Source organism: Micropterus salmoides, unplaced genomic scaffold (assembly GCF_014851395.1).
Source record: "Micropterus salmoides isolate LMB-PRFRI ecotype aquatic unplaced genomic scaffold, ASM1485139v1 Ms_hic_scaffold_23, whole genome shotgun sequence".
Lineage (NCBI taxonomy): Eukaryota > Metazoa > Chordata > Actinopteri > Centrarchiformes > Centrarchidae > Micropterus > Micropterus salmoides.
The window spans coordinates 19,444,942-19,955,987 of NW_024041484.1; the positions used below are offsets into that span (position 1 = coordinate 19,444,942).

General features: G+C 39.9%; 9 protein-coding genes across 18 annotated transcripts; 5 read left to right on the top strand and 4 right to left on the bottom strand.

Annotated features, from left to right (window-relative positions):
- Positions 1-40,211: 40,211 nt before the first annotated feature.
- On the top strand, positions 40,212-166,711 carry LOC119918540 (liprin-alpha-2-like). Its single transcript, XM_038739317.1, has 3 exons — positions 40,212-40,561; positions 49,690-49,945; positions 166,577-166,711. Exons 2-3 carry the CDS (start codon positions 49,697-49,699, stop codon positions 166,709-166,711), a joined length of 384 nt encoding a protein of 127 aa, XP_038595245.1. The 5' UTR covers positions 40,212-40,561; positions 49,690-49,696.
- Positions 166,580-218,912, top strand: ppfia2 (PTPRF interacting protein alpha 2). 7 transcript variants are annotated; one of them, XM_038738537.1, is made up of 30 exons: positions 166,580-166,678; positions 170,099-170,263; positions 171,087-171,161; positions 177,213-177,323; positions 182,001-182,222; positions 183,591-183,737; positions 186,549-186,683; positions 187,386-187,469; positions 190,340-190,471; positions 190,580-190,642; positions 191,029-191,120; positions 192,560-192,692; positions 193,731-193,948; positions 196,961-197,201; positions 199,809-199,838; positions 200,013-200,143; positions 201,997-202,178; positions 202,594-202,684; positions 206,199-206,280; positions 206,928-207,128; positions 209,899-209,961; positions 211,166-211,198; positions 211,380-211,555; positions 211,749-211,846; positions 211,951-212,126; positions 212,674-212,742; positions 213,529-213,685; positions 213,881-213,937; positions 215,586-215,677; positions 217,624-218,912. In XM_038738537.1, exons 2-29 carry the CDS (start codon positions 170,153-170,155, stop codon positions 215,642-215,644), a joined length of 3,369 nt encoding a protein of 1,122 aa, XP_038594465.1. In that variant the 5' UTR covers positions 166,580-166,678; positions 170,099-170,152; the 3' UTR covers positions 215,645-215,677; positions 217,624-218,912. The 7 variants fall into 7 exon arrangements, with proteins under 7 accessions (XP_038594465.1, XP_038594466.1, XP_038594467.1 ...); XM_038738538.1 differs by having other exon boundaries at positions 215,586-215,623; XM_038738539.1 differs by lacking the exon at positions 213,881-213,937.
- acss3 (acyl-CoA synthetase short chain family member 3) lies at positions 218,840-254,770 on the bottom strand. Its single transcript, XM_038738544.1, has 16 exons — positions 254,324-254,770; positions 252,121-252,265; positions 251,241-251,429; positions 249,941-250,075; positions 247,880-248,020; positions 247,089-247,169; positions 246,659-246,754; positions 245,071-245,222; positions 237,849-237,952; positions 223,357-223,452; positions 223,024-223,087; positions 221,713-221,794; positions 220,772-220,894; positions 220,581-220,680; positions 219,866-220,041; positions 218,840-219,329 (listed from the first exon to the last, which is right to left on the bottom strand). Exons 1-16 carry the CDS (start codon positions 254,647-254,649, stop codon positions 219,246-219,248), a joined length of 2,094 nt encoding a protein of 697 aa, XP_038594472.1. The 5' UTR covers positions 254,650-254,770; the 3' UTR covers positions 218,840-219,245.
- Positions 254,771-262,077: 7,307 nt separating this feature from the next.
- On the top strand, positions 262,078-300,633 carry lin7a (lin-7 homolog A (C. elegans)). 2 transcript variants are annotated; one of them, XM_038738864.1, is made up of 6 exons: positions 262,078-262,177; positions 276,709-276,827; positions 286,384-286,455; positions 291,786-291,995; positions 292,414-292,625; positions 298,544-300,633. In XM_038738864.1, exons 1-6 carry the CDS (start codon positions 262,141-262,143, stop codon positions 298,566-298,568), a joined length of 675 nt encoding a protein of 224 aa, XP_038594792.1. In that variant the 5' UTR covers positions 262,078-262,140; the 3' UTR covers positions 298,569-300,633. The 2 variants fall into 2 exon arrangements, with proteins under 2 accessions (XP_038594792.1, XP_038594793.1); XM_038738865.1 differs by having other exon boundaries at positions 262,079-262,177; positions 292,414-292,629.
- A 5,078-nt stretch (positions 300,634-305,711) lies between these two features.
- myf5 (myogenic factor 5) lies at positions 305,712-308,099 on the bottom strand. Its single transcript, XM_038738312.1, has 3 exons — positions 307,573-308,099; positions 306,588-306,660; positions 305,712-306,259 (listed from the first exon to the last, which is right to left on the bottom strand). The coding sequence occupies exons 1-3, from the start codon at positions 308,023-308,025 to the stop codon at positions 306,063-306,065; spliced, it is 723 nt and encodes a 240-aa protein (XP_038594240.1). The 5' UTR covers positions 308,026-308,099; the 3' UTR covers positions 305,712-306,062.
- A 3,261-nt stretch (positions 308,100-311,360) lies between these two features.
- Positions 311,361-313,847, bottom strand: myf6 (myogenic factor 6). The gene is made up of 3 exons (XM_038738311.1): positions 313,295-313,847; positions 312,746-312,839; positions 311,361-312,642 (listed from the first exon to the last, which is right to left on the bottom strand). Exons 1-3 carry the CDS (start codon positions 313,811-313,813, stop codon positions 312,533-312,535), a joined length of 723 nt encoding a protein of 240 aa, XP_038594239.1. The 5' UTR covers positions 313,814-313,847; the 3' UTR covers positions 311,361-312,532.
- Positions 313,848-346,999: 33,152 nt separating this feature from the next.
- rps16 (ribosomal protein S16) lies at positions 347,000-349,532 on the bottom strand. The gene is made up of 6 exons (XM_038739120.1): positions 349,454-349,532; positions 349,312-349,363; positions 348,653-348,754; positions 348,175-348,271; positions 348,026-348,073; positions 347,000-347,186 (listed from the first exon to the last, which is right to left on the bottom strand). The coding sequence occupies exons 2-6, from the start codon at positions 349,357-349,359 to the stop codon at positions 347,041-347,043; spliced, it is 441 nt and encodes a 146-aa protein (XP_038595048.1). The 5' UTR covers positions 349,360-349,363; positions 349,454-349,532; the 3' UTR covers positions 347,000-347,040.
- Positions 349,533-368,186: 18,654 nt separating this feature from the next.
- On the top strand, positions 368,187-424,164 carry ppp1r12a (protein phosphatase 1, regulatory subunit 12A). 3 transcript variants are annotated; one of them, XM_038738662.1, is made up of 27 exons: positions 368,187-368,513; positions 390,658-390,788; positions 394,318-394,436; positions 398,282-398,441; positions 399,085-399,229; positions 399,318-399,392; positions 399,573-399,664; positions 399,879-400,036; positions 400,296-400,417; positions 403,567-403,788; positions 404,087-404,178; positions 404,498-404,611; positions 405,420-405,572; positions 406,823-406,987; positions 408,747-408,890; positions 410,743-410,833; positions 411,283-411,465; positions 411,571-411,739; positions 412,690-412,811; positions 412,977-413,042; positions 414,697-414,713; positions 414,823-414,940; positions 415,537-415,641; positions 415,748-415,795; positions 415,971-416,004; positions 416,821-416,871; positions 422,266-424,164. In XM_038738662.1, the coding sequence occupies exons 1-26, from the start codon at positions 368,277-368,279 to the stop codon at positions 416,850-416,852; spliced, it is 3,114 nt and encodes a 1,037-aa protein (XP_038594590.1). In that variant the 5' UTR covers positions 368,187-368,276; the 3' UTR covers positions 416,853-416,871; positions 422,266-424,164. The 3 variants fall into 3 exon arrangements, with proteins under 3 accessions (XP_038594590.1, XP_038594589.1, XP_038594591.1); XM_038738661.1 differs by lacking the exon at positions 415,971-416,004; XM_038738663.1 differs by lacking the exons at positions 405,420-405,572; positions 415,971-416,004.
- Positions 424,165-435,863: 11,699 nt separating this feature from the next.
- On the top strand, positions 435,864-503,995 carry pawr (PRKC, apoptosis, WT1, regulator). The gene is made up of 7 exons (XM_038738424.1): positions 435,864-436,006; positions 436,299-436,968; positions 481,174-481,299; positions 489,272-489,306; positions 494,780-494,906; positions 499,191-499,295; positions 502,571-503,995. Exons 2-7 carry the CDS (start codon positions 436,420-436,422, stop codon positions 502,655-502,657), a joined length of 1,029 nt encoding a protein of 342 aa, XP_038594352.1. The 5' UTR covers positions 435,864-436,006; positions 436,299-436,419; the 3' UTR covers positions 502,658-503,995.
- The last annotated feature ends 7,051 nt before the right edge of the window (positions 503,996-511,046 follow it).

Here is a 511,046-nt window from a genome sequence, read left to right on the forward strand (position 1 = left end):
TGGGGATAAAGGGTCAGGGTGTTGTAGAGACAGCTGCACAGACTGCAGGAGGGCTACTTTGAATAACAACAGACATTTTCAAACTCTGTTTTACAGAATGTAAACTGTTTATTGATTACTGATTTTGGATTCCTTTATTTCGGTCATTCTTTGTGTCATCTTTCATGCACATGTGGCTTCAGCTGACCCGCAAATAGTTGTGCAATATTTCTGCAAAGATCAAACAGACCTCAGACCAGCTTAGTATGGGAGGCAACAGAAATATAATTGCAGGCCACTCTTCTAGCTTGTTTTTCCTTATTTTCACTTGAATGAACGCTGTATGGATGTCAGATTCACTTCATCAGTGGCAGCTCTGCTTGTTAAAATTCCTTCACACACAGTACATATCAAGAATTTCCTCTGGTTAAGATTTATGAAGTGTGAACAGCTGCTTCTGCAGTCAGATGTTTGGAGATGTTATTTAGATTCAAAGCTAAATGCTAGACTATGGGATTTTATTTCTGGTATTTTATGACTCTCATGTGTCTAGGATTCAGCATAACAGGATCATATGATGTTGTTATGTTGGAAGGTCACAAAAGTGAGAGATGCAGAAATGGGGGATGTCTGTAGGAACTTCCTGCTGATTAATCCAATAAATATCTGACATTCTGCTAAATAAATCCTGGCTTTAGAGCTTACATTTTTCTTGCAATACAATACAATACAATACAATACATATTCAAGCAGTTATGGCATACAGTTTGTTATGTAATGAAATATGATGATAAAGCACAGAGTTCGGACACAATAACATAACATAACATAATAAATATGTACCAAGACATTCAGCCCTTCATACAATCCAGGAGAGCCATGACTACAATTACTAGTTGCTGCTTCTTAATATCCTGCTACATTACACCCAAGAGAAGATGGATATAATAAATGATGTTGTTTTTATGTTTTTGCATATATTTTTGTTCTTCTATTCATGTTTTAGAAACCTGTTATTAATATTTCCTTCCTGTGCTACATCATGATATATCTTTAAATTCTTGACTGTGCTCATTAAATACTACTAGACAAGACAATTTGAATTCACACACACACACACATATATATATATGTATATATATGTATTTTGGAGATGCCTTACCTTTCAAGATTTACTATGTTGCACTTTGTACAACACTTTGACAACGGTAGATTGAGCTCTCAAATTTAAAACATTACAAGTCGTATTATAATATCAAAGGGAAACAACCCAAAAAGTTGCATTCTGAAATTAATTTAACGTAATTATCTGATTCTTGGTTTAGTTACCCCATTATCATGTTATGTGACTTTTAGACAGCTCAGTGTAGATTTCTTAACAAGTTTACTGATGGGTAGGCATTATGTATATATAGTAGTTCTACATGTTCATAATAGTAACAACAACAAAAAAGAAGTAGCTTATTTGATTTGTTAATTGACTGGAAAATAAATGGCCGCTAATTTGATAATTGATTAATTGTTCGATCCATTCATCAAGCAAAAGTATCATACATTTTCTGGTTCCAGCTCCTCCAATGTGAAGATTTGCTGCTTCCTACTGTATTGTATGCATGCACTTTGAGCAGATGTTGTGTCCATCCCCTGTAGAATCATCTTGATGTTTCTCTCCATTTTACCAGCAGAAGGAACTAAACTATTTGTCTTGCTGAAGGATTTAATTTACTCGACACTGGATGCACTTTGTTTTCTTTCCAGAAGATGGCGGCCTCACACTATATATCAATTATCTATCGCTAAGACTCAGAATTACTGATTACCCATCTCTGCCAGGGAAGGCCCTGGGACACCTAGCACATCACCCTGTGCCCTGGGCAGGTCTGAATTTAGCCCCTTTCTCAGCAGGTAACCCTGCTGCAAGCTCATACACCCAGCCCAGGGGATGTGAGACCAACTCCCCTGCTGTTTTCCACCTGACCTCCCAAGATCCCTGCCCAGTCAAGTGGAGGCCATACCAGCCTCAACCGCTCACTCCAGACTGTTTCTCCCATATGGTCATCTCACATGGAATAGAATACAAATGGAATATGCCCTGACATTTCCCATGAGCCATTCACAGGAAGGTCCCTGAGGTTTTTTTCGTTTTGTAAATCACTAAATGTTAAAATGGGGTTTGAGAAGTACACAAAGGCTTCACAAGAAATTGAGAAACAGTTGAATTTTAAATTACTATTATTTACCACAGTAGCTATCCCAAAATACTATGTACAGGAATGATCATGTTAATAACGGAATTCATTCTCACTGTGCTTTTGATACATATACATTTAAATAATAACAACAGCTGACATTCTGAACAGACTGGCGACCTGTCCAGGGTGTACCCCACCTTTCGCCCATAGCAGCTGGGATTGGCTCCAGCCCCCCGCGACCCTGTACGCAGGATAAGCGGTTGACAATGGTGGGATAGATGGATGGACATCTGAACAGATGGCTCTCTGATTGAAATGGGTTTGGATTTGACATTAAAACAGTTTATAACCTTTGTTGGGGATCTATAATAAAATAAACACACTGAGGGGTTAACATTATTATTCTTTCTCCCTGTAGGTTATCCCTCTCAAGGTAAATATGAGAGAAAAGTCATTCTCCATACCGCCCTCATGGAGACATTGCCCTTGGCAACCAGCTGAGGTCTTTGCATGCATGGAACAAGTCCTGGTGTCTTGAATTCCCCCAATTACAAACTCTATTATCACATATAATGTGTGTGTGTGTGCCCCTGTCCTGGGAATTAATTAACCCTCACACACAGACTCACACACACACACACACACACACATATGCAAACCTAACAGCACTTGAGAATTCAGTGATATGGAAACACCCAAAAACAAATGCTCATACACACACATACATATCAGGTGGTGCTTTCTTAGCAAGACAGAGTAAACACGCTCTGTCCTTTTGTAGAGACACACAAGGTAATTGAATGTTTGTGGGGTTAAGACAGTTCCTGCAAATTAAGTACAGAGGAAAAGTCCGATTTAGTCACTTGATTCCTCACCTTGACTGCCTGGATTTTAAATGCGCTCCTATTTCTTAAATATATTTGCTGGTGATGGAGGATGAAGGACTTCAAATTTTAGGAATTTTACCCCTTTTTGTAGACCATTGCTGCTGCCTTTGTTGAGTATTTTATTTTGTCTGACAATTTTGTGTTTTTTGGATGTTCCATGGCATGGTCTCACACACACATACACACCTCACCTTACAGAGTGTTTCAAATATGTTTCAAAATTGTGTTGGGTGTGGGGAATAGGATCATTTGATGACATACACATGATGGATGAGGTTGGGTGATAAAACAGAGATCAAACCAATCGACAGGTGAAAACACTGGAGCATGCTGTGTAATTAATTAGCTAACAGTGCTTTCAGAAATTACAGCTCTGCCCAAGCAACACAGACAAAAAGAAGTGACCAAAATGTAGTAGAAGCCATGATGTGCTGTTTTTCAACTTTGCATTTTGTGGTGTGCTTCACTGCAAATTTGACACCATTGGTTCTTTAGCCTGTAGGCAAACAAGAAAGGCTGTAATTCAAAAGCCTTCTTTGGGATTTAAAGGTCTTCTCAGTATCTGAACTGTAAATAAACACCAATGGCTCTGTAGCGTGGTGATATAGACCCGCACTGTCCAGAAGCCAAGAAGCTAAGAACCTGGATTTAAAAAATAGAAAAGAGAACAATACATCATCCCTGTCTGACTCAGCGGCTCCCAGAAGGAAATCTCTTTCTCTCCTGCTTTCTCTTCTCTCTGTTTCATGCTCTCGTTCTCGCTTCACTTACAGACACACATCCTGAGCGTTTTGAGTTCTGGACCCACATTAATACCTGTCTGCAGGGTGTGTGGTAAATAATCTTAGGACTGGGCTCTATACCAGTAATACGGCAAGTTTATGGGAGACTGACCTAAATACTAGGCGAAATGACCAACCCAGTTTCAGGTTATGAAGGATTTGGGTCTTTCTAATGGGTCAGTTGCTTATGCGTTTGGAATAATGACCCTGACAATGCTGATTATATTAAGCAATATAGAGCTAGCTTGTTTTTTGTCCACTAATAACCCAGTGAGGTTATTTTTATTCTTTGTTCTTTGTTATCTGCTCCTGTGTCTCCAGGAGAATGTCGCCACAGCTGGTAATGTTAAATTTGCAATATTTAGAGAATCATTTTAATGTCTTTACAATCTAATTGTTAATTCACGACAACCTGATAACTCAGATCTACAATGCTGCACTGTCAGTGATATAGGTTTGCACTAATGTCACGTAACAAGCTAGCAGGGTAATTTTGTTATCTTTAATATCAACTCAGTATAATGTTAACAAGGCATTAGGTATTACTGGAAGTTCTCCACTGAAGTGATTAATTAAAAGCTTTGCTGCTCTAGGTAATTCACTGATTGTTTGCAGTAGTTATCTAATTAGCTAATGATTACCCATAGCTTAGGCAGTAACCAGCTGTTTCTCGATAAAAAACTTGAGTAGCAGAGTTAGAGTGGCGTTATGTAGCCACTTTTAGATCTCTGCCCCAGTGAAACAGTCTCAGTCCAAATGCTAGAACTTGCAAACAAACTTGTCTAGCAGTCACATCTGAGTCAACCATCAACCTGTACTATTATGCTACAATTAATTCAATTAAACAAAGATAAAAATGATTGTTTATGGAGCCAGGGAACGATTGAAAGTCAGTGCTCTGCTTCAATCTGTAATGTCAAGAACCACAAATCAAGCCAGAAATCTTGGTGTAGTCATGGACTCAGACCTGAATTTAAGGAGCCACATTAAGACAATTACAAAGTCAGCCTACTATCACCTGAAGAATATATCAAGGATTAAAGGACTTATGTCTCAGCAAGACCTGAATAAACTTATCCATGCATTTATCTTCATTCGACTCAACTACTGTAACAGCGTCCTTCCAGGGCTCCCTAAGAAATCCATCAGACAGCTGCAGCTGATTCAGAACGCTGCTGCTCGAGTCCTCACTAAGACCAAAAAGGTGGATCACATCACTCCAGTTCTGAGATCTTTACATTGGCTTCCTGAATGTCAACGACAACAATACAATACCCAAAAGACAACAGTACAAGCAAGAAAACATTGAAAAGACCAAAATATGCGTTTAAGATAAATACAAAATAAGTAAAATAGAATAAAATAAAAGGGATAAAATAAAGTCAAATAAAATCGGGAAAGGCTCTTCTATAAAAGTATGTTTTAAGAAGGGACTTAAAAGAGTTCACTGACTCAGTCGACCTGATTTCCTCGGGCAGGCTGTTCCAGAGCCTCGGGGCCCTGACAGCAAACGCTCTGTCCCCTTCAGTTTTCAGTCGAGACAACAGACCTCTGCCCAAGGATCTCAAGGTACGTGCTGGTGTGTATGGGACTAAAAGGTCAGAAATATAACAAGGCGAGAAACCATGAAGAGCTTTAAAAGTGATCAATAAAATTTTAAAGTAAATTCTAAAACACACTGGGAGCCAGTGTAATGAAGTTAAAATAGGGGTGATGTGGTCATATTTCTTTGTTCTGGTTAAAAGCCTGGCAGCTGAGTTCTGGACAGTCTGGAGTAGATCAGCAGATTTTTGGGTTAAACAAGTGAAAAGGCTGTTGCAATAATCCAGGCGTGATGAGATGAAGGTGTGTAAAATGGTCCAGGCGTGATGAGAACAAGGCATGTAAAATGGTCTCGGTGTCCTTAAAAGTTAACATAGATCGAATTTTTGCTATATTTCTAAGTTGATAAAAACATGATTGAACAAGCTTTGTGGTGTGCTGCTCGAAATTTAAATTACTATCAATAATACCATTGCTTTTAATTAAATATTTACACTGTGAGAAATGAGTAGATAACTGAGTGAAAAGATAAAGAGAGTGAGATTGAACAGAGTGAAGGAAGTGGTCTTAAATCTCGCACCGGAGTGATTTGCATGAACCTCTGTCCACCTGTAAACACGCAAGTGGGTCCAGAGTATAACTGGATCAAAGTGGCCTGCGGACAGACATGTCCTGGTTTCTCTGTAGTGTCCGAGGGTTTTTGGAGTTTCAGTGGACCCAAAGATTGCTGGACCTGAATACAGACTAGCTAGAGAGAGTAGATTAAGTGTACTTAATCTACTGTGTAGTGTAACTCTTTTAACCCTGATTGTACACTGCACTGTAACTTTTATTATATTTTAATGTGTATTTTTTCAATTTCCCTATGTTGCTTTTAAACTTTTTTATATTTCCCTGTTGCTTTTATTTTTTTATGTAAAGCACTTTGAATTACCTTGTTGTTCAAATGTGCTATACAAATAAACTTGCCTTGCATTACAAGTTGCACGCATTTATTAAAAAGAATGCTTAAGTATTATGTCCTCAGTAGATCATTTGCTGACACTCTATTTTAGGTCTATAAAGGGACAATAAGAAAGATGTTTCCTGCCCAATAGTGCAAAATGAATTGACACTGATGAAATTGAGTTATTAACCGACACTAATGTGATTTCTCTTTCAAAATTCACAATCTGGCAACTGATAATAATTTCACGACATTCCCTTAAATTAAATAAAGTTGGGGGAAATAACAAACTCATTTTGCTTTGTGTCTTATTTCCACAAATTTCCTGATTCATTTTAATGACATTAGATTTAGAACCAGCAGAGATGAGATAAACCTCAATGCCTGGTATTCTCATTCTCATCTCTCTGTCTTGTTGTTGCTATGATATACCCTTCTTCCAATTAGAGGTGACTCAGACAGTACAGCTTGCATCATCAGGCAGGTAGATTGCCCCATGTGTTTCACAATGCAGTGAAAGCTCTGACAGAGTCATAGATAGTGTATATATGTGGTTAAAACCACCTTCAATCATGTGACTGCTTTTGCCAACATCTTAGTTTGATTAAGATTACACCTATGCCCTTATACAGGTTACAATAATAAAAATGGCAACTTTTGTCTTAATTATGTTGCAGCACTGCATCAGTAAATCACTAAATGGCAAATGGTTTGGACTTGTATAGTGCCTTTCTAGTCTCCCGACCACTCAAAGCACTTTACACTACATGTCATATTCACCCACTCACACACTGATGGTAGTGACTGCCATGCAAGGTGCAGAAAACAGAAATCAATTCAACCACCGACAGCACAGCCATTGGGAGCAATTTCGGGTTCAGCTTGCCCAAGGACACTTTGACATGCAGACTGGAAGAGCCAGGAATCAAGCAGCCCCAACCAACCAACCAACAATCACCATGAAAAATGTGATTCAAGTGCAAAGTCAGTGTTCATCATAATTAATAACACAATTAATAATTTATCACCTTCACTGTGGAATGACTGGCTGGCATTGGCTGCAATCACTTGTTGTGAATTCATGTTGCTGTCATGAATGGCACCATGAATAATGGATGTAACTGTCATGTTTAAGTATTTGTACTTTTAAAAACATATTTCAGCATCATCATCAGTCACTACAAGAGCCTCAGTATGGCACCATCACCAGGTCCTTTATATATTCCTGTAATCCTAAATGCATCTGTTATTCAATGCTATAGTCTCACAAAATAGATTGCTGTCATCTTAGAAATCAACTGTCTTGCCCTGCAGATGATTCATGTCACCAGAATATGTCTATGTATCCTGACAGCCTTGTTCAATTCAGAACTGTAGTCTACATACATATTTTTTAAATATTAAGGCTCTCTCTTTTCCCCTTCCTAAATTGAAATAAAAGAAATAGTTGTTATAATAATAATAATAATAATTTTGTAGCAATTTAACCCTTCCTAGTTAGCATAAGCACAATATATAAATAACATTGTTGTAAGCAGACCTAAACTACGTAGTGTTTATTTACTATCACAGCTATACAGCATGCAACATTGATGTAGTTTTGAACACATTTATCAACTGTTAAAAAACCTTCTACACGTGTATAAAATGTATAGTTTTTAACCATATCTCGCTGTCTTCATCAGTTGCTGTCACCAACATGTATTGGGAAGTCCTAAAAGCTGTTACAGATGTAATCATAACAACTACTGTACTTGCATGTTCCACCCACTGTACAGATCTGTTTCATCACCTGAGCTACAGCGCCTGTTATGGCACTGTGTACCACTAAAATGCCAGCAGGAAATGTACTGCGAGAACAGCATAATGCTTTATGGCACCACATCACACCAACAAAACTCTTCAGCAAGAAAGCTACAAGAAGAAGCAACAAGTACAGAATGTACAATGTAAGTTCTTTGGAAGAGGCTATAGCTCGGTATTCTCAGTGTGGATATCATGGCAGAGGCTACGAAGAGACAGAAGAAGACTAGGAAAAAGCAAGAAAGAGAAAAAGAGAGTGACTAAGCAAGCAACCAGACATGAGCTAAAGATGCAGGACAGACGCCAAGATGGCCTTCTTGCTGTTGGACTAGTAAGTAATAACCTATTAGCTGGCTTGTTATGTCTTGTGTGGCACTTGCTTGAGGTTTGCCCATGTTAGCAAAATTGTCAACTTCAGCAAAACCAGCCAGTGGTTTCACAGACAGAGGTGTAGCCACTAGCTATAAATTTCAAGTTGATGTTAGCACACTAACTAGATAACACAATTGGACATCTGTAACGTTACTGTAAGTGCTCTTGTTGCTGTCTAGCTTTGTGGGCTAGCTTGCCACCCAAGTTTCAAGCAACATTATGCTGCTGCTGGTGGAGAAAAGCACCGGTGTCGTGCCAGAGCCGTGTGAGTGGGCAACATAAATGGGCTCAGTTGGTGGAGGAAGCTACAAAGAGAAAAAGAGAGTGCCCAAGCAAGAGGCTCATTGGCAAAAGCTTTGTGTAATATAAGGCTAAGACACAGAGCTGGCATTTTTATGTTAACAAGTAATATTAGCTGGTTTGCTATGTCTTGTGTTGTGTTGATGTTTCACAGGGTTTGCAAAGTTGTCAACTTGCTAGTTTTTGATCATAAGTAATGTAATCATAACAAATGCACATGCACGGCTGTGAACGGCTGTGAATTACATTCACGGTAGGGGTTAAAACTAATTCTCATTCAACAGATATTGATTTAGTCTGAGTGAAACTATAGGGGTGGCAGACTTGTCTCTGCTACTCTCTCCCCATGCTGCCAATGTGCTAAGCTATAAGTAATGTTGTCTGGCTAGATTTCAAGGCGTACACTTGCATTGTAAAACACTGCAATAAAAATTGACATAAAGTGCTGTGATTAAAATCAGGCTGTCCAAACAAGCATCAAGCTTAGTTCAGCCTTCCAGCTTTTAGCACAGAAGCGGTTTCTATTCTCTTTCATATCATTTAATTTAGATAGTAATTTGCCTCAGAAGTGGGTTGATTCACTACAAGAACACATAGAGAGGCAGACAGTACACCATGACATTCTGTTTTTGTGATTCTGGCAAGCTTTTATTACTGTGCTGTCTTTACACTGCATCTCCCAGAGATCACTTGTCAATGAAGCAGCATGTCTGCATGAGTAAACCTGAGAGAGGGGGAGGTGATGAGGCAAGAGGGCAGATGAGCCAAAGGGGGCAAAGGAACAGATATGATGATTTTTTAAATTTAAATTTTTACTTCACTGGACTACTGACAGCCAACGTAGAGCTGCAGTCAGTCAGTCATGACTCACACACCAGAATTGGATGCAGAAAGACTGTATAATTGATAAAATAATAATAATTATTATTATTAATAATTTATTTTTATTTTTTATTATTCTTATTCTTATGTTAAATGCCATTTTGCTACAATTACACTTCACACACAAGCTGCGGCTGTGTTTGCGACCTGACCTTTCTTTTCTCCGTAAGAGGGAAGAATTTAGAAAGTAGCATGGCGCTGCGGGGAGCCCCCAGCTGCAGTAGTGCATGGATCATGCCTAATATTCATCCAGCCAGAGGAAACGATCACAAACCGTTCACAGCGTGTTGGTCGTACTAGCGACACAACCCGTGCTGGAGAGAGAGTGGGGCGGTGGAGCGACCGTCCTGCAGCGGACAGTCAGTGATCTTCCCTCTGGCTGGATGATGTCTGATGCTCCTGATTTTACACATGGATCCATGTTGATAGAGAAGTATAGAAATTAATAGCAATAAAGCATGCTGTCAATATTTTAGAGACCCCCAAAATATCACAAATCATGCTTTTAGGGAAGCTGATGTCTTATTAAGGGGAGCTAAGCTACCCCTGGCTCCCCCCTAGTTCGCGCCCTGACCATCAGCACTTTTATCCTGGACCAAGGGTTCAGAGACCAGCTTAACCTTGACCATTATCAGCCTTAACCAGTAAGATATTTTTTAGACTCTGCTTAATGTCTGCTCCTAACTAAACCACGCAATGATTAAGGAAAGAAAAGGAGGTCAGAAAATGGTCATATGAATCATTTTCGCAAACTTCATTTGTAGCGGATATGGAACGCACTTGCAAAGAATGACATTCTGCCCTTAGGGAACGCTTATATGTGTCATTTTGGAAAGCACAACCTGTTTTGTGATCTAGCTTGGAGGACAGCTTGGGGATTCCAGCCAGAGATGTTCCATTTCTCAAACCTCTATGTTTGTTCCTCCCAACAGTTGCATCAAACCTTATTGAAGCTAATGCCAAGACTTTCATAATCCCTTAACTGAAAGAGACATTTGAAATCAAGTTTAAGCACATCTGAAAAAGCAACAGAATCACATTACATAATATTATTTCTGGCTTACTACTGACGTTTTCTGCTGTACATTTAATTTACCATAATGATTTCAGGTTTGTCACCATTTTACAGCAACTACAGTATCCAGTATGTGAACAGTATGTTTTTGTCAGAAACAACCATGGCTACATGTTCAAGTATGATATACTGCATGTGATTCACAACATGTATAGAGCTGGAAAACATATTGGATCCCTCTTAGATTGTAAACATTCTGGGCACAAGTCTGACAAACAACTTATATGTCAAAACCTGTACGTCAAAACCAAGAACAGCGATCATAACGAAGTTGCTTACAATAAGTAAAAAATATTTTTAAAATTCTGTGCATGTATAACCAGCAGGTTAAATATACATGTCCACTACACGCAGTGCCCACAGTGCCCCACTGTTGAAGGCAACTAATTCAATTAATTGGCACCTCAAGGCAGGAAATGAATACCCGAGGGAAGCTCTGCTCTTCTTCTTACACTACTGCAGTGGTGTCCCTGCTCAGTCCCTGGTCCACAAAGAGAGTTGCAGTACAATGCTGCTGCTTTGTTTGTTCATTCACGTTCAGGCGAGTATTAAAAACTGTTTAGACAGTACCGACCTTCCTGTGTGCTGTGTAGCCTGAATATTAAATTTGCCCTAAGTAAAGGCTTGAAGGAATGTAATCACTTTGTACCATATGCCCTAGACATATGTCACAAGGCTTGGGGCTGATATTCCATGTAAACTAGCTTGGGGAGTGGTTTTGGTTAGTCAGGATACTCTTTTTAGTTATTAGTTATTAGTTGGCATAATGGCTTCATATTAGAATACAAACTTAACCTGTAGTTATTTCCCTTTCGGACTGAGAATGCCACCGCTGTTTTGTTTAGACCTTGTTAAGTGACTCTCAATTATTACTGCTTTGCTTTTATTAACTTGTTTGTAGCTATTATTATTAGTGCTTTTGTCCTTTTTGATTGGCTTGTATTTGAATTCTGTTTCATCTTTTATTGCATCTTAGCCTTAAGTGTGTGTTTTTCTAGACTGCTTAGTCCTGTTAATTGTGTATGTTTTAATATAAAGTATTTCTTTTTTGTTAATTACATCTTTACTTCTAGTAATTTAAAGTTGTTCTTACACAAGCGAATTGTATCTGCGTTGTAAAGCCCCCGACACACTTGCTTTTTAATAATGCGTAAGCGCAGACAGGCGTCTGTGACGCAAACAGCATTGTTCACATACTTGCCTGCGTACTGTGAAAGCTAAATACACTCTCAAGATTAACTTTTTGTCAGAGAAGGTTAATAAATGTAATTCTCAAAAGTTTGCTGTAGGAAGAACTAAGAGGCCACAATGGTGATGTGGCTGTGGTTTTGACTGACTTTAAAACACCATCAGTGGTTGTAAAATGTTTCCTTTTCTTCTGTCTCTTTAAAAGAGCTGATAGAGGCCAAAAATCAGCCCAGAAAATACAACATGCTGCCCAGTGAGGGAGTGAACCACTAATCTGTGATCTGCCCTCTAGAAGGGGTTTGAAGTGGTGTTGAGCAGATAGATGCATGAGAGTGCTGAGCAGATCTCACTGATGGATGACAATTGCAGGAGTCTCTCCCACAGCAGAGGCTTGGCCGACTGGGCTGCAGTCCAGCTCAGCGGGTGTGAACGGCCCCCACCGGAGCTGTCTGCTCCGTGACTTGCTTTATTTGCTCAGGTAAATCATATAAGAGAGAGTTTTGGCTCCTGTGAATGGATCTCTAAGGACAGTGTGGTTCTTTCACTAGACACAAATAACACTGTTAGTATAGTATAGTTTGCATCACTGTTCGTGGGGACAATATATGTATATATATATATATTTAAATAATGTTGCTGAGGGTCTGAAGGTAGGCAGCACACCAAACCACTGTGAGGCATATGAGGGGGGAGGACATAATCTTTAAAAAATTTAAAAAACATACTGGACTCATAGTTTGAGAACAAGAGCCATTAACTGTTTGTGTATCAAATACATTGACCAGACACTGACAGACAACAGTGGTTATATTCAGTTGTTTAAATCAAAATTATTAGGGACAATTCAGTAGGGTGAGATGTGGTGGCTGGAGTCCGATGGCCACAGTTCAGGCTGAGAACTGTAAGGCGTTGTGCCGGGGCCAAGGCGTCTGTAGAGAACTTCAGGATTTGAGCTCAGACTTCAGAGAAACGATGTGTTCCTTCAGCTTTGAGACAGAAAGTGTCAAGCTCCACACAAAGTTAGTGCATGAAAATTATAAAAAGTCCACAAGTGGGTCAATAAAAGTGCTAGGAGCTAGGAGGACTGTTTAGCCCATCCACTAGGCTAAAAACAGCCCAGATAAGCTAGTAGCAGTGGAAGCGTCAGGGTTAAGTTGGGGGCTATAGTTTTTGGTAACTTAAGTATAGCAGATGTTTTCGTGTCCGAACCCTAAAGCTCTATTACCCATTGGAACAATCAGCATTTCTCAGTATAGGGTCTCCAACGATGCAAATGTTCCAGCTTTAATGTTTTACAATACTCTACTAAACAGGGATGTTACAGTACAAGACTGTTATTTAACAAAAAAACTTTAATTTTGTTTTTTTTTTTCGATTTTTCTTTAATTTGTTTTGGCCCGGTATGGGCAACTACTCCCTCAAAGGCTTTATGAGAACAGCAAACGTAACATGTCAATAAAATCTTTTGAAAACACTTGATGAGGGTTTCTGCATCTTTCTCATTGAAATATCCTGCATTATGTAATTGGCTCTAACATTGGGGATCAATACCGAAGTTTGCTGTTATTTCTCTTTTGAACACATCATATCCAGTGTTGTGCCTGTAAAGAAAAGGCCACTGTATTTGCATTCCTCTCAGCTCACTTCACATATTTCTGGACAGCTTGTGGAGAAACCTCCTGAGAGGCCGGGATGGCAGGGATACAGCTGTGATGAGCGTCTGATGGGTGATTGACTGTGGCACTATTTTACCTAAAGGGTTGTGTACAGCTCATCTCAGTGTGCTCAATCAATGTAAATCTGTCTCGCCAGGGAATTTATGTCCACCATGATGAAGTGCTTTTCTTTACTGTGCTGCATTAATGTGACGGGACTGATGTAGTCAACAACACCATTTTCACTGTTTGCCAAGAATAATAAGCAAGACATACAGTAAGTCATATAATGCACTATTGTTTGTCCAGTCCTTCATTGTCTATCTGTAGAACTCTAAATTAGTCACGTCTTCGAACATTACAGTATTTTTGTTTTCCCCCCTCACTTTTATTAAACGAATGTCTAACCTTGTGTAAGTTCATCTAATCCACCACAGTGCTGTGCCAGTGTGCTCCTCTCCATAAAAAGCTGGCAGACTAAATGCTTTAGCGGAGAACCAGTTGCTAGGAGACACCTCCTCCCTGCCCTGCAGATGTCTGGGTTGCCCATTGTGAAAATGTGTGTGTGTGTGTATGTGTGTGCTTGTGTGTGCGTTTGAGGAAGCAAGTGAAAGAGAGAGACAGTTTGATTCTGAATTCAGAGTAAAATGGCCTTTGCTGATTTACAAGCTCATTGTATAAATATGAATATCTGATTGCTCAGTTGCAGTTTTATATACAAATACAAACTCAGGTGCAAAATTATCTGTCTTACAGGAGTTGGTATTGTTTGTGCAAGATCATTGAAAAACTCAAGACGTGTCTCAAAATGTGTGGCCTTCAACAAGTAGTAGATGTTTCTTTACTTTCTCTTATGTGTTTGGAAATTTAATCTATTAGCAGCTGCAATGGTGGCAAAGAAAGAAACCCTAACCCATAAAGGGTGAAGCCAAAACTCAATCAAAAATCAATTTTAAATCATGTATACACAAAAGATGGACAAACCCTGACTTTATTGCCTTGTGAAATATCTTTCAATCTTTCAGTGACCATGACCATGGTTGCTTAAATATGAAAATGTGTTACATTAAATGAAGTCTGACTGAGATTAAATTAACTTTATACAATAGTAACGAATTCTCCCATGTGCTTAGCTACATAGTTAAAATTGTGTTGTGTTGTGTCAATAAAACTCTAATGGAAGAGGGATGCCAGTCATTTTCTCTCTTTTATGACCTGTGCTACTCATCTTGCAACAAATCTCCCGAATCCAGCCTGGATGATAACACAATATACAGTAGATACAGGTAGACACTGCCACTCAAACATAAATGACAAAATACTGTAGAATGTTTGATAATAATGTTAAAAATCTAAACTCAAATATAATGGTCATGAAGTGGTTCTAGATGGTCTTATCTTGTGACATGTAAGTATAGGACTTTTAAGCATTTGCCTACAGTTGCATCAACAATATGACTTATGCTGTCTTATATATGAAACACACGTGCCTCAGAAACAGTATGTTTCTATACTAATATAGTAATGGCTCCTTGAATAATGATTAACTGATATTTCATAATGAAGTTGTTTTTCTTTTCTGATGAATAAAAGTATGTTTTTGGCAAGGCTGCATTGAGAAAGTGTACAGTACAGAGTACACTTATTTAGCTGTACACTGTGAGTCTGTGTTAGCATTAATCAGATCATCTGGTTTCAAAAACTCAGCAGTTTTGTTCACTATCATCTTCACATGCTTCTTTTTCTGCCTGTTGAACTTGTCCCTTGTGCAACTCTGTATTTTTGTGTCCATGTGTTCATACACAGCATCAATTTCCTCTGCCAGGCTGAAGTAGAGTTTGACTGCTGGATTGACTGCAGTAAAAGCTGTCCTGCTGTTTGCGTGGTCTGAAGTCAACTTAACCAAAGAGTGCATATGGATAGTGGGAGGAGATGCATGTGGGCTGCTGTTGTCGTCATATTTGTGACCTCCGGATTCAGTCCTATACCCTATAAGAAACTGATGTTTCTCATCAGCACTGGTTCTCTGGTTTTCAGGTAATTAAACTGATATAATATGTGGGGCCAGAAAATGTTTTGCTGTTTCTTTTAAATATTTAACCAAAATTATATTTCTGTGGGGGGCCCACAGTGCAGCCCACAGTGCAGATCAAATCCAACCATATATTAGAGTGAAACAAGACAAACAATTGATTCTTGAACATGGTCTGCTGTATAAGTAATATTTATTTCTACTACATTCCCACTGCAGCCCCTTATCTGGATTACACCGACGAGGGTTGAATTATCTATTATTTGGACGAGACACAGCAGAGATTGTTTATGAAATATGTTTGTGATGTAGGTCTCAGCTCATAAAAGCCAGAGAGCACCATTATCAAACACATGCTTCATAACAGAGATAAAATCACTGTCTCTATGGCAAGGCTCACCGCAACAAAACACTGATTACACTCAGTCGAAGTCGTCCACCTCACCACCGCTTAATCAAGGGGGAGAACAGCATTTAGCCTTTGGGTTGTGTTTGAACAAAGCTCCTTTGTCCCTGTTCAAAACTGAGAAGCCGGATATATTTATAAGCCATTATAAAACATATATAAAGACTGGAAAACATGAATATTTTTATACTGGCAATTAATCAAATACCTATGTGCATGTGAAGAGGGACAGTCATAGTAATAGATATTTATTACCCAGCTCTTCAGTTCCCAGTTTGTTTTAGCATCTTTCAGCTCATTGTTTTGGTTCACTCTCACCGCTGTCATTGTTATTTCCAGCCACTGCAGGCAATAGCGATGAAAAGTTCTACAAGCCCACTGTTCATATTACTGTTATTGTTATATATTGATGCTTTGGCAACATTGTTCTACAAACGTACATGCCAACAAAGCCCTTTGAAATGAGAGAGAGTGAGCTGCAAACAACGGTTTCTACGCTCCTCCCCCTGCTGATTTTGACAAAATTATTCATAAATTCAAAATTATTTAGCTCTCTTCTACTGCTACATTATGCAAGTGCTCTGACTAATAAATGAATTCTTTGATTTTAAAACTGTAGCCATATATTGTTGTTATTTAGCCTTTCTGATGCTATTGCATGGTGAAATTAATGAATTTTATTTTTAGAAAAAAATTGCACCCTCACAATTTTTAACAGCCCCCTCAGTCACTTTATCCTGGTTTGCTGTCAAATCATTGAAAGCCATTGTCAGGTGTATCTTAGCAATGCTGTCACTCACGCTGTCACAAGCACATTCTCTGTTTGGGTAGTGTAACATAACATGACAGACAGGCTGAGGGTTTCCTTCTATCTCTTACAAGTTGCCCTCTTTTAATAAGTTAACCCATAATATTTCTCTTACATAGACTTGCAATGAATTGAGTCTCAAAAACATGGAACAAAACAATTCTTAGTCTTACAGCATGGTTGGGAACTCTAGTTGTGTTTAAAGCTTATTTCTGCTGCTTCAAACTGGATGTGAGAACATTACATGTACTCAGTGCCTGGGCCAGAGCAGAGTTTGTGAACTCTGTCAAAATGCATCCCTGCAAACCACGTGATAACATTTTCTCCCCTTATTGGTCAGACATATCTAAAGAAATAAGACAGGAAGAAGGTATTGTGGAATAGGGGTGGGAATCACACACATAATACATGGCTCATGAAACCTATCACGATACGATCACGAAACAGCAATTCTGCGATAATAGAAAATTTGCTAGACAATCCTAAAATGATACATCACGATATCTGTCTTACCATGAATACAAAAAACCTTTCTTTATAAAAAGCACAAAAATGCAAATTACACTGAATTTACTGAATTTCTTTCTGAAAATACAAATTGCTGTGTACCATCTAAATCTAATATGTACATCAAATTATATTGATAACTGTTCAGTGACTCAGTGTTGTGCTACCCTTTCTCCACCTAGTGATAGCTGTATTTTTAGGCCACTGGGAACCATCACCTTACCGTGGTGGAGAGGTTTGCGTGCCGCTTGGTAGGGTCTCCCAAGGAAGAGGAGGAGAGACCCTGCCCAGAGGAAGCCCGGGGCCGCCGTCTGGAGCCAGGCCCAAAGGGAGGGCTCGCCGGCTAGTGCCTGGTCGGGCACAGCACGAAACAGCAACGTAGCACAACCCTCTCCATCCTTTGGACCCACCATCCATAGGAAGATTCACAGGGGTCGGGTGCACTGCCACATGGGTGGTGGTGAAGGTCAGGGGCCTTGACTCTGACTGTTGTTTGTGCATATGCACCAAACTGCAGTTCAGAGTATTCGGCCTTCTTGGAGACCCTGGATGGAGTTCTGTATGGGGCTCCAGTAGAGGACTCCATAGCTCTACTGGGAGACTTCAATGCGCATGTGGGTAATGATGGAGATACCTGGAGAGGCGTTTGTTGTTAGACTTCCGTGTTAGTCGTGGATTGTCTATAACAAACACCATGTTCAAACATAAGGATGCACATAGTGGAGAGAGCACTCTAGGCTGAAGATCATTGATCAATTTTGTAATCGTTTCATCTGATTTGAGGCCGCATGTTGCGGACACTCGGGTGAAGAGAAGGGCGGAGCTGTCAACTGATCACCATCTGGTGGTGAGTTGGGTCAGGGGGTGGGGGAAGACTCTGGACAGACCCAGAAAGCCCAAACGGGTAGTGCAGGTAAACTGGGAACGCCTGGAGGAGGCCCCTGTCCACGAGATCTTCAACTCGCACCTCCGGCGGAGCTTTTCTGGCATCCCTGTGGAGGTTGGGGACATTGAACCTGAGTGGGCTATGTGAGGGGGTCCCTTCTCAGGGCTATCTAATCCCTGTACATCCAAAGTGAGAGCTGTGTCCGAGTACTTGGCAGTAAATCGGACTCTTTCCAGGTGAGGGTTGGCTTGGGATCTCGTCACTATCATTGGTCCGTGACCTTCAGCTTTCACTGCATTGGTTCGCAGCAGAGTGTGGAGCGGTTGGGATGAGGATTAGCACCTATAAATCTGAGGCCATGGTTCTCAGCAGGAAACCGGTGGAGTGCCAACTCCAGGTAGGGAATGAGTCCTTGCTCCAAGTGAAGGACCTTGGGTTCTTGTTCACAAGTGAGGGGAGACTGGAGCAGGAGATTGGCCGGAGCATTGGAGCAGTGGGGGCGGTATTGCACGCGCTTTACCACACTGTTGTGACGAAAAGAGCATGGGCTGAAAGGCAAAGCTCTCGATCTACTGGTCAATTTTCATTCCTACCCTCACCTATGGTCATGAAGGCTGGGTCATGACCGAAAGAACGAGATTGTGGGTACAAGCCGAAATGGGTTTCCTCAGGCGGGTGGCTGGTGTCTCCCTTGGAGATAGGGTGAGAAGCTCAGCCATCCGCGAGGACCTCAGAGTAGAGCCGTTGCTCCTTCGCAAAGAAAGGAGCCAGTTGAGGTGGTTTGGGCATCTGGTAAGGATGCCTCCTGGACGCCTTCCTAGGGAGGCTTTCCAGGCACGTCCAGCTGGGAGGAGGCCTCGGGAAGACCCAGGTCTAGGTGGAGAGATAATATCTCTAAACTGTCCTGGGATCCCCCAGTCAGAGCTGGTTAATGTGGCTTGGAAAAGAGAAGTTTGGGGTCCCCCGCTGGAGCTGCTGCCCCTGCAACCCAACCCCGGATAAGCGGATGAAGATGGGTGGATGGATGGATGGATGGATGGAATTTTGAGTTTAAGTATTGACCCTTTGGGGTTGCTGTAGCTAGTCAAATGTGTGTTTAAGTTAAGATTATATTATCGCAATTGCAATGCTAATGCCTGCATGTTAAAGGAGATTCATATTATATGTTAGCTTTAGCTTGGTGGGGGTGAAGAAATGTCAGCTTAAGGCAGAGAGGGAGGGAAACATTGAGCCAATTACTACAGAGGATGATTACATGGCCAGATGGAGACAGCCAGGTTGGGAATTTGCCATGAACCCCCCACTCTTTGCGACAAGTGCCATGGGAGCTTTAATGACCACAGTGAGTCAGGACCTCGGTTTAACGTTTCATTCGACCAGTGTCCCCATCACTACACTGGGATCTTATCATTAAGACCAGAGGGAAGACTGCCCCCTACTGGCCCACAAACACCTCTTCCAGCAGCAACCTAATTTTCCCAGGAGATCTCCCATCCGGATACTGGCCAAGCCCAAACCTGCTTAGTCATTCAGCAGTAGCAGGGTTCACATTGGTATGGCTGCCGGCAGATTAACACAATGATTTATTACCAGATGTACATTGATCCATGTTGATAAAGACATGATAAATAAGCCTTTCAATGTTGCAAAATGTTCACTTATTTTTTATAGTAAATCCGGACAGAGATAGATTTTTAATTCAAGGTGAATGGGATTGAATAATGAAATATTTCTTGAGAGAAAACTGTGTATTCATTCCTCCTTTGACACACCAGAGATTAAACTTTCATTGCTCCATTTGTGTAAACTGGGTGGGATCCATTTAAGAGCTCATTGCTAATTCCAGTTTTGTCACGTCTCTCCAATTCTTTCTGCCTGCCCCCTCAGCCTACACAGATTAAAGTCCTACTTTCTTACCCTGACGCTGTGTGCTGACTCACACTTCCACAGAGCCTTTTTTTTTTTTTTAATAAATCACTACTTTCTCCAGATAGAAAATTGGACTTTAAACTGAACATTTGCCAGATGGGTTTAAAACAAGAATTGCTAGCATTCTTCATCATTAGCAAACATGTTATACTGTGACTAATGTGCCACTGATGTTTGGTTTTGGGCTGCAAAATTGGGGAGGGGGGGCTTGTTTTACTATATTCGGGGGGTCCCAAATATATATGACAAACAATAATACTATGAAAGTAACCAGGTGAAAAGGAAAAATAAGAAGTGATGGGGAGGGAAAAAATGATATTTTAGATTGTGACAGCCTCCTGCAGCCTGCAAGCATCCTAATACCACACACACACACAATCTACAGTGTCCTTGCTGTCCATCTCAGATTTGGTCTCACAAGTTGACAAGCTCTCACCAACCCCATAGACTCAAATCAATAACACAGCAGTTTGAATTCCATCTCTGTCTGCGCCGCCTTGGTTGATGGACACTCGCTGTGCATCTTCACTGTGTTGGACTGTCAGTCTGGGAAAATAAAGCGCACACAGGCCGGCAGACAAATGGCAAGACATATCCACAATCAATACTTATTATGAGGTAGAGGTAGTTAGAATGAAGTGATTTGATCACCCTATTGTTTTCAGAAGTACAGTACATAAGATGTTCCATTGTGAATAACCTGTGGACTGCTATCACCTTGTATTAAATTATGATTGGTCACTTTCTCTTTTTTTGTGTCTTACACCATCCTGAAGTCCCATCGGGATTTGGGACGCCACGAAAAATTCTTTTTATCAAAAATTCAGTAACGACACTACTGCCTTTGCCAGATGAATAGCTCTCATTATCTTCTGTTTTTTCTGTTTCCACAAAAGAATCAGACTTAAGCTTATTACTGTAGAAACACAGAAAATAAAAATGCGCTCTGTAGTTTCAACACTGGTTTATTGGTTTTTATTCATTTAGAGAAAACAGATCACTTCAAAGCATTAAAAAAACATCCCTCTCATCTCCAGTAATGCAACAGAGAAACTTAACTAGAATAGTGCTTCTTAGCAATTCTCGTTTTTCTCCTCACATTCACTTGTATCAAATCTGGAGCTGTAGTTGCCTTAACAGGATCTTATTAATGTAAACTATGGTGAAAAGTACAGCTGAAAACCCCACAACCTTAGAAAGGTGTGAGTGCAAACAATTCAGGTGAAACTTAAGGTTTTTTAGGTTATTCCTTTCTAACAAATATGGTCCTTTGGATGAACTAACTTCACAATTTTGTAAGATTACCAAGATAGTGCAATTTCATTGATTTCTGATTGCCCATCCATCCTTTTTCTTCTGCTTATCTGGAGCTGGGTCACGGTGGACGCAGGCTAAAAGCCAAGTAGTCCAGACGTCTCTCAGGGGTGTTCCCAAACCAGATGAGATATAATCTCTCCACCGTGTCCCGGGTCTTCTACTAGATGGATGTGCCCTAAAAACCTCCAAAGGAAGGTGCCCAAGAGGCAACCTAATCAGATGCCCAAACCACCTCAACTGGCTTCTTTCCACACTAAAAAGCAATTTAAAATTATTTCACTATTATACTTAACATTCATGTTCCTTCATAGCTTCAACGGTTTCTTTTCGCCGTAAGACTCGAAAAATAAAAGTTATCATGAAACTGGCCAAGCAGCCCTCACAGGTAAAAGGGATAAGGTATTCTGGATCTGATTGCTGACATATTAGAATAAGTCATCCACAGAAAAGAGAGAAGAATACATTTGGAGAGAAAGGGAGAGCTTGTCTTCTTGCCAGTCCTGACCAGAAAGTAGTCATGAATAAATCATGGGGCAGCTAAGCATGAAAGAAAAATTGAAATGAGGACTCAAATACCTGAAGGTTAACAGATCATCGCAAGATCTTCTAACTTCTCTTTTTCTACTTTACACACTGAGAAGACAAGCATACAGCATTGCTTTCCCAGTAGGCTGCTACAGTTTTGTTCTCTCTGATTCAATGAGGTCCCCTGGTCAGATGTGAGGGGTTGATGAGCAGCTTTACCTTTTTTAAAGGGTTGTTCTTAAGCTACAGCCTCTGAGGCAATCCCACCAGGCTTGCTGTACATTTGTGTTCAACAGGCTTCACTAGAGGCTTCAATGTGGGGCCGGAGTACGCTGGTGGGTTATTGACATTCAGCTTGGCCACTGTAGCTGACCTTTGCTTCTCCGTTGTTATTTTGCTGTTAATGAGGAGGAAGTTGATTTCTTCACATTCCCAGAGGTGTGTTTTAAATTGGTATCTGTATAACAATGTAAAGCATGGATCTCAGATATAGATAAATATATATATATATATGATCTGGTCACTGTGGGACTGTGTGGGAGGCACGGGTCAATAGCACAGGGTGTAAATCCCCTGCAATGAGCCTGATGCTGGTCGAATGACGCCATGGGTCGATGGAGTCTGACCTGCCATGATTAATTGGGAAATTTTCAGGGTTTTAAAATACATTCAGCGCTCTTCCTGGTTTGTTCGGGGATGCTCTCGAGGGATGGACCACTGACCGACCTTCCACCCCCGGAAGGTGTTGCGTTGCCTCAATTAGAAAATTGTAAATCCACCATTTGAAATCCTAGCATTATCGTGACAGGGAGTAGCACATCAAGCTGTATAGTAAGAAAAGAAGAAAAACCTCTTACATACTTGCATGTTTGTACATCCTGGCTCTTTAAAATAGTATTTAGCACTGTGTAGCATCTTAGCCTAGCTATCTTTGCTGTCTACCACCAATGTCTAACCTAGCAATTATGAGCAGTGTTGGGCAAGTTACTCAGGAATTGTAATTAGTTACTTTTTAGTTATTACTCCCTTTGAAAAGTAATAATATTACTTTTCTTATTACTGTTACGTTACTTGTTTGTTACTTACTATAGTATTACTACCCCCACCGCTCCACCTCCTAAAAAGTGACTGACAACCTGTTTAGCCAGCTCATTTTAGAAATGAATCCACTATACTGGAACAATTAGGAGTCTAAATAAAACAATCACTCCCAACTTCTTGACTAATGTTTTTCTGCACATGCATTTTATAAGAGCAGTATTTTTCCAAACATAAAACATTGCTTAACTCTCTGTCCCGAGAACATGCATTCCTCCTTTTCCAACTTGAATAACATAATGCAAACACAAAACAAATCATGTTTTGGTAACATAGTAACATTACTTGGATTAATAACTGTACTACTATTTCTGTTCTGGAAACAGTAATCGCTTACAGTATCACGTTACTGAGTAACACGTTACTGCCCAACAATGATTATGAGTGCTTGAAACTTGTTCTACATCCTTGCTCAACCAACAGCAGTCTATAGCTTTTTCACTTTATTTTGACAAATGTACTTATTGATTTGGACAAAAGCATCTACTAAATGTAAATGTAAATGTAACTGCAATGAAAGCTGAGCGTCTTCTGGCTCTGCATTGCAGCTCTACACTTACACACGACATCAGAGTGGTATCGATATTGTTATCTAGCTCCCGGCAAAAAAGCAAATAAGCATATTCCCCAAATGTTCCTAATTTTCCTTTAAGATGAAATATTGTCTTCTTGTGGATCTTCAAAGCAGCCATGTTCTGTTAGTGGAGCTACTTTATCCTGTACAGACAGTGGCAGACACCATCTTGGTTTCCAAGCCAATGGAAACCTTAAGGCTTGCTCTTTAAATGCCACTTCCAGCCCCTTACGCACCTTCCTTTATGCACCCACATCTCTATTTAAACAAACACGTGAGAGAAAGAAAAGGAGTATCTCCTGCTGTAGGGAGACTAAATCTAATGTAAGGAAATGAAATGCTGGTGTGTGTGTGAGGAGGGTGATAGGGAATGTGTCGATACAGGCGAGTAAGGAGATGCGCAAGCAGTCTCAAGAATGTGAGGGTGAGAGGTTACGTGTGTGTGTCATCATGACGTATAATGTTCACATAATATTGAATTAAACACATCTGTGCTCTAGAATCCACAAATCAGACCACTCGCAGCCAGGTTTAAATTTTGTATTTTGGCAGAGTGTCTTTTAAAGGTTTTAAAATCACACAGTTGGTTCTAGGTGACTGAGATAGGAATAGTGACTCAGGTCCATTTCTCTTATTGAATCAAACTAAGAAATTCTTCAGTGGAGCTGGGCCAGGCTGCTGGCAGAGGAAGGACACTAGGGTTTATACTGGGAAGTGACTGATAGCGTGGAGTCCGAGGGAGTAATCTATGCCCAGGGTATCTGTCAGATTGTTGGCACAGACAGCCACAAAACCTCTATAGATGGCTGGGGAGAGACAATCAGAGTTGTTGACCAGCTACACACATATCATGTCTCTTTTTTTTGTATAAAAGTCATTACAAGTGTTCTTCCACTTCTGTCTAATACTGAGACAGCTGTGTCGGGCAGTGACAGTGTTAATGCACAGGCTAACTAGTGAGTTAATTACTACTGTCAAATGTGCACTTATTTTCCTTTCGCTTAAATTTTACAGTGGGCACTATGAATTAACAACAAAAAGACAACTGCACTGACCACATGGTCAGTTTGGTAGCTGTTTTGGAGATGTTGATCATAACACATGACCTTTATCAGCAGATGGGAGTTTGCCCAGCTGTCATGGAATTGTAGATCAAATTTGAACTGAAACAGAATTAGGGCGACTGTGGCTCAGGGGATAGAGCGGTTGTCAAGGGTGTGGTTCGATCCCCGGCACCCCCAGTCGGCAGTGTCCTTGGGCAAGACACTTAACCCCAAATTGCTCCTGGTGGCTGTACCATTGGTGTATGAATGTTATTTCCATTGTGGGTAGTTATCATCACCTGCCATCAGTGTGTGAATGGGTGAATGTGACGAAACTAGAAAGGTCCTATACAAATACAGACCATTTACCAAATAATTAATTTTTATGCTGAATTTATCACTAGTACTTAGCATTTCTATCTCTCTTTCTGTGGTCCTTGGATCATTGTAAAAATCACTAAAGTTTTTGCAGTGATATATGGTGACTTGGTGACTCTCAAACCCGAGTGAAATTAAATAATTCACCGGGAAGTCTAGTGGGTGGTACAAACCAAACATCAATAAGCGCTGACTTGCCTGTTTGCTTCCTGCCACTGCTGATCACCCTCTGCAGTGATATCTCTTGATTACATGACGACAGCAGTTTTGTATGCGTGCATGTACGGAGTCACAGATTGTACAGGGCTTCACTCTCATTTCATGCCTGAAGGCTTTGGCTAATTAGTGTTTCTGTTTAGTTCTAAACATTTCCACTCTCCAGAAGACTTAATCAGCCAGCCTGGGTGTGTAATTTATACTTCCGCTGAGAGAACTAAATATGGAGTGTCCAGTGCTGCTGATGCAGGAGGATGGATGTACTTTTTAGGTCCATTGGAGGGGAATGGAAGTTCCTTGGTAGCAAATTCAAGGAAGGCTTCCCTGGCCTTCGATGAGTTATAATTATCAACACATTAATTAATTCAGTGATTCATTCACTGCTCCTTTGTCTTTCCTTGTGTTTCTTCATTTTTTCTTTTTCTCCGATGCTTTTGGCCAGCTTATTTGAAAATTCTCATGCATTGACCCACCATTTAAAACTATTTTCATCATTCTCAGGACAACACAGTTCCTTTCAGAGCAATAAGAAGTTTCTCACCAAAACATTGCACCAGTTTTCCCTCAAGCAGCACTCTCACTCGTAGGTAATCTCCTCGCTGCGGGTTTGTAGTATCCAGCCTATACTCCATCCATGTCTTTAACCCCAGTCAATTAGAACCTGAACTGTGGCCACATTTGTTCTTCTGTTAATAAAACCAGAGTTTCTCCACAGTATCCTCAGAGGAAGATGTCGAAGCTTCTCTCCTGCACCAGCCTAAATAACCAGTCTAGCCCTGGTGAGATTTGCTGGTTTTCCGGTCTCTCAGGACCCTATGTGTATCCTGCCCTTGCTGCAGCTTGAATTATTTATGTCCACTGCCTATCTGGCCTCTCAGCAGGCCCAAGACACTTTGCATTTGAAATAGAGAGCAGGCCACATTGAGGAGGAAATAAGGCATTGTTCAGAAGACAGTAGGGTGGGGCCACTCTGGCATTTTATATATACCATCTGTTTAAAAAAGTAATTCCCTGTCAGTTAGATAGGAATCACAGGCCGTTTAAGCAATCTGAGAAGACTTAGCGGTCATGTTGTTGTTAAAAGACAATCAGGGGGCCAATTTCTTGAAGTAGTGTCATAAAGACATTACATTGATTTTTAATTGCTTTAAGAATAAAAATTAAAAACACTTCCAGTCAGTGAAAATATATGATGTAACTGTAACTATTCATTCCCTCACTACATATTCCCATGATAAATAAGTGGTCCATCATTAGGAATCACTGCAGGTTAGAGTATAAGGCCCTTTGACATTGACACCATAAAGCCTTTATGGTCATGCCATTAATCAGCTGTCGCCTGGAGAGAGTGCTGAAAGACCTTGAGGGGAGGCCCTTATTTATCGAGAGACCTGACAGTCTTGTTTATCCCACATAATGTCAGACATGATGCGACAAACTGGGTGTCTGTGGCGCAGGTTTCTAAATGGGAAAGAGGGCTGGGCAGATGGATGGACAGACACACACAATAATTTACAAAAGCACTACGAGTGCCTTTTCATTCATTTTGAAGATATTGTTGACTCTGATAATGTAAATAATACAGAGATGAAAATGAGATATAGTAAAAGTCCCAGGTATTATTTGAACCTAGGACTAATGAATGTCCCAGGAACAGGGTATTAAACACATGTATTAATGTTTTTGTTGTACTGCAAATATTTATTATATATTATTGACATATTGCATCTTCTTACACTTTGGTCAAAGGAAATGTGTACAAATCCACAAGCTATGGAAGATTGGTGAAAGGAGGAGAAGAAAATTGAAAAACTCAATCATGTTTGCGTTTTCTGACAATAAGTCATTGGTGCTTTCAGTTAGAGTGTATCACATTAAATACCAAATTACACTACTCATTATCTGCTTTTACTTTGAAGGCCTGTAGTGCAAGTCTTAATGTTACTTTTTAACACTGGCAGTTGCATGGTGAGTAATTTGGTCAAATTGTGTGTGTGTGTGTGTGTGTGTGTGTGTGTGTGTGTAGACACTGATACCTACTGGTCCAGACATTTCTTCATTGCTTCCACCGCTGACATTATTTGAAAACTTATTTTTGGCAAACTGGAAATTGCCCAGACATCTGAGCTTTGCTCCATTTGCACCACGGACAGGCGAGGCAGCGAATCACTGAAGCCTGGCAGCACCGCATCGCTGTTCCAGTGGCTGCTACGGTGCTCTGCAGAGGGACATAGTGAGGCTACATTAAGAGCACATGAACATTGTATTTCATAAAGCATCCCCCAAATGTGTGACAGCAACAAAACAATAAAGCACAACACTGCATCCTTAGGGCAACATTACTTGCATGAAATATAAATAAAGTTTAAAGCTCAATTTGGGGGAAGGTTTTGTCTTTACAGTCAGCAGTCTGCCTAAAAGCATGTGCACACACATACACACACTACTGGAAACATCCAACTTGGCGAATATTTGTGAACTGACATACTGTAGAAATAAAGTAGAAGTATTTCTGTGTGGCTTCTATTCCCATTGGATTTCCAGTTTGTCCAAGCAGATTGAGCGGGATGCTCGCTGCTGGATCTGTATGTGTGACCTGATTGTGACTCATGCACGGCAATCAACACTCTGCACTGTGGTTGTCATGTTTGCGTGGATGCCATCTGTGTCTTTACACCTCTGAGTCCTCCATTTTCCAAAACCTGATATAGTGGAGAGAAAAAGAGACTTCACTTGCTGAAACCTTCTGTATCACCTATAGTGATTACGCATGCTGTTCCTTCCTTTGCTGTGTAAATATTAGTCACTGGGTGATGAAGTGGATGGTGATGGTGTGGGAAGTGGGGGCTGTCTAAGATGATTGCAGTCAAACAGGTGACTCTGGCTCATGGGAGAAGGCTTCACACCATGTGAGCCGTGTGTTTGTATAGTACATTGTGTAGCAGGACCCTGGTACTTGTAAGGCATAAGAGAGGAGATCGAATAGCCCTTTTCTGCAGAAGGATCCCACTACCTGTCACTTTTATTAGCAGCTGTCTGTCAGCTAGGTCCCATGCCCCGCTGGATGGTTGCCTGGCAACTGGGACCCTGCTCAGCCAATCAGGGCCAGATGCAACAGGAGTTCTCTCCTTGACACATAAAAGAGACTGAGTTCTTCTCCAATTCAATTGATTTTGTGTCATTCACTTCAAGGGCAGAGGAGACGCGGGGCCCTTGAGTGGAGCTAGTGAGTCAGCTGAACAAAGTGGCCTTTAGGGGAAATGTTATGGAGTTACGGCACTGTCAGACACATTCCTGTGGCCGTTAGGAACAAATCTTTGAGAAACAGCCCCTCTGCGTCCTAAAAGGCAGGGAGGATAAGTTGCAAATCCCACCCCTGCTCTTCTCACCATATGGATGTGAGACACGCATATTAGCAACCCTGCTCTCCGTCAGCAATGTGATGCACAGCAGCAGAGGCAAAGCGAAGCAGAGTGCAAAACTTCCCTGCAGTATTCATCTGTGACATATGGTAATAAATAAAAGCCTGGGGCCATTTTTCCAAGATAATGCACCTGTAGATAAGACATTAAAGACAACCATTAGAGAAACTGTCCCTGTGCTCGGTGAATCATTTCTAACCATGGCCACCAACTAATGGCCCAGGTGGAGGAGCACAGGTCATCATTGTTCTGAAGACCAATATCTTGGCACATTCCTCTAATTGTTACCTTGTTAAGTTTTTTTAGCCCCTATGTTCATTGATCCAGCATGTTCTCTTCTCTGCTGTATTGTTCCTCTCTCTGCCATGCACAATGAGTAGTGGATCTATGGATTCCAGGTGTATCTAGCCTTCAGTTTAAATCACAAACACAAGGCAATCCTTGGTTACAGGTATTTATTTATACATTCGTGTCGTCAAACATGCCATGACAACTATACAAAATAAAATACACAAACCATAAAATTAGTCTAATGCAATACAGAGAATTATCATAGAGAATAACCACTAAACAAATATCTCACAAACTTACAATCACTCTGCAGGTTAGAAGCTGTTAAACTTTTACTGAAACACAGATGATGCTATCATGTTGTTATCGTGTGAAACTTGGCTAATATATTTCGCTGTAGCCAGCCAATCCAATAATATGAACAGAAAGTAAAACCGTACAAATAACTTTGCATACCGCATTGGCCGTGTTAACACAAGGGGAGTAAAAGGAACTTTCGAGCTTTATGAGTCTTAATAAACTAAATAAATAAACACTTAATAAATCTTCATAACATTGCTATACAGCAACGGAACTCAAGACATCATCCTCTGTCAGATTGGGCAGGTGCCCTGCCTCTAATGGTAATGGAGTGCCACAAATAATGACCTGACCCCACTGTGAAATATGCTATGAAATACTTTACATGTCTTGTACCTGGAATCTGCTGGAGCCACACTCCAAGTTAGGGGGTCACAGCCCCCAGTTCTCCGATTACCACTGGCACCACTGTTGCTTTTACTCTCTACATCTTTTCTAGCTCCTCCCACAGGATCTTAGCTCGGTCATTCTCAACTACCTTGAAGGTGTCTTTCATTTTGGCTCCTTGGGACTTCCAGCCCATACTCCTGTCAGATGTTCCTGTACACCATGCCAGCTACCTGGTTATGGCGTTCCATGTACGCTGTTCCTACCTGCATCTTACACCCTGCTCTTATGTGTTGTACTGTCTCAGGGGCATCCTTGCACAGTCTGCACCTGGGGTCCTGCCTGGTGCGGTAAACTTCCTGATGTACTCCTGGTTTTTTGTTGTTTCATCCTGGACATCGGTTTTGACACTCACTGGCACTCGGCCTCCCTTGCTCCGCTTAGTGTACAGTCTCAGGGTGCTGGATTTGGGTGAAACCCTCCATGCATTGTGATAAGCTTTCTTGTCTTGATGTCAGTGGCTACTCCTTTGGCCAGTTCAATATACCAGCGGGGTATTGGAAGACCGGCCGGTCGTATATGTTGATGGCGCGGATCTTGTTCTTCCCATTCAGCTTAGTTTTCAGGACATTCCTTACTCTGTGTAGGTATTTGGCTGTGGCTGACTCCCTTGCTGCCTCCTCATGCTTTCAGATAGCCTGCGGGACCCCGAGGTATTTGTATCTGTCCTGAACATCTGCAATGTTGCCTTCTGGTTGTTGTTCAACCCCCACGGCTCCGATCTTTTTCCCTCTTTCTGATACCATCTGACCACACTTGTTCAGTCCGAATATATAAAATTAAAAGGTGTCTGTATATATTTATCTTTCAATAGGATTTATTTTGTTTATACAGATTCACCTGTGGTACTTTGTCTGACAAAATTGGGAACTACAGATTCTGCAGTAGAGTGCATATTTTTTCTCCTGTTTGCAGTTTTTTAAAATCCCATTTACAAGGTTATTTAAAGCCACATTGAAGCCCTTTTCTTTTCTGATATACAGCCGTTTCCCAGCATGGCTCACAGCATCTTCTCTGGGGGATTTGAGAAATGAACAGTTACTTCATCGCATCAACACGATGTATCAACGTCGAAAGCCCAGCGGTATTAAAAATATATAAGAGTTTGAACAGAAATGTGGTGGCATATAAGACTGTAATTGCTCCTGGTGAACACTACATCACACCAGGGGTTGCTGACGTCTCAAAGCTCCACTCTTCTCTGCTGCAGTTCCAGGCAGAGCTATCTCTCCTAGCAGCCTGAGCTCCCTCCATCTCCCTCTCTCTGCCACCCTGCCACAGAACGTCAATTGGATTTCAAATTGCGAAGTGGCACACAATTAATATTTAATGGCTACAGCTCTGACACAACCTCTGACACATGACTTCAAGGAGGTCTGAGATGAACATTTCTGATGCTATCACTTCTTTGACATCAGACTGGTTGGATTATCCCTTTGTCTCATAAATGAAAGAGACACAAAGTAGATGTCAGAAGGAAAAAATTACATGGTGGGACAAAGGGATGCTAAAGTGTCCACAGAGTAAAATTATGGACAATCTTGGCAGCTACATGTAGATGTAACCAAAGAAAATGTTTCTCTATCATCAATATTCAATAAGATACTAATTTTTTGTGTTGTTGTTGTTTTTTTCCACAGAACTGTAGCGGAAGAGGAACTTGACTCATCACTGCTTTTGGTACAGGAAGTCTGCCCTTTGGTGGCCCTAAGAGGCAGTGAAAGATTGACTTTTTCACCCTGCTCTATGAGTAAAGTGTGGTTCCCAAAACTTTACCAACTTTTAGTTTGGGGATAGACCACTGAAGGAAGCCAATTGTGATATAATCATCAGTCTGTATTTAGCTTCTGCTGAAGTTTGCCACCTTTGCATCATGTGGCTGCAGTACATTTCACACGTCTTTCACTAACTTTCACTCTTCTAAGTGACTGATGGGAATGAAATGCTGGACATAAGAAGTGAAAACACACCCAGCATCTTTTTTTCATGGCTAAAAAAACAAGAAGGGCAAGGGCAGATGACACATTCCTCTGTTACTGGCACTAGGAAAGGCAAGGTTAGTGAGTCAGTCAGTCGGTCCACCACTTTGGTCCAGACTGAAGCACAGTCATCAGTTCAAACACCTGAAACATGAGTGACATTCCCATCAGCTGCAGCTGAGTGTTAAGAGCTAATTAGGAAACGTTAGCTACATCTAAGGTGCTAAACTAAAACAGTAAATATGGTACATTGACTGACATTTAGCTCAAAAGCTGTGCTGTGTGTAGTTGTGCCCAAGTACATCACATTTATGAGGCAAGGTCACTGATCAACAGTAGTTTTCTGACAAACTCACAGCGTGTGACTGTGAGTTTGTATGTCATGCCTGCATTGTGTTTTGGAACAAAAACTCAACTCTTTCCTCTCTCAAGTGGCATTTGCATCTGAATAGGCTTTTTGATGAAGACAGAGATCTCTCCATGTTGAGGTCAAAAGGAGTGGAACATTGAGAGAACGGGAGAGGTATGACGAAATGTACAGAGTGACAGAGAGAAAGATAACCTTTGTTAGGGCCTGGTCAGTCTATGTAAAATGTGTGAGTTCTTTCAAATCGCTGCTGTTTCCTGACTGAGGTGTCGCTTTAGTTAACTCAGGCTGTCAGCTCTCTGTCTGCATTTGTTTCTTTCACTCCCTCTCAATTTCTTTCTCTGTGAAGTGGGCAAAGTGTGGGCCAGTCTGAACGGTGTAGCTTTAGTTTAATCCTTCTGTCTTGTTCTCGTACACCTTTCACATATTATCTCACTTACTCAAACACTTGAACATCCTTCACTCATCTTTGCACATGCACGCGCAAAAACAAATTCACACTCACACACAAGTGCACACACAGAATAGACAAGCAAAACCTGTACAGCACATGTACAGTATATTGCAAAATAGTGTAATTGCTTGCTAGATGAGATTTTTTTCAGGAAGTGTTCTTCCTGTGTGAAAATTGCTTTCACCTATTTTCTCGCCATTTATCCTTAGGTACTCTCCAACAATAAGCCTATCCAGTCTGTCTTTATTCTTTATTCAAACAGCTTAACATCCTAGTGAGAAGCATTATTCTATATTGTCCCCAGCATGAAGGGTGTTTGTCATTAACAATAAAAGGCCACTCATGAGGGTAGTAAATGTGAACATGGCCATGCTATGCTAATGAAATGAATCATATAACCTATCAAGAAATGAGAGCATGTGGAGGGTAGTGTAATAATTGTTATGGTATGAGTTGTTATACAGCACAGAGCACAGGTCAAGTCTTAAAGCTGCACACACACACACACACACACACACACACAAACACACAAACACACACTCAAGCACTTCAGGAGAGAGACTAAATCCTATCATATCATATTATTCTGTCAGTTTTAGAAATATTGCACAGACATAAAACGTTAAATACTCAAAACATTGCCCTCCTACAACATTGTCAGACTCATGATCAACATTTTTTTAAAAATCTGTCAAAATCAATGCAGCTGTGATATCTTCTTTTGATGTGTTCTACCTTTTCAAAACCTGCTGCCTACATTACCCACAATGCAACTCAACAGGGCACTTTGGTAGGAGATTCAGATGTGTTTTTGCTAGTAGCGGCTAATGTAGCCTTGAGCCCTAGCCTCAAACAAAGATGAGGAGCGGTCTACAGAGGTTTGGTAAGCTCACGTCTTTGTAATTCCACACACATTTGTTGTCTTCAGCCCAAACCGTAGCTCACATCACTTTATCAGATTTCCTGCAGCTCCCTCTGGAGCTTTGAGAAACAACTCATATTATGACGGGACTCTGGAATAAAGCCTGTACATAAATGTTTAGTCGTTTAATCCATAAGTCAATCCACAGGAAATGTATTCGCAAATATTTAAATAAATTTCAAATTTCATTTGATCATGTCAGTCGTTTATGATGCAAAACTGCTTTTCCTTGTTTTGTATCATTATAAATTGAATATCTGTGGGTTTTGGACTGTTGGTTGCACAACATTTAACAGTATGCTGATCACTTGTTTGGTTAGTTTAAGTATAAAATAAGTAGCACTTATCAACAGTTCAGGGGTGATACACAGTCAGCACTACAGTGTCCCACACCTTTAAAAAAGAAAGGTGTATTAACACTGTTTATCATGGGGACATGACTTTTGTGTTTCATGCTGTCATGCTGACAGAACAGATGTGTGTTATGGTGCAATAACATTACCTTCTCAGGGGGTGGGCCAGACAGATGAAAAGATTTACAGGAGTCCAGACACCTGTAATCCTTCTCAGTTCTGTCTCTCTAATGCATCTCATACCTTGGCCCAAGCTCATCTTTGTTATCAGCGTATCAACCAGCAAGAGGTTGGCAGCCCGCTTCATTTATGATTCCAGCCAGGCCTTAAAAACGGAGGTTCAAGAAAGTCATAAAGATAGCAGACCTCTGGCTGCTCTGTCTTTGTGCAGGCTGTGGTTGATATATGTTGGTGTGTGTGTGTGTGTGTGTGTGTGTGTGTGTGCGTGCGTTCGTGTGTGTTCGCGCGCGCGTGTGTGTGTGTGTGTGTGTGTGTTTTATCCTCTACTGGAAAGAGAGACTGGAGGCTGAGGTGATGGACTTAAAAACAGGGAAGCCTGCCAGAAGCATGTTAACAGATGTGGAAAATGTCAGTCTTGATAATGCACATTTTCTTTGATCTTCTGTGAGACAACCTGGAGAGGCAGGGCGTCCTGCCAGGCTACACTCCACCATCTCTCCCTTGAGTTCTTGAGAGCATTTTCTCAGCTGTCACATCATATGGATGGCTGTTTACATTAACATTTATTCATTATTATTAACCGGTGCACAAAGTCCCTCCATCATCCTGGGCAAACATTTGCATCAGCATTTCTGTAGCCTGGTGAGTGAGTGAGTGTGTGTGTGTGTCTTTTTAATTGGCCATGAGGAGCTCAACTGCTTAGCCTTTGAGATCATTGAAATTTTGATGTGAGATTTGCATGCACTAACCCTGCACACAAAAAGACTTTGCATGACGAAAGGGGGGAGGGTGTCTTCTTTAATGGCATTCACACATTTAGCATGTCAAGCTATGAGGAGGAGGATTAGCAGCGTCACAGGTCTCATTTCTTTTTATAGGTCTCTTTTTATAGCTTCCTCTTGATTCTTTTATCGCTTTCATCATTGCCTTTTAACTGGCACACATTTTAGCATCATTTTCACTGATAGCACAGTCAAAAGATCCATCACACAGATCCCAGGTTTAAGCTTCGCCTGTGCAACTGTCTCTGAGACACACCAGTCAATATATGTGACTTTTGCCTCAAGGCAGATATGAGAGGGTTTTCGTCACTTGGCTGCATTACAACCATTCATTCATATGCAGAGGCTTATACTGACTCCTCTAGGGAAATTAATATGGAACGACAGGAGTGATATGACACTGTAGTAGTGTAACAGGCACACGGTAGGTCAATATAGTGGGTGGGATGGTATAGGAGCAGTCAGCTGCATTATAAACAGGCATTTGTAATGAGGGTATTATACTTAAATACAATTAAGGTTCTTGCACTTTTACTTGAGTATTTGCATACTCATATTTTTTACTCATATATATGCATTTTTGCTACTTTAAACTTCTACTCCACTACAATTCAGAGGCAAATATTTGTCTCTTTTTTTCTCCACTGCATTTATTTGATAACCTATACCTACTTTGCAGATTCAGATGAATGATATCAAATAGAATAAACAAATAAATTATGATATATTATCATACCAGTTAAGATAAGTCTTGAGGGGAAATTCTGCAGGATAGTAAAGCATTAGAGCCGAGGTGTCATTTAGGCAAGGATTATTACACTGGGGACGCTGGGGACATGTCCACACCACTTTTTGAATTGGCTGATTTTGTCCCCATCACTTTTCGAAAGCAACAAGAAATGATTACAAATGAAACTGTCCCTGACCCCAGTTCCCCCCCCCCCTCATATATTTCAGCACTGAATATTTCTTCAAAATAGTGTTAAAATATCTTCTTGACTTGTGTTCATGATCCCAATATTGTGCATCATCTCGTGAGTTAAGTGTATCATCACACCCCTAATCTGTCCCCACCACTTTTCAACACAAAGTGACATTAGAGCCACATTTACCAGTTGCAACATTTAAGTAACGCACATATTGTTTGAATAACTATAATTCAATAATATAATAAACATTATACTGAAAAAGGCCATTCTGCATAATCAGTTGTTGTTGTTTTTTTGCGCTCTAAGTACATAGAATCAGAATCATAATCAGCTTTTTTGTCAAGTAGGTTTAAACACATACGGAATTTGCTTTGATGACTTGGTGCTTGACAATAAACATAAGTTATATAAATATTAAAATATGAAAAGACAAAATATAAAAAATATACAATGGAATAAAAGAGTAAGTAAAGTACATTCTGATGCTAATACATGCACGTTTGTACATTTCAAGTACATTTTTGAATGCTTATACCATTTCCACACTGTGGTATTGCTGCTTTTACTTAAGTAATAGATCTGAGTACTTCTTCTACCGCTGACTGGTATTCATCACCATTCACTGTTGAATCCTGAAAGTGGGACATTATGAGAAAGGCCCTGCTGCGTTTCGCATCAAGTTATGGGTGTGTCAGTGCCTAGTGCTTACCAAGTATCTTCATGCAGGCTTTATGGCCGGCAAGCAGAGTATTTTTTCACTTGAGAAGAGGGCCAGCGCTCAACTTCACCACTTAACGCTGCATTTGTCATGGTGATTTATCAGACAAGACGAAACGAACAGCAGGAAGCAAGCTGGAAATGCAACACAGAAAAGAGGTATCTGAAAGCATTTCCCAGGTGGGATTCAGTCCCTGCTAAAGAAGAATGAGAGGGGGGACACCAAACTAGTGCATAATGTATGTTAATTAAATGTCCTGGCCAATGACAGGCAGTAGAAAGATAAATCCACCAGAATGGAGGTTTTCCCAGAATCCAGGGAGAGTAGATTCCTGTGAATGGAGACATAAGTCCGTAGATCTTTGATGACATGATTTAAAAAATTGAATGTCCTGAAGTCACAACGCAAAAAAGTTGGTTGCAATACTTTGTAGCGAAAATTTCAACCCACCCTTCCCAATGGGCTGCAGTTCAGTGCAGCACATACACAAAGCATACAGGATTCAGCACCATGGACAGTGACATCAATCGCTGGTCAGTTTACAGGCAACAATTTGTCATGAGCCCACACAGCTGCTGAGGAGGACAGCAGGGACAGAGGGAAAGAGAGCTGTTAAACCAAATGGTTTTGATTAAAATATTGACACTAAGCTATTGATGACTTGGTTAGGAGAGGGATGTTTATTAGATTGTTTTATATTTTGCTTCCTCATTTGGCTGTTTTGCATGTTGAGTTCTAGTTCAGTCTTTAATGAGAATTATGGCTGCAGCCTGGCAAAAACAAAGATAACACACAATAGTAGTTAGAAATTAAAAAAACGATAAGTAAAGTAAGTAAAACACTTACTAAATAAGAACACTGTCTATCAATCAACCATAGTCAGTTAATCGATAGTTGGCTAATTAAATTACTGACTATTTTACAATGAGCTAATCTGTATTTGTTTTTGATATATCCAATATGACGACAATACTTGATGACACCATATCCAATGTCTTTAATCAATGTAGTCTGTGTTTACTTTGTCAATGTCAGCATGACCAGCAGACTTTGGTATTACTCTTTTGCACAAGTGGTTTCATTTATAAAGATCACTTGTTCAGACTGATGTCAGATTGTGGCCAGAAAATGGTCAGATCTGATAAGTGAATCGGAATTGAGCAGCTGAGTCTTGCAGTGTGAGTGTAACCTGAATCACTTTTGCGCAGCTGATTAAAGCTATTTTCTTTTAGCATATCAAATGTGATGACTTACTTGAGGTGGTACATCTGAAACAAGAACCCAGTTATTTTTTTTATTTTACATATTTAGCGCACATTAATGAACATTTCTGCTGGCATCAATGTAAATATGCCAGATTTAGCCAGAAGGCTACTTTTCATCTCTAGTCCCTGGTCAGTACATTTCAATACAAAAAAGGACAACATAATAAAAACAAAAAAGAAATAGTAGGCTACAGTAGTGTTGTTGTACTCGAGACTGGTCTTGGTCTTAAGACCACTTTTTGATGGTCTTGGTCTTGTCTCGGTCTCGACTGCATTTGTACTCGGTCTTGTCTCGGACATTGAGGACTCGGGATTTTATTTCAAGACCATAACTTTGGGAATATCAATAAATTGCTTTTGCATTGTCTGATTTGTTAACATCCTAACTTTGATTGGAAGTAAAGCAAATTGCTTCAAATGCAACCAATAAGCCTAATTAATGACTGTCACTCCTCCCTGCGATGCTTACGTTGATTTCAGCTCTTAGTGTTTGTATGTGGGTGTTTTAATGGGAATGTGGATCTTTCAGAGCAATTTCAGAAGTACCTATGATCTGTTCCACATTTTATTGCATGCCATGCAATGCAGGGAACTGGTCTTGGTCTTGACTCGGTCTCGCCCTCCCTCGGTCTTGGTCTCGACTGGTCTCAGCCCCTAAAAGTCTTGGTCTTGTCTCGGTCTCAATAAACTCCAGTCTTGGACTTGAATTGGTCTCGGTTTGGGCAGTCTTGACTACAATACTAGGCTACAGTACACTACAATACACAAGAAAACATTATGTTTCACCGAGCAGGTCAAGAACTGATTTTCAAAGTAAATCAATTATGAGTTGACAGTAATTTGTTGTAGAGTGTTTCCATCCTTCTGCCTTGTTATTACAGTGCTGTTTTATTCAAGCGTTAAAGTGCCATTACATGCAATCAAGTCTAAGTATTTAAGTGCTTTATTGGTGCATTAAAGTGCTGTACCTTGTGCGGGACCACACAGCAGGGTGACACTCCAACTGTATGATCCCACAACAAGGGGTCCCACTGACATGCAGAGTCATGGAGGGTCAATGTACTTGGAAGCCAGTTTGTTTAAACACAAACACATACCCACATGTATGAGTACACAAATGCACAAAGAAACATACTCACACATACACACCCATACACATACATTAAGGTACATTTACATTAAGTCACCTATTAATAATCTCCAACTTCCTGGAGACACACTGAGAACGCTGGCTGCTCTTAAACATTTATGCCGCTCTTTGAAAATAGAAAACCAAACAAACTTCCTGGGAGGAAATTGAAGGACAAGATTAAGTATGGACTCATCAACTAGTGACATTTCAGTATTTTATTGCCAACGCAGAACAGTCTCTTCAGCATTTCTTACACCAAAAATTAAGAAAATAAAACTGCATTTATTCGTTGATTAGGAGAAATATAGTGTCTTTTAGTGCCTCCTCTAACTGTTATTTAAATTGCCACGTGTTTGATGTCCACTGTAAGGTGACAGATCCATGTTGCTGGCACAGCTGTTATTATGAGCAGTATTTATTTATGAAAATGTGAGTTTAAATATATTTCCATTCATACTTGATGCTTTCTCCAGTGGGCCAGTGCATCTGAGCATGCTCCTAAAGGTACATGAATCTCCACTGGCCCTTTTTAGATTTTTACACACTCATTAAATGTAAAAATTGAAATGTTGTGCTAAATCAGTAGGGACCTTGGAAGACCAGAGTTTTTTTTCTAAAATATCATTGTAAGCTCTAGCATTAAGATCTCCCCCAAGAGGCCTGGCCTGAACCTTGAAAACTGACCCAGACTAAAAGTACACTAAAGTACTTAGATTATATTATACCAAGAACACCTGTAGTTCAGCAGGCTACTATCACAATCTCTTGAACAAAATTATATTTTTAAAATTCAGTGATCAGATCAGAGTCTGTTTGAGGATCTGGTTGTTAAAATGTTTAAGGGCCCCTGCACTGGATATTAGGCTACCGTTTAGGTGCAAAGGCAAATAGGCAGAGGGATTTATCTCATTTCCAAAATATCGGGAGAAATAAGAGACCAAATGCAACTGTCAGCGACTCAGAACAATCCTAATTACAATACTTGGCAGGGACCATCTGTGTGACAGGACCAGGTGAACATGGCTTCAAAAGGCGGCCGCTCTACTGACTGAAAAAAAATTCCAACTGATTGGAAAAGCGCGAACTTAGCCTATTGGTCTATGGACATGAAATAACTATACATTTTATACAACAAGACATTTTATTTAGTTGTTTTTATAGCTTTTTCATTTTTTACTGTAAAATTATTGTTTACATATTGTGACTCAAATGTGGATACATGCTGGAAAATAATCTCTGTTGTTATTATTATTATTATTATTATTATTATTATTATATTATTATTATTATTATTATTATACAGTAGCCTATCTACACGCGGGGGGTTAAGAATTGCACAGCTGCAACTTTAAGAATCCACACGCCTCCCCTCCGTCATCTCCAACAATGGTCTTTTCCAGCTCAGCTTATCACAGCAGAATTTGTAACATGCCATAATTTCTTTACCGGTGTGTGTAGCCCCGGAAATCAAATGTCATTACCCAACGCCGCTAATTTGGCGATTATTCCTGCTCTTTTGCTTTTTGACAATGCCAGCGGCGGGGACCAGCCGAACCTTTACGATCAGATCCTCGGCGTCGCTGCTTTTTTGCACTGAAGAAGCCTCCTAGGATTGTCCGCTTGATGGTCTAGCTTACAGAGACTGCAGTTGTCATTGATCCGCTGCCAGAGCCGCTACAGATAGTAAAGGAATAAATTGTGAGTATGCACACTGTTGCCGCCGGTATTGCAGTGACCTACATTGCCCTGTTCCTGCAGGCTCAAGGTGATTTTCTGCGGTGCCCTCTTCACATCCCTCAACTCTGGACTGATAGGGTGATATTGGAGGAGCTTGGGGGCACCTGGTGTGGATGGATACATGGTGTATATAACCTATACATTTCGTGTGTGTGGTTGACATTGTGAGGCTCTGCAGGAGAAAAAAATACGGCCGGCTGTCACAGTGGAGAGACAGAGGAGAGAGTTGAAGGGGGGCGGGATGCAGACTGAGAGGCTGGCATGATGTAATGCACTTGAGACAATAGCCAAGGATTCTCCCCAATTACCATTTCAGAGAATGAGGAGGAGATTTTACAGCGGTGTATAGACACGATCGGCACCGCAGTCAGGCCGCCTCGGCGTGTGTGTGCATATGTGTGCCGCCTCGCGTGTGTGTGCGCGCGTGCAGTTAACAGTAAAAACAGGAGCTGTCATAGGAGGAACAGCTGCCCCTCCTATAAACAATATTATTACCGGCTATTATAGAGATGCAAGGAGGGAGAGTGCATGAACAGCCTCTCTGTCTCTCTGCCATGAATCCATATTTACCACCCTTTCACTCACACATTCATACACACACTTTTCATGTTGTAGATGAATGAATGAAAAGACACACACATGCATGGGCTGGCTTAATTTGATGCTAGAAGGCCAATTGCTGCAGGCAAAGCTGTGATCTTCCTCTGATCTTGCAAATAAATATTAACGTTTGCAACCAGGACAATAAAGGAACGTGACAATATTTGCATTTGCAGGGATTACATGTGGCTGAAGTTGTGCCATGCACTATTTCCAAGTGGGACACAGTTGCATTATGCAGAAGCAGGAGGCTTAAGTCAATGGTTTTGCATTCTGTATTGGGACTTTCCAGTAATGCACCATGCCAATATACTCCACTGCCTAACATGTCTGGTGTGCAGACAAAGCTTTTCTTACCTTGAGGTGCCATGCAGAGAGGTGGCTACCTGTGACAGAAGCTGTTATGTCTATCAAATGATGGATTGACGGTCTTATATGGGCCATGATTGACTGCTTCCAAACCTTCCATAATGAGGAAGGTAAAATCCAGGTGAAATGTTGGCGATGGTGGAAGATGGCATTCAGTTTCAAATCAGTTACCACCTGAGCTTTATTGCCTTTTTTTTGTTCCCCTCGATCTGTATTCTGATTCAATCTTTATCGATTGATGGTTTGCATGACCTTGCTGCAGGGCATTGTGGGCGTTGTTAAAGGCTACACACTGTCCTTTCATGCTTTCATGTGCATGTAGACTTATTTTCAGTTCAACACACAGCCAAAGAACACTCACAGGGTTCACACACACACACACACACACTTGATGCACAGTCTCCTCTCCCTTTCCCACCTTCCTAATGGCAGCAGGCTGGGTGTAACTCTACACCCATCCCATTCTCTATATCCCATCTCTGTCTCATTCACTTTTTACTGCACAGCGTGTCAGTGTTCACTTGGGGTTGTTAGTTACAGCACTGCTACACAAGATACACAAGTATAATTTTTAGGCACTTTTTATGTTCTGCTGTGTGGATCCATTTGACATAACTAAAAGAATTCCTTTAAAATAAAATAAAATAGACTTTTCAATAAAATGAGTGAATTTTTAGTGTTGATTTGATAAATATACAAGCTTCCACACACTGACAAGAAATATGGTCAATTGGAATTAAATCTCTTTTCCTAAGAAAGAATAGTGTTTTTTCGGTTCCCTCTATAAGTATGATTATGGTTTGTTCCTCTCACTTTATTATTTTCATTTCCTTAATATAATTTTTCATGCTTCCTTACCAGGTCTTTTACATGTGTGCTTATTGTCACTTGCTAAATGAATTGCCCAATGAAGATTATTGCACCAAAATGCACCTATCGAACTGAGCTAATTGGATTATTTGTTTTTTCACTTAAGATTTCTGCCTGCTTCTGCTGAAATCAACACTGATGAGAGCAGAGAGAGTGAACTAAAATAGCAAACTTGAGGCCTGTGAAACTAAAACGGTTGGTTGAAAGATGTGAAGACGCTACATAGAGCTGAAGAGAACTTCAAAGTCTGAATAGATATTTCTTTGGTTGTTTATCAATACAAGTGGAACCTTTTAATAAAGGTTTTTGCTCCATCCACTCCTGCTTGAGTGCTATTGTATGTTCCTGTGGCAGTGATTAAATTGAATCGACTTGAATTGTTGTTTTCCTGGCAGGCTGTCTCTTGGTTGTCAGAAGTCTCTCTGGTGCAGGGAGCCATATGAATGGGATTTCTCAGCACTATGAGTGTACCATGCAATCTGGTCCGTTCCATTCACAAAAATGCTGTGTCACTCTTTCCCCACCTGTCCGCCTGATATGGATGCCAATGTGGGAAAGAGCGGCATGCAACAGTTTTACCGCTACCCTTTGTTTTCATCAATGAGACAAGTCTGTGGATGCACTTTGCGCTCAGCTTCATGCCAAAAAATCAAACACAGACATTATTTAAAAGCTGATTTTCCCTGTAGTCAGCTCCCCTGGCGACCAGAGAGCCACATGTGTAATCAGCCTAGTGCTTCTGGTATACTGATGTAGGTGAAGTGCATTATCATCAAAACAATTTGATCGAACACTCTTATTCATGTTGAGAGGAACTGAGCTTGAATGAACCTAATAGGGTGTTAGAAATGTTTGATGAATTTACCTCACGTTTCATAAAAGATTAGCTTCTAAATGGGCTTTTTGGGGCTTTCTTTGTTTTGTACCATCTCTTTGCTTAATGAGTTAAAAGAGTTATGAATTCCATGCTGGATGATAACAAAGCTTTAAACACACTATTAAATAATGCTGGTTTTATTTTAGTTTCTCCAAAGTCAGCTCAACAAGCATACAGTTGTACAGCTTATCTCCAAAGCCACAGAGTGTCGTGTTCAGTCCTCTGCTTGTTCTGCACACAGTCGCTCTCTACACGTCTTTTGATGTTTCCCAGGTGGTGAATAGTGCTGAATTTGCCTCACATAGCCATATATTGCTCAGGAACATACTGCTGTTTTGTGTGCTGCTCCTTATCTACTCCCACAATTATTCCCATTAATGAGATTAACTGAAGACATTCAGGAAATTAGCTGCAGCTTGCTGATTTGTTCTTGCGTTAATAGCGCGGTTCTACATAAGTGGCAAAATTTACATCTGTCCCATATAGATAGTTCATTGTCTGCTTCAGTTGTACTCAGGGGAACTCTCAAGTGCCAGGGATTTGTTGTTCATTTTGTCATATTTCCCCTGTTTTCTATTATTATTTTTTTTTTAAATATAGATAATCATCTTAAAGATATTATTTTTTGCACATGCTGCCTTGACTTGAAGAACAATAATCCGGCATTTACAAAAAAACTGTTTCTATAATTTTAAATTTGGCAGCACAGAAAATGAGATGTGCGCATTGCTGCATTCAACACTATCATCAGAGGAGAACGTTGTTATGTGACTATTCTGCAATACCACGGATTTAATAAAAATTTCCACTTTCTGCAATATCTGCATGGCAATTACAGTACGGTTAATGTCAGTAGGCTTCAAATGAAGTGCTTGTCAGTTGACTGTAGAGTGTCTGAAACCACAACCCCTTACACTTTTCTAACGTCGAAATTATGGCGAGCACACCCACTTCACGCAGCGATTGGCCATGTGAGAAAGAATTCAGGATTTGAACTTCTCTCTAAGGCCCCATCCACACTACTCCGTTTTAGTTTACAAATGGAGAATTAAAACGAATACGATCTCCGTCCACACCAGCATTTTAGCTGCGTTTTGGAGTTGATCTCCGTCCACATTAAAACGACTGAAAACGCACATCTATTGGCCGTTCAGGTACACTGGGCATGTGCGGGCCAGTATAAACATTAAGCAGATGGTCTATTTCGTTTGGCGAAAGAATAAAGAAAAACAGACGAAGAATCAGAGCAGTTTTTTTGCATACACCAATAATGAGCTAGGACTGTTACTGAATGTGACACGGTACTGTGGCGGCGGAAAACAGACTGGAAGTCATCGCAAAGTAAACGCCGACATGCACAGTACAAGTGTAGGTAGATAAGTGTTATTTGCACAGTACAGAATATTAATAAAAATACCATGTCAAAAACCCGGTCAGTACCATCGTGTTTCTGCTTTGCATGACTTATAAGACCCAATCAGAGAGCCGAGCGTGAGCGGCCACGTCATCGTTTCTAAAGTCCTCCGTTTTTGCCTGTCTTCACTAAAACGCCCTCTGGAGTTTTGAAATGCAAAACTGGGTCGGCAGCGTTTCCAAACTTCTCTGTTTTAGGTTTTCGATTTTGCCGTTGTTTAATTTGAAAACGCTGTAGTGTGGATGGGGCCTAAAAACTCTTAGTTAGTTAGAGTTATCCTCATTTGAACAAGTATAGATTATCGCCCATCTCTCTCAGATAGCAGTCTTGTACCCCAGTCTTGAAGTGTGGCCGTACGGAATGGGTATAAACACTTTTGCCCTCAGATCGCCCTGGTCGGATGATATGTTGGACAAACTTGTTCTTTTCAAGCATACTGTCACTTTTAAGGTTATGGAAAAGTTGTGGTTATGGCAGTTAAACTATGGACAAGGTATGGCAAATGCTTGTCTACAGCATATTTCTACTCAGCTTTATGAACACAACTACTGTGATTTTGTGTAGACATTGTGTAAGTGACAGACAACTAAAACGCTTGGTTAAGGTTAGGGAAAGATCATGGTGATGGTTAATAAAAAGGCAAGCATATATTAGAGGTCTGTGACAAGACATGAACTCTGGTCTCCTGGATGAAACTCAGATATCAGTCCACAACCCCAATCTGCACACCCTTACTTTCCACCTTTCTTCATATAGGTCACACTACATTGGCACTGAACACAGACATTAGATGTTAATTGTGAGGTGCCACATTGTTCAATAGAGATGTAATTCAGCAGTTGATCACTGTGGCTTTGGAATGGGTTTCACAGGCCCAGAGTCCTGGGTAATACCGAAAAAGAACCATAGGTGTTAGTTATGTTTAGCTGTGATTGAAGTTTTACATTTGATCTCAAGCATCGCTTCGGTCTTTCTGTTTATCGTGACTTTACTGAGCAAGTTCCTGCTGCCAGCTAGACTTCTGTCTGGAGCAAGGTTTCTGAGTGTGGATGAGGCTGCTAGGCAAAAAAGGGCTCTGGATTTGTTGCACTGATTGGGGGGGAAAAAACTCACTTCTACCTCCCTGAATAATTAATTGATTGGCATATGGCATGGAGAGAAAAGCCCAATGATCTCTGCCTGTCTGTCTGTCTGTCTGTCTGTGTACATGTCTTATTGGATCTGTGGCCCACAATGTATTCAATTGAGCGTGTTACTGTTCCTCCCTCCCGTGATTCCTGCATAATTTTAGACTCACATTTAACATCTTTAACCAACCGCACTAAATTCAGTCACTTAAGCTTCGTCTTGTTTATACAACATTCTTAGCTTGCTACAAATACCAGCATCTTTCAGACAGATACAATCTTACATATTCATTATTAGACATGCATTTATGCTAAGCCTAAGTCTTCTTGGAATTTTAGGGCAGCCTTCCTGGTGTACATTATCATAATATGCAATGATGGTGAACTGCAGAGGTCGTCCTGTTTCAAGCTCTATGAATATCTGTAGACCAAATAGCTATTGTAATGGGGGTCAGATTGGCTATTCAGTTGTGAAGAAGTAGCATTGTCACTGTTTGCAATCGCAATCTAGACAACATCTGCAACCCAGCTGCCAAATAGAGCTCCCAGACTACACATTCTTCACACTGCCCACTGTGGGTGATTAGTGTTTGCTATCCAAGAGGATCACACTAACTTACCTGTCATCAGTACTGCCTGCCAGCTTCACACTAAAAAGAAACTAATGACTTGCTGCACAAACATGAGCTCCACTGACAGTCCATGGCAAATAGTGAGCAACAGAGGAGCAGAATTTTACCACAAGCGAGGACATTTTAGGGAAAGCAGTGTGTGATTATTACTACATTTTGCTTCATGGCTTGGCAGACAATATATATTAATCTGAATGTCAAGTTTAACTAAAGACACTGGCCTGATGCCTTTTCAATGACACAATTACAGAAAACGTTAATTAAAATGTTTGTAATGTAAAATTTTTCATTGAGTGTTTGCTTTCAGTTTTCAGGAAGACTGCTTTACACGTCTAAGGGCGGAGACAAAATCAGTCAGTGCACTTTTCCTCCGTATCTATTGATTTTTCGTAGACAGTATAAATGATTTAAGGGGCAGTCACGGTGAGATCAAATCATAAGGTACAGGAAAGGACAAAAAGGGATTGTTTGTGCCATGAAGCAGAAAAACATCCTCAATACACTTTGCTTTCAGCACAGCTTAAAGGAGAAATAAAACACCATTAAACAACAAAAATGTGTCTGGTATTTTAGAGCCTGTTTGTGAGTGCAATGTGGAGACCACAGCGGAATGGGATCACTGAGAAGTTGTGAGCGATGTAAAAGATCACAAGCAAAGGTCAGATTTTGGAGCTAACCCTTCCAAATGTGGAAACAATGCCATTTTGCATTTCGCAGAAGATATTAATTTCTGCAGCAACAGCAAGTACGTTTCCAGTACAACTTACAGATAAATGTAGCAGGTTTAAAAACTGTAGGAAATTACTAACTAAAGAAAACTTATATAAGTTAGCTCGATGAAAAATGGGTACTAAAAAAAGGTAGATTACTGAAGAAAGACAGCATCACATATACATTTTTCACAGTAGATTACCTAAGGGTGGAAATTTATTTTAACCGATTGTCTAAAGCAACACAAATATTTACAATCAGCATCAATACTTCTTACCCAAAGTTTGTTTTGATATCCACTGCCAGAAGCTCTAGTGGTATTGATTTTTATGCAACTAGCACCTTCCTCCCTGCGCACAACTAGCAGGTATTGAGCCAGATTCAGAAATAAATCACTACCTTCTACTTAAAATGCACCAACGATGTCCCAGTCGGTCCTCCAGCTGGCTCTCCAAGTGAAGGCTGGCATGTGTAGAGTGTCCAGCCAAGCAGCACACAGGCTCGGTCTCTCAGGTCTAAACGGCAGCAAATGGTGGCTGAATGGTGAACTGGTGGGAATCTGGCTGGGTGCCTGGACTGGAGAAGATATGGGAGACCCCATCTTACTGCCAGAACATGCTGAGATACAGACCTACCATTATAACCCACCCAGAGGCTACCAAGTCTGGGCAATGGGATATTGAAATCTCACTTAGTAAACCTGGCCTGGATGAACTACCATTAAGATTATATTAAAATCATCATTGAACTGTAAGTATTAAGGGTATTGTTAGGCTTTGAATTATTATTTTATCATGATTTATTAATATGTATTTTTGATGTTATTTTATAGCATTAATCATGATGTCAGTCATTTGTTGATCTGGAGCGCCTACAATTAATGACTAAATGTTATTTTTGTGACATATGTGGTAAATCCAGATATTTTGAAATTAAACACTCAAACATTAGGGGAATAAATGTATGCATATTTGCTTGACTGGAACTTAGATGAGAATATTTATATAATTTTAATCTCTGCATACAGACATCGGTCCAAAATGCACTTAGCCTAGCTAAGTTTGTGCTGGAATCAAGGGGAAGTGGTTAGCCCAGTGTTGTGGCTTTTGTTAACTTCAAAGCTATTATATTCACACATTATGTTTTGTATTTTACATGTGTAGAAATAAGAAAATGAGACACTGTGGTTTAATGAGCAGTGTTACTGTAAAAGAAAACTATGAGAAATATAACAAGCTAATTCTTGCCTCTTATATGCAGTTAGCTCATTAGCCACAAAACAGCTGGGTCCAGTGAGTGTAAACACAGGCTGTCAGAAGTCGTCCTGAAGATGCTAGCTTCATACCATTTCAAAACTCTCAACTAAACCCTGATGATTCTTAGATGTTTTAGTAGCTGGCTTGGTTAAACAAAAGATATAAGATATAATACATAATTTATGTTTTACCTTGCCTCTTTAAAACTTTATAACCAACATTTTTTTTTACTTCAACTTAGCTTGCTCTATCACATGACTGATGTGTTATGATGCAAACCCGGTTTTAGCTCATGAACTACCATCCATCGGTTAGGATGACTCCTGAGGCTTTCTGAAGTCCTTCGGGGGAAGCTGGAATATGGCTTCACATATCCACTATAGCGTAGATACGCTGTATTATGCAACTTGATCTGGACTGGCCCATTAAACAGCACAAGCGTGAAATCTAGGGCAGAACGCTCAGCCTCCCAAGACGTCTCTGCAGCTTTGAAACGGGATGACGCTGTGCCGAGCTCCAACTGTGACAGGCCCAGTCACATACACACAGCCATACAAATAGTTCTAGTGGATACTCGCACATGTAGCAGACACTCACATGGACACATTTGTTTTGCTATGAAGATCTTCATCTTTAGCATCAACACTATCCTGAATCTAACTTCAAGCCTCAACCCTGAATCAAGATATTAATGTTGCTTTGGTATGCAACATGTGAAAAGGGGTCACAAACAGGCATTATAAAGAGTTACAAGCCAAAAAGGTTTGGAACGAGTATTTTAGATCAAACTCAAAAGTGATCACAGCTCAGTCAGTTATGAACTGTAATGTCGCCCTTCAGTATTGGCCTCACTTTAGTAAATGATCAATAGCGACATTTAAATAGTGCTTTTATACAAAGCGCTTTACAATTTGCCTCTCATTCACTCGTTAACACACACACACTCTCACACCGATGGCAGCAAGCTACCATACAAGGCGCTGGCCTGACCCTCGGACACGTGAACACATTAGCAATCTGGGGTTCAGTGTCTTGCCCGTGACACTTGAACATGTGGACAGGACTAGTTCAGTGGACGCTGAACCCATTCCAACTCCTGAGCTAGGAGATTTATCAGCGGCGCTAGTAACATACTCTACAATGTGAAATTCAGCAGTATCATTTCACAGGTTTCACTGTAACACTGTCTTCTTCTCATTTCGAAACTAATCTAATCTCCCTCCTTCCCGGCAGTGCCAAGATGATGTGCGAAGTGATGCCCACTATCAGCGAGGACACGGCTCTGAGCCAGCGTGGCTCTCAGAGCAGCGCCTCGGACCCAGACTCCCACTTTGAGCAACTGATGGTTAACATGCTGGACGAAAGGGACCGGCTGCTGGACACTCTGAGGGAGACCCAGGAGAGCCTCGGCCTGGCCCAGCAGCATCTTCAGGACGTCATCTACGACCGTGATTCTCTGCAGCGCCAGCTCAGCTCTGCCCTTCCACAGGTAAGCCACAGTAATGGCGTTTTTGACGTTGTGTTTGTGATGTTTTTTGACTTCACTGACGGTGTTAGTGTAATATAGACAGGACAGATGGGGAGACATGCAACAAATGCCCAAGGCTTGATCTGAAACAGGATGTTATGCAGTTATATGCTATGCACTGGGGATATTTTGTCGTATGCATGTCGTTTTGTTCTCATTTGAATTCCTATAAACCCTTTTACTGGATGAACTGCAATTTGCAATTAGAGTGATGTAAAATATATTCTTTCCAAACAGTATCCCCAATTGAAACTATGGGTACTTATATTTTAATTTACAGTACATCATTATGCTTAAATGAACATGTCACAAATATTGTGTTTCCAATAACATTACTTTGGAAAATTTTCCAATTCAGTGACTCTCGCTAACTCCAAATGAAGTCCTTATGTCAAAATTAATTCACGGCAGAGTGTTTAGTTGAAGAGAATATAGGGCGAACTTGTGGTATTTTTTGCATCTCTTTAAACATTTGGTAAGTGGGGTGTAATTACCAGTTGGCCATCCGTTGGATTGGTTTGCTTAATGATGGTTTTGTAAAGCACTTGTAAAGCATGCACCAAGTGACATATACTGTAAGTATGTGTGCATTAATCTATTGTTTTTGTTATGTACAGTACTTGTAGAGGTACAGCAGTGTTGTATTTAACTAATGTATTCAGTTGCTTGTTCACATTCACTGAGCAATCAATCAACCATGTTGGTTGAATGACATTGCCTTTGTTTGCAGTTAGATCAGTGAAACGTAGTGGAAAGACTGAACTTTTGTCGTGAAAAGGCTGAAATTTTGGTGTGGTTTGTTCATTTTCATAGCAACATGTGAAAAAAAGAAAAGTCTTGTGTAATAGTTCCTACAGTAAGTGGAGATTAGCATTTTCTGAAAGTGTGTCAGTAATTCTAGTCACACACTCTCCCCACTCTGTTGCCAGAAGACTCTGGAGGTTTGCTGGTGGAGAGAGGAGGACTTTGTTCGCAGGCGGTGCCCGCCGATAGCACAGTAATCCGCATGGTTTCGGAGACACAGGCGAGGCACACACTGTGTCTCTATTAGCTTTGGTGTTATCTCACATTATGGCTTAAAAGGGGTTTGAAGTGTTAAAATGATACTTACTTTTGAATTAATCCAGCCAGAAAATCATTTCGATATCGGCTTTTTTTTTCTTCTTGCCCCATGGCACTTAGAATGATTTTGAATTAGCTGACTTACACCTCTTCATTATGACGTGTGGAACAGATTGTTGGGAGTTTTGGAGATAAATATACCTTTACAAGAGTCTGCCTTTGCTTTGTTTTCATCTTGGATTCATCTCAGACTGTAGGTTTGAACTCGGGTTATGTGGTATCCAGCTCATGCTTTAGCCTTAGGGCTTTTATCCTCCTCAGAAGTTACACAGTGGAAATGATATACATTTGAGAGTACAAGACAAAAAGGGAAAACTTAAGCACTACAAAATGCTATTCATAGATTTAGAACAGAACAGAGATCAATAGAACAGAGCAAAACAACCCCTCTTACCTCTCTGGTCCCGTATTTGAATGCATGTCTTTCCTCATTCTTATAGGAATAGCAAATTTGAGGCCATCTTCCTTCCCTGTCCAAACATTCCCACCACTTCATTTCCAGAGAATGCACCTAGGGCTGCCAAAGTGAAATAACATTTCCATTATCAGACAATTTCACTGATGTCCATCGGCAGTAAAGGCTCTGTGGTGGCGTAGTTGTGATGTATTGGTTGTCATTGTGTAATGACAGAGCTGACATACTGTTCTGGTGCATTTCCTGGCACCCGGCTTAAATTAGATGTCACTCTGGCGATTGCGATCCTCCTAGCGACATTCTGGCACAAACAATTCCATTAATTACTCTGATGCTGTCTTATTGGTCTGTATGATATCAACATTACTCTAAGGGTTTATAAAGAGGTTTGTTAGACCATGGTAATTATACATAGACACCTTCTGCCTTTTTGGACAATACAAATGAGCTTATTTCACAGAAGCAGCCATCACCTTTGTGCTGGTGTGTCTTTGCTCTTGATTAGGCAGTAATAATTTTACTGCATCTGACACTTCTTTAATAACGAGACTTCTTTAACAGACGTAATTTTCAGCAATTTTGAGAGGCCGGCAGTGTGGAACAACGCTCACATAATCATATAGCGGGGTTCTTAAAGAGGACAATAGATAGCTTCCAGGTCTTTCTCCACTGTGTGTGTGTGATTGCAGAGGAGGTGGTGAATGAGAAGAGAAGCAGCAGAGTTTCCTTTTTAAAGACAGAAGTGGCCTCATTTAGGCGATAGGCAGGCTGTGAATGTGTCTTTACTGATATCACTCCTCTTCTTCTTGAAGCCCCGAGCGCTGGCAGGATTAGGCGTTGGCCCACCACAAACTTTCCTCCTTCTTGTTCTTCTTCCCGCTTTCCCTGCCTCCCTGTTTCTGCTGTCACTGCCTTTTCTGTTATGTTGCACTTTGCCTTGTGTCTCCTTCTTCTCCTCTGTTTTTCCCCCTCTCCCCATCAGAGGTCACGGCTCCGCTACTCGTCATGACACTTTCGACTGATCGGAGTGACATTCGCCGTCCCCTCTTGACGCTTCCAGGCAACACCGCATCCCCACTTACATGCATAACAACCCGACAGTGTCACTGTCCCTTCCCTGAAATGCCTCCCCTCCTTGCCCACTCTGCCTTGTATTCTCTTTTTACATTTCATCAGACCATTTTTTTACATAGCAGAAGAATGGCGGACACAATCATTAGCTGTATATGTGTCGTACACCCATTGCTGCATGACATCCCTTGTGTATATTGATGATAAAAAGCATGTGAATTGAACATTGTATTTAAATAATATATTGTAGAATTGAAAGGTCGCTCTGAAAAGTCTGTAGTTTGCTACTGCAGTCATGACGTGTCAAAACAGAGCAATGCATCCTTAGAAATAATTGAAATCACTCCATTTTCTCCACTGCTGATTTGTATGTTAAGTATGTTGTAAACACTCATCGTTCTTCCACAACATTGCCTACTCATAGTCTTGAAGCTCCACAGAATGTAATGTATTTAGCAATTTCTTTTCAGAGCCACTTTTTAAGCACATGTGTAGTGAGCATTTGACTAAAAAGATGAAATATTTCTTAAAGTATCGTTTTCCAGTAGCAACATGTATCTATTGTGATTAATTGTTTGTCATATTTTCAAGCAAAAATACAAAATGTAATTGGTTGTTAATCATTTGGACTGTGTCAGACAAAATAAGATATCACCTTGGCCTTTATTAAACTATGGTGGCCATTTTCTGACAGTTTGTAGACAAAACAATTATTCCATAATGAAAATAACTGTTCTCTCTACAACCATAATAGACAGGTAGACTTTAATGTCCTCAAAAAACAGAAATGTGTGTCCACAGTGTGTGCATTATCTCATAGACTGTGATTGTCTTACGCCAAACATTCAACAAAATTGTAAAATGAAGATGCTATACTCATCATCCACTCCCAGTTTGATACAATTTAGTGGGATGTACATTATATCATCAGTATATCAGTGTGAGTGTTTTGGTAACCCTATGACGGGTCCATCCATCCATCGTCAACCGCTTATCCTGCGTACAGGGTCGCGGGACATCGGGCGAAAGGCGGGGTACACCCTGGACAGGTCGCCAGTCCATCGCAGGGCCACAGATAGACACACAACCACTCACACTCACATCACTCACATTCAAGGACAACACCAATTAACCTAACCTGCACATCTTTGGATGGTGGGAGGAAGCCGGAGCACCCGGAGAGAACCCACGCAGACACGGGGAGAACATGCAAACTCCACGCAGAAAGGCCGAGGCAACCAGGGTTTGAACCCACTTGTCGCCTTCTTGCTGTGAAGCGACAGTGCTAGCCACTGCACCACAGTGCCGCCCTCCATATGACAGGTGGTAAACTCAATTCAGCAAATAATGCGATGGATTTATGCTACATCTCTGCTGCCAATGTAACGTGTTTCATTGCACAGCAATTTGTACTTGCCTCTAACTATAAGCCTCTGAGAAATGAGGGGCACCACTGTCATCTGAAAGCCTGGTGTTTTTCCATGTCTTGCATTATTCTGGCTTTTTTCCTCTGCTACAGTGAATCTGGAGTCTCTCTGCTCGCAGAAATACTTCCCACTAGTACTCGATGGACTCAGTTCAGAGAAAGAGATGGGCAAAGGCATGTAGAGCGTGCAGACAACCCAGAGCCTGCAGCGCTGCACACATGTGACCCTCCTCCCATCCCCCAACGCCCCCTGTATCGTGACACAGGCAGGCAAGCTGGCAGACAGGCAGCATTCTCTGGAGCACTCAGCTGTGTGCATTACTGTACTCGAAGGGCCCTGAGGGGCTACAGGAGCCTTCTCCCCATAATGTTTATTTCCTGTTGCCAAAACATGGTCTCATGAAAACTGCTGCTACAGATGATGTTCTCAGTAGCTTCCGCTCCTGCTGATCCTGGTTGCTGGCACCAAGCCGTAGTCTTCCACAAACAGATTTCAATTTTATTCATACAGATTTTTTTTTAAAACAGGAGATTCTCTGGAGACAGAAATCATTTAATTAGTTTGATTGAACTTCAGTATGTAAAGCAAAATTGTGCCTTTACCTGGCAAAGGTGAGCGAAAAGGCATGTGTGATCCTTGCTTGTCAGCAGGTGTACTTAAGATAGTATGGAACAGGAGAAGCCCAGCTGACCTTTAGGTGGAAAGCAAAGAAAATCACATGAAAAATTAAACAGGCTCTTTAATGTTGTAAATTTGTAGTGGGACACCCTTTTTGTTTTCCAAATGCACATGACACATGTGATTTCACTTGAAGATAGAAAATAACAGATACAAACACAACCACTTTTTACTGATTATACTCTCATTTGAAGAGGATGATTCACTTTAAAATTTAATTTATCTTACAAAAACTGAAATCAATCTTTCAAAAACTAAAAATTTTATTGTCAATGTTTTTGTTCAGATTCAGAAATCTAATAATAATAATAAAAAAAATAGTATTAACATTAAATCATAAATGAATGTGTTGGTCACTCGTAGATTTTTCACTCTTAGACTTTTAGATAGTCTGGACCAACAGCACGGCCTCAGCTCCCCAGACGTAGAACAGAGTGCTTTCTCTGCCCAGCCAGACGGTAATGAGATACCAGTCAATTGATCACTCACACACCGATGTTGTAATGAAAGCTAAGACTGCACTAGATTACTGTACAGAGCAGTCCATTGATCTGTGGTTTGCTCATTCATGATCACCATCACACTGGCTTCAGTGGAAACTACAAGTGTCTTTCCTGCAAAGTCTTTTAAACACAGGGGTGATTGAGCTTGGAAATATGCTTTGATTTCACACAGCAATTACAGTTTCATTTAAAGATTAGTAATCACAGTAGTAGATTTATCAAAGGGTAAGCACCATGTACATATCTGATGTCTGGTTAGTAGCACCTTGTTTCTAAGTCAGTGTTCTACGCCTCCACCCTACTGTTTATTAATCATACATGACACGGCCAGTCGTCAGTTTGCCCAAAGGTGTACAGCCATGTCCTCCTGTCATTCTTAAAGCTTCGGCCAATATCGCCAAATGAATTTTTGTAGTCATGGAATGTACCACTCTGTGGACCTCTATGGGGGTGAGAGAGGATGACATGGCAGTGGGAGTGAGGGAGGAGAGAAGAGAGATGGTGAAGCTCCCTGACAAGGGCAGAATGTGGAAACAAAGATGACTAAGCTTGTCTAGGAGAGGGGATGAGAGGTGAATCCTTCTCCTCTTTGCTTTCTGATGTTTATTGTTTTTTTTTTTCTTTGCTTTCTGATGTCCTCCCTCCACCCCCTCCTTGTCTCTCTGTTGCTTGTACAGGAGGCCCTCTGGGCTCCAGCAGTCAGCCAGTCAGCTGGTCTCCTCCGCCAGAGCAGCACATGATTTTCCATGATTACTGTTATTGTTTGTGCCCCAGTTCACGCCGCCTGCAGGCTAGATGTGCGGTTGATGTGTGGCAGAAAGAGAGGAGGAAACTGTGCAAAGACAAGCAAGAGTGGGCTGAGAGTTTAGCAGCCTTTCCTTAACATTTTGACTTATCAGCTTCAGAATACACAATAGTACGTCATTAATAGCCATCTGTAGACTTGTAAACTTGTGAGTTTTATAAAATAACATTGGAAAATGTGGTAGTTATACTCACATGTTGATGGGCATTCATATTTTCCAATTTTCTTGTCTCGCAAGTGTTGATTTGCAAACTAAAGTCTTTCTCGTCTTTTTCTGCTCAAATTACTCCAAAAGCCTTGTTTTTCCTCTGTTCCCTTAATTATTTTCTCCATTTAGTCTTCTCCACATTGACAGAAGCAGGGATGGGCCCTTAGCACACACATATACATCAAATGTCTGTAATGGCTCTGACAGAGATGCTTGATCAATACCCTTGAAAGTTCAAGGTCTGATTAGGGAGGCAGATCTAGCCCTCCTCCGGATGAATCATTGCTGCTAGTGCCGATGCCAAGCTCTGGATGCTGGTTGACCGTCTGACAGCGGGTTGGTGGGGGAAACAGAAGAAGGGGATGAGTTAGGGGTTCTGATCAGACACGCCAAGGTGACAAGACAGTGCAGAAGGATCTCCTGCAGATGTAATTATCTCTCTAATGAACAGCACAGTAGGGCACCAGAGTGCTGTAAAGTCAGGATGTTGCAGAAGCAGTAGATCTGCCAAACAAGGACAAAGCAGATGCTTACATACAAAGTCTTCTTTAGGGTTATTCAGTCTGTGTACTCAAAGATCACACTAAGAATTTACATAGTAAAAGTTACACTCAAGTCAGTCCAATGTAAAACCATATATAAGAGAGTAAATTCAATATTCTGAGTTGCTGTGTACCTTCAGGAGCAGAGAATGTTCCCACTTAGCCTGCATTGGCCCAGAATCACCACAGACAACCTGCTTTTAGCTAGTTCAGCTTTTGTTCACTGTAGTTCACGTAATTATTTTTTCTGGAAGAAACCAGTGTACTAACCACATTTGTCTCTTAAGCCATGATGAAGCTGATGCTGCAAATTGCAAAATCCTTCGACCATTATGGCGAGATTGAATTTGATATTGTTTAATAGATTTACATCACCTAAGAGTTCAGTTTTGGGTGGTTGATTGCTAATATGTAGAATGTACTGTGGCAATTCGCGACTAGTTCTTTTGTCAAAATATATCAAAGTTTAATCAATTTGCAGTTTTTAAGCTGCCCTCTACATACAGCATACTCGCTATCTGAGCACACTTTTTTATACTTAATGGTATGTCACGGAATTGTCAGTTTAATGGGATTCATAAAGTTGCCATCTCAAAAACTGGATAGCATTTTTTATCTAATATATATTAAATCAGAAAGGTTTAACTGTTTTGCTGACCTGCAATCGCTGTGATATACTGTACACCGGATATGGTAACAAAATCTAGTGGTGTCTGTCATTTGCATCACATACAAATGTTATATTAGGCAAATATCGATAACATAAAACTGCTGTAACGTTGGATAAAGCACTCAAAGCACCTGCTAAATTTAGTTTGGAGGACTATCACGAGTAAGTGCAAATTTTTTTGGAATTGATCCTTAAGAACCCTGAATCAGGTATCATGTCATGGATCGATAATGCTAGTGTTTCCAGGGTAAATGGCTTGTTCTTAGATAGGGCTGAATCATTATGTGTTTGATTTAAACTATAAGTACGCTTATTAGGGAAAAGGGCAGAAGCGCAGCACCAGTCATTCAGACTGTCTGAAGCACTGTGGCGAAGACTTTACAGACAGAAGTAATTACTCAAGCGTGACAGACCCAGATGTGGAATGAAATATTTGGTACTGCTAAGCTACTGCTTTTAGTTGGCAGTTGCAAGATGTTAATTTTTAATCTAATCACTTAAAAAAGAGCTCTCTCCACATTTGACACATTTTGTTCAAATAATAAATGAAGAGTGGAAGCACCTGAATAGTAGGTTGCTTTAAATGTGAAATCTTTTAATGTAATTGATCTATTCAGTCCAAGATTTATATTGAGTGGTAACTCTTTTATATTTGGGTAACTGTTAGACCCAGATAATATTTGTATAATGTTTGTCCGTAGTGTCCAATATGAAGCTGAGGAGTGGAAAGGGACGTTGGGAATGTGAGTGAAGATGCACACCCAAGCAGGATATTGGTTACAAATTTGTTTCTATTGACTTTCTTGCTAAAGCTTCACCACCTTATATACAGTGGTTGCTGCAGATGTCTTTGGAGTTTGTGGATTTAGCCCATGGGCTGTTGTAGTGCTGCCGTAATGTGCCATAGACAGTACATTATCAGGTCAGGTTGTTCATTTCTGATCTAGCAAAAGCACCAAACCATGTCCACATTCTCTATTTCACTCGTGATAAGGAGAAATATTGTTCTCAAAATGGCTTTACTACATTAAATAATTTGCATATCATTACAGAAAAGGACAAGATTAGCTTGTCTTCAAACTGCTACCTCATTCTATTCAAGTGCGTATTTGGGTGTTGTGTTAGAGTTTACATCACTGTGGGTAGTACTTGGGCATGACTCAGAAATAAGGATATTCTCGTGTTTTACTTCACACGCACGCAGAAACAGTCCCATTCACAGGAACACGCCTCCAAATACACACTCACACACACACTCGTGCTGCATGCTGGCTTTGCCCAAATGAATTAGAGAACTGGTCCCTTGAGAGCCACTTAAGTGAGCAGAGTGAAATGAGGTTATGACCAATACTTAGTGCTCCACACTGTGCTGAACTGGAAATGTAATCCTCCTTCCAAAAGCCACTGCATCTGTTTATTTTGCCTCGACCATTGATAAATATTACCTCCTGAGTTTACCAGTTGCTCTTTGCAACCACTGGGAGACTTGAATCAGCTGGTTTTCCCCATTAATTACTTGCTTAGACATAATTATTTAACCAGATCCCAAACATGTCACACACTGCAGCAAATGTAGGCTGACTGATGAGCAATTAGACTGACATTAATTTCTGACAGTGCTGACACAATATCCTCAAGACATGTTAAAAACGACAGGCAGTAATGGCAGCTGCACTTACCTTATCAGACCAGGTCTCTGGTATGGACTGGTGTTTTTGACCATGCAGCTGGTCCCCATTAATGGATACCTTTTAGCTTCTGAATGCTCCACTTGAAAGCCAGAAATAGAGCATTATGTCACACACTCTTGGCGCCAGCTGAGAATCTTGTTCAAGGACTCCTAAGAGAGCCGATCCCATGATGTCCTGCTTGCTTCGGTGCTTCACAGCTCCCACCTATAATGTGGTGTGATGAACTGTGCAGCAAGCATCTTCAGTGTTACACTACATCTGCAGATGTTATCATTACACTCACTACTACTAAATACCTCCTCTGTGATTAACATGCAAGCACAGTTCTTCAAAGCAGCACATTTACATCATAAACTTTTACATTTGTTTGTAATTAGGGCTATTAGTGCTAGTATTAGTGTTATTTCTTATTTTGAGAATGCATACAGTTTTCTGAGAATACTATGAATTTCATATCATCAATTATACATTTACTGAGGGCTAGCTTTATTGTAAATATAGAAATACAATATAGAAAAATTTTGTTTTCAGTTTGGGGTATTTGGGCTGATGCAGGAAAAACTATGCTATGGTGAGTGCTATTTGCTTGATATTTCCATTCCAAGCTAGAAAGGGACTCGTCACAAATATTGACTGACGTTTGCAGTAGCCAATAGCGCTGACTGTGCGTTACGCCCCCACCACGTCATGCAGACAACGTGCGGACTAGATCCAGCTCCCTCCGAGTGAACACGGCAGCCGGGACCAAACACATCCTCTGAGACCGACAGAGGTAAGTTTGAAGAGAGAGAATACAGTACCGAGGAGGTTTTCTTGCCAAATTTTGATCTTGGAACCCCTGGACCAGAGTCAGCTAATAGGACCGCTAGCAGCCTTTCTAAGGCAAGGATTATACTTTCCGCATCTGCGAGTACGCGAGGGTCCCCTGGGGTCCATGTGACGAAAAAATCATCATCAGATGGGATACGTGAAGGGTCTGTGCGGACGTCCGCGTGCCTCCCGTTTTTTGTGAGTGTGCGGACCTGGTGCGGCGACTAGTGCTACCAGGGCACCAAACTGATCAACTGTGCATGTGTAGAACGTGTCCGCCAAGTTGACTACAGAAAGTTGTATAAATAGAAGTAGTCCCCGTCCGCGGGGTCCGCAGCTGTCTGTGTCCGCGTCCGTTCCCAAGTATATTCAAGGCTTAATGTTAACCGAGCTAACTAGCTATAGATGCAGACAAATAGTTAGCAGCATTTAACGGTTTAGCAAAACCTAAAGCTATCTGTCCATTCTGAAGCTCTATAACGTTAAATCCCCTAGGTACTGTATTGCCTTTTGATCTTTGAGGCTGTGTTTGGTCCTGTTCAGGCTGTGTTTACTGGGAGGCTGCTGAACTCTATTTCACTGCCTGGCCGCCCGGCTCCGGTGCCCTTTCTGGAACAGCTACCCGCAGTGACTTCCTACTGGGTCCCCCGCCCGTGACCATAAACTTTACAAACCCCCTGGCCTGAAAACCTCCATGGCTTGAGTAATATTAGAAGTTAATACTAACACTCCCCCAGTGCTCAGAGCTACCAGTCCTGGCAGGGCTGGCTAATATGACAGCTAACTGAGCTAACTAACAGCAGCTAGTAGCAGTTTGCTGTTACTTTAGCAACAAGTAAAGCAATCTGTTTATTAGCAAACTGCGTAAATCACAGATAGTTGAGGCAGAGCAACCGGGGGACATCAGACGGAGAACCAGAAAATATTGTTCTCCATCAAATTTGATCTAGTTTCACCAAAATCAGTTAATAAAGTGTGTTTTTGTTTTTGTACAGTAATCAGTGAGGTCCGGTGGTCGGCCCACAGAAACACTACACTCCGGTGGCATCATAAAATTGAGAAAGGTTTTCATTGGACACTGAGTCATCTACATTTTAAAATTGTTTTTTCAGGAACCGTCAAACTCTAAAATACCACAAGAATACCTACAAAACAAAGTTTTTTTATCATTGTTAGGCCAGTGTATTGGTGACATATACAGTAGTGCAAGGCATATGCAATAAAAACAAATTAACATCGATTTTCATTTCATGGGGACTTTAAGTCATTTTTAAAGCAAAATATTTGCTTGTTCTAACTGAATCCGGACTGTTTTTGGAAGAATGTCACTTTTTTCACTAATGTCTGACATTTTAAAGATTCAACAGTTGATAGATTAATGGAGTCTGCAGATTCACGTTAATGAAAATAATTGAAAGTTGGCACTCTATTTGGTATACTGTTTTTAAAAGAAATTTGATTTCTATTTCTCTTGTAAAGTCACATGACTAAAAGATGAACTGTATATAAAGAAACCTTAAAGGTTAAGTGTGTAAGTTTTAATGACATCTAGTGGTTAGGGTTGTGAATTGCACCCCGCCTCCCGTATCCAAGCTACGGTGCCTGAGACAGGAACAAGATCTATCTTTATCTATGAGATAGAAGAGTTTGTCAGTCAAGAAATGAGGTTTCTTTAGATAGATATATTAAGAAATTATATTTACTTAATTATTCAGTAAAATCATTTTATTTTTTAAATATTATTGTTACTTGTTCATTAATAAACAACAGCCACATCAAGAAATTAAGTGCTACATGATATCTTATACTCCTGTAATACATTATTTTACTGTACTGTAATCATACTTTTTGTTACATCTTGGGAGGGCTCATCTCGACTAACATAAGTAAATGAAGAACATCTCAAAAATTGTCACATCTAGTGCATCAAGTATGACCACTGACACATAACAGGACAATGTAAGCCTCACTGTACCACAGTTCATTATAAACCACATAATACATGAACTTTGGAAAGGCATTGGCTGGTGAGGATCAAGGCTCCTCTCACTTTGCTTAATTAGATAAGCAATCTGCAAATCTTACCAAAATGTCTTTTTAAATTTTTTTAAAATACAACAGAAACACAAAGTAGTACTGACAGCCATAATTTCAGCATGTAGTAAAACGGTGCAACGTTTTTAATGGGCATGTGTGCACGGTTAGAATGTGAAAGTAAAAATTACACATTTGTGTGCACAGTGGTGAAGCAATATCCAATAATAATGCATATTTGGAAAGTATTAATTTTTGGTCACTTGATAGACACACAGTCTTGTTATATATATATATATATATATATATATATATCACACTTAGCAGTAAAAAAAGATAAATACATGTTTTCCACCAGGGCAGTAAAATGTGCTAGTTAAATGCTGATCAGAGCTTCCCTGCTGTTACTGTTTCATTGCCAATAATATTCATCAGCTGTTTAACTCACAAAGGTAAGGGCACATTTCTGTCCACGTAACAAAGCCATAACAGAGCACTGGAGAAGAACTACATGAAATTACAATCCAACTATATATTTTTTCTACCAACGTAGTAAAAGTTTAGCTGGCTGATCTGAGCTTTTTGTCTGTGCCTTTTATTGCAAATTAGTGATCAGCTGATTGTCTCACTAAAGTACCAAAACAGAGCGCTGGAGAGAGAGTGACTACATGAAATTAATCCAACTACATATTTTACACCACAAGCCACCAGTGCTGGAGAATAAACTAATCCAACTAACCTTACATGATTTTTCTACCATCGCTAAAGTCCGACAAAGTTAAGTTAATTACCTGTCCAGCAGAAAACAGACAACTTTAGCACCGCTTTGAAAACATCTGTCCCACATTATAGCCTTCCATCTGGGAAAATCCACATCTGTGATTTCTGCCAGCTGTCTGTATCTGTCCTGACTCCGTCTGGCTTCATGGTATACAGATCCACAGGCTGTCGGCTCTCGCTAAATAACACGTGTGTGCCTGTTCATTTGTCCAAATGTCACTTCTCTTCTTACTTCTAATAAACCCGATGGGCGTCTACACTGCTGGGATTATACAAGCAGAAGAAGAACGCCATGATGTCAGCTATTGTAGAAACATGACAGCAAAATACTGCAACCTCCATAGAAGGGGGTGCCTGCGGTTATGTAGATAAAATGGCTCATTCTATGGTAATAAAAACATAACAGTTCATTATGTAAGGTCTTTACACACCACTGTAAACATAGTTATGGATCTTATATTGTATTTCTGTCAATAGATCCTCAGAAATATTATGCACTGAGCCTTTAAACCTTACTAACCCGATGAAGGCAAGATGGCCAAAAACTTTGAGGGAATAAAGCATGGTGTACTGGAGAACTGAGCTGTACGGCTTGTTTAATTTTAATTTCTAACACTGCCAACATTACCTGGGAAGTTTAGTCATCATGTCTGTAGTGCCATTGAGTGAGTCTCAGCAGATGTCCCCTTCTGCTCCCGGCTACCTGCAAGAGCACATATGCATTTCCTCACATGAGCTTCAGCTTAATAGAGCTTTTTATAGCATAACAAACGACCTACATATCACTTTCCTTCTACAACAAAAGCGTCGCATGACAAGGACAGGAATAAAATCCTCAGTTTTGAAGGTGAACTATAATGACTTGCATACACTCTCCAAGGACTTGATCCTCTGTGTCTCTCCATAAGTGCACCTTCCAAAAGCTGTCAGCACCACACGGGAACTTCCTCCTCTCTGTGGCAGATATGGCAGCTTCCGATCGCTCCCTTGCAGACAGCACACAACCAGCTCGCTGATGTGACTCAGGTGCATCACAGCATCACACTTTATAATGTCACTCCTAATCATGTGTCGAGTGTTTGGTAATATAGTGTGATGGCCAAGTAATATCTAGGCAATGCTGCAGGGGGTTGCGCTTACATCTGACATTGTTATGCAGTCAATGAGCCAGAGATGCTTGATATAATTAAGCCATGGCTTGTGTATGTCACTTTCACATGATGTAATGTCTCTCAGGCTTGCAATGGCATTGCTTTGTGTATTTGTAATTTGTAGTTTGAAAGTGAATGTGGAATAACAGAATTGAACAAAACAACAAATGAATATTGCAGAGAAAAATCATTAAGTGATTCTATTTTAGCTGTTGATAACTGCACACATTTACACATCACCTCACGGTGTGAGATCAGAAAATCATCCTGCTATGTAAAACAGAACTGTGACTCTCTTTTAGATAACTGTTGATGGCATTCTGATGTCAGCCTCTCCAATATCAAACATCTAGGGCGTCCTTCTAGACAAACCTTTTTGAACCCATATTCAGCAAATCCTAGAAGCGGCAGAGATATTTTTTCTCAACTAACAGCAGTCTGAATACACAAAAACACAGTGGAGCTATGTGACATATTGCATTCTGAAGAGTTTTTCTTGACTAGAAGTGTCTGCCATCTGGCATTTTTCTATTGCGGTCACTGTTGCTGTCCATGCATATAATTTACAGCTGAACTCAGCAAGTTTTCAGGCTCGTCAAAGGATTTTTGGGACCTGTTGGATATCACAATAATAGACAAAAGTTCACAAAGAAAGGTTGACAAAAGACAAAAAAATAGTGTTTCATCAGTGAACACCTGGAGTCCCTTCAATACATACACACAGAGGCAAATATTCTGTGCAATTAGTGTTGAAGTGTTGTGCTCTGAATTGACACAGCCATTAAAGGGTTGCAGAGCTCAACTCACACATTTTCGCTGACAGTGGAGGCATGTACCGCTTCTGTCCGACCTCCACACTGTGAATATGAAAGTGCTGTGGAGTAATTATTCTTATACAACAAAATTCTTATGTCTTACATACAATAAGTTGATTTATTTTTATTTTTTATCGTTTAATTTAACTGTATTATAAGTTTCAATAGTGCTTTATCGCATATCTGTTTTATGCGTGTTTTATTGTCTTTGCACTTGTGAAAGCACTTTGTAACCTGGTTTTTGAAAAGTGCTCTATAAATACAGATTATTATTATTATTATTTTTGAGACTTTCCTTTTTTCTACTGTGGAGCTATTAAACCCATCAAAAATTACTTTCATTATAATTGTAAATTAGCAAACTTACAACACAGGATTTCTTGAATTATAATCAGAAGAAATACATAATTTAATAAAAATCTGAAACACATAATATTGTAAAATTGTAATCCTGGCCAGGAAATGTAAATGATTGTAGTGGCTCACCATCAGCTCTGGTTGGCATTAATGCCAGAGAAACATAAGAATTAAATGGAGAGATTCAGATAAGTGAAATTGTTTCATGGAGCAGATGCTAGTGGATTTTCCTTTTTGTTGTTGTTGTTGTTGTTGGAGCAGCTAATACCAGCACAGCCCAGAATAGACATCTATTCACCTGTCAAAACTAACTTTCACTTTAACGCAAGTCAATCACTAAATTTTAAATGTTCTAAATGTTGTAACAGGTTCTACTGGATCTATTTGACACTTGGCACAAGTGCTTAAAAAGGGAGATTATACATAAATAGCAGTGTTATGTGATGGTACACAAGTGAGCTTTGTACCTTCTTTCACCATATTCTTTGACTGTAGTTGTCTTCAGTTGGGTGTTGCTGATATCAGCAAACTTCACTGACACAGTTCCAAAGCAGTTTAACTGACATTATAAAGCATTGTAAAACTGACAGTAAAAACTATAAATGCCAACTCCTATTTTAAACTTTTATTGGAGGTATTTTAGCTTCTTTAGAGTTAAAGAAGACAATATCAATGCTGTCGATGTGTATTTGTTTCTATGTAAAGGTTACCTTTTTTTTTGTACCATTTATTGCTCATACCTTTAATTTCTTAAAACTGTTGAAAAAGTTTATTAAATATGGGCAGAAAATCAATTTTCTTCATTTCTGTTATTTTTATATTGCTAATTTCTATTTCTTCTTGAAAATAAGACGATTCATCTCAAAAGGTTTATCCTTGTATTCCTTCATGAATATATAACAGTGTAATAACTGTATAAAACATATATATATATATATAGCGTTGTAAGAATAGATTGATGGCTCATTCTGCATTGGGATTGGTATTAAGCTGTAAGATGCAGGTGGCAGTAGTTAATTAGCATCAAGTGTTAGCTAGCTGGCCTGGTTGTTAACATCATTTTGTGGCCCCATTTTGCACAGTGATAATCATAGCCTGGCTTCCTTTAAAGAGAAGGACAACCCACCCACCGCTCCCTCAGCTGCTTGTTTTGTTCCCAGTGCTGAGAGCAGTCATCTGATGCCCGCCTCCTGTTGCCAGCTGCTGCCCAGCCAGCTTTCATCACAGGTATCCAATAGTGCACATCATGTACTGTAGCATGGCCATGTCCGCTCCACTGTGGTGCTGCGCTGGAGCTGCCAAATTCTCATAAGCACCATTGAAGTAATCAACCAGATGAAACCCAGAGGTGTTTTCTCTGTTGCATTCATCAGTGGTTAGAAAACATGTCAGCATGTTGGCAGCGCGAAGCCTCAAATCAGCTGGGAATACATCTCGGGGTGAAGGCAACACCCCTCGACATTCCCCAAAAGCTGTAGAGGTACTCTTAAGCTTATGTATTGCCTTGAATTCAGATGTGCACATTAGAGTCCCAGGTGTCTTCTCCGCAGTCATCTTCCTAACTGTCTTAACTTTGTAGTTCTTCATAAGAAATATTTATTTGCCCATTGTCTTTAAAGGAGACCTATTATTTTTTTGCACATTTTATGACTTACTGTATCTGCAATGTTATAATGGATGGTCATGTTAAACATAGCCAAAGTTTTAAAAAATGAGGTTAAAGTATTTATAAGAAATCCATATATGGTCATGTGCTCCCACACTAATGGCACACAACGTTCAGTCTGCCTGTTCCGCCCAGCAACAACAACAGCCCGGTAACATGCTTCAGGTCTTGGCCAATCAGAAGACAGTGGGCTTTGAGAGGGGGGGGGGCTTAAAGAGACAAGAGCATCTACAGCTTGTTTCACACAGAGGCTGAAGTGAAGGCCTACATGAAGAATCAGTATAAGAAAAAAATATATTTTTTTGAACTTTGAATCATGAAAAACTGCCACACAGGAGTCACAGAACTACAATATAGGACTGGAAAAGCAGTATAATAGGTCTCCTTTAAACACCTGGTTAGGGACAACAAATGGAAATCTAATCTCATTTATCGTTTTTCTGTTGATTAATGTGGATTGTCCCTGACAAACAAACAAATCCAACAAAACAGTAAAACCCTGTTTAGTTAGCTGGGAAGGTGTGAATGTAATGCATGCTTTTGCTGAAAAACAAGCCCTGTCGCTTAGTTTCCCCAAATAAATAAAAATTTTAAACATCAAAGTAATGAAATGGGTGTGAGGAATGCTTAATTTGTTGCGTGAGTCACTGCTCTTACAGCGTCATGTGCACAGAGCATCTTGTAGTAGTGTTAGCAAGAGCTTGAACCCAAATTCAGGCACAGGAGGCAGGATAATCACTGAGGATAGTTTAGTTGGCCTAGACGGGTGTTCAATTCTGTTATAAAATCGCATAAATCTATGGTAAATTGACTGCATTTATATTTTCTCGTCTACTGACCACTCAAAGCACTTGACAACACATGTCAACATTCACCTATCACACACACATTCATACACTGATGGAAGTTGCTGCCATGCAAGGTGCCTGCTCATCAGGAGCAGTTTAGGGTTCATTGTCTTGCTCAAGGAAACTCAAGTAAACTTCTGATTACTAGAAGACCACTCTCACTCTTGAGCCTTGCTGCCACATGTGACAAAAACAAAAACAATCAAATATACAGTTTTCGGGAATATCTATTTGTCCATACTATTACATTCTGTGGTATGATTATTAACATATCATGTAAATCATCTTAAAACCCTTGTGCTTTACCTTAAGACCCTCTGGAGAAATTAAGACCCCAGGTTGTGACCACTGCAATCAGTATTTTGTGCTGTGTGGATTATACCTGTTTTACTGTAAGTTAAAATTGACAAAATGCATATAGACACACTCTATAGACTAAATTGCTTGTAGTCCCATGTACCAATAAGTCAGTTCCAACTATTTCTGCACTGTGTTCTCTGTCGCTTCACAGATAGAGGAAAGAGCAGATGTTCACCCAATTTTACACCTGTTAGTTCTCTGTGTATGAATTTCACATTTGTGCCTCTTAGAAAATTCAGGAAAATAGTTATCGCATGGTGTCCTCTAAAATGCCTTATTATTAATACAGTTCTCTGCAGATTTGTCCATATTATAGTAAGGTATGTAGTGTGTTGAGGTAATGTTGCAGTGCTGCAGAAACTGAAGCTATTCATACATCACACTGCTAACTGAATTACTCAGACTGTCTCTCTGAATAGCAAAATGTTTTCATTGTTTCCAACAAAGACGCATTTGACTGAAGCCATTAGGCTCTAGTCTGACTGGGAGACCATTGCTGCACTGCTGCGGCATGTGAGGATCACAGGTCTCATGCTTTATGGATGCCTTTGAATGACTGATGGCTTCAGGGGACAGTAAACTGATTTTACTGAATCTTTTCTTTTGAGTTTTCAACTCTGTGTATATTATTATTCCCTCCTCACAAAATGCACACAGAATATAGATTAGCAGTAGCTCATTTTAATCTGCTGCCTTTGGCTCTGGTTTGCTACCTAATGCAGCTAATTACCATCTTGATTGGCCAATCTGAAGCAATCTCTCTCCATCTCTGACAGCATTAGTCATGTAATATGCATACAAATGCATGGCTGATCACAGATACTCTGGAGTTTGAATTAGTAACCAAGTATTTCCCATGTAATGTTGTCCATATTATGAGCTCTGCTTATAGGAATGTGTATGGCTACCTGGTGTTTAGATTATAACCAGTACTGTTCTGCATGCTTGACATATTCTGTCTGCTCAGTATTTATCTTTACCAGCCTTTTTATTTTATTTAGCCTTTTCAGTTTATTGATTGACATTGGCTTAGAAAAGCTGTTTTTTTAGCAGTTCAATGATGCAACAATCAGAAAAACATTTCTTTCTAAGTGAATCGATCGATCGACCTCAGCTCTTTACATAGATAACATTTAGGATGACCTCTGACCTGCATATGGACAAAATAAAAGCAGCTGATTTGTCATGAAGATTTCCACCATGAAGCCTCAAGAGGCTGAGGTTATTTATTATTTCATATGAAAGAAAATGATTAAATAAGCTTTGCACAAGAACAATAATGCAATCTATTTCTTCTGGTCTATCCTTTAAAGGTTATCAGGGAGCTGGAGGGTTTTGATCCAGTGCAGCAAATGTGTGCCTGCATATGTGAAAGTCTGGGTGAATAAATGGTGGGTGAATGTGTTCTGTAAAAAATAATACAAAAGAATAAATTAATATTGATATTGTGATGCAATTGCCAGGAGTTTTAGATAATCTGAAAACTGAATGTTTAGCTTAAATTACAGCAAAGACTGCAATATTAAACTGCTGTGGGATTCAAATGCATCCATATCCTTAATTAAATAATCATGTGATGATGCCCAGGGTACACACACTCTCTCTCGGGTTGTGGTAAAAATCCACCATGGCTGGGCAACTGTATCAGCTCTGTTATCAGCTCTCCTGAAATAATATGTTTTCTTTTCGTCTTTGCGGTTCAAAGATCATTGTTTTTCCCTAGCCACAATACATCAACTGAAGCAGTCTAAGAATACAATTAGCCCCTAAGATGACTAATTGTGTTCTCATTTTGTCATTGAGCATGATGTGCAGTTGTTATGACATATATCTCTGCAGCTGTGATGCCTGTCTATATTTGGCCATCAATGTGACAGTGTTAATTGATGATTCCCTCTTGTTTGTGGAATCGTAATGCGATTCATGTTCACATAAAGGAAGGAGAGGAATAAGATAAAACAGCTCTAAGGAGGGACTGTAATACAGGAAAGAAGGCTAGGGAGAGGAAAGATGGAAAGATTTTTAAACGTGAAAGAAGAGGTAGGAGTACAGAGTAGAGAAATTATTGCAATGAACATAAAGCTCGATGAGAGAGTGATATGCTGCAAATGACACAGGGGTCAGACTTTCATCACCCAGTGTTCAGATATGCGATAATCCAGGCTGTAACTTACCTTAGAACCTCTTCCCAGTTCTCTTCTCTGTCTCCCATTCACACTGGACACCGCTCATTCAAAGGAAGTGGCCAGCATTCATGCACATACTCCCACATGCATACTCCTACAAATACAATCCTCACCCAAGGTTGTTGTAAAGTGAATGACTATTTGTTTCCAGTCCGCTTCAGTTGTAGACATTGTCTTGGCTTACAGCAGCGGGATACAAGAAGCATAAAGCTATTGAATTTTTGCACACTTTAATGCTACAGAATGAAATAAGTAACAGTTCTCCATAAAGGTTCTATCAAATAACAGTGGAAATAAAATATATTTTAGAGGTAAGATAAACCTCAAATGGAGCAAGTAATCCAGAGGGGGAAATTACTTTTGTAGGCCTGATTTAGTCATTGTGCAAGACACTCAGTTTCTGCAGTGTGTGTATGTTGTGACTGTGTTGGTCAATATACAGCTTGTAGACTTATTCATTGACTGATTTATGTGTTGTGCTCACTACCGAAGTCTTTCGTGATGTAGTCAAACTAAATGCAGTTTCACTGACAAAACAATATGTAATGGTAACCAGATATGCTGTGGAGTGAGTAAACCTCACTCCCTGACGCACTGGCGACCAAAGCTAGTGCCCATGGCTTTTAGCCTCCTAGCGTGTCCGCCCAGTTAGGACCGTCCAGTACAACTCGGGGATGGTTACATATAGATTGATTAAGGTCAGCAAATGGGCAGAAACATAACCACTTTCATACAGAAATACCACAATAAACGCAGGAACACCATCATGCAGGCTGTGGCTTTTCTCCTGACATGTTCAGGCTCTGTTACTTCAACGTTCCCGTCTCAGAGGCAGATCAACACCGGCTCCGTAACGTTACTTCATTCAGCTCAGCGAGCCGCTTATTGGCACAATACTCCCGAAGAAAGGCAGTGACAGCGGCTATAGACAGACAGGAAGAACAGACGGCGCTGGAAACTCAGGTAAACTCCCACTGCAACGTTACACTAATAGTTTTATCAACTGTAGTTTAAACTAATCCATGCTCGTTACATGATAACTTTACATTTTCTGCATTGAGCCGATGTGCTACATCGTTAGCTCACCTGCTGCATTTCAGTCACTATCTTTACTATCTGTGAATCTGTCACCGGAGGCTCAGCAATGTCAGCACAGCTACATGTATTGGATGATAATGAAACGGTTAGTGAGCTGGAATGGATATTGTGTCACACTTTGTTAGACCGCAGTAAGTAACTTTACTGTAACTTGTGTTAGTGGATGGCTCTTCCTCTGGGTTTTACATTATGTGGGTCACGGTAGTTACAGCGACTGAGAGGTGGAGAAGCTGTATACCTGAGTATTGGTAAAACCACAATAGATCTAAATTGAACGATACGAAGCAAACAGCGGCAGGTCCAAACTACTTTAGCGTTAGCTGGCTGCATCACTATAGGCTAACGTTAGTAAACAAATCACTCCACATTTGCTTTTTGCCGTTACATCCTTTCAGGCTAAATCAACAGTGGTACACAGGATAGTAACATGGGTCGCGTTAGTTGGTGAAGTAATATGGAAAGCGATATACCTTTGCACCGGATAACATTTGCACCTGCTCAGCTTTAGCCGGCGAGCTAACGTGACTTTCTCTGTGTTTCTCCAGCTTTACTAATGCTCACTTTGTTCTTACTCGACATCATCTGAACCTGTTTGGTCTGATGAAGCTTCAGCACATAAACCTTTATTGTTGTTTTGTATCCTTAAGTGGAGCCTGTATTTTGCTATGAGCCGGTTGTTTTATGGTGTTAGTGGACTGCATGTCGTTAGCTGCTGTGTTGTCGTTGTAGTCAGAGAGAGACTGGGGAGCGCACACAGGGCTGAATCCGAAGAAGACCTCACATTAAAAACAACATAGTGGCTGATACAAGCAACAGAGAAAACAGGTGTCTGCTTAATTTCTAGGTGAGTTTTGAGCCCACTGACAATAAGGCAATGAAAATTTGATTCATTTCATTGAAAAACTTACATATAGTCCCTTTAAAAGTAAAATCTTTTTCATACTACAGTATACAGAGTTATTACAGCTGCTATCACTGCTGTGGCATCTCACTTGTAGATATAGCTGCTTGTTTTTGTCCCCCTTCAGCCTACATTCATCTGTAGCAGTGGTTTCCAGCCTATGGGTCTGGAAAAGGCTAGTAAGTAAACATTGCGTTTAGACTTTTTAAGCACATAACACACTTGTTTGGTTGAACGTCAAAGGGGTTAAATCCTCCGGTCTATAGTTCCCTTCTTGTGCTCTCTGGTGACTTTATCTTCTACTGTATCACTATACATTTCAGTTGGATCTTAGCTTTGGAATCATCTAACTTTCGTAATCATGAAGGAGCACACAGTTTAAAAATTAAGTCATTGTAGCATCGGATTGAGCTTGAGAGAGACATTAATGGGTTCATCAACGTAAATGTAGCTGTAGGTAAAAGAAAAGTTGAGTTGAAGCCAGATCCTGTTTAGTTAATGGATTGGCAGTCCTTCATCGCGTAGATGTTCTCAATAATTCAGCTGCCATTTATTCTGGGCTAATGGATGTAAACGCCACCTTCCTGCGCTAATGGAGCCGCTGGACATGAAGAAGGCCTGAATCATCTTTTACCTACTAGGATCCACTTGATGATCACCGGACATCCTGCTTGTAGCATTACGCGATAGATGCTAGATCTTTAGAAAGAGTTCCACTCCTCGTTTCTTGTTTATGGCAAAGAGACCCAGAGGGGAGATGAAGCTGAAAATATCATCCGCTGTGGAAGCTTCTAGTGTGGTGGTGAGGAAAGCGGGCCAGAGTGAGGCAGCAGTATCCTCTCAGCGCCTGGTAAGGCAATGTGACGCACAGCTGCATGACTGACAGCTCCAGTTCTGCTTCGCAAAGTAGGTCGCAGCCAACTACACCCTCTGGTGAGACACTGGCAGAAAGACAGACACGGGGAAGGAGATAGCGATGGGAGGAGGTATACCAATGAAGGCAGACTGATTAGATTAGTAAACACCACCTATCCTATTGATTTGCGTTACCTGAAATTTACACTGATGCAGGTTTTGCTCTTATTTAACAGGTGTGAACTCTAATAGTACTCTATTCTGTGGTAACCTACAAATTATTAATTATTAATCTTAAAATTCACAGTACCAGTTGATATTTGTTGATCAACAATGACCAGTAACTTAATATATCTTAAACGTCAGTTGTTTAGCTGATATCTGCATCAGTCGCAAATTAGGTAATGAATAACCTAAACATGGCACACAAGGCACAGAAAAATACCCAGTCACCTCATAGAGTCCTGTTATTCTCCTAAATAATAGGCATTAGATGTGAAAGTGGCTGGGATCCTGCTCGCATGTGTTCACTTGTGATGAACTTATACATTTGAGGCAGGGCATTGACTCATTCCGTCCCCTCTTGACCTGTACATGCTGCACATACCATGTGATCATCATCTCTGTATTTCTCTATCATCATGGATCATGGGGAGCGTTAGACTTCTTCCAGCCAGAGGGAACGATGACTGACTGCCGCTGCGGGCCAGACGCTCCTCGATCTCCAGGCCCTGTACACTCCACCGCCCCTCTCCTTCTCTGGTAGGCTACGGGTTGTGTCTCTAAGCGCTATGAACTGTTCGTGATCGTTCCCTCTGGCTGGATGAATATTATGCATAATCCATGCACTACTGCAGCTGGGGGCTCCCCGTAGCGCCACGCAACTTTCTAAATTCTTCCCTCTCACGGAGATGAGAAAGATCAGGTCGCAAACACAGCCGCAGCCGTGTCAAGCTTAATTGTAGCAAAATAGCCTAATTATTATTATTAATAAGACATACATGCCTGATTCTTTCACTGTCAGCCTCAGGCCTACATGCTTGCAGCTATTAATGATTCAACAGTAAGAATCACAATACTGTACTGCCTTGTTCTTCTCTTGACAAATGTTGGGCTGATGTTCACAACTCTGTGGTCACTTTGTAGTATTAAAGAGCATAAAAGAGAGATCCTGTGTATGTCCTCATTATAATGAGAATTTTAGTTGATCTGAGCATATATGAGGTGTAACTATATATTATTATTGTGCATCACAGGTGATGTTACGCAGTAACCAAAAAGTAATGTAACTATAATTAATTACTTTCAGCAGTGAGTAATTTAGTAAAGTAAGGCATTACTTTAAAAAAGAGTAACTAGTAATGTGTAATCCATTACCTTTTTTGAGTAACTACCCCAACACTGGTTATGTGCATGGTATAAATTATTTTAGTAAAAATACCAAAACTAAAACTCTGACAGTAGCATTGTGTTTCTGCTTTGCATGACTGATAAGGCCCAATCAGAGAGAGGCCCAATCAGAGAGCCAAACGTGAGCTCCTGCGTCATCATTTCTAAAGTCCTCCGTTTTAAAACGAAAAAAGGGGTTTGCAGCGTTTTCAAACTTCTCAGTTTTCGGGCCTTCGTTTTTGCCGTTTTAGTGGGCATGGGAGGTGCAAACATAGTAAAAGTTTCCATTTTAAAACGAAAACCCAATAGTGTGGATTGGGCCTTAGTTGTGATGGGTTAGGGTAAGGGTCCAGGGGACGCATTGAGGATCCTCACAACTACAAATACATATGGTTTTGTACAAACATATAAAAATGATTGGTTCAATTAATTATCTCATAGTCAAGATCAAAATGAGTAACAATAATTAAAACACATTTTTGAGTCAGGGGGGATTTAACGCTGCATTAAAATGTTAAAATTCTGACACCTTTGTTATGATGGGAAATGCAGATGCTAAATAACGGTGTATTAAAAAGCTGATTTAGCGAGCGGCTAAATTAAGCAAACAATTTCTTGTTCATCTTAACCATGTAACACACAGTATTTGGAAATGCTTCAGAACAAGCACACAGCAGCTTTCACAACTATATACACACACATAACTCTGCCCATTGTGGCATGAAATGATCACACTGATAAGAGCTGTTGTTCTCTCATAACTCCTGTCATCTAACTTGTCTTGAGTGGACAGTCTAAAAATAGCTGTTTCCCACACACAAACTGCTTTGAACCGACTTCATCTCTCAGAGCTTGAAATCTTCAAATCCTTTATTTGTAAGCTAGCAGAGACATTTGGAGCCATCTGAGGTACTGTTTCACATGTTTTGTTGTTTGAAGATGGACCTTACAGACGATATTCTGTGGTTTCTGGTTTAACAGACCCTTGTTTTTGCATGCCTGAGAAACAAGCTAGTTCTGTAGACTTTCTCACTAGTTTAAAGAGAGCACTAAACAGGAGAGTGTGTCGTTGGAATTTGAGGCTCACCCCTTGCTTTATTTTTAGGCGTGATTTCAAAGTGATGTTGGATCGCAGTTGAAATATTATGGTCTAAATGCAAAGTCCTGGATGGGGATTCAGGGTTTGTTTCCTAAATCTGGTACCTCCATTTCTCTGATGTGTTCTGTTTACGTTTGTTTCAGCGCTCAGCTTGCTCTCACCTTGGAAGACACATGTGGGGTCCTTGAGAGCACCTAAAGGTTACCACAGACAAGGACAAAGACATGGAGGAAGCTTGTGTGGGGGCGGAGAGAGTCTGGGTTTCCATGGTGATGTTGAACGTAAGGGGGATGTATAAGAGAATAATAGAGGAGATGGGCTTGAGGACACTTAAGAGTGGAAGAAAGAAATGAAGAAACTAAGGACGCTTTACGTTATTACGGATGTCATTTGCTGCAACTCTACTGCATTTTGTACTATTCTGCCTGTTTTGACACCTTAATGTCAAAACAGGCAGTGTAAAATTGCTAAATAAATTGCATTGCCGTATTAAAAATTCCAAGTTTGACCAGACGACTTTATAGGCTTACACACATTAGTGGCAGAAGAACAAGAAAAACACCAGGCTTGCTGTAACATGTGTCCACCAAGTTCATGAATTAGCAACAAATAATAATCTCCAGTGCCCAGTTGTTAGGTTAGTAGGCTGCTCTGTTTGCTTTCCACATGCTGTACCATGTCGATACTGTGTTTTCATTTCTGTCGAGAATTAGCTGGGTCAATATCTGCTGGTAGATTTCATCCAGAGCCTTTCTCACTGACCTGATAATCATTCTGTTTTCTTGGTAGGCTTGGCTATCAAAACAACAAAAGGCTCACCAGAGAATATTAGTGTTGATATGTTGATATATTGATATTATTGATATATTATAGTGATAACTTCCGACACAAGCACCAGAAACTTTGACCAGGTTTAACCCACCAAGGTTACTTATGCTAATGACCAAATAAAATGTATTGATAGGCTCATCAATTTAGAAAATGACGTCCTGATAGAGTTATGTAAAGGTTTTGTTGTAATGTCAGGAAGTAACATGAATAGTGTGATTACTCCTAAGATGAGCAGAGGTGAGGGAGTGTCAGTATAATTCTAGATGGAATATTTTTACTTTCCAAAGTGCAGTGCTGCAGGAGCCACAGTACATTGTAAGTAATTGTTTCTGTACTACAACACAACCATCGATTTTATCCCGGGCTTAAATGTTAGGAGCTCTGTACTAATCATCATAATGAGAAATCATTGGCTGTTGTGTCGACGTATCGAGCCATCATGAGGAGGGGATCACTCCAGGCAAGTTTAGATTTGGTTAGAGATAACACCGAAAGGAAGCCGTTTACAGATGGCAGGATGTGTGATGAATGACATGACAAAAAAGGGAGAAAAGAAAATTACAGAATGTTGGACTGTCATGTTTGATGGAGGATGTGTGTTGTGGAGCTTTTGAATGAGCTTAGTCGAGTGTCTCAGTGAAGTCTGAAAAGCTGCACTAATCAATATTTTGTATATTAACAATGGATTAAAATGACTGTGTAATATAAAAGGAGTCACTCACAGTTATGAACCCATAGAGAATTATATACAACATCTTCTATTTTACATTAAATAAATACTAATGTTGTTTTCCATATTTGCTGTATGTCCAAATAAACAACTCTTTGCTAACATGTCTTGAGTGTACTGTCTAAAAATAGCTGTTTCCCGCACACGAACTGCTTTGAACCGACTTCATCTCTCAAATCTTCAAATCCTTTATTTGTAAGCTATCAGAGACATTTGGAGCCATCTGAGGTACTGTTTCACATGTTTGTTGTTTGAAGATGGACCTTACAGACGATATTCTGTGGTTTCTGGTTGCTAGATGCACCCCTCAAGACAAGAAACGAAAGCAGGTCACAGATAGCTGTGAAGAAGGTAGTATGACATATTAAAAACAAGTCATTTACATGGGGCAAGCTACACGCTCCGCTGCTGAAATGCTTCTGAGAGGCTTCCAGTGGAAGTTGACATCGTAAATAAACTGCTGTACACACGCAGCCTACATCCGTCCCTCAGAATTCCCATGATGCATGGATGAAGGGAGTTTTGTTAAAATTTGCTAATAAGTTTGCCATTTGTTTAAAATACGAATGTTACTTTATGATTTATGTTTATTAAAATGTGTCTCCATAGACTGTAGTGTATTTTGTTGGTAGTTGTCATTATTGTGGTGACTACTACCAATCCTGGTTTACCATTGAAACCAGGATTGAAAGGACTGTTTCATTTAAATGAATTTTCCCAGTTTAGCGGAACTGCATGCAGCGTTGTTGTTTGTCTGGGTCCACAACAATCAATTGAGCTAAAATTCATGGCCCACATAGGGGGCCTCCTACCAGCCGGGGCCCTGGGTCGGTATCCCTCATTCACTCATGCTACCTCTGCTTATGTGGACGACCCTAGCCAGTATTTGATTTATATAATGGGCCGATATTTCTAAATTAATTTAACAGTCTATGGTAGTCATGTGCTGTAATTCCAACTACTGTGCTTTATTTTTGTCCTCTTCATTAAGTTGTGACACCTCAGTGTACTCTCCAGCCGTGACCACTAGCTCCACAGTGGTAGCACTCTCGAGCTGTGATTTTTTTGTTGTTGTTGTCTTTATTTATTTATTTATTTACAGTTTCAGTTTTACATGGTCAGTGGAGAAAAGGAGAGAGACACTAGGGCACAGATGCAGATGGCCAGTGGGTAACTGATGAGAGCGAGGGGGAGAGACAGAGAGTTTGTCCTTGACCTTCACACACTGACTCCACAGTGGCTATGTGGTACACGCCATAAGGAGGCATTCTAACACTCCTCTCAACTCACACGCTGACAATATATTCTATTTACACAGCAAACATGCACCATAACCATTCACAGTATGCAGCATATAAAATCATATGTTAACTGCCATCAGCTAATGTAACTAGCATGTAAGAATCAACATCCAGTGTAGCTAATTTGGCTAAAGGATGCAATTTCTACAAACATTACACAATATTTTTCCTAATTTTTGGATTGGTATTTTGAAATAGGTATACTGTATACTGATATTTCTGATCATTTTTGTTATTTCATGAGGCTTTAATATTTTTTTTGCTAATGTGGGTGCTTTTCTCTGTAATAAAAACAATAACGCTTTCGGTAGTCCTATTTAATATTTGATCCATCATGACTAGATAAAGTAAAGGATATTGTTAAAAATGTTTTTAAAAAAACACCTTTGCTGGTCACACCTTTGCTGGTCATGATGAAACTAGTCTTTATTTAGTAAACTAAGTATCTAATTATCTTCTGGAACCACTCACTCATATTTTCATCAGATCCATGGAACTGGTAATGTTCCTGAAGATCTTACCCTATATCTAGTCTACCATGCTTTTCAAACATTTTGGAAATTTAGCAGTTAAAACAGAATATCATCAATACGGAAATGAGCATTGATATGTATTTTGAAAGGAGTATCCCACCTACATGGTGCTTCTAGAACCTGTTTACAACAGATATAGAGAAATGTAAGTTCTGGTTTTCGGCTGGTGTGTGTGTGTGTGTGTGTGTGTGTGTGTAAATAAGCAAATAAGTGCAAATAAGCAACAAAACCAAACCAAAAGTTTTGGAATTGTCCAAATTAAAACCAGCAAACAAGATGTCGTATTGTGTGTGATCAGAGTCAGAAAGTTACTGTGCACATTCTCTGCTTAAAGACTGGTCTCTGGGCTGTATGGAGATGAGTCATTTTAAAAGGCTAATGAGTTTGTCTAATCCACTGTGCCTTTTATATCTCGAATGCAATGCTGAGCCATAGGACCTAATGGGAAATGTGACTTTGTGAAGTGTTGTACTGCATGAGCTCACGGCACATTAACTCGATGCTGTGTGTGTGATGAAAAGAATGGTATCGGCGAGAGTGTGTGCGTGTGTGGTAATAAGGTGTGGAAGACGTATGTGCAATCAATGATGATGCTAATTTTGAGGCAAAGAATGAAAGACAGGAAACAAGAGAGCATACTCTTATATCTCTTGTTCTGTAAATGAAGGGATGTACTATGATTGTCAATACCCAGATTAGATTCTAACATTACAATCTGAAATCTAACGCCAAATAAAGCAGTTTTCTTCGTTCAGACACAAAAGGATCTTTAATCTCTGTAGTATTAAAAATGTGTATCAAAACTGAATCATTTGTTCCCTTGACCCTAAATGGACAGTCTGAGTCTCATAGTCTAATAGTCCAGCCCATTAGTAACAGATGCAGGCACTGTTTATTATTTATTAACTTAACCAAAAAAAAAAAAAAAAAAGTATCTGTGTGTCCAGATTGAAGGAATGTTGAGCAGTGAGCACAGATATTATTGTCACTTTTATCAGTCTCTGTCTTTATTTTAACATTTATTTTACACTCTCAGATCACATCACATGTAGGTTAATGTGCTGGACTGATGTAAGTCACCACAACAAATCTTTGTGCTGCTACAGGTGACTATTGACTATTGAAAAAAATAAAAAAAGTTTTTGTATGTTTGTCTGTTACTTGACTTATAAAAAGAACATGGACTGAATGAAATGTCCACAGATTTTGCTCGGCATTTGAAATTGGATATACCAACATTTTTCAGCTAAATGCCAGAAAAGACTAGCAGTTGGCCAAGCCCACTGGAAATTATTCTCACAGCAGTTCAGCTCTCCCTTCATCATACATATTATGAGTCTTTGAGTTATCATTGATCATAATCTTGTCATAGATACTATAAAATTACAGCAGGTATGGGGATTTTCCTTTGTAGTCATTCATGCATTCATTATTTACAGTATAGATAATTGTGATTTTTCACTCTTCAGCTTTGCCAGAGTTTGAAGTTATACTAGAAAAAAGTGAGCAGATCACTTCCTTTCAATTTGTCAGATTTAGAACAGATTGTAAAATTTTACTTTAAGGCTTGGGTAAAGCTCAGATTTGAGCAAAAGTCTTGCACAAAATATCAGTGACTGGATAAGGAGCTTGAATCCAAACATACTGTTATCAGTTTTCCTTTCAAAAACTCCTGAAAGAGATCAGTTTCTCAAACACAGCACACACCACTGACCTGTAAATTACATAAGGCAACATGAACCAGCTTCCCCCTGCTTTTATTCTTCCCTTACTCTGCTTTGTCTTTATCCTTTTCACCTTACCGCCAGCACTCTCTCTCTCTGTCTCTCTCTCTCTCTCTCACATGTACACACACACACACACACATCAGGCACTCTTTCCATCTCTTTCACTCGCATGCACATACAAACACGCACTAGTCCCTCACTCTCAGACCTTCACTGTCTCTTTCTCTCTTGCTTGCACTTGTCATGCACTTCTTAAAATCTTTCCTCTTCCTCTTTTTTTTGCCCTCGCTCATCCATTTTTGTCTTGTACATTCACGCACTTCCCTCTTGTACATGATGATACACACACTCAAATGTGTAGACATACAAACACACTATGCATCGCTTTTTTTCACTGGCATACATACATCTGTGCTTTTGCCATTATCACTCTTTTTTTTTACTTATGTCATTCAAATACCCACATCTGCACTCATGTCTGCGTGTACGCATCGTAGTCAATGGCAAAAAAAGCCATGTAGAATTGGGAAAGAGAAGAGGAGAGAAAACACACATGTTCACATTCACAGTTACACACACTGTACTCCCATTCCTTGTGGGTTGACCTCCCTCTGTTTGATTAAGGACTAGCTGTCGGAGGCATGTGCTGACTGACCTGGTCACAGCACACCCCACACACACACACACACACACACACACACCCCCCACACACACACACACACACAGATACAGTGGCTCATTTTGCAATTGGATGAGCGCATGTCCCTGGTCCTGGCACCATCTCCCTGGGGCCGCCTGCCAAGAAGTGATGTCATCATTTCTGTTTAGACACATCTCATCTCTCCCTTCAACAAGGGCAAAACATATTTTGTCTCTCTCTCTCTGTCTCACACATTCACACACTGTCGTAGCGGCCTGGCATCAGAGTCTATACATGTATGCTGACGTGTGAGAACACTGGCTGGAGTGTGCCCTCTTTGTTGTGCTTATGTGGTCACCGTAGTATTGTTGTTTTGCCTCACGTTTACAATCACACAAGCAATTCAAAGCCATGCATTGTCTGTCCAAGCTCAGTTTATAGCAGTCCTGTTACACCCTCAGGGTAACCACTCAAGCTGCTGCTAACACAAGTCTGATGGTCCACTGGGAGCACAGGGGTTCAAGGTCAGTGACCTTGCGGTTGAAGCGTTGCTGGTCTGACCCACTGGCACATTGTGGATGAGCAAAATCTTCAACAGCAAGGCAGCTAAACCCACTGCCCCAGTAGAAGTGCTCATCAGTCAGACAGAGAAGATGTTGTTCTAGAAGTTGTTCTAGTAGCCACAAGCTAGCTTTCATTGATTCAAGGTCACAGCGAGGTCACTGCTTCTCCTGCTGCACCCCTGAGTTAGCATTAGTTTTGATTACACAGTAACACCTGCATATATCTGCTTGTACTACTTCAATATCTGCTTATGTAGCAGTGAGTGATTCTGCCAAAATCAATCCTATTGTGATGTCTTTATCGTTCATAAATCTTTAATAATAGACCAAAAATAGGCTAAACATACATTTTATTTTTGCAGCCGATGGATTGTACAGTATGTCTTTTTTTATCCAGATGGGCAAAATCTTTGAAGATTCTGGAAGTAAAAAGCAGCAGTTTTTAAATGACCTGGCTTTTTATAAGATTGCCATAGATTAAAATATAAGAAAAACAGTAGTAGCTCTGTGACACGGATGTAATGATAACATGACATGCACAAACAGGGTCTATGCATGATCCTGATTGATGTTCAGTAGCAAATATGAAGCAAAGCGCAGTTAGGAAAGTTCGAGCTACAGTCTGTTGTTATGTCACGTCAAATTCCACTCACTGCAACATACGTTTTACTGTTGAACTGTAACTGCTGTAATCACCTGCTGCTACTCACTCTCGCAGTGTTTGTATATAGCATTTCACTCTAGCATCCACCTGTAGGCTCTGACCTTTGGGTGAGGTTTTGGGTGGTTGTTTGTGGTAAAGGGCCATTATGTTGGTTGAGATTAGGTTCAATTTAATTTTAGTCAGAGTATGACAACTCATAATTTTTTTACTAATTTAAACAACTGCCACATTATTGTAAATGATAATTTATGGAGTAATGTAAATAGATGAATCGCTTTCTGTAGCCTTACTTATATAAACTGAAGGGCAGACCACCTTACAGCATTTTTTTTTAGATAAAAACAGGATAAAAACTAACCTGTGTAATCACAGTAGTCATTCTGATCTCTTTTTCATATACTTAATGCATGGTAACCCCTACCCACTGTAGCTTGCTTACACCGTACTGCAACTTTAAACCTTTCATATGAACTGTGCATCTTAAGCACGTAAGAGCCAAGACTCGGGTATGTACCTCAACATTGAAATTTAAATGTCAAATGTTGCAGCATATGTGAGATGTATCCGTGGAAAGGCTGACATTTCTGAGGAGGAGAGAGAGGGTAATGAGAGGAAAACGAAGGGAAAGGGAAGAGGAGAAAGCTAACTTGCTGCAGTGAGGACGTGGACTACCATTAGTGTGTAAGCATGGAAGTGAATATGCGTTTGAAGGTTTTCTTGAGTTTTTTGTGGACGAGTGAGCAGCTACAGTATGTGTCTTTGCTTGTGAAAGACTGTGGACACCCAGCTATGTGTGTATTTGTGAGTAAGTGACTAAGAGGGCTAAGAGAGCTCGTCATGTGACAGACAAAGGCCATCAGTAATGGTAGTCACACATGTGATGTCATTTGTGCACTTGCATATTTATTGTATAATTAATCTATGATTGATTGAATTGTCTTTTGGAAAGTCTTAGTTCTGCAGATAAGGTGTGGATAAAGTAGTTTTACACATAGAGATTAAAAAGTAAAAACCTCTCTAACTTCATAAGTCAATCTCTTAGAGTCAAAGAGTCCTCTTTCCAGATCTGTTATTTCGTATTGGGAGAAATCCATTGTAAAAGTGGCAGAAATAAAATTTTTTCCACTATTGTGATTCCTCGTGCACCGCAGGACATGTTGTGTCCTTTTTTTCAACTTCACTTCACTTCTCTCTCTCTCTTTCTCTCTCTCTCGGTTACTGAAAGTCATTGTGGTAAATGTAATTCTGTAACTAAACTAAACTAAAGAAGACAAGGTAGGCTGAGGGAAAGTGATTACATCAAAAAAGGTGATTGAAAAACAAAATAACTGTCTAAATATCACACCCTTGTGATATCAACAATGGAGCCCTAAAAGTGACATACTCGGCTATCACCTTCTGTGCAAACATTAATGCCTTTAAAATCTTATAAACATAAACTTGCAATTTACTGTTCCAGAGTCAAAGGTTTACTTAATTTGCAAGTGCTGAATAATTTCTTTGGAGTTTTTTTATGAAATTGATCATACTTAAATATATAAAAACGATTAAATATTGATGTATTTGAGCTGCATGAATAGCCTCTAACCAAAAATATTATACCCATATTGATATAACCATAATATGTATTCAGCTGAAGAAAGGCATTAGGGCAGGAAGTGGATCTTAGGATGCAAGAGAGGATATGGAGCAATGACGTTTTAAAGTTTGTGACATCTAAAATAATAATAATTAAAACAAAACAGGGGCTTGTTTTGTGCTTGAAAACATATAAGCGGCTTCAGCCTAAAAAAAACTGCCATTTGTGTCTCAGAGGGCTTGACTTTATATTTTCTTGCCGTTTTAATTAATAAGCAGTTCCAGACACAATATATTGTACAGTGTCTCTAGAACTACATATGGTACATGTATTTGGTCACTGTATTCCTCTCCCAAATTCCCAAAAGATCCAAAGTAAGAGACGAGGAGGAGGAGGAAGAGGAGGGGAGGAGGGAGGGGTTGTTGCGTGACAAACAGCAGCTCAAAAACCACATTCCCATGTCTTTGCCCTCAGAGGTGAATTGGGCTTGTGCTCTTCTTCCGCTGGGTGATTCTGTCCTCTCCATCCTTTTCCATTTCTCCACTCTTGTCCCCTGTGGACGGGCCGCTCTTGTCCACTATCACATACAAGCACTTACAAGACACAAATTTACCGATGAAGACGGAGAGGGGGAGGAGGAGGAGGAAGTGGGGACTGCCTTACAAAAACAGAGTGCAAAGTTTACTGCGAAAGAAGACGCTGAGCAGAGACAAGAGCAGACTTTCAAAAGACAAGAGCAGACTTTCTCCCTCTCTCTGTCTAACATCACTGATCTAAGAAGCCTCAGCCGCAAGTTATTTTCAGAATACATAGCAACCTGTCATCAAATCCCTCACGTGCCTTCAGTGGCATTACAGCACTTTTCCACGGCAAAACAGATCTCCATGAGATTCATTTACGTGCCTGGTGTCAAAGAAAAGAGGGGAAAGATGAGAGAGTGGGAAGGGGAGGGAGAGAAAGAGGCATGGATGGATGGGAGAAATAAAGATATTGCTCAATCGGTGGCTGAAGGAGATGCACGGGAGCAGAGCACTGCTTTGAAGTGTTTGTTTGATGCTCACAAATGCTGGCAGCTCTACATGTGCATTTTGTGTAGGTGTCATTTCCTTTATTCGGGGGTGTGTGTGTGTGTGTGTGTGTGTGTGTGTGTGTGTGTGTGTGTGTGCGTGTGTTGTTAAAAACCTGTCGACACGTCAGAACAACAACAGCTGGTTTAGCACATAACCTGGGAAACACATTGTCATTCAAAAGAGATCAGCAGTGCATCGTCAATTTAGCCGTCTTAGTACAAGCAGCGCAATGGGTTTGTTTGTGCCACTACACTCTACACCACAATTTCATTGTGTTCATTTGGTTTCTGCCAATGTAAGAAAATGTTACAATTTGTTCAAATTTAATGTTTACCTGATTTAATGTGTTGTTTCTTTTCTCTCTTTATCTCTACTGCTTCTTTTCATTGGACCTCCCTCCCGCACCTCAGGTACATTTCTACTTTCATTCATTCCTGTAGAGCAGTGGTTCTCAACCTTTTTTGGTCGCCCCCCCATCCATTATCCAGGTCCCTTACCGCCCCCATCAAAAAAGATGTTTGCTATTTGCCCTGAATATTGTTGATTTTTTTAAATTGTTACTATTATTATTAAGTACATGGAAAAGGTAACAAAAAAGCCATGTGAAAAGTTATGATATCTAACTAATAAGTGAATATTCCTCCCAGAAACTGTGAGTGAAGCCAGGTACTGCACTTAATAAGTGCCTTTTCTGCACCAATTTATGGTGAAAATGTCTAAAAATTCAGGTGGCAGGTGACAATTCAAAATATATAATTATAATAGAACATAATCTAGTGAGGCTCTCAGGCATTCTCATTGCTTTTAAATAATTTTCTCCTGTAGATCAACTTATTTAATATCATCCCTGCTGAGTCAACACACATGATTAAGTCTTAGTACCTCTTTTGGGGGGAAGTAATCTTTTTAAATGTCTTTGTGGCCCCTCAGTAATAAATTAATCCGTTATTGACTGGACTTATTAGCTCATCTGTTAATCACTTATCATAACTCAGTGTTTCCCACAGAATGAGTGTAACTGTGGCGCAGATACAGCATGCTAGCCGCGAAAATCCAGCTGTTTTCTAACATTAACTTAGCTCTCCTTATTAGCTAGGCTCCTTACATGCTTGCTAATAACTTTTAATAGCTGGGTCTCCGACATTGACAGCGTTGTGTTGGAGAGATTTGTGCAGCTGTGTTAACGAGGGAGAGAGAACAAGAGATCGAGGGACGGATGAGAGAGACGAGCGAGAGGATGTGCTGCGTGAATACGCGCTGCCTGTAGCTTTTCTTTAAATAGGCCTAGTAAAAAAAATAGAAAATCAATATGTGGCGGTCAGCGTTGATATTGTGGCAGGCCGCCACAAATAAATTAACGTACGGGAAACACTTTAACTTATCTGCTCATGTTCAAAACTTTCTGCACATTCAGAATCTCTCCCACATATCTGAGTTGCAAAGAAAAATGGGAAGACGTAATGGGAGACTAACGTCATTAGCCTATTTAAAGAGAAATCATAATATTTAATTACATGCCCTATACTGCATTATGTTACTGATTCGCTAAACTGAATGAGACGAGTAGGTGCTCATGCCGGGGGAAAACTAAACTAACCGACAACACCTGTGATCAGACAGAAAGCTCACGAATAATTCCAGACACGTTAACTTCAGCCGCTTACAATCCCCAACAGAACAAGACAGGGCTTCAGTTTTTAATGTTACATTTTTATAGCCTACTGAAACTACAGTATATGTCCCCTTCGGCACAAACTGTCTGCAACTCACAGACAGTTGGTCCACGTCACTTGCTGGTGTCGCAGCGAAGCTCCTTTCAGGGTGAGTCCGACAGCCGAATATCCCTCTTATAAATGTGTAACCACTGCAATAACAAGACGTTCACGGTGTATTCCTCAGAGAAATAAACACTTTTCCACCAAGAAAGAGAGCGTCGATTTTCCAGAGTTTACACAGTAAACGCCATGTGGGTAAAATTTTAGAGATGATACTCTGACTTCCCGTTCGCGTGAAGGCAGCACGAAGCTGCACCACAAATAGCTGACGGAGAAAAAATATAAAGTCTCTGGCAAACTGGCAGGTTTTAATGTTGCAGACCACAGTTTTTTGCAAGTAGTTTAAAGTTTAAACTCCTATTGTTGTGAATCTTAAGTGTAAACTCGCCTTAGAATTTCCAACCAACAAACGCCCCCCAAAAGCAGCTCAGCGCCCCCCCTTAGAAAATATTGCTTCCAGCGCCCCCCGTCTTCCTCGGAACGCCCCCTGGGGGGCGTTAACTCCCCCGTTGAGAAACACTACTGTAGAGGGTAGAGATACTGCACAGAAAGTCAAACCTCTTATGCAGAGTTGTCTGTATTCTTTTGTTTGTTTTGTTTTGAGTGCTGAAAGCCACAGGACTGTACAGGTGTCAATACTTCAAGCTCTTATATATTTGAAAGAAATCCTCTTAAGCCACGGGCAGCTTTGTGCAAAGCTAGATTGCCAAGTGGGCAAACTGCTTCAGGGCCCCAGAACTCCAGGAACCCTAAAAGCATTAGGCTAACTGTTACTCAACTTGGTTGTGTTGATTTGCAGCACTAAAGCACAATATTTACTACCTGATCTTCAGGTTCTTTCTTGAACAAGGTTCATGTCTCAAAACCTAGTTTCAAAACCTTATGCATAAGGCTAGCAAAACAGTATCACCTTAATGTCCATTTATGAACTGTTCCAGAGCTTTCGATCATATCACACGATGAGCAGATAGAGTTTGTGAAATTGTCATTTTTTTCCAGGCTCCAGTAAAGCCTCGAATAGATGTTAAGATGAAATTGCTTTTTCAGTAACTGCTTTCACAGTCAAGAATGAACTTTCAAGTCGAACTTTTTTTTTCTTCAGTTTTGTGCTTTTATGTTGCACATTCCTAAATGTATGTGTTTAATGAAATTGCCACATTTCAGATCTGAGGTCAGGTACAAGCAAAGTATAGAAAAACTACACACAGAGGGAATGGGGGGGATTAAGGGTCCCAGCATCTAATTTTTACTTAGTGGCTCCTTAACAGGTCCATCCAACCATGGCTTTGTGGCTTTCCATTGAGTCCTGTTTTAGTCCTGCTGAATAGAAAGTGAATGGTTTATGGTCAAATGTAAAGGCCAAATGTAAAGACTGACATGATATTTAAACAGGTACGCACCCTTTTACAAACCATCACACAACAGTCTTCATCACTCAATGTACACAGTGAAAAAGCTGTTCAAGCCAAAGTCTCACCTATTCGAGGTTGCTCAGTCACTCTTTCCACTAACCCATAGAAGCCCCATGGAGACACTTTAATTTGGGAAACTGAGTGCAGCAGGCTCTTCATCTCATTATTGTCTTAGCTTGAAGTGGGGTGGGTACCAGGGCTACGTTTCCTCATCCCATATCAAGTGCAGCCTTTTAAAACCACAGAGCTGTGCGCATCAGGCTACTACGGCGGTGTATGGGCCTGCTTACACTGTGAAGGATGTTCAGCAGTAAATAAAACCTTTAAGGCAGCCAATATCCGAAAAAGATGAAGAGGAACTGGCGAGTGCAGCGAAGGAAACCTTACTGTGCTATTTCCAAGAGCTGTTTTCAGTGTCACGCCAAGTCACAAGTCTTACAGAACAAATCAGTGTCAGGTCTCAGGTTTGCATTAGCGACATCAATTCGCTGACTTAGATTGATGGCATGGTAGTTAAAGTTTTTTTTTTTTAAACATTCTTTGTTGTGTTTTATTGGAAATAACATGCTTGCCATGGTAAAAGTGGGATTACAACCTGTTTTGACTAAATCAAACTTTCTGAAATAACACATTGTGATTTACAGCTAAATTCAGTCTAGAGCACATGTGTGAATGTGTGAATCTAGATGGAAGACATTTATTGTTAGCCAGGGGAATACAAGACCAGCACCCACAGCTCCTTTCAGAACATTTTGCCCATACTGTACAGCAGGAGCTGTGAAATGTCACACAGCTAAAGGTTATTTCCTACTTCATTAGTGCCGAAGGGAAAAACAGCGACGGCTGTGTTCTGAGTGAGCAAGTTGCAGTGGTCAGTGGGCCAAGGACAGTGTTAGCCTGAGATAAAGTGAGAGAGATGCTAAGTGCTGGAGTGTTTAATTATTGCAGTAGGTGATGTAGTGAGACTGTTTGTTGAGGAGGAAGTGGAGTTGCACACAGGATAAACATTCACCCACATGGAATGCATGTATTGGTGGAAGAAGTATTTACATCCATAAAAGTACCAACAATGCAAAAATGCTCCATTACAAGTAAGTGAAGTCCTGCATTATAAATATTACTTAAGTTAAAATACAGACAAATTATCAATAAAATGTACCTAAAGGAAAAAGTGCTCATTCTGCAGTAAAATGGCTTTAAGGAGTTTTATACTTTAAAACTTCAGTTAATAGCCGAGTATATAAACGCTGGTCCTCATTAAACGCCTGGTCTGGTTTTTATATAAGTTCTTTGGATGTATAAAACCTCTTAAACCCTGCGGGGTCGCCTGCTTTAGCTGCTTCTATGCTGCTTAGATCGTTAATACAAATATTAATGTTTAATCATATGATCAATGTCAGTATGGACATGCTACACATCGTTAGATCGGTTAGATTCTCCATAATTCAGTTGTTCAGTTCATTTAATAAAAACAACAAGCCCCAAAGTATAATTCTTATAGATTTACCAGAGTAACCTGCATGGTACAAGTGATGAAAAGGGGAAAAAAAGTGCCGACTCATGTTACATTTGAAGTGCTCATTAAGTCCAAATGTGTCCGTTCCTTGATTATTTATATTCCACTACTCAGTAAGGGTCCACCAATTAAAAGAAGCTTTTCATAAAAATGAAATACTGTCATGTGAAGTCCATGCCCCAATCCCAATGTCCCTAAGCCCTAAGCCCTGAACCCTCACAGACTTTACTGACGTCACTTAGAAAGCGATTGAGTGCAAGAGGCTGCAAGCACTTTGCCACAATATCACATTGCCTGACGACGCTTGACACATTGCACACTTTTTATTTTATTTTTTCCCTGATTTTTAAGTCTTGCAGACTCTAAATGTCAATCTACATTTGTCAATAATCATTAATTCTTCTCTTATAAGTCATATTTCTCTTCCTTCCGGGTGTCCTCTGGTAAGCCCCGTGTTTCACGTCACAACGCTATGAACTGTGGGCAATTCCTTCAAGTCTGCAGAAATGCGGACAAAAAGGGCTCAAAAAGGGCTCAAAGTGTCAATGTGTATGCAGCATTTTAATGTTTTTAACGACGCTGGTCAAGGTGGACCTAGTTCCTATAGGAATTATAGAGCAGTGCTTCCCAACCTGGGCTCCCTCAGACGGGTCACAAGATAAATCTAATGGTTTGTAAGATGGTCAGTGAGGCAGAAAAGTCCTGTTTGAATTAACTGTATTTGTATAGCACTTTATCAAAGTACGTTAACCAAGGACATGAGAGCTATTATTAAAATGGTAAAACCAGATAAATTATATAAAATAAAATCATCCAGAAGATATAAAATCATACAAGTAAGTGAAAAGCCAGTTTAAAAAGCTGTTCTTAGCTGATATTTAATAGACTGAATCTATGTTTTTGGGGTGAAATTTGACATAGAAACCACCTAAAAAACATAAAAGGGATGTTGTCCACCTAATTTAACAATTTCCAATAATATAAACATATATAAATTTTAGAGTGTACTTTAATTAAATTTCTTGTACAGCATATTGTGATGAGACAGACTTGAAATACTGAAGTTTTAAAAATGTTTTCATATTTTGTTAAATGAAAAATAGTTATTTATTCAAACATTTTTGTATTATCAAAATAAAGTATTAAAAAAAAGAATAATTTCATCTCTGTACCAAAACTCAGGTATTGGCACCAGTGTTAACATATTTCAAGTACGATTCAGTCCTAGTCACACACACAACCAGTGCGTCACAAATCCCACTCACTCAGAGAATGACCAGTCCAGATTGAGTATCCATGATTGGACGTGCCGGCTGCAGCCAGCTGCAAGCAACCCTTTTGTGAGGGATAATAGTAGATGCCGTAATTTACTGCTCTGATTAGGAGCTGCTTCCTCGAAAGCAGCTCATATGGATTGTATGTTTTGAGAGCGGGAGGTTGCTTCATTCTGATGGCTAACACACAGTGATGTCTAGTGTCTATCGATTGTAGAAGCTTTACAGTAGATATGTGCAGACAGCACTATTTCCTGTCTGTCTAGGGACACCTTTCTTAAGTACACTGTGGTGCATCCACTTGTTCTCTCTGATGGGTTCTGTTATCAAAGCAATAAACAACAGAAATGTAGGTTAAAAAAACAGATAAGGACACATCATAAATTAAGTGTATTCATCTGGATTAAAATGGTTAATTCCTTGTTGATTCTCATATAGTAATGTGTTATTGTTTTTGCCCATGCCAAACAAAAAACACAGTATATACAATAAAAGCATTTAAAAATTTGTGTTTAGACTCAGGAAGGGAATGTGTGCTTCACTCCCCAGAGTGGAGCCCTAAACAATTTAACTGAAAGTCTCAAAGTTGCTGAATAAACACCTTAATGGTAGATGTTATCCTTTACAGTATAAATTATTATGTTTTTATTTTCATAACAGTTTTGGCAAGTTCATTTGAGAAATATGCTCCTCTTGTATCTGTCAGTTACCTGCTGCAGGCAAATTATTCTTTCTGTTGTTGTAAGATTCTGACATCTTGTGGCCAAGCCAGGTAACACGGTCAACAGGGACACGATTAAAGGAAAAATCCCCACTAACCTAACATCCAGTCAGGTTTGTAATATACTATAGTACAAGAGCTAATTTTTGGGGACCTGGATTGAGCTTGGATTTAAATTGTGGATTTGATAACGTTTCTATTCAAGATGAACAGCAGAGAGGTAGAAGATGAATGATGGAAAAATTGTATGGTATATTAGTTTTACTGTCTGTGAAGTTAGATGAATTTATATTTTCATATTGTATTACTATGTGTGTAAGGATATACATCTAAATGTTATATTGTGATATTGTTTTTCTGGAAAGTCAATTGAGGAGCTGTTCATAGATAAAAAAATAAAATAAAATCACAGCAGTTCGTTTCTGGTCAAATATCTGGAAAAAAATAAGGTGTTTCATCACATTGATGCAAAAACCTGGTAAATGCAATATAGTCTTAAAACAGTTATACTTTAAGGTTTTGGTGCTTGATGAGTATTGATGCTCATATCAGCCACTGTGGCCTGTGTTGCAAATCAATAGGATATTAAACAGTTTTTTTTTTTTTTAGGTACCTCTGTATGCACAGTATGAAAAATGTTGTCACACCACCAACACCAAATTTGAATAGATTTTTTATTATTTGACACACAAAAAAGTTTGCCCACAAAGAAGTTACAAATTCAGTTTCACGGGACCAGACAAACACCCTTCATTAATAAGTATTGATGTTTTGATTTTTGATGTAGATGGACTGTTGTCTTCCAGTGTAAATTCTGTGGATATGTTCATACTGTTTATTTGATAATAATAGTGATGATAATACAAGCAAGATTAGGCTGTGACTGGGGTTTACTTAGGACAGTAATCAGTAAAAGTTTTACAAACGCCTAAGACACGGTTAGATTTCTTCTACTGTAGCAAGTAATACCTGACTTTTCCCAGCAGATGGTGCTATTTAACAAGAAGTAAATTGAGTTTCTGTAACCCCTGAAAGTGTTCTCTCACGTAACAATTACTTACCTCTCATGTGTCACGCCACATATACTTCTACTCATATTTCCTCCAATATTCTCCAACATGTCTCAGTCAAGCATTAAACCAATCCATTGATCTTGGCAATCTTGATGCTCATTTCTGAGACTATTTCTCTTGATACTTCTACCGCAGAATATGAATTGGCTCTCTAGCAAAGGGCGAACCAAAGCTGTAAATCACAAGTCATTTGTGTCAGCGGACTCCTTCAGACTTCATAATGGTCTTTATCAGGCTAAAGGCAGCACTCAACATCCATAAAGATGGAAACAGATGGTTTTCTGCTCCTTGTGTCTTCTCTGGGGAACACTGGTTGCAGACGTTATAGATGCCATGAATGCAGCGTTGACATAGATAGAAGCCACTGTTTTGACCCTGGCAGCTCAGACTTAACACACAAATAAAATGCTAAATAGAAGATTCTTGACAGGTTGCACATGTATGTTTTCTGAAGCTTAATTTGTATGCGTTTGGTGTGTGTATGCGTGTCGACACAAGTGTGTCTGCACTGTCAGGAGGCCAATTAAGGCCTGTGATCAAGTGCAGGTCTTTGCTCGTTGCCGGTGACAGGCCAGAAGACATAGTGTCCACATCTCAGAGGATCAATCGTCTGTTTGGGGACAGTGTGTGTTCTCTCAGTAAAACAGTTGGGACAGCTTTCACTTCCATCCATCACATTTGCCATGATGTTTTGGCCTTTAGAGAAGCGTTCCATCTGTCCGCCCTGTTAATGAGGTTTTGAGGCATTTGGTTCAGCACAGACTTTCTTAAGATGAAGAAAGAGTTTTGTTTTGCTTCTGTGCCGCACAATGTTGTATAAATCCAGAATGCCCCGGTCTTCATTGAACATGATTAGGACTAATATTTTGGTGCTTGATGAGGATTGATGCTCATATGTTTTTTTTCTTCACCCTAAATATTACATGTGCTCAGTTTCAGCCTTTTTTTTTTTTATTATCATAGGAACTTTAACCTTATTACCTTTGCCTCTTTATTGTATTACTTAATGAGTTTCAGAGTCACAAAGCAAAACTGCTGTAGAAATGGTATTTTTTATGTCCCAAAAGCAAGGGTTGTTGTTATCTATGAGCAGCAGCAGTATTCTTCATGAGGCTGGGGGCGGTAATGAGAAAGTTATGAGATTGCCCCCCCCTCACACACACACTTCTGGAGAAGACTGATGATCCTGAACTTGCAAATAAAGTTAAAACAATCAGGGGAGAGAGTAGGAAGGAGGATGTTGCACAGACACACACATATACAGAATAAAAAGAGACTCGTATACTGGAAGATTGATTGTGTCAATATCCACTTAATTTCTATGGTGCAATATGTCTCCTCTTGGATTTCCTCCTTCACACTCTGCCTTCAGCTACAGAAAAGAAACTCCACTGGTGATTGAAACTTGTCTACTTTCTGGAATTGGAGTCTTAATCAATTGTAATACTAACATAACTAGTTAAGATTTACTGCAATAAAATGGTCCTTTAAAAATTTAATTAGTGTCAATTAGATTTGTCATACTGTAGAGGTGACAAATCATGACTCAGTCATCTCAGTTAACATTACCCGATTTGTGCCCTCAACATTTTGCATGCTGCTCTGTGACTTAGTCACATTACGTTCCCCATGCAAACTTAAAGAAAAAGTAATAGTTTTCTTAACGGTCATCCACAGTGGGTTGCATTTTCAAAGGTAGTTTTGTGATCTCACACACATTTACTGTCCACCTTTCTTTTGTTGTATGTATATGTATGTATAAGTTATTGTATAATATTTATGAATATTTGGAAATATTGGATATTGGCAAACAGTTCTGTGACACCACAAAAATACCTTTGAAGATACAATCTGCAGCTGGATAAGAGATTAAAATTACATTTTGCATAACTTACAGAGAACTGAGGCCACAAATGGGGCAGAGTCAACATTTGCTAATATAAAAAAAATTGATTTTCCAGTGTGAAAAAAACTGTAAAGTGACCCTTCTGGTAGATTTTCTTTTGGAACTTTTCTAGTGAAATTGCAGCATAAAGTATGCTGGCCATGATGCTTTAAGATAAAAAAAAAGGTGCTATTGTTTCTTGACAACACAACAGATTACAGTCTTCGGTTTGATAAAGACTGGTTTATATTCACAGCTTCAAGGCTCCTTTCCAAGGTAAAGAGGAACATTGGGGTCTAGATCTAGGCTGGATTTTCAGATTAACATTAATCATGAAAAGGCCGTGTCTGACAGCCCCTTACATCCACTGTTGTATTAACATTGTTTAGTGTTGAATACCTTGGACACAGATAAATGCGCAGACAGATGTTGTTCATGATTTTGCTCTGGACTCCTTAAGAGGCATCTGTCTCCCACTCAGCTACTGACAGTAGCGTGTATGTTTGTACATGAGTAAGTGCTCATTAAATTTTCAAAATGACTCCTGTTAACCTGTCAGCCGACCCACATCACTATGCACGATGTTCCCAGAGCTGCCACAGGAAGGGTATTTAGGATATTGATAACACTGTTGTAGGGTAGCTTTCTGTATCTTTCATCACTAAATTTTTATTTTAGTATTATGTAGTAGGATAGGTCCGCTGTCATAGTTTTTCTTTTTTAGGAAACATGAGTAATCACAGTGTAGCGTTATCCTGGCAAATCCCAATGGGTCTGACTGCAGAAAAATCCTCCAGCTCCCCATAGGCTGTGTAAGCTGCCATCTTGTCTCTGCTCTGAGCTTCACTCAGGTTGAATAACAGTCAATTTCCAGTTTACGAATCTGGATCATTGCACAACAAACTTAGAGTTAGTCTCTATATATAGGATTTGTTGTTTCCTCAGGAGTAGAGTGAGATGGAATTGTGACCTGTTTCTTAAAGATTGTGTCTGACAGGTGGAAACGATGGTTGCTTTCTCATCAAGGTTCAAACTTCATGTGGGTCATGATAAAAGAGGCACTTGAGAAATCTGGACTCCGTTCCACTGCCATGTACATTGAAGTCAATATAATTTGTACTGGCGGGATATACTGTAAGAGAGGTGTATCTTTGATAAGACTAAGAGTCTACAGCCATACTAGCAGCTCCATGAGGCTGTGACATGCAGCATGGTGACATGCTCATTAGCATGTTGATGCTCAGCAGGAGTAATGCAGACCCGGCGCCAGACACAAATTCAAAGACGGGCATTACATTTTTTCGGAGGGGGCATAGAGATCAACCCTTTTTATATACAGTCTATGGATCAACCTCATTGCAACCATAACTATTAATTAAATCTACAAAAAAATGAAGAATAATTAATATAGGCTAGGAGCTGACAGTTAAAATATCCGTTCTATTGCCTACTTAAGCAGTCTAAACACACGTTTTATTTATTGTTCGTTATTATGGCCTATAGATTTCGATTTATCTTTTATTATATTCTGTTTTTTAAATGGCAGGGACTTTAGAATAGTACACAATATAACCAAAAGGTAGTCAAATTCACCTCTGACAACTTTAAACAGAAAAATAAAATAAAACTAGGTTTAATCAAAGTGCTATTTGCCGTTGTAGGCCTAGACTAACTATGTTTTCACCATGCTCGGATAAAGGACTAAAGCCGGAATAAAATAAAATAGGTTTAGGCCTACTCACCATTAGTAGAGCGGTAGGCGAAGTTGTGCAACAGAGTGAAATCTCCTTAAAACGCTGTCCTTACACTCATCCCTGAACTTTTTGGTTAGGTCCTTTTCAAATGCCAACTTAATTAAATTGTCCTTGTGTCGATGAAGCATGCTACGGCGATGCTCGGTGAGGATGTTCTTTAATGTGGAAAAAAAGTTCTCACAGTGTGCTTTGCTTGCGCCAAATGTCAAAGCATGTTTAAGCGTCGTCATCACACTTGGCATTGCTCCGAGAGTTTTTTGAAAGTGTTGTAGAAGTTTTTTCATTGTCCATTTACCACTGTTGGCTGGAGATGAGTCCTTCATTTGCATGCTTAGGAACTGGTGAGCGACTGTGTATTCAGACTCCACAATTAGTGTATTAGTAAGGTCCAGCAAAGGTTTCACTTTTGACACATCTAAGAAAGCAGAATCCTTTGGGTCCAGAGACCTGAGCGCATCCATCAGCATACAGTAGCGCTCCCCTAAGTGCTCATTCATTTCCCCTCAAACTGCATCGATACAACTGAAATACATCCTGCGTAGCTCAGTTTCATCGCTGGGATCTTCGTGTACAATACACTCCTCGACTACATACATAGTGAAGGATGTGTTTAGTGTGCGTCGTCTCTTATTTGGCACAGGCTCTGCTGTTGCATCCTTGCAGCGCTTCAAGAGTGTCACAAATTCAGTCTCAGAGCGGAGATTTTCAATACACTTACATGCGGAATTGACAAGTTGCACACCTGTTAACAGATCCATATCTTCTCACTGTAGCATCATATTAGGGGGGTCGAGATATGATAAGATTTTGTGCACCATCTCGGCAATGAACCTAAAGCTGGGTTAAGACATGGCCCGTAGTAAACCAGCTGCTTCAACTCGCACATCTGCTCCATAGGCTGTGGTGCTGTTGATTTCTCAGAGCAGTGTGGCTAGGTCATCAAATGATCTCAGAATAACAGAGACCGTGCCCAAATGACCAGTCCAACGTTGCTCTAGGAGGCGTTTCAATGTCTCTCCTTTGTAGAGAATGAAAACGGTAGGTTTTCTGCAGAATTTGTAGAGCATGTTTGCACATAGTAAAAAAATCTACCAAAGCTTGCTCTGCTGCCAAAGCATGGGTGACTACCAAATGCAATTGGTGGTCGAAACAATGGACATGGTATGTCTCGGTGCAGCTTTTGTTGGAGACGTTTTTGCACCCCTCCTTGTTTACCCGACATCAGAGAGGCGCCATCATACACCTGACTAATGATTTTCCCAGAATTCAGTCCTGCTTTGTTAATTCTTCAATGATCGTGTCAGTCAGTGTTTCTGCGTCGCCCTGGTCAGCGGTGGCGATTGTTAGAAGACGTTCAGTTGGTCCCACAGTTCATTCACAAAACGCACAACTTTTGAAATATTCTCTCTTCCTGTCGGGTCTCGTGTTCCATCTACTTTTATTGTATAAAACGACTCGCCAACCTCTTTCACAATGTGCTCTGTGACCAAAGTACTCAAAATGTCTATCAAACAGTTTTGAATGTCATGCCTAGTATACCTAGCATTGTGTGGCATAGTCTGCGCTATCTTGGCCAACACGGCATCTTTCTGCAAAGTATACTCAAATAAGGACAAAAATAATCTGCATCCATCTTCAGTCATACTACCAAAGGCATCATGGAACTCGACCACATCAATTATTTATGACAAGTAGTATCTATTGTGTTCCAAATGTTCTGCATTGATTAAAGTTGTGATTTCTTTACCGGTCTGAATCCGCCACATAGCTTCACAACTCAGGTGTTCTTTTGACGCTGAATGATTATTAAGTCCTTTCCCAGTTTCCACTGCATGCTTCCAGTCACAAAATCCACTAATCGTAAATGTGGTGTCTGTGGGAGAGGTGGGAGCTCGAAACATTCTGCAAGGGTAGCAGAATGCAGCATCTGCATGAATAAAATATTCCAACCAGTCTCTGCTTCCATACCAGGAGCTGCTGAACGATCTTTTTTTGCCTGAGAAAAAACGTGCAGGAAAGTTTTCAGGATTACTTGGTTGGGTTTCTCAACACCAAGATCCCCTGGTGGTGTCGCCAGCAACGACCCTTGCTTGAAGAGGTTATGGCCTTGGCAAGTAACGTTAGACCTACTAGCATCGCTGCAATGGCGAACCTCGGCGCTGTCGGCAGTTGGATCAACCTCTTGCGAACTGCTACATCCTTGGCTATCGCTTGACGTTACCTCACAGCTCTCTCCTGCCAGCCTTGGTGGTCTTTGATTAAAGAAACGCCGTATATCCATATTCACCATCATCATGGCTCACTCAGCATAGTTGTTTATAAATCACTAACAGCTAACTCTACTGTAACCTTACTGTAACGTTAACTTAGCGCTACTATGCTTAGGACATAAGCCGGAAATGATTGGTGTGTGCCTTCGACAAACCAATCAAATCTTTATATTATTTTAAAACTCAGACAAAATAATTTTTTTCAACAGTTATGAATATACAAAATGATAATTTTGATAGCAGTAGCCTATTGATTAAAAAAAGTATATATATCATGCAACCACCTGTGGTCAGGTGGTTAGTGGGATGTGCAGTTGGTGGTGACAGAAACAGGCTCGTCCAGCGCGGGCGGGCCAGGCCCTCTAATGCCCGCCCATGGTGCCGGGACTGGTGTAATGTTTACCATGTTCACCATCTTAGGCATGTGTTAGCATACTAACATTTGCAAGTACAGCTGAGGCTGATGGGGATGTCATTAGTTTTTAAGGTATTTAGTCACAAACTTATGTACATGAATAAAAAGAAATGTTGACCCGATAATGACGTTCGATAAAAGGTGAGGTCCCCACAGGATGAAAGTTCAGGGGTCCCTAATGGCAATTCATCCTCTGGGCACCATGAATGTGTGTTCCCAATGTCACAGTAAGCCATCCATTAGTAGAAATATCTCACTAAACAATGAAAAAGTTTCTGCTGGTGGCGCTAGAGGAATTTCCATGATGCAAACGTATGAAAAAGTCTCCATGATTACAGGAGGCCCGAACTGGGTCCAGTGTAAAAGTAAAATAATCAGAATTTTTATGCAGTGTTCCTATCATGCATTCCTCTTTCTTGCCTTTATTCATACATGCATTTATTGGCAGCATTTATAACATCTCTCAACAAGAGTTGCCAAGACATTTTGCATGCAAACAAATAAAATGAGAATACAATCAAAATACCTGCGACCCTGTACGCAGGATAAGCGGTTGACGATGGATGGATGGATATAATCAAAATATAATTTGGTCCAAAAATCACAGAGCAATGCTTAGTGAAAACCCTCTAGCAAATGTCCCACTTAACTGTCAGAAACTTTGTCTGACGAAGTATATTCTGGGATGTATGCCTACCTCCCAAAGTGAAATGTTTTGATTGCATTTTGTGCATGAAACTAGTCGATCTCAATGCATCACATCAGGAGATTCAGGAGAATAGAAAGCTGCTATAATGTTCTATATTATACACAGGGCCAGATTTGTTACTGACTATCTAATCTTTTGGCCTTCAAAGCACAACATGCAACATGAATGATGCAATGTTATCACTTGTTGTGTATTTGAACCGGTGAAGCTGTTTGCAGTCAGAAAATTACATTCAGCAAAGATCAACATTTTGAGACTTTTTAAAATTTTAACATCAACCCACACATAAAAACACATTAACACAAAGTATGTAACTTCAAGATTGTATCTAGGTTACCCAAATGAACACATGTCAAGCAGTCCAATGTAGTTTTAAAATTTCTCCTCTAGTGTGTGGTTATTAAGCTATTACAGCATCCAGAAAAAGCTTCATGACATTCTAATAAGACTGCAGAACCAACTACCAAGAATGACATGTGGGTGGTTTGACATCGAAGCTCTGCATTTTGTGACTCAGCCATTATGTATAACTTTTGGTTTTGTTTTTTTTTATCATGCAGAAACATCAAAATAGCAGCTTCAAGTAGGAGTGTTTATTTCACTTCTTAAAGGGAGCATTTTGGCTTTCAGAAGTTTTGTCCACTTCTAGTTAACAACAGATGGATGTTTTTATTGTTATGTTTTCTCCAGTACAAATGTATAGACGTCAAAGCAGTTATAACAGCTTTGACACTTGCAGACAATGATGGCTCTGACCAAGATGCTAACTGTTAGCTGCATGACCGTCAGACTATTGTTAAAACATAACCATATAACTTCAATGTCTTTTATTTAGTCCTATATTTACAATGGGACATTATAAAGAACATTTACACTTAGTTATTGATCTATGAGCAGATTTATGTACAGGTACAGTGCAGTGGAGGAGAGAGAAGCTTCTCAGTCCAGAGTTTTGACTTCCTCTGCTTCGTTTGACAGGTATTTCCATATTGTAAATAGTAGATGTAAACTCTGGGCGTTGCCACTCAGCGCATGCACATATATAACTACACTGAAAATAATGATTGACAGTTCATATACCCGAATCAGCATGTTTCTTGAGAACTGCTGAGCACAACAGCACGCACAATCAGGACAGTCCAGAGCCACGTTTGTACTGCAGTGTTAGTTCGCTCGGGATAATTGAAAACCTGCTTCGCTGCTCTCTGCTCGCACTGGCTTTGATTACTTTTCCGATGGACTCTTCAAGTGCATCCTGGAATCGGCTCTGTCTGTGTTATTTTATGTATGAGTAAACAAATAACTGTCACCAGTGGTAGTGTTAAGACAGCTAAATATACAGTATAAGGTATGATGGGGCCAACTGGAAAGCAGACATCTTTTGATATTAAGCAAGGACTATTTCTCTCTGGTAACACATTATTTTGTTTCTGTGGGTTATGATTTGATTTGAAATCTTTTATATTAAGCTTGTTTTGTCGACTGGCTTTTTAATATCCATTGTCCAGTTGTGGAACAAAAAAACAAAAATGTCTTTGTGCAGCAAACCAAATTATTAACTATTAACTATTTCAAGTAATATAAGTGTTACTCCTGTTACTTGAATGTCCATGGTCAGGACAGTAGGTTGTTCTTTGGTATCCTCTCTCAGGATTCATAGAAGTGGGATCGAGAGGTCAGTCAACCACAAGGGTAAAACCCCAAACCCTTCTTGCACTCAAGAGCTGAGACCATTTCCTGTAGCTCCTTTATAGGGTTTTTTAGCCTCGTCAAAAGGCTGTCTTTATCTTAGCTACACTGTAGGATAAGAGCATTTTCAAATGACAACCTACTGACAACATCTCCTCTCTGAGACTGTGAGACTTCCAAGGGTAAAAATGTCAAAGGCTGTTTCAGCTTCCTGCACAGCTTTGGTGAAAACAACTTGACTGTTAAGAGACTTGGAATTTCCCAGAGGTTGGCAAGAAAGCGATACCATGACTTATAGACTGCCTCAGTAACTAAAATGTATTTTATTTTTTATTTTCTTACTTGTGGTGCTGGATGTCTTACACAACCTGCTTTGATAGCTTGCCGATCAAACTGGAAAATAATGGTTGCTTGGATTGCATCATCTGCCTCTTGCTTGGAATAAATCACAAAGCAGCAAAAAGGAGAGCATGAAAAGACTTTAAAATGACCACATAAGACAAAAGGCAACAGACTCAGAGGAGTAGAACAAAATGTGTCAGAAGTAGTGTTGGAGAGTGACTTAAAGTTGAAAGATAAAGGGATACGGAGGAGTGGCTATGGAACGTGTTTGCTTGCACTATTCATGACAGTTTTGTTACTCACCTCAAAGCATTGCGTCTATCTTTAAGGCTTTTTTAAACCTGCAATTGTTCAAATAAACATCCATTTTTGATGGCTTGCGGCCTTGTTTTTCTGGAGCCTTTATACTTTTTTTGGCGTGTTGCATGTGCGCTACACACAGACTGCAAGTTAGTTTGCAAAGCTCTGAGTCTACCAAAATAACCGTATTTAGAGGAAAGGGGTAAACATTCTATATACTCCAAATAGTCAAATACTTAAGATAAAATATTGAACTGTGAGTCCATAAGGTAACATATTGCAGGCAATGTTGTGTGACTTCATATACAAGCAAAATCTAAGGGCAGAAATTTTATTTTCACCCCTCTTCTTTTGGTATCCTTCAGCATAAAGCATCACTGGCTGTCTGCATTCGGAAACGGATCAGCATGCAGTATACACAGTTGAGTACCTTACATGATTTCTAGTGAATTTAAACTCTTACCTACCATATCACTGCTATTTGAAGCCGCTGATCTTTAGTCTTTAGTGCACCCTTTGTGTTTGTCTGTGTATAGATATTAAGTTCATTTGCTTAACTGTGCTTTCACAAACCTAAATATGCAGAAAACAGCAAAAGCTATCCTTCTCTCCATAACCATGCCAACATCCACCTCCTGTTCTGCACCTTAATTCTCCCACTTTATATACGGCACTGTGTACTCTGGAGCCTCAGGGCAGAGCATTTTTCCTTATGCACATACCTACATAAGCAGATATTCTGGACATTATTTTGAATTATTAGGGCTTTTATTTTTGGATTTGATGATTATAACAACATTTTTTATAGTCACACCACTGCTTTTAGTTAGAGATGGTATTTAATTTGTTTAATTTTTCTTTTTCAAAATCTCCTTTCATGTTACAGAAATTTATTATGTCTTTATAGCATCAGACAACAAGCAACATGTTCATAAAAATACAACTCCAAAATAAAATCTATGCAATTAATTAGACTAGACCTTTGTCCTAGCAGCTTTACCCTTAAAAGGTCTGCTGAAATCCTGCCCTCCTTTTTTCTCCTCTCCACCAGCATTTTGTTCCTTGAGTCACATATTATTGACTTGTTGATGTCCCACCCCTTCCCACGCACACACACGCACAGACACACGCACAGACACACACATTCACTCACACTGTACCCTTGACAATAGCTCTCTAATGTTTCAGCAGTGACAGGACCAGGCCAACGTCCATTAAGGCTGTCTGCCCACACATGACTGTTGACACGATCAATATGCCTCCGCTGCTGCTCCGCTTCAGACTTTCGTTTTCCAAGAAGGCTCCATGCAGGGAGGGACACACGACCTTTACTGACACCGACAGACCTAGTGGGAGTTTAACTTGGTGATCTTGCAAGATCCTATAGCCGGCAGATATTAAAACTAGTCAGGACACTTGCTGTTTGGGCAGCATCAGGTTCAGCCATTAAATTGTCAGAGCAAAAGCGATCTAAAAACACTCAACGGCAATAGCGATCCAAACTTCAATTGTTTGAGAGTACTTAAATAAATTAGTATTCTGGTTATAAGGATGAAGCTGTTACAAAATTTATTGGACTAATTTGCAAGAAAATAAAGGTACAAAGAGTTAGAAATGATATTCTATATGCTTATAACAGCTGGTGGAATTTGGTTCTGTGTATGGCAGCAGGGAAAGACCCACTTAGCCAGTAACAAGTCTGATAATGGAAGGTAGCAGTGTTGTGGCACCTGGAGGGGCCCTTCAGCTAGAGACTGAGCTATCATAAAGGGTATTGGTTAGAGAATAAGAAAGAAAACCACAAGCTTGCCTCACAAAACTTTCAGGGAAATCTGAACAGCTTGGCTGATTTTTCCTGAACAACATTCTGTTTCTTTACAGTATTTGAAGATACAGTGAAGCTTATTCTTGATACTCACATATCCTTGTCTCTCTCTGTAATCTGACTCCACACCCAGAGGATGAGTGCAGACTTGCCACTTGCTTCAGCTGACAATTGAGCTCTTTGGGGAGCTCTATAATACAGTAGGTACTACAGTACATGACAGCAGAGCTTCAGCTCTTTATAGGGCCTCTGGTCTCTAGTCAGCCTGTTAAGAGTGTGTGTTTGACACTGTGTGCCAGGCATGGTGACAACAGAGTATGCTAATTCTAGCATGCCACCATCTCCCCCCGTGCGTCCCCAACCTGCAGTCCCACAGAGATTTAAATTGTACTGCATATCAAATGTGCACCTCTAAGAGTATCCTAAGCAGATGATTTCCTTCTGGAGCTGTGCTATTTATTGCAGTACCAACTTGTGATAGCTTGAAATGACAGCACTGTGTCATTAAATCACTGTATTATCTACTAAATGTTACTGATCTCTTTTTAGTGCATGTCATGACCCATGTCATAAAAACATTGTCCATGAATATTGTAATATATTATTTTAGGTGATTAGCTTAGATTCAGTGCTAAAATGTATTAATCATTTGGCTGATAAACAGAAAATGATTAGCAAATGTTTTCATATTTTACCAGCTTTAAATTATTGTATCTTTGGATGGCCCAAATTTAGTATGTACTGTTTCGGGAAAAATCTCCCAGTAGCATCGGAACAGTCTACCTCGTGTACTGTGGCCCATAATGCAAAGCGATAGAACTGTAACAACAACCGATCTGTTGTGTAGAGGACAATAACAATTTTCAAATTCTGTTTCATCACTAAATCCACTTCTAACAAGTTCTGAGGCAAGAAATCAACTGTGTAGATTTTAAATATCGGCCGTTTTAGGTAAATTGTTAGCGAATCGAGAATGTGCTCGAACGTTTTCGGAGTTGAGAAGCTCCGCAAATGCGGCGGGGGAAGCTAATGAGCCAGCTAACGAGCTGGCCAGTCAGCTCCTGTCTGCTCACGGAGCCCCCTGGTCCTCACGCCAGCTCACGGAGCCCACACAGACCAACGCAGCAGACGAGTCCAGCAACAACGTGAGAGGAAAGACCCGCAGCTGTGAGACAGTTTAAATGTTAGTACCGCTGTTATTATGTCATTACAGTCTGAGTAATGTTGTAACGTTTTAACTTTAATCAAGGGACATCTGGCTCGTGATGGACAGGCTTGTGTAAGGTAGAAGCACTTTGATGAAAACAACAGTAGTGGTATGAAAGGGGACTTTTGTCGCTTTATTATTATCATTATTCTAAATAGACATTACATTGTTAGTGTAATGTTACAGTTGTGGTTATAGTACTTGATTTTTATTTGCTTTTATTTTATATAATTCTTATTTATGCACCATTATACCGAAGCAAACATCTGCTACAGCTCGGCTGCGGCCATACATAAGATTTTTTATAAAGACTACGTTTCAAGCGGTTGGCCTGCTTACATTTGTATTCCTCTTATTGTTCCGATTTTGAAAACTGGAAACTAGCAAAGCCTGGCCTAGCATGTTGCAAAATAAATCTATTAATCAGTTTCATACTACATACTATACATACAGTACATACTGAATACTGCGGCTGCCAGTAGTATGTAGTAGGCGGTTCCAAATACAGCCATCAACTTGGGCTCTGGGAACATTTTTAGCCATGCTAACATAGCCCTAGGGATGGCAATGTTGGTTGGCATCTCAACATCTACTAGACTGACACAACATTTTTTACAGACATTCATGTTCCCAGATGATGTATCCAAATGACTTTGGTAATCCCCTGACTTTTCATCTAGCGCCATACATTGGTTTATATAAAATACCACATTGGTACTTTGTGTTTATTGCTAATTAGCAAATATTTGTATAATAATGTATTCACCTAAGATGGTGAACATGGTTGTCTGCTCAACATCAGCATGTTAGCAATGTCAGTGGTCACTGGTGATTCGAGTGGTTGACCAACAGTAAATAAGTGCTTGAGTTCTTCTCAAAAGATAGGGTTTCTTTTTATTCTTTTCTTTTTCTCTACATCTTTCTAAATCAAATGTGTTTTGGAGTGTTTGACATACAAAAACAAACAATTTCCCAAAGTTACTGGGGCTGGCAACTTGTATATATTTTTTTTATTTACAAATTTTATAGACTAAATGATTCATTGATTAATAGAAATAATTGATTGTTAAACCTGTTTTTCCAGTTTCATTCCTTTTGACAGTTTTGATTTGTATTTTTTGCTCTGCATGTCGGCACATAATCTTTCTCGTTTCCTGAATAAATGCTTTCTGCCATCTCATTGTGGATGATTATTTCATGTAACCAATGCATTTGACTTTTCGGTTGTGTTCATCGCTAAAAAAAGACCTGATTCCAGTGATGTTATGTTTATGCAATATGATTTGCATTTTTTAAACAAGAAAAAGAATTTTATTCCATGCTACAAAGGTCTGCTGCTTTTATTAATGCTGGTCCTTCTCTCATTTTTTTCTGTTCTGATTTAGCTTCTTGACAGGCTCTTGCAAGATTAAGTTACAATAGCCAAATTTTCATTACGTATGCACAAAATGGTACTCTTTTCTGTTCCTTGTTTGCAGCTCATTTGCAGTTGAAGTGGTTGTTTGACCAAACAGGCTTGCGGCGAAATGCTCTGTCACATGCTTACAATGTGTGTTAGAGACACGCGCATATGCAGACTAAATGAAAATGTGTGATTTACATACATATCCTCTGGCTGCCACAGAGTGTGGCCTCATACTCCCAGTATTATTTCTATGGGTCATTGCTAAGTGTTTTATGTGCTTTTGGTTTAATGAAGAATTCCTATCTGTCCTTAACAAGACCTCTCAAAGCAGCATCACACTTTCCTTTACCTAAATCCATATTCGCTTTGCTCTGCAGAAAAACACAGATGCTTCTCAAATCCCCAATTTAAGTAACATCACTGAGACCATCTGATATATCTGTCAAGGGCTGTAGCTAGCCTCATAGATTAGGACCACATACTGATGAAGTACAGGCTTTCAAACCAAAAATCAATTTGTTTGAGCTCTTCGATTGATGAAAAGGGACTGTGTGTGTTTTTCTTCTTAAGGGATTTAGATGAAGAGAGGGATGCATTGAGGAGACGTGCAGACCTGCATGAAAGCACATGAACACAGATGCGCACATACATACACACACACTCACTCACTCAGGTGTTGGTTTAATAAACATTGCCTCGGTGTTCGCACAAACTGCCTCAGTGGGACCATGCAAATAAGCACTTTGATGAAATATTGATTAGAAATATATTTTTAAATACCCTACTTTAATCAAAATTCTATTAACTGATTAATTTGTACAATAATAACCCCTTTAAATTATTTTAGAATCATTCTTTTGTATTGGTCTCTTGACTGAAATATAATTATTAATCATCTGTGATGCTTTGGCTGCTTTGGAACTGCTGGAAGACAAGGAGTAGTGTTGATCAGAGCTGGAGAAAACACAGAGAGGATTGACAGGCTCCAGCCAATGAGCCCTTAGAAGCACTGAGCCATGCCCACTGCACATCTGTACAATGACGTCAGAGTCCAGTCCACTGCAGCACACAGGCAAGTCCCTTTGTGTGACTAATGTGCAGGAGGGCTTAGTAGGCAAATATCCTGAATGTCCACAGTCCTGCAGCAGGTTATCATCATTAAGTGAAAAGGACACAGAGCAGCAGAAAAGTAACATAGAGGGTGTCTCAGTGTTCAGAGTCGAAAGGCTAAAACATGGGTTCTTTATCGGTGGCTTTAATTCCTCTGTAAATTGTACTTTTCTAGAATTATCCCTGACTACCTGACTTGCTTAGGTTATGCAATCTGCCACAGCAAACATGGTGAGCCCGGTATTCTAAGAATCACATCCATATTGAATTTTGCGCCTCCCGACTTAAGTTCAGTGCCAACGCAGGAAATAGTGTGTAGCAGAGAAGAAAGTAAGGGAGTGGAGTTTGCGGTAGTGGACGAACATGTGTTTGTGTCACAGACCTACAAACGTTATTTGTAGGTCTGTGACAAAAAAACCCGCCTTTTTATCAACTGTAACCACAATATTTACCTGACCTCTACCAAGCGTTTTTGTGGTCTAAACTTATCCATGCGTGAGTATAGTTTATTTGCTGTAACCAGAATCTTTTCCTACCCTAGTCCATACCATAGTTGCCATGTGCAGATACTGTAGAAAGAAATATAAATAAATTTAATAGTAAAATAAGTATAGTTTAGCTGAGATATAGAGTTTCCACGGTTTGTACTAATTCGACTAAAGCAAGGGTAAAACCGCTGGTATGGTCCCATTGTATTTGAAACTAACTACTGACTTTTGCTAGATTTATAGCGGTTTGTTGCATAGTAGATTGTTGACAAAAGCTTATTGTCAAACCAAAGTGACAGCTAGTCTAACCAGTTGTTTGCGGTTACAATGAGACACAGAGCTTGGCATGTCAGCTGATGAGACTGAAGCTACCGTTACTTCCTTCAGGATGCCTCCTGAAATAAACCTGTAACTGCAGGGGAAAAAACACTTCTGAGGTCCTTTCCTTTAATTACAACTAATTATTATTCCTGGGGTCTTAGCAAGGATCTGACCTTATCATCACACATGGAAGGTTAAGCACACAGTGAATATCTGTTATTATAGTACAGAGTTGAGGATGAGCTTGAGGAGCAGTCCAAATTATTTCTGGGTCATATTCCCAGGTCAGGAGTGTAACCTCAGCTCTGCCTGGTTAATGGGATCTGCTGCTCCACGGCTTGGACCTGCTATGTCAAGAACAAATACTTTGAAGTCTCCCAGAATCAAATCCCTCCGAGAGTGAGAGGCCAACAGTGAGTTCAACCCACTTAATCAGGCTCACTGAGCTTAACAACACATAATCAGGCGAGAGCATGAAGTGCTTGGGTCATACCTATGGTGAATAAACTAGATTTGGTATCTGAAAAAAAAAATACTTTACTTTTTGATCCAATTATCAAAGTCCACCTCACTGAACTAACAAACAAACAAAAAAAATTCAGATTGCTGTGGATCGATTAAAGCATTCAGCAAATATGGATTATTCTCGTGAATATTTGGATGAAAAGTGGAGACAAGTCACTCCTGGTTTGAAGTCAAGTGCTTTTCTTCATATAAAATTGCCTATAAAAGCGGCGTCTCGTCAATGAGCTTATCTTAAAATTCATAGAAACCGGGAATGTAGCCAAATCCTAATATGTTATCTGTGAAAGAACCAATAATGCAGAGGAAACGGATATTTCTTCTACCCAAAGTTGCTCATTATCATTCGGGGGGAAAAGTCAGCTCAGGATAAACCTTGTGAGAATGGAACTAAAGAAAGGTGTTAAATCAGCAGCTTCAGTAGAGAACAAGCTGCTGGTCGGTTTGTCTGTCTGTCTGTCTGTCTTTCTGTCAGTTCATCTGTCTGTCTGAAGCTGGTGTGTCTGTGGGTGCAGGAGGGCAGAGCTCCAGAGAGCTTCACTGCCGAGTGTGAGGGGGATGCGTGCCGTCTCACTATTTTTAGCATAATTGCACCTTGGCATTGTTAAAAAAGGTTAAATCTACCTTAATTAATCACTGATTTAATGCACCACCCAGCGAGCACGCTAAATGTCACAAATCAAAGACACCCAAGTTGTTGCATGACCAACAAGTAGGTGCATGCTGGCTTTGGCTAAATGCTAAATTGCCCAGGGTGGAGCATTGCACCTCCAGCATTGATTTCTACATTTACTACATTGCTGTGGAACTTATGCATTCTGGGAGGTTTTGGGGGGCTTTCTGCTATTTGTTACCATTTCTGTCACTGTCACTGCAGAGCCTCTTTTAGCACAAAATGTTTCAAAACTTTGCGGATTGGTTATAACATGAACTGAGAATGGTCAAGCAAAGAAGTTTAACTAAGAGCAGACAAGACTCAAAGGATGAATTTCAGGTGAGTACAACCAACACTGTGTGTGTGTGTGTGTGTGTGTGAGCTACGCGGTGTGTAAAAACTGTGCCGGTATCTTTGCTTTGATATGTGTGTTTGTGGTTGCAGCCGCTGTGTAGTTTATGTTATTTATACATCTCTGTGGCAGTAATTTTCATTTCTGAAGCCATATAATGCTTGTTTTACTCACTGGTTGTCCACAGCCCTTTTATTTATTGTACGTTATTTGTGTTTAGAGTTTTGACTCGTTTTTTGGTTAATTGTTGTGAGTCTATACAGGGAAAAAGGCCTTGTATATTTATAATTGAAAATCAGATGTTTGCACAGGCTGCAGTTTATTGTTGGTTTGGACATCAGGGCTCTGTGGCATGATGTTGTTCCACTAGTTCCACTTGTTGGATTGATATTTAATGCATTTGTAGCCCACTGGAAATTCAAGTTAAGGATATTTTTGTATATATCAGAACTGTAAAAAGTTTCAATTTTCAGTGCCAAACAGAATCTTTTGATATTAGTAAAGGCTTTTTTCAGTTTCTGATTGTTCAGTGCCCTGTCCTGCTAGTTAAATGTTGGGTGGGCTTCAGACAGTTCAAAAAACTTAGTTTAGTAAAAAATTGAAATAAAAAAAGATGAAAGGTAAATTATTAAATCAATTTGATGCTTTCTGAGGCAAAACAATTACATTGCTTGTGAGTATAAGAAATAACAAAAATAATTTTGTTGGTTGAACAGATACAGATAATGACGTTTCTGTACTCCTCTAATAGAAACCTTAAAGGGTGTGAGCAAAATAAGAAAGCAATTGGTCTACTGCATGGGAACATGGCATGTCTGTGGAAATGCTTCTAAAGTAAGAGCCAGCAAAAAGGGTGGAAATGTTTCAGCGACAGCTCAGTAATGGATGGTGGCATGAGATTTGCTGATGGAAAGAAGACTTCACTTTGTTTCTCTATTTTAGGTGCATTTGTGAGAGATGATTATTTGAAAATATAAAAAGATTAAAAATAATTAAGTACATTTTAGTTAACTCAGAAGTTGCTCCTTGTAGAGGTCAAAGAGCTTGTGTTTTAACTGAATGAATTTGCTTCCAACAACAAGACAAATGCACACTAAAACTTTACTTCACACAAACAAGACAACATTGATTAAACAGTCAATCAGTCAAACTGCTTTATATCCATCATGTGAATGACACCACTGAACCACAACTGATTTTTAGTAAAATTACAAAAATCTGCCACAGTGAAGGAATCCAAGCATCTGTCTCCTCCTCCAATCAATACAGCTACACTGCAAAAAAAGAGCATGTTTGATAACATAGGCTACAAGTCATTTAAAAATGTAGTGTAGACATTTAAACTTATATTGTTGTTTCTCCACAGTAAAATAGTAGGTTATTGGCACGTTTCCAATTCAAATATTGTCTTTTCTAATTATTGTAGTGTACAGTATATAGATATTTGTCTTCATTTATTTTAGTTTTCATTTTAGATTTGTCTCATTTTTGGCACACTGATGCTTTAAAAAAAACGGGGGAAAACAAATATATATGTCTTTACAATATATATGTTTTCACCTTTTTCAACAAAACGCAAACGTGAGGTGACTTAAAAATCACTTTTTGTAACAAAATAATATTTTACAGTGTAAAAACACAGCGAACGCGTGTCTCTGCTGCCCAGGCACCCAGTATGTTGTTGGCTGAGCCGTGCGGTGATGCTCTGACTGATTATTGGTGAGTCTAGAGGAGGAGGGAGGTGATCATCTGCGCATAGACGTATCTATCAAAGCCGCTTGCAGAGCTGCTTGCAGCGGGCGACGGGAGACCATGGATCCGCTGTCTCTCCGCGGGTTTTATTCTCCAGGCAAATCGCTAGAAGGACACACAGAATAGTCATCTGCATGCGAGTAGGGACGTGCAAAGACGATCAGAGAGTTCCTTGCTTTCACTTTTGTTATAAAGTCGTTGCGCATCATACCGGAGCTGTCCACCATCTGATGCCGGGCGCGCAGCGTCGGGTCAGGAACTGATCCTAGTGCTCGTCTTGGATCATTTTAGAGGTCCTGTGAAGCACATCACGTTTGGCTGATTAAAAACCGGACTAGCTCTGGATTGTGTGCCCATCAAAGGGATTATGATTTTTTCAGACATGAGTACGGGGACCAACTCCCCCAAGGTGCACCCACCGAATGGGACGAGGTTCTACACATTCCAGGCAAGTTTACTGTGTGTCCGTCTTTTACCGCATGTGTATCTCTCAGATGGCAGCTGCTGCTTATTTTATTGTTGTTTATGTTTTCTTTTGCTGTTTAGGAAAATAAATATGCTTTGTGACTTTTCTTGTGGCATATTTTGGGATGTTGTCTGTAGAGCAGTGCGTGTTGGGTGTTTCCTACCTGCAGGTGTAGACTGACTCCCATATTAGTTCGATTTTTCCTCGACTTTGCGGTGCAGCCCACGCATGTTTTGCGTTTTATGTGGATGTAAAGAGATGAAGCCAGAAATAAGTGTAGTAAAGTGAAAGCAAAGTGGATGCTCAGGAGTTGTAGCCTATGTGCACCCCTTTTCTCATATAATCTACATTTTTTATATAATCCCACTTAAAAAGAATAATATAAATAGAATATCGCAAATTAATTTCAATGGTTTCACACTTGTTAAATAAAACATCTGAGAGTGAAGTCGTGAGAAACTAGAATTTTCGAAGTTCATATTCATAGAGCTACTGTATGATGTTCAATTATTCATGCTTAGCCCACCATATCTCACCCCCTGTATATCTATATTTGAATTGTGCTCTAGATTCTCATTTACCTCCTGTTTCTAAAGAGAAATAAGGGAATGTGCACAGTGCCCTACATTGATTACTGTAGGCTACCCATGCATATTTCAACTCTGCCCATAGCCCATGCATGGCAATGAAGCAGTGTCAGAGGATATTGATCGAGTGTGTTCCACATGACTCTTGTAACCAAGCCAACACTTTCTGTTTTTGCTGTGGGTGGAAAGAAGAAGGGAAGGAAATGTTTCAGTGTGTGAGATTTTATCCTTTTTCACTGCAGTCTACAAGAACCTGCTAGTTGCCTTTTGCAGTATGAAAGGTGAAAAAAGGTGACGATGGTTGAATTTCTGCATCCAGATGCAGTCAGCGTGATTTCAGAAGCTGCTGCTTTACTGGAGAGGAGTGGAAAGTGGGTTTGTGGGTTGCTTTTCAAGTGAGCTGAAGTGCTGATGGGAGCTTAGTTTATGATGAGCTGTTTATGTAGAAATACAACCTGGGCCAGCAACATAACTGAATGTCTCATCCCTACTTTTTTTTTTTCAGATTTGTTTTCCCAGTGCATGATGACCCCTTGTTATAATATTAAACAACAAAGAAAGGCCAGGGGCTGCAAAAGCCCAATAAGGCAAGGTATCATTATCTTTGCCTCTTAAATCATTTCATCCAACATCTAACTGCAGAGCCACTGTGACTTTCACATTTGAAGATTTTCCCTTTCGGTGTTTGTCTGGGGCGTCATAAACCTTGCTTTGCCTTTTCATGTCAAATCATTAGTGAAGACACACTCCCCAAGGGCTCCTACCTTTTGGAAGAAGCTCCTCTGATATCACAAAATCAAAGGCTTCCTAGCTCACAGATCATAGTCCCAGGAAATCCCCATAAATGAAGGAATAGTAGGATAAGCCAGTATTGCACTGCTTTAATACACATAAACCACAAATCATTTTCTTCTACCCTTGAGGTGAGATAAGATCTATCATGCTTGGTTGGATAGGTAAAAGCTTGCATCTCTGCATTGGGTCATGCCAAGTACATTCTCAGTCCAGCCGATTTGAACACAATTCCTGTCAGATTGTTTACCAACTGCTAATGATATTCATTCTATCAGTTTACCCTTCGTAGTTTGCAATTGAATTAAATTGCAAAGTAGCTGCCTGTTGAAGCCTCAGCAGCTTCATCAGGGTGGGGAAGTTCTTCAGTTCCTTTGCCAGACTCTGCAAACAAGAACCCAGAAATGTTAGAGTTTGCTTAGTTTTGGAGTTTGTTAGTCTGCCACACAGCTGTGTCTGCAGTCTCTGTATCTTGCTGCAATTTTCTTCTGATATCTCCTTAATGACATTTGGAGGCAACATAGGAGGCACATTAACATGAAGCATACTCACGAGGAGACTTGAATAGTATGTCCGTCTTTGCTAGCATGCAGTTTTGTGATTAACAAAGAAGCCTAGAAATTAATTGAGACAAAGAAAAACAAGACTAAAACCATGCTAGCAGGTCTCTGAGGCTAGCTTAGTCCCAGCGGTGCTTTGACCTAACATTATGCTAACATGTTTACTTTGCAATGCTATCATATTGATATTTATCAAGTAGCATAGTCACCATCGTATTTTAGCTTGTTCGCATTGTAACATTTAAGGATCAGCACTAAACACAAAGTGCAGCTGAAGCTGATGTGAATGCCATTAGTTTTGCAGGTATTTGGTCAATAAAAGTATTGGACAAACAATAAATTTGCCCTCACAATGGCACTACAGGAGTAAATGAATGTATGTACGCCCTGTCTGTAAACCCTAACCCAATTTCATGGTAATTTAATCCAGTAGTTTTTGAGACATTTCCCTCATAATCACAAATGTCAACCTCAGTAGCAGTAGAGGAAAAGTCAGGGGATCATCAAAGTCAGTAGGATTCATCCTCTTGGGACCATGGATATCTGTACAGAATGTCATAGAAACCCATCCAATAGTTGCTGAGATATTTCAGTTTAAACCAGAGTGGTGGACTGACATTGCCATAAAATAGTTTAAATATTGTGATATCAAATTCTAATTATTATACTACTATATATTTGTTGGTGTTGGAGTGACATTCAGACATTCATGGTAGAGGTTATGTTGTATTCCCCAGTTACCCATTATAAAAACAGGAATTGTCCATGTAATATCTTTATTATGCAACACTTCATAGAGTTGTTCTGATAAGAGTAAATTGAAAAAACAGTGCACAATGTGTCTGCTCCCTGGGCGATTTTCTGGTGAGATGAATGCAGTTCAGTGGCTTGTGCTTTTCTTTGATGAAATAAGCTCAGTGAGTATAAAAGTTGAGAGTAAATGTCCAAACACAAACACTAAGAATCTAGAGTTATGAGTCAGACTCTAGACACCTTCCGATAGTTGCTTGTTGAAATCACACAACAGCATCTTTCAATGATATTTCCTGTTTGTAGTGTCACTTTTAAGTGAGTGCATTTAAATTCAGTTCAACCCTTTTCTTTGTTAGATTATTAGTTGCTTTGTCCATGTCCTTGTATTTAAAATCCCATTGTTCCCATCCAATAATACCGTGTCAAACTGTTTGTCAGGGTTGAGCTACCTGAAAAATGAGATATAATTGTTGCCCAGTATTTGTCCTTGGTTGTCAAATTAACGCTGCACGTGATTAGTCTCTTCAGCTGCTGTGTCTTTGCCCCAAAGGCCTCCTCCTCTCTCTCGCTCCCTCTCTCAGTCTAAAATGCATTGTTTTCCGCATGAACCATGCAGCTTGTCACCTCTAGCGATAGACGGTACTATTACAGTGAGAGGCTCATACTGTACAGTTAATTGAAAGAAATTGGATACGGAGAATGAGGTAACGCTGACTAATGAATCTAATCAACACTGAAGCAAAGTCACACCAAAGTTGGCAGCCAACTTTCAGACAGATTGTCAGATACATTTTACTCATCCCTCTGGTCTTTTTGTACAAAAGTATCCCTCTGGCCCACTGTTATACTGGAGAGGAAGCGAATGAGCTGGTTCTCACTGCTCTCCTTCAAATCTTCTCTTTTGCAGTGAACTGGCATTTGGGAAGTTTATGGCACCATAGCCACAAAGGGAATTTGGCTAAAAAGCCACTGTTTGAGGTCGGGTTCGTGTATGAGCATCTGTCCTTAACACTCTGTTTGTAAGCATGGCCACAACCCAGGCCAACCCCACTTAATCAAACTGTTAAAGCCGTGCCTTGTTTGGCTCTCCCTTCTGACAGTCTGACTGAGGGTTTGCATTCAGTGCTTGACAGGAAAGAAGGATGACATGGTTGCACACGCTGATTAAAAAGTGCTACTTCTCATTTAGCCTGGTGCTTGCCTTCATACAGGGACATTCAGACTGAAGCTCAGATTGAACTTCTTTTGTACGCTACTTAAGCAGAGTGCAGGAATGGCAAAGTACATCTTATTCGTCTTTGGAGGCATAAATAAATACTGACTCCTGCACACACTTTCGCCCTCCACACCTGAACGCTTTCACAAGCCCAGTCAGGCTCTACAAGCAGGGAGACTCATCAGGTGACACCAGACAGCAGTTTGAATGACAAGTAAGCACCTACTTGTTATGCAACCAGAGGTGGCTCGTTATGGCAATGCCTTAACTTCCAGTTTATCCCCGGTAGACACAGTCTGTCCTAGTGTTTATGTCATGGACATAATACAATTTTCTTGCCTTTGTCAGTAAAGTCGTTTCTTTTTTGACCTTAGGCTGACGTAGAAAGCTAGTGTGAAAAGCTTGATGTTGATTGACAACAAATTGATAATCAATTATTTGTTTAAGCGATGTATCAAGCATAAAAAGCCATACGTTTGTTTGTTCCAGCTTCTCAAATGTGAGGTTTTCTATCATTGTATATCGAATGCATTGGATTGTTGGACTTGCAACTATTCTGAAAAATATTTGGAGACTATATAGTTAGAGTTGAAACAATTACTCGATTCATCGGTAAGTTGAAAATGACTCAGCAACTGTTTTAAAAATCAGTTAAGCAAAAATGCAAAAAATTCTCTGTGGTTCATCTTCTCAAATGTGAGTATTTTCTTAGTCTTCTATAACATTAAATTCTATCTTTGGGTTTCGGACTGCTGATTAAACAAAACATTTGAACATGTCAACTAGGACTTAGGGAAACTGATTTTATTTATTAACAGCCCTAGTGACATTTTAATGCATTTCCTATCATCTTTGCTCACTTTACTTACTGTATTAGTGACCTCTCACTATCTACTGCATGTCAATGCTTAATCTTGGAAATCCCCATTTGTGGAGCATGATGATAGGCCAAATGCAGGGTCCCGCCCCTTTGATGATCTGTGCACATGTGTCAAAGCAGACTGTGGTTACTCTACTCATCACATGACACCAAGACAGTGCTTCAGGTTGATCCAGAGGGAAACACGTGGAAGCTTTGCGGGAGCTTTTCCACTGTGCGTCTGCCTGATTAGCGGGACTATTTCTGTTCTGATTTGAATGCCATCAATGTGAACATGTGTACGGATGTATCCACGGCAACTTGTAATCATACGTGAAAACACACACGACAAAGAAACAAACAGAGAAGACAGACAAACTCACACCAAGGCATGTGATCTACACAGAGAAGCACTCTTGTCACTCAGACATAGAGCAGATATACTCATACACAGCTGTGAGAGCAAGCTTATCCCCCCAGCTCTCTTACCCAGGGCCCTGTCATACACACTCCCCCCTCCCCATCTCACGTGCCCCACCCTTCTTGTCTTATGTGTTCACGGACGGTTGGAACAACAAAAGGTGGCCCTATGCAAATGAGCACAAACACGGCAAATTGATACACAGCTGACGTATTGAAGTCGAATTGCTTGCTTTTATTTGTAACAATTTCTTACAAATGCCCTGACACCCTCACCAACATTATGCTCAAGCACAGAGTCCTCCCATTGGTATCTATTCCTGCTGCTGGTCTCATGAGTGGTGTGTATACATGTGTATTGGAGGCGTTTGCCCTATTTTCTTGGTCTTTTTTTTTTAATCAGCCCTCGTGCATTTAAAATCTGGCCTGGGCAGATGGGGAAGGGAGTTTGACCCACTTTGATGGATTCCACACCGATTAAAAGGATGAGTGAGCTTCCGAAAGCAAGAGGCTCCTGTGTATCCATGTGTTTGGGTGTGTACTTATGTGTGTTGTTGTGTGTGAACAAGGGTCTATTTGTGTACCAGTGTGATGTATGTGTTACTGTAAGATACTTACTTGATAGGTAGCTATGTATTTAATTTTTCCAGGAATCTGCAATGTCACAATCACAAGAATCAATACAAAATTAACCAAGGAGGGTTAATTAATTGATACATTTTACAAATAATCAAGCCTCAAACCTCACAAACAGACTTCCTTATAACTTAAGTGGAAATGTGTATGTTTCTTAAAGCTTGTCTCCTCAGGCAGCATTTGTCCACAGGTTAAATTTGTTAAATTTTTAAAGTAAACAAAACCATTTTCAACTCCAATACCTAAAACTAACCAGTTGCTCTATGGTGTTTGATGGCAGCACTACTTAACAGGGTAGGAAGTACTAAGGTTACCTTACAGACTGATTTTTCTGGGGAGAAATAAATTAGCATAGAATAGGGTATTCCTGAGATCCTGCGATTCCCAAACTCATTTTTACTCAGTTGACTTTCAATTTTCAAATGTTGCAGTTACACAAAATAGACAAAAATCCTGGAAGGACTTCAATTCCTACATTCACCATCCTGCTACCACACACTCTTGCAAGTTCGTCACATTTGCCTTCAAAAATAGTCCCCAATAATGACACAATTTACTCCTGTTTGAGTAATATTAAAATGCGAAAAATTCAGTACCCAGATTTTATGCGATATTGTTTAGTCTTTTTTTTTTTTAAAGTAGATATTTGTGACCCATTTTTAAAGATTTATGTCTTCAGTAGGAACAAAAGGCTTCTGGCTAAATGCCACAGAGTAGGAAAGTCCAAAAGACAAACTTGGTACAAGTATTAGGGATGCACCGAATGTTCGTCAACTGAAATTAATCAGCCGAAAATAGCAAAAAAAGCACTTTTGGCTTTTCGGCCTAATAGGTCAAAAGACCAAATAAATTTTACCAAACAATTACGGTTTAACATGTCGGCAGTGTGGAAGCATTTTAAAGTGTCTGGGAAAGACACAAAAATATCCGTTTGCAAAGACTATGCATCTGTGGCTGACTCGAAAAAATGGTCAGAACCACTTTGAGTGTTTCTGTCACTTGTTTGGGAGATTAAGCTAGCCACACCTAAATTTGGAGTGCACACATATTCAAGCCTTTATGGTAAATCCACTAAACGGACCTGTGCGAGCTGACAGGCAGGTTAGCGACTTGATCCTGTCATTTTCTGTCTTTACAAAGACAAGTGTTGCAATATGAGAGTCCTACCTGAAGAGAGGCTATGAAGTCTTCATGTTACGCGATACGAGAACCACATCCAACATTATTTATAAAACTGGGTTGGACTTGAATTTAGCGCAAGGATACACATGTGACAACGTCCGGTTATCAAAATAAGGTGTCTATACAGTGTGGAAATAAGATTAATTGGATTATGTTCACAGAAAGTAAAAAACATATTACATGTGTCTGTTAAAAGTTAATGGACACATGAAATTTACTTTACCGGACCCTCTCGGACCCACCCACCATAGTCTCTCCAAATCCTGTAGGAAACACTGAGTAAAAAGCACATTTTGACTATTTAATTCATACAATGGTTAAAAAAAGGCAAAATAAATGGGAAAAAAGGAGAAAAACCTTGCTCGGTATTCGGGAAAGTGTTTCATTATATTCTGTTTCGGATTTGGCCGAGAAATTTCAGTTTGGTGCATCCCTAATAAGTATTTTCATGCTTTGTTGACACCAATAAAAATGTTGAATATTTTTATACTTATCCTTTACTGTAAGACTCAAGTGTTTACTTCTCTTTATCACACGTCATCCTTTAATCTCCTGGTGTAATGTCAGCCATGGTTAGCACAAGCTGAACAGTGAAACATAACTGATGCAGTACAGAGCTGGTACTCTCATACACTTGCACACACATGCACCACCACCACAATTTTAAAGAAGAAGTTGAGTAGGGTGCACACACAGGCCAATCCACTCACTTCAGTAGACTCTAGTGCCAACAACCTCTCTTCATTGATGCAATTATGGTGTAACCCTTTGCCTGGCTTACTGCAGCAGTCTGATCTCGTTTATCCAACAATGTGGACTTCAAAGGTAGAACGTTTTTAGTGTGTGGCTTGACAGAATACAAAACTGTATATTTGTCATTTTTCTCTTCCAAGGTGAAATCAAAGCCAGATGAATCTGTCGACTTCTTGTATGTTCGGTCAAATGACTGACCATTTATCTGTCAGTGATCAATCCTGATCGTCTAGGGTGTTAAAGATGTTAACTGAGGTGGACTAAAGGAAATAAGGTTACATTCTATTAGGACAGATTGAGCCTCAAGAAAACATTCAACCTGTTTTAGAAAACGAGAGTGAATCAGAGGGACCTTCACAAACGATTCTCATTAGGAACATGTCAGTAGGTACTGGATATGTGACTGGGTTAAAATAATGTTATACTGGCTGGTTTGGATGGAAAATGTAATGAGAGGGGGAGATAGTAGAGTAGTGAATCATGGCTAGTAATAAAACCAGCCCTTCCTCAGCGGTGATCATCTCGCTAGAGACACATTGTGTCATTTCCCCCCAGATTCAGTCCTCAGATACCAAGTGACCCGATTTCTAGTTGGGAAGTGGTGTTATGTTTTGTTTCACCCTAACTAATCAGTAGCAAATGACTTTCCAGCTGATGCTATTTTAAAGTGAACTTTTTCATGAATAAATATGTCCATTTAAGAGTTGGCCTTAACTGTACGCTGTGTCAATCTCATCCATGCTTGCTGCCATTTTTCTGTTGCAATTGCTGGCTAGCCATGTAGGAAGATGATGTCCACACTCTTAATCCCACCCACCACGGTGATTGGTTGACAGTTTCTGTAACTGGCGGAGACAGCCATGAATTAGCAAAACACCAGACCTATTTGAATTGCTAAAATAATCTGAGATGTGGCCGGCAAATAAACACCTCCGCTGCCTCACTCGGTTAACAAACTTACAGATGACTTTGATCCGTGACTTTGCCATGCATGTGTACAACCCTTAACACAAAACATACTACTTTGACACACTGCTTATCAGATAGTTTTGTTTTATGATTATCCTTCCAGAACAGCTTGCTAGGTTCCTCCATTTTACATTAAAATCTAATTTACTGATAGGATAATAGGTAAAGATGATGATTTTTAGAATATCCTGTGCTGGAGTACAAGGAAAAACAATTCAAATGTTGTGCCTGTGAATTCTGAATTTGAACTAATCATTACAGAAAGTAATTTATTTTCTAATTTGAAATACAGTACCATCGGTAGTGTAAGTGTCCTGTTGGCTATGAAGTCCATTGATATTCAGACAGTGTAGGCACATGGCGGACATCACTGTGGCTGTGAGGTTAAAGATGAGTCTAAGCCTTTATCATTATCAGAGTAAAAGGATGGCATGATGGAGCTGCAGTGTCATTTTTATCCTCACACATCCTTTGTTGCTTTCACCTCAGCGACCATGGAACAGTCTTATTCCATTCAATGGCCATTCACTGTCCTTGGTGCTGAAACTGTAATACCCTGGAATTCCATATGATACTCCTCCATGGCCGTTGAATTTTATATCATGCATGCTCCATAATGGGAGTAGTACGGGATGTCTTGGGCCTTCCTATATTACACCATTCATTTTACATCTCTGTCTCTTTTTGTCTCATGACCCGCACTCTCTCTCTCTGATTGTAACTTGTATCTCCATTTGTTTCACAGACCCATCACTGTGCAGGTTTGATTAACGGGCAACACACAGTCCATCTGGAGGCAGACAACTTTGTGTTCTCAAATTGCATTCAGAATAATTCATTCATGCCGCGCCTCTCTACAGCCTGCTGTGTAAGACTTAGTCCTAGTGTTTCTCTCACCCACACTGTCCCTTTACAACATTGTTTCCCCTGCAGTCATTCACATGGCGATACAGTACGCAATGGCCTTTGTGAATAATGCAGTGGCAGTAAAATCTTTTGCTATGTTCAATTACACCAGCCATGGCTGTCTCCTCGTTTACTCCTGCCCCCTTCTAATTGTGTGTGTAAGTATGTATGTGTGTGTTTTTTTGTGAGTGTGTGTGTGCTGGTTATGGCAGGACCGGGCCTATAAAGACCCAATGACATTAATTGTATCCGCCTTAATTTCTCTCTTAAACTGGGATGGTTTCCAAATGTGGATTGCCCTGTTATAAAATGTACTTCTCACAAGCAAAAACAGTCTTTTCACAACATTGCTGCAGTTTGAAGGGGCTAGGGAGATCTCTCTCTCTCTCTCTCTCTCTCTGCAATGACCTTTACCATAGATTTAAACGTGTTGTTCGGCAGTCAATAGACAAATCAGAGACAGTGTGCTTAATTAGCAAGACATGACAAAGAAAGTAAAACCTCTCTCTTAGAAAGGAAGTCAATGCATTGCCTGACCATTCCCTGACCTCTGACCCCCAGCGTCCATAACAATGTCAACACAAGATAATGAGTTCTTCTTTTTGTCACCGTCAGTCCTACATACCCACATCTTTTGTAGCAGAAAGAGGACCACAAACTGCATTTCATTTTACAACCCTGTTTTAACATGACGATTAAATTTACCTTCTACCTTGTAAATGAAGGGCATACAGGGCAAGCCCCAAGCTTTGAATGCTTGTATTTTAAGTGAAAGATGACCATTGATTTGTGTGTATGTCACACAAAGTGGAATCAGATTGTAAAAGAAAATTCATCTGGTCCATAAAACATCAGGGTTGTAAAGTTAACAAGGTTGTGAAGTGACTGCGGCCATTTTTGTTCATCTGGATCTTTATATCTGAGGTTTCTCATTCCTTATCACTTGTTTGTTTTGTTTGCACAAGCTGCTAGCAAAAGACCATCAAACTAGATGTAAAAACTGGATATGAAACAGACAGAAGCACTTTTTGTAGCCCATTTGTCTCTATTCCCTGCGCTAACACCTTCCTCTCATCATACACTGAAATGTAACCCACCAAAATCAATACATCTGCTTGCGGGCACACATGGGATAAACTGCATCAGCTCATCCAGTGACAACACAGAGACTCCCCGCTGAGACAACACCACCTCAGCACGTAATGTTCTTCCATAACAGCGTGTTCACTGAGGGCTTCCAGCGAGCATCTGTGTTTAGAAAGCCAACAGAGAACTTAATTATCCGAGATCTTCACAGCTCTCCTATCCGGTGTCTAGCTATAGAAACATCCTCACCCGCTGTCGTGGGTTTCACTCTCTCTGGCACTGAGCTCCAGCCCAAACTATGGAGCCGAGAACATTTTCACTTTTATTTCAGAGAAGATGCCAAGAGCCCCATCGGTGAGCTGGGAGCGTTTAGCCAGATTTTTAATGAAAGTGTATAATGCCGGCACTAGGGAGGTCCTGAGACACTTTACCAGGGGCACAGCAATTAACATGGACAGATATTGAGAGACAAATTGAATTGGCTACCTTTCTTTTTTGTAAAGAAAAGGTGATACTGATCTCTTTTAACACTTCAATACGTTTTTTTTCTGCTGTCTTTAATTGTTTTGGGGGCACACTGCATGTTCTAACATCATGATCTCTGTTTCTCTGCCAAATTATTGTTTCAGTTTTCATATTATGATAACAAAAACATGTTGTTGTTGTCGTTGTCGTTCAGTTGCTCAGTCATTATAGCACGCCCTGCAGCTGTTGTACATATATTTGCAGTGAAGATGTGTGGAGTCAAACAGTGGCATAAACCACATTCAGTTTTCCAAATCTAGCAGCTGCTAGGGATGAAAAGATTAGTGTAACAATAAACCATGGTAAAATTTCCGATGGTTATAATTTTTGTACAAATTTTAATTATCATGATAACCGGGTTCCGTTACCGCGCTATTAGAAACTCACTGTCCAGCATCAATCAAAGTTAGCGACAGTCTCCCAGAAGCAGATGCGCAACATGCAACATGGCTTTGTTTGGGTCAATGACAAAACGGCGGAAGGCAGTGCTGCTGAGATTTTTCAGTCACTCTTTAGTCTGGTCGTATTTTAGTTTTTATGAAAGCGCTGAGGGAAACTTGATTGAAGAAAATGACCTTATAGTGAACGCAGGGTGAGTTAACTTTTAGCTTTGGTTTGTCTGTCTGACTTGCTAACAGCTTGTAAACTGAAGCTCTCAGTGTTGCTGCTCATGTAAAAACGGCACACGTTGTTCTGCTGCTGTGTCCGTTGTGTGTCTGCAGACTGTTCGTCCACTGCACATGATAACACGTTACGCAGTTTAGTCAACCAACCAGCATATCTTGTTCATTTTAAATCATTAAAATCATTAAATCCATTAATCCAGCTATCAAAGTAGTTGTAAAAATGTGAAAACAGGAAAAACGCTACAGACTCTTCATACCGTTTCATCTCTAGCAGCTGCTATCCCACTCCTGCTCCCTGCTTTAAATAATATGTTAATTTTGGTATCATGTGAATCTGTATTTATGATATTTATTCTTTAAATGTGTTTGTTACGGGTTTTAATTTGCGTCATTGTTGGCAGTGCCCTCCTTTGCTTCCGGTCACACCAGTTTAGAAAAATTACTGCTTAAACAGTCCAGTGACAGCTCAAAAGGTACACATACAGAATAGACAATCGACTGATATCGGTTTCACTTATTTCTATAATGAAAAGCGTCTGACCCACTACGGCCCGTCACAGAGGTTGACTGTGAGGCACAAATGCCTCTCTTTCTATCCTTTAAAAAGCCTCTTTGAGCGGTTGATTACACGCTGCAGGCTTCAGCTATTGAGTTCCTCTATCAGTAGTTTTGGCAGTTTAGCCTGAGAGTCACAGTTTAAATGACAGCAGTGAGCACCATTTCGGCAGACTCCAGGTTGCTGAAACACTTGCCGTCGCACTAAAGGTGAAGTGTGTGGTCAACAACCTCCTAGTTAAACCGCTATCAGACTTGAGCCAAAGCCTTTTAAAGCTCTTTATTCTGTTGAGTGCATGCAGGATAAAAAGTAAAGATGTTTTGAGAGGAAGCTGAGATTATGTGAACTATGAATTAACAATACTGTTAAATATGCAGGGAAGTTATGGTTGCAATAATCAATCTGACTCGATCTGTTTTTGGGAAGTAATTGACAAATTTTTCTGGAGGGTTCATATTGAAGTGCTGGGAGTCCCTGGACCCCAACTTCAAGAACCAGGAGATGCTGTCTGTCTCTGTAATAAGCCTGATGCTGACACAAAGCAGGACAATGACGGCGTTAACTCTGTGATCTGTGCTAATGTGAGCTGACATCTGGCCCGGCATGGCATGGCTCAGACCAGGCCCTGTGGCCCTGCAGGCCATTCCATCCCTCACTGGAGGAGAGAGCACCACCTGCTACATGGCGATCACTTTAACACGCGACAGAGGCACTGTCCGCCCTACAAAGACCTCAGCATCCACCCTTGGTTGCCGTGGAGACAGTGACTGCAGCTCATCTCGACTCAAGCTGGTGGATCGGCTTTGCCACACCCATGGGTGTCTGGAATGAAAGAGGGGAAGGTTTAGAGGGAAAGTGGGAGATTAGTGCAAGAGACGAGCAGCTCTCCACAGCCGTTAAGAAAGAAAAAAATCTTTCCTTGTTTTCTGTCCTGTGAATATCACAATATCATGAGCCACGACATGATGTCTGATTAACCTGTAAGGCTCTGTTGAACTCTCATGTGCAATGGGAACTGTACAAACTAGGGATATTGATTATGAAGATTTAACAACAAATCCATCTGAAAACTGACGGGAAATCTGTATAATTTCTTAAGTTTGATAATGATGATCTGGTAAAAATCCAAACATTTCAAACATTGCTTGGAGGAGTAGAGGGTCTGGATGTTCCTCAACATGTGGGTGTTTTTTGCCGTGATGCTGCGTGCAAATGTGCTAAAAACAAACTGACTGGCTTGTACAAGAGACTGCAGGATTGTGCGAATGATCAAGAGAGTATGAGGAGAGATAGGGAAATAGTGATGCAGTCCAGTTAGCTGTTACATGGATTAATAAAAGTTTCTTTTTGGATACCTTCAACAGGCAGGCTGACATAAAATGTTTGATGGTTTTTAGCATCCATCTGAAAATTTAGTTTTGAAAATTTAGTTTTACACAAACCAACACATCAAAAATCAACATGTCATGGGTTGCCCAACCATCTTGCCTCCAAATTTTGTGCAGCAGTTTTTTTGAGATGTCTTGAGACAATGACACATCTGTTAGGTTTGATTTTTTTCAGGTTTATTTTAGCCTTGTGGTTATCTTTGCAAATATTGTTTCACAAGAGCCCTGCAGGCTTTGGTTATGTCATGTAGTAGCTAGCAATGCGCATTAACAGATTTACCCTAGTGTAGAGTAAACACAGTAGATCCAGAGGCCGCAAAATATTACAACTGGGATTTGTCTGTAACACAGTTCATTATTTACAAAGCCAGGAGGCATTGTCAGGCTACAGCCTACCATGAATGCTAATGCTAAGGCTTGCCGCTGCAGTACTTTAATATTAAGTAGATTTCTACTTGGATAGTATTTGTAAGGACAACAAATGAAGGATTATATGTAATTTTTTATTATTTTTTATGTGTGTGTGTGTGTGTGTGTGTGTGTGTATATTTATATGTGTGTATATATATATATATATATATATATATATATATATATATATTTTTTTTTTTTTTTTTTTTTTTTTTAAATATATATTCATATGTATAAAGACAGAGAAAGAATATAAGGGACTGACATGACCACTGCCGTGTCATGCATAGTGATTCAAGACAGACGGCATCTCCTGCATTAAGAAGTTCTTGAAGTTGGGGTCCAGGGACTCCCAGCACTTCAATATGAACCCTCCAGAAAAATTAGTCAATTACTTCCCAAAAACAGATCGAGTCAGATTGATAATTGCAACCATAACTTCCCTGCATATTTAATAGTGGATCGCTAAATTTAAAAACAATAAATATTTAGCAGTTTCCTGAAATAATATTTTTTATATACCATATGTGTGTGTGTGTGTGTGTGTGTATATGTGTATAAAGACAGAGAGAGAATATAAGGGACTGACATGACCACTGCCGTGTCATGCATAGTGATTCAAAGCGTACATATTTCACTATTTGTTGGAAAGCCTTGAATAATTCAGCACAAACTATAAGGTCGGTGTGTTATTTTAAAACATGCTGTGAATTATTAATGCAGTTGGCACAGGTATGTTAGCATTCAGAATGGATCATGCATTCAACCTACATATTTTGAGGAAAACCTTGTAGTATGGTACTGAAGGTTATGTGACCGGTCAAATGTTTGATAGCAGCAAAAAAAATGTAGGCTACAGTATAATTTAGCTTCAACGTCTTTCTCTGGATGCACAAATGTTTGTTCTCATGTGATTATTTATTAGCTGTGTGTGTGTTTATATATGTATATATATGTATATATGTATATGTTTATATAGATAGATAGATTTGTAGATAGATAGATAGATAGATATAGATTTGGTGTCTGTCTGCGTCTGTTAGGGCCTGTCCATAGGATCATCTGTGACAACATCTGAGCCTCTTCTTACATGATGTTGGCCCGCAACAGGTCTTCTCTTGAGCGATCTCTCACCACCCTGAGAATGAGTGTCCTTAATGTAATTATGTTGTGTTTTTGTGCTAAACTGTAAAATGTTCAAAATTCATACAAATTGTTCATAAAGTGAAGAAACATAAAAGTTGTTTTCCTGCGCAAAATGTGTGTCACTTTACTTAAAGCAAACAATTACGTGTTATAAGGTCTTATAATTAGTTCATATGGTATTACGTCCACCTGTAATATATTATACAGGGATAGATATTTTAACACTTAAAGCAAAAAAAGACATGCTATATAACATTAAACATTACTATAAGCTATTATTCCATTTTATATCACTAATTGTAAATGGTGACTAAAGTGTATTTATAAGACGCAGAGTCGGTGGTTATAATGTGTTATGGAACATGGTCGGAGATTCTTGCCGCACATTGATATAAACTGGTATTACTATTAGTTATAAAACATTAAATCAAAAGGTCATAAGACGTTATGAACTTTGCTATAGCGCCTAATGCATGTTTGTAAGTGATTATAACAACTGTTATAATGTCTTATGGACACATTATATTGTGTTATAAATATATGCATAAGTCATTATAGCGATAACCTTCATAGAAAGTGTTACCAGATTTACATTTTACACCATGTCTCTGTAGATGTCTCTTCTTAAAAAACAGGAGAGGTGTTACTGCTGAGCAGCTTTAACAGGCAGAGTTGTGAAAGAGCAGCTGGCAACTAGCCGGTCAATTTATCCATGTTAATTAAATGGTTCTCTTACATAACAGTGTCTCGATGTTATCTGTGATTGCGTCAGACTGTGGACCACATTAGTCTTCTATGTTTGCTTTGATATTTGTAAAAACTTCAAATCGAATCAAAATTTGCATATTTTGCAGGACGAGATTAGGGTTCTTTTCCAGCTTATATTGATGTCTGTTCTGCTTGTAGCCAAACAAATTTGTAACATTGTAACAAGTAATTACAATTTTAACATGATTTATTTAAACAATTAATGCAGTAAAGAAGTGGCTCTTTTTTAAATCTGTAATTCAAGTCTAATTTCTTGATTTTCTAAACCAGAAAAACTGCTACAAACTACATCAGGCTGAGCATTCCCCAGGCGAGACAAGATAACACAGTCAAAGGTTATACCATAGAAGCCAATATAAAAAAGACTGAACTTGTGTGGTATATATTTAATTTAGAGAGCACATAGAAATGAATCAAGATAAACAGATGGCACAGATCAAAACTTGCCAGATCTGAGGAACTACAGTAAATTTGTACAGAAAAACATATGGACTCTGGCTTTCATTGATCTGCTGCACTGGACTTGGATGATCCTCAAGATATTTGCATGTGTAAAAGATGTTTCTCTACAGTCACATGGCCTGTTTAGCTTTTTAGGGCTCAACTAATGAGGAACCTGATCCAGACCCTTTGGCATGTTGTTATCTGTCAGCATCTAATGGATTATTCTTGGTCACGTTTACACAAGTGCACCCACTTGAAATCACTGAAACAAGGTATGTTACTTCAACCACCCATACCTCTCAACACATAAATCTTCCGTTAGCTTGTGGTTGAAGTGTGCACTGAATGTAGTAGCCAGGCTTTTAGTGTCACATGGGAACAGTGAGTAGAGTGTTCTGTATCTGACCTCCATGTGTTTGATGTGTGTTTTTAAGTGAGTGCCCAAATGTGTTTGTGTTTGCAAGGGGTCGAGTTTGCGATCATATTTCTCTTAAAATAACTGAAAAATTTCCTCACTTATTTTTTTTTTGGGGCAAAATATTGGTGCAGTGACGAACATTAGTTATAAACATTGGAAACAAGTGGGATTACTAGGGATGCACCGAAATGAAAATTCTTGGCCAAAGCCGAAACCAAATTTAATGAAAAAATTTTACAGAATACCGAACACTGAAAAAGTAAATTCACACTTTTCCCATTTATTTTGTCTTTTTTTACCATTGCATAAATTAAATAGTTAAAATGTGCTTTTTACTCAGTGTTTCCTACAGGATTTGGAGAGACTATGGTGGGTGGGTCCGACACCCAAGAGGGTCCATTTGTGTCCATTTACTTTTAATGTACACATGATGTAATATGTTTTATACTTTCTGTGAATATAATCCAATTAATCTTATTTTCATACTGTATAGATACCTTATTTTGAAAACTGGACATTGTCACGAGTATCCTCCATTATCCTCATGCTAAATTCATCAAGTCCGACTCGATTTGATAACACACACTGGTCTGTTTCAGTGGATTTACCATAAAGGCTTGAATACGTGTTAGCTCCAAAATTTAGGTGACAGAAACACTCAAAGCGGGTCAGACTTTTTGTTACCTTTTCTAAGAAGTCAGCCACAGATGGAGTGGATGTGCTGGGAGAAAATTCAGCAGAACAGTCTGTGCAAACAGCGATTTTTGCATCTTTCTCAGATACTTTAAAATTATTCCACACTCCCGACATGTCAGTGGAATTGTTCGGTAAAATTTGTTCGGTCTTTTTTTTTTGCTCTTTTCAGCCGATTAATTTTGGTGGCCAAACATTTGGTGCATCCCTGGGGAATTACCTTACATCATTTGATAGAAAGCAAGAAATACTGGAAAAAAGTCAATTGACTTTTCTGCATTGTCATTTTTTTTTTTTTTATTGTCTGACAACTTAAGCTACTATCACATGATCAGCATGAAAGTGCTTCACACCATGTAAAACAGTTAATTTTTTTGTGGAAGAAATGGTGATGCCTGATTTAGCAGCAATGCTACGCCTGCAGAAGGGAAACAACCGGGGTTTGAATTATTTTTACACTTTGACCAAGTTTGACACTGACCTTTCGAAGGGTTGTTAGCTGAGTTCCAGAATTCAGCACTTGATTCTTGTCATGTGGAATTTACACCAAAGTAAGTGCTCAGGGTTTTTGTTTCTGCTACCAGGTACCGTGCTATCTGCCAGAGGCCCATTGGTATCCTGCTAAGTTGTAAGATCTGCTCCATATACAGCCATGTATCTGTATATAGTGTGTGCAGGGCTGGGGGATGAGAGAAGAGAGAGCTCCTAGGTATGTTGCAGCTGACATGGTCTGATGTTAAAGGTGTGATTGACAGGCTACTCAACCACTGAGTGAGATAGGAATTGTTCCAAATGTGGACTGTTTACAAAGCTTTATCCATTACTATCCATCACCTCTTTGTATTTTTCCTAACCCACAGCATGTCTCTATTTCTCACCCACAAACTACAGTACACCAACCATACAGCCACTTCATTACCTAGTCCTGTAATACTTTGAGTTTCTTGCACTTTGTACAAATTAATTACAGTCTGTTTCCACAGTGTCTTTGTTCTCAAGGAAGTGAAGGACCTGTCAACATAATACTGCATAATGAACACATTTGAAAAATCAAAGAACAGAAAATTAATCGTTTCCTTTTACTTTTGGAGCAGATGTATCTGCTTCAATTTACCTCTCATCCCTTTTAATTAAGATTTTATCAACAGGTGTTGACTCATGTAATTATTACTGAAAGCAGGATATCAAATCCGCCTGTGGGGTAGTTTAGCTTCTTTCGATTGCTTTTCTTTAAGGCTTAGTGCAGGATAACATGTAAGAGACTGACAGTTTGCTGGAATACATGAGAGTTCCTTGCCACTGCTTTGAAATATTAGTTATGATAAAGAAAGCTCAAATTTGTTTAGTTAATTTTTCTGGAGGATTTCCCACTTAATATTTCCAATTAACTATGTTCTTTGTGGTTGAAAGATAATTGGCTGAGTTATAGGGTAATGTAGGTGGGAAAAATTGTAATTGTCATACCTCACTGGCTGATTTTTTAAAACTTTTTAAGAAAACAATTATTTCGAAACTCTGTGCTGCTGGCTCATTAAGAAAGACGTTTCTATCAGCACGTCTCACATTCTTCCGAACATTCTTAAGGACATCTCTGAATGTGTTGTGGTGGAGGGCTGTTCTGCTAACAAGTGGCTGTGACTCTTCTATCTTCTGTCTTTAAAAACTTGAATGGTCTCCAGGCATGCACTGAGCGCTTTTGTCTGTCAAGGGCATTTCAGTGATGCTTCAGTCTGCTATCATTGAACTCTTGTAACTTTCACCTTTGTGTATGTGTATTGTATTCCCTCCCTGATGAGATTTCACACTTTTGTGGTAGCAGCGATCACTTTATCCTTGTGTAATTTGGATTTCATGCTTGACATATGCCTTGTCACAGATACTGCACCCAGTTTTCCAGCACTATTCTTTTTAAAGCCTTGGTGGCACCGTTCAATGTGATGCTGTTATCATTTTGCTCTCCGTTAATCTTCATTAAAACGCTCAGTGGGAGCGAATATATGGCACCTTATCAGATTAGTTTAGGTGCAAGACTGAATAGTCCTGTACCCAAGGGAAGCAAAAGAATATTGCTTTTACACACGCTCTGGCTAAATCAAACTGCTTTGTTTTTAACCAATGTGTGGTTTTAGTCTTTGAATAAAGAATAGTTTTTACACAGTTTACCCTTGCTATTTATAGCACAAATGCTGCAGAAAAGTTATTTTTATTTCTATGGTTTTGACATTTCACAGAGTGAATGACTTCATCATACCTAAACACACATTTTCTTCTCATTGCACTTTGGATTTTGACTCCTGGTCTTTGGGACTGATCTCTAAGTTCTAAGGTTTGATTTGTGTCACTGTTAAATCAGTAAAGATTACTGTTGAAAGGCAGTTCAATGGTCCCAGCATTGAAGAGTGCGTGTGATATTACATTTCAGCACAATTTAGCCTTTTTAGTGACTTTTAAAGCACATTTTAAATATCAAGTATGAAGGGGCTCTAACTGTAAGTAATAGTTGTTTAAATATTCTTTACTTTTCCCTTTTTCTGCCAAGGATAACGTGTTAAAAAATGTATCAAATATTGTAAAAGTTAAACCCCTTTATGTGCAAAAACTGTAAAAAAAATAAATAAAAAATATGATGCCTTCCATGAGTTGATATTATTATCTCTCTGCAAGCTGTTTACATGTTTACTCAGAAATAACATGCTGAGGAATATGCATAGATACACAAAGCCTCAGCTAGCACTTCTCTCATTTTCCAGAGTGTATTTCTGCTGGTATGGCCCACCTGTAACTGTCACTATGGATGAATTTGGAGCGAATGGGAAAGCTGTAGTTAAATTTTAAAAAATTGGAGACATAGCTCTCACAAATTGACCTAATCTCAGTTCCAAAGTCATTTTTGTGTCATTTCTGCCTCTGTCACGTTCCGTCTGAACCTACAGTGACCAGCAGAAATGTCACAGACAAACAGATCCCATCTGTGGGAGATTTCAATGACCCTCAGCCTATCATCGCCACTCATTCTGGCCATTTCAGCTTCTTCATCGTATGTTAGATAGAGGTCGTACCCTTTCTTTCTTAGCAACTGGTCATTCTTCTTTATAGTTTTCCCTCTGCTGTTCCATTGTGATAAATCTCAGTACGAAGTGGAAAACGTTAAATGGCTCCATAAAAGGAAAACTTTGGGTAATTAGAGTTTTGCAGAATAATAAATTACTTTGCTTTCCATTCATAATGGTACTCTGAAGAGCAGACTAGACTGTCCACTAATCAAAGACAGCATGTTACCTTTTATTGAAAGCTACTTTCACAACCACAAATTCATATTTCCTGGAAGACAGTGTGTCATTGTTTCACAAAAGCACGATTGCTCCACTCACTTCAATTTCTCATGACAAAATAACATCTTAAAGAAGTACAGATAATGAGATTTTTTTTTCTCTGGCATCTTGCACAAATTGGTTAACTGTATTAGGTGAAACACTTGAAAAGCGTACAGATGCTCCATTAACCTTGCTTTGTGGATAGATCTGTATCTGCGTCCGGATAGGAGTAAAGTAAAGCACGAGTTCAAGGGGTGGCTTGTCTTCTATGGTTAGTGCGCAGTGTGTGATTGCAGTGGCTGGGAGGTTGGGAATATGGAGACCAATGATACTAAAGGCATATTGTGTGATTTTAGTGAGAGTGAGCATGATGAAGTAGCATGGTGAACAGAAGACAAGGATAGGTTCTATGATTCTCCTGTAGGTGGAGTGTGACTGAGAGTGCCCTGAGTTTCTGGAAGGCAGAGAGCCTCTATATTATTTTCTCAGCAGTGGAAGCCGTGGGTCCAGTGAGTGAAATGTCAAGTTATAGCATTCATTGGTCAAACAAACATTTCAAACAACATTTCAGTGTGACAAACATGCAAAAAAAATAAGAAATAAGGAAGGGGGCAAAGACTTTTTCACACCACTGTATATGTATCTCTATCTTTCAGAATGGACATTGACTTTTAACATGATCAATTATCAGTTTGTCTTGGCACATGAAATTGTATGTGATTATTGCGACGCAAATTACTGAAATAAGTTTTTTTTGTGTTTTTGCAATAAATTAGCCATAAAAATCCAATAATATGGAGAAGAAAAGTCAGCTGTAAAAGGAAGTGTGACTGTTTAATTGTGAGCCATCATCACAATATGTATGATGGCACCAAATACAGTAGAATTAGTTAAGAAATCTCCTAAGATTAGTTTCAGGTTAAATTAGTGATTGGGGGATTTGGTTAAAAATGGGCAAATGTTGGTCAGAGTGATAAATATCCTGGGTACAAGCAGTTCCTGAGAAGTTGTATGGTAACGTTTATTCGTGGAGACTGAGTCATGAATTTGATTTGACTTATCTTGAGGCCCGTAATGTGGTGCAGGATTGGATTATTTTATAATGAAAATTGTGAATGGTAAAACTGGCAGGCATTCATCTGTGTTCGGGAAATAATGATTTTTATTATTTATTTAAATCAGAACCAGAGATTATAAAGTGCTTAACAAGAACAAAAGGGAAAAAAACACTTACTCACAGTGAATGTTGAGTCCTTAAGGGGAATGAACCAGAGATGCTCACAAGTCTTTGAGCTAGAGTCCAAGTCAAGTCTCAAGTCTCTCGTGGTTATTACAAATGTTGTATCACCTGCTGCGTTCAATCCAGGTTGCTAATAAAACTGCATAGCTATAAGGAATTCTGTAACTCTAACCTGCTTTTCATTTACAGAGCACAACCATGTAATGTACAATGCAATTATTGACTGTTTATTAAATACTGTAAGTCAAAACACTCCCCAGACTCTTAAACCCAGTGTAACGTTAACTAAATAAAACTGTGACGTTGCATAATCAACAATAAACCTGTCTATTTTTAACTTAACAGAGAACAATGCAGCCTAATGTACAATGAGTCTACAATTAATGACAACTTATAAACTACTGTAAGTCAACAAACCCTGTTGAGTTTCAAACCCAGCCTAAAGTTAACTGTAAAGTCAAATGGTCAACAATGAAGCTGGAACCTGTTTTTAGCTTACAGAGCACAATGTGCAATGCAATCAATGACAGCTTAAATTACTGTAAGTCAACACACCCTGCAGACTCTCAAACCAGTGTAATGTTATAACTAAATAAAACTGTAAGGCTACATGATCAACAATAAACCTGGAACCTCTTTCCAGCCAACGGCAATAATTAATTAAGGTGATGGCATAGACTGTATGGCTGATGGCAGCCAGCAGGACGTAAATAATTACGTTTATCGACCACCACAAGTTTGGAAAGTAAACAAACACTCGTTCATCTTTTCTTAATGAACGATAGTTGGAGTAAACCTCTCGTCGGTCGTAGCTGAAACAAGAAGCAAGCTAACGTTAGATGGCCAATGCTGAGCTAAACATATTTATTCACCACAGGTTACTAACCTATTTGCATTCAGCAGTTCTTTGTTTGGGTCTTGTTGTATGAAGTTTTAAAGCCAAAGTTTATGATGAATGGCTCAGCAGCTGCCGCTGTTTGTTGTCCTCTCTCACGTGCGTCCGCGCGCAGCAGATGCTACGTGTTACATAGGCAGGTTATAGGTAACAGAGTGAGGGAATAACAGCACGCTCATCAGAAGTTTCCTAAAAAATAAACATTGTTCACGTGTCTCGCATCTCGAGTCCGAGTCGAGTCTGAAGTCTTTTGAGGACGAGTCTCAAGTCGATTCTGAAGTCACTGTGTGTGCGACTCATAGGTGCGACTTAAGTCGTACTTGAGTCCGAGTCTCTAACTCAAGTCCCCATCTCTGGTATGAACATCAGCAAAGAAGCAGAAACAGAAAACTGATTTTCCGTACTATATGAAATAACAATGTCCTCTAGATCTTTTTATCTCATCTATATTCCATCTTTCTATTTTATGTTTCTCTGACACACAGAGTCACGAGCAGTCTAACCAACCAGCTCCCAGGAGACTGGGGTGGTGGTCAGTGGGGGATGGAGTTTCTTTGGTTGGGGGTGTCTTGACCAGCCAGTACCAGACGTCAATTGGATTTATCCTGGATGGAAATTGCAGAGGCCTGCCTATAGTTCCATACAGTCCTATCTAATTACACTCAACTAGTTCCTCCCAGGGAGCCCCTGTTCCTGTATGCAATACCCTCTCTTTAATATGCTTCTCTACGCATGAAGTAAGGCTTGTATATGATGTCCTCCATGTGATATGAGACAGATATGGATATGTGATGCAATGTGAGTAGAGATGAAGGAGCTGGATTTGTGGCAGGTTATCGTATGGCGTTCGGCAGCAGAGCGCCGGTCTCTTTACTCATTTCCTCACAGATTCCCCAAACAGATCCACTTCCTGTCTGTTCTCCATGATGCTATCCAGCAGACAGGAAATAACATGTCACTCTTTTCTCCATCAGTCTTTCTCCTCTCTGCAATCTGTCTGTCCATTCATGTTTCCTTTTGAAATTTGTAAATCCTTCTTCCTGCTGTGCTTTATTTCCCTGCTCTTGTTGCAAACTACTAATTATAATGACCTGTCCATCAGCCATCGGTTCTCGCCAAGATCATCTCGCTTCCAACAGTCCACTTCTACCCAGCTTAGTTTTATCCTATCAATGCTCATTTGAACTCAATGAAAATGTGATGCTTCAAAGCCAAGAGCAATGGTTTTGCAGAAACCAACTGCTGCACTTGTGTTGTGCAGTCACTTTATTGTGACACCTGGTCTCTAGAGGAAATCACTAGCTCCATAAATGTTCCTCTCCTATCCTCTTTCAGCCCCTTTTAATGAACTCATTAAGCCCTCAATCAATCAGTACTTTCTCATGCATTTTACATTCGCCCAGAGTTTCACCAAAACTGGTGGTTTTCTTTCATATGTGCTGTAATTGTAATTATTGGAGTAAAGAAGAGATATGACTTGAAAGCCAAATTTCAGTTGCTGGCATCACCGTGCCCATCTCTAGCAGTATCAGTTTGCAGTATTAGCAGTTGGTCACACAGCGTTAAAGTTTCACCCTCTCACTTTGATGTGGGCTCGCTCGTGATAAGCCACAAGGTCTCAGAGGCACAGAAATTGAGTGAAACACCCGGTGAGACTTCATACTTTTTGTGTGTCTGTGTGTGTGCTTCCTTGAAGTCAATCTGATTGGCTCACCATAAACACTCGTGTTGCTCCCATTTAGCCACAAGACCATCGGTGAGGTCCAGCAGTGATGTTGGGTGATAAGGTGTGACAGGGAGTCAGTGTGGATTGGTTTGAGGTCAGAGCTCTGTGCAGGCCAGTTCTTTCACACCAAACCGGGAAAACCATTTCTCAATGAACCTGGATATGCTTTGGTATTGTCGGGTTGAAACGGGGGAAAAAAGGGGCTTCACTAAACTTGCTGCCACAAAGTTGGAAGCACTTGGTTGTCTATGCTGCAACTCAAACCATGAAAATCAGCCTCAGATCAAGAGTAAACTAATTATTCGGCAAGAGTGTCCATATACGGCAATATAGGGTCAAAATTTAATCTATGAGTTAAGAAACAACATAACAGCAATAACACTATAACTTACAGTTACTGAATCAATGGGGTTTGTTTAGATAAAGTGTTATCAAACCTCAACTAAAGTTTTATACTGTAATATTTGAAAATATGTGAATGAGAGTCATTTTTGTCAGTCATGCACTGACACATTACAGTAGAGAATGATTTAAGACCAGAAAATTATGCCAGGGTGTATAAAATCTATTCAGCTCTTGTTGATTAATGGTTGGAGTTCAGTGGACTAGAATGGAGTTTCATATTGCAGTCAATACGTAATAGGATTTAGCTTGCCATGTGCATTAATTAACACACCATCCAAAGTTTAGACAAGGCTACTGGGGTTAGTTTCCACAATGAGCTCATGCAGTGACTGGAAATTCATCACAGGGTTCAGAGGCAGAGAAATATGATATGATATTTTTTACCACCATAAAAGGAGATATGACAAAAAAAGTGGTTGCAGTAGTCAAGTCAAATTATCAGACTTTAAATACAACCAGCAAATGAAAAAAATGATGTACATTTTGTGACATTACAGCGCAATTTCATAAAGTTTTATTATTTGTTTTTATTGATTTATCTGATTGTTCGTGTCATATTTATGCCAAAGGACATTAAATTCCAGGAATGTAAGAAATGTTACTGAGCTACAATCAATAGTCATTTTCATGTTGTTAAGTATTAGATTAGATGTTAGTCATTAATCTGTGGTGCATTTACACAACTAACTCATACTGAACTGGGGAATTTCCTCAGTCACCATTGGACTCACGAGAGCATGTTGTTCTGGATTGATCCACATAATGAGAACCTGTATAATCAACATTATACAGATGCTCCGAAAGCCTCTCTGACTCATCACACACTTGTTTGGATCAAATGAAGTGTCATGGAAAAAAAAACAAAACAACGTAGTTAAAAAGGTTAAAAAGAATTTAAATGAATTTGAATTTCAATTAGTGAATGAGATTTCCATAATGCAGTATCTGTGAGCCATCGCTGGTTGTTGTGTTGCGCTGTGTGTAGCTTCCGCCTTTGTGAATAAAGATGAAAAGGGTTGTTTGCTTTCTGAGGCTCCTTCAGAATTATTTGCCGAAACTTCCCAAGAGTGTTCTATGAGAAAAGTTGCAAACTTTCTAACATCTGCGTTGTTTATCAGAAGTTTGATTATGTGTTGGCTTTGCAGAATTTGTCTGTCTCTTAACCTTGACTGCAACAGTGAGGTCCAGTGAAGCTTGAACCGATTTGTCTTTGGAAAAGAAGGAGCTATTGGAATATTGGATTTGCAGGCTCAGCTTGGTTCTGCATGAGTGAAATACTTGTGGCCACGTCCTGGAGGAAGTACTGCTGGTAATTTGCCTCAACTAAACTACTTTTCCAGCGCTGTCAAATGAATCGCAAACTCACATCTTTTAATCCTGAACTCATCCAAGGAAACGTCTGAAGGGAGTCTGCCGTTACTCTTTCCAGTCAGGACACTTATCACTGAATCTTCCCTCTAACGTAGAGAGGTGTGGCATAAGACCGTTTCTTGTTGCACAACACCATCTGTATGTAATCAGTGATAAATGAAGTAGCAAAACCACATATAAAAAGATCATCATATGTTTTGTATGTCAAATCTCAATTTCTAAAGTAACCAGTAACAATAGTTAACGTAAGATAAAGAAATAGTAGGGGAGTAAAAAACGATGTCTGAATTGTAGTGAAGTAGAAGTATAAAGTTGCATTAAATGGAAATGATCCATTAAAAGTACAGTAGATCAACGGCTTGGAATGAACTTTAGATGCAATACTTCTGTCACAAGAGAAGTGATATTACATACAATTCTATGTTTTATATGCTTCACTGTATTTTGTAGAACTGAAACGATCAAGTATTCGTTTAGGCATTTGACAGAAAATGATTCAGCATATATTTAGATAATTGATTAATTGTTGAAGCCTCACCCTCTGGTTCCAGCTACTCCAAAATGAGGATGTACTCCCTTTGTCTGTTTTGTAGTTGAAATTTAAGCAGGCAGTTTTTCACTTTTTGACACTTTTTAGACTACTCTATTAATTAGTGAATTGAGAAAACATTTGGCACATTTGTTTATTCATGATGAAAATAATTGTTAGATGTAGAGTATTTAGTTTGTTCTTTAAAATTTTCAACAATGTTATCTACTGCTATCTATTTTAACATCAACAAAATACTGTTAATTGATATTTTCAATAAATATAATGTTGAAAGAATACAAAAAGAATGAATAATACATAAGGTTATACCTAATCTCCTGTACTGGCGGACTGTGGGCACTAAGAACCTGTAAATATACATGTCATTGTGTACTTGGTAACTGCAAAATCTATATTAATCTATATTATGTAGACATTACTCTGTTCAGGTTTGAATAGGAGAATATGATGATAGTTCAATAATATCCATAATCTTTAGTTGTTCCATAATCTTATAATCTGTTGATTTTAGTTGTTTTCTACAGCCATGGCTTTTTACAAAAAAAAAAAACTAATGTCTAATACAGCAGCCCTGCAATCAACCCTACCCTTCTCTACTGTTTAGTTTGTTTCAGAGAGTTGTTGATTCAACTTTAGGTTCATTTCAGAGACTGAAATTTGAGGTTCGGTTCAAGTTTTTTGTGTTACAATGAAAAGTTTTTCTAAAATTTTGTCTACTACATTTATATTATTGAGCACACACTAAATATTGGGTGTGGAGCATGTGGGATATGTTTGTGCTGACATTGGATCTATAGTTGTACTGCACGGCAGCTGTGGCTCAGGAGGTAGAATAGGTTGCCCGTTAATCATAAGGTCGGCAGTTCTGGCTCCTCCAGACTGCACGTCAAAGTGTCCTTGGGCAAGAAACTGAACCCCGAATTGCCCCTGGTGGCTGTTCCACCAGTGTGTGATTGGTGAATGCGATGTAATTTTAAAGCGCTTTGAGTGGTTGCAAAGACTAGAAAGGCGTTATACAAATACGGAACATTTACATTTGATGTTTTGTCAGTATGTCGGTTTTGGATTGCCATATTGTAAAGATCTACAACAGACATGTTTTGTCTGAGAATGCATTTAATTATTAAGTGTGGGTTCTCTGCATTAATGCTTTCAAATCCCGGTATTTATATTATGTCCTTGTGTCTTTACTAAAGAAGATGAAAAAATGCAAATGGTCCCAGAACAGGTTGTACCTAGAAAATCCATACATTATAAAGGCAGGCTATAACAAATAGCAGAGCTGTTTAGCATAAGAGAAATGGTTTTATCTAAGCTCAAGCTGAAGCAGGACTGAACAAACATTGTTTTTTATTTTGGGAAAAACAGCACATTTCTTCTGTGTCTTTGTCCTGTCTGAGGGTCAACAGACTCTGGGTTCAACATTATTGGCCACGGTTATGCAATGCTGCCAACAGGGATGAATTAATTATCAGAATTAATAAAAGTATGTAGGCTGAAATGCTCCCAGAACTATACTGTTAGCAGAGTACAGTGCCTGCACCGCAGCAGCAGCAGTGGCAGCAGAAGCCAATAGGAACTTGTCAGCCCCTGTGGACCCAAACATCAAGTTGATGCATGACTTCTCCAGAGTGTATCTACAGTATTGAACTTCCTCTCCCCCCTTCCCTCTTTAGTGCAAGCCCTGAAGCTGATCATGACCTTTACTTTGCCAGTGAAGAAAGATAGAAACACGGGCAAGTTGGATTGTTACACACAAGATTTCTCTACTGCATGCTTTGGTGTCTGTGTAGCACATAGGGGTGAGCGGATGGCGTTATTGCTATTCATTACATGTCCAATTTCATTTCAGTGTGTTTAACAAAACATCAATTCAGTGGATCCATGATGGCAGTCATATTGTAATGCTTGGCAAGCACTAGTAGCACACATAAACATACATGCCAAATTCATTCAGTCATTTATACTCCTTCCCCACAGCGTGATCATCATTAGGTGTCTGCTTCAGTCTCAAGGAGGAAGTGTCCTTTTTCTAGCCAAAGGGTTTGATCCTGCTTTGAAAATAAGGCAACATGAGTGCATTCAAGGATCACTTCCAGTGTTGTTTTGCTCCTCTCCCTGCAGTCAAACTGGTGACTAAATGCATGAGTAATTAACCAACTCCAAAAAATGTACTTTAAGAATGAATGAATTACTCAGGAAATCAAAGCAGTAATCATCACATCAAAGAAAATAATACAGAACAAAATGTAGGTTAGACAGCACACAATCTGTTTTGAGCTCATTACAAAAAAGCAGATTTCATGGATTACTTGTGAGTCAATTGAAAATTTCAAAATGAAAACACCCTGTTTTACCCTAGAAGGTTTTTACTTTTTACAAAAATCTCTATCTAGGCATTTTGGTCTATATTTGAATTATATATATATATATTATTATATTTCCTAAAAAAAAGCAAACACATTTGCTAGTTCACTGAATATTTTGCACTATAAATTGACTTTCTAAGAATGTTCTAGGAATCAAACAAAAAATACAAGAAAGAAAAAGGCAGGTTGTCATACTAGCATCAAGAAAAATGAGGAAATTTGATTTGTATTCGTAGTTATTTATTCTTATTTTTTCTTCACATGTGAAAAAAATACCACTTAAAGGACTCAATTAATCACAAATGTACTTGATGCAAAGGCAATTTTGTTATCCCATTTGTGAGTATATGTGCTTAAATACCATAATGCACAATGTCTCTCTTGTGGTGCACTATATTTCTATTTCTAAAAATAGGAAATCCTAATACCAGCAGCCTACATCTGAGGAAATCTGGAGGATAAAGGATTCAGCAGGGTTGCCAGTTTTAGAACATGGTTATTCAGAGATAATACTGACATGAAATATTTAAATAGCTGAGGATCTATGCTCACCTTCTGTCTCACTTGACAGCTACAGGTCTTTCTTTGTATCAGCCTGGTTCTTTTCCCTGTTGGTAATGTAATAAATTGCTGCATTACTTGATATTTTGTGAAAACATTACAGTCTCCTGTCAAAACTGAAGATCCTTAACCCTTTCTTAACACAGCCTTTCAATGACATCTTGAGATCGAGAACATTTTTCTTGAGCTTTTTTCCCTAGAATATCTTGTTTTTCAGAGTGATGATTGCTGTTTTGATTTCATTTGTGATTGATTTGTTGTTCAAGTATGGGAATTGAATCGAGGAATACTCAGATGTTATTGATAGCTGCTTTTTGCTAATGGTAACTCCACATGTGGGTGGCAAAAAAACCCCCAACAGTTTCCAAGGAAACAAAAAATGTGATGCTCTGAGTAGAAATAATTGTTTTCCCTGATAATAGTAGGCATTGTTTAACCTAGTTGAAAATATACTTAGGCTTTATATCTTCCAATTTGGCCCCCAGTAATGACTAGAAAAATAAAATGTCTAAAATAATGATAGCTATATCTGACCATTAAGAATGAAATTTGCTTCATTATACTGTCCAGCTATAAGGCAGAGATCACATTTGGGTTATTAAACTGAAGCATTTGACAAAGTACTCAAGAGATCCCAGTAGAATTGGTTGGTAGAACAGACAGAAATCATCTGATGTTATCAGTACATACTGTACTGTAGATTGAAGATTTAGGTAGACATGCAAAATTGGGATGTAAGATGGACACTTTTTAGACATGCTAGCAGCATGGCATCATAGATGGCAGTGCTAGTCTGACTGTCGTTCTGCCTTTTTGGCCCAGATTGAAATATCTCAATAATTATTAGCTGGATTGCCATGCAATTCAACATTTGTGATCTCTAGAGGATCAATACCTCAAACGATTGACATTCCCATCAACAAATAATCAAGAGATGTGGACATGTGTAGAAAACAGAATTCTTTTCAATATTCTGTCTATATTCAGTGTTCATACTGACACTCTGCTCTCAATGAATCATTGATGGTGGCCCTCGTCAAATGCTATAGGTTCAAAATCATTTCAGAAAGCCTGCTTCTCTTTAACCACCTCAACACTGAGGTTTTACAGATTACATGATGCGAGAACTCGTAATATGTCCGGGCTGCTTAGCTGCAGAGATCCCAGTTTTAATTAAGGACTTTTATCTGGGGAAGCCAACATCAGTGTTAATGAAAGGGACAGGCAGTGGTAGAACTTGAGAGGGATATAAATAGCAGCTTTTGTAGGCTAGGATTCCCTGTCGGGTTGGAGCCAAACTCATAGCAGATCACGGCAACTGATTAGCATAGACATGCTCCCGTGGCTATGGATGCAGATGTGCCTCTGTGACGTTGTAGACAGGATATACTGAGGAAAAAGTTTTTTTTTCCTTAACACAGATACAAGGTTTTTATTTGCATTATATGTGTGTTTATGTGTACACACATCCAAAAGAAAAAATGAGGCTATAGGAGGAAGGAAGATATATATATCCACCCTAACACTCTGGGAAACTAACAGCTACTGGCTTATATATCTCGGCCTAATATTGTTGTTTGAGGTATTTGTTTTTACTCTTGTGGACAACTGGCCACTAACCCTAACATAAAAGATGACACGTTGTATTGAGATGTTTTCTGCACAGCTTCAGCAGAGTGCAATAGCACCAAATGTCAGGTAGCGTCAGGCTGATGGTTTCTGTCTAAATCCAATGGTTTGCAACAATACAGCATTACAATGTACATTGACTCAACCCCAAGAGAGCATTGTACTCAATTTAAACTGATTGTCATTGAAAAATACCCATGGCCGATGATCAGTTTAAAGTGATAGTCACCTCAATTTTATTTCCACAGTCATCCAAAAGTCATCCAAAGGTTATTTTCCCTTCTGCAAAAGAACACTAATCACTGCGGCTTACTTTGAACAAGGTCCTGTTGTGATGAAGGACTGTTCATAAAGTGGTGCAGGTAATAGAGAAAATGGATAGAAAGTGCAAATGAGCTACTGATTAAGCACCTGCATCTTTCTGCATTAGTTAGGAAAAAACAAAACCATGAATGGTTAAAGGTACCCTGTGGAGTTTCCTTGTAAACAAACACAGTTATCTTTAATTCAGTATTTCCCTATTGAATGTTTCTATGATGCCTAACAAACATGTTGAATGCATTAACATCCACATGAAACATTTTCAGAGACAATCTATTTTTTTTTAACCTGCATTGTTAACATCCTTGTAAAGTGCAGCGCCTGGACAGTCGCAGGTGTGCACATAACAGAGACCCGTGATCTCTGTTATTGGTCTGAGGCCAGTGTTGTCCGTGTATTCTACGCATTTCGGCGCAGCTAAATGAATGACCACGCTACTAAAATTTCACACGCTCATCAATTCAACTGCGACGCTATTGATTTTCAGTGGCACACTGTGCATCGCTGTTTTGCTCCCTGTGTGTCCTGTGTGTGCAAAGCAAGTGTGTGGGCTAGCGAAAGAGAGGGAGAGAGCGGCAGAACGGGGAGAGGGTGGCGGTGAAAGTTAGCGGAGGAAAATATTAAAGTTACTTAGTAAGTTGTCAGTCTGGCAAAACATGTGCAGTGTAGTCTGTTGTTTCCGCAACTGCAGGAAAAGTGAAGGAGGAGGTTAGTGCCAGCTAACATCTCCCCTGTAAAGCACGTTGTTTTCTTTTTTGGCTGCAATGTAACGTTAGCTAAATTAGTACTGAGTAATGTTAATTAGTTGCGTGTCATTACCAACTAACTTGTCGAGGAATGAGTACATCAGGTCCAAGGTAAATTGGGGTCCTGTACACATACTGTATATCCTGATAGTTAAATTATATTCCAGTTTTCATAGGAGTCAAACAAGTGGTTGTTAAAGGAAGGACGTTGGTGACCACGAAGGAGCGGAGGCTGGGAAAGTAAATCAAGGATGTAAACTAGTCCTTTTAAGCAATTGAGGAGATGTTTCTTTTGGATTTTAATGTGCAAATTAAATGCTTAGTAATTATGCAGAAATCACATTTAAAAAAAAAGATGCATCAAGATGGATCGCCACCCTCTCTCAAATCGAACTGTGATGTGCCAAGAGATTCTCATCCCTATTGCCCAGCCAGTATCCCCATTCAATTACTTTTGTGGAGCAGTTGCCACGTTGTCTCCAATTGTCCACTGCATCTGTTAGGGCCTGTCCATCGGCTCGCCATTTATCTGTGACAGCATCTGAGCCTCTTCTTACATGATGTTATATGGTTGGCAACAGGTCTTCTCTTGATCGATCTCTTCAATCCCCCACTGTGACCCATCCACCATTGTGTCCCTGAGCAAGACACATAACCCTTAGCTGCTCCAGGGGCGTGTGAATGTATAGTAATTGTACATGTACATGGATAAAAGCGTCAGCTGAATGAATAAATGTAATCTCTCACCGAGACACACAAAAAAGCCTCTTGAAGCCATACCCTTAACCCATTATGCCACACTGTGACTTGACTGTATGCAACAAGACCAGGTATTCTGGGTAACACATGAAATTATCACCTGTAGCACACCTGTAGTACAGATGAAGAAGATAAATGCTCTGAACGTCAGAGTGTAATTGTATTCAGTGGTGGATTAAGAGCACAGCAGTGTAAGGATAGCTGAGTGACTTATGAGACATATGTAATGGCCGCTTCCCAACTACGCATCTCACAAGCAAGGTTTTCTGTGTGCAGAAGTTACATTATCCTGTGTAAGCTGTATACCACTGCTGTTTCTTGACTGAGGATAAGTTGAAATCTTTCAGACTGACAGGATGTGTGATTTTTAGGTCAGCATGGGAATTTGCTTTGAATGAATAGGTGTGTACATCCACCCAGTTCTATAGATGTTTGAGTTGAAGGAAAATACAGTTGCTCAAGGTCAATCCATCCTGCTGCAAAGTCAGTCATCAGAATAATGGATTTTTATTTCCCCCATGGCTTGTCAACAACAGCTTTTTGTAGCTGCTGTGCTTCTAACATTGTGTTTGTGTGTAAATCTTTGTTTAAGTGCACTATGAATGGAGGTGCTTTGTGTTTTAAAAAGAACAAGGAGGACTATACATGAAATAAACCTGCACACTTTAAACTTGTAGGAACCCTGAAGCCTTCTTTCCCATTTGACAGCAGGTTTCTGGAACCATCTGCTTTAAATTACACTGATATTGCAGTTGCAAGTTAAGTGCACGGAACAACACAGCATGCTTCAGAGAAAAAAAAAACGGAATTACACAAAATGCTTTTACCCTGAGCCAATATTTGAATCCCAAGTGGATAGATTTGCAATATAAAGTACAATTTGCATTTCAGAATATCCTTTTCAACCACTGAGTGCCAGCTATCAGTAGAAATGCTTCGTCTTCACACTTTGAGCTTCTATTCTTAGCTGCAACCAGAAGCAGCTTGTGTACATAAAGTCAGTCTGTCTGTTGGTTGGATGGTTCGAAAGAAAAAAATTTGACAGAGCCACAAAACTCCTGCTTCTCTGAGTTTAGCTTGGTTTGTAGTGATAAAGGTGATGAAAATAAAAGAGATAAAACAATACACAAAGCGTATCACATTCTACCGGTGCTAGAATAAGGTCCACTCTTTATAGCGAAGATCTTTTTTTCTGTATCTAAGTATGATCTATAAAATCTTTCATCATTTTACAGGCAAGATTCATTAAAGCAATTAAACTGAAGACGTAAAGAAGTAAATTACCTAAACAAGCACATACATAAATCATTGATCTTAAGTGAAGGCTTTGATGGAATAATCCTGAATGTAATGCTGTTCACTGCAGTCAATCACTGCAGTAATTTATTCAAAGACTGTTTATGCTGCACATTGTTTAATAACGCTTTGCTCTGCTTTTTAATAAGCCATTGATTAGACATACACATGTTTCTCTGCTTGATTAAAAAATAGGTCATTGGACAAAACCTTTTTTGTTGGTCTTGGAACAATATCAATCTTTAATTAATTGTGAAATAATATCAAAACTCTGCTGTGTTGAATCCACATCAAATATTGTTTAATCTATGAAGCTAGAACAAAACATGCTGGTACTTCAGGAGCTCACAATGGGCCTCATAATATGTTGTGGAAATGGTTATTTAATTTCATGGTTATTTAATACCTTTGACCAATGAAATAGTAAATTAACAGTTTAAAATATTGTTGTCTATTACAGCCTTTTATAATGAATGGGGTTTTAATATGCTATGCATTGAGTTAAAAGGTGGTCTGAGGCAGTTCTAAACTGTTCGCAAACAACAAATTCAGGTAAGAGAATATTGATGAAACACGGATTTGTGCGTAAAACATTTATACGTGTGGTTTAAGCACAGATTTTCCTTTGTGAATGTGTGGCACATTTCAGAGCTCCTATTTCACCGACTGTGGCATACATCTGGCAAGCGAACAGCAGACAAGAGCCTTTGGTGCATATCTGTCAACCTAGTAATGCCTGCGATTTGAGACAGAGCTGGCAACCCAGCGTTGAGGTTTTAGGCAGAGTTGGCAGCCCCCTAACCCTGGAGATTTCTGACACGTATCTGACAACATCAGTAACCCTTGAGATTTTAGACACATATCTGGCAACGCTTCATCCCACCAGGGCTCACTCCACATGGTGCATCTTGATCTGGCAAGGCAACAGCCTCCAAGAACTGCAGGGAGCAGATTGGTGCAGAGGATGGAGCTGGCAATCCACCATGACTGGCCAGTTTCTGCCATCGCATGTTCAACCTTTTTGGAATTTATACAAGGCAGCTAGCACAACAAAGTTGTATTTAAATATGTACATAAATAAAACTGGAGAGAAGAAAAGAAAAAAATACATTGCCGCTAAATATGTTAGAGATTATGTAGATTTTTTTACTGGCCCTATACAGTTTGGGGCTATTTCCTTGAGCCACATGGAGGTGGGAGGAATTTAACTCAAGGTTTGTGTTAGGGGCTGTACTGATGAATCTGGGTAAGGTACACAACCAACAGGTCCTGCAAATTAAACAACAAAATATATTGTTTGTCTATACCCCATCTGCAGGATGACATCATTTGTCTGTGACTTCCAGAACTGTTACAAATCACTGTCTGTAAAATGATGTGACAACACAATGGTTGAGGTTTGGTTAGGTTTAGGCACAATAACAAATTTGTTTGATTTAGCAATAATCATGGTTTGGTTTAAAATAAAGACTTTGCTAAGGTTAGAGGAATAGCGGTCACCCATCACTTCATTACTCTAACATCATTAACAACATCCCCGGATGTTCTTCTTTGTTTCATCATAATCACTGCAGTCGCTAGAGGGCTTTGTCATTCGGACATAGAGGTATGTCGTTTAGGGGCAACAACATCTGTAATATTATTGTTTGTGTCTCTGATAAACACCCAATATGGGTCTAGTTTTACACAATTACAAAATGTATGTACTGTATATAGACATTTGTATGTGCACTTAACATCAAAGGAACAACTGTAAAAAAGTGCTGTAAGATATGATCATCTTTGAGACTAACAATCATAATAATTACTGTAATTACAGTATTTAACATAAAGAGTAGGATCCATCCATCCATCCATCGTCAACCGCTTATCCTGCGTACAGGGTCGCGGGGGCCTGGAGCCAATCCCAGCTGGGTGAAAGGCGGGGTACACCCTGGACAGGTCGCCAGTCCATCGCAGTAAAGAGTAGGATCCATTTCAGTAATTGAACAGGCAGATATCCTTGTAGATGCCTTTTGTTTAATGGGCTCCCCAAAATCATAATTAGAAATAAATCTCTTATAATCTTCTAATGAGTTATTTAAGATCTTAAGATGTTAAGAAGGTCAGATGTGTAAAGAGATTGAGACCAGGGCTCAAAATGGGGCAGTGGAACAATAGGGAAGAATTTGTGGAATAAATGCTGGTTGGCACACACTCAGCTTGCTGACTTGTGATTTTTTTTGTACCATGGTTTTGCAGTACAACGCACAAGTGTGCACCAGTTTTCAATTCATAGAATTAATGCAGGTGGGTTTGATACGAATGTCACTTAGTGTCATCTTAGCCCTCTGATAATTTCATAGAGAGCTTTCAGAGTCAGAAAAAAAATACATGTTGACCCCTTTTTATAGATCCACCCTCATGTATTATTGAGACAGGTTTCAAGTGTTTTCCTGTAATACTTTTCCTTGACAGCTCATCTTGCAGCAGATAAGTCCTGCTTTACCCTTGACGTGACCCCATCACCACATTAAGATGCCACTTGGGAGCCTTTGCACTTGTTTGTGTCCTGGGAGGATGCTGTAGTGTTTCTTGCTTTCTGTATTCTATATTCTTATATCACGCTGTATGCTGAAGTATGGTGGTGTATATGCCTCATGCATCACAGTTACGATCTCAGGCATAGAAATGTAGATATATCTTTCAGCCTTGCAGGGTATCTCACCTGTGTGTGATGTTTCAGATTGATCGGCCTGTAGATGCTTTGAATTTATATATATGTATAGCTCTAGTATGTAACGAAAGGGCTCAAACTTAACAGGTAAATTATGTCCTGTCATGCGTCACAGAAAGGTTGATTACACAAACTAGTATATTTTCTGCCTCAAAATATTCCGTGAGTGAATCTGTTGCCCTTGTTTGTTTTTGCCCTCTGAATGTGTGACTCAGGACTGCAGCCCTGCGATGCTCGGTGATGCGAACCGAAACTGAGAGCGATTGTGCTCTGTAGGCATTGGGGCAGGTGAGTAGAGAGAGAGGATGCTGTGAGGTAATCCTTCCTTCTGCACCAATACAGCCCTGTCCGAGCCCGGGCCAGAACTGCAGCAAACAAACAAAAGACTCCTGGGTGCTCTCTGTCACAGCAATGGCTAGAGCATGTTAGGATGAGTTATGTGGTTTGTTAGGGGGCTAAGAACACATGTGCAAACCACATCAAGATTGTTTTTGTTGTGTACTACATGTGTTTTACATGTTCTTGGAGCTTTAATCTTTGTTTCCAGTTGTAGTTGTATTGTAAAGTGACTGACATTTCATGCGACAAGGTGGTCCTTCGGTTAAAGTGAATTCTAGAGGGTCTCTGCATCCGCTCTTGTCATCGTCTCCTTAAGGCTGATACTGAACCCTTACTTGTGGAGTCTTTATTAGATGATCTGAATAACTAATATTCTTCAACTTCTAGCTCAACCGATTCCTACTTCCCTCCTTGAGATTCTGCCTAAAAGTACATGAAATGTGCTGCAGAAGTTTTCAGCTTTTAAATGCCAGAGTGATTTAACAGAGACAAATCACCCAAATTAACCTGCCATGTACAAGTGAGGGAGTTGTTGTGTCTTGCAGCATGTGAACTTTGTGTGGTAGCGTGATGGATGCTGCTTGTAATGGGACACTGGGGCCAAAACCCAGGCAAGCAGGCAAAGTAAAACATCTGGCCAATGAGGCCCCAAGGAGCTCAGGGACATTAGCCTCCCAAGGACAGTTCTCTCAGCCCGTGAACCCCAACACCTCTGTTCAGTGTGTATGCGCACTGCATGTGTGTGTTGCTTCCCTACCCCACTTCCCTTCTTATCATCATCTCTCTCGAACACTCACAGTCAGTCCAGGTCAGGCAAAGGGTAGCTTCCTTGTCAGTGACAACTTAACTTAAATTAACAACATGAAAAACTGTTGTCGTCTATTATCATTACTCAAAGGTTGATGTATGCAGTCAACACATACAAGGCTGCACTGCATGTTCATCACCTGCGAGTTGTTTGTGTTTCTGGAGTGTTGCCTGGCCCTGCAGGTCCGTCCACGTTTACTTATCTCAGCGCCTCTGCCTGCCTGCCAGCAGACAGAATTATCATCCCATCCAGCCTCGGTCTCTGTTAATGTTTGATTTCTGCCTGACTAGACGCTCTCTCCCTGCTGCTGCTGCTGCTGCTGCTACTCTGCGTTGGAAGAAACAGGGGACTGCTTTTGAGCTTGCTCTGTTTTGTAAACATGTGGCCACATTGTTCTAGAGCTCACGTGAACTTTAAATGGACAAAACCATTGTTCATTCATATACAAGAGAGAGAATTGTTTTGATCAGTGTGTGCGCTCTGAATGCTGTTTCCTAGAGTGCACGCTGACTCTCAGGTGGTCTCCTTCGTGCTACAGACCTTTTATAAAATGCCAGAGATTCACAGCGCCAGGCCTTCAACACTAATTCATTTTGAACAGCGCCAGAGGCCATTTGACTTTCAGTGTTTACCTGCAGAGCAGAGAGGAAGGGGGAGGTAATACTGGTGTTTGAGTGCTTATGTGTAACAGCATGCCTTGTCTTGCTTTCATCACTGCCAATCGGATATGTATATACTTGTCTGTCCAAGTAGGCATGTGTTTAAATATGCATTATATGTTTTTTTTATTATGAATTCTATATTTAGTGTTTTAAGGAGAAGCCGTATGACATGGAAACTGTGTTATTCCAAGTGGTTTGACCTTTAAAACCCCACACTGGCACTACAAGACAGCATGGATGATACAGGAGTATTGAGTTTGGTGGTGATATGAATGGCAATTTCTGAATCGTTTTTTGAACCTACCTCACTCACCGTGCCTCATTGAGAGCCCGCGGGGTGTCTCGGATACCATTTCACCTCACGTCCACCACTGTGATTGTAATTCAAGTCCATATAATTCACGTAGGAACCCTGTGCTCTGCCACAGAGCTAAGTGTCCACAAGACTGCACAGGAGAGAAGGCTGGAGGAGAGCGATAACGCAGCCTGCACAAAGACGGTTCAGATGACAGGAGAAGACAAGAGCAGGAAAAAGAGCGCAGAAGACGACTTTGTATTAGATGGTTTTAATGATGACCTTAAAGGCACCAGCCCCCTAAAGCAGTTGTCAGCGATAGGTGGCTCGCGGCTAAAGCTGGCTCGCCAGCAATAATATCCGGCCATATTACTTTGATAGCTGCAAAAAAAACAAAAACAAACACTAAACACTGGTGCTGAAACAGATCTCAGTCATGACAGCAAAAGTTACTCACATATTCACTTCCTCTTGATTGATTGATTTTGCCTACAAAAAGCGCAAGAACATCTTTGCAGCAGTACTTTGTCATGTTTAATTGAGAGCTTTTACTTTGAAAAGTTCTGGCGAAAATTCAAAAGAGTCTCTGGCTTGCTTGACACACCTCTGCAAAAGCCGTCAGAAACAAGTGGGGATTGAACACAACCTTTTGAACAAGAGTCCTGTGCACTACTGACTGAGCTAAACAGGTAAATAGTAATTGGTGGATTATAAATGATAAATTGACTATGTTCTGGCCCGCCATCTAAATGACTTGAAAAAAATTGGGCCTGGTGCCAGACTTATTTTCCGACCCTTGCCTTAAAGCGTTGGACTATTAGTTCTCCAATTTCCCAGACATACTGTACCATAAGAGCTATTTTTGTAAGGTCTCTAATGGTATAGCTTAATACAGTAGGTAGTGTATTACAACCTCGCACACAAGGTTTCTTTTGATTCACACAGGGGTTACATGTAATAAGAAGTACAAACTGCCAAATGTGTTGTTGTAATTTTGATCATGTTCATTTGTACTTTCGTTTCAAGTGTATTTATGATGAAGGGTAGAACTGCCTTCTCTGTTGAGCATTGGTTCCTGCAGTGGGTTCGTAAAAGTTGGGCCAAGGGTGCAAGATTTGTTCATTTCAAAAAATATAACAAATTTTAAAAATGCAGTTATTCCGCTCCTGATGCATATCATGGGCACAGCAGTCAGAAAATAGTGACAGTGCGAGCAAGTGATGTGCTCAAAGAAATAAAAACAGCCCTCAACACGGTCTGACAGAACCGAACCTGAGCCAACACAGGAACTAAAATCAAATTTTTACCGGGGCATTTGTTTGTGGAAAGTGATGTGAGTGAGGTGCTGTTAAATATTATTAAATGCCATCTTCTAAGGCTACGAGCACCAAAACCAAATTCCACCCACCTCCAAAAACTCATAGATGGATATCTTAAAAAGTCTGCACATAACACAACTATCTGCATTGCTAGACACCACTAGATCAGTTCAGTTCAAAATGCTAAGATAGTAATTGTTAAATCATGCTGTTTGATATTTACACGCCATTTATCTTTAATGCTGTGTCGAGTACTAAGTAGACACTACAACTACATCACACACAATGAACAGACACTGGAGATTAAATGATCACCTTGATGGTTTGAGGCGCGATTATACAATGTTCTCGCCTGTGTCGTCAAATAGTAGTAAATGTTAATCATTAATCTTGACTTCTATACATAAGAAACAAACACCCTTCATTTCTCATTTTAATCTTGCCCTCGTCTGGGGCAGCATAGCTTGATCCTGCTGTGCCTTATTTTTCACGGATTTTTTACTGAGATCATTGAGGTTTGGAGTGCTTTCCTTTCAAGCGACCAATATAAATGAAGGCAAGGTTCAGATCAGCGAGCCATGAATTCCGAGGATCAGAGATCGCTTTTCAGCCTCCATTTTAGACAAAACACTCGGGCCACAGAGCAGAGGTGGAGGAGGAAATGTCATGGGGTCAGGAATGTACAAATCACTTATTATGTGTCTGCTGCATTCGGCACCTAAACTAGTGACAGGGAGTCACCTCTATGCTGAGGTTTGGAGACCTAGTTCTCTTGTTATGCTGCTTCCTTATGCAAGTCGTTTTCTGTCATATTCCCAAACTTCACAAGTGCTTGTCAGTGCTTGTCAGTGCTCTGCGTGGTTCTTTGTTAAGATTGCTGCGACGAAGCTTTGGTTTTTTCCTAATCTTACCAATCTTTTTCATATCAGCGAGAAGTGAACATCAGACGGTGAGCTTCTTTGATGCACAGGGCGTGTTTTGTTTGTCATGGCTGTTGCTGGATGTTATCTGCGTGGACATGGATTGAATCATCAATGCTCCAAAGCCCACTCTCTCTCCGCTGTAATCTTTGCAAATCCCACCACACTTGTCTGATGAATTTTCCAAGTGTGGCATCTCGCCTGCACCAAACAGCTCCATTACTCAGTTGATTATCATCCTAACCAAAATTGCCATGCTTATCTGGCAACTGGACTGGACTACACTGAAGCTCCTGTTCTGTGACTTTCATCTCTACAGTGTCCATTCATCTCGCAATGTGTTTTGTTTTGAATGGAATTGTTTAATTTCTGGCGCCTGGTGCTGGCCTGTGCCTCAGTAGACCTGTTCACAGTCTAGCCTCTTGTTTCTCATTTGGCTTGCACGGAAAGCCTCTGAACTCTGTATTCATGTTGTCTCTTACAGCTTTGAGCTTCTCAAATGCGATGGCTCATTGCTTATCTCAGCATTCTATAATTTTAAATTGACATTGAAATTCATTATTTTAGATCTTCTCTCATAGTTTTCAAATTTAGGCTCTTTCTTCAGTAACAAAAGTAATTTTGGATCAGTTTTTGTGGTGCAGAAAAAAAAGTAAGGGCTCACTACATCCTACAGTACATTCTAACTGTATACAGTTTGTACTACTAATCTTTGTAGTATTCTGTTTCCGCAGTAGGTATACAAGAAATCGACATGATGATGTATGCCGTTGTCAGTTAAACTTCAACTTTAGAAAGCCACTGTCAATTCAACTTAATAAAGAGAAATTTTTTAAGGATTAAATACTCTTTTTGTTGGTTGTTGATCTTTCTGGATCAGTCTCACCACCATTTCCAACCTATTTAATTTTGTGCAGCTCTTCCATGTCCTGCACTGTGGGACAACAGGGTGCATCATTAGCACACTCAAATATCAAGCCTCTTTAGGTATGTATGCCTCTTTTTAGTATACTTAATTTTGACAGATGTACACACTACATACAAAAACTGCTTAGAATTAGTGTGTAATATAAAAAAGCTAAAGGCAAAATTATGCTTCCTGTGTATATCACCAAAATAATAATGGGAACTGTAGCGCTAAACAGCTATTCATATTCATCCAAAATGCTAATGAGAAAAGTAACTTGAGTGGCAAAATCCATGAAAATTAGTCCTTTTTGCACTGACATTCTGACATTCTGCTCTGTCCACACATATATCGATACAAGGAGAATGGCAATCACAGCACATCAACCAAAAGCCAGCCGGCTGCAGCTGTGTCCCTGAAAAAACAAAACATGAACTATTTGTCCGCTTTGGAGCGTTCTGCTCTCTATGGGTAAAAGATGATGGATGGTGTGACATTTACGGCCATGCTTGTTTGGGTGTTTCACAGAGATATGCAGCTTCGTTGGTGCTTGGATGCCCGACACTGGGATGGTTTAAATATTCGGAACAAATGAGAACAGTCTGACAGAACATAACAAGTGAAAAAACAAGCATTCTCATCGGATAATAAAACGCTTTCCCCCACCATGACCTTTTTTATATGGGCACGGTATCACCATGCATTGCAGGGGCATCAATTTATCACTGTACCATACACTGGAGCTGAATGTGTCAAGTCGAGAGTGCCTGTATTGGAGAAGGGATGTCTATGGGATAATTTCTTTCATAGCCTCACTCTCATTTCCCCCATGAAATCTAAATAGTCCATCTTGAGATGGGGCTCATTTGCCCACAATCAAAAATCCTCAGACATACGCACAAGTCCAGGCAGATCTCTTATATGCAAGAGGATCTCTTTTGCACTGGCAGTTGTTTGCTGTCCACAGCATATCAGACTGCAACATTTATTCCCTTTGGTTTGATGCCTTAAAGACTACGAGGTGGAGTTTGAATATCCAAAATTAAAGAATATATTATGTATGTTTCTTATTATGTTTCCAGTGTTTTTGCAACGATAAGGCACTAGCTCTATTTTTACTGTACAGATATGAGGTTTTTTTTGGGGGGGGGGGGGGGGGGGGCTTTTGCCCATAGTATTTTACAGTTTAATCTTGCCACAAAAGCAGCTTGGTCTCTGATTGGCTCTTTCTAATGGAGTTGCAAAGTGGGAGAAGTATCTTTTATTGTAAAAAGTAAGTTTTCTTGTAACAATATCATCAATTTTCTTTAAAATACATAAATACTATTATTTAAATAGTTAATACTCCTGGATAATAGAACAATACTATAGGCTTATATTGTGGTTCATAGTTGGAAGATAAATCATTTATTTCAGTTAGTTTGGTGTGACGGATGGTGGCTCTAAATACTAAAACACCCATGAGCCTCAGCAACTGTTGCTATGAAGAAGCTAGTCAGAGCTGGAACAAATTCAAAAGGCTTTGTTATTACAATTAGAAACAAAAGTAGTTGCTGAATTCATCTCACATTGACCCAAATTCTGAAAACTGACAAGTGTTGTTCAGCAGTCTTGTACCTTGTACTTTTTATAAAACAACCCCGTATTTTCTAATGCAGTCGCTTATATTTTGTTCTGATGATTCACATATTTTAATGTTCATTCAAGGCTTGAAACTTCCAGTTACTCAACACTGTCTGCAGAAAAAAACTACTTCTGCTTCCATGAATATTTTTCATTACTCTTCTACCACCTAGACAAATCCTCAAATATCCCTGTGAAAAGGCAAATTTCCACTTAATCACTTTTATTCTCCTGAATTCTGGAGGTTAGAGGTTGGAGGCTGTGGCTGATGTTGTGATGAGAGGCTACAGAGGTGTCCCAGGTCCTTGTACAGGAGTTCAAAGAGATCAAAATTAGCTATTACATGCTCAAAGGGCAGTAAATTGCCAGGCTGTGAATTACCTCACTCAGATTTATAACTTGGCCTCAAGGGGTCTTTACAGCATAGAGACGACCCCTCTTACCTCGTCAGCTAAAGGTTATTGTAAATCACACCCCTCCAACCCTCAACTCCATTATACTCTCTCTCACACACACATCTATTCACACAAACACCCTTACTGACCTTTCATTTCCCCATTTTTTGGTCTACTGTACATGTTGTCTGTTGTACTTTCCCTGCAGTAATCCTCTTCCATTTATCTATCCCATGTTTTTTATTCTGCTGTTGTTTTTCAGTGCATTGACTGGTCCCCTGCTGCCCTGACCGTCACATCACGGCATGTCATTCAAAGTCCATTCAGGACAATCATTCATTGTGCTTTTCAAGAACTGACCCTTGTGTATGCAGCTTGCCCTTATGTCCCTTTTTAGTTCATTCGTTAAACTGTTTGACTGTCCAATTCCAAAAATAATCACAGGCAATCAAGCTGAATATTCAACATTGCATTAGTCAACCGAAAGAATTCCCTTCATTCATGACTGGCTCGTTGTAAGTTAATGGTTGATTGTGAATGATTCATTTTGTCTGGTTCATTATGCATAAATGATTTAAGTGGCAAATGCATTTATATTGCACTTTTCTGGTCCATCAACCATTCAAAGCGTACCTTGCTCAAGGACACTTTGACACTCTCTGGAGGAGACAGGGATTGAACCAGTAACCTTCTGAATACTGGACAACCACTACCTCTTGAGCCATGCCGCCCTGATTTACCTCTGTGAAGTGCCATTAGAATGTATGTGGATTTTGTAGAGGACAGGTATATAATCAGGCAGGCATATTGTTTTATCAAGATGAGATGGAATAGAAAGAATAATACAATCTAGCTTGATGTTTTTACAAAAGCTGATGAAAATGAGCCTGCTGACAGAGCTGAAGCTCATTTGCTATGGCTGTTCCGCAAGGTCTCTCTGGCTCCTCAGTGTCCGAGCTCAAGTCTTTGTGACCGATTGTTCTTTGTCAGCAAGATGTAGACCAAGAATCCAGCTGGCACTGGTCCTGAGTGGACTGCTGCTGTTGTTGTGTGATTGATGTAATGGAGGTTCCTTTTCTCTGTAACCAACAGCTTCAGAAGAGTCAGCCTATAAAAACGCGTATTTTTCACTATCCTGATAAGGTGTAAATACTGAGGTTTTTCCATGCAGATTTTTAAAACATTAAGTTTTAGAAATGTTAAGTATTGACACGCACCTCAAATGCTCATATGAATATATATATTTTTCATATCGGGCTTTGCTCAGTTAACTTTGATTTCACGTTACTCAGAAATCTTCGATTGAATAATATCAAAGCACAAAACATGATTCACACACATTTTGTAAATGATGTATTGATGATGAAGTCTCAACATGTAACCTGCCTTGCCTTGTCTTGGAGGTGGAGATTGTGACGCCGATTACGGCATGTAACATGCTACATCAGCAGTGTCAAATTACTCTTGGTTTCTAAATGTGGCCCGTAGCAGCAGTCACTTTATGGGAGATTGGTCCTGAATTTCCGATACAGTTCGAACAAGCTGCAGTTGGCTACTAAAATGTTCCTCATGACTGTCAACATTAGACTGGGACATTTCAAAATCAATTAAGTGACCATATTAACAAACCTGCCACCATTCCAAAATCCAAACCCTACAGCTGGTGCATAGGAATTGAAAGAAGACATTATTCATCTTCCCTGTTTTATCCCAATCCTGATTTTGCAGGCTTAAAGCTGCAGGTTTTCGTTCATCAGATTTAAATGCTCAAATTTGTTCATAGTGATAGTGGTCCATTTTAGTACACCATCACTCTCTTGCGTGTGTAGACATTTGTTAACCATGGGAAGTGCAGCGTTTGTATTGATAGCAGCAGGCTCATCTCATCATTTATTTATAGCCACCCTCTGTTCCTTTCTCCCTTTGGTCTTACCCTGTAAATATAACACTGTTTATCAAATATTAAAGACCTACAGTATAGTGGAGCTTTCAGAAACTCAGATATAGTAATTGAGAAAGCACAAATATCACAGTAAGGCTTCTGTTAGTGCTTATTGCTTATTATCTGGTACTTTCCCGGTGTGTTTTTCGGTACACCAAACTAGAGTCACGGTGCATTCACAAAGAGCTCCTTTTGCTGTTTCTTCCATGAAATTTGTCTAATTCAGTCTTCAGAAGAGTGTCTTAAGGTTACACTCTACTCTCTTATTGACTCCTTTTTAATCTTATTTGCCTCATTTTAAGCTTTGGAGAATGTGCCCTTGGTCTTTTACAAATATTTCTGAAGCTTTTTCACCTGAGATGGAGGTAGCATTATCACATTGATGGCAGGTTTTTTTTTTTTTTTTTCTTCGAGCTGCTTTCTGTGTTTCACTTGGTGAATCAGCATGCTGTCAGTCACACCACCACTTCTCCGTGTCTCCTGAGAGTGATGCCCAATTGCCGAGGTTTGTTTTTAGCCTGGAAGCATGACTCTACTGCAGAAGCACACCTCCAATTTTTATTTATTTATTAAAATCTAGCTGCTGCCGTAATTCTGGCCGACAGTTGGCCCACTCAGGGAGGAAGCCTTGTCCGCCATTTCATTTAGAGTTCACCTACTAGGCAGACTCAATGCCCACACATACACACACTCATACTCACACATACCTGACATATTGCAGTGCTAGGCAGTTTGCCCAGGTAATGAGAAGTGGGGAAAAGAGGAAGGAGGGAGGCTAGTGGTCTAGCAGGTCATGGGTAAAATAGTGCTAGAGAGAGGCTTGGAGCAAAACCTCAGCTCATCCAAGTGGCATTCTATACTTCTCAGCTGTTTGAATGGACTATAAAATAAACCTGCAACACTTCATCAAAACTGGCCACTGATTAAATGACCCTGGATAACATTTGAAAAGAAATTGCTGACCAACCAACATGTACAGACATGAGTATTTTCACATATGCTAATTTTTCCCTAATTTGACAGTCGCCTCAGCGTACCTCCTAATTATCATCAACCACAGCTCTGCTTTTGTTAGAAATCTCTACTGGGCAACAGTTGGTAAAACTGAGTAGTGTAAGCACCGCTCTCATGACCACCCCTGAGGGAGTTCCCGATCGTGTCTGCTGTGTGTTTGTGTGTATGTGTGAGTGTGTATACTGTACATCACTCTCTACCTTTGCTCAACTTGTAAAACAATATCAGAGGTGAAAGTCCACTTAACTCATGCATTGAAGATGTTCTGTCACGCAAGCCCTGCATGTGCATCTGCACCTTTTATTTATATGCTAGGACTCTACTCCTCTCTGTGCTCACTGAGTCATGTTTCCACCACAGTGCATTCGGCCATTCACTGCTCTCTATCTTTCTGTCCTACCATCCCATTTTCAGGTTATTTATGAGAGCAGTGGCTGGGGGCAGTGTTTACTGGGTATAACATTTTACCAGGTTGTGTTTTCTTTGAGAGAAGGAGCAAAATAAACATTGTTGAATGGAAAGAAACATTTTCAGTGTTGTGAATAATGCAGCGTGGCCAGGATACACTATAATGTGTGTTACAGACGTTGCCATTAACTTGCACATACAACAAAATAGAAATGCAAACAAGCGTGATAGGTAGACTTGTTTTAAATAAAATTAAGGAAGGACCTTATTATTGAAGCAAATTTTTCTTGCTGTCTGTAGGTGGACACAAAGAAATGATCTCTGCTATAATGTAATGTAATAATATTACAGTACAACTATAATAGTGCATAAAGACTGTAAGATCTTGTGCCAGCATAAGATTGTTTCCAGTTTGTTTTCAATCAGATATGGAGGTTTAGCCAGGAGGTGATTAGCTTAGCTAGCATAACTCATCTAAAAAAAAGAAAATGAGAGAGTAAGAGTATTTCCCCATATTGTCAAACTAGTTGTATAAGGTAGAAATGCCTACTCAGCTTTTGCCTCTCTTTTTTCTATGATTATTTTCATGCAAACGGCTGTTGAAATTCATTAGCTGGTTACTTTCTAAAGCTTTACCTCATCTGGTTTGGTGCCTGTCTGAGCATGGCCTTTGATTATTTAAAAATCTGAACACTCCCTTCTAGCCTGTGTGTGTTTATTTGAGTGTTTAATACACTACCACATTTGGCTTAAGACATTGCTAGCTGACAGAACATGGAGAAGTTAATTAAAGTGGGTGTCAGAATGCCAGGTTTAGTACGAGGACCACAAGCTACAACACTTACTGTCACAAATACCAACATCCAGTTTCTTTGTAAAGCAGAGGTCTGTGCAGAATTGTGCAGAAGTCTGTTCTTCACTCCTAGCTTCTGTTACAACTTCTCTCTGTGTAATGGAAAGATTATTTAGAATTGTAGAGCAGGAATTTAGTGGATGTCCCGGAAGCCACCATAATGTGTGAAATGTTGTTTCACTGGAGCCCATAATCTGTCAAGGTCCTGCCAGTGTGGCCTTTAGGAAGAGGCAATTAAAAACATCTCCTTTGCCATGGGGTCATAGCCCTTTCTTTAACTCAGCTCTAATAGAAAGGGTTTCTCTGAGATGGCTGATTTAAAGAAGAGAGAGAATAGTATACTATAGACTGTTGCTGCAGAAGTTGAAACTTAGCAGCACAGTCAGAGTACAAGCAGGGGATTGTTGAGTCTCGCAAGCATTAAAGCAAATGATGCAATTTGCAGAAGGGCTTTTTCTTATGAGGAGGTGACTGTGATTAGCTACATTCCTCTGGGAGGGAGATTTATGAGCTTTAAGCTTCTTTTGTTTTTGCCTGACCTACTGCACAAACTGAGTTTGGAAAAATAATAGTGAGGCGGATTATTACCAAGATAATTTAATACAGAATGAATCACTGTGGAGAATTTGCATGCTTTTGGCAGCCAAATAACAGTAGGATTCTGGATATTTAGTAAATAATAACTCCAATGTAACAGTGAAAATATAATAATATCAATTAAGCAATGTGCACACATTCTCTTTATGTTAAAATCATTAATACGATCTAAAATATATATTGTACAACAGCAATTACAATCTGATTTTAAATTCTATATAAGACTTTTTTTCCTCTGTCCTGTCTCCTATTGCTATGGTAACTGGGTCCTAACAGTTGACCTGATCTGGCTCTGTAGATTATCTAGAAGTAAACTCGGCAGGCCCTTACATATAATAGACAAATTTGTCCTGACAGTTTAACGTTAGGCTTCTTCATATTTGTAGACCAGTTAGTTTTTACTGGTCTTAGAGATGTCAGGTTCAGAGGCTGGACTTTGACTTGGTTTTGCTTTTGTGGTCTTGATGTAGCAATGGTGACGACACATACATCATGTTATATTTGATTAGAAATCAGTGGAAATATTGTCATTTTGAGACTAATTGTGAATCACTACTTAACAAATGATTGGTTTTGCCCACATTCCAGCTTGATTGCGCCACTGATGTTGTTCAAGTTACCTTACAGAAATGAAAGAAACACACATAGAGAGCACACTTCACACAACTCATTTAGTGTCTGACAAATGTGGAAATGACATTGTGTCTTTTGATTAAAGATGACATTCAAATATCATTGTCAGTTAAGCAACAGATAAACATCAATCTCAGAAAAATGTGATCATCAACCCCACCAAAATTATAATAGTATCAAGTTTTATCATGCGCCTTAAAGATATGACTTACAGCAGGGCTGTTGTATGGGATTGAATGAGATTGTACATGTGAATCTAATTAACTGGCATGAGCACTACATCATGTTAATTCATTAGGAGATAATTAAGTGGTGATCACGAGAACACAGAAGTGATGATTTAGTTTAGTTAACAGGCCAGAAAAGAGTTAAATTTTAATTTGATTTATATAGCACCAAATCTTTACAGAAGTTATCTCGGGTCACTTTTTATAGAGAGCAGGTCTAGACCGTAGTCTTCCCAATATCATTTATTATACTATATATATTAGTTACGGTCCAGTAAAGATCTGAGATAAGTATGACCAGTATTTGCAACTCTGGGATTTCAAACTATTCATCCCATGTGGAAAGAGGGGACATGTTCCTTCATGTTCCTACCTATGCTGTGTACCTATGTACTATAGATCTAAAATCTAGTCTTTGATCAGATAAGTAAATCCACGTGACTTTTTCAAAATCTTCACTCATAATACAGAGTGAGAGTCAGTAGTAATTGGTGATTTTCATGGAGTATGATATCTTTGTGGAGAGGATTTGTCACTCTATAAGGTCTATAAAGATTTGTTGCGCTACTGTAGCCACGAGACACAATATTGCCACACTCCCTGGAGTTTGTCTGTAACACTGAGTTATTGTCCTTGTCTCCTGAAGGGCAGATGGTATTCTGGTTTTGAATTACAATGTGTTCTCAGATAGACAGATCACAAGTTGTAGTTATCTGACAGCTTTTGAGAATTGAGTGTTTAAGTCTCAGAGTACTTTTCGCAATATAAACTGAACCCATTGCTTTTGAGAACCAGGCTACTGTATGTATCAGTTCATGCAATTGACATTCATACTGTGCGCTCAAATAAATACACACTTTTTCTCTTTTTCATTTTTGAAATCAAACAGAGAGAATGCTGATTATTGTGTCACATCAATCGGTTCTAAATTGAAATATAACACAACCCCTCCCATCACTCAGGAATCGCACTGAGACAGTTGTGTCTCTGTTGGATTCCTTTGTAACTGCCTGACGTGACCTGCACCAAAGACATGTCTCTTCTATGCTTAATTTAGCCTGGGATGACAGGGACAAAGGTTTGAAGTCTTCCTGAGCGACAGACTGTGTCTCCTCCTCTAATGGTTGTTTGAGTGTTATTATCATATGTAATATAGCTCAGAGTGAGTTTGTGCATCAAAACTGTGTTCAGGAAAACAACTGTTCTGGAAGACTGTGTTTGTGGTTTGGGTCTGGGGAGGAGCAGCAGGGTGATCAGGCAGTAATTATGTGTATAAATGCAGTTCAAGCGTATTTAAATCTTTTGTCAGTATCCACTGCAGCAAAATGGACTGAGACACACACAGTGAGAGAGCTAAGCTGATGGCCTGGCAGAGGAAATGTCATGACAGGCTGGTATATTTCAGACCCATAAAGAGTTTTGACTCTTGGTAACAAAGAAAGAAGTCACACTAAGCTAAATAGAGACTAATCATAGTATTGATTTGAATTTTAGTGCAAAAACGACTCTGAAAACAGAAATATTTTAAACCTTTTAATTGAATCAAATGTTATTTTGTGGAAATAATTTGCTTCTTTCCTTTCCCCTTCCTCTACCTCTTCTTTTCTTCTTCTCTTCTTTGTCCTCCTGCTTATCTTCTTTCCATTCACTTGTTGTTATTCTTCTCTTCCTTTCCCCTCCACTTTTCCTTTTTCCTTTTTCTCTCCACCTTTTCTCCTTCTCATTTTCCTCCTTGTTCCTCCTCCTGCTTCTTCTTCTCTTCCTTTTTATCCTTCTTCTCATCCCCTGTCTTCTCCAACATATTCCCTCCTTTTCTGCTGCTTTTCCCACCTTCTCCTCCTCTCCCTCCTTGCTCTTTATTCTTCTTATTTGTCTTTTGAATCATCGTTATTGTTATGTATCATATTATAGTAGGGCTGTCCCCGACTAAGGATTTAAATAGTCGAATCAGAATCATCAAGTCCTGCCTATACTCGACTGATAGTCGAATCGTGTGTTTTTGTGTACGCCGATCGCAAGTCTCTCTCTCACTCTTGTCTCTCTCTCTCTCTCCTGCATGTATGTCGCGGTTCCTTGTGGGTCCATTTCAAGTAGCTGGCTGTTTAAAAACGATAAAATATTCTTTATGTGGTTCATCAAATGATAAATTATCCGAAGGTCCCGCGAGGTGCAGACAACTCAGCACAACACCAGTGAAGCTGGGGCTCCGTCTCTTCAGCAAGTGTTCCTCCATTGCAACTACACACATACACACTACGCCTATACATGCGCACTGACGACCCGGGGTTAGGGTTACAATTTTGGATTTATTCACCCACTTTAAAAACATTTATTGATTTTTTTTTTCTTTTTATGTTTATTTACAGCATTAAACATTGAAATGTATATTGTAATAGGATGTATATTAACTTATTGGGAGAAAACTGGTAGTTCTATGTAAAATCAGACGTTGAGCACCCCCATATCGCCAAAATGGCATGATCCATGTTTTAACACGAAGCTTCGACTGTAAGATTGACTGACGAATCAGGCTCCACCCATCGAAGCATCGAATCTTTGACTATTGGGGGTCACTATATTATAGTATCTCCTCATTTTCCTAATTATGTTGGTTTCCGTCCAATCTGTCCACTGAAGTTCAGCTCAACCTGTGAGATTATTTTCTGATGTCCTGCTCCATCACAAACAGCTATTTATATCATTTCAGCTATTATCCATAGTAACATGCTTTATTTGTAGTATTTCTCCACAGTCAATACAAACCACAGTCCTCCCTTGTGCTGTCAGTAAATACTACAGGTGTAAATTCACTACACCTGGCACCGTGCCTGCACCACTGTATAGAGCCAATTCTCTTTTGTCCACAGATTACCATTAGACCATTCAATCCTTTCCCCTTATTGTACAATGGATTGAACCCTTGTTCCCAGATCTAATGGCAGGGCTGAACCGTTCTTAATATAATACCTTTGTTAGATTAGACAAATTAAGTCAACAGTAGCATCAGTGTCTTAATGCGAAAGAATAAGACATTATTTTGTTTGCCAAAGGGGGTACATCTGTGTCTGTCACTAAGGGACTGTTGTATTTTTGGGTTCATCTTTTGACCCATATTTGTCTGAAATGCCTGTGGTTGTAACCTTGGTTTTGTTTTCCAGCATAGATTGCTTTTGATTTAATATGTGTTTTTACAAAAGTCTTTCATTGTTTAACAGTTTGTAGACACTAATAGAAGCGATGGCTTTGTGGTCAAGCTTCTCTGTGATCTAAATTCTATTATCAACCTATATGGCCATTGTAATCCTTAATCACATAAAAGTGTGCTTTCCTTAACAGTTCTTTTCTATTTTAGCAGTTTTGATATTTGCCTTATATTACATGCAGGATACAATGACAATAAAAATGACATTGCTGCTAATACTGCATATATACATTTATGTTCCTAATAATAAGTATACAAATATACTGGTTGATATTATCTTATTACCAATATATTGGTATCTGCATAATTAGTATCTGATAAATGGCAAGTAATTACATTTTCTTTTCATCTATATTTTAATGCTTACAGCCAGCTACTATCTAATTATTCCTGCTGCCTTGTGTTGCATTGCATCACTGTACCTTACAACATTTAAGGCTGTTGCAGAGTATTGTGTGATGCTGACCCATCCTCTACCTTTCTTATTTTGATTGCTCAGGAGTTTGCTGCGCTGACCAAGGAGCTGAACGCCTGCAGGGAGCAGCTGCTGGAGAAGGAGGAGGAGATCTCTGAGCTCAAAGCCGAGAGGAACAACACCAGGGTGAGGACTGACTGCATTGATGCACATCTATAATCATTTACTAAAGTGAACATTCTGCCACTAATTAATCTTGCCAAAGTTGTTAAATGTGCCACTGATTTAACGTGACAATCACGTTCATGTTCAGGTTCAGGTTCACAGTCTGAGGCATTCAGTAGCTTCTGGGCAAAGGCAGGAAGTTTATGATTATGCTTGTTGCTTCTATATCCAACCCTGTTTAATTTGCATTCAACAAGTTCTTCTTAAGTTTCACAACTTGCCCCAAATTCTCATGTCAGCTGCAAAAAACAACTGCACAATGCGATAGACAGTGTCCTGAGAAAGCTTAAGCTATCTAGTGGGTACGGTTTTAAGGCTGTGGAAGCACTGAAGCAAACATGTGCACTGTCTGTTTCCAATTCCCAGACATACCTCATTTGCTCACCACATTCTGCCTGAATATTTTTCCACTTACTTCACATGGATGGCTGCTCAACAGTAAAACTAAGTCCAAATGCCACTGATGCCCTGCAGTGTCCAGGTCAAAGAATTTGGGGGTGAAAAAACAACCAAAGACTTTAGCTTATCAGCCCGATTATGTGGAGCTGAAATCCTGCATCTTCAATAAGAAACATTTCCTTTTTTTAAAGCTGTAAGCACACTCTGCTGTTGACAGATAAGACTCTGTTTTCCATCCCACTGCTGATTAAGTGTGGATTTACAGTCCTGCACTATCTTTCAATGGATGGAGGCACAATATTTTAGCACAACAGCGACTGAGAAAAACAGATGGGGGGTACATGAGCTGCAAGAAACAGGCACAGACAAAAGTCATTTTCACTCTCTCACTTTATTATCACCTCAAATCTTCCACTGGGCAATTACCAAGCAAACTTTAATTAAGCTGGGTTTTGTCGCTGGTATGGTACAGTTTATAATTAAATCTCCAAAGGCAAGTGCAGGCAGTCAGTGGACTGGGGATCTGGCAACAAATGTGATGACAGTGGAAACTTTATTGGTTGTTTAAGATGCATTCAATTCATAGACTCGAGCCATGCAGAGACATGATCAGAGAGGAAAAAGGATGAAAATATTTACTGAACTGAAGGAGACTGATTGATTCAACTGTGGGCATTTTGTTGAGTGTGCAGGAGTACATACAGTATGTAGACATGATGGCTACTGATGAGAGTCTAAGAGACAGTTATGTCAGGCAGACAAGAGAAGAGACGGCACTCAGTCTCCTACCAACTACAACGTAGGTCTGCATGGGGTCGTATTTCAACCCTGCATGCACATATTCCTACAGGATTTCCAACTGGTAACACCCACTCCTGCAGAGATTCTGATCACTTCCACCTGCTAAAATGTTTTTTATTGAAAATGTACCTGCCTCAACCTGCAGGAAATACCAGACACATACATTTTGCTTGTGCAATGGGAACAAAGAGGGGATAAAATATTATGCATTGTGTTGTTAGTAATGTGCAATAGACTTCATGTTACTGATTAGAATTGGATAAGTGACAATTTTAGCGCATGCATGGTTAAAGGAATAGTTTGATATTTTGGAAAATTTGCTTATTCGCTTAATTGATAAGAGTAACATGAGATGATCAATACCAGTCTTGTGCCTGTGCGATAACTATACAGCTACAGCCACCAGCCGCTTAGTCTGTCCATTCAGAATGTAGCTGGAGCCAGCAACTGGTTAGCTTATCTTAGCACAAAGACTGGAAACAGGGGGACAGCTAGCGTGACAGCCTTACAGACAGAGACTTTAAATTAGTACCAATCTGAGCAAGAAAGTGAATACCCAAAGTGTATTTCCCAAAGTGCCAAAGTATTTATTTAAACCTTTCATATTTTCATATATGAATTTTTATCCCACAATAATGCTGCTGAATTGCAGCTACAAGACCTACAAGTGATGCTTGGTATGACGGCTTCTATCACTGACACAAACCACAAATATATAGAATATATTAGATCAACGGTGTTAGTTGTCATTCACTTTACTTCAGTAACCTATCTGTGTTACTATGTAACACGCGTCATGCTCGCCTACCTGCTAATCAGGCACGCCCTCAAAAACAACAGAAGTGTGATGCTTCACTCTGTAGATAAAACGGAGCGTACAACACAAGGTGAAAAGAGGTGCTGCAGCACTGTGCAGTATGACAAAAATATGCTGTTTTTTTTTTTATTAAACTATGTAAACATATTGTGGTACAACCCCTAAATATAAATATGAACCTGAAAATGAGCATAATATGACCTCTTTAATCACTTTATTCTACATGTTTGGTTTATATACTGTATTTATTTTCAATTTTCTTGAATATAGTATTACTGTGTAGTGTTTCAGAAAGAACATTTGTTTAGCTTTGTTAAAAAATGCAGCCTTTTTTAGTTCACCAGGGATACCAACTGGGAACTTGGATTCACAACCAGTGGTTAACTCCAGAATACATTTTAATCCAGCTGCAGCTTGTTCGGCAAACTTCCAGCGGTCAATGTTTAGACCAGTGGAGCGAAGGTATGAAGCCAGGTTTTCAAAGAAAGAATGGGGAGATCATTTTGAATTTTACCCTCTAACCAGATCATTATCTCTGGGATATAATATTATGTCCTTGGAGATGTGAATCACCACGAAACAGTGTATCCATAATCCAGCACAAATAATGATATATATATGTAAGATATGATCCCAGTCCGTCTCCCAATCACATCTTGGTCCTTTACTCCAAGTTGTTTTTACTGGGTACCTACCTTTTTTCCCTGAAGTCAACCCCCAACTCTGCATCTCATCTTGTCTGTCCTTGTGAAGCTTTCTGTTGGCAGTTGACTTGACATGCCACCTAGAAACCTTTATTAGCATAATCCCGTTTGTGCACTGCTGGAAGTATTGCAATTAGTAGATTTGAATGACTTTTTTGCATCTTTCATACCTTTAGTCTGTAAATTATTGGTACGATAACATTTTCTCAATGCACACCTGTTACAATAGTTTAGATTGTGACTCTTAATAGCACAAATAAATTGAATTAACAATTTGTATCAAATCATCTAGATGATGATAATTATAACAATGGTAATTGAATGTTGATGATAAAAAGGTTGGCTGCGTGCCATACTAGCAGAGCAAGCTAGCAAACAAAATGTCTGCCGTCTGACTTGGATTACATTTGTAATTATGCTGATTTGTCTTTAAGTTCTACGAGCGAACCTGATGAAGTACACATGGGTGCATTGTTTATTCTTCCAGTGGCTGCAAATTTTTTTTTGTTAAGTGGATCTCAAGTTGAGTTTTGGTGTGTAGCAAACCCTTTCTAATTTGAGATTCTATCACATGATGCATACATTTTACCAGCACTTGACTCAGGAGGATGATTTCTACTTTTCAGCTTTAACAGTGATTTCTCATGTGTGTCTCTTCAGCTACTCCTGGAGCATCTGGAGTGCCTGGTGTCCAGACACGAGCGGTCACTTCGTATGACAGTGGTCAAGCGGCAGGCTCAGTCTCCCTCGGGAGTCTCTAGTGAAGTTGAGGTCCTCAAAGCACTCAAGTCCTTGTTTGAACACCATAAAGCCCTCGATGAGAAGGTAAGTCTGCCTCCATTTTGATTTTAAGGTTTCTGCCTAAGCCGCGTATAGAGTAGCATCAGGAATCCACGTGTCTGCTGTATCTTGATGTTATGTCATTTAGTTGTTTTACATTTGCAATTTGCTGTGTATTCCTGTTGTCATTTGTTGGTTTTTGCCCCAGCCACAGCATTTCTCCTTCCTCCTCACAGCCTGCTGATTTGTGACCTTAGCCCCCTGTGTGAAATCTCATCTGCCCCATAATCCATTCATCCTGTCCTCTAAAAGCCATCATTTATAAATAATGTTCAATGGCGTGCTGTTCAAGGGAATAAAAGCTATCTTGGGCAGCTGGGGGGCCATCCTGACTTGGACCATGGCTAACTTCAAATCCAGCATCAACCTCCTCTGAGATTTGGCACCGTAGCCACGGTGGTACACAGTCACCACGCGGTGCGAGTAATTTTTCCATCACACGCGACAATCCTAGAAGAAGACTAGTACGTTCTGAGTTCACAGAGGAAGAGAGGAGAGCAGGAAGAGAATCTCCTCCCAGCAACTTGTGCTTTAAAAGCAATAAAAGCATCATAATGTTGCTTTGAAGACAGAGCAAAGTGTCTTTGTAAGGCTACGGGAGGAAAAGAGGACTTTCTGTTGCAGCAGCAGGGCTTCTTTTCTGCTGTGTTAACCCTTGATATGTTAGACTGGGATTAAAAAAATAGTGCATTTCTCTGCCAGACTCTTTGCTATCATTCCAGCTCAGTGCGCATGTAAATAAGATGGTCCATTAGAGAGGAGATCAGCAGGCAGATCATGATACATGATTGTTTGTTTTGATTTTTAGGTAAGAGAGAGACTACGGGTGTCACTGGAGAGGGTTTCTGCCTTGGAGGAGGAGCTCACAGCAGCCAATCAGGAGGTAAGAGCAGCTATGTTTAAGATATTTAATTTTGTTATATATTTGAATCTTCTTAGTGCACTATTTGTGGTATTGTATCCTCAATGGTGATGAATGGATGGATGGATAACAAAATGAAGTGAAGTCCTCTATGCCAAGTAGTTGCTCACAGGTTATTTTTATTGTAAAATATAGCATTTCAATTTCTCATTTTTTTCCAGATTGTTATGGGGAATTTGGATTATCACAGTAACACCAAATAACATACATGCATAGTGTATACTATATGTCTATATATATGGAAATATATGAAAAATGGAAACATGCTGCATGAATAGGAATGCAATATAACCCAGATGTACATGGTAAGCTGTTTTATTTTTAGAATCAATGCTACAAATGCACAGTTCATATTTACTGATAAACAAAAGAAAGACATGTTTAAAAAATATATATCTAAGAAGAATCAAAGTTAAAAGTATGGAAACAACAATATGAAAAGTCTGCATACTAGATACTGTAGACATGTAATGTATGATGTAGGATGTAAACACATACCGTGATGCGACCTGAAATGTGTCCAGAGATGTGTCTTGAATTATGTAACTCAAACACCAAGAAACAACACGAGCACCTCTGCAGGCTTCACTCACCCTCGTCTTTACAGGGAATAACACAAAATAACATTGTGCACATGAGTGGATGATTCATAGCGCTGACAAAAGAGTGGCCACTTTTAGTATGGTGGCATAACTCCTTCTCAACCTCCTGTCTCAAGCAGGCACAAGTGCCAGAGCAACTCTTGCAGTGCAGATGGTCCTGTTCCAGCTGAGAAAAACCCTCAGGCTGACAGCAGACATGCCAGTCTGACACTCAGGCCTAGAATAAAAGTTGGTGAGGAGAGAAGAAGAAGGGAAAACGGAGTGAAAAGCAGAGGGGGAGAGGTTGGTGTGTGGAGTGGGTGGAAGGACAGACAGTGAGATCGGGTTGGAGAGAAGAGGAAATGCAAAAGAGCAAAGAGAGGCAGAAGACAGAAATAGAGATGGCAGGTGGGAAGAAGAAGCAATGTGTGTGGTGGTGTGTGTTAATAAGAGTGCAGGGGTGCAGGTGGTCAAAGCACATCTGACAAGGTGTGGAGGCAAGAGGGTGAAGGTGAGAAATTTGAGTAAGGCTTAACAGATAAACTAATGATGTGTTTGGATGGAACAGTAAGTAGATGGACGAGTTGCTTGTGTTCTAAACCACAATTGGACGGTGAAGGATCTGTTCAGAAAGGGAGCGAACGGGGGGCACTGAACAGTTAAAAAAAAAAATAATGCGACAATCTATTTTTTCATTTACAGCTTTGGGACAAAGTCCGCTTTTCAAACTGTAAAGTCTCTGACAAACATCTCAGTCGGGACGTAGCACTTTGAAGAATTTTCTCACACCACAGCGAGGCTAGGCTTGAAAGATCATACAGTACATCTGCGAGGCTGTCCCTCATAAATGGTTAACACTACTACACTTGTCAGTGCGGTGGACAGATGAGTGAGTGGACTTTGAGGCAGTGAAAGAGGCAGTTAAACTGGCTTTGCCGATTAAAAATGTCCACACCTCAGAGGCTCCAGGGAAGCAGGCAGAGCCAAGTGCCAGCAAACTAGTAATTGATTTTTGATGGAGGTCTGGTATGAGTCCCTTCTCCCTGCAGGGGTTTAGACAACACAGCCCTACCTGATGAAATCATCGGCCGTTGACCTGAAGCAGTCACAGGTGTTTAAGTGGCCACACACTGATTGCTGCTGCTGATTGCAATTTGCTGTTATTGAACAAACTGAAACAGTGGGAATCTGAGGATACACATTTGTTGTTTTTTGACAACAATCAACACTGTGACACATTTTGAAAAAACTTCAATATCGAAGTGCAAGGGGTATCTCAGCAACAGCAAATTTGCACCCTTAGTCTTATCACAGTTTTAACAAAACAGATACAAAATTATACCTAATAAATCAACAATAATAATAATAGAACAAAAAATAGAATATTAGAAAAAGATTATCTTAAATAAACAATCCAATCAAACAAATATATAATATAATAAACTACTTGGAGTGACTTTAAAAATCTTAGCAGACTTAATAATAAATAAAAAAAAAAATTTTAATTACAGATTGCAGTGCAGATACGATTTCCATAGGTAGAAGTTACCTACAATAAACCTTTATGCCATCAAGTATATTATTAAGCCCTTCAGAAAAAAAAACAACTGTTATTGTGTTATTTATTAAGAGTTTAATGCTCAAAAACTCAGTTTGATTGACAGTGGTATGTCAACATGAGCAAACAACTGTCATCAGATTATTTTCAAATGCCGCTTTATCCTGATTGGTGCACAAAAGTCTGTGACATCACCGTTTTTCTAAATAAGTCCCGGCCAATTCAAACTAGTGAGAGGAACACGGCAGAACAGCAAATCCAGAAATATCTCATGTGGAAAGTGATTGTTAGGCTTTTAAAACAAAAATGTTCACCTTAATACAAGTGTATCTTTTGCTTTCAGGATTTGTGTACGTGTGTATATAATGTGTATGTACTGTATGTGTGTTCACATGCATTTGCTCCAAAGCTTGTGACTGATTGTAATTTAAGCGCATTGCACCAGAGACTTGCATGCCCCCAGCTCTCACCTTGACAAAATCAATCTTTTATACTCTAAGAAACCCCCCCAACCCTCTCTTCACTCCTCCTCACATTTGTCCAATCTCTCCTTGAATACATTACCTCAGACAGTCCTCTCAATCCAACACAGAAGTGCTAAAGAAAGATAAGGAAATGGTGATGCTGTGCAGTGGAAAAGCCCACCTCGTGCTTCTTGTCCCCTCCCTTTCCGTCAGATGTCTGCCTCTGATGAGTGGTAGATCAACAACATCAAAAAGAAATAATAGGCGCCATGTTCATTTTGCATCTGGCAAACTAGTCCTTTCTGTAATTTCCGAGCTGGAGAAGCATCTGTAGCAGTCCATCATTTGTTGATTTGTTGTGCCTGTATGTCAGGGATGGTGTTAGTGTTTGATCTCTGAGCTGGAGAAATTAGAAACAGTCTCAGAATAATGGTTTGGAAATATACGGAGGCATAATGATGCCCTCGTTAAAAATAATGAACAGAGACGTTCTGTAGTGAGTGAGCAACAGCATAGAAGAAGCCAAGCTTTTGCAGGTGAGTCTGATGGTGCAGAATGAACATCCAAGCTTAATGTAAAGTAAACTTTACAAGGATGGATTATACTGCCCTTACTCCCCACTTTAAAGAAGTTCTGACATGAACTGACTCTCACTTTGATGTTAGTGATTGCAGGTTAGGATCAAGTCACTTGAGAGCACTGTTTGTTTTATTAACAGTCATGACACTGATGGTCCTGCGGCTCCCTTCACTTTTTCATTCACAGCAAATATCTGGTGTTGAAAGAGTAGCAATTTTCTTTCTTTGTACAGAAGAGCATATTATCAAGCAACAACAACAAAGATGGTCTCCCAGGCATTGTATTATCAATTAATTTTGATGCAAACAGTGTGAATAAAGGTGAAAGTACTTTTTTGTCACATACACATTGCAAAATTCATTCTCTGCATTTAACCCATCCCTGTAGGGAGCAGTGAGCAGCCACTGTACAGCGCCTGGGGACCAACTCCAGATTGAATGCAGTGTCTGGTGAAACAGCACTGACTGGAGAACCAACCTAACATGTTTTTGATGGTGGGAGAAACCCACACAGACACGGGGAGAACATGTAAACTTTTACACAAACTTTTAAACTTTTAGAAAGGCCAGGATGACCAGGGTTCAAACTCAGGACCTTCTTGTTATGAGGTCACAGTGCTATCCCCTAGGCCACCATGCTAATAAAACTTTAGATTATATTGTGATGCATCTAATAACAGATGCTAGTTGAGGTTGAGGTTATTATCTAAAATTAAACCTGTTTTATCTTTTGATCTTTTTGAGCATGTGATTCATGCTTTTATCTCGACCTGTTCCGACTACTGTAATGCACTTTACATCGGTGTGAACCAAACCTCCCTCTCACGCCTGCAGTTAGTCCAGAATGCAGCTGCTCGTCTTTTAACAGGAACCCTGAAATACAAACACATTACCTCACATTGGCCTCACTCCACTGGCTCCCTGTACATTTTAGAATACATTTTAAGATTTTAATGTTTTTTTTTAAGTCACTTAATTGGTTGGCACCTCAGTACATCTCTGAGCTCCTGCACACTTACACCCCGCCAAGGTCACTGAGGTCTGCTGATCAGCTCGTCTGAACGTGCCCAGGACCAGGCTGAAGACCAGGGGCGATCGATCTTTTTCAGCAGTTGCCTCCAAACTGTGGAATGACCACCTCACATTAAAGTGGAGCCCAACCTCCACACCTTTAAATCTCATTTAAAAACAAATTTTTATTCCCTGGCTTTTAATTCACCATTGCTGTTCTTCATTGTATCATGAGCATTTTCATCTCTGTAAAGCACTTTGGTAACCTTGTTGTTTTTTAAATTGTGCTATATAAATAAAGTGGATTGGACTGGATTGGATTGAACAAAAAATAACTAACATTATCAATAGAATGTGAACAAGGAACAGTTCTGACATTATGTCAAAGACATTTATGTATTGTGTTGCAGAGATCTTATGAAGGTCTTATGAAGTTAGCATGTTAATCAGCTAACCCCGCCCCCTGCTGTGTTGTAATAATACTTGTGCCTCAAGAGGTGAGTGTCCAAAATTATTTCAGGGTTTACAGACTTGCATCAACTTTGACCTATCTTACTTACAGTATTTGTGTGTACACAGTTTTCCTGTGCGAGGAGGAATTGGTAAAAATTCCAACTGAAGTGCTTTAGATAATTTGGCTAAACTGCTGGCCTCTTAACTACATAGCTGATGGTCTGACTGCTCATAGTTCTTGTTTTAAGGAATCTCAGCAATTACTTTGGTGAATACAGTCTTATTATAATCAGTAGAAATGATGGCCAAAAGTATGAAAATAAAACCTAAGTTGCAATTAACTTGAGTTGAACCTGGGTCAAGGGTGGACAAAAAAGGGGTGGCCACGTATGAGTTGTGACTTCATAGTTTGTTTTCTCTCAAAAAAAGACAAAATAAACTGAAAACTAACCAAAAGGGTGTATGCTAGGGAAAAGAGAGAGAGAGAGACTGCTGCCAGCTTGTATAGAGTAGTCAGGCAGACAGTCCAGGTGATCTGAATCTTCCTGATTACCCAACTCCACCTTTGAGGTCCCTGCAGAGAGAGGCTTGGCCAGCCTGTAGTGGGGTTCACACTAAAGCTGCATGGTTTACCAAATTACTACAGTGTTTTTCAAGCTGCACTGAAGGAATCACTTTTAGGAGGAGTTCTGTTTCACAAAAAGTTGACATTTTTAATGGTGTGGATGCTTCAAATTATCTTAATCCCACAAGTTTTAGATTCTGGAACGTCTTGTTTTGGCAAGTACAAGAGGCACCACTAAGTCTCAGGGGTTTCGAACTGTTTATGAGAGACAAGTAGCAGCAACAAATACACAGAATACTTTTCTCTTCCCCTTCGTGAGGAGAGTGATAATCACATGGTGTCTGTAAAGGAAGAACCTAATTATTGTTGTCGGTCACCCCTCTGACAGGATTATGACTTTAGGACTGTTGGTGGTGAAAGGCGACACGAGGTCCGCAGAACATGTTAATTATGGTGATTGTATAAGTGCTTCCAGCTTCATGTTGGTTGAAGCCTTGTTCCATAAATTCCTGCAGAGAGGGACATACAGTAATTTACTGGTATTGCATAAGGGGGAAACCTCACTAGTTAACTGGGGGGCTGCAGTTATGCATGTATGCTGATGTGCTAATTTCATGTTCAGACACTGATATTTCAACAGGTTCTGCTTGTATTCACAGCCACATTGAAGGAAATACGATGATACTCTTGTTTTGATTTTAGCTTTCTTGACCTCCAACATGAACATATTCTATGTGTATGCAGGCATTCTGACATTGTGCCTATTTCAGCTCTAATCTGTGTGCGTGTTGCCATCCTGCAGATTGTGGCCTTACGGGAACAAAATGCCCACATTCAGAGAAAAGTTGCTTCTGGGGAGGGAGGAGAGGACATTCTGGAGGGCAGTGAAACTCAACAGAAGGTCCATAGCAAGGTGAGCTTCCTCAGGAATAAAAATGTAAAGTGTTTTTTTTAAACCTGTGGATGAACACACACGTTTTTGTTATAACCTTCTACTGGCTGAAAAAGTGGATACTGTTATCTTATCAATAATTGGGCACAACACTAGCACAATTTATTATGGCATCTTACAATCTGGACAGAGCTAATATAAGAAATACATTATTTAGGTACTGATTTCACAACTGTTTTGTATAAATTTTTTCTGGTTACATGACTAAATGCTGTTTCAAAACCTTTTCCACACTGGCAGTATTGCTGTAGAATTTCTGTAGAGACACTAAATTATTTGTCTTTTAAAGTCACCTCCAGTTGAGGAATGTATCGTAAAATAGGAATACAACTAGGGATGGGGATCGTTAATATTTATTTATGTTGATACCTTTTATTGAGTCTATATCGATACATCTATCGATATTTTACTATTATTTGGTGACGGTTATTTGGTAAGCCGAGACCCTACAGACATGAGGTAGGCCTGCACAGTATGTGGAAAATATTCAATGTGCGATAACATTGTTATATTTTGAGATGACATATGACTTGCGATAAATAAACAAATATTGAAGTGTGCATATTAGCTGACTGGTTGTTTTTTAAATAAAATATAGGATTAGAATTTAATATTTTAAATGCTGCAAGATTAATGTTTGGAACAGCAACGTCACTGTATAAACTCAATATCTGACTGAGTAACGTTTAGAAAGAATGAAGAACTCAAATCAGTAAGCATCTTCCTCCTCCTCTCTGCTGTTATTCACTGCCTGCAGGTAACATTACCTGGTTGAAGGAGGATGTTTGTCACAGCCAGCAGCTGAGTTTACAACAATGTGCCTAAGTGATGATTTTCAGATTTTGAGAGAGTTTGGAACCAGGTCCTTTTTAGAACCGGGTATCAATCCCCATCCCTAAATACAACAAAAGTTCTTAAGTTCTTGAGACAATAATTCTTGAAATATTACAATATATGTAACTGATATTAAATAGGGTGTGGGTAATTTTTTAAGTGAAGAGGACATGATCTCTGTAAGTGTGGATGCAGCTTAGGTTTTATATGGTCCAAATATTTACACAATATTAAACATGTACCTGTCGTTAAAACATAGATCTGGGCTGTCATACAGTATATCATCTACAATGTCAAAATCACTCAGTAATTTTTGTCTAGCCCACTGATTCAGTGGTTTGTGGAATTACGCAGATAATTCCCACACATTTAGATCAATTTAGTTGTCAGTATAACACTTTAAAAAATAACAAATGTCATTAAAAGGTTTTGATCATACCTTTAGCTCTGCTGGTGTTCTGAAGGTGACCCAAAGTCAGGGGAGAGCTCTTGCTGTGACCTCAGCCTCTTCCATTATGCAGGAACACACGTGTACGTGCATACTGGGAGATCTGAGATCCAGATGCATCTCCAGAGAGCTGAATACAAATTTCCCTCTGATTATTAATTTAAAGACAGTGGTGTAACTGCATCCACATTCACTAGATTATACAGAACAGACACTGCATCAGAAACCAAAACAACCCCGAATCCCAAAGCAGACTTCCTTTTTACATGCAGGCAGCTGCATCTACATCTTACAGAGGATACCTGGGTAGATCAATGGAGATGCTATTACTTGGCTGGTATGGTGGAGGGGTGGGGGTTGGGGGAGGTATGGCGGGAGTAAAAAGAACAGTGTGCTGTGCAGAGGGATGGGCTAATGAGAAGACTGTTATCAGCTGCCCTGTTTTAGGATAAAAGGAGTGAATATGAATTTTTACTTGTGTGTATGTTTGCAAAAGAAATTGCATGTGTGCGTGTGTTTACTGTTAAAATGTGGTTAGGTGAGAGTGAGGGCTAGTTATTCCGTGTCGCTGCAGCCACAGGGACGGACAGACGTGTTATGGGGTGTACGACAACCCTGATCTGCAGGACGCATTTCTGCTTCGAAACACAATCCTCACCGCCTGATTCGCACATGCCCCTTGGTTATCATTAATGTGACAGGTGGAAAGAGGTCAGTGAGAGGGGAAGGAGGAGTCAAGAGTGAGAGAGGACTGAAAAAAGTGCAGCTCTTGAATTGCATATTGACCCATCATGCTCTCAAACCTGAGACCTGCATCTGCCTGATAACCAGCTAATGCAGTCTGACCGATGAGGCCTGTTGCTTCAACATTTGAATTTTTCATTCTGTAAACATTCAGCACTGAACAGGTGCTAGATTAGTTTCATTGCTCATCCCTCCTTGAACAGATTTACTAACACACTCTAGACTCGGCTTACCTTTTTTTTTTTTTTTTTTTTTTTTTTTTACTTTATTAAACAATAACTGACAGATAAATGAAACATTTTAGGTAGGACAGCAAGCAACTTTTCTCCAATCTTTGAATCAAGCTTAATTTACTCCAGAATGGGGAAAAACCGAAAAATGCAAGATCATTGAAAGATCATTGTTATTAACATTATTGTGTTATACTGTATATTTGTAGTGGTTTAAGTTAAACTGAGTACAAACATGCTATGTTAGGATATGGTATGGTTTTTATCTATTCATTAGAAGTCTAAATGAAATGACATGAAAAAGGCATTAGTCTCAAAATTATATGCAAATGCTTGGTTCAACAGAATAACACAGAAAATGAAGAATTTATTTATTACATAAAATTAGTAATACTATAGCTGTCAAATAAATCCCCCTGAGATTTCTGCCTCCTGTGCATTGTCCTACACCTTTGATTATTTACGCTCCAGCATGTACTGTACAAAATGGTATTGTATTGCCTGCCTTAAATTGTGTGATGTGACGTTTTGCTTATTTTACACATTAGTCCTAATTTTCCAAATGTGAAATGAGCACAATAATGGGAGCCACAGTTGCGTAATATATTATCTGTGGGACTGTTGAGACATTTTGCAATAAAGAAGAGCTAAATCCTTAAAGTTGGTCCTTTTTTTATGAGAACAGTTCAGTGCGTATTAAAATCAGTGGTGTGATTAAGTGGGCCTTGTTCCCTACTCGGGTGAATCATTGATCACAGGCAGCAGGCAGAGAGGCCCAGTTAGGTTTGTCCTCACAGATGGATGGCCCAGGACAGGCAGCTGGGCCTGATACAGCACAGATACAGAGAGAAACGGAGGATAAAGAGATCACTTTTCCTCAATCTTCACTTCCACCTGCTTTACAGTAATTACATACATAATGACACAGCTTTGTTATTTAAAAGCTGCAGTCAGTGCTGTCAGGTTGTTTTGTGATACGTTATTCTAAACCTCTATGAAAGTTGGATTTCCCTGCCATCCCCCTCATTAATCTACCTCATGCAGAGACCTGTGGAGCTGCACACGGTGAGAATTCAGCAAAACCTAATCATATTACTAATGTAAGTGTCAAAGCAATTTTTCCAATGGAGTCTGGAGTGATTCTTAGTCACCCAGTTATTGTCACCATCCAAAATCAAAGCAGGAGAAGAGCCAAAACCAGCTCCTGAACTTGGATTTATTTATTAGAGTGCTAATGTGTGTAACTCTCAAAAGATGAAATGTTTTTTGAAGTGGGAGCGAGACTGATTTATCAAGCTCCACTTTAATACACCACAGGAAGCCAGGGCATGACAGGAAATCAGAAAAGTGTTTTTCATCTGGCTCATTTTAAGTCTTGCTAATGTTTCTATCATTGGATGTTTCCAATGACTCTGACATTCAGTCCCCCTGGAGTTAAAACACTTCTTTTAAAGAGAAATCTGTAAAAGAAAGTGTTGGTTAATGGCACATTTGAAGCCATTATATAGTTGCTTTGATGTATTCAGTGTAAATGCTCTAAACCAAATGGTGCCCTGTTTAAGACACTAAACAACAACAACCAAGATGATCAAGTAGCAGTTCAAGATGTATGAATCCACTAATTTTGGATGACCAAACAAACCAGCATTCTGTAGCTGTATTTCTGAGATTTTGCATTCTCCGGATAACCCTCTTTGTCCTTTTATTTATTATATGAATAGTTTTATTTTGGGAAATACATTAATTCACTTTTTTAGGATTGATAGATTTTGAAGATTGATACATTTTCATGTCTGTATGGAAAAAAATATTAAGCTACCTCCAGCAGATGGTTAGCTTAGCATAAAGACTGGAAACAGGCAAAACAGCTAGCCTGGCTCTGTCCAAAGGTAACGAAATATACCTGCCAGCACCTCTAAAGCTTTAAAATGAACACGTTCTATCTAATGCGTTTAATCCCTACGAAAACTGACAGGAATTCAGGAAATAGTCTAGCACATAACCACTACTTTACACTTTAGTTCTTGTACTGATTAAAACGAGATATGTGTTAAAGAACTTCAGAGGTGCTGGTAAGTGGATTTTGTAACATTTGGACAGAACCAGGCTAGCTGTTTGGTCCCATTTCCAGTGTTTATAAAAATTTAAGCTAACCACTCACTGTAGCTTCATATTTTTCATACAGACCTAATTTCTGTATAAGCAGTTGCTAATTTCCAGATGAATTTCCTTGATAGAACTGCTAGCAGCATCCCTAGATAAAGAATAATTGTGTTCCATTGCTTTCCTCTATTTCCTTTAAGAAGAGACGTAACGTTGTCAAATGTTGTCAAACTGAAGCTAAAGTTCCTATCCCTTTTTTACTCATCTCTCTTAACCCAGCGTCTGTCCAACGGCTCTCTGGAGTCGGCCCATGAGGCGAGCCAGGTGGTGGAGCTGCAGGACCTGCTGGAGAAGCAGAACTACGAGCTGGCCCAGATGAAGGAGCGCATGTCCTCCCTCTCCTCCCGGGTCTCCGAGGTGGAGCAGGAGCTGGAGACCGCCCGCAAGGACCTCATCAAGTCAGAGGAGATGAACAACAAGTACCAGAGGGACATCAAAGAGGTTAGACCACAGACGCGCGCGCACACACTTACTCTTTCACACTCTCTGGGGACAGGGAGAAGCATGCACACACATTTGCAAGAGAGACATCAAAGAAGGCTAGCAGTGGCTTAAAAAGCTTTTATTAGCATGTGCTGTCACACTCTCCCTCCCGATTATGACTATCTGTCATACACACAAACACATTGTGCACACACAATTCGAGGCACAACGCTTCATTAAAGTACAAAAAATTAAAAAGCCTAACATATCTCTCTCAACCAATCGCAAACAAGCAAGTGCATCCTAAAAATATGCTTTCAACATTCGAACAGACAGACCACAGTAGACTATATAAACTCTTCACAAGGACACACTAACATGTAACATAAAAAAAACTATGAACCTTGTTCTTAAACACTTTTTCAAACTGGAGTGTTGACATGTAAAGTGCTAAACCAGCCAATTAAATACCACTTTCCTGTGTCAAAAATTGGCAAATCATTAAGCCCATTCAGTATACATCTGTGAGGTGAATGCCATTGAAGTTGACTGGATATGAATATAAGTTGATCCCCCTATAGCCCTCAACTGAAATTGCTATTGATTGTTAACGATGCAAGCAGAGGCGGTGATTGTGGCCTGGCAAACATGGCCTTATCGGTCCAACCCTGTGTTACTATCCTCCCCTGAGAGCCTGAGCTTATTCAGCTCTCCCAATGAATGCAATTTTTTTGTGATTTTAAACCACATGTGCGCTTGCATAGGTTTTTTGGCCACAGCAATTCTCAATGCAGGAAATTAACTCTCAGAGCTTCACAGATAATGTTGCCGCCATAAAGAGGAACCTATTTTCATGGCAGCAGTGTGAGAAACAAGGTCGCAGCCACGCGTTTGTACTTCATGAAACTTTGTCTTATTGGCATTTGACTAGTTTCTCCTGTAGATTATACTGTGGTCATTTCACATGTGGAGCTACTCTAATGACAAGTTTTAATTACTCAGCTTGCAGCTCTGCTTTGTGTTTACATTTCAGTTTCAGTAACTGCTTGAGGACTTGTAGACATGCTGTAATTCTAGCTTTGATAATGATTACAGAAGATTTTGCACTAATGACATGCATCTGCCTTATACTCATATTTCAGTACGCACTGTGATAAGAACATTTTGTGCAGTTGTTTTAGAAATTTCTGCATTAATTACAATTTGTTTATTCAGGTTTTGAAATAAAATTATGGAGCAGCCGCAACATGCTTTTTGCCACTTCAGAATTCTCCGTAATAATCAGAGAAGGAGAAATTTCCCAAAAAGCTTTAAGAATGCTCTCATCTCTATTGTCGTATTCTGTTATTCTCTGATTGCACTGACTATTTGTGTGGCTGCACGCAGGCCATGTGTCAGAAAGAAGACATGGAGGAACGGATCGTAACATTGGAAAAACGCTACCTGAGCGCCCAACGAGAGTCCACCTCGGTGCATGACATCAATGACAAACTGGAGAACGAGTTGGCTAATAAGGAGGCGTTCCTCAGACAGGTCTGTATAATCCAAGGAGTGTTTGTGAGGGTCAAGTGACTGATCTTTAATCTTGAGGGATTATCAGATTATGGTGTTCAGTTCTGTTTGCTTTACTTTCCTGATCATTTTTGTCAAATTGAGTTGTGGGTCTGTAGATCCAGGTGGAAATGGACCATTCCTAACTGAAATCCCTGACATTTTGTCAACTGGATTCAGAAAAGAATTAAACATGCCTGCAGCTGGATGTGTAAGATAGATAGTTCCTGTCAGTTAACAGAGCCCTTAGAGCTGATCCACAGAGGTTTGACTATGAGAAACCCTCTTGACATTGTGTCAGATAATGTCAGAGGAAATTACTTCTGGGGAAGGCATTTTGATGGCATTAATTGGATGTTTACTTTGAGCACATGCACATGGCTCAACGTCATCCTCATAACCGTACTGCTGTACAATATGATGCTATAATGATGTTACAGATTTATTCTCCTTTTGATGATTCTGTGATTCATTGCAGCCAATTAGATAAATTGCCTGGCCATAGAAGTTTGAGTGACATTTACATGAGTACCAGCTGAGCTCTGGAAGGACTGACACAATGTCACACTAATATTAGTAAGTATGGGCGCGCACAGACACCATGAGACACACAAGCACCTCTTGGCTTTGAGTTGCTAAGACATCAAGCAGTGACTCAATAGTTTGACATTTTGGGGAAAAAACGCTTATTTGCTGTCTTGCGGAGAGTTACAGAATCAATATCACCCTTGTATGTGTCCATTAAAAATGAGGCTACAGCTGGCAACTGTTAGCTTAGCATATCACACAGACCCAAAACAGGGGGAAAACACCTAGCCTGGCTGGGTTCATAGGTTATAAAATCTGCCTACCAGCACCTCTAAAGCTCTTTAATTAACACAATATTTCTTATTTATTTGACCCTTCCAAAACTACAATTCTCCATTTTACTGCTGGGAGCAATAACCATCCAGAGTCTGGTTGTCAGGAAAGAAAAAGGACTGAGCCAGGCAAGCTGTTTTCAGTTTTTATGCTAACCTAAGCTAACCGGCTGCTGGCTCTAGCTACATATTTACCGTACAGACATGAGTGATACCAATCTTGTCATCAAAACCTTTGGCAAGAATGCTTATATGAATACTATTTGAACACCATTTATTTTCACCTTTTGGCTTGTACACCAGTCATCCGCACCTTGTCAAGTTGAATACAAGACCACTCTAGAAAATAAATGCATCGAGAACATACAAAAATAACAGCTAAATCCTTTGGGTTTAAGCTCCTGCTACCACACACAAACACACTTCCTCACTGGCTGCGTAATGAGTTTACTTGTGCCAGAAACTGAACCCCAGGATCTGGCGGCTGATGTTTGAAGATGAGTTGTTCAGGGGATGTAGGCTTGGCCATCGGCACAGAGAGATGAAGGGATGAGAAGATATGGCGAGCAAAAAGGCTAAAAAGATGCATGAAAGGGCACCTAGGGAGGATATCGCAAACAAAAACGCACTGTCATGCATCCCCAGTGTAATCTCAAGACACCAATGGGATGGTGATAAGGGTAAAGACAGAAAATATCACTGACACACACAACACAACAAAGCTCTGGCCACTCTTGTCTAATTATTGCATATTGAGCTGCCAAGCCCGATGCTTTGGGGAGCAGAGCATCTGTCGCTGATGGCAAAGGCTGCCAAGCAGCCCTAAAAAAAGAGTTGTAAAACTGATCAGAGCCCTGAGCTAGGCAGGGAGAAAATTCTTAACACGCAACAGGGAAATGCTTGATACTTGGTGGCAACTTCACTGAATGCTGGGTTTGATTTCCATCTTTATAATAGCAAGTACTGTATCTGAATGCCTAATCAGGGCAATTACCGTTTCTGCTGAGTAAAAGTTGCCACTGTCACTCTTGGCAAGTGCAGAGCTGCTGCTATTCTGACTCTGTTATGATGCTATTTTGAAGAAGGATTTAGGCGCATTGCCAGAGCCTTCAGTAGCCAGCCCTCCTACTAAAAACGGATATCTGTGATTTCTATTTTCTACCAGGCGAAGATGCTCTGCCGACATTCACAGGGAAAAGAAGGAAGAGATTCACATTCACAGAAGTTTTTTTTACATTATATGCCAGGATGAAGGGGGACACAGCAAAATACTGTAAAAACTATCCGTAATTTATGTCAACTGCACAGAAAAGCAGGCCTTTACTTGAAACGGGCTATTAGAGAAAGGCCTATTTCTAATTTCACTTACTAACATATGATTAAAAAGTACTAGTAGCAAGTAAAAGACCCCTCTTTTTTCTTTTTATTTATTCACTCCAGTTATTTTTGGCTGTTGCTGTTATTGCACTCCCACCATGTTTACACGTTACTGAAAATTCAGGATAATGTATATTTTACTTATTCCATCAGTACGACTTGTTTTGTTTTTCTCTTTTCTCTCACTATTCTCACTCTTTGGAGTCAATTTGGAGACAATAAAATGTTGCATTTCCTGCAAATGTTTCACATCAAAAGAATCTCATTGGCTCAAAGTATATTTATATTATATAATGAATATATATACCAATAATGCATAGTATTGAATTGGGATGCAGCTATAAAAAAAAAATTAATAGTTTATCTATTACACTTTTAATATGAAGCATCTGTGGGAAGTTTTGAGTTTGACTGAGAATAGCTTAACCCTGAGCTAAATAATGGCACTGCTGTAAGCCTGCCATTATCATTGTATTTAAGAAATTAATTGGAGAATTTATATTCTGTAATATCTCGTAAATCTGCCTGTTGATGTCACTGATGTTTGTGTTTACAGATGGAGGAGAAGAACAGGCAGCTACAGGAGAGGCTGGAGCTTGCAGAGCAGAAGCTCCAGCAGACCATGAGGAAGGCTGAGACGCTGCCGGAAGTAGAGGCTGAACTGGCCCAGAGGATAGCAGCCCTCACCAAGGTAGGAACACACACACAAACATACACATACATATATATTTACACACATACTGTTGACACATTCCCACAGATGCCCTCGTCTCTAGATTTTTCTATAGCTATGTGTAAGTGTGCACGTGGTGTCATGTCATGACGTTTCAACATGTCCCTCTCCTCTTCCTCGGCCACATAGTCTGACTCCAGCTCCTCTTCCTCCCCTGATGATTATCACTTTGTTATGGAAGCTAAACTCCAAGACATGAACTCCATTCTTAGGAAGGTAGTCCCACAGGGCATCACAGCTACTGCCAACTCCTGTAGAGAGCCGATTTCATTCATTTATCTTATTAGTGTTTTGTGGCGAGCGTGTTTACTGGGATTCTGCTCTGGCTGTTCTACCACCATGGGACAGCTGCATGGCACTTCTGGCTGGAGCTCATACTTGGCAGTGCTGGAGGAGCTCTTTTCCTCTTTCATTCTGTCCTTTGGTGGCCTCGTTCTCCATCTTTCTCCTTGTCACTCTTTGTTTCAACCAGCTCTCTTTGCAGTTATGCTTTAAAACAGATATCCATTTAAAATAGATATCCATCTTTGAGTTTGGGATAGAGGCTTTGGCTTGTGTCGTCGCCACTGCTTTTCTTTGTTGCCCTTCAGGCTGTCAAACCGATCGTCAGCAGATCATCGTGCCCTCTTTTGTCCTGTCTATGCTGTGATCCATCTGTAGGCGGAAGAGCGTCACGGGAGCATTGAGGAGCGAATGAGGCACTTGGAATGCCAGCTGGAGGAGAAGAACCAGGAGCTGCTACGGGTGAGTCACAGCGGAGGCGTTGTGCCAGGCAGTGTTAACCAGGCAGCCACTCCTGCATGATCATGACAGCTTGAGGCAACTGTGACTGATGACACATTGTCTGATTTATCACCAATGACACTTGACCACATCAGTGTTTCACACACTCCTCTGATCGAATGGTTTGTAAAATGCCCACAAATTAGGCAATAGTGTACTACTTATTTTAGATCACATGAGCATCTTTAAAGTCACATTTTATAGTATCATCTCAAAATGCTAAATACCCAGTTTGAGAGAAAGAAAAACTCTTTGAAATAGGGCTTTAACGGTTTGTGCACTCGTTCCAAAGGTCAGGTAATGGTCCAGTGCATGCAGCCGCACGACTGAACCAGAGTTCACAAAGCGAGTTCCGCATATTAGTACAATATGCTGATTGGCAATCATTTGTTCAGACCTAAGCTCATCACAAGCCAGTTTACAGAACAGTTATTCAGACAGCAGACCAGACATTTACAAGTACAACAAATATTATATAGAGTTCAAATGATGGCCCTTACAGCCATATTTTTATAGGTACCCACATATATTGGCAGAAGTCAAGAGCATTATTACCAGGAGAGATGAGATGATAAAATCAAGACTTTGGATTTGGACACACTGGAATAAACAGTACATTATTCAAAATAGATAAACATAATTCAGGCAGTTGTGACTACTGTGGGCAAGAAGAAACAGTAGAGCTAATGGCAGTAATCATTGACTTCATGCGCGCTGCCATAGACTGTATATAAGAAGTGGACTAGGGCTGGACCCAATATTCGACCGTTGGGGTCACATTCAATTTTCAATTATGAGATTTGATTATTAAGGGTTTTTTTCGCGCCGGACCTCCGCCAACAGCAGTGAACGTAACACTCCTTTTCACATCAAAGGGAAAACGAAATTAAGCTTCGATCATTTGCTCTTAATTACTTTCGAAGTGTCGAAGCTCAAAAAATGACATTCGGGCCAGCCCTAAAGTGGACGTAGTCATTGTGACGTCACCCGTTGGTTTGTGGACAGCCGTTTTGAAGCCTCGAGTTTGGCCAATATGGCGCTGCCATGTTGAGTTTTTGCAACCAGGAAGTACCCGTAAGTGACAATATTTAGACGAGACGGTGGAGGTAACTGCCGTTTGTGGCGCAAGTTAGCTTGCTTAGCTAAGTGCATCTGTAATTCAGTTTAACTGTCACAGGGCTGACAATTTTGTCTAGTGAACAACAGTCTTAAAACTAAATGTACTCACCAGAGTGAACAACCAACTCCTAATAAGCTTTTTTATAACGGCGCAGGTTAAATTTACACTGTCCGGTGGGTACGAGTCACTCAGTGATTGAAAGGTCGCCATGGTAACGACTTGTCAATCATAGATAATCCCGCTCTGAAGCATACTCTGCTTTATGGTCTATTTTAAAATATAAGGAATGGTAATTTACTAAATGAACATGAAACTAGCGACTGAAACCATAAACTCATTGGGAAAGTGTTTACTAAGGTAATAAATCAGGTGAGAACTTCTTTTTGCAACCAGAAGAGTTGCCCCTGCTGGCCGTTCAATAGAATGCAGCTTTATGGGACTTCCGCATTGGAGTCATGTGTCAGACCAGAGACCGGAAGCTTCCCACTTGGGTGTTGCGCAGCGCTGACTTAACAGTGATACATGCTGGACTTAAAATAAGGCATAGTGGTTGGAAATCGTGTCCGACTTTTGCCGGTGCTGCAAAATGTCACCATGTCATATGACATTAAAACCTCGTGGGAGCAAGGCAGCTACAGGCGGCGAGTCCGGTGGCTGCAGTTGCTTTTCTCCGGCTGCACAAAGTTGGAACCGCACGTTTTGCCTGGTTTCGCAGCATTTTTCTTTGCAAATGCCGCAAGATCAGTCATTGTTGTCTGCTGGTAGAATTTGTCCAACTTCACAGCACCGTTTTTATTCCCCACCCCTGCAGTCGCCTGCAGATCACGTTAGACTATTAAGTCAGCAAGAGTCGGTCGTAGTCATAAAACTCAAAAAGAAGCAGCAACAGCTTTTTGGCGCCCCCATCAGTCACAGTATGGCAAGTGCTAATGAAACACCAGAGCCGGAAGGTCCGACTGCATCCTTTTTAATCAATTACTTGGGAACAATTCGGTTCATGCGGAAGCCGCTTCGAACCGTGACTCCTAAACTATCATACCTCTGGTATGAAAATACAATTCCGGAAGTGGTTCACAAAGATGGTTTTCCCCACTGGGAGGCAAGCAAAAGCCAGCCATATCTAGCAGGATGCAAACCTGATTTGAACACTGAAGTGGAAAAGTTAGCTAGTGCATCATTATTTGTTCCACTGAGGGGTAGTTCAGAACGGATCGTGTGAATTATGGGATTTCATCATGTCAAAAATTCTACTTGAAACCACACATCTAATTGAAAAATCCTCAAGACTAGACATTTCTTGTTTTCATAATACCCTCTTTTAAAAGCAGTGGATCCCATTCTGGGGTTTGGGATCCCTAAAGGGGTTGCAAGTTTAATCTGCAGGGTCATTATTAACAGGATCTGAAAGACAAAAATCTTTTCAGACTTTTGCTTTTTATTGCAAATTACTTTTTAAATTGTTGGTGTTTCTTGCCTTTTAAAAAGTATTCTATCAGAACAAGAAGAAAAATTATCTTGGGTTGTGCTCGCCACAACTGGTAGACTTATACAACCAATTATCGGGGTAGAAGTAGAGACTGCTTTTCAGTAATAACATTCCAAAATGTTGTGAACTACTGCTTTAAAGTAACCAGTAGCTTTACAGCAAACATTTTGAAGGGGTTGAGGCCTCTTTTTTTTCAGGAGATATGACTGTATTTTATCCTTACAGGCTCGACAGAGAGAAAAGATGAACGAGGAGCACAACAAGCGACTCTCGGACACGGTGGACAGACTCCTCACGGAGTCCAATGAGCGTCTTCAGCTCCACCTGAAGGAGAGGATGGCAGCTCTAGAAGAGAAGGTTAAAGATGGCTGCCACGATAATGGAAACCATCAATATCAGTTTTGTCCAGTGAAAATCAGGAGGAGATAGATTTTATCACATGACTTTTTTTTCTTCGCTTTGCAGAATCTGTTAATCCAAGACTCAGATGGTTACAGAAAACAGTACGAGGAGTCAATCCATGAAAAAGTAGGTGGCAGAGATCAAGAAATAATGATTACGTCTTTTTTTACTCCCTTACATTTATCATGAGGTTGACTTAATGAGGTTTTTTAATAAAGCAATAATGAGGTTGGTTAGTGGCATTAGTTGAATTTTTTTATAAACCTCTGCAGCTGAATATTCATAAGCTTCCCGCATGGGGGAGGATAATAAAATGAATTTTAAAGCAGGATGTAAAAATAAAATTAAAAAACTATGGTACCAGTTAGTATCAGCAATATATAGATAAACAGCCCCACTGGCTCTTATCCATGTCACTCCACATGATGCACCAAGATGACTGCTGTGTGATATACTAGGGTAATCATAAACAAATCCTATAATGACATCTTCAATCAAATTGTTTCGTCCAGACACAGCTGGCAGAGGAGATTGACAAACTGAGATCAGAGCTCGATCAATTCAGACTGAGGGCAGGCTCCCTCACAGAACCCACCCTGTCACGGTAAGTTGGCTGGATGTTTGTGTGCGTGTAGGTATATTTACAACCCTGCGCAGCTGATGCGACTCTGGCACACGGCGTGATAGTAATCAAGTGCGCTGCGAGTCACAGACAGTTTGTGGCTTAGTGGTGATGTAGCTGGTAGACTTTTGCAATACAAAAATGTAAAAACTGAGGTGCAAACTTGCTCTGTTTGGGACTGTGGGCTGCACTTTATGGGAGGTGCTGAAATTATTATTTGTGTGGGTTTGTGGTGAGATTTCTGCCTGATCAGAAGTGTTTTCACTTAGTTTTCGATTTTACACCTCCTTGTCTCATCCATACAGTCCCAAATGGTCCAAAGGCCTACTCATAAAATGCACCAAATCTCACTCCTAACTAAATTGCAATGTTGCCAGCTTTTCAGGGTGATGTAATACTATATCAAGATACATCATTAGTCTCAGTGTAGAACTAGTTACTCCTAGTATTATGTGTAAGATGATAAGGACAAATGTTCCGATTGTTTGAGATAGTAACGTCATCTCATGTACATTAGCCGTGGGTTGCTGGATTGTAAAATTCCCCAAAACCATCTCGAATAGAAATGAGCTGCTAACGTAGCATTAAACTGTGATAACATCCAGGATCAAATGAGTGGGTGCTTCATGGCCTGAAGTAACTCTACAATGGCATACTACTGGTAAGCTGGACATGCTAACGTTTACAGCTTGCATTAGAGCAGAGCAGCTAAACGTTAATTTTAATTCAGTTTAATCCACTCTTTACACTTTTGCTTGTTGGTTAGGCTTAGGTTTAGAAAACGTGTAGAAAAAAGACACCACACTTCAAACTCTTAAATAAGAAATCTACAATTTGACAGGGTTGTCATTACAGTTCCTAAGCCATAATTGGTCAGTCATTTCCAGGGGAAAGGTTTAGTGAACTGTCACTTGTTTTAGGTGGATTAGCACTTGCTGTCCCTATTTACCACCACCGGACAATAAGCAATACATTACTCATGAATTATATTATAGATATACTCTCAGTTCTGTTATTTCTGAAACGTTTTGCTTTGCACTATTCTTAGAAACACTGGTATCACTCAACTCTCGTTTTCTGGCTACCCTTTTATGCTGCATAAAGTTCTAATATTACAGTGCTGGTGTTTTGACAGTAGCAGCCTTAATCTCCTCCATAGTCAAACAATTTGCAGCCATAAACACATGCATAATGAGTTCTCTTCCTTAAAAAGTACACTTTACACCACATCACTATTAGGTACGCTTGGTTTGCTGTCTGCATAACTGTGATCATAACCATACAGTTTTGTTGTTGCTTCACGGCTCCCTGTGTAGGATTTATGCTGTAAAGGTGTTAAACTGTTTCGGATAATGTTCATCTTTAAGAAAATGTTTTTGTGTAGGCACACTCACTAAGTAACTTAAGTCGTCGTTTCTCAGGTCTCATCTAGACACATCAGCTGAGCTCCGATTCTCGTTAGGATCTCTGGCTGAAACCCAGTCAGACCACTACCGCTCAGCCAAGGTCATCCGACGGCCAAGGAGAGGTCGAGTGGGTCTGCGTGAAACCAAGGTGAAGGGTTTTTTTTGTCTGTCTTCGATCTATCTGTGCCTTTTTATCCCAAAATGCTGTTGTTTCTGTTTCTTTTCCTTCTAATAGTACTTCACTTCAAGATGCATGAGCTGCTCAGATGGTCGATCACTCCTTGTTTTCTGTTTTATCAACCATAGTTGAATTTGATATTTGAAGCCAGTTGGAAGCTAGAAATTAGCATGCAGACAAGAAATCTTCCTGAGAACCCCGAGGCTGTGATTCAGTGTTGAGCGCTAAAAGTCTCCATTGTGGAAATGTAATTAACTTTTGGTAAGGATGGTAAAATCAGATTAATATCTTGCCTTGTTGTTCTTGTTTATATTAAGTGAATACGCAGGGAGAGAGAGAGCCTCTGTTTATGTAAATCTAGATGCGACTGCAAATTCAGTGCACTCATACTTTGGTGTGGCAGTCTCATTTTTGCAATTGTGGTGACCCAATTGGGACACTTGTGGCACATTCCTTTCCACAATCGTCATTTTTTTTTAATGGGCCAAGCAGGGAATGCTAGCCCCCCCCAGGATATAAGCATTTTAAATATTAGTTTACTGGACAGCAAATATGTGGTAAAAGGTGTCCCTCTTAGATTAGATTAAATTTGAAGTTTAAAGGAGACAACTATCATCATGTCACATGCTTGTTATGTCCAGACCTAATAGGGCAATATAAGTTATTTTATAAGGTAATAATGTTTGTTGTCAGGCTGAAACTAAAGCAAGTGGTAGTACAAGTTCCATCATTTTAGTCTGTTGCCTATATTTTTGTTTAATGAAGTGATTAAGAAGGCATTCAGTTAAATGTGTGTGTATATATAGAAGATGACCCCATACCTACTCATATTATGAGAAAAGTAATAGTTTATGGCATTTTGCAGACAAGGGCTTCTCTTCATAAGAATTCTGGTTACATGACAGAAATGTTACTGAAGAAAATCTTTTCAGTTTTCTGAGGATGCCTCAGAAGGATGTAGAACTTATAGTATATGGTCTGCTATTTATAGTCTATCTTTGTGCGCAGGCTAAGTCGCTGGGGGAGCATGAATGGCGCTCGCAGCAGCTAGGGGTCCTGGGAGGCCACCACTTTGAGAGCGACACAGAGATGTCAGACATTGATGACGACGACAGGGAAACTCTGTTTAGCTCCATGGACCTACTCTCACCCAGCGGCCACTCGGATGCACAAACTCTGGCCATGATGCTGCAGGAGCAGCTAGATGCAATCAACAAGGAAATTCGGTACCTGACACACACTGCAGTATTAATTTAATATAAAAGGCCAGATTTCCAGACATATTGATTTGCTTCCTTTACTTATTACATTCCTTATCCATTTTACTTGAAATCCAGTTAGCAGTCGATATGTTTTTAAGATCATGTACCAGAAAGCTGAACCTTTTGGGAATCCTTTTTGCAGATTACCTAAAATGCTTCTGACTTTGGGGGGCTATCCTGTTGCTGGATAAAGCCCTGTTTTCAATGGATAACTCTGTCTCCAGTGCTTTGGCCTATTTCTCTCCAGATTCTTGGCTTCTTAAATGACATTCCTCCCAAAATCTATAATTTTAGTATTAAGTAACACACCCATGGAGAACACTGGTCGGCTTGTATTCATTTCAGTAACTACAGAAGCAGAAAAACAAGAACATTTTCAAACCATACCTGCAGCATAATCCACCAAATCCTGTCTACCCTTATTTTCAGTATGTTCTAGACACTCATATTTCCACCATATATGCTAAAATATGACTTATACACTGCTATTGGGGGGAAATTGATAATCTTGCAGAGTGGTGAAAAGAGAATAACCTACTTGCTGAACGTCAGCAAAACCAAGGAGCCTGACCGTTGATTTCAGGAAAAAGGAGACAAAGACACACACTCCTGTCTACATAGGTGGAGTTTCATGTTCCTGGAAATCAGCATCACAGAGAACCTGACATGGTCATTTCACATCTCCACTCTGGTGAAGCTCAAGCTTGAGGAAGCTTGAAAAGATCAAATTCCCATGCAAAGTTCTTGTCAGCTTTTACAGAGGAGCAATAGAAAGCATCCTGACTGAAAACATCACAAACTGCCATAGGATGTGCACGGCCCAGGACCAGAGGGCTCTGCAGCAGGTGATAAAAACTGCTCAGAAGATCATTGGTACTCATCTCCCGACCATCAGTTATATCAGTGGGTTGAGGTGCCAACGCATGGCCCAAAGGTTACTAAAGGACAGTACCCACTCAGCCACAGCCTGTTCACCCTGCTGCCTTCTGGAAGAGAGATAGGGTGCTTCTCAAGTCTCTTAATTGCATCCATGTTTCCCTCACTTGCGTCTTTTCCTTGCCTTGAAACCAAGCCAGGAGACAAGGAATGAGGAAAAATGTTTTTAGAGACATGAGACACCCTTTCCTCCGAAGTGTCACGTAAAGCGATGTCCATTTCTGATGACGGCGGCAGCTGATCACAGCTGTCAGTCGGCTCTAACAGCTGTCGAGACTTTTGATGGAGTTTGTGTTTACATACATGTGCTCTGTGTTGGTACTAAGAAAGTCTCAGTTCTCAGTGCAGTGCAGCATGATTCTCTCTGTAGCTGTTACCTGTTTAACAAACACCTGCACATGAAAAATGATAGTTTAGGCCTACTGTATGTCCTGCTCAGAGGCACAGGATCACCGATCAGGCACCGATCGATTACTGCATTCCATCATATCCATCCAACAATTGTTTTTTTTAGCTCAGCAGCACTTTCATTCTTCGTTTCATCAGCTGATTTTACCGCGGAGCCGCAGGCTGCTTTCATCAGATACTTTGCTCGCTTCGTTAGATACTTTGGTGCAGTTTAGTGACTTTTCCGACTCCTTGCGTGTACTATGTTTTATTGTCGTCTATTTGGACTAAACACAGGAATGACCAGACTGAATAGAAATGACGATAAATGATGTAAAACGTGTTTCTTGCAGACAGACTCTCCAACTCTCTCTGACTTTAATTGTCTCTCTAATAAAAGTTGATGGAAGAAATGATAAAAAGATCTTTCTAATAAATGAAGAAAGCTTTTGTTGTTCAGACCTACACACAGATTTTAACAAGACAGTGAATCTGAACTATGAAATATCGTCCAATCAATATAACAGCTACCCAATAAGGGGGCGTGTCGGTCAGTAAAAAACTTCCGCAAAGGATGCACTGGTATATCCTCGCTCATAGCTCCTCAGAGATCGATCCTCAGAGCGCAAATAAGAGCTTTGCGACGACCTGCAAGATGGCGGAGCGGAATAAGCGAGGATCAAGGAACTGACAAATAAGAGACTTGAGAAGCACCCATAGAAGTTTCAGCTGCCAGAGCAGCTTTTTCCCCCAAACTATCAGACTTTTTTAAACTCAAATTCATCCTCAGCACTGCTCCCCTCAATATAGTTTATTTCTGTTTACCATTTTTATAATTGCTTGTAAAATAAATGTAAATTGAATAAAAATGTATATTGGCTGCTACGTAGCAGAAGGGAGTTACAAACTCAATTTCACTATACATCATGTTGTATTGTGACAAATAAATCGACCTTGTACCCAAGCTCTTTCTAAGGTACCAGTTGTCTTTTTAGCATGTCTGTAGATCACTCTTCTTGTCTATGAACCAAACACTTTTGTTGTATACGTTCAGTGTTTCAGGAAATATGATCTGCCTTGCTTGTTAATGCTGTAATTATTTTGTGCTGTAATTATCTTGTGCTGTTAAGTATTCATAACCCCAGGCGCAACTTGACTTCTTGATTTCAATGGCTCTCTATGTGCCTTTTGCTAATTTACATTCCCATCAATAGTCACAGTGCCACATTTCTTCCAGGAAGAATTCATTCACATCTGATAGCAGATGGTGATCAAGGAACTGAGCTCTCAGTTAATTACAAAGCTACCTTGGGTGTGTTAAATCTAATGACCTGACTTTTAGCCTTTTTATCTTCTCACTATGGCCTTTAATTAGTTTGGCTTATACTGTAGGTATTTAATTGAATTGTTAGGCAAATCTCAAAAAATCCATCTCCTAAGACCACCATAGATGAGGCTGACATCCGTAACAGTCATACTGAGATAATTTTTGCCTGGAAATAACAAAAAATGAGTACATTTTTTTTAAGTCAAATGTGAAATTCTTGTAATTGGATGTAGGCTCGAAGTAAGCTCTATACTGCAAAATCTTCATGACCATATGAGATGACATACCTACTGCTGACCTCATATGCTGCTTTCTCCTCTTCCAAGGCTGATCCAGGAGGAGAAGGAGTCAACGGAGCTGCGTGCGGAGGAAATAGAAAACCGGGTAGCCAGTGTCAGCCTGGAGGGTCTCAACCTGGCTCGAATGCACCACCACGGAGCCTCCATCACTGCCTCAGCCACCGCCTCCTCCTTGGCCTCCTCCTCCCCACCCAGCGGACACTCCACCCCCAAACTTGATCCTCGAAGCCCCGCCCGCGATATGGAGCGCATGGGGGTCATGACACTGGTGAGTTTCTTGATTACATGTAGTCCTCCTCTGCTCTAATGATACTACCAACCCACCGCAAATAAATATTGATCCCTGGAAGTTTTAGTTCAGTAAGCTGCATCGAGGGGAACAACCCTCTCTTTAATTGCTATCGTCCCAAACAAGTAATGCAATCAAGTAGTCATTTTTAAAATATACAAGCAATAGGCCTTTTGTGTACATAAAGAAAGTCTTTGAGTTCAGCTCATGATGAATGGGGGCAAAAACAAAAGTGTTGCGTTTTATTTATGCGTGTGTGTGTGTATGTATGTATATATATATATATATATGTATGTATGTATGTATGTATGTATGTATATATGTATATATATATATATATATATATATATATATATATATATATATATATATATATATATATATATACACACACACTGCTCAAAAAAATAAAGGGAACACTAAAATAACACATCCTAGATCTGAATGAATGAAATAATCTTTCTTCACATAGTTGAATGTGCTGACAACAAAATCACCCAAAAATTATCAATGGAAATCAAATATATCAACCCATGGAGGTCTGGATTTGGAGTCACACTGAAAATCAAAGTGGAAAACTACACTACAGGCCGATCCAACTTTGATGTAATGTCCTTAAAACAAGTCAAAATGAGGCTCAGTAGTGTGTGTGGCCTCCACGTGCCTGTATGACCTCCCTACAACGCCTGGGCATGATCCTGATGAGGTGGCGGATGGTCTCCTGAGGGATCTCCTCCCAGACCTGGACTAAAGCATCCGCCAACTCCTGGACAGTCTGTGGTGCAACGTGGCGTTGGTGGATGGAGCAAGACATGATGTCCCAGATGTGCTCAGTTGGATTCAGGTCTGGGGAACAGGCGGGCCAGTCCATAGCATCAATGCCTTCCTCTTGCAGGAACTGCTGACACACTCCAGCCACATGAGGTCTAGCATTGTCTTGCATTAGGAGGAACCCAGGGCCAACCGCACCAGCATATGGTCTCACAAGGGGTCTGAGGATCTCATCTCGGTACCTAATGGCAGTCAGGCTACCTCTGGCGAGCACATGGAGGGCTGTGCGGCCCCCCAAAGACGTGCCGCTCCACACCATTACTGACCCACCGCCAAACCGGTCATGCTGGAGGATGTTGCAGGCAGCAGAAAGTTCTCCACATCTGTGAAGAGCACAGGGCGCCAGTGGTGAATTTGCCAATCTTGGTGTTCTCTGGCAAATGCCAAACGTCCTGCACGGTGTTGGGCTGTAAGCACAACCCCCACCTGTGGACGTCGGGCCCTCATACCACCCTCATGGAGTCTGTTTCTGACCGTTTGAGCAGACACGTGCACATTTGTGGCCTGCTGGAGGTCATTTTGCAGGGCTCTGGCAGTGCTCCTCCTGCTCCTCCTTGCACAAAGGCGGAGGTAGCGGTCCTGCTGCTGGGTTGTTGCCTCCATGTCTCCTGATGTACTGGCCTGTCTCCTGGTAGCGCCTCCATGCTCTGGACACTACGCTGACAGACAGCAAACCTTCTTGCCACAGCTCGCATAATTTCCACCTGTTGTCTATTCCATTTGCACAGCAGCATGTGAAATTGATTGTCAATCAGTGTTGCTTCCTAAGTGGACAGTTTGATTTCACAGGAGTGTGATTGACTTGGAGTTACATTGTGTTGTTTAAGTGTTCCCTTTATTTTTTTTTAGCAGTGTATATATAGTCGCACGCCTCTGGAACAACTAGGGGTTAAGTGTCTTGCTCAGGGATGTCAGGGTGGAGAGTTGAACCCAGGTGTCTCACACCAAAGTCATGCATCTTATCCACTGTGGCATCACCACCCCTTTTAGAGGTTAGAGTGTGGTTGTACTGTGTAATTTAGGGATTTAAATGCATTTTAGAGATTGTATCACCTTGTAGAGACAGGTATTACATCTAAAATATTTCTCAGTACCATATGTCCATAGCAGCTCATGCATTGTTGAGTTGATGGTGGTTTCAATCAGGGGTAAACATAAACTTTGGATAAAGAAATTATGAAGCAAAATAAATCAAGGTTGGGCAGCTGTTCTGCCAAGGTCTTTCACAGTATCACTGCATGTTTAGCTGTATAGCTAGAGAAGACATGAATATTTGAAGACTTGCTGCATTTAAATAGCGTGCAAAGAAAGTCGTGACTGTCTTGCTCTGTCAGCTGTCATCTTGAATTCCAGGTGTCAAAGGGATCCCTTACAGTTTTTCCCAGAATAGACAATAATATGTTTTGCAGCTTGGTTCTTCGCGAACTCTCTCCACATTGACCTGAGGCTGAAAAAAAATACCTCCTTAACATATTCAATATGCCTCCATAATCCATCAGGACAAGAGATGGGTGAAATGTGTAAATGCGTCCTTTATCCAGAGGATTTTTAAAGGAATAAGGCTTTGATTTTATTGATCGGTGAAATGACATGTTTACAAATCTCTTTGTCCCTCTGTATCGATCTGTGAATTGATGCGCTGGTATTGGGCAAAGGCTAATGAGCATCTAATGGTGTATGATATTTATATGAATGAGCCAATAGTCTTTCATTTACGTGGATATTGATGATTTTCTATTTCTTTTTTTCCAACAGCCTAGTGATCTGAGGAAACACAGGAGAAAGGTACACGGGGCATGGCTTGTATTAACAGATTTTGAATGTGATATTAATAAGCCACAAGTTCCCCTGAATTCAGTTTTATAATACATGTGCTGTAATGACACCCTGGTTAAATAGATATTTTACTAGTATCCATGGGTCACATCTAATGTCCAATTTTTTGCCCTCGACCCTCAGATAGCAGCGGTGGATGAGGATGGCCGTGAGGACAAGGCCACAATCAAGTGTGAGACATCCCCCCCTCCAACGCCACGCACTGTCCGAATGACACACACACTGCCAGCCTCCTCGCACAATGACGCACGGGGGTAGGTGTCAGCTGTACAAACATTTCATATAGACAGAAGTAATCTCGATGTGGGAGGGATTTGGAGTAGGGGAGTGTTTTTGTTTGATTGCCTTTGTATCTTGGATGCAAATTATATTCTTTCTTGTAAAAATGTTAGCTTGATACTACTGCTTTACAGATAGTGTAGACATCTAAGCTCTGCCTGTTTTTCTGCTTTGGATGAAAATGAGATAGTTACTGCCCACTTAGAAGCTTCCAGTTTAGCTCCCAATTTTTCCATGTATAATTTTTTTTGCACTCACAGAGATAATGTGGGTGCTTTTTCAATCTTGAAGCACAGGCAGCAGCAACAGTATTAGATGAGTCCTCAGTAACTGGCATGAATAAATAAGCTTAAAGTGAAGTTGAGGAAAGCAGCAAATTCTTCAAGCACAGACAAAGAAAGGGAAGCGAGATAACAGTTCTTGGAAAAGTATGAAATATACAGTAAGGTGTGTTTAGGTGAGCCCACTAAAACAGTCTATTTTCACAATCTATCTATCATGAAATTAAAATGTACCTAAATATTTTAAAGAGGTGGTATTATGCTTTTTGGCCTTTTCCCTCTCCTTTATTGAGTTATGTATCTTTTTTGTGCATGTAACAGGTTTGCAAAGTGAAAAAGCCCAAAGTCCAGCCCAAAGGGAGTTCCCATCTCCCACAGAAAACTCTGCTCTGAACCGCTTGAAAACAGCTCGTTTGTAGTCCAGCCCTTCACTTCCTTTACTTGTGACATCACAATGAAAACGTGTCATAAAGCTTGCCAAGCGGCTAGAGGGGGTCAGACACGCCCTCAAACCAAGCTAGTCTGAGCGGAGGCCCTTTGGCTCGACTCGCCTTTGTTTGGGTTTCCATTGTAGAAATGTTGTACCTGTACCTGCTTCCAGGCACTTTTTTTCGTATCACCTCCGTCTAAAATGTAACGTGAAAACACGACCGATTGCTGATTGGTCAGAGAGAATCGTCACTATTCACTGCATCATCATTGCGTGCACTAGACAGAGGACAGAAAGTTTTATATTTTACAGTTGTCGTATGGAATTTCATCACTAAATCCACTTCTGAGAAGTTTTGAGGTGAGAAATCAGCACAGACACAGACCGCTGCAGCAACAACGGCAAAGGAAAACACAGCTGGAAGGTTTTCATACGGCTTGTCTGTCTTTACATTCTGAGGAATGCTGAAACGTTTTAACTTAAAAAAGAGAAAGCTGTGTGGATCGCTAGTGTGTGTGTGTCGCATTGAACATTATGTTGCGGCAGTTGTGTGTGGCGTTGCTATGATGACAAGCTGCGTACCATCTCTGGGTACTATCTGCAATGGAAAACGGAGCAGGGCCGAGTAGAGTCCAGTCTATCGATTTGCGCTATGGTAGCATTTTTCGGCAAGGCAGCATAGATCGTCAGAACACCGACAACAGTTCAACGTTTAGTCCTGATGGTAAGATGTGGAACAATGATGTTGTGTGGTCGTGGCCTGGTAATAACTTAAACCATCTGCTAGGTTATGGTCACAGTCTGAAGCAGCTTTCATTTGGATCCTTTCATTTGAGTCCTTACCTGGGAACTGCGCATGTGCAACTCCCAAGAAAGATTTTGTACAAGTAAGATGCATCACTCTGTAGCTCAAGAGCGGAGCGTACAACACATAGGCTGAAAAGAGGAGCTGCAGCAATGTGCAGTATGAGGAAAAATATGGTGTTTTTTGAAAATTAAACCATGTAAACCTGTTCTGGTACAACCCCTAATTAAGATTTTGAACCTGAAAATGAGCATAACACCACCTCTTTAACAACTCTTTTGCTCATGCTTTCTGTGTGTGTTGTGTCCTCAGGATTGTGGCCTCTCTAGAGGCTGAGGCCAGCGCACTGAGTAGTGTAGCCAGCAGCCAAGACTCCCTCCACAAGCAGCCAAAGAAGAAGGGCATTAAATCCTCCATCGGACGGCTTTTTGGCAAAAAGGAGAAAGGCAGACTGGCACATCTGGCACACAGACACGTCATGGTAGATCCACAAGGTGTGTTTTGATACGGATTACAAAATGCTGATATTTGTAGTTTCAAAAGCCCAAAAATGGTGTAGATTCTCCTGTTAATACAGGACACTGAAACTCAGGATGATAATACTGCTACTAATACAAGTAGTAATAACATATAAGACCATGTTTATGCATACTTAGATGGAAACTTGACACTCCTACATTCAAAAACACTAATAAAATATGAGAATCAGAGAAACTAAGTATCATATGTAAGCATGTGCAACTCACCTTACCACAATTTAAATCCTAACAACAAATAAACATCAATATATTATGTTAATCTGTGGAAAATATAGAACTCGTGAAAACATTTGAGTGTTTACTCATTTCATATCAAGTATTAATTTTAGATTTCATTCTCTGATTTCCTGCGTTCCTCCTCCCCTCTCAGCGACAATGATGGATCCAGACATGGCGGGCCAGGATATGGGGATGGGCAAGCTGGGAACTCAGGCTGAGAAGGACCGCAGATTGAAAAAGAAGTAAGCTTTGTCCAAAAAACCTTTCTAGTCACCGAAAAAGACATTTCACCCTGACATCCAAATGGTCCCTTAGTAGGGTCTTCTTATGCGCAGCCAACAGTGTCCATTTAATATATGTGCTTGTGCAAGTGGCCAAAAGTTCATGGTCATATTTAGGAGAAGCATTGTGTTCGGAAGTCATCTGGCTGTATGTTTTTAGACCGTTCACGGCTACATTAGACAGTCCAATCTGACCTTTGACATACAGATATAGACAATAACCCACACCTCCTGTGTTTACCTTTAGCTCTGTGCCTCTATGATAGCACAGCTGTAAAGCATGTAATACCATAGCCCACATTGAGAACAGGATCGATAAAAAGTAGAATCTGGAGCAGTATCCAGGAGCAGAGATCAGCCTTGCTGTATTCAGACGCAGAGCCAAAGTCAGACTATTGATCCAGGCTGAAAAGAAGATGGGCAAATTGTGATTTGTGACATTGGGCTTTGTAAATAAAATTGACTTCAAAAGCCAATTCATCTCACAAAGCTACTTTGTCAATTTGGAAGCTATAGATGGCTTTCACAACACACCACACATAAATTACACTCACAGATCAGGTGTGTTCTGCCCCACAGGAAAAGGGGAAACCCCCTTCCAAATCTTTCAGCAGGAGTGTTGCCGAATGTATGTGTGTGCGTGTGTGCGTGCATTTGCCATGCCCAGTGCCAAATGATGAATGTCATTTGCTTGAAGTGCACATTGAGTAGTCATGACAAATAACTTTGCCTCCCATGTAGTTGGTCAATAGAGAGTATCGTTTGTTGTATGTTGACAAATGTGTTGTTTTTCTTCCACTGCACTGACTTCTTCATAGCAGTGTCCGGGATTAAGGCCACACCACCACCTTGCATCTTGGTGCCTCCTCCACACTGCATGCCATTGAGCTGCCTGCACTATTTCCATTTCAGCATCTTGATCGATCAATACCGTTGTGGTCTCATTGTTGGTGTATGTTTTGTTTTTTCCTTTTTTTTTCTCTCCAAGAGGTAACGACAAGTACCTGAATGTAACTGAGCATTTGAATGTAAGGCCATGGAGGGGGTCTTGCTGTGTTTCAGTGCATTTCTCATTTCCTCTGCTGCACGAGATGTGGTCAGGACTGCATTGTAGAAGATTACTTTTTTTTTTTTTTTGACTGGTCTACAGATGCTCCTGTAAACGAATGTCCTCCATTGTGAGATGTGTGTGTGTGAGGGTGCGTGTTTTGTTTAGAGCCGTATCGTTAATTGCCTATTAATTCATTAACATTTTGTGTACTTTTGTCTCCCCGTCGCTCTCTTCTTTGATCTCTGACTCTCTCCTCTCCTACACTTCCTCTCCCTCTCATCATCCTCTGACTCTAACAAAGCGGGTAAGTTGTTAGGATGTATAACTGACCTCCTGGATATGAACATTGTCTCAGCCTTATTGCCCTGTCTGCCATCTCTCCTGTCTGTGTGCCATCGTCTTCTCCTGAAAGACCAGTGCCAAAGCTGACATCTCTTATCTATCTATTTATCTCTCTATCCTTCATGGCTGTTAATGATGCCATTGTGGTCTTTCTTTTTTCCATTTACCATCTGAAGACGTTTCTTCCCCCCTTTTTACAGTTCAATGGCAGCTGCATCCATGGCTGGACAGAGAATGTGCCGCCGCTAAAACTGGGGCCCAATTCTTATACCCGGAATGTCTTCCTCTCCTTATATGTGTCTCTATCTATTTGTGTGAAATAACCAGCTGCAATATCTGGTTATGGGAATGTCAAATGTTCTTTTTGTTTGTATGATTTGTCATAACTGTTTCCTTACTTCCCTTTCCCCAGCTATGTTCAGTGGATGTATTTCTCCATGCATTAGACCTGACCTGAACATAAAACATGAGCTATCTCCCCATGTGCTGGATAGATAAGACAGCGAATGTACCTGATTGTGTTTGGCTGAACACATTTCCTCTGTCCCTGTAGGCTTTTGTATGCCATGTATACTGTGTTTAAGTGCCCTTTCACTGTACTGAGGCCTTCAACGCTGAGAGTGCAACATGTATCATGTTTATTACTATAAGTCCACTCTTTCCATTTGTCAAGTTCTTTGACAATATACTCAGGGAATGCCTTGTTGATCCAAGTTTGTTATGAAATATGTTCACTAAATTGAATAAGAACTGCATTGCTTTTGGATGTCAGTACGAGTGTGTATCTTGGTCCCCTGTTTTTTACGGCATTTTTAGGCTGTTTATAAGTTCTCCAAGTCTCGCCGAGTGTGGGAGGATTCAGCACAATACAAATAGCTCTGTGCACAACAGGCCAAGAGCATGTATTCGCTGCTCATTGTCGATAAGCTGCAATTTACATGATGCTGAGTACATCGGCACCAACTCCCAGTGCAGCTCTCAATGTGAGGCAAAACAAAATACCACTCGGCCCTCTTAGGTTACACTTCAAAACCTGCAACAACAAAAAAAACAACAAACCATGGATCACAGCCCAGAAAATGTGAAGAAATGTTACTTGTAAAAATACAATGCTGCATGATTCAAAAACTGCATCTGTGAGAAAACCATCTCTCTCAGCAGAATACATTCTGAGTGGCTGAACTGGGATGAGTTGGGCAATTGTGCTTAGATTAGCAATGTAGTGTCAAGCTTCACTGAGCAGGTAGTGTAGCACAATGCTTTCTAATTGTATCTGTATGAGTGTGTTGTTTGCACTCAGAGCACATACAGTACCTCCACCAAATATGTATAATCCTCTAAATGTGTACATATTTGTTGTGTTGAAATGGAGAGTCTGCTGTTGAGGAACACAGTATTATGACTATGTGCAAAGATTAATTGTGCCAAATTTCAAGTGAGTCAGATTGACTATTGAGTTGTAAGTAAAATATGTTAAATAGTTAAGCTATCCTACTAAAAACATTAAAAACATCCAGGGTAAATACATTTGGGCAACAGGGGTGGACATTCTACTAGCAGTAAATACAAGATTAGAAATACTGTAGGTGTGTGACAGGGACTAATGTTAACGTCAGGATTATGGATTTGGAAATGAATGTAGTAAGTGAATGCCCCCGTAAATTCAACAATACAACGCCTGTGTGTGTGTTTGAGTGCGTGTCTCTGCAGGTGTAGCTACAATTGTGCACTTGTCAGCTCTACTCTCTGACAGCACAGAGATGAATGCTAAAACACTGCCCTTTTCAACACTCAGGCTGAACTGGGAGATAAAAATGTATGATCCTCATGTACTATACTGTGTGTGTGTGTGTGTGTGTGTGTGTGTGTGTGTATATATATATATATAATATATATATATATATATATATATATATATATATATACCCACACTGAGATAACACTGTTACTGCAGGGGTTTGTGAAAAGCAGTGTGCAGGAGTGAGATGTGTGTTAGTTTAAAAGGGTGTGGTGCTGTATCAGAGTGAGAAAGTGTGTGTGTGTTATGATGTTCACACAAGGTCTCCTCTGTCCCGATCTCAGACACGAGCTATTGGAGGAGGCCAGGAGAAAGGGTTTACCTTTCGCCCAATGGGACGGTCCCACTGTTGTAGCCTGGCTGGAGGTAAGTAGTTACAGGTGTTCCTAACAGTTGATTTAATATATAATAATTGCTATTTGATATTGTTGCTTTGCTTAGATTGATAATTTTTAATTTTATTAAGCTATGACCTCCAATTCCAATTATCAGTTTAAACAAAAGAATTGATTCTAAACCAAAATATTGCTTTAACAATTTAGGATGAATCATTGCAGTGAATCACTTACCCAATTCCTTTGACTGATATTTTGGAATAAACAGTAGAGAAGGCCAAATTATAGAGGCACTGCTGCCTCCTAATGTTCAGCGGATGACCTACAGCCACCAGCCAATACATGGTGGCACCAATTTTAGACAACAATGTTCCAGAGTCAAATGGGATTATTAGGGCTGATACTTGTGATAATACCTGAGCTGCTGATAAGACAGCATTTCGGCCAACATTTAAAAATGCAATTACTGGTAAAGTATTTATTCACATTTTGATGGAATGATAGAAGTAAATATAGAATTAAATATGCCAAATCATGTCTCAGGATATTCGAAATGGACAACCAGATTTTTAGTAAAAAGCCAAGAACAAGCTGGTATATTGGTCCAGCTCTACTTTCAGTCTGGCCAAACTCAATATCCTGTGCTCCTTTGTTTCCTCTTCTCTCTGTGTGGTGAAGCTGTGGTTGGGAATGCCTGCCTGGTACGTGGCGGCATGCCGCGCCAACGTGAAGAGTGGAGCCATCATGTCGGCCCTATCTGACACCGAGATCCAGCGGGAGATTGGTATCAGTAACCCTCTGCACCGGCTCAAACTTCGCCTGGCCATCCAGGAAATGGTCTCTCTCACCAGCCCCTCTGCCCCGCCCACCTCCAGAACCGTGAGTTGTACTGAAAATTGGGAACGTGGATGCAGAATTTTGGTTGTAAAAACATTTGTTGGAGACAGAGCTCATCAGGAGGAAGGAGTAATCTCACAATTTGGGTAGAAATAAAAAAGAACTAGGACTGAATATTTTTGTATTTAAGTACACTTGCTAATTAGATGAGAACATATACCACTATAATCTGTGTCTGTTCAGCCTAACACAGAGACTAGACAGCTAGCCTGGCTATGTCAGAAAGTAACAAAATCTGCAACTCAAAAACTCACTAACTGCAAGTGTAAAAATTAAAATTTTTGGATTTTACAGGTGGGTAGTAACATGTTTATTAGTAAGTGTTCAGACGTTCTGGTAAGCAGATTTTTCATTCGGACAGGGCCAGACCAGCTGTTCTCCCTCTGCATCCAATCTTTATACTAAGCTAAGCCAAAATAAATGACATAATTTCTACTTCCAGAGCAGCTCTAATAAATGTTTTTATGATTAAACGTCCTCTCTGCTTACATCCACAACGCCTCCAGACATGGGAGGTGTCACGTGTGTTGGCGGGTGACAACAAACCGACTAGCAAACTCAGCCGTTACGATCCCAGCGTGCACATTTGTCAGCAATATCGTTATGTGGCTCATCAATTTTACATCATACAGTCTGTGATAAGTGAATATTACAGTGGGAGTCTGTGATGGCCCAGTTTGTAAAACACTGCTCCAGTGTGTCCTATAATTTAACTCTCCAGTTCCATTCTACACCACAGTTACCTCCATGGCTCCCTGTTGTCATGGTAATTGCATGCGGCCTCTAAGGACTCTGCTGTTCCTTAATGATAGCGACTGTTCACACTACAGAGCAAGGACTAATATGCTTTACACTGAGGGTACACATACACAAACAGTGCAGACCATATATCATACAGACATGAGAAGTTGTGTACTGCTATATAAACCCAGCTGAGAATATTCATTCAAGTTGGTTTTTAATTCTCTACACAATGCTATCAATGCATGCAGTAGTCATATCGTGTGAGCCTTTCTTCTCTGTCTTCACCCATTGTAAAATAACACTAGAGCACAGTTTTATGCCCCTGTTTCCCCCGTTACCTCACCCTCTCATCTACCACTTCGCTCCACACCTCATGAAACTTTCATTACAGAGCATGCAACTCCACGGGCCCGATCACTAACTCGCCCAACTGTGACGGGCCCTCCGCCTCTTGTCGCACTTAAAACCCCCTACACACTTTACAGAGGGGATTAATTGACCTTGTAATGTGTATGTCGAGCAGAAAAGAATTGGTCATTTCACTTCCGCTGTTAGAATTGGATCCCCTTCAAAATGCTGTGGAGTCCCTTGCCTTTTAACAGAGATTAAGTCAACTGCTGTCTGTACTTTATGGGATTTTTCCACAGTCGGGGGAGGGTGTCACACAGAGCCATGTCATGAACGGCGGCGATTCATGGCATTTCCACTGCACAGCAAAGTAAAGCAGTTTACCTTGATGATGTGTTAGAGGTGTGCTGGTCACAAACCACATTGAGCCTGTCCCCCTGCAGTCCCTTTCAGTTTACTGTGGCTGTTTATGTTTGTACTATTACTCCCTGCAATATTTAAAACTTATCAGCTGACCAAGTACTGCTCTAATAGGGCTGAAAGTAATCAGTAAACTGATATCTGATATCTGAAAATACAAACAGGAACACAGGACACAGGGAAGGGGAAGAGATAGTCACGAGTTGGACCAGAGCAGTGTGGTGCAGCTATCCCCTGCTGTGAGGCAGTAGTGGAAACATGTGTCATCACTGCTTGGCCCGATGCAGCTAAAGCATGCCAACCTGGGACCATGGAAAAACCCTATTAGACTGTTCTGGATCACGACAGCTTGACGTGCTGCTGTGACTGCAGAACAATCACTGCGGCTATAACAACACGCCGATGCATCAAAACGAACACCATATCTGGTGGAATAAAGGGTCGGTTCACGCAAATCACAAAAAAAACAATGTTGGTTACCTGTAGTGTTTTGTAGCCATGCAGATAGTTTTGGAGTCATCTGTACTTTGATTTCTGCATCCACCCAGTTTTCATTGGAACTACTTTCAGCTGAGTTAACAGTCCCAATGAAAACTACTGACAGCATGTTCTGTGGGTTATCCAGAGTAACATGGACCCTGTTTATAGAAAGACATGTTATTTGCTCATCTTTTAATAGATATCATCTTTTTCTTTATATTATTCCATTCACCTCCACTGTATTAGAGTCGTGGCAGGATTCTCGGAGATGGATCTAGATCTTAAAACAATTAATTAGTTGATCAGCGGAAATAGTAAGCAATATTTTTAATCAATGTATGGTTAAAGTCAAGTTTTTCACTATCTGACATTTTGTAGACAAAACGATTATTTGATTACATTTCTGTAATTTGACCTTTTACTAGTAGAATATAGATGCAGAGGGTTGGGTAATGTGGCGTGCATGTGGCTGTTGCTGTTAATGGTACTAATTTATGTGGGCTTCCTTGTCGTGCATGGTAACTGTGTTATTTGTGTTGTGTACCGTATATCGAAACTGGGATGTTGGGTGTTTTTGTCCTCTGCATATGCCCTTTGACCCCTGGCGGGTTTGGGGTCAGTTCATGGTCTGACTGTGATGCTATAACACTATTGGCTTACAGTGGTGCTGCTCTTCTTCTTTAACACTGCTTGCCCCTCCTACCGGACCTCTACTACCAACCCTGCTGCCGCTCTGTCTCTTGGGCTCTGCCCCTTGTAGCCGTCAGGCAATGTATGGGTGACCCATGAGGAGATGGAGACCCTGGCAGCCCCTTCCAAAACGGTCAGTCCCATTGTGTCCTTTGTCACCCTTTTCTCTCTCCGTCAGTCATGTGTTTGGGTGTGAGAGTTGATATCAGAGGGATTGAATGAAGACTGGGTGGTGACTGATGGAGAACGCATGTGTCATTTATCTCCTTTCCTCATCTGTGAACCTTTTATCAACACTAATTTTAAACTGGATTTTAGTTGCAGGAATGTCTGTCAGTTATGCTGTTGTGTGTGTATGTTTAGCCTGAAGCCCTTTGTTGCTAATGATGGCTCAGTGAAGTCACTTTTTGCTGTATTTTGACTCAGTTTGGACTATTAAGACTGTTTATTCCTGTGGTACTGTGACTCAAACGCCACACAAAACTCACCACACACACCACATCTCTAAAAGTCATTTTATTGCATTTCGCTTCTTCTGGTTTGCACATCAGTGAGTCAGCCTGATGAAGCTGGATGTGAAATGCAGCATTTGTATCCAAAAGAACTCTTTTATCTCATGCAGAAATAAAGACAAACTTCTAGAGATCTGATGTGCAGTGAGATTTGAACTTCTACATCATTGTCAGACTGTTTCAAGCTGTGGGCGAGTATTTGTCGCCATGTGGTGGACATGTTTTTCATTATGTGTCATGGCATGAAGGTAACAAATTGTGATCATCACATTTTAATTAGAGTAAGTAGTAGTAAATAACTGGATTGTAACTCCATCAGTACCTTCACCCTGTAGCAATTCAAAATCATGTCAGGAGAGCGTTTTAGCCTATTGGCAAGCTATTTCCTAACTATATCCTAACTGCCAGACCAGGCCACATTTGAGGGTAAAAAAAAAAAAAAGGCCCTTTAGATTTGAGCTTAACTTGATCACCAGTAACTTCCACAAGCCTTTTACCATGTGCCTGCTGTTAGTTCAAGGTTTATGAAAATGTAGTAGAGGTTGGAAAGATGATATAGGAGCACTATAACAAAACTCTACAACAAACATATTTAGGAGAACCTATTTGACACTTATTGTAAGAATAGCAAATAAAACAATTTAAGCAGCGCATGTTATTCATTATTTAGCATTTCCCTTGTTCATTCAGCATGCACTCATGCACTTTATTAGTTGTTGGGTTTAGCATTACTTGCCTAATGCATTTAAGGGAAACAACTGCAGGATTTGTTATAAAACAGTCAGTGGGTCTTCATTTTACTCTTCTTCTTTGTGTTTCAATCAGAAGTCACAGTCTGAAGAGGGGAGCTGGGCACAGGTAAGGGGGAAACCTTGCTGCTGTTGCTTGTTTGTTGCATTCGTCCACCAAAGGTTGTTTACAGCTCTTACCGCCTATGTAAAAATGTATCCAGCAAAAACATTGGTTAAGGTCTGTTTCTTTTGTGAGGTTCTGAATGAGCAGAACAGTAGTGTGCGCCGACTTGTGTCTTTTCTATCAGACTTTAGCTTATGGCGATATGAACCATGAGTGGATTGGGAACGAGTGGCTGCCCAGTCTAGGACTACCTCAGTACCGCAGCTACTTCATGGAGTGCCTAGTGGATGCACGCATGCTGGACCACCTCACCAAGAAGGACCTGAGGGTTCACCTCAAAATGGTGGACAGCTTCCACAGGTACTGGACTTACCTCACCTCACTCACTTCAGTAAAATTCAATACTGTAAAATATATATTTACATTTTTAGATGGGGGCTGACGGTAACTGGATTTCTAACCTACAAGCTAAAGTCTTTCATTATCAGTTTCAATAACTATTATGGATTTTCCCATTACATGACTGTGTATATGTGTGATTTTCTGACACCAGAACAAGTTTACAGTATGGAATCATGGGGCTGAAGAAGCTCAACTATGACCGGAAAGAACTGGAGAGACGCAGGGAGCACAGCCAGCATGAAATGAGAGGCAAGTGTACCCAAAATAAAAAGTCGTCATCATAATGAACCAAAACAAGATGCTACAAATGAATGCAGAGAGATTAAGCATTCACTGTACTTGCGTGTCTGCAGATGTACTAGTGTGGAGTAATGAGCGGGTCATCCGCTGGGTGCAGAGCATAGGCTTGAGGGACTACGCCAACATCCTGCTGGAGAGCGGTGTACATGGAGCTCTTGTTGCCTTGGATGACAACTTTGACTACAGCAGTCTGGCGCTGCTCCTCCAGATCCCCAACCAAAACACTCAGGTACCAGCTACACCAACACTTTAATAGATGGCTGAAATGGTAATAGTTGAATTTGCAACTCAGCCATGCTAGTAGGCATAAAAGTGTTTTGAACTGAAACCAAAGAACAATGTAAAAATGTATCTTGTCATAAATCATGTCCGTCAGCAATGTCTGGTCTAAATCCCAAATGTCACTCCATAGCTTCTCCACACTGGGTATGAAAACACCTCATTGTGAGCGGAACAGATTACATTTTTTAAGGGCTTTTTTGGCATTGTCGAGCCAGGTGCTGGATATGGGCAGAAATATCACCTGCTTCAGTCCATAAGTAGAGGTATGTTGGTATCAGCCTTCAAAAGCTGGTCGAATCTAAATCAGAACATGCAGATCTGCCAACTGTCACTCTGGCCAGTTGGCATGTGAATTTTCACTGCTTATCTCATCTATAATCAGGTAAATAGGATATGCAGCGCGAATAACGTAATGTGTCAGCTGCCTGTGTTACCATTCTGCTAAAAATAGCTGGCCTTGTGCAAATCAGAATGTTGAGTTTGTTCCCCTTTAGGCACGTCAGATTCTGGAGCGAGAGTACAATAATCTGCTGGCGCTGGGCACTGACAGGAGACTGGATGAGGTGAGCTTAACTATAACCCACAAGAATGTCAACTGAGGTTTTTCATAACATTTCACCTCACAGCGGTGTGCGGTCACTCAATTCAGAGCACTTTAAAACAACTGACACTTACTAATCAATTAATATTCAAGATTATTCAACATGAATTCTTAGCTCACATTGTCAAGTTGAAGATAATGCTCAAAGATGTTAAATAGCATTTTCCAACCAAATCATTAATGTACTAATAGCATAATCTATGTATTTGTGGCAGAGAATTTTCAACTATTTGAGTATGTGATTACAATACATGTATTCAGCAAAACATCATTTTCCAGTATAATAGTAAATTATGTTTTTCCAGTTTAAATTATAGATGAGGAAATCCTATTCAAAAAAATGTTTCTCCTTCACAGTACAGTGACCCAGATACACCCAGAATGAGCCATGTAAAAGTTTCTAAAAGCGTAAATCTTTTTACACAGTACTACAAGTCTGCACACTCAGATCTGTTCATTACCAAAGACAAATGATTTTTGTGAGTACAGTGGTCAACTTTTTGCTTTTTCATAACAACAGACCATTACAAAAGTGATAAGATTTGGAAGAGAAGACCATTAGTCATCCAACCCATGAAGTAAACACATATGAACATGACCGATCAATGAATTTGCGTTCTTTAACATGTTAATCTGACAGGCCAAGTTGTATTTCTACATGATTTATAAGCTCTTATGGTATTACTTACTGTACACTTAAGTTTTACAGTTTGAGTCTAAAAACATGAATGCAATTTATGTCCATCAGTGTGACGACAAAGACTTCCGGGGTCCATCATGGAGGAGGCAGTTCCCGCCCCGAGATGTTCACGGAATAAGTATGATGCCCGGATCAGCAGAGACGCTCCCTGCTGGATTTCGTCTCACCACAACTTCCGGTCACTCCCGAAGACTGCCCCCTGAGGGTAAGCACATGTCTCTGCACCTTATCTCAGAGATGTGACCCCTATTTCATAATTTTCTGAAAAGGCATCTACAAAGCAAAGGTTAAATCCACCTGTTGCACAGGTAGATCAAAGCACCAGACCTGAGAGCAGGAGTTGCTGCTCCTTGCTGTGTTGTGACCATGTCTCTTGTTCTCTCTGACGGCTGCTATGTAGTCCTCTATGAGGCGCTGGATGACAGTCCTGACGACATGTATTTGGATTGGTTTCAAGGTCAGCTATGCCCCTATGAAGGTCCTGGGCTTGTCGGCCCTTCGTGTATTATTATTCTACATATACTCCCTCCTCTTCACATGGTCTCTGCCAACCACTGTCCTGCTGTATCTCTCCTTTTCTTTGTGGTCTCTCACCCTCACCTCTCTCTCTCTCGCTCTCTGCTACTCTTCAGTCTCTCTGAAATCCAACTCCAAGGGTGTTGTTTTGCAGAGTTGCAAAATAGTTGTTTAGTCACCCTGGTGGTAGAAGCTAGGGGGTCAAGTTATGGATTAGGACCCATGCTTGCTGGTGTAACCCTTGAAGTTACAGAAATAAAGCAGCAAAACAAAAGGTGGCTGAGCAGTGCTATGTAAGTTGGCCTGAATCAGGAGGTTTACATAGGTAATAGTATGTCTTGGATGTCTCAAGAACTAAAACTGACAGTTTGTTCCATTCTTCATCCCTCTGCTGTTAAAAGAGGACACTGGCTAAAATAGGCTTTCATTCAAGAATAATTCTGAGTTATTACAACTTGTAGTAGTTTGTGGCCACCATTCCAATTTGTTTTGATTAACAATATAAGTAGTTGCTGATATCTGGGAAAACATTGCTTGAACAAGTCCAACAGGTAGTAAAGAATTTAGCCAGACTATCTAAACCACTTTATTTGCATACCCAAATTCGGACATAGTGCAGGAAGTCACTCTATAAACTGTCATGGATGTTTACAACAGACAGGATTAAAAGGTTTGCCTTCGTTTTTCTCTTCCAAAATTGTTTGGATGCCTGGGGCATTTGTTAAAAATCTGTATGATCTCCTGAATGCTCATGTAGAAGTCCCAGATCTCAGCAATTAACTTCAAGTTATTAGCACTAGTTGGAACGATGGGCAGAGCTACTATAATAAAACAAAATTGACAAAACAATATCAACTCAACATCCACTTACTCACTGGTTCTGGATCTTTCAACCAATACCATCTTCATTAGTACATTAGTTCGCTCAGCTTGTTGAACTGTACATGGTGAAACTGAGCAAATTAAATCTACTGACAGTGTAATGCAGACATAAAGCCCCATACAAGTAAATAAGTGGTCCTTAAATTGAGATTGTAAAGTCAATTGCTGTTTCCAAGGTCAAGATGGAACGGTACAAGGTACCCAGGTACGGTTTCCTGTGTATTACAATTCCTCTTTACAAATTATGCTACCTGAGTTGTGATACATGACTGAAAATCTGAATGCACTTATTTTGGCCAATGCTCTCCTCTAACAAAGGTGTTCCCAGTGACACTGAAACAGCGTTCCTGTGTTCCTCTGTCTCTTTTCTCTGTACTCCCTGGTCTGTGACGTCCACAATACATTCAGATCTTGTTGCTGGTGTTATCCACTCAAAATTTAAAAAATAATAAATAAAAACACAAAACCTTTCAGTGTGTGATATGTGGCTTTCTCCTCTGAGGGGTGACACTACAAGTAATCTCGTGTGAGAAACATGTTTTGCTTGTGATCTCACTCACAGCGTTGAGGACGTCAAATCTTGCGCCTCATGTTTGGGGTGGTGACCAAGTGGAGAAATGTTTCCTTCTCACTCTGGGTCCATCTGATAAAGAGGAGGTTTAAATATTTGGACTCAGATCTTTCTCTCTCGCCGTCTTCCCCTACAGTCGGACCCTCTGCAGTGCAGCGGCTGGACAGCTCCACGGTGAGAACCTACTCCTGCTGAGAGGAGGAAGAGAGGGACCTTAAACTGTACGCTGTATGTAACACAACACAACAGATTCTCGCTCTGTCAAATACACAGCTTTCATCAGAAGTACTTAAAACAGATATTGGATTAAAAAAATGTCGAAGATAAGTGTGTTTGTCTCATTGGCTTGGCGAGCCTCTGCAATGTTTTTGCCAGGTAGCTGTGATAAGGTGATCGGAGAAGGCGGAGTCAGCAGCGAGCCACGGTCTGATACTGATCTGTCTCCCCTTTTTAATGTCTGTCCAAAAAAGATGAGTCAGTCATGTTCCAAGCTTTAGAAATCTGCTTCAAATAAACGAGTTCAGTAAAAGATTAGTTAACAAAGTTCAGTTAAATGGTTATGATAGTTCAAGGCTCCAAAAATAGGCCCTGAGACTTCACAAATCACAAAGTGAGCTTGCCCTAGTTTAATTTTCAACTGCTTTCTTTGTACTGTCAGGTGCAGTGTAATTTCTCGTAAGTATTTGATTTGATACACTACCTGACTATGCTGTCTGTCTGCATCGGTGTTGTAGAGAAATTCCATCACAATTGAAGTGGCAACCAGCTGCAAAGAAAACACTGAATTCTGCTTTGGATGTATTGTTTAGCATGAAAAGCCCAGGTAGACAGACTGTCAGCTGTGTACAAAAGAGAAGAGAAGCAGCTGTGATGGAAGAAAATTGTGACTGTAGGCGTGGTTTACCACAAATTAGGCATTCTAGTCATTCTCTACTCACCCTCATGTCAGTCCAAAGAACACACCTCAGAGTCAGCCTTCTCCAAACAACTCAAGTGGCCAAAAAAATCAAATGATCATAAGTTTTCTCCATCATTCTTAATTTTTTGCAGTCTAACAACATACATAAGGATCCTTATTTATCTTAGAATTGTTCGCACCTTTCATGTACTCATAGAGACACAGTAATGCCATCAGTTTATTTACTGGTTTAGGCATCTGGCTAAGACTTTAGTGCTGAACCAGTATCATTACAAGTCTCCAGCATGTAATAAGTGCAAAGATAAGAAGCACAGACAGATAATGCGGTGCCTGCAGGGTGTGTTTGTAAAATAAAACCAGTAGCAAAGGGAAATAAAAGCAGCGCAGAAGGAGTTAAGTTCAGTGGGGAAAATTTTGAGTTGCCTTCACAACCATCATTTTGTGTTTCCAAAGAATTTGCTCACCCCATAGAGCACCCTGCAGGCTGTTGCTAATGCTTTCATCAGCTACAAGTACTCCCACACAGCAAAAAAGACAGAATACTGTGCAAAGTTCAGTGAGAGTGAAGGGTTGAATACCGGTACAGTACATGTGCACAAGAATCAAACAGATTCAGTTTAACCGTTTGCTACACACAGTATGACTGCCTTACCCATAGCTGCTTGGTGCACACTGAATTAAATTCGTTTAATTCAGTGTTGGTAAACAAGGCATAAAAACTTATTAGGAGATGAAGACATTTTAACGCGAGTAGTCGCAACTTATAACTTCTGCAACACTAGATAAGGTGCGTTTCAGCAGCATTCACAGCTAAATTAGTCAGTTACAGTACTTCCGCTGCCAAGTCAGAAGAAAACAAACTTGAAATGCAAGGATTGCAGCTGAAGCACAAGCCATTATGCTATTGGTGTGGACAGATGCATTGCTTAATGCCAAAGCAAATCTACCCTTGACTGAGTCTCCTGCATCCCCCATAAGGCTTTAATGTCAAAAATAGGTTTAAGGATGTCCACACCAATCACAAGGCAAAATACTGAATATTGTGCATTTCTAATAACAAAATGCTAAAAAGGAAGGTTAAAGCATAATATTATATTGCTGATCAATACAGCTGGGTGAACAATTACTTTGCTAAAACTACCAAAGTCACCTTTGCAGTTATAAGGCCATAATGAGCTATAACTAGTATGGCACTAAATTGACTGATGATTCCAGTACCTCTCATCTAAAAACTACCGATTCTGTATCCCTTTAGGTTCAGTTCTGAATGAAGATTAACTAGAGGATGCTGCTGGATGGGCCAACCTGCCCAGGAACAAACAAATTCTGATGACACGCACTGCCAAGAAGCCCTGCTCTCTTCTGACCCCCCTTACCCAACCCTACTCCACGCCCCCATAATGTGGGCACCAGATGCCGGTGCTAAACTGTCCTGCAGGCTACCCTGTTGTCACCATTTCTACCTTTTACATGTACAGTAACTTGTCGAAGCATAACGTACTGTGTTTCTTCTACAGGAGATGTGTAGGTTATCTGTAAATATATATGCCATTTTTTTAATATATACACACATCTATGTATAAAAAGATATTCAGAGTTTGTGCAAAAAATGTCCCTGCCACCTCATTTAGTGGACTATAGATTAATATATGCTGCTCTTTAAACTGTCTCCATATTACCCCGCCCCTCTAGATCATTTTGTACATATGGTTTTATTTTTTCATTGTGCTGATGATGATTATTATTTTGATGATCCTGTGCTACATCGTAAGTGAGGAAGAGACTGGATGTTGTGTGAAAACCTGCCCTCTAGTGGTGCACAAGTACCACCGAGCCCCATTTCTGGCACCAACAAACTTCATTATCCTTTCTTATGGACTCGCTGTCATAATAGAAGCATTTTAAGGAGACAGGTCGATGCACTGGAACGACATGACAAGCACTTTGATACAACCGCATCAACTCAAACGGCCTGTTCAGTAGCCAAGGACAAAAGAAGAGACGCCACTGCTCTCCGAAGTTGCACAAAAACTTCTCTGAACAAAAAAGCAGGTGGTCGTTCACAGAACCTGTCACTTGTTGTACTGTATGTTTTGTCAGGCGATACAAAGGACAACTACACACACAGCCAAGCTGGCCTTCTCCCCCTCCCCTAAGACACTACGTTAACAGAACACAGGAAATAACTGAAAGACAGACTGCTTTAGCTCATCGTGTGCGTAGAGTGTATATGACCATGTTGAAGTGAGGTGACTTAATGACAAACCTGTTGCTTGCAGTGACTTACATTGGTGTAACTCTTTGTTTCTGTCAGAGTTTTCAGGGTAACCTATTGTACAGCCCTGTTATCTGTCTTTTAGTTATTTCTTACGACTCAAACAAGTCTTACGCTTTTAATTTGTTTTTACATCTTCAATTTGCACGAACAATGAATCATTTTATTTTGTGTTCATTTTTTTTTTATTCTTGTACTTTGGTCAAAACTAAGTGGTGAGCAAGCAAATTTTCATCGTCAATAAAAGAAAACCAACTACCGTCAGTAAATGAGTTGTCTTCATTATTCTTCATAATTCAAAATGTTCATGGCTCAAGAGCGTCACTTTGGCTAAACCATAACCGTACCTAGCCTCTCTGTTCATTAATTATGAATGTACAAAGCTTGTAGTACAGTACGGTTTCAGATTACATACAAATACACACGTTGATAAAAGATGAGAAGGTAAAACTTTCTGACATTACTATCTTAGTATATCTGACTTAGAAAAAGAAGAATAATCGTTACTTCTACTTTTAGATCACTTTTGCAGGACCCTGTGTACGGCTTGTGTTGGCAAAAGTTATCCAACCTCAGTTTTCTTCGTCATCCAACAGATGAGTTCAGGCTCCGCGAGGTCTCAGGGCTTTTTCTACCTGCCTCTCGATGTCTTTGAACACGTCTGGGTCCTCGATGGTTGGACTGATCTGTGGAGAAACAGTTAGCACAAAGTTCATTTAAAAGCAATTCAACAATAATGTGATCAAATATGCTCAGTAATACCCAATTAAACCAACAATTGAATGAATAGCAAATTCTGTTACGTTTACATGATGATTGTACTCTGTACAATGCAAAAACATCTTTAAAATCTTTATGGCTGTGTTCATGGAAATCTTTTATTTACATCTGTAAACATAACTACTATATTAAGTAGTATTTTTTTCTCAGTTTGTCAGCACCTGATCAGCAGAATATTGAGTCAGTAACTAAAGAGACCAAATCCCAAATGAGCCCTCAGCTCTATTTAATGAGTGCAGGGCCTGCTAATGTGTGATCATTACTCAAATTCTGAACTGCAAAATGAGCTTTACTGTCTCCTGAGCGTCTTTACACACAGGACAATAAAAACAAAAAACATGCACAAATTATTTCCCCTCAGGGATTTTATCCTGCAGTATTCCCATCAGTTATTGCTGATGGGAATAATGCACAAAATATTTCCCTAACAGTTGTGTCATACCTTGTAGGGCTTGCCATTAACCAGGTTGGCCAAAGAGGAGCGAGGGATCTTGCCAGAGCGCGTCTTTGGCAAGCCTTTGACAAATAGCACTTTCCTAAAGGCAGCCACTGGTCCAATGGTGGTTCTCACAAGCCTCACCATCTCATTTATGATCTCCTCTTCATTTTTATGCACACCTGACACACAGCATGTGACACAAACAAGCACATAAAATAGTAATTATGGGGGCAACGTATCTTATTTCATGAAGGTAAACAAGGATGTCATCACCAAGAAAGCGTATGTGTGACAAAAATCTACAGTTCTACAGGTACATCTGAAAGAATTTGAATATCATGTAAAAGTTCACTTTATTCCCCAAAATTTAGTGCAAAAAGTGAAACTTTCATGTATTCTAGATTCATTACACAAAGTGAAATATTCCAAGCCTTTGTTTTTGTTTTGTCTTGATGATTAAGGCTTACAGCTCATGGAAAACTCCAGTATATCAAATTAGTATAGAATTTTATAATAAAGAATTTATAATAAAGAAATGTTGACCTGAGAAGAGCTCTAATCAGCTAATTAACTCAAAAAACCTGCAAAGGTTTCTTAAGCCTTTAATCTCAGTCTGGTTCACTGGTGTTCAAATAAAGTATTCCGTGATATTCAAAATTTTTTTTTAGATGTACCTGTATATTACGTTAGTTAATACTACACTATACATCTGCCTCACCATTTTTGAGCACACACAAGGCCAATGGAACAACACCCTTCAGAGTGTCCTCTAGACCCACCACAGCACAGTCTCCCACTGCAGGGTGCTGCAGCACTGACTGCAAAACACACACATATACATACATGGTAAAACCACAAAGACGAGCTGGAAAAACCTTTGTGTCACCTCCTCTGTAACTGTTGTCCTACCTCCTCCAGTGCGCCAGCAGACAGCCTGTGGCCTGCCACGTTGATGACATCATCAGACCGGGACATGATGTAAAGGAAACCCTCCTCATCCACATAACCTGCATCCATGGTGTCATAGTAACCCTGATGGAACAGAAAGTAATGATAACATTATGTTCCAGCATAATGTGGTAAGAGCCCTGTTTCACTCCAACTACAGAAAATCTTAGGTTGTGTCTAAAAATCACTCACTACTTTCTATAAAGTAAGTTTTGTAGTGCTGTCCTAATGTATAGTGAGAACTTTTGTATTACAATATAGCCAACTCAAAATATCCCACAATGCATTGTGAAAAGTAGTGTACAACTGATGGTCGCTAACCAAGCCAAACATACCATCACGCACTGCGCTGATGGTCCTATGGTCCATCAGGTGACGTTGATCTGGTACGTTATGATTGTGCGACGAGAAAGACGTAATTAACGGTGTAGAGAGAATTTCCTGAGCAGTGTACGAAACTGTTGTTTTCATTTTGTTGGTGAGCTCTTGTATAGTCCTCTACATAGAACTCCCCGGATATGGAGTAGGGAGGAGTGTATGATTTTCAAAGACAGCCTTACTAAATTTAAATTGTTGCTGTCTTCAGTATACACAATTTATTAGAGGTTGTTCATGGATTAATCAGAATTATTACATTTCTTCATTCAAACCTCTCAATGGCTGCAACTAGTTCTGTAATGAAAGATTTCAACACTAGAGGGTCCCATTGTACCACATACCTGACTACCCCCTCAACTACATTATTAATCCAGTGTAAAAAGGAGAATAGGAACAGTACAAATACAATTATTCCTATGTAAGTTTTTCTTTCTCTCATTGTTCATTTATTAAATCAGACAGCTGTGCAAATTATTCCAAGTCAAATAAACATCAGAATGTGAGCAAATGATAACACATCTTACAGGGAACTTAGTGAAGTAGAGCTCCTTGAACAGTTTGTGGTTCTGCCACAGTGACAATGCTGCACCAGGAGGTAAAGGTAGCCTGAAGGGAAAACACAGACGTAAAAACGAATTTCGTTTTATTCCAATATTTCTCCTTAAAGCTTCTGCACCTGGCATAAAAGTAAAAATAATAAGGGTGAGTCTATAAGGCTTTTGAAAAGTTACATTAAGCATGGCATTACACAATACTCTAATATGAAAATAAGTAACTATCTAGTTGAATGTATTTTAAGGTTTGAATCATTTTAAATTCAATGACCATTAATGGCAATCTGGTAGATTTTAACCAATAAAGCCATTACAATGTGTGACCTCACCTCACCTGACACGCACGCATGCACACAAGCGACAGATAAGAGAGCTCGGCCTTTCAGCCTTTGTTTATCCAGAGACTACCAGTAATCCCCCTTCATGACCAGTGACCTGACCAAGATGGTCCCATTTCCCAAGTTTGACCCTAAACATTCCCCTGCACAGATTAATTTCACTACACGGAGAATGTTGTCTGCTTTTCACTTAAGGAGTCTGTCACACTGGTGAGTGCTTCCCATGCACAAAAGCTACAGTTGAATTAATAAGATGTATTACAAAGCAACATAATAGAATTACAAACCAGTTTATACACATATTTTTTACTTGACATTATAAAACACAGTGCATAGAATTCATTACACGTAACAACAACCTCACTGTGCAAATATTAAACATGATTTTATGAAGCTGTGGATATAGCTTTTGATCCAACAATGAGTCTGGAACATACTTTGTGGTTACTAGAAGGAAGAACAGTTACACAGCTGTTGCCATCTGTTTACAACTCTACCTGTCATCATCCCTGCATGCATATAGATCTGAATTCCTTGGAAATCCCCTTTGTAAGCACTGAGTCAATACCAGCAGTTACAAAGAACAGGGTAATGGAGTTGGAGAGTGATAACAGATAAGTAGCAGGCTGGAAGGTAAGGCAGCGCAAAGGACTGCTGGAGCTTTTGATGACGCCCACTTTGCACAGGCAGCTCTCTTACATAAACAGACGTGTGTTTCATTCTACAACCCTGGCAACAGACAATAGTGAGGTTCTCTGGAGTCATATACAACCTTCCCGACAGTGAATTATTAAGATAATTGACTAAAAAAAATCGGACTTTCAATTGGATCAGAGTGTGTAAATGTTTTATGTTACACATGCACGTGCAAGTGATAGCAGAAAAGTAAAGCATTGACTGAGCTGCCTGCTCGCATGGCCGTGAACATAAACACTCAGCTTACCTCACCACAATATTTCCCAGGGTTCTTGGCTTCACCTCCAGCATGTTATCATCGATCACTGTAACTAGTGGAAAGGGAATAGCAAGTAATTCATAATCAGAGGCGGTGTATAACCCACTGGCAAACTGGAAGAACAAAAATATTAAATATCCTGCAGGGATTTACCAGCAGTTGCTAAGTTTTATCCATTTCTGTTTTGGTTCATCTGTATCTGTAATTGAGGGGCAGCAATTCTGACTTAAGTACATTTAAATACTGACCAGAAATGATTAGACAGTAAAGGTTAGTTTGTGTTTAGTACTTTAGATATGGATCGACAGTTCTGACTCTTACCATTGTAACCTGGAACAGGTTTGCCAGCCTGACCTGCGGGTGGCGTGAGTGAGTTCCCCAGACCAATACATGAAGAGGTGATGGCTGAGCCAGTTTCTGATGAGAGAGAGAGAGAAAAAACATAATAAAAAGGTACATGTAGGCTCATATTTGTGTGGGAGACACAAGAGCTCTGGATCTGTGGTACAATGCCACAGTTTTGACACAACCTCATAGTTTTCTGGCTTTTCTGCTCTCAATGCAAATGTTGAACCTTCTAATGGTGGGCTGATCAAAAAAGCCTGTGTGGTATTGGGATATACTGCTTCTGTGAGCAGCATTAACCTACATAATACAAAACTATGACAGCTCCTATGGGCTCTTGCCGACACCACCATCCCGCTGTGCTCCACTTACAGCAAAGACTTGCCTGTTCATCAGCCCTACTAGGCCACCCAGAGAATGAATAACCGAATCGATCCAGCTCAGTAAGCAAGATTACATCAGAAATCACACAGCAGCAGACCAGCCCAAGATCAGCATCTGTCTTCCATGTTAAACTGAAATTTGAAAACAACGTCTGCTTAGAAACACTTCTATTTTTCTGTCTCTGGGTGTTTGTCGGTTTCTCTGGGTGAATACAAGAACAAAGACGCAGCTGAATGCCTCCATCTGTTTGTCATGTTTTCCTTTTCCCAGGCAGAGAATATTACTTAACTCAGCTGATGTCTCAACTAACATTCACACAACAGGTGACCGACAAAACACTGCTTTCCATCGTTTTTCTACAACATATTTACATAATCAGGTACATCTGCCTGTTTGTGCAAACAGCATGAACCTACAGACAGTGAAAAAACATAAGCAAAGGGGAAGATTAATCTCACAGACAAGATGGAAATTTAAACTGGCTGTTCAATTCAAAATTAGATCAGAGAGCAACTTCATTTCAGTACTTTGGCTTTTTGACACTAATACAGATGAGAGACAGCTAAATAACTTAATGTGCTGCCATTTTTCTTCACCAACATGCAAATGTATGCAAATGATGTTCCAAAACGTAATCAGATCATCTGCCCTATAGGGGGTGCATGCAGTGTAAATATGATGTTTCTCATGTATTGTTCTTAAATAATTGTGGCCGGTGTCATGGCATTTTCCATTTCCAGTTAATATGCAAATTTATGCAGCAAGGTGCACTAAAACCAAATCAGAATTGCATTAACCAATGCAACTGGTTTCTTCTAAAATATGCAGTCAGTGGCAGTGCTCATGGCAGGAGTGACTTGTCCTCTGATAGGGCAAAGGCCAATCGCAAAACATTCAAGCGAACAAGCCAGCTATGCAAATGACAGCTCAGTCAATACAACAGTGTTGTGCAAAAAGGCATTTTATACTCCTCATTAAACCTTAAGAGAAAGCTACAGCTACAGCGGACTTCACATGGGTTACACCCCTGTCAGCTATAAACAGAAAGACTGGGCTGCAGTGAGAAACTAGCCACCAAAATATCTTGAAAACATAGGGACAAAATATTACATCTACAGTTAAAGGTGCAGTGAGTTTTCTTAAACAAAGTTTTGTTTACATTCAGTGTTCCCCACTGTCTGTATCCTTGAGGTCTAACACTCATTCCCTTCCTTATATAATATTTTCAAAATCTGCGTTGTTTATATTCATGTTTCTTGGTGCATTCAAGCCACCTGTCAATCAGTGGAATAGTGTGAGCCATAAGCAGGAATGTCTATTGTGTCCTTGCATGTGCGTGTTTACGGAAACAAAGTTAATGGTATCCACTCATAAAACACTACTGGTCATAAACTCCATAGGGTACCTTTAAGTTGCAACGTGCTGAATGCTTTAGGATAAGGAGCATGAATCCATGAGATTCCAACAGAGCTCTCTCCAGTACATCTAATTAAGTCAAAAAGAACTATGGGAGAATCCTCTCCAGTATCTTGTTAAAGGTACCAGTTCTATCAATCAGAGTGGATTTAGACTACCTCTTCCACCTACTATTAGTCAAACAAGTGCAAACAGCTTTAGACCTTCTTCCAACTTCAGCACAGCAGGCTTCAAAGACATGAGGCTCAGTGGCAGGAGGTTGCTGTTGGCTGAGGAAGGATTAAGTTATCAAATGAAGAGAGTGGGGAGGGTGGGTTCTAAGGCTGAACACATTACCCAACCACAGCGGCCTCTGAACTGGCAACCATGTGTGCCATTCATCAGTGACAAGTTAGCCATCCCTGCAGGGTATAAAGGCCATCACTGTCAGCTGACAGCATTCAGTACCAATGATAAAAAAGAGATTAGATTTTTTTAAGCCTTCAGGGGGGGGGCATTTAGTCCCACCCACCTGTTCATAGAGCAGGTGTAGCAACACACTACTACTTGCTCTGCAACATTTATGGCCATTATATAACCAAACGGAACTGGAGGGAAGGGCAAATACAGCAACTTGTAAACAAAAAAGTAATAAACAGTCAGTATCAGTGCTTTTGGAGTCGTGGAAGTTTTGGATAATCAGTATTTTGTGGAAAAAAAAGGCTCTGATTTTGTGCAAATTTAAAAAGTAACTAAATTACATGGGAATAAAAAGTTACATAATAATTAGCTAATCAAACTGCATCATGGACCTTGATGACATCATCTTATCCACTTTAAGTAACAAGTCAATATTGACAAACCGATGTGTCAGTCTGACCCTGAAGGACGCCATAAGGGTCCTTTAAAAGCTCCACTGAGTTGCACGTCGATTAGGGCTCGACACAACCACTGAACCGTGTCAGCATGAGTGGTGTGTTTAAACTTGGCTGTTTACAGCAGGAGCCAGGGCTTGCTGGCGGCGATTCAGGCCCAGCCAGTAAATTCAAAACCCAAATGAAAAAAGACAATATAATTGGACCATGACATTTTACAAGGCATACAGGGAGACAGCGAACTGGCTGTGCAGCTTTCAGGCACAAAATCAAACCTTCACAAAGCATTTCTCAATGATAATTAGTTGCGTCACTAAAACACTTTGTCCTCACATTTATATGAAAGATTGTAAGCTGACAAGAACTGAGCTCAAGTTTCTAAGTGCTGACTATGCAATAGCTTACTAAGCATTCTTAAGATTCTTTCCTCAGCCCACAATATTTAGGCATAATACAGCGAACACAGCAGTTGTCGTCAGTTTACATACCTACACCCCGTGGCTCAGAGAAGGACAGATAAAAACATGATTAAAACATCTCAAAAATGTTTCCAGGTAAGCAAAGTGTTTTAAACAGTCTGGCATTTTGAAAGGTTTATCAACATGCTGCAGGGGTTTGCATCACATTGAGGGAGAGTTTGATTCTATTATTACTTTAATAAGAAGACATTATCCCTATTGATGTAGAAATATGACTACTGACACCCTTCGCACTTTAATAAGTGTCAACAATGAAAATCTTCTCCAATGGGTTTTTCTGTCCAAAATGTGTCTATTTTAGGGTCAAGATGAAAACTTCCTTGAGGTGAAACCACTGCTTCTATTCTTGTCAGATTGTGCAGAGAAGATTAAATATGCTGGGTAAGAAAGGTTGACAGCACACGCTGAGACAGGTGAATGAGAGGGGAGTGAAAACCTTGTCCATGGGCTTGAGTCGATCACACACACACACACACACACACACACACACTGTGTGGTTGTCTATCTGCTTGTCTGACTGGCGGTGTAAATCTTCAGCGCACACATACATGCACATCTTAGTATCAGCCTTCCTCTACTCCCTTTTCTGTTTCTTTTGCTTCTCCCCGCTCCCTCACGCTCTCTTTGCCTCTGTACGCAAACAAATCAATCTTCCTTCGACCTGTTGGACATGAGCTTGGCATTGTGAGAGGCATTTTTGAGTGTGATGAATGAGTTGAGGGAGGGGAGGGTTGTTGGAGGATGCGCGTTGGAAGAGCGGGATAGGCAATACTATGGCGCCTTGTCAGCTGAGAAGCTGATATCGAACAGGCATGCTCATTACTAGTACCTTGAGGGAGTGAGGGAGGTAGGGGTAGGCACTGCTATTCAGGAAAAACAAACAGCTCTCTGATCCTGCACTCTCCTATATCTGCAACTCCACTTCTTTCCAAAACAGATGAAAACTGTCTTCTCAAACATTGTAACCCTACCTTTCCACCCCTTCACACTGAGACAAGATCAACATGTGTGGAACACAGGGTCAATAGCCACAGAGTGAGAATGGGCATCAGAATGACCGTTATTTCTTATTTCACCATTTTAATTCTACTTCATTCTCCACCTTATTTAATGTTCAATTACTACTTGAATCTGCTCACCTTGCTTCTGGTTTTCTTTTCCCCTACACTCACATACCCCTCTATACCTCTGGTCTCTTAATGCAAACACACTGGCTTGCCCCGCCTCTTTCTGTTTCTCTCTCCCTGCATGCGTAGTGTCTGCTGACTTTCTTCATCAGCAGTATGTTTTATAATACTCTTCACTCTCAACCTTGTTTCCAGCAGTGGGAAGCCGCTTTCAGCAAAAGAGCTGTAAAACCAACTCTCGGTACCCTATCTGCTAAAAAGCAGGCAGGCAAAGTTAGTGTGAGTGAACATAGTGGAGTATTTAGCAGTTTAAGAATCCGCTGGTTATGTAAAAAGGAAACTGTTTACCAACAAGTTTGCCACAGACCAGTGTTGTCTTTACAGTCTGTTTTCCGCTGCCATAAAGTGACCAAAGGTTTGCTAATGTACTGGGCTACAAACCAAACTGCAATAGTCCCAATATTTATAAATAAGTGTCTGAAATCTGCCTCGAAGCCGATTAAATGGCTTCTGGTTGTAGCAGCTCCATTGAAAAATTTAAATTAGGTGTCAGGTGAATGGTGTTGCTTGCACCTGCTGCTGGATGGTGGGTTTGTACATCCTTATCTTAATTGGGCTTCTGTATTAATGTTCACCTTGAAAAACAGCACAAATGCAAAGTACAAACAACATTTAGAGATGGCATTGAGTTCTTTAGCTTGTCACAGAGACATTTTGGTTTTCTTGGAAGGTCAGCAGGGTCAACTCTATACATACAGTAGGTGCTATCAACACACAAACAAACCACACACAACCGTGTCAGACAGTCATGGTACTTTCTGTACATCATACATGCACAGCCATGCTTGTCCTGGTGACATGTGGTTGCTCGGGTAACTCGGACAGTAGACCGAAGGTCACTTGAAAAGACAGCATGGTATAGGAGGATGAGAACAGAGAGAGAGACTGGATTGCTAGCTGCTTGGTCACACTGTGAAAAAATAAAATATATATATATATATATATATATATATATTATTTTTTATTTATTTATTTATTATATTTATTTATTACACACACACACGTACGTACGTGTTTTAATTTTGCTTGCTTCAGACAAAACAAGAATCCATCTACCTCATAAAATGGTAGTGAAAGGGAAACAATATGAACATTTGAAATAGGTAATCTGTAGGAGTCTGTTGTAAACGATGCAACTTAAACAGCTCCGACTCAAGGGTGGTCTTACTCGGATCCAAACACAAGAAGAAACCAAAGGGTTGGTTAGCCAAGACTTTCTGACTAACAAGTGAAGAAAAGTTAAGATAGAGAAGAGGGACAAGTAAAATATGTGGGGAATCACACAGGAGGTTGCAGGAACTGTAAAAGGTAGGTGATGTTGCCCACCAAAGACAGACATGAAAGCGAGATGAGCAATCACGTGTAACATGAACATGCACACACATCCACAGTGCTCTCCCATTTACAACTCTTCAAGGGATAATTTCATTCCATCAGCTAAAAACATTGCCTCCCTTATCACTTTTCCGACAGCTTGGCTCATTTGCTCAGAGCCAAGTTTATGCATACAAATTCACTACTTAACTTGCTAATGAAAGACCCCCGTCTTGTGCCTTAGAAATCTCAGCAGACAAATGCTACAATGGCTTGGAATGAATACCAGACAAATTCCCAGGTTAGAGAGCTGGTGACGGCAGCCCCCAGTAAACAACAAGGCAACACAAACGTGGCATCTCAGCTTTCAGTTCTGTAATTACAGGAGTCACGACGTCTGCGCTACTGTCTCTGCAGCAATGTAATGAGACCAAATAAGCAACAGCAGCTTTTTTTGGTGTTTGGTGTTGAATGACATGAGGCACAAAGCTAAGGCTTCCACGCACCTCCCAAAGGTGACTCAGGAACAATTTAATTTAAAAGAATGTATTCTGATTTGGGGGGTTTTGAGGGACCGGTCTATGTGGAGTAAAGCTGTAGGGAAGAATACCAATACGGTAAAGGAAAAAGGTTTGAATATTTAAGATAGCAAACATACACTATAGGTATTACGCTGAAATGTCTATTTGTCTCTAAAACCATTTCTTTATGAATGTCGCTTTGCGTATGGTTTGGGGAAGAGGCTTCCATAAAGTTGGTAGCAATCCAAGTATTATTGTATGCTGTGGAGCAAGATTGTCCTTAATTGGGACAGAGCTCAAACCACATTCAGCCCTGGACTGAATGTAAACAGGGTATCCCAATACTTTTGGAAAAATAGTGCAGTCTACTACCTACAACGTTAGTGTTCCAACTGTACAAATACAAAATGCAGTACTAGTTTGCGTACTACGTTTCTTTCTCAGGATGAAGATCAGTTTTATGGCAGAAGAATATACTGACAAGTTTTACTATTTACTATACTTCTTACTGCCGGTGGGCAAAAAATTTTTATGTAAATACAGCAGAAGTAACAATACTGTGTTTACTTTTACATCATCATGAATCTTTTAACCTGCTTTCAATCTGCTTTGCAATTTATTGAATCAGTATAGTTTAGCAAAACCACACGTTTCACAGCCTTTCAGTTGATTTTCAGCAAGGTGGTTTCCTTCATGAATAGCTGGTTCTTAAATAATCAGAATTTAATCGTGACTGCTGGAGTGCAAGTACAGAACAAAACCTTTGTGGCTGACTTTCTAATGCATAGTAGAGGTGGTCCTGTCAAATGCAAAACCTAGTTCTGTTAATCAGTTTTGCATTATTCTCTCTGTCAAAGTAGCACCAAAGACTCAGATATGAAAGGGTTACCAATACGTTAATAAGCTGAACACTGAGAAACACCTTGTGAAAACATCCTGCAGGTGAAATCAGCATTGCACAATAATATTCCTGTTTCGATTTCAGTACAATACACAATAAACTGTCTTTCGATGTCTGTGCTGAGTTTGTGAATGCTGGGCTGTAAAAAGCCTCTGTTTTTCTACAGTGAGAGGATAATGTTTTCAAGGAGGCTATAAAACTGCCATTCACAGACCCTCTGAGACTTTTTTTTTTTCCAAGGGGAGGAAGAGGATGTGTGGAAAACAATCCTGTGCCAGCACTGCATCTGGCAAAAGGTCAGAGGGAGAAATAGTCACTTCTACAATTTCTTTGACAGGACAGGTGCTCTGAGGAGGTCCAGTCCACTTTGTTTTTTTCTTAATAATCCCATTCTCTGTACAAAGTCACCTGCTGTCTGTCAGACAGAGTCAGAATAACAAACAGAGAGAGATAGAGAGAGACAGAGAAAGACGAACAGCTAATACACTAGTCTGTCCGCCACCACTCACTGGTGAGGCAGCTAAAACCTCCCAACTGGAAACACACATTTGTTGCTAGGCAACACCAGTGACATCAGCAACCTTCATCATCAACCCCTCCACCCCCCCCCCCGCCAATGGCACTTGGTCTTAAAATAGCGCACAGATTATTATCAGGCTTCAAAATGGAAGACATTTTCTCATATGCACATAAGGGGAAGTGAGCTGTGCTGCCGGTGGCTTCAAGTGGCTCAAATGTGACAGACAGATGCATGCCTGTCGGTCTTGGGTGGGTGGGGTGTTAGCAGGTGGTTTTAATTTATGCATGTAGGTCTGTGTGTATGTGAAAGAACCATTTAAACACAAAAAATATGATGAATGTTAAGGTAAAGGGGGGAGATGAAGGAGAACAGGCAGGTTTGAAAATGTAGTGTGGTGTAATGTCTGGGTTGATGGGACAGGATGAATCAGCACATCAGACAACGGCAGGAGGCTGAGAAATGATTGAGTCTGCTGCACATGGGAATAACGACCACACAATCACTTCTACTCTGTAAAAAACTAATCTCACCTGCACCAGCCAAGCGTTCCAGAGTGAAAACTAATCAATGAGCTGAATTGATCAAATTAGTCAAATTCTCCTCATGAGTTTGTAGCACAATTAAATATTTCCAGCAAAGAATGTGTAAATTTGGCGTTGCATGCAATTGCTGACAAATACAATACCAGCCGTTGTAATGTAAATCCTCTTTGGATACATATTCTACAGAAAATCGCCTAAAATCCAAGCCTGCTGGCAATATTTTCTTTAGCTTTAAGGACCTGAGACTTGATTTAACCTGTGACCTCCCCTCAGCTGTACGTCATGCTGCCTCTCTTCATGGTACCATCACAGCAAACTGGCTGTTTTGAGTCAGCTGACTCTCATTCTTCCAAACAGGGCCTTGTGCAGATCCAAGAAGAGCTCTGTCAGGAGTGAGCGAGTGCCGCTAGCTCTTTGTGCGATGTGATTGTTTACCAATCAGCAGCAATACACAGTTGGCTGCAGGGTAAGGAAAGCCCCCGGGGGATGGATGGGAAAATGTAATCTTTTCAGCAGTATGTAAGTAAGGAAGTATTTTAATGAAAAAAAATCAAATCCAGTGACATATTTTATTTGATTTATTATCAATTTAGCCAGGAGTCTTCCACTTAAAGTGAATATTAAACTGTGTTTTTTAGCTGTCAATAACATAGCTTGCCACTCTGTAAAGGCTAGAAGCAACCCTGATACTGTACTGCATCTCCAAGGACCTTTTTACCCCCCATTACTTCAAACAGTAAAACACAATAAAACCTTGAGTTAGATTTCCATCCATCCATCCATCCATCTTAATGTAGATTTGTTAGATTTTTCATCAACAATTCCAGGTATGTTGCCAACTTGTTACGCAAACCCTAGAGGAACTCTTATTTTCCACTTCAAAAATGTTGTGTGCCACACTCTGTTCACCTGGTCTTCCTATCATTGCTCATGGTGCCTGTTTTCTCACAATCGATTACAGCTTTCAGCTGCTGAATATTACATTCCAGGATTACAAGCATGCAGGAAGATTTATGAGCAACTGCAGTGGTGATTGATTTTGCTCAATTTTTATCCATTTTGCAGGTGACTACAAAGAGCAAAGTCTCATACAAGTAGAAGGACAGATCTATCATCATTTTATAGATGAAAACCAAATGTGTAAGACACAGACTTAAAAAGACTGTCACGAATTTGAAAAATGAGTTGATTCTGAGTTGGAAGCTAGAAAGATGCAAACAAACTTGGCTTTTTAGACGTTTTGACTATAATGAGTTTCGAGGAGTTGTCTCTCTCTCTCTCCTTTCTGTGATAAGTAAGCAAGCCTTGAATGCTAAACTGCTTGCTATTGACCAAGTTGCTTCTCTTCTGATGGAAGGGGAGATGAAGGAGGGTTGTCAAGGGGCCGACATTGCTAAAAGTTGCTTGATTGATGCCTCGTCTCCAGAGAGACCGTCGAACAGCGTACCGTGACGCTCCAAGCAGGGTGACTCATGAACTCCGTACATGCAGCAGGAAACTGTTTGCACACGGCTTTTTTTTTTACTGACATTTTTATATTGACAGCTGAATGTCAATATAAAAATACTGAGAAATTTAAACAGTTTATATATGCAGTATAATATCACATTGCATGAGGTTTTTGGAAGCCATCGATTGGTTTTTTGACTACAAAGTAATCAAGGTGCCCTTGAGCAAGACACTGTTATTACCTGTATAAATCAATTTCTTTGAAGAGACTAAAACCAAAGGATTTATCTTGGTAGTAAGCAAGTGGCACTCCCTGTGCTGAAAGAATAAATCAATGTCAACCTTTTTCTGTACTACAATTTCTGGGCACACATGCATACACTGTATCAAGCTGGGGCTGTTAGTATGACAAATTAATTACTGGTTTTGATCTCTTCTGGGAAATTGTTGCCAAAAAGATAAAATAATACCATTTGACTGTGACTGCTCCGCCAATGACAATGTGAAAAGGCTGTTGAAAATACAGGTGACAAATAAACTCTGAAAAGTTGCTTTGCTTCTTTTGTAACATCAGAAAGAAATTACAGACTAATGGTGATTTAATGAATATGTATAACATTGCAAAGTCTCTTTTAGCCACATATCTGAAGTCAAACTGCCTCAGACACACAAAGAGAAAGCAACTGAGACGAGGAATGACCCACTCTACCGTGAAAAAGTGGAGAACACATTTGGATTGCAGCACTGGCCACCAACTGCCAGTTATTGAGTTTAGCAGGGGGTGAAGAATCCAATGGGATTTACACATCTAGACAGAAATCAAGAGGGCGCCAGAGGTTTTTCTCCAAACTCAATAAATCACCTGGCTAGGGTAGCCACAAAGTGTGACAGGATTTTGTTTGGGTGCATGTGTGCATGTGTCTGTTGGAGAGAAAGGAAGTAAGATTCAAACTTCATGTTCAAGTACAACGAAATGTTGTCTCAAACACTGAAGCTACAGAGAGAAAGATGGGAATCAACAGCTCTGTTCAGCACATGATTTTAACCTTCCTTGGATATATTAAAGTTATTCGAAATGTCTTTGAGTATCTTCAACCAAGTCTAGTTGTCCTTTGATTATAACCTTCCTTGGATAAGTATGACCTGGATGACTGAGAACCTTCACTGACAGATTAATATGCCATGCAATTCGTAACTAGGGCTGTCATGATAACCGCAAAATTGAAATACTGGGCAAGCCAACAGCAGAGGATGGCAAGCACCGCAACAACCACAATACTTTTTTGCTTTACACTTCAGTGCACGTTAAATTAAACTGGATTGGACGTGACACAAGTGTTTCCGTGTTGTATGTTGTTTTACTGTTTATTTTGTAGTTAGCCAACTTGGCATTAACATATTGCACGACTAATGTGGCTATTAGGCTTGGCGATGTTGGACTAATGTTGTAATATTAAGGGACAGACCAGAGATACTGTGCAAATGGTAAACCTCATTTGAAGCTCACTAAATGATGAGCGTAGTATATCGGATGCCTTCAGCTGTTTTTCCATGTTGCTTTCTGTACTTTAGTTTTAACGTCGCTACAGCGCAGTTGTTAAAGCTTAATGGAAAGCTGGTACTTTATTGGCAGAATTTGGACCTGCTAAGCTGAAATAGGATAGCCTTGTCAGCCTTTGGTAAGGTTGGAAGCTCTGAACTGGAATGCAGTATGCCAGGTCAGCAATTTAAACACAAGAGCCTGAATTGATAAATCGTATTTCGGCAATATTGACCTCATCTCACTCCTATTGAGCTTGGGCAGTCCAATCAGCCAAGTGGGCTAATCTGCTCTCAGATCAGTGTGTTGCCTGTACAAACTCGAGGTCGATGGCTTTCCAACTGTCCAACAACAATATTGATTCCATATTTAACACAGAGATGTCGTCTTGTCCAGCATCGATCCTCCCTTTGCGCAGGCAGGATATTACAAAACAAAGGGACATCCAATTGTGCTCTTTCGCTGGCACATTTATCACAGTTCACTAGTACTTGGGGAGGACAGCAATCAAACAGGGAGGAAGGTAGGGGGGGCGTGACATTCACATGATGGCACGATGCCTGGATTCAAACCTCCCATTCAAGAGGCTCACAGGGTCTCACCAATTTAAGAATCATTAGAAACAGAGGCCTGAGAAACAATGCAGGCAAACCTGGGAACCCAAGATTCCATGTACATATCTAATCATCCAGACCCACACGAGACATGTTGTATAATAGGTTGATTGTGAGGTGAAGAAAAGGGAGATTACATACTTTCTAGACAACTACAAACTCACCCTCCCTTGTCTAATGTACATCTACTGGACTATGAGTTAATAGGTGTGACCTAGCAAGCCTTTAAAATTATGATTGTGACTAAAATCTAATCGAAAGTGCACTGGTGCAATGTGGCCCTGATAAATTGACTATGGTAATGCTATTTTTAAAGTCGACAGAATTCACATACTTATAAGTCAGGATTTTTGTTTTTTAAGCCTCTAATTTAGGAATAACACTCACTGTCAAGTAGTCTGACTCAAAACACGCGTCAGTGGGGAAGCAATTTCAATTTCCGCTCCTGAACTGATGGACAAGGTACTTGTGATTGTTTCTTTCTTTTATGTCTTTGCTAAGCACACAACGTAGTCCTCACATCTCAGGCAGTCACTATGGGTCTCATTTTGGTGCAAAGTCAATTTAACATTTGTGGACTCAATGAAAGGCAATATCAATCAAACCCCTTGTTTAATGTTGCCAGGAATGTGACCAGCTGAAGTAGTGTCCTCTGGGAGTTCTCTCAACTGACTATGGCCGACTATAGGGTGAGATCTGTGGAGGCTGGGCCTACTCTCTATTACAGTTTTTCTCAATTGCTTAAACACTAACAAGGCAACTGAACTAAAATTTCAAGTAATAACCATTTTTCAAAAAGCACACCCATTTCTCTAAACTCTACACACAAACCCCTTAATATGGGATGGGAGGAAGATGAGGAAGTGGAGGAGGCGTGGTAGGAGTAGGGTGGAGGAGGAGGGAAGAGGAGGAGGTAGAGAAGAAGGTGGAAGAGGTAGAGGGAGGATGATTAGGCAAGAGGAGGGTGGAGGAGGTGGAAGAGGTAGAGGGAGGAGGATTAGGCAAGAGGAGGGTGGAGGAGGGAGGAGGTGGAGAACAAGAATCTCTGGCCTGTCCCAAACCAAAGACAGGGCGCTGGGGCAGAATAATTTGTTTTTTGGTGTGTTGTACTGTACAGTACACTAAGGAATAAAAAAAATGTGCAAATGTTTACATTTGTTATTCCTTTTGTTGTGTTCAGTATGTGAAAAAAAAAGGGAGGAGAACCACAAGCAACATTACTTATAACCAGTTTTTGTAGTATTGTTTTGAATTTATCTCTGTGTGTAAGATTGTGTTGTAGTGTCGTGTAAATACTCCGTGTTTGTATAGCACCTTTCTATTCTTTGCGACCACCGCTTTAACACTATATCACATTCACCAATCACACACATTCATACACTGGTGGAACAGCCACCAGGAGCAATTCGGGGTTCAGCATCTTGCCCAAGGATACTTCGACATGCAGTCTGGAGGAGCCGGGGATTGAACCGCCGACCTTACAATTAACGGGCAACCCGCTCTACGAAAGCTGGCTGAGGGTAAAGTTTGGTTTTTCAGCAAGATTGAATGGTTTTGAATGGAAAGCTTCATTTTCACCTGAAAATAGGATGTTTGGGGAATTGGGTGAGAAGTTGTGGATTTGTGTTTAGAGTTTCGAGAAAAAGAGGCATCATTTCAAGAAGTGTGCCTGAGCAATCGAGAAAACTGTAAGTGGCAATACCCATTACATCGACAGGAAGTAGCAAAAAAGGGAAATCAGCCGTATTGGTTCCATATACACAAAAGAAGTCAGCTTTTGACTTGGTAGATGCTTTTAGAATTGGTAAATGTTGACTATGTGTTTCAAGTAAAAGGAATGATGTATTTTGTTGTTTTCTCAATAATGACTACAGTGATGTGCAGACGAAACAATGGCTAATTTAATTTTGATTGCAAGTAATTGTCATAATTACTCCAGGAGAAGGGCTCACATCCTCTGGTCAATATAAACAAATACAAATACTACAATATAAAACAATAGAAGGGATTAATCAAAGAGGAAAGTATGATAAAATGTTTTTTATAACAGGCTTCGGGGGAATAGAGAGTTATGCCTTTTCTCAAGGCCAAGTTAGTGTTAATGGACTAATAAAATACAGACCACATTTATAGTCTTCTCACACTGATAAGCTTTTGCCGAGACGGAGTCTTAAAGATCAAGTGAAATTAAATCATTATATACAGTTCATGCTAATAAAGTACTTGAGGTCCTTGAAATGCTTTCTCAGTATCTATATCATAAGAACGTAATCCCTAAAGTTTGGGGGTAAAGTGCTTCTCAACTTACTAAACTGACATAATTAAAACTGCACAAGGGAGCTTCTCACATTGCATGTGGTAGGAGATAAATGTTGGAACAATTTTAACTTCAACCACCAGAAATCCATTAAATCCATGACCTGCACACTCTGTATGTTGGCCTAGCCATTATGTGATGCTTATACAGAAGAGGCAGGCGAACAGAACATGATGTTGGCGAGTCCAGCCTTCACTGCACAGCTCAGTCACGGATATCTAGGAGTCAGTTTGCATTTCGTTTAAATTTCAATTTGCTACTCCCTCTCAAACTTGCAACTTTGGGCTAAAAGGGAAAATATAGGGAATCAGATAAGACAGGGTATCAATCTCTTTCCTAATGTAGCTTTAAATACAGTTCATCAACAAGGTAAATCATGGTTCTAGATCTCTCACTGATTTCTGTCCTTAGAAAGCAGAAACCTTCCTACCAGTCTGCCACCAGTGATCCAGGACAGGAACCCCAAAGCCCCTCTTTGCCCATTCCAGCGTCTCCACATCACAACGCTCTCCTGCCACGAATAAATACCGCAACCTGCAAGGACACAGAGTACATCTGTCAATCACCTTGATGAAACATGACATATCTACTCCCTCACAGGAATGGTCAGGATAACACAACATCTATGCAAAGGTTGTACACATGGCTCATACCTGCCTATTTGAATGTAAATATGTATTGTACAGACAAAAATGGGACACACAGCCTTTTATTTTCAAATGAACAGAAATGCAGTACTTGAGAGAATTTGTCTAAAATTTTCTAGCATTTTTGATTTATCTCTTCGCATTAATTGCTTTGCAAGATGAAAACAACCGAAAACTGGGTCATATCAATAGTAAAAAAAAACAAAAAAAAAAACTGACCCCTGGATTCCACCAGGCATGGCTCTAGAACATCACATCTGCATCACGTCTTTTGTTTCGTCCTCTGCACGCCTTCATATACCCCACAGGGAGTGTTTCAAAAGTAGAGCGTTTTGGCAGCCTGATTTTGTTAAATTGCTCAGATTTTTGCTTGAACGTTGCGCTTCTCTGGTGGAATCAAACACTCTCTAGAAGGGCCGCAATCACCCAGGTGGAATCCAACCTCGAGACCTACTAACAACTATGGCTGACAACTTCTCCTGAATGGGACTTTGAGCTCATGCAATCCCTCTTAAAAGGAAAATGTTTTTTGGCCACAGTTAGCACCCTCCACTTCACCTTCCCTGTGCTCCTAGCTGTGACCGAGGCATCCTTTCCACTGCCTCTTAAACTGCAAGCAGATCGTTCTCGCCACTTATGCTGACTAAGGGACTTCATCCTGCCTATAATGCTTTGCCGCCTTACAGCCACACTTATCCGGACAGCAGAGGTGAATTCTTGTTTGTGTTAAACATTACCGCCATTGGACTCTAAGAGTTCTGTCTTTAGCCTCTTGCGTTAAATGTCAAGGCAGAAAAGCCTAAATCACACGGTTTCCTTCTATCTGAAACTTTGTAAGACTAAGCTGCTCTTTTTCCCCAGGGAAAGCTAAATGACCTCTCAGTCGGTAGTACTGATGAGATCCTGAATCACAAAGTACCTGGAGACAAACTCTTGCAAGGACATCGGAATCTGTCAAAGTTGATCCTCTCTTACTAGTCCCTCCTTGTTCAAGGTAAATTTTCTCCTAGTTTGGACAACTTCCACTCCTTGGCTTCATAAAAGCCTCCCTCCATGCCCTACATGTGACCCAAAAACACTGCAGTTTCTATAGTCAGCCTCCCTGATTTCTCCCACATCATTGTCTCCCAAACTCCCTCTGATGGCTGCCCATGGCTGCTCATATCCAATTCACAACACTGCTGGTTGCTCGCTACAAGGCTGCAGAGAGATCTGTAACCCCCTATAAGTCCAGGACAAACTGCAGACATTGATGCTACTCTGATCACTACATTTTCCCCACAAATGACTGCTGGTCATCACTCATCGGTCTCAACCCTCTGCAATAGCGAAATGACCTTCCAACTCCAATCAAACTTGAAGTCACATTCTATCTTCTGTAACAGGCAAAAACATTTTCATCAAGTCCCTCTCCCCCCAGTGAATCATAGCTTTTCTCATCCTGCTATCTCCTTGGGTAATATTTCATTCTCTTTTTCAAACACTATTCTCCCATAATATTGTTCTTTCGTCTGAGGAATATTATGCAGTCTGGTTTCTCTGGTTGTTAGTGATACTGATTGTGAAACATGGGATACACTGCCAAAAATAGTAAAATTCACTTTAGTGAGCAGAACATCAAGAATATTCTGCTGTTGTTCATCACCACGCAGGCAACGAAGGATGCCTGAATCCCTTCAGTCAGTTCAGTTTCAAAGAACTCTATTCCCCTACAGTAATGGGGGAAATTGGTACCTGTAGTTTGGTTATGATTAGACTTTTCTTTTTATGTCCAGTTTTCCTCTTTGTTTGATGAGTGTGGCTTGGCTAAATATATTGTGATTTCATAAAGATGGCAGGTAATTGTGGTTAACATTGATAACATTTTATCTATCTGTTATTATACTGAAGCTAACATTGCTATGGTAACACACTGGTTAAGGAAGCCCAAATTTGGCTGTATTTCTTCAAGGAAACTTAAGAAGGCTAAATTCTCGTGTCAAGATCTTGTCAACTTTAACAGAGGAGCAACTGAAAGCACACTAACTGGCATGGGACGTGCATGGCCCAGGACAGCTCTGCAGCGAGAGATTAAAATTGCTCAGAATAAGTGATATCGGTGAGGTGCCTACGCAGAGCCCAAAGGATACTAGAGGACAGCACCCACCCAGCCACAGCCTATTCACCCTGCTGCCATCTGGAAAGACATATAGAAGTATCTGCTGTCACACCACCAGACTGCAGAGCAGCTTCTTCCCCAGTTCATAAGACTCTTACATTCTTAATCAATTCATCCTCAGCACTGCAATATGTTTATTTCTGTTTACCTTGTTATGATTGTTGTATTGTATATTGACTGTATTTTCTTTTTTCAACCCTGTTAAATTACCTTAAACCTTAAGCCTTGTAATGTGTTATTTTTTTTATCAGACATCATTTTATAGACAAAATTATTCATAACTGATTACTTATTTGAACATTAGCTGACCACCAAAATCAACACAATTTAAATTGATAGCTATAAATGGCTGCTTCTTATTGATACATTTTCTTACAGCAATTTTGTATGCATTACTACTTTGTGCTTTTGAAACCCAGGGGTACTACTTATATGACAATATAGCTCCAACATTGTATTAATGCTGATCAATCTGACTTATAACAGCTTTAGGGATAAACAGCTTTCAGCAAATGCCTAGAATGTATCAAAAATGAAAGAATTACGTCAAGGACCATAATGATTGACTTACTGACCTGACAGTGACTTTATGTTCTAGCTAAACCGCATTACACTTCCACTACCATGCTTCCAGCTATCCAAGGACAATTTGAATTCTCTGGGGGGGTTTAAGTTTTCCTAGGAGCACAACGGAAGTACAAGTTTGGAATATTCACGCAGACACTGACCTCAGAACTGGCTGAGGGAGGGCGATGGTTTGGATGCTGCCCAAAGCTAAAGGACTGAGCACTGAATCAGTAAGAATCAGTGTAAACATCCGTGTTCTGTTTTCAGAAAGAAAAGAGATCTTAAGAAAATCTTTCCTTCCCTTTCTAAATTCTTTCAAGGACATCAAGGACAACACATTAAAGTTTAACGATGGTGATGAGCAAGTTATTTCAAACCTACATGGCACAAAACAAGATTTTTATTTTTTCACGTCTCAGCAGCTTGTTTGTTGTTCCCAACCTTGTTCAAATGAAAATGCCTCCTTCCATCTTAGATATTGATTTCACTGCCTAACATTGTGTCCACTGAATGTCAATGTCAAGCTACATCCATTTCAAAATAAATGTCTTCACATGCACAAGACTTAATTGTTCCACACTTAAAACAACAAATGTACCACCTCTTAAGTCTAATTTGGCATCCATTCGAAGTTACTGGTGAAGGTAAGGTAAAGGGTTGGGTGATATTTACACTTGTTAAAGCACTTTGTAACTTGTTTTTGAAAAGTGCTCTACAAATAAGGATTATTATTATTATTATTATATGACAGCATACATCTGGAAGGTAGAAATGTGTCCACCAGTAGAGATTTGGCAAAACCATTTCCACCACGGAGCTATGCCTTAGTGCCTGTATATAATGTCTCTAATATGTCTAGCATATAATGTCGCTGTATTCCCTAATGATATCGCGATTCTCCCTTGATCTCACAAAACCAGCTGTCTCACAAGATTTCGGCAGCAGGACTGCTTACCACCTCAAGTGACGTGAGAGCAAAAGTCGGTGGCCGTAATGCACCTCTAAAAAGGTTTGCCAAGAGAGTGACAAGAAAACATGGAGGAGAGTGAAATTGTAAACACAGAGAAAGAGGAGTTGTTTGTGTCTGTCCAAGGAAGGTTAAAGATAAAGTGAGGATACTGGAAGTTGCCTCACCTCTCATTTAAGAGGCTTCTTCAGTTTTAAGACTGGCAGGGAATCCCAGCTATTTAACTTTTGTGTGATACACACTGAATTAAGCCAAGTAGAATATAGCTGAAGGAGGGAGCAGTGATATTTTCCACAAAGATCTCCAAAACTAGTGCAGGAACCCAGAATGTATGTGTGTATGACCTGTTGTGTATGTTAGTGTTTAGTTGCTGCAACTGTGCAATATGGAAATGCATCGTGGCACAAGCTGACTAGAGACTAACCTGGCATATTCTCAAGAGGCTATTTTTAAGTAAAAGCAAAGCAGGTGCAAACATTACTACCTTTAACAGCACCAGCTTTTAAAGTGCACCAAAACACTATCAACTGGAGTCATGTCACCTGTTTATGAGTGAGACTCTCAGCATTGAGTTGGTTCTCCTGGCTTTAAAACACTATTGACAGAGTGCCTGCCCCTTTTGTCATGCTACATTATGCAGAGCACTGCTGCCATCAGAACTGTAGACAGTCCTGCAGCCAGACTTTCAATGTAGTTTTCACATCCATAGTGACAAGTAATATTGCTCAAGCACACTGATAAGGGTCCAGGGCTATTACAGTTGGCGGGCTCTAAAGGGAGTAAATGTGTCAATAAACTGCAGACAGGGTATTTGAACTATATCAAATTATCGTTTGAGGCCTCTCTAGCATGAAATTATGTGTTTGATAATAAAGCTAACAGAGTTTTCTGAAAGGTTTAACTACTTCCATCAACACACTTTTAATTAAAAACCAGCACTATTAGTATTGACGTATCCTTCCGCGTGTTACAGGAAGCGGCAAAATGTATAGACTACATTAAATCCATATAGTGCTGCAGGAATGAGCTGGCATTTTTGCACTGGGGTTTTTAGCTAGATGACTAATATATGTTATATGTAACACAAGCTTAAGAGATTTTCACATTTTGTTCTATGACATAATATATGTAAGTTGCTAAGAAATGGCTAAATGTACAATAGAGGTTGTCGGGGACATTATATGTCATCACGCCAAACAGCGAAAAATCTAATTACAAATTGGAAGCTTAGTGACGTCAAAGTAACACGACCGCGGTGTAGTATGTTTACAGCTTAACATTAGCTTTAAACTTCTGGTTATTGCATTTACCCTTCAAAAATCTAAAGTGGAAGAGTGCCTTGCTCAACAATATGTGTAGGTATCATAAATGTTAGCTTATTTTCTGCAGTAATCCAAATTGCAAAAGTTTGTCGAAGGGAACCAAGGCAATGCTAACTTCCGGGCTAGCCTGTAAGAAATTTGTCATCCCTGCAGCACACTATTTAAGAAAAATTTTCACAAACACTATGCTTCAATGCACATTACTTTTGTGCCATGTGCATCTACACCACACAGCCTAGAGAAGTCAGTCTGGCCTGCTGAATTGAATGCAATCCACAGAGTTAATGCAAGGTGGAGTTACCATGACCAAGAAAATTAGTAAGTAAGACCTCAGACTGTATTATCCTGATACTTCATGCCTTCCTTTGATTCATGTAACAAATTAAACATTCAAGACAGAGACAAGAACTGACACAAGAATTGTCATTAACTGCTCCACTACACTCAATATATGAAAACCTTTTAAATTACATGAGAATATTAGACTCTGGGTTATAAAATGCCACATTTTATTCGAATAGAACCTCTTTCTGTAATGGTAAAATTGAAAATACATAACATCAGCAAGTGAAAGGCTCAACCAGACATTAAACCGCCCTGGCTGTACTAAGATGAATTCATGTCTCATTGCTTCCTTTGTATTGCTGCCCCTGTGTCACTGTGACATGTTTTTCTCAACACTGAAGGGAAATGCAGTAATCTTTCACCAACCTGCCTCCTCCAAGGGCAAAAGACACATTAACAAAAAAAAGTGTACAGAAACAGCATGTCGCTTTAATGACTGACTGTTGCAAGGTTGAAACTCTGAGGATAAATGCCACCAATCTTTGAGCCATAAATATTGTAGAAAATAATCCACGTCTGCAAGCAATGCATTTAAAAAGATGCTGTGCATTCAGCACAGCGAACAACCAAAGATCGTCTAATTCAGCACACAACGCCAGAGTTACTGAATGACTCACTGGGGCCATAAGTCATCCAACACTCAGAATTGCTTTATGATTGTGTGCTTAGAGGCATTTTCAGACTGCTGCTCAGAATGAAAGTGTTGAATTGACACCGCAACCCCTTAGGTCCGAGTTTCTCTGCACTGCACTAAATAATTAACAATTGTGATAATCTCAGCAAGCACTTAAGTCTCTGGGCCAAACTAATACCATGAAAAATGTTTGTTTTTAACTGAGCTACAGACAACCTTTACCTAAACAGTGAGACCGCAGCGGGGAAACGAGTTCATGTGGTATGATTTAATACAGGTGGGCTGCTGCGTCCTGCCGTTGTTTATAATCCATCCTGATTAACACCCAAGCAGGTCAGACTGAGGGTACAGACTGTGAGCAATGGAGGTGGAAAGGGCCCTGCATCAACAGATGGTCAGAGACTAACGAGAGGCTGGATAGGCTGTGTAGCCATGAGATGCTTTAACACATCACTTCTGGCATTTCACTTCTGCAGTTGAGAGTCAAAGCCTGTACCGGTTCCCTTCACAGTTCTCACATTAAGTTTCTAAGAAGCACCAGATGCTATATCACATCAGTCAATTGTCAAGAGAATTAAAAGGATTATTCTTTCAAAAAAATATTCACCGTACATGCTTAAAAAAAAAAATCATGTCTCTTTGTTTCTGAATAGCCTGAAAATTTTTGCAGGTTTCTGTTACATTTTGAGATTTTCAACATACTTACTGGTACAGTAATTGATCATTTTAAGTAATTCATAGTAATTGAAACTAACAATTATTTTAATATCAAATCATTTAGTCTATAAAATGTCACAAGAAATGAACAACAGCCATCACAAGTTTCCATAGCCTGTGGTAACATCTCCAAAGTTGTTTTGCAATTTACAATGCTTCAACTTTGAGATGCTGGAATTCGATTTAGTAATCTTCTGTTGTAACATGACTAACCTTCATGTTACAACATAAAAGGTATTCCTTCCACTATTAATAGTTCGTTAGTCTTGGTTCTAGGGAAACTGTTGCCGTCTACCTGGACAGGGGGTATTTTTTCCCAATTTCAGCATGGGGGTCCTGCTGGCGAATAGCTCGAATGGCGGTGGGTGCTGTGAACATGGAGGAGGCTCCGTTTTCAGACAGGACACGGAAGAACGCCCCAGGGTCTGGAGTTCCCACAGGCTTACCCTGTAAAGAGGGAGTATGGCAACAGCTGGGTAGTTCACAAACTGTAACACGGATGCTGGCATATCATGTGTCATATGATGGACTGCCTACAGAGCAAATAGCAAATACATAGAAGCTCAAAACGATTACAGCAATATTTCTACAATGTTCTACAGTACAAATTCACTTCAACCACTAACTACAAATCATGAATATTCATAGAGCAGCTGTTTAAGATGGAGAGGCACACTGGAGACTGCTGTCCAGACAGATGGGCCCAGAAATCCATGGATTAGAGAAAACAGTTGCACTATAGGCGTATTGTTTGTCTAAAAAAAATAAAGATATAGACAAAAGAAGCCTGTAGGCACATGCTTCCAAGAGCAATTTCCATAGTGTTTCAGGTATTCAACTAGCATGTCCCTACAGTGAAAACACATCTCAAAAGAATGAGAATGGTAAACAACAGCAGTGAGTTTGGGCAGTCATTTCTTCTCTGGATAAATATTTGTGTCTGTGTATTGATCAGAGGAAAGAAAAGGTCGGCATCATCATGTCTGAAGATAACCGGGCTGCTAGAGCATGAGCCACATGAGACAACCAGTGAGGCTGGAGTCAAACCGTTATTTAAAAAAGGCACATTAATTCATTGCTCAGTAGTGCTGCTTCCTAAGGGCAAGAGAAAATCAGAGTGCTAATGCAATGAGTGGCCCTCGACATAAGAAATACACTGTAAGATGCACGTGGGAAGATCAATAGAAATACCCACGTCGCTTTTAGCACTGGTCTAGAAATGTAATGTAATGTACATGCTAATAAGCAGCCTGCATAGAGAATGTACTCCACTACATGGGTTGTCAACGCACAAAGCAAAATTACCTGAAATAATCGGATGCATCAATATCAAGTGTTCAAAACGCACATTCATGGTTGTTTATTCTTTTACCATTAATCTTTGAGCAGTTACTTTTGAAACATTAAATTAATTCACCAAGTGTATTCTGCAAGCCCAAATTTCTCTTTAATACCAGTGTAGGAGGGAATAAACTGCATGTCACTTTACATGGAAACTGAGTAACTGTTACTACATGCATCATATTGTCCGTTTCACTGATTTTCTTTTACTTTTTTTTTTTTTATTCGGAGCCTTCTTGCAACGAAATCTCGCTCAAATGTACATTGTGAATGTGCAGTTGAATGACAAAGTCTGTTTAAGTTCTAAGTCAAAGTTAATGTGTAGGTGTCACATTGACTGGCTTTAGTAAAGAAAAAAAGAAAAGGACTGAAAGACTGGAAATAGAGCTGCAGTCTGTCTCTTGACAGTGAAGTGGAGCAGCCAGAGTCAAACATAGCAACAGTCCACATAAACTGGAGTCACTAACCAAATATGGATATATTCTGCTTACAGAGCCCACTAATGCAAATTACAGACATTTTGTACAAGTTGTACAACATACCTCATAGAGAATTGTGCTGTTACCATGGAGCAGAGGACCATAGCAGATATATGAATGGCCGACCACCCAGCCCAGGTCTGACGCTGCCCACCAAACCTGCAACAGGTTAAAAAAGTTGAAAAGTTTATAGAGTCCCTGTATAAGTGTTTAAGATTTTATTTGGTTATTTATTGTTTGAGTGTTGCATAATACTTGGAGAGAGTTCACTAAGACCTATGGTACATGAAGGCACTATAAATGTAAATCAAATAGCTTATGTTATATAAATGATACATGTAAATGAAAACCGTATAACTGTTCAGTAAGCATAAATATTATGTGGTGATCAAATCATCTGTCAAGTGCAGAACAATCATATCTCTGTGCTGACTGCATGCTCTTTGTTCATAACCATGGCTCTAACTCAGAAGAGGATGCTTTACTGCCTTACATCTCCAGGACTGAGTCCATAAATATTTGACATGGTCCATTTCAGCATCACAGCATAGCCTGCAGTGTCTCGCACTACACCCTGGGGGACAAGATAGGAAAGAGATCAGACTAGTGACAGGTATTACACTAGACAAAGAGGCAGGGGTTTAATATCAATCTGGACACAGTCGCTCTGTACTGCTATTCTGAAGGAGAGGGTATTTGTTTTCAAATTACTGCTTTACAAACAAATTCCAATTCCTAAGTGTTAGTTAATGGTTTTATTTGATTTTAGCAAAATACTGTTTTCAAGTCATCATGTCTTTCTCAAAGTTATGCTTCCATACAGAAACATAACTGAGAGTCACAGTAACTCACAGAGAAAGAAGCAGGCAATAACAGCACTATTAAGCTCAGGAACTAGCCAGCAGGTGGATATTTTATATCATCTGTTGGTCAAAGACAAAATGACGCTATTTGAAAGGTGCTGGGGTTTTTCCATTTGAAACTGCCTGCAGGCAATTCCTCCTGCATGAGCTCCAGCTCCTGGGGTGAAAATGTTCTACCTTATTTATGTCACGCTGATGGTGTTTAGATTGGGCCAGGATTATTTTGCAGAGTCAGAGAGCAGATGAGTCACACAGAAACTCTATACAAAACCGACAGCTTTAAGGGAAAAAAAATATATAACTAAAAAACCCCAGTACATTCTATAACTTGTTTATATGACATCTATAACTCTATGAATCAGATATTTATTTAAATGTACATTTCACCCTGCTGCTGACCAAAACCCCGTCAAGTCAGTACCTTTGGTGTTCCAGTGGTGCCAGATGTATAGAGGATGTAGAGAGGGTGGTTCGAGGGAACAGAAACACAGTCATGCGGCTCAGCTGTGGCCATCTCTTCCTCCCAGTCTAGACTCAACTCCGGATTCATTGATACTTTCACCTAAAACACAAAGAAAAACCATCTACTTATTTTCTATCTGATATGAAAGGGAACTATTAAAAGTGGTAAAGACTGTGGCTGCTCTATAATGCAAAATTGCCATAATAAATCTCTGGGTGTTCATACGAGGTATAGATCAATACCATTGACTCACATGTGTTAGATTGTGTTTTCTTTCATTTTAGGGGAAAAAGACACTCAAACTCACCTCTACTTGTTTGATCGCGTCATAGATTAATGCCTCTCACATCTTCAGTTGCGGACATCTGCCTCATTTGAGATTTTCATGAATCTCTTTGATACCTTAATATCATTAACATTTAAATCATCCCAGGAGGCTAGAGACAAGTCCTGGTCATATTTTCCTTTGGTTCTCAGAGAATGGACTCAAGACTAAGACCTCATTCAATATCACACAGACTCTTCAGGCAGAGGACAGACAGCCCATAATACTCCAGCTTTCTGAAACGCATTGCTTTTTACTCACTTTACTCAAAGCCAAACCAGAGTAAAACTTGGTCGATTTAACGAGGCGTTCATGTTGGAAGCCATGTTCACAGAACCACAACATCTTAATTACTGAATGCAGCAATTGATAAAGCACATGCAACCATCTTCCAAGATTTTAATGGGATGAGTTTCCTGTGAATTTTCTGTAAAAATCTTAGTTTGTTGATAACAGACATATGTCCAGTCTACCATGTAAATCTCCCAAAAAATCTCATCTCATAGTTCACTAGATCATTCAATAGATAGATCATAGGCAGATGATAAATGGGGAATGATAAATCATGTAATGTTCATTTATAAACACAAGAAAGCTGAACAGAGGTACATGGCATAACTGATAACAGAAAACAAATTTCATATGAGAGACTACAGCGCTGTGCAATCAGTTTTTAAGAATAATTTCCCCCAACCTCAAAATTTAGTTTATGCCTGTGTGAAAGTGAAGCAAATGTCAGCTTGCTGTCTCCATATTAATGCATATTTGTGTGCTGTATAATCATTCTACACAGCACAGCCTGCTTCCAAACTGGATATATGCCAGGTTGCTTATGACAGGCAGCTAACTCCATCCTTTAGCTGCAAATATGCTGCATATTTTTTTTCCCCACTCTCACTTACTTGAACCAGCTATACATCATTTCAGTGGCAGATGTGTAACACTGTCTTACCATGCATACACATTTGGCCAATTCTAAGCAATAACCATTTAAAGATGGGGTAAGCGATTTTGGATAAATTCCAATTCCACAACAAATACCATAATATAAAGCAAACAACAACACAGCATGTATTGTAGCTAATGTTAGCTAAGTTGTGGGTTATGAAACTGTCAATAAAGTTGCTGCTGTGAAGCTAACATGCAGAGAGGACGAGACTGTCCCAGACCCAGCGCACCAGCTCCAGACAGTGATGTGATACAACTCTCCTGCTACTACGGCTAACATCACAACAATAGAATGTCTTGGCATACTGGAAAATAAGCTAAATGTCCATGGGCAAGTCATTTAACGTTACCAGACACAAATCATAGCTGGAACGTCTGGAACAGTATTGCGTGGTAGGGTACGGACCACTTTGTTGGTTTCCCATTTACAGAGCCAGAGCTGTGCACAAACACCAGATTTTGTGACAGTTATTGGACCCCGAGAAGCTGAGCTATTCACTGAATTTGATAAGGAGACGTGTATTTGCTAACTGCTTACCCCACCTTTAAAATAGAATGCTTTATAGGTTCAAAACTGCAACTCCTAGCATTGCGAAAACATTTTCTTCCAACAGCTGCTATACTGTGAGTAAACTTACATATGGCTACCATATTTCAGATACAGCTACATTCTGTCACATGACCAGAAGCTTTACAAACAACACCATATTGTCAAATTAAGCTTTCTGATACTTTGTGCTTCTTACCATGTTAGGCCTGTTGTAGATGAGGACTTTAGAGGGCCTGTGAGAGCTCAGCTCCAAGGCCTTCTCCACCAGAGGGATGTACTCTACTCTTCTGCCTGGCTCAATTCCAAATGAGGCTGTAACCATCAGCTTGGGCTAAGAAATACAGAGATCAGGTGTGAATATGTGCATATAGAGTTAAAATGTCAAGAACGTGTAACATTATGACATGTTTCTAAAGATCTTATTAGAAACAGCAGCTAGTGCTCCAGACTTATATTTGTTTGCCTGCATTTTTAACAGGGTGTTAGTGGTATGAGTCTGTTGCCTGTGGCAGCAATCCAATGTCAAGTCAAATTCAGCTCACATAAGCCTTGTTAGCATGCATGTCATAATGATTCCATAGCAAATAGCAGTCTTACAGTGCACCTGAGTTGTTCCTACAGAGGCAGTAGTATTTCCAGTAACTTTTTTATTTCAAAGTTTGATTCTCATACGGTACAAATTTTTCTGATCGTGGTCAGCATATTTTCCTCTTGTGGACATTAAAAGACACTGCAATTTCTACAGGGATGCTCAACAAGGATTATTCACTTGCCTCTTCTCTTCTTTACTGCTGAATTGCAGAGACTGATTAATTTCTTTGAAAACAGTGGCCTTGTTCATTCTGTATCTAGATCCTATCAGCTATTCATCTGAGTCAACAATACTTCAACATTAGCTGTCCCCTTTACCTCAACAAAAATAGTTTAAACACTTGTTCAAGTAGCTGATGTCAATACTTCAACAAAACTGTATTTGTTCAGATCATTTTCCAATAAACACATCACTCAACAGAGATCCTTATCTTTAGCAAAATTCCTGTCAAAATATCAGGTTGGTCCATTAATTCTTCTGTTGCACTGTTAAAAAATATTCAGTGTTTTTATAATGTGTTTTATTTTTTAAATTTCCCTTTGTTGCTTTTATATTTTATGTAAAACACTTTGAATTGCCTTGTTGCTGAAATGTGCTATACAAATAAACTTGCCTTGCCCTGCCCATGGCGTTAACATCATTCATGTGGGCAGCAAGTCAAATGTTTTCCACTATGAAGGATTCTTTTTGAGCTTAGTGACACAAAGAAGCCTCAGGCACCACTGGCTTTCAGTGTTTGAGATATTTTGCAGGGACAATGTTGCACATTACTAATGCCACATGAAAACTGGAAAATTATTAGCTGCAGCCATATTAAAAACAACATAAAAATAACAAAGAGTCATAACATCAGACTGTCGTTATAAAATTTTTAACAACAAGGTGAATAACAAGATTTTCTAACCTTGGCATGATTGATACGGACAGAAAGCTCTTTGGAAGCGAAGCCTCCAAAGATGAGGCTGTGTGGGGCACCGATCCTTGCACAAGCCAACATGGTGAACATGGCCTGAGGCACCATGGGCATGTAGATGACTACCAGATCTCCTTTCCGTACCCCATTCTTCACTAGGACTCCTGCTAGCCTGGACACCTGGATCAAGATACAGGGGAGACAATAGCGAATACTGAACATCAACATGCATTTAGGCTAAGTTCACACTGCACTCTTTCAAATGTCTGCATAAACCCATTTTAGATAATTGTTCATGACTACTATAATCAACATAAACAGTGACATGCATCTTGGATTTTTCTATCTATTTTGTGCAAGTCCATTGCCTTCAATTAGACATAATCTGACACATTTAAAATCCTGATATATTTTCATGAATTAAATTAGGCGTTTATGACTTTGGGGACACAGACTAGTAAAAAGCTATAGCAACACTTCTGTTCATTTAGAACACATTTGGATTATAGTACATGCAACTGAACTGAAGCATCTACCCAAATGTCAATCAAATGTATTATTTATTTCCCCTTTCTTTTAGTTATTGTGTTTTGCTTTTCTTCGTACTAATGCTGACTCAATCAAGCAGCCACAGCGGACAAATTTGGCCAACTGTTTAAGTCCAAGGATGAAAAGTGTATTTATTGTCATGGCAACTCTGACAAATTCTAACTTCAGTGCTCAAAATCCAACCAAATCCCTGCTTGCATGCCTCACAATCCATTTTTTAAAACACATGTCCTGGCAGTCCAGATCAGCCTTTACAAAGTGTCTAATCCAGTTCTTTATGCTGTTCAGTTCTGTGACTTCAGCCTTGAAAAACAGCATTTACCTGGTCCTGAAGTTCCCTGAAAGTGATGATCTGTTTTGTTCCAGTCACTGGGCTGTCATAAATGATGGCAGGCTGCTCTCCACGGCCACTCTCTACATGACGATCCACAGCATTGTAGCACATGTTCAACTTCCCTCCAACAAACCTGACAACAACAAACACATTCAACCAACCAAAAAGCAACAACATGTTCAAAGATCAAATCACATATATACACTCACTGGCCACTTTATTAGGTACACCTTGCTAGTACCGCGTTGCCTTCAGAACTGCCTTAATTCCTCGTGGCATACTTTCAATAAGATGAAAATTCCTCAGAGACTTTGGTCCATATTGATCTGAAAGCATCAAGCAGTTACTGCAGATTTGTTGGCTGCACATCCATGATGCGAACACCATCACGTTCCAAAGGTGTTCAACTGGATTGAGAGGCAACATTTTTCCAATCTTCTATTGTCCAATTTTGGTGGGCCTGTGTGAACTGTAGCCTCAGTTCCCTGTTCTTAGCTGACAGAGTGGGACCCGGTGTGGTCTTCTGCTGCTCTAGCCAAGGTTCAACGTGTTAGTCATTCAGAGATTGTATTTTGCATATCTTAGTTGTAAGTGGTTATGAGAGTTACGGTTTCCTATTTGTCCTCTCGAACCAGTCTGCCCATTCTCCTCTGACATCAACAAGGCATTTTCATCCACACAACTGACTATTTTGAATATTTTCTATTTTTCGGACCATTCTCTGTAAACCCTAGAGATTGTGCGTGAAAATCCCAGTAGATCAGCAGTTTCTGAAATAATCAGACCAGCCCCTCTGGCAAGTTGTCTTGACTACATCAACATGCCTAAATGCATGGAGGTGCTGCCATGTGATTGGCTGATTATATATTTGTGTTAACAAGCAATTAAACAGGTGCACCTAATAAAGTGGCCAATGAGTGCATTTTTAAACATATTCTAAATATAATTTAACTACAAAAAAAATAATAATACAATTTAGATCAATAAAATATATCAACACAACCCTGAAAGCACGCTGCTCTGCTCTGTTATGATTCTTTCTATGTACTTACTCCAGCAGCAAAGACAGTTGCGTTTGCCAGCAGCACACAGCAAATCAATGTACTTGTTAACAGTTTTAACTCATTCCGGTGCTGTGCATATGGATAAAGAGCAGCAAGCAGGCTGAGCAGATGGTGTTTGGGAACTGCTGTTTTGGAAGCCACAGAGACACGGTGGCTGTATCCTTCATTTTAACATAAGAGTACCAGATTCAAGCAGCTCTGGCTTCTGCTACCATGCTAGACAGTAGCAAAGGTCACCCAAAAAAACATAATAAAAAACACATTCATTTTCACGTCACTCTCAGTGCAGATGGGTGTAGGTTGGCTGTCATGCATTTTGTTCCCAAGAACATCAGGTGAGTGCAAATGTTTAACAGCTAAAAACAGAGATAATTGCTAGCTACATTAGCATATGCTGATTAGCTAACAGTTAGCAATAATTTTCTCAAAGATAAACAAACTTTGAAAACACAGCAGGCTCTTTCACTTACAAATTTCAAAGAGATTTTAAACTTTATTTACTAAGATGGAAGAAAAACCACAATGTTGCAAAGCTTTGGTTAGCTAAACTTTCCACTCTCCAAGCCAAATATGGCAGCTGGAAGCGACCAGACTGTTTACAAAAAGCGACATACTGGTACTCTTGGTATCCTTATAGCTTGTCAGTTATTGCTAACATGTTCTTTTTACTAACAAGCAAAACAAATAAAATTGTAATTTCATTTCACTGTTTATTAACAAAAACCTATCAACTAAATAAGTTTTTGTGCAGGAGATGGTATATATCTTATTCAAGTCTGAGTAAGACAGGAACTCAGGAACTATATTTCCCAACATTTTAAGTGCATTCTTTTGCAGAAATACAGAGTATCTAGAATCTTATACAGAGGCTACTAGAGTATGTAAAATAAAAATCTACATAGTCCTCTTTAACTCCAAGCATATGTTAACAACTAAGGTGTGGTGTCCAAAGAGCTTATTGGTGAATTGTGATTCATTGGTTTCTTGGGATTTCAGGGTTATAAATTAATTTTATTTTCCCCTTTACAAATAACTTGTTTACAGTGTTTAACAAATACACTTGGCATGTGGAAGCGCGCAAAAGAAAATGTTGCTTGCCGTTTTTCGCTTGTAACATTGACACCTACCAGTTTGGAAACACTGGATCCTCAACATGCAAAGTTTTACTCCACGGTTCAAACCAGTTAATATCCTTTCCCGCCACACCCCAGAATTCCTCCGGGTTGTCCCTCGCTGTGGCGAAGGCTCGGGCATACGCCGTGTCGGATACATAGTTCCTGCAGCACTGCAGGGCATAACACTTGTTAAAGTCTGCAGGAGTATGCGAACCTGCTGCAGATACGCCACGTTGTTGTGCAGCTGAAACAGTAAACAGTTTCTTCCCGAGTGTCCTCTTGTGCTGAAGAGGGGCGCAGTGGTTCAGGCGCATTATGTGTTTAATGTGGAAGTGCATTACGGCCGTATATAATCGGTGGGCTACACGCGTTTCCCCTTTTCACGATGTTTTGCTGGCTCCAACAATGCTGCGTTTCATTAGTAGTTTCACTTCCTCTCCCTAAATCCTTGGAATTACGTAACAGCATACGTCGCATGGAGGCCACTTGGAGAGCAGAGAGACAGTGAGCGGGGGAGGAGCGGTGGATTTAAATGTAGCAGCACCTGCCCATGTACTTTCCATCCAAACTATTATGGATCAACAGACCGCCATTTGTAGGCTTAGGGCTACTCTGCTTTATACAAATCATCAAAAATATCTGCAGGCTCATTTCATTGCAGCAAAGGCGTCTTCTATATAGCCTGTAACTGCAATATTTTGGCACTTTGTAATTAGCTGCATCGTTTCTGTTTTTGATCTTATTTAGGATATCTTGCAAAACAGCAATTTTTCCATGTGTTTACAGATCATTTTGAAATCACACTCTGAACAATAAGTAAATAGTAACTGCAATTAGTTATGACATTTTCAGTAAAATATCAAGCTATCAATGATTTAAGACACTATCTGCTAACTAGAAGAAGTTTTATGTAGCCTGCATTACTCCCACCTAAACCAGCATAACAGCAGTGCATTGTGGCTGATGTTTACCTCCAGTGACCATTGTTGTCAACTTGCTGCCTTTGCCCTCCAAGGGTCAATCTCACCAAATTCATTTCAGTTTTTCAGACAAATAAAAGGACACTTGATGACAAGTGAGGGCAAGTGCCAGCTGGAAGTTAATGAGGGCACAAAACGCAGCCAGTAATCCTCACCCCCTCAAGGAATACTGGATGTAGATGATACAGGAGGAGTCTTGAGCCACAGTCAGAGATGTTAGACAACACATGGGAAAATTCACATAAATGCCACTTCAAGTTGGAACACCAACTCAGAAAGTCTCTGAAAATGTTGGTACACGACTTGCTGAGTTGACATCATATTACGTAGAAACATGGCGGACAGTGCATATACATTTTTGCTCATATGTAATTTGTAATATGGTATTAGGTTGTAATTCTTAGTTGCTGTCAGAGGCATTATTAGCTTTACCCCGATAACAAGTCAGGTAAAGCAGTATTTGAGTGGTTGTAGGTAATGTAGTCTACTTCTGCAGCAACAAATCTGGGACAAAATCCCTAATATAAAGCTTCAAATGTTTTTGAATAGAGTACTTGGATAGCAACATCACATACATAACAACCCATCAGCCATCAGGCCATGTTGTTTTTCCACATTATGTAAAGCTCATGAACGCACAAAAATCAGAATGATTCTCTGGAAATGAGAACATCCAAGGAGTACATGGATGCAGCAATATTGCACAGAAACATAACGGACAGAATTAAATGTAAAATAAAAAAAATGCTATAAAATTTAAATTTTGGTTCTGCATAAAACCTGAAATCAAAATCATAGTTTGTAGCCCCACATAATAATAGCTATTTAGCCTATGGCATCTCTTTTTTCATACACAACAAGTAGAAATTGTTTCTATTTACTTGTGAACTAATTGAGGCTCTTTTTATCACTAATCTTTGTTTACTAGCAGCAGCATTAAACATTCAGGGTCCTCAGGGTGGCATCAATAAACCCTTCTCCTAGAATGCAAATACCTCTGCTTAAACTGATCAGGGAATGCATTTAAGGGCTTGTTTGAGGATATTTGCAAGCATAATTAGGTGTGTTGTATGAAGTCAAATTGAAAACAAAATGCCTCAGTCTCTTGTTAAGCTGAGTCACATGTTCTGGTCTCATCACAACGGCAGCTTGTACAATCCTGTCGCGCCACACGGGCCGCAGCAGCTCTGGGTTCTCTCACATGGTGTTGCATACATTTCTTTCGTCACTGTCATCATCCAAGCTGCTGGTAAATACACATAGTCCAGCTGACCCCTGTGGATGTGACCCTTGCACGAGGGTGTCCCTGGTTGAGTAACTCATCCATTTGATACTTGAGGTCATCTGTTTCTATTTATACATGCAGAGCATGGTTCTAGAAGCAGTATGCAATTTCCAGGAAACCCTTTGTATTATGTCGCAACTACTAGGTTCATTGCATTTCTCAGCAAACGTGGATTTAAATGAAATTTAAATGTTGTTGGTTTACAGTGGTTTGCAGGGTAAAAAACAGTGAATGCTTTGCCCCAAGTGACACACAAAAGATGCCATTATATTATATCACAATGTGTGCATTTTCCATATTCTGAATAATTGATGAAGGTCTTCTTAAATCCATCACATCCCATTCTTATCCTGTGGCATGTTTTTTTACCTAATACTGATTCAAATGTCATCACGTTTCATCAGAGCATGTATGGAAGATTTTAAAACACAAATGTGTACTATGATGCGCAAATGCATAAAAAGGAAGTCACAAATGTAACATGACCTGCAAATTGACAGGAAATGATCCGCAAATGTGCAAAAACTGTTTTGTGTGTAAAAAACAGATCCGCAAATGTGTAAATAACACTTTGTATGTGAAATTAAAGTATGTGTGTACAGAGTAAATTGTACATATTTGCTAATTGCACTGTATTTTTGTGGATATGATTGTACACAACACAAATGTAAAAATACATGTTTTGGGTAGTGAGATATTTGTGCATATTTTTTTTTACAGATCTCCGCAGTACACATTGGACAAAATTCCACAAATGTGTAAAAAGGAAGTTACAAATGTAACATGACCCACAAATTGACAGAAAGCAATCTGCAAATGTGCAAAAAGTGTTTTGTGTGTAGAAGTCACTCTGTATTTTTGTGGATACCCATCACAAATGTAAAATACATATTTGTAGATAGTGAAATATTTGCGCAGCATGGCAGAATATGTATCATTCTTACACTCTCCGGCACCGGACGTGCACAGAGAGAGCAATACTAATGCCTGCTTGCAAAGGCTAATCAGACCTAAACCAGAGTCCAAGATGGCTCATTATGGCTCCTCCATCTTGCCCTCTTCTCTGATTTTATGTGATGAGTGTGAATCTTTTGATGCAAAAATCAGTCAGTTGCCCTTCAGAAACATTTAGAGGCAAATTACTGTTTATCTACAAATGATTAATCTGCAAGTAGTGTTTTTTCCCACACAGTGTCTGAAGATGGATTTATAATCAAATTAGATTGAAGATAATGATTGCCGTTTAACATTTTGAATGGGTTTTAGACGCAGCAGTTGGCACAGAGACTTGTGAATGATTAGTCAACATTATTCATAGTTTAAAAAAATTTAAACATCATTTCAGATTATTAGAAATATGTTTTTATTGTGAAACACATGCATATCAACAAAATAGAATTCCTATAAGTGGATATGACACCTCTTTTCAGAATTTAACAATCAAAGAACCACAACACATGGAAAGAAAAGGGCAAAACAAACAAACTCATCAATTGACAAGAAAAAGTACACACCATGGAGCTTATATGTTTGGTAGTGGATCTAATGTATTGACCCCCACTCTCCCAAAAATCCTTGTCTTGGCAGTGCCGAGAGGTGCTGAAGACCATATTGCATTGTCATCATCAACATCTGTCCCTTCCATAGAGGAGAACATCTAGTCTGTCTTTATGGATGTGTCGGATTCTCTCCAATTGGAGGGTGTCAGTCAGTGTTGTAATCCATCATTTAAAAGTTGGTACATGATTCTTCTTCCAGAACAAGAGATTGTGTTTCTTTGCAGAGAGGAGAAGATGGGATAAATCCATACAGATTGTTACAGCAGAGTGAATTTGTCTCCAGAGTTGCCTAAACGTATATTAGTGATGTAAGTCCAGGTTAAAGACATTATCATTGTTGATTATTCCCTTATTTAATGCCAGTCAAAGCAGCAGAAGATAAAAAGAGGTTGACAAGAAAGATTTTTAATCCAATATAAATTTAAGATGTGTAGGAAGGGCTGAAGCTCAATAGAAAACGAGGTCTTAATATTTTTTACTGTCAGCCTATGAGCACCTAATATGCCAAATAAAACAGCAGCAGAGCTGCATCAATTCATTTTCTCATTTTATGCTGTGTAATAATGTGACAAGACGGACAATATACCACTATTAGGTTTTTATCTCAAATGAAATGAGATTACATCACTCAGGAACTGGTGGGTGCACCAAGTGAACTAGTATTCAATGTCATTACTTTTATGTCTTTGTATTATTTCCATTTGACAAAGAGAATGGGTGCTGTTTCCCCGAAGGGGGTATTAGTATCCTAATAGAAGAAAGTTGTTTTAGAGATTAAAATCCCATGGCAAAAGCATATGTGAAAATCAGTGTTGCAGGTTCTCCATTTTGTAAACATCAAGGTGCCCTTGAGCATGACAAATAATCCTAAAGTGGCTCCAGATGCAAACAATAAAAGTCTTAAGATGTGAGAGAATATCCTCATGGAGCTACTTCCCATAGTTGTTTCTTGTTGTGTCAACTTGCCTTGTTAGAAAACAAATAGTGTTTTTAAGATGTCAGTCAGTATACTTTCCACATGTTTACATGATGATCTCCTTTCATTACATGTCAGCAGCTGTCTGCGGTAGCTTGGTAATAAAGAGCAGAGCAGCTCTAAGAAAGCAGCCTGTCACATCATGCAGGAAAAAACTTAACACAGACCAGGACATTTTCCTCTATTATTTCCCAGTGTGACAAACTACTGTATATAGATCACATGTTTCTTTACACGTACAGTACTCACAAGAGAAGGTTATCAATCTTTACATCTTACTCTCGGCAAGAAAGCAAATAAACATATTTCTGAAAATGTTTTATTCCCTTAATGACACTACCTGGTGAATTTATTTTGCACAAGTACTAATAGGGGTTGGGGCCAAAAAACGCTGACAATGACTATGATTATGAAGGGCAAACACACTTGTCTGTATTTGTCCTGTCTACAAGGCCTCTTGCATCTCCTTCTGTGGGAATGGAGACCTTTCAGAAATCTATTCACTTGCAGTTAAAGGGCTTTAATAGAACTGCAGTGTAATCCCACCTCTTAAAAAAGCAGAACTGTATTCCAGCCCATATGGATGGGAGCCTTTAATCTCTCTGTGCCCTCTTTCTGTGCGCTCTCTAAGCCCTCACCCTCTCCACACCACCACTCACCACCAGTTAGCATCTGCATGCAGCTGGGTGGGACCGTGGGTGGCTGGAATTCACCAGTACATATGGACTGTGTGGTTTAGTTACAGTTTCAGTCAAAAGCAGGGCAGATTAGGAAGAAAGAATATTCCCTGAAATGCTAAAAGATGATGAAAATTTACCCAACTGAAATCAGCAACGGAACATCGATACTACATTTTAAAATTATTAATAAAAAATTCATTCTTGAATTTCATCCATAGCAGCCAATTTGAAGTGAAGTCAACTGATTTTTTTCACACAAGCAAGATACATTAGATTAAAATGAAATCAAATTCAAATGAAGCCTAAATACTGGTGCTTACCTCAGGTGTGTATTCGTGTTTACAGCTTTTGTCACAGTTAAGTCATGGTTTGTGAGCCACGTGTCACGTCATGCTGCCTTAACATTCTGCCCCTAACTAAGGATTTGCTACATGTTTTTGTTGAGCACTGCTTCTGTCAAGTGGAATGACATGTCTGTGTATGAGATATGCCTCAGCAGCAGGCACCATTAGGCAGCAGATCTACAGTAAATGAAGAGAGTCAGTGGTTTGGCTCCGTTCTGTGGTAGCACATAAACATGAGGATTAATCCTTAAGCCCTCCAACAAAGGTTCACTACCATCATTCAGTCCTTATCAAGCTGCATGCAGTGCGTGTACCCAAGAGACGAGATAACGGGTAGCATGGCTCCGTGGCTCACAATAAACCTTAATGACAAGGGTTGAAATCAACTGATCTCTGAAGTGCAATGGATGAATGGATCGTACATGGCTAAGTAGTTACTCATGCAAGCACAGAAACTCACATGTACATGATTCAGAGATTCAGCAGGCAAACCACTGGTTGACCTCTGAATGGTGAAGCCACATATTGGAGGAGTATTTAAAATAATGACTGATGCCTGACTTTTTTATTTAGTCAGTGATAATTTACTGTTCATTAGTTACTTAGAGAGAACTACTATCCTGAATGCTGCTCTGATTTATGAGATGCACTGTGGCTAAAAATATGTGGTCCCCATATCCAAATATTTTTTTGTGCTTTTGGTCTGGGACTGTTTTTCATTTGTTGGGCTATAGGCCTCTTAATTCCAATTAAGGGAACTCTTAATCCCACATCATAGAGTAAGGGGAACTCAGAAACGGCTATATTGCTTATGGAGATAAAATTCTCATGCCAAGTTCTTGTTAACTTTTACAGAGGAGCAATAGAAAGCCTCTTGACTAGAAACAACACACACTGGCATGGCATGTTCACAGCCCACAACAGGAGGATGATTACGAGGGTGATTAAAACCCCTCAGAAGATCATTGGTACCCATCTACCGCGCATCAGCGGTATTAGTGAGGTTAGGTGCTGCAGAGCCCAAAGGATACTAAAAAATAGCACCCACCTAGCGACAACCTGTTCACTCTGCTGACGTCTGGCAAGAGATACAGAAGTATCTGCTGTCATACCACTATACTAAAGAGCCGTTTCTTCCCCTAGGCTGCGAGACTCCTCAGTTAATCCTCAGCACTGCACCAGTGTAAATTGATTATTTATTGACCCATCTACTGTATATAAATTTTTAGTTTGTTTGTTTGTTTTTGTGAGTAGCATAAAGGGAACTTCAACTTAATCACATTATACAACTTACAGCTCACAACTGTTGTGAAATGATAAATAAAATCTACCTTGTACCTTGTATGGGGCAGGTCCTCTCCTGTTTCTAAGCCCTCCTGCACAAAGGGAGGTCCATAATAAAATGTTTTTTGCCAGTTCCCTTAACCTTGTCCAAGTCCGCCAGGTGTAAACCAGGTCGTTCAAGGTGGAAAAAAGGCAACCACTGAGTCAGACCCTATCACCCAACATCAGTGACCGACCTCACTAATGCTCTTGCGGCTTAATGGGAGAAATTTCCTGCAGCAAGGTGCCAAAATCTTATGGGACGCTTGAAACCAGAAGAGTGGTAGCAGAATATGGTTTTGTGATGCTTGGAGGTCCGCAATCCTCATTTGGGTGTCCACATACTTTTGGCTATGTCCTATCCTGAGCAGATTTGTGCCTTTTTATCATTTATTTATTTTATAGCAGTTGATTCTCATCTACTCAACTCAATATCATCACCTTTAACATCATTTTAATCTAACTGGCAAACATCTGTTAACTTTATTAAAACTGCGAAACATTTCCACTGCAAATTACATTTTTCAAGAAAATGTTCAATAAATTAATAATGTTTCATAGAGATGAGGGTTGATTAATCCCCTTTCCAGCCACTCCCAACCTCTCTCTCTCTCTCTCTCTCTCTCTTCCTCTGTGATGCTGCAGATCCTGTAGTCTCTCCAGTCTCCAGTAAACAGCAGTCATGGCGACAGTGGTCCAACCGCTCTCTCTGGATCGAGGTAAGGCGCTCGGAGCTTTGCAATTTGTGCTTGTCTTAACAATGTTTTTTCACGTTTTGAAAACTTCAGCAAGGAACTGACAACGAGTCACATTTCCTACAGCTTGTTTTAAGGAGTCGTTATTTTAAGACAATGTGAGCTCGCGCTATTCTAAATAAAAGCGTCCAGGGAGCCTGTCCGTTCTCGGAGTGCATTTTGCAGAATGGTGGGCTTATTTCCTCTGTTAAATTATTCGGGTCTTCATGGGCACATCCATTCATTCACCATCAGTTATTTGACAAATGGCCACACTTTACACCGCTGCGTTTCGTTTATTCCCATCTATATTATGTAACGACCTCGGTAATATTATCCCGTTACAGCTCGGTTTCTGTTCTTCATCTGTAAACAAAAAGCCCGAGCTAGTGAAGCGCTTTGGTATGGAAATCTACTTTGTTAGAGAGGAGACAACTTTTGTATTTGAATTGGGCAGGTGCAGACGGGCAGGTTGGTGGTGCCCTCATACGAATATGAACAGGACGCAGTTGTTGTATTTTGTGGACTTGTTGGAATACAGTGTGCAGGCAAATTGCAATTAAAGGCTAATGATATGTTGTTATGGGATTGCCCAGCCAGTTTTGCTGATGCACCACAGGTAGGCTAGTGTTTACTAGCATATGCAATTGTAGTGAGTTAAACATATATTTGTACATCCCCTGCCCTCATGAATATGGTAGTAATAATGCCTCCAGGATGACTTTTTTTGCATAATTAGCATTTGTTTCATTCCTCTCCACTGGGAGATTTTATACAGATTTGAGCACAAAAAACCATACAGGCTTGAGAAGCACAGACTCACTTTAAATCCCTATACTTTCTAGTTTAAAGTGTTATGTTAGATTACAACTGAAAAATTCCCAGTCTTATATTCAGACCAAATGCATAGCCGCTGGTAAAATGTAACAGTGCACGCGCCTTGCATAGGAAATGGATGCTACCAAATGCAGAGAAAGAATACACCGTAGCTATTTCCTCTGTGCCATGTATAAATACACATTATCTGGTGGAGCAAAATGATTATTCAGGAATTAATCTGACTGGTTTCACTTGTTATGTGGAATCTAAGCAATTATCCACAATTGATCATTTTATGTTATAAGGAATTAGACTTTTGTCCATTTCCTCAACTGCAATTTGTTCTTCACTAAAATGCTTGTGGGCAGTTTTACTTTACTGATGCACAATCTGCTCAGTGCAGAAGTGCTATACCATGCAGAGTTAATGAAATTAGTCTAAGATTGTACCAGATAAACAATACAACCCACACTATTCCAACCCACCAATCATTCTATAGAATTATAAGGGGCTTAGCTGTAGTGATAGACAAGCTTTTAAACAATGAGACTAAAATAAAGTCTTACATCTTGGTAAAATGTCAGCATTCAGCCTCATCTGATCTTAGTAATTCACTGGGACAGTGATTCAGACATGACCTCAGCCTCGATGCAGGGGGACTGATCCATATTCACATGCTGTGACATGAATAGGACCAGTCAGCAGCTGGCAGATGTAATGGCACAGGCAGTAGTAGTCCTGATTTCACACAGGAGCTGTCAGAGAGAGAGGCAACATTGCATGCTCTCTATTTTCAGCTGCTGCCACTTTCGAGAAAACACTATAATTGCTAATGAAAAGGTAGTCTCCTCTCGTGTTGGGAGTAGGCTTTAGCTCTTGAGTTTCTGAGTGTGTCAAACACACGCAGGGAGGAAACCGACTTGGCTGGTTGGGTCACAGCAGGATGAAAAGATATTACATCACTGGTCTTCCTGTTATTGTTGGAGGGAATGACTGTGTCAAGATATCAGCACCAGCACCCAATCAAAAACAATAGATTTGAACCTCCTAGAATGATTTCTAAATCTAGTCTACATATTCTGTAGAGTTGGCATTTAACTACAAATAGGAAAGTCCCAGAGATCACAGCCTTTCTGAAATGAAAGAGTGAGAGCAGAGATCACCATGGTTGCATCTCAGTTGCTGTTGGTTAGGGAATTTTGTCAGAAATAGAGAATATAAATAGAGAATGAGTGACACTAGTTTTTGTATGAGCACCTTTTGCAAAGAACAAAACAAAACACTAAAGTCAGTGCTTTACGCTAAATGCTAATGCTAGCATGCAAGATGCTCTCAATGAACATGTTGATGTTTAGCAGGTATAACGTTCATCATGTTTACCATCTTAGTTTAGTGTGTTAGCATGCTAACATTTTCTAATTAGTACTAAGCTCAAAATTATTTTTCAATATGACTTGAAAGACTCTAGAACAACGCTGCTAGTATGCCTACAAACACCAATTTGATTTAAAAACATTAGCCACACTAAAGGAGAACTGACTCTACTGTGATTGAAGTACAGTGTATAAAAGTAAACTGCACTGTCAAACATTTACTGCACTTATTATCAGTCTTTTATGTTCAAACATTTACATTATCTACAGTACTTCTGCTTGAGCTTGTGACTTACTCCATTTTCCAGAATGACCTTTGATAACACCTGCAAACTTGTTGCACTAAGCCGTTTGTTATACAGATAGAAAGAGAGAGAGACTGGTTATGAAGTGCATTAAAGCTGAGGAGGGCAACTATGGAGAACTAGCAAGAGACAGCTAGAAGCTAGAAGTATGCAAATGAAAAAAACCCACCCCCTTCCTTGAGGCCTCCCTCCAAAGCCACTCCCTCAGAACACATTTTCATGCACTGAGTGCACACAGGCAGAGTGTGGCAGGCAGGTAGGTAGCCAGTCATTTCATTTGGTCCAAATAATATGTATAGAGAATTTCAACACATTTCACTTCTGAAATAAAGTGCATATTGCTCTAAAGGATATATTTTCAATTTAAGAAAAGGTGGGTTGGGCTCCTTACACATAATGCAATATCTTGTAGCTGCATCACATTCTGGTCTGTACTGGCTGCTTTTTCTGTTGAGAAAGTCGTTTCTCTACGGAGTATTCCTCCCTGTGAGGCTGTAGAACATCACTTCAAAATGGCAACTCTAGAAAGAAGCCCTTACTCCTTCAAGTATGACTCATTTTGGTTTTTTTTCACTGTGTAGCAAGGCTTGGTTAGTTAAACTATTTGTGTACAGTTTATAGCCTCCTGTCTTACTAGACTGAATGGAATAACTGCAGCAATCTCCTGTCCTTGTTTTCCCTCTGAGCGATCACGGTGAGTTCACTGATTTGAGGCCAGACCTTATTCCCATCACATGCTTTCAGTCACTCCTGCGATTTGAAGGATTAGAGGGCTGCTGACAAGATGACGTCACTCATAGCTGGTTATATCTCTACCCACCTCCTTTTAGTACTGAAATAAAGTTTCTTAGAATAATTGTCTTGGAGGAACACTGTCGAGTAATTAGGGAGGATATAGAAGACAATAAGAGCAATGTTTTCTGTCTCTGCTCACCACAGGGTCCTGCAGGAGCCATTAGCCCTCAAGGAGTCATTTATTTGTCGTGCTTCGAGTGGCTCATCGCAGTAGGGCAAATTAGAGCTAATTCTCTTGACATGGGGACAGGACTTGTTTGGTAAAACTGTATTGTCCCATTTTACTCGTTCAGTGTGATTATTTCTGTTTTTATGGTTGAAATTAGCAGCAGGGTTGCCAATGGCATCAAGGACACCTGGGTCAAAGTGGTGGTGGCAGATGGCAAGGCCTTTTCAGGACATTTTATTCTGGCATGCATGGCGTCCAGACATCTCAGAGTACAAAGGTAGGAGTGGAATCAGAGAAAGGTCACTTAAGCCTTAAGTGAGAATTGGAAAAAAGGTTTCAGAGCTTTATTCACTACATGGTGTAATGAGCTCAGCATCTGATGTGGACGTGCTTATTGACATCACTGCAGTTTTGTCAAAATGACACTTTTAAGTACTGAAAATGAATTATACTCAGTTCTGCCACTATTATAAATTGACTAATTATACCAGAAAACTGGAGCGCTGCCCAGTGCGAACACATCCCCACAACAATGTTGTGGAGGCTTGTCGAGCGTTGAAGCCTTCATTACGTGTCACTGTGGCTTTGTTCAGCTCTGTGCCTTTTCTCTAATCAGTGAATGATGAGGATGACCTTTTTTAGTCACAGCCTGATGTTAAAAGAGCTCAGGGAAATGAGTTACCAGAGTTTGGTGCCACACAAACAATGTCAGCTACAGTAATTTACACCACATTTCTTTTTTGAATTGTATTTTATTCTTGTAAAACAGATTGAAAACACAAAACTTTTGTATGTGTGATGAGGTAAGCATAGTTCTGTGTGTGATTAAAAAAGATATTGTACTTCATTATGGTTGTTAAAGCTAATATTGAGAGATTTTTGTTCAATAAGTGACCTCTTATGTAAGAAAGCCTTTCCACAGCCAGCAGAGAGAGGGAGAGACAGGTTATAAAACACAACATCCTGTAACAACGCTAGATTAGAAAAAGTGTGTTTATGCCAGTGTAAACGGAGAAATATGTATTTTGTTGAAAATATGTCTCACTGTTGTTAAAATTAAGATCTGGAAGTGGTTGAACTTTAGCTGTTCGAGAGATTTACACCACAATATGATTTCCCTTATTATGTTTCCCTTAATATATTCATATGTATATTATATTATATATAAATATATATATTATATTATTATATTCAAACTGTGTAGCTACATTGCAAGTGTCTTGATCATGTTTGGTCAGATTTTTCACATGAAAAAATCCAGTGCCAGACAACTGAATAGCTCAATAAATGTTGTGTTCATGTGTTTTATTATAGATTGTTCTAATATCCTATTTGAACACGCATAAAACATGCAGCTTCATCTTTTGTTCCTACTACTCTGCTTTCACTTGCTGTTGTCTTTGTGAGGTGAAAACGTTAAGTAGTAGTTTAATAGAAAGCCAAGTTGTTGAGATCCGTTTACAGTGAATGTTTTGTTAGCTCATTTGTTTCCCATAACTCCCATCAGTGTTGTAATTCTGCCTTCAAAATGATAACATAAGGTCATATTTTGTGTTTGGCATTCAAGTGGCTAAAGTCTGTTGCCAGGCGACCAACAACAATTGAAGAGACCAAGAGGCCTCTGGCCCTTCACACATTCATTCAAGAACTTGCATTTTGATGTGAAAAAGAAAAGGAATATTGCATTAAACTTCTTGCAAAAGGAAACATTCGCTTTATGTTTGTATTTTAATTCTGTTTGAAGAATTAGAACCCCTTGAACTCACGACTGTGAGAGCAGAAAAGTGTAGGGAAGAGTGCAGTCAAATCTGTTGGGCATAGGTATTTGAAAAAAGCACTGGTTTTAGGGACGATGCTACATTTAACATTGGTTTTTGGAGGTTCAGTAATGATAATATTGTGATTCCGTCATCAACACACAATGGAAACTTTGTTTAGGAAAAGTGTTAGTGAAGTCTTGACAGCCACGTAATTAAAAAGCTGGCATTAATCTTAGCTATTTTAATCATTAAGTATCACTAATGAGAATGCCCTCAACCTAAGCATAGCAGAGGAAAATTAACTGCTGACAGGATCTCTGCTTGTGTCATCACTCTGCTTAATATGGCAGCACTGCATTAGATTACACTGTAACTATATTTTAATGTAGCGTGCTCACAAGATATTTTGACTGGTGTCACAGAAATGTCAAAATATGCTCTAATTACAACTCATGATTTTTCGATACCTTTGTGGGTGGGTGGGTGTTTGTGAGCTTTCTCTGACAAATGATGAGAGAGAAAGATACTTTTGTACACTTGTGTCACCAGTAATTGAACAAAAAAATTCTATTCCTTAAAAATAATCTGTCAAACTATACAGTGACCTACTTGCATGCAGTCTGTTTGCTTCTGAGATACCCTAAATTACAACTTGCAGTTGTGAAATTAGAGGTTGAGCATAAAGTTTTCACTGAGGCGGATGTAAAAACTTGTGCAGATGTTGCACACATCTGGACCCACTAAATCCCCTAGAGCACAAAACGGTGTGTCTCTGTGTGGAGATCAAAGTCAATACAGTTCAATAAAGCACTTGAGGAACTTGATTTTCCTCCACTGCATTTTCAATGAAACCGTGATTAGGTCAGGATTACTGTGAAGCTAGTGCTGGCAGACGTGTTCAAATATTTTACTTATGTAGCAGCTCAGTAAGACAGATAAAAGATTCAAATCCACAGCTCAGGCAAACAGGTAGGGTGAAGTCTACTCCATCTACAGTCAAAGCAGGGGTTGGTAGCATGTATGCAGTCAGGACAAAAAGGGCAAGGCAAGTCCAAAAAGACAGGCAAAGTGACGTAACAAGACTGGCAGGCAGGAACGAGAAGGCAGGAATGCTGCAAACTGATTTACACACAGTCTGGTCTGGTGAGGAAGTGAGAGACAAGGGCAGGTTTATATACTAAGGGGTTGATGAGCATATGGGAACAGCTGCGCAGCTAGATGTGGCAGTCAGGTGATGATGAGAGGCGAGACACCAACTGCTGGGCAGGGAGGGAACAGAAGAGAATTGGCAGAGCTAAAAAGAGAGGAAATATTGCATTTACATTCATCAGGTGGCAACAGACACGACTCCAAATGAATGCTAACTGCATGCTAAGATGTTGGCCATATGAACTTAATCATAGTATTTCCTTTTTGTGTTCATAGCTTATTCCTGCTGCTGCCAAGTGGCCAAAACATCTATGCAAGTTTCAATGCAATTAGGGCTGGGCAACACAATCAATATTATGATGTTAACATATTAGTTAACATATTTTCTATATGACACTATGGCAATTGTATAAAAAGTAGTATAGTATAGTAGTAAGAATAAGTGGCATTAAATTAAAGTTTTTCTGTAGTAGTACGTTGAATACAGTGTTTATTCCACCACTGGTGAAGTCAATAGTAATGCATGACTAAAACTTCTGCTTAAAGTTACATACTGTAAGTGGCAAATCCAGCGTTGTTCATGCATGTTGTTACTGCAGAGTTGGTAAGTCATGAGCAGGATCCCTTTTCCTGTACTACCCTCCAGCTGAAGTTATTCATAGACTGTGCATATAACAGGCACATCATGTGGGTGTTGAGCACATACTTTGTGTTATCTTCAGCTATGCTTCATTTTCAGATATACTTCATCTTTTGGACTCTTTTCTGAGCTGAAGGTGTAACACGAAATGAGTAAAGTCTTTCACCATGATTATGTCAGTGTTATCAGAGTGCACATGGTCGTCCAGGTGCTTTTTTCCCTCTCTCTCTCTCTCACTGCTAGACTATTAAGTAATGTAATATGTCATTCCACTGCACATCTAATTAGGAAATCATTATCCTATCGTTATCCTGTCCCATTAATGTGACGTAACAGTGATCCCCAGCAGTCATCTCAGCCACTTTGTCATGGAATACAATCACCCTTCAATGCCTCTTCCCCTGAGTTTTTACACTCCTCTGATCAGCCACACATCTCATCTAAAGTCCCACTTTTACATCAAGCATGCAGAGCAATGGGTATTGAAGTGCACTCACAGGACATTTTTGCTTGAATCTCTTGAGTTGCAGGGCAAAACTGAAGATATAAACAAAAGGGAGAGACATTTTTTAACTATATTATGTGCTAGAAATAATCCAGCAGCCCTGTGCCAGTTTATCAGACCTGTTTTCATGCTACACTAAGCCCGCCTTGATTTGTTTACACATTTTCTCACAACAGTATCCCCCGTGTGAATGAAAAACAGCCTGACAGCGAAGCAGAAAATCTTCACAGACATATTTTCTCTGTGAGATTAGATATCACTGGAAGCAGTAACGGGAAAATGTGCCAATATAGTGTCAGCAGACATGTCATTACCTCTGAGCTGCTCAGTGTGAACCAGAGAAATATGTGATTACCACTTATTACTACTCATTTTTGTATGGACACCTGCAATTACATTGTCATATAATCACATTTTCTGTGGCCCTGTGCTGTTACATTGGAATAAAACAACAAAGGGACATTGACAGGAGTAGGCTTACATTACAGTTATTACAATATAACTCTCAGTGTGGGTAACATCACAACATTTAATTAAATTTAAAATGTACAGCTCCTCTGTTTGATGCTGACCTTATGACATTTAAAACCCAAATTCAAATTAGAAAGATTATCTCAGGAAATGGCCAGGCATCACTTCTGATCAGCGAGATGAAAGTACCTCCAAAAATCTCTGTAATATCAATCTTTGAAGTAGAGCTCCAAACGCCTCGTCAAAGTACTTGATGTGGAAAAAGAAAATGGTGCTAATGACCATGTGAAAGCAAATAACTGCAGAGAGTAAAAATATCTTTCCTGGATGGCCCTTGACCTCTGTTTAATGAGAAAGAAATGCTCATAAACCTACTAGACAGATGCCCTTGCTGCTTGGAAATGTACCAGCTCATTACAATCTATTCAGAATAAGGATTTTTTGAGAGTTTTTTTAAGAGTAAAAAACTGACTCATTCACCTTGTTAGAAAATACTAATGTGGCATACTTAGCAGAATATCAGCTCTTTAGAAGCCCATATGGTGGATTTCTTTTTCAGATGACAATAGTTAGCTATAACTGATACTTTATACTAACAATGTCTTAACAGTGTTAAAATGCTCATAGTGACAAACTAACAACAAATTACAAACCAATTCTGCAGTTCCCCTGTAATTGATAGGGAGTTCCAGCTTATTGTTTCGGTCTAAGGTCCATAAATATTTACTCACCACTCTCTGTCATTTTCACCTGCAAAAGGATTTCTGTGAAAAAGCTCTAAAATCCCACTGTACACTACCCACTCCGCACCAAACAGCAGATGGACACACTTAGGGACAAGCATTTAGTAAGTAAAGAGCCCTTTATTTCCCTCAGGAGTTGTTTGAGACCACAGTGGAGACCAAAAACAGAGCTAAGAGTTAATATTGGACTGATTTGCAAGGTGGCCAAATATTAACTCCAAATGATTGCTGTGGAAGTTCTGAGTTTCACCTGAAGTTCACCACTTCAACTTTAAAGGTGATGCCCCCTGTGGCTAAAAAAACAATAATTGCAGATTTAAGTCAATCAGTGAATAGACACGTGGTATAACATGGACATAGATATATATTTTATATAATTGAAAGTCAGTTCAAACAAATTAAAATGAAACAAAACACTTTATTAGCAGTTAGATCTAGTGTTGGTCGATGTTTGGTCTTACTTAAATGTTTGTTTATTGAAATTACAAAAAACATGTTTCACATAACTTATCTAACAATGTAGATAGTTTTACTTATTATTATTTACTGAGATTTTGAGGTACCTTCTCTGAGAGTTCTGCTTCCAGCTGCACTACTGAAGAAATAGTTCCTATAACAACTCTTGACAACAAGGTCTGTGAATCATTCAGAGTAACTGGGACACTGTTTCGGGAAGGAGATGTTGCTGTTAAGTGTTTTAAATGTCATTAGCAAAGATGTGCGTAGCATGAAAAAAATCCATTTGCCTCCATTTTTTTATGCTAGAGGCAAAAATCTCAAAACCTCAGGACTTAAAAAAGCCAAAACTATCTATATGGCAAAGATTCCGTGAGAGGTAAGTGAATGTTTGTAATTTGGGTAAACCCACCATGTAAACGGCTGCCAACACAGGAAAAATGCATTGTACAACCTGCACAGGGCACACCTATGGTCATGCAACACCTCCATAAAGCATAGCTTCAACTCAGCTGACCCTCAGACTTGGTAGACGAAATTAAAAGCAAGTTTACTAGAGGCATGCAAAGGTCAGCAACAGGTTAGCTGTGAAAGCAGACAACTAAGTAAGTACAAAGTGCATAAACAAGCTGTCAGAGTGTCCAAAAAGACAGGCAGGGGTCAAAACAGGTCAGACAGAAAAGGCTTGAACATATTTACTAGGATGGCATAACAATCTGGCTATAGGAGTAGATGGAAATGGGCAGGTATGTGTAGGAGGAGGGTAACTCACTGTTTGTGAAATCTCCCCAGAAAAGTAATTGCCCAATTATAGTCAAGCAAAATCAGGCACATCACACCTGTCAGCTTTTGATTTCCCTACACGATGAATCAGTATGCATGGGGCTGTAGTAAGAGTTAAGTGTAAGGAATAATTTAAACAGTGTGTTTTCCCTTTTCTGCTCCAATGTAAGCTGCATGTTCGACTAACTAGCTAAAACTGATTGCCTTCCGTGGGAGCGCACGCAGTACGTTGTTGTATCACCCAGTCTCTTTACGTCTGCAGCGGCTTTTATCTGGATCAAACAGACATAACGGTAGGCCTATGTCTAATATTCTTGTTTAAATTTGGAAAACAGACTGTAGCCTATCATTAACATGACTTACTGCTGAGTTATATATAAAATAAAGACATGATCTCTTTTGCAGTTATCCTTATGACTACATTATTTAACTTGCTGTGTACCAACCAATCTAGTCCTTTTTACCTCTTAAAATATCTTTAAATGGCTAAAACAATACATAAAATGCAGTATTCTACTTGCCAGAGAGTGATTGCAGCTTCTACTTATTGACTGAAAGGTAGTTTCTGCCTCAAAATGACTTGATTTCATTCAGAAGAGTTATATTTGACAGAATATAAAACTGAAATTGTCCAACTTTTTCATTTTTCATTTCATTTCATGTAAAAACATTATATTTTTTAATGACATACTGACAACCAAACCAAAATGATTTCATTTCAGAAATCTGGTCACCTTAATGTTAGTGGAAGTTTACATTAAACCAAACCAACGTTACGAGTTACGTTTGCTAAACACATAGTCCCCATAACAAAAGCTGTATCTCTTTAAATGAAACAAGTGTGAGACAAGGTTATTATAGTTTGGATTTTTCATTAGTTTTTATTTTTATTTCGTTTTGACTTTTTGTTTTCAATTTCAGTTTAGTATTAATTAGTTTTTAATGTGGGTTTGCTAGTTTAGCTTAGTTTTTATTAGTTGTAGTGTTAGTTTTAGTCTTTGTCCCTGCAGGATGCCAAGCTCAGTTCAGTTTAGTTCAGTCTAGTTTATTTTTTTTTATTTTTATTTTTTTAAAAACATTAAAATACAAGTACAATCATTAGAAATACTGCAGATTTGTGAAAAGGGACACCATTTTTAAGCTATCTGAAGCTTTTACATTGGGGCCCAAACACTGAGCAAATATATATAATTCAAGTACAAGCAAGTTTATCCCACATGCAGGATGAGCACAGGATGTGACCATCAGAACAGAACAAAACAAAACAAAGAAAAGAAAACCACCAAGACAGTGACTCACTACCTGCAACCCAAACTAAACAAAACATAACTCTGTACAGTTGTTGCATTCATATTATTTTGTACACATGTATGTATAAAAGATAATAGAAAACATGTTCAAATCACCAACTACGCAGCCGATCCCTACCTGGGTCTCCCCGACTAAGTTAGCCTACCCCTAAGGTTACATGGGGCTCTCCTCATAGCAGCGGTCCCCACCTACAAGGTCCTATGAAATAAATAAATAAATGAAAACTAAGGACATTTACCCTTTCATTTTAGCTTATTTTAGTTAGTTTTGCAAACCTACAATCCAGTTTTAGTTAGTTGTCGTTTTTTGTAAAGCCTCGTTTTTTTATTTTATTTCAGTAACGATAATGTTTTTCGCATCTAGTTTTCGTCATTTCGTTCGTCTTTGTTAACGATAATAATCTTGGTGTGAGCCAGCCAAACAGGTTTATGTTAGAAAGAAGGTCCGACTTTTGGAGCTAACATTAGCTTAAAGAGCTAGCCTGCTACAGCATATAAAATCTCTTAGCAACAGTTGTCATTTTAGCTGGCAAAATTGAGGGTCGCTGGCTAGAAATGAAATCCCTGCCTGAATTAAATCATTATCCATCGTTTAAAAAAAAATTATAATTATTTACAAACAATTATTTATAAACAATTTCCTAGTTAAATCTGTCGGTGTTATTGTTGTAAATTGCATTATTTGTTATGCAAGAACAGAAGAGATTCACAGACGTGGCAACAGTAGCTAAGGCGGGTGGGCGAAAGGTCAATTGGGGACAAGCAGGGGCACAGATGGGTACGGGGGTCAGGTGACTGAAACTGTCGGCAACACACTAAGGCCAACTGCTGGTCAGACAGGATGTGGAATGAGTGGCAGGCGAAACAGACCAGAAAAATGTGCAAAAATTAAGAGCTGGCAGACGCCATGACAGTTAGAGTTAACATGGTGTCAGATTTTACACATACCCTGTGTGACAATGGCTTTGAGTGGAGTCATTTGATTAATGGCTGATTAGCACCATCCTGATGACTCAACCAACTGCCAACTTTCATCTGCCAATACAACTCTCGCTGGAGTTGTTCTCCGGAGCCGTAACCGGTCTCGATGGGAACTGAAACTACAATTTCAAGTGGATCAATATCATCCACAGTGCTTTATTAAAGAGAAACAGGCATTGGATTTCTGAGTTGTGCTCAATGTCTCCATATGTAGTATAAAGGTGAAATGTAATATAGCATACGATCATCTTGTTTCACATTTCCTTTTTATCGCCTTATATAGTATTCACAGTCAGAGCTCGAGATTACTTCTTTTCTTGTCTCCCACAGGTCTGCAAACAGTAAAAGCTCCTCTGTCTGCCGTCAGCTTTATTGAGTTACTCTATATTCCCACAATTCAATATCTGTGTGTGTGTGTGTGTGTGTGTGTGTGTGTGTGTTATGAAGATGACAGTGTGGAGAAACTGATTAGTCAGTTTATATTTATTTATGGCTTGCTATGATGATACAAGTTTGACTTTTTGGTATATATTATCCTACTGTAGACATAAGGCCCTTCAGATCAGCTATGCTTATCATCAGGGCTGCAGCCAGCAATTATTATTTTATTAATCTATCAGTGTCCCAGAGCTCAAGGCCGCACCTTCAAATGGCTTGTTTTGTGTGATTCGGTTCAAAGGAAATATATTAAATTTACAATAATATTAAACAGATGCTGTTGTTGCTTGGTGCGGTGACATGAATCTAAACCTGCAGCCTAGCTGTAAGGTGTGGGCATTCTGTTTGCTGGTGAAAAATAATGTTCAATAAAATAACCACACATCAATGAAATGTATCTAAATAAAATATATTTAAGAGCATTCCAAAAACTAACTTTGCCAGTGTTTAAAGCTGCTCTTATCAATATTTTTACATTAACAATGGGTCAATTGAACAGGGTTGCTGTTAGTTACAACCCACGGAGATTTATCACCCAACTCTGCAGTTCCCTGCTGCTCTAGGGAGCATTTTAGCGTCTTTCAGCGCACTGTTTTTGTTTTATGATCAACTTTACGGTTTTGATTGCGTTTCATCTCTCTTCTCTTTGTTGTTTTCAACCACAGCAGGCAACTGTCTTTAGCAAAAAGATTTTAAAAAGTACACTATCTGCCCTGCATCAGTCAGCAGACTAAGTTAGCAAGTAGCTGGTAAACATAGTGGAGCATTTAGCAGCTAAAGAGACATACTTCCACCAGGAGTTGGGTGGTCAGCAAAAACAGGAGCGAAAAGGAGAATAAATATTGGACTTTTGTGCTTTGTCTAGTGGACAGAAATTAAACTCCGAATGAATTTTAATGATGTAAGCCACTGTTTGCCAACACGTTCACCTTATCAACTTTGTATTGTTGCCTCAGAAGGCATTACTTTCGAGTGAAGGCATTTCTATGAACATTTTTGAACCACACAAACAAGCATTTGAAGAAATGTGTCTTGGAACTATAGTGACTGGCCTTTTCACTATTTTCTGGCATTTTAAAGACTAAATGATTTATTGATTAATCAAATAATAATGAAAATAACCCTTATCGTGAGGTACATGCAACAATAAACCACACCACTATATTATGAAGTGAAACTAGAGTACAGGACAACTCCAGAGCTATAGTGTAAAACTGTACCAATCATCTCTCTTTGTGTGGTCACAGGTCTTGGGGACACGTACACAAGCTCAATCAAACATGTTATTGACCGAAAAGTCCAAGTCCAATGATTGAGTACCAGATCGCTTCCCTCTTCCTTTATGTATCTGTATTTGGCCTGCCAGTTTCAGAGGACAAGAAATTAATCAGCCAAGCTGGCGGACTCATTCAGCTCAAGCTAATTAAGGGAGGAGAGCTCAGTAGACCCTTGAGTCACAGCCTTTAACTTAAGGCTTATAGTTTAGTGTAAATGCTTTGTAAGACCCGCTGGTGTCTACTATTACCAGGATGTGTTACCTTTGAACAAATGAGTGCCTGACTTATTCTCTCTCTCCCTTATTCTTATGCATAGACCTAAGCCAATGCAAACGATCTATGGATGGGATTGCTATTCTATCTTTCTTGCCCCAGCTGGCCTTGACTGAGTCTATTTCCATTATCCCACCCATCGATTCGCTCCAGCGCCTTTCTCGTGGCTGTTAATGTAATTGAATGGGGCATTTTTTTCCCTCTGTCCCCTTGGCATGAGTACCCACACACATACACTCACACACATTCGCTCTCCCTCTTTCTGCCAGATGTTGCCAGGGCTATTGAGCTCCTGGAGAAGCTGCAGGAGTCGGGTGATGTCCCCGGTCACAAGCTTCAGTCTCTGAAGAAGGTCCTTCAGAGTGAGTTCTGCACAGCCATCAGAGAGGTGAGTCACTGTCAAGGGAGGGAACCGCTGGTCGTGAACGCCAACATAACTGATATATTTTCATTCTTTCTCTTCTGTGAGACTCTTTTTATTTTTTTGATGACCTTTCTACGCCTTGCTATGGTGTTTTTCCTATTAACCATTTCCTTGGAGTTGCTTTTGAGAAATGTGTTGCTCTATCACCTGTTCAGTCACAGTTGCTGTGTTGTCCATCTCAAGACCTTAATACTTTCTTCTGTTTATTCCAAACAAACCTGGAAAGTAGTAGTAAGCATAGTTTAGCTTGAACTTTGCATGGGAGTTATCCCTTAACTTTGTAAAGTTGCAACACTTTACAAAGTTACTTGCAATGAGATACAACTGAAATTTCAAATTTATACCTTCCTTGAGCCTGTGTTAATATACCTTCAATAAAGTCGGAATGAATAGGGAGATGGTAGAGACTGATGTTTCAAGAGCTTGAGCAAAATTAGCATATTGTAAAAATTGTTTTGTTTTCTAGTCCTTAAAGTGAAGTGAATTTTCACCTTGCATTATTGTCTTGAAGTTGACCATTGGTCTCTTGTTGTAGTCTGTGCTTATTCACCCCAAACAGCTATGTGACCGGTGTTAGCTACTAGCTAGCTAGAAATGTTTGAAGGTTTTTCTGTTGTTTCCCTCCCTCTTTCATCTCTGTCCCAGGATAAGCACACATTTTTCACTCATGTTGAAACATTTATGGACATTCGTATGACAGAAGACAGAAGTTTTCAAGATGCTTTTGTTGATGTTGGGATTATATATGACCATATTTTTCCAGTATGTCAGAGATGGAATCTCGACCTTGGGGAAAAAAACATCACAGAGTGTAAATAATGAGACGATCTGAAAAAGACAAGCGTCGTTAGCTTTAGCATACTTTTTCTCTCTGTTAGATGTATGTAGCCTTCTCTCTTATTACCACAATGCTGCACAGGATGAAAACTTCACACTAGGTTACTTATGGTCAGTTTAAGTTATAGCTATAGCGCAAGTGAATACTTAAGCAATAGCTCACGACAGGCCGTGGTATACGTTTATTATATCACAGTTAAGGGGCATTGGAAACTGTGATATAATAAGCATATATCATGGCCTGAGGTGAGCTACTGTTACCAAGTATGGCAAAAAGAAAGTAGGCTAACTTGATTTTATTTTATTTCATCAACAGACATTTCTTTATGAATACAAAAAGTAGCTCCACCAGGCTGTCGGTAGGCTACATAGCGCATGACTGTTGCTAAGCAACATACATCAAGGGCTAGAATTCTTAGAACTATTTATTTATATTTATTTGCACGTTGCCGTTGATTGTGCAGCCTCTAAAAAACTGTCCAACGTCAGGAGATTGACTTTGGTAACTTGTAATATAATATGCTTGCTACTGTGTGCTGGCAGCCAGCCTATCATAAAGGGCAATAGTCTTTTGAAAAGGCTATTGAAACTTAAACTTTGTTAGAATATCGCAGACATCTGGGTCAAGTAGTGGACTTCTGTGTGTGTGTGTGTGTGTGTGTGTGTGTGTGAGAGAGAGAGGGAAATGCTGAATCAGGTAATAAGCAACGATTTCTCTCTGTCTCTCTCTTCCACTCTCTCATTATATATTTATTTATCGGAGTGATACTGCTCTGTGCAAAGGAATTGGACATCACACCCGTTGTATGCGCTTATTGTATCACGATGTATCACTATCAACCCATCAGATTGCTTGATTTGAGCTACCCGTTTTATAAAATAGCACATTTTGTATTTAGGTAGTTACAACATAACATTTATCATTGTAGCATTTAGCAACAATTTTACACCTACCTTTTTGATTAGCTGGTGCTTCTGGCTGCTTCAATATTCTAAAAGCTGTTAGTTGTTCCATGATTTGGCTATACTGTATAGATCAACGATAACACTTCCTGATTTTGTTTCCAGGCCCTAATGATGTAAATTGAGAGGAATTATGACTATAAAACAAAATCTGAGTGTACCTTTAAGTCACTGTTGTGTAACATCAATCACAAATGACTGCAGCATTATGAAATGAGATTAATGCTCTGCCTTATAACTGCTGGAGCTGAACAGCAAAATTCACAGGGGCACAGTGAATTTTTGACAGCATGAAAACATTATGACCATTTCATAAACTTGAATGTTTGATAAGCTTGCTACACTGAATTTTAATTAAGTAAATCACTGTTAAGAGATTGGTCTTTATCACATTTTACACTGATGGAATAAAATGTCAATCAGCAGGAGTTAGTAATTTTTTCTCTTGTTAAAATGGTTAAATTCACATGCATGCAAACAGCCACCCACATCATCTAAACACCAGTCATCAGAAGTAGTTGGTGCAAAGCAAACAAGAGCACTCACTCTATATGACACCACTACACAGGCTGATAAACACAGATCTTGTATATTTAGTTACCTGTCTGTTGTGATACACTGAAGCATCACCCAGTGACATGTATTTGTTAAGCAAACAGGAGTTTGAAGAGCAGTGAAACGGATGATAGATGCCACAATGGCCTCCTTGATGCAAGTTAATTGTAAACAAAGTGAACAAGTAAATTGTCCAGGAATGAAAGCAGACAATTAGCAAGCTCAATCAGTATGTCGGGGAGATGCTGAACTTTATTTTCCAGAGGTAATTGTGTTGTAAATTAAAGAGATTTAAATGAAAGAGAAATAAAAGAGTAAATAAAATACATTTTACAGCTTCAGAGCACAAAATGACCTTAATATGGTGTAGAATATCTGTATCAATGACAAGGGCTTCAAGGCCAGTTGCCGAGATGTTTGGTTAACAAAACTAAGCCATAAAAGGTTCTAGTACCTTCTGTTTGTAACTTAAATATTTGGAAGATAGTAAAAAAACAAAAACCTCATGATTGAGAACTGATGTAACTTTATCACAATTTTAAACACCAATACAAAGCGGGGTCATATTAGTTTGAATGCTACTTAGCAATACATTTTTATACAGCTAATTGTCTTTGCCAAAAACATTTGGAAGAAATGTAATTTCTGCCTTATGTTCATCCCCTCAGTTCAGGTAGTGTGACATTCTTAAAGTTTTTCTGATTTTGATTTCTGATGCCTTGACCCTTATTTGGTTTAGGCTGGATTGGTTAGATTGTGGTCTTAACCAAAACAATGATCTTTTTCTAACCATAACCTATGTGTTTTAGTAAACTAAGCCTGACAAAACATTTGACAAGGCACAATTAATCCGAATTATGCTTTTAGTTACCTAAATATAACAATAAAAACGGTGATGATGCTTTAGTTGCCAGGAGAGGATATTGTAGGAAACCGAATTAGATAAGTTGGCAGTGAACATGATTTGTTCAGACTACACATTTCGTTGTTATTGTGATTTTTTTGATTGATTGCAAATTGGTTTATATAAACACAATTATTAGGAGACAACACAGCCCCAAAGAGGCTAAATTTGCCAGTGCATCAGTTCCAAAAACTATTTAAGGAAGGTCTGGAAAATCATGACAGCCTGTGTCACATAAGCTGTATCACAAGAAAAACTGCAGCTAGAATTTGAAACTAACCAGCGGATCTATACAGTGGTGGGCTGACAAATAGCTGCAGTAAGGTACTTACTTGTAGGGTGGTGGTCAAGCAGTGCTGGGAAGTCATTTTGTGCTTTTAGTCAAGTATTGTAGATACATATTTTGAGATACTTGTTCTTTACTTTATACTACTCCCACTATTGGCACATTATATTTTTACTTTAAAAAATTATGATCATCTTTGAAAATTTCATGCATATTTAAAGACGGAATAGAGGTCAGTGAATACATAAATTACGTTATTCACTTACAGTACATCTCTGTAGTCTTTATTAGCATATTTCCTATAGATACTGATTATAAGCTTTATTTAATATATGTGGGAGTTAATAGTAAGTAATTTTCCAGCTAGTGTCTCGTTATGATAATGAACCAGCCCTGGCAATGACACCAATTAGGAGAAATTGCTTCTGACAGAACATTACATAAAACCCCCTGACATCATGCAAAGGGACAGAAAGAAAGAAAGCACTGGTCTTCTCCTTTCACAGGGTCCAGTTCTGCTCTGGCCTGCTCGGGGAAGCCTGGCTCATCCTGACACCAACTTGCAACCGGCTGACTGATCTCAGTGCCAGTCACTGGAGTACAATGACAAAGATTCTCAAAAGGGCCTCTGCAGCAGCAACAGATGCCCTTTGCCAAGAGGCAAAGATGCAGACCACTTCACCCACAAAGAGCTGGCTAAACACAGTCACCAGGGAAACAATCAGAGATGCTCTGGGATTAGTGGGCTGCAGTGAGGTTGAGCATGGTTTGTAGTCGATTACAGGTTTGTGAGAGCCAATTACACAGCAGCTTTTCTATATGGTGCTGAGGCAGATGGAGGACAGGTTGTAAGTGCTGGCTATTGCATACTGTAGATTATTACTGTTATTATGCAGAGCATTAAATTAGTTGCTGTGGTGGAATATCACAGTTCTCAACAGCTGTGTCCTCTGATGCACACAATTAGAAGAGACAATCTTAAACTGGAAGGGAATCTCAGTGGGAAAGCAGCAAACAACAACCACAGGCTTCACTTACCAGATGATCTGTTCTTCTAACACATGGCATCCCTCTATTTCAGGCACAAAAATGTTTTCAACATCACTTTGAAGAATCACAGTGGGGGTTTTAAGTTTTAGCCCATTTACTGGAATTTGCATAAATACAGTATTCTTCACATTACTGCTAACCATTTATCAAAATGTTGTGTTTTGTATTTTTTAATGTATTTACCTACTTTGCAGGCATCCGACTGATTACCATTCACTTTAAATAGCAGAGACTTAAAAATGAGTTTAGAGACCGTTGGTAATCCTTTCCGAAGGACACTTTAGTGTTTCCTTGTCAGTGCTAAAACATAGTTTTAATTTATGTGTTCATGTGTGTTTTCACGTGGTCATGTGAGCATCAAGTTGTGGGACTTGAACACAACACAACAACACAGCAACATTATTTTCACTCAATTTGTGCATATTGTTTGTCTTTTGGGTTTGACTCATTTTATTTGAAATATCAGATGTCGGAGCTCCCACAGCACATTAATACACCCCCTTTATGGAGAGAAGCACTTTCAACCACAAAATGATAACACAACTTTGATGGAATATAAGTCCCAAGCAATTTTGTCTTGTGTCTATGAAAGTTGATTTTGAACATAAAATACAAAAACAAAAGTTTGACTAATATGAACCCATCAACCAAAAATGCATCCATCAGTCTAAAAATGTAATATAGCTTTGTAGTAAATGGATAACAAAAGCAAAAACACTCGTCCTTTAATGGGAACAATTTTCCTCCATTTTAAAGCCTTTGTTTTTTCAAACCTTGCTATATAATCAAATTCTGATTCATTTTGCTCACACCCACATCCCTTTCCTGAATGTCATACGTAAGTGTTAACCATTATCAAGTTAAAAGACCCATAAAGCACAGGTTAAACTGTAAGTCCAACACTCTTGTTGTTCATTTTGATCACACAGACCTTTGTGACATTTCATTATAACAGATGACCTTTCTTTCACAAGTCCAGGCCTTGTGTAATCTGTGATATGGTTCCTTCCTCCGCTACACATATGCGATGTAGCTGACTTTAACAGTCTGGTGGACCGGCGCAAAGCCTGACAAGATAGACATACTAATCTTGTCTATAGAGTAAAAACCCTACTGTAAGCCCACCTCTAAATCTAATCCCGTACACTACATCTATAGAATTTACCTAACATGAATCAGTTTTAAGCAATTAAGGATGACATGATATGAAGAATGGATGGCAGGGGAAAAAGTCTGTTCAGCAGTGTTGGGCTAAATGACGGAGAGACAGAGTTTGATGAGCTGGTTGTCTTTTCCCGCCACGTTCGTCCGTACGTTAGTCTCACTGCATCAGCCTGAATGAGTTGTCAGGGTCAATCAGCCTTGCAAATGGGAAAGGAAGGACACAAGACGAAATGACTGGAAGAGCTAACCAGCTGGAAATGACGGAGAGTGGGAATTCACAATATATCAGGTTAGAGAGTCCCGCTTGGCGAACACAGGAAGTGCAGAAAGCAGGCCAGAGCAATCGCATCTTTCTGCAGCTTAAACATTGCAGTTGATTTTCCACTTCAGCAGAGAATTTCAATCAGCGTAATTGACTGTGCTTTTTATGAAAGCAAAAAGCATGCAAAGGCGGAGGGTTTGTGTTGATGCCATCACGGTGCCTCTGCAGCCCTCATCACATTAAGTTAAAGGACAAAAGGTACATTAAGTCAGTCCATGCAAGTTCAGTATTTTCCCTCTGTGTCATGGTTAGCGCCGCCGAGAGAGAAAGTGTGTTACGTCCTGTGTTTGTTTTAATCCTTTTCCAGCAACATCAGCCAGCCTCTGTTTTGCCCATCCCCCTCAATCCTCTCCGTCTCTCTGACTCAGTAGAGGAAGCAAGAAGCCATGGTTACAAGCAGCATTGTCACATCAGTTTGCCCTGCAGGCATCTCTTTCTATTCTCTGGCTTTGTGGCATCCTCCTTGTAAGTACCAGTGCTGGTATCAGGAATAGTGTGTGCATGTGTTTCACCATAATCCACTGTGGTGTACCAGGGAAGAAACAAGTAGGAGAGGAAGGACTGAAAGTGCCAGTGTTTGAGGAATGGGTAGTAAAGATATCTAGCAAAAGGAAAGACAGAAGGGGAATTGAAAAGATGCCTGCAGGACAACTGGCCTTTTTAGAGCAAAGTGCAGCCAAAACAAGAGCAGACTGACATTCAAAAGCACAAAGCTGTTTGTTATATGTCACGACTCTGTTATTCAGGGGGCTGCATCCCGGTTAAATACGTAGAGAGATATTAAACGTGCGACTTGCTTTACCTGTCAGTTAGCTATAATTTCATAGGCACAAATAAAATGAATAAACTAGGAAATATTGTGAATAGAAGAATTCTATGGCCGATATTATTTTTTCCCTTTATTTTAAAAAACACATAACATAAACAAAGATAATCACCTAACATTTGTTATGTTGAGACCTCACCAAGATATCATGCATTATGCAGTTTAAAAATAAACATATTTATTGTTAGAAATAGCACTTTGAACACTTGCTGGAAGGGTAAATATATCATATTATATCATTTAGCTACTTGATAAAGGGATGATTTCTCAGTTTGTTTGGCTGCACCAATCTGCCAACAAATAATTGAATGCTGCTTCATGATTATTCAGTCTCAAAAATCATAAGTTTTTAATCTTCTTTTGCTTTCAGTACAAATATCAAAAATACCAAAAATCGCACGGACTTCAAGGAGAGTTGCAAATGTCTTGTTATTTTATGGTGAGGCACTGTCATACTGTATAAAATACTAAGCAGAATCATATATTTCATCTAATAAATGAGAAAGGAATGCAAAAACATATTAGGATATACACTGGTAAGAAGGCTTCCCTGGCGTTCATGGTGGTCATTAATTAAGCCTTCAACTGCAAAATAAGTTTCTCTGCATCCTGTGAGAGAACTGAAAACACTCTTCTTTAATTCACCACTGTGCCACTGCTCTCTCCCACATATTAGATGCCAATTTCCTTTGCATAAACTCCTGAGCCATTACAAAACATACACATATATACATATATATATATACATATAATAGAATCCAGAGTCCAAAAGCCATTACTTTCACAGACAGGTGAAGCTAGCAATGTTGCAAATTCTATATCTGAAAAGTACTAAGAATGACAGACAGTTGCAGGTAGAATAAATAAGAATAAGTAAGTGTAATTAGCAGTTGCAGTAGTAAGATAACTGAGGGAAAAAGAAAGACACTTTGCAGGCAGACAGAGGCAATGAAAACCTTTCGTGGCATTTATAAAGCTCTGCTCAGCCTCGAAAAGTGCAAAGGTGGAAAAAGTCCTTGGGAAAAGGTGTCATTTGTGAGAAAGTGTGTGGACTGCATGCTCTTTTTCTCCGAATGCATCAGTGCTACAAATCTACAAAAATATGTTGCAGTCTGAAATGCTGCACTCTCAAAAGCCACTCATTTGGTCTTTGAGATTCATGAGCAAACAAGACAACAGAAGCTCAGGGATGTTTTTTTCTCCATATCTTCATACAAATATCTCAGGGTTTAAGTATATTTCCTTTTGATGATTCAGAGAAGCAAGGCCTTTGTAATGATGTACCATGGTACATCAAAACTATGGGCATGTTCGCTTCCAGGCAAGCTGCCATGCTTTGATGAGAGACATCATCTAGTGAGTGGAACCAGATGAAAAAAATTCATTTCTGAGCAGCAACATCTAATATGTCATAGACGATGGTTTTGAGTTTAGTTTGCACTGAGAAATGTACAGTATTCTTACTCTGATTAAGATTTGATTGCTCATTTGCTTAATTAACGGCAACTCCCTTAAATGCAACTTTAGAACAAGTAGATGTGTTTGTACTTGGAAAACTTGTCTGCTGAAATCATGTGATCTCTGCTGTAATTTATGTTTTTAACCAACTCAGCAAAACATTTCCTCTGAGACTTTTTGTAATCAGCTCATACACCTCCATCCTTTTAAACATCCTCCTATTGTACTGTTCATTATTTGGTTTCAGCAGTGGAGGGAAGTGGCATATTTGATATCTGAAAGCTGCAGTACATCCTGGTTTGGTGGAGATATATTTGAATGGCAACATTGAAAGGTGATCTTAAAGAAACAGGTATTTTATGTTACAGTATAGTCACCATACATCCTCATTCAACACTGTCACTGTCTTCTTTTCTGTTTTACTCTTTGAACAAGTTCAGTTGTGAGGTGTCTTTAAAAGACACGTCTTAACTGGAAAGGTCAGCTGTCTTCAGCATTGATTCTGCCTGCCTCAGTGAATAGAACCTTGTTTTTCACCCAACTGGACATACAGCAACACATATCTTGGCACCATTTCAGGCCCAGCATAATGCTTTACTGCCTGTTCTGGAGACTTTTTGTGTTGTTAATAAAGTCAGGACCAGATTATGCCGCCATTTCCTGAGCTGAGGGTTATCTTTTATTATTTGCTAAGAAATGTATGCACACCAAGGTGCTTTATGCAGGTGAATTATGGTAAGACTTACATTATATAATCTTCAAGGCCTGTGCCCTTGCACCCTAAAACATCTTTAATGCAGTAATTGAAATAGTCTCTTATATTCTCTGAGAGTTCTTTTATCATCTCTGAGAGTCTCATTTCTCTTCCTCACTTACCTGACTCGCTGCTGATGTTTGCAGAAAGTCTTTACATTTCAAAGGGAGTGTGTGTTACAAGACGTCTTTTTTGAGCAGTACTTTTAGTACTAGCTTCCTATAACTCTGGGCCTGAGTGCCGTTTTTTTTTTTTTCTCCATCAGTCAGCGTGTTAATGCATTACATGTCTGTACAGACAGCTGTGGAGGAACACCATTATTTATGGAAATGGGCTCAGATGCAGGGTGGGGATTTCAGTGAAGCATAATTATAACACCTGACTCTCTTCATTTCTTTCAGGTGTACCAGTACATGCATGAAACAATCACGGTGAATGGCTGTCCAGAGTACCAGGCGAGGGCCACAGCTAAAGTAAGAACTGCTTTGCAGATGGGCCCTATTACAGAAACTTCCTAACCGGCAGATCCTATCCTAACTGCTTTGCAACCATGGTAATAAGGGTTAGGAATTGATTTAGGAAAAAGGCCATTACAGATTAAGAGTTTCTAAGTCAATATTCCTTTCCTAACGTAAGCTAGGAATAAGTGTATTACAGAAGCATTCTAGGTTCATAAAATCCTAAATAAACTCTCCTAACTTTAGGATAACTGTTAAGCTGTCCTAACTTTTCCATCAGGTAGTGTTTAATAACTCGTTTAATTCACATGGCTGCTCTTTTGTTGTCTTTACAAAATCAACAAAATGTCAACAGGTGAAACTTATTAATTGAGCTACCGATGTGTATGATGACAAAAAACTTGTTAGTAGAAAGGTTGCAGGGTAACGCTAGCCTAATGTCTAATTATTATGTTACATGCTTGATGTACCAAAAGTAACCCATCCTAATGCAAGTCTTTGATAGAAGGAGATCGTTAAATTCAAGAAATACATAAAAACATCATGACGTTAGCCTGCAGCCTTTATTTTTTATTTTTTTTTTTACCTTCATTAACTTTCTCGAGAAGAGTACGGGTTTCTGCCAGGGTCAGTGAGGGAGCACAAGAGGAGCCACTACCTGTTTTCCTCTGCTCTTTGGACACAACAGTTGCCTTTCTTTTCGTATCACTTATAAATGGACTTATTTTCTTTTTAACAGCATCAACGCTCTGCTGGATGCCGGATATGCGGCGGTGACTGTGTCCGCTATTTTAGCCCACTCTCTCTCCTTAATCTCTCGAGTTAAGCATTACGTGAATTTTGATTTCTCGACGGAGATTACCAACACCTCTAAGTCATCTGATTTGAAGTTCAGTGATAGTTGTTATTTCTGTTCCATTTTTCAGTTTGTTTCATTAAAAAAACTACTGCAAAACAGCGATTAAAAGCCGTTTAGCTCACGAGATGAGAAAAGTGGCTAGGTAATAGACATGAAAGTTGATAACCGATGTTGGGTTGAGTATTTAAGATTTCCTAACCTGAGATAAGATAGGATTCACTTCTATAATACCAAATTGGGAAAAAGATTCTTCCTATCTTAACTTATGACTTAAGATAGGAATTTTCTGTAATACGGCCCTGTTGACTGTTGAGACAGCTATAACTAAAAGTGAAAGTTACTGAATTTTACATGACTTTAAGCACAGGATGTTCCCGCCTAACTGAAAATGTGAGAAATGACTCCCAAATAACTACAGAAAAACTTCAAAGAACTGTTAAATAGCCTAGACACGGAAGTCCACTGGATAACCAGCCATTGCACTTTAGTTTCTTGAATTTCCTTCAAGGACAGTAACATAACCAAACATTTTCTCTAATAATCTAATCCACAACCTACAGTCCCTCCCATGTAAACAGACTGGCATGTGAATAGGCAGCTAACATCTTTGTTTGCTCTGGTTTAGACTCAGAGACAAGGAGGATGATTTATGTAAAGTTTGTTCAGAAAGCGGCTCACACCGCTTGCCCTAATAGCTATAAGTTGTTTTGCCTGCGTCGTTAAAGTGGAGGTGCAAAATTAACATGACCCATATTCAGAATGGCAGGGCAGGAATTTGAGTTAAATTCAATATCAAACCATTAGATTCAATTAAAACCTGTAAAATACCATTTAAAATTTAGCATACAATAATCAGTTTAAACATTTCAAATTTAAAACTATTAAATTAAGATTCAATTTGTGCTGGCAGTAAAATAACTCAATAAAAGACTGACAGCATATCACAAAATCATAAATATCCTTTTGAATCCACTAGAAATTCCAGCTCTTCATCATTGTCAGTAACTAAATGTCTTTTGAGCTGTAAATCTTTCTTTAATTCCACATTAAATTCACCGAATCAGATCTTTATACTGCCTTACTCCCATAAGACACATTTTCTTTGCTATGAACACTGATGATTAAGTGCAGATTTAAATCAAACCAAGATAAACTATTTCTGTATTCACTTTGCAGGTTTTCATATTTAAAAACGGTCCAGTGGTCGCATCAGATTTTTTAGGTGGCAGCTCGTATCTGTTAATTGATCTAATTCATACAGGATGTCAGTATTTAAAAAGTGTGTCCTTTTATTTCTATCTTTGCTTCTTCCACTCGACTGTTTAATATTTCAGGAAGATGTTTTTTGTTGCATGCTGTTTAGAAACGATCACATCTGTGTCAGAGGTGAAATGTCTCAATACGAATGGAGACATTTCCATGCATATCGTGAATGGAATAAGCTAATTTTGGTATGCAGAAGAGATGAGCTTGACCCGGTCATTTGAAAAGGACTTGTCATCAGCACCTCGCCTGCAAGAGACACAGGCTTTTATGAAAGATAACAAAGTGGGCAGGCTTGTCTGATTTCATGCCGATAATGAGGATGATGAGAAGTGGAGAGGAGATGAGAGCACCTCTCTGTCCTTTAGTGGTTCAGTGTCCAGCTGGATCCACTCCTCTTCAGTACATCACAGGGAGTAGGGGGACCAGGTGGATTTGAAAACAAATACATGACAAAAGTAGAGTGTATCTTTGTGTTTATGCAGATTGTACGAGGTTTCAAATAATGAGTGCTCCTGACCAGATCTTTCCTCTCTTGTTCCTCCAACCAACACTCTTCCTTGATCGTAATACGGCAGAGCATGGTGAATTGCAATTGAACACCTGGTTAAAGGAATAGTTTGATATGTTGATAAACACACTTATTTACTGTTTTGCTGAGAGATGAGAAGATTGATACCTCTCACATGTCTGTGCTGAAGTATGGACTAGTATCAGGGGGTGATTAGCTACAATTAGCGTAATCACTGGAAGCAAGGACACCTCTAAAGCTCACTCATTAACAGGTTACAGCTTATTTGTTTAATCTGTACACAAACACAACAGGGATTTTTTCATTTTTTAATGAATGAATAAACATATTTCCCACAATATAAAACTGTTCCTTTAAAAGGTTTGCACAAAATTAGACATTTAAAATTTGTCTGAATCTTATAAATTATACATCTGTTACTGCATTTGGAATATCTCCTGCCATTTGTCAAGTGGGCACCATAGTCTGATCTAAAAAAATAACTTTATTAATGGCCAGAGTAGGGTAATTTCCCTCTGCAAAGAAACTGTGATAGTTAAGCTGGAGGATAAAAGTAGTTTCTGTCTGTTATTTCTAAGCTCATAGCAACCATGAGGACATGATTTAAGAAGATTTAAAACTCCTTCGTAATTTTCTTTCTTTGACCCAAACTTTGAGAAGTTGCAGCTCCTAAATCTGTATTAAAATTGCCGAACAATTAAGCACACAGCTAAAGGCCTGAGCCAGCTTAGCTGTGGGGACACTCTAAACTGGGGACACTGGATGTTTTTAAAAGTTTTTTTTTTTCTGTCTAGAGATAACCATTATCCCAGGCCACAGTTCCAATTCCATTCAATCAGTATCAGACATATCGGCTACCTGTAGTCTGAAAGGAAATGATGGATACTGTGGCAATGGTATTGAAAATGTATATTCTATAATAACCTGCCAAGGCAACAATGACAAAATATGACGCCGCTTCAATTCATCTGCCACTCGAGTACTGAAGTTAGTGGGACAACAGATCTCCCAACAGTTGAGATTTGTGTTTCACCTGAACAACTCGATTCTCTTTGATTGCTTCATTAATTAAATCTATTCAGCCTCTAATTCCTGGCTCGAGGCCCTTATTACTGATCTTAATGGAGACTGGGACTATCAGGGCCGTGTGGGCTCCAGAGGAAATGATCAAGTGACGGTGGACGTCTAAGCCATACTTATGCTGTACAGTGCATTGTGGTTATCAAATAAGTATCCTCTAGCAAGCTTTTCATTTAAAATGTCTCCTGTGTTTGAAAGGCGCCGGCCATCTGCCAGACTGTTTTTTTGTCCGCAGAAAGCCAGATAAAGTTGTGAAGGTCGATGTGCTGTGAGGCCTGGGAGGTGACGGTATGCATGCTGAGGAGCTGCCTTTTAGTTTCACAATGGCAGAGGGAGGAGAAGAGGAAAAAAGGAGAAGGACAGAAAGAGAAAATGGAGGGAGAGGGGAAATAGTCAGAATACAATAACCTGATTAAAACAGGCAGCGAGAGAGAAGAAAGAAATGAGTGAAACTGTTAGAGCAGAAATGAATGTGGGTATGAAGATGCATATGAATATGGAAGAGAGAGCGGAGATAGGGATGCTGCCTGGAGGGAGCGTCAAAGACCTCAAAGTGCCAAGCTACTTGTCTGCTGCTGGGGAATTTGGATACACATCTGCAAAAGCTTCTGACAGAACCTCCCCTCCACTACTTTTTTATCCTCCTTTTTCCCGATCTACCTAGATGATGTCAACTTGACAGCGAGGCACCTGTGGCAATGCATCTGTGGATCAGCGGGCACAGGGTGTCTCTTTCTCTGTTCGTCTGCCATTACCTTTCCCAGACTCAGCTAACAAGCTCCTGGGCGCTTTATTCTGAACGTACAGGGAGCAAGGAGCTTGGCTTGTGGTTCAAAGAAACCCTGCGGCCAGCAAGCAACATTAACCAGCTGGTAGAAATACAGAGGGTGAAAGTTGTCAGGCTGCTCCTGCAGTGTGAACGTGGATGTGTTAATCCGTGTGATTAAAAAGCTAGAGAACTTCTCGTGTGGAGTCTAAATCCCCAGCCCTGACTAAACCCTAACACTTTGTAATAGCCGTCTACCTTCACAATCATTTTGTAATACTTGGTTTTCTCCTATGCATTCATTTTGAGTCTAATGAAGCCGACTAGGAGCCAGTGAAGACTGCATGCCAGCTCAGGGGTTCTCGGGTCTCAACAATTTGAAGGGGGCAAGCAAGTCATGGCAAAAGTTGTGTAGTGCACTCTAGGCTTAACCTTCCCCATTTTGATAGTTACCTAACTGTGAACAAAAGACTGTTCGTAGAATTTTGAGCTTTTCTCTCAGTGGTTAGGTTAGTGTTAGCCCTTGTATGAGTACATTACCCATAAAGTCTGTTATCTCAAGTGATAAAGGAGAAGTTTTCTTAGTTCTTAAGATTTTCTCTTGCTTTGCCAGTAGGATCAATTTTTTAACCATTTGAGCGTTGAAGTTAATTTTTGACCATTTGTACTCACTTCAACCCAGTGTTACACAATATGTGTGTGGCAGCTGACTGCAATGGTTTTATTATATATTGTAAAATGTCTCAAAATATGTACATACAGTTTTTTTTAGGGTTTTGGCATAGTTACTAGTAAGATGATGTGTGTTTTTTTCATTAAGCACCATCTTGCTTCTCTTCCTTCAGGCTACAGTTGCAGCCTTCGCAGCCAGCGAAGGTCATTCCCACCCGAGGGTGGTGGAGCTGCCCAAGACAGAAGAAGGGCTGGGCTTCAATGTGATGGGCGGCAAGGAGCAAAACTCCCCTATCTACATCTCTCGCATTATCCCCGGAGGCGTGGCTGAGAGGCACGGTGGCCTAAAGCGAGGGGATCAGCTCCTGTCTGTCAATGGTGTGGTAAGTCTAACCAGATTTACATTTTGATACAGCGTTTGGGGAGAGAGGCTTGAAATGTGGATTGGAGGGAGAGTGTAGATAAGCTTTTCTTTTTTATTATTACAGCCTGCTTCCAAAATATATATTTAATTGAAATATTTTTGCAACTTCTCACAATATGGAGCAGTGTTTGATATGTAGTTTGACGTGTTAGTCAACAATCAGGAGAGCTACTGAGATCAAAGTGCTGCATATGTCTTAAATAAGGAGCAGAAGCATTTCTCCAGCCGCTAGCGAGACTTGAATAACACTGACTTTAAGACTGCTCATTTTCCCATAACATCACAGGGAAATAAGAAGGGGAGTTACTATTTTTAAAAATATATTCAAATCAGCGTCCTTTAAAATTCCACTCTCTCTGTCTCCAAACCCCCTGCAGAGCGTGGAAGGAGAGCACCACGAGAAAGCGGTGGAGCTGCTGAAGGCGGCCAAGGACAGTGTAAAGCTGGTGGTTCGCTACACCCCCAAAGTGCTGGAGGAGATGGAGGCTCGCTTTGAGAAGCTCCGTACGGCCCGGCGGCGCCAGCAGCAGCAGCTCCTCATGCAGCAGCAGCAACAGCAGAACATGACTTCTCAGCAGAACCACATGTCGTAGGTGAGGCGCTTCATTGCTTTAAGGGTGAGGCGGACACCAGGCACACGAGGTAAAACACAGCCAGAGAAGAGGATGTTGTCAAGAATGAATAGCCAGTCCCAAATTTTAATAGGCTGAGACACATTGGAAGCTGATGTCAAAGAGGTGGTATTATGCTCATTTTCAGGTTCAAAATCTTAATTAGGGGTTTTACCAGAACAGGTTTACATGGTTTAATTTTCAAAAAACACCATATTTTTCTCATACTGCACATTGCTGCAGTCCTCCTCCTCCTCCACCCTATGTGTTGTACGCTCCACTCTGGAGCTACAGAGTGATGCATCTTACTTATACAAAATCTTTGTTGGGAGTTGCACATGCGCAGTTCCCAGGTAAGGAGTACTAGCCAATCAGAAGCAGAGAAGGGCGGGTCGTAAGAAACAAGGTAGTGTTATCCAAATCAAAGGCGCTTCAGACTGTGACCGTAACCCAGCAGATGGTTTAAGTTATTAGCAGTCCACAACCACACAACATCATTGTTCCGCATCTTACCATCAGGACTAAACCTTGAACTGTTGTCGGTGTTCTGACGATCTATGCTGCCTTGCCGAAAAATGCTACCATAGCGCAAATCGATAGACTCGACTCTACTCGGCCCTGCTCCGTTTTTCGTTGCAGATAGTACCCAGAGATAGTACGTAGCTTGTTGTCATAGCGACGCCAAACACAACTGCCGCGATGTACTGTTTAATGCGACACACACACTAGCGATCCATACAGCTTTCTCTTTAAGTTTAAAGCGTTTCAACATTCCTCAGAATGTAAAGACAGATAAGCGGTATGAAAACCTTCCAGCTGTGTTTTCCTCTGCTGCTTTTGCTGCAGTGGTCTGTGTGACGGCGGGAGCAGAGGGCTCTGTGAGCGGGCGGCTGGCCGGCCTCCCGCGGGTTGGCACGGGCTTCCCCCGCAGCCACTTGGGGTGCTCCTCAACTTCGACAATATTCAAGCACATTCTTGTTCCGCCATCTGTCAATATTCGAAATCTACACAGCTGATTTATCACCTCAAAACTTCTCATAAGTGGATTTAGTTATGAAATTCCATACAAAAACTGTAAAATATAAAACTTTCTGTTGCTGGCCTCTGTCTGGTGCAGCAATGATGATGCAGTGAATAGTGAATATTCTATCTGACCAATCAGCAGTCTGTCGTGTTTTCATGTTACATTTTAGTTTCCCTCAGCTCGCTTGGAACCTCCATGGAGGTGAGGTGATACGAAAAAAAGAGCCAAAGGGCCTCCGCTCAGACTAGCTTGGTTTGAGGGCGTGTCTGACCCCGCTAGCCGCTTGGCAAGCTTTATGACGCGTTTTCATTGTGATGTCACAAGTAAAGGAAGTGAAGGGCTGGACTACAAACGAGCTGTTTTAAAGCGGTTCAGAGCAGAGCTTTCTGTGGGAGATGGGAACTCCCTTTGGACTGGACTTTGGGCTTTTTCACTTTGCAAACCTGTTACATGCACAAGAAAGACACATAACTCAATAAAGGAGAGGGGGGAAGCCAAAAAGCATAATACCACCTCTTTAAGTATTTTGGAAAATATGCTTATATCTGCCACTTTCGCTGCCAGTCCCAAGTTTAAACTACACAACTTTAAACCAGAATAGTTGACAGTTTTGGAAATACCCTTATTTGAGATGAGAAGATCAATGCCAACCTGTGGATGCTAAATATGAAGCAGTTATGACAATATGACAGTTAGTTTAGCTCAGCATTAAAATTGAAAGCAGGGGAAAACAGCTAGCTCTGCCCAGAAACAGAAATGTAAAAATGACTAATTTGTGGGTGTTTTCGAGGTTTGTCACGAAATAGTTACAGCACATCTCCATAAAGCCATGAATCCATTAAAAAAAAAAAAAGTGTGCTTAGTGATCTTTAGTCCTGGTAGAAAATAATTTTTTACCTTTTGACAGAGTCAGGCTAGCTGTTTCCCCGCGCTTGCTAAGCTAACTGTCTCCTGGCTTCAAATTTAGTAGTCGATGATTCGATGCTTCGATAGGAGGAACCTGATTCAATTTCCAATATTACAGTCAAATGTTCGCAGGGGCGTTATGAAACGAGGATCATTCCATTTTGGCCATATGGGGGTGCTCAACGTCTGATTTTACACGGAACTACTGTTTTTTTCCCAATAAGTTAATATACTGCCTATTGATACAAATATCAACATATAATGCTGACAAAATAAATGGGAAAATGCAGAAGTTTTTAATAAATATCTTTAAAAGTGTGTGAATAAATTGTAACCCCAACCCTTAAGGTAGTGGGCATCGGTGCTCATGTGTGGTGTAGAGCGCACGTGTGTGGTAGAAGAGGGGGAAAATTAGAGCAACAGCACAGCTGGTGATGTGCAGAGTTGTGTGTGAACTTTGTGGGACGTTCAAATCATTTACTGATTTTTTTAGAGATGTGCAAGTCGACGGACATGCAAATCTCTGCACAAGACCGGTGAATGGCAGGTGAGCAGAGCAGAGAGAGGTCAACAATAAACCTCAGTTTAGCTGGAAATGTACAGTGTAAGTAATGATTAGTGACTGCAGTTCTGCAGCTTCTCAAGATTAAAGAGTTAGTGTGTGTAACAACCACCCCACCGACCTACACACAAAGATTCGACTATCTGTTGACTATTTGAAATCATTGACAATTCTAATTTGACAACGTAAATCCTTAGTCAGGGACAGCCCTAATATTAGTGGACAGGTTTGAGATCTTCTAATCTAACTCTCAGCAAGAAAGTGAATAAGCATATTTCCGCAAATGTGAAACTTTAGCACCTATATGAACCACAACCCCTGTTACCATAACAATTAATCTTCACAACAAATCCACAATTGAGCTTTTTTCTAAAATAATAACTTGTCATAGTGCATCCAACAACAGGATCTAGCTGTTAAAATCACAGAAAAGCTCTGCCTCCTGTGGTTTATTGCTTTATTTTGGCATAGAGTCCCAGCTGAGCCTGAACTGGACTGAGGTCAAGTCGAGATGAGCACAGATCATCTTTGAGCTTTAACATGAATTTATTATTTTTTTCATTTGACAGAGTTTTGGATCTGACTCTGCTTTTTTAGAACTTTGTTCAGTAAAAACCGACCAAAAGGAGATTGTGGATTTCAACATACATTATTACTTTTTATTATTTTTCTCATGCGCATGTGCACAGCTTGGACTTCCAGCTGTTCTTGTATCAAGGTGACTGGGCTTTTACTGTGAGAAAACCCTGCTGTGGGAGTTATTAGCGAATGTGAAAGCTCTTTTGAAAAGTGACTTTTACTTCAAACACCTTTTCTAATCTATGGCTTTTTATATATTAACTTAAATCTTTGTTTCATGAATTCTATTACATTCATTTTATTTTATGTCACTGCGATTCTTTTGACTTTGTGAAACAACTGTGTAAATGAAATGTAAATGTAAAGCTCAGTTTTTTGTTGTTAAGTTAAAATAAAATACATTTTGCAAGCACACAGCAAATGAATATCGATGAAGAGGAAAGGTGAATTGGAAGCAGGCTCAACTCTCCTTTTGAATATTATTCGCCATGCTCTGCTTTGCTATGTAACCACTTTTATTGGCTCGTGTCCAGGCAGGAGACATTTACATCCCAGCATGAAGCCTAAAACCTCAGTGGTATATTTTGCAAACTTAGCTGCCAGTATCCCCTGTGCAAACCATACCACTTCTGCTGTGTTCTGCCAGTGATTCTGTTGTAAGGGCTGTAAATGAGTCAAGCTTAAAATGATTATATCTGTGGCTCATGCTCCGCAGGTACATGGATAAGATACATCTTGCAGTGCTATAAGTTGGAAGTTACAGCTGGATGGAGAGTCTACATACTTCTGCTTTAGATACTATTTTTACAGTCCCAATTTAGAACAAAGCTCTGCACTGCCAGTCAAACTAAAGCAAACTCACATTTTTCACAGTGTGAAAACAGCAATACTTAAAAGCAAGAAGAAACTATTCAAGCTAATCAGACAAGCTAAATCATGCTACAGTTCATTCTGCCCAGACTTCTCAAATTATTCTCTGACATATTGGAGGCATGTGTCCAAGAGCTCTGTGGCACTGCACGTTTGAAGCTAAATCCCCCAAGCATATCTCTTGTCTTGCACTTGGCACAGCGCAGCTTGGAAAGGTATTTAGGAGCTTGTAACAGTGTGTTGTGGTGGAGCTACAGACAGGGAACTGGGCAGGGATCATGTTTTATCAATGCTGGCACGCTGACCGCAGAGATTTGCGTTGGCGGCCAAGAGGCTGCTGACCAAGTGACATGCACAAGCAGACAAGAATGTAGCTTATGCCACTGGTTCACCTGCTATTCATCCCTCTGTCTCACTGTTGTCTCTGATTGTGTCTCTCTTCTTCTCTCCGTCCACCACACGGCAAACACAAATGCCAGCTGGAATGAAATTTTGACGATGGTTTTGATTTCCTGATCAATAATTAGTAGATGATGATCCGCACATTAGCATTACACGTCCTTTTTCCTGAAAGTTAATGTATTATTTCATAGAAGTATATTAACTGTTCTGGTGTTAATGGAGGTATTTCAAGGCAAGGTGACTAGTTTAGACTCTTATCACATCAGTCAGACCCTTCAAACATTAATAAGTTAAATAAGTTAGTTTTCAGTTTTACCTCCATCAGTTTGTCTTGGCATTATAAAAGGTTTATTGTTGTAGTCAGAAAATGCATAACTCACTGTTTTAGAGCCTGTGTAGTGGGTGTAACTCAGCATAGTGTTGTAACGTGCCTCCCACAGTTTGTCATTCAGTGTTTTTTTGCAAGGCACCAGCAATGGCATCATCATTACCTCCCTATAATTGTAGCAAAACAAAGCATTCACCGGGTGTCCCTTGCTTTAATGCTCTCAGCGCACACAATGAACAGAGTCACTAAATGCCCCATGGTAGCCACCATTGTCTCACAACACAGCAGCCCTGCAACACACATGCTTTGACAAACTTTTCTTCAAATTAGAAGATTTATCCATTAAAGTGAATAATGCTTTAGTTCCAAAATGAAAAAATATCAATATGTTCACTTTACAGTTATAAAGTGACTAGCAAAAACATCTAAAGTGCTTACTTTCCCAAGACAAAAGTAATAAGCGATAAGGCGAAGAAAAAGACGGGAAGTGCTCAATATACAGTTCAAATAAAATAAAATAAACAATTGCTATACTTCCTGTTTTAACACAAACCCCTTTACATAGGAAAGTGTACAAATTCCACTTGAAGCTATATTTTCTTTCATAAATATATAGTAGCAAAACTTATAGAAGTGGAAGTAAAGTCGGAAATATTACACCAGTAGTGTTAACTTGTACCCTTCAAATTAAACATCTTCACAGGTATTTATATAATGGTCTGTTTGTAATTGAGGACGCACATGTGATTGGTGCAGAGAGGTCCTCTCAGGATAGATAACCAGTGGACAGTCTCTCTGTAATTTTAATAAACCTGTCTTCTATCATCTCAACATGGTGAGCTATGTTTTATAGTTAAGGGATATGTATGCGGCTTGCTTGTATTTGGCCTGACATTTGGGCACTGTGGTGCCATAAGAAAGTGCCTTGTCATGCCAAAAGTGCAAAAGTTGGCATGCACGCACACACACACTCCCAAAACAGAGACCACAGACCACAGACCACTATTGCACAATGAAAGTCAGTGATAATTGATTTAGGATTTGAAGCCAGCATGAGACTCAAACAGCAATTGAAATCTATAATCATTAGTAAAATCATCAGTCAATGCAGAATTAGCTTCATAACGTTGAAGAAACATGAGTTCTACTCTGTCTACAAATCTGAACTGTCAGCGAGCTCTGAAGCATTGCTCTCAGTCTGCTCTTCTTTTTTTATGATCTGCAGGTTGTTCCAAAAGAAGAAGAAGTGAAGGAGAGCGAAAAGGTGGATCTGAAAGACCACCTGTTTGTGTTGCGGATCCCAAAGGAGTCTATCCATCGTGGAGCAAAACCAACAAGTAGAAGACTCTTTTCCTTACTCTCTCTCCCTTCCAGTGTACCACCGATAACTGAGCAAAAACAAAGAGAGCCGTGTATCCTGAAATTGGTGCTTTGAAAACAAGTATGAGGGAGGCTGGCACTGAAAGTCGTCCATTTTGACTTTGTATTCGCTTTTATAAGTTGTTCTCCCCAGTTGTGACTCTTACTGAAACTCCTTTTCTTGTGTTTCTTGTTTTGTTTACAGTCATCCATTTTTGATTGCTTACCGACATCCATTGCACCGTGGCACCTTTGCGATTTTGCCATAGATATAATTTGTACTGTGGTCTTTTTATTGATTCTTCGACTGGTGCTTGTGTCTCTGTATGAATCCCCATTGGCTCCTTTTTTTCTGTCGAACTTGTCCTGTTTTGGATAAACGTGAACTCTTTTTTACCTTCTATATTGTAGCAGGAAAGATTTTGTATCTTGTAGGTTTAGCAATAACACACATTCTTCAGTTTTTACATTTCACCACCAAATTCATGATCATATACAAACATATAGACAGAGTTTATGGCATACGTGCAAATGTAAATCATTGTAAAGCAAACTTGGTCTTATTTACTGAAAGGCAGCTTCTGTGTCCAAATCTTTTCTCTGTGCCATTTAAAGAGATTATTGATTTACAGGTGGCATGAGCAATTAATGTGCAATAACTGCGATTATTAACAGACTTTGTAAGCTACTCCCAACTTAGATTTATCTAGAAAACATATGTGACCAAAAGATTTTATCAAGGTTCAAATCAATCCTCAGAAATGTTAACTGTGCCCTTTTTCGAACAGAATGTCACCAGTTTTCATTTCAACAGAGTGGGATTTAAATCCAAAAATGCTAGAATTATGTTGATTTTTCAGACTTGTCTATTTTATAGTTTATGAGATCAGAGATTTAACATATTGTTCCTTTTAATATAGTGTATTCTTTCTAAGACATGCAGATTATTATTTAAATATATTCATTGTACTGTAAAACAGCTGAATACTAGCACATAGTTCATGTAGATCTGTCCCCATGTGTTTCTGTTTTGACAATCAGTTTAAGAAGTTATGAGACTGGGTGTGATGTTTGACTTTCTCTTTTTCCTCTGTACCTGTAAGGGAACTCTGTTGTTAAACTTCTCTCTACCAACCAAGAAGCAGAGCTGAAGTGGTAATCCGCCAGGTCTGTGTTCGCTTTTCCATCATCTCCATCTACGATGCTAAGCGCTCCTTTTTTTGTGTTTGTCATTTTGCACTGCACTTCGCAGAGATCACTTAATTGTCTATATTTGGTCTCTAATACCCTCCTGTGTTTCCTGTTCTTTTATTCATTTTTTTGTAGGTCTTTGTTTATTCAACCATGCAGGCTTTACCGCTTAGGCTGTTTCTTCTTCCATTTATCCCAATTCAAAAGCATAAAATGTATCACTTCCTGTCTGCTAGAGGATTTTCCCCCCTAAAGAGAGACCATTCAGACGCTGCATGTTAGGAACAGCGAATTAAAAGTTGTCATGAAGTTGCATTTTCATGACAATGTTACTGATTATTACCTGAAATTCTTAACAATCTACATTACATCTAATTGCAATTGTCCAGCAGAGCTAAATTCTTCTTAATGCATAATATGTGCAACGCTGCCAGATATTTCCCATTGCCATTTCCTAAATAACCTGTTAGCACTAAGGTCACTTCATGCCAAAGCTCTTGCAATAGGTCACCTCTGTGCTCAGGTTTTATAGGACATTCAAATGTTTTTGTCCCTCACTCACACTTCAAGCAGAACATCTCAATACAACAGATCCCTTTTTGTATCTTTAAATCACAGGTACTCTTTCTTAATTGACTTACATTTTTGAAGCTGATGGTCCTGTACTTACCGTAAAGATAAAAAAAAACACAACAAACTGTTGATATGCAATTGTTATACATACTATATTTGTATAAATAAATCTATGTGCTTGTGTACAGTGAACGCTTTGTCGACCCTTCCTTAATATCCCATGTTACCTTCCAGAGAGGCATTGATTTGTTACCTACTGAATTTGCAAAGAGGTAGATAAAAAAATAAAGATTTCCAAAAAAATAGATGAGGTTTAATTAATCATTGCTACGTCCCAGATCTCCCCCATACAGATAAAGAATGATTTCTTCCAGCAGATTGTGGCAGTGTATACTGCAGGAGGGAGGCTTAGTCTGCTTGATCATACATACACGTGTTAATTCACCCGTTTAAGTCCTATGTAGTAATGCTTTTGGCTCAGATGCTTAGACCTCAGTATACTGTCTTGCATGTGTAGTTTCTTATATTATGGCCTAAAAGTAGTCAAATTTAAATTACTGAGTCTTAAAATACTGGAATATTCTCACAAAATACTCATTGTGTAAGTTTTAACTGTAGAATGAAAACTCCAATCAGGTTGATAAAACATATAATAAAACATATAGCTACCCCTTGGTCAAGTAATTACTAAATATATTCTGTTTCTGCAAAAACACAGTAGCTTGTTGCATAAATGAAGACCTAGAATGATTAAACCTACAGAAATGACCCTCTGAAAGCACATGAAGGTTTTTTATCCCGGGAACAGAAAGTCAATGGCCTTTTGTTAGCTCAACAGAAAGAGCCAACACTAACTAATAAAGAGACTCAAACGGTGAAAGTAGAAGCACAAAACAGTGCTGCTTCTTCACCTGCAACGTGTTGTACACGGTGTTTCGGGCAGTAAAATCCCTGTTGGAGCTATTCTCTGCCAAATAACCAATTCTACAGCAAATGACCAAAGCCTGAGGTGACAATTCTCGACAGTGCAGGTGACATTAATGCAGGTGATAAATCCCACGCCTGTGTCCGTGGGTGTTAATCAAGGCAAAGAGAGCCTGAATGTAACACCTTAGGATCACACAACAACAATAATGATAATCAGTGGTTTAGGTTTGATATATATATATATATATATATATATATACACACACACACATAACTTTTCAAGATTACCAAATCCGGATTACCAGTGCTCTAATTGGGACTACATATCACAATGTAGACTGTTAGCTATATAAAGAACAGCAGGTAGAGTAACCAGCATGGAGTCACTTTACATCACTTGTGGGGTCACTTCTCTTTTAAGAGACAGAAAACAGAAAACAAACGCTTCCTTCCATTTTCAATTTCTTTAATAGTCAGATGCCTCATCTGACCCACAACAAATAAATAAAAACAAACAAATATACATTATTCACAAATACATTGTGGATATTTTGAATAACTGTTTTATATCATGAAAAGGCTAATTGTCCAGTAGTTAACAAAATAAACAACCTTCTTCATTTGTGCAGAGACCAGGCAGATCTCAGAATGGGGGACTGACTGGATGTGCAATTAGGGATTCAATTGTTAGAAACTATTTTTGACTGGTACACCTGTGATGATTGTGTTATTGCAATTAATGTCCTTTTGTAAAACTTTACTGTACTGAAAGGTAGCTTAATAGGTAATGTCTACTTAATCTGTAGCTGTGAACAAATTAAGTGCAATATATATATATATATATATATATGAATACTAGCTGGTCAGATTTGAGCCAGACCAGATAGATCAAAGGTTGAAGTAATAGATGGAAGATGGATGCATATTTTTTGATTGACTATTTATTTTTCTTTGTGGCCAATAGTTTTATAACATTTTAATATATAAACAAACCAAAAGTTTCCTGCGCATACATTATTTTTAAGGGAAAATAAAAATAAATAAAATATTTACTCAATTAAATGAGCCATAAACATCTCAATGCCTCAGCATTTAGATAATTCATCCAAAAACACTAACGCCCTGGAGGAGAGGCAGAAAGAAAAAAGTGATTTAAAGGAAAGTAGATAAATAAATAAAATGTGTCCCATCCTATATACAGTATGCTTATGCAATGGAGAATGTATTCACGTTCTGTGTGTGTGTGTTTCTGTATGTCAGAGTTTGTGAAAGAACTCTCTTAAACATGTCATTATGTGTGGGATTTCCTGTGTGTATGTGTGTATGTGTGTGTGTGTGTGTGTGTGTGTTTGTGAGATCCCTTTAGGACACTGATGTATGTGGAAATGTTTGTAGCTTCTGTGGCATACTTGAATACATAAATAAGATGCATGAATGATCAATTTATTTGTGGGTGGTGATGGGGAAGTGGACAAGACACACCTCTTTGGTGTGGGAGACCTGGCTTTGATTTCCACTGCAACACATTCACCAATGCGTCCGTCCCTGAGCAAGACACTTAACCCCTAAATCTGAATTTCAAAAATAACCCCTCGCAGCTCATATTGGAGATTTTTGTAGCGGGGTTATCAATCTTGGAAAGGACAATATTTCATTGCTAGTACAACTACAAGGCTTTCACTGCGGTTAAAAAATAAGTTGTGAAACCAAAATCTTGAGAACTCCCAATATCTGTCATTGCAAATTGTATGTAAATTATTTACATACATAGAAGGGTTTTTTCCTATCAAAATTGGGAACTACACGACTGTCCCAATGTCAAATGTTTCATTTCCACGACAGTTGAGCGGTCCATTGAGCAAGACATTTGCTGCACTCTAACCCTGTTGGCTAAATGCATACAGCACAACAAGGAGCCAAATAAATAATTACCTACATTCCAGGTGTTGTGGTGATTAAATGCTCTAAATTCCTTAAACCAGCACTCAAAGCTGTTATGTCATCAAGATATCAGCTGAACAAATCTAAAATTCTTGAAACATAATGTATGATTGAGCAATACTAATAGTTATGACAAGAAAGAAAACCTATCATCTTTGCAGTTTGTTACTCAGACAGCATCACAGATTCTGCCAGAGGGCAGATTTAATTCTTCAAACACCCAAGTTCAACATTCAATAAAATCAGTATTCCCCTCAAGTATGAGAAAATGTGTGAACTAAGGTTAGGATAATTACATAGAGACTATAAATACTTCCCTGGGGTTTAAACCTGCCCATTTATATCAATCATTGAAATCCAGTCAGAAGAAGCTAAATATGACGAGTCACATGTTAATGTAGGAAATAAAAGAAACACCTCTCTCTTGTGGTCTCACTGAGTACTACAGTCATCACTGTGCTTACATTTGAGTCACGCTCTTCCAGAGTTTATTAATAGTGTCAAAACTATGTCAAGATCCAAACTCAAATAAATAAATGAAAATCAGATCAAACACTTCTCTTCTACTATCTTTAAATTTTCCCTGATTTCATGCTACTGGAAGTATGCTTTGTGTTGACAATCCAGGCTCAGTAAATGAGCGATTCATGCATCACAACCAAAGCGTAGCCATGGAAAATGACATCAGTGACATTTGGAGTCTCGTACGCAGCCGTGGAATTTAGTGAAATACAAGCCGCTTCAGGAATGTCCACAATGTTTTGCAGTATTGTAGCACAGAGACTGAACCACTAAGGAACTTCTAGTATTTGCCTATAGGCATCTCTCCAGTGGTAGAATAAGGAAGATGGAGGGATATATACGTGGACAAATTAAATCTGTATTTTATGTTGTTTTTGTGAGTGATTTAATATTAGACTAATTTGCAACTGGCTAATGTCTCACCGGCTTCCTCATTTCCAAGTGAAGCTTCATTAACAACTTGACCATTTGTACCTGACTAGCAGTAGTGGAAAGTAAGTATATTTAATAGAGAGAAATATTTTACTTTTTAAGCATTACATTTATTTAGCAGCTTTAGTTAAGGTTACATACAAAACATATGAGCTTAAATGTGTGTGAGCTATATATATGATATTTTATATATGATGGATATATTTGTTATAGATAGAAACAGTTAATAAAATAATCAGATATAAAAATACATGATAGTATTTTACTAGTAATTTCACAATGGCTGAGCACATTAGACCAAGTAGAAGAAGATGGAAATATGCTTCAGGGAGATGGGAATAATCACAAGAACAATAGTCACAAAGGAAATCTAGATTTTCAGTGAATGTATTGTGATTTAAAAAATAGATTGCCTATATATACCAATGTAAATTTAAAAATAATTGAAACTACTTACCTACAGCATGATCAAAGACATGATGCAGTATGAAATATGTGTAAGCGCCCACCCACCCACACAAACACACACAATAAGTACAATTAGAGGCCATTTGTTCTCAACTCCGGTGTTGATGGTATAATCAAGGGTGTTAATGATGACAGGTACTCACACTGCTGCCTCCCCCTAAATGCACTCCCAGGCATATAAAAAGATACTAAAGTGTGGTCAAAGTGTGTTTTTATTTTTAAACTGCAATATTCTCATTTCCTATTATTTATTTATTTTGTTTGAATCCTTGCTATGATGCAGAAGAACAGATATTATAGAAGGACAAAATTCCCTTTTACACTGATAATGACTCATATGCAGGAGGCTCATGAGTGATTACAGTAGTGTCAAATGATTAATGGTATCAGCTGACCTCCATCAGTTTCAAATGTGATCTCCACACCTTGTTAGCTGGAGACAGTCCAGACCAGTGGTTTTCAAACCTTTTCACGTCAAGGACACCCAAACTGAGTCCCTGGATCACACTTTGACAACCACTGGTCTAGACTATCCTGGACAAGCCCTGCACGAGATAGTCTTGTCACTTAATAAAAAGCTCATCGAAGTAATTATCATGCAAACGTATAAGAATCTGCTATCTTAAATTATTAATTTAGTTGCTGGATTAAATGGAAATTATTCACATTTTCTTTAAATGGAATGTGTCGTTCCTTCAAAAAATATCTTGTAAATATGCGACATTAGTGTGAGCTAGTCACTCGTTCTTGGTGTCATCTTGGTTTTTTAATAGGTGACGTTCATGTTTAAGGTGTTTAAGGAGAGAACTACAAAACTCTTAGTTATTATTTTAGTTCATTTTTCAGTATTATCTGAAGTATACTATCTATAGTAGTATCTTATTTTACCTCCCATGTTAATTTGATGATTAATGAGATATCTGAACACACGGTCACAAAGAAACAGAAGAAGAAGAGCTTCACAACAACAAATACAAAACTTTTACACAAAACAGTGAAAAGATTTAATGTTCATGAAATTCAACATGGAAAGTAAGAATGAAAACTGCTTAAATACCATTTCATGTTGGAATTATGCAACATTACATGTACTCTCATAATTAAATATGTCTCATTGAGTATAATAGCATGTATAGAATAAATGGGCAATTACATTACATATTTACAATCTCATGTACAAAAAAGCTACTTGCCACAGGTCCTCAAATTCAGACTCTTTTAAAATTGCACAAAACTAGTTCTTATCTCTTCTTGTTGCAAATGCAGCTGGTGTTTGGTGAAAGCTGGGCGCCTGACTGTGGCAATATAGCCACGTTAAAGCGAAGTTTCCTTCACAGGACGTGGTAGACGGGCCTGCATCCGGGGCTCTCCGGCGTGCAGGGCTGCGAGTCGGAGCTGCCAGGGGAGAAGGTGGCCATGTCTCTCAGAGCCACCGGTCCGCAGCTGGACTCCACCGAGGACAAGCGATCAACGATGCTGGAGAGACACTCCAGACTAGAGGCTCCAGCTGTCTTATCGCCCACACTCTCTGATAAGACGAAGACAGAGTCCAGATCAGTCAGGATTTTAATACAGGGATAACTGCACTTAACACAATTTCATATGTGACATCCATCTTTAATAAAAATGACTTTTTTAAAACATAAATCTTTTATCAGTTTTGTATGGGGTTTTATTTATTTAATGATATACTTAAATCCTGGTACTATATGACTCCCTGAGGCAAAAATAAAATACACACATTACAATACTTTTAATATAATCTACTACTCAGTTATTAGGTTTTTAGAGCACTATGTTGGCACAAAGTTATGTCATATTCTTATCAGGTTGCTGTTCCTGTGAAAAGGTCTTACCATTCTTCGCATATGAATATCTGTTGCTGTAGTTTGCATTCAGATGTTGCCACACTGGACTGTTGCTGTCAGCCTGCAAAGAAATGAAAAATCAAATTTACCCTTGAATTCTTGCACAAAAGCAGCAAACAGAAATGATGTGTTATGTTAAATTTGTAGGGGATAGAAAGAAGCAGGAAGAGTGCAAAAACAACCAGTGCCCTTCATGATATTCTGGACAGGCTAATAAATCGTGAATTCCAAAAGTTATGGGCTTCTTTATTTCACATCCACCTTAAAGCCAAAGTGGCAGTGTACGCTCCCTTCCCCTGCCCAGCTCTGAGCGTGGCGAATCGATTGTATCAGTGGAAGCAACACCAGTTTGTGCAAGATGACACTTTCTCCAAGTAAATCTGCAGAAAATCCTGGCAGCGGTGCAGAACATGCAGTCAGGATGGAATGCAGAAAAGCCCCCAGTTTTTCCTGCCAGACTTCAGTAAGGTGGATTTAGTTTGGTTTATTAAGGCTATAAAGTGTCCAGTGGTGGGAAAGCCATTATTCCACCCAGCATTATAAGTACTTTTGTATTAGCTGATACCCTGTCACATTCAGACTGTTGTTCAGAACAATGAATTCATCGTGACTTATAATGTAATAACAAGCTTCACACAAAGAGGACAGATATACATGTCAGACTACAGAATAGATATTTGTATTAAAGAATAATGGAAGAGTATGACATGCATGGAGAAGCATGGTAATTGAGGTCTTGGGGCAAGATGAGCTTATTTGATTAATAGGTTTCTAAACTGGAAATCCAAGCTCTATTTTGAAATGAAATACTCTACATGGTAATGAGATATGGCAACAACAAAGGCCTTTTCAGGTGATGTTTCTACAAGATGTCTTGCATGCAGTTGTCGTTACTTCTCTGCCTGACATTGTATTAGTTTTAGAGCAACCAGATGTTTGCATGAAGAGGCTGAACATGGATCCGAGGTCTTACCATGCCGTCAGAGCAGCTGGACAGTGGGCTACCAGGCTCAGAGCTGCTCTCTCCAGGTAGGCAGTAGTAGTTTTCCACCTGCTCTCGTAACAGGTCCTGCAGACTCTCAATGTAATGGATGGCGTTGCGCAGGATCTCCACCTTTGGCAGACGTTGGCTGGGGTTGGCCGAGGTGCAACGTCTCAAAGCCTCGAACGCGTGGTTGACCTTCTTCAGTCGCCGGCGCTCACGCATGGTGGCAGCCCGTCTGCGGTCCACAAAGTTGGACTTGCGCTTGCAGGCCTTGCAGGCCCACTGGAGACAGTGTCCCGGCTGGTGAGGTGCCCCGGGAACCCTGACATGCTCGTCCTCCTCAGAACCATCAAGCTCCACACCGGGTCCAAACTCCAGGCTATCTGGAGACGAAGCACACGCTCTGTCGTAGTAGACCTGGGATGGTGAGAAGACGTCCATAGCTTGTTGAAGAAAGGAGTCTGAATGGATGGAAAGATGGGCGCAATGGTAGAAAGGAGGGTAGAGGAGTGGGGTGAGAGAGAGGAGACCTCTGAGTGATATGAGGGGTCTGTTGCCCAGGGCCCCCCTTATATGCCCCCAGGCCAGAGCCCAGGGCCCACATTGGCCAGATCTAATTACCATGGCCCATTGGCCCAGCCAGAAGGCAGGCTGGGGTTAGCTCAGCTCCCTCCCTGCCCCATCCCAACCCACTGTCTCTCACCCCCCAGTACCCTGCAGAGTTTCCCACATCTGCACTTACTGGTGTTTTCCTACTCATCACCAATGTCTCCTTCCAAGAGCCTTTCTCCTGCAAGGCCATGATGAATACAACACTTGGGAATGTTTCAGGAGTGTGGGTGAACATTTGCAGCTTGAACCACCACATGACCTGTTTATAAGTCCTTCATTGTGCCTGATATATCTGTAACCGGCCTCCAGGCATCATGTCATAGCTGACAATGAAAGTGACACTTAACTATGAAGACATAAATATTAAAGAGAGTGCGTTTAGTTTAGTCAAACTGTGCAGAAAAAGAGGGTGACCACTTGTAGGAGTATGCAGGCCAATTTTTACGGTGGAGACAACAGCGTTGCAGATGCAGCCCAGCTGCAAGGGAAGGTGTAACATTTCAAGCCCTGTGAATTCACATTACAGTGGTAAGCCCCCTCTAAACACCCTGAGCTCATCACTGAAGGTGCTGTGAATGAGACCATCCCTGTTTGCCAAAGCTCATTAAAACAGTAATTACACAATTGACACCACTGCCCAATTCCTTGCACCATTTTGCCTCCAAGGACCAAATTTTAACCATTAAAAGTTATTGACGCAAGTGAAGAACTTCAATTCAGCACACAACAAATGGTCATTATGGTGCAGTAGGTTTCATTCAAGTGGAGAACTGGGGGTTTAAGGGGCTTTAATGAGGAATGCAAAGTTGTTTATAGTGCAGAAATATTGCTTGTTACTTATGCTACTTATGTTATGTTACTTTACAGAGTAAATCAAACTAAGGCGGTTTAGACAGTTAGACTTTTATCAAATGCAAATATCTTCATGTTAATAGAGAGATTTGCCTAAATTTTCTAGAAAATAAAGATCATAGCATCGTCTGCACTGGAGTCAGGTTGTCTTTCTATTTGCAGAATTGTTCTCTTTCAGGGGACAGATATTATCATAGTGAAAGGGGCTTTTGCAGTTCGACCCTGACATGTTTAGGTAATAATGTTGTTGACAGCTCACAAGGATACAATGCGGATATTTCTCACAATGTGTCAAAACGTTTGGCGTGCCCCCTTCTCTGGGAACTGTGCGCACCTAAGAAAACACCAGTAACTGCTGCCTCTGAATTGCCGTCGGAGTTTGGATTAGGCACAGCTGAAGAAGACATCGGCTCGCCTGCGCTTGTGGCTGCTGAGAAGATCAAAGGCTGTTCAGGCTGAGAACAACGTCGACTATGAGAAAACCTGGTAACAATCGAGAGCTAATTGAAGCTGGAGTTAGATTGGCGAAGCACATGGTGTTACTGGGAATACACGGAGCTTATATTGGCGCAGTCGTTGCGCACAGGCCCGTGATGTGATCCGTGCGCTCGGCTGGTCTCTTGGGAACTCTCAGAGTTGTTGTTTTTTGTTGTTGTTCTCAAGGGTCAGAGACAGAGTTAAGTGAAGGGCAGGAGGTGATGTCTTATGTCCATCTTCCTCACGTCTGAAAACCTTATTTCTTCTAAACTGCCTCATGCTTTGACTTAATATGCTGCTTGTTTGGTGCAACACAAGCCCCCCGACAGACAGGCAATGTATCACTTACCTTCCTGCAATATAGATACCTTTATAAAGCTTCTTTAGGCGAAATTAAAGGCCATATTTAATTATACTCTCTCTGCAACAACATTAACATAAATATATATATATAACTAAAAAGTTGAATAAAAACAAAGATCCACCCCACACCCCAACAAAGTCCAAGTCCATGTTACATTCCACACAAGAATTAATGAAACAAAAAACAAAAAACATTTTGAGTGGCAACACCATTTGTTTGGCAGTGAACAGAAAGAGGTGCACTCACTGCCAGCCCATGATGCAGTGAATTCTTTTCCTAACAGGATATTCAAGGAGAGTCTGGATAAATCAGAACATTCAGCCTCCAGGCTTATACCAGCTCTCCTTACATCAGCTTTGACTTTTAAAACACTGCTTTCACAGCCAAATGAGAATTATATGGTGTCATCAGTAACACCGAAATCCTGTAAAGTCAGACTAGAGAAAGTCGGGTGCTGTTTCTTTGTGAGGAGTGCACGCATGCAGTCTGATGGAGCAGACAGTAAGGTTCAAAACACAGCTGGGTAGACTGTTTTTACAGCAAATACAAGTCTTCCATTAGTACAAAATGCAGGTATACAGTATGTCAACTAAATATATAGAATTTAGAAGGTAATAAGTACCCACATTGAACCAAGCCTTTATTTTTCTACAGATTGTTATTGCTGATACTAGGTCTACAATTTTGGTCAAATGCAGTCATTGCCAAACAGACATTAAATTAGCAGATACCCATGGAGCTGCAGAATGTAGTGAAGTAACACTGCTATCAGACTGAGTGAGTGAGCAGGAGTCCATTAAAATCACATTACTGCTTAGGGATATCATGTTTCTGTCTGGTTTATACAGAAAACAGGATATTTGGTAAGATGTGAATAGTTCTGTTGAAAAGAGAAATAAAGAGCCCTGGATTGTACTGTATGTTTTTCAGCTCAGTGGTGGAAGTATTCAGATTATTTACTTACTAAAAATGTACAAATACAAATATATGAAAATAATCCATGACACTTGCATTCAAAATTGCACTTTTTTTTAAAACATGACCAATAAAACAGGCAAGAAAAGTGAAATGAGACTTTAAAAATGAAAATATTGTACCGATGCTACCTATTAAACCTGCTAAATTATGTCAAAAAACATCTTTTATATCTCAGGAAACAAGCAGGTATCATATGTCACTTAAACATTCCACAGCTGTGGGCACAAAGTACCTTCTAAACCATTCTGTAGAGCATCTTGGCATCTTTAACCGGTCACTCAACACACTTCTTAGACTCTAATAATGCAGAAAAGAGTATGACCTTCAAACTTAAGTATGGTTCTCCCCTCTGGTTCTTTCTTATAAAGTCAAAAAGATTTTGGAGGGAAGCAAAGGTAGTAAAAGTAGCAAAAAGTAGTACTTTAAGGTAGTAGTACAGAACTTGAGTAAATGTACCTTACTTTCATACGTTGCTAAAGCTGCATTCATGTGTTTCAAATGGCTTTGTTTTCCCCTTGCTGGATGTAACACTGAGGTCTTTAGCTTTTGATAAACCTGACACATGTGCAACACTGCATGGACATGTGTGTGTGTGTCTACAGGCCTGAGAGATGAGGCAGAGGCGCAAAGGTCAACCAAGGCTTTGTGCCATCCACAGAGATCTGAGGGAGAGCAGCACACCCCAACATCATCAACAAACGCCCCCCATCTCATGTCAATACGCGACAAACAAGACTCAATGGATTTCCATGCCGTTAGCACTATGTCACACGTTTTAATAGCTTGCATGTAAACGCTTTGCCATGTGATGACGAAGCAAGTGATGATGAATTAAGGCATAATGGCTCAGATAACGTCATTATCCCAAGGGGCTTTGCACTCAAGTCTGCTGCCCAAGTTTCCATGTCCCCACCATATGATAGGAGAGCAGAGGACAGGCACGCTGTGGTTGGAGGGGACTCGAGTTACATGTTGTGGGATCAGTCCTGCTGGAGGCCGGTTGGAACAAAGAGAAGCAGCCTGGCAGCGAACTATTTTAGGGCAGTGTAAACAGATTTTAGGGACTTCTAATAGCTGTGAATGCTGGGGGAACTGGTAGATCTTGAACTGGCAGTGGGGGGGGTTGTCTTTCTGTGTTAAACACAGAGATGTAGTAAGAGGTAGAGTGACCTAAAACTCTGCTTTATTTGCTAAAAAGATTTTACCACCATTTATACCAGAGGTGCAAATTTACACATGTATTAGTTTCACGACTATTGTGGTTTTGGACCCTTCAGTGGTTAAACAGCATAACTTAAAGATAATACAGTATATGTGGTCTGATGCTTGTATTGCCTCTGTTTGTCACGCACTTACCTTTCCAGCATGCCCTTAAAGACCGAGGAATACAGCGGTTTAGAATTTAGCAGAGGGAGCAATTTATTTTCTTGGTCAGTTATGTACAAACATTTAAATAAAATATCAGCTTCCTTAAAGAGTTTGGTTGTGAATATAAAATAAATAAATCTACACATCACATTATTATAAAATATGTACAAATCTGTTGCTCCTGCTGTACAAATGAAAGACTAACAAACAGAAGCCAGAATGGCTGAACACAGTGGAAATAATTTAGAGATAAACAGTGGAAATTAAATTTTTCTAGTCCAGGTCTTCACTAATCTTTCAGTTTTCTGAGGCGTCCTCTCTGAAGTTGATTTTGTCGTCGTTGGTGATGCTGTTCACAATGGATGACAGACGCAGGAGGCTGGAAGATGCAGAGGACTCACTGGTTTCTGAAAAAAACGGAACATGACTTACTACACTGCTTGACTGTTGGTTTCATTTGATTTATTTACTTTTTATTTGTAGATTGTGAGTGCAGTTTGACAGATATACCTTCTCTGTGGTTTATCATTGCTGTGTTGGAATGGTCAGCAGAGGTCGGCCAGGTCTCTGAGGACTTTTTCCAGTGGTACTCATGACTGGCCACCTATAGAAACACACATCATCACATGTTATCCATACAAGTTTTTTTCAGTTAATATTAAACCACATGGATAAACATAAGTATATCTGATCAAAATTACAATTGCCCCAAGGAAAGTACTTGTAGGTTAATCCAGAAAACAGGCCCATAACAGACATTGAAAACAAATAAATAGTCTACTTAGAAAAATACATAAATGTACACATTAATATCAGTGACATAATTATTGAGTTTCACACTGTTAGTCCCAACTGCAATCAAAATACCAGCTATATAAACATGCAGTAAACACATCCTAATGTCATTAAAAGCACCACAGACACAAAGGATATTACTGATACAATGGGGATGATTAAAGCACATCATGAAGTCACAGGCACCTGAAAGACTCCTAAGGAATATCACTACTACTACTACTATGAGGATTTCTTTTCTGAGTGGTGGTATCCAATGCTTACACTGTGTTCTTTAACGTTAAGGTTGTGGGATGATCCGTTTTGCGTTTTCTCCTGCTCATCCAGCGTCTGCAGCAGGTCCTGTAACTTCTCAATGTAGCTGATGGCGCTGCGTAAAATCTCCACCTTGGGTAGCCTCTGGTTGGGGTTGGCCACGGTCTTCCTCTTCAGCGCGTCAAAGGCCTCGTTGATCTTCTTGAGCCTCCTTCTCTCCCTGAGCGTGGCGGCCTTGCGTCTGTCCGTCGGCGCAGACTTTCTCTTGCATATCTTGCAGGCCCACATGAGGCACTGGCCGTCACAGTGCGCACGGAGACCCGGCGGCGCAAAGACGTGCTCCTCCCCGCTGCTCTCGCCCCCGGTCTCGGACGGAACATTATCCTGGCCCGGGGACAGCGGGCTGTCATTGCCGTAGAGGGGAGACACCCCCGCCATGTCCAAATGCTGAAGCGGTCCATGATCCCCTTCTTCCAAATAGCGCAAATCATTGAAAAGATAAGGGTTGGTCTCAAAAAGGTCCATCATATTGTTGCTCCCCTCTCTCTGTTTTGACAGTGGGATCACTCTGGCATTTAAACAGAGCAACAGGGACACAAGTCACCAGGCTTATATATAGAATGTGAAACTCTACCCAACACTTTGGCTGTCACACTGCATCAAGCATCTTTTTTCAATGGCTCTCTACAACCTACTGACTTTGTGTAGGAAACAAATATACATTAAGGCCTCCAGAAGTTATTGAAATGTCACCTTGGGTTTCATGACAGGTGTTTTAAATATCTGCATTTGGACAAAATGGGAAGACATTTCCCAGGCTGCCAATGAGAAAGTGAAAGACATAATACTGTTGTTCCACAGTTAACATGGCAAAAACGGAATGTTAATGGATATGGAGTTATCAGTGCCACTTTCATAACAAACACTTTATAAGAGGTTAAGATGTTGCAACTAATCGCTTTATTAGTGTTTAACTTCAAAGAACAACCTTTATTGCCAAGTTGTGTCTGATATCCTTCTGCAACATAAACTGTTAGATCTTTACTTACAAGGTCATCAGTCGTTATAGATATCAGAGGGTTGTTTATAAAAGTTAGAAAAGTATTTCTTGCTTTTTAACAAAGTAAGCCTCAGTTACAATCATAAATCAATTGTTAATACATTTGCATTTTGACTCAGATGCCCTGAAGCTCATATCCAGAAAGCTAGCTGAAGGACAAAGCAATTTTATGCAGCACAGGGAGGCCCTTATCTATAACACATTGATACTATTTATTAACAAGTAATAAAGCACTACTTACAATGTATAAAAACATCATATGCCTTGTTAGAGAGTGGTATGTAAAGCAACTACAATCAGTATGTCTGTTAGGCTGACCCCGAAAGATTTGACGCATTAATGAGCATAGCCTGATTCGACTGCCAATCTCACAGTCTAAGCTTTGCAGCGAAACAAGGATCACGCCATTTTGTCTATATGGGGGTGCTCAACGTTGATTTTACATAGAACTACCAGTTTTCTCCCAATAAGTTAATATACAGCCTATTACAACATACATTTCAACGTTTAATGCTGTAAATAAATATATAAAAAGAATAAAACTTTCAATAAATGTTTTTGAAGTGCGTGAATAAATCCAAAATTGTAACCCTAACCCTGGGGCGTCAGTGCGCATGTGTAGGCGTAGCGTGCATGCGTGCATGTGTGCAGTGGCAGGAACACTTGCTGAAGAGACAGAGCCCCAGCCTCACTGGTGTTGTGATGAGTTGTCCAAACCTTGCGGGACTTTTGGATAATTCACCACCATTGATGAACCACATAGAGAATATTTTATTTATCAATTTTAAATAGCCAGCTACTTGAAATAGACCCGCGAGGAACAGCGATGTGCATGCAGTTGTCGGAAGCAGTAATGCACGTAAAACTCTGCACAAGACCAGTGAAGGACAGGCGAGAGAGAGAGAGAGAGAGAGAGAGAGAGAGCCTTAGTTTAGCTGGAAATTTACAGTGTAAGTTGAATGAAAAGAGGAAAAGAGACTGCAGCTCTGCAGCTTCTCAAGATTAAAGCGGAGCTACTGTGTGTGTTCCCCCCCGCTCGCAATCGCCACGCACACAAAAAAACACGATTCGAATATCAGTCGACTATAGGCAGGACATGACCTCTACATGCTTTGTAAGTTGGAAAACCTGCAAAATCAGAAGTGTATCAAATACCACTGTAATACCACTGTATAATATCCCACTGTATTAACAAGGTCACTCGTGGTAACGAATACACAGAAAATTATTACCCGACTTTGCAACTCCCTCCAGAGTGTTTTAGCTTCTTTGAGGAATGAGGAGGGAGGAATGTCCCCCCAGGAGCTGGGTGCAAAACAGAGACAGAGTAAAAACTGGATTTACATTCATCAGATGGACACAAACACGACTCCAAATGAATGTTAATGCTGTTCAGTATCTACTTAATGTGTAAAAGAGCAACTGTTTGCTAACAAGCTTGCCATATCAAATTAAAAAGTGTTAATATGTCAGTGTTGTGTTTTCAGATTGCTTCCACTGCCCCCAAGTGGCCCCAGAAAAGTCAGTTAATTGCCCATTATTTTAGTTAAGGTAGTAAAGGCTTTAAACAATCATGCCCACTGTTATAATCTTCTGTATACAGGAGCCATATAATCCTATACACACTTCAGATGTGTTGCGCCTGTTTTAGCCAGTGGGAATGGTATGGCCAATTGTAACTTGCAGAAAATCCTAACATAGATAGATTGGAATGTGCAGAGTCAAAACAGCTTGGAGAAACGCATGCATGGGATGTTATAAATAGAATCGTGGCTCATTCATCTCAGATTCATAAAATAGATAAAAGCCTGTGAGGAGGTGTTAGATAGCCCGTGGCATTTTTGCTGCAACCTTGAAAGGTCTACAATTGGAAACTTCACAGGCGGGAATGTGCGGGATTCCTATTTTTGTATGCCTACAATTCTGCTGGGGGTTTTACTTTTACCCTATGGATGTCCCTCCCCCAACACTCCAGGGTTCTGTTACGTTGTTGTGGAAGGCTGAGAATCACTGGTGCTTTTCATCATTTGTCAGGGTTTCTGAAATACTATTGCCAGTCAACATGGTATACATACACAGTGTGTTGTTAAGAACAGCCAAGTGAGAAAAAACGGCAATCTTGTTATGCCAGACCTGCGAGGTGGATGGATTATCTCGGCAAAGGAGACGTGCTCATTAACACAGATTTTGACAGATTTGTGAACAACATTTGAGAGAAATAGGCCTTTTGTGTACATAGAGAAAGTCTTAGATCTTTGAGTTTAGCTGAGTTTCTTGGTAAATCAGAAATCGAAAATCAGAAGGAGCTTTATTGCCAAGTAGTGTTTTACACATACGAGGAATTTGCTGTGGTGATAAAGTGCTACACGTAGACAAACATACAGTCAACATATATAAATGTGGAAATATATAAATATGGGATTGAAGAACAGCGTTGCAGATATATACATGTGCATTATTCTGGGACTGTGCCGTGCAGAAGCAACGCAACAGAAGAGAATATTGTGTACATATGGTAGTGGCATTCAATTCCACCAAACTTTTTAGCCAAAAAACACCCAAAAGTAACCAACATCGCAACTGGCTTAAAGTTAAACAGAGCATGTGCCCAACATGCAACACTGCATGACGTACCTTCCCTATTGAGTATAACCCTGATTAATGTTATCAGTTCCACCTGTGCAAGTCACAATGCGCCTCATTCACTAATTATTAGTGATTAGAAATGTTCTTACGCACACAAAATTACCGTTGAATTCAAGACCCGTTTTGTTCTTTCCACTGTGCCTATGTATGTAAATCAGAATCATTCTAAATTGACAGGCGCATACCCACTATTTGCAATCAGCATACTGCCACGCCCCCATTTCTCTATGTAAGGAAATGCATTTGCCTAGAGGTGTATCATGGAGAAAGTGTTGTGAAAGTTGTTCAGAGAACAGAGAAGCATGACCCCTAAAGTAAAAAACCTAAAGAATTTTCCAGCTGAAGAAATTGAAACAAAAGTGTCCGAAGTGGAGCCAGAAAAACGTTCATCATATTATACATTACAGCAGAGAAAAGCTAAACTTTTCAATATGGACATTCTCATATGTTCCATTGTAAGCTAGAGCTTTTGCACTGTTTGTGAACGAGGCCCAATGTTTGCTGTAAAAAGGCTATTCTTTTTTTCATCACTGAGATTCTCTTCAATCAGCGTGCTCGGTATAAACATTTTGACTTGTCATTGCAGGTTAAGCACAAGTGTAACTAATAATATTAATGATGGCTCTGTTCCATTTAGGTCAACACTGACTTTAAGGATAAAGATATCAGTTTTCCTCTCCAATAACAAGTCAATATTTCCCCAATCTTAACCATTTTAGTGTTTTAGTAGTCCAAACCCAATGGGAGGCGAGATGCAGGAAACAAACCCCGGTCTCCAGTGTCAAAGTCCTGTACTCTGCGAGCCCCTACCCTGCAGGGGTATATATTAATTAATATTATTAATTACACATGTGCATTTCCTGCTGTGACAAAGTGTGGCCCATTGTATTTCTGCTTTTGCTCGGAATTTCTTCAACTTTTTGTTCAGAGCAGAAAAAGATGAAATTGTCATGAACAACGAATACAGACTGAATCAGCGCAGTGTTATATTAATTGATTATAAAGACCAGCAAATGACACCTATATACATAAAAATGTCAGATAATGTTATGTGTTCAATATGTTCAGGTCCACAAGGAATTTCCTTCTTGCTAAAGCAGCAGGACAGAATATAGGTATATAGTATTTCATTTTCAGAATATAGTGCAGCTCATACTGCAGTTACGCCAGAGACCCTGCAATGTTATGTATAATTTATCACGTCCATAGAAACCTTCTAAAAATGCTGAATGTGCTTTAGTAAAATTCTTGAATTCTGTTGTCAGTGGTGTTAAAATAGTAAGCACACTTTTCAAGATATGTGTATAGCATCAAATATTACAAATGCATGAGATTTCCAGTTTTTGTTATTCAGAAGCGAGGTATTGTCAGGGCAGTCACTTAACAACAATAAGGCTCCTATTATTGGTTTGCTCTTTGTGCACATGTCATGCAGCAGAAATGATGTATGACATAAAGAGAGAGAGAGAGAGAGTGTGTGTGTGTGTGTGTGTGTGTGTGTGTGTGGGTATATGAATGTGGTGCATTAAGTTATCTCAAGTTGAAGGTGTCTGTTTGTGAGTGTGTTTGTCAGGTAAGATAGATTTTGCATCCAGTAGTTAAAATAAAAACAAAACCAGTGCTGCATTCCCTGTCACTGACACTTTCTTATTTTCATCCAAACAAATACAGACAGAGAAAAGGAAAAATGACAAATGATGATAAATTAATTATGATGAGAAATATATTGGATTAACTGCTACTAATGGTTTATAAATTTAACATATATTAATATTAAGACTGACTATAATTGGCCTCAATCACTAAGCTGAAATGAATTGTTCACTTTTTTTAGATGAATGGAGCCGTGTCCCTGCTGTGCCCCAATTGTGTATTCTGTCCCCAACGTAGTTGCTACTGAGCATCCTAAACCGGACCATAAATTCCCGTGAGTGTCAAGGGGTTGACGCCTCAGCTGTCAGGGAGAATCATGGGATAGCCTGGATAGAAACTCATACTGGAGGGATCTGGCCTCACAGGCAGAAGGTGGAGTCAGGATGGACTGCAGGAAATGCAAATCTGTCTAGAATCCAATGAGGCTCGAAGTCAACAGCTCGGCAATCTGAACTCTGAATCTACACTAGTACAGTGTATGTGTATGAGCTGTCAGCTTTTAAAAAATTCTGAAACGTCAAGCAAAAAATCAGTCTTACTTTTAAGTTTGACATTTTGGGATAAACAGCTGTGAGTTGGATGAGAAGATTAATACCATTCTCACCTTTGTCCATTAAATATGAAACTGTAGTCAGGAGACGGTTAACTTAGCTTATCACAAAGATTGGAAATGGAGAAACAGCTGCATCGGCTCTGTCTACCAGTACCTCGCAAGCTCACAAAGCTCACAAATTAAAACGCTATATAGTTACATATATAACACGTTATATATTACATATTATATGTTTGTTTAATAAAACAACATACAAAAACTGGAGTTGGTGTTAAATAGCTAGCAGCATCTGCTCATTTCAGAATGAAGTCTGAAAGCAGTGGTATAGCCTGGCTTAGTCAAATGTAATATCATACTAATATAATTAGGAACATTTAGAGTGCCTGGTAGGCACATTTTTACCTTTAGACAGATCCAAGCTAGCTGTCTCTCCCTTTTCCAGTATTTTTGCTTATCTTGGCTAACTGGCTTCTGGCGGTCACAACATACAGTATTTGCCATAGGCCTACAGTGGTACCTTGTCACATAGCTGTTAGAAAGCAAATATTTGTATTTCTCAACATTTCTCTAAAAAAATTTTAAACATCCTTAATTTATGTTTATATATTCATTATACACGTTCTTCTTACAATGGTGTACTATGAATTTTATGAAGAACAAGATCTCCAAAAAGAAAATAAACAGTTGGGTAAAATAAGTTCAGGTGTGTTTATCCTCCCACATCTCCCTGCATCTCTGCTTCCAACACATGAAATTCATGAGAGAAGAAAGAAAAAAAAAAGCTGTTTAAAAATATAAGCTTTCTGCACTTTGGCAACACCTCAATAACTTTAAAGTAGGACGCGATCCCAGCAGAGACAGTCAGTGGTGTCACTCTCAGACGCAAAGATTTTTTTCTTAGATGAATAATTGATGAGGTGCTGACATACAACAGTGTGCTGTAGATTTATTCCAGCTATTTTGATCGTATCCTTTTCTCAGAAAGGTCACTAAATAGTTCTTTCTTCTCTCTTTTTTATTCTATTTTTTATTTTTGACAATCGGATTCAACTTCACACGTGGTATCATAACGGAAAAGGCAAAATCCATTAATATTATTTAGTATCCAAGTATGTGTGAATGAATCACATTGACCAAATCCTTTTATATTATATAATATTTTGTGTCAGTGGTCAGTGCCCCGCTTACCCCAATGTATTGATAAACTGTGTTAGTGCTAGTGAATGCTGGAACTTTATGAATTAATGTAGTTGTTTTGATACCACTTTGCTTGAATGCTAACGTTATTTTTCTCTCTCTCTTTCACTCATCTCAAATTTCCAGACAGTTAAAAAAAAAACAAATTCCATGCCTACAGTATCATGTTGTCTTACAGTTCACAAGTCATGTCCATGTGATTTTTCTCCCTCTAGCGAGTGTAAGAAGTGGGATCCAGTTAGGACCAGTGCTGACATGGGGGTCACAAACACAACTGATAATGAACATGAACTGCAGGACCTCTTTTCTCTCCGCCCCCTTACACACACCTCTTATCCCCCACCCACCCCTAACTTAACTGGACCTCCTGCCTCAGACAGGCTGTGCACTCATTGGCTGTTTTAGAGGAAACTCTGATCACCGTGACGGACACACCGTATACAACCCAGCTCCACACCTGGGATATGAATTAGCCACTCAAGGGTTAAGTACCCCGGTCATGGGCCCGCTGACAGTGCCTCACCTGGGATCATGACCCTTTGACCTTCAGCTTCTCCAGTCCACTGAGTCAGGCTGCAAAGACAGGCTGGTGAATGAGTGCTCATATTTCCATAAAGTTATGGATTTTGAGATGTGGGGCACTAATGCCAAATCTTACATCAGATTTTCATCAGAAATTGATCCAAAAGAGAAAGTAAAAGATGGATGGAAAATTTCTGCAGTCTAGTTATTGTCCTAAGACCTGCCATTCAAAATACATTTTTATAAATCATCCAACCAAAGTTTTATTTGACACCATGTTTGTATATAGGTCTTTGTTTGCTCATTCTTGAAATATTTGATAATTAAATCTAAACTTTCTTAGGAACTAATAATCACAAATGGCAGTTTGTGTGACAGACAATCTGCATTTACAGTATGTTTGATAGCTCTTAGACAACAGAAACAGATGCTCTTTTATTTTATTTTTACAGATTTGATGGCTTCGTAATAGCAAGCTAGCAAGCTAAAAGCTTTCTGGTAAATTTTAAACAGTAACTGGCTATTGTTCCCAGTATTGCTAGCTATTTGGTTATTGTTAATTTGATTGCATGTGTTGCAGGAAGGCAAATTATTGTTCAAAATTCAACTGAAAACTGGAAAATTCTACCTATAGTGTTCAGTTTGAATACAAAACTCACAGTATTTAAACACAACAAGACGTAGCCTACCTTCAATGAGTAAACAAGGCTACAGGTTGTACGTGTTGAAAACTAGCAAGCTAAATGGATAATGAAACAAAACCATTTGAGAAGTAACATGGAGAAGAATTTTGGATTCCACAGAACAGATGAAAACATCTTTTTATAAAGGTATGGCTATGTGCTGACAGCAAATAAAATAAAAAAACACAGAGCAGAGAAACAACTCAAGTGTTGGAAATTGCTGCCCAAGATCGGACAGGAGCAATTCCATGCAGATAACTACAAAAGTAAAGGCATTTACTAGCAGCCATGTGCCATGGAAGGCCATAAACGACGACAACAGGTGGTTACAATGAGCAGCTCCTCTCTGGTTACTCTGCTTATTAGCCAGTTTCACTACCAGCCAGAAATAACTTCAGATGTCATACCAGTACATGCAATTATTAGCAGAGGTAATCTTCTTTAGAAAAAATAGTCTCTTCCACTTGCTAAATAAATCTGCTTTCTAGAGATACTTTGCAATCAGTGTGGCCAGTAATGAGATGTCTCTAAAAACTGTGCTTCTGTTTCTATTACCACACAGGCTAACTACCTATTACTTCTCAGTCTTCTTTCTCAAACTGCTGCCTCAAATTATGAGCAGAAAATGTATTATTAATTAACAATAACAATAACATGTAATGGACCTGCAATTTCCATAACCTTGCCACATTGGAGAGTTATGAGTTAAGTCCAGAAAAGTAGCCCAACTTTAAAGCTGAGAAGGAAAATTTCTCTCACAGCTGAAAACCACTTTGCAGAAGTTGGGAATTAGACCGGTTGTCACAGTGCCATGCACAGAGTTAGAATCTTTTAAGCATGCAAATTGCAACGCAATTCCAGGAGGCCACACTCCAAGAAAGCTGTTACTTTTGCAGGATTTAGTGTCACAAACTATGTTTACAACAAGTTTAAATGTAGTTGCTATTGTGTTCTTTTCATAATAGGGAGAAACGAAACTCCAGGCCGATATGCACAAACGCACAGACATAGAATTCCTTCTGCACATAGCTGGAAGAGTGCCAGTTGAGGTTAAAGTCTTGCACAAACAATGGCTTTCTCCTCGGGCCAGCGAAACTCTGGAACAGTCAGCAGCAGCCAGTAACACAGTCGCTACCGCTAGAATGATAGCATCTCCCACTAAAAACACAGCTAATCTTTTTGGCCTGGCTCCCTCAAACTCACAGGCTAGACTCAACGGTGGTCAAACAAAGCGGGGAGTGACTGTCTCTCGAGCTAAGCTAACAGACGGCTCCTCTCACTCGTGCCCTGAGCTCCGGGTTAGATGGGAGGCTTGGGTTTCAAAGGCGAAAGGGGAGGCAACGCTGATGGCATCTGCCTTCTCTCTGGTAGACGACGCAGGGATTCAGTTCAAAGGCAGAGCGGCTGAAGTACAGCAATTAGCGAAGGAAAGAGCTTGCTAACTTGCCCTATTTTCCGGCTAACTCTCTATGACCTCAGAGCATTACATTATGAGGCATGATGAGAGTCACACTGGTCAGAAAATGTCAATTGTGCCTTGCAAATGGACTGGTAGTGATGGACTGGCTTAAAGGGTTGTTCCTGCAAATGGATGCAAAGAATAATAACTTGCTGTTGAGTATTGAGAAACGAGAAACACCAACAAGCCTATAGGGCAAGCAGATTTTACCAGCTGTTCACATCCCTTTTTTTGCTATTGTTTTAACAGGTCTCCATTGTAACAAACACTGAGAATAGGCCTTCTGCAACTTATCACCTGACAGCCGATGGTGATTTAGTTCAGAATGATCTGAAGGTCCCTCCTGATTGATTCTGTCCTCATTCAGGAGAGTGATGGATTAGATTAGCCTAGTTGCCATCCAGTGTGTATGTGCTTGGTGTTGTATCCGTATCTGCCTGCCAGACAGAGCCACTGATGGGGACTTAGAGAGGGCACTGGCCTTGACCCAGCAGCAGACGATAGGAGACCTCTCGTCTGGCCAGTGAGGTGAGATGTTGATCCTGTTGCCCTCTGTCTGGCCCTCTGTGTTTCACTTCAGCTCTTATTCATGTACTTTTTGAAAAGTGCCTCACTTCGTCAGGGTAAGCATTATGAGCGGCATTTCTCAAAAGCAGGCAAAAAGTGTGGAAAATTAATCCAAATCAAAAGAAGATTTTTTTAAGGCAGTCTAAGTTTTTTTATTTTTTTGCAGCATTGCTTTGATGTTGCAGTCTGTAAACGATATGGTGGAACATCGCTATCATTAATATCACACTGCCTCTGGGAGTCGGGGATGTAGCCAGCGATAACACAGAATGAATCCAATCATCAGCAAGTGTGACTGTAGCCATGGCAACCTCGGTGACAATGATCCACCAATATTAGTTTTTCCTGAAGTGTCTGAGCCTAGAACAAAGCGTATTTTGTTACAATGAAAATTAGACTCTTGAATAACAAAACAGCAGACTTTTTTGAGGAGGGATAAAGTGCCTGGCTCCAGGAGAAACTAATAGGATATTGATGAATGTCAGTGTTGACTAGTGAGAAGAAGGGCACTGGTGCGCTGTATAATTGGTTATATGGAGTCTATCATTAAAACAACAGATATCAAGGGCACTGAAGCTTTGGCTGGATGCAGGCAATAACATGATAGTCATAAAGCCACAGTGGGTAAAGAACACAGCCATGTCTGGCTCAGCCATTATGGAGAGTCTTTGTTATCCAAAACCCATGTTTTATCCTATTGATTCATAAATGTGGTTAATATGAACCATTTTCCAAAGGCATATCATCCAGAAAGAACATCATTAGACCTGGGTGTTGCTCTAAACTTTCTATATGTCTGTACGTCTTTCTTAGTATTTTAGATACTGAGATGATTGGTCAACTGACAACATTTTGATAATTGATGGTTTCAGATTAAATGTCTGCTTTGTATGTTTGACATTGTAAATTGTTGAAATTAATTTCAAGATGTAACCTTGGGCTATGGGAAATTATGAAAACCTTAGTATTTTTGGACATTTACAGAGTAAACAGTGATTAGAACATTTTCCTTGTCTGGGAACCAGACAAATCTGCAAGCCCATTTTTTATTTGCTCTGGCAGATGTGCCCGGCGCCCCTCCCATTTAGACAGATTTCCACCAGTTCTGGATCTGGGCGGGCACAATCACAACCGTTTATCTAATATGAAGTGGGTGTGATGGGATGACTGTACAGACCTTATTTGTAAACAAGCCAAGATGGCTGCCACTGTTGTGGAACTTCTGTTAAATCCGCTATCATGTCAGTATTAAACAAACTGGACTGAATATTTTCTCTAAAAGAACAAACAACTGCATTTAAAGCTTTTGTTGATATTTTGTACATTACATGTAAATTTCTATTGTTTTCAAATATACAAAGTTAGAATTACCATCTGAAGCCAACATCATTTAACATTTTTTCCCAAACTATTATTTTAATGACTGTCTTGTTAAACTGCTCTTCAAAGAGATTGACACTAGGGCATGTAATCCAGAAATAATGAATATGTATAATAAATCAAAGTGGGAAAGTTTTGCACTATGCAATATGAGGAAATTTTTCTGATATTGAGTTGCATCCCCATTTTGAATCCACATCTTAAGTGTTGTAATGCTTAAAATCCTTAATTTTGGAGCAGATAATGGATCTTTACCAGTTTTCATCTCATCAATGAACTTAAAAAGTATCTGTAATATTTTGTGAATTGCATTTTAATTGCAACTGCACCCAAATATATAAATTCAGTTGATATGAACCTTCTTCAAAGAATCATACAGCACATACGTCCATTAGTAGTCTTTATAATTTTAAAAAGTGTTGTGAATACAATGTCAATGTACAAGATATGAGGACATATTCCTGATGCTGAGTTGCATCCCCTTGGGAGATCAGTAATGGATAATGGCCCTTACCAGGATTTATATAATCGGTGAACTTCTCAAAGATTTTGTACATTGCATGTAAAATAATCCAAATAAATAACAATCTACTTGACTTCTCACTGCAGTATTTATGATTGTCTGACATGGCTTAAAGCAATAAATGAAATGTGATTTACAATTGATCCCTATAATGTTGACAAATGGGCTGCGTGAATCCATAACGTGTGTGGCCCACAAAATGTAAGAGAATCCTGAGATTCCCACTTTTGACACTCACATGAATTATTCTCAACAGGTTGCTCTCCACACCCAAGACCCACTGGACTAGCGTTACTGTCCAAATACAGGAGAAGTTAAGTTGAGCATTGATGATTGTGTGTGTGAATCCGTGCCCGATCAGCATGTGTGCGTGTTTGTGTGCATACACGTGGCCATCATCGCTGTGTGTGGAATGCTGCAGGCACGGTAAGCATTATATTCTGGTGATGGTAGTGCTTTGCTCTTTCACATGCCACAGGGAAGAGCTGACAGAAAACAAACATAAGCAGTGAGGGACTGAGGATAAAATGTCCTATCTCAGGTGCCACACATGCACGTGTACACACACACATGCAGACACACACACACACACACACACACACACACGAGTCTTACGCCATGCCTTGTGCTGTGCATGCCCTGAAGGTCATCACCACCTGTTTGATACAATAAAAAATATAGTGTTACTGTTGTGGAAGTTATTGGAGATAGAGTTTCATTGTGTGTGTGTGTGTGTGTGTGTGTAATAGTAGTACAGGTGCATGCAGGGAAATGGTCAGATGGGTGTAATATAGTTGATAGGAAAGCATCAGTCTGCACTTTATAGCTATTTAATTTTATTGTGTTATGGTGGAAGAAGACATTTATTTAGTTTTTGGCAGAGAAAAATAGTTAATAAGCAAACTAATGAGTCATAATCCGTTGCATATATTTATTGCCCATCCAAAATAAAGGTTAAGACAGGCCTCCCAGCTCTGCTCACAGATAGAAAATCCATTGCAGAAGAGATCTTTTTCCAGACCAATTCCCTGGCTGAGGTTCTAGGGGATGGTTACCCTTAATGACTTAATCCAAGTGCAGTCTCTGTGGTCTCAGCTCTTTGTATGTGTATGTGTGTGAGTGTAATCCTCGCTGTGAGATGAGAGCCCAGAGCTGACCTCACTGTTTGGTTTCACAGGGTCTCCGGGGGCCCGGGGAGGTTCTGGGGCCGGTCCTTACAGCAAAGCGGGCTAAAACACTGAGATGCAGACCAGGGTCCACCGGGACGGCCGGGCCCCGGCTCCTGTTACCGCCAGGTTAGTCACGCTCTGTGAGATTTATGTGTGGAACGGTAGTGAGGGCTTGGGTTGCAAGACACCACCAAGTGTTGCGTTATTAATTCCGTGCAGTATTGAACTTGTAAGGCCAAAGATGCCCAAGTATCACAGCTTTGTCCATGTATCTATTGTAAGTATCAAAATGTATGGTATATTTTTTATGGAAGACTAACTTATGTCAATGTCAGCCCAATGTCAACATAAACACTCTAAGTACTATCTTTGTTGAATTACTTTTAAAAGAGCATTTACTTATTCACATTCAGTCCCTGCATAACTTTTCCTAGACACAATTTCTGTTGCGAGATATATTAGATTATGCAAGGAAAGTGTGAGTGTGTGTTTAATTTTACCTCCAATTAACACAATTTAAGCCTTATTCCCCAAATGGCCTTTAGGTGATAATGACAAAAGTAATGATACAAAGAAGTTGAATTCTTCTACTTCTGTGGTTTGCACAGGTGAAAGAAGTACTTTAAGGTGGAGTAAGCGATACTGGAAAAATACAATTCCAAGACAAATACCATGATCCAGAGCAACAACACAGCAAGCAATATATCTAATGTTAGCTAAGTTCTGGGTTAGCAAACTGTAGCTACAGTTGCTGCTATGAAGCTAACATGAAGCTAACAGAGAGAACCAGACAGTCCCAGGGAAACACACCAGCTCCAAACAGTGATGCTCAAAACGCTCCTCCTACCATAGCTAACATCACAACAACAGCATGTCTTGGGAAACTAGAAAGAAGGCTGATTTTTTTTTTTTTTTATATATATATTTATTGTTTTTAAGTTAATATAACATAATCCAACAATTAAAACACCATAAACATATGGCAGTAATGAAATAATAATTAAAATATTAATAATACTGAAAAGGACCAAAATAAATGTAGATAGCAAAAAATAAATAATGAAAATAAATAAAGTAAAATAAAACTGCACTGATTAGTCAAAATAAATAATTGTAATAAAAGCAATAGAAAAAAAAGAAAAAAATATTCTTAAAAAAAAAAGTATTCTTAAAGTAGGTTACAGCGTACACTCCCTGCAGCTAATTAGATATTTTTCATTATCTTACACTTCCACTGCCTCCTCCATATCACCAATCCTCACCAGTTCCAGAAATATCTTTTTTTCAGACGTCCTCTTTCTCACAATATAGGTCAGTTTCTCAAGAGGGGCAACCAACATTCTTCCAACATAATGCAATACATCGTTTGGCCTGTAGTAAACAAAGGTGAGCCATTTTTCTTTCCTTACAAGATAAAGTAAAGTCATCTGGGTAAATCCCTAAAATACATAACTTAGGGGACAAAGGTACAGGTGAAGTTGTGATCTGAGAGATACTCTTTAACACTCTGCTCCAAAATGTTGTGAATCTCTTTACATCTTTACAACAATGATATAATGTACCTTGGTGACTGTTACACTTCTAACATAGATCAAGTATATTAAGATGAAATTTATTTAATTGTACAGGGGTGATGTATGTTCGCATTATCCAAATAAATTGTATTATTATCAATCGAGATTTTGTAGAAATAATCTAAAAAGCTGCACAGGCTTACCTTTTCTTACCTTTTAAGAAAATAAGACTACAGTCATCTAAGGACTTTAAGGTCTTACACACAAAAATAACAAAATAAGACGATCTTTGCAGTGTGGTCTCGCTGATAAGGTTTCGTGCATGTCAAACATGATTTTAGTGTCTAATGTAGGCTTTAAGGGCTGAAGCTGACCCAAAATATAATTTTATGGCTCAAATTTTACATAAAAACGATCTCTCCAATACGCTTCTTTTCTCCACACACCAGTAATATCTATTTCTAATATTATCAGTGTTGCCTTCTTGACTCTGAATGTGATAAATAACAACTGGCACTACCTGATTAAGCATCACTTTGTTGTATAACCCCTGTAGTGTTTGCTAAGCAGTGGTACAAATACAAGAAATATACCTCCAAATAACGCAGATGTCAATGTCAACACGTTCTCAAACATCATAAGTTCCTCCATAGAATTTTGCGATCATTGCATCATCAGCACAAATCTTTAATCTGAGTTGGTTTATCCCAACTTTCCTCTTTGTTTTTCACCGAGCAGTGATTCAGATGTTGCTCAGCAGATGCTTTTACGCAGGTTACGATAACAACCCAACATAAAATCTGACAACATAACTTCATGTGGAGACCACACAGCTAGATAACTGGATGTGTGGTGGTCGTTTTTAAAGCAAGCACTTGTCCGGGCTGACATTTGGACAGGCTGCTAGTTAATGTGTTGTTTCACACTGTTTAGGGTTGATAGGGTGGGCTCGTGGTGTGGATGGAGCCAGGAGGGACCACCTCACTGGTGGCTGACCCTGGGTGCTCGGGGCAAGGGGACAGGTGGAGCAGGACCCCCCATACCTAAACATGGACCTCCTGTAGAGAATACTTGTCTCCCCAGGTGAATTATCACATTGGGATGTCTTATGCTTTTAATGAGTTTTTATGAGGAAATCAAACTGCATTTCATATACAGTATGTTCATATTGTGGCATTCAAATGTTTTTGTAAAGTTCAGGCTTATTTCAAGACATTAAAGAGCTATTGGAAGCTGGATTTTTCTTTAGCAAGTGTTGGTTAAACAAAAGCTCTGTTATTACACCTCGTTCTTTGTGTAGGAGGTTTTAGCATCCCTGTGTTACACTGAAAAGACATAAGGGCTGCACACACGCCCCTGCATGGATGCAGACCACAAACAGGCAGCATAAACAACGCAGGTCTGCCTTGTGTTTTATCTCCTTGCCACCCACAGTTTATGCCAGCGGGGAGCTGAAACTTTGCGCTGCCCGGGGTTCATGTCTAAGCCCCCCAGCTAATCACCATACCGTAACCCATCACAGAGCATGGCTCCAGCCCATTAGAACTAAACCACCCTCTGGCTCCCAGTCAAATTATCAAAACACAAAATGTAACTTTAAACTGCTATTAGACATTATTTCAGTTTCCCACCAGCCCAGTTCCGCTGCTGGCTGAAAATCAAGCCAGCTTCGTCTCTGTGTTCGCCCCTTTGGAGAATTTCAGACATTGTTTTAAGAGAGCAGCGCTGATGTTTGAGACCCTCACGCTCATTTAGACATTCTTTGTGAGTGAGGAGTTCCTTTGGGGCCGATGTTTGAGTTTTGAGTCATTTCTTCATGCTTCTCGAATGGATAGAAGACGGTCAGGATGATGAACAATAAGAGGGAATGGAGTCATCTTTGACCAGTAATTCCCCTCTTTTCCCCTCTGCTCACACACCAGTGTCCAAGACTGATCTGCTTGACCCATTCTTAACAGTGCTTGACAAAGGAATGCACATCTTTACTCTCTACAGCAGATGCCAATTAGACCCCTGAATTTATCATTAAATTCTTTATTTAGTCCTGTGAAACAGATTATGCAGCAGTGTCTCATTGACTCCAGAGCTGTTCCACATTCTCCTCCCACCTCCTCTGTATAGAATTGAGGCAGATGAAAGGCGACGTCAGTGGTTGTCAGTTGTGTTTGTCACACATGTTTTCCTTGATTCCATCTCCCCGTGTGGTCCCCGCTGGCCTGCTTTCAAAAAACAGCCTTCCAAGCCTGGGGAGAGGTAGCCACTAGGAAGGAGCTCGACACAGCAGCTGTACACGTGAGAATACTGATCTCACTGGGAGCACTACAACATGAAGAATTATCCCGCCATGACCATGTACACAAACCCAATGTTAACTGAAACATGCCTACACTGTCAAATTGGTCATAGTAGTAGTTTAACCAATTTTAATACAATAAACATTAGCTCAAGAGATTTTAAATAATGCTTCTTATCCGCTATCACTCAACATAAGGTGTTAGAATCGAACACCAGAGCTAACAAGCTAACTGGTGGGTAGTTGGTGTTAACATGCCTTAACAGAATCTGCTTTTAAAGGCCTGGGTGTATTTTTTCAGCATTTGTCATCTAGTTTAGGAAATATTTTGCTGGTCAGCAAAGGTCCTCACCTGGGAAATGGTCAGTAGAGTCAGAGGAAGGAGGTCTGGCATGGTGAGTAAAAAGGGAGGAGCTATAGGACAACCTGGGTAAACACAACAGGGTCATCCGGGGTTCAAACCCAGGAAACCTGCAGTATGGTAAGGTCCCACTCTTCTTCTGTCTACTTTCTCTCTTATTCTGTCTCTGTTATTCTGTCTCTTGAAATCCTGAAATTACTTTCTCTCTCCCTATTTCTGTCTTTACCTCACAGTGAAACATTTTCCCTTTACAGTGAAACAGTACTCTGCAGAGATAAATGATGATTGTATCTGCAAATTATAAGTTTGTACATGCATGTGTAATTGAAACCATTGTGCCAAGTGAGAAATATCCACAGAGACGCTGCTGGACAGAATGTGTGGAATTTCAAAACCCATCTCCCCCTGCAATGAGTATGAAGATGATTTGCACCCATGCAGCCGCAGTGAAGTCTACACTTCACTGTGCCCCCGGAGTTAAAGTTACATGATGAATGACAGGGCAATCAGATCGACTTTCCAATGCAGCAAGACACTGCTGCCCTTGAGATAGCGCTGAAGGAATTGTTTCACAGCCAAGCCAAAAGGACATCAAGATAAAGAAGAAGCGGATATGGAGTGTGAAACTTAACAACAGATAACAACTGATACAATACATTTCTTTAAGTGATTACACTATCTCTTCCAAATAAATCAATCCTTATAACCTAATTATCCTGAGAAGAATATGAAGAAGTGTAAGGATGGTTTCTGGGGGTTGGGGTGATGGAGTTAGAGGGGATCGGGATGTCACTGCTCTGCTGAGCCTTCATTGAGGACTTGATGGATGCTCTGTAACCAATGGAGATAGAATGCCCCCATAGCCAAAGCAAGCACACAATCTTCTCAGCAGATTAACTTCCATTGATTTATAGAGATTTACCTCAGGAAAGAAAACAGCTGGAAAAAGGACAAATACCAGAACTGGCAAGGGATTAATTCAACAGGAGAAAAGACATTTTATGTTGGCCACTTGGGGGCTGCAGAACAAGTCATAACCACAAAATTGTCATTATCTTATAAACTTGATATGGCAAACAGCACTTGTCCAGTCATAGCTTACCAATCATAAAAAGTCACAGCAGGTCTGTCAGGCTTTGGATCTCTCAACATGCAACAACAGTGTGCATTTGTCTGTAAGATTGATCCTCAGCATTTAAATAGTTTTGAGGGTGATTTTTTTAGTCCAAAATCAAAGAAACTAGAGCAAAAGTGTAAGGAATTAATTAAACAGTGTGTTGATCTGCTCTAACGTATGCTGCAATTGTTAGTAATCCTGGATAACTAGCTTAGCCTACTGCCTACAGTAGGAAGTTACCTCCAAGTGTTACAAGGCCAGGAAGTACATCATAAACTAGGTTACATTTGTTACAGCTCCTTTCACGACTAGCACATCCAATGAGCAGCATTTCCCAACTTTATGGAAGCTGGTCCTTGTTGTTGTAAGACTTACATGTTCATTATTATTCTTTTAATTTTTTTAGATCTTGTCAATTCTTCACCTGCAGGACTTACTTTGTCTTGCTTTATCTTTCTTAAATTTTCTACCTACTATTTTTTTTTTGCTTTGTAGTCCCTCCAGGATTTTGCAACTATTAAAACAAATTCAACAAATCCCCTTTAAAAAATGTTTATCTATCATTGCAAAATCCTGCATTTTAGACCGCAAAAAATCACAAAAATGGCCCGCAAAATCCTGGAGAGATTGGTTATGCACCAAGATTCCAAAACAAATTCATTGTATGTGTAAACCTACTTGATAATAAAGCTGATTCTGACTTTCGGGTGACATCTCTGCCCTGCTCTTTATTGGATTTAGGGATGTTTACTCTTCTCCTTACGAAAGACATTGGTCATCCTAGAAGCCTTTTTCTTGTAAGTTAAGCAGCTAAATTTTAGAAACACATCTTACAACACGTCCTCATACCTTAAAATAGGTCGATTGTCAAGTGTTCCAAAACGACGTATAAGACCATTTTCCAATCAGAATCAGAATCTGAATATTTTAGTAATCCCTAGGCGAAAGTCTTTGTTACAGATACTCGCATGGCATCAAAGGAATAGAAATTGATAAGAAGTAGAAGTTGGTAAGTAGAGAATATAAGAAAGTATAAAAATATAATAATAAATTATAATAAATGGGGATATTTACAGTATTATACAGTATTAACAGTATTCAAATTGACATATATGTCAATTGGAAAGTATAACGAGAAATGACCATTCCCCAAAATGACACTTAAGAGTGTTGGCAAGTACCAGTCCAGCGACAGGCGTACCGGAACTTCAGAACGTTACATAAGTTACATGACGTTTAACATGTATAAAGGTACCAGGTAGTTTGGTTAGGCAACAAAACTATTTTATTACATTTAGGGAAAGATCATGATTTGAGTTCAAATAAGGATATTACTTCAGTCATGTATGTCATCTACAAAATGTTATTTAACTTCAAACATGTCAATTTTGACTTTATTTCACACAGGACTCAAACCTCGAATGTGAGTGAAAGAGTTTACTTGACACATCCATACATCCCACCACCCTCCTTACACAGACTTTGTTGCTCTTTATTCAATTTCACCTGACGTCTGCCACTAGAGGTTGGGGCCTAACTAAAAACGTATTAAGCTGTTTAATAATCAACCTAAATGGGTTGGTGAGGACGGGCAGCATCTCACGTGTCCCTATCATACTTAGGAATAACTATTTCAGCATTGCAAAGCAGGAACAAAATGCTTCAACTTTATTTCCATGTCTTCAACATATATCATCAACTGGTAAGGATAACTCGTAGGACATGTAGCTTAGACTCAGTCTTTTAGCACTAGCATGTGTAGCCATTAATTTGAGATCAATTTAAGAATTCTTCTTTAAATACGAGTCAACTGGAACCATTACAAATAAATCTGAAAGCAGCATTTTCAACCAATGGACAGAGCTAACACTAGCTTAATTAGCTAGGTAGCTGCAGCTAAAATGTGACAGCACAGGTGTTATTTTAGCTGGCAAAGTTGACAGTTGCTGGAATGAACTTTTGTTCACTTCTGCCTTATACCAAGGACCCATTGTTTAAAACATTATTTAGAATTTTGAGTCATGATTCTGTCACAGTTCAGATCATGCTAAACTGCATATGTGCTGTGTGATAATAGAAAACAGACAGGTGCAGCAACAGTGACTAAGGTGGGAGAGGCTTTGCAAAAGGTCAGTTGCTTTCCTATATATCCATCAGGCACTGAGCAACATTAGCATTCATTTGGAGTTGTGTATCTGCTGAATGTAAGTCAATATTCTTTCTCCCTTAAGCTTTGTTTTGATTTCCACCAACTCTAACTGTAGCTGGTTTACAGGTACCAAGGGCATGGCTGCCGTATAGAGCCAACATGTTCTAATAGGCTTTATTCTTATCATGTCTGAAATGCTTGCTGCTAAGTACTGATTTCACAATTTTATCTGGGACGCTAATAAACCTGCCAGAGGTTAGAGATGTCTGGGGAGGCTGAATAATTCAGACTCAGAGAGGAAGCTATTAAGTATAAATTATCTGAGAAGTTGAAATCAGAAGAGAGGAGATAATGCTAGAGTCTGATGTAGCTATTGAGGAAGAAATCCATTTGGGATTTACTTGGACAGCGGAGGAAAAAAGTAAAGCTACGTCCAGTTCAGCCAAATGATCTCTCCTTTCTCTCTCCCATATTCCTACTGCTACCCCTCTGCTATTAACACCCTTCCATTAAAGTGAAATATCAGATGTGGTCTAACATGAACATTAACAGAGCTCCCATGACATCAGCTCCATGCTTTGGCCAAAAAGCTTGAATCTTTGGCACGAAAACTTCAATTCAGCAAGTGTCTTATTTGTGTGTGTTTACAAAGTTAAAGTATAGCAACTGTGTACTCTTTTTTGACTGTAGCTAGGTAGTTTTTTTTTAGCATACTTAATGTATAATTCCTTGAATATTTGACTTGAAGTAAATTTTCTTTTATGTGCATTTTGACCAAAGTTGTGTGCTCCTGCAGTTAAAACTGCATCCATTACAGACTATAAATTTTGTCAACTCTCCATTAACATCAGAAACTGGCAGAGTGTGAAGCTTGCGCAGAAAACAGGTTGTCAGCAAAGAAAACAAGGACCATCTGCTTTCTTTTACTTTATTTTTTGTCTCCTTATACAAAATAAAGGCCATATGCAGCAGATTTGGAATTTTCTTTTTAAATAACACCAATGGTTTTAATTTAATTAAGTACAATATACAAAATGGCACTACTACTTTGGTTGGACAGTCTACTGATGTTTCCATCTCCACATCTTTCAAGCAAATGATTAAGAAGTAAGACTTAAAACCATCCATCCACAGCAAGTGTTTTTGTTTTCACAACCTCCAGACAAGTCAGGACAAGTCCAGTCATGTCGTCACTTCAGGGGACTTGCATTGACTCATATTACCTCCCCTCACAAGTAGCGTCATGTCTAGTGTGGTTTTAAGTCAAATTACAGTAGTCCAAGTTGTGTAACATGCAATAATCCTCATGTTGCATAATTTTACTATTAGTGCTAAGCTTTTGGGAACGGCTGTTCTACTACATGCATGCATGCATACATGTCCACCCTTTAGATTTAGGCTGTGTTAATATGGGCCAGAGCGTCTGATCAAAAGTCCAAAGGGACCTATGAGCATTCAATATTTGTTCAATAGCAGCTCATACAGTAGTTCCCTCCTGTGGGTACAGCCTTGTCTTAGATGCAGCTGTAGTGTTTAGGTGTGCCTCTCTTGGCCTTGTGTGTAATTATGTTACACGGCTACTGGTCGACAGATGTGCACGTCTCTCCTTCTGACTCACACACACATACATAAAGATGTGCACAGAGAGAAAGAGAGAAGTCCTCTTCCCCTCCTACCTCCTGAATATCCTTCCACACCTTGTTGATGGGACCGGAACTTTCCTGTGTTTCACCGGGGTGGGCCCAGCTTGACTCACGGGGCTGAATGAGAGGGGTCGTGACCCGTGCTATGACCTGCTTCCTGTTTCTGTTGAAGCTGTCTTCCGAGGCCTGCTGTGATCATAGGAGAGGCTGGCGGGCAGCCGGAGCGCATCCGTTTTGAGGTGATGCTGCCACAGTAAAAAACATACATCAACGTAAAAGTAGCTTGAACAGGAAAGAAGGGAGATAGTGAAATGCTATTATTTACTGCTATGAGAGCTACTGGGAGAAATATGTTCAGGGAGACACTGTCAGACAAAGGGCTCTGTGCAACTTGATCATGGCCAGTTTTCCCATTATTATAGAGCAGCAGTTACCAATCTATTTTAGGCTTATGGCACCTTAAAGGGTAATTATGGTTTATTACAACCTGGGTCATATTTTAGTTGTTTTGTTCTTTTATTTCTTCAGTTATGAAAACATTGAACTCAAAAAAGTATTTGCTGAGGTCTGGGAATTCAGCAACATTGCTACAACAAAGTGTAAACAAACCAACAGTTTAGCCACTAAACCACTTTATTTGGTCAGACTAAAACAGAGTGCACTTGAAATCCCAGTTATAATCCCTCATTGAACAAGAAAAGTGTGGTTTGCTGTAAACTGTGATGGTGTTAATATTTGGTTCCTGTTCCAAATCTCTTCCAAATAAGTCTGGCAAACCTGGGGATTTGTGTGAGGATCCGACTGAGGACAAAACTCAAGACAAAACATCCATTCACTGTACTGATAGCTCCCAGCAAATCTAATTTAACACTGCAACGTTTCGATCTAACAGATCTTCGTCAGGCATTGTTTTTGTTTTTTTTATCCTGCACAGCCCACACTCTGTTTGTCTATGATCACCTGACTACTCATGTGTCTTGCCCTGCCAGACTTTATAGACCTCATCAATTAACCAGTAGAATCCTATTATTAACAACGGGAAGAACAGCTAAAAACAATAAAATAAGAATAATCATCCTTAAAAACAGCAACTGCTTGCTACCTCACAGTTTGAAGATGATGTATGAGTTGGGAGCAGCTCAGCAAGGAGTGATCATCCCTTAGTTGGATTCATTTTAATATGTTTTAGAAGAAGTCAAATTGTCCAATCTGATTGGACACCCCAGGTGCCCCATTATGCTAAACTATGATTGGCCATATACCTGCTCAGAGGGACCTTATGTCAGGACCAGGGGCCAGAACTCAAACACAGACCGGAGTGTTGTTCAAATACAGGTGGCTTTATTCAAAACAAGTACAAACAGAGATGTGGGCGGGGCGGTTAATGTTGTGGTCCGAGTTCCAGTGCTCTGAGTCTCGTGGTGCTGGTGAGTAATCCAAATCCGGCATCCGGGCTGGTACTCTGAGGTCAAGACAGGAAAAACCAGTTAACTCTCGGTATCTCAAAAAACAGACAAGTTCAGGACAAGGTTGGCTGGCATGTACTCGTACTGAGTGGTACAACAATCCAGCAGGGACTGGATGGTTGGTCTGGCTTTTATGTGAGAGAAGATTGCAGGATGAGGAACAGGTGTGCTTGATTAAACTGATGAGCCCAGGTGAGAAGCAGCGGCGACCACGCCCACCAGCAGCCTCAGAGCATGTGGGAGAAAGCAGAACACAGAGACAGACACAAAACCAAAACACATCAAGCACACAGCAGACATATCAAAAGGGAAAAATTATTCAAAAACCACATTCACACGCATACTATAAAGAAGGCCAGGGTCACCGGGGGGTCGTGATTTTTGAGTGTGTACTTTTTATACTTTGTAGACTACTTTTGGAGGTACAGTTTCTTTTTGAGGACTTAAATAATAACATATGGAAGCTTTATGTTATATTTGTGGGGTGGCAATGGCGCAGTGGATAAGACTATACCTTTGGTGTGAGAGACCTGGGTTCAGTCCCCCACTGTGACCCATCCACCATTGTGTTCCTGAGCAAGGCACTTTACTCCTAGTTGCTCTAGAGGCATGCGACCTCTGACATGTATAGCAATTGTAAGTCGCTTTGGATAAAAGCGTCAGCTAAAAAAAAAAGCTATCTTTTAAATAGCCCTGCGATGGACTGGTGACCTGTCCAGGGTGTACCCCGGCTTTCGCCCGATGCCAGCTGGGATTGGTTCCAGCCCCCCGCGACACTGTACGCAGGATAAGCGGTTGACGATGGATGGGTGGATGGATGGATCTTTTAAATAAAAACGTCAAACACAGGAATGAAAAAACTGTAAGTTACAGTAAAAATAGTAATTAAGTAGATATGAGAAAAGGTAAATCATTGCTTTTTTGTGTGAGTGTGTGTGCGCACAAGCTCATGTATTTCATGCCACCCCTGCATAAGTCAGTGCCCTATTTCTACTACTCCCTTCTCTACGCTACGTCAAGAAAGTCTGGACACACAACTGCTTGTCTGAATACATGTGCTGATTAGATTACAATAAGACAAGAATAAACATAATGTTGCAAAGTAAAAATGTTTCCCTCTGTCTTTTAAAGGCCATGTGACTTCTCAGATTTATCTTGAGGCTCTCTGAGAGGTAATGTGTGTGTTGTGCAGAAAAAGAGGCATGGGTACCTAAAAACACAGGTTACATTACTTGAAAATCGAGGAACAAATCTCAATTGGTCCTTTTCATTTGTTCAAACACCAATTAAAACTGTGTAATTTGCTTGACCATTGATGCTAAATACAAAACAGGTGGACATCATGAATACAGGTTTATGAATACAGGCATATGCAGGTATTTGCCTGTTAATTCCAAAAATAAATAGAATAACAAAGGTGTTTTTCTTGCTCCTGAAAAGAGACTCTTGAGTAACCTGTCGTAAATCAAAATCCATCACTAGTACAATGTTTTACAACCACAGAATATATAAAACTTGCTGACCACGTAGAAAAGTCTTAGATTCAAAGCTCAGAAAATCAATGTTTGTGTAGGAAAAACGTCATTAAAACCCAAAATCACTATGTTTAAACCAATAATGGGGCACTTTGCAGCAATTACAGATTGGATCTTTAAATACACAGTGCACATGAGGTTTATGTCTTATCTAACAAACCCAGTCGGCAATGCGATTTGCCTTTTTCTCCTCAGTCGATGGCTCCTCTGACCTCCTTATGCCCTGCTGACAACTGTCACATGCTGATTTAGGATTATTTTTAAATCAGGAGCTGTCGAGGTTTGATGGGACGAGGATGGGGTACCCGTGTCCCTGGAGGCCTTGTAAATCTGGACAGTTTACTACATAGAGGGGGAGAAGGGCCCTGTGCTCTCCTTGTGCAAGCCCGGCGTAATCCCACTACTTCCTCTCCTCCGCTCTGCTGCCCAGGCTCACGCCGTAATGCATTTTCTGTAACTAACAGCCGTTGTTTCCCGATTGTCACGCTCCCGTCCCTTTCTCTTGGAATGTGTGTATGTGTATATACTGTGTGTGTGTGTGTGTGTGTGTGTGTGTGTGTGTGTAGCTGTAGGATAGGGTGTTGAGGTTTAGAGCACTCTGCTGTCTTGGGAGCAGTGGAAATTGAGAAAAAAAGAGAGAAAGACTGGTAGTAGAAGGTCTGGAATAGCAGTTAATATTTACCCTACCCTCCTCCATTACCATTTACCACCTCCTCCTCCTCCCCACAGTTCTTTGCCCTATGACTGAGCTCTGGCAGCCAGGCGGGGTGCTCCAACCTGGGCCTCCTGCTTCCGTCACGCTTGCCCCCTCTCTCTCTCGAAACAGGAACACATGGATGTCAAGTCCTCTAGTGCTGGCAGTGTCCAACCCCTTTCAACAGCCTTTACTCCATTTAATTAGCCATGTCCCCATATCTCCACATTTAGGGTGCATGACAGGCCGAAACACACACGTACTCAACACAGGATGGCACACTGAGCGCGTTTTGGCAGCGGTCGGAGGGCAATCAATTCACACTCTCCTCTCTCAGTAACATTCTTCACAACACTTCCTGACAGGTCTGAGTCAAGTTGCTCATGTGCTCCACAGCACTTAGTGAAGCTGAGTAGGAGGTCAAATCCCTCAAAGGAGCACAACAGGTTTTTGGGAGATTCGCCAACTTAGCCCCTTAAGTGATGAGAGCATCAACAATAAAGTTCACCTGGTCCAGGATCGTTGATGTTAACATTTTACTGAATGCTAAGTGATAAAAGATGAGTCATGATCAACAATGTTAAAATAAGATAAAATGCTCTTTTAGTTAGAGGTTGGGGTTTTAATGACATGACTGAAGCACTCATATTTTAGCTCAGTTCAGCAGATGTGGTTTAGTGTGGTTTAGCTGTACACAACCTCCTGTCAGCAACCAGTTTTCTTTCTTCCAGAGAAACTGGCCCCTCATAGCTCAAAAAAGCTATTATGTGAAGCTTTTATGTCACCGTTGCATCTTTCAAATTATTTCAATGGCATAAGCAGCATTAAATCCATTCTTCTCACTGTTTCCAGATCAGAACCATGAATATTTGAGGGGATCATGGACAATGAAATATACTGGGGCTCCATGCTAATATTTTATTAAGCTCATGATCACCACCATTACAGGTGGGAATTTTCAAAATAAAATACAATAATCTTATCCTGGTTACAAATAGATTTTGGTGTTTTAATTACATGATTGGAACTTTTAGAAAATAGTATTGTAAACTGATTTAGTCAAGTTTATTTCTGAAAATGTTTTAGGGGATCTATCAAGTGAAATGTATCTGCTGAGCAGAAGATCGATGCCTCTCGATTGATCTTCCAATTTAACTCTCTGCAAGAAAGCGGATAAGGGGATTACTCAAAATGTCAGACAATTCCTTTAAATCCACTATGTGTAGAATTTAGGTTGTAATATATACTTCCAGTAAGGGGCATGTTCCAAGGAATTTTCCAATCCAGTACATGGTGGCTTTAAATTAACTTGTCTTTCTCACAGACACACCTGTCAGACTCGGACACAGCTCATTTGAACATTACTCACAAACTTTTTTAGATGTAGTAAAATTTTAAGGCCCAGTCCCTGTGCCAAATATAAACAGCAACACCAAACACAGCAGTAAAACCAGTCTGTATTGTAAAGTATGATCAGTCGAGAGACACCCCAAACAAATATATATCAGCACCTCAGACTGCAATTATATATATATGTGATTATAAAATTAGGCACTGACTGCATAAAGCTGAGATAATACCAGTGATTCATTATTTCTAAACATAGCTTTTAACTAACCATGGAGCACCAGAGCTATTAATCTAAAAGGGGCATACAGATGATTATGGTGCACACACATTCTCATCTCTTCTCAGGTAAGCAGAAAATTCTGACGCATTCCTTTAATCACAACATTGAAAGAAACAACAACAAACGTAGGCAGGGATGAAAGATAATCTCTATACTTCAAAGCCGTCTGGAATCCTGCTTCAGAGCACGGTGAACTCTAATAATCTGCTCACCCCTGCTGCACAGGAGGTGAGGCTCTCTTGTATGAACTGCGTGTTTTCACTAAACAGATAGTGGCCGGTCAGGCTGACCCTTGGGGAGGGGGATCACCGTAGGTCCTCTGCAGGTTGTCGCAGGGAATCAGAGCACCGCAGCCAGGGCTGAAGGGTAAAGGTTGAAGGGTGTGTGAGGTAGCCTATGACCCCCCGATTTGGCTGGGGCGTAACAGCAGAGCTCTCAGGGGGAAACCCCTGCATGACCTGGCTCACCCTGTGTGCAGGCCATGTCCAGTGCCACACTGCCACCGCCACACCGCCTGCACAAAGATGGAGGAAGAAAAAGAGGCAGAGAACTTAGTGAGGCGAGGGTAGAGGCAGATTTTAATGGGAGACAAAGGTTCTGCGGTGTGAGCGCACTGGGACTAATTCTGCTTTAGTTCAAGTTTAGGTTAAATGCGTTGGGAATGAGTCAATGCTGGCCGCAGAGAGTGTGACTAACAGAGCGGGTCGGTAACAGGGAGCCCTTTTCTGGCTGCTTTCAGACCAAAAACAGGTTGAGGGGAGAGCAAGCGAAGCCTCTTTGTGCAGAGTGAAACAGATGAGATGAATCCATCATCAGCTCGATGTTCCCTCTCAACCCTCGACAGGAAGGAAGGGTACTTTAAGGGAACAGGCAGGGGTGATACTTAGAGGAGTGTGGGATTGTGGAATAAAGACACCTGACTTTAAAGTTGTCATCAGCATTCACCTGAAATGTTTATTTCGAACATTCAAGTGGCTGCTCATTTGGGATTATTGTCTTTTTCCACAACAGGTTAGTGGCAACAACAAAACGTTAAGCAGAAAAGAGAGAACAAACTAGTCATCAAATGATCCCAGGGATGATCTTACATGACTTTGAAACTTAAAATCCTCACAAGCGAATCCAACATCTGCTTTGTCTGTTACACAGTGTTCAAAGCTGCAGCCTGTAGTAAGCTGCCTTATGCATACAGACACACACAATACTGTACATGCAGGACTGTTAACTGTGAACTGTCTGCAAAGCTTGGCTCGAGACAAATGATAAAGTCCCAATGTTCGCTGCACTCTCTGCATGGAACTGCTCCTACAAAGATTTCAGGAAACTAGGAATCACTTTTTTTCAGCTAAAAAAGTGTAGTTTCATTTCCCCCTGCTCTCCCTCTCTCGTTTTCTTGTGCCCTGAAACAACTTTTATTATCATTTGGCACAATATATCAAAGAGATTTGAAAACAATGTAACAGTTTGAACCTTTAACTTTTTATTATTACCTTTTATTATCTTAAATATGGTTTTCTCTGCATGCAGTGCTGTTATGTTGTCTCTCTCTGTCTTTTAAAGTGTTATTTGCTTTGAACATCATTGCTGTACTTATGAAAAAAAAATGGCACTGCTAAAAAACTCAATCAGCATCCTGTGTAGAAAGCAGATGTAACAGTCTTAAACCCCAATGATAACTATCCCATTTACAACTATATGAAACTCAGAATGTTTGAATAGTTTTATCTATAAATTATTTAAATTGATTATAAAAATTGTTGTTGACTAATTCTCTGTTGAGTGATGATTTATCCACAAATAGTTTGAGCACTAGTTAAGAACACTTATTAATTAGGATGTTTGACATTCTTAAATCAAAATTTAAATCGCATTGCAAAAACCAATACTGGTATGGTGTTTGTACCAATTGATATTGGCACAGCAGACAAAGGAATTTAATACATCCAGCTTTAGTCTAAATGGAGATGTTCCTCCTCCTTCACACACACACATACACATGCTCATAGTGATCACCTCCCCTCAAGGACAATGCAACAGATAAGCAGCTAACCCCTCATTATCACTCACGGCCCAAACAGCGGTGTGTCGTTTGTCTAAGCTGTATTTCCTCTCCACTGATGCCAACATTTGTTGCTGCCCATTACTGTCCCCTGATCATCAGCCGCTGGCACCCTCAACCAGTTGTTGTTTAGTCAATGAGGGCAATGAGGCTCGACGAGTAGTTGAGCGCTGCAGGGAGGAGGAGAGCAGTGGTCAGTATATGTTAATGAATATCCCTCCCTCTTTCTTTTTTCTCTGCAGAAGTGAGGCGGAAATAAAGAATGAATGTACTGTAGTGTATTTATGCTTGAAGCTTATTTTGTGTGTGTGGTTGTATTCATATGCTTTCATGGGTTAATTGCAGAGTGTGCTCATGGAGGCGTCATGAGGAGAGGTGGGGATGAAGTGCAAGTGATGACAAAATGCATCCTGGCCTAACACCTCCATGTTTGTGTGATTTGGAGACCTAGAAAGTCAGAGGTGTTAACAGAGGAAAGGCAGGTGCTAGGTTGTGTGTGTGGGTGTGGGTGCCCTTGTGTGCGCTCAGCCATAAAGGCGTAAGTCCTGCACACTTAATGGATTTAAACAGCAAAAGAATTACAAGACTTGTTGTGCGAAATTGGTTCAGACACCTTTGTATTCTGAATCGAAGTTACTTAATTTACCAATTTGCCTTTCATTTTCTAAATTACTAGAAAAGTAGATACACAGCAGTGTGTGGTGGTTGGAAAACAAACCAATGCAGCTGTCAACATGTTTTATGTGTTACTTGGTTACATGGTATTACACACACACACACACTACACCAAAATGTCACTTTTTACTTCATTTCCTGCAGCCATGCATAAGCTGTTGCATCTCTTTCTTATAAGGAACCCTTTATAAAGGATTTGAAGTGTAAACTAACAGCTTTATTAATGGAAAGTAACTCATTAATTAATTTTCTACAAAGCAGTTACAAGCCATTATTAAGATTGCCAGGTTTAGAATAACCTCTTGCTGGACTTATTAACAGTCAGGTCAATAAATGAGAAAAGAGTTTCTTACTTACTTGGAACTATATGCAATTTTAAATTTTAATAAGTCATCTATAGAGGGTAATGAGTTTCTAACTTTCTAATAAGCAATCAGTAAAAGTTAGTAAGTTATATTATATTTGCTAGTATGAAGTCCATATTACACAGTTTTTGGTCTCCTAAGTCTGTTGGTATAAATGTTAATAAATAATTATTAATAAATGGACTGCAGCCCTTTTTTTAGAAGGCCAAATGTTGCATGGTCCAAAAGCTAAAAAGACAAAGCAAGTGTTGTGAGCCAGAGGGATTTTTCACAACCTGGCAACACAAAGGTTGTTCTCAATCTCAAACATCAGTACATTATTTATTTTATTTATTTATTATTACCATTAATAAAGCCATTGGTTACAAACATATCTACCCTTTTCCAAAGGGTTGTTTATTAGAAAGTAGTACCTGATATTGGTGACATAATCACTCTGTGTTTAGTAATCTGATATGAAATCTATGATTTCAGTATCTTCAGAATATAAAAATAACTATTTACAATGAAATACATGTTGCAGTTAAAGTGAATGAATGTATTAATATGTGATATCAGTTTCTGTAAAATGGGCAATTTTGCTATTATGACAGTTGTTTAATACAACTGATATACATGTTATTTTGAGAAAAATAGAGATCAAGAGACCAATTTTCCCATCTCACAGAAAATCTATTTTGACAGCTTTTGGCTCCCTCTGCCTCTGTTCCTGGCAGCTCGCTGCATTATCCACAGTAGTTTCATCTCTGCTGTCAGTCTTTGTTCCCTGCTGCAGAAAACACAGGCATTTCCACGGGCACACTGTCACCAGCGCAGCATTATGGCCTTTAGAGGTGAGGCAGTAGGCAGGAGCAGAAAATAAACAGTAGTAAACAACAGTAGCAGTGGGGAGTGGGCTTCCCTGCTGTGTTGATTATTGGAGGGCTGTACACAGGACTGATCCCCCCAGGGAGCTCACCGAGCGGGAACGGCTGCTGTTGGCTGCCCACAGAGAGGCCAACAACATCTGGGCCTCAGCTCAACTTAGCTCACCTCATTACACTCCTGTTGTTGTGGTGGAGTGGAGTGTGTTTGAACATCAGCACTGGCAGAAAAACAGACAGCAGTAACAAGCAATCAGCAGATAATGGGGGAAAAATGCTGCAATTTAATGTAAAAATGGGAACTAGCACATAATCGAAAAGCATGAAGAAATGGGCTATTTTTGTGTTGAGAGTTGATACTTTAAGATTTTATGAGCAAAGTATTTTTATCAAGACAGGGGGAAATACAATAAACCCACCAACCACAATAATGAAATATTGATATTTTGGCACACCAAGTTGTGCAAAAGTGAAAAATCATCCATCAAATCAGAAGTGGAGCACACTACCTGGTCTACTATATTAGATGTTTGATAGCAACACCAACCCAGGCCTTGAACAATACTCAGCACTGCATTAGTGTTTCTCAGTATGTTTTTTTACAGAGATTTCTAAGCAGGTACTATTGCTAGACGTTGCAAAAGAGTTTTTATTCAAACAGGGATTTATGTGCCTTGCCCAAAGGCATTTTGTCAAAAATAAGTAGTGTGGAATTCTAATGAGGTGTAGCATATATTCATTCATCATATATTTCTTGGTATGCAGGACTACCAGACTTAGGAAATGGCAGCAAGCCAGTTTCCTAATGGCTGCTGGTGAGGGGATGTCTTTGCATTACTGATTTACCAGTCTTTTGGCTCCCTCTGCTGGAAAAATGTGATATAAATCATAGACAAAAACAAATTGGATGTTGTTACGTGACTGATTATAAAAGTAAAATAAGATCAGCCTACAGTAAATGTTAAAAAAACAACAACTTCTGTTTCATCTTCATCTCAAGTGTAGGTAATGTGGTTTTTCACAGAACCGTTGTTTATTTGAAAATGTATGTTAATACATTTTTAATGTAATTACTGACTTGTCCTTTTCTCTTTAGACTTTTTAATAAGTCCGCATGGAAGAAGCACATGGATGTAAATAATAAAATTAATTATAGCTGAATTCCATTCAGCTGCTTCACTTTCAGACTTCCTGGGAACCTTTAATACAACAGAGCCAACCTTAATGTGATTAGTAACACCTGTGCTTTTCCTGCTGTAACGAGTTATCAAATGATGTGAAATTTTAACAAACTGCTGAACTGAAAATTGCAACAAAAGAAAATTACATTCCTCTAATATGAAATATTAAAAATAGTATATCTGCTGTGAAGTAGCCTACACTGATGTTAGTATAGAGCTGCATTTTGCATCCCAATAATAGCTGCTATGACTATAGTTTGTTAAATATAAGCAATATTAGTGGTGATGTGAATGTGATCGTCAATAGGTTCAGTTCACTTTAACTGTTGATCTCCTGTGAGTAATTTCTCTCTTCAGTTAAAGAAAAGCTACCATGGCCTTGTTTCAGGAGGGGATAGTCTTTTTTTGCCGTGCCAGATATTTTACAATTCTGCTTCCGATTGGTAAGCACGTGTTGCCTGTTTGTTAAGGTTAGCCTATCAGAGGTAAAGTCTAGGGGCCAGGCTTGACAGACAGCTGCTGTCTGTAAAATCAGTTGTCTAAAACATGGTAGGAAAAATAATTTTATGAGGTGGCTCATGTTCTTCCCTATGCGAGTGAGTTTTCTTTACAATCTTTTTCACCTTGATAAAAAATGAAGGGGGGGCAATCGCTGCACATAAGGCTGTCGAGCACAAATTGACATACATACAATTAAGAAAGATGTCAGCAAACAATCTGTACAGATTTAAGAATAATAAAAAAAGTGACAATGACATTCTTTGTTCCTCCAATTTATTATGAAAATGTACAGGGGGATTAACGGTAGGACTTCTGGTAGCGGGCACGAGCTCCAGGTCCTCCGAACTTCTTGGACTCGCAGCGACGTGGATCGGCAACCAGCAGGGTCCTGTCGTACTGGATCAGGATGTCCTTGATCTCTTTCTTAGAGGCCTCATCCACATCTGCAGGCAAAAAACACTTAAGGTTAGTGTGCAGATTATTTCAAAAGTGTTACTCCATTCTGCACACTTGGGTTTGTACAGACTATATGCATGTACAATGACGTAATCACTGTACTATCTATACATACTCAGATTTTTACATTCAAGCCAAAGTGACCTTTTGTAATTTGTATAAAAATTTAAAAGAACTTTGTTTCTTTCTCATCTAGCTCAAGACACAAAGATTCACCAGTTCATTTCAACATTCAATAAGAATTCAAAGTGGGTAAAAATTACATTGTTTAGAACGTGGCAGCTGGCCAGGTAGTGTCTGAGAATAATGCATGCCTGTCCTGTACACCATATATATTTCTATGTAGTAGACATTCACTCTTGGACACTGCTCAACATTTTGTGAACTGCTCTGAAATAACATTCCTTATACAGTGAATTTGACAGCATTATTACTGTGCATACACTCAAAGCGACAGTTGAGCACCTGGAAGTTCAAAGATTTCTTACAACAGTACTTAAAGTTTGAACCTTCCTCTTTAGAATAACTGATGTGTATATCTGATGTTTAGACTTTGGAAATCTCTCTTGAGTTCTGTAGTTTAAGATGAGCTACTGTGATTTCTTATCTGACTGGCTGTCAGCCATCTGTAGCCTCAGTTAACGTCCATGTATCAATGTTACTATCAGTTAGCAGGTCATGCCACCTTACAAAAAAAAAATCTGGACTACTTCAAGAACGCAAATATTGACATATTGTCCTAAAATACACCACTTTGTGAAAATCATTTCCTATGCATGTGGTTCAAACATTTTACAACATGCAATTAAGAAAATGTAATACTCACACTTCTGGTAGTAGGCAACCAGGGATTTGGAGATGGCCTGACGGATAGCTAAAAACAAAAAAGATATATGAATAAAAAAATCCTAAGACTGCTGATAGGTAAATATGAAGCATCAAATTCATCACTGAGAAAATAAAGGTTCTGCTTACCGTAGATCTGTGCGACATGTCCACCACCCTTCACTCTGACTCTGATGTCAACTCCAGCAAAACGCTCCTTTCCAAGCAACAACACTGGCTCCAGAAGCTAAAATAAGGAGTATACAGTGACATCAACCATATATGTTCAAAAACATCAAGAATGAATCATGGCAACCAGGATTATCTGCAGGTGTTTCACAGAATACTGGAAGTGCTGACTGTTTACAGATTACTGCTGTGTCCTAGAGACTGCGTAATCCCTGAAAGCTTCAATGGCACTGCAGTGTAGTGTAGTAGCAGGTCTAATACTACCATGTACATTATAGATTCTTTAAATAGTAATTTCTGTATAATATTGTTGTCGGTAGGCCTACAATCTGTCGTGCTTCCCCCGCTCATCCCTCTAATGCAACTGTCCCATTCAACTGCAGATGTTAGTTACTGCCCTCTATCAGACATGGTAAGCACCTCTCTCACGGGGACTCACCTTGTACTGGAGAGTGGCAGGCTCCACCATCTCCAGGGGTCTGCCGTTCACCTTGATCAGGCCATTGCCCCTCTTACAGTGGGCAACTGCTGTGGCGGTTTTCTATGACAGAAACATTCAGATACAATCAGCAACAACTAAACATGTTTACAACTGTATTTCAATTCCTTCACACACACTGTTTTAAATAAAAGTCCAGTCATCCTATATCAATTCAATCAGTTCATTAATTAACGTTAAACTCGTCATTTCGCGACCATCAGATGTTTTTTGTGTTGCGGACAATTTCAATTAAGTCAGGATTTAGTAAGTCTGAGGAGACAAGTGAGCTAAAATAACCGTTGTCATCCTATTTACTGTATCAGTGAAGCCCAACCATTGCTAGCAACCGGGATAGCAAGCGACGCTGTCTGATCCAACACACATCTAACACGAACGGTGTTCAGTGCTTCACACTCACGTACAACAAGTCAGCTTCAAGCTAAGTTTTAGTACGTCTAAAAGGTGCATTACTCTACACATCAGTTTCATTACACTGGTATATCGGTGTAAACTACCACACACCAGCCCTTCATGTTGGCTAGTTCAGCTAATGCTAGCTACATAGGGTAACTTTAGCCTTAACACCACACGTGGAATACATTCTGTATTTTACTTACTTTACGTCCAAAAACCTGGACAGATTGCAAAGGACCTTTAGCTGGCATGTTTCTGAAACACATAGGGAACAACAGTTACATTATAAAGCAGTTTATACGTATAATTTATCCTAATTTAATGGATCAGGCTTGAAGAACATACCGTCTTCAGCTAGGGTGCCGTACGGAGAGACCGACGGGGTTTCACACACCGAACATCAGGGGCTATTGCACGACACTTTAGACATGATTTGTGGTAGGTTTTGCGACAGTTGTTCTTGCTCTACCGCCATTTTACATTTTGTCCTCCTGAGCTGGTAATTAGTAGACAGTAACAGTAGTTTTTTAAAATAGATAATGGGAATTTAACCACTAGAAATGACCGTGTTTTTACTGACAGAATGCAGTATATATTCCTGAAAAGGGTTTAAAAGGTGACTTTAGGGTGTATTTTCCAAAAAGGTATGGAGATAATATTGTGGACCCATGGGTTTAAAGCTTCCTTATAAAGGCCAGAAATTACTTTGCTATAATGTCAAATACTGCACAAAATGCTTTGCATTTTTAAAATAATGTTATTATACAGTTTATGCATTGTTTCAGCGTAACCCCTGTCAATATGAGGCCAGTCTCCTGGGTATAACTTAGGTGTAACGTTATGTTAAAGATGTAGGCTATTTCAAGAGCTCCTGTAACTTTCTTGACTGGAACATGTTTAATTCATAATTCAAAATTTTGGACAGGAGAAGTGCATTGAAGTATTAAAATGTTGACAATAAACATATGCAGGAAGCCCTTAAAACAGGTCTGAATTTGGCAGTTACTCCTCTTTTTCTGTGGCCATTTCTGTCACAACAAGCCACACACTGAAAAAAGCACAGAAATATCCCAAAGTAGTCAAAAAGATAATTTCAGGAAATTGGCCAATTTTTGAGAAAAAACAAAGGGTCACAGACAATCACACTAGTTTAATATATTCCAGCAGATCATATTTAATTATTAAACATAGGCTACCTAATTTCATTGATGTGAAATACTTTCATTTACCTCATATTAATGTTTTATGGTGACTGTGCTTTTAAAGTGACATTGTGGCTGTGATATAGGAGTCAAATAACAATCCCAAGCAATTACTCCACCACTAGAAATGTGGTGGATGAAGCTTTAGGCACTGATGGCAAACTGAAGTCCAGACTATTAAAAAGATGAAACAACGTTTTTTTAGAATGATGAAGGAGCTGCAATGGTGACACAGCCTATGTTGGGAGTGAAGAAGCTTTAATTGTAACTTCCCTTCAACTCCTTTTATCACCTTAAAATGTTTTACACATGGGAGCCTCATTTATTATGACAGCATAAGAGTAAAGGGATGTCAAACAATTCATAAACCCTCATTACATTATGTCCACAATAGAAAATATCTGCCCCTGTGTAAGGGGTGTAAAAAATCTGGAATTGGAATTTCTCTATATAGTACCTGGAAAGATACATTGCATGTTCAGACTATGAAAGTCTAAACAACAAAAAACAGGAGACAGTAGCAAAAAATGTGGGAATCTTAATTTTTTTTTACATGAATGCCTCCAGAAATTGTGATAAGCTGCCCCCAGTTTATAAACCATGTTGATAAGGATAATTATATAATAATTTGTTATTCTCAACCACTTTTCTAAATCCCTACACAACAGTACCCTCTAGTGTTGGTGAAATTAATAACACAGTTTTAAGTGTGACATCATTGCCATCTCAGCTGGTGGCAAGGTTGTGTCATCAACCAAATGCTGTCTGGCAGAGATCACTGCAGAGCATTAACATTACAGGCTGACAGTTTCATGAAACTACACAAACCTCTGCACCTTGCTTTCATCAAACCTTTTTTTTTTAAAGCTTGTTGCGAGTCAAACCCCAGAGATCTTGTGGTTCAGTGTTGCATGGGGCTGAGGAGCGTGGGGTCAGGGTATGGGAATGGGACATGACATGGGAAAAAGGAAGTGGTAAGCTTTTTGGACATCAAATATGAAGCCATAGTCCTACAAGAGTCAGTCTTTGATCTGACCACAATGTTGATCTGACCAAATTAGACCCTGCAGTTTGTGGGAGGAAACTGGCGTCTAACGGCTTCCTCAAGATTCAGCATGGATGTGCAGTTGACAAAAATTGAGCCTTTGTGGTGGCTGACTCTACCAAATTGTAAAGAAGGTGAAAATTTGTACCAGGCGCCTTCTCTATTGCCTTGAGAGGGACACTTCAAGCACACACATCCTACAGTCCAACACTGGAGATGAGAAAAAAGTGTCAGCTTCAAGGCACAGTCTTACCCTTAAAGGAGGGAAGCAGTGGGGCCATTCCTGGGTCAGAGAAGGACTGAAGATAGATAGCATCCTGGGAATCTGTATACAGTGGCGTGAGTCATGTGTACAGTGTGCAATGCCTACCTATGCCTGACATTTACTACAGTGAGACTGGTGTTTATAGTGTCGGCCAAGAGTGAACAGGCACCTGGCTTCTTTAATTGTCAGAGGCATATGGATCCATTCTAGATTCCTAATAGTTTTTGCTTCCTTCAGTCTCGAATTCAGCACTGCCTGGACATCCAGCACAGTGCACAGTGACGTGCACCGAGCCTCACTGGTGTGAGAGCACAGATTTAACGGTATATATTAGATGCCCGCGACATTCACCCATCTTCTCCCATGGTGTTACCTCTCTTCTTTTTTTTTTACAGCACAAGCTTCTAAACATTTTGAAAACAAAGCTTTATTTTTAAAGTAGCATTAATTAGGTTTTTGGCAATTTGGGGGCAGTGGAATAAGCCGCAGACACAACATTAATATATTACTGTATAAAGTTGTAATGGTGAACATGTTAGCAGGGAATTATCTGGCTCTTTACCTGCTGCCACTAGTTAGTCACTAACTTTGTCGGGTGATAATTATCTGTATGTTCATCACTACGAGTTTCCCTTTTCACATTACACATGGTCTTTTGATATTTTTTTGATAGAAATTAGTACAGCTTTAGTTTATAAATTCACTAGGCTGCTTTAATACAGCAGTGAAGTAGGAGCAAAAGAGTGAGAAAAGGTCTGTGTTGAAATTAATGAAAACATAGAGTAGGTGTTTAGACATTATCCCTAATGCTCTTGTAGTGACAAATGGTGACTGCTCCAACAAAGAGTCATTATAGGAAAGACCTAGTCCAGAGGCCAATCTGTTATTTTCTATACAACACTCTCTTTTCGTTGCCCTTCCCCTCTCAGTTTGTGCGTGACAAGTCTGAGGAGTTTATTAGCCAACAGATAAATGTGAGGGATGTAGCTATGGACAGTGAGTGCCAATATCTACAACAGAGTCAGGCAGACGGAGGAAGCACTTTGTGGAGATCCCGGTGCTGGATGATAAACTTGCAGATAAACCTGTGTTTGTGGAATGGGTCACTAGGGGCACCCCGTCACCGTCTGCAAAGGAAACATGTTAAGGCTGCTGAATCGTCCCTGATTTCCTGCTCTGTTCGGCAGCCCGTTAAAGCGTACAATCCTTTTGTGTCAAGTTCATCTAACAATGTCCAGACCTCTCAACGATTTGAAGTTAAACGCTCTGAAATTACTGCTTTGGGTAGGGGTATTTTCAGTGCAACTTCTTATCGAGATCTGAAAATCCAACACAGTCACATTATAACTTATTATGTTGACCGACAGATAAAATCACAATGTTCTTAAATGATCTGAGACTCTTAAATCCCACATTTTTTAAAGAGCCTGCCACCGAGCTTCAGGGCTTTAGAAGAGATACAGAGCTTACAGAAGTAGGAGAGGCTGCAGCCATCCAGTAAAAGTGCTGGCAATAAATAAAGACCACACCATATATGTGCATTTCCTCCCCACGGCCTTATGGAAACACATCACCTGCAGGCGCGACCCCTTGACCTTGTCTTGTCACAGCACCCTGAGCATGAGACAAAGCTCTCAGATTTACAGGGGAGGAGATGCTGTTCCTGGCCGGCCATAGCGTCTCATTTGACCATAATAGGCTTTGCGTTGGTTGAAAAAGTGTTGCTGGTAATTGAAGTTTCCCTGAGCAGAAGGAGAAGATCTGCTAAACCCGGTAGTCAGAGAGGGGCGCAAAAGGTTTTGTGAGGTATACAGAAGTGCAGTTGCCGCGGCAACGAGAGAAAACTCTATTGGGCTCATGAGGCAGAAAAGTGTCTTCCCAGAGCTGTGAGGCCCATGAATCTGCAAGTCAAGAGAAATATGATTCAAGGCAACAGGTCTTACCTTTTATATCCTTGTGCTTCAATCCATAAATAGCTCTCTCTATCTCACCATTTTCCTGTGAAGTGTTCAAATCTACCAATGTTCTCCATTTTATGACACATGTACAATTCAGATTTTTGTCTTAAATATTATAACAGAACTGGAAAATAATGTATTCACACACAGACTTCTAAATATCAATATATCAAAACAATAGACTTTGCTGTTGTACCTGATAAATTAAGACAGAATATATTTAAAGATTCTGAAGTCACATTTCAGACAACAACATTTATTTGGATATTTTGCAGATGAACTAAATGACATAAACCATGGAAACAGATGAGTGGCTGGAAAACAGAACAAAGGAAGACATGTGACTAGGGGAAAATTATTACACACTTACATCGTTTTTTGCATTAAATTAAATTAAACTATATAAAAAATAGAAAAATAAACAACTCTCAACCATTGACAACATTCAATAACTGGATTGAACTTAAGGCTTAAAGTCTTCAAACAGTGGTTGTGTCATGTCATGTGTGACTTTACACGGACTTTAAACTAGTTAGATGTACACCAACAATCACCACACAATTACCACGGCTAACGCTAGTCTCAATGTAGCAACTAAGCCATGGTAATTTTTTCAGCAAATGGTGCTAAACTAGCAACGGAGACATGGACACAGAAAAGTTTATGTTACATCAACATGAAAATACTCGCTTACCTTGAATACACGACGAAGAAGCACCGAAGAAGCACAGGCCAAAACAGATCGAGTGCAAAGTGACGGCTATTTCAAAGACTGTTGTGAGAAAACTGAGGTGTGGTTGCTATACATTCATGCCAATAAAGCTAATTTGAATTTGGGAGAGAGAAAGCCAACCCTATAACCCAGAACATGGGTTACTCTTTAAAAAATAACCCATAAACCCAAACAATCCAGGAATTGGGTCAAAATATTAGCCCTATAACCCAGAAAATGATTACTCTCTGGAAAATTAACCCATAATTTTAACCCAACACAACTAACCTAGAAAATGGGTTGAAGAAATAACCCAGGGGTTTTTAGTGTGTAAGAAACAACAACCCCAACGTGGCAGACCAATGTGTCACAAAAGGGGGGATTTCCGGAAACTGGCAAAAAGTTACCCCTGGAAATTAGAGGTACGAAAACGGATGCCACACCCCACCTTTCCTTTTTTGCCTGCCGCTGTGTCATGGCAGCAGTAAATATTGATGTCTGCCTGAGTGGATGACAGGTCATAGCACTAAAATGTAGCCCGGTATTGAACCCTGGTTTGGACATGAGCCCCTTCCATTAATTTGGCTATTTCAGCACGCATTTACCACATAGCAATGGGCCTTGCAGCTGTCCCATGCTCTGTCAACTTCCATGTGGCCTTGGAGTTGGGGCCACAGGATAAGGCAAAAGTGAGTAGGCTCAGTGGTGCAGCGGACATAAAGTCTCTACGCCCATAATGCAATGCTCTGCTCAGACAGTTGAGCTGCATCCAAATAGACTAAAATTCTGTGCTTTTTACCTTTCTTGACTACTTTCCTTTAAGTGCGAAGAAAAACATCATTATGTCATAAGAAGTTAGAAAAGGTTACTGTGGGAATCTGACTGATTTACAGAAAGCTACATAATTAGGCAACATTACTTTTTACTGATGTGAGTCTACGATGTGATCATTTGCTTTTTGGAGAGACCTGAATAGGGCTTTTTCAAGGTGGACATTTTGATATGTCGCAGCAGGAAAAGCTCAAGTGTAAATAGTACAATAAGTGATTAATGACTAAATTTCATTTAGCTGCTTCAGTTCCATGGACCTGACATCCATACTGGCTCACTGTCACACTGTCATGGCTTACTGGGACACTTGAATAAAACTGCACCATTGTTAATGTAATTAGTAACACCTGTGCTTTTTCTATTATGACAAGTCACAATGTCTGCTATGAAAAAGCTCTGCTGGGCATCATTTATTATTTGGTTAAATTGTGGACCTTCCTTTATGAGAATTCGTCCTGCCTCATCCTACTTTATGGATTGCACCTGCACATTGGGAAAGAAATGAAGATATATTTATTGAGTCTAGCGTAATTTAGTAGGCACATTCAACTGGCAAATTCAGTCAAGGAAAGTGTGTTGAAACTATGAATTGTGTTGCTGTGAGGATGCAACAAGAACAAGTTAATTGGCTGAAATGTCTCAGTCAAAGATGCTTTACTCTGCAAAAGTTTGCAACTGGTTTCAAAATGTTTGACATCCAGGTCAGCCATCAATGCATACATTTAATTGAAATATGTACAATGTGTCCATTTTTAACATTAATATAACGAATGCTCATGTGATTGAATCTAAATCCTGTCCCTTTTTCAATTTGAAATTTTGAAAGTTTCTTCTGCTTATGGAAAATAGTTAAGTATTTGTGTCTTGAAACAATTAACAAACAATTCTAAAATATGTCTAATCACTTTCCTCTATCAATACAGTAAAGAAAACTCTTTAACTAAGTTGATTTGTTTTATATGCGAACATACCCTCAGCTGTCTGACGGGCTTTTTGAGTTGTGAGGAAAAGAAAGTTTTGATGCTCAACACTTGGATTAAATGAGTTGTAATGTAATAATGAATTTGGTATAGGAAAACAAAATGATTCAATCCAGCTCACTCAAAAAGCCCCGTTATGAATTTCAGCTGGTCTTATTGTTTATAGAGCAGGTTGAGGGGGTTGAGGAAAGCTGCACTTGAAACATAGAATTCATGGAGCTGATCTGGCAGTAGAGCGGGGCCAAACTTGCCAACATAACAGCCTTTTAATTCGCTATTTGTCTACGCTGTCACACATGCACCGGTACTTCCCCTCGATCAATCTCACTGACTCTCACTCTCTCACTCAGCTCGCCCACACAATCTGCTTCATCACCCTCATTCTCTTGTTCCATCTCGATCTTGGTCTCCCACTACTTATTTTCTTCCATCTTTCTGTGTGAGTGAGCGTGTGTGGGTTGACTCTGGTCAGGGTTCACGTGTGAGGAAGTGGCAGTGGGGTAAGAATGGGGCCATGTGGGATCTGGCTGACATGGACAGCGATAAAGCCAGAGAGGGTCACCACTACAGCAAAGCCTTCTTTATTCCTCACTTTTATTTCTTCTCTTTTTTCCCCTTCCCTATTCTCTCCAGTCTTTCTATCTGTGGTTCTCTGGAACACTGAGCTCCAGCCTTCGGCCCTTGACAACATCTGGGAATATAATGACAAATATGATTGTAGCCAGCAACAAGCATCCTCCCTCCCTGTCTTAGCTTGTGCCTGCACACATATTAAAATGTCCAAAAGATGATGAAGTGTGACCTTGACAACATGATAAGTACAGGTTACAACTTGCAGGCTTTTTCTCTCTCTAAGAGCACATGACAAATGATTGTCACGTCATGCCGCTGTCGTCATGTTGTGTTTCGTCTAGTTTGTCTTCACTGTCTTAGAGTGTATTCAGTCAGTTTGTTAGAGCATTTTTTAAAGACTATTATATCCATATTGTGTTTCCTGGCGTGTCTGTGCTCAGTCACTCTGTGTTCCTGACTCCCAAGGGGAGAGGAGACAAGGCTGGGAAGCTCTGATGGGAAAGTGGGCCAGCGCTCACAGCCCTCCACTGGAGAGCTCCTTAAAAGGCCTGGAGAGATGATGTCGTGGACTCTTTCCTTTCCCCCTTATGTTTTTTTCCTCCCTCCTACATCAGTGGAGAAGCCCGGCAGCAGGAGCAGAGCCAGGCTTTGGCCAAACTCATCATGCGCATCAGAGAAACACTGTGCACTGATGACTTCATTGTGCTGAAATAAGGCTTCCATCCATCAGAAGCTGGAGAGGCTTATTATGAAAGATAGGAATTCCCAGATTGGGAATACTTCTTCTTTTGAATTAGTCTGCTTAAACTAGGTTCTTAGATTTTATATAAGTGTTTCTGACAATTGCAGAACTGTGGTAGAGTTCCCTTTATTTGCAAAGCAAAAGCAGAAATGAGGAGGAAATGCAATATCACGGTTGCAACAAGAGATGCAGAAGTAGTCTTTTGCAAGCTGTGTTTGGCTAAGAGTGAAACCTTTTTATTTAGATACTTTCCGCATACAATGGCTGGGCCGACTATATCCTGGTAGCTCTGGCCAATCAGAATGTCCCAAACACATTAAATAGCAGATGTCTTCACACGCAGTTGCTCTCTGTTTCAGCCAGACTCATTTTTTCCACCACAGCCTCTGCGACAGGGGTCAAGAACCACTTCATGTACACAATTCTGTGAGGCCAAAACACATCCCTATGCCCCCTTTAAACCCATGAACAATCATTTTGGAGCCTTTTGCGTTGGCTTTTCCCAGGTGAATTTCCAGCGCCTGGAGTGAGATGCACCAGGTGTGTGTGGGCAAACTCTTTGCCCTTTCCTCACAAAGCTCCAATCTCTGAGCCATCTGCTGCCGTCTAGGGAATGTTCTCCACACACTTCATGGACATATATGTACCAGAGCTTTGACATCTTTGCTATTTTTAGCGCCGGCCCGCCACTGGAGGTTGTTATGATGATATCAGGCAGTCTTTCAAAATAGATCTGATTGTTTATCTTGGGTTACACTTCCTGCCTGCTTTTAATGTCATGTTTGTTTGTGTTTATTCATCCATCAGACTTGATTCTTTTTGGGGGGCCGCTTCAGTGTAAGGACTTGTTCTGCCTGACTCACAACTTCGGCTTTATTGTGTAGTGTTCTCGAATTATACACTTTCAATTATCTTCTTTATGAAAACCAGTCTTGACCTTCAAAGTGATGACATTTAAAGGAACAGTTCAACGTTTTGGGAAATACACCTATTTGCCATGGTGCTATATTAGATGATTGGTAACATTCTCACGTCTGTATGGTAAGTATGTCGCTGGAGTCAGTAGCTGGTTTGCTTAGCCTATCTTACCATTTTTACACTTTTGTTTTTGTACAGATTAAACAAACAGCTTTAGAGGTGCTGGTAAACAAATTTCATTACCTTTAGCAATGGAGTCAGGCTAGCTATTTCCCAAACTATTTCTTTTAATATCATCAGACTGAGCTCAGGGTATTCTTACAGTTGGGAGAGAGACTGCTTTGGCAGTTCCAACATTAGGCTGGAAAATCAGTCTACCTTTTGGGGCACCAAAAGCCTTGAGCGTTGAGCATTGTGTTATGTTTCCAGTACACAGGAGACAAAACCGGATTGTGCTGGTGTGTGCTGATCCCATGTGACAGGTGAATTGTGCTCTGTTCTGTCTAGGTTTGGAGGCTCAGGCATGGGAAAGGGCAAGTCCCACTCGAGGTGTTTTGAGGGGAAAAACAGACTCTCCAAGCACCAATACCCCCTCCTGCTTTCCTCTGCCCTACCATCACTCCAATTCCCCCTATCAGAAAAAAAATCAGAACAAGGCCAAAGAGAAAAGAGGAAGTAAATTGGGACTGTTGACAGGTACCACACGTGATGAACTGCATCAGTCGTCGCCTTGTCAGCTGCGACACACCTTGCTGTGAGGCCCATGCCAAGCAGATAACACAGCTGAATCAAATGCTACAGTAGGTCACTGCAATTGACAGTTTCCCCGAACACCAGGCTTAGTGTGTCATGTTGGCCGGGACAGGCAGCCGACCTCATCCGCAGCATTCAAAATGCACTTCATTTACATTCCTCTGGCTGCAATTCGGACATGGGAGATGAGGATTGCAAATACTGGCACTGAAACTGCAATAACCCAAGTTATAGTGCACTCTAAATTTAAACATTTACATCACAGATAGCAGATATTGACTAATCAGGCATACTTGTAAGATCACATCTAACATCAAAGAGTATGATTGTTTATTTTTCTTCTTCTTCCCTGTTTCCTGCAGTTTCACACCCACCAAAAAAATGTGGTTGAGGTGTTAGCTTGCAAAAATACATAACTGGTCATGATGCATAACATCCAGTTGAAATCCAGTCAGGCGAACAACAATGCTCTAAACCTGCAGTTTTTCCTCTTCTGAGCAGTATTTGATTGTCCCAGTATGTGAGGTTCTTGATATATTTTTGCCTGCAAGCTTCATTCTGCCTCAGACAGTATGCTTCAGAAGTTAGAGCTGATAATAGTGTCATATGGCTGCAAAAGCAGTAATAAGCATATGTGAGTGGCTTCACTGCAAGAGGGAGAGTAGCACAAGCAACACCAATCTATTTTTATGCTTCTGCTTGAGGGCTTCTTTCGTGACGTCTGTGGATGGAACTTAACTAACCATCATACCTGTTTAATAGGGGGGAGTCGAACGCTGGATTTTGATGCTGGACACAATTCTTAATTCAGGTCTGAGGGGGACTTGATTTGCTTGACAAAGACAAACCATTGCCAAATAGCCTTTTATGGGTTTTCGAGTGCCCTCCAGAAATGCAGTTCACATGTTCATGTGACACCCCTGGATCGATGTTTTAACCTCTGTCGGAAACAAATGGAAAATAATTGATGGTGGTCATGAGAAACATTGTATCCACTGTAACTTGCAGTACATTTTAGGATTACCAAGGTCATGGGAGATAAGCACAGTTAGGAAATGAGATATATGACACCTGTTAATTGAAATGTGAACCTGTCCACATGAGTAGTGAAGTGCCTTGAAGTACTGCCCATGACAAATGAGATGCTCTGTGACCTTTGACCCCGGATAACGCACCCACTGGGCTTGTGCCCCCTGATCATCCACGGGGTTGAGTTCAGTTCACAATGTGTAAGCGGTATTTAAACCTGATAGGGCCGAGGCTTTAAAGACTGAACGCGGCTCTGTTTTTCCGCTCATGCTTCTTTTCATCAAGGTGAATGGAAATAATGAGGGCAGATGGTTTCAATAGCTAAATCAAGAAATCTAAAACAGGAGAACCAAAGCTTTAAAATGATCTGAGAGATAATGATTGTCAATGGAAGTCTCTGCGTATCCTTTGCAGTTTTCGGGGAAATCATTTTGTGGAACCTCTGACAATGCATTGTAGTACTTTAATAACTAATTAACAGTAATTAACAATAACTCATTTGGAGAACTGATGATTTCGTCACAATGTGATTTTCACCTTTGTCATAATGTCTCTGAAGAATTTTATGCACTTTTTGACATGATTATATTGGAATTTTCTTACAACTTGCAGTTGTTATAATCTATATTTTTATATTAAGAATGGATCAAATGACTATGTGTGCGTGGAATAGGTCACTCAAAGTGATGAACCCACCGAGAATTGTCTCCTGGCTCTGAATTGTCCCTTTCAGCTTGTCTTGTACTTTACTTTTGTTAGTTCAGTCTCAAGTCATCAACCTCGTTTTCAAAAAAAAATGCTAATGTTTCTCCATATTGGCTTTATCAGCTTCAGAAGGTGATAATGTGAGTCCTCATCACTACAAAGACTGTTACTATTGGACGATACCAAATAAATTTGAAACGACATATTAACTTTGAGGACTATTGATTTTGACCTCCATCCCTTATATTGGAGTCACTTTAGGAGGGGATGTGTGCACAGCCAGTACTGATAGGAGGAACAATTTCAGTGACCAATAACTCTCTTTCAATGTACACATGGTCATGTGAGGACTGTTTAAGACATAATGGAGAAAATGTAAACCTATCCTTTAATACAGTACAGGCCTGGTCATTTGTAATCTTGTAATCAGTTTCCTTACAGGCTCCTCCACTATCTTGGACATCAGTATAAAGACAAAACATGCTCATCTTCATCTGGCTGATGAAAAAACTGATGATCTTTTTTTCCATGGCTTGCTTTGCTGGAATGATTCATTGTAGCTTTTAGCACTAACCCATTACAGGCTTCATCGCAGCTCCAGATTTTGGCCTATTATTAGCCGCTTTTCTCCAGGAAACAAGGTCACTCAAATAGCCTTGTGTTATTAGGCTGTCACTACTCATTTGGCCTTAAAGAAACATACATCCCAGAATTAAATGTGTACATCATACACTATGTCCGCTGTTCATTTGCACATACCTGACATAACACCGTCATCATATATTTGAATTGAGTTAGCACAATCAAATATCCATTGCTATCATGCCAGCATAATGGCCTGGAACTGAAAGAGCAGATTCAAGTGATGCTCCAGCTGTACAGCCCTTGCTAAGTGAAAGTGACTGCCCTATTTCTGTCCGGAGTTACAGCTCAGCTGTCGTCTGGGAGTAGATCACCTCCTGAACACTCCCCAACCCTTCATTATCTTCCCTGCCATGCCCTGCACCCCAGTTTTGGGTGCATGGTTGCCTTGCTAGGATATCTCCTCATGTTAACGCAGACCATTCAGACTGCCAGTTGGCAGATTATTTTGTCAAGCTGGTATTTTTGAGAGGCTTCCATAGCATTCCTGATCACATGTTCAGCGGCACATCAGTCAAATGGGACGAACATTCTGAATTGGCATAGAGAGGCTGCAACAGCTCCAGTCTGACCCAAAATGCAATTTACTGTATGTATCTGTGAAATAAGATAAATAAGTTGGTCCCTGCCATACATGAGGTGCTGCTGCAATGCTTGGTCCAAATGAGCAAGGGACCTAGGGTGGCCTAGCAGTGCACAAACACACAAACCCAACAAGGATCCCAGACACAAGCACATAAGTAGCATCCACAGCTGAGGAGAAGGCCCCAGCGTGTGCCCACTGCTCAGATCAGGTTGCTATTATTATTATTCATCTTGATGAGAATGGTCTGAAACAATCGGCCCCCTTTCTTTACTCTGCATTCTCTCAACGGCCTCTCCTGTCTCTCTGTTTCTCTGCCAATTGGTCTCTGCTCCGCGACTTCACTGCAGGACACAGGATTGGCCTCAGACAAAGTCTGCTTTCTCATTCCACTCTGCCGCTAAATACTTTGACAGTTGAAGCTCCTTGTGACATTGTACAGGGAGGTGCCTTTAACATGCAGTCTAATGGAGGCCTGTTCATCACTGATGGATGCAGGGTTGAGCCCAGCCTAGCACATGGTGTCACCTTGGGGCTGTTATGAACTCCTCTAGGAAGAATATTTTTATTTTCCACTGGAATCTGGCTTGGTGCCGGAGTTTCAGCTGTAGTTTCTGGAGTTTTGTAGTTAGACCTGCTAGCTCTCACCTGATACCACAGGCCAGGACACGCTTTTCAATCCACCAGTGACTAATTGAAAGGATCAGAAGGGCTGAGCCAGTACTATCAGGGTGTTTCTCAACACTCAAACTTTTTAGACGTACTCAGATTACATCAAAGCATGACTATTTCTATCTGCTCGATAGCGCTGCTGTCTGAACCTGTAAATTGGGGAAGGAGATGAGTGTGTGAGTGTATCAGGCGCCAACAACAGGCATTAGGTGATATGGGAGCATGGGAGCAGGGCATCTGGCTTCTCTCAGATGGGACTATGTTGTCCACGCTTCACCAGTCACCCCTCTTTGAGTGCTACTTGTCTGGGTCACCTGCACTGGCACGCTGATGTATATGGCAGGATACAGTTATTGTATGGCAATAGAAATTGGGTATTTTCCCCATCTGATCTTACTGTTGTGGAGGGCTTATATCAGACTCACACCAACTGTTCTGATATTCAGTATCTTTTTAGCATTGTTTATGAAAGGCAATTACCAAGATACAAGATACAAGATACAGATTGAACCTGAAACTTTATTATCCTTTATTAGCAAGCTGGAATAGCATATTTTAAAGTACATATTTGCACAAACTGAACACCACTAAAAGCTACACTACTAAAATTTGACCACAGCTTTAGTAAGAAAAAATTTATTTTTATTGCATGTTACAAGGGCTCCACAATTCAAACAATTTAAAACAAACATCAAACAGTAATGCTACAGAGGAAGAAAATATTTAATATTTTAAGTAGTTTGACATTTTGGGAAAATCACTTATTTGCTTTCTTGCTAAGAGTTAAATGAGAAGATTGATACCACTCTTATTTGTCCAGTTAAGAGACTGCTACAACCAGAAGCCAGTTAGCTAAACATAGCATAAAGACTGAAAACAGGAAAACAGCAGGTCTAGAAGACCTAGGAGGTCGATTTTGTTACCTTTGAACAAAGCTAGGTTAGCTGTTTCCACCTGTTTCCAGTCTGTCTGTATATTTAATGTACAGATATGAGATAATACCCAATCAAAAACTCTATCATCTCTAGAATCACACACACAATCAAACAGCCAAATCCCTATCCCTTTCCAGATGTCTTTCCGGAACACTTGACTTGGACACCTCATCTGGTTTCATAAACCACACCAGAGAACAGTCCCAAGCAGTAAACACAAGCTTCCTCGGGGGGATCAGTCATAGGTGCTGAAGGCTCTGACAGTGATGTCACAGCACTGACAACACGCCTACAATGACATTACTTTTAGGTCTGTCGGTGGGTTTTAATCACGTCACTCATGCAAGTCTCAGCGGCTAAAGAAAAACAGTGAGAGTGCGCCAGTGTAATTTTGTGGTATTGATACACTTGAGTCATCCTCAGACACTTTAATTCTTTCAAGGAACCAGAACAACAGCAAACAGATCAAAGCGAAGGATAATGAAAGACAGGAGTTTGTCTAAAAGACTCTTGACACACATGCTGCAGGACCGCCTTAATAGTCACAACTGTCTGTCAGAGGTGATGCTGACAAATACTTTTTCTCTGATGTTGTATAATGTATTTCCAATCCTATGACACCCTCTGGCATCACATGAATTAACAACAGTTATTTGCAATGATTTCATTTTTCTGCAGGAAGCCAACATTGTGGCAAAAGCAGTTTTACTGACAATTTCATGATAAACACATTCATCGTCAGGTTAGTCAATAAATAAAAATAAATAAATAATAAATGTCTAATTACTAATATGTTCACAAAAACAAGCCATAATGTTCAGTACGTCATCACTGACATCATTGAGATAAATACAGCTGCTGAGGGGGTACGGGATGGATACATAAACAGGATGCATTACTGTACATTCAAGATGTTTGTTACTGTGTTAAGTGGAGAAAGCAGACAGAGATGGGCAGTATTTCTGTTACTTGTAGCCGATTTGAAATACGTATTTCGATAAATTTTAAGTATTTTGTAATTGGTATTTTCAAAATACTTTTCCCATGATTCATAAAACATAAAAAACAAGACTAGGTCAAAACCTGGCTGGACCGTGCATGATACCCATAAGTTTACACACTGACCAAGCTCTTTCTTGTTTGATTTAACACAACACTATTATCTTCAGCTCCATTTGAGAGACTGCAGGGATAATATTCCATCCATACAGGAGGTGGTTAACACCAGAAACTTTTAAAAGTTAGCTTGTTCTTAAAGGCAACCTAACCGGTTACTGATTAAAGTGGCTACCCTGTCTTTGAATTGGACAGAGAACTGATGTCTTCATACTGTGCAAGACTATTTTCATTATTTTTGTTGTTGTTGTTTTTACAGTTTTGCTTAGCTTACTTAACTTTGACCTCACCAGAACCTTGCGTGCATCATAAAATCTGAATGTTCTGCAAGTTTATACAAATTCAAAATGTCCAATGTCACATTTGTATTTTCCTGTATTTTGAAAATACTAAATACATGTATTTGATCTGGAAACATTTTCTGGCATCAGTATTTTATATTTATTTAAGGGGTATTTTGTAACAAGATACATTTTGCTGTATCTTTGCCCATCCCTGTATACTGATATACGTTGACAAGTTTCAGGTCAAGGTTAAAAATGCACAACACCTATAGAAAATATTTAAATCCCTACACTTTTTTGCATCTTGTCATTTTTGGCCCGGAGCTACACATTTGATTGCACATGATCTCATGTCTGTAGCATTCATATTTGACTTTGCTGAAATGTAAAAGTTACATTACGTACATGTAACATGATTTCTTTTACACAAGGGTAGAACATTGAAAAGTTAAATAATAAACAGCCTGAGAATCAAATGAATATGAAAATGAAATGTTTTTTAAAACTACCTTTAGAAACATCTGAATAAAACTGTCAAATAAGCCCATCTTTTGGCTGTTTGTGCTGCAAGTAATAACACAGTTGGTGGCTCTAAAACTCTTTTGTGTATCCCACAGATACACAAAGACCTACACACGGTACACGGTCATTACGTTCAACGCTGGATGTGGACCACATGGCTCTCCTTGTGCTGTCAGTCACTGTAAGGTCGGCCCTCCCCACCGAACAGCAGCTTACACATCACTTTCCCTCCAACCATCCTTATATCAGCACACTGAAGCCTCTGGCCAACAACTTCCTGACACTGACGCTGTTGGTGTTCCACCATTCCTATGACTCAGTAGAAGCACAGCAATTTCCCATGACATTTCTGTAACATTAATGATCGTATCAGCTGAGCTGCTTGTCCTCTCTGCGTCTTAACCTCCATGTTCTGGCTCAGAGTCCTGTGTGCCGCAGCCCAAGTCTCATTTACTGCATTTGCAGACAATAAATTATTTAAATCTGTCCACATTCAGTGACAAGGGGAATTCTTCTGAAATGAGAAAATGGGGGTAGCGTGACTTTACACAATGGCTCTTGGTCACAGTTGTACAAATGTTTTGGATCATGATTCTGCTTGAATAGCTTGTTATTCAGGATGTCAACTTTATGTTCAGGAGGTGGGTGGTATCTAATCAAACAAAAGCAACATCATTTTCGTTTTCCCCAAAATAACATCATTATCATCTGTAATGACACCTTAGAGTGAAAAGTGGCTGCATGCTTCACAACCGCAACTTGCGTCCGAGGAGGCAATACCGCACCCCCTGCTGATTACACATGGGTGTCTGCCAACAATAACACATGGCAGTGCCAAAATAAAAAAAACACTTTATGCCTGGCCACCTTGTTTTTACTCCAGATTTGAGTTGGACCACCCCGGTACTTGAGTCCACTAGACATTCCTAGCACTTCAAGTGTTACCCATCAAATCATTACAGGAACTTTGTGGTAAGACGGATCTTATTTTCCCTCAGTGAGCAAGTGTTTTTATTTGTTGTAAACTCAATATGTCACACATGGAACGGTTGGATTAACATTTTCATTTGTTGTGTTCATTTATGGAAGAAAGGGGAAAACCCTCTAAAATGAAAGTTTGTTTAGTTCGCATGACTAAATGACATTTCCTGAAGTGAAAAGTAAAGGTCACCTCTGTATGAATCACTACAAGTGATAATACAATCTTTTAAAAAGGCACTTAAATAGAAGAGAAATGCACCTCAACTCTATAAGCTTGGAAAACTACAGAAAGAATGGGAAAACAGCATGAGAACAGCAATAAATTATGGGAATACAGTTTTGATTTGTCAATAGTCATATTAATAATGTTTGGTTTTTACTATCCACCTGTGGAAAATACACAGTTAAGTACAGAAGCATGGGCATCACTGGATCCGGCCCATTGGGAAACTGAAGAGTTCCATAGAGTTAGCAAGTTCCTTTGCTGGCACAGGATAACCAGGTGGACATACAGGTGGGTGTGTGCTTTAGGTAATGTATGAATGGCCTCATACTCCATTTAACTTTTGTAGAGTGTTACCATTCATTATTTTATCTACATGGTTTTCCTTTTTTGTCTCTCTTTGGAGTAGTTTTCCTTAAAACACCCTATGCCTAATATTGTCATACAGTGCCTGATTTTCTGTTGTTGTTTTTTTGTTGCTGAATAGTTTTGTTGACTGACACATGATTTAGAACAAATTCACAAGACACTGCATGGTTGATAATAGGACTTTGCAGATAGGTTAATATATTCTAATTATTAGTAAACTTTGGTTTGAAAACTTGATATCTTTCTTAACTCCAACTCAGGGGGTGGAAATAATAACTCTATAATGATCACAAAAAAAACAAACAACAATAAATATATAATGCCTTTGAGCACTTTATAGTTTGAGAGCTTATTTTGTCTTCACTTTATATATTTCAGTGGTTATGGAAGAGTTGAGTATTCGTCATATTGAGCTTCAATGTTCATAGTTGAAAGTGGAAAGAGAAGCTTGACAAAAACACATTTGGTCCAACATCTTCAACAACTGAACCATTTCCATGACTACTGAGCAACTTCTGAGAAAGGCTATGAAATGTGTATTTTTTGTAAATTGGACCGTGAGATTTAGTGAATTAGTGAATGCCCTATATTAGTTTTAAAAATAGCTTGCTAATATTTGTAGCTTAAGATACATACACTGATGTAGTGATAAATTATTTGGTTTAATTTAGCGTGGGCTGTGACTTCTATTCAGTAATATCACAATAAACATTTTTTATACCATATTAAATGGAGCAGAGATAGGACAAATACTTGCTGCTGTATGTAGCAGTTCTTCTTTCTCTGAAATGCTTGTGAGCTATCTGAATGTTATGTAATATTTTCAAGTACACTTGTCTTATTTGCTGTACACAATCTATAAGGGATTACCCAGCTCACTCTCCCCTCATAATCCGTAGATGATGACGTTATACTGCAGCTCCTGAGCTCCAGCTCTCGCGAGGTTATGGAAAACAATCCAGACGCCCTCTCTCTCTCTCTCTCTCGCTCGCTTGCTCGGCTCCCCCCTCCTCCTCCTCCTTCTCCTCCCCAGCCCTCCCTTCCCACGCCCCAGTGCGCTGTGGGATAGTGGCACTATAAAGTATATCCTCTCTCGGAGAAAGATAAGAAGCCCGAGACAGGAGGGGGATGAAGATGGCGGACGCCAAGCAGAAGAGGAATGAACAGTTAAAGCGCTGGCTGGGCTCGGAAACGGACCTGGAGCCTCCTATTCTGAAAAAGAAGAAGACGAAGGTGAAGTTCGATGATGGCGCCGTGTTTCTGGCCGCCTGCTCAAGCGGCGATACCGAGGAGGTGCTCCGAATGCTTGACCGGGGCGCTGACATCAACTACGCCAATGTTGACGGTCTCACCGCCCTCCACCAGGTTTGTGTTAGCTTGCTATGTGTGTTACCGCCAGTCGCTGACACTTAAAGCAGCATTAGACACAAATATAAGGCTTTATGCTAGCAACTGCTTGCCCTGGAACACCTGTCAAATGGAAGCCATTCTCATCCCGTTGTTTACCTACCCAACGTTAGCACACCCGTCCTATTCGACGCAGAGTTAACGATAGAGATGAACACACTGGCTTGGTTCAGGAATACAGTGCTAACTTTGCATGCAGCGCTCAAGGTTGAAGCCACCATAAACAACAAAGTTAAAAAGCTTTTAACTTACTCTCTGGGCTACTTTTTGCCCCAGTAAACTAGCCTTGAGTCCATAGCCTCAGTCGTGGGCGCAGTCTAATTGCTGTACTGCTGCATTTCAGATTATAACGTCGGGTTGTTGTAAATTACATTGAAGTCGAACAAACATCAGTGTTTATGGTTCAGCGATATTGTTGGATAAAGCTAATGTCGGGTGCAACGATCGAGTTATGCTAGGAGTTTAACGTAAATGTTGCCATTGATTGAGACACTCAACCAGGCAAAAAATGAATCCCACAACGGTGGCTACAACCTGGCTAGCAGGATAAGTCGTTTTGTTGATAAACCCTCCACCGCGACTGCGACTACTCTCTGGAGGGGAAGCCGAAGCTAGCTGGTGTTAATGCATGTCGTCATTCAGTTGAAGGCTAATCATGTCCTTGCAAGGCCTTAACTGTATACCACATTTACGTAACATTCACATTATTGACAACAGTGTTTGGCATATAAGTTCAAATGTGGTACAGTGGTAAATTATTTAAGTGCTGTGTTAGCCGTGAGGAATGTATGCTAACGCTACATTTGCAGGACAGGCTAGCCATCGTTAGCTGTTTTTAATTCATTCGTTAGCTAGCTTGAGAGACTACGTCAGCGGATACCTTATTGCCCCTGAATTTGACGTTTTTGGTTTTAATAACAAACATAAGTGTGCCATTTACTTTTCTATTTGGCTGACATGTCAGCAGTGCTAAGCTAATTATTTGCCCGCTAACCACGGCAGCTACGTTTAACGTTACTAGCCTCTGTGCTTTCTAACCAAATAATGAAAATGGCAGCCCGTGTTGGCTGTCGTTAATCACGTCAAATGCAACCTTTTTTTAAATGTATGAGGGTTTTTGAAACCAAGCACGGCAGATGTCTGATTTACAATGTTCACCAGTCCAGTTATTAAAATCGTAAGGTAGCTAGTAGGTGCAGTTAGCGAAAGGAGAGCACTGACATGGACAAGTTGGATTTAATGATGTGTACTCTTACATACATCAGATTGTTGCTGAAATTTTGGTTTCGAACTACTTAATTGTTATTTGTGCTTACATAAGTATCGTTTATAAGTTAAATTTGTATTACTACTACTCTCTTCATTCTCTACTGTGCTCCAGATATAACCTCATCTCTTTGTCATTTAGTGTTAAACAAATAATACCTGGAAGATATCAATAGGGCTCATTTCAGACAGAAAGTTATTGCATCTATGACATTTGTTGCTAATGCAAATGAATTACATTATGTTAACACTATCAGCTGCTGTAGATTAATAACAGACTTCTTTTCAGTCTTTAATACTCATGGAATTGCTGTATTTGATAAGTAGTAAACATTAAAGAATGGAATTTGAGGTCCATTCTGGATATGTACCCAGGACATTACAGTTATTTGTATGTACCTCAGACCTCTAGGGCAACAGGTACTTTATCATGAACAATAGTTCCAGTGTTTGCTGGTGGAAATAAGCATTTATACATTTCATGAATTTTCATTCATTGCATCAGCAAGGATGCTTTCTCCACCTGTTTGTTTGGATAGCAAGTGCTTAAATGTTCTAAGAATTAATGAAGGAATTCTTGTATAAAATGTTTAATGGTCGCATAGATTTCCAGTGATGTCACCTCATTACTCATGCCCACATGTCTAGTCTTAGTAAGCCTGAGTACTGCACAACCTTGCTGCATGGTCTGTTCGTCCAAGACTTTGTTACACCTATTAAAAGTTTTAAAAGCAAGTTTTCGTAGATAGATTATTAGCTTTATATTAAGATGATTGATTGATTTTTATTTGTGTGAATTTTGTCTCTGTCTTTATTAATGGTGTTGTTAAGTCAACTATTAGTTGCGCTCAGAATCTGCTATAATTAAATCTGGAATTAGCATGCCCCCCTGTTCAAACTCATTGGGTGGAAATGTTGCCTTTAATTGGGCTGATGTCCAGGGATGAGCTTGAGTGAGGAAAGAATTTGCAGTGCCGCTCTCCAGACCTAACCATCTCTGGAGAGGAGAGACTGCTGCAACTGTATTTGTGTGTATTGCATGAGATCCTGGGATTTTGGGATCAAGTAAAGGAGTGGAAGAAGGTGATACAGTGAGTTATGTTTGAATTGCTAATTCCAGATTTGTTTAACATGATGTGAAGAAGAGATGGACAGTAAGTCATCTTGTGTCTTTCATGATGCCTTTGTCATGCTTTCGGTGTTGGTTTTATGCAGTAAACTGCAGAGCATAACATGGCATGATTTTGTGAAACAAGTTTTGCATTAGAAAAAGCATACATCACTAGAAATTGTGTGCAGTAAACTCCACTGACCTCTAGCTTTGTTGTGTAGTGTGTCATGTTGTTACATGAGGTGCTCACTCCTCACTGGGTGCAGCAATATCACTCCCAATGCTGGTGACCGGTGGAGGGTTATAAATACCACAGCCACAAGTTCTCCTAACGGGGTTTTAGGAGATGATACTAAGTTTGGGTATGACTCAGGGTCTGTAACTCTGCTTTGTAGTACAGCTCTGGCCTAATCTCACATTAGGCTAGAGGTCGGGTCTTTATGTGAGTCATGGACCGTCTGTCACTTTAAAAATGACTTGTTGCGAAAGGACCAGTAAACCTCTTCTCTTAATGATAACATGATGTTGTCTGTGTGACGTGATTCAAGACGAAGACCATAACCGGCCGTCTTGCACGTGTGGACTTTGTTGAGGATGAGGTTTAGAGAATTACCAATGATGATCGGGTATTTTCCAGTTTTTGATACTTACAAGAACACCAGAGTGGAGAGTACAACTTTGTATGGAATTTGTAGTTTCACATCCACATTTCCATTTCGCGATGTGATTGACTGAGACAGATTGGTTCGCCCAAACGCAGATCGCATGAATTCAAGTGGACAGTACAGAGGATGTACAAGTGAACGAGGGGACCAAGTGGACATTCCCGAGCTCGTCGGCTAAACTCGTCTCAGAGGGTAACATTCCAAGTCCTGTCGTCCTGGCCTGTGCATTCCTTGCATGACAGTCGCTGGAAACCATGGCAAAGAAAGAGCAGAGCAGACATTCCTCAGCTGTCACCTAAACCCCTCCCCTCAAGTCATTCTCTCTTGCTTGCCTCTCCCCATACAATGCCAAGGCCCAGCTGACTGTTGCCCAATGAGCTCCATCAAGGCAATTAGTGTGGAGGTATCATGGACTTGTCCCTTCACACAAGAAAATCTCCACAGTGACCCACACCTGAACTTTTTCTCTTTTAGCGTTCATGGCCTGTGCTGATCCCCAGGACCAGGGTGACAGGCTTCAGCTCAGCTTAACATGTCAGAGTTGGGTATTACAATGCCTTCGCTCTGTTGACATTACACACCCTCATTATGTCCCTGAAGTCGATGAATATTATCTTGCACCGTCTCCATGACAACAACGAGGTTGCTAGTCATTTGTGTTGGTGGATTTGCATGTACAGTGTGGGTGTTGCATAACAGACTGAACAGAGACAGAGTCTTTGGCAGAGCTCAGCAGTTTGAAATGAGAATCAACTTCATGAATCTCGTAATGGAACCGTTACAGAGCATGTGGTAGAAGATGGCGAGGTGGCTGTGTTTCTTTTCATCTAGACCAACATCAGGCATAAAAACACATTACATAATTTCTATGGATCTCACTACAGCCCCTACTCTGAGATTCTCAGCTGGCTCACATTTGGCCAGTGAGTGCAGCAAAAAAGAAATGCTTTTTGATATGTCCCTGTCCTCTTGATAAAGGCATCAGGGCATCCTCTAACAGAACCCAGTTCCCTCCTCTCTTTCTGCCTGAGGAAGAAAATCCTGCCATCTCATGTTGCATTGTAGATCTTCCTCACACCTGCCAGCCTACACAACAGAGATGCAGATTAGTGATTTATTGAGAAAGTCTTAATCCACAGAAATTACCCAGAGCTCTAGCTTGATGATCTACCTGCATAATAACTCCCAGATCTGATGACCTTTACATAAAGACTCCTAAGGATTACATATTTTGAGGGTGAGATATATTATATACAATGCTGTTTTCAGTTTTTCAGCAGCTTGTTGGGTTTGACATGTACAGCACATAGCCCAAAACCTAGGAATATGAGCCCAGATGATATAACAATGCTCTTTAAATGTAGGTTTCAGTATCCTGGGGTCATTTTGAACGCTGGTTGAATCTTTTGCTTTCAGGTAGCTTTAGGAGGGAGATGGATGCTCTTTTCAAGGGAAGCTTTACTGGTCGCATCTTTGTTGTAGAGATTAGCATGATCGAGTACTTTATACTAACTTATTGTTGAACATCAAGGTCCAGGTGACATAACTCAGTTTGACTTTGAAGTGCAGCCTTTCATTCAATATTTTGTCCATTGTTCAAGTGTTATTAATTATTTGTGTTGTATAAATAACCTATTCTTTAGACACAGCTATATTGGCAGCAGGATCTGATGAGTTCGACCATTGCATGTAGAACCTGCATGCCTATTTCTTTTGTTGGATCCATGCAGAGAAGTGGTGGTCTTGCTTCTATCATGAAACTAGTTATTAGTTATTGGCCAGTTGGTAGGCTTTAAAGCCGACACAGTAAAAGTAAACTACATTAAAATGATTGCTTCATGAAATGAAAATATATTGTTGGATTTTTATATTCCATTATTTAGGCCATCACAGGATCTTTGTGCCCAGCAGTTAATGCCCATACTGTCTGCAGGCATTTGATGTCCATTGCTTATTTTAGAAGAAGTCTGCTTTCACATCACTTTTCTTTCAAAAGCTTGCACAAAGCTTCAAGGTTCTTTGTTATTGTTTAAGGGCATTGTACAGTAGCAGCTAGTCACTCATGCATTTCTAACATATTGCAGAATACATTAAGATGCAACTTAATAATTCATGGACAGTCTAGATTTTATTGTTCTCTGTCTAGCTTCAGTAGTAAACTACCAACCCTCCTTGAATGTGGTTAGCTGTTATCGTGTTTTGGTAATTAGTTGTGGCAAATATTTAGACCCAATTGCTGCTTGTGTTATGAGTTTGTGATTGATCTTTGTTAATAACACATCTTTGTTTGATATTTCAAAACCTCGTCTAAAAGCATAAGTCTACACTGACTCGTGTAATTTGGTTCTGTTCACTGCATACAAGAGACTAATTATAATTTAATTAGATTTTATTCTTAAATAGTCTGTTGTTGCCATTATTCATCATTTTTGATGAATGATCAGTTTCTCAAATGCATCGCAGCCTTGAGGGTATGATAGGGGAAATATTATTGCATCATGAAATTATACACCACATGAAATAAAACAGATCATGCAGAAGTAAACTGTAACCTATCAACTGAGTTCAAACAGATGTCAGGAGCTACATTAGGAATACAAGAAAGAAAGCATGTCTAGATCAATATGGATTAAAGCCAACCAAACTTAACACTACTGCAGAAACAGGACTAGATGGACAGTGCAGTTTGATTAAGGAATGTCTTATTACATTTTCTGCCAGTACCACCACATTTCCATTTTAAAAATCATCGAGCAGCTGTTATTTGCACAGTGGGTGACAAGTACTGAAGGTTTTAAAATGTGTGAACTTGTACACAACAAGCACCATTGTCATGGGTGTCAAGTCCTGTTGGGCTGCTTTGGGTGTCTTGAATGAGTGTAGTTGTACTGCTGCAATGGTATGAGATAAACATGACACCCTCAGTTTAACTTCTTACATTGAAGTATAGGTCATCTAGTGCAATGCTGAATTTCACTCTGAATCACTGCAGCGCTATTATAACCTCAGCATGCTTGATGACTGGCGTCAGTTTTAGAATTGGAGCCCCAGAACATGTATATTTTACCTGTGTATAATTGGCAGGTCTCTCTTTGTCAAGCTGGCCTCGCTCACTGTTTCATTCAGCCTCCTACCAACCCCGTAATCAACAGCAGGAAGTCCCTGTGGTGTTTGCGCGCCAATGCTTTGCAACATGCCAGGTCATCTGCCGATTGTGACACGTCAGTGTTGTTTCCTGTGCCATTATAACATGTATGATTTGAAAAGAGACAGCTACTGTGTAAGATTAAACGTGAAACAAAGAACGGACTATAGTATAGATTTCCTTTAAAACGTGCATGGCTCAGTATTGCGGTCTGGATGGCTCCTATGCATCCCAACTCTTTGGTAATGCATAGCGGGGATAAAATGCCAGAGGCATCCCCACCAGAGGATCTGGAACGGTGAGGCTTCTCTGAAGTGTTTAAGATGAGCGTTGCTGCAGGTTGGAACTGGTTCACATGGGGTCGTGAGAAGAATTCCTCAGTAAAGTAAACTTGCTGCCACGTATATGAGTTTTGCTGATTTGACGGCAAGGCTACGAACACAGACTTGACCTTGCCCAAAAGGGCGTGTTTCGTGTGGCACAGGGTTGGATGTCTCACTTAACATTTTAGCCTAATGTAATTGCCTTAACATGGTAGTATAGTATCTATAGGAATGAGAAGTTGATTTCAAACCAAAGGATGCCATGATGTGTCGCTTCCTTCCTGATGTCAGTGTGGGCTTCTTTGAGTATTTCTCACCCATACATAAGTTTGTTGCTCTTATTGTTGCATCGTGGAACTGTTTGAGAGGACATGCAAGAATAATTACCTGTTGAGACTTTTTGTGTAAAAAAGTTTTGTAAATTAACTTGCCAGGTGCGTTAACAGATTAATGCCCACCACTCACTTTTCGGCCTGCCCCGACTTTTTCAAGCTGTGCATAGTATTCAGCTGCTGTGAAATGTTTGCGAGATGACTGCAGCTTGTCTTTTTCCCCCACCCTGTGGCACAAAGTGTCTGTCTTCTACTTAAAGCCAGGTCTTCTTGAAGCCATGCCGCTGTTGTTTGCTTGGCGGCAGTCACATGCCTCACACTGAGTGTTTTTTATGAGCTGTTTTTGAACTGAAAACACCTGGACCCGGAGACTGAATTCTTCATTGTCTTCCAGAACAGCAAGTACAATTAAGGCATAGAGCACATGTCTTATTTGTTGTCAGTGGAAGGGTGAGGTTACATTCTTTCCCTTTTTATTCTCAAAATGGCTGCATCTTCAGCTGACGAAATGAGGAACAGAAGGGGTGAACATGGTGATTGGCCCATTATACACAATCTACACTTTGTGTTATTGTAAAGCCAGGAGATACATAACACGATATCCTTGCGTTCTCTGTTGGGGAATGTTATTGCTCACTGTTGCTTCCGCCAGTCACAGAATAGCTTACTGCATTTAAAAAAAATAAATCATGTTATGATTACCGTGTTGCTAATTTGACAGTATAAATAAATTATATACTCATATCACGAGAAAAAATAATGTTCTATGTGCTGTACTGAATGTCATTTATTTTGTACATTTAAAGCTTATGAGATTTTTGAATGACTCTTCAAATGTTAATGCCCTTAAAAATGTAAATCCTCAATTTAAATAAAGTGATTCACTGGATTAAATGAGTTAGTCTTTTTTTTAATTTTTATTAATCAACTTTCTTCTTCTTTAATGAATATGGTGTTAGAGCTGAAATTTTTTTGTTGTGGTCATATATAAATGTAATTTTTGGAACTAGATTACTACTTCACCGCTCCATTAATAGAGGTGCGTACGCCAACAAATATGGATTGAAGCAGAATATTTCGCAGCCGCCACCAGAATCTAAATCCACAGTAGTGCAATACGGTATAATAGTATAATACTAATATTATTAGTGTAGTCAAATCTTTATCTGCAACTGTGTAGAATTACCAGGTACAGAATGAATAGGGGGAAAAATTGCAGCATTCAAATGTTTATTTCGAATTCAGATGTTGACATCATGAATGAAGCGTTGACTTTATTCCGTACAGCTCTGTAAGTGATAGAACAATGGCTTTTAAGCTAATAGCACAATGTGCTAATATCTTGCTGCATTTCTAACTATCAAGCTCTTCCTTTGCACTTGATTGGCATTGATTTTTATTGCCCCTGATCCATGAGTGGCCATGAGATTGAATGAACCTGCTCTTTGCTGTGATGTTACACTATTAGTGTTCTTGTGAGTAAGTGCATGTGAGTGATATTCTTCCTGCAGATAAATAGCAGTGTCAGTAAATGGGCCTCTGTCTTGACAGACTGATTACTTCAGCTTGTGATTCAAATGGCCATTTATAAGTATGGCCTCTGTGTTTTTTTTTCTCATAGTATATCTGTTTTTCATGCTTTAAATAATTCTAAATGGTCTTAAATCCTTGTTGCAAATGTTCCTCACTGGACAATAAAAAATCAACTGACTATCTAGTGAAAGAAGATGAAGATGCCTATTGAAATCAGCGTTTCCTGCTGGTGCCATACTAAATATTATCAACAAATGGTTAATTCTCATGAGAATTATTATACTCTTTTTAATTAAAAATATCAACTGGACATCAACTAATTCTATTTAACAGATTGAACTAGGGTAGTGATAGAGAATAATGATTCTTTTGTTCACCAAAGTGAGGTAACTGAATTTTATCTCCATGTTATATGGAGCATAAATATCCGGTCACTGAATCCAATCAAGCTGAGATGTTAATAGACTGTTAATGAATAATTAACCACAGCCACTCAGGCAGCTGTATAGAGACCTAAAAACTCATTAGAATGCAGCATTAAAAAAACGGTCAACTTACTATCCTCAGGATCTAGGCCCCAAGTGTTTATACACATCTTGTTGTGAAAATAAAACAAGCCATGGTCCATACATTGTACTTTCTTATTAATTAACTGATTTTATATTTATAAGTTACAGCAATCAAAAGTATATCAAACTGAAAATGTGCCAATTATGTGTCATCTCTGGGACATAATTTTAAGCAGCTGATAACCATCGAAAAAGAAGTTTGCTTAAATTTTGCATCCATACACCGTTTTGTCTTATTCAGGTTGTTTGAAGGAAAGTAAAAGTGGATGCTTCTGAGCTGCATGTTTTTCTGGCCTGATAACTGGGGGAGGAAGTGGGGTATTGCTCGTCTTTCCTTACTGAGGTGGTAATGGTAGGAGGGATCAGGGTGTTGGAGATTTCAGGCCAGAGAGGAACAGGAAGTGGCTGTTTATTTTTCTCATTTCCTCTTTGAGGCTCCACTAGTGAGCCTGCTTCTCCCTCTGCTTTGATGACTGACACTAACATAGACACATGCACACACTTTTAAGCATACAGCTACCTGCAGCTTAATAATTAACCTAAAACTGGACAAACAGTTATGCATTGTGAATCAAGTGGATTTTTTGTTTTAAATTTTCTCATCCTAATTGCAAGTATTGCTGCTTTTTTTTTTTTTTTTTTTTTTTTTTTGTAGGGTTGCACAACAGATGAAAAGCAAGTTTTAAAAAAATGTGACCACATGAGTAAGTTATTATAGTTCCAGTGTAAATTACGCTGTCTCCATCTTAGTCTACTTAAAACTGTGTAATTGCCTTTGCGTGACTATGTACTAACAATTCAGCACTCATTGCGATACAGTGTTACTGTGGTGACGATCCATATTTGTGCTGGTAATGGCTATAAATTGGTAGCATGACTGCAGGGCAGACCCTGGCACCCACGCTATCCATTTAACCTCGTAGGTTCAGAGCTTGTTGGCGTGAGTGGTGACACAGTGCCAGTATGTTGGGGGAAAGAGGGGAAGGGATGTACTGTGGACCATTCTCAGTACCTCTTTAGGCTGACTGTCAGTGACTGCTGACTGAGCTATTTACTGTCCTCTGTATAGTAGCCTCCACATAAGGGTTCTATTATATGGAAATATCAACAGAGGTTGTATTCTGCGTGGCTATCTGACCTCTCTGCCTCTCTCCCCTGGTGCACCCTCTTGCCTTTGGACCTCTAACATGGAAACTAATTTAGCTCTCAAGTGGGGCTATTGTATTGTCTGCTGAGTGAAAGCCCCAGTGAAACATACAGTTACAATCTTGCTGGCATTTTCCCCTCTCTTCCTCAATCTTGGTCTTCTTTTTTCCATGGGAATCCCAGGGCCATATATGGTTGTCCTCGGTTGCAGGAGCAGCAGCTAGAGCACTGAAGTGTGTGTGTGTGTGTGTGTGTGTGTGTGTGTGTGTGTAGTCTGGTTACAGCTCCCAACAGGGCTCATCTAGTGGAGGGACCCAGCTGGTCGCCCTGCAGCGCTCTAACCCTCCCCCTCGTACCCTCTGGCCCCATGAACCCTGCCAATAGCACAGGAGCTGTGAGCTCTTTGTCTCAGGCGTAAACACACACACGTATACTACCTTACAGAATGAATATACATGCTATAGTCTTTCTCTAGTATAGATTCATTGATCCTCATGTAATCTTTTTTTTTTTTGTATTTATGTCTGGATTGTTCTATTTCCAGTGTTTTTTACCTTTTCACCACATCTCTCTTTGTCTGGGGTGATCTGTCTAACACACACGCAAACGCAGACACATAACACACTCATACTTGCATGCAGGCGGTAAGAAGGAATTCCTTTTGTGGAAGTGGCTGCGCGCCTCAGAGCCAATGACGTAGCCTGTGAGGAGTGGCCAAAACGCTGATGCCTGAAGCCCCAAGGCTAGGAGTATTACTTATCTGGGAATTTCTCCACTGGTATGCTAGTCCAGGGCCTTGCTGCTTACTGGTGAGGTAGTTGCAGAGAGAAGTTGTACATCTAGAGGGTGAGGAGTAAAATAAGAGAGGGGCCTCTTCCTGAGCTCCAGAAGAAGCTGCTTTGTTGTCTGTAATGTTGCTTTGTATGGGAGAAAACTGGTCTTTACCTTTTTTGAGGAAAAACAAGTGTGTTTTTATACTTTATTGTAGATGCCCTAAGCACACATTCTGAAAGCCAGCAAGCCTCTCACTGTCTTAATCTTGTACATGCAATGTTTGAGAAACCTTACACCATAATACCTAGATAATGTTTTGGTTTTCCTGACAGATACTAGAGGGTTTCAGCAATCATCCATCTCACCACAGAAATTACAGCAGTTTGTTATTATGAGTGCATTTAATATGTTTTCTGAAGAGAGAATGGTAGTGATATCAGCGTTCTTCTCCACAGGCCATGTTTTTTAAGGGGCACTGAGTGTCTTGTGGATGTGTAGGGGCTATGATCCAAGCCAAAGTCTTGATCACAATCGAAGTAAGAGGGGCTCAAGCCTCTGCCGTTTGACGGTTTGAACAGCTGTTTCGGAGCTGAACATAGTGCTGTTAATTAGCTGAATGTGCCCTCATGTCAGGCTTGTTTAATGAACCTTATGTATAAAGAAGGTAGAGAACAACATAATTTATGCAGCAGTAAATCCAGGAAAAACCTTCAAATGAAATGCTTTGTTTCCACTTTAGTGTGGGAATCTATTTAAACATTTTGTGAATAGGTGATTCTGTGAAATTATGCTGCTGTTAATTGTTTGTGTGCAGTATTTGTAAGATCATTTTTAATACCCCCCTTTCTTTCACAGATTCACACTCTGAAATAATGTAACTTGATTCAGTAATCAAAATGTACACCCATCAAAATATTGCCTAACATTAGAATTGCACAGCAGGTGCTTCAGTTTACATCAATATATTAATTGACCAAGTACATCATATTTTGTTCCCCTGTTTTGATGCTTCATATGTGGCACCCACTGATGGTTCTTATGACATCCTTTTGCCACGCACCAGTCATGGGTGTTATCATGGGAATGCACCCTTGACTTTGTCATTGAATGTAGAATAGCTCCTAGTACAATTGGCTTAGCTGGCTGCCACAGAGTTCCCTTCTCAGCAGTAAAATGTGCATGAGCCACAACAGCAGCTTTCTGCAGGGTGCTTGAGTTGGCCATCTGAGGGTGCTACTAAAGGAAGTGAAGGAGGGGAGGGGTCTTCAAGTGTCTCCTTGATGTAGAGTGTTGCTAAATTAAGCTTGGAGCTCTCTGCTCGATGTTCCTGAAGATAATAAAACAGCCCTTTTTTACACAGACAGTAACCATACCCCTTTACTGAGGTGTCAGACGTGTCTATCTGAAATTGTAAAATCAAAAATATATGTTTTGGAATTATGTCCTCTGTGAATATAAACACAGACGCTTAAAATGGGGTCAAAGGCAAACTGTGTATGTTGTACATTACTCATGCAACATTTTTATAATCTTATCCTTTCTTTAACCTCTCTGACTGATTTTAAAAGTGTGAGTTTTCCCAGTCGGATATATTTCGACTTTATATATTTAGAGGGTAAATGTCAAAAAAAAACAACCTCCAGTGTATTTTGACTTTTCTATGATATTTCATATTTTTGAGTCATTTCCTTACAATGTTGTTTACCCACATAGTTCGCCAAATATTTTTTGACAAATAGCTTAATTTTGTGCTCAAAGTTGCTTAGTTATTAAAACCGGATGGTGACGTATGACTATAGTAATTCCATAAGTCATACGTCATTCTCCAAGCTTGCGCAGGGACACTGTCATGCCTTGTTAAGTCAGAGCATCAAACCGATAAACATCGTTGTGAGCTAGCTAACCAATTTATCAGTTCATTTACTTAGAACTTACAGTAGGTATGTTCATTATGGCATCTGTGCGTGCGGTGTTGGAGGACAGATGACAGGCCGCACTTTCACCTGCCACCGTCTTATACACAGCCTGCAACATGCATTACTGTCCAACTATTAACCACACCCCCATTCTCTGTTTGAGAAAGAACGTTCACCAAGGGTTGAGCCACTTCAGTTAACAGAAAATGAAGCTTGTGACCTCTGTTGCTGTGATGGAAGTTTGTGTAAATGTCATGCAAAGACAGACTGACAGCATTATGGATTGATAAGCTTGTTATAGTGTTCTAACTAGGAAAGCTGCCGTGGTTCTATCAGTATATACTGTAGGTTTCCATCTACTCCATTAACTCTATTCAACTTTGACTTTTTTCAAGATGGCATTCAATTAAAGATGTAAATGGTTTTTTTTTATAGAGTTCATGCAGTCTCAGCCTGTTGACTGCAATAATGAAAAGCCTGATGCCATGCTAGCTGTCACATGTCCAGAAACAAGTATTCTGACTATGGATTCAAAACTTAGTTATAGTTTTGGGTGAATGGCTTAATATCACCATTCTGGTTCTTGCATTTCTGCTAAGACTAGTATGTTTTGAATGTTGCTGTAAATTAGAGACTATAATTGGTAGCAGTGGCACCCACATAGTTGCACTACTAGACATCTCTTCTTTTTTTGCCATAAAAGGCTATGAGAATTACAGTGAAAACACAAGTTAAAAGTCATGCTTACAAGAGGTTAAAAAAAGAATGATGGCACATCAAAATGCTCCATTTAACATTTGCTTTTTGATGTTGTCTCACAGTGGTTTGCTTTTTTGCGCTGCCTTTAGGGGCTATCCGAGCAACCCCTGTGTGCTTTAAAATGAAGTCTTTTCTCTATTTATTTATGTTTCGTACAAAAGCCTGACAAGGCCTGAACCCATGTTCTCTTTTTGGCTTTGTTGTCTCGGCAACAGACCGGCCTCTTTTCTTAGGTGCACATCATGGGTAAATTTTTTTGGCTCTCTCCGAGAACGGCTTAGCCCATCTTCTTTGTGGTGCTAGTAGGGAGTAGGGCTTGAATTCCTCCATATTATTTCAGGATTAGACTGGTGCATATGATGAACACTGTATTGTTTCTGTCCTAATCTACTCCATATTTATCCTCGCTGGTTTGGGGAGGTTTATTAAATTAATCTGTCGTAGTGCCTTTAATCAGCCCCACACTGGTGGAGTTAATTGACAAATGTGTGAAGTGGGAGATGTGTACATGGTAGGGATGCAACAATTACCGGTTTAACGGTAAACCAAAGTAAAATTCCTGACTGTTATTATTACCGTTCACATTTTAATTACCATGATAACGGTGTACAGTTAACCACGTTATTATAATCTCACTGCAAACACTGTCCGGTGTCTCCAAGAAGCAGGCACGCATTTGCAGAATGCAACATGGCTTTGTTTGGGTCAATGACAACACGGCGGAAGACAACGCTGCAGAGTCTTTTCAGTCACTCTGAAGTCTGGTCGTATTTTAGTTTTTATGAGTGCGCTGAGGAAAACTTGTTTGAAGAAAATAACCTTACAGTGAATGCAGGGTGAGTTAATTTTTAGCTTTGGTTTGTCTGTCTGACTTGCTAACAGCGTGTAAACTGAAGCTCTCAGTGTTGCTGCTCTTGTAAAAACTCTACACGTTGTTCTGTTGCTCTGTGCGTCGTGTGTCGGCAGTCTATTCGTCCACTGCACATGATAACACCTGAGGCAGTTTAGTCAACCAACCAGCATATCTAGAAACGCTACAGATTCCTCTGTATTTGTCAGTTTTTGGGCTCATTGCAGTTACTGTCACTGTCTTCTAAAGACTTACTTGTTTTCATGCAATTGTCCACAGGATCATTGCATTACCTATAAAATATTAAATCTTGATGGTGCACACTTAGATGATTTTCATATGTTTACAAAAGGTATTTGCTACATTTTTATAATACCGTGATAAATTTGGTCACTATAATCATGATATGAACTTTTCATACGGTTTCATCCCTAGTACATGGTCCTGCTTTACCTTTCTGTCTTAGGAATTTCTTGGCCAAGTGTAGCTCTAGTCTTTTGAAATGTCTGAACGAGACAACGCTGCCTGTGTGTGTATAGATATAGAGATATAGATGGATATCTATAGATATATATCAAGCATTTATGACTACTGTTTATCTAGCAAGGTATGGTCTGGGGACATGTTTGCCTAGGCCAACAGTATGTTTTCTAGTTTTAACGCCATGTGTATTTTGTACGTGTCACATTTTCCTTAGGATGCTTCACATTAACTCTGGCTGGCTTAGGGTAGGTTTCTCTTTCCTGATGTTTCATAAAGTGCCACTTGAGGCCAGTTCTTTCTTGACAAATACAGGCTCTCCTTCAATAGACGTCTGGCCGATGTTTATTTTAATGTGCTCCCATCAGCGTACACTAGCTCATAAACACAGAAGACACATTTTGTGATTTAGAGATAATGTTTTGAGGAGTTGGGGAAAGAACATGGTAGGAGCAGTCCTGCATTGTGAAATAAGATGCTAAGTGGTCTGTCACAACCTCAAGGATCAAATAAGGCTCTGCTGAAGCGTTGCAGTGGATCCTGCTGCACTGCATATTCCTAAATATAAACATTAGATTGTCTGTGGTATTATGTTTCCACTTTACAGCACTGTTAAATGTGACAAGATTCATCTGATGTAAAGTAAGTTCAGTCTTTCAGAGCTTTCTCCCTGTTAATATGCCTTTTATTTTATCCCCCCCCCCCCAACGCCTGCGATCTGTGGATTATGGATTTTCGTCAGATTGGACCTTTGACTCCCGTTGACAACAGTTCAGATATATATATTTTTTTTTAAGCTTCAATTAATTTCTAATTAGTGATATTTTCACTGCTTTTCTTGCTCCACTGCTAACCACATCCCACAAAGCCTAATGGATAAACAAAGTGGTTTCAGAATCTGTCCACAGAATATAAATTAAACCGTATCGATCAATCAAATGGAGCATCCTGTATCCATTGATTTGGTTAGTAGTTTTTTGCGGTTACGTCAACTTCCCAGAAGCCTCTGTTTCCATTAGAGAGGTCCTTTTTATCAGAAGGGCTGGCAAGGACTCATCCTGTAGTCCTGCCTGGCAAACTGACAGGATACATCAAGTGATATCTAACGTGCACATAGTGTTCAGCCAGTCAGTATTTCTTACTCATTGCAACAGCCTTGGCTTTCTCAGCTCTAATCTGTGTGTGACTTTGTAACTTCAACAATGAATTAAAATCATAGATCAACATATGGAGCAGATCTTAGGATCATTAAAAGGATTCATGCACAGCAAGTACTAATCTTGCATTACAGTAAATGTATCATCCCAATGGAAAGCTCAACCTAAAATGTTTTCAAGAGCAGGCATTTTATTTAGATTTGTCATCGTCCTTTTGCTGAGTATTGCGTCTCTTGTATCTGTATGACTTTGTATTCAGGTTTAGCAGGCATTTTGGGTATTATGTAATTGTATTGTGATAAAAAAACACATTTGTACCTTTAGGTTTGGTTTATTTCATGTCTTTGTCTTACCCTTCTTTTTTATACTATGTAGTGCCATACACCTTATTGCCTTCATGCTTGACAATGCCTCGTCTCTTCTCTCCCTCTCAGACACACTGGCCAAACAGGTTTAAATGGCAATGTATGAGTGAGTCACTGCATGTCTGAATGTTTCTGCTCGAGCACAGGTTCTATACTATGTGTCATATGGGGGCTGATTATGATGTGTGAGTCTTAATATATCTTTGGCATAACCTCAGTTTTCCTTGGATCTACCTCCTTTACTCTGTCTGAGTCACTCAGTCTGCCTGCTGTTGGGCATAAAATATTTTGTCCCTTAGATTTATTTATATTAATATATAATGAACCACAGATTTAGATGTTGGTGCATTGTGGGTTTGCAAAAGTCCACACTTTCCCGCTTACGTTACTGCTCCTCTGTACATTTTTGTCTATTGGTTGAGGAGTGTGTTATCCCCCATCAGCAGTACATACAGAGGAGCCATGCTATTGAAATAAAAGATAAGGGATACAATGGTACTTTCTGTTCACTCTCCTTCCTTTCTCCTGCCCCTCTGGCCTCTACATCTTGCAGACTCTTGATGAATAGTGTCACACTGGCACCTGCCAGCCACAGACAATTACAGCCATTAAGGGATTACCTTTGTTGGGCTCCAATAACTGCTGGGAGGAGCCAGCAGAGGAAGGTGACGCACTGAAGAGGGAGGTCCCAGCCAGCCCTGTGTTGCCTTGAGGGGCTTGTTTCCATTCTTGGAGAAGAAGACTTTGAAGAGATAATAATAAGTGTGTGGTGAATGACTGAGGGGGAGAATTTAGATGAGTATGGACAGTTTTCAGATGAAAGTCAGAGAGCTGTAACAATCCTTCTTGTTTTTTCAGTTCCATGTAAATTTTCAGCAGTCGCACATGAAAAGCATTACATGTAAGAGGCACCTGATACACCAAGTCAAGTCTGACTGATTAAATGCTACACATCGCCTGACATTTTGTTAAAAGTTGCACTTAAACACTGCAAAGACTACAGCTGACGGCCCTGTAACAGTATTCTTTGCATTTTGTCATCATGTTTGGCCTTTTGCTTGTGAGAGGAGAAAACAGGCTTTGGTTGGTTTAATGAAACATGAAGGACAGAGGGGTTGGGGAGAGAGCATATTTTAATCATATTGGCAAATTAATTAGCTGGTGTTCAAGCTGTGCTCTAGTCATAAATACCAGTAAAAATAAGGAGTTGGTAATCTGCAATAATAACATCCCACTTTGCCTAAACATTAATGACTGCCCTGTTGACATTGTGGAGGACTTTAAATACTTAGGCACCCTACTTGATAGTAGATTGACTTTTACAGCAAACTCTGACTATATCTGTAAAAAGGCTATGCAACGTATGTATTTGTTGAGGAAGTTGAACAGCTTCTCTGTAAGCGAAAATACCCTAGAGTTGGTCTAGAGAAATCTTGTGGAGAGTGTTCTCACGTACAACATATCAACATGGTATGGTAATCTTGGGATTGTGAATATGGCTGGGAAAATCATACGTAAACCACAGAGACAGAGTGAGATATGTGCTCCACTGCAGGCAGAAAGCACAAAGAATTGTGGGGGATCCTTCACATCCCCTGTTTGCTGAATTTGACAAGATCGCATCAGGAAGGCGTTATAGGGTACCCAGGGCAACAAAAAAGTTATTTAAAAATGATTTTATACCGTGCGCAATTGCTTTGATAAATTCATTAGAGATAACCGGTGGACTTGAAGCTCCTATTGGTTTCTGTGTTGAAATGTATTGGTCGTATGTGTCCTGTGTTATGTGTATTTGATGTTTTTAATGAACCTGGTGAAGCCAAAGGCAAGTTTCTAGAAATGGATAATAAAGATTTATCTTATCTTAGAGTCACTGATTCAAAAAGTCAACAGTCAATCAGATAGCTCGTTTTCACTTACTGCCTTGGTTGACAATTCAACACGCTCAGTCAGCTGGCGATGAGGGCCCACTGGCGCCACTTGTCTTCATTTGAATCCCACAACGAAGCAGAATGCATTATAATGAATCTCTGGAGGACAGGCACACCAGCAACATGGAGACACATGAATGTGACCAAAAAGTTTGATTGCCTGTGAAAAATATCCTCCTGTTCCCTTGTAGGAGAAAAACATGACGATTTGTTACATGATAGCAGAGTTAATGTTATTGCTACCAATATGATGATGGTGATATATAAAGCTATATACAAGGACTGGCCTTGACGTTTGAATTAATCTAGCAGCTATATCCTGTTTAGAAGTCTTGGGTGTCCTGATCCTTGATTTTAAAGCCATAAACCTCAGGTCGGCTTTTGTTTACATCACCAAATTGCGGGCTTGGATGGGAAACGCAAGTTGTATTTTGTTAGGACAGTGTAGCCACATCATTTGTACGTGATGGTTGACATCTACACACCCCCTTGAGAGTGACGTTTCGTTGGTGTTATATCTTGCTTTGTTGTCTGCCCTGTAACGAAGTCAGATGAACTCAGTCTGTTTAAAAAGTCCTTCTGCACCTGGAGAAACTCTATGCCTGAGCACCCACACACACAACCAAACCACACACACATACACACACACACACACGAGATAAGCCTAGTGAGGCCTTTGCAGGCACTCTTCAACTCTGGCCATGTACGGCGTTGTAAACGGCCCAAATTTGGACAAGGATTCCAGCCAGATAGTCGTGTGCCCTGAACGTGAGGCTGCTGTGTGTTCGTGTGCATCTGTTTCCCTTGTCAACGCTTTTGTTGTCATAGCAACCCAGGGGAGAGAGCGAGACAATCCAGGCGCTGTGTTCAATGATGGGGGGTGGAGGGTTTGGGTGGCAAAGTTTGGTTTTGATGTGGTGGTTATTATTGTGGATTTCATGGGGACTGGTAATTTAGTATAATGTCTTTAAATCAGTGAATGTGTGACTCCACTTCATAACTGAGTATTTTGCTTAGCGTGTGGGAGATCCTGAAGACTACTTGCTGTGTTTTCCACTTGAGGACTTAGTGTCTGACCGCTGCTTTGAAGGTCACCTTGTTTGTGTCTTTGATGTGAGGTAGCTTCTTAACCTCAGGGCCTCTGTGTGTCCTAAATGAGAAGTGCACTGTGGGCTCTCCATTGCTGCTTTCCCTCTCTCTTTTTGGATGTTGAGCAGAAATGTGACCTCCTTGACAGCTTGCTCCCTCTCAGGCATGTGGCCAAGTACAGCTGCTGTTGCTCTGGCTTTGTGTGTATGTTATGCTTTTTTCTTTTTTTTACATTAATTATACAAGTTTATCCATCGAACAAGATCTTACAAAATATGTATTCGATTATCTACACCCAAATTTGAGAAGTTCCAACTGTTTGGATGAAGTGGCCTAGTGGTTAGCAGTATTGCCAAACAGTAACATGGTCCTGGGTAGGCATTTCATTGTGTGACACATTTCACAGTGGTGCAAGTTCTTGGCAGAACATTGCCAAAATAGACAAAAAAGGTATTTTGGGGGTCATTGTCTACTTCATTAGATTAGAGATGAGAGACAGAGAGAGTTGATGACATGCGACAAAGGTCCATGGCCGGACTGTGGGGAAGCTACAATTGTATGGGTTGTCTCTTAAAGTGGTCATATTATGCTCATTTTAAGGTTCATAATTTTATTTAGGGCTTGTACCACAATAGGTTTACATGGTTTAATTTTCAAAAAAACACCGTATTTTGTCCGTACGTTAACAGTACCGTGATATGATTTTTTGGCCGTATCGCCCAGCCCTACATGTTATATCAGTTTGCACTGACATAAGATCTGGAGTTGTTCCCCGGGCGCTGCACAGCGGCTGCCCACTGCTCCCTTGAGGTATGGGTTAAATGTAGAGGATGAATTATGCAAAATGTATGTGACAAATAAAAGTACAAAATTGTTTTAAAGTAAAGTAGGGTGCTTTGGTTCAGCTGTACATTTCAGAGTAGTAAGTTAATAATTTGTAACAAACAGGTCTTTCCTACATAAAGTTTTAAATGTGCACTTAATCACGGGAATAATTTATGTCCATTGACTGCCTAACATTTTGTAGGGAGGGTGGGGGTGAGGGGAGGAAGCGATCGGATATCTTGTCACTGTGTGTGCAGCAATTGAATGTTTTTCTCCACCTGTGTTTGCCTGTTTGTGTGTGCCTGAGTAGCTGCTAGGCGAGCATGATGACGTGTGTTACAAAGTGATGCCGATAGTTTACGGACTACAGACTGGACTACAAACATTTTCAGGCAGATCAGGAGCAGTGTTTTCTGTTGGAGAAGGTCCATCCTTTGGGGGGAACTTTGCGCTTTTTCACTTTGCAAACCTATTACATGCACAAAAAAGATAACACAATAAAGGAAAGGGAAAAAGGCCAAAAACATAAAATGACCTAGGCTACCAGATTTTCCCCGAAGACTGACATTGCATTTGTTCAATTTGTTCAACAATTTAATTTATCATACAGAAATTCATAGTTTTTAAACAAAATAAAAACATTAACAAAACATAACCCTCAACGTTTTTATTGCTTACAAAACCTCACGTCTAATAACATAGTCAAGTTCAGGCCTGTAACAAAACCGAAAATAAGCCCACCCTGGTTCAAATTCTACTTCAAAATGTAGGTAAAATAACAGCATCTCCCACTTCATGAGTCAGAAGATCTTAAAATAGATATCGCCCACTTTCAGCTGCTATTTATTTCTGTGGGTATCACTTTTGTTTTCGCTGTCATCTGTCATACATGTTTGGTTTGCTGCGCTGGGGGCTTTCAGAAAAGGGTTAAACAACATTATGGACGATGTGCAGAAAATTTGCCTGGTGCATGCTAAGCACCCATTTTGTTATCTGCCTTGATCTCCCTTGGGACAGTCTGGGTTGTGCCAATGATTATCAAACGTCCATGATATGTTTGTGGGTGGTCTGCTAGTTTGCAACCCAGTGTCTTTAAGAGAAAGCTGAGACGTCTTCTGCCGAAACATTTATCCAAACTGCCAGTACCACCTGCCCTGACAAGCATAGTCTTAAGTTTGAATTTGGGCCAACTATTATATTTAATATTTTAATGTGGCATTTTAATGGCAATTTACTTGTGTTCAGATGTTCGTTTAGGTGCTCCAATTTACAAAGGAAATCCTCCTGTCCAAGAGACTGGGTTTAGATCTGTAACTTGTTCCCAGCAACTGCGATCCCAATGATTACGACAGATTAAATGAAGAGGACAAACTCACACTTGTTTTTGCTCAACCACAGATGTTGATTTAATTGAGTGATTCATCAGCTGCTCTGTGTAAGAGAAGAACGTATGGTGTTTGTGGTTATTTCAGTGGTTTGATTTATCGCACTTTAGAAAATATTCTTCTGATGTGCAATGCTGACGTTTTAAGCAAAAGCAGCTTTTGAAATTGAATTCAAATTAATTCTCTTATTTGCATAAAGTAGCAGCATATAGGCACAGCACGTCAATGCCTTCATCAGCAGTACTACGCTATGTGGTATTTCAAGCAGTCCTGCTATGTGCAGGCATTCTGGGAATGCATGTGGCAGTCTATCAGACACAGTGAAATGCTATTTCCATGCAAGACGTTTGTAACTGTAGCACGGGCCATCCTGCTACTCGCATACATATGCACATGTGCACACATACAGATACACAGGGCAGCTTCCTTGCTTCTTACAATGGCCTTACCCCCCTCCTATCTCTCTCTCCCTCTCTCTCAGGCATGCATAGATGACAATGTTGACATGGTGACTTTCCTGGTGGAGCATGGAGCCAGCATCAACCAGCCTGACAACGAGGGCTGGATCCCCCTCCACGCTGCAGCCTCCTGCGGATACCTAGACATAGCAGAGTAAGTATTGAGAGACCTGTTTACAAGGCGGTTTATTCAGTTTCTAAGAAGCAGTGATATCCGTTTCATCAGATTTGATTTCTGCAAAGTCATCCAAAGATACAAAACATCCTGTTTCGTATCTAACCTATACAAATCTTTTTTGTAACCGTAGCACTTTTCAATCTGTCAGTGTGAAACTATATGAGCAGTAAGGTCAGTAAGGGTTCTGTATAAAGTCCAGTTGATACTCTCACAATTACATTTGGATTGTCAAGCACAAAGTGACATCAGGGCTGAGTTGGTTGGGCTCCAGCTGAGGTCTGCACCGTCCTGTAGGGGACAGGAGTACCCCATTAGTGACCTCTGTCTTTATATTGGTGCTAGCAAGATTGATGTCTACTCACGATGGCCTAGTGTGTGTGTATATATACTTCCATAGCAGCACTCTGAACTGGCTCCACCTTTTTTGTAATGAAATAAACATTGTTTTGGCTCATTTCCTTTTTTAAATTCATTAACTATTCCATCATCAAGACCAGACACACGTTTACTGTAAAAATGCCCAGGGTGCCATTTCAGCAAGTATACTAGAATCAACATGCAAAGAGCCATCATTCTCAGTAGCACATAGTCCTCGTCGTGGCGCACACAATGTTAGTGACGTAATCAAATAAGAAGAGATCATTGTCAGCCACTATATCTGAAATCAGGCTCTAGAGTTGCACTGTAGTATCTTCTTGTCCCTAGTCCTTTTCAGGAAAGACTTCTCATAGGTCACAGAACACAACACAGAGATGTTATCAGATGATATTTAAAACAGGCTGAAGGAGCTCAGTTGTACACATTGTTCAGCATATTGGGAGTGTGCTGTGACCTGCTTTACTTTGTGTTACATTACAGGAACCTGGCTGCAGATTTATCTCTACTAGTGATGTTTTCCCAAAAAGTAATAAGTATAACTGGCTGTAGGAAGATAAACATGTGGCTTATGTACAAATTAGTTTCCAGGCAATTTTCTTCATGGTATTTAGGTTCTAATGTGACAGCCTTTTGAACAGTAATGTGGAGAAATCACATTTTAGTTGCTTCATTAAAAATGTCCACACACTTGTTTTTAGATCTTTTAGTCTTGTTAACTTGTGTTTGTTAACTTCTCAGACCCAGCACGCTTGTGTCCAGTAGGCCTCATGAACACAATATCAGCACAGGGCTAGTATTACTGAAAACAAGAAGTGTTTTGTTGTCACATAGTGTATGAAAAGGTCAAGTAGTTGGCCTGATATGGGTGGGTAATGGAGCTATCATGTCATAGAGAGAAACTCCGCAACCAGATGTGGGTGGTGAGCTGTCAGTAGACCCATTTTAATCCCAGCATCCTCATTCACAGTAACAGGAACTCCAAAGCACTATATCTCTAAGCCCCTGGTGTCACCACAGCTGTCTAATGGTAGGGTTGGTTAAGAATCCCAGGCCACAAAGCCATCAAACCAAGGAAGGCTGACCCAAAATAGGCAGAGTAGAAAGTCCAATCAAGAAGATATAAAACTTTGAAATGTAACTAAAGTCAGACAGTTGCCATTTGGGGGGGGGGTGGGATCATGAGCACTGAGCCTGTTTCAAGTGGTGTGTTGGCCTAATGAGAAGGGCCTGAGTCTCACCGCATCTTTAATTGGAAGCAGCTGAAGTCAAGATGTTGAACTGTTAAAAATGTCTTGAATCTACTGGAGGGAGAAAAAGATATAAAGTGTTAAATATTTCTTTAGGGTGTTTATTCCAGGTCGTTCATGCTTTCACATGTAAAGGGATATGCAGACAAAGACTGTTTAAATTGAATGTTTTGATAGCTTTTAATTAAATCATATATAAAAATAAAGATTTATGCCAATTTTATTGGTTAAATCCTCAATCTGCGAAATTATTTCCTCCAAAAGGGGGGGAAAAAAACTAAACCACTTAATTATCTGTATTACATAAAAGCCACCCCACTTACCACTAATATCTTCAGCATTCCTCACAACTGTCAGGGTTTTATCAGGTGACACATTAATGTTTTGTACTGTAGGCTTGGCCATTAGGAGAAGATTTTTTTTGTCAAGCTCTTATCACAGTGTAAAAACACTGACATTGAGAATCCCTACTGTGTTGTGACAAACTTCTCAGTTTGACTTTCTGTTGAGTGCTCCTTTTGCATAGTAATTACGCTTCACAGATTTGCAACTTTCAGTTACACGTACAACTATTTTAAGCTGCTCGAGTTGTTACTGGAGCCTGAAAACAATATATCTATAATAAGCTAATACTGGGCACATGTTGGTCAACAACTACTAAGAAACTGCAGAACAGAAATGCCCGAGATAATGTCTGAGGGACTTTGGAAACGGTGTCACCATTACATAGTTTGGCACCGGAGAGTACTGAAAAGTTTGTTTTCTAACTCTAAATGTTCTGCTAAATACATATCTTTACAATTCATTAATAACCACTTTTAAGGGATTCTAAGGAAAAGATTTATGCTATAAAACCGGCTAGAGGCCAGTGTTTGGTTTATTGTAAACCTCAAATATCAGTATTGGCTGCAAAAATCCAGCATCAGGCTATAATGACAACACTGTCATGGGATACAGTAGACATATTGCATAAAGTAAACTGCCTCCTCATTTGATAGGGATACTTTTTTTTTTAAACTTAAGTGAGCTCCACTTTGACATCTCATGTCTTGTTTGGAGACCACCTGGCAGATGCTAGAAGTCCTCTACTACTAAGCATTTAATTGGTAGCAATGAATGCTTCGATTGGATCTGTAGTTGCAGTTATGTACTGTAAGATGAACTGGGCGGTAGTTTAGTGTCAAACCCTGGAGAGTAGTAAACAACTAAGCCGTCTGGATTTGTGCCACTCCTTATCCAGATACCTCCTTTTCTTTTATTATTTAGGTGTGTCATGTTCACGTTGTTTGCATAACTTGAGGAAGACCCTCATGTCATATAAACACATTGTGTGACTTAGGCGCCTTGACTTTTCAGCGCTTACTTACTTGAACATATACCATGGTTATTAACCTTTGTCCTGTTGTGTGAGCTGAACACCAGTAAAAGACTTTGCATTATACTCTTGTCTCTATGGACCTTTCCCTCCATTTGGGTATTTCTTTCCCGCTCAGGATTTGTTATGGAAGAACATTCATATTAGCACACGTCTTTTTTTAGCACCAAAGAATAAAAGAGGAACAAGTTTTAAGATTTTGCAACAGATGGGAGGAGTAATTGGTGAATATAACATATATAATTAGGCCTACAGGTGTCTGGAAGATGTGACTGGTAAAACAGGAGATGCAGACTATGGTACAGTGCCGTACGTGCCATTACGCAGCTCCTGTCCTTCAACTGCCTATATATCTCCTTTTGTTTTCGTGCCATCAGAGGCCAGGGTTTAACCTCAAACAAAAATCAGTTGGACTATTTCAAAATATTTGAAAATTTTAAAAGGTTGTTTATATAAATATCATCTTGGTTCAAACCTAAAATTTTTGTGCGTGCTGTTGTTGCAGGTATCTCATCAGCCAGGGTGCCAATGTAGGCGTTGTAAACAGCGAAGGTGAGACACCTCTGGACATTGCTGAAGAGGAGGCAATGGAGGAGCTCCTGCAGAATGAGATCAACAGACAAGGTAATGTATTGTAGACATCTTGAACTCTACAGTGCTGTCCATATTAGACTACTGGGTCATCCTGTCCCAACGCAAAAATGCCACTGTAAAAATGTACTGCTCTGTTAAAGTGTCAAGTGAATTTGAACTGCTGATGTACTGTAACTAATATAGCCTTGGCCAAAAGGTTATGTAATGTTAATGCAAAAAGAAAGAAGTGGAGACAGAACAATGCTGGGGTTTAGTGTTGAAATCAATATTTGGTGTATAATATAACTATGTGCACTCTGTTTTCCCTGGACAGATGTTACAAAGTCAACCTAAAAGCAGACTATAAGATTAAAAGTTATTGAGATCACTTATAAGCATGCAGAACAATAATAAAATGTTGTGAAGAAGTTTCTAGTGTTATCATGTACTCGAGCTTAATCATATCTAGAAACAATCATGACGTGTTAAGCATGTTAATGGCAGCATTGCTAGTAGGGGCCCTAAGTGTATTTCATGCATGTATGAGTATGTTATCAAATAGAATCTCATCAAGTGTCTGTTACCTGCTGTTTTTCACTTGCTTGCTTGAGGGAAAACTTGCATAATATAGAAAAGTGATCCAGCTGTGTTGTGAGCACTCATGTGATGATTCAAAACTGAAAAGTCGAGTCTTTCTATTTCTGGCCAGGGCATTCTTGAGATGATGAAAGGCCCTCCCCTATGGTGAGAGGCCATGCACAGACGTGTTAACTGGCCCCAGGCCAGAGGGGTGCTCCTCAGCTCAAATTCACTAATAAAGGTTGGCTGGCTTTCCCTTCTCTGTGGCACCAGTTGCCATTTTTTAAGCAAGCTTTACATTCTCACATTTTACTACATGTGTTTGCATGCATAGTGAAATCCTGCGTTCATAGCCACGGCCATTTTAGTTTACAGTAAGGTGTGAAATGCAAGTCGTGCGCAGGTTGCCTTGTCAGTACATGCATCTATCAGTAGCCCTATTAGAAATATATATGAAAAGCTTGTGGACAGGGTCAGAAGATGCACAGTCTCCATGTCATATACTGCATACGGTCTCCACTGTCTTGGCTTACACTGCTTTTAAGCATAGTGTGCATTAAATTAATGTGTATATAGTCTAGTATCTCTAGCAAGAAAAAAGGCTGTCTTTAAGCTGTCACTTTCTTGACAGTATTTAAGTCAAGGTCCAAGTGTTTGAAACACATGGCATCCTGTGATAATTACACCCAGAGTGCTGTTTGCATGTCACGCTCCTGGACCGTGTTATATAATGGCGGTGAGACATGCACCCACCCGAACCTCAAGCATCCCTGCCAGCGGCAGATGTCAGCTTTGATTTGCCAATGCCTGATAGATGTGCTGCCTGCTTCTGAGCATTCACACACTGCCTCATCTAAGATCCATCACTAATCTTCATTTACCATGCTCATAACTTCAGAGCCAAACTACTGAATATGTTTTTATTATGTGGACATTATGTATTCAAGGTTGAGCCTTACTTATTTATTCATTAATGCAGACTAGCTTAAAACTGCTTTCAAGAGAAAACTCAGCTGAGAAAAGTGAATTTGCAGTGATCCTGGCCTCAGGGCAGCTGCAGACAATCCACAGCTCAGTTCTCTGTGCTGGCGGCATTATGCAACTAGCTGTTGTGTAATGCTTCTGTATGTTTGTAATGTGATTTTCTCCCCTCAAAGAGATACTAGTCATGGGGTTAAACTTGTTAGCAAGCTGCCATGGTTTCCCCTTGGCAGGGATAACCTCTAGATCTTCTCCTAGACCCTGATTGAGTCAAGTGACTGGACAGCCCTGCCACCCTTCTTCCTTTCTCCGTCAGCTGCCTCATCAGGGCTGCTTCCTGTCCTTGTAACTGAAGGTGGCTGATCTCAGAATTTGTTTTAACTCTCACACACTCCCTGGTGCTGAGAGGACATAGAGGATTGGGCTAGCAGCAGTTTCCTCTCTGCACCTTTCTTTTGACTTTTCTAAAAAGCCAGTAACTATACATGCCTCTGAGGATCCTTGCGTCTGTGCTTGCGTCAGGTTAGATTTCAGTGAATGTTTCATTTTGGCTTTGACACGCTGTTGGTATATTGTCAGTGAGGTGAAGGGGAGGCAAGTCCTTTTTAGGTCTTTAGGATTTTTTTTTATCTTTATCTTTTCAGTGTTCAGGTAGAAGATGTGCTGTTCTCTTATAAAAACTCAACTTTGAACTGTTGCCAACTCTTCCACTGGGCTCTCATTCCGTATTCCTACTTAGAGGCCATTAGGCTCCCTGCTTTTTATAGACACAGTGTAGGCTACTTCCCAAGAGATCACGGGACGTTGCCCTACCTGGCTGCCCTAAGAAAGTGTAGGTTAATTTTCCTCCGTAGGGAATGTGCACTGTGTTTTCTCTTACGTCAAGTTGGGCTGGATTTACATGATAGAAATAGAGTTGCACAGCACTTACCTCGTGATGTTCTTTTAATGCCAAAAAGACCATGCCTTTTGATCACATATTTCAGTCTTAATCCTTTTTATAATGTCTATAGTATGTCATTGTTTAGCTTAAGTTATGCTAAGAGTTAGTTTGTAAAAAGATTACTGGCTTTACTGTCCATCCAACCATAGCAGGACAAAGTGGTCCAGTCCCTGTCCCAAGTTACTTGGTTTGAAATGTATCAAATGAAACTTGAAATGCAGTCAAACATAAACCCAGACACTGAGTCATCTTCGTCCCATTTGGTTTCCCTTTCTTAGACCTCAGTTCACCGATAATCCTCATAATGAGCAACAGGTCGAGTTTTTAAAAGAGGCAGAATATTAGTTTCCTTGCATAATTTAAGCCTGTGGTGCGTGTGATTTCCATTGACATTTAAGGCTTGTAGTCAAAATAAAAGTTATGGAGCAAAAGGCATAAAGCCAGGTGTCTTTGTGACTTTGTTTGGGAATGGAGTGTCCTCTTATTGCTTTACAGATCTGCTTGTGCTTTACCCTGAGGGCTAAACCTCTGGGTAAAGTCAAACTTTCAGACATAGATGTCTTCTTTTATCGGTTTTAAAAACTTGAGGCAATCTTAAAGCATTTTAGGGTGTCATGGCATGAGTGATGATTTATCCTTTGGAATAGAACAAGATCAGCTGAAGTTTTGGGTCCTATACCAGGGCACTTTTTAAATCACTTCTTTATGAAGTTTAACACGGTTAATGCTCAGCTGACGAGTCTACTACTCATGCAGCAGTGCATGTCAGATCGTCTCGTGGTCCAACTAGGTGTCGTCAAGACAATACAGGCCTGTTTTCACTGCTGCATTGTATGCTGCTTATAGCTTAGACGTATTGACCCTCTTAAGATGACTGAGGCCTGTGTGTTTGCAGCCACTATTTCATTGTCAAATTGACAGAATATTGGCACAAAACTGTTTGCTAAAGCAGAACAAGTGCTTTACAATGCCCTCTAGTGTTTAGAGAGGTTGCCAGAATGATGTAATGTCTATTATTCCTCTGTAGAACCTTAAACGCATTGGATGACATTAATAAAAGTACAGGAGTGTGTGGGTTGAATCGTGTGTAACAGACTTGTTGTAGCTATGATTATTGTCACATTTTCATGTCATTAAATATGCAAAGATTTATCTCATGGCTACGGATTGAAATAATGTCTGTTACTGTAATCCATAGTCACAAACTTATGTAACATCAAATACATATGTTTCTCCAGATTTAAGACAAGTAGAACTCATAATAAATACCTCGATGTAATTGTGCTCCGTTGTCATTCCTCCATTCTCTGGGTTCAGTGTTACAGCTGGCAGCAGTAGCAGGTAATCATTCGGTGCCACTCTGACAGCAGCAGTCTCTTCTGTCACTTACCAGGGGTGGATATCGAGGCAGCCCGGAAAGAGGAGGAGCGGGTGATGCTGAGGGACGCCCGGCAGTGGCTCAACAGCGGCCAGATCCAAGATGTCCGGCACGCCAAGTCCGGAGGAACGTCACTTCATGTAGCTGCTGCGAAGGGATACGCAGAGGTTTTAAAGTAAGCAGTGGTTTTGATTTCACAGGTAGTAGAATCATTTATTGCTCGTTGTTACATAAAGCCTTTCCTTTATGTTACGTTGTATAAAAGACTATTAATAGTCAAGACAGTGGTGAGGCCTAGCACCGTGCTTTTTCTTTGCTAATGCCAAACATAACTTGGTCTCTGTATCTTGTCAGTGCGTTATCCGACCCTGCATCTGTAGGCTGTTAATACGGCTACACAGCTCGAGGAAAGGAACTGCAGCCGCCTGTCCATCTGGTCTGGGAATTCAGCCAGCGTACTCTACTGCCATAGATAGTGCTAAGATCTCTGATTTTTAGCGCAACAAACATATACAAGCCAGGAATCTAAATGTTTTCCTCATCATGGCAGAATTATGGGTGAAAATATTAGAGTTTAGCTGACGTCACCCTGCTCTTGCTCAGTGACAACAACTTTCAGAATACGTGTCCGTGTGTTTAGGGGGTGGACTATGCATCACAGATATCTGACCTGGGGTTATAATGCTGACGCACTTCTCAAAGCCTGGACACTGGCAGCACCTTGAAAGATTAGTTTACAGAATCGAATCTGAGAAAAAAAGATTTGCTAATTCTAAGTCTCTCCTCCCTTTCCAACTCCCCACTCTTTCCATGTGCAGGCTTTTAATCCAAGCAGGGTATGATGTAAATATTAAGGACTATGATGGCTGGACTCCTCTACATGCAGCAGCACACTGGGGCAAAGAGGAGGCATGTAGGATACTGGTGGAGAATCTATGTGACATGGACCTCATTAATAAAATGGTGAGTAACAAGTACTGTCGTAGAGTCCTGTCATTAAATTCTGTGCAATCCATATTTTAGAACTTTTTATTTTATTGCTTTCCCTCAGGGCCAGACAGCTTTGGATGTAGCCGACGAAGATGTTCTGGGATACTTAGAAGAACTACAAAAGAAACAAAAGCTGGTAAGTTGATGTGACCCATATCTACACCAAACAACTTATTCAGCTGTTTTAATGGTGGATACATTTGAAGGTGTTTTGTAAAAAATTTTATATATATAAAATTAGTGGAAGCCTGTGATTGAGTGGGAATGTGTGAATCATCTTCAATAACATTCATTGTGTCTTTCCCCTTTATTGCAGCTGATGAGTGTGGAGAAAGACGTTAAGAAATCTCCTTTGATTGAAACAACAACCACCGGGGATAACAACCAGTCACTGAAACCACTCAATAGGTAAATACCTTGAAAAAATAATCAACAGAAACTGCCTACTGAATGTGTGAGCGTTATTAAGCCACCTATAGCTCAGACATAACTAATTAAACTTCTGTAGGTTTAAAATATTTTATTTTGTATCTTTGGCTTGTATTCTCTCTTGTAGCTCAAAATGCTGTACTACACTGATGCTGTAGTTCTCTACTAATGGTGTCAAATGTGTGTTTTGCAGCAAAGAAACACTGCTTCTGGAGCCAGAAAAGAGCGCCCCACGCATAGACACCTTAGAACCGGAGAAGGTGGATGAAGAAGAGGATGGGAAGAAGGACGAATCAAGCTGCTCCAGTGAGGAAGAGGATGATGAAGATTCGGAGTCGGAGACTGAAGCAGGTACTGTGTGTGTGACTTATTTTAGACTTGTTGTGGTATCACTAAATCAGGTCAAAACAAAAGAATTTCGGTTAAATGTCTCGCATACAAATTTGATTCTGCCTACTCTTTTTCTTGTGGTCAAACGTCACCATCTAAATTTGTTTTCCATACTGCAGTTATGTTCTGACTTTTTAAAACACATTTTCCAGAATTGTTTTTTATTATTAATTGTTAATTGACGCAAACAACTAATACTTTTTCTTTTTGACCCTGCCAGACAAGAGCAAGCCTTCAGCATCAGTGAGCAACAACACAGCGCCCACCCCGACCACAGTCACCGTGTCATCTCCAACTAGCCCAACCAACCAGGTGACGACCCCCACTTCACCGGTAAAGAAGGTACGACCTGGTGGACAAGTGGTATTTATTATCCTGCCGTGTGCAGACAGCTGCCATGTTACTGGCAAAAAAAAAAAAAATCAAATAGGACACGTTTCACTCAAATTAGGAAGCAGTTGATGGGTTTTAGAAAAGGCCTTTGAGGAAATTAAATGCAGCATTGCCATGATGCAATCATGTCCCTATTCTACCCTCTAGTCACTTCAGGTAGTAACTACACCTCCTCTGTTGCACTAAGCCAGTGCAACTTTGCTTTACTGAGAGATGTTGGTGCCTCATTATGTACACAAATCTGTAAAATTATCTATTTGGGTTTTCCTCCCCCTTGAACACAAACCTAATTTCACAGCCGGCTGACGATACTGGGGGATTACATAAATGATTTTGCAGTTCATACTCCAGGCCATCACAGAAATAGTTGTTCCTGGTTGTGATTTGTTCTTCGCGTCGCAGCACAATGAGCAGACGAAGCGAACACGTCACACAGGCCGTGAGAATGACAGTTACGAGCAATTTTTGGTGGAGTTTAACAAACATGGCAACAGGCTGTACAGTGGGGATGATTGGTGGCCAATTCTGGATAATGTTAACGGTTTACTATATGCCTGTTGGATACCAGGAGCCTGGAATTTATAGAGCACTGGATTGGGTTGGTTGTTAAGAATAAAACTAGAAAGTGTTCCATGGTAGTGTTTTCCCACTTTTGAGTCTGCTGCCCTCTGCTGGCAAATTGAGGCCAAGCATTTAACCATAGTGAACCTGGTCAACCTTTCCAAGGGCACGTCTGCTTCCTTCAGGCCACTGGTTCAAACAAATACTTAATGTGGCATCATTTTTAACTGTTAGAAAGGTACTTTGAGTTTTTTTGTGTGGCATTCAGAAAAGCTGTGATACTCATTTCCAAGTCTGTGATATCAGATACCACCTACAGAATGCATCATCATTTCACACTCAAGAATGCAGCCTAAATTAGAGGGTACATTTTACAGTGTCCTCTCTCTTTCTGAATTTGCACCCTTTAGTCTATGGCCTGTAATCAGTGGCCACATATCTTTTACACTTTCTAAATGTTGCTTCTTTTGTTGCATTGTTATTGTTGTTCCAATCTTTCTTTGAAGCCTAGTGCTCACACATCACAGTGTCTTCTGTCTAACAAGAGTGAGCAAAACATTAACAATGTCCGGTTTTGACACTACCAAATGTTTGTGGGATCTGACACTCCAATTTGAACATTAATAAATAATAACAATAATTAAACCGGTTTGGCAGTAGGCATTGTGTGGTGTGACTAGGCCTTAAAAAAATCTGTCCTACCATAAAGTGTTTCTTTTGCTGCTGCTTCTGTCTTATTCTGGCCTTTTCTCTGTCTCAACCTCTCTGTCCTCCTCCATGCCCTCCCTCCCCCCGTGTCTTTCTCATCCTGGGCTCTTGACTTGGTTGGCTTTAGTTTGATTGTATTACTCCCCTCATGCCTGTGGCGGAGCCAGGCTGTCCTGCATTGTGGCGTCAAGGCTTGCGCAAAACAGGCATTTCTCTAGTGCCAAAAAAACCTATGGTGAGGCATTGGTGTGCACCAGAGTTGTTCTCTCATCCTACATGCACCTGTGCACTGACAAAGTACTTAACACCCCCTTAACCACCCTGACCCAATCCAAGTGATGCTGATTGAACCTACTGCTGACTTTCACTCATCAACCCTACATTGTGTTGTTTTCACTTGTAATCAACAAATGAACTGTACTGATGGTGCTTTCACCCCGTGTCTGTGTTGCTTCTGTGTTTTGTTTAGTTGCTTGTCTTTTGAGAGTTTGTTTTAAAAATGTATATGTGGCCAGACCTGAAAACTATCAGACCCTAAAATCCCAACTATTTTAATTACTCTTTTACCACCTATTGTACAAGAGCATAGCATAATTATCGTGTTTTAAGAATAGCATTTACTCTGGGATAACTTTTAGAGTCTGGTAGTGGTAGTAGTGGATGTGATCAAACACATTAACAAGCATGTCCTTCAGAAATGTCCTCTTAATGGTCGACTTAATAGATTACATCAATACGTCGACTAACGTAATGCAAGTCGACGTATTTACGTAATCTACTACGCATCGCTGCGTCCGGTGTTAATGGGATTCTGGGACAAGCTCCAGCTACATGACGTCGCCTTCGACCGTCTAAAGTTCGGGAGTATTTTAGACGGACACTCAACAACGTGGTGCTCTATGAGCTCTGTGAACTGGAAGTAGCTTCATGAACACATGAAAAAGTACACGTGCGAAAGTATCCCGGAGCACTGACGGCACCACCGCAAATCTTGTTTACTTTCTGTCTCCACACAAGCACGGCACAGTATCAGCAAGAGGACACATAGCCCGTTAAAATGTATTTTAAGTGTTTTTTCATCGCCTTCATGTTAAAAGTAATTTCTGCACTGCTGCTGTCATGGTAACGTAAGGTTACACCGTGTGTCATCTAACGTTCAGCCGTTTCATATTTTCGGTTTATTTAATGGTCACATACGAGCGAGAAAATGGCTGAAATTAACATTACAGACAATCTGTGAGTGTCTGTAGTCTGTAATCCTTTCAGTTGTTTTCTTTGTCCCACACTGATGCAGAAATACATTTGGTTATACGTATACTGCATTACTCAACATTGTAATAAATCCATATCAGAAACATTTAAAGTTTTAAGTAAAGTAGCCTAATTAATGTCTGTTGTTGTTATTATCACAACACATCAGTGACAAGGAAATTTCATTCATTTTAAGATATGCTACTATTGTCGTCATTCTTATGTGCTTCATCAGGATAGTTGAATAAAATACTGATTTATTGATTAGACATGTTTTTGATATTTATTTAAATTGGTATATTAGTCGTGTAATAAGCAACTTTTTTTTCCTTTAGAATACACACTTAGTCGTTACATTAATCGACTAATTGAAAAAATAACGTTAGATTAATCGACTTGAAAAATAATCGTTATGTACAGCCCTAATTTAAACATAAAAATTGCAGCGTATTGAGATTAATCCAAAATGTTTGACCTGATTGACTTGTGTGTTGATGACTAAAAATCTAATTTACCGTCTGTGTATTTATAAATGGTTAACTTTGTACTCTAAACCGCTCCCCCTTCCTCCCTTTCAGGTCCCTCAGCCTGCTGGAAAGGCCTCAACTAAAGTGGAGGATGATAGGAAGGACGAATCGCCAGCATCGTGGCGGCTGGGTTTGAGGAAGACGGGCAGCTATGGGGCTCTGGCAGAGATCACAGCTACCAAGGAGGCTCAGAAGGAGAAAGACACAACTGGGGTGATGCGCTCAGCCTCGAGCCCTCGCCTGTCGTCCTCCCTGGACAATAAAGATAAAGAGGTCAACAGTCACATGGTCACATCCTTTATTTTTTCAGTCTCTTAGACCATTGGGACAATAGGATGTCCCGAGTGATTTTCCAGCTGGCTACATTATAAATGTATGAATGAATTTGAAAAGGAAGAAATCGTTTATATTTAGGCTTGATGCGGCCATGACCTGCTTTTTGTAAGAGCTCAATTAGGCCTGAAAAGGCACCCTAGATGGTTTTTAATAGTAAATAAAGTTTGTAGGGATATTTGACAGCTGTTCCATGGATGGTCACTAATATGGGTCCTATTTATTCCTCTGTCTCCAGGAAAAAGATAAAGGGACCCGGCTTGCCTATGTGGCCCCTACCATCCCCAGGAGACTGGCCAGTACTTCAGACATTGATGAGAAGGAAAACAGGTGAAGCCTTTGAGCCAAGTAGCTCTGTGCAAACATGCATTGGCATGAGCGGCTCCTGCTGCCCACTGATGTGTGTTGCAGGCAAAAGACCTCAATGCTCTGCATGGTGTGTGTGGCCATAAGGAACTGCCTTAATTAGTTTGTTGTGTCGTGCAGCAATGGATTTGGTAGACTTGAAAATCACTAGGAAAATGGTGGATTTCAAAGTGGGTAGAGTTAGGTTTAATGAAAGACTACTACTTTTATCAGCACATATCTAGTCTCTGTCAGTATCTGTTAATGAAAGCCTGGGGTACAATTGTAGCATTTGGTTCCCCAGGGACTCTACTTCTCTGATACGTAGTGGCTCATACACTCGGCGACGCTGGGATGACGACCTGAAGAACAGCGAAGGAAGCGCCTCCACCAACCGAACCCCCAGCTATCAGCGCAGGTTAGCGTCTGCTGCGAAATAAATCTCTGCCAAACTTGTCATCTCATCATCAGATTTCTGTTCCATCTGATGTGTGTATATATGTATGTATATATAATATTTTATGAGGTTGAGCTGGCATAGCTGTGGAACTACTACAAGTGTGTAGACAGCATCGAGAGTTGTTTATCAATCATCTGTACATTTTGCTTTGATTATGTCATCAAAAGCTTCCACGCACAGCAGCAGCTACTGAGAAAGCCATGCCGAGCAGCCCAAATGCCTTTCTCTATCACTGCCACAGAGTCTGTTGCATGACTGTACCTGTCCTGTCAGGTTGTTGTGCCACTGAGTTTGCAATGCATTACTTTTAAAAAGCCTGTCTGTCCCAGAGATAAATCATATTCCCAGGTTTGATCGTGGCACAAAACCTAGACATGGATTTATGCTGCATGCATGTCATATGGGGAAAATACTGGATACCAGTCTCCTTTTAATACACTACTATTTTAAGTTGTGAAAGCTACGGAATTTGAAATAAATCTTTTCAAAGATCAAAGTATCTTTTAATTAATGAATGTATGCTGACTGAACAAGGTAATTGCAATCAACAGAAATCTAGAAAAACCTTCATTGAAGGTATCTCCAAACACTATTTAACTGTTGATTTTAATTGTCCTGTCAGCAGTTAGTCCCATATGACATGAATGCACCAATAGTGTGAAAAGCTTAATAGTCTTATATATCTGTGTTTCTTATACTGTATCTGTGTGTGTGCGCCTCCACCGCTAACATGCCTCTCTTGCCCACCCGCCTGCCAACACGCCAGCACGTCCCATACGCTAGCACTAGGGCGGAGCGGCAGCATGCGGGACGTGCCAGCCAAGTCTTCGTCCACCTCCAGCTTGGACCCTAACAACAGTAATACTAAACCCTGGCAGCCACCCTCCTCCCACTACCAGTCTTACAGCATTTACCGCAGGTACACCAGCCTCAACAGGGGCTCCACCGTCTCTCCACCCACCTGTCCTCTCTGACCGTGTGTCTCTACTCTGGTGAAGTGCCTACCTTGTGTTTTGTGTTCCTCTGGTTGCCTATAATGTCCAAATGAATTTTGGAAGAGAGAGTTGTTTTACCATCCAGAACTAGCCACAGTATATAGCCTGGTTTCTCGCTTTGTCCAAAGTGATGAATGAAGAATGAAGTAACCCTATTAATGAAGTTAAGACTGAAATGTTTTCCAGTAAAAGCAGAAACAGATTTTTCTTTTGATTGACAACAGAGATTGGAAAAACTTGAATGCTGTTGACATTGAATATTACTGTGACCCTGCAGTACTATTAATAAAAGTATGCTCAGCTTAATTTTCACTGAACTGTAATATTTAAACTCCAAAACCTGTCTGGAATAACTATAGAATTTGATCCATTCAGTCGTCTCACAAAGACAATTAGTTAGTTTTTGCATATTAGTTAAAGTTGCTCTGAAAAAGTTTGACAACTTTTCCCCAAAATAAGGTTTAAAAAGCATTTTTCCCAACCAATTATACTTCTGCTACTCATGCGTCACTACTACCACGCATGTGCAGTAGAAGTAAAACAGACCCTTACATCAGTGGAACCAAACTATTGACTGAAATATATTTTCCACTTTGGCTGTTAAAAGCAGATGATTGGCTTTCTAGCGGGAGGGGCGGGATAACCGTCATCTTTGCCCTTACGGGCTTTCCCCATAGAGTTATACTGAGGATGTAATTGAGTGGCGTGTCTCCTCTAAAATGTCGCTGGCTTCATTTACCTTTGTTTACACGCAGAGCCATCATTACTAACAGCAGAAACCCAAGCATTCAGACTGACTGTCAAACAATGATGTTTTAAACCTATAACTAATCACGCAATATAGGCTGTAGAACTATGAAGGGAAAGGATAGCTGTCTCCCAATGTTTAATTCTTAAAAGCATCAGTGTAAACAGGACATTCTTTTCATAGAGAATACGCAAGAGAGAATTTTCCCCTCTTTTATCACAAAAACTGAGCTTTAGTGACCCACTCCTGTTTTATATTTTCCCCTGATATCCTGCATTCACAATGCTGATGAGGCAAAAATATATTATTAATAATCAGATCATCTAACTTAATTATCAACATTATACCTGTGAAAACAAAGCTGTATTTGTGTCCTGCTCTGTCTTACTGGTGTCTGTTGTGTTTGTCTGACATTTTGTCTTCCAGCGGCTCTTTCGGCAGAAGACAAGAGGACTTGAGTTCTTCAACCACCTCCCCCACGACCACCACCACCACCTCCTCATCTGTTACCTCGCCTACAGGCCATCGGGGCCTGCTCTCCAGCCTGGGCTCCTCCTCCACCCGCACTGGCTCCACCAGTCTCACCAGCAGGTACACGAGGAGGACTGCTGTCAGCGGGTGAAAAAAAAGCATAACGATAAACCTTATTGTATACAGGTGCTGGTCATATAATTAGAATATCATCAAAAAGTTGATTTATTCCAGTAATCCCATTCAAAAAGTGAAACTTGGATATTATATTCATTCATTCCACACAGACTGATATATTTCAAATGTTTCGTTTCATTAAATTGTGATGATTAAAACTGACAACTAATGAAAATCCCAAATTCAGTATCTCTGAAAATTAGAATATTACTTAAGAGCAATAAAAAATAAAAAATAAAAAAAAAGGATTTTTAGAAATGTTGGCCAACTGAAAAGTATGAACATGAAAAGTATGAGCATGTACAGCACTCAATACTTAGTTGGGGCTCCTTTTGCCTGAATTACTGCAGCAATGCGGCGTGGCATGGAGTCGATCAGTCTGTGGCACTGCTCAGGTGTTATGAGAGCCCAGGTTGCTCTGATAGTGCCCTTCAGCTCTTCTGCATTGTTGGGTCTGGCGTATCGCATCTTCCTCTTCACAATACCCCATAGATTTTCTATAGGGTTAAGGTCAGGCGAGTTTGCTGGCAATTAAGAACAGGGATACCATGGTCCTTAAACCAGGTACTGGTAGCTTTGGCACTGTGTGCAGGTGCCAAGTCCTGTTGGAAAATGAAATCTGCATCTCCATAAAGTTGGTCAGCAGCAGGAAGCATGAAGTGCTCTAAAACTTCCTGGTAGACGGCTGCGTTGACCTTGGACCTCAGAAAACACAGTGGACCAACACCAGCAGATGACATGGCACCCAAACCATCACTGACTGTGGAAACTTTACACTGGACTTCAAGCAACGTGGATTCTGTGCCTCTCCTCTCTTCCTCCAGACTCTGGGACCTTGATTTCCAAAGGAAATGCAAAATTTACTTTCATCAGAGAACATAATTTTGGACCACTCAGCAGCAGTCCAGTCCTTTTTGTCTTTAGCCCAGGCGAGACGCTTCTGACGCTGAAACCCATGACTTGCATACGTTTGTGCGTGGTGGTTCTTGAAGCACTGACTCCAACTGCAGTCCACTCTTTGTGAATCTCCCCCATATTTTTTAATGGGTTTTGTTTCACAATCCTCTCCAGGGTGCAGTTATCCCTATTGCTTGTAGACTTTTTTTCTACCACATCTTTTCCTTCCCTTCGCCTCTCTATTAATGTGCTTGGACACAGAGCTCTGTGAACAGCCAGCCTCTTTAGCAATGACCTTTTGTGTCTTGCCCTCCTTGTGCAAGGTGTCAATGGTCGTCTTTTGGACAGCTGTCAAGTCAGCAGTCTTCCCCATGAATGTGTAGCCTACAGAACTAGACTGAGAGACCATTTAAAGGCCTTTGCAGGTGTTTTGAGTTAGTTAGCTGATTAGAGTGTGGCACCAGGTGTCTTCAATATTGAACCTTTTCACAATATTCTAATTTTCTGAGATACTGATTTTGGGGTTTTCATTATGTCAGTTATAATCATTAAAAGGAATGAACACTTGAAATATATCTGTCTGTGTGGAATGAATGTATACATTATACAAGTTTCACTTTTTGAATGGAATTACTGAAATAAATCAACTTTTTGATGATATTCTAATTATATGACCAGCACCTTTACAGTGTCTGACCTCCAAAATGGCTGCCACCAGACTTCACATTTCAGTTTTATAATCAAAGCAGTTGAAATGCAGAATCTTTCAGGTTTAGCAGGTTTATTTATAAAATGCTATAAACAGGTACTGGTCAGAGGAGAGTGCAGAGAAGGAGAAGGAGTCTGCTGCGGTCATCCCCACTATAAACACTGGCTCTACTACGACCACCGCATCTACCACTACCGCCATATCTACCACTGGCACCGGCACCGGCTCTGAAAGACGCAGGTAACAAACACACAAGCACCTTTTCCCTACATACTTCATCCATATTTATCCTGTAATTAGGGCTGGGCAATAAAACAAAAATGATAATCATCGCAATATGATTTTCCTCTAACAATATAACAAATGTTCAATATATTGTCAATAAATGTTTGATGTGATTAATTTGAATTAAAAATGAAATAGCACTTAATTTTTTGATTTAAAATATTTATTTTGTTGAGGAAAAGAGACTCATTATTGTTTTGAATGTTCTCACTCAGATTTGTGAAGTGATCCACTGTTTAACGTCAATCTAGTTTCTTCAACTTTCACTCAGGAGCAAAAATCAGCCTTTAAAATTTAATGATGATGACATTTATCATGATGATTATTGATATTTAAATGATATGACATTTTTATATTGTGATAACAGTTTTGGCCTTATCGCCCAGCCCTACCTGTAATATGGGAAAATATGTCCATTTATTTCTTGTCTCACATTGTGAATTATTTTTATCCCTTAACATAAGAAAACATGCACGCATTTCTTAGTCTGTGCAGATAATCTAAATATGTAATAATAAATTTACAGTGTAGCATTAAGATGGGATAATCTCATCTTGATGATTGGTGTTTTTTGTGATGCATTTTGTTTGATTACATTTCAGTCTGAGATGTTAATTGCTGTTTGGGTTTAGAGGAGACTTTCAGCGTCCCATGGCATTAGGTTTTTTGTTTGTCTTGACTAAAGTTAAAATTGCTGGGGAAAGAATTCGATACTTAAAATTTTGCTTTACTTAATGAATTTATTTATTTATTATATTTGTTCATGACATTCTCAATTTTGAATGGCTTGGATATTTTAACGAAACATTTACTCTAAACAGCTTCATGAAATATTGCCATGAACCTTAAAGGCTTCCATCAGTCAAACAGTAATGCGGATGTATTTCCTCTGTTTGAGAACGGGGTGTGTGCGATCTTCAACTCTGTACACAGTGTGGTGGGGGAGAGAGAGTTTGCCTGTGTCCATCTGTGAGAGAGAGGGTTCATATGAGAGTGTGTCACAAAGCATGTGTTTGCACGTGTGTTTGAGTGGGGTCGAGACCATATCTTCCTGTTTCACTGCTGAAATAAGCCACCTGTCGTGGTAGGAGTGGGGAAGTGCTGTTTCATAGCATGGACCGCTCCTGTGACTTTTCCTTATAAGGAATGTAGGCAGAAGCTGCACATTTTCCTCAAGGCCAAGGCTCCACTCTGAACTGAATTCATACTTCTGTGTGGCCAACAGAGGCATGCTACACACTGAGAGAAAGAACTAGAATAGCTCACTATTTTAATTTGCAAAGTCTGTTGTCTTTTGAGTGTGGTACTGCTATAGAAAAAGTTAAAACACATATTTTAATCCTATTTTACCACAGTAACTTAAAGTAGGTGTATATTTTCAGCTTCATCTTAGGAAACTCGAACATTTTTCCAGGAATATCCTGCTTTACATACATCTTCATTAAAGGAAATCTTCTTTACCAACATATCTTGACATAGGTAGCTTTCATACTATTCCACATATGTACACCTGGAGCTGTGATGGTACTGTACATTTAATATCCTCACTCTGCAGTATTTATTGTGAGAGGAAAGCATGATTTGGTCACTTTTCCAGCTAGTTAGTAAATTAGAGCAGCCATCCTTCTCATCGCCAGCCACCATACTGCCCAACACAATGACAATTACCACAACTATTTATGTAAGGAATGTCAACTGAAAAACGTGTCTTTACAAGTTCCACCATCCCAATAGTCATCTAATGCTAGAGCTTATTTTTGCTGTTGCTAAATAATTAACGGTATGAGTGTGTCTTTGTGCATGTCAGGTCATACCTGACGCCAGTGCGAGACGAGGAGTCAGAGTCCCAGAGGAAAGCTCGCTCCAGACAGGCTCGACAGTCAAGGAGGTCCACCCAGGTTAGTTAACCTGTATCACCTCTGATATGTTGACACTTACTTTATCCCCCCATCCTACCAAAAAAGTAACTGGTAAAACAATAATGTAGTCCCACATCAAAACAGAAGGTGACCTGTAGGTGCCCCTGGTTTGGATTACGATTTTATAGCCATAGTTTTTTAAATGTTTTTTTCCTGGTTGAGACAGACGGATGTTTTGTGTGCATAGGTAGGACTTAACATCTAGGCCTGTCATTTTACATGAAGCAAAAATGCTGTTTGAGTAACTGGGAACTATTCGACCAAGACATGAAAATTTTACATTATAAGATTCAACAGCTTTTTTTTTTTTAACTGTAAGCTAGATCTAATTTAATTAATGAGATTCTGGTTAGAAATGTTAAAATGTTATATAATCTCCTAGCAAGGAATTCAAATTCTAGGGATGATATATTACTCTCTGCTTCCAGGGTGTGACTCTGACTGACCTGCAAGAGGCTGAGAAAACGATCGGAAGGAGTCGTACCCCAAAGACCTGGGAGGAAGAGAAGGAGGAGAAAGAGAAGCAGGACAAGGAGAAGCAACAGGAGGAAAAGAAGGAGATGGAGACTAAGGAAGACGATTACCGGTCGAAGTATCGCAGCTTCGAAGAGGTAAATTTTATATCCAAGCTTTTACAATAACTTTCCCAAGACAGGTGATTGCATCTTTACTTGTAATCTTTACTTTGAATATTTAACTATCACTCTCCCTACCAGCGCTACCGGCCTTCATCTTCCTCCTCCGCCATTTCTACAGTCAGCACAGCCTCCACCCCGTCCTACTCTAGCACCACATTTTCCTCCAGTTCCAGCTCCCTCAACAGGCCCAACAGTCTGACGGGGATCACCTCCTCCTATAGCCGTTCCTCCAGGGATACGGAAAAAGGTCAGTGCCTTGTGCCGTTCCCATCCACTAAAGATTTTCATCTAAAATCTTGCCTGAAAATCTTTGCTTTTAGTCAGTCAGTCTATGGCAGTTGCAGTGGTGATAGCAGCATTAAAATAAAATAAATAAATAATAAAATATAAATAAATATAAATAATAAAATATTTCATATACCAATCAATTTTAGATTGACTACATAGACGATATTGTTAAATCTGAGCCCGTCTTGATGCTCTTTTTTTGTGTGCACTAGAGTAGGTGTGCTAAAGCTGCCAAAAAGCCAACAATGGGTAGCTTAACTATCATGAAATTGAAATAGCTTAAGCTGTCCTCTCTGATATAAAGCCAAATACAAAAGGGCACAGCATGTGGATGCATGTTGGTATCGGTCTTCACAGGTCCACATTCACATGGGCAAACTGCCACATGCTGATTAGGGGCATTGACACAGAAAGGGATTGGGTTGCGTTTTAAATTAAGTAGCTCTTCTCTTAACGAATAAATCCACAAAGCATGTCTGGGAAAATGGAAGGCAGCTTTATTCTGTTCAACTGAAGGAAGGAAACAGTGACCGCTTTGTTCTCCCACAACCAAAACCCTTCTTTCTTTTTTTTCTCTCTCTGAACTTGAGCCAAGTCAAGTTGTTGTCCTGATTGTGCCTTGTGAAGTCAATTCAGTGCCTTGTTTAACCAGATTTATTCAGATTTAACAGGTTAAATCTTCTTTTCTTTTCTTTTTTTCACTTTGAATTCTTGTTAAGGACTACTGTATGGGCATTTGCACACTGTTGGTGTCAAAATCATAAGGGTCAAGCTGTGCTCTGGAGAAATACTGACCAGATGTCAAAAGCAGATGATTTACAGACATACAAAAGGAACAGTTATGATAATTATCTTGATATCATGGCAGCAATATGTGGTTAACCTTTTGTTGTTCTCCTTGATGGACAGAAATGGACAAAAAGGAGGAGGAGAAGGAGGGAGAGGACAAGTCTCAGCCCCGCTCCATACGGGATCGCAGGCGGCCCCGCGAGAAGAGACGCTCCACTGGGGTCTCCTTCTGGACCCAAGATGTGAGACTTTCAGAGACCACTTCTTTCACAGTCATAAATATTCATAGTACTCTTCATGAGGGACAGGAGTTTGTAACACTTGCACAACTGTGAGTGTTCCTCTTTGATCATAGAGAGAGCCGTGAGTCGTGTATAACCCACCTATCTGCGTTTTTTTTATTTCAGGGTGATGAAAATGACCCTGACCAGCTGTCCGACTCGGAGGAGGGCAGCACCAAAGGAGAGCCACAGGTAATTCAACACACACACCACAGACGCACACACAGGGCAGACAGTAGATAAAACTGACTTTTAAGAAGGGCCCTCTAGCCTGACAGCCAAAACCAAGCTATTCCTCTTGCTTTTCTTGTGTGGCGGGACATCTGTGTGATTCTTGCCCTTCTGCGTTCATTCTCTATTCTGGTCCTTCCTCACGTCTCATCTCACGTAGCGAAGGCCAAGCAAGCCAGTAGTCTTTGATATCCACTGCTCTGCCCCGTACAGCTATCATTTCCTCCCCTCCCACTTATCTATCTTCCTCACTGCCTGCAGCCTTTGAATTTTTATTGTTCCTCCCTCACATTTCCATCTTCTGGTGATTGTCTGGTTGCTAGTCTCACCCATAGATCAGTAGGTTTTAAAAACACGCAGACAAACGTACAAAGGAAAGGAAGTCTGGGTCACTGGGGTCAAAGCGCACACATGAATGAGATGGCGGAGAGTTTTTCCAATTTGGAGATGAGATTTAAAACAAAAAATGAGAACCTTTCAAATCGAATTAAACTCATACTATTCATTGGTACCATGGCTTAGGGCAGAAAGGACAGTGTTGCGGAAACATTTCTGGCTGGATGAACTTCCTGTTTGAATGGGTGTGTCTTTTGCAGCATAACGTAGAGAACAGACAGTAGTCGTTAACTTGAGCACAATCAGCAGGGAGATGAGAAAGGAATACACAGCTTCCAGCCGTCACTTACAGTAGGACAGTATAAAGGGTGGGTGGAGCAGCAACAGAGCACTAAATAGGAAACAAGCAATTATCTCTGCTTTGCGATGGAAACACAGGAAAAAGTTTTGAGTCTCTTCCTTTCCACCCTGGCATGCTCAATTAAAAGCACCAAAATGATACTCAAAACCAAATTTGATTGGTAGAGTATGTTTTTTTGTTTGTTTGTTTTTTTTTTTTTTTTTTAGCAGACTCTTAAATACTTTACATTGGAATATCGTTGTTAGGTGAAATCATCAAGACTCAAGTTGTGAAACTCCAAACACACAACCATGCTTTTATTATTCAGTCATGACGTGTCTGATTTGTAATCCATCCAGTCGTGCATTGAATGGTGTTGATCGTTTTCCTTGAAGTCTTCAGAACTTTTTCCCTCAGACTGTAGCATTGTTGTGTCTCCGCCCTCCATCCGCCTCAGGAAGCTGACTGCATTTTTAAAATAGCTGAGAGGCCGACCCTCCAAGCCTGACCTCCTATCTGATGTCTGGCCCCATTCTCAGGGCCTCTGCACAAGCACAGCAGGCCCAGAGACACAGTAGGGCCTTGAGGCACTGGCTGACATGGCAGCTGTTTAGGAATTAGTGTATATGTATGTAGTGCAGTGTTTGTGTGTAGGAGGCTGATTGCAAAGCAGGGAAGGTCAGGTGCGGGTGCATAGAGAGAGGGAGGCTGTAGAATCTGAAAGTGGAAGTTCTGTTTAAAATGAACAGCATGTCCCATCTCTTCCATTCACTCAGTTTTGTTTTGTATATGTAAGCTTATTACAAATGCACTTCACACTTTTCACTTTTCCTGAATATGCATGAGCGTAAGAGAATGAGACTGGCTGGCTGCTTTCACTTTCATTCAGTGCATTTCTCTTTGACATTAACATATAGTTTCATTTTTGCTTTCCTACAGAGCGACAGATTATCCAGGTATGTTTTACCCCTTCATATTGTGTTCTTTATCCTTTTTATATGTTATCTTTTATCTGTGTTGCCAAATAATCAGATTTTAACTGGACGCCTGTTATTACTGTTGTAGGAATGAGAGCACTTCATCCTTAGATCGCAATGACACTCTTTTTAGCCGTGGCTATGGTGAGAGTCGGAGGACATACTCAAGCCGACTGGATAGAGACGACACCACTGACTATAAGAAGGTATGTACTATAAATGAAACTCTATACTCCAGGTCATAGGATAACAGTTTTCCAGACAGCCACACTGCTGTTTCAGCTCGTTTGATGCCAGACTTCCAAAGAAACATTTTATATCTACTGTAATACATCTAATATTTATTCCCAGGGCTGACAGTTGACGCCTTTTGAATCTTGTACCCAGAAAACAGATTATTAACTCTGATATATGATAGAATCTATTTTGACAAGGGAAAGTTATGACCTGCACCAAATTTTGTTTTTTTGATGTCACTGATTGATATTGTGCAGTGAGTCATGAGTACACCTTAAAAACAAATAATCGAGTTAAATTGATAAATCCTCTTATAATTTGACTGTCAAAAAAGTACAGGCAGTAGAAAGTACCAGGTGATAGAAAAAGGTCTCAGGTCTATGGGGACAGTGCTGAGTGAAGTTTGGGTTTCCTACCTACCTATGTATGGGTTTTTACCAATTTTCACTGAAAAAATTGACACATTTTTGAGGGTGGGGGGAGCAAACTATTCTTTTTATATTCAGAATACCTTGGTGGTTTGTTGGTTACACTTCTTGACTGTTGAATACGTTTGTCCCTTCAGCTCTACGAGCAGATCTTAGCTGAGAACGAGAAGTTGAAGGCCCAGTTACGTGACACAGACCTGGAGCTGGCAGACTTGAAGCTACAACTAGAGAAGGCCACGCAGGTGCGCTGAACTCACACTGCTTCAACTGATCAGTATTGATAAGATAAATGGGATTCCTGATGAGTCTTCTAACTTATTTGTACATTTTTTTCTTTTGTCATTGCAGAGGCAGGAACGCTATGCCGACCGATCACAGCTTGAGTTGGAGAAAAGGGTAATGACAGAACTAGTTTAATAACTCCTTTGTTTAATAACACCATTAACTTTACTAAAAAGATATATAACTTCTGTTTCTCTCAAGTTTACCTCAAACTAAATATCAGTTATTTTGATTAATCTGACCCTCTTTAAGCATGTTGGTAACACTACCAATGGGTTTATGTCTGAAGGTAACAAGCAGACCCCAATATCATCTGGGTGGTGGTATGATCTTAACCTGATTATTTGTATCAGTCTACTGTCTGCTGCTGGCTATTGTGTCACACATGCCCTTGTAGCCGAGGTCAAAGGGACTTCCTCCCGCCTCGCCACCCAGAACACTGCCAACTTCTCTCTCACCTATTTTTGAACCTCAGAGGCAGCGTGTGGTCACCTCTTTTCAAGACTGCTTATTTTGTTATTTTTGTGTGTGTTTTATGTGAGTCTGAGAAAGTGTTTATCTCTATTTATGCAAGAAGTAGAACAATTGTTGTAAAAATTTCTGTCGAAAGAACCTATGCATGCATTTTAAGTAATAATGCAGGCAGCTGTGTAGCCGTGAAACCATAACCCCCGCAGTTGTAGAATTCATGCATCATTTAAGACCATCCCCCATGTGCCATTTGTCTTCACAACCTTTTATAATACAAGAATGTCCCTTTTTTTTCTTCTTCCAAAAAAAAACAACATTCTCAGCCCCCAGTTCATGAGTCATTCCATGAACTTACCATCCAACACAACCTCTAAACATCTCCATCCCCATTTTTTGACTCATTCCTGCCTTTGGATATCCTCATATGTAAATTATGTATACATCACTGAATATGTAAGTCTGAACTGGCTGTTGCTTGCAGACGCCTCACAAGACATGCGTGTGTTCAAGTGTGTGTGCTATCGCTGCACCTTCACCTTCTTCCACACCTGATTTTATGCGTGTGTGTGTGGAGCCTGCACTGTGTGCCAAGTGTGTCTTCTGCTAATTGTCTGTCTGAAATGTGTGAGTCCTGAGTTAACCTGCCCCCCCCCCCCCCTCCACCCCAGGAAAGAAGAGCTCTAGAAAGGAAGATTTCTGAGATGGAGGAGGAACTTAAGGTACCACCACACACAGTCACACACATGGCACATTATATTTTCTGTTCGTGTACAGCAGGGTTTAGATTTGATGAAGTCAAGATCACAGCTACTGTGTAGGTGATACTTGTGAATTCCAGCATAGTGCTTTCTATAGAAATCTGGGTCACTTTTTTGGGTTTAATAGGAGTGAGTCATCTCAAATGCCATGATGCTTAGAAGATAATATGGGTTTATTACAGCTTGGATCTTATTGTCATGATTTTGCCTTTACTCCTCTAAGTTATGATACTGTACTGTACAAGGTAATTTCTAGGAGCTGGGAACACAACCATTAATGCAAAGACAAATATGATATGGTTGATAAAGAAAATACCCCTTCCACAGTCACCAAATACATAATTTGGTGTTGCCAAATATAGATTTGAACCAAAAACTACACTATTCGCCCAAATATAAGATGACACCCCGCCCCCGTTCACACTAGCCCTGTTGTAGTAACAACAAGTAGGTGATACTACGGAGTACCCATCTGCCTTTTCTCTTGTAAAATTAACTTGAAAAACTTACATTAAAGCAGAACGTGCATAAATCCTACATTTGGGTAGCTAGTCTATCGGTCTCATACACACATGCACTATCTTGTCAGGCTGTTGAATCAGTTATAATGATTTTCCTCTGACAATTTTTTTTATTTATTTATTTATTTTTTTTTTTTTTTTGTCTGTTTCTGCAGTAAAGATCATTGGAGACACTTGACTATTTTTGTCTTGTCAAAAATGTATTTCACAAGTTAAACTTGCCTAACTAAACACTTCTAAGGCTGTCAAACTCTTAAAATATTATAAATTGACTGACAGTTTTTCACAATTGCTAAGACATGTTTCTTGAAACCTTCACCCATATTCAACTTTAAACACAAAACCCAGTCTTTAAACTACATTCACACAGCCCCTGACTCTTTTGGCAAAATCAAACAGTTGCCTCAAAACCATGTGATCACAATAAAACAATGTTTTCAAAACATAAACACAGCCAGTCAATAGGTAAAACACTACAGAGCATTCTTTAGACAGCAAGAAATTGAGAACACACCGTCCAGGGCATGTAGTTACAGAAAAAATGTTTTTTGCGTAGAGGAAACACATTTTCCAATTTAAAAAGTATAGTAATCACAACTTAGTACAGTAAATATATAGTATACTGTAAATACTACAAGTAATACAGTATTGAATGTCTGTATATTCAAATACAGTACGCCCAAAGAACAAAGAAAACTATAAATGAAAAGCACATTACACTCTTTTGCAGTTGCACAACATTTTTGAGTCCATATAGTAAGAGACTTCATCCACATCACATGCAACTTTGTCCCTTGCCAAGCAAAGGAGGAAAACCCTTGGAAGTACTGGATGCAGCCTGACTGTAACAACACTCCACACATGTCTCACCACAGGCCAATTCCATTGCCCGTAAGAGATTTTCTGTAGTAAATGAGTTTCGGTCATAGACCTTCCATCAGGTAGAGAAAAATTCTTCTATTGGATTGAAGTAAGGGCTGTGGGTTGAAGGTAAACATTTGTGAATCACTGGTTGATGTTGAGCCACTTGCTTAGCACAACACCACAGTAAAAGTTGATATTGTCCCATAGGCAGGATGTACTGCTGGCTGATGACCCTGCTGCTCACACTCAAACACAAAATTCCAAAGACCACCCAGAAAAATAAGGAGATGTTCAAGGTTGAATGACTGTCCCTTACTTATAGCTTGGTCAAAGTGTGACATTGCCGCTATGCAGGCCAGGAACTTGATCACATTATTAGAAACAATTAGAATTATGAGTTGTTGTGTCTAAAAGATGACAGCTGTGTTGTAGTTGTGTTTAACATTTGCCGCATGTATTTACCATTTTGCAAAACACGTGCATCACAGTGCAAAATGTGTTTTAGTGAGTGAGAATGTGTTTAGAGTTTTGCAAAAAGAATGGATGGGATTTGCAAACAGTGTCTTAACTACCTGAACCTGTTAAGGTTTTGCCAAGAGAGTGACTAATTTGACAAATGGGTTTAGGCCACTGAGCATTTGGTTCAGAGAATGGGGTTTAGTGTTTTAGCAATTGTGAAAAACTGTTAGCAACTTATTAGACTAACAACATTAAAGCAACAAATAAGCGTTGATGGGTCTTCAAAAACAGTGTCTATCTAAAGTTCAGTATATAAATATCTATTCCTTGAATGTAACACAACCTCTACTCTTGCACATGGAATATCCAACAATAAACCTCTGTTCACATGTTAGATTCCTTGTGTAATATGTACAAGTGCATCTCTTCTGTTCGGGGCACCACAAGTCAGCTGTCGCGATCTCATAACATATATAACTTTTATTGAAACGACCAATTGAATGTTAGTTTTCTTGAGAACTGATTGAAGTAGGAGAGAGAGGGGAAAAAAACTCTAAAATTCTAGAGAGTAAGTGTTGTTCTCATCACTGCGATAACAAAAGTGTGTTTATTTTTAGGTCATAGACAGCTGATCTTATCAGTGTCACTTTTCCATTCTATCTACAAGCATCATGCTGAACCGGAAAGCTCCTAATCATTCCTTCAGTTTCCAAAATCTGTCCCCATTTTCTAACAATCTTCCTTTTCTGTTTTCCCTCCTTCTTTCTCTCGACCCCTCTTCTCTATTAATTTATACTCTCCTATCTTTCATCAATCCTTACTCTCCTAATTTGTTTCTTGAAACACATTCCTCCTTTCCCTCTCTTGCCGATCTTTCACTCTCTCCTTCCATCTCTGCCTCCTCCTTCCCTCTCTCTCTCTCTTTGCTCTCCTGTGTTGTGGTTGTTGTTTTCCCCCCCTGCAGAACCTCCCCCAGGTAAAGCAGGTTCAGGCCCTGCGGCAGGTTAAAGAGCGGCTGCAGGCTGAGAACCGGGCCCTGGCCCGCGTGTTGGCAAAGCTCTCGCAGTCTGCCTGCAGCCAGCTGCCCACCGTCGACCTCTAAGCCAAGTCCGTCTGTCCACCACCATCTCCTCCTCTTCTTGTTCTTCTTCACCTTCCCCCTTTCTCCCAACCCCATTCTTCTCATGCTCCATTCGTGCTCTGCCCGCACCCATAGACAGGCAGGTGCCCAGCCGCCCAACCATCACTGGTTTTGTAAACTCCCCTTTCCACCCTACTCTGCCTCCCCAGACCTTTTGGTTTTCAGATTGGGGAGGGTGTCTTTTTAGTCTTTACAACAGGACACTCTCCTTTTACAGTACTGATTAGTTCCATACCTTTCAGCTTGTGAAAACATCCTAAATATGTCAAAATAACACATTTTGAATTGGTGGAGACAAAGCTCTTAGGTGGGTTTGATTTAATACTATGTCTAAATTTACTCCAAAGCTGAATTATTAAGTACTGTAAAGGAGAGTATCCTCTTTGTAGTGTCTAGTCGATGCTTCCATCAGAGGGAGCTCGGTAGTTCAGTTTGGCTTGTTCTGGCTTCTCTGCATGAAATGGCTTCGATGTTTTGGCATCAGATTTTTTTGGCCCAAATCTTCAGAGACTGAACCCCTTTTCTTTTTTTTTTTTGTTTCCCCCTCTTTACTCCCCAAATTTTTATTTGACAGATGGCATCAATCAATATTAAAGTCAGCTGCATGCACCAGAAGGTTTATTTGTACACAGGTTTAGCATTGTGCCTGAACAACATCAAATATGTTTAAACTAGCAGTTGATTTGTCATCTGTAATCAGCAAGTGATCATTTATTTTTTTTAAGGGGACTGAAATCTCTTGTTGGAGTGTCAGTGCTGTGTATCAACTATGAAAACTGTAGAACACGATTTATCCTCACCACCACAGCTTCTGTCCATTTTTAAAGATTTAAACCTCACCAGGTTACATAGGTTATTGGTAGAATTAAAGACACACCTCTATACTGTTAGGAGAATTTTTAATAGCCATTATGCTTTTATTGGAGATATTCAAGTTTACAGTTTTGTTGAGCATTGTACAGCAATTCAGCAAATGTTAAACGGAAATTCAAGTTCACCAAATCATGTTACAATTGATGACTTAACACTGCAATCAGATCAATAAAATAATTCACCCATTATGGCTCACTATAAACATCCAAAAAGAGAGTATTGTGTATGTTGTCTGCCTGTCAGACGTAATGAAGATTTACTTTTGATACTATGGAACCCGGCAGATGTCATGAATTACTTAAGTCATGCTCTTATGATCATTATTATTTGATCATTAATGTGCACAAATTAACAGAACATTAAATGATCATGTTGACATTTAAAAACATGCTAATTTCTCCTCCGAGTAATTAGTATAGTTTAACTTTAACATATGTTTAAGGGATTCCTAATGTTTTTAAAAAGCTAAAACTGAATTATATCCTAATTTCTCAGTCCAAATTCAAAAGAAAACTGCATTAAAGTTGCAGTAGGGAATTCTTTTAAAAATAACTTTTTGTCATATTTGCTAAACCTGTCCCTAGATCCTGACAGTAGTACATGAAACCCATAATCTGTTCCTAACCTGATTTCACAATTACCGGTTTCATGCATTACTGTCAGGATATAGTGCCAGTTAAAGCAAATATGCAAATACAAAGTTATTTTAAAATGATTTGCCTGCTGCTGCTTTAATTGCAAGGGGCTCATTTACTTTAGCTTATCCGTGGCACAGCTTTTAATTTCTAGTTTGCACTGAGTTGGGCTACACAGTTGTGTATAATATGTGCACCTAACTAATAGCATCCAAAGCTGACCAGTAGTAGTATCCACTGTAGTATCACAACTGTGTAATGGAGCTAATGTAATAAATGCTAACCTAATTGTATTTATATGATGGAATGTATTAAGAATTTGTAGGAACCTGAAAGCCATAACACAGCTGCTAGCCTATTGATAAAACTGAGTAGCCATTACAACCAGTTTTTTCCCAAGTGCATAATTTCCTTATTTGTACATAAAATCGAGATGAGTTACTTCTGACATCTGCCGGGCCCTGTAGGATATAATACAATGATCAAGATTTCACTTTTTTTTTTTTTTTTTTTTTTTTGCACTAGATCAAATAAAAAAGTGGCTTTTTCCTCTGCTGTGTATTTTTGTGGCTGCCAGTGAGCAGCCGTTCAGATTATGCATGGCTTTTTCAGGATCTTTGGCCTTGTGGTGTGCCCGCTTTTACTTCTCTCTTTCTCCTGACAATGGAACAAGGACTTTTTTTTATTTTTTTAAGGAGAAAGTAAAACATGAGAGATGCTGTGTGACTCCAAAGATTGCTTACACAGACTGCAATTAACAGTTTGTAAAACTGGCCTGACTGTGTATCTGTCGAGACTTGTCTAAGCCTTCTCTCTTTGTGTCTCTTCCTCCCTTCCCTCTTTCCTTTTTATTCCCTTTCAGATGCTCCCAGACTTGAAAGCAGACAACCAGAGACTAAAGGACGAGAACGGAGCACTCATTCGAGTCATTAGCAAGCTTTCCAAGTAGAACAGACCCTCCCCGCCCCGTCTTCTGCACCCCCTAGTCCCCCATGGCAGTGACTAATGGAATTGCACATTTAGATATTAATTGCAACAGACATCAGAGACAAGACTCCTTCTTTCTTTTTTTTCCTCCCCAACTCTGTCTCCCTTTTGCTCCTCCACCACTGCAGCATCTATCCATCCATCCATCCATCTGCCCCCTTGTGCCACCTCCTCGACTATAATCCACCCGATTGTGTGGCTGCTGTCCTGATAGAACCGCTGAGTTTACAGAGCAAAAGGAAAAAGGGTTGTGTGATCAGCATGTAAAAGCATTGTGGGCGGGGAAGCCTGAAAACTATTTAACCAATAAGCCTTAGTTGTACATAAAGAGAAAAAGGAAAAAAAACACTTGCATCGATCTCTTCTCTTCTCTCTGTCACTCTCTCTCGGCTATCACTGAAGAACAGATATTATCCAACACCTGATTTTATTTGTGCCACAATCTCTGATGTAATTTTCTTTTTGTTTCCTCTCCCTGTGTAAGTGTTGTGTGCTGTGCAGTTTCTTCCTCCCTTGCTCTTAAATCCTTCAAAGTGCCACTTCTGCCCCATATCAGCTCCTTGTGGCCTCCCCTAATTTTTCCTGGTGTTTTTTTTTTTTTTTTTTTTTTTTTCTCCCCCTCCCAACCTAACCCTAACCCCCCCCCCCACACACACACACACACACACACAAACACACAGATCACCAAAACGCGCACACACACACACACCCGCCCTCTCCCGTTTTTGTACCTCTGTGTGTCTTCCTCCAAGAGGGAAAATTTTGAATTCTCGCTTTAGCAAAACGAGGCGGACCTGGTGGAATTTAAGCTTTCACTGTATGTGCAATATGCATTTCTTTTTTTTTTTTTTTTTTTTTTGATGCTTTAATGATGAGTCCATCACAAGTAGGATTTTTCACTCTTCCACCGCTTCCATCGCTCACCTTCCTCCTTTTTTTTTTTTTTTTTTTTTTTTTAAGTTTGTAGTGTAGTCAGTTTATACTCTGTATTTCTCACTTTGTTTTAGCAGGTACTGAGTGATGCTGTATATACCTGTATGTATTTGTTTGAGACCAGCACATGGCATGCATTTACGGTTCCCGTCTGTTACTATTAAAAAGTATACAAATTCCAGAGGACAAAAAGGTGTGTTTTAATTATTTTTTCTTTTATAGTCTAAAGACATTGGATACAGTACATTTAGAGCCTCTCTCTCTTACGCGGGACGGCTGGCAGTGTTCAGTGCTTCCTTTTTTTTTCCAGTTTAAAATAAGTGTTCACATAATTGTGAGATAAAAAAATAAAAATAAATATCGCTTCACTACATTTCACTTTCATTGTATTCAGTATCTTGGAAGAGTGCTGTTAATTTTGTTTCCAGTTTTTTAAAGCTGTAGTATTATAGCCAAGGTGTTGTCACTAAAAACAAAAGAATATCTTAGGTATTGCTAACCCAGTCCTTTTTACAATGTCTACATGCACTGTCAATGCCATGTGAAGAGTCTTGATGTCAGGTTAAAGCAAATCGCCACCATCAAATATTTCATGCATCTGAAAACATTTTATGCATTTCAGTGGCCTTTTAAGGATATTTTAGTAAAAGAAGTTTTAAAAAAAAGTCACTGCAGATGGACTGATGACCATCTACTCTGGTTAAGACTTTTGTTGTTTTTTTTCTTTATTTTTTTTCCCGTCATCTTGTAAAATAGGTGTGTGGCTTAATACATGCAAGCTGTGCTGTGACTACCAACCACTGAAGAGTTCATTAAAAATAAACTTGTACATTGTAAAGTTCCCATGTCTGATTATTTTCATCATTTTTAATTATTTAAATGGCTATTTAAATTTGATTAATATAAATGTTCTTAAAGTGACAGAGTTAACTTTTTTGAAGAAGAAAACCAGTTTCTGTCACTTTTTAGTTTTTGGGCAATTTTAGAATATTTATTTTAGTCTCACTATGTTATTGTTTTAGAGTGTTCTTCAGTTGTCTTAGGAGCCATTTAGGCTGTTAAAATTATGACATCTTTTGAAGGATTTTATCATCACACTTCTCTTTGCATCTGTCATATGGTGTTTGTTAACTCATTGTTTTTGCAGCATTTCTTGACCAGGAGACTTGAAAAGAGATGGTTAATCTCACTGATTCTTTCCTGGTTAGATAAATGTTGAATAAAATAAGAAATTTTTAAAAACTCGCCCTTTGATGGACTGGCGACCTGTCCAGGGTGTACCTCGCCTTTCGCCCTATGTCAGCTGGGATAGGCTCCAGCGGTTGACGGATGGATGGATTTAAAAAAACTCACATTTCTACCTCCCCCCCCATAAAACAATAGATTACATTTTCTGCAGTTCTCACACTGCATTGCAAAATTGCATTTAAATGAACAGCAATATCTCTATAGAAACAACATCCCTGTTCCTCTGGATAATCTAACCTCCGTGAAATGTTTTATAGGGACTATTTCTTTGGTAGAAAGTATTTCTCATTAAGGTTCTTTACAGTCATGTTTTCAGATTATTTAGAGTAACCAGGACACTGATTATGGGAAGACACGTTGATGCTGACTGAATTTTCAGTGTTTAAGCACCACAAACATAATTGCATTCATCTCCATTGTATCGGTACTAAGGTAGACATTTTTGAAGCAGATATCTTAAGAGTTTGAGCACATAAAATCTAATCTTTTGTACTTTGGGGGATGCGCCCCTTTAGGGTTGTTGTAAGCATGAAACCAGACATGTATACATGTGAAACGATGTTGATTTCATCTTGTACTTTAAATGTTTCTGCTCAATCACTTAACTGGGAGTAGAGGGCTATTTCACCGCTGCTACACTCCTATCATACCAGTAGATGGTGCACATCATTGCAGACTCAGGTGCACTTAACATTTTGCAATAGTGGAGGGTTTTTTTTCTTTAACTAGTGAGTATACAGTTTTTATCAGGGCAATGTCAGCCTTTTTGTTTAATTTAACTCATCCTCATACTGGATATTGAAGCACTTAACTCACACCCACATAAATGAGCCATGCAGAGAAAGGAGTCATCAGTCCTATTCAGCTTCTTCAGCCCCACGTTAAAATGTTAAATGTCTTGACATGGAGATCCTCAGTCAACAGACCGTCTCAACCATTCTCCTTCTCCAGTGACAGAAGTAACTTTCTTGTGACGGCATGTTTGCGGCTCTACATCAACAGCAAAATGCTGACTGCTGTCCCTGTCTTCCCTGAGCCTAAAATCCCTACAGATGTAGTCATCCTCCACTTCACTGTTCTTTATCCCAGATGGCAGCGGATTTGAAACAAATAAAGAGCAACCCAGAGTTAAAGTGTACACGCAACCATAATGCTCCAGATAATAAGTAAGATTTCTCTTTTTGTGATTTATGTGACCGTAACTGTGGAACTGACTCTACTGTAAGCTCTAGTTTTTGCATGTATCGTCAGTAATAGCTCTCTGGGTGTGACTTGCTGTTCAGACCTGTGATAAAGGGCTCCAACCTTCAGATTAAGCTTCGGGGATATGCGCTGCAATAATTGCCCCGAGTCATGCAAAAGCATCTGGCTTTTTCTATTTTCCATTGCCTCAGCGTTTGGTTAAGAAGTGTGGTTTGTGTCTGTACTGCAACATGGCTGGCCGTGCTTCCTCCATCTCGAGCAGAATGTCTTCATCAGGACCTCGACAGATGAAAAACGATCTTCTAGACAGATTCCTGGCATTAAAAAGTCACTCTGTGTAATTATGGTAACAAATGGTTTGAATTTAATGCTGCCTTTTTTGTATCAGTTGCCTTTTGCAATGGCAGAGAGGACATCATGAGGCTATTAGTTTCTGTCATTTCAGCGAGCCATACATACGCTGAACAAAATTATAAACGCAACACTTCTTCTTTTTTTTCTTTTTTTTTTTGCCCCCATTCATCATGTGCTGAACTCAAAGATCTAAGACTTTCTCTATGTACACAAAAGGTCTATTTCTCTCAAATTGTTTAAATCTGTCAAAATATGTGTTAGTGAGCACTTCTCCTTTGCCGAGATAATCCATCCACTTCACAGGTGTGGCATATCAATATGCTGATCAGACAACATGACTTGGCCACAATAAAAGGCCACTCGAAAATGTGCAGTTCCATCACACAGCACAATGCCACAGATTGTCGCAAATTTTGAGGGAGTGTGCAAGTGGCATGCGGACTGCAGGAATGTCCACCAGAGCTGTTGCCTGTGAATTGAATGTTCATTTCTCTACCATAAGCCTTCTCCAAAGGCGTTTCAGAGAATTTGGAAGTACACCCAGCTGGCCTCACAACCGCAGACCACGTGTAACCACACTAGCCCAGGACCTCCGCATCCAGCATCTGCACCTCCAAGATCGTCTGAGACCAGCCACAAACTGTCAGGGTGTGGGTGGGTTTTTGAGTGGCGTTTTATTGTGACCAGCCGAAGGCACATTGTGCAATACCCATGCTGTCTGATCAGCATCTTAATATGCCACACCTGTGAAGTGGATGGATTATCTCGGCAAAGGAGAAGTGCTCACTAACACAGATTTTGACAGATTTGTGAACAATATTTGAGAGAAATAGGCCTTTTGTGTTCATAGAAAAAGTCTTAGATCTTTGAGTTCAGCTCATGATGAATGGGGGCAAAAACAAAAGTGTTGCGTTTATAATTTTATTCAGTGTATATATATATATGTGTGCATTCTGATGTTTAACCTGCATCTGTTGGTGATGAGAAACGTCGCTCAGCAGGCTTTCATCTACACGTCAGCTCATTCACTTGCAGGGACTTTGAACCAGTTTAATATATTGTGGGTTCACTGATCTGAGGAGTCTTAAGACTAAACTCAATAACTTGCAGGATTCTTCATGCATGTCATCCCTACAGCTGGAAATTAATCCTGCTAAGTATTTTTTTTTAACAAGATTAAGTCTGCAGCCATGCTAGATGCTCTGTGACGCTGTACTTAGACACGCTGGTGTTTTGAGTTAAGGCAAACATCAGCATGCTAACATGTTAAACAGATATATACTATGTTCACTGCTTCTTCATGGACCAAGCAAGGCCAGGTTTCAAACCTCAACCCCATCCAACACATATAGGATGAACTGGAACCTTGACAGTGAGCCAGACCTTATCACCCAAAATCAGCACCCACCTCTTTTAATGCTCCTGTGACTGAATGGGAGCAAATGCCTGCGGCCAGTTTCCAAAATCTGGTGGTAAGCCTCTAACCAGAAGACTGTTGGTTGTCATAGCAGCAGATTAATACCCATGGTTTTGGAACGAGATGTTCAAAGATGTCCACATACCCTTAGCCATGACAGTTTGAGAAAGGGGTCAACAGAAATGAAAAGTACACATGTTTTGTAGTAAATTGGAATTAAACATGACCCTTTAAGTGCTATAGTCAGAACCTGTTAGGCACTAGAAATGTGACCAGTAATAAGTCTCAGCAGGAGCTTTAGAGGCCTAAAAAAAAGGCTGATGATTGCTGGCTGGTCTCTGATTTCTGACAGCAGCAGCTCCACCGTGAGATGACGTGCTGTGCTTTTCTACGCTGGGGATCATCCATAAAGAAGGAATTAGATCTTGGCAACCGCTGTCACACACAGAGTCGCTCACACTCCTCTGCTACTCGTTTTTATTTTTCCGCCATGGCCTAATCTCCCTCTCTCTCCTCTCTTACCATAAAGTGCAGCAAGCAAAACAAACCCCCTCCCCAGTTGCAATTTTAAAACCCCAACACACACCAGACTTAGACACACTGGTTGAGCAAAACCCACCAGTGTGGAAACAAACAGCAGTGGGGTTTCTCTCTCCAAAGACAAACAATGACAAATCGAGGCGTCCCGATGAAGTGACAGCTGGAGTCTGTCACTGAAACATAGACAAACACACTCGGTTGAAAAGCGGCGGCGAGGATATAGAGACGTCTCTTCATCTTTGACTCTGGTGTCACCACCTGCATTCGTAGGACGCTTAAATATCTTGCACTGTAATGTATCACGGGAACATTCAAGAGGTCATCCAATGAGAGGACAGATAACTGCAGTGCTAAGTGATAAATTAATTAATCAAATAGGTGATTGCAGAGAATTTATTAACATTTATAACCAGTTAAGTTGTTTATTAAGGTGAATCTTGTTCCAGCTTCCCAAATTTGGTGCTTTTCTTTATTTTATGTAAGTGAAATTTTTATTTATTTTGGTTTTGGACTGTTGGTGGAACAAAACAAGCAACTGGAAGGAGTTACCATGGGTTCTGGGAATTTACAGCAGGCCCTATTCATTTGTTTTGGACAATTTCTAGATTAAATAATTGATCAAATACCCAATAATGAAAATAATAATTAACTGCAGTCCTAGATACCTGACTAAAATATTGCTTGCAGCCGATAAAGAGCCATAAGGAGAAGTTGGTGACTCCTCTAGCAATTGTAATAGAAATTGTATACAAATGTCTGATTTGTTCTTTGTAGTGCTGCAGAGCTGGGAAGAGGACACAAACCTCATGCACCAAATTGAACTTGAGCGTGCACTTCAGTATGTCATTATGATGATAATAATGAAGTTACGTCCATGATCTAAATGTAAACAACTGTCGCCACCACATTTACCGACAGGTCTTTCAATGCAGGGACTAACACTTGAGAACAACAACATCTCTCAAAGGTTTGTTTACATCAGTATTCTAATTATAGAGGAAAGTAAGTCTATATTCTCAATTGTGATTAGCTGAGTAACACAAAAATGTCAAATTCTACAATTGTATTGGGCCTTTAATGTCATCTTTTTTTTTCCTCTGCAGTTTCATTTGTGTAAAGATTGTCTATACATTTCAAGAAGAATCAAGTGGTAACAATACGAAGCCAAGATGATGCCTTCACTGGCATCAAAACAATGCCACTAGATTCAGAAAGATTCTTATACTTCGTTTTTGTAGCATGTCCAGTCGTCTCAGCAACACAAAGCTAAGGGGAGGATGTTGGCACGGGGATCCATCCAGTCGACCGCCATCACGCCATCATTATCAACAACAGATGGCACCCTGCAGATGGCACTGGGACTTTACTGGGAACCGTTAGAGGCCATCGAGGGGAACGGACAAACCTGTGAGCTGGACAGAAGACTGGATCTTTAGAACAAAGAGGATCCTTCTACAGCACCAGGAACATGAGGGCTGTGGGCCAGGCTCATTGTGCTGCAAAGTAATATGTCAGCCTTTTTGATAAATGTTGTGCCTGTCACTTAGTACTCTCTTATATCTGTAGAGGGTTTTATTTGTTAAGTACACATACAATAAGTTTGGAGAATTTTGGACTCACCACCAGACCATGAGCATGTTCCTATGACTTTCACACTCTTATAGGAAGTGTGTCACCTAAAACTCTCTGTTGTCCCTCTACTTAATGTCCTTCCTGCTGTTGCCAACGTAGCTCACTGCAAAACTCCTGACTCACAGCCATGTAAAACAGAAGAGGGTTAAAGCCTACCGCAGCAGGCTTGTGACAGGAAGCTCAACAGTTCAAATCCAAGGATTACCAGGGAACATGAGCCCAATTCTGTACATACTCTCCTTGCATCACAAAAATGTCCTTTGATTACACTAGACAGCTCCCAATATGATGTCAGCATAGGTGTATAAACTAGGTGGTTTTTGAAGGGCTAACATTGCATGCTTAAGCCCTTTTATTAAAATCACATGTTTACATTACAGCTAACCATTTTCCAAACCAAATTGTATCTTCAGTGGAAACACTGCTGTGCCTAAGTGCAGCCTCATAGAGCTGCTAGCGTGACAGTAGACTCTTATCTTATAGTCTTTTTGTTTAATGTATTTCTTCCATCTTCGAGACTATTCTGTTCAATTTAATATTGCATGAAAAGTGATTGGCAGAATCTTGAAACTTGCTTGAGTTTTCTAATCCTTCGCAGTGAACAAGTTTGTGAGTTGTGGACCTTTAAGCGTGACCTGGTCTGCTTAGGGTTTTTTTTAAAAACAACAATGCAGACTGTGATGGATAACACGTCCAGCAGGTTGTCATGACACATCATCATCTCTCAAACAAGTATGCTTTTTAGTTAAGGAGCTATAAATTACAACATTTTTAACCATTATGCTGCTCAGCATCCCTTCCCCTCATAAATAAAATAAAGGTTAAAGGAATAGTTCGCCATTTTTATAAATATGCTTAATTGCCTTTTTACCAAGAGTTGGATGAGAAGATCAATACCACTCTCATGTCCATATAGTAAATATGAAGCTACAACCTGTAGCTGGTTAGCTTAGCTTAGCATAAAGACTGGAAACAGGAGGACGCAGCTAGTTTAGCTAACAAAATTCATCTACCAGTACCTCTAAATGTCACTAATTATCACATTATATCTTGTTTGTTTAATCTGGACAAAAACAAAGTGTTGAGGCATGAGACTGTATCCATCATCTCAATTAACTCTGTGCAGGAAAGCAAATAAGCTTATTTCCCAAACTAACTGGAACTATTCCTTCCAATGGGAAGGAGGAGGGTTTCTGCATTTCATTTCCAAAAGTAACTTTTACTGGTGACTTTATCACAACCAGAGAGGTTAAAAATGTAAGTATAAATTTGTGAGCTCATAACTGGCTCAAATATCTGATTTGTGTGTTTTTCCAAGTGAAGAAATATAATCATGTTCTTCGCATAGCTGTCAAAGTCTGATTAAATAACATAGTTAAAGACATGATTTCCCGGTCTCTCTCTCTCTCTGCTGCAGAATTCATAATATTCTTAACCTAACTGCAGTGGAGACTATCTGCAGAACTGCTGGCCCACTTGACATCTGTGTGCAAACCCAACATCTGGGAGGCTTCGGAGAAACATTTCTTGAATACTTACTCACTCTTGGATAAACAATTTCATGGGGGAGTGAGCTCCTAGTGTCGGCTCCTCGCTACAGAATTACCCACCTAATAGCCTTTGACTGAAATATTACAGTCAAAGAAATGAAACTGTGCGATAGCAAGACAGTGTTATGTTTAATATAAATTTCATTTTACAGCCATGCAAGCCATGCATTTTTCCTCTTTACTGCAAACGTGTGTGGGTTACAAAACACACGATTAGGCCATTTATTAAAAAACAAACAGCATAAAGCTTGCAGAGAGGGCGTAGGATGGTTTGAATAAATCTAAACATTTGGGAATCCATTACTGGAATGTTAAATAGGGTTTCATTAAAAGCATTTGTGCTGCCCTGGAAGGAAACACTCAGCGACAACCCTTGTGACCCCTCATTCTTTTTTTCCTCCTCAAGAGCAGACAGAAATATGCTAAATATGCAGCAGTGTTACCTGAGTCCTTAGATCAGGGTTTATTTTTAGGAGAGGTGAATCACTCTTGTGCTCCACCCAAGTTTTCTCATTATCTGTAACATGCAGAGATAATGGCTGAATGCCTGCTCTCCCACTCGCCAATGTGGGAATGTGGATGGGTGTCATGTGTTTAGACCTGTATGGCCCATTGACAGGAAACAGCCTCTTTTCACACACAGATATATATATTTGGATCAACAATTGCACATCAATTATAAACTTGCCCTAACGTCAGTGCTCCCTCTGGGGCAAGCTAGATGCACATAAATCTAACGCCAGAAGGCTCATATCCCTTAGCACATTGAACTTAGAGTGCTATTATCCTGGCACACCAGTAAGCACCTATAGCAGGTTGAAATCACAGCGTGGGAAGAAACCTGTTGCGTTGTGCAGTGAGGTAATTGCAGAATGCACAAGGATCGAATATCACTGGAATGACATGCAGAGTTATTACAATGGCGCTTTGCAAAAGCACGCAGCAGTGACCTGAAGTATTTTAGATGAATTATATTACCTCTAAGCTGGGGTCATTACACAGTGGATGGAGTTTGCTCAGTAGTCACTTATTTCGCCGATGTCCAAATCTCAAATTTAAGTACGGTTACTTAAATACAAATTACAGTTACTTGTACTTTTCATTTTACGCTACCTGCTGTTGTTACAGTTCAAAATTTCACATACAAAATATACCATGAGCTTGTAATATATGAGACATTATTAATAGAAGAAACTACCCAATATAGAATTGTTCAATTAGCTCCACATTAACCAACTACAGCATTTAACTGCTGCTTACATATTAATGCTTGTTTTTCATGCCATTTTTCTGAGTTATGTGTGTTTGAATTACTTCATTTGGATATTTCAAGGTAACAATACTTACATACTTTTCCTTGGACTTCTTCTAATGGAATATTTTTCAGTTGCAGTATTGCTTAAGTTAAGAATACCTCTTGTACTACTAAAGCCATGATTCTTTGCCATTTTATGAAATTGTCTTCCCAGCGATTAAGAAGAGCTCTGAAATCACTTCTTCTAACAAACCAAATATTTTCAGCAAGACCTGGGTCCAACTACTTTTTTCTTTTGTCATAGTCAAGTCTAAAGGCCTATAATGAATATCACTTGTTTTTCTTTTTGTCATTAGTTGTGTTTATTTTCTCCTTTTATCTTTATTGTTTTATGAAAACTCTAAGCCATATCACATGCGTTTATGCCCCTAATCTTTTAATGATGGTTTTTGTGTATTGTACTTGAATGTATTATGAATGAGTGTTTTTATTGTGGATGTGTGTGTCTTATGACTAAGACTGATTCATTATACTTGTGGAACGGGTGTTTATGGGATGCATTGTTGTCAAATACCATACAAAACGAGGTCTCCCTTTTGTATAATCTGTCTAAGATTATTGATTGCTGCCTGGAGAACGCCACTTTTCAAGCTCCAGGAGGGTTTTTAGGCAATTCTCCTTCACATTCCCCTGCCATTTATAAATGTATGTGTAAATAAAGAAACCAAATTAAACATTTATAGAGAAAAGTAAATAAAATACATTAAATGGAGCAAATATGACATGAACAAAAGTAAATACAGAAATATAACCTAAACAAAAACAAATAAAAAGACAATAATAAAAAAAAAAAGAAAAATGTAAGAAAAATCATGCTAAGATGTAACTCCTGCTAGTTTGAATTTTTGTTTCCATTTAACCCATCCCTTTCATGGTTGGAAGTTGCTTATTGTTCATTTCACATGTTAGTTGTTCCACACAAATAAAGATATTTATATAATAACATATAAAATGTGTAATGTGAGCATTTTAAAGTATATTTCTCTGAACTTAAAAACATGCGACCCAGGTCTGTAAACTAATCCAACTAATTTTAGACTATAGGTTTTTTGCTTACATTTTGTTTTATTTTTTTTATTAAATTACTTAAATACCATATGTGTATTAAATGTCAAGGACTTTCTGAAAGGCCTGGACTGAAAATGTTTCTTGAAGAACTAAATGTGCACATAAAAGCAATGCATTACTGTCTTTGTGGCTTGTAATGCAGGAGACTTCAACTTCCGGTAAACATTCACATTGCATCGCATTGTAAACGCAAGAAATAAACTTGTCAATCTTCTCATATTGTCCCCAACCTTCCCTTTAGCTGGAATCAAGTGTGTGCATCAGCATGTGTGACGATATGAACAAGGAGGCTCTCCTCTGATCAGAGCTGGTTGGATGAGTCATCTGGTGGCCAAGGGAGTCAGTCTGTGAGATCTGCGTGGGAGAGCTCAGTCGTTGACAAACGCTCTTCTGCAGAAATGTTGCACTCCAACTTTATAATTCTCAAAAGCCTATTGAAGACAAGAAATCAGCGAAACTGTGCTTTCAGTGGAAGCTAGAGTCGTGGAGGTGTACAGAGTCTCTTATAAACACACACTTGTGGCTAATGGAATAAAATTACCGCTGAACTGCTGCTTTCAAGGTCAAGGTCTATCCCACTCTGGAGGTGGAAAATAGTCCATTTCAGTGTTATTCTGGACATTTTTGAAAGGATTTATTCTGAAATAATTTTATATATTTCATATGCCATTCCTTTATGTGAACAAACACTGTCGTGTTGTACACTTTACAAGGACACTTATCAAACACTCATGTTGGGCTGCTGCAACTCACGTTTATTTTCATGATCAATTTATCTCTACTTTGTTTGTTGGTCAGTCTATAAAATGGCAAGGTAATGTTATCTTATTTTGATTATCCGACACTCAATATCAAGCAAAGCAAGAAGTTTAAAAAAATAACAGTACAAAGTGAATAAAAGGCTTTCTTTGACCATTCTCCACTCCATAAAAATAATCTTTTTTTATATATATAACTGATTTTGTTGGACTAAAATTCAGAAAACCAACTAGAGGAGTAAACCAATAAATTGTTTTGTATTTTTACTTATTAATTATTAGATTTTTATTTTGTGTCAGGGTAGGTTATGCAGGGAAATGGGGATTGGACCCAAACACAGACAGAACAGGCAGATGGGTGCGGTTCAAGGATTTATTACGGGAATGAGCTCACAGGTAGGGACAGGTAGGCAGACAGGCGGGTTCTTGTTGACAAATATGACAGGCAGGCAGATACAGATCCAGGTAAACAGCAGTGTCAGAGACAGAGTCAGGTTCATGTGGCTCGAAAGCCAAAGTAAGAGGCACATGGCAACTAGGAATGAACTAGTGTATATGGCTGCATGGCTGTAAGGGAATGAGTTGCCAGGTAACTTCAGAGCAGATGAGGGAAGTGAAATCAGGTGTGTTGTTGGGTGTGGCAATCAGATGACTGAGAAAGGAGGAAGAGGTGGACAGCTTGAGGATGGCAAGTCTGAGAAGTTTAGGTTAAAGATAAGGACAGAGATGTATGAAAGAGTGTGGTGGAAAACAGTGATATTTTGTATCGTTTCTCCTTTGATAAGTCAACTAATCCTTCACTAAACTCTTGTACACATTGTTAAACAATATTCTGATACTTTAGCAGATTAAGAAAAAAAACTAATTTCCCAGAGTTGGCCTACCTGAAATTATAGAAATATAGTGATATGATGGAATTAAATTGAAAACAATAGATAAATAGATGTTTTCTGTATAAGGTCACTATAAACTCACAATGGAATACAATCATTCCTTCCATAAGATTGAAAAACTATTAAAAAACAGTCACACCAGAACCATAACTTACTCAGAAACTCTAGAGTAACTAAATTAATAATAGATATGTACTAAAAATTACATTACATTTATTTATTTGGCTGACGCTTTTATCTAAAGCGACTTACAATTGCTATATATGTCAGAGGTCGGCGGCCTCTGGAGCAACTAGGGGTTAAGTGTCTTGCTCAGGGACACATTGGTGGATGGGTCACAGTGGGGGAAAAAAATCATACAATTACATAAATATTCATATGATAACATGAATGTTTAATAGTATGAAATTAGAATATACAAATCAAAATCACAAAAGTACCACAAATCGCCTTGGACAAAGTACAAGCACCTATGGGAATATTAAAGGACTATTCCAGCGACTTTATTTTCTGGCTGAGCGCCATAGTTGCTTCGGCTTTAGTCGGAAGTGTTCGGGTGTTGTCGGACTCACTGCGTTGCCAGAAGGCAGAGCGAGCGCAGAGGCTGTCAACTACGGACAAGCGGCATTCATCTGAGCGGACCGCGGGGACACACCTGGTCGGACCGAAATAGAGCTGTTAAGACACTGAAAGAGCACCACACAGGTGAGTTTTTTTTTTACTTCTGCTCGTGTCTCGTCAACTTTTTCACACTTTAAGTTCACTTTTACTCGACACAAAATCATCAGAGATACCAGGAGAGTTTCAACTTTTACGCGTAACTTAGCAGCAAACTTGAAGAACCTGTTATTATTGACGTTATGTAGGCTACGTAACTGTTACACATGCACGACCTGGGGGTAAAACCCATCTTTGGGTTTAGAAAGAATAGCCAGAAACACAGTTTAAAGTTTTATTTGTCGCGAGGCTGACTTTATTTCCTCCTACCTGTCAACAGCACCCGGGTTATTAATCACTTCAGGAATGCGGCGCTATTAGGACGGGAGAGCTGAAAGTTCAAATCAACTTCAACTTTAAGTTAATTTGCTCCAACTTGAGGAACCTATCAAAAAGGGATCATGGCCACAGGCGGATTTAAGTCAAACGCCACGACAGACTTTCTGGAGGAATGGAAGGCAAAACGGGAGAAAATGAGAGCCAAAATGCTGGGCGACATTGCCGCAGCTACTGGCGCTCCCGCGGGTGCCAACTCAAACAGTAGCCGCCACGCCGCTCCACCTGGCACCGAGCTCACCAACAACGGCAACCCGGACCGAAGCGCCTCCGCTGGGAACTGCGTCCCCTCCTCCTACTCGGTTGCTCGGTCCTCCTCCGGCACGGCTTTAAAGAGACCCGAGGAGGAAACGCACTACCTTGCTGCGCCCACAGCCACCCCAGGGAGCAACCTGAAGAAAGCCCCGCCTCAGATGGAGAAGGATCAGTGCGCTTCCCCGGACTCCAGCCCCATGGCTTGCAATGACAGTGACAAAGAAAGTCCGTCACCCAGTAAGGCCAAGGAGAAGAACAGCTCTGGTCCCAGTGCCAGGAAGGGGAAAGGGCAGATTGAGAAGAGGAAGTTGAGGGAAAAGAGGAGATCAACAGGTGTTGTCAACATACCATCAAATGAGGTGAGTCAGCCCAGGTCATGTTTAATGTGATACCGTTTCTTTTCGCCTATCTCAGGGAAACCAGAATTCAGAGTAAGATACAGATCAGCTTCACCTCAGCAGGATAGGGGTTATTTTTGCTGTAAAGAGTTTTGAGGTAGGAGTACAGTTTCATTCACCCTGCTGGCACAAAGTAGTGGGCTGATATGGTGACCCATATTGCGATGGAGGTAGCTGTCTAAACTATTACAAAGATAAAAGTGTCAAAGTGTATTAAAACTAGTTAACTAAACTGGGAACACAAGACAAATATAGATTTTACTCAAAATTAAGATGAGAAGTTAAAATAGCCTGTCTTTATGTATTAATTTATCCTTAGTTTACCCAAGCTCATTTCTCTGGCCTGCAATTTCTTATTATCAGTCGACACATATGCAGATCCTGATATTTGTGATAAGCGGTTGTGTGGGCATGCTCTTGAATATTTGTGGCTACAGATAATTATGTTCCATATACTTATCGGTCCTGGCTGTAACATCAGTGTCAATGAGAGTAAAGTAAATAAAATAGCAATAAGCTCCTTCTATCTTAACCTGTTGCCTAGAAGTGGACCAGTTTTCTATTAAATTTTAAGTTGTCCAAATCCAGAGATACTTGTAGGGGTCAGGTCAGGGGTTATCTTTGGAAGGTGGTAAATTATTACTGAAAGGTTGGTTCCTTAAGTTTGTTATTGTTGCATATTAGTGTTATATTTGATATGATGCCCATTATATGGTTAGCTTCTACTCTTTCTTCTTTTGCAACTTCATACGTTTCATGTTTCTCGGCTGTGGTTCTTTTTTTACATCTTGGGACCACGTTGGAAACATTTTCTCACTTCAACACATTGTCCCTGTTAGTGAGTGAGTGAGTGTGTGTGTGTGTGTGTGCTGTAGAGCCATAAATAATTCAAAAAGCACTTGTTTTCCAAAAAGTCTCCAAATTCCTCCCATACTTGTGTCTGGTTTAATAGACCCTCTGTAGCGAGAGAAATGTAAGCAGCTCTCAGATGCTGGGGAAGGGGAGAAGAAACGGGGGAGAGGGAGGGAGAGAGGGATTGTCGGCAGTGGTGGAGGTGTGTGTGTGTGTGTGTGTGTGTGTGTACTGGAAGGCGGTGTTGGGGCATTCATTGTTGTTCAATTCAAATCATGTCACACTCTTGCCTAATTCCTGTGGTTTAGACACATGCAGGAACTCTGATAAGCCGTGCCAGCCAACAAGCACTTTTGGTCAGTACTGTGATTATGTACACTCACATGCACTCTAAAAAAACACTCAAATTACCACAAAATTTGTTGGAACAAATGGTTGTTTTTTTCATTAAGGTGATTCAATGCCTTCAGAAGTGCTCCGTAACTACACTGCTTCCCTTATCCCCTTCTCTTATTTGATAGCCACACGGAGCCCATTGCCCTCGGGGCAGCTCAGCTTGGAGTTTGACCAGTTCGTCAGTTGGCGCTCCACATCCTGTTATTAGGTGCTCAGCAGTGCTAAGCAAATCTGTTTGAAAACTGCTCACATGCCAGGCTGTAATGCTGGGCTGCAGCACTCGGGGCTGTGCCAGATATGTTAGGTCGAGCCCATAGGCTGCTGATTATGTAGTAAAGTGGGCAAATAGACTATTATGGAGGAAGTCTGATGAAGTGGTGAGCTGATTTGTGTGAGTGAGGCAGAGAGAAAGAATAGGAAATTTCCCAGAGTCGGCTCCTTATCTGTGAGATATGTTTACGTCCACTGGTATCCCCGGTTATGATCAGGCAGTGTCCGAAACACTTTTGAAATCTGGATAAACCCTTAAGTGGCAAGTGCCTTATCAGTTTGAGTTACATCATAGTCAGTAAAAGAAAAATATGTTGAAAAGAAAGTGAAAGTTTGACACTGGCAACTAGATGGAGTTTTTTATTCAGACCCGGGTCCTTTATTATTGGGTATCGGCTGATTCAGACTCCAAGAGCTTAAATTTGGTCTGTCATCAAGACACTCAAAGAATTAATGGTAATTAGCAACAGCTGATATGATCTGCTGCCAGCAATGTTTGTCATTTTAACGTCTGAAAGCAATGGTCAAAAGCAACGGTCAGTGCTGGCTACCAATGAGAAACTGCTGGGTGTCAGAACTTGGAGTCACTCGCACTGGTGTGCATAAAATACATTCACACTCACACACAGTACTTTTCACTTGCAGGTTGCAGATGCCACTGATATTTTAGCCAATACTGATCGTTTAAAATATGCCCGGATCAGTCCTGATGCTGATCTTTAGAATTATAGTTCTTTTAGGATTGCCTCGGGACATCTCTACTGGTAACAAAGATGATTTTATTGTGCATCTCATTCCCTTCCATTACTAGTGATCCAATGGAGAAACCTAATCATGTTGACTGCAGCAAAAAACTAAACTGGGTTCATCCTCATCTGGTGAGATAACTAAAGCGCAGAAAAGATAGATTTGCTTGATTTACTTGGAAGGAGTTAAGGACATGCCAGCACTAATCTCATATATCTGCTTAACAATGCAGAATCTGTAGGCAAGGGACAAGATTTTGGCATCGGAATCATTCTGGTTTCCGTTTGTAGTATTGACCTAGGGCTGAACAACTAATCAAAATTTTATCGAAATCACAATATGGCCTACTACTTTCAAATCGCAGGAGGTGCAATATTTGTTAAAGACAAAATGTGTGTCAAAAAAACATTTTAAAATAAATGTTGTCATGCTGCAGAGATGCCCTGGCCTACGCATTATATTCTACAGACTTAAGAAAACATCTTTGTTTAGTACAGGTCACTTGCAATAATCACATCATAGTCATTTGAATGTTTTTCAATAAAAATTTTAATAAATGTAAAAATTCACTTCACTATTGCAAATCATATCGTGTGTGTGTGTGTGTGTGTGTGTGTGTGTGTAAAATATATATATATATATATATATATATTTTATAATTTTAAAAACATCTAGACATAGATTAGCAAAGCATCTTTAGTGCTTTGATAATCCTGTGGATGTCATGCTCGAGGTCACTCAGAGCTAAGAAAGACTGATTCACACTTCAAATGAAGCAATGTAATGCCTAGGGCGGCACTAAAGCTTATTTATGTTATCAGTTTATCTATTTTTACATTAAAAGTGATCATTTAGCCTATAAAATGTCAGAAAATAGTGAAACAAGCTCATCACTTAACAAAGCCCATACATGAAGGTGTCATGATCTGTCGTGATACCTTTTTAAAGAGAAATGTTTTTCTGAAGCACTTTTGACTCTCCAACAAGAAATGTTATTAGTCATATCTTACAGAGGATCTGATTTAGGGGCCCCTTGAGGTAATATTCTACAGCTGCGACAATTAGTTAAATAATCGATTAGTTGATTGCAACCATCTTGATTATGGGTTAACTGTTTTTTTTTTATTTAGAAATGTCAAACACTCTCTGGTTCCAGGTTCTCAAATATGAGGATTTGCTGTATTTGTTCTATGATAAATTGAGTATCATTGGTTATTGGACTTTTGGAGAAAACAAGCAGGTTGAGAACATTGTGACTGTGTGAATCGATGGAACCAGAAAATAATCGGCAGATTAATAAATAATAAATATTATTGTTAGTTGAATATTCACATTTAATGAGCTGAAACTAGCAAATCTTTTGCTTTTTGCCTGATAAATGACTTAATTGATTTACTTGGAAGGAGTTAAGGACTCTTCTGTCATTTTCTGTTGATCAACAAATCAGTTGTTTCAGTATTAATTTCTAAGCTTTAAAACGATCTTTATGCTTTTAGTGAATTATGTCAATGTTTATTCTCTCTTCTTATTCAGACCCTTTGTCTTCACAGATTACATTTCAACTCTGAAATACTTTATTGTTTGGCAACATCTTGCACTTCACCATTTAAAACAAATGTTGACAACTATAGCCACAAACACTAACAGCACAGGCTTTCTAATCCCACTTTAATAATGGAAGCTGTATCTCTCAGATCTCATGAACTCAGATTCTGCAAACTTCTGGAAATCAGAGAGAAACATAAAAATGCAAAAAATGGCGGCACGGCAGATTTTTACTCCTTTTGTCAGATGTTTCACTGTCTCTTCCTGTTGCATATAAAGAGGACCAAACTATGCAAATGAATACTCCCTCACACAAACTCCCTTTGTGATGTGAATATGAGTGGACAGGTGTGAATAGAGATGCCTGGGATTATCGCTTGTTTGTTTCGTGCAGCATAATAGCTGTTGAGCGGGATTTGAGAGCATCAGGGGAACCCAATCTTCTGCATGTTGAGACTATAATGGCCTAATAAAAGCTCCCTGCTTTACTGGAGAAAAGACACTTCTGCACAGCATCAATCAATACCACATCCTACGACCCGGGAAGGTGTCTCCTTTCTCTCACCCAGCTCGCTGCCTCAGACTGGAGGGCATTGTTGTTGATGCTGACCTTTGACCTGCTCAAGATGTGCTTATGCAATAGAGGAATGTGGAAACGACGAGTGAGGGTGCGTGGGGAGAGGTTGAACATTACTGCGAGGTTTGAGTTCTCTCATCTGAAAAGGTTTTGGGTTGTGATGTAAGCATGTTTCCAGTCGGACACGCATCATGCGGTCTGATCAAGTCGCTCATTGTGCAGTTTTATGACAGTCAGTTTTGAAGCTGTGGTGAGACTCTTCAGCTAGGGAGTGTGAACTTTGTCTCACGTGGATGGCTGGATCTGCCCCACAGAGACCACAGTTGCTGGGGAGTGTGGAGCCCGTCAGCCACTCACAGCTATTTGTCTGCAGTTTCACCGATGAGGTCAACAGGTTTAACATGCGATATTGTGCCATGCGCTCAGGCAGTTAGCACGCTGGTGATAGGATGGCATGGTAGACAAGAGGGGTCCTTGTTTAGCCCGACATTTTGTCAATCCAGTGAGTTGATAATGTTTTAAACAAACTTTTCCTATATAACCTATTAAACACTATTGTCCCACTCGGCAGTCAGTCACTACAAACTCCTGCTTTGTAGCTAAACTCTGCTCATACCCACTAGCCTCTATTTATGTTCTGGTGGAGTGCCTAAAATGTCCAAAGAAGGCTAAAATGATAAGTTGAAAATGCGCAGAATATTTCTGTTTGATGGAAGTGAACAGCCATTCATTTACTGTAAACATAATGTACTGTAGCTGTAATGAAAAGCTGGAACAAGCAGATTTTAATACTGTCAGAGAGCGTGAAACATGATGACTTTAACACACCTAAAGCTACTTTGGAGAGTTATAAAAGGGTTGTTTTAAACTTTACACTTAAATTTCACGAATTTCAAGTAACATTTAAAGTAAGACTGATTGCATGAAATCATTGGGATATTTTTATACGTCTGATTCATGGCAAAATTATGCCAAATTAGAGCAAATCTATAATTTGAACATTGTAAATGTGTGTGTGTGTGTGTGTGGAGCAATTTGTCACATATCAAATGAGGCTCTGTGCGCTGCCATTAATCAGCAAATGCCTTAAATTCAAACACCCCTGCCTCGTTTGTGCACAGATTTGTTTCTGCTCCATTTTACTCTGTGGTTCAGTGAGGTGTGAAGTCGTACTGTAAGTGTGGGCCATGCTAAGAGCAGAGTTTGGACAACATTAGATCCAATTTTACCCCAGTGCAGCTGCAGAGAATGCATGGTTTAACACTGGTTTTAAATAAATAGACGCTAATGTGTGTGTTTTTGTTGCCTCTTCAGCAAGAGCAACCACAGATTTGCAAGGAATTAACTTGATGTCCTATTTACTATTTTGCCCCATTAGACCGTAAGTTAAAGTAGATGCCTCTTTTAATGTTTTATAGCTTTCTGAAGGTGTTTAAAAGTTGTGTTTTGGTGCAGTTCTTCCATTGTTATGTTCCACATAGGTAAGATATGGTGTGTGTATGATCACAGTGCAACCATTTCTTTCCAGTGCTCTGAATGTTCAACTGAAAAACAGTTGGATAAATGTTTAATGTTGCAACAAAATTACAGTAGAACTTTAAGGTACATTCTCTATTCTCCTTAAAAACATATGAAATGAGACTGAATCGTGACATTTGTGAATTACTGGACTCCTAAATCCTCACAGTTGTTCAAACGTAAGTAGGCTCTCAATTCACAGTCAAGAATGTTAATTTGCTTGGTGTGGCGTTTCACTTGCTGTTAAAACCTCCAAAGAAGGGCACATCATCACAGTAAATACCACAGGGATTTAATCATGCACTTAGGTAAGCAATGAGCTATTTAGGCAGGGTGTTTTGTTTCCTTCTTTTCACTTGTTAGTTGAACAACAGGAATGCTACTTTAATTAACAAACTTGTTTCTCAAAGATACATTTCCCCACCAAGAATCACCAAGAAGAACATATTGTCTGGCTGACTTACTGGAATGAACTCCACTGGATTGTTTACAAGGGTCAACATCACTGGAAATGTTTCAAAGGGGTGACGAATAGAGAGGAAAATCCCAGTTGAGCTGCTCTGTGAAATTTAAGGGAATTCCAAAGGTGGAGGAAAGATTGGGAGAAAGAGGAAGTGTTGCTTGTCTGCTTCTGCGATGAAGTCGTTCCAAACTTGGCCGCCTCTCTATACAGGCACCTTAGGGGTCTCTCAACACTTCATAAAACACACAGCGTCCTTGTAAAGGGCCGTGGCACGTGGTTTTGTTCAGTTTGTAGGAATGTTACATAAAGTTAATTTCCCATTAAAGTGACCCCTGACTAGGTGAGCGTCCATTGAGCTGTCAGATGGCATCGGATCACTGGATTAGAGCTTAAGAGTCTGTGAGATGGAAATATTACTGTCTGCCCACTAGCTAGTTAGAAAAGGGTGATATAACTCACCACCTCACTCACTGTCGTTGTTGAATGAAATGTGTTTGTAGTGCAGAGCATCAAAAGCTGACAAGTACCAAAAATTCTTGTTTACATCTTCTTAGATCAGAATGATCCATTGTTTATGTTCACATTTCCAAAGAGTCAGCACTTCCTGTGTCAATTTTGCAAAAGCATTAATGTTCAGTCCTACATCATTACTAAGCTGTCAGTATTTTATATTTTTAGAAATGTTTAATAATTCTACTAAATAGTTTTGTAGCTGAAATTAAATCAGGAATGTTTGATACAGACAGAGTTGCAGATTGTCTAGTGACAGTAGCAGTTGCAAGAACAAAGAAGAGTTTAAAAAAGTCCACAATATCTTAATCATAATCTGAAGCTACGTTGACTTTGACAAAATTGATTTCAGGACCAAAATGTCAATGAAAACTTAGAGCAGACAAAGACTGTTTCTGAAAAGGTTTCTCTGATTGTTATTTGCCTTGGTGTCACAGTAGAATTAAGTGTATTCAAAGTCAGAACTGCTGTACTATGGCACACCTTCACAAATTTCTGTTTGATATTTAATGTTGAAGTTTTTGTTGTTTTTTTGGCACACACAAGTTCAAAGTCTCTTTTTATCCAGGTCACTGCTCTTTAGCTATGCCTGTTCAGGAACTTTGTGGAGCAGACTGTAGATTATTACCGGAGAACAACCCCCCCCCCCCGCACAGCGTGACAAAAATGCACAGTCATGCAAAATCTGCTTTGCCCCCAAGCACCGACATCGCATGCACACATCTCGTGAAGAAGTGAGACTGAGCCTGTCTGTTCGCCTGTAGGCAGACCCGCTCTCTCCGCTCTCTCCACTCTCCTCCCTTAATACAGCTCAACAGTTATGGGCTCTCAGATGTGTGTATGTGCTTTATCCCAAAACTCTGGTGAACTGAGGATAAAATACTCAACTTCAGCATGGGCGACCACTGAAACTCAGAGACATTACTCCCCTCACTGCTACTGCTTGACTGACATGACTTGCTGTCATTCTGGCTAATCTTTAACTGCTCAGTGTGTATATATCCAGAACATACACGTTTGTCATCAAATAACTATTATTGTATTGGTGTTTGGAACAAGTTTGGAACATAACGCATGTAAATATTTAACCAAATCCACTTTGATTGTTTTCTCAGCAGGCGCAAAACAATTTCAGACTAAATAGCCTCATCCCCGTCTGACCCTGCATTCAGGCCCATAAGTTCAAGTCAATCCATCTTTACTTTAACACCTATAATTTAAGTTAATTTACACATTTTTCAGAACCTCCGTTGTAATTCCCTTTCTCATATTTTTCCTCTCATTACCAGCATTCCTGCTGAGAACATTAACACGACCCGGTGTGTGTTGTGGTAATGGACATGCAGTTTATAGAAATGTACTGTTTGGGATTTTAATCGTAATAGTTTATGGAGGCCTGCTGAGATAAGCGATAATTGGTTTTATGCTTCCGCTTTTAGGAAACAAGTCTCCCCCCGTTGTGTGGTTGTTGGGGAACTTTCTGTACTTGGCTGTCAGGCGTCTTGCTAGGTTGACACACACAAACGCACACGGCAGGGATTAGAGGACTGGGTGAGTGTATGTTGTGATCCTGTGTGTCCATGTGTAACCTATTTGTCGGACATTCCTGTGTTTGCTGACGACTGTGGGGAATTTGAGAGTCAGCCCTAATCAGGCCACTCTGCATGATTAGGCATTTGGGAGCCTGTCTGTTTGCTTTCATTAAAGTAGAATTACTTTAGAGACCCCAGGCATAATTTTTCCACTCTATTCTGTTTGAAATTCTGGTACGCATAGGGTATGCCTATTTCTCACTCTTGTGAGTCGTCTGTGCTCTGCGGGGGGGATTCAGATTTTTTAATAAGGACTTTTTAAAGCGAGACTTTGTAACTTTTGGAATTATAAATAACTTAATAACTTAACTTCCTCTTACAAATAACATGAGACAGAATGAGAAACTTTTCTGACTGTGTTTCTTATGTCTACATATGCTACCCTTTAAAGGTAAGCTAAGCGATCGCATCCAATACAAGTCTTTTTGTCATATTGAGCAAATATATCCTTACAATCCACTAGCTGTCTGTTCTGTGTGCGCGCTAAAGAAAAAAAAAATGTGTTGTTTATGTTTATACACAGCCCTGGCTCTGTAAATGGGAACCAAACAAAGTTCCCTGCACCCTGCCGCACAACACTGTTCAGTCATTACGAAGTACTTTGATAACATTAAATGACTTGCCCACGGACATTCAGCTTGCTGTACATTTTTGCCAAGACATGCTGTTGTTGATGATAGCTGTAGTAGCGGCACAGTATCGCTGACTGGAACTGCTGTGCTGGCTCTGAGACTGTCATGTCCTCTCTGCGTGTTCGCTTCGCAGCAGTAGCGACAGTTTGCTAACCGACAACATTGCAATTGTTAGTTACTTGCTGTGTCATTGTTCGCTCTATTGTGGTATTTGTCATGGAATTGGATTTCTCCAGATCTGCTTACTCCACCTTTTAAGCAGGTAGTATTTAGGGACAGTTCTTCACATTGTTACTTTCCACTTGTGCATTTCTGTATTTGGCTTTGGAGCTGGAACTTGTCATCATAGGCCTACAAATTTCAAAAATGAATTTTTGTATATCACTTTCACAGATAATAAACAGAAAATAGCTTTTAAAACCAATTGTAACCCCAATAATATTAATGGAGTCCGGCCTCTACTGAATTGAGTTGCAGTCCAGTTGGACCAGTTGAATTTATGGCCTTTTTAAATTTAGAAATGTTGGCCCCTAAATGTAGCACCTCCATCAGGTCAGTCAGTTGAATGTTTTCAAATGCCTGAATATGAATCTCCTGTGTCGCTTTACAGTTACAACATTTTGAACATCAGTTATAGTCCATTAAAAATCAGACCTGTGCTGTCTGAGATTTCCTGCATAACGCAGCCACAGTCCTCTGCTCACTCTGCCGTTTTTATTTCATGAGGGACAATAACCCTCAGTTATATTTGTATGAGTGAATGCACACCAACAAACTGATTTTGTCTGCAGTCTAACAGGTTTCACGCACTGCCTCTGTGTGTTACGTCACCATGGCTCTTGCTCAAACCTATCAGACAAGATCAGTGTTTCCCACAGGATTTTGTGAGACTATGGTGGGTGGACTTCGGACCCTCTCGGGGGTTGCACTTTGAGAGCAAAGAGAGGCTAGATCTATGAAGAATTTTGTGATTCTTGGTAACAATTTTGTGATCTAGTAAACAATTTGGTCATAAACACATTGTATAGATATAAATGGTGACCACACAGCAAAAAAGTCAGCCACATACTTGTCTTTGTAAAATGAAAAAATGACAGAATAAAGTTGCTAACCCGGCTTGTCAGCTCGCTCTGGTCTCTCAGTGCATTTACCATAAAGACTTACGTGTGCACTCCAAATTTAGGTGCAGTTATCTCGACTATTCTCGCTAACGAATGAAAGTGGATACACTCAAAGCTGTTTAAACCCTTGTTTAACATACACCATACTTGCCTCTAAAAGCGGTTTTCTCGAGTTGGATGCCACAGTATGTGCATGCGAGATTAACAACAGCATAAAAATATTTTCGAAACTATAGCGGAACAAATTAGACTGTGGTGGGCCGCCATAGTCTCAGTAATTAATGAGAAACACTGAAGCTGTTTTTACATGTGTAACCTAGCCTGCACTTCAGGAATGATCAACAAACATCACTTCCTCCTGTTTCAGTTAAGAGGGACAGTGAAAGACCCAGACGGAGGAATGTTGGCTGAACAGGATGTTTTTGAGTCTCACCAGTGTTTTGTTTGGCAATTTTACTTCTCATTTTACTTACCAATGGAGAGGACAACACAAACTGAACTGCAAAAATAAAAATAAAGTCTATACTGAACATTAATGGTGCTTTTGGCACATGTGTTACCCTTGAATGAAAACAAATAGGATTTATTAGAATAAGACATATGAGGATTTATGTGGTAATTCAGGCCGAAGTGAAAATATTTTCAACAGCAGCGGATTGATTTAATTTTTCACTTTAAACAGACTTGCCTGGCTGTTGAATTGGCTGAAAAATTGCACATAGGCCACAGAAAGTCGCACTTCAAAAGGACACAGTATTGAAAACGCCGCTCAGGAATGCAGTTGAACCCTTGAAATCAAATAAATATGTGGCTCTAAACTGCCAAACACACGAAGCCTTGATCTCTAAGCTTTTCTTCCCAACAAAGGAGCCTGAAACCTGCTTCAGTCGAGAGAAGGGACTCTACTTGTTATCAAGCCCATGCCTTGAAGCTCGAGTGTCTTTGTGCTTGTGTGTGTGTGTGTGTGTGTGTGTGTGTGTGTGTATTGTGTTTACCAAGGCAGTATGCCGCTTTGACACACAACACTGGAGACAGTGATCTTATACTGTACCACCCACAAACTGCCTCGTTTTCTCATTCCATCTCTCTCTTGCTGGACTTCAGAAAATTACTTGTTTTTGCGCTGTATTGTACAAGTGTGTAATACATGTACATTCATTTCCTTCCGTGATACAATTTTCAGTACAGCTTTATTCATCCCTACAAGGGCAAATGTGAAGTGGCAGCTCACAATACTGGACAACACCACAATAAACTAGGAAACAAAACAAAAAACAACTTAAAATACATTTAAAAGCTGTACTGTATGTTCCAGTGAGTAAGGAATAGAAACAATTCAAGTCTTTCTCACAGCATTTTTTAGGAGAAGGCCCCCCTGAAATAAAGACTGCCTTCGCTACTATCAGAAAACATCAATACACTTTTGTGAAGTAAAGGTGAAAAGAGCAGAAACAGTACTTCACACAGTAAATGCTGTATATTTAATGAATGGGCCTTCACTTCACATAATATGCCATCATAATCTGTTAGACTAATGGATTGATCGCGTCATAATTTTGCATTGTGGTAATTAATCAAAGTACTTCGTAATGTCGGGAAACACCAAACCAGTTGGAAGCAAACTTACTTGAAGTTACATGACTAACCACCCCTGCTAAACATTTTCTTGGGGAAACCCTGCATTTATAAAATATCTATTTTATAAGGTATTCAAATCTGTAAAATAAAAGCTATGAAGGCATTGAGCAGACGGATAGTAGAAGGGATAATGGACATAGAATTAAATACTAACATAAGGTAGCGGGTCTGGAAACACCACCTGCATTTTCATCTGCATTTTATAGTATTACATCATTTATATGGAGAAAACCTGACAACCGTTAAATGTACTGGGTAGTCTGAGGGTATTATATTCTGTCAAAGCATTTCCATTTTCAGCATGGGGCTAGAAATGCCTCCTGTAGGACTAGATAATGATTTGCATCCCAACGTTTCATTCATTTATTATAGCCAAACTAAATGCAGGTCTACTGACAGCGAAAGCACAGATGGTTGGATTGATCACAGCAAATGCTTCCTCATGGATCAAGGTAGCTTATGTGAGTTTGGATGTTTTTCTTAAAAACATTAGTCTGTTGCTAGTTATGAGAGAAAGGTTTAAAAAAAAGTAATGAAGGATGTGAAGGTGTGCTGTGTAACGTGTTTGCTAGATTATGATTATTACTCAAAAAAGTGTCTATCCATGATTTCTTTCATTGTTAACAAAATTGTATTAAAATGGTGGAAATCTCCCTTTTTGCAAAATGTAACTTGCATAATAACATTTGTGTCAATGGTATTTTGAATACTATTTTTAATATGTCGGAGGTTCTACATAATGGAGCAGTAACGATTAATCGAATAATTAGTAAATAATCAGATTAGTTGACTATTAAATTAATCACCAACTATTTGGATATAGTTTGAGTCTTTTGTTTTAAGAAAAATGATTTGATTCCAGCTTCTTAAATGTGAATTTGTTCCTCCTCTATGACGTTAAACTGAATATCTTCGGGCTGTGGACAAAACAAAACATTTGAACACATCATCTTGGACATTGACATTTTTCACCATTTTCTCACATTTTATAGATCAAACAACTAATCAATTAATTTGAAAAAATCAACAATAAAAATAATTGCTAGTTGCAACCTTATTGCGGCAATTATATTTATTTATACTCCATGCTGCTACCTCCTGCTGTGACCTGTGCAATGTTGCATATCAGTCACATCTGTTTATAAAAGGTGTATAGAGTGTACAATATTTAATCTAATATATTTAATGTGTGTTTCAGATCTTACCTGTTGTATTGTGTTGTTCCTGAATCAGCTGTAACAAGGGAATTGCCCCAGTGTGAGATCAATAAAATTATCCATACCTAAAAATTCTACATCACAATAATAATGGCTTTATTTGTATAGAACTTTTCGATACAGGTAACAAAGTGCTTTACAACAATCAATGTAAAACATGAACAAGTTGAATAAAAATTGGTATCACACACTGGTTTATAACAATGAATATATAAAACATAAACATGTCAATATATAAATAAAGGAAAAAATTTAATGTTCATCAGTGTTTTACCACGATAAATAAAATAATTTATTTCCTCGTTACACCTGTTAGTTCTTGCACAAAGTGTCTGTAATCTAAATTAACTGCTCACTATAGTGTTTACGATGTAGGGAATGGTGGATAAGTGAACGTGAGGGCGTTATTTCAGTCAACATCTTATCTGTGACCTGTAGCGAAAGTTACATTATGACGCCAGCAAGGCTGACATCTGCTCACCTCAAGAGATTATATATATATATCTCTTGAGGTGAGCAGTAAACATGGTGCTCTAGCCAGCATGAAGGCTAATACAACAATATCCAGTGCCAAGTTTTCAATCTTGACGTTGTTGGCACACCCTGTTAGTGGACACACGGATAGTGCAGTGCAAACAGAGTGTCAGGACAATGACATGTTATACATCATGCACACTGAATTTCAAATGAAACAATAATGATTACATAAAAAGAGAGGGGCATTTGAGGGTGTTCACGTCCATGCTGGGTCAACAGTGTAGGACGCAGGAGACATAATACATAACCTTACAATTTTAGGACATTTCCACAACAACGATCCAAGGCAACAATAGAGACTTTTAAAAGACAGCGAATGCTCTTGACTGGCTAAGTCAGTCATCTAGTCTCAATCCATAATTGTGTGTTTTCAAAAAATCTGTCCTTTGCACCAAAGTATAGAGAGTGGTCAAGTACCGAAAGCTGCCATCAAATGTCTGGTCAGCTTTATAATCTTTACATTCTTATTCTGTAATGTAGAAATACATATTAGTATGTAAAATATATTTCCAAAAAGTGAAGTAAATCAAATTGAATCATTGAATTATTGTTAATATTACTTGGAAATTTCAAACAATACTCATCCCTGCAGTGCTGCAGTAGATGTCTGTGGGACTTATACACCAAATTACATCAACATTATCGACTTTATTTAAGTTCATGTTAGATTGTCCTACCTTCTGTCTCTGATCTGATGTGGATGTAAACACACTTGAATTAAAGTTGAATGTCAGCTTTCTAACATAGTCATTGTTTCATTTAAAATCCAATATGCTGCACTACAGTGTCAACACAACATGTGCGGCTGTCCTGTAGCTAAGACCAATACAATGCACCAGACAGCTGGCTATTATCTTTGTTTTGTTTTTTTTTCACTTACTCTTGCTAAACTTTTTCATTAGAGTTTGTGAAGTCGTAGATATTCTAGCACTGCAAGTTTGTGCCACAGTTTTAGTCTTGCTGGTGTCAGACCTGTCCAGCAACAAACGTGTTCCGCATCACTTCTTGCCATTTCCTCCTTCCTCGAATGATGATGCCAGCATGGCTCATCAGAGGATCACTCTTTTTTTCAAGTGTTGCCCGACTCATATTAACCTTTGCTTCTTTTCGTGTTGCTGCAGATGTTGTTGTAATGACTTCACCCCCTCGGGCACCGGTGGTTATTGGCCCAACCCATTTTCATACAAACTGTAGGGTTTAGGGATGCAGACAGAGTTACTGACAGGCAGACTGATAATAAATAATACTTCTTGTTTTTTTGTTTTTTTTGTTGTTGTTTTTTTAAACATGTTGTGTATGTTCAAATATTGCAGCTGAAAATATCTGTTTCTGCTGTTACACAGATCTCAAAACATACTCTCTGCCCTTACACTGATGCCTTCTGACTGTAATAAAGGAATTTAAGATGCTTGTCATGATCAGTAAGGAAGATCAAAGCACAGAGCAGGAACCAGACATTTTGTTTATTCTGATCTCTGGCCTTCACACATTCGCCCAATCAGCACTTCTTTCTGCTTTTATCATGCTGATTATTAGTTGGAGAGCATGTCATTTTCTCCGTCTCTGTTTCTTCAGTCCACTCACCTCTTTAATTTTGCATTATCCTCACTTTGCGCTGTAATCTGTGTACTGAGGTGATCACAGCTCGGGGATAATTCTAGACCACAGACCGACATTCTTGGATATTATGCAGTTTGCAGTTATTCTCTCAATACTTCTGTTTCTGCTGTCTCCTTTTTAATTTGTAATTTCTTCCCTTATTTGAAAGCAAAATGTTGTGTAATTGATGCTGCAGCTAGTTGGTTTGTACCTGTTGCTGTCTGGCCCCAAAACTGTGTACAAACCCACAAGTGAAAGTTGAATAGACAGATGTGGAGGCGTTTCAGTCATGCCTTCATGTTCAGAGAAAGAGAAGCTGAGCGGTAATTTTTAGCATGGCGGTGTATTGTAGCCCTCTCTCCTCTGCAGGTATTAACCTTTGCCTGTGGTGCAGACTGCCTCCTAAAAGATTCATAGCCAATGAAACTTCTCAGTACAGCATGACAGATTGGATTTTCATTACAAGCCGCCCTGGTGGATTGTATGCTTTTCCTACTGCCGTATGTCATGAACCTCCCTTTTTTCACCACCAGTTTCTTTATTTATATTTTTTGTCTGACCCCTTTTTTCTGTATTTTATCTTTCTTCTGGTATTTGGAATGTGGATGTATATGGTTTATTTTCCTTTTTCCATTTGTTCTCTCCTTCTCCAACTTTAATAAAAATCCTGCCGTCGTCAGATATCTCCATGAACAGCTCATTAGTAAGTCAGTCCTCGAGCCTGCTTGCGTCCATAGTCATTTGTTTGCATTTCAGGCTTCAAGCTCATGAGTAAACATGAGAGGTGTGTGTGTGTGTGTGTGTGTGTGTGTGGCCTATGTGTCCTATGTGTCCTCTCCTTCTCCTCAGCTCAATATATTTTTTTTTTTTCCTCCTCCTTCCTCACCGTTTTCACTATTGGTCCAGTAGCGAAACGTGGATCTGTCCAGGCTAGGACGAGTGGCCCGGTCTCACCAGCTCTCTGTCCACGGGGTGGAATTTATCTTCCTTGTGTCAGCCTGAAAGGTCACACAATCAAATGCAAACAGTTGATGGCCCACCATTATCTAGAGGACAGAGTGAGTGTTGCAAGTCCCCCCGGGAATTCTTTGAGACGTTACTGAATGTAAACAGGGCGCTTCTGGAGTGCAACAACTTCATGACTGTCAAAATGGACAAAATGCACCACAACAACCACAATATTTGACTTTCAACTCTCGCTAAGCACGATGTTTTCATCCATAGTCACCTGCCTTCACATCACCTAGTTGAGGCATTGCAGATGAGGCCTATACAGTCTCCCCAGGATATTTTTGACATTATTATGGCTCAAAATGACTGAATTTGAAGCAGCTCAAAACAATTGTGACAATTTGTGTGTTAATGTGTGAAAGTAAAGAGAATGCCCTCATTATGGGCATTTCTGTTGGTTGGTATGGGCAAAGTTGAACATAGTTCTTTAAACCTTTTTTTGTCGTTTACCTGAATTAAGGCTGTAAGGTGAAACCAGAGCTTCCTATGATGCTATGTTGTGCTGTCAACAATTTATATAGCCTGGGGGTGAAGGCTGCCTGAGAAGAAAGTTCTAGGAAAAATCCTGATCTCTTAAGTTACAAGGAAGTTTGTTTGTGGAGATTAAGGCTTGTTATTTGTTCGGCTAAAAGTGGTTGAGAATCTGGTTGTTGTTTTTTTTCATGTGGAAAATGTCCACTTTGACCATTCTTTCAGTTTATGCTTTATATTAAGGGGGATTCTGTCTCTAAAACAGCAGGGAACAAATACGTCAATGGCCCTACAACCATTAGCATACATCTTGGTGGTGTGTGCATTTCTGGCTGTTTTGTTGTTTAATGGTACATAGCTAAGTAGATTGTTAAATAATACCATTTTGCTGGTTACTTTTATGTAGAAATTGTGCTCAATCCTTTCTTGTGCCTCCACCAGGACAGGAACCTCAGAACTTGATGAATCAGTTTCTACAGCTTAGAGTAGAGCAACCATCTGATATAGCCAGAGTGACAAGTGAAATGAATTTCTTATTTGCAGTGCTCTTTCTCTCACAGTTGGTCTTGACAGCAATCACTATTTACGTACTGCATGCGTTTGGATTGTAAACAAGTTTTTCATTTCCCAGCTCATGTACTTGTGGTATCTCCTGTGCTCGTCTGCTGTAATGGTTGGCAGGTACTGTAAAAGTGAGCCAGGATTGAATTTAGAGCTGATACAAAGTCTGTGTGGTGACCAGACTGTAACCTTTCCCAGCCCGTGCTGTTAACTACTGCTGGTGGGGAGTTCAGACTGTGCTTAGCATGACTCATGGTCTGGTTCGGTGTCTGCCAGTGGACAAACACAATGGTCTCTGTACACAATAGTTCTGCCTCTCTCCTGCTGGAATGCAATACGTGCTTCAACAACTTTCAATACTGTATATTGTGTAATAACTGGCAAGGTGTAATAATATAGCCGCAAGTGGCGATTCCAGGTTTAAACCTTTTTGTGAAGGAAGCAACTCAGTTGGCTAAAATTAAAGCTGCAAGTCCAAGCCGCAAGTTTCAGGTTTCCAAAGCCAAACATAGGCATTTCAGCTAATTTAATTCTGTTTAAGGAGGGTGTGTGACCAGTCATAATTGCCAATTTCCTGCTAAGCCGTGCCCTTTGTGAAGATATTTCGGTTGACAGTGGCCATGCTGGTCATCCCACCTTGCTCATTTATAATAGAAATGTGTATCTCAGTCCCGCAATGCTGTAGCCCAAATTTGGTGTTGCCACTGTCTGGCTGATTGGGCTTATATTTCTAGGAAAGCATTGTCACATAATTTCCAGTTATAGGGCTAAGTTTCATGTTTCTAGCTCACGCCGCTCACAGCAATTTGAGCCGAGACGACAACAAATAATAATAATGAACCGGCAGGAACTCAGTAGGGTTTTTCACAGTACTTCAATTAGCTTCAAGAAAAGAAAATTAATTAAATGAAGAACTAAAATGTTGATGAAAACTCTTTCTGTAACAAATCTTTTAAAATATCAGTGTTTATTAGCTCCAGACTTTCTGTTCTCACCATCTCTCTAGCAGGAAAAGTGGATACTTCTTGTTGCAACAGCTGAGTAACAAGCTTGACTGGCCTTAGCATTGTCACCCAGTTGGCCCAGCCATCTTTATCACTAGTCCAAGGTCCTCCCACTCACTCAGGGTTAATGGGAGGCCTGTCGTCGTTGAGTGTGTCCACTCTCCACTTCGCTGCTTCTCCTCCCTCCCAAAAAGTGCTTTAAGTGGGATACAGCATGTCCTTGCACGCAGGAGGGAGGAGGATGATACTGTGAGGGAGGTTACTCTGTGGTATGTGTCCTTATTGTGTATCTATGGTGCTGCCATCTCCTCCGGAACGCCTGCCATTAAAATCTAAGTAAATCATGACTGCCTCAGTGCAGAATGATTTATAATGGGGATCGATTTGCCCTCGAGATCTGTTACATAATGTTACAGTGCACGTGCTGTTATGCAACTGAATCCTTGCACAGGAGCCATCTTGATCTCTCTGCCAGTCTTTCATCAAAGGGATGATTCTGGATTTCGTGGATGAGACTAATTCACGAGTCACTAGCTGCGTTTGGATTATTATTTCCAGCAGAAATCAGGGACATTGATGGACACGTCTGTGTCGTGTGTTTGTGTTCAGGACCTGCTGCGAGGTGCTTTCAATTAATCTGGCCGTGTTTTCCAGCCAGCTTCCTCATTTGCATGCAAAGCTCTACCGCTCTTCCTCTCTTGAAGCTTAGAACTGCCCTTCTTTCCTGAAGTGACTCTTCAAAGAACAGATAAAGAGCTTTAGTCTTGAAAAATTGAGAGGGTACAATCAGCTGTCTGTTGTTATATATTATGTTGCAGTCGTTGTAACTGAATCTCTCTGTTGGGTCACTGAGGGAGGCATTGCCTTTCACTTGTGAGACTGTGAAAGTTAGCAAGGTACTTAACTTAACATCATAAATAAGGGTTCAGTATAGAAAATGGGAAATGTATTTCTTTTGAATCTGTTTTAGTAATCAAGTTTAAGCTCAACATGCTTGGGTTTGGCCTCGGGACATGCCTGAATGCACATTCTTTTGCCTTGCACTCTTTGTCTTCATCCCTTTCTCTTCCTCCCCATACCCCCCCCCCTCCCCCCACGCCATGATGAGTAGTTGGGGTTCTTCCAAGGATATCCATTATCGAAGTACTGAACTAATTCCCTCACTCAATCTCTTGCTTTCCCTATTTTTTTCCCTCCTACTCTGCTGAGCAAGATAAGCCACAGCAGGGCTCGGGGTCATGGAAGACTGTGGATTGACAGTGGCCATTTCTGTCCAGTGGCAAAGAAAAGCAGTTAATTTGTCCAGACCCACAGCATAATTTTCCCAGAATCTCCCAAGGAGAGCAAGCGTTCTCATGAATAACAAACAGATCTTTGCTCAGGGGAGGAAGTCCACACAGTGACTCTCTCCCTCTCTGCGTTCTCACCTTATATCTTCAAACTGCTTCTGAAAGCCCCACAGATTTTATTTCAAATTTCTGGGGTGATCCCCTCTGCGGGCTAACTTACGAAAAGGGAGCAGCAGGATGAGCATGTAGTAAATCTTCCTGCTTCAATAGAGCCACAAACACAACAGAGATGGGGGCTTTTAAGATGAGCCCTGATTTATGCTCCTCACACAAACCTTTTTTTTCTTAAAGGCTATTATCCCCCTGCTGCTGTCATCACACACTGATGCTGGCTGATATCTGAAGTCCTCACTCATATTTGTCATTCATATTTATTTGTGTTTCCTTATCAAGGTTAAGGGAGGCTCCATTAGCCCTCGGCAAACCGAGTGGATTTTCTAATCTGACATCCCCACAGTTTTTTGAAGAAAAGGGGGGGGAAACTGGCAAATAACCGAGACACGCATGCACGCAGAGGGGGGCAGGCAGCGATAACTATCCACATCCTCCCTCTTATTTGTATGTAAATATGAGGATGCAGCGATGCGTTGAATCAGCCCTTTTAGAGTGAACTAGAAGAGAATGGAGAAAGGGAAATGTTATTGTTGCTCCGAGCTCGTCTACTGACTGTGCCTGTGCACCGGTGGGGTGTGGTGGAGTGGTGAGGAATGCACAAATCATGCAACTGAGCTGCCCTGCCCTTGCCAGCCACCCTGCCTTTTGTCTGCGCTTGGAAACCGAAACAAAAAAGGTGTCAGCCATTTCTCTCTTTCTATACAAGACATAGTGATGTAAAGACAGAGCGGCAGTAGGAGTGGGAAATGTTTATTATCTTGGTCTCCCAGGAATAGTTAAACCACCCCCCTTCTTCCCCCCTAACTTCCCAATCCGGTCTTCTTCTCTTGCTATGATGGGAATGTCGTGACACAATCAGTAATCCAGGACGAACTGTACCAAATAGAACAATTGGTCGTATTCACAGTGTCTCTTTTCTACTCTCTCTCAGGCCTCCTCACCTGTCTTGTATTTTGTAAAACATCTTCAGATATCAGCCTTAATCACGATACATAGTTTTCCTCTTGCAGTATGCAAACAGAAGCAGGGTGTATTGAAAATCCTTGGTGTTTACTTAAAAAAAAAAAAAAAAAAAAAGTTTTTATGAGACAAACTCCACAGTTGAACACAGCCAAAAAACTGCTTGCACAGGAGCGGCATGCTTTGCATAGCAGAGAGATTTAGCTGAAGGATAAAACTTATTGTTTCCTAGAACACACTATGCTCTACTTTCCTGCAGTAAAACTATATGTTATATGTGTGTATGTATATACGTGTGTTCTGATGTAATGTCACAATCAATCACATTTTTACAAAAATAAATCCTGGACTGCGTATAGTTTGATGGTTTGGCCTGAAGCACTGTACATTTGTCATTAGGCTTATGTTTTCCTCCAGTCTATTTTTCAGATTATTTTCCACTTTGAAATGAATGATTGACAGAATAAAGCAGACAATAAAGCTCTGGGGCACTGTGAAGTTTCTCAGTGTCTTGCTCACGGCACAGTCATCCAATTGACTTACTGCTTTTTTGCAACAAGTTAATTATATTTGCTTTATTTTGCGCATTTTGAAGAAGTGCATCAACCACTCATGAATCTACATATTAATTCTTATACTGTGAAAAATTGCTGTTATGAAAAATGCATGCATTTGCCTCCATTTCTAGTTTTCCAACATGTTGTGAAAGTGTCTTAACGTGTTTTTACGTTTCGGTGCACATAGCTGGTTCAGTAAAATCAGACATTAATAAAGGCAGAATTTGTTTTCCATCTGCAAACAGAAGTGCTGTCCTACTGCCAAAATTCAAAGCACAAGATTTGGGAACTGCTGTCACTCCCAGATTGGTGAACTTGACATTGAGATTAATACATTTGCTAACGGTAGCTGACAAATAAATCTGAGAATTCACTCACAATTTTTGATGCTGTTGAAGGTTTGTTAACATCAGCATTGTGTGATTACAAAAGTACCCAGTTAAGAACAAGTGAGGATTTTTTTTTCTCACTCATCAGGACCTGATTGTGACTGATTGGCTGGTTTTCTCTACTTTTCCCAACTTGTAAAAACTCCGCTTTTCTTTTCCCGACAGTGGGATGTGCTGCTCTGATAAGTTACTCTGAAGCGAATGGATGATGTGATCGATCAGTTGCCTGCCAAGATGATTCCTGATTCATTTAATCTTGTTATCAATGTAGTTTAGATGTCAGTTTAAACAATCACCTCACTCGTTAAATACCTGGCCTCCGCTGTGTGATGTTGCGCCACTGCTTGTTCTCTCCAAAGCTTTTAATTTAAATGTTTTATTAATTAATTAATTTTATTTTTGGTACAATTGCATGTAAGGTTTCTAGCCAAGGCTAATTTGCGACCCCTGTCCCTGGTGAGGATACCCCGCCTTTAAAAAGGTAACCACACATCACCATTACTAAAAACACGGTAGTCAAGAAAAAAATAAAATAATAGTGACATTCCTTACCATATCACATTACAGTCGTTCGTGTGTATCGTCTTGATGTTTATCTATGTGTATCTATTCCTCTGTCTGTGTGTACCATTTGCAAGTGTGTGTGTGCACACGTGCATGGTCAGTGATCAATGAATAAGCCTAATAATATACTTCATAAACGTGTAATCATTTCTTCTGATCTTCTTAAACTCTGCATTATATGTGAATATACCTGTAATTATTTTATAAATAAAATGTTACAGACTTTTTAGTTTGTTAAATTACACTACAACTAAAACTTTGAGGGTTGCACATGCACATAATGGCAACTCCCACTCTCTTTAGCCAAGATTCATAATTGAAGTGCTCCCATAACAGCTATTCTTTGCAAACCAACAACTCAGTGACTCATGTTGGTCAAACAACCAATTATTGCTGTCATCAAAGTACCAGTTCTTCTTTTTCTTTCTCTTGGTTTGCCCCTTTTCATGGTCATAACCACCAGGCAACCCTCGCATCTGAAATAAGTCAGTCAGTGTGTCGACCTGATAAGGAAATGTCAGGGGTGGAGAAAACACCAGTCAAAACACAAAAGACCCCGGATTGTTCCAAATGTCAAAGCAAAGTGACGGCCTCTGAGCCGCTCGTGTGATGATCAAAGCTCTGTGTGTCACATGCTGCACCGGGTGTAGTTCCCCGTCCTCCTTTTTAACAGATTGTTATCAAGATGTATTAGATTACAGTTGGAATAGTGTCAGGTATTGGACAATTCGTTTTTGACTTGGTCTTAATTAATACATTGAGGTGATTAAAAGTTATGCAATTCCTAAGGACTTAACCAATACCGTTTTCTATTACTTATTGACCATTTCAACTATTTTAATACAAAAATGTAATAAGTATAATCCAGAATAGATGCAGTTTGTCATTTGAATCAGAATTAAACTTCCAGCGCTGTGTTCAAGAGGGTGTTGGTCTGATATAATGCAGCATGTCCTGACATGGAGTGTGTGTGTGTTTGCATGTGTGTGTATAAGTGAAAATACACACACAAAAGAAAGGTCTGCTGTTACTAGAGGCGAACGCCATAAAAGTATCACATAACTTCCAATAATACGGAGATGAATTTAATTACTTTGTTTTAAAGTGCACAGAGGATTTACGCTGCCTGCATCTCACTATCACATTCAAATTGGTTATCACCTTATTACCCAGCACCTTTATTTCAAGCTCCAAACCAAAGCACTTATTTTAATTTAGGGTTAATGTGAGTTAAGTGGTTGTTGGTGCTGGTGCACATTAAAATACAACAGGATAATCCATGTTTCACATTGCCACCTGAACATATTTAGATAGATTTAGAGTTAGATGTCCAACCAGTGCCATGTAGGGTGTCAGTTTCACTGGGGGGTTTTTGTTTGTTTTTTTAACCTTCTCTAGAAAGTAGCCACAATAAAGACTGTTTACACTAAGAATGACTGGGGCATTTTTGTCTGGAAATGCATGTTGTTGATCACATTTTCAATGCTTGGAGCAACACAAACAAAATTCTGTACACATCCATTGTATTGAGATGGCGACAGTAAGTAAATAACTAAATATTTATTTTTATAGAAGTTTTTCAAAACAAAGCTTTAAAATAAAACGGTTAAGCACAAAATATTGAAACAGGCAGGATACAGGAACAAGATTGACAAAATAAACTTCATACAGAAATAACACACAATGTGTGCAGCATATATATCAAAATCTAGGCAGGGAATAGGCAGCCAGTGGACAGCAGTGGGCCCTTTCCCAGAAGTGTACAGGGGTGGGTTAACAGGTTTTAAGAGGAGTTCTATAACACTCACATGTTAGGACAACTGTTTGTCTTTATCCTTCCCTGCAGAGCTAGTCTTTTATGGCCTGTCACAGAGCCTATTTAATCTGTTATTTTACAGCCTCTATAAATACATGAAGCCGATCAGGGAGTATAATTATATAATACAGAATGCATCCATATAAAATGCAGGGAAGCAGAGTACAAGACACACAATAGCATGTTGGTAAAATAACCCCCTTACCGAACCTTTCATAGTCTATTGAACACCACAGATGTAAAACCCTCAATAATACAAGCAAGGCTCCAAAGACAACCTCCATTAGACAAAGAATGGTAAAAACTTTGGATAGGCCAGTTCCAAGTGGGATCTCCCTGCTGGGTTTGGCTGACCTGCAGTAGATCCTGCAGTAAAACAGTTAAAAGGACAGTAAGTATAAAGTAAAAAGAGAAGCATGATGCAATGGTTTTATCTAGTATTTATTGGCTTTACATGATTATTCTAATAATAGCTTCTACCTCCTATTATAATCTCAAGTTATGTTGTAGTCACTCATTTATCAAGCCAGATTTTGAGTCACTGGCTAAATACTTGACATATAAGGGATCTATGAAGATAAAGCCTTTAAGACGGCTGCAGTAATTGAATATTAATTGCTAAAACGCATGTGAACATAAAGACCAGCTCTAAGTAGATGAACGTGCTACACATGTTTGTCTACTTGGAGCACAGTAAGTGACGTCAATGTGATTTTGGGAAAGTCCTCTTAGTGTTTACTTTGATTACGTGCTTTGCTGCATGTGAACACACATTATCAGATCGCTTTATCTGGAACTTTTGTAACCAATTCAGTTACAGTCATCATTAGATAGTAGCTACTTCATTTGAAATAACTGTAATTTGTGGAGCTGTGACAACTGATTAATTTGCTTGTTTTAGCATAAAGCACACTGGGATACATAGTCGACTTAAACCAAGACTCAAGGGTTGTTTCAGTTTCTACAGTCCAAATTCCATTTTTATCCACAGGAAAATTCATTTAACCACTGTTTTATGGTCCAAATTGCAGCGTTGATTGCTCCAGAGAATTTGCCTTGAGGAGAGCAGATGGCAGTTTGTAGTTTCCTCAGTGTATTCTTGCCCTTGAGGGATAAGGAAGGCAGGCATGTGCAAAGTCAACTTGCATGGAAAAACAGACCCCTGCCCAAAAAAGATAAGGGCCCGTTTTGACCTCATTAATGCCGGAAAGGATATAATCGTGTTGGAGGGGAGAGAGAGAGCCACAGGCATTCAACAGTAAGAGGCAAACCTTTGTTACCTCCAGTAGAAATTGCATAACATAATCACAGAATGCAGCCACACACACACACGCGCGCTGTAGGCTTCCCCATCCAGCATCTTGTGCCTTCATCAAATCCCCCCACTCATTGTTGAAGAGCTTCTAGTAATTATTAAATATATATTACATTGTATATATATTTAATATTACTAAATATTAAGCTTTTGCTGTGTTCTAAAATTCTACTACACACAAATTCTAAGCGGGTTGTGAGTCGACAAAATTAAATTTACTTAAAGATGTCACTGTGCATACTAAAGTCTAGGGTTGGGCGACCATTCCTATTTTCATTTTGTCCAGTCGTGGTTAATTGAGATGGCAGATCAGCAATACAATTGCCTGGCGTCGGCATGAGTAGGAGGGGTGGTGGAAGTTTCGTTGTCAGCATGGACGCTATGCACATCTGCAAGTTATGTAAAAGATGTGTATGTGTTAAAATGTGTCCATCATCCTCACTGCTCAATTTTGTCTTGTATTGTGACTTTTTGCAACAAATACAATAACAAAACGCATCGGACACAATGTGCAAGGTTTCTGTGCTTAACAATTTTTGTACCATTCAACAAACTTATGCTGTTTGATGAATCAAAAAAAGCTTTGCAATTTAACATCGCAAGGCTCTTAAGATTGCGCTGCCCCCATTTGAAGTCAATCGGGTTAAATGTGTAGGAGGAGTTCGTTAAAGTACTGAGGGTGTAAATGGGTTGAAATATTGTAAATAATTCAAAATGGCCGACTTCCTGTTGGATTTAGGGTATGGCTCCAAGAGAGTTATATTTAAGTCTAGAGATGATACATCGGAACATATTTGTACTGAAAGGTAAGATATTTGATAGAGAATGTAAGTAAATGGCCAGTTGGATTTTTTTGTACATTGCCTTTTGCAAAATATAGAGGAGTTTAAAGATTAGATTCAGAGCCAAATAAATCAGGATATCTTATCCATTTAGAATTGGATCTAATATAGAACTCTGTCAACTCAACTTTATTTATTTAGCCTCAATTTACAAATCACATATTTGTCTTGAAGAGTTTTACAACCTGTTGATCATACGACACTCTCTTTCTTTAGAGCCTTGATTCAATCAAGGAAAATCTCCACGCAAAGAAAATCTTCCACAGAGGGGGAAAAAAAGAAAAGAACAATACCACAGGACGACGGACAAACAAGCAGTAGATATTATATCGTAATATATATACCACATCTGTACCACAGAGACCTGGGGAAAAAGGACAGACTACACATGTACATGAGAGGTCCAAAGAAGGAGAAGTGGCATGAAGATATTAGCAAACAATGTAAGATGTATAAACAGTTATGAAACCAACCCTTTTGGAATGCAGTCCTAAAAACTGCAAACACAGTACACAACAAAGTTTAGTATAATGTACACACTGGAATTGAAACACAGATATTTACATAAAGTTTACTTTACGTCAGCAGAACCCCCATATCCACAGCCTCAGGGCCACTTTATCAGCCCTTTTATCTTTTCCTGACTAACAACAGAGCATCAAAACACTGTGATCAGACAGCAAGAGAAGAAGAGGAGCGAACATGTTTGCTTTATGCTAATATCTGGAGTTGTTTTAAATGCCAATCTTGGCAAAACATCCTTTGTTTGTCCTCGGCCTGAGGGTATAGCATGCAGAGCAAGCCCACCAGTGGACAAGAAAAGTAACTTGCTGTCATCTTTACAGTATCTTTGTTGACTAGTGTTTTGATATGCGTCTGTCTAAGCAAGATAAGACTGTTATTGTGCCTGTTATTTGTGAGGTCTTATAATGAAGATAATATCTCTTCACTTACTGAACGCTGTTAGGTTCAGTGACCGGTGGCCTGTCTTGTCATATTAATCTCACACCATACATTCTTCTCAGTGCAAAGTCAACAATACCTTATCTAGGTCGTGGAAGCATTACTTTATATTGTACTCCTCTACATACATGAACATCTGCAATGAGATAGCTGACCGGTTTGGCCGGCGTGGTCAGTGGCCACACAAGTTTTATCATTCTACCAGATGTAATTTTCATGTTCATGCAGCTGCACAAGGTGGAGGAAAAAAGGTTATTTTCCTAAGTGTCTGCTTCTCATCTCTGCTGGTGAGAAGAGCCGACTCTAGAGAGAATGTGGTGGAACATGCCAAAGCAAACCCACAGAAACTTGATGAGTGTCCCACTGCCGTGGCTCTAGGGATCAACTCGCAGTTCATTGAAATTCCTCTGATATTGAAACCTGGCTCGCCACTCACTGCTGGGCCTTTTTTCAGACTGATTACCTTTTTCCTCCAGAACTACTCGCACTCACATGTACCATGGCTTCTGTGGCTCTTTTCATTTTCATATTGGAGAAACAACCTTCTGCTCTTCTCCTTGGTTCTTTTGTCATAGCTTTTTACCTACAGATGGTTATTTTCATCTCAGATAAATACAGTGCTGGTTACTGAGCTGTCAAATCTCATTCTGCTGCTCCCCTCAGTATCCTAGTTATTGCTTTCTGCAGTTAACTTCTTTATGCAAACGAGGAACCCGGTTTCCTTTAGGGAAGGGATTAAGAAATAAACTTAATTAAGGTAGATTGTTGTTGAGAAACCTAATTTCTTAGCGATGCTGAGGCATAAGTGAGTTTGTGACAGGGTTTTTATAAGAACTCATAAGAATTACGACAGAGGACAAGGAAAGCAGTGGTATCCAGAGTTTGGCATTGGAACATATAATCAAGTAACAGTACAGAAGTATCTCCAGCAAAATGTGCCAGTATCAAACATTATTCTGTTATTTATATACTGTTGGATTGTTGCTGATTTATTTAAGGGTATCAGCATTTAATGTTGTAACTGGTGGAGGTGGAGCTTATTTGAACTACTTTTTGTACTTTTGGCTCATTTAATCTATAACAGCCCTTCCAAGATGATAAAGTTTTGCATTTAAAATCTGTAATGTTATTAGTAACTGTCAGATAAATGTAGTGTAAATTAAAATGTGTTAATTAAGCTGAATACTAGAGTAAGGTAATTGGTTAAAAACTGAAAGTATCACTCTGGCAGCAGTGCTTCAGAATAAAAGTAAACTTCATTATTAAGCCTTAGGTACTGGTTCCTCCAAATAATAAAAGTTTGGATGTGTTCACACAGTAATGTGCAGGGAGACCCAGGTGGTACATTATGTGTACAATGTACTTGCATTTGTGCCATTTTCCTGGTGGGGAAAAATGTTGTTTTTCTAATAATAACATTTCACTGTTAAAATTGCCATTTTCCGTTTGCTCAAGTTGACCTTCATCCATATGGCACCTGCCTTTAGCTCATGTTGACGCGTCACTTTTACAACCGAGTCTTTATGAGCACTCTATTATTGTCTTGGTTTACAAAGGGAAGACAAACATGCACAAGTGTAAACAATGTGGACACCAAGTGGTTTGGGAAGGTGTTGCTGAAGTGACATTATTACTTGTCTTGTGGGCTCAAAACATCTGTACAGCCATCAACCATGGACGCTGAAAGAATCATCTCTCTCTTGACATCTTATTTCACCACTATATGCCATTCATGAATAGGGAACTCTGAGGGTGTCACCCCTCTTTTATTTTGATTGTAAATCATCTTTTAGAGAATCCATCATCCAGCTTCGCTTTCTTTCATCTAGAATGGTTCCTCTCTCAACAGGAGTCATCATGAATAGAAATGAAAAGGGAGAGTGGTATTGCATGGAGAATAGGCTAGCAGACGTGCTCTTTAAATAGAAGTATTCCCTGTGTTTTCCACTCATTGTTTTTCTTTCTAAGCCATGTCAATCATATCTACAGTAGTCCCAGAGGCCCCTATCCTGCCGTGCTTTGCGGTAGGTAGGTGGTGCTCAATCTGCTGTTTGTTTGGAAGAGGTACTGCTACGGGCTATAACCGGGTGAACCATATGAATTCCACATATGGGTTCAGCCATGCAGGTTCTCGTGCAATAGGCAGACCTTATATTTCACATTTTTCATGTGATTTAAAAGCATTACCTTTATTAATTTCATTGAGATTCCTGTGTTGGCACAGTGGGTGTACCAACACAGCAAAGCAGTGCAGGTTTGTCCAACAAAAAAGTTCAACAGCAAATGCAGCGTCATCCAACAATGTAATGCTTTGGCCAAACAAATATGTGAAAGCACACAGAATACTTTCTATGTGATCTGTATGTTAGTGTATCCTATATAATTGTATTATTAACCTCACTATTGTTGCAACAATAGATAAAATGGTTGTTGTGTTTTGGCTTCTGATAAGCCTTGTGACTACATGGACGGCATTTCATCTTGTCACCTGTACCAGTAGCATCACGCCAAAACCACCACAGCGCCACCCGTCTCTTTTTGGTTGGTTTGTTTTTTAAGGCAGTGCACTTTTTATTCTGAACGCCCGGTTTAGAAGACTCAGGACTAAACAAGTTAGATTTCTAAAACCGATTTACTCATGGCCAAACCATCTGTGCATTTGGCTCTCCTGTGCAATTAGAAGAGCATGGTGATAGATTTGGGTGTGAAACCAATCATTTTGAACTTGACATGTGGTCATATTCAGTCTTACTGTACCCTTGTAGCAGCAAATATTTGAAAAAATCCAAGGAAACGTTATATGCTGTGATTGATTTCTAAAGAAAGAGATTGGAGTTTTGAGATTTATTAAGGCTACTAAATGAATTAGAACAGATGGATCCAGTTTTTGTGTAATGGAAGTGTCCCAGATGGTATCAATTATAAAGAAGTTGCAAAGAGTAATTTTTACAGTGTGTCTCCTTATGTGTACACTACTGTAATATTTAGTGATGTTTGTTGTGCTATTAAAATTATTATAGGTACGAAAAATCTCCATGCTTTGACTGCAAGGGGAAAATGTGAGCTTTTTTTTCTTGTAATAGAAAGAAATGCATGTTGTGGAAAATACAAAATGAGTTAACAAGACAAAGAAGACAATTTATTTCCTATAAAGCAGCCTAATCCCATTGCTAAATTTGATTTATAAAAGACGGTCCTTGCCTAGCGAGACGCTTCGCCTAAAATAATTCAATTGTGACCTGCTCTGAAGCTGCAGGTTAGGCGGCTTGCCAGAGGTATTTGTTTTCTTTCTACAAGACGCTATCTCCGTAATTAGGCTGTGATTTAGGCTTAGAAATTCCTACCCCAACAGGCCAGGTCTGCCAAAAAGGCAACAATCTCAGGAGGAAATCTTTGCTTTTGAAGCCATTCTTCACTAATGACTGGATCAAGGCTCTGAGCAAACTACAATACCCAAGCGCTCTGGCATCTTGAGTGGACCACGATGTTTTGTGTGGTATTTGATTGCATGCAAAATTTGTCTGGCCTCTGTTTTGAAAGAGACAACATTCCCATCTGGCTCAACTATGTACCTCTATAGGAATGCTTTTACCGTCAGATTTATTTTAAATTGTGCCAGACAATTCCTGTATCTGAAAGTCTGCTTTAATACCAAGCTTGGACACAACAAATAGCTCACAAGTAACACAAACAAGCTATCAGTTTAATGGGCATGAGAACAAAAGTATAACCTTACAGGCAATACTCCCTGGTCCAGCTGATCTTATTGTCCAATAAACTGCCTAGTAAATTGAGGAATTTTGGTTTGATGGTGTCTGTCAATGCCACCAAATGTTGCATTACACTCAGTATTGAGCCTGCTGTGGTTGCAGAGGTGAACAGATATTTCAGGTGATGTAAAGAGCACTCTGGCAGCCTTATTGCAGTCCAACTAGGGCGGTGCAACATGACAACATAAATTTAAGTTTATAATTTTGCTATAATTTGGCACAAACATCATACGATGATAGGTGTCCCACACATGCCTACTGACCATTCAGCGACAGCTGTATTTTCCTGGACAGTTTTTGATCTTTCTCCAGTGAGACTCCATGATGGCAGCACAAGTCTTTGCCAAGTGATGTGACACCACAGACCTTTTAATAACAGGTGTGTTATTCAGGTGCTGTTTGGGGAAACGGGATGGTTAAGCACTGCCATCAGGTGCCCTCAGGCTGCTACTGCTCTCCAGCTGCCCAGCGGTCACTCAACATGCACACACATACTCACTGAGGGCAGGGCTGACTCACCAGTTCTTGTTCTCTCAACAGCTGTCTTTATAATCAGTCACTCAGCAGGTACAGGCTATCTCAGTTATAGTCTTTTGTGCTGTGCAGAAAAGTCTATTATTCCACACAGGCATGTAGGCATGTTAGGGCTTAGTATTTCAGTAAGTCACCCACAGTATTGAGAGTTATTTAGTTTTTATCAGTTCTGGTTCTTATCGAACCCTGGCTTAGATTCTCATTGTTTGAGCCTGAAAATAAAATAAATTAAAAGCAAATATAATCTCTTTAAGTTTCCACAAAAACTCAGTTGTTGATTTGTTATTTTTTCTTTTCTTTTAAACGTTTTTGTTTTTCTTTCCTTTTTTGACAGAAAATAAGAACAGTGTGCTCTCCGTTTCGCCGCGCAACAGTTTGCTCGCTTGTTGCTTCACACATGTTTTTTGACATGCAAGCATTAGCTGATTCTGGTGCATAATGCGATAATTGGTGTAATCAAAAGCACTGCATTCTCACACCAGCTGCAGGAAATAATTTGTGTTCCGCCCTGTATGAAAATAGTTTCAGTTTATAAAAAGACATCAAATCACACAGAACTTAAAAAATGTAAAGTATAACACATGTCCAGGGCTTATTTCCATTGTGGTCCTTAGCAAAGAGTGACATCATGCTGCTAACTCAACCAACACAATCATAACCAATATCTTCAACTAAAAATTAACAAATTATGGTGTTCATACTATAAACGCATACTTGCATAATGTAGACAGAAGCTCAGTGAGTTCAAACCTCAATGTCACGATTTGTTATACGGAGATTAGCAATTCTGGGTAATTGGGAACTGGCTCCAACTAAGAACCTGACACAATATGCAACGTGGCTACACACCCAACATATTCAGAAATTGAAATGACCTAGTTTCACTGGAACAACCAGATTGAGTCACTGTCATGAGAGAGATTCTGTCACATTAATTTCCTCACATCAGAATTAGTAAAAACAATTAACTGTTTGACTACCAGTACTGATTCGGCTAAACCCAAAAGAAAGAAGATAGAGAATTGTTATCAAAACTTGGCTAAGCAGTAATGATGAATAAATGTGCAGCAGAGAGCCATGTAACAGGACACCTTTCTTTGGAATAGAAATGCAGTAAATCAGGAAGCAATTATGCCTGTTGTTATTCACCCTATTAAGACAATCACGTACAAATGCTTAACCTAAATTTAACTGGCTATAATTGGTTTAATCTTGTTCTTCTTGTTTTTGGTTTGTTCGTGAAGGTGTGTCACTTGTTTATATATTATATCTATTTTATACAAACCTGTTTGTGTCTGAGATAGGGATAGAGCAAACCTTTGAAAAGTGTGTACTTGGCCCATGTCGAGCCATTCTTTATTTAAAAGAGATTATCTGAATACTGGAATATGCAGTGTAATTACGCAGGAACATTATCATTCCAGGTTTAAAACCAAACGCTGACGCCTTCTTGCCACCATAGTTCTAAAACATCCTGAGCCCTAAACATGATTGTGGATAGGATTGTAGTGTATAGGATAAGGTAGGTTATTTTTGCTTGTAAAAAAAAAACAAAAAAAAAATACAGTTTGGCCACTTTCTACATTTTGGAGGATGTTGGGCAGTAGTATCATCAAGCAATCTGACAATGTGTGAAAGTCATTTGCACTGTGGTTACTGCTGCCACTTTTGTAGCTTCCTGGATGCCGTGGACCTGGCTCTACTCCTGCCCAGCATGTCTGTGGTTCTTTTGATAGGTCTATGAAACCTGAATAGTCCCAGAGTTGTTGGAGCTCTGAATGAGCGCGAGCCGTCAGCCAAGAAAACCCAGCATCTGCAGCCAAGAAACACGATGGCCTAGCAGAAAGGCAGCGAGCACTGAATGGCACTTGGCTCTCTGACTCTCTCCTTCTCATTAGATAAACCCAAATTTCTGCTCCTCAACTGTCAGAGCTCCACAATGGTCCAAGACATCTCTTCTCTTTGTGAGGTGTCCATCGTGAGAAGGGTCTGCTGACACAATGCCTCCCTGTATAAGTGCTGGGCTTGTTTCTCTGTCAAATGGACCGGTTCAGTCCATGCCAGATTGCAAGGTAGCCCAGGGCCAACACACTAAAGAGGCTTTGTGGGTAGAATAGTAGAATGGTCTGGGATACCAGATGTTAAACAACTGATTTGGCACCACGCGGTGGGCCAGGGTAAGGATGGGATGTTACACGTGAGGAGATACCAGACATTCTAAGAAGTACATTTATGGAGAATCTGAGGCTGCCAGCCACAGTTTGGGATCAGGGGTCACAGTGTAGTCTGCTGATAAAATGCCCATGAGATAAGCAGTTATTAACTCTGACGTACAAGATCTCCTTCCTATCCATCTGTCTCAAGGTCAAACATGCATAAAGTCAGATGTACAGTTCACGCACTCAAGTGACTACTCTGTTGGTGCTCATACAGAATTCAAAATGGTGACTGAGGCTACCAGTTATCAGATCAGATTTCCCAGATATGTAAATACTAATATATATTTTGTAAATCAGTTTTAATGTTATTAAATGTTTAATTTATGTACCCATGTACCCAAAAGTTGCTAGTTTTGTGCTGCAAAAAGACACTGAAAACCTTAGTTTACAGTAAAAAAATCCTTGCAAAAAAACGGTCTGTATTAACTCCATCTGCTGATGAAGACCATGAGATAGAAGCTGTGTCTCAATTTGGACATTTCCGTTAGTACACACATGCGTAGTTTGTACATTATACAACAGGGGTAATGTTGTCTCAAATTGACTATAGATGTGGTGGACTCACCGGAAATGACAATCGCAGCGTTCGACCACTCCTGCTGCTGGTTCTTCTTCTTCTTTAATGGCAAATTCTAACTGGGCAGATCATTATTGCCATCGTTTGGCCACAATTATCACGGCCTGTTTGCTAACTAGACTTCAATTTTATTAAAAGTGAATAAAAATGACCATACTTCTACTTTTACGATCACATCCGTTGCAGCATCCTCTCCCACCATTGTCACAAGTTTAAAGATATGTTTGTGGTACGTCTGCTTCTGCTACGTAGCCAAGTTGGCAAACGTTGAGGGTGAGAAGTGTCCAGTGTTCCGCTCTCAGTTTTTTGACCGTTATGAATGTACCATCCGGGTATTGCTTGGCTTTGAACTTACAACAATAGTTGTCAGTGTGAATGCACTTTTGCACTCAAAACAAGAAGTTTAAGAATGGACGGGGGGAAATTGAGACACAGCAACAGTTTAAAGCACACATAAAAGCTAGTATGCGAACCTTGACTTGATATTTTTTACTTTGTCAAACTATATTTCAAGATTGGAAACTTCTCGATCCCATGCAAGAAAATCAAAGATTTTTAATATTCAATATTAACAGATTAGCGCATACATTTCTTATACAAATTTTCTTTGTGTGTGGATGCTACCTCTGTGCCTCCTGGATTTTCATTGTCCTTTCTCCTCAATGTATGATTGTTTTTTTTTTTGCTGCTTGTGTGGTTTTCTAAATCTGTTTGGAAGAGAAAAGGGTTAGTTGGCGTGTTTTTTTTCTGCCATGAGTGCTACTAAAAACATGTATAGTAAAAGTGTTGGAACACTACCTCTGTACAGCAGCATGGTAGGACTGGTGAGTTTATGCTTTGTGCCACGCTGTGCAAAAAACATTAGGACAGGAAGGAAGAAGTGCGCATGCCAGCATCAGGGAGAAAACAAGATTAGGGGTTAGACAAAACATAGGTCCACTTCCCCCTGCAGCCTCTGTACGGCACACAGCAGGCAACCTGTTATTACTGCTGGTTTGTAGGAACAGGATTCATTACCAGGACACAGGACTCAGGAGAGGCTGCCTGGATAAACACTCTTACAGCCATTACCACCAGTCTGCCCCCGCCATCTCTATCTGGCTTGAGTTACAGTCATCCTGGTCTGTGGTCGGTACACAGATGTTAAAACTATCTTACCTCTTTCACGACGGCCCAAAGCTCTTGTCCTAACTAAGGGAGAAAGCAGCTATTACTCAATGTCATGTATTAAGAGGATGACTGTCAGTATGGGCAGGATGGCTGAACATTTGTTTTACTCTGCAGATAACCATAGTCATCAGATTTCCATATAAATGCTGTTTTATATTCACTAACCTAACAATTTATTCAAACCTCTTAAGCTTTTTATTTTCCTCTTAAATGTCCCCTTAATTTAGAAGCATCAGTATCTCTCAGTAAGGGCCAGGTTTTGGCTCAGTTTCTACAAATTATGTATTCACATTTTCAGTATTTGTACTATTCCAGGCAGCCATTGATTTACATTCATTACTGTACAGTTTGAAATTCAATTGGCAGAATCATAATGAACATCACGTTACATTATAGCTGTATGTTAATGCAGTTTTAAGTGGACATCATTTAAAAAGTCTGCACTAGGTTACATCATAATGATAACTTTGACAAAGTGAATGCAGACTTGAGGTTCACTGTGATGGATTTCACAACTAAGGTTTCAACCATCGGCTGAAAGGCTTTTGTACTACGCTTAAGACACAGAAACAAGTAGATATCTGGAACAGCAAATTTCTATAACACAGTTAATTGCAAACTTGCTAGCTGTAAAGTGTATGTGATTTGTAGTTAATGTGCTGAACATGAAAAAGGCCTGGTATGGTCCTTTTTTAAGAGTATGACAGTATGGTATACATCATTCAGAAACACTGTATTGAATCTACGGGATTCTCGCTGAAGGATTTTGTGGCAGCACTTTTACATCTAACTGATTATAAATATGTATATATATGCATAATTTTATACAAAATTCAGCCTGACACAAAAAATTTATCCACAATTGTCTTAGTCCTCTACCTCTTTGCTGGTCAGTGACATGGACCAATCAATGTCAGTTTGTGTACAGTCTTTTGGCTGATCAAACACAAGAGAAAACAAACAGGTGACCTACTAATGGGGCTTTAACTACACGCTGCATCTCCTCCATTGAGAAACAAGTCAGCAGTGTTTATGAAGAGGAGGCTAGAGCAAATACACAAAAACCTTTCCAGCACAACAGGGCAGGAGAGTTCAGCCTGCTTTCTATTTCCTGGTATGACAGTGTTTATACCTGGAGGAAATGGAACACAAAACACAATAAAAGGAATTGGTCGTCACCTTTTTATGAACCAAAAGGAAATGTGTCAGACTTGCATGCACTCAAACACTGGTAAATTTACCTTTATCTTTATTTTGTAGATTTTTACCTCATTTAGGTGCCATGGATGCATAACCAACATTTAGGTACATGTAGCACATGACATGTTTTAAATCCGTAATTCTGGAAGGAATAAAGTGGATGGGTTTTTATCTTGAGAGGCAGAAATGGCATTTGAGAAGCACAACAGATTTGGCATTTTCTCTGCAGTTATGTGAAACAAATCCGTTATACATAAATTAAACCACTAGCTAAATATTTATCAGGGATCCAAGGCAAAGCCATATAATTACACAATTCTCCATGATCTTGAATAATTTCATGGCATTAAACAAATTTAGTTATTGTCATCCATTAGCAACTTTTTACAGTTTTACACTGCCTGTCATGTAACCCTTCATTTTTCCATTTGACTCATTAAGTGTTGCTTACCTGCAACTCTTAATTTCACCTGCCTTCAATAAGCACGTCAGAACTCATTCACAGCTGGATACTGGTTTGAATTGATAATGATTGTTTTGCACCTCAGGTTGACAGGCAAAGCAATGCTGTTTTTCAGATTGATATAGTGATTCACTGGATTAATATTCAGATGGGTACAGTGCCGTGCCTGTGGTGTTTATAGAAGCTTGGTAAACTACCATTACTCCTAAAGCCTTTCAGTTTGTCCACGCAAAGGGGTCACAGTCTCAAGACTATTACAGTCTGCTGATGGTCACAGGCACAGCATGGGGCTGCAGTGATCCTGTTTAAAGCAGGGAAAGGGGTTATTTAAGGTCTTCCTCTGGCTGTGTACACACTTCGCTGTGTTGTAATCCATGTTAAAGAGCTCTCTTTGTCAAACAGCTTGCAGTATGGCTGTTACTGTTCTTTCCTCTCTACTCAAGTAGTCAGAAATATGTCGAAAATGCTACTACATGTTGCATACAGTTATATACAGTAACAGTAAAAAAACAAACAAAAAGGGCACAAGCTTCACGTTGCGGGGCAACAGGGAGCAAAAACTGAACAACGCGCGTTGACGTGTATTTGTTGGAAATTCATGCCTTTCAAGCATCAACGAAAGATAGCACAGTGGATCGGTATTCTCGAGCTCCACCAGAAACTACACCTCTGCGCAGCATAAATTCGGCAATAGTTAATCACAAAGTTCTATGGGCTCCTTTGGGCCCTGGGCACGTGCCCGGTGGTAATTAATCCCTACAGAGGGCATTTGACCACATTTCCTCACACAAAGTTGCACCTAGAGGGCACTGCTTAACAATTTTTCCATTGGAAAGGCGCCCATTAGGGCACATCACATTTCCTCACACGTTGGGGCACCCTAGAGGGCACATTGTCTTGTTTTATTTACCATGAGTCCACCACTGCAGAGACATCTCTACTGCAAACCTTCTGCTCACTGTAATTGTTGCTTTCTGACACACTAATGGGAATTATGTAAAAACTGTGTTTTTCTATAATGTGTAATATATTGAAAGCACAGTATGACCTTATCATGTATGAAACATCTGTCTTTTGTTGCTGTGGTGCTATCATTGGCTGCTATCCAGCTGTAAACTGTAAATCAGAGATGCGGGACCGCCAATAACCCCCTGCGTCAAGTATAAACACAGTTTTAGAGCCTAACTGATATTGGATTTTTGAGGCCAATAATCATATCAGTACTTAAGTAAAATAAAAAATGGAGCCAGATTCTGCAACTGCAAATGGCTGCAGCTTTCTGCGTTGCAACTTCCTTTTGCATATATGCCAACATAAATGCGGACACCGATCTCAGCCTGACATCGGCCTGGTATCGGTCAGCTCTAGTTTCAGACTTCTTGCCAGACCAGACTTCTCTGAGCAGGGGACTGAGCAAGGGCCTTGTGGTTTTCTGTGGAGGTCTGCGGTGTTGGAGTGTAAATTCCCATTTATACAGAGTGAACCCCCCCACAAGTTGCTAAAACTCCTCTGTCCTCTCAACCCTTCGCGCACACACACACACCCTCAACCAGACTCTTTACAAATCTGTTCCAACCTACTGTGGAGGTTATAGACCAGAGAACAAGTTTGGCAAACTTAAAGTGCTACAAGGGCTGTTTCCCACAGATGTATCAAAGACAGTCCAAGATCTCTAGCCAGCCCTGCTGAGTCCGACTGGCCTCCCCTCAGTCCTTTGGCTCTGTCTGACACATCCAGAGGAATGCTGATGCTGCTATCTCTGGGTCAACAATCACAGTCGGACCCCTGTTTGTCAGAATACTCCTTTAATTTTGAGGTCTGGGTGAGTGCTGATTAAAATATTATAGTATCAATTGGAGTGAAAATTGGGGTAAAGCCGACTTCAAGCTCAAAGCCAAAAAAGTGCAAGGCTTTCACTTGATAAACACACAGTCTTAAAGAAAGAATCCCGGGGCTTTGTGGCCAGTACAAGCTTTGATTCTTGAGAATGTCTTGTACGCTGTTTGACTCGACTCTGTCCCCAAACAACCCTCTGACAAAAAAACCCCTGTTGTGCATTTTTGGGATTCGAATCACATGAAAAGGCAGATTTTGGAAAGAGTGAATTAAGCTAGACAGGGTATTGATAATGGTGATAAATCTTAAATGCAGTGGTGTTAAATCTTGAAAATGTACAGCTTTAGTTTTTGCTGAGAAATGGGTTTTATTCTGTTTAATGCCTTTTATGTTTTTCTTCCTTTTGTTACTCCTCTTCCTTGGTTCTGTGTTGATCTGTGTAACATAAGTATGCTGCTTTTTTGGCCTGAACTCAACATCTGGTTAAAAAAAAAAGTTTGTCCAAGAAAAGTACAGCACACTCTTCCTTTTTTCATTCTAAAATAAAAAGGGTGCAGGCATTGATTACCTACCACTTCTAAACCTTTTGCACAGACATACCAGTAACTCTTGATCATAGACTGTGTGGACATGAAGATATTTGGATGAGAGGCTGGAGCTAGCTAGTTTGGTTAAGTTCCTGATTGGTCTTTTATGCAATTTCAAATAAAGAATACTATCATATGAATAAATTTAATATTTATTCATGTTTGTGGCGCAGATCAGTGAAGGTCCAGTCACACCTTTTTGATGCTGTCAAATGATGTCTAACTCTGGCTCAGAGTTGGCGTACCTCTGCTGGACCTAACACTGACCTTGGCAGTCTGTAGTGTTACATTAATCAGCCAGCAACTCTCTGCCCAACCTGTGCTGTTGTCTGAGCTGACTTGCAGTCCTGGTTAAAAGACATTGGGCATCAGTGTGCCAGCGTCCCTCTTCTCTAATAGATCATCTTAATGAAGTCACTGTGCTGTGGCGAGTGGCATGTGATTAATACACACAAGTCATTAAGCCTGCTGTATAAGAGTGTGCCACCGGCGGAGGTGGCCTTTGCTTGTTTAGAGATAAATCTGAGGACTAAGTGGACAGGGCACTGGCAGGGTGACAAGGCAGCATGGATGTTCATATTGGATCTTAACTGGGTTCTCTTAGAAGAAGAGGGGGTATTTGGGTTTGGGCTGATAAATAAACCAAATTGACAAGCCTTAAATGTACTCTGTAATCTCAGTTTTAAATATATACATTTAAAATAAACACCAGCTACAGCTAATGATGTTTGAACAAACCAACCAGTCAGCCTACTATTTTTAGCTGGTCAGACTACAATGATTCCAAATATAAGTAAGCTATCATGAAAGACATTTTAGATCATATTCCTGTCCTATTTTGGTTTATGATACATTTTAAGAGAGGGTTTATTAAATATTTACAGACTGCTGTCTCACATCTACTCAAGTCAAGTCAATAAGTGGATTTTGTTTCTAATCAAATAAAATTTCAATATGACTGTGCCAAAAGATGAAACTTTTTATTTAGTGTTGAACCCAGAATAGAAGGTTTTTATGAATGCTGGTTAGAAGCCTACTGTTTTCTGTGGAGTCAGTTTGAAAGGTTATCTGGTGTTAAACAATTGTAAAGTATGTATACAATAAGGGAGGGAGTAACAAGCGAGTTTTTATTTAATTGCAGATGTCACAAATCAGATATTTAAAAATGCATGTGCTAGAAGGAAAACCTAAGAGAGGCTTAGCCATCACAATGTGTGAAAGATATATGTAGATAAGGTAAGACCCCTATTTCTTATTCAAAATTGACCTCTGCTTGTAACTTTCTGCTTTATTGCTAAATGAACTCCATCATTGCTATCAAGAACTGTATGTTCTCTCTTACTACTGTGTCATAGCTTATTTTATAGTGAAGAAGTTCTTATGGAGCATCACCTCTTACTTAATACATCTTTAGAGCTCATTATTTCACGTCTGTGTGAGATGTTCCTGTTCACGTAAAAGAAATTGCACGTAAACCATCTGCTAAATTCTTCTATACAATCCACCCCTGAGTCGACTTGCTGCGGAACATTTGGGTGTCAGAATTTGGCAGTCCATCGTTTCTTACCTCTTTTATATACTCTAATGCTGCAGGTCTACTGGCACACAATGTTCTCAGCTCACTCAAGATAACCATGAGGCACCATCACTTTGACAGTCACATAAAAGGAAAATTCCATTGTAGAGAACTAAAGCACACTGCCTGCTGTTCTGCAGACAAAGAATCAGATGCATTCAGATATTGGCAGCCAGGGGAAGAGCTTTAGAATAGACGACTGATCGTTTTCCTCCCCAAAGAGAGAGTTTCCAACCACAACAGACATTCCAACAGACCGTGAAGCTCTGCTCCAGATGTAGCTTCTTTAATTCTTCATGTGAAAAGTGACGGACGTGGGTAGTGAGGCTGGAGCAGACCAGGATACTTGTTTTACTTGTCTTGCTAAAGTAAACAATCCTGTGAGGCCGTTGGTCCTGCTGTAAACAGGAAGCAGAAGCTGGAAATCTCTCTGCTTTTTTCAGTTTAACCCCAATAATGTTTTTTTTTTATCTCTTTTGCTCGGCACATATCCTCATCACACGAATCAATGTTGGTAAAGTTATTTTATAACAACTTTTGGCTGTTTTTTTTTTACAGGATTTACCTTAATTATAGCTCATTAGGGGGCAGTTAATCATAAATATGTGATTCTAAAATATTGAATTGTTTTGTATATTTTTAATTAACCCATGTGCTTCCATCAGACATAATCAGTTGCATCTTGTGAGCATTCATCCAGCTAACCAAAATTGATTAAGATTGACAGTAGAATACTTTAAAATGACTATTTTAGGTGAAAAAAGCCAGACGTGATAGCACTTTTTTCCAGATTGATGTTAAGATGAAAGTGTGATTCACATTTATCTCCGTCATACTGGTGCAAAATCATGATATTTTTCAATAAAACAATGTGTCCAGTCAGAATATCTGAATCTGTTAAAATCAACCATAAATCATATTAAAGAACGGTACTTTTTCTTATCTTACAACACTATTTGTGTTTTGTTTTTTGAAAAGAAGAGAAAATTATCCCAAATATTTATTGCTTAAATTTATTAAATGTGAACACGTTGTTAAGTTCTAACATGTGTCAAAGCATCACTCATTTATCCTTCCACAACTTCCCTCCCAAGGTAAGAAATTGGCCAGAAAAATAAACAGATTTATTTTTATGGTGTCGAGAGCAAAAACATCCCTTATATGGTTCCACACAGATCCCCCTTTTCCCTTTTTATTTGGAATAGAAGAAATGCAAAGTAATTTGGAATACTGGAGGGCAAAACGGGCTGCATCTCTATCCAAAATAAACTTTGAGATTCCCAATTCCACATTTCAGGCAACTGTGTGCATAGCAAAGTGGTTAGTCACTGCACAATTCATTATGTGTTGACACAGACAGACTTCTGTTTAATATCTTTGTCTATCTATGTTTTTTTTTTTACTCCAAAACCTCTGTACTTCAATTCCCACATATTGTTACATCTTAATATTGAAATGATGCTGTGTCAGGTTGGCAACTAAATATTTCTTGTGTAGGCTTGTGTGGGTGTGCACATAGATGGATGTAATTAAAGTTTCCTAAGAACCCCACAAACTATGGAAATCCAAACCTCTCTGACATAAATAAGGTAGTATTTATTGCAGGGCTTGTTCACATTATTGTGTCTTCTCCTGTGTACATGCATATTAGAGACAGAGAGAGGACTGGTGAGCACAGAGTTGTATCAGGAGAGAGAGAGGGCTGGCATTAGACTGTAAGAGTCAAAAAGAAAAGGGGCTGGCGTTTTCCCCAAGGACAACTGATAAACCGTTTGGCAGGAAAGGCCTTGCAAATGACCGCATTCCTTGTTAACCTTGTAAGGCTATTTTTACCACGAAAAGGGCCTTTTGAGCGGGTACCTTTTGTTTGCCCTGCAGCGTGAAGCAGGAAAGACTGGTTTGCATTGTGGCCCTCCTGGGAGTTTGGCCCCGATATCTGTCTCTCGTCACGATCCAACCATCCATCCTAATGCCGAGCTCTGTTTTAAGCAATGCATCTTCACCTCTTAGACAGATGAACCCGTTAACTCCACCGCACAGTTCACTGTAAAGTATTGCAAATAGGAAGCTGAGGCTGTGCACATATTTCATGATAAAGCTAAGATTGAAATGAGTTAAGTTGATGGTTTTCCCAGGCAATGTGCATTATCTCTGCCTAAATAATGAAAGCAATCCCCCCCCTGATTCCTCTGTCAAAGGGATGTTTGCTCTCTGTATGTTTGTACATGTCTTTTATTGTGTTTTCAAGGGACATTCCACTGGTCAGAAATCCCCTCTGACTGTCCCCAGGAGGTGAAAGGCCCTCGAACAGACTGTCTTCCTGTTGCCTTGCTCGACTCCATCTAGTGTGTGGTAGTGTTCGAGCTGCAGCTCCTCAGGGATTCCTGGAAGTGAATGTGATCACGTCTTAAGAGGATTAAGAGGAGACCTTAGGCGTGTTGAGGCAGAGGTCAACAACGCTGTTATGGTGGGAATGACCTCGCCTGTCACCACACATCTGTCAGAGCGTTAACATGTACTGAAGTGACCCAGTTTACTGTTGGCTCTCTGTAGGGACCTGATTTCTTTACATCATGTAAATGGGGAAACCTGATTTCTTTAAAATCATAGTAAGGGATTAGAGAAACCTGATTAGAACAGCAAGGTTTCTGTCAGAGAAAAGTGATTCCTTGGCCATGTTAAAGGGTTACTAACGATTTTCTCACAATACTCACAGCCATGCATCTTTGTATCCAAAATAATAAAATCATAACGAAGACTGAAACTGGCGGTCTATAAAAAATAACAATAAATAAACACTTATATACTTTTATATACTTTTATAAAAATTGTCCTACTGGGCTCTCATGTGCTTATGAATGGTTTGCTGTTGATTAATGAAATGTGTCACAATAAGCATGAAGGCATTATTTGAAGTTGTAAGCCAAAGCTTGCATGTAGCAAATTTGGTCCCCAAACACCAAGGTGTTTCTTTCTATGCATATAATCTTGTTCTCCGATTTCATGTGTGCATGTAAACGTAACATATCTGTGACTGTTCCTACTCCACCCATGGCTGGTCTAATGATTTGTCTTCCATTGTCATTCTCTTCTTCTTTTCTCAGAGCCTGGATGAGCTGGACGATGATGACGCAGGTGAAAAGGACCGGAGGAATGAGGAGGAGCTGGTTCAGGCCAACACTTTCCAGAACGAGGCCATGACAGCTGACCTCGCCACTGCCCACTTAATGGTAAGACGTAACGTGACATGACAGGAGGTAGGAGGAGAGAGCTACACACTCATAATGTTTTCCCATGTACTCTACCTCTGGAGGTGACTAACCCTGTGGATAGTTTTGGTGGTATTTACCCATGTGTTTGAGATTTCCACCCCAATACAATGAAGACAATCATTGTTCAATATGAACACTGAGTTCATAGAGAGTTTATTCATAGCCAAAAAGTCTTCCAACATCCAAGAAGAGACATGATGTCTGCAGTAGTGCCTGTGTATTCCAGTCTGTATTTTCTGCCTCAAATGATGTTCTACTTCTCCTCCACGCTTTACTTGAGCAGAATATTGTACAGATTGATACATCAGTGCTGCCAAACTGAGGCACTGTTGCTCAAGGAGACACCCAGAGAGCTCAGGAGCTGAGTTTGTGTGAAAAGCTGCAGTGATGCAAAACCCAAAGGTGTCTCAGTATTTCATCATCACCGTGAAATCGGCTAAAAGCAAAAAGAAACACCTTAAAGTCTGTGCCCTTTTGATTTGCTTATTCCTGAAGCTGGTTGAACATACAAAGTGTGACATAAACTTATTTCTATGCAGCTACTGTTGATGAGACTTTATAGAGAGACATATTTTGCGTGTTGGGATGAATTGTGCATTCATTGATTAACTGATGGACTGAAAGGGGATCTACAATGTGAGGATATCTGAAATGAGGATTTTCTGCTTTTCACAGTTTTCTTTCAATTGTAAATTAAATATATTTGACAAAAGAAGCAATATGAAGATGTCAACTTGCGCTTCTTTGTTGTTTTACAAACTAAACTAGTAATCAATTAAGCAAAATATCAATGGAATAACAGATAATGAATATAATTAGTTTCAACCCCAAACATGAAACAAAGCAGTGATTTCTACATTACACACCACATAGTGTTTCTCTGTGTAGCTAAGGTCCACAAACTTAAGAGCCACATTCATCTAACTTCATTTCAAAGCCAGTGTTAGGATCTGCTTTGTGTATAAGGTGTGTGGTTCTTAACTATGTGAGTCAGCGACTGTTGATGTCTACAAAATGAGTCTTTTAATCTTGGCAAGTTTATTTAATAAAAGTCAACCCATGCAGAGACTCTTCCTCCAAATAAGACCAGGAGCTGTCTGTAGAGTGAGGACATAAATGAATTAGTAAAATTGAAACCAAATCAGAAATGACACGCTCATAATTTGAGTCTTTTTTTTCTTTCTTTTTTATCGAGAACAGTAGTTCATATTCAGTAGTGCAGTGTATGTAATTTCAAACTTACTTCAAATACACACGGAGTGATTTTCAATAAGAAATTGAGCACACGGAGGATATGAAAAGCATCCAGCTGTGTAACAACCACTGCAGCCTCCACTCTGTATTTCTGTAAAACATCATCTGATTGACATAGAAATTGCTATTTGAAAGAAATAAAAAATACAAATCAGACGGCTCTGACAACTCTTATGGATGCAGCGAAGAGTTGCATTCCAGGTGGATTGGCTGTTATGCACCAGCAGGCTTATTTTGTTTTGGGCTGGAACCGTCTGAAGCTGTTTACGCAAAGCGAGGGCTTGTGTATGAAATATCGACACAAACACCACACTAACAGGAAAATTGTGACAGCACCTGCTGAGATGTGGCCCGGATAAAAAAAATAAAAAGCAAAGGATTCAACTATTTACATCAGCTAGTCTACGCCTAGGCAAACAACAGGCAGTTCAGTAGAATTGGTTTTCTGCAGCTTCCTCACAGTTTGTCCATTTAGAGGAAGAGATTCACAGTCCATCATTTGAAACAGAATATGTCTATTCATGCCTGCTGAATCTATTCTTTTCATTACAACATAACGCCTAATGCAGACCAGATGTGGCTATGCAGAAACTAGCCATTAGATGTCTCACTGTCACTCATATAAAACTGACATTTATATTCTGCCGGGGGTCCTGTGCCAGCGTGCTCATAAGGAGGCAGACTGGGAGAAATAAAGAGCAGGAGAGATCCAGTGTGGTCAGTGGATTTACTACAGAGCTGTCAGTTAGACATCTGTAGAGACAGAGCATCCCAAAAATGTGCCGTTCCTCCCGGGCCCCATTTATCAAGGGGAGACAAGCAATTGCCATGTCAGGCCCGTTATGATATACAGCGTCCAGTCTGGTATGAAGATATCTGGACAAAAAGTTCTTTAAAAAAAAAAGCTCAGTTCAACTTGTGTTCAGAGCTGTAGGGTCTCCCCAGGTCTCAGAGCATTTCCCAACCAAAATAAGCTGTAACTCTTCTGCTGCTAAAGACATAATGGAAACTCCACAAACGATCATGGTTATTAAATATTTTATCAGATGATTTAGATTACATTTTTCCATCTCTTTCAAAGGACCTGTGTTCCATTTAAATTTGCTTATAGTGCTGATGTGTATTTGTGCATGAACACACATCTCTTCTTCGTGTGACTGGACACATCTATCTGATCTATGCAGACTCAGTGATGGCCAGTCAGAGAGGCCCACCTCAGGCATGTGTTCCTGGTTATCAGGCCTTACCTCCCTCTGGTATGTAAGTCCTACAAGGAACCCTGTTTCAGTGATCCAGCATCCAGAACCATATGGAACATTCCTCGGGATCATTTGCATTTAATGTGGCGCCAGGTCCACAACATAGCTGCTCAGATCTCTTCTCTGCCTCTCTCTCACATGGAAAGCACATAACTGCCTACAATCTCCATCCAGCACTTTTTAACAAGCCTCATTAGCATTTTTAATTAGCACCTTTCAGTCCAAAAAATGGTGCTGATGCAGAGCATCTTGTCTGAACAGCAGGCAAATGTTCACTACCCATCACATGGCATTTCCAACCATGAGCAGCAGCTCCCTGTGCTAGCAGCAAACTGAATTTTTGCCTGAGACTACATTTAATCACCGTTCACACCTTTTGTTGATTCAAGATTTCAAGCATTACTGTTATATAAGCCACACCAATATTTATCTTTGACAGGACAGCCACCAGCAAAAATATTTTAGCTAGTTGGTGAGAAACTAAACAAAGTCCTCACAGCAAACCAAAGGAGACTACAGCAGAGCTGATCATTGAATTCAGTTATCATTTAAAGAGTTTTTATTATGTTTTTTGGCCTTTCCGTTTCCTTTATTGTGTTATATATTTTTTAGTTCATGCAATAGGTTTGCAAAGTGAAAAAGTCCACCAGAAAGGGAGTTACCATCTCCAACAGAAAACACTGTTCCTAAACTGCCTGAAAACAGCTCGACTGTAGTCCAGCCTTTACTTCCGTAAACTATCTGCGTCATCATACTCTCCTAGTGGCTAGTGTGGAGAAACACACTGAGCTACAGCACACAAAGTGACATCCACCCACTGCCTCCCCTCAGCCCCACCCTCTCTACCAAACGTTAGGCAGTCAATGGACATAAAGTTGTTACTGTGATTTAGAGAAGGTGCACATTTAAAACTTTACATATGAAAAGATCCGTTTGTTACAAACCATTAACTCACCACTATGAAACTTTTGCTCCAGTCTAGGTTGCGAAGCTGGTTCGGGAACATGTACAGCTGAACCGAAGCCGTCGTTACCAGCATGTCAGGACCCGCCCTACTCTGCTTCTGATTGGTGCAGTACCTAGTGCGCATGTGCAACTCCCAACAAAGATCAAATAGAAGTGAGATGTTTCACTCCGTAGCTAAAACAGAGTGCTCAACACGCAGGGTGAATAGAGGTGCTGCAGAAATGTGCAGTATGACAAAAATATTGTGTTTTTTGAAAATTAAATGTAAACCTATTGTGGTACAACCTCTTAATAAAATGATGAACCTGAAAATGAGCATAATATCACCACTTTAAAACATGAATATAAAAAATAAGGTGCACAGTGCAGATTAAGCAGCCTGTTTTGTTTCTAGTACAGACATTACATAGGTGCAAGACTAGTTCTTTTAAGAACCTTAGTGAAATACAGGGAAAAGTTCCTTTCACGTTCACAAGGGCAAGAGGTTAACATGCCTTTGTGCTGCTGTTTACAGAGTAGTTTGCAGGTTAGTGTTGTTTTCATCTTCAGCCTTCAATTGATGTGCCAGGTTGGCATTTTGACATCTATTTTCAGCCGGCATCAAAGACTCAGACAGCTAGGTGAGGCATCTTAATGAAAACGTTGTGTGAGGCATAAAGAAATTGCAGCAATGAACGATGGGAAAACAATTCAGACGTTTTCAAACAAAAGACAGCCAGTGAGCTTTCCCAAGATAGAGACTTTCCAGTAGCCTAGTTTTGCTGGTTCATGTATTTGGCCTGCCCGCATCTTCTAAATGCCAATCATGAATACATATATCTCTTTCTTGAACTTATTGAATTCCTCCAGTAAAATTGTGATCTTTATCAGCTTTGTGCAGAGAAATGCTCTGAGCGCTGCACTGTTAGTGGCTGGATAGAAAGCCAAAGATCACCTTTTCATGGAATTGGATGGCATTCCTTTAGAGATTTTTAAATTTAAAGAGCTGTCAAGACATAAATCGTGGATCACATCAAGCCGTAAATGTCCGAGCAAGACATTTGAATGTGTTTTATAAGTCTGAAAGTGGCATGGAGTGTTTCTTACAGGTACACATACACACAGAAATGCACATAAAGTATTAATCTGCTTAAGGTCACTGATAAAGCACTTTTTTTATTGTTGATATTTGTCTCTCTGTATCCTTAGTAGCTCTAAACGCTGTAGCTGGGCTTATGGGAGCTGTCAGCGCAGCTCAGGCATGATAAATAAAGATGCCCAAGCTTATATTGTGTGCAGTGAAGAAGTCACACATGAATTACACTGACCTTGTCTCACAGATTCATATCCCAGACAGGAGGTGCACACTTGCAAAAAAAACTTTGCCAAAAGTTGCAGTAGTAATGTGGCAAATGAAGTCTGGGTGTTTGCTGTAAACACAATATGATTTCAATTTCAGATTTTCAACTGCGTATCAACCACAGACGTATGTACCTTATGTAATATGGTAATTTTGACTATATCGCATACTGATATAATGTGTTTGAGTGTTTGTAAGATATATTTCATATAAATTATTGTGACTGCATGACTGCAATTCTCTTTGTTTACCAATCAAAAGAGGTCATAGTAAGGATGGAGCCCTGGTTGACACATACATGGCATTTTCTATTTATCTATCTGTAGTAGGGTGGACATGCTGCCTCAGTGTAACTGCCTGAAACTGTCTGCAGTACTCAGAATATGGTACAAGATAATGAATTTGCGTGAGACTCTGACAAACTGCAGATGATTATAAACAGATCAGATATGGTTCTTCATTGTTTCTGCAGTGTTTCTGAACTAATCTGAAGTCAACGCAACACTGAAGAGGGTCTAATAGCTGGAGGCCATTAAAGGAGCTGTATGCAACATTCACTGCTACTAAATGCACTAGAGCACAAGCATCTCAGACCAAATCAAATGGGTGCGATGGCCCAACAGACTCTATTGAGCAAAACAGTCATTTTACCTTGCAAAAGACACTTCATTCAAAGTGGAAAGAAACAAAATAACCATTAACACTTACTTTTTTTTGCTTATGCTTATGTATTTACCCCATTAATGCCATATATTCTTTTAGCTCTTACTAGTATTTATTGCTGCTCTTACTATCTTTTGTCACTTGTAGATCTCTTACTGTATCGTTGCTTTATTGATACTTGTATGTTCTCACCAAACTCACCAAAACTATCTTTGTTGTCTTTTGCCTGTTCTAACAATCAGCTCTCGTTTTGATCGAAATAAACCCTTAATTCGCCAAAGTGTTCTGGGTCTACACCTCAGCAATAGCAAAACGGGTCACAATGGTAATCCTTGGGAACAAATTCGCCCATCAAAGTATATCCTATTTTAAACACAGTCATTCTTTTGATTAGTTGCCTCTCTTTCCCTACAACAAACAATTTAATCATTTAGTCCTGTAGTTGCTCATATATAACTGAGTAACTGATTACTTTTGGAGAAATTTTGCAGTTTTTTCCTGTGGCTGCAGAAATGCTTATCTTTAACACCAGCATTTAATTTATACCAGTCAAAAAGGTGCTAGCCATTGGGTGCAGGAGATAAACCCCCTCTGCTTTAGCTTTACAGTCTATATGCATTTTGTTTTGACTGCACATGTCACAATGTCCAAAGGAGGATTGGCAACGTCCGCTGACCGCTGTGACCTTCACTCATATTGTTGTTTTGACTCATATTTCAGCCCTTTCAATCAATCCAGTCCACTGACCCTTGTCAGTAGGCCAATAGACTTTGAATATGAAACATGCTCATGCTGGATCTTACAAAATAGTAACATTTCTGGGGAAATGTGAAAGCAAACAGTTATTTTCTACATTGTCAGGTTCCTTTTGGAAAACTAGCTGCTCAGGGTTTCCCGGTCAGCTGTATATTCAAAAGATCAAAGAATCCTCTTGGTTTGTTCAAGTTACACAAGACTGTGGAAGCAAGAGAGTAAACACACATTTACATTTAGACAGCATTTCCATTTCTACTCTATGATGTGTATTGACAGGACGCTCTGTCAGAGGAAACGTGGGGTTACAGCTGCTTTTTTCTCCATACCTAATTATTTACCTTAGGACAGGTGTGTAATAATAGTACTGAAACACCTAGTCGATCAACAGATTTCTGACATTTTATAGACTGAACAGTCAGTTAATTCAGAAAATAACTGACATGTCACTCAATAGAAGAAAGTTTTACTTGCACTCCTAGATGTGTGACACTGATCTTCCGTTTTTGTCTTAATCCTTAAGCTATACTTGGTCTGGGTCTTATTTTCTAAAGGTCTCAAGCAAACCAACTCCATGGTTCTACTCTGTAATAAACTTAATGGGTTCAGGCTCACTCTGAAATTGGAGTACAGTACACTTGTTTAGAAGCACCATCTGCCTGCTTTCAATTAAATTCCTGATAAGACAGTTTGTGGGGAAAGAATGAGGAGCTAGAAAAGCCTTTTCAGGTGCATCTGCAACAGCTGTTGGATTACAATTAGAAAATATCTGTTTCAAAAACAAAATGAATCAAACTGCTCTTAAATCCAGGTGTTGCTTGAACCAGGCCATATGCGCAGATGATACGTATGATATGCATGACCCGGTGCTGCTGCAGACTGCCCTCTTACTATCCACCATCATAGTTAATCCATCCCGGCCTGAGCCAGGGAGGAGATGAGGGCCGGGATTTCACCCACAGGTAATAGATGATATGTCACTCAGAGAGAGAGGCTGGTGCATGCTAAGAGTCGGGCACAACGTTTCCCTTCACCCAGTAAAGCCAACTTCTGACTGATGGATTGTAACAGAGCCAGTGCTCCTCAATCAAACCCGGGACCCTTCACTGCACAAGACCTTAGGAAAGAGGAGATGTGTATTCATCACACGGCATCTGTGACATGAACCTCATTCTTTGAGGGAGGCGCTGTTTTACCAAAGGCGACTTTATTGGAGCATGACTGCTGTATAGAACTAAACAACCTTTAGATCATACAGTAATGGGAAAAGAAGATAAACATACACGTCCATTTTGCAAAATAAAATTGCCTTCCACAACTTGGGGCTATAGGGCTCCTGCTGAACTATTAAATGCAACAAAGCTTATCTATATATCAGCTCAGCAGCTGCGATTCGCAAACGTTCGTACACAACCTAAAGGCTTTCTATAAGTGCTGCTCTTGATAAATTTCTATTATCTCGTGATGGGATTTTGTGATTATTTTTTTTTCTTTTTTTGGTGACCCAACACAACCCAAGGCAGATGAACACAATAGATGATACCTAAAAGTTCACTCTGACATACACTGCTTTTCTGAAATTACATTACTGCTTGAAATTAGAGACATCACTGCTCCAAATTACATTGGTTCTGCAGTTTTAGACCCTTGAGTTATTGTTTTTGGTCTGAAAGTATTCCTTTCCTATTTGTTTCAGGAAACCCCCCGATCTGGGAGCGGCCGCCACAAGAGGTAAGACTCATTTTATTATCCTGACACTGTAGAGTGGAGTTTATCTGCTTCTGGATCACTAGTAATGTGTCAAGAGAAGGAACAAAGGCCAGACTGAGAAACAGCACTGAGTCATTATTTACGAGAGCAGATTCCTTCTAAAATGGTCTGAGGGCCTTTTTCTGGTGCATCACTGTTGATTTTTTTCCACTCCTCTGTGCTGCTCTTTTCATGCTTTGGGCTCAAGAAAGATGACTGTTTTGAACAGTAGTTGACAGGACACCATCTGGACCTTGGACACTTTGGTCAGACCATCACTTCGCTGCCATAGCTGGCAGGGAGTGTTGAAAGTAAATTATTTGCTTTGAAAGGTTTGGAGTCTAAAATGTGGGGTTCTGTTCGGTCAAGATTGCTTTGGCATTTGATAAGGGGCTTTCAGATTTTCAAACAACCTCCATAAAGATTGATGTTTGGACAGACACCTAATCTGAGCCATTTTTTTTTTCACACAATTTGCTGTAGATGTTTTGACAGAGCAAAATTTGATGAAAATTGTTTTTATTTCATCAGTTTCCCTTATATTACAGTATCAATTAAACAATATTCACACACTATAAATGTTTTACATTGTTTTCATCTGAATTGCTGCTGGACCATTCTCTAGTGGGAAGTGGTGCAACTTATTGATTAGATTAATCCTCACAACGCAAATTGTTACGCAACATTACAGGTGGTGAAGTCCTTTGAGAATCTCCAGTGTGTATTTTCTTTTGCATTATTTGCAACCAAACTGTGAAGTTGTGGCCAACCCCAACAGCCAAGTTCACCAGCTGACATTCAATCTGGCCATGTAATTATGGCTGCTGCTCTCATCAGCTGGCCTGGCCACACTTGGACGCTCTGCAGTTCTGCAATGGATAACCTGCCAGGTGGGCTGGGCAGCACAAGATGGCTGATAGAGCAACTTTATAGATGTGTGTCTCTCTAATTTACTCCCTTTATGTCAACCCTCCCCTGTCTCGGTAACTTTATCTTTCGAACCATTCCCTTGTACAGTTTGTCCCTGCTCTACACAAAAACTCCTTTTGTAATGTTGTTTTTTTTTTTTTTAACTATTTTGCAGCGAAGATACATGGTGTTCCATCCTAAATGGGGATATCGCTTTAAATTCTATTCAAATATCTAGCGTTTAATATCGTCTTGCTTTTGAGCAGTGAAACATGTCTGATAGGGTGCATGTGTCTTAGAGGTAGAGCAGGTTGCCCACTAATCTCGGTTTGATCTCCGGCTCCCCAATTTGGGATTCAGTATCTTGCCCAAGGGACTTGGATACAAATTGCTCGGGGACGCCCTGCCGTGTGTGTGTGTGTGTGTGTGTGTGTGTGTGTGTGTGTAAATTATTAGTTTCTTTCTGGTGAGCTGTTGGCACCTTGCGTGGTTGCTATAGAACATAAGTACTTATAGTAAACCTATAGTACTTTTTCAACCTGGACCCTTTTCCCCATGTTTTTTGTGTCTTTGCCGCCTTTATTTGCAATATTTCTTTAAATAAATGTGTCGTATGTGATATTGAGGCCCACACTTTGTCTAGGTTCTCCCTGTTAAGCGGGAGCCTTTCCATGCCACTGTGGCCAAGCCATGGTGGGAATTGTTGGGTCTCTGTAAGTCTGTGTGACGTTCAGATCTATAAAACCCCAAAGTCACACAATAACACAAACTAACTAATATATCGAAGCAGCAGTTTATTTGCAATAACAAAAAAACTCCTTTTGTAATGTTGCAGTAGACCACCAATTCCTGTGTTCTGTGAGATAAAATTACTGTTTTTGTCAGTGGAGTCTGGTGACTTTGAACAGAGTGACAACACTGTTGCTCAGTGGCAAAAACAAGCTCTTTTAGTGGACATACGTTGGCGGTGCACATATGCCCAGAAAGGATTACATTGCTGGAACCGGTTTCAAAAATAGTTGTTCCAATTTGTCACTTATACAGGTTGAAAAATGCCAGAGTTTCCCTTTAACTTGTTAGCTTGCATCCCAACACTTCATCAGTATCAAAAATAGTTCAGTGTCTGAAGCTGCTTCTACCTTTTTTAAAAGAAAAAATACAAAAAGAAACTATGTACATACTGAAGCTCATCTTGGGTAGCTCATCAGGGACCTTGGAGATTGGAGCATTCAAAACCAAAACACACCTGGGCCAGCTCTGCCTATCTAGAAAGCTTGAAATATCAGCTGCCATGGAGATAAAAGAGAAGTGATTGACATTGATCAGCTACACTTGCAAGCCCCCACCCATAAATGATCAGAATCTTTTGGGACTGGGAGATATTACTGATTACATCTTTAAAACGACTGTGAATGGAGTTTGAGGGAATGGTAAGTATCATGAAATAGGCATGGTGGTAATCAGATGGTTGAGCACTGTGTGTTGTGGTTTCCAGTATAGTTTTGACTCATTCCACATTGACACTTTTGTGAGAGACGTTGTTAAACCTGTGGCTGCTGCTGTAGCCTCTTGCGTCTCTGCTTTCTCCTTCCCACCTGCTGAGGCTCCCAAGAGTGTGTGATTGGCTCAGCCTCTCTCTCCCCCAGACCTCACCCTGCAGGGTGCTAATGGGCCACGGTGTGATATTTAGTATCGAGGCCATGGATGTTTAGGCTTGGCTTCAACACCCGCTGAGCACCCTAGAGTACTCTTGTTTGTGTGTGTGTGTGTGTGTGCGACCAGGGAAATATCTCTAGAAACAACATGACATGCATGGATGTAAACACACAAGGCATGTCATTGTTTTGTATTTGGCTCTTTTTAGGCATCATGTTGAAGGGATGTATTCATTGTCACGCTTTGTAATGCATGCTTACGTGTGTGCGTGTGTGTGCTCATGCCAATTTAAAAACAAAAGACAAAAATGGAAATGAAAAAAAGAGTAGCTGTGAATGAGAGAGACAAATGAAATGCACTTTATCTTGGCGTAGGCGTGCGCCAAGAAGAACGTTTCAAGGACTCCCTCTTGATCAAAAGCGATGGCCACAGCAATGTTTGGCTCTATGTAAGAATGAGCGAAAATAAGCTGTTGGTTCTGTAAATGTCAAGCTACAGAAAAATACCGCCTTTGCTTGTGTATGAGAAATGGCACAGAAACCTCACTAGAGAAAAGAAGAATGGCTGAGTAGAGTGAAATAGAATATGAAACTTAAGCCTGTGTTTACATCATGAGGCTCATGTCTGTAGTTTGTCACTTTTCAGTAAGTGTTTATCCAGCAAAAAAACATGCTGGACGATATGAAAATGTCCATTTTATATTTGGTATATTTGGTGTTTGAAATATGTTCCCTCATAAACATAAATCAAAAGTCAATCAAATCAAAGTGATTGCTGAGCTAAAACCAACTACCCAAGACCATAACTTTAAGCCATATCTATCATGAAATATCTTGTACTTTACTGTAAACGTACATTTGCCCTCTTCACGTATTTCACCACATTCTGCAAAGATCTTCAGCTGTTTTCCATGTTCTAATTCTTTACCCAGACCGCTTGACCATAACACTTAACAATGGATAAATAAAGAAGCTGTACTGCGTTTCTCTGCAATTCCGGATAATCCACAAAACTGTGGATCTTCAGCTAAGAAGAAGCTAGCTTGGTATTCTTGGTACATGTTGACATGTTGACACAATGTGTGTATGACAGCAACTGTAGCTTGGAATATAGCAATACTGGGCACTGAATTAGATGAATTTACTGTTTATTAGACCACAAATGAGACAAGAATTAGGAGTGCTTTTGGGGGCCGGCCCCTGCTGATTACTGCACAAAAACAAGACTTTATTAACTGATTTTTGTGAAACTTGATAATATTTTATGGACAAAATAACTTTCCTGATGGAAAGATTTAGCTTTACTTGTTGCTAAAGTAACTGCTGCTTACTGTCTGCTAATTAGCTCAGTTAGCCAGTCAGCCTAGGGTTATATTAGCTGACTCTGCTGGACTGGGAGCCCAGAGCTCCAGGGCAGTGTTGCTGTTTACACTGCTAGCTCAGGAGTTTTGGACCACTAAACTCTGATTGGTGAACCGTAATAAATGACATCACCTTTATTCAAATACCCATGTCAAACCAGTGAGAAGAAAAGAGATTAAAAACAAAAAAAACAGAAATCTCCCAATCTCAAAATGACTAAAACTATTCTAACTCTGGCAGAACATAGTGTGGTCATTTAGTATCCCATCAGTCACAGTAAGAAACTTTCCTGCGCCTTTAAGAAAGTGTTAGCATGGGGTGTCAAGGTGTAGTCTAAAAATTCACCCATGTGTTTACACTGTCATTTATCCAGTAAAAGCTAAGACATGCTAGAGAAATATCCATCCCTCCATCCATCGTCAACCGCTTATCCTGCGTACAGGGTCGCGGGGGGCTGAAGCCAATCCCAGCTGACATCAGGCAAAAGGCGGGGTACACCCTGGACAGGTCGCCAGTCCATCGCAGGGCCTAGAGAAATACAACAACAGAAAATCTATGTTGTGACAATTTTTAACCATATTGACCATTACTGCCTCTCCAATCTCAGAGTTAAAAGTACTTTGTGAAATCATCTAATAATGGGAACATCATATTTGGCAGATCCTGAAAGGAATGCAGATGGTACATAGGAGTTATATTTGTCCTTTGTCTTGCCAGCAGCTTTCCTGTCGGTTTCAGTTGTAGAAATATGCAGACAGCCCCCTTCAGATAATTCACTGATGCCTACAGGCTCCCCAATAATTTGATTCCTGGGGAGATTTTATAAACCTGGCACAATCTGTTCCTACCAGGGAGTGGGAGTTGTTGTAGTCGGGGAGGTACAGAGCCAGCAACTCATTCCAAGTTTCCACGTCAATAATTATTGAAATAAGGTCAGTAAGAAAATAAACTGCACACAAATATTCTTTCCCGACTTCCCCGGAATCCGTCTCTAAGCAGCAAGGAAGTGAAGAAGAGATAAGGTTAATGTTCTGCTCAAGCTGCATACAAAATGCTTTAAAACCATTTTTTTTTTCACCAGTTTAAGAACAGTGACGCACAAGTTGCAGCTGCCATTCTTGAGCCTATTTGAAGTTGTAATATGTAAATTGTTTCTTAATCAGAATCCTTTTTGCACCAAAGTTGCAAACCCTTGACGGCCTTTTCTCCATTAATGGAATAAAAGGCAGAAGGGTTTTAATAATGCATGCCTAATTGAAAGGGCAAACACGCAGAAGATATTCCCACCTGTTCTTTTGATGATGGATGTGTCACCCCATTGAAGTTTAATAATGTGTGTATGATTCATACCTTAAAACAGTCTGTTTGAAAACAGTATTGGACACTTTGGAGAGTGGAAAATTCACTCTTTTTTCCCAACTTTCTTTTGCATGTGAAGAATTTGTAATAAGTAGTAAGTAAGTAATAAACAAACAAAACATGAGCGTTCAGCTTGTATAGTTATGTTTTTGTGTGTTTCTTTGTAACAGCTCTGCAGGGCCAGGATCTGAGGAAGAGTTTGGTGGGAATAGCAGACATCGACACAACCGTCACGGCAGAGATGGAGGAGCTACAGGACCAGGGAGTTTGGAGAAAAGGTTGGAGGAGCTGGAGAAGGTAAGACTCTTGACCCTATTACTACTCAGGTACTGTCACTACTGGCACTAATTAATACTCCGCCAATACAAACGCAAGCCAGTTAAGTTATGTTTAGTTTGACAATTTGGGAAATACATTTACATGGTTTACTTTATTGCCAATAGTTGAATGAAAAGATCAATTCACTTTCTCATGTCTGTGCATTAACTATGGAGCTAGAGCCAGGAAGAGATTATCTTAGCCTAAGACTGGAAGCAGTGAGAAGCAGAAAATGAAAAAAATATATGTGACCAGTATTTCTTAAGTTCACTTATTCACATGGACACAAACCAAACTGTAAAATGTTGTGGTTTTACTATAAAATATGTGCTTTGAATATCTCAAGGCAATAAGCGGTGAATAATAGATTCTGAACCAGACTAACTTGTTTCCCCCTCCTTCCAGTCTTGCTTAGTTAATCTAATCACCTGCTGGATATGAGAATAGTACCAATCTTCATATCTAACTCTTAACAAGATGGCAAATAATTGTTAATTGCAAATAATCACGTTTCATTATATAACTCACATGAGTTTGTTGGGTTTCCATTACAAAGGTTAATGCCAGCCTTAAAACAATGTTATTTTTTCAAATCTTTGCTTTTGAAAAGGTGAGTCAATGTGGGCATCTGCTCTGAGACTAAACTGTTCAGTATCATGGTCCAGATGAGTCAGAAAACACATGTTGGCAGGTTTTATCTCCTCCCTGCTGTGAGAAGGTCATGGTGTTGTTCTTAAGAGTGCAACTACATATGGAGCGGGACTCCGAAGTCTTTCGTATCAAACAGGCTTAACATTTTATGGACATCTTGCCAGTGGAGTTTTAACATTTTACAGTATATCACCAGTTCATCTTCCTACTGCTACAGCAGCAGCCACTGCTAAATATGCAACCACAATGGAATAAGAACCAAATGACTTTCACTTTTGGATTTTATTCAGCTCATCCCTAAAATAAATCATTTAAAATCATTCTTCACACTGCCAGGAATATTTTTTTAATATTAATAATACTAAATATTTCAGAACATTTCATACAAAAAGTCAAATTAAAGAATATAGAATATAAATTCCCACTCATATCTGTAAAACCCACACATACTGAGGACAGGGCCGCATGTCCTTATTGGTAGCTACTGTCCTGACTTGAACCAAAACATACATGATTTCTTCTTCTAAAGTGCTGTCCTGTGGCGTAAACTCATCTTCCACTGTGCCTACTGCTCGACCATGAAGTTGTCAGTTGCACCCCGAAATAGGATATGAATTCTGAAGAAAATCCTTCAGCGAAGTAAATCCCTAGCTGAGTTTCAGTGGCTTTTCCTTCCTATATATATATACCTATACTTCCCTCGGTGCAACCACAGTTAATTCGACATGGAAATGTAAAATCACAGAGGAAGCATCGGCTTTATGATTGACATCTGCTATCAATACTAAATCCTATACACTTTTCAATGCTCCCTGAGTATGTAGGAGTCTAAACAACAGTCTTTTGGTCGACTGAAAGCCTCTATCAGACACACCGCTTTGAGTCCTTTGAGCTGCCACCCGAGTTCTGATTTTCTGGCTGGAAACTGTGGCTCAGCACTGGCAGAAGTTCTCCTCAGCGTTGCTGAAAAGATGACCTTTTACAGTGCAGATACACCGTCAGACACTCAACCCCTCTCTGCTGCCACTGTAGAAATTCAACTCGGAATCAAATGTCACTTGGGTGGTTTTCAAATAAAGGTTTTAAAGTAAGTACCGCTGTGACCTCAGTGACTCTCTGTGCAAGGTTTTTCTTTGTGTCAAATGACTAGAAACACTTTAAAAATCCCATTTCATACTTTTTTGCACATTGTTTCTTTCACTCCCATACAAGAGGAAGTGTGTATGACACAGGTCCGCTCATATGAGACTACTGGCAAGTAAATCTCTGAGACACCAGGCTGCAACTTTAGGTCCTTTAGGCATTGCTGAAAAACCTCACAAGTACAGAGATGTGCAGTATGTTTGATCATCATAAATACGTATCACTCACAGAAACACTTGTTCTCCAAAGCCAGGTAATGTATAACCTCAAACCAGGTTGGGAGGAGAGTCATGGAGCCAGGTCAGATGACACATGTTGACCCATTCAGAATGAAACCACTAATGGAGACAGCATGCATAACGTATTGGTGTGACAAGAGTACAAGAGATGTTTGTTCAGGTGTGTTTTAGTTGAGAGTATATACGACTTGAAAGCTGCAGTTATCTATAGCACCGGCATTAGTAGTTTCATAGGTGGGCATATTTATGTCCGCTACATTATGCTTTGTGCCTTCTACTGTACCTGCCTGGTTGGTTTCTATGGAAACAATTTCATGCTTATCTGTAACAGAAAGAAAGTGAAACCTGTGGAAATCCTGGTCTGATCTTTGTTTCCATCATAAACACAATCATCATTATCATTTATGCATGTTGAATCTTACATACAGTCTCCCTTAGTAAGGAACAATATCCATTTTTTTCACTGTGGAGGAGACAGACTGGAACACACTGGCTTTTAACCAAGTACAATTTTAAAGGAAGCACAAAAGCACTGTGACAAAGGAACTGTTAAAGCATTGTTCACTGACTGTCTGTTGTGTTCATTATTACAGATTGCTTATTTAGAAAAATATGTTGAATTAGGAAATAGAAAATTATATACTTGATTAGAACTGTCATGTCAGAAAAATACAATGCTTTTTATTGACTCAGTCTTAACCAGATGTTTTTGGAAGTAAAATGTGCTTTCAGTAGAGCAGTCTCATCACAGTAGAGTACTCTCAAGCTGGACCTTAATGTGGCAACAAATTAATACACAGGCCTGAATATTCTCAAATGTTGAATACAGCTTTTTGCAGTTGTAGGTTTGGCACATCCAAGGCTTTCAAATGCTGGACAGAATTAAAGATAAATTCATACAGAATACATTTACATTTATTCATTTAGCTGACGCTTTTATCCAAAGCGACTTACAATTGCTATACATGTCAGAGGTCGCACACCTCTGGAGCAACTAGGGGTTAAGTGTCTTGCTCAGGAACACAATGGTGGATGGGTCACAGTGGGAACTGAACCCAGGTCTCCCACACCAAAAGCTAGCATCTTATCTATGTGCCATCACCACCCCCATAGACAGTTGCATTTGAAATGTTTGGAGGTTTTCTATCCACCTAATTAAACATATAGGAATGTAGAATACATATTGTGGAAGACGTACATTCAACCCTTTTTACATGGTTCAATCTACAATCCATTTCTGATTGGTTCAGGTCTTAGTGGTAGCAGGCTGATCAAAGTAGCCCAGATGCCTATCTTTGTAGCTAGTTCCTGTTGCTCCTCCTGGGGAATCCCAAGGCCTTCCCAGGCCAGGTGGGATATAAAAGGCACCCTTATCAGATGGCCAAACCACCTCAACTGGGTCCTCTTAATATGATGGAGCAGCAGTTCTACTCCAAGCTGTTTTCGAATGTCGGCGCTCCTTAAAGCATCCGACAGAGTTTATTTGATCAACACACAGAAACCCTCTAACCTAAACCTTCTCAATCTTCCAAAAATAAACAATTCAAATTTTTCATTCTTCACACAACTACTTCTGTCACTTGTCAACACTGACACTGTGAATGTCCTTGGTCCATGGTCCAAAATTACACACCCCATACCTATTGGCACGAATCATAACCTCTCACCTGCTCTATGAAGGCAGGCCTTTTGCCTTGTAATCAAGTGTGGCAATTCAAAACACTCTTGCACCTCTTGCTTACTTTAGGCATGGTCAGACGACACATTGTACAAATTACTTCATTTCAAGAACACCCCCACCTGTTATAAGGGTGAACCCCAACTGTGAAGAAAACCGCTTTCATCTGCGAGCCTTTCTGTGGCTACCCAGAGCTCATGACCATGGGTCAGGTAAATCTAGAGCTTGGCCTTCGTGCTCTACTTGTTCTTCACCACAACAGTCTGGTACAATGACCACATTTCTGCAGTTGACAAGACCCGAGATACTTGAACTCCTTCACTTAGGGCAGCAGCCGCCCCATTCAAACCCCTACTCCCAATGTGTTTAGCCTTTTAAAAAGTTAATTTAGAGTTTTTCCTTTCAGGCAGCTCAAGCGCAGGCATTCTGGATCTGACAATTACCATTTCTCATAAAACCGAAGTAATTACAGGGCAGCTTTTAGTCCAATAGCAAAGTGTATTAACATAAATACAAATGTAATAACTAATTTATGTGTGTTTGTTTTTTTAGGAGCTGGCCCGAGAGCGTCAGGAGAACAGCAGATTGCTTAAGGCCCACCAGGACAAAGACGACCTCATCGGGAAGCTGAAGGAAGAAATTGACTTACTGAACAGAGTGAGTTCAGCCTATGTAATTTTCTGCTCTGATGTCTTGATATTTTGAGCGTTCCTTTGTTGTTTTCATGTGTAGGTGGCTTGTGGGGGTTGTAAATCATCATCTGGCATTTTAGTGGAGTGGTGTATAATAGCTGTGTGCTACGATGACTTCCTGGCAGTCCATTAGGATTAGGACACTAACAAACATCTGTTCTTCGATTTACACACTTGTTACAAGATAATTGCACATTTTTACTCAGAGGCATTTAAGTGCAATTTGCATTTTAAACACTATGCATTACCATGACATTTGAGCTTTAAAAGTTAGTGGTCAGTTTGGCATGTGACATTAATGTCTTATTGATTTATCCACCAAAACAAATTTACTGCCTGGTGGGTACAAATTTGAGAGGTAATTGTACGTCTCCAGCAAATTGAAGGACTTTCTTTGACTTTTTGTCAGCTTAAATTTGAGGGTATTTTCATTTTGTTGAATAAAGCCAGAAAGAGAGGGATCAATAAGTAAGAAATAGTGCAGCTGAAAACACCATCAACACAATCTTCAACTTTTAAACACCCAGTTTCTTTTTCTTTTCTATGTCAGTGTATCTCAGTCAGGTGAAATCTCTCACTCTATTTTCTTTTGATTTACTTTCAGACAGAAAGTTTTAAGGTAGGCTTGGTACAAGTCCAGCAGAATTCAAAGATCTACTAGACTTAAAACTTTCAAAGTGAGTTTTAACCTTAAACTTACTGTGTAATTTCACATTCATTCATTCGCTTTAATAATTTAATTTTTTTTTCAAGTGTGATAAGGGGCATTTCTCAAACAGCCCTCAAGCTGTTGAAGCTTGTCGTCTAACTGCAGCACAGTGAATCTGAGGCGGTTAGTATTGATAGTTTTAATGTTTTAAACATCACAGAATAATTAACATCTTCACTGGACAAAACTAACATCAATCAAGTGTTATTGTTAGCTGATTTATGATAATAATAATTACTACTAGGCGAAAATGCCCCCTCAAAAAGCAGGTCCTTTTTTTCAAGGATGAATTTATAAGTAACAGCTGAGCTTAGCTAATAAGAAATATCTGTAATCCAATCTCAATCCAAACATTTATCATCTTCAACATTAGTAGGATAAATATGTATTTAATTCCATCCCTCCCAGTCCAATTTCCACTAGTGGATCAGGTGCAGAGTTATGTTAGGATGGACCGTGTTATAATGACCTAAATGGGTCAAGGCACAACATGCAGCACAAGATAGGTCTCAATGGAGACAGATTGTCGAAGCTGTATGTCTCATCAGGGATAAAGAGGATTAAGAATAAGACATTATAACGTACATTATTTTATAAGTTAAATGAGCCTCAGCCTTGAGAATGTCATTTTATCAGGAAAAGCCTGTGACCAGCACAGATGATGCCAAAGTGAAATGGATGGCCAGAGGTTCAGGAGTTAAATGAAAACAAGTATAGGTTTGGGGATTGTTTACAGACATGTTAATGTTAAGACATTTACAGATTTAGGGACAGATTGTGGTTTGGGGGCGGGGGGGGGTTCACTCTAATGTGAACCCTCTATCTGGGGTTCAGGTGTGTTTTTAAGTTTGGTATTCCCCCATGGGTCGGGGTCCTGTTTCCTCCTCACTCTGTGGTCAGGGTTGAAAGGTCAGGGGATACTCATGTAAGCTGAGGATTCTTTATCGTCAGCAGCCAGAGTGAAAACTCTCTGAACCCTCTGAACCCTCATCTCCCTCTCGCCCCAGACTGTCAACAATCCCTCCTCAACTCGCAGACTTTGCCCGTGTTTTCTGGGTCACCGAGGCTGGTGGTAAAATACATCTCTGTTTTTTGGCATCTCTGAAGGGAAACGTAGCAGGAGGGGGATAGATCTGAAATACTTTCATGTCTCAAATTCAGAGAGTAAAGACCTTAGCTCTCCCCTGCAGAGCCAATCAAATCTAAACAAGAGATCAAGCTCTGCCAAAACATACAGCGGCTAGTGATGTGTACATTTTGAGCAAGCAGTCGAATGGGTGGTGTTCGGTTATTATCTTGACCCTTGAGTCATTATGATACACTCTACACAACCCGTCTGCAAACAGTACGAGTGCAATATTGCAGGAGACACCGCATTGATAGCATCACATGGGCAGGAAGCAGGTCATAAGAGAAGGGCTTTATGTGGGGACGGTCAACGCGTTGATAGCCATCAGAAATGTCCCTGAGAGAGGCTCCCGCAAGGCCTGATGGGAAAGCAGGAGATAACAGCTGATCCAGTCTGCTGTCTCTGCAGAAGAAGATTGAACCCCCTCAGTCACTATAGAAGTTTATTTGGAAGCGAAAGAAAAGATAAAGCTCAACAACCGGACATAAAGCTCCCTCTTGATACACTTTGAAGAGAGAAATCCTGTCTGCGCAGAACCCTGTAAGCACACACATCCGTGTGATGGAAGCAGATGATATCTTCCATCTAATGATAAAGCAAGTAGTAAATTTAGCATTTTCAAAGGTTAGACCTGCAAAAATAGGCTGCGAACAAAAAATGGACATCACATCAAGGACATACAGAGCAACATTATTGTGGGTTTTTAGAGCTTTTTTCCTTCAGTAAACAGCTGCCTGCTACAGCCAAAAATGACACTAAGACAGCAGGTGAGAGTGAACTAAAACAATAAAGTTCAGGCCAGGCAGCTGAACAATGAGCTGAAGCCACTTTAAAGCTCTGTAAAGCAGTGGGGAGCTAATTCTCTGTAGGCTGATCACTATGAGCAACCCCTTTCACATTGTTTTCACATCGTTATGATAATCAGTGTTCCCCTCACGATTTTGTGAGACTGCCCGCCACAGTCTAGGTAATTAAAGAAAAACCCTGATAACAATATTGATTATAGCCGCTTTAAAGTAACACGAGAGCCCACTTTGTCTATGCAAAAAGCCAATTTCTCTAAGTGGAGTTCAGCTCATTCTCAGCAGCCATGCAATCATGACCGGAGATGGAAGAAACCGAAAATGAGGAGTGTCACTTTGATGAGACAACCCTGTGGCAACTGAGAGCCTCTCTCGTTTGCAACTAATTGAAGCTGTTAATGTCTAATTTGTTGCTATCAAGGCAGCCTGGCTTGAGGGGGAAGCCTGGCAACAAGTAATGCCCGCTTTAACTCTCAGACTAACACTCCAACCTGACGGGGGCCCTCAAAGGTATAGAAGCAGGGCTGTGAATATTCATGTGTCTAAATCTGTCTGGAAAGTGCCAACACCACAGCTGTCCTTTGTGCCCCTTTTCGCAGGACCTGGATGACATTGAAGATGAGAATGAGCAACTCAAACAGGAGAACAAGACTCTGCTGAAAGTTGTGGGTCAGCTGACGAGGTAGAACCACCCCCCCACAAACAACCCAGTCTCCCCTTGATGAATGGATCATCTGTATTCTCTTCTTTGCTCCTGCCCTGGGTCAAGTCCAGCAGCACGGCCTTTTACCTGTTTGATTCTGTCTCTTCTGTCTGTTAGAGGTGAAACTGTAAAGTAGTCGTCCTCAGCGTCACAGCCTTAAAAACATTCCTCCCTCAGGAGGATTTATTCCATCTGTTGTATAAGCTGAGCGAACTAGGGACTAATGTTCTCCGACAGTCTCATGGGGATTGTCTGTCATCGTATACATATTTAATGTAAATGTACTGTATATAGGCCATTTAGATTGTTCATTTTTTTTTCAATTTATTTTTTTTTGATGAGGTCTCAAAAAGCAGAAGTAAAATGAATGTATGTGCTGCACAAACAAGCGCACACAGTCTTTTAAAACTTGTTTAGAGGTTTGAAAAAAGTCTGTACCCAGGCATATTTAAAAAGATCTCCAGTGCTGCAATGTCTAAATTGTGTCTGAGTGCAGGTTTCTTCAGTAAACTTCTGTCGAGGCACACTTGGACCAAATTCAACATAATTACTGCTACAGTACCATCAGCCAAAGTGGGCATAGTGCCTTGCAATGCATGTGAGATTTTTTTGTCAATCTTAAAAACAAAAGTTAAAGCCTGGTGCTTTATTAATGAACATTAGTGCCAGATTTACTTTCTTCCAATACTTTCTTGGTACATTTGAATCCCTGTAGGGCATCTACAAACCTAAATGACTCATATTTCCAAATTAAAATGATACCAATTATATGCTTTACGCATTTCAACGTTAACATCTGAGTATTATACTTGTCCTTGATGAAATGCTTTAGGGTGAAACCCTCGCCTAGTATATACGTGGATTCTTTTTTAAAAAGCATTTTGCTTTCTGTAATTCGTTTACAAGTTATGTCTCTGCGATATTTGATAGATGTTTAGCTGCTCTGTTTATTGCATCTAAGATGTGTGGAGTGAGCTACAGTGCATTTTTTTTGTATGATAACCAAATGAACTGAAGGAACATACTATTTGAAATGCATCTCTGTTGTTTTCTCAAGGGAACAGGCTTGGCTGGTATTGGCATTTTACTTTCTGTATTTACATCATTGTATTCCACGGAGGAGCTGCTCATTGAGCTCCTGCACTGGGGCAAATAATTTATAGATTTAGTAGTCAATAGATAACTTTGCTTCCACATACTTTCACATATTTTGGGGTAAAGGTCCCCTGGCAGGCATCACAGACCCATCTCTCTTCCCATTACATTATGCATGTACAGAAGATTAAGACATTTAATAAAAGTTTGATTATCTCTCTCCTCAGTCGACTCGCTTGTGTTCATTAAGACTAATTTGATGCGATGATACCATGGCACTGAGTCGGTAATGCAATGTGACGGTGGCGGGGGGTTCAGTTCCTCTGCCTAGCTCTCAACACACTCTCATTCATGATGAATCAAAATGCCAATCACCAACCTGACTAAATGAGAGCCACCATCCTGGAACATGACGCCTCCATCCACCCACAGAACCCCTGTTACACTCCTGAAATGCATTCATTCGCTCACCTAATGACAGAGTGGGGAGGGAAGCATCTATACAGGAAGCACATCAGGACTAATGTCAACCAAATTTTCAGACAATAGCCTTTTTCAGCTGATGGAAAGTGCTGGAGGCTTTCTCCATAATCCCTTTTACCATTTTTATGAAAAGTTACAAGATCTATCATTTGTACTAGTCACAGAGGGCAGAGACAATTCATATCTGCCTCTAGTTTGTCACAAAAGGCTGCTAATTTGCTCTTACCAGCAACATCAAACTTCTATTAACATTCAGACAGCACCAAAATCCTTTCTGTCTCATCACTCAGTGAATTAATGGTTTCACTGCATGTGAATGTAGTTTGTCAGCAAAAGGCTTTGTAAAGAGTAGATCTTGGCTTGTTTATCTTCTTGAAGCTTTACAAGAAGATATCATTATGTCTGCGACCTTTTGAGATAAGTGACAGTCCTTGTCATCTTGTATCGTGGCGGGGTGGGGGGGTGCATTAGCATTTAACAGAATTGGACTGACAAGAGGGTTGTAGCAACCACTGAGATCATGACCTCAGTATTTTTTCTGGTAATATGTGGGTTTTAGCAACCTGGACCAGGGGGATTTCAGTTTTACATGACAGTATATTTAAAGTTGACTACTTTTAGGTTAGCTAAAATAAATGATTTATCAATCTCCACCAGAATTTGTTGCTTTGAAAGAGCATTTTTACTTTCATCCTGGGAAATGAAACTGTAATGCTTTATTCTACTGGGCCATCATTTCCTGGTTGCTGTTGGAATTATATAGCAATTAATTGGTAAATCAATAAATAAAATATAAATAAATGTTTTCTTCTCTGTGTCTGGGGGACATCAACTCATGATCTCAGAATTCCTGAAATCCTGGATATGGCCCTGAATGTGAGAAGCCCATCTGTGCATCTCCTGTACATCGCTAGTGGGCAAAACAAACCTTTTATGGCTGCAATGGATGGGGAGAACTGGTGTAATGTTTTTAAAAAATCAGGCAATATTAAAAAATCATCAGTTCAACATACCAGACAGTCAGTAGCCTGTGGTTATTGAAATGTGAGTTTCCTGACACATTTATATACTTTTTTGAGATCAGGGAAGTACACTAAACATTCACACAGAAAGGTTATCAAGGTGGTGTCTAAAAATAAGCCATGATTTTACTGCCAAATACCTGACATTAAACGGCAACAACATCCAAATTTCAACATCAGGATTCAGTTTCTCTTGCTGAATTGCAGTTATATTTTTGGCAAGGCAAACCTATGCCTGTGTTCTTTTTAAATAATTCTGTGCTGTTGATTGTGCTACATTTAAGCCGTGCTTTTTCACGTAAATGCATCCATCAAATGCTGAAAATTTGTGTTTGTCATTCAGGGGAATGACCAAGGCGACGTCTGAGTATGTAGTTGTCAGCAATACACTTTCTATAGGATTTCATTGAGATGCCTACCTTTACAAGACAATTATTTGAGCTTGTGATCAGCCTCTGTGAGAGCTGTGAGGGCTTAAACTGGATGGTGTATTGTTATTGCTTCTAATGATGATCATGTGTCCAGTCTGGTTTGTTTGTAAGTACGGCCGTAAAAAGACCTATCTGCCTACCACAAAGTACATACGGCTCTTTGGTGGGACGGAGATGAGAAGCAGGACTTATCTTGTCCTTGTAGAAACCCAGCCATATTTCATTATCAGTTGGTTTCATGCTTTTGGTTCTCCAGACAATCTCCTCAATCTCCAGGGTCCCTGGTGCAGGGAGGCACTCATCCGCTCCGAGGATGGCAGGGGTCAGAATGCCAGAAAGGGTGGGTGGAACGATACTGGACATATTTGTGCAATTTTCTTTGCTGATCCTTCTGCTCCACTTTATCACAGCAGCCCATTTTCTCAACCGCCAGCCTGAAAATGACTTGTGCCTACCCATGCACCTTTTATACCTCATTATCTCGAAACTAAGTAATGTCTGAGGTGACACTTTAAAGCCAGTCAAATTGAAGTGTCCTTGGTGATGGGAAATGATTGCGTTCAGACCTTCCATCCTAACCTAATGTCACACTGTACTTCCAGCAGAAGGCACAGTCTCTCACTGTCTCTTTCAAGTTTGTGAGATTCCTCCGTCGCGCCGCCATGAAAGTGCCTTTTTGAAGTCACACCGCTTGGCCAGCCGCTCTCTGAAGACAAACACCACCATGTTAGAATTGGAACTGCAATAACAAGACTTCACTCGTCTCACATGCATGTCCCTCAACACCTGGCCCACATGTGGAGCTGCCCTTTGTTGAAATGCTCTGTAAAAGTCAGTGGGATTCAAACCCAGTTCACAAACTGAGAGGAATCAACTAATGGCAGTCCAAAGGCATGACATTTACCAAATGGCATAATTTACCTAGTTTGGTTCAGAGTAATGTCAAAGTTTTAGATGTTTAGTTTTCTTCTTTAGCTTGGCCTCATGGCAGCTGTCAGCAGAAATAGTTAAGTGAAGGAGTGGAGGACAAATGTGTTTTTTTGTACTATCAAGCAGTCACAACAACAGACGCAGTGGGTGCAGCTGGATAATAAAACGTGGTAGAACACCCCTTAAAGGTGACCAAAAATCTAAATAAGTTATGATAATAATGTCAATGAATATAAATTGATAATGTTATGCTGATAATGCTACGTTATTAGCCAGAAACTAATAAATTTAAACGCTATGTTCCATTTCAACCCATTTTCAAAGACATTTTATTACATTTTGACAAATGATTATTACTTTATCTGGCAGCTATTACATTATCAGCTGCTGTAAAGCATACTTGAACACTTTCTACTCATTCCATCTGGCCCATTTTATCACTGCAGCTGTCACCTAAATCACTCTCTTGCCAAAATGACTTCTGTCTACCCCTCATAACCCATTATCCTATAAAAAGAGATCTATTTGAGATGGCACTACAAACCCATATTCTGCTCTGTCCTTTGGCCTGTTGGCTGGTGCTTCCATTGGTCTGGCTTCTATAACTTTCATCTTCTGTCTTTAAGCTTTGGGCCCAGCTCTGTCCATTTTGTCCACAGGATCTCTGTCCAGTTGGCTCAAATAATGTAGTTCTTGGTGTACTTGGTGTACTTCTTGGTGACAGTACTGTATATGTTTTGGCTATACCTATATAAAAACTAAGGATATGTTTTCTAACATACAAAAATTTAATCTGCCACAGTAAAAAAAAACTATTCTGAATGTAATTAACCAAAAACACACTTTGATTTAGACGTCAATATTCATGAGGAAGCTCCGCCGGCTGGAGAAAACACACAAAGCGCCTCCAGCTGACAGAGCATGTAGGGGGCCTTGACTTTTCTCTGCATTTGGAATTAACAGAAGACAAACATTTTCTCCTCTAACTTCACCTGAATGATCCTAGGGTTGTGAAATAGTATTAAACTAATATGTTGGTTTGCCTCTATTTTGGGGTAATATTTGCTTTGTATTGAATATGCGATATTAGTTGGTATGTGTTATACTTGGGCACAACGTTGGACCACAGCTAATCATGGCCAGATTAAGTCGCTATGGGGCCCTGGGGCAAAATTGGGTTGTGGGCCTCAATTAATTTTGGTTTAACACAAATTTATTTAGGAATGTTATTTAGGAGAACTCACCATGGAAGTTAAGACCAGCCTTAAGGTCATCCAGTTCACTTTTTGTGTCCATATTTGCACATACAGTATCTGCAATTTATCATAAACCAACTGATACGATAAATATGGGGCTTTTAGGACCATAAAGGTCAAGGCCCCTGAGGCCCCTGTTTGGTAATCCATGGTCTGCAAACTTTTACACATTTTTTTCTTAGACATTTTTTTCTTAAACAGTAATGTTTCCAAAAGTAGGTAGATTGATAGCTAAGGTATGAGTATTCCCGATACCAAGTGTTGCTTTGAGTATCAGTACTAGCATCCTCAAGATTGATACAGAGAAATTCGTGCATTTGGGGCACCTGAACTAGTGCATATACTCTGTTTCTGTGACACGTGTGCATACAGCCATCCCCTCGTTAGTTCAGAAGAAAAATACAATAAACATTTGTCATTTATCTTTTGTGTTTCAATGCATATGGTTAAATAATTAACAGAAAATAATAAAAAGAAATGCCTGATGTTTGGCAAAATGTTAGGTGACACTGAAAATGTATACCAAAGTAACCTAATAAGGATACATTCACCTCATTAATCATGACACATGGCTCCCATATACATGATAATACATTTTATGGTCAGAAAGTGTGTGTATTGATGTAGATATTTATGATTCTGGCCCTGGTATTACTTGGTATTGCATCAAAACCCAATATTTTGAAATTGCCAACCCCTAAAATAGGTTTTAATGGAGACTGTGTGTCATAAAATGGGCAGAATAAACACATTAAACACTGTAAGGGAATAATATACTATATATCCTATATTTTATTTGAACTTTGCATACAATATGACCTAAGAATAAAGAAAGAGTTGTATGTGTGTGAAGAAATGTGGATTGATTCTTTTCTCCCAGGCTAATCAGTGCCCAGTCCATGAGGCCTGTGTACAATTTAAATGATACCATCCCTCCGCAATCTCTGAGGGAAATTGAATGCCATCATCACCTTGAGACGCCGTCCTATGGAGGCAAACAACAAAACTCTACATGCTCTGCTATCAGCCTGATCAGCATGGGCTTCACATGGACATTCCATTTTGGTTTAAGCATGGTAAACCAACCGCGGCAGCACAACAGACCTGTTCAATTTGTTGTGCACACACAAACACACACCATAAGGAAAGTGGAAAGCCCCATCGCAGCAGAGGATGACAGACTTGAGTGGCTTGTCTCTCCTTTGGGAATTAAGTCATCTGTTTAGAAGATCTCCTCCCGGCGCCTGGGGGTTGCCATGGCAACGGGACACGACGCGTGTATCCCAATCATCTCAATCAATCTTTTCAAAGATTCTGACCGGTTGTCCAATCAGGTCTATATAAGAGGTATGCTTTGGGAGGACCCCCCCCCCCCCCCCCCCTTTACACACACACACACACACACACACACACACACACACACACACACAGAGACACACTCTTCTTTCTCTTCCTCAAAACACCCACTGACAACCACACACACTGAATGCATATAAAACCATCAAACAATGTACAAAGTGGCAAAGTATTGACTGCCAGATAGATGACTAACACTTACTATAAATGTGATGACAAAGTGCTGCTCTACATTTGCCACCAAATGGTTGCTGGAAACATTATCGATGCTTTATCTTGTGAATGCGCTGCCGTCGTTTACTTGAACTCTTACGGTGATAAACAAGCATTTGTGCCTCCAGAAACCAACTCAGCCGGCGAGTCATCCTGAAGAAGATTGAGAGATTCCCCCCCAACCATGCCTCACTTCCTCTTCTCCTCCAGTGGGTGGCAGTGTTCCCAGCCTGGAACCCATAGGTGTGATACAAAGAGGTAATCTACCATGACTCCGATGTGTTTTTTATGTGCTCAGTGCTCCTTGGTGACCAGCTCTCCTGGTGGAACACCCTAATAATATATTAGGTGGGCAGAGGTTAGTACGGGTATCCAGTGCCTAATTCTCCTGATGTAAAGTGTTAGTTATTTTATATTCCACCTGTGGTTTGTTGTGAGTAATTTCAGCAGAGCTCCTTCTTAGTCAGCGCAGAGGCACTTCCTGTAAAAACTTTTTGAATAACTCTTACATAACAGCCTGCATCCTCATGCTACTCTATGTAAATACTGATGGATTCATGGTGGAACACAACACCCTTTGATCCTGCATGTGCTATTGTCATAATCTCACTTGTGACAGATCTTGTTTATGACAGATTTGTTATTGACAGTAGTAGGTTGAAAGCAAGCTGAAAATGCTGTTAGTTTAGTTTGCTTATTGCTATTTCCATAATTTTTTCCCATTTGCTCATCAATTTTAATAAGCCCCAGACCTCTAGGGAGGGAGCATGTGAATTTGAATGTTGTTGATGACTCACAAAGTCCATGCCAAGCAGAATAGGAGGCAGCTCTGGGGAGCATCAACAGCCTCTGAAGGTCACTCTACGCTGTTACCATGGCAGCGCCGGCCTCCCTCTGAGAAGTTGTTGCTGTTGTGTTCGTGTTGTTGCGTAGTGTGGTTTAAGAGGGGACCTGCCTTGGGATGCGTGCAACAACTCCTGCTCGGCATGAAAGCACACAAACATGTGCTTCCCCTCCCGTTCTCCGCCTCCTCATCAGCACTGCCAAGTCAGCAGGGGAGAGGCAGAGGTGCATCATTCTGAGCTTTCCCATGGGAGGGACACTCAAACAACACGCAAGCATCATCAAGCGTGCTGTCTGAGAATCAAAGATAATCTTTCTGGTGAATCCTGGGAGTGTAGAAGCCAAAGTGGCCGGAGTCTGACCTCTCTCTGCCATCCTGCAATATGTAAACAGCGTGTGAATAGACTCTGTACAGATGGACTAGAGACACATACACTAATCATCCATCTGTCATTTACACTTACTCTGAAAAATGGCTGTCAACCACTAAAACATAGCTGCCTCTGTCCTCTTTGTCCTTCCATTCATCCGTCAGCCATCACCACCCACAGCTACCCCGCCTTATCTATGGAATACGTGCATTGCCAGACAGCTCACAGGTGGTTACTAGCCGAGTAGGACGAGTGCGGGGTTCATCCATATATGCATGACCATTCCCGCGGCAGCTCACAGGGGAGCTTACTTAATAGGAAGTCTTAATAAGGCAATTATCCCTGTTAGGTTTCATTTGACGCCAGCAGAAG

What these genes read in the sequence shown, in the direction of transcription:
- LOC119918540 (XM_038739317.1), top strand. Translation starts at nt 49,697, where the DNA reads ATGATGTGCGAAGTGATGCCCACTATCAGCGAGGACACGGCTCTGAGC. An exon ending in TCAGCTCTGCCCTTCCACAG is followed by an intron (nt 49,946 to 166,576) that starts GTAAGCCACAGT and finishes TTGATTGCTCAG; the next exon opens with GAGTTTGCTGCGCTGACCAA.
- ppfia2 (XM_038738537.1), top strand. Translation starts at nt 170,153, where the DNA reads ATGACAGTGGTCAAGCGGCAGGCTCAGTCTCCCTCGGGAGTCTCTAGT. An exon ending in GGATAGCAGCCCTCACCAAG is followed by an intron (nt 186,684 to 187,385) that starts GTAGGAACACAC and finishes ATCCATCTGTAG; the next exon opens with GCGGAAGAGCGTCACGGGAG. An exon ending in TCGCACAATGACGCACGGGG is followed by an intron (nt 200,144 to 201,996) that starts GTAGGTGTCAGC and finishes TTGTGTCCTCAG; the next exon opens with GATTGTGGCCTCTCTAGAGG.
- acss3 (XM_038738544.1), bottom strand. Translation starts at nt 254,649, where the DNA reads ATGCACTTCCACATTAAACACATAATGCGCCTGAACCACTGCGCCCCT. An exon ending in GATCCAGTGTTTCCAAACTG is followed by an intron (nt 252,266 to 254,323) that starts GTAGGTGTCAAT and finishes TGTTGTTGTCAG; the next exon opens with GTTTGTTGGAGGGAAGTTGA. An exon ending in GGATCACTGGTGGCAGACTG is followed by an intron (nt 223,453 to 237,848) that starts GTAGGAAGGTTT and finishes CTCTCTCATCAG; the next exon opens with AAACTGGCTCAGCCATCACC.
- lin7a (XM_038738864.1), top strand. Translation starts at nt 262,141, where the DNA reads ATGGCGACAGTGGTCCAACCGCTCTCTCTGGATCGAG. An exon ending in TCCTGTCTGTCAATGGTGTG is followed by an intron (nt 291,996 to 292,413) that starts GTAAGTCTAACC and finishes AACCCCCTGCAG; the next exon opens with AGCGTGGAAGGAGAGCACCA. An exon ending in TCTCAGCAGAACCACATGTC is followed by an intron (nt 292,626 to 298,543) that starts GTAGGTGAGGCG and finishes TATGATCTGCAG; the next exon opens with GTTGTTCCAAAAGAAGAAGA.
- myf5 (XM_038738312.1), bottom strand. Translation starts at nt 308,025, where the DNA reads ATGGACGTCTTCTCACCATCCCAGGTCTACTACGACAGAGCGTGTGCT. An exon ending in CCAGCTGCTCTGACGGCATG is followed by an intron (nt 306,661 to 307,572) that starts GTAAGACCTCGG and finishes ATTTCTTTGCAG; the next exon opens with GCTGACAGCAACAGTCCAGT. An exon ending in ATATTCATATGCGAAGAATG is followed by an intron (nt 306,260 to 306,587) that starts GTAAGACCTTTT and finishes TCGTCTTATCAG; the next exon opens with AGAGTGTGGGCGATAAGACA.
- myf6 (XM_038738311.1), bottom strand. Translation starts at nt 313,813, where the DNA reads ATGATGGACCTTTTTGAGACCAACCCTTATCTTTTCAATGATTTGCGC. An exon ending in TTAACGTTAAAGAACACAGT is followed by an intron (nt 312,840 to 313,294) that starts GTAAGCATTGGA and finishes GTGTTTCTATAG; the next exon opens with GTGGCCAGTCATGAGTACCA. An exon ending in AATGATAAACCACAGAGAAG is followed by an intron (nt 312,643 to 312,745) that starts GTATATCTGTCA and finishes CGTTTTTTTCAG; the next exon opens with AAACCAGTGAGTCCTCTGCA.
- rps16 (XM_038739120.1), bottom strand. Translation starts at nt 349,359, where the DNA reads ATGCCAGCTAAAGGTCCTTTGCAATCTGTCCAGGTTTTTGGACGTAAA. An exon ending in CTGCCACTCTCCAGTACAAG is followed by an intron (nt 348,272 to 348,652) that starts GTGAGTCCCCGT and finishes TCCTTATTTTAG; the next exon opens with CTTCTGGAGCCAGTGTTGTT. An exon ending in GGTTGCCTACTACCAGAAGT is followed by an intron (nt 347,187 to 348,025) that starts GTGAGTATTACA and finishes TTTTGCCTGCAG; the next exon opens with ATGTGGATGAGGCCTCTAAG.
- ppp1r12a (XM_038738661.1), top strand. Translation starts at nt 368,277, where the DNA reads ATGAAGATGGCGGACGCCAAGCAGAAGAGGAATGAACAGTTAAAGCGC. An exon ending in TCTCCTTCTGGACCCAAGAT is followed by an intron (nt 412,812 to 412,976) that starts GTGAGACTTTCA and finishes TTTTTATTTCAG; the next exon opens with GGTGATGAAAATGACCCTGA. An exon ending in AGATGGAGGAGGAACTTAAG is followed by an intron (nt 416,872 to 422,265) that starts GTACCACCACAC and finishes ATTCCCTTTCAG; the next exon opens with ATGCTCCCAGACTTGAAAGC.
- pawr (XM_038738424.1), top strand. Translation starts at nt 436,420, where the DNA reads ATGGCCACAGGCGGATTTAAGTCAAACGCCACGACAGACTTTCTGGAG. An exon ending in TCGCCACTGCCCACTTAATG is followed by an intron (nt 481,300 to 489,271) that starts GTAAGACGTAAC and finishes TATTTGTTTCAG; the next exon opens with GAAACCCCCCGATCTGGGAG. An exon ending in AAATTGACTTACTGAACAGA is followed by an intron (nt 499,296 to 502,570) that starts GTGAGTTCAGCC and finishes CCCTTTTCGCAG; the next exon opens with GACCTGGATGACATTGAAGA.